Source organism: Tachypleus tridentatus, chromosome 6 (genome assembly GCF_004210375.1).
Source record: "Tachypleus tridentatus isolate NWPU-2018 chromosome 6, ASM421037v1, whole genome shotgun sequence".
NCBI lineage: Eukaryota > Metazoa > Arthropoda > Merostomata > Xiphosura > Limulidae > Tachypleus > Tachypleus tridentatus.
In genome coordinates this window covers 117,506,616-118,083,331 of record NC_134830.1, presented here as the reverse complement: position 1 = coordinate 118,083,331, position 576,716 = coordinate 117,506,616, and the positions used below count along the sequence as shown (strand labels likewise).

Here is a 576,716-nt window from a genome sequence, read left to right as displayed (position 1 = left end):
TTTTCTCAACCCAAACCAGCCATTTTTACATATATACATTTTGTCTCATCATCAAGTTCAACTAATGAGTTTTGGTATTTCCCGAAATGCCTCTTTGGCAGCAACTTGTGAGAGACAAAAGATAGATCTCACATGTTACATTTTAGAATCCGAAATGGTCAAATGAAAAGGAAACTGGGAAAAAAATTATAATTTGTGTGATTTTTTATCACAGATATTTTTTAAATATAATCACGTTTTGGTACCTCTCAAAAACGGCGTTCACACCGTAACAATTATTATTAATAAGTAAGTGTAACAACACAGTGACGAAATATTAGTTAACAATGTAGTTACTGCTTATTGTAGTAACATAGAAGCAGGAATTGATTTATTGCTTCGTGTTGGATTCACACTGATAGAATCTGGGTTTCGATACCCATGTTGGGCAGAGCACAGATAGCCCATTGTGTAGCTTTCTGCTGAATTACAAACAAAAGAAATTGCTTTGTAATCAGGTTCGGTTCTGTACCGATCAGTAACGTATACAATATTATTTAATAGCGAACCTTGAGGTAAGTGTTCATAGAAAATATATTTACTTGTGAATTTTTCTTTCTTGCTAAAACGTGTGACTTTAGTGAAATAAAAAAAAATTGTTGTCAATGTTAAAGCTACATAATGTGCTGTTCCCACCATGAAACGAGGTTCTTAGCGTTATAAGCCTTCGGGTTTACCATTGAAATACTAGAGGCAGAAAAGAAAGAATCCACAAACGACACAGTTGCCTAATCTATTCCTTGTTTCGTTGACCCCGCATGGCCATTTGGTTAGGGTCGGTTATAGCAGATAGTCCTCGTGTAGCTTTGCGCAAAGTTCCCAAAACAAATAAACTTTCTTTCGTCAATCCTTCCCCAGTGACCCCTAGTGGCACAGCGGTATATCTGCAGACTCACACCGTTAAAAACCGGATTTCAAAACCCATAGTGAGCAGAGCACAGATAGCCTGTTGTGTAGTTTGGTACATAATTCCAAATAATCAAACAATCAATCAATCAACCTTCCGCAATGAACTAGTTTCGCCGAATTCACGGCTCGTCAGTACTGCTTGGGAAGGCAAATTATAATAAGTATAGCAGGCTTGTTATATGCAAACAAAAATTCTTCAGGATCGGATATAAAGTCCTTCGCTCGTCACTAATATCTGTATAATATATGAATATTCATCACAATTAATTATCCCTAATTATTCAACGAACTAACTGTGGATTTTTTCTCCCATTCTAGAATGTATAGTTTTAGTGAAGAAAAGTTATAATCCATAAATAATGTGTATTCCTAATATCTATAATGCTTTGAAAACCCTCCTTTATAGAATTATGGATTCTAAGCTTTTAGACGGAAGCAACAGTAATTATGGGAATTATTGATAATTAGTAATACGAACTTTCTATTGAAGATAACGGTATTAATCTAATCGGAATACTTTTTGCCAAGTTTATGTGATTTACAGATGGAAGATTGAGTTAAGATAACATTTGTAATAAATGAATTAATAATCATATGCTTAAGTTAACTACTCTTTTATTTGTTTTTTAAGGGAAGATTTGGATTTTCCAAATGAATTAGATTTTTTTGAACACAGCTCTTTTTCATTCGCGAGGGACATTTTTTTCTAATCTACTAAACGTCTTAGGTTTTTATTCAAAGTTAATGAGGTTCGCCCAACCGTGAGTGCATCTAATTTATCAACGAAAGACTGGATTGGATGTGATATGACTGGATGAAAGAGATGGGTAACTAGAAGTGAAACTGGTGTAAAGGGAAAGATACTTTACATTCAATATGCTGCACTTATTCTGTTATAATTTTTCGTTTCTCTTTCTTCTTTAAACTCAAACCAATTCAATATTCTGGTGTCTTAGTTTAATCTTTGTTACTTACGTGTTTTAAAAACGAGACTTGTGATCTGGAATTCGTATGTTCACGATATCTTCTAAAGACAGTTTATTTTTCTGGACGATTTCATCGTTTGTTGCATATAACATGTCTGGTTTTAGTTGTTATTGGAAAATACAGTTCCCAGCGGACTCACGGTAAGTACATCTGTATTAACCACGACTAATAAATGCCTGTCTTGTGTTGGCTCGATGTTTCGTATTCAATTTTTTTTTAGATTTTTCTTTACAATACTAGTCACAAGTTGCTAGAATTGATAACATGTGATCTATAGGGAGAATAAAATTATTTGTACAAGTAATTTTTGCATTTCTGATGTAAGATTCGACTGACAGTATCAAATGGATTATTTGTGAGGAGGTTGATGATTTATTAATGATTGATTAGGCCCACCATACCCGAGTGGTTAGGGCTCTCGACTCGTAATTTTAGGGTCGAAGGTTCGAATCCCCATTGCATCAAATATTTTCGTCCTCTCAGCCATGCGGCCGTTATTATGTCACGATCAATCTTACTATTCGTTGGCAGCGGGTGGTGATGAATAGTTGCCTTCCCTCTTACACTGCTAAATTAGGGATAGCTAACGCAGATAGCCTTTTGTAGTTTTGCGCTAAATTGAAAAAACAACAACAACAAATATTCTACATCTTCGGCAATTCATTTCTAGAAACCTAAGTAACCAAACCATTTAAAAGAAAGAAACCTAGCAGGCATATATTTCGATTATAGAAAATCGAATTGCAAACCATGATGCTTGAATAGGCCAAGTTACGTAACGACACAATATAACGAACTGTCATATTAAATATGTTATGTTTTTTAAACATAGAAACTTTATGAACATATGAAAGATATAAATTCATTTTGTTACAGTTTTGTGTTGAAAAAAAATACTAAATCAAATCAGATAAACGTTTTACATGTTCTGAATGAAATATGATATTAAGAATATTTTCTTCATCTTTAACGGGAAATTAAAATCAATGTATTTTGTTCATTTTTGAATTTCGCGCAAAGATACTAGAGAGCAAACTGCGTCTGCCGTCCATGATTTTTAAGTAATAGATTAGAGATAGTGACCACTTCCCAGCGCCAAATCGCGGACTCCTCTCTTACCAAAGAATAGTGTGACTGGCTGTAAATTATAACGTCCCACAGTTGAAACAGCGAACTTGTTTGGAGAGGGATTCGAACCTCCGACCCATATATTGACAACCGAGCGCCCTAAGTACCTGGCCATGTCTAAATTCTGAATCTTTTATGTTTTAAAGTAGTAAAAATGTAAATGTGTCAGTTAAAATGTCGGTTATGTAATTAAAATATAATAACTACTTATTTAAATGTGTCGGTTTAAAAAATCAGTTGTATAATGAAAATGTACGAATTATTTTGTAACACTAAGGAAACTCATTAGTGAGAAACTGATCTTATTTCAATCAATATCCCCAGTGGCTATGTCTACGGATTTTCTAAGCTAGAAACAGGGTTTCGATACTCGTGTTTGGCAGAGCACAGATAACCCATTGCGTAACTTTATGCTTAGCTTCAAACAAACAAATTTGAATTTCTTTATCTTATAACCGATTGAACTTTGATATTTGCCACCTGGTAAGTTCATGGACTCACAACGATAAGATTCGCAGTTCGATTCCAGGCAGTAAACACAGCAGACAGTCGAATGTGACTTTTTTCTGAAACAATTTTTACCCCTTAGTGGTAAGTCGGCTAGCTTACAATGTTGGAAATTGGGTTTCGATACTCGTGGCGGAAAAAAACAACATCAATAGGTCATTGTGTAGCTTGTCGTCCGTTGGAACATCGGTAGGTTTACTGACTTACACCTCTAACATTCGGTGTTCAATACTCCCGCGATGGTCATACCTGTGACCAATTGTGGCCCATACAGTGCAGCTCAAGAAACTCTAGTTCCAGCTTGAAATAATTAATTAGAATATTGAACAGGTGACGAGAAAGTTTATCGTTGAACTAGTGTGTTTTTGGTTGTGTTTGTTTGTTTGAAGCTGAGCACACAATTAGAAAATGGGCAATATGTGCTCTACTATCCACGAATATCTAAACCCATTTTCTATCGTTGGAAGTCTGCAGACATATCGCTGTAACACTAGAGGGTTTTTTTGGACGTGAGTTACCTTCATTGTACAAAACAACAACAACAAGTAAACGTACTGACTAGAGACTTCATTGTACAACAACAACAAGTAAACGTACTGACTAGAGACTTCATTATACAACAACAACAAGTAAACGTACTGACTAGAGACTTCATTATACAACAACAACAAGTAAACGTACTGACTAGAGACTTCATTATACAACAACAACAAGTAAACGTACTGACTAGAGACTTCATTATACAACAACAACAAGTAAACGTACTGACTAGAGACTTCATTATACAACAACAAGTAAACGTACTGACTAGAGACTTCATTATACAACAACAAGTAAACGTACTGACTAGAGACTTCATTATACAACAACAACAAGTAAACGTACTGACTAGAGACTTCATTATACAACAACAACAAGTAAACGTACTGACTAGAGACTTCATTATACAACAACAACAAGTAAACGTACTGACTAGAGACTTCATTATACAACAACAAGTAAACGTACTGACTAGAGACTTCATTATACAACAACAACAAGTAAACGTACTGACTAGAGACTTCATTATACAACAACAACAAGTAAACGTACTGACTAGAGACTTTATTATACAACAACAACAAGTAAACGTACTGACTAGAGATGTGAACATTCGCTTTCCATTTGATGTCCTACTCTTTTAAAGTTTTTTTGTAGAATGTTCCAGAAAAAAAAACATTTTTTTTATCTACACGTGTGATGCGTTCGAGAAGCAGAGCTAACATGCCTTGGGAATATTTAAGGAAACAAGTTTGTTTTCTATGCTTATATATAAAAATTACTATTATAATTTTATTCTTTCGAGAGAAAGAAAATAAATAATAAACAATCTATCTCTTAATACCAAGTAAAGTAATATTGTTCTAATAGTTTCCTACGAAAACACAAGAGGTTTACAGAACATTATTTCAGAAGATGACTTATTCGTAACAAAGTAATCATTATATATATTTCGTTTTTTATCAACAGTGGCGAGGAATTGACAAGAAAACATAGTGCACGTGCTGTGAACTATTAATAATTCTCTAGTTGAAACAAGAAACTTAATCAGTTTTTATTTCCCAGCCGAACTTATGAGATAAAGTTTTAAGCGATGAAAAGATGCAATTTTGTTGCATATATTTCCAAGAAAGAACAAAACAGCATGGTTCTGTGGGAGAGGTTCATAGTAGCCTGCTTTCTTAAAATATTTGTCTCTATAAAAAAAACATAATTTATTTGTTACTGTTTAAAGCGTATAAATAAAAAAAAAGCTCATACATAGCAAAAATAAAGGGACATCAAAAGCACTAGGTTAAAGAGTAATCAGCTTAAAAATCATTTCGAAAAAAATAATTAATCCAAAGGTGTAAGAACGGCGTACTAATGGGTTAGTCAGATATTACAGGCTATTATTTGTGGTTAAACACAAAGTTGTACCGTTTGCTAATCTGCACGAAGATCGAGCCTCGAACGTTAAGAGTTAAATACCCTCGACTTACTGCCAAACCACTAGAGAGAATGGTGATATAATCTCAAGCCAAACAATGGACTATCTATGCTCTTTATACCACTGGTATCGAAGCTCGATTTTTAGTGTTAAAAACATGCAGACTTACAGGACTAAAACATTGAGGACTAAACAGTTGAGAACCAGCATTCGAAAACAGTTTATCAAGCTAGGTTCTGTAAAACTTATACATACAGATATTTAAATAATACGTTATCAAAAACTAACTTTTGATAGAAGTAATTTAAACTGTAATTCTGAGAGAAACTAGATTTCTACAAATATTTCTAAACTAGTGTTTTTAATTGGCATTCTCGCCGACGTTAATATAAATAGATGATGATCAATTCGAGAATTTATTGAAAAATTAAATGGAACATGGCCCACATTATCCACACTTATTCTGAGAATTTATGAAAGGGGCGTTTGTTAGGTCACACACAAAGCCGCACAGTGGGCTACTTGCGCACAACCCCTTTTGGGTATCGAAAAACGATTTTTAGCACTGTTTTGAGCGAAAGCAGAAGAAGAACATATACTAACATAACAACCACATTATACCTGCCATATCAATGCTGACGAGACCTTTCGATAGTATGTTAAAACTTCGAGAAATTCAATTTTAAACAATTTGAAAAAACGCTCACTTAAGCTCGATATTTCTCTTTGTTTATGTGATCCCACGTCCCCAAGACTAAAAACACTACTAAGCTGTAATTCATTTCTGTCGCTCGTTTATCGATGTATTTTTACATGTACAGTTTAATATATTTGTTACTTTAGAAATAGTTTCTTTGTAGACAGCATTCCCATGCTAAATTTTGTTGTTTAACTAGTTCAAAAAATGGGAATTTCTGAACACCGTTGTTACAGAACGTCTATCATTAAAATCTGAAACAATAACACACTCTGAGAGTGGCACGTGTTAATGATGTGCCATGATATGGCGGCATCATACAATAATTGAACTCTTGCTTATATGATACTAGAAACACTTCTTTATTATTCTCCATCTTGGCGAAATGTTTATTCTGTGTGCATACAGATTTACAATTGAAATCACTATTTTCTCGTTTCGCCTCCGTTTCATGTCACGGAGAACTTTATTTTTCTACATTCTCGGGAGGCATATGTGACGTCATGAATACATCACACGCAGATATAATACACTTGCGCCATTTATATAAATATAATAGCATTGTCTTGTATGTCCATGCAAATATTTTGCAGGTTATGGATGGATCTTAACCAAAATTAGTAGGGAGGTTCAGTAGGTCCATTGGGAAACACATACAAATTTTCAATTTTGCATTTTGTGGTTTTTACTAGAGTTTTTACCTTTTTTTTTTTTTTTAAACCACTACATCGTCCTTGTTGATGGATCTTCACCATATTTGACATAAAGGTTTGTTGGGTCCATGAGGAGATATATTCAAGTTTACGGTTTCACATTTTGTACTTTGTTGTTTTTATGGATGTTCAGGGTTTTTAGAAAAAACATGTAAAGGAAACAACTTTCCATGTCGTAAGATAACCTTTCATTAATCATGAATTTACATAACTTCCGTACAGGGTATGGGTAACGCAGCTAGTCAAGTTTAACTCCAAATAAAAACTCCAAAATGATCTATGAGTCGTCGGTGTCGTTTGTTTTATGATGAGAGTACAAGGTGTTTTTTCTCAAAGGTTTGTTTGTTTGTTTTGTTTTCTCAATTTCGCGCAAAGCTACACAAGGCCTATCTGCTCTAGCCGTCTCTAATTTAGCAGTGTAAGACTAGAGGGAAAGGAGCTAGTCATCACCTACTACCGCCAACTCTTGGGCTACTCTTTTATCAATGAATAGTTGCATTGACCGTAACCTTATAACGCCTCCACGGCTGAAAAGGCGAGCATGTTTGGTGTGACGGGAATTCGAACATGAGACCCTCAGATTACTAGTCGAGTGCCTTAACCACCTAGCCATGCCTGGTCCTCTGAAAGGTAAACCCAATATCAAAACACATGTGTCTTCTACACAGACAAATACTTTTAAATATAGAAATGAGTGATGTGAATTTGAAGTTACATACATCGAACAAATTTTTCCGTCTCTGGCGTTAAATTCAAGCACAGGAAGGTGTCATATCCTTCAACGTATAGTTGCTGATGGCAGTGTTTCTTTGTCTATTAAAAAGGAGAGCGTTGATATACACTTATGTTGACTGCTGCGTAAACAGTCGTTAGAACTTGAAGTCAATCAACATAAGAAGTGGAAACAAGACGAGAGAAACCGAAAAGAAAAAACTTCATGGGAAGCTAATGTCGTTTCAGCAGGTGATGGATGGGGACAATTCCATGGGCCACCTAAAACTAACACACAGAAGCTTGTCACCATCACCACCACCACTGGGCAATGCCACTAGACCTTGAAATATGGTTTTCTCGAAATACCTCACTCACGCAAAGCTTTCTCATTATGGTATGAAGTCCCTAGTAGAGCAAAACATAATAAATGTGTCGAGTTTCAGTGCTCTTATTCTTGTATGTTATCCTTGTTTTATTGAAAACTATATCTGTAATAGTGGAAGAAATGAAGTTTATACGATATGCAAAAAACAACAACAAAAAAATTCTCGTTCAATGTCTCAACCATGTCTTAACAATGGCGCAAAAATCGGAGGAACCTTCGCGCCCTCTTTATTTTTGTAGAGATAGGAAAAAATTTTAAAGGAAATTAATTCCTACGGAACCAAAATAACAACGAAATATTTATTTACAATGCCACAAACTTGTGTCCGGTTGTTCAGTTATAATAAATACCCTTCGTATGTGTAAGTTATGCCTGAGATTTTCAGTTTTGTTGCACAAAAAGAAGTACGTGCGCCATTGTTTCCTGCTTTATTTTTCTAAGATTGGTAGTATTATTACAAGACAACAATCAAATCTTAATAATTGACTCTGATACTTGATGTATTATTGAAAAAAACAACAAAATAATACTTGTTATAAGACATTAGTATTAGACCTATTATACTTTTAAGCACCCTAAATTTTAATCTAGTCCCTTAGGTATAGAATAAATTTTCAGCTTAACATTATTTGTTATTTATTTTACGAATACATATTTAAATACATTTAAATGGCCTGAAATGTCTACCTGCTAATTATAGGCTTTATTTGCTTGCTTTGTTGTAGACAAAGCTACACAGTAGGTTATCTGCGTCTTTTCTACTACAAGGAGTCGAATTCCAGATTTTAACGTTGTAATTTCATAAACTTACCATTAACCTACTGGAGAGACGATTATTGATAAACACAGTGAAAGTTAGTGTTATTTAAAGAAATAGTTATGTTAAACATGTTTACTTGTTTATTCGTAAATAAAAAAATATAACTTTGTGCAGCGTGAACGTAAAACAGGGCTAGATCAAATGAAAACATTGTTTGATATAAAGTAATATTCAGCATGATCTATTAACCGTTCTATTCTGTGCGAAAGCATACCAAAGATACTATGTAGAAGACTGGTTTATTCAAGGTACATATTGCTCAAATAACTTGGTTACGCTCACCTTCAAGACAGCCAGCATGGCCAGGTGGTTAGGGTGCTTGACTTGTAATCTGAGGTTCGAGGGTTCGAATTCCCGTTACACCAAACATGCTCGCCCTTTCAGCCGTAGGGGCGTTATAATGTGAAGGCAAAAGGGTAATCCAAAAGTCGGCGGTGGGGGTGATGTTAACTTCCTTCCCTCTAGTCTTACACTGCTAAATTAAGGACAGTTAGCGCAAATAGCTCTTGTGTATATCTATATATCTATACTTAATCGTATAGATATTCTAATCAGGTACAAAAGACTATGACACATTAGATCGTGAATACAGATCAATTCATGAACAGGTGAACACTGACACCGGTTACTACCAGCTCACCAGTGTGTAAAGACTAAAGACTCACCTCCTCTACCCCTACAACAAACTAAAGAATGACTTGTAGGTATACGACAGATTAATGACTCGTCTACACACTTATGGTTCCCCACTGGAATAGCGATAACTCTTCGGATTTACAACGCTAAAATGAGGGGTTCGATTCCTCTCAGTGAACACAGCAGATAGCCTGATGTGGATTTGCTATGAGAAAACATCCAACACCCTGCATACATACGATAGATTAAAGACTGGCCTATACACATATAACAAACTAAGGGCTTGTCTCTATAGATACGTTGAACTACGGACTGGACTCGTCTCTATATATACAACAAACTAAGGACTCACCACGCTATAGAAACTCACAGGAGTTACTTTCATCCCAGTTCGTCTTGTAGACGTTGAGCCCAAAATAGCATAACTGAACAATGTATACAAAGAGAGTTTCTTTATTCATGTCTCCATAGTTTCAGTATTGATGAACGATGATTTATTATTGTCATATTATATCTATATTTCTTAAGCACCACATGTGTGACTTACAAGTAGTTCGATCTTACATGAACTGTAGTTATAACAACAATTGCCATGTAAAAATTCTGTCAGAAAATGTAACTACGAGAACGAATGTATTTTCAACAAACTTCTACTTAGCTTACTGCGTTAAGCCTTTCTTATTAATACTAAACAGTATTTGAGAAGGCGGCTATTAAGTCTATTCTTCCTGAAGACCAAGTTCATTGACAACTTATATTTATCTAAATAGTAGTATGCGTTACCTTGGTAACAAATGTATCATTTTCAAGTGTATCTATGGATTTGATAGATTTGTAGGCGTAATCTTGGTAACAGTGTATAATTTCTAAATAAATTTACGAATTTGATAGAGTTGTAGGTGTAACCTTTGTAACAATGTATCGTTTCTAAGTAAATTTATGGATTTGATAGAGTTGAAGGCGTAACCTTGGTAACAATGTATCATTTCTAAATAAATTTATGGATTTGATAGAGTTGTAGACATAACCTCGGTAACAATGTATCATTTCTAAGTAAATTTAAAAAAAAAAAAAAAGTATTTTCAAGTAAATATATTAATACGATATTAAGTGACAGAGAGTTTATCACAGCAGTAGTTAAGTAAAATATAATATAATTTTAATCTGGTGTATGGAGTTGGATTCAGGGATAAATTTGAAAGGATACGACGTACTCCTAGTTCGAGAAGACCGAAATGAAGCTTATGTTTTTAATGTTTATGTTAATCTAGTATTAGAGGCTGTATCTGTCTTAATTAATACCTGCAGAGGTATGTTAATATATATACATATGATGACAACAATCTAGGGTGGGGACATCGATACCAGTCCTTACTTCTTTTGTGTCATTTATAAATGTCATTTCTGTCTTTAATAAAATCTCCATAAGTATGCAGTCATGTGTTATTTGTACTGTAATTACATGATAGATAGCCGATAAGTTATAATATCTAATCTAATAATTCCTTCATCATGAACAATATATACACAGAAAATGCACCCGTATTGAAACAAACCTTGAAAACGTACTAATTAATCTGTGTTCTAAACGTTGCTGAGAATCAGGTCTAAAGAATTAGGGCTAAGTGGTTTATCTCTTCACAGAAAATACATGCCTTTTCATCTTCCCTACTTAGAGTAATTAGTATCTTGGATATGGAGAGAAACAGATGATCGAACGACTTATTAAGTACTGTTTACCGGAGTAAACATTCTTATACTTGTATTTTTACTGCATAAATCAATATTTCCTGCTAGTTTTAGCTTCAAAAGAACACTGGTTTACATTCATGTTTCACAACTGAACGAGACGTAAGCGTTTCAAGGTTCTATTGGAACTGAGAAACTTTAATAAAGCGACCTCTTATAGATTAATTAGAAACTTATCCAGAGCAAATATTTGTTCGTTATACTTTTTACCGCAGGAACACGTAACAATGTTTAATGAACTAAAATAGGTTAATTAATTGTGTACTCTGTAAAGTTTCAAGTAGGTTTAAAATGTCATGTACAGTTTAATACTGTGTAAGTAAAAGTGTTGAATATATTAAAGACAACCGTATTGTTGTCGCATAATATATGAGTTACCACAACGAAGAGATATACTGTTACATATTCAGCGCAGACTTAATTTCGGAGTAACCATGGCAACGTATGTAACGATGGTTGATACATTGAAAAATAACACCATAATTAAAACTATTTTTTCGCATTCATTCAATATTAAATAAAACATTTTTTTTTTCCTTTCAAGCAATCCTCCGGCCACCTGTAAGTTTGCTAATTTACAACGTTAAATTCCGGGGTTCGAGTCCAAGCAATGTACAAAGCGAAGAATGCGCTAAAACAGAGTGCAAAGAGGCTTCTGGAGTCAAGTAAAAAGTTTATCCAATATAATTAAAATAGAAAAGGTGAGTTTCGTACAGTCACTATGATACCAAATTAACTTCCAAACTTAATAATAATATATTATTGAAATACAATTAGAATGACAAACAAATGAACACTTATCCCTACATTTCATTTAGCGTTATACAGTTTATTATATTACATCCTGCTGTATATATGTAAATCAGTTCTTAATGTAAATCAGATTTCTCTGCGAAGCCATGAATTATGGATTTTTCGAGACATATAGAGATTTAAAGGGAAAAGAAACGAGCAGGGTAGAACTCTCAACACGAGAGCGAACGACACTACTACATAGCGGTTTTAACACAGACATTTCCGTTCGCTATATATGATTGTTGGAGACCTGCCTATTTTACATATATTATATAGTTTCACGGGCATCCGTTACGAGTATGGCAAATTAGATGGCATTGTCATGAAAACAGGTGTACATGTGTGAGTGTGTGAAGAGCATTTTATTAAGCTATAATTTATAATTTATTACAAATTCCGATATATTATGTTATACAGTTTGTCTCGTATAATTTTAAATGGAAATTGATTTCAAATCACGTGTTCTAGAAAAACGATCCTTCTGCGACCAACTAAAACTTTTCAACTCCGAAAATACGTAGATTTATCAGGATGTCGATTTAGTAATAAAAGATAAAAAATAAATAAATCATTCTTGATGACGAGAAACCCACTTGAAATACAAATATATCTCAGAACGGCTGGTATAGGTATTAACACTTTTACTGATAAGCAGAGAACAACGTTTCGACCTTCCTAGATCATCTTCAGGTTAAGAAAGAGAGAGTTTCAATACAACCATTGACGGACACATGTCTTAGGGACGAGAGTATAAACGGGTACCGGACTGTTGGGGGCGCTTCAAAATAAAAGCCCTACTTATACAGCAACTAAAACCAAAATTAAACCGATATAAAGGAACACCTTTATACCTATACTAATTAACCTAACATCCATATGCAACGCCCCCTACAATCAGGTACCCTTTTATACTCTCGTCCCTAAGACATGTGTCCGTCAACGGTCACACTCAAACACTCTTTCTCTTTCTTAACCTGAAGATGACCTAGGAATGTCGAAACGTTGTTCTCTCCTCATTAATAAAAGTGTTAATACCCATACCAGCCGTTCTGAGATATAGAAATAAATCATTTGTAAGTACATTAAAATATCAACAACACATGGATTTATAACTTGACGAAATTTATTTATATATTTTTGCCAGTCAAAATGTTCGGATAAAAACTTACATCGTTAACGTAAAGGATCCAGGGTTCGAGACCTAATGTTATTCAACACCAGGCTTCACACTTTCAGCCTTACAAAAGTGATAGTCAATATCGTTTTTCATTTCATAGAATTGGACAAATCCCTAGTGGAGGTGGGTGCTGCTGGCTGCCCTACATCTGATCAGATGTATAATTCTTCTGTTAGGGTGGATAACCGTAAATTATTTTTAATCATATTGTGAAAGATAATGATGTATTGTTTATTATCATATCACAGCGGCTCGAGATGATAAGGGGGCTAGGGGGCGTTCGACTCGTAATGTGAGGGTCGGGGGCTCGAATCCCCGTCACACTAAACTTTGTAAAAACGCGAATCTTTAAAAAAAATAAAGCCATTGTTTCATAGCAACAAAAATTTGATTTTTTTATTGTTGTTGTTTTTTACCTAAGCTTACGGAAGGCAGTTGTTAGCTATTGTAATTTTTGTTGAATACATATCTGATAAAATAATTAACATTTAATCTTAGCTTTATTACATTCCATGTTGTACTGTTAGCTTTGACAGCGAAAAGAAAAAGATAATTTTCTCTTAAAATTTTCTTTAATTCTAAAACTTTAATTTAAGCTTTGATTGTAGAGAAAAGGGAAATAATAGGCTCATGTTCCCTTTCTGTCAAGTTGTTATTATTGATAGTTCTTTATTAAACCCTACGAGGGAAGTGAACAAACGACAAAGCCACATGTTATTATTACTGCAGATGTTCCCTAGAGGGCTTGTCGTATATTCTATCGCGCACGCTAATAAAGTGGTATGAGTCGTTGAATTTATATGAAACTAAAAGCACACTCTAGTCGTGTTTTATTTTATGAAACAGAAACGTGCTCGTGCTTTGATAAAATTTCTGAATTACTTTTCTTGTCTAAGTTTAAAACCTTGATAAACCGTGCGGTAGAGTTACTTTTGTTCTAGGTAAATTTTTTTTTGGTTTTGAATTTCGCAGAAAGCTACTCGAGGGCTATCTGTGCTAGCCGTCCCTAATTTAGCAGTGTAAGACTAGAAGGAAGGCAGCTAGTCATCACCACCCACCGCCAACTCTTGGGCTACTCTTTTACTAATGAATAGTTGGGATTGAACGTCACATTATAACGCCCCCACTGCTGAAAGAGCGAGCATGCTTGGCGCGACGGGGCTGCGAAACAAACAAACAAAACAAACACTTGTTAAACATAGTTTCAAGTCTCTGTTTTCATTTATGGTAACATCTATCGGAAAATTACACAAATGTACCTTGCATTAAATGCTCTTTGATACTTCTGACTGTTAATAAGCCTTTGTTTCTCAGATACACGTAAATAATGACGTATGCACTTCTACCCTCATAATCTGTGTATTCTCTTTGTATTTTTTTTCATGCTTTCTATGTTTACTTGTACAGCTTGTTAGGTAGACTATGGTGTTTAGGTGCTTTTGATAGAAAAGAACATAAAAACATTAATATGTAACATAAATATAAAAACATGCAACACGAATCTTCCATTTGAGAACAGAAAATGGACATTTTATAAATTTCACAATTCAAAAATAAGTTAAATAAGAAATTTATTTTGAACTTTATACCCCATCACTGGCTCAGTGGTAAGTCTGAATGCCTGTAACACTAAAAACTGGGATTTGATACCCGTGGTTGGCAGAGAAGAAATAACTCACTGTGTAGCAAACAAACCACATCAGTATTTGCTAACATAAATTTTTATTATACAAGGATTTTGTTAGCTGAACTGATCGATACAAAAACCTCGAATTAATTATTTTTCTATGGTAAAATATTATACTTGATTTATACTCTCAACAAATTCACCACGAGAATAAATCCAGTTGTAAACAGAAAGTTAATTTGTTATCACACGATGTCTTATACGTGATTTTTTTCTAATGTTAGGTAATCCTTACTTAGATTCCAGGAAATAATTCCTAAGCTTTTCAGTTCTGGAAATTGTGATCTTTTAGGAGCGGAGTTAAAAAAAAGCTAGAAACAAAAATCGTCAACAGCAGCTCTAATTCCTGGAAGCCTGAACTGTCCTTGAAATGTTCCTCCTTTTAAACTCAGTTTTTTGTCTGACAACATTACTTCTATGTCCAAAAATATATATATCTCCTTCTGTTAATTAATCATAAGTAGCACTAATGTTTGATGAAACCGCTTGACCTCGCCCCCTCATGGCACGTGAAGATGTCTTATATTACCTAAACCTCTTTTTAGACAAAATATTTAAGTTTTCTTTCATAGGTCACTTTAACAGTTTTCTTTTAATGATGTGTGACAATGATATTCTACTAAGCGCTTGTTAAGTATTGATGTTTTCGCTATACCTTTCAAAGTGTTATGAATTACAATTAACAAGAAAACTCTTAGTCCATTCTATAATTCAATTTATATTACCCCATTTTACCACACAGTTTTTACAGATTTGTTTGAACACCTTTCATTAGGAGGTGAGAACGATTTGTTTGTTTCTTTGTTGTCGCTACCCACACTCTGAACACCACGAGGAAGTCTGTAAACTTACTTACAGATCCAGTGAAAGACGATATAAACGACACATATACGTATTTTATTATAATTAATCAGTGACTCTCATTTCGCAACACTTTATATGCAGAAGTCCAGTTATACAGCCTGGAAAATTTATAGATTAATAACGTTTAATTAAGTACAGACACAAAATTTCAGAAACATACATCTAGGGTAAAATTAAAGTAAGAAAAAAATCAGTACAGTATTAAGAGTTGGTTTGTTTTGTTTTGAATTTCGCGCAAAGCTACACGAGGGCTATCTGCGCTAGCCGTCCCTAATTTAGCAGTGTAAGACTACAGGGAAGGCAGCTAGTCATCACCACCCACTGCCAACTCCTGGGCTACTCTTTTACCAACGAATAGTGGAATTGACCGTCTCAAATTGGCCACGGCTGAAAGAGCAAGCATGTTTGGTGTGACGGGGATTCAAACCCGTGACCTTGGGATCACAAGTCGAGTGCCTTAACCAACCGGCCATGCCGGGCCCACTACTTAGGGAAAAAAAGTATTTTGGGTAGTTTAGTTTGTGTTGGTGTTTGTTAAGAACGAAGTTACACAGTCAACTATCTTTGCTGTCCTGATCACGGATATCTAAACCCAAATTTTAAAGTAACAAGCCTGGAAAGTTAGCGCTGAGCCACTAGGTGCGATTGGGTGTGGGACAAATTAGGTGGACACCATATCTTAATTACATAATTAGTCTAATTTGTTTGTCGCAAACTGAAATTACAAAAAGAAAGTTATTTCATACTGTTTGGATTCAGCCTCATCCTCACTACTCCTTAATGTTTCCAAAAACGACCAGATGAAGTCAGAAGTTTATAAGAACTTCTAATAAACAGTTATTGGCTAAAGATTTTTTTGTATCTGAAAGAAGAACAAGAAAAAAAAAACACTTATTTTGCTTACGATTCTCTGCTGTTGCTTTTTAAAAATATTTATTCTTTTTTACAAGGAAGGCTAATATGATTGGTTCCAAAGTTGTTATGTTTATCTCATTATAAGATAGTACGTTTCCATAGCACTCCACTCAGGAGAGACACAAGCGTTGTGGATGTTCTGGCGGTTCCACTAAATGGATGAAACAAACAATGATCGCTCCACAGAAACATAGCTCCATGGAGATCGATAAGATTCTCAACTCAGATTAACGACAAGCCACTAAGGCCACGAGAGGACGCAAACAGTGGAAAAGAAAGTACATCATCAGCAAATCACGTGAAGTGAGCTTAATGGATGATATATAACTGCTAATAGACATCAAATAACGTTCAGTCTTGATTACAAGGAAAGGACCTAATACGAGGAATTTCAAAACAAAGAATGAATTCTCTCTGTCCTCCACGTTAGTAGATCAAGATCAAATTACAGGTGTTTCTTTGTTGTTATTTTTCTACAGAAAGATTTTGAAAGAAAACAAATTACCGAGAAATTAATAGGTATTAGTTTTATTATTTCTGATAACTTACTTCATTATTTAATTTTGAATTTTTATAAAGTTCTGATCATTAATATTATAACAAACGAGAGGGAATTTGCAACAGCAGTGGCTGAAATTAGATCTCAAATCGATCGAGGAATGGAGCCATGAGTTAAAAGTACTTGAAGAGAAATCTCAAAATCATTCTATGAGCCGCTATGCCGCGGCTAATAAAACTCAGAGCTATTCTGTGAGCTGCAATACCGCGGCTAATGAAACTCAGAGCTATTCTGTGAGCTGCAATACCGCGGCTAATGAAACTCAGAGCTATTCTGTGAGCTGCAATACCGCGACTAATGAAACTCAGAGCTATTCTGTGAGCTGCAATACCGCGCCTAGAAAAAGATATTTTTAGCTTTGATGCATTAATTGATTCACAAATTTTCGTTTATTGCTAGCAGTGTGAGCAGCGAACAATAAAATAGTAAAGCGTTACAGAATTTAGTGAATAAAGGCCCAACTGATTGTAATCTTAAAAAAACAACAACACGTCTTTAGAAATATACTAAACCAGTGACATTTCTTTTAGATTCGCGTTTGAAGTCCAGTATTAACAGTGCCCTCTATTGTTACATGCTGATTTAAAGTGAGGTTTTCCTGATTTAAAGAAAATAAATCAAACCCAATGGTCTCGCGTCCTGATAAACTTTGTGAGTCTTTGTTATCGTTGTCATCACAGTTTTTGGTATTCCAAAAGAAAAACTACTCTGGTCAAAAGCGAAGTCCTTTAGTAGACAAAATACAAAGTTTCACTTTTTTGTTCTTTGCTGCAGAATTTAGTAGAATAATTAGAATAACTTTAAAAGGAAAGTAAAATGAAAAGTAACTTTGTTGAATTGTGCGCAAAGTTGCATTGGGACTCTTTGCATTGGCCGTCCTTAACTTAGAAGTAATAAATTCAAGGGAAGATAGCTCGTCAATAGCATCTACTGCCAACTCATTCGCTATTCTAATCAAACTGGGGGATTGACCGTCTCATTATGAAAGGGAAAACTTATTAATTGATACGATTCGAACCCGGGATCCGCAGATTGTGAGTCGAGCACACTAACCACCATATCATACCAAGCCCTCTTACGGAACGTTTCTCATTTTATTTCTACGAATGATAAGATTTCCAACATTCTGCTAGGTTAACTCACAGACCCGATATATAATAAAAATATTTAAATAATCAGATAGAGAACTATGACATTCTGAATGAACTAAACTAACCGGCAGATCAATCAGGTACCTCAAACGTTGTAGGGAAAAGTAAGATAAGACGGTCCCCTTAAAAAAAAGTCAATCCAGTATATCGTCAGTACCTCAAGATGTTTTAAGTAAAAGTGAGATAAAATGGTCCCCTTTAAAAACAGTCACTCCTGTATATCATCAGTACCTCAAAACGTTGTAGGTAAAAGTGAGATGAAACGGTCCCCTTAAAAAATCACTCTTGTATATATGAGTAGCTCAAATGTACTTTGAACTATATTTTATTTGAAGTAGAAAAGTGTTATTGTCATAAAAATTATTCAAAATTACGTTTAAATATTTAAGGGGCTTATAAGGATACAAAAAGATATACAGAGAATACACGGCCCGGCATGGCCAGGTGGGTTAAGGCGTTTGACTCGTAATCTGAGGGTCGCGGGTTCGAATCACCGTCGCACCAAACATGCTCGCCCTTTCAGCCGTGGGGGCGTTATTATGTGACGGTCAATCCCACTACTCGTTGGTAAAAGAGTAGCCCAAGAGTTGGCGGTGAGTGGTGATGAGTAGCTGGCTTCCCTCTAGTCTTACACTGCTAAATTAGGGACGGCTAGCGCAGGTATTCCACGTGTAGCTTTGCGCGATATTTAAAAACAAACAAACAAACAGAGAATACAATTTACTAAAAATACATTTTAAAGGGTTTTTAGGCAGAAGTGAGAAAAAAAAACAGTAGATTTACTGCATGTATGTATAAAAGACTGACATAAATGTATGTACAAACGTAGTAAAAACATGAAATCGAGGGTTGATACATGTGTATAGAATTCTACATATGTAAAATATCATATATGGCACTGAAAGCTGACTTTTAAACTCAGCAAATTACATTACGTGACCAGCACGTGTCAGTCTTTTCTACAAGATATGACATGACAGACAGCAACAAGAAGCATATCTTCTATTTGTTTGTCCAGTTTTGGGCAAACCTACTCGAGGATTATTTGTGCTAACCGTCAATAATTTTGAAGTGAAGGAAGTAACTGAACACCGACCATCGTCGTCTCTTGGGCTACTCTTTTACTAGCAAAAATAAGATTAACCCAAACGAAAGGGCAAATACGTTGGGTGACGGGATTCGAACCAAGGATTAGCAGAATTGCAAGACGAGAGCTCCAACCGCCAGATCTTCATATCTTCTGTGCCGTGTGTCGTTGAACAGGATTTTGTGTTCGACTGCTAATATTGAGTAATAAGTGTAGCAGTTATAATGAACTGTGAGTAAGTGAACTTTGACATCATGATCGCACTTTTAACTACAGATGTTGAAGACGTTACGTGACAAGTAAATATATGTGTATGTATATATACGTAATGAATCTATATATTAACTTACAATCAATATCTTTAAATAGTATATTATTTGAGAAAACAATGCATTTAATAAGCCTTTTCTTCATTCCAGTAAACTCCGATTTTAGACTTTGATCAAGTATTATTGTAGGATGTTTTGTTTGTTTTTGATTAAGTATTATTGTAGTATGTTTTGTTTGTTTTTTAATTTCACGCCGTCCCTAATTTAGGGGTGTAAGACTAGAGAGAAAGCAGCAAATTATCACCACCCACCACCAACCCTTGGGCTACTCTTACCAACGAATAGTGGGATTGACCGTAACTTTATAACGCCCTCACGGCTAGAAGGGCGAGCATGTTGGATTCGAACCTACGACTCTCAGATTACGAATCGAGCGCCCTCTAACCACTTTTTGATGCCGAGCCGTATTATATTAGAGACGGTATGTAAACACTAAGATGGAAACAAGAACGGTTTCTGGACTATTAAAGGTGAGTTTCCTTAAGAACGCCCAGTTTCGAACCGTGATATCATATCCAGTATACAACAGGAAATAAGTTAGTTTTATGCTCACTAATTCATGGTATCATTAGCTTTGTTTCCATTAAAGTCGAAAAATGAGGTTTAAAAACAACCTACAGAGTTTCATATTTTTAACAGTCACTCAGCTTATTAAGTTATGGAACTTTATACCTCACGCTTCGGGCGAGATAACTAACGTTCGTGAAATAACGCAATAGTTGCACTTTACAAGTGCGCGTGGGTATGAGGGATGGGAAGGTAAGCAATATGATCTACATCTAATAATTTTACAAAAACATTGTTTTTTTTTTAAATAATAAAATGAGTCCAAATCTATCATACACACTGATGTAATTAGTATATGTAACGTTTTTAACTATACATACATATTACAGTACTCATCTAGTTAGTATATGTGTTGTTTTAAGTATATATACATGTTAAAGTACTAATCTAGTTTATATATTTGATGTTTTAACTATATATACCTGTTTAAGTACTCATGTAGTTGTAATATTTCTTGTTCTAACTACACATACATGTTAAAGTATTCATTTCTTTGTATCTTTATTGTTTTAAATGTATAAACATGTTAAAGTATTCATTTCTTTGTATGTTTATTGTTTTAACTATGTATACATATTAAGGTACTCATCTAGTTAGAATATGTTTTGTTTTTAAAAATATGCATGATAAAGTTCTCATCTAGTTAATATGTATATTGTTTTAACTATATATACATGTTAAAGCACTCACCTGGTTTGTATGTGTTTTTAACTATACACTGCTGGCCAAAATCTTAAGGCCAATGAACTGTTTTGGATTCCGTGTGTTTCACGCCAGGCAGGTTGAGACTGAAAAAACCATCGGCAGTAGACAGGATTGTCCCCACAGTCTTTCCTCGTGTAGACCCGAGGACTGATCTCAGCCTGCAGCGTACAGGTTCCACCCCTCTGAAGCCATCCCTTGCCATCACGAAAAGAACAAACTTAAAGGTATGTGTGCAGTATAAAGCGATAAACAATAACTAGTATAATATAATAATTTAAAAAGTACAAGTTTTTGACGAATGTAACTAGACATACACATTTCACATTCATGAACATGTTTTGCATTTGTGGCACCTGAAAGTCAGTGAGACCTTGATTTCCTAGTCTAGACAGTAGACAAATCTATCCCAAATAGAGTATATTCCAAGTTTAAAAGCTGATAGATCATTCTGTAGACGTTTTTGTATCATTTTTAAATATAGAAAACTTTGAAGAATTCCATTTTTCAAATTTAACATTTCAAGATAAGTTAACTATTCAGACTGCTACACCTAGTTTGATTTTATTGACAGAATTATGAGGTATAATTGAAATTCATTTTGTTACCAGTCATAAATACCCGACTCTGCCTCTGTTTCTCCGTATGCACTGGCCATGTTTATTTACATTCAACGCGCTAGCGTTGGCGGTTTGTTTGGCAACTATTACGTCACAGTACTTTTCCTAGCGGCAAACGTAAAATTTAAAACGTTTGGATTGCTGCTCGGAAAGGGCTCTTTCTGCACCAAGTTCTATGTTTCATTTATTAGCACATATGTTTTATAACAAATGTGAACCTGCAAAATTAATCAGTATGAGTGGTTCTTTTGACTGCAAAGTTTTTTTTTCTGTAAAATTCACCTTTAAAGTACTCATATAGTTAGTATATATGTGTTTTTAACTATATATACATATTAAAATATTCATCTAGTTAGTATCTGTTGTTTTAAGTATATATATGCAGGTACTCATGTAGTTGCATCTGTGTTTTTTTAAGTATATATATACGTTAAAGTGCTCATATAGTTAGTATATGTGTTGTTTTATGTATATATACATGTTAAAGTACTCATATGGTTATTATATATGTTGTTTTAAATATATATACACATCAATGTACTCACCTAGTTAGTATATACGTTGTTTTAACTATATATACGTATAAAAGTACTCATCTACTAAGTATATGTGTTGTTTTAACTATATGTGCATAAGAAGGTACTCATCTAGTTAATATATTTGTTGTTTTAACTATATATACGTATTAACGTACTCATCTAGTTAATATATATATTGTTTATATATATATTTAAAGCTCATATAGATATTAAGGTACTCATCCATTTTTTATTTGTATTGTTTTTACTGTATATACACATTAAAGTACTGATCTAGTTAGTATATTTGTGTTTTTTAACTATATATATATTTAAAAGCATAGTGAATCTAACAATGCAGAATTATGTTGTTGTTGTTTTACGATTTAAAGTAGAGAACCTTGATAAAATAAAACTAGCGGACGTTAAGAAAGAGGAGCAGTCGTTGAAACATAGAAAAAAAATGGTTATACTCCAGAAAAAAGGAAAACGTACAGACACGTGCATCAAAGCATTTTGTGAATCATGTAGCATGGTATAATGAAGGTCTGTTAATTGTTCATTTGGTGTAGTTTTATAAAACTGTGAAGGAACACATGACTTTTATTTCACAGTAAGAACGCGATGGTTAGAAGAAAACATGTGAATATCTTCTGAAGCATTGTTAACTCTGTGAGTGGTTTTTGTTGAAAGACGGAGTGAAAACAGCCCCGATGAAATATGGTATTAGAGGATGAGAGAAATAAACAGGAAAACGTTGGATTCAGTCTCGAGAAATGTTATCTAACATCAAGAAAGTGTGAGAATGAAATACATTAAAGTATGGAAATCAATCACGAGACCAACCTTTGCATATTATGATGAACATTGCATAAAAGATAGCTTGAGATAGAATAGGCAAGTCGAGAGTCATAAGTTCCCGGATAAGAGAAACATTCTGAGATCAGGGGAATGTTTCTGTGCGGAAATAAATTATTAAACAAGTTAAAAAAGAGAGGTAAGAAGGTAAGGTAATGTGGTTGAAGATACAAATTAGAAGCGCTAGCATTTAACTGTCATAGTTTAAGGCTAAAGAATAAACACTCACGAGGCTTAACATGAAAGTAGTAGGCACACTATCAAGCAGGGTAAACGCAAGAGAAATGTGGTGTGTGGCATGAGTAAATAGAGAAACAGCCGCGAGAGTGGGTAGTGTCTTCAAACTAACTTATAAGTATAGTGCCATCTGTGAATCGAATTAATTGGGTTTCTAAAAATACAAAGAAGTGGAATGGAATAGCTCGACAAAAAAAAAATATGCCCAACGTTTACGTCAAATAATATTTGAAAGAGGAAAGAACTTCGTGATGTTGTTCAGACAAGAAACTCGATGGAGATATATTACAGCCTCCCGTCTCATACATATCGATTAAGGTCGTTCGGCCGTAAAATGGAATATACACACTCATTTGAAACGTTTTTTTTAGTTATTAATTTGTTTTAGGTCCATTAATTATACACTACATTCTGAGTTTGTAAGTGGATAAACAAACTAGCCTGAAATAGAAAGGCGAGACATTATTATACCTCAGTAAAGTAGTTTTTAAACTTAAGTTTCTTATACTTCTGTATGTTTGTTTGTTATCAATCACGAAGCTACGCAAAGGACTATCTATGCTGTGTTCACCAAGGGTATCGAAATCCGGTTTTAAGCAGTATAAGCCTGCAGACATACCACTGGGGGCGTTTTGATATTTAAAAATTACACAATTCAGATAGAAAGAATAAGTGACGAATATCTACTGAAATCGTTAAAATGCACTGACCCTTTTAAGGGTTCCTGAAATCAGAGTATTGTGTGAGCACTCCTGATATCATATTTTTGTGTGAGCACTCCTGATATCAGATTACTGTGTGAGCACTCCTGATATCAGATTACTGTCTGAGCACTCCTGATATCAGATTACTGTGAGCACTCCTGATATCAGATTTCTGTACAAACGGTGACGTAGTTTCATAATTTATTTCAGGAATGCGATATCATGAAAGAACTAGAATTATAGTTTAATGTTTAGAGTTGCCCCAAAATACGAAGTACAAAACTGCTTCTGGATAGTTTGAGAAAATATTGACTCGACTACAAAAGTATTTCCGGTTACATAGAACATTTCCAAAAATAAGGAAACTTTTGTATTCTTTATTTTAGCCTTGAACGTTTTGATCTTTTGAAAAACAGCGCTACTAGATAATGACATATATTAATAAACAGTGTCGTGTTTGGGACTTTTTACTGGAGGGTGGTAATAATGAGGTAAATATTTAGTTTTAGAAGGCTACAAATAAATGAGTTTTAGTGGGAGTCACAGTTTAGAGAATTTTTAAAATATCAAAAGACTTTATCTCCTCCGAGTGGCTGTTGGAGGCAGAGGTTTGCAATGAGGGCACGCACCCTGTTAGTCAGAAAGTTTGTTTCTCTGTATCTTAATTTCGCACAAAAGTACACGAGGGCTATATGCACTAGCCATCCCTAATTTAGCAGTGTAAGGCTAGAGGGAAGACAGCTAGTCATCGCTAACTCTTGTGCTGATATTTTACCACCGAATAGGAGGGTTAACCATCACATTGTACCGCCCCCACAGCTGAAATAGTTAGTGCGAGAGGGAATCGAACCCGCGACCCTCAGATTACGATCGAGTGTCTTAACCACCTGGCCGTGCAAGGTCCACAAATTTAGTTAATTCTTTTGTTACTCTTGTTTTCTCCACCAAATTAAAACCTGCAAAAATAAAAAAATAACAAAATCCACTAACAACAAATACACAATGAAGAAAGATTCCAAGCTATTAAAAAAAGCTAATGTTCACTACGAATAACCTTTTGGCATTCTGAACATGAAGCCTATTCAATGGCCACTGTTAAAGATGGCTTCGAGCGATCAGAATGAAGATGGTTTGGAATGAGGGATGGATAATTAACAGACTTCTAATCTCTTGACTGATTCAGTTAAAAATGTATCAGGTTTCGATCCAGGATGCTGTCGCGTGGAACTGACAGCCTGTTTGCCGGTAGACATTCTCTGATAATAAACTATTAATTACTCATTGGCGATATTGCATACAAGAGTTTGCAGTAGTCTGGCCAAATTATTATTTTTTGTGTATTTTCATATCCACAGATCTTTTGTGAAAACGTTTATTATACGTTCGATAATCTCAGATTTTTGGAAAAAATATTTATCTTCTCTCGGGGGTCAGGTAGATTAAATCATATTGCTGGAGAGAGTACAGTAAAGTAAAAGAAAAATCAGTAGAATTTAATTTACTGCGAGAAAAGGGCAGTGAGGTTTGTTTGTTTGTTACATGAGGGCTATCTGCGCTAACCGTCCCTAATTTAGCAGCATAAGATTAGAGGGAAGGCAGCTAGTCATCTCCACCTACCGCCAACTCTTGGGCTACTCTTTTACCAAGGAATAGTGGGATTGACAGTAACATTATAACGCCCCTACGGCTGAAAGGGCGAGCATGTTTGGTGTTACGGGGATTCGAACCCGCGATCCTCAGATTACGAGTCGGGTGCCTTAACCACCTGGTCATGCCGGGATAGGACTGGACGAGACCTGTCCTTTAAAATAAGATATCTTGTCCGATCCATAACCCACGTTTTGCCTTATGACCTTCTATGAATAATTTCATGTGAAATAGACATGTCTAAAATTAAAAGCTTTGCAACAGTGAACTCATTTGACTAACGTTACAAACCAGATAACATTGAACAAACTAAAGTGGTTACGATTAAACCTTTTAAACCGGTTCTTCTTCGAATATTGCAAAAGTGTGGAAGAAAAACAAACAGAATTTTTTTTGAAAGGTCTGTTTTGTAAACACACTTTATTTTTAAACTAGTTCAAATATTCAACTAGCCTTTAAATTTTTATTTTTTGATATTACATCCAGTAGTTCAATGGTTAGTCTGAAGGCTTATAAATTATATGCTAAAAACCGGATTTTGGTACAGGTGATGAGCGCAGCACAAATAGCCCGTTGTGTAGCTTTGTGTTTAACTACAAATAAAAAAAATATCTTTGATGCTATTGTTGGTACTGTAGAGTTCTGCTCCAGAATCAAAACGGAAACTAAAACTTAAACGTGTTTGTCACCCTTAAAAAATTGTCTGCTTGTTTTTTACAATTCAAAAGCAGACTTTTTATTTTAGTAAGAGTGGTCCTTCTCACATATTTTTTATTTTCAAATAATAAATGAATTTTCGAAAAAACTCAGTAAGAATAAGCCAAGAAATCTGAAAAATTTTTTAGAACATCTCGTTTTATTTTAAACTCAATCGATTTCCGAAGTGAATGTATGCACGTGCACCTCTGCTTGGGAGATTTACAGATAACTTTTATCGAAGTACTGTAAACTGTAAAAGAAGTGGGGTTTCTACTAAGAGAGGTAATTTGTTACCAAGAGATTTTTAATACGTCAGATAAATTAAAATCGTTTCTTCATTTAAACAAAAAAAACAAAAACAAAACTGATGCTTCCACGCGGGATAAAGCAGTTTAGGAAACAAACATACATCTTGAGAAAGGAAAAATAAAATAAAAATTCGACGTGGATTATTTATTGTAAGATAAAACGATATTCATTAATATACAGCGTACCAGATTTACTGTTGTACATTTATTTTAGTGCCTGCATTTGTTCCTGTATAATTTTCTTTTTCGTATGTGACGTATATTCTTGACTGTGTATTGCCTAAGTCCCACCTGTTCTCGAAACTTGCAGAGAACTATTGAAAGAGAGAAGCAACAATATTTGTTTACGAAAATGCATGAGACTATTGTTGCAAGCGACCTTTAGTGAAGGTTCTAGAGACTCACGTGATTTATATATAAACCAAGAGAAGGAATTGTTACTAGAAAGCTACATTCAGTACGCTGTAGGCCTGGGAAGCTGTAATTGTGATTCACGTCTATTAATCGGAAAACTACAGAATCTGACCAGGAACGTTTATGGATGAGATATTCAATTCTAGACCATATAGAAGACTCAGTGTAGTTTGTAAAACTATATAAATATAAACCATTATATGTGATGACTATTAGTAATAACCGTTATTATAAGTTGCATTGTTTTTACGTTTGTACATTAAAATACATTTGTGTTAAAAAATATTGTGTATTAATCTTGTTGGCAAGTAACATAAATTTAATAAATATAACATTTAATTAACTGCTAAGCACACATTCAATTTTCCGGTTATTTGAAATAGTAATACGTAGCGCGTGTGACATAATATGTGGGGGACTCATCCAAAAGAAATTATAATACGTAAAAGTAGTCGGGTGTGGCCTAGTTGTTAGTGTGTTGAACTGTCAATCAGAGAGTCCATAGGTCACATCCGTTACCATAAAATCGTGCTCCGTTACTGCCTGGGCAATTCACACAGCCTGTTAGTTTAAAATTAAAGACATAGCTGAAATATTGTCAAATTTTGTATAAATACTCCGAGATAAAAACAGTTTAAAATAAATGACTGCTTCAGTGAGACATAAATTATCAAAATTTTAAAACTCAAACACAGAAAACAATAACAATAACTTTATTGAGATATATTGATTTCAGGAGTGATTAAGAAGATTAATCATAAGCTAATAGTGACATGTAATATTTATATAGAGCTCAGCAGATTCTAACACTTAAAGTTTCCACTCTAAACATTAAGTTATACTTTTGTTTGTTAATGTGTCGTTAAGCACACATCTGCATGATGGATTATTTCTGTTATGCCCATCACGAGTATCGAAACCCAGTTATTAGCTTTATAAGCCTTCGTACTTACGTCTGAGACACTAGGGGACGTATATACCTAACCTTCTTGTATAAAATCTATAAAGAGCCCTGGAGTGATAAAATCATTAATAACTTTTATAGTTCAAACGTGATCTACATGGACAGTCAAAATGTTTCCCACTCATAAAATGGTCAAAATCCATCAGAATTATTATCATTTACAAACTCAAAAGCAATAAAAGTGACAGGTATTAAGTGACTGCTTAGATGTTTTGAATATTTTAATAAACTTTCCCCTACCTCCAAGATCTGTTCTTTTGTAGGTAATGAGTGTTAATTTCCTCAGAACACAACTACACACACAAAAAACTGATTGCTTCATCATGCTGTTAAGCCTTATATTTCCTGTCTAATTTCAACAGAATTTATAATAATTTATCGACGTTATTACAAAATGGGCCATACTCAATAAAAAGCTAAGTTAACCCCGAATAAAGGCTTTTAGTATTCAGTCGATCTATCGACTCAATGACTTTACCTCTAAACCTCAAGACTAGCTTGCTTGTTAAAACGACTAAATAGAAAGTTATGATTAGATATTTTCCAATTTATTTTTCGTCACGCACAATCAACTTACTACAATTGATTTGATGTCGTTGAAGAGCCGTTAGTGGAACGTTAGAAGAATAAGGTTAGGAGGTCTTGTTTTATTGTGTCCTGAAGTTTGTCACAAAAAAAGAAATAAAAGAAGTTATTATTATCTTTTAATAAAACACGAAGTGACTTTTGTTTTTTTACCCTAACCTAAAACAGTCTTAAGAATGTCGTAATTTTGTCCAAATTTGATTATTTCCAGTTTATACTTCTGTACAAACTATAGTACTTACGTATTAACCCTAAAATTGTCGTACGGTTTTCATGTCTCTCGCTACCGGTTAAGTCCACATTTTCCACCGTGATCAAGAACTAAGCATTAAAAAAAGGCTGAAGACATTTATTTTCTATGTATAATACATATGGTACTCCATCAGTAACTATTGGAATTATTTTTGTATGGTCCATAACTAGTTTATAAAAACATCATTAAAAAAAAGTTAGTAATTATAAGGTTAAAAATCCTACCGCTTTGTATTGATATATTGTTAGTGCTGCCATCTGTTGGGCATATAGTATTTCGTGATTCGTTACAGCTTTAATTTATATGTATAGATATAAATAATAATATGCAAATTATTTCATTCTGAGTAATCAACAGTTATTTATGGCTTTAATAGAAAAATATTTCTGTGAGCAATACAACATTTGTACTGTGAAAGGCATCTCTTTATTAAGGACTCATTTTTTTTCCATATTTTATTACGAGGTTTTGTTTGCTTTTAAGGACAAAGCTGCAGATTGAGTGTTAGTCGAAGGGGACGAAGTTGATTTGAAGAGAATAAACTTACAGAAACTCTACCATGACTTTGATTATTACGGTAAAAGGCGCTATAAATTTATACGTTAGGTGCGGGATTTGGGTGGTTTTCTCGGGTGTTTTTAAGACCCAGTTTCAGTCAATGAACAGCAACGAAAACTTTATTCAAACTCCTGTGTTGTGTTTTGTATATTATTTAAAAATAACCATAAAAACAGTCAACTTCTCAAAATTATTGTTCAACTAATGCATAAAAGTTATACTCAGTCCTGTCTCAATATTTAATATGTACTTAAAGGGAGTTTTATTTGGTGATTAAAGAATATTGGAAGTAAAGTTATTTGTATCTTAAAAATCAATTACGTCATTCTGTATATCCGTATAAGAGCTAAACAAAATATAGTCTTAAAACAGTGAAATAAGTTTCTTTCATGCAATAAGGTTTATTGTCGTAACTTGCTTACAACGACATCTGTTGATCGTATTAACAAATGTGTGCGTGACAGCATGGAAAGTTCTGTCATTATGAATCTTGTTAATATTATTCACACAAACACATTTTTATATTGCTTATCTGAAAACTTTACGTCTATTTATTTACACAAATAGATCCTAGCTGATACTCGACTGTCTTCCACTGATTAAATAAAGTCAAACATTTAATTTCGTTTGTTTGTCGTTAAAGCTAAAACTACACAAGTGCCATCTGTACTCTACATAGCAAGGCTATCGAACACCTTTAACTTATCACTGAGCTACGGAGAGGAAACAAAACTTTTTTTTTAAAACAAGTAATACTCCAAGGTGAACAAAATCAAAAGTACATTGGTGTTAGAACCATTAATTCGGCACACCAACACTAAATGTGAAATTTACTGATGATACTGAAAGGTAAGTGAAATGAAATCTAACATCCTAAGCAGCTTTTTTAATTAACAAAGAATGACTAGCGTCTATAGGAAGGCCTACCATCAGTTTTCTTTCCAGACGGATATGAGGCCTAACACTCAGTTTTGCTTAATGAACAACTACAACTAGGCCTAACATTACATTTTGCTTACTAAACGACTATGAGAAGGCTTAACATTAATTTTACTTGCTATGTCCGATTTACGGAATTTAATATCTTGTAATTACTTTCACTACACACTTCAACACACAAACACACGCATTTAGAGAGTGTGTGTGTTTGTGTGCTTTCCTATAGCAAAGTCACGTTGGGCTATCTGCTGAGCCCACCGAAAAGAATCGAACCCCTGATTTTAGCGTTGTAAATTCGTAGACATACCGCTGTACTAGCGGGGGGCACGCATTTAATAAATTATTCATTAAAATTAGACATTCGTGGTATTTTAAAACACAATCAGTGCTTAAAGTGAGAAAAATAAGTATATATGCAGGATTCAGTGGGTAGATTAAAAAATTTGAAAATGCACTTTATATGACGAAAAAGTCGTGGTATGGATAACTTTAACCTTAAAGGTAAATTTTTTACAAATTTAATAATTGCCTTAGAAACTGTACTTGGTCGTTCGGCTGTTTTCGTGACGTTTTACAACTATGATGTAATAGTTGCCAAACACGTTTCGTTGGGCGCCGACCATTTTGTTCCTTTCAGTGCTGGTGTTTTGTATAAACCTATCGGTGCTTTTTTCGGATTACATAGTTTGTCTTGATATTGCTACTTTATGTTTGTTTTATGATATCATGGTTTACTGCGTTGCTTATGGTTGTAAAAACGGTTCAGCATCGGGCAAAAGCTTCTTTTCGTTTCCGTGCAAGGAGAAGGAACCGGCAAGATGGCGACAGTGGGTGCGGATGGTCAATAGGAAGATCACTTTGAACGCTCAAGTTTTGTGTCGAATCCCACTGTTTTGGATTCCGTGGGTTTCAAGCCAGGCAGGCTGAAAAAACCATCGGCAGTAGACAGGATTGTCCCCACTGTCTTTCCTCGTGTAGAGCCGAGGACTGATCTCAGCCTGCAGCGTACAGGTTCCACCCCTCTGAAGCCATCCCTTGCCATCACGAAAAGAACAAACTTAAAAGTATGTGTGTAGTATAAAGCTATAAACAATAACTAGTATAATATAATAATTTAAGAAGTACAAGTTTTTGAAGAATGTAACTAGACATACACATTTCACATTTATGAACATCTTTTGCATTTGTGGCACCTGAAAGTCAGTGAAACCTTGATTTCCTAGTCTAGACAGTAGAGAAATCTATCCCAAATAGAGTATATTCCAAGTTTAAAAGCTGGTAGATCATTCCATAGATGTTTTTGTATCATTTTTAAATATGGAAAAGTTTGAAGAATTCCATTTTTCAAACTTAACATTTCAAGATAAGTTAACTATTCAGACTGCTACACCTAGTTTGATTTTATAGACAGAATTATGAGGTATAATTGAAATTCGTTTTGTTACGAGTCATAAATACCCGGCACAATGATTGTGGAAGGACCGAGTATAAGTTACCACAGTCGGCAAAGTATAAACAAATAAAACCCAGTCTGTGATACCAATAATTTATAAACACCAGACAGGTTTCGAGTTACTTAAAATTGCACGTGAAATAATACAGACTATATTTGTTGTCATGACTTAGGCTTACCATTCTTCCACTGGAGGTATGACCGACTCGCAACCGGCCTGGGCGCTATCAGTATCACTCACAATACCGCTACTCTCGCTCGTGGAACTGTCCTCATCACTAGAACTTGTCAGATCTGTGTCAAAAGTAACTGTTGTAGGTTCGTTCAGAGTAGGTTCGAATTGATATGGCGCTACTCGACACTGTTCAGAACACAAAGTCAAAACAGACTCCGCCTCTGTTTCTCCGTATGCACTGGCCATGTTTATTTATATTCAACGCGCTGGCGTTGGCGGTTTGTTTGGCAACTATTACGTCACAGTACTTTTCCTAGCGGCAAACGTAAAAATTAAAAGGTTTGGATTGCTGCTCGGAAAGGGCTCTTTCTGCACCAAGTTCTATGTTTCATTTATGAAAAATGTGAACCTGCAAAATTAATCAGTATGAGTAGTTTTTTTGTCTGCAAAGTTTTCTTTTTTCTGTAAAATTCACCTTTAAGAAACGGTGGTATGTTGTACGTGTAAGTTTGAACCTGTATATTACAGTTTTTAACTTTTAGTGATAATGGTATATTGGATTTTTTTAAATACGTACAAGTGTGGTCTATTATGAATGGATGCTTCAAGTACCACAGAGAGGAGAAAAACGGTACTGTTTTAAATAATTTGAGAAACGTTGTTATAGTTAGCTCAAATTAATTTTAAATCTAGAAAGCGTGAATGATAAACACACGTGCTTTGATACTGGATCTCATATATATATATATATATACTTGACTTGGATGACATATTTAAATAAGTTCCGTAATAAAAAAGGGTTTGTTATGTATTATATCAGTTAAAACAGTATAAACAAAACATTTTCATTTTTCGATTAATATATTTATTTTTATATTATTAGGATTTAAAGTTAGTGTTTTCACAAAAGCTGGAAGCAACTTTTATCCATTTTTTACTGTTTGTTGCTGATATGGTTTAAGAAAAGTAACTTTTTAATTTGAAATATTTGTCACAAATTAGTTAAGATTGTCTTCATTTTTTTAATTTTTAAATGTTACTACGTCTAATCAGAACGCTAGAATCCGGGTTTCGATACCCGTAGAAGGCAAAGAACAGATATCCTTGTGTAGTAGCTTTGTGCTCAACTTCAAAACAGCTACTATTACAAAGGCTAATTTCATGAAACCTTCTTAGCAATCAAGGTTTTATCATAATTAAAATCAATGTACCGTAAAACAGACGTAATTTCGAAGGTATTTTGGCCTGCTTAACAAAAGAAATAAAATGCGAAAACAAAATGCTTTAATGGTACGACGTCTAGCGGCAATTTCCTGCTCAAGAGCCAAACTTCGCAAGACACTTGGTGTGTCAGTATCGTCAACTTGTTACATCTTGATATTTGGAATTTTCAGATTTGGTTCCATCTCATGCGACACATAGATTAAACATCTAAATTGGCAGGTTCAGAGTTCAGACACAGACCAATCTAATTTAGAACTGGTTGCTAGATGAAGCGGGCATATGGTCAACAGTCTCTGTCGCTTTTTTAATCGAATATCAATATATCTTAGTTATATTGCCTCCACATAGTGGAAAAAGTATCTATCGGCATGTTGCAGGCTCGAACCTTGAATCTAACATTTAAATTATTATGCATGTAATAATGATTTAAACTGTTATTTAGGTTTAAATCATACGTTTAATTGTTAAGTCCATACGTTTATTATTTTGTTGTATTTAATCATTCATATTGATTAGAGAAGAATTATCGTGCAAATTGTTATATTTCAGATTCAAATTATATCTCACACTCTTCTAGTAGCGTAACTACAACAAAAAGTAATTGGGACACTATATTTATTTCCCTATCATTTTAGCTATGATTCTGGCTGGTTGGTATTATTAACTTAACAGAATGAAGCAACCATACTTTATTTCAAACAAATTAAGTTGTCTCTTCCTTTATATTTGTAAAGACGGCTGGTTTGGGTTGAGAAATTTTTTTATCCAGAGGAGCGAACAACGTTTCCACCTTCTTAGGTCATCGCCAGATTCATCACCGATTATTGTCTCTTCCTTTGTCAGCAATTCTTAAATTTGTCAGACCCTTCAGGTCCCCTTTTGTTCATACAGGCAGGTTCAATTGCTTTAGAACACTTTGATGAGACAAATTATTCGTGTAAAATGTCAGAAAACTGTTAATCTTACTTTAACATATCAGCCGTTAGACTATTCACTCCCACGACGGTTAACTTTACGTTTTCTGACCTTTTTCTGACCGAAACTCTCTTTCCTTCGGCTTTACTTTTGGCTTTCTAGTCTCACGTCTGGTCGCCGCTTTTTCATATCCGTCACTGAGGTGTTCGAAAAATATACTTAGCCTCTACATCAATAACTTTTAAACACAACTTCCAATAATCGTCTGCTTTTAACTCTCTTATTATGAAAAAAACACTAAAAATCATGAAATATTAACTCACAAAATTAATTAATTAATACTACCCACAATAAACAGTCTTTCATATCTAACAACAACTATAAAATGTACAACCACGCTTGGAGAAATTGTGATCGCTTCAACAAGAGTATGGCTCGCATTAAAAGAGTGGCTATCTGTTTTTTTTTCCCTCCATCCATAAATTGACATAAGAGATATTTTGTAAATTAGTTATTTCTACATTGTTATTTGTTTGTTTGTTTTTGGAATTTCGCACAAAGCTACTCGAGGGTTATCTGTGCTAGCCGTCCCTAATTTAGCAGTGTAAGACTAGAGGAAAGGCAGCTAGTCATCACCACCCTCCGCCAACTCTTGGACTACTCTTTTACGAACGAATAATGGGATTGAGCGTCACATTATACCGACCCCACGGCTGAAAGGGCGAGCATGTTTGGCGCGACGGGGATGCGAACCCGCGACTCTCAGATTACGAGTCGCACGCCTTAATACGCTTGGCCATGCCGGGCCGTTATATTGTTGTATACCCATTAATTTTGCTAAGTAAAATTTCTACAAAGAATCTATATTATTATTACATTTTATAGCAATTGTTTTAATGTAACGTCACGGCGAAGGAGATATTTCTATAATAGCAAAGGTTCATGCCACGAACAGTTTAGGGAAAAGTTTGTGAATAAAGAGAGGAAACTTGTCATTTTCCATTTCAAAATCATATGGAAATAAAAAGCACCCAATCATAGTCTTATTATTGTGAGACTCAACTTTGTTAAATCAGCCAATCATAGTCTTATTATTGTGAGACACAACTTTGTTAAATCAGCCAATCATAGCCTTATTATTGTGAGACACAACTTTGTTAAATCAGCCAATCATAGCCTTATTATTGTGAGACACAACTTTGTTAAATCAGCCAATCATAGTCTTATTATTGTGAGACACAACTTTGTTAAATCAGCCAATCATAGTCTTATTATTGTGAGACACAACTTTGTTAAATCAGCCAATCATAGTCTTATTATTGTGAGACACAACTTTGTTAAATCAGCCAATCATAGTCTTATTATTGTGAGACTCAACTTTGTTAAATCAGCTCTCTTTTTGATAAAATATATTACACAGAAATATTCAGCAATACGCTCAGTAGTATACATAACGACTATAATCAAAGCTTAGTCTGTTTTATGACATGCTACAGATCTACGTTACAGAACTGACATATTAGATGATAGAGACATATCTTGACACTCGTGATGGCTGTCGCTGTGTGACCTTTTTACGAAACAATAGATTTGTGAGTGACTGTCTAATGATGTGAGACGACGTTTACTTATACCATTAAAAATTGGACTCTAAAATGGTTTAAACAATAGATACTAACACACAATGTTACAATCGATATTCAATGAAAAGCATTTCTAAAATGTGAATTTTTACATATTTCACGATTACTACGTCATATTCAGGAAACATACAGGTTCATTATTTTAGAAATGTGCTTAACTGGGTATCGATTTTAATGTTGTGAATTATTTACTGAGTACTATACATAAGTGCCAATAAAATACCTAAATGCTTTGTGTTATAGAAGCAAGATTCTGGCAACCCATTGCTAAGCCTTTCGTTTGGTACCAGTGGATCTCATGTTATTTAGATTGGCGACAAAATTCGTTTGTACCTCAAACAGAAAATATAGGGTGGGAATAAATTGAACTATACTTCCTCAACATCTCAACCCAATAAAATGTATATATATTGAACTATACTTCCTCAACATCTCAACCCAATAAAATGTATATATATTGAACTACATAGAAAAGCCTGTATAACTTACTCCTGAACAATACACTAGGTTATGCGTGAAATGAGTTAGCCATAGAACGTGACAAAGATTTCCTAGAGACGTTTTAGAGTCGAACTAGCAACAGAAGATGAACAGAATCATTCAGAAAACTGTTTTTATATATATATATTTCCCAAGCCATGTTATTTTTGCAGACACTCGAAAACTATGAATTTTATGTTCTCGAAGATCCGTACATTAGATTTCACCTTAACTTTACTTTCTTTGACAGAGAAGTATAATTTATCATTCTTCAAAAAATATGCTTATAATTTGTACATCTCTAAATTATTTTCTCAAGTTTATAAGCTTGCATATTCGGTAATCTCTTGGGCAGGCAAATTTTTAAAACTATCATTTGTAATCCCCTATTTATTATAACTTATAACTAGAATAAAATAAAATGTAAAAAGTTAAAATTAATAATTGTAATAAGAGATCTTCGTAGTTTATTGTAAAATACAAAAGTTATTAATTTTTATCATGTAGTGAGGACAACGACCAACGGATAAAATTAAAACTTGTTTTTAACAGTCCAGACTATAATATCGTTCATATTTAATTTGGGTGAAGACCAATCTATAGCTCCTTTCTATGAGTCCTTCCAGTGGCTCAGCGGCTAGTCTGAAGGTTTATAATGCTAAAAATTGGGTTTCGATACCCGTGGTGGGTACAGTACAGATAGCTCATTGTGTAACTTTGTGTTTAATTATAAATAAACGGAAAACTGTTCTATGAATTGTTTACAGAAACGCTAATTGCCAGTTAAATTAATTAAGGTTATATAGGTGCTCTGTACGTTAGTACGAAAACGGTTTTAGATACCCATTACACCTTTATAGTCCAGAGGTGCAGCAGTAAGTCTGAGGGCTTGTAATGTAAAGAAGTTGGGTTTCGATACCCACGGTGGGAAGAGCACATGTCTGGTCATGCTACACAAGACGACCGTGCATCTTGTAAATAGCTGCAGTGTAGTTACCATTGCAAAAAGCTTCATCGTAAGATTTTAATATCCAAAGCATCATACTTCTTCCTGTATGCTTTCTATAAGCCATCTAGTGTACACGAGTACGACAGTTTTGCAGTGCGAGTGTCAATCCAATGGCAAAGAAATCAATAGGTTCTATACCCAGCTACATCACAATATCAACGAATGCCAAACAGTATGAAAATGTAGTTCTGATATATATTCCGTTCCACCACGAGCGTATATTAAATGTGATTGTCATATGACGTTTTGGTTTACATAGTTAAAATAAGTTTAATACAACGTACTCAACACTGAAGTACTGACTAACAGAGAAATATATTTTTTCTTCATCCAGTTATCTTGGGTTCAGTGACAAATACCACAATATTCATACATAAAAACTGATTTTATTATAAATTTACACAAAACATGGCTTATTTCACCTACAAAAATCAAGTAACTTTACACTAACGAGGTTGAAACTTGAACAATCAAGGTAAAAGAAAGAAAAAAATGGCCACGAGAAAAATAAACGAAAAGTTTTTTTATACGTTAAATACGCACCATATTGTTAACTTAATGCAAAGCTATGTCGATTTGTTAAGGTTAAAGTGTACCATAATTTAGTTATTCTGTAGCTCATTTCCTATTTAATTTCTGATAGCGGCAAGCAATATTCTAATCCAACTATAAAATGTACTATCATGAACTCGTCTATTACAAACAACAACCGATAGAGTGCTCATTGAATTTGGAGATACTTGTTCAATGAAAACAGCAAAGTTACCATTTCAAACTTCCGTCGTGTAAAAAATATTATTTTCTACAAAGTTGCGACGCCAGCGCCGTAACCAAGACAAATTTGATACATCACATTTCTCACAATATCTTGTGACACGAGTCAAGTGACGAAAAACAATACAGTTAACGGCAGTTAAAAACAAATAAACGTGGAACACGCTCAACTACGGTTTAAATATTAACTGCCTTATTAGGAAAAGTTTACAGAGCCAAGAGTGATTCTACGATTAAGTACAATTTAGCGAAGTTGAAACACCGTTATAGTTTGTGGCTTATTCCAAAACTGGTGATTCATATCTGGTGTACTATTTATTTTAGACTGACATATAGCAAGCAAAACAGCTAATTATGGCCTTCTGTAGCAATGTTCAACAAACCAGTTTTACACCTTTTATGTAATACAAGTTTTATGGTAAATCCATACTGTCCCTTTATAAGGCTTCTGAAATCCGGTTTCAAGTGAAGGTGTGGATGAGGATTATGACACATTCTTCCTGGACGGAATGCAAATCCATCAGAGGTTAACCTCAGCTAATAAGTGGTGTCCATCATGCAGCTGGGTGGACTGAAACAAATAGGTTTAAAGTATCTTCCTAAAGTTCACATCAGCATGACGTGGGTAAGTTTCGAACTCACAACCATCCAAGTGCGAGATGAAAGACACTGAGCCACGATGCGTCATTGATTGATATTTAATTATATTACTGATCGATAAAAGGATCATAGATAAAACATGGAAACGAAACCAATCGGAATTCAATATCTTTGTCTACAAATAACCTGTCGTCTGCATCGCAGTAAAATGTTGTTATATTCTATTAATAAGTGGGTTAAACTTAAGCCTTTTCATTAAAATATGTAATTAATTGAAACTCGTAATCTTTGAAGCTAGCAAATCAGTTATTATTATTTTATCATAATTTAATTTCACTGTAACAATAAAGTGCCTGTTGAAAGGTCCGTCTGCTTAGTTTTTACGTAATTCGGAATTAAGAGCGCTAAATATATTTACGAATGAAAACGACTGCGATTTACTAATGTTTAGAACAACCTAAGCTTCTAAATGACAGGAGGTTTCACGTGATACGTAGAAAATATTTAAAAGAGACAAAACCTAAATAAAAAAAACAAACAAAACACCAGGTTGCGATTGTTACACAATGTGTTACATGATAAAGACAGTGATGAGCGCGTGTCTGAACCGTTACTACCGCACGTTGTCTTACAAGTTCGTGGAAATATAAAAACCTAAACTCGACCTTGCTTATTCATAGCTCAGGTACTAGGCCTTAATAGAGAGACGAAGACCATGAGTCTACGCTATCGTGTTCCCAGGGTCTTTCTTGTTAACATCACAAAAGACGTGTCCTTAAAATTAGAAGTTAAAGTTCCACCGAACAAGAACTTCCCTTAGCACTATCGTAACTCGAGCTTCTCTGGAACACCTGACGTCCACTAAGTGTACTGGGGGTTCCAGGTGTTCCAGGTCCCCCCATTCCGATGTGTCGTCCAAGGGGACCATCCGGCCGCACGTTCAGCTCCCCGCGCATGAACCTCTCGAGCTTGTCGACGCAGGCGTCTTGGTAGTCGTGAATCCACCTTGAAAATTAAAATTGAACTTTAGTAGCATATCAGCTTATTCGGTAACTGCCTAAACAAAGTTATAGATGTTCTGTTTTTACATTAAGTTTTTCCTTTTCTATATACAAAGATGCCAGAATATGTTACCACAGTAACTTTACAAAAGACATTTCTTTCTTTTTTTTTTTAATTTCGCGCAAAGCTACACGAGGGCTATCTGCGCTAGCTGTTCCTAATTTAGCAGTGTAAGACTAGAGGGAAAGCATCTAGTCATCACCACCCATCGCCAATTCTTGGGCTACTCTTTTTACTAACGAATAGTGAAATTGAGTGACACTTTATAACTGCTCCACGGCTGCAAGAGTGAGTATGTTTAGTGAGGCGAGGATTCGAGCCCGCGACCCTCAAATTACGAGTCAAGCGCTCTAACCACCTGACCATGGGGGGCCTACAAGATAAATCTGCTGAGCATTAATTGGTTCGAATCATTTACACAGTGAGTAGACGAAGCGCTCGTCGAACCTCCAATGGGTCAGTGATAAGTCTAAGAAATCACGACGCTGAAATCCTTGGTTCGATTCCCCCTTCCCTAGTGGAAAGAGCACAGATAACCCAAAGTGTAGCTTTCGCTAAAACAAACATGTCTGCTTTACTGAAAGTGGCTTTCTCTGTATCATTTTCTGTTGTACACTTTTGACAAATATTGTGGCTGTTTCATTAAAGTATCTATAAAAATCCCTTAGTTTTAAATTGTATATTTCAGTAACCATTAGTTATAAGCAAGTTCCAGGAAATCGTACTTAATAAACTGTAAAGATATATAATGTTTTTATATAATTATCATCAGCATACATTTATGATTCTTTTAAGTTCACATGGAGTTTACAGCCTGGCATAGCCCGATTCACAGTCTGCAGTTTCGAATCCCGTCACAGAACATGTTCACCCTTTCAGTGTTGTGGGGCGTTGTAAATAATCTGACTTTTATTTCGCTATCTGTTTATAAAAAGTAATCTAAGAATTGGTGGTGTTGACTTCCCTCTACCCTGTCACTACTAATGCAAAGAAAGCTATCGAGCAGACTTGCGTTAAGTTTCACAACGTAAAAGAACATTTCGGTTTTTCTCCTTAGAAATTAAAATATCGAAGCTTTTTTTTAGTTCTGTGGTCAGATCCAGTTGTATCAGAGCAAAGTCACATTGGGTTAACTGCTATGTCCACCGCAGAAACTCGAACCCCGAATTTGGGGGTAGTAAGTCCGTAAACTTGCCGCTGCCCCACTGGCAACCGTATAATTCGAAGCTTATATCATAAATGATTTGTTTCATAGTACACAACATTTATATCTCTTTTTAGATATCTTCAAAACTACGAGGGCAGGTTAAAGGGGGAAGAATTAATATCTGTGTTTACACAAACTGCTTAATCCAAGGAATGTTCTTTAGGGAGAGCTTAAGGCGATCTTGTCTCGTAGCACTGAGTTAACACCCTATTAACTACTACGTTGTATTAAAGGATAAACATAGTAGTGTACAGACACCTTATCATATAAGGTTACAATGGTTGTTCACCTTAAACATGTTGCTCACGTTACTTTAGTTACACCAACGTTACGACATACCTCACACCATTAAAGTAACACACTGCCCTCATATCTTCTGGTAAACTTTCAGGTTCAGGCCATTGAAAATTGTCAAGAATTGGAATGATGTTACACTGGCTTTGGAGTGCTTCCACTATTTCCTAATAAACAAAAACTGCTTTAGGTATCGAGTAAGGAATAGATACTTAATGAACAAAATAAAGGTACAAAAGTTTATTGAATGCCGTAAGGAATAGTACAATATACATAATAAGTGTCATTAAAAATAGATAATAAATGTCATACTGAGTATTACAAAATAGATACTAAATATCATATTGAATAGTATAATATATATATTAAATGTCATACTGAATAGTACAAAATAGATACTAAATGCCATACCAAACAGTACAAAGTACATTCTAAATGTCATACTGAATAGCACAAAATAGCTAATAAATATCATATTGAATAGTACAAAATAGATACTAAATGCCATACCAAACAGTACAAAGTACATTCTAAATGTCATACTGAATAACACAAAATAGCTAATAAATATCATACTGAATAGTACAAAATAGATACTAAATGCCATACCAAACAGTACAAAGTACATTCTAAATGCCATACTGAATAGTACAAAGTAGCTAGTAAATATACTTAATAGTACAATGTAGATGATCAATGTCATACTGAATATATTACAAAATATATACTAAGTGTCATACTATTGTGGATAACTACACAAATGGATATTACATATCATACTGAATAGTACAAAATAGACACTTAGTGTCATACTATTGTGGATAACAACACAAATGGATATTTGACAGAGTTAAATGATTAAAGTTTATTATTTACTTCTTTATGTTTTAAGGTATCTTATACTGATAAAATCTCATAAGATTCGATCTACAGCTACTAAACAACACCATTCATTTCCAAATTCAGTCCATTTCCTGTCTGAGGACTGTAGCAAGATTTGTAAACGATGTGTACTTCATCAATGAGTAATTTTATGTAAATAGTGAATACGTTAAAAAGAACGTCTCAAGACTACATTAGGTTTAGTAGTAGAAACATTATGGTTAATAAATAGTACTGTACAGCACGCTCTGATTAGTCATTAGTTTGGATGATGCAGTATAAACGCACCGATTAATAAATTAAATATTATTATAATAGTTAGTACGAAGATTAATAAAAAAAAGTCTGAAGACAACAGTAGGCTTAGCAGTAGAAACATATTTAAGTAACAGTGTGAAAATACGCGAAGAAGACCAGATAGACATCCACTATCCATAATTATACCTACAATTTCTAATAACATTACCTACCTTGTGCACCCAATCTTTGCATTCAGTGTCCCGTATGCAACGAGCGAGAGCGTCTGACGTTAGAACTAAAATAAAATGTTTTGCTTGGTGTATGCTGTTGACGAGATTATTGTCAAATTTTCCAGCTTCGAGTCTCTCTACGTCTATAAAAACTGAAAAGCCTCGAAGTTGGAGGTGAACCTTCAGAAGGCTGAAAATAAAAGTAAAAATATGATTAGTTTGAACGTGCAGCAGACAACACAAATTTTCAACAACTACAAAAAACACAAAACTGCACAAAACGTTTAAATATAAATAACGACAGACCAACACAAACGAATGTAATATTCTCAACCATAATACTTTTACGAGGTCGGTTAAAAAAATACGCGGACTGTTTGAATTGCGCGGCTCCAGTTGGTTCTAGGGGAATCTGCTTGGTGTCGCTAGGTTTGCACAGATCAGCTGATTACGATGCCATTTTCCGATTGCAGATATCTTCATTTGTGTATTAGCTACGCGGTTTTAAGTGAAGTGCGATTTTTTGTTTGGCGGATTTCAGAATGAATGACCTGAAGGAGTAACGACTTGCTGTGAAATTTTGTGTTAAACTTGGAAAATCTGCAACTGAAACTTTTGCTATGCTTAACACGGCTTACGGTGATGTTGCTATGAAGCATACGGCATGTTTCAAGTGGCATGAACGTTTTAAGGATGGTCGACAGTCCATTGAAGATGATGAGCGTCCTGGACGTCCTTCCACGCAACTGACGACCCACACGTCGACAAAATCAACACCCTGGTGCGGGCAAATCGACGTCTGACTGTCAGGGAGCTGGATATCAGTTGGATCTTGTTACGAGATTTTGACCGAAAAATTGAAGATGCACCGCGTTGCTGCGAAATTTGTGCCTCAGAACTCGTGAGTTTTTGGCGAAACACTTGATCACTGTTCTTCCCCACCTCCCCTACTCACCTGACCTTGTTCCTTGCGATTTTTTCTTGTTCCCCAAACTCAAAAGACCCTTGAAAGGAAGAAGATTTGAGACGATTGCCGAGATTAAGGCAAATGCGACGAAGCGTACCAGGACTGTTTCAACAAGTGGAAACACCGTTGGGATAAGTGTTTACGTTTGGGAAGAGAGTACTTTGAAGGGGTCTTAGACCTGTAACTTCTAAATAAAGTACATTTTGTTTTATGACGTCAGTCCGCGTATTTTTTGAACAGCCCTCGTAAGATGACTTTGAACTGTTATCGAGTGTTGAGAAGTCGCATGAAGATTAGAAACTGGTAATTGTGAAAAAGTTTGGTTAGGAATAAAGGGGCCCGGCATGGCCAGGTGGTTAAGGCACTCAATTCGTAATCCGAGGATCGCGGGTTCGAATCCTCGTCACACCAAACATGCTCGTCCTTTCAGTCGTGGGAACGTTATAATGTGACAGTCATTCCCATTATTCGTTGATAAAAGAGTAGCCAAAGAGTTGACAGTGGGTGGTGATGACTAGCTGCCTTCAAAATTAGGGACGGCTAGCGCAGATAGCCCTTGTGAAGCTTTGCGCGAAATTCAAAACAAACTAAACCAATCATGGCGCTTCAATATACTGAGAATATATTCATTTTTGATAATGGAAGCGAAATATCACAGTAAACCATGGGAGAAATAAAGAAAAAAATTATAAGTAGATTACCGAAGAAAAATCAAACAAGCTTTATTAATAAGACCCAACAATCCCACAGTTAAGAAATATCCAAGTACATCTATTTATATTCTTTACTCGTTCATTCCCAACACATGTCTAAACTTACGTTACTATTTTACATAAAATATTTCATTTTTCTTTTAAATTGATTCATCTTCGTATTGTTTTTTAGGCTTACATAAATAATGTGTAACATTAACTGATATTTAGATAAGTTACATAAATGTGTAACATTAAATGATATTTAGATAACTTACATAAATAATGTGTAACATTAACTGATATTTAGATAACTTACATAAATAATGTGTAACATTAACTGATATTTAGATAAATTAATAATTAGAATCAATTCTAGAATTTAAATACATTGTTGGACTTTGAACGTTGATTTAAATACTAAAACATTCTTTACTGTAAAAACTTGTGTATGCTGTATTGATCGAACTTGTTCTAAAAATTAATCTTACTTACTGTAACCACAGAAATAACGTTTTGTGAAACTTCAGAAAGATGTGAAAAGTTATTTTTGTTTCATTTATAAGAACACTACGGTGCTTTTGTTAAATTGTAGAATTGTGATAAAAGTTAGTAAACCTATTTACACAATCTATTTAATGTAGCACCTACTGTGTTTGCTGGTGTATAAGATGAAAATTCTTACTTTTAAAAGAATGCTTAATTTTTATACACAGGCTCAAAGATAAGAGTTCCAGGAAGAGTAGCATATTTAACCCAAACTACATTACCTCTGTTACTTTTGTTTGCTTTCTTTAAGTAAGTGTGTTAACATTGTATCACCGACTACATTACAATAACATATATCTAATTGTATCATTTGTCTCGATTCTTCATAACTACAAGTTATTTGTTTCACATGCTGGTTATAATTAATCAAAACATTTTTTTTTATTTGAAATATATTGATCTAATGTCATACTAAGATATTGGTAATGTTATATTGAAAAAGTCCACTTATTTTGTAAACATGTTTTTATAGTAGATCACTATTTCTTAAGGTTTAGTATTTTTGTTATAGAAAAGGAGTTCAACTGTGATGGAAACTTTGTAAACTTCTTTATTACATGTTATGGCATATTGAGATGTCTGTAACATTTGAAGAACATAAAAACCACACTTGCGGGTGTATTGATTATTTCAGATCGCAGGTTAGCACAGTTTAGAAATAACTTCTAAGAATTTATTTACAAAAGTAACATTCTAGAGTTGCTAATAAACCTCAAAGAAATATACTTAATTTGCTAAAGAATTCCAGGATATTTTTATACATGAAATTGTCTTATACACCGGCAAATACGGTAGCATGTTTGGAATTACGTAGATCAGGTATGGAATACTGAGGCGCATGCGCAAAATGGCGAAAGAAACCAAACGAAGTTCATGAGCGCGTAATGTATGAAAACAAAAAACAACAACGCATCGAAACTGAACATGACTTTCTAATGCTCTATTACAATACATTTCCCGCCAGGACAACAGTACTATTTTCAACAGACAAACCAGATTATACTGTATATGGTAAAATTCTTAGCAGCCTGTAGATGAAAGAGTACATTAAAGGAATTAACCAAAATACAAGCAGAACCATCTACAGACCAAACCAAGCAATTAACTCTGAATACGAAACATTAAGAAAGTTATTTTAAATATACTCTGAAACATGCATTTTATTTATATTTATCACTTTAAGACTTACCTAGCAAGCTGAGAGCCAGTTGACCTACGATAACTAATGAAGACATCTAAAGTTTTGTTGCAACTAATATCACCATCACAACTGGTGTATGAATGGGTAGAACCTGTTTACAGAAAATAAGAAATTCAGTTTCTACTCGATAGTTAACATGGCCATTATAGTTTGTGTTGGTTCGTTTTTGCAGTTTTTCGGTGCTTACTGGACAGCGGAGTAATCCTTTTAAAATGCAATTAGAAGAACACTGGAATAAACCGTATTATCAGTGATAAGATATGAAAGTTGAAGTTCTCCCCACATCCAAGAAAAAGACATAACCAACGTAATAGGCTTAGTTTTTAACGGAGAAGAATAAATATTATTGAGACAAATCGCCCCAGAAAGTTTCAACAGATTTAAGACTTACAATATCAGGTTTAACGCATTATTGCTAATACCAAAATTATTTCCCTCTTGACGAGAACGACTTACATTTTCAGTCTTTATAGCGGTAAAACATGCTAATTCATGTTGAGGTTTGTGCGAAGCTCTTCATTATATGAATATTCTTTGATCCAAATTTGTTTGGAATTAAGGACAGAATTAGTCCTATAAAATCACCGCACATATAATTAATTGTCTTCAGTTTGTATGAGGCTGTATAATTTCGAGAGTTAGAACTTTTAAAATACGTAACAACATCAAAGTCCAACTATATTCTCGGACATGAGTAACATTAGTGGACAATAAACACTTTGAGATAATAGGAATATATTCGTATAATCTTTATATATTAAAGTACTTTAACCAAAATTACTGTTTTATGACGAATCTTCTTATTACAGGTTTTTATGGTTTTGTATTTTGTTTTTCACAAACATACTTTACATAAAACATTACCAAAGGAACTTTTAAAAAGACTTTGAACTCACATCAGGAACTTGGACATTGCCAAAGTTTATATATTTGAGGGTTGTCACCACCGTGAAATGACGTTAGAAAACAACCTTTAAAAGTAGTAACGTTTAATGTACTTAACAGACACGTGAGTGGAAACATTACAATATCACTCTTTCAGTGATGTCGAGAAACCCACTTGTTGAGAAATTTATATGCAAAAACGGCTCGTTTGGGTTGAGGAAGAAGGTCGAAACGTTGTTCGCTCTTCTATGTAAAATATTTTCTCAACCCAAACGAGCCGTTTTTGCATATAAATATCACTCTTTATCTCTTAGACATTGTTCTTTCCAACACGGTCCAGTAAAACAGACAGTGTAACTGTCCATCATTATTGGAAGCTGTAGCGCTGTTTTGCTTGCTAAAGGAATTCTGGCAATTTTGGATCGAATACGCTAGATAGATACGTCTGGCCTCCATCTTCAGTACGAATAACAGATAGGTTATGAACTCCTACCTGGTTGTACTTGGAGGATTTACTCTTATACATTAGTATTTCAATAATGGGCTCGTTTTGGAAATGAGACTAAAAGAGAGGGTGAAAGTCAGCAAAAGGAATTTGAAAAATGTTTGGTTATTCATGAAACTGTGAATAAACTCGAAGGTTAATTTTAGTAGTGGTGAAAGACGTCGATGTAAAACTCCAAGACATGAAGGCCACATTATCGTTGGACGCATCAAACGTTTGCTCTATGAAATCAAAAGTACATTTTGCTTCCCTATTTTTGTATTTAGTTTTTTTCTTTTTATCGGGTTTAACTTAAAAACGAGCTTTTAGCTCTCAGCAACAACAACAACAACATAAATCTTATATGATATTCAGAATGACTAGTAAAGCGAATAAGAGGGACTTATGGAACTGGAAATTTCTTCAGCCATGCACAGTTTAGTGCTATGAGACCCATGCGGTTAACATTGAAACTAGGGAATCATAGCTTTGTAAATTCTCTAACCATACACAGCTTACAAATTTTGCCCCGTTTGTTTAAATGCTATGCAAACCTTGCGGTAAACATTGAAATTACATAATTATAGATTCGAAAATTTTCATAATCATTCAAGGTTAACAAATTCCCACCAGTTTGTTTAGTACTGTGAGACCCTTGCGGTAAACATTGAAACTACTCACCTAGTAGTGCTTGCCAAATTCTTCGTCTGTGAATACTGTTACTGATACCACAGACCTCTTCCAGTTGGTCTTCCGTCAGAAAGGGAAAGACGTCTCTGGACAGTCCAGCCTGGAGCATAATGTAGGTGTACTGGCTATATTCTGAACCCAGTTCTTGTAGTATCACGTTAAGAGAGATTGTGTCGCAAGACGAGTAATCAGCGAGACGTTTCAGTTGGACCAGTTCCCGAAGAAACCTGTGCATACAAATAAAATGCCGCATTAAAGAAATTAATAATCATTATTCGAAATATGTTAGTATTAGGACCATAAATAGTTATTTAATGCTGTACATAGTAACGCGATAGTGATTAGTAGACAAACAATTAAAATAAAAGAGAATGCATGAATTAACAACCACTAAATTAATTACAAAGTAGTAAAACTTCTATATTTAGTATAAAGTTTCATGAATCACTGATAACTTCTATATTTAGTACAAAGTTTCATGAATCACTGATAACTTCTATATTTAGTGCAAAGTTTCATAAGTTACTGAGAACTTCTGTATTTAGTTCAAAGTTTCATAAATCACTGAGAACTTCTATATTTAGAACAAAGTTTCATGAATGAATGAGAATTTCTATATTTAGTACAAAGTTTCATGAAACGAGAAAATACGAACACGTTAACAGTCTTGAAAAACCATTTAATACGTTAACACACAAACTTAAAAAGGAGTAAAAGCGACATCTATTTTAATAATTATATTAATGATGCATAAATGAATATATATCTATATATATATCGTAAACTGTTATATTTAGAAATTTACTCTAACGCCAGTAAGTTGTAATGAATTTTAAAACTTAACTGAGCTTTTCGTCTACAGCATTACGAATGATTGAAGATTTACAAATAGAGCATTGAAATTATAATTTGACCGATAAAAATAACAACAAAATTGTCTAAAAGTGTGCTACTTTCGTTAAACAAAGTTAAATGAAGCGTTTTGAGGGCAAATGGCTTTGTATGAGAACCAGATGGCGTACATGTGAAAACTACTATTCAATTTAAACCAGATGTCGTGCACAAATGGTCACACAACTTATTCAGTCCGTAGAACAATGATCCCAAAACTTGGGATGATAAATAAAAAACGGGCTGAGGGTGGCCTAGTGGCTTAATGAGCCGGGCTGTGTCGTTAATCACCATGGTTCGCGTCCTGTTGCTGCCAAAAAATAATAATAATCGTGCTCCGAAGTTGGGGAATATGAGTGATTTATAAGAGTGAAGGTCAAATCCCACTATCCAATCTGACAAGAGAAATTCACTAGATTGTGGTGAAAGGGTTCTGTGTAGTTTTATCTACCACTTCAAAGTTTGGGGACGGCTAGCATAGGTAGCCCTCTATTACTTTAGGTGAAAATTCCAGAAAACAAACAATAAACAAAAATGGGTTTAAAATTCTAACTGTTTCCATATTGTTTGTAAGCAATATATTATTTAACCGGGAAATAACGTTTTGTTAGAAAAAAGTAGAACGATTTGTGAAAATAACCCTTTGACACACGTCTTCTCAATATAACCTGTCTTGACTTATGAACATAATTTTTTTGACACACATCAGGCCCGGCATGGCCAGGTGGTTAAGGCACTGGATGTATAATTTGAGGGTCGTAGGTTTTAATCCCCGTCACATCAAACATCCTCGCCCTTTGAGCCGTGGGGGCGTTATAATGTTTCGGTCAATCCCACTATTCGTTGGTAAAAGAGTAGCCCAAGAGTTGGCGGTGGGTGGTGATTACTAGCTGCCTTCTCTCTAGTCTTACACTTCTGAATTAGGGGCGGCTAGCACAGATAGTTCTCATGTAGCTTTGTGCGAAATTCAAAGCAAACAAACAATTGACACACGTCTTCTGAAAATAACCTATCTTGACATAAAGCTTTAGAAGACAAAGGAACATAAACTAGGTTGAAGTCAATTTTCACATCTAAATTCTGAGAAACACACATTTTCCAATAGGATTCTTTATAAATTGGACAGAGGATGTTATAAGAAGGGAAGTCACGTTAAAGATAAAACATAATGAAACATATAATAGTTTCCTGTGAGGTTAAACAAAGATTAAACATCTTGTTAGACAATTATCCGTCTCGACTTTATCTTTTTAATATTTGAAAACAGTCAACTACCAAGTTATTTTTATTTAACAAACTGTTTTCTAGGTATGGAACACTGTATACAGTAGTATAAAGTTAATCGCTAGTTTATAAATACTGCAGAATATCTAACTATAAATATAATAATAATTTTAAAAATCCTAAATCAATATTTGTGTTTTGATTATTATTATACTTTTCATGTCATTAATATTCTATATTTTGATCATATTACCATACTTTCATATCATTAATATTCTATATTTTAATCATATTACCATACTTTCATGTCATTAATATTCTATATTTTGATCATATTACCATACTTTCATGTCATTAATATTCTATATTTTAATCATATTACCATACTTTCATGTCATTAATATTCTATATTTTAATAATATTACTATACTTTTCACGTAATTAATATTCTATGTTTTGATCATATTACTATACTTTTCACGTCATTAATATTCTATGTTTTGATCATATTACTATACTTTTCTTGCGATTAATATTCTATGTTTGATTATTATTATACTTTAATGTCATTAATATTCTATGTTTTGATCATATTACTAACCTTTTCATGTCATTAATATTATATGTTTGATTATTATTATACTTTCATGTCATTAGTATTCTATGTTTTAATTATATTATTATACATTTCATGTTTATAATATTCTATCTTTTAATTATATGATTATACTTTCCTGTCATTAATATTCTGTTTTGATTATTATTATACTTTCATGTCATTAATATTCTATGTTTAATTATTATTATTATACTTTCATGCCATTAATATTCTATGTTTAATTATATTATTATACTTTCTTGTCATTAATATTCTGTTTTGATTATATTATTATAATGAAAATCTAGAATGGACGGCAACTGTTTGTTGTGGAGACGAAAGGCGGAAGACTTTCGAAACGTCGTCCTCTACACTTGTGTCTCCACAACAGGCAGTTGCCGTCCATTCTACAAAGTTTCATCACGAATACGCTTCCTAAACGATCTATTAAAGTATATTATTATACTTTCATGTCATTAATATTCTATGTTGTGTAAAAGTAAAATCGACACCAAGTTTCGACTACTGTACCTTTTCCTCAGAATACCATTACTGATACCTATATCATTTTTTAAGGTATCTTCATTGAGCTGTAGTAGTAAGTCTCCGTCCACCCGGCTATTCATAAATTCTTGACAGTAAGTCGAAAACCCTATCTGTAAAAACAAGAACATTCACACGTAGCACCAGAACTTCATGACAAAAATACACACACAAAACTACATTGATGTAGCGAGGGATAAAATATTTTAAATCGTAAAAACAATTCAGCAATTTACTGACATCAGTACTTTGTTTTATTCCGTAACTATTGGGTTGAGGAATAATTCGTGAGCGTTTTTAAAGTTAAAAAAATATATTCATAAATGAAACGCTTTCGCAAAATATTTCATGTCATTTGGTAGATAATTTTTTGCTCTAATAGATGGTGTGTTTGATTTTCATATGTCTTTAATTTTTGCTTTCATTTTCAGCTCATTAAATGGAATGTCAAGTGGACAAAATCGAGCATTTTCAACACCATCTGCTTTTCGCATTTAATTTCTTGCAATTTCGTTTAAAACAATGCATACTATATACCTAGGTATTACATGAAATAAAGTATCATAATAAATGTTTTGGGTGTAATGTGTTCATGCATTGAAGTATTGTATAGTCTTGCATGTAATGCTTGAATGAAATTATTTAAAAACGCTCACGAATTATTCCTCAACCTAATATTTTTATACTCGCCGTATCTTAAACAATGCAATATAATATAGTATCCGTATGTGAAACAATGCAATATAATATAGTATCCGTATCTTAAACAATGCAATATAATGTATTCGTCGTATCTTAAACATCTAAATGACAATGTTAAAACACAATGTCTTGTATACTGTGTTGAATAAAACGAATAGTCTTTCTAAATGAGATGTGAAATGAAACTAATGACAGTATTGGAACAGGAAATATACAATAAGGAATCTGACCACTAAGTTGCACGTGACATTAATTAGGTCCTAGAGTTTTCTGCAAGTCTCATATCAAACGTTTTTATGCCAAATGACCTGAAGTTCAAACGTCGATATCGCAAAACTTCAACCTTCATACATGATGTGCTATTTTTATTCATAAACATGTCTGCGTGAATTATTTCAAAAATTAAATTAAAAATACCTAAAAGATATTTTTGAACCACAGAGACTTTTCAATTTGATCTAACGGGTTTCAGTGGTAAACCTGTGGGCTTAAAACGCTAAACATTGGGTTTCGATAAGCTAAGGTGATTAAAACGCCAAAATGAGTCTAAAGGAAGACTGGGAAAGTTCAGAAAATTAATTTGCTTGTTTCATCCCGCCTGTTGGTCAGCGGTGAACGTTTCGTATTTTAAACAAAACGGAACCCGCCATTAAAGAAACGCTAAAATTCCTTCGTTATTTACAACAATGGCAAATCCACAAGTTTGACTGGTTTGAACAAAGAAATATCTACACGCAGTACTTCATAATATATCAAAATATCTAACCAATGCAAGTTAAAATATGGGAATCAGAGAGCATGAAACATAAGAAGATAATAAGGCAAAATGATGTAGTGTTATGAATACAAGAGATGAATGTGGAATATGCAGGCCTAAGTTCTATTTTTCTTTCATATTTTATAATGCATTTCGTTTGCAGATCCTTTTCACGTCATGAAGGTCACTCTGGAAAACAAATGTTATTGTGTTTGTTTTAGTCCTGTTTTTTTATTTAATTATTTTATCATTTTTTAAAACTTTCTATGTTAACAAGTTTTGCTTTGAGGTATTATAATAATAGTAATAAATTATTTTTTTTTCGTCTTGTTTGTTTTTTAAATTTCGCGCAAAACTACACGAAAGCTATCTGCGCTAGCCGTCCCTAATTTAGAAGTGTAAGACTTGAGGGTTTGTTTGTTTACAATTAAGCACAAAGCCACACGTTGGGATTCCTGTGCTCTGCCTATCACGGGTAACGAAACCAGGTTTTTAGCGGTGTGAGTCCGTAGACATACCGCTGTGCCACTGGGGGGTAAGACTAGAAGGAAAACAGCTAGTCATCACCACCCACCGCCAACTCTTGAGCTATTCTTTTACCAACGACTAGTGGATTCACCGTCACATTATAACGCCCTCACGGCTGAAAGGGCGAGCATGTTTGGTGTGATAGGGATTCGAACTCGCAACCCTTAGATTACAAGTCGAGTGCCTTAACTACCTGGCCATGCCGGGCCGAGTAATAGAAAGAAAGCAACTATTTCTGCATGGATATTTCAGTAGGAAAAGAATCAAAGTATTCTTGGATGCAGTGTCGTTAAACAAGTTTTTAAACGGCTTTCTAAACAAATAAAGTCTTACGTTGTTTAAAGCCATCACTCACGTTTCAGGAAGCGCTCACTGTATAACACTGATGTAGCTTAGTGACTTGTATAATTAGACCGACACTTTGTGCTTCTGATTACATAAACAGGAGCGGTTTGCTCCAATGAGTAGTTTTGAATCACTATTAGCATACAGCCAACGTTTCAGTCGCTCACAAAGACTCATTAGAAGTGATATGAAACCTTATAAAGCAACGCATCGAAACCTACTCCCACGAAACAGAAAAGCTTGAAGTATGCCGCCCCAATACCCGCTGGGGCTTAGCGTACAAGATGTTAATGTTTTGATCAATTTCTTTCTGTCCATACAACCCAAACATTCACTGGATTATATAACCTTCAGTTGGACGATTAGACTAGCTTGTTTTTGTACCGTTGGCCGTGGGATGGTTAATGTCTCTAGTATATTAACCTAAATACAAAAGGTCGATCGTAAAACTGACGAGAGTCAAATAAATTCAAAGATAAACGTTTACCATAATAAGGAAAGGCTTAGCGTTTACCATAATAAGGAAATAATAATAATAATAAGGAAAGGCTTAGCGTATGATCGAATTTAAACATGTGACTAACGAGAAGAGAATGGTCCACACAAAGCTTTATATGAACAGTATTTTCAAATTAACTGTTGAACGAACGTTTTACCGAAAGTAGACAGTGCTTGATTAACTGATTCGGCCCGGCATGGCCAAGCGTGTTAAGACGTGCGACTTGTAATCTGAGGGTCGCATGTTCGCATCCCCGTCGCGCCAAACATGCTCGCCCTTTCAGACGTGGGGGCGTTATAAAGTGACGGTCAATCCCATTATTCGTTGGTAAAAGAGTAGCCCAAGAGTTGGCGGTGGGTGGTGATGACTAGCTGCCTTTCCTCTAGTCTTACACTGCTAAATTAGGGACGGTTAGCACAGATAGCCCTCGAGTAGCTTTGTGCGAAATTCAAAAACAAACAAACAAAAACAATTAATTGATTCAAGCAGACGCCATCTGTTGGTGGATGTTAATTTAATCTGACACTATATACGTAATGCTGAATACATGCGTTGCTCGTGTAACTTACAATTCAACGTCTTCTCGTTAAGATGGTTTTAAAACAAACCCAAAGACCAGTTATTTGTGATTATTCAATACAATGGAAATACTGTAAAATATAACAAAACCAATAAAATTAGTTGATTCACTTCAAAAGTGTCACGTGATTCAAAGCCATAATAATGTATTAAAAACAACAAAGTTACTGCACTAAGACTTCTAACAGATAATTTCACTTTTTGCTATTTACATCTTATACATGTCTTTTCGAGCGTTCGCCTCTCTTCCGTTTGAAAAGCTGTGCACGCAGACAAAGCTCTACATTCACTTTTGAAATGACGTGACAACAGACATGAATAATGTTGATACCACATTTTATTTTTTAAACAGGATATTCTACACTAAAATATTAGAAATTAATCACACTATCATTCAAATTTTAAACAGTGACGTCACTTGAATAATAAAAATGTAAATATACCGTACGTTATTGTTGAGTGACCCTTAGCGTGACTGATATACTCACCAATAACCTTTTCTGGTGGGTGGTGTCAGTAGCTCAGAGTTTTGACTCTGAGTGAAACCAAGAGTGCAACACAATTAACCTTTCTAAAGCCCTTGATATAATTTAACTTCACTGTGGACGGGTACTTTTGCTTGTTTATTATCAAAGAAATGTTAGGTCACACTAATCTCTGAGCTCTGGTAGTTCTAATTATGATTATATAATATTCAATTTATAACATTTTGTTGGATATATTCTAGTTATTGTTGAAAAACAAAATTTGTGCGATATTTGTCTTTAATATTTAATGCAAAAATGCATATTCTAACTGAGGAAAAAGTTAGGACACCCCCACATTTATTCCCACTTAAAATGGCTCAACTCACACACAAGTGTATCACACCAGGTGCACATGATTAGAAGATCGTTACTCAGCATTTTAAATGAGGCTTGCCCTATTTAAACCTCAGACATTTAGTTTGGTGTGCTCCTGACTGTTGAAGTGAGAGTGAGCACCATGGTGATGCAAAAGAGCTGTCTGAAGCCTTCAGAAAGAAAATCATAGCAGCTTATGAGACTGGTAAGAGATTTAAAAAGATTCCAAAAGATTTTGAAATCAGCCATTCCACTGCCTGGAAAATAGTCAACAGGTGGAGAGCTTTCAAAACAACTGCCAACATGCCCAAGTCTGGTCGTCCAAGCAAGTTCACCCCGAGAGCAGACCGCAAGATGCTAAAAGAGGTCTCCAAATGCCCTAACATGTCATCACGGGACTTACATCAGGCTTTGGCTACTGTTGATGTGAAAGTGAATGCATCTACAATCAGAAAGAGACTGCACAAGTTTAACTTGCATGGGAGGTGTGCAAGGAGGAAACCTTTGCCCTCTAAGAGAAACATCAAGGCCAGACTGAGGTTTGCCAGAGAGAATGTAGACAAAGACCAGGACTTCTGGAATAATGTTCTTTGGACAGATGAATCCAAAATTGAATTATTTGGACACCAGAACAGAGGAAATGTTTGGCGTAAACCAAATATAGCATTCCAGGAAAAGAACCTCATACCAACTGTGAAGCATGGAAGTGGAAGTGTCATGGTTTGGGGCTGATTTTCTGCAGCAGGATCTGGACAGCTCACAATCATAGAATCCACCATGAATCCTACTGTGTATCAGAGGGTGCTTGAGGATCATGTGAGACCATCTGTACGAAAATTAAAGCTGAAGCGGAACTGGACCTTGCAACACGACAATGACCCACAACATACCAGTAAATCCACCAAGGACTGGCCGAAAACTGAGAAATGGAGAGTCCTGGAATGACCGAGTCAAAGCCCAGATCTTAATCCCATTGAGATGCTGTGGGGTGACTTGAAACGGGCTGTACATGCAAGAAACCCCTCAAACATCTCACAGCTGAAAAAATTCTGCTTTGAGAAGTGAGGCAAACTTTCTTCAGACCGATGTCAGAGATTGGTAGATGGTTACAAGAAGCGTCTCGCTGCAGTTATTTCAGCCAAAGGGGGTAACACTATCTATTAGGGGGTAGGGTGTCCTGACTTTTTCCTCAGTTAGAATATGCATTTTTCTAGAATTACATTTACAGAAGATCTTGAAAAGTCTTTTCTTCAGTTTTAATTGTTTAGTTATATTCCTATAATCTTTTGGTATTGTTAAAATTGAGATTAAATATCTGTATATCCAAAAATGTTACAAAAATACACAGGCTCTCATAGGGTGTCCTAACTTTTTCACATGACTGTAACTCTCGTATCAGTTTGTGTCAAAATTCTAACTAAAAAAACAAACAAAACTAGCTAACTAACCAATTTTATAGCTCTGAATACCACAAAAATGATATATTTGGTCGGTGCTTTTTGTATATGAGTCTGTTAACAACTGTCTGTACCTGTTTAACCCACTGTGTGACGTCTTCCGCACTCCACAGCGGAACTTGTTGAGAGAGTTTGTGTGGTATCTCTTCACCAATCAGCTGAAGAGCTTGAGCGGCGTACTTTGATGCAATGGCATTTGGAGAACTGGCAACTCTCTTTAAGACTTCTATTGCACCGATGTCGTGAAATATCTGGAAGAAACTAAGTCAGATGAATTGTTTGAAAACATCTAGAGGTAATCAAGTACAATTAATTGTTTGCATCAAATCATCTAGAAGTAATTAAATACAATTAATTGTTTGTATCAAAACATCTAGAGGTAATCAAGTACAATTAATTGTTTATATCAAATCACCTAGAAGTAATTATGTACAATTAATTGTCTCTATCAAAGCATTTAGAAGAAACTAAGTCAGATTAAGTGTTGTATGAAGCCCCCCGCTAGTACAGCGGTATGTCTCCGAATTTACAACGCTAAAATCAGGGGTTCGATTCCCCTCGGTGGGCTGAGCAGATAGCCTTTGTGGCTTTGCTAAAAGAAAAACACACACTGTTGTATGAAAACATCTAGAAGTAATTATGTATAATAACTTATTTGTTTCACAACATTTAGATGTAATTAAGTATAATTAATTGTTTATCTCAAAACATTTAGAAATAATTAAATCAAATTGTTTGTATCAAAATACCTAAAATTAATTAAGCCAAATTAATTGTTTGTATCAAAACATCTAGAAGTAATTATGTATAATAAATTATTTGTTTCATAACATTTAGAAGTTTGTTAGTTGTCACCATTAGATTCCATCTAGGAACGTAGGGCCGCAATCGCTTGCGGATTCTTTAATAAGTATTTAAGTGAGTTGGTTGTTAGCCCACCGCACCGAGCCGTCACTAATTTTGCAGTGTAAGACTAGAGGGAAGGCAGCTAGTTATCACCACCCACCACCAACTCTTGGGCTACTCTTGTACCAACGAATAGTGGGATTGACCGTAACATTATAACGCCCACACGGCTGGGAGGGCGAGCATGTTTGGCGCGACGCGGACGCGAACCCGCGACCCTCGGATTACGAGTCGCACGCCCTAAGTGCTTGGCCATGCCAGGCCACGTTTAAAAGTAATTAAGTATAATTAATGGTTTGTATCAAAACATTTAGAACTATATAAACCAAATTGATTGTTTGTATCACAACACCTAAAATTAATTAAGCCAAATTAGTTGTTTATATCAAAATATCTAGAAGTAATTAGTTAAATTAACTGTTTGTATCAAAACATCTAAAACAAGAGTAATTACGGAGATAACATTCACTCGCATCTTTGCTCCTTTCCGAGATTGTGTACGTTTACATTGAATAATGCCAAACTTCACCTTCAAAACCTTAGAAACTCCTTTTTAGATTCAAAATTATCAACGAACCGGATCTTTTTTTATAGCGTGATGATGAGTCTCAACCTTAATATGTCCATGAAATTGAGTACAAATCCGAACACACTTTACAGTTATTAACCCTAAACCGCGAAAATGTCCTATCTCCTAATTATAACTTTGTTTCAAAGTTATCCAGGAATCGGCTAGACCAAATTTGGAGAGGACTGTCCCAAACTGACTTCCCATCTTAACTAAAACTTTCGTGTAAAGCGATATATTATTTGTTTTAGATATGCGCGCGGAAACAACAGACACACAAACACAGATACGAACCCGACTGCAATACCATCGCCCCATCCCCTACTGGAGGCAAGGATAAATATTCTACTTTTTTCTGTTCAAGGACGTATGGGATAAATAGATATAGTTTTAAAGTTGTTTGGTATTGTTTCAATTTAGTAAACTCCGTTTTTAGACTACGGTTCTACTAAGCTAGTCATGTACACGTACGAGTACATATATATGATATCACACGCTTCTTTGTATCATAGGTAAAAGTAGAAAACGTGTCGTGTAGGCCTAATACATTCTTCGATTCGCCGTACACTTAAAAAAATTCTTCATTTATATATATATATATATATATTATTTAGAGAGAATATTAATACTGATAAGTTCCCCACTGGTGCAGCGGTAAGTCTACGGATTTACAACGCTAAAATCAGGGGTTCGATAACCCATGTAGCTTTGCTATCAGAAAAAAAAAAACACGCGCGTTAAAAACAGCAAATCCAAAACTTTGACTAATTGTATTAGTTTGTTATAACTTTATCGGTATTAATATTCTCTAAAAATATATTCACTGTATGTGATTTGTCGCTAACAATGTCGCACATTTCCATTACATTGTTCAATCTTTATGGAGTTAAATGCATTTCATTATCCGTCGCACCAAACATGCTCGTCCTTTCAGCCGTGAGGGCGTTATAATGTAACAGTCAATCACACTATTCGTTGGTAAAAGAGTAGCCCAAGAGTTGGCGGTGGGTGGTGATGAGTAGCTGCTCTCTCTCTAGTCATACACTACTAAATTAGGGACGGCTAGTGCAGATAGTCCTTGTATAGCTTTGCGCAAAATTAAAAACAAACAAACAGAATTTCGTTACAATTGCTTGTTTGTTTTGGAATTTCGCACAAAGCTACTCGAGGGCTATCTGTGCTAGCCGTCCCTAATTTAGCAGTGTATGACTAGAGGGAAGGCAGCTAGTCATCACCACCCACCGCCAACTCTTGGGCTACTCTTTTACCAACGAATAGTGGGATTGACCGTAAATTATAATGTCCCCACGGCTGAAAGGGCGAGCATGCCTACGAGTTGCACGCCTTAACACGCTTGGCCATGCCGGGCCTTCGTTATAACAAACTGACACACACACATTTATATACGTATATAATATTGGACTGCCCGGAGAGAAAGAGACACTATGTTACAGAATACAATGTCTTTCTACATACCTCTGTGTTTCCAAGTTTTTTCTTGATACTGGCCTCTACGGCGAAGTGAAAAGCTGCTAAGCTTCTAGCTTCTTCCCTGTTACTGTCTAGGACAGGAACCAGTCTCAAGAGCCATTCTTTGGATTGTCTGTGGATATGAGCTGGAGCTCTGCTGGCAAACTCTTCTGGATCATGACTAGCAATAAATGGTTCCACAAGGTCCAAGGTTCCCGAGCGCAAGACTGCAGATTCTATTTCTTTGTTAGCTACTAAAGTAGTGATAGCCAAGCAGGCGAAGTACTTAATGATGTCATCCTGGCTAAAAGCTAGCGGAAACAGCCAGACCGGAACTTTCTCCTTGATCATAGCTTGCTGGTTCTCAGGACCACCATAAAGAGAGAGATTCGCCAAAGCTATGGCACAGTGACGAAGAGTTCGCACGTCTATGTGTCTGCAGTCATAGAGAATTGATTTTAGTCCTCCAAGCCTTACAACGTCACTGCATGTCTTCTCTGAGTGTCTGAAGAGGTTTTCCAGTATTGCTGTTCCAGTCCTGGAATGAAACACAGAATTCGCTTTGCTGAAGGAACACGCTATCGACACGATATTCATCAGACCTCTTTCCACAACGTAAGCTCTATTGTTATCGTTGAGGCAATGTTCTAGAAGTTTAGCGCTGGCGAACTGTAGGTCATTGTCTGTCGTTGCACAGTTACTTATGAGAATGTCGAGTCCGCCTTTATTGCGGATGGTGTCACATAATTTTTGACCAAGTTCATGTCCATGAGATGATAAAGACCAAGCTTTTATTATCATATCTGCCATAAGAGACAACAGTTCTACAGCTTGCGGAGTTGAAGCTGTCTTCAAACGGTTTATACAGTTTTCCATTCTAGAACAATACCTGGTAATCGTTTTATCCACTTCAGAAGATGAGGTATGCGACTGCAGAAGTTGTATGTCATCTTGAATGCCTTCGGTGATAGCTAAATCTGGATTTTGACTTCTTTGGAGAAACACTTCTTCCTCGGGAAAAGTAATGATTGGACTTCCACCTGATGGCGACATCAGTCCTCCAATGCCTAGTTCATGGAAGTCATGACCACTGAGAATGGAAGTCATCTTATTATTGGAAATCTTTAGCTTGGAGGATACGTTTGTTTCTTGTTGGAGCGATGATTGGGAAAAAGTATGACGTTGTTCTTGAGCTGTCGTGGATATTTTTTCTGTTGTAAATTTTTCTGTTGCTACTCGTTGAGAAGTGGTCGTAGCAACCCTTTGCTGTTGATGGATAGTTTCCTCACACTTCAACTGTACCTGATCTTTATTAATAACGTTTGTCTTCTCAGCAGAGAAGTCATCAGCTTTCAGTCGAGCATTGACTATTGAAGAAGAATGTTTTTCAGCATAACTCAGCTCTTCTGTTTGGAGCTCCTTCAATTCTTTGTTATCAATCTTGGCTTTTTCGCAGGAAAAACCATCTGTGGTAGTTTTAGTTTGGGAAGAAGACATTACTTGTTTCTGTTCAAAAGTGAAATCTCCCTGGTGGGGAGTTTCTGTGGTGTCCAGAACAGTATCGAGGGAGTTTCCTCTTCTGGCTGACTTCAGTTTCGTTTTGGTATTACTGCTTGCGCTCGAAGATACGCTAAAACTTCTGGAAAAGTTTTGATTTTCTTGGAAACTTTCATTTTGTTCCTGCTTGAGCTTCTGACAAACTTTGACCTCTGACTTCTTGCATATAGCCGACGTTGATGACGTGGCGGTGGCGGAATTATCGGCCGACTTCGCAGCATGATACCTAGCAGATATATTTGTTCCTTTGGTCTTTGAAGATGCGTTGTTCTTCATTTTACCATTTAAAGAAGGATTGTTATCGAAACTCTGGATCAAAATGTTAGAATCGGAGTTTGTCTTCTGGCTATAATCTTCTGAAAAATCAGGAACCTAAATGAATTGAAACAATAATTATAGTTTGTATAAATTTATGCGTTAAGATTTTGCTACAGCTATAATACCATTACTATTATTGAGAACCTGTTATACATTAAGAATATGATACATTTAAAAGTACCTCTGCTCTATATTGAGAAAGTGCATTTTCGATGGCTCCTCAACTTCGTATGAAGAACGTGTTATATTGAGAACGTGTCTTCTAAGTACGAAAAACTTGATGCATTAAGAGTACCTCTCTTATGCATCGAACAACTGTTAACTCGAAGGTACCTCTAATCTACACTGAAACATGGCATCTAGAGAGTACATCTACCGTGTAATAGACGTGTTACCTGGAGGGTACATGTGCTATGCGCTAAACAGTGCTGCCTCGAGAGTACCTTTCCTGTGTAAAATAATGTATAGTTTAAAGAGCACATCTACCATATAATAGAATATATAATTTGGAGAATACATCTACCGTATAATAAAATATATAATTTAGAGACTGAATGTTCCGTATAATAAAATATATAATTTAGAGACTAAATGTTCCGTATAATAAAATGTATAATTTAGAGACTAAATGTTCCGTATAATAGAATGTATAATTAAAAGAGTACATCTTTCATATAATAGAATGTATAATTTAGAGAGTACATCTTCCATATAATACAATGCATAATTTAGAATGTACAATTTCCGTATAATAGAATATATAATTTAGAGAGTATATCAACTGTATAATAGAATGTATAATTTAGAGAGTGAACCTTCCATATAATAGAACGTATAATTTAGAGAGTACATCTTCAATGTGATAGAATGTATTATTTAGAGAGTACACCTACCGTATAATAGAATATATAATTTAGAGAGTACATCTTCCCTATAATAGAACGTGTTACCTAAAGAATGCATCAACTGTGTAAGTGAACATGTTACCAAAAGAAGGCATCTACTATGTAAGTCAGGGGTTCCCAACCGGTGGGTACGCGACCCCCCAAGGGGTCGCAAAGCCTTGGCAGGGGAGTCGCGTAGCCTTGTTAGAAGTAGCTTGGGATAACATTAATTTTATTTCATCAATTACATTTTCATGCTCTTACATTTTTTTTGTTTCGGTGCAAAGAAAAACGTGTGCTACGTTAGTTCAATGTCATTAGGTGATATTATGGATGTATGCGTGCCTGTGAGTGAATGTGCCTGTGTGAATGTGTATGTGTCTGCAACTGTATGTATGTGCGTACTAGTGAATAGCGAGTATGTGAGTGCACGCGCATGTACGTATGCTTGTGTGTCTGTTTAGCTGTGATTAAGTGTGTGTGTGCTCGCTGTCGACACGTGAGTCACATGTCCGTTGCTGATTGGTGGATGACGAATCGCGCGACTGGCCACGCTCCCTTCCCTCCCAATACTTACCCCATCATTACTCTACCTGCACCCCCCACAAGTAGTCAGTGTAAGATCTACAGTTGCCAAAGCGTTCATTATTCAACATTTTTATTTTATTTTAACAAGGAGATAAGTAAGCAGTAGAGGTGAGTTATGTCCATGGCTAAACGGCGCAGATACTCAGAATGCTACCTCAACATTGGCTTCACCACTGTGCTCGCCAACGACGGTATCGAGAAACCACAGTGTGTTTTGTGCCATGCTGTCCTGAGTGCAGAGTCAATGAAACCATCAAAACTCAAGCGTCATCTCGAGACGAAACATCCAGAACACGCAAAGAAGGGTTTGGATTTCTTCAAACGGCATGAACGGTGTCTTAAAAGCCAAAGAATCGATAGAAGTGGGTCGTTTCAGCAGCAGAGTGCAGTCGTAGTGGAAGCTTCGTATGAGATTGCATTCGAAATTGCTAAACAAAAAAAGCCTCAAACGATTGGAGAAACACTTCTTAAACCCTGCATGATGAAAGCAGTAAATCTTATTCTTGGAGAAGCCAGTGCAAAGAAGATGCAGCAAGTATCCCTGTCAAATAATACTATACAGAGGCGCATTTCTAAAATTTCTATGGATGTGAAGGAACAGGTTTTGACTGAAATCAAGGGTTCCCCTTTGTTCTCCTTTCAGCTCGACGAGTCAGCAGATGTAAGTTTATGTTCTCAGTTGCTTGTCTTCGTGAGATACATTAATTCAGGTGACATCAAAGACGAATTCTTATTCTGCAGTGCACTTAAAACCACAACAAAAGCTGATGATGTCATGGAAAAAGTTTCAACTTTTTCAAGACGAAGATCTTCAATGGGAAGGTTTGTACGGATGGGGCACCGGCTATGCTGGGATCGAAATCAGGATTCCAGTCGAGAGTGAAGAGCTAGCACCTCAAGCAAAGGGCATCCACTGCATGATTCACCGATATGCTCTCGCCAGTAAGACTCTCCCTGCCTCTCTGCAGGAAGTGCTTGAATCTGTAATCAAAATTGTAAATTATGTGAAGACTCAAGCACTAAACACTCACCTATTCAAAGAACTATGCAAAGACATGAATGCTGACCACGAAGTCCTTCTCTTCTACACAGCAGTACGTTGATTGTCGAAAGGAAACGTTATTAATCGTGTCTTTGAAATGAAAGATGAAATCAAGCTATTCCTGGAGACTCAAGAAAGGAAAGATCTTGTAGCTCACTTCGAAGATGAAGCATGGAATAAAGGGTTGCGTACCTAGCCGACATTTTGACCAGCTGAACAAGCTCAATTTGAAGCTTCAAGGAAGGAAACGCATGTTCTCCTTTTCAAGATAGTCTTCGGCCTTTGTTTCCAAACTGCAGAACTGGCGTCGGAAAACCAATCTTGGAAACATCGCTATGTTTGAAAAACTTTGTGGAGTGACGGATGAGTCTCAGATCCAACTGGATCAGTTCCTCAAGGATGAGATTACCGAACATCTTCAGTCTCTAGAAAAGGAAGTCGAGCGTTACTTCCCTGAGCTATCACAGGAACAGGAGGCCCTGGTAAGGAACCCATTTTGTACTGAACTTGATGTATCCAGCATCCCAGATGATATCCAAGATGAATTTCTGGATCTAAGGAACGACTCTTCAGCTCGTGATCTCTTCAAGGTGAAATCCGTGACTCAGTTCTGGTGCGCTATGTATCAGTCATACTCCAAAGTCAGCATGATAGCTTTACGTGTCCTTGTTCCATTTGCTTCAACCTACTTGTATGAGGCAGGATTTTCCACTCTTGTCAATATAAAAACAAAGAATAAAAACAGATTGGATGTTGGAGATGACATGAGACTGACTCTAACAAACGCTCGGCCACGAATTTCAAAGCTTGCTGCTGAAATGCAACATCAGGCATCTCACTAGCTGGGTTGGATAGCTGTTCAAACCTATGTTAATATTATTTTAAGAAATATATGTTCTTTTTGTGAATTCAGGTTGGACCAATGTGATTTAATTTGCTAATAAATAATTACAGAATTTTAAAATATTTTTTTAGATGTTTCTTTCCCTCTCCTTCACAGAAAATAAAAGAAAAATTAAGCTGCTGATAGTAAGCCCTAAGTAGGGGGTCACATGGGTTTCAAACTTTTAGGTAAGGGGTCGCGAGTGCTAAAAGGTTGGGAACCCCTGATGTAAGTGAACGTGTTACATAAATATTATATTCATTGTGTAGGTAAACGTATTACTCAGAGATAAATCGTAATTTAAACCTGTAAATCTAGAGTGGATATGGCTGACCGGATAAATTTCGTACAAAGCTACTTAACGGATACCTGCGCTAGCTGCTCCAAATTTAGAAGTAATGGACTAAAGGGAAGGCCGCTAGTCGACATCATCTACCGCCAACGTTTGGGCTATTCTTTACCAATCAGTAGGAGGATTGACCATCACATCACAACGCTCTCACATGTGAAAAAAAAACTCGCATGTTCGGTAACGGAATTTGAATCTGAGACTCGTAGATGGTAAGTCGAGCGCCCTAACCACTAGACCATGCCAGAGCCAGGGTAGTACTCTTTTGCAGTAAAAGTTGCTCCTATAAAGGCAGATCGCTGTCAGAAGAAATCCTATATCGTTTCTCTGTATGTAAACCGCCATCTCTATCAGCTGGAAACTATTCGTTATTTAGAAGAAATACTTTAAATTCAGATTATTTTAGGCCCGGCATGGCCAAGCGTGTCAAGGAGTGCGACTCGTAATCTGAGGGTCGCGGGTTGCATCCCCGTCGCGCCAAACATGCTTGCCCTTTCAGCCGTGGGGGCGTTATTATGTGACGGTCAATCCCACCATTCGTTGGTAAAAGAGTAGCTCAAGAGTTGGCGGTGGGTGGTGATGACTAGCTGCCTTCCCTCTAGTCTTACACTGCTAAATTAGGGACGGCTATCACAGATAGCCCTCGAGTAGCTTTGTGCAAAATTAAAAAAAAAACAAACAAACAAACAAACAATCTTTTAGTCTGATAGCATTTTCGAGTAAGATAAATATTATACAATCAGTCGAAGAACGCAGCTGTACTGTCATTTATAACAATATTCCAAATAGTTAGAACCGAAACAATGAAAATAACAAAACACCATTGAATAAGAGAAATTAATAACTAGAATTCAAACACCTCAAAATTCTTGATGAGGTTAAAATCCCCTTAATTATATATGAAAGCTGAATGGGGATTTAAACACGTTTTAACATGGGGCTTTTCAGATAGCGACTCGGATTCATTGAATACTCCAGAAGCTCCCCAGTGGCACAGTCTGCGGACTCTCACTGCTAAAAACCCCGAATTTTGATACCCGTGGTGGGCAAAGCATAGATAACATAAAAGAGTAACCCAAGAGTTGGCGGTGGGTGGTGATGACTAGCTGCCTTCCCTCTAGTCTTACACTGCTAAATTAGGGACGGCTAGCATAGATAGCCCTCGAGTAGCTTTGTGCGAAATTTAAAAACAAACAGATTATTTTAATGGAAGCAGTAGAAGGAATTTAAATCATGCTTGATAATTAAAAATTGCTCCACTGAACTGATCCACGATTTACATATCAAATATCAGAACACTTTTTTTACTGAAATGTAATTTACATAAATCTTCTAGGCTGGTCGAATTTCGTGAGATATTATTGGGTTTACGACCGAAAAAATCGTTAACACAGAGTAACTAAGAACGTAACCCCACCCCTGTCTTGTCGCTCAGCGGTAAGCCTGGATGCTCATAACATTATCAGTCGGCTTTCGATATCTTGAGGATAAAGCATGGATAATCCACTGTGTAGCTTTGCGCTTAACAACAAACAAATAAAACCTTAATTATAACACACTCATATTTTATTAAAAGGATAAACTGGTATACAACACACTCTTACGGAGTGTACTGACTAAGCCTCGTTTGTTTTCAGTTAAAGCGCAAACCCACATAATGAACTATGTGCACTGTGCCTACCACAGGAACAGAAGCCTGAATTTTAGTGTAATTAAGTCCTCATGGTTACTGCTGAGCCAGTGGGGGAGCTCAGTGAATAACTTAATAGATACATTATAACTGACTTTAATTACATTAGACCTTCCAACCACCCTCTCGGGATTGAAAATGCAAATTTTTTTAACAGTACAGCAACCGGTTATAAGGCGTAAAACGATTACAATATGATATATTTAAATCATTAAATGCCTATATCTATATATTAGAATATTTTTAAGGGGCTGTTATAAGAGAGATAGTTCGATTAGAAAAAAGTAGCCTAATGTGTTATAGACTAGTCTATTAACTCATATTTAAGTACAGTTAGTAGTGTAGGTAACACTTGAGTAACTTTGCACGAATATCCGGAAATAAACAAATAGAAAAGGGACCGATACAAAGACAAGAAAGTGAATAACAAACGTAGCTTACTGTATCCGAGAGGAAATTTGCCGATCTCGATTCTACAGCCGACCACATCATGTGACACCACTAAAGCCAGCGCGTGCTCAAGTACAGTCGATAACAAATACCTGAGAAGTTCGTGACATCAGATTATATACCGCAGTTAAGTAGCAATAACTGAAAGCGCCTACCAATCAAAGAGCTCTGTGTTTGTAACTAGCCTATCAACAAACGGCAGTAAAAGGCACGTATTGTGTACTTTTGTTTTTCGTTATTTCCAGGAAACGAAAAAATAAAAAATACACTCTTACTCTGTATTATAACTATCTTTCAATATATAATTCAATGCAAGTTCCTTTTTTCACGCTCGCTTAAATGAGTCGAACTTATCTGGAGTAGTATAAGCCCGCAGACTTTACCACTTTACCACGCTGGTCTCCGTAATATGTATTGAAGTATTGTGTACATGTTGGTCTCTGTAATATGTATTAAAGTATTGTGTTCATGTTCTTCTCTGTAATATAGATTAAAGTATTGTGTTCACGTTGGTCTCTGTAAGAAGGATTAAAGTATGTGTTCATGTTGGTCTCTGTAATATGGATTAAAGTATTGTGTTCATGTTGGTCTCTGTAATTAGTTTAATCCAGATCTTTAACTAATGGAGAAAAATACCTAGCAAATGGTACGGTGAATATTTCATATTCACTAAAAATCAGTGTCAAAGGCTCAAGGAGCTACAGCAATAATATTATAACATAAAACAAAAAATAATGTTGAACATAAAACACATTAAGAGTATACGTGTATAATATTTAAAAGTACACAGATATGTTCTATTGAGTTAAAACAAAATAAGAAACTAAACAATAACAGATGTTTATAACTTTGTTAGAAGATAATTCACTTGGTCTGCATGTCGTATGTAAATATATATATGCTATTCTCTCTACTGTGGCCCCCCGATAGTACAGTGGTATGTCTACGGATTTACAACGTTAAAATCAGGGGTTCGATTCCCCTCTGTGGGCTCAGCAGATAGCTCAATGTGGCTTTGCTATAAGAAAAAACACACACTCTCTAGTGTGGTTAGCTTGAACTATATATACTTGTGTTTATTTATTATTAAGCCCTCAGACTTACCCTCAGCCACCGAAGAAGAGGGGGGCTCCAACTATATTATATTATTGCATATATATGTGTGTGCGTGTGTGTGTCTAGTTGTTACCTATTACCCCCTTAGTGTGATTAACTTGACATACATTATGGTGTGCGTCATGTGTTATATCACAATGTTTTCCCTTTACAATGAACATGATTCACGTAAAATATTGATAATGACATACCATACATTTCAAAGGTACAACGTTTTCTCTGATTCTGTCTGATAGACGAGTGAAACGTTAAACATTGTTAACAGTTCCATCCTGGGACCGTTAACGTGTTATCATATCACACGCCACCTACTCATAACACGTGTACAAATTATAAGTTTTACGAATATCTAACGTTTCACAATACTTTTTTTTCACTGGATATTTCTGCGAAGAAACAAAACGTGTCCCCCAAACCATTGTTTGAAACCCACTGTTCCACAACCAGCTTAGTCCAAAAGGCAGACGTCGTCTAGCCTCATGTTTATCCGACCTGCGCACTCTTATGAATCATAAGTTAAAGATGAAAATACAGTTAGATATACAACTGAATGCCTTTCAACACTTTTAAAATATAACTTTGTATAAAGCAGCATACCATCACATACTTTAAAATACAGCATTATATAAGGCAAAATACCATCAATCACTTTTAAAATATAATTTCGTATAGGGCAGAATCTGTCACTTACTTTAAAATACAACTTTGTAAAGAGCAAAATATCGTTAAAATATAGATTAAAGAGAAGGCAGGTAGACAATAGTGCCCATGATAGACTAGAGGGAAGACAGATAGACAATAGTATCAATCTTCAACTCTTGTGGTAGAGTAATCGAATATCAAGATTTGACCGTTGCTCTAATAACACACCTATGATCCTAAAATACAGACACGAATGAACAGCAGCAGGAAACGACTCGTGGATCCTTAGGTTTACTGTTTAGCAGGTTAACGACTAAGACACACCCAGTCCACAAACTATTAAGTACGGGGTACAGAGTTTCTTAAGCAAACCCTTTAGATTTTTTTTTTCTGAGATGAGGGCATAGCTGTTTGATCTTGACATATGATCAAGCTTACAAATGTCAATATTTAAGATTCAAGTGGTTAATGTTTCGATTAACTCGGATTGAAGTCTCTAACCTTCAAGCTTAATTTGAGTAATGGAGAACCGGTGAGGTCATAAATGAAGAATCATTATCAAAGATAGTGTTCAAGCAGTGTCTCATCGAAACATATTGAAAAAAAACAACTGAAATGTTTGACAAATATCAAGTTATTAGGATCAACAGAAACAAAATGGCGGAGGTTTACATTTTGTCCGGAGTTATTGGGTATTAAAAAGTAATTTTACGTATGATAATAACACAGTTATAAAGGGCAATTTTGGATATTTATACGCAGTTTGTCCATAGCAGAGTTTCGTTGAGATTATGATTGTGTTTGAACGTTTCGTATTTTAAACAAAACGGAACCCGCCATTAAAGAAACGCTAAAATTCCTTCGTTATTTACAACAATGGCAAATCCACAAGTTTGACTGGTTTGAACAAAGAAATATCTACACGCAGTACTTCATAATATATCAAAATATCTAACCAATGCAAGTTAAAATATGGGAATCAGAGAGCATGAAACTTAAGAAGATAATAAGGCAAAATGATGTAGTGTTATGAATACAAGAGATGAATGTGGAATATGCAGGCCTAAGTTCTATTTTTCTTTCATATTTTATAATGCATTTCGTTTGCAGATCCTTTCCACGTCATGAAGGTCACTCTGGAAGACAAATGTTATTGTGTTTGTTTTAGTCCTGTTTTTTCATTTAATTATTTTATCATTTTTTAAAACTTTCTATGTTAACAAGTTTTGCTTTGAGGTATTATAATAATACTAATAAATTATTTTTTTTTCGTCTTGTTTGTTTTTTAAATTTCGCGCAAAACTACACGAAAGCTATCTAATTTAGATAGTCCTAATTTAAAAGTGTAAGACTTGAGGGTTTGTTTGTTTACAATTAAGCACAAAGCCACACATTGGGCTTCCTGTGCTCTGCCTATCACGGGTAACGAAACCAGGTTTTTAGCGGTGTGAGTCCGTAGACATACCGCTGTGCCACTGGGGGGAAGACTAGAAGGAAAACAGCTAGTCATCACCACCCACCGCCAACTCTTGAGCTATTCTTTTACCAACGACTAGTGGATTCACCGTCACATTATAACGCCCTCACGGCTGAAAGGGCGAACATGTTTGGTGTGATAGGGATTCGAACTCGCAACCCTTAGATTACAAGTCGAGTGCCTTAACTACCTGGCCATGCTGGGCCGAGTAATAGAAAGAAAGCAACTATTTCTGCATGGGTATTTCAGTAGGAAAAGAATCAAAGTATTCTTGGATGCAGTGTCGTTAAACAAGTTTTTCAAACGGCTTTCTAAACAAATAAAGTCTTACGTTGTTCACAGCCATCACTGACGTTTCAAGAAGCGCTCACTGTATAACACTGATGTAGCTTAGTGACTTGTATAATTAGACCGACACTTTGTGCTTCTGATTACATAAACAGAAGCGGTTTGCTCCAATGAGTAGTTTTGAATCACTATTAGCATACAGCCAACGTTTCAGTCGCTCACAAAGACTCATTAGAAGTGATATGAAACCTTATAAAGCAACGCATCGAAACCTACTACCACGAAACAGAAAAGCTTGAAGTATGCTACCCCAACGAATGATGGGATTAACCGTAACATTGTAAGGCCCTCACGGCTGAAATGGCAAGCATGTTTGTTGTGACGGGGATTCAAACCCGCGACTCTCAGATTATGAATCGAGTGCCTTAACCACCTGACTATGACGGGTGTCTTTTTTTATTATTATTTAGCATAAACAGTATCAATTGGTTTAAAGATTTTGTGTTATTTACAACCCTACAAAACATAGAGAAGCAAAGAACAATTATAATAAATGAAACAAAAATAGATAAACAAATAATAAAATAGTTATTCGATGCGGACATTAAAACGTCAAAGAAATAATACTGCGAAAACACAAAATATTCAAATATAATCATAATCCATAGGAAATTGTTACATTTAGGAGATCATATATATGTTACTCACAACCAGAATTCGTTTTAAAATGAAACAACTGTTTATTACACTCAATAATAATTTTAAAAATTATTTTGATGTTGAGCATATACGGAAGTGTCATTTAAATATCAATAATAATGCTATATATATGTTGTTTTTCACATGATCCTCTCCCTCTGTCTGGGCAAACTCTAAAAATTTGTAATTTCGTTTCTTCTGAGTCAGTTGACCTGAAATTGGTATATTGAAAATTTTCTACATGTATCAATTAGATTCGACTTGAAAGCTAATCCTAATACTGACGTCAGTGTTGTGGTCCTGATTTTGCCAGGCCTCAATTTGTATTAAGTATTTCTTTTATAATTTTTATTTACTCAATTTGTGCTATTGTAACTTTTATATCTACAAAATAAAAGATCATTGTAACTCGTCATTAAAGCATTGTTCTTACTAGTAAAAGATGGGATTAGGCACTTCTGCCAACTTTGATTATTCCAAACTTACAAAAACATTACCTCCCCGAAGAGCCTTATGTTTTTCAGTAACTCTGGCAACCTTGACTTCAAACTTTGTAATCAAAGCTAACATCAATTAATCTGAACATGTGAGGTAACATTCAGTAGTGCTTACATAAGGAATTCCGCACTGCTAGCGGTGACTCACAAACACAGGTTGGCCTTTGTCCCAATAGAAGAGGTGCCAGTTAGGCCTAAATTTTTTCATCAGTGTACATTTGTTGACTAATAAACCGTTTATCAGTCACCTTATAAGTCTCTAAAGGTTTTGACTAAATTCTATGCCTTATCTAGTCTTCACAGCAACCGCCTTTTCAATCAGAATATTTAATCCATTTGTAGACCATTAACGTCGCTCTACGCCATTAACCTTTTCTTCCGAACGACAGGTAACAAGTGAAAGCGCATGCGTGGTTGATCCACTTGGCTGGAGCCAGTAGTTTGTATGTGTTGCGATTTACCTTTTCACTTTTAAGGATTAGTTAATTTCCAGCATTATTATTTTTAAACGGATAAAACATCTTGATATTTTACTGCAGAAGAAAAGACAAAAAAATTAAAAGCGTGCATTTTTTAACGCTGTACACAATATTGTTTGCAAAATTTCACAGACAGTTTGATTATCATTGTATCATTAGACTGAATCGTTTCATCTTATTTGGATACGAGTTATTTTTGTTAAACACAGACACTGTAATTGTCTATGTTTGTTTTTTACTGAGCGCTAAGTTACATCTGTCCTGTTTCCACTGTGTCATCATCGTTAAGCCACTGGGAGGGGCATAATTTAAAATATGAAATCTGTTTCTTTTAACAAGTTAACTGGTTTACTTCAAAACAAAACTGCGTTCATAGTAAGTACTGGACCCCGAATTTTAACGTCATATACCCACGTGCTTACCACTGAGCCACTAAGGAGAGAGAAAATGATCTAGAAAAGAGTAATAATTACAACTCAGTCATAAAATACAAACGAGTCACTGAAACCTATCGTTTTACGCGTTTTGTTTAATTTCGCGCAAAGCCACACGAGGGCTATCTGCGCTAGACGTCTATAATTTAACAGTGTAAGACTAGAGGGAAGACAGCTAGTCATCACCACCCACCGCCAACACTTGGGTTACTCTTCTACCAACGAATAGTGGGATTGACCGAGACATTATAACGCCCCCACGGCTGAAAGGGCGACCATGTGTGGTGCGACGGAGATTCGAACCCGCGACTCTCGGATTACGAGACGCGTGCCTTAACCATCTGGCCATGCCAGGCCGTTTTACTCGACAAAGCTTATAAACAATCTGACAGAAAATAATTATTATTGTGCCTATATTGTAGTCAGAGAAATCTGAAGTGTTAAATACTATTGATGTTAATAGCTCATTGTTTTGTGAGTCAGGAAAGACTACAAATCTGAGAGAAAATCGAAGGACCTAAATTTAGAATTAAAAATTATAATAATGAGCTAAAAGCAGTGAAATGAACACACTATTAAAACAGAACACACTGATTTTTAACAATCTACACATTCTCTATACCCTTTTCCCTTGCCATACATTTCTTCAATATATGACCTACAATGTAAAAGTGACTAAAATAATTTTACCTCACAGGGCGCGAGGCCTGGGAACCTCTTGTTGTATTTGTTGTACCGAAAGGAACCAGACCCGGCATCAGCCATGGGGGCGTTATAATGTGAAGGTCATTTCCACTATTCGTTGATAAAAGAGTAGCCCAAGAGTTGGCGGTGGGTGGTGATGACTAGCTGCCATCCATCTAGTTTTACACTACTAAATTAGGGACGGCTAGCGCAGATAACCCTCGACTAGGTTTGTGCAAAATTCAAAACAAACCATACCATCCAAAGAACATGTTCTAAGTTAGCACGATTTACAGTTGTCCATGAACTGCAATACAAATACGCTTCTTTTCATGTTTTACTACTTTAGTAACGGATACAATTTGCATTTTTGAATGTCTGTAAAATCGTTGAATATCGTGGAAAGTTTACCTAACACAAACAAGCAATGATAAGAAATATTTATTTAACTGTTAAAGAAGAATAAAAATAAAAAGTACATAATATTTTGTGTGCATAACGCTCCACTAACATAGTAACACCAACTTTTTGGGTAATCTATACACACATAAAAACCGTGTTTGAATTGTGTTACTTTTGTGTATAAACACATTTTTATACACTTTCCAGCTAAATATAGCATTTAGGTTTCCTTAACAACTCTATTAATGAATTAAGGTTATTTAAATCTCTTAAGCTGTCTGAATTCTATGAGATGTTAATGGATTTACGGTCGAAAATACCGATAACACCCAAAGTATTCTTTAATCAGAGTCTACTGATATTGATAGACATTAGCGCTATACTTGGTCTTACAAGTGTCCTAAGGCTTAATATAGTTTTCAAGATATAACGACCGAGTTTGTTTTTTGCTTTGTTTTTGTTAAGGTGTAAGGCCTTCGTGATACAGAAAATTTAAAATTATTCAATATATGGTTTAAGCCTCAATTTCAAACCTAAAAATATCGCTTGAAGTCGATGTTGTTGCTCTTTTACCTTGTTACCTGATGAGACAACAGTAAGTCTCCAGACAAACAAAGCTAACATTTGGGGTTTGATTTCCCGGCTGAAGACACAACAGATAGCAAAATGTGGCTTTACATTAAAACAAACAAACAATAATATCTACCTTCACTTAAAGCTTAGACCAGTTCCTTTACGAGTCTATTTTTAATACTGTTTTATAAAATAACAACAGTATACCTCATACCTGGGGGCATATATACATACATATGTATTAGTGAAAATAATCACATTTTAATGAAATTAAATAAGTAAAACCATAAGGAAGGACTGCGTTAAAAACAGCAAATCCAAACCTCTGACTAATTATATAATTCATTTTAACTCAAAACCAAGCTGAAACTAAACAGAAAACGCTGCATTAACTGAAAATATCCCAGGGTACAAACTATAGATTTATTTTATATATTCCCAGGTAAAAAAACAACAAGCATTACAAACCATAGTTGTATCTTTTATATAATAAACATTATATTCACGTTGTTTCACCATAACGTAAATTTGGAATAGCTGTTTTATCGAAGACGAAGAAATTACTTTGGCCGCTAGTTTCTAATCGTACAACACCTTTTTCTAGATGGACTAGATAAATGTTCAGTCCTGATGAGATAAACCAGAATACGTGTTAATTCTTATGTACTTATTAGATAAATTATTTATTAAACATAAACTAGCTCTTAATGTATTTCATTTTATTATCGCTTGAAAATTCTACTCTTTTGTAACTAGAAACATTAAATTTGTAGATTTACATAAACATTTTAGTACATTTTAGCCTATAGATGTTTAAAGTTATTGTAATTAAGGTACCTGAATTCTAGTAACATAATCATTAATTATTGTTGATCATATACACACATAAAGTTTCTGATGAATTTGGACAAATAACGCATTCATATAAATATCACTTGTGAATTTCATATTATATTAATACATTATTTTCATTTACATTGTACTGGGATATTTCTTTAATTAATTTATGAACTTGATGTTTAATAATCAAGTAACATTGTTACCCTTGTAAACAACTAGTGTCAGAAATCAAATGTCATAAACGTGCTGTTTAATAATCAGTTAACACTGTTATCCTTGTAAACAACGGATGTCAGAAATCATTATGACAGAAACTTGGTGTTTAATAATCAGTTAACATTGCTACCCTTGTAAACAACTAGTGTCAGAAATCATTATGACAGAACCTTGGTGTTTACTCTCAGTTAGCACTGTTACCCTTGTAAACAACTGCTGTCAGAAATTTAGTGTCTAAGAATCGGTTAGTACTGTTAACCTTGCAAAGAACTGGTGCCAGTAGCTAACCAACGTTGCTTCCCTCGTATATAACCGATATAAATAATTATTTATTACTATTACAATAGAGGCCATGCATTAAGTCATATTAGAGTACTCTATACATTCTTAGGATTTTTTTACCTAGAAAAAAGTCCGTGGAATTATTAGATATGGTTACTAAGATGATACACGGGATGGAAAGACTGTTACACAAGGATGGGTTAGGAATTCTGAAATAGTTTTATCTTGCAACAAAAAAAAAAAAAAAGAAGGTTAGAGGATATCTGGTTGATGTGTTTGAAATCGTCAGTAGAACTGATAGTTCTAATTCATTATTTTATGATAAGACCTATAGAACAAAAATATAAATATTGGCAAGGCAATAGTCATATCCAGCTAAGACAGTTTTACTTTTCTAACAGGGTAGTTAGCTCTTAGAAGGGGTTGCGTAAGGATGTGGTTGATGCAGTTAATTTAAGGGAGTTTATACGAAGACTCGATGAGTATTTGAATGACAATGTCTGGTTTTGAGTGTTTTATTTTTCTTTTAATGGATGGAACGGCCTAAATGGATTAACATGTCCATTGTTTTATGAAATTACATATGCGTACAAGTATATAAAGTCGATATTTGGTAATTATATAGCGGTGCTGATATTATACATTTCTGGTGTCAAAAATGTTACATAAAGCTTAAAATTAGTTTTTATTAAATGATTATCAACATTGCTTTTATAAACAATTGGTCCCTGAAAATTACACCTGACGCAAACCTTATTAGTGTGTAAGAATTAATTGAACTATGGGTTTGTTTCTTAGTTTTCTTTAGCTACAATGGGCTCTCTGTTGTGTCCACTGCAAGGAATCGAACCTTAGATTTCAGAGATGTAATTCTGTAAACTTACGACTGTCCCACCGCTGGACTCATGTCTGGGTGCTTGTATGTTTTTAACTACAATATCATTTGTGGTAAATACTCGAGTTATTTTTTAGTAATGGAAACTTAGTGTTTAAAAGAGGCCTAGCTAGCATGTCCTGGTTGTTAACCCAAGAATTCACGGTTCGTGTCCAATTTTTCAAAAATGCTCCGAGCTTTCAGGGGTCATGAGCGTGCTAGAAGCATGACTATCAAATCCCATCATTCTCTCTAGGAGTTTGTGATGTGTAACCTTCTCTTTAATGTATTAGCTCAAAATTAGGAGCGGTTCTGCGCGGATAAACCTTGCGCAGTCGCCATACTTCCAACTATAGGTCTTGACTGCACCTTCCGGCGAACAGCTTTCAGTTATTTTTTTTGTTTGTTTTTTGAATTTCGCGCAAAGCTACACGAGAACTATCTACGCTAGTCGTCCCCAATTTAGCTGTGTAAAACTTAGAGGGAAGGCAGCTAGTCAGCACCACCCACAGCCAATTCTTGGGCTACTCTTTTACCAACAAATAATGAGATTGATCGACACTAATAATGCCCCCACGGCTGAAGGGTTGTGCATGTTTGGTGTAAAGGGGATTCGAACCCGCGACCCTCAGGCTACGAGTCGAGCGCTCTAACCACCTGGCCATGCCGGACCTGTTTTCGCTAAGAGACGGCAATGTTTTAAAACTGGTGACTCAGCTGTGACAGTTTATCTCATGTGTCACATACATGGCTTTGGGTTGAAAATACCAATTTCATCAGTCCTCTGGCCCCGCTATCAACCAGCAGCGTTTAATTAACAATTAGTTCTTTTCAGAGCACTACAGAAATCACTCTAATTAACAGTATAACCATTCTCCACAACAATACTATTAATAACAATTGAAATTCGGTATGAAGCTATTAAACCATAATTTACATTGTTGTGAGCATTTATCATTTAATAATAGAACTATTATTAATATACTCCTTATCAAGTTTTCTTTCGTAACATTGGCATGATGGCGGTAGCTTTGTAGAAACCAATACCAAAGTGGTAACGATTATCTTAGTTAGACGATATGAAATGTTTTCTTTTGACTATTAGTTTCTAGTTTGCCCATCGCTAATGTTTATTTATCAATATAGCCATCACGACAACTAATATCATCCCAATATATTTATCTCTATGTGAAAAGAGGTCGCTGTCAGCTTTCGTGTGAAATACAAACATGAAACTGCGTTCAGCTAGCAAAACTATGTACATTCTGAAGCAGATAAATATGATATAATTGCTTAGAAGTTTTGCCTGTTCTTTTCAGTACATACAATTACACATGAGGACATTAATAAAAATAATCTTAATGATAAAAGGCTTATCAACTATTCTACATTTTTATGTGAAAAGTCAGTCATACCTACTACAATCCATAACTGTATATTTTTATAACCATAGACTGTCCGTCGTCTGTCCATGTAACTACTTCGCAGGGTGTGGATGGATCTTCACCGAAACTGGTATGGAGGTCCAGTCCATGGGGAAATACATACAAATGTTTGGTTTTCATTTTTGCGTTTTGCAGTTTTTATGGGCATTTTTTGCAGTTACGTATAAAGCAAGCAACTTTTTATGTCCTAAGATAACCTTTCACTAATCATGAATTTAGATAACTTCTATACATGGTGCTAGTCACTGCTAGTCAAGTGTCCCTGCTAGTCACTTATATTTTATGTTCCTATAGAAACCGCAATTATTAATTGTATGTAAATAATATATCAGTTTCTGTGAACTTTTTGATTTGTGGTTGTATATAAACTCTGCTTTAGTCTCTGCCCTACAACTTCTGTTTGTAAATAAACAGCCATTGAATTTTAAGCTCCTAAGGAAACATCATAATTTCTGGTTGTATATAAAACATGTACACACTTTAAGCCTAACTTATTATACTGTATTACACAGTGGATTAGTTGTTTAATGATGATTGTATTACGTTTCTTTTATCCTCTCCCCTCCACAGTTAAAGTTGCATATATAACCTACCAATAAAAGCCTGATGTTTTCTTTGATTCGATGCGCCCTCTATTGGGAACAGTAGTTTCACTAATTCAAGAATCACCAGTAGAGCTTGGGTCATTAAACCAATGAGATACAGTAAGCTCTCATATAATGGTAGTGTGTATATAATATTTAAATAGTTTTTAAATTCTTTTAATGCAGCTTCCCTTTTGCTGGTACTTTATGTCCATGTACTTTATGTTCTTGTTGTTCATCATTGGTAACATAAATTATCTTTCCAACTTCTCTTTTACTGGTATTTGGTGTCCATTCGTCATTTGCACCATCTTGGGAGGTAGTTCCCACCTTTTCAGCCAAAGAACCAGTGTCGATCAATCTACTAGAAGGCCTTCCATCAATTAGCATGAACGATTTTTGTTAGATAAAGTATTCACTGGTGAACTTCACCCAATAGCGCCACCTAGTTCTTGTCTTTTTTATGTTTGGTTAGCCCTTTATAGTTATTCTGATATGGTTGGGCTTGTAGAATCATTCTTAGCGTATTTGGCATGGTCTGGTGGTTATGGTATTCGATTCGCAATCTGCGGATTTTGAGTTCGAATCTCTTCACCAAATATGTTTCCCCTTTGATTGTAACAACGTAATGATCTTACCCATTTTTGTTGCTAAAAGAGTACTCAAGAGTTGGCCGTGAGTGATCTTCTCTCTAATCTATCACTTCTAAATGAAAGATGACTATCACAGGCAACCTTCGAGTGTCTTTGTGCGAAATTTCATAGACAAACAAGGAATAATCTCTCTATACACCTCTACTAGCTTCATCGAGCTTATCCTCAATCACATTTATTTTTATATTCAACCCTTGTTAAAATAATACTTATATTTCCTTTCACTCCTCTCTTCAATTCCTGTTTTCTACCAACTGATCATCTTTCAATTTTTTATAATTTTTTTAACCCTCTTTTAATAATTTCATCATCTTCATTAGCACTTCGATCTCACTTCTGGATCTAATTGCCATGCCAATTTGCTGATATTGATCCATCATATATTTGTCTTCACCAAAATAATCCCACTTCTGATACAAATGTTGTAACATTGTTCATTAGTTAGGCTGGTTCTCTTAAGTTATTAAGTGAAAATAAGAGCAAGTATGATCCATTTATCGATAACAAATTCGTTGATGTCTTCCTTAATACTCATACAGACTACTTTCACTTGTATAATATTGTAACTTGTAAGCCTAACTTTACAGATGATGCTTTAAGAAACATACCTCGCTTATGGTACTAGTACTGATTGGCCAAATAACTCAATACTTGTACTATCTAACAATGATACTAAATGCTTTTCTGAAACTGAATACTTCACTTTGACATTTTTCTACTACTTCAACTTGCTAACTCGTATTTATAACTGGTGACTGCTTTCTAGATATTCGTCAAAAGTACTAGATTGTCTTGATGCTATCTATAACATTTTAGGTATTCTTGGCCTACTTCCACAAATTTACTCGATATCGCGAATACCCGAAGAAAAGTATAGAAAAATAGTGCACAAGAGTACTATCACATAACTAAACTGATTTAAGTTACTAAATGATGAATAAACAAAATTTAAAAATCTCATATATTTGTATTGAATCCCTATACACACTATAATGTTGACTGTATACAAACTATATATTGAATCCCTATACATATTATAATTGTTGGCTGTATATAAACTGTGTATTGAATCCCTATACACACTATGATTGTTGGCTGTATACAAATTGTATTGAATTCCTATACACACTATAATTGTTGGCTGTATACAAATTGTATTGAATCCCTATACACACTATAATTGTTGATTGTATATAAACTGTGTTCTGAGTCAATATACACACTATAATTGTTGGCTGTATATAAACTGTGTTCTGAGTCAATATACACACTAATTGTTGGCTGAATATAAACTATGTATTGAATATCTATACACATTATAATTATTGGCTGTATATAAATTATGTATTGAATCCCTATACACACTATAATTTTGGCTGTATATAAGCTATGTATTGAGTCACTATACACACTATAATTTTTAGTTCTATATAATAAAGTTGATGCCCTTATATATAATTTTATGTTTGGCCGTATATAAAATGTGTTATAGATCCTTATGTAATATTGAATTACTAGCTGTACGTAAACCGTGTTTTAGTTCCTAGAAACATAAAACTTGCTAAACTGTGTTTAATAATCCTCGGGAAACTCGGTTTTAGGTCCTTATACACAATATAATATCTGGCTGTATAGAACGTATGTCTTAGGTTTCTATAACACACAGACAGAATTTTTCACTTTATGTCCTTCACATGACCTGAATTAAAGTTAAACCTAGTTCATATCTCTATTCACATGATAGATAAGCCTAAACATTAACCTTGAGCTTGCAGATACATCCCAGACTAAACGAAAGTGGGAATTTGTCTTATAAAGCTACATAAATGTCACTTGGAATAAGAGCGCTTGATAAACTGCTTAGTAAATTGGAGTTTTAATGATATTATGTATTTAGGTTACGAAGTTATGTGTAACCTTTATTCACAAAAACAAATAGGTTAATATTAACATATGGTCAGAGCAAGCTATCTTTTTAGAGCAAAATTAAAAATCAATCCCGTAATGAGTATAACTAATTAAATATACGTCTCTTACGTTCTTATGAAAATTAGAGAACATTTCATCAGTTGGGCACCCTCGCTGTATTTTCGGCCATAAACCCAACAATATCTCACGAGTTTCAGCGAACTTAGGAGCTTTAGGATAATCCTAAGTACATATATCAAGCTAACAATTCGATTCAATGAAAGTATAATAATAAAAGATACAAAAATGTAAGCTTCTGTCTTACCTAGGTGTTGGAAGTGTAGAGTCTATAATTGGTAGCTGCTTTATATAAAAATCACAAAAAATCTCTGTCCGACATGCCCATGTAGTTAGGGCACTCGTCTCATAATCTGAGAGTCACGGGTTCGAATTTCAGTCACACCAAACACGCTCGCCCTTTCAACTCTGGGGTCGTTATAGTTACAACTAATCCCACTATTTGTTGGTGAAAGAGAAACCCAAGAGTTGACGGTGGGTGGTGATTACTATCTGCCTTTCCTTTAGTCTTATAACTCCTAAATTAGAAACGGCTAGCACAGATAACCCTCGTGTAGCTTCGCGCGAAATTAAAACCAAAACAAAGTAAACACAAATTCTCTAAATGAATGGCAACACTGAAGATTTTCCTAAACACCTTTAGTTCTGAACCACAAAAATTTCATAATTTATAATAGTATTATAAACGTTTACATTTGTCATAACAACGCCCTCCAGTTCACATACACTCAGCTACTCGTAAGGCACAGAGTAGAGCTAAAACTTAGGTGCACGTTAAACCCTAACGACTCGGCTCAATAAGCCTAGTCTTACCTGGTGCTTTAAGTCAGTATAGTTCCTCCTCTGCGTTTGCCGTATCCGCAGTTGTTTATTATGTTTTGATTGCTCAGATACACGAGCACAAGGCCTCTTCACGCTACTCAAAAAAGTGTTACCTATTATACGTTGCATTTTTATGTGGGTATTTCGGAACTCCATCTTTCTGGAATGTTCTATACACTTCGTTTAACTAAGTAACGACTCATTTCAGTGAATCACGAACGTGTTTGTCTGTGTTTTAATGAATCACGGTTTCTTCTGGCTGTGGGAAGGTATAATGCTTTATTTGGTACACGTTTAAATAATGTAGTTTTACTACCTGTCTGTTACCGACTAGTAAAAAAAAATATTTCTTTTCGTGTAATATGTCTAGTCTTATGCAACCAACCAGAAATGTCGCCTTACAAATTGCGACAGTTGACTGCGTGTAACCACCACGTGCGAATCGTAAGCATGACGTTAACTAGGTACCCAACTAACTGGTTATTAAAGGCATGCGCAGAATCTAAGTTTAGAACGCGGCGACTACGCGCTAGTGATGCGTCATTTGTAGTCATTTTCCTCGAATATATTACGTCACAGCACACGCCTATACACAATCTCTGTAAAAGATTGGCGTTTTAAACACTGAGCGAGTTTTAAAATATTTAATGGTGTTGATTAAGATTAGTGAGACGAAAGATGATCTATGTTTATCAAAATAATTGCTTTGTGTATCAATATGTAAAAGCGAATGATAAAATTAATATAACATACACGAGGACTTCCACAGAAATATTTTATTGGGGTGTGTGCAAAATATGTGTATACGGCATCACCTTTTACAGTGTAAGTTTGGATTGTTTTGCATTTCGAGCAAAGCTGTTTGCGCTAGCCGTCCCTAATTTATCAGTGAAAGACCAGAGGGAAGGCAGCTTGTCATGACCACCCACCGCCAACTCTTGGGCTGCTTTTTTAGCAACGAATAGTTGGATTGATCGTAACATTATAACGCCCCCACTGCTGTAAGGGCGAGCATGTCTGGTGTAACAGGGATTCGAACCCGCGACCCACGGATGACGAGTCGAGTGCCTTAACCACCTGGATATGCCGGGCCATTACAGTGTAAATCAACAGCCTATAAAAATGTGTGTTACTTTACGCTGTTTGTTCAAATCTACACAAGGATATAAGCTGGTAATAGGTTGTGATACACACAGCACAGACTATGATAGTAAGCACCCAAGGCGAGTTGCCTTAAGTTGTGATATACACACCGTGAGACATAACTAGAATGTAAATTTGTCGTTTGTTTTAGAGCAAAGCCACGTTAGACTATCTGCTGTGTTTACCAGTGGGAATCGAACCTTGGATTTGATTGTTGTTAGCCCCTGAAGTTACAGCTGTTCCACCAGGGGATAGAATGTATTAAAAGAAATTTTGAGACATACCACATTAAGAAACTATGGTCTAAACTGCTTCTGTTAAATTTCTAGCAGCTTGTTAAAAAAAAAACACGTGACAACTTTTCACTGCAAGAGTTTTGTTAAAGTACCTCGACTACACTCTGGTGGTTGTACATAATAAAATGAATGTTTCACGTGTTTTTAAAGGACTGTGTCTTTCCAATTCCATCTTCAAGTTCAAGAGAATCTTGTTTGAATATTTGTTTTTATTGTTCTAATCTTTACAATACCAAGTGTATTGTTCGACTGTATTTGTCGTAAGGATACTCGCATTCTGCAGAAAACTCCCTGAAAGAGTTCAAGAAGGAAACTACTCACAATGAGGAGAGGGAAAAAAGATAACTGGTGGACAGAAAAGGGAGGTGCTTCAAAGTTAAATAGATTACTCACGATTTTTATATGCAAAAACGGCTCGTTTGGGTTGAGAAAATATTTTACATAGAAGAGCGAACAACGTTTCGACCTTCTTCGGTCATCGTCAGGTTCACAAAGAAAGAAATAGGTAACTGACCGGAAGCTGACCGCATGTTTGAAAGTGATTGTGTAACTGAGTGTCGGAATGTATAGGGCGTGCTTAGATATTTGAATATCTTTCTCTGTGAACCTGACGATGACCGAAGAAGGTCGAAACGTTGTTCGCTCTTCTATGTAAAATATTTTCTCAACCCAAACGAGCCGTTTTTGCATATAAATTTCTCAACAAGTGGGTTTCTCGACATCACTGAATACTCACGATTTTGTTTTACCTTCCATATTTACGTCACAGCTAACCCCGGATTAAGACATGGGCTTACCGAGGCTTCATATTAATTAGGGGGACTCAAGCTGATGCTATAAATGTATTGCATGTAGTTGTTCTGTCTCGAGGGGACTATATAAGTTAAAAAGTCTAGGGCCAATAAAACCCTTAATTCAGCCTTAGTCATAGTATCCTAGTAAAGTTGTTGGAAACTCTGAGAGCACAATGGCGCATTTCTCCTGTGTTATCTAAATCTTGAATGCTCTGCTATGAAATATAAATCTAGACTTATGAAATAAGTCAATTTTTATACAAAAATATGCATCATTCTCTTTGTTTCAAATGATCTTTCGTACTCTGCTTCTTACCAAACTTTAAAAGGACATAAATGTACCAAACTCTTGGTGAGCCCTTTAAAGATAGCCATGGTCCTTTACAATATTAGACATACAGTATTTATACAATTATATATGTGTATGTATCTGATTTGAGTTCTTATCAATATAACTTATTTTCTTATGTTTAGCTTTCTTCTGCTTTACTTTTTGCGCCCCCTAGTGGCAAAGCGGTATGGTGGGTAAAGTCCACATTGTGTAGCTTTGTGCTTAATTACAAACAAACACTGACTTGCTAAAATCACCTTCAATACTTATGTTCTTTGGCATTAAGCCATTAAGCCTAAAGTAATATTATTATGCTGTTTAAACTCACGTTATTTAAATTTAAGTTTCAAAGTTAAACAAAGTTTGAGCTAACCATATCTTAAACTGAGATGTGATAAGAAAACCTTGGCGGTTTCTCTTTAGTGGTACTCACAAAAAAAACCTCCAAGGTTTGCTTATTACATCTCGCTTTAATATTTGGAGACGAAAATAGGTTTCTCTTTACAGGTTCTCGAATAAGGCTTCAATTAAGCATATTTACATTTCTAAATATTAAAGTGAAATCTGATAAGAAAGCCTTATCAGTTTCTTTTTAGTGGTACTTGCACAATACTTCATATAACCCTATTTTCATCTATGGCTAGAAGAGTGAGATGTGATAAGAAAGCCGTAATATTTTCTCTTTAGGGGTATCTATACGAAGTTTCAGCTAACCCTATTGCATTTGTAAATATTAACGTAACCGATAAGATATCCGAATATTATCTCCTCAGGGGTACTCACCTCGAATCACATTATTCTGAGATGTACGTTTACTCAGGGACTGATAAACAAAAATGTTTAGTCCTCTCAACCACACGTGCCAGTTTCATTTCCTTTCTTCTTATCGGATAGCACGGGAAGAAACACTCGCGAGTAACTTGTATACACATGTATTACGTAAATATTCTTAAAACTGACGACGACAAAAATAACGTAATGAATATATAATCATGTCATAACTTCTTTTTTTTCTTTTTTGCTAAATACAACAGTAAATTATTCTTATAAATGTATATCTATTTATGGTTCTAGGAAATGAAAACGTTCCGTTTACAAGCCATTTTTTTTGGCCCCCGCTGGTACAGCGGTATGTCTCCGGATTTACAACGCTAAAATCAGGGGTTCGATTCCCCTCCGTGGGCTGAGCAGATAGCCCTTTGTGGCTTTGCTATAAGGAAAACACAAACCATTTTTTTTTTTTAATATCCGGAATTTCGTATTCGTCATCTCTCACACGTTTTACGTAAGGCTCGCGCATTTTACTCATTAATTACACTTTTATGTTTAAGGAATGAAAATATGATGCATTCGAACATCCTTTCCAAAATACTTCCTTTTCGTGATTTCTTCGAAAATTACGAATTTAAACGCTTGAATCGTTCATGTACTTTTTTGTTTGTTGCTGTTTTTGTTTTGTTTTTATCGTAAAGCGACATTTTGGTCTTTCAGCACTTTGTACACCGAGAGAAATATTATTACAGATTTTTAGCTGTAACATACCGTTGACCAACCGAGGAACGAACTGTTAAAGAAATCAAAGACTGTTTACAAAGGGTTGAATACGATATATTAAAATGATTTCGAATATGCAAATCAGTAAGTCACGTCGTAAAAATCACAGTTACTAAAAAAGTCACGGTGGAACGAAATGTATCAGAACTACATTTTGATCCTGTGTATGCAGTTTGATGTCACTTAAAGCTGATTATTACATTAGATGTAATAACCCTTTCCAACGCAAATTATCCATACACTCAGATCATAAAGATGTGATCAGACTATGCATTTAGAATTAAAAAAAAAAAAACGATATCACTTGTACTCAATGGCACTGGAAAACAAAGTATTATGGGTAAACTAGGGGTATCAGTATCGTCTAAAAAGAGATCTGTAACAAGTAGTATCCCAGCTCATGATAAGGAAAATGTGGCATCTTGTAGCAGTTGAGAATCCACGAACATAAAAATGAGGTGAAAAGCCGTCCACGTATCACAGGAAACAGTGAGCAATATAAGCAAGAATAATCTTATTCTGAAAAACAACAACACAAGTCATGTGTAAACAATGTGCTTCTAGGATATATCTGTTCAATTATTGCACACTTTAAGTAGCTGGAGAATGAAATAGGTATTCATGCTATCCCATACGAAGACATATTGGTCAAGCTTATAGATTTCTGTGTGATCAGACTGATGAAATGAGCATTGGGAAACAGTACACTAGATGTAATATGAAAACCAAGCTGGGAGGAATAGTGTGCTTTGGACGTGCAGCCTTACGATAAAGTTTCCTGCAATGGAAACTACGCTGTAGTTATTGTCAAGATGCATGATTGTGAGATAGAATGTAATCGGACGTGGAGGCATGAACTGTAATGACGTGGTGAGGCTCAAAAACCGTTTTCGATATAACGTACTTACTTAACTGTAAGAACGAATTATATATAATCAAAGCATCATTACCTAACTTATATCATCAGGATTGATTCTTTTATTACATTTCAATGAAACATGTGTTATATATTCTTTTACTTTCGTAATTTTCCTACTACAGTTGGGAATTTCGGTTTTCACATAATCTAAAAGATTTGTTGGTATCTGTACATTTAAATACACATAATAATTGTCGTTAACTAAAAAATAACAGTGTTTAATTAGAAATTAATTTTTGACGTTTACCTGAATACGTTTCACGATAGGATAAGTTTACGGACTTACAACGCTAAAATCTGAGGTTCGACTCCCCGTACAGCAAATAGCCAAATTAGGCTCTGCTCTTAAAACAACTGAGCAGTATTAAGTCCCTTGAAAAGAGAGAACGCATTAATTGTGAAACATGATTAAGAATACACCATAATTTCCTATTTATTTTCCCCAGCTATTTTGACGCCTTCTGTTGAAAGTGTGAATTTATTATCTCTTGTAATTTTAACGAGTCCAACGAAGGTTACTTGTGCAAAAATACGACATTCCGATCCAAATTCACAGAGCCTTATGCGTCGATAAAACTTCTTGGTATGTTAAAGACTTAACTTTGGACTTGTACCAGAGAAACAGTTATAGCCTAGCTTTAAATATTGGATAAGAGCCACAGATTTTTTTTTTGTTGTTGTTTTTCGAAAATGACGTAATTAAACAAAATATCATCTGAAGAAGCGGGCTCGCACAACATCAGACATAGTACGTACGAACGCGAACCTTGTGCATTGTTTTGCTACCATTGTTCGTTATCGTTAAATGCAAAGCTACACAGGTGGTTATCTCTATTGTGCAGGGCCCGGCATAGCCAGATGGTTAAGATACTCGACTCGTAATTCGAGGGTCTCGGGTTAGAATCCCCGTCACACAAAACATGCTCGCCCTTTGAGCCGGGGGGGGGGGGGGGGTTATAATGTGACGGTTATTCCTGCTATTCATTGGTAAAAGAGTAGCCCAAGAGTTGGCGGTGGGTGGTGATGACTAGCTGCCTTCCCTTACACTGTCTTACACTGCTAAATTAGGGACGGCTAGCGCAGATAGCACTTGAGTAGCTTTGCGCGAAATTCAAAACAAACTCTATTGTGTACACCGCAGGTATCGAAACTCGGTTTTTAGCGTTACAAGCTTTCAGACTCACCGCTGAGCCACTGGGGAGGGGAAGGGGTAATACATAAAAAGGAAATCTTATCTTAGTGATGACAAAGCAATACATACACTGCTGGCCAAAATCTTAAGGCCAATGAACATAAAGAAAAAATATGTATTTTACGTTGTTAGACTCAACCACTTATTTGAGTAGAGCTTCGAAAGATGAAAATAAGAAAAGGGAAAATAAATAAAAAACATTTTTAGCATTTAATATGAAAAATGTGAACACTATGAAATTAGCCTAAATAGTAGCTGGTCAGAAGATTAATACCATACCAAAAATAAGTCCTGAACAAGGTAGGAAATGCCCAACAAGAGGTCTCAGTAGTGAGTTGCACGGCCGCCATTGCGAATAACTTCAAACATTCGCTTTGGGATAGTCGATATAAGCGTTTGCAGAAGGCTGGATGGAATGTTATTCCAAGAGGTGAAGATAGCTTCACGAAGATCATGCACTGTTTGGAAATGACGTCCATTTCTATAGACTTTCCTTGCCATCCACCCCCAAACATTTTCAATGGGATTCACTTCGGGCGAATACGCTGGATAGTCCAAAAGAATCACGTTATTCGCCATGAAAAAGTCCTTTGTCTTGCGGGCATTGTGGATTGCAGCGCAGTCCTGCTGAAAGATCCAGTCATTTCCACAGAAGCGAGGGCCTTCAGTCAATAAGGATGCTCTCTCCAACATGCCTATGTAGCCAGCTGCTGTTTGACGCCCCTGTATAACCTGAAGTTCCATTATTCCATGGAAGGAGAAAGCACCCCAGATCATGATGAAACCTCCTCCACTGTGTCGTGTAGAAAATGTCTCCGGTGGAATATTCGTATCGTGCCAGTAACGTTGGAAGCCATCCGGACCATCCAGGTTAAATTTTTTCTCATCAGAGAACAAAACCTTCTTGCACTTTTCTACGTCTCATGTTTGGTGCTTCTCAGCAAAGTGTAACCGAGCTGTTTTGTGGTGTGGAAGGAGGCGTGGTTTTTGAAGGCGTTTGCGGTTTTTAAAACCTTTCTTTTGTAGATGCCGTATTATTATTCTTGAGCTGCATTCTGCGATGGTAAGAGTCTTAATCTGGTACGACGATCGGCTTGTGTCTTGCCGGACAACCCGTCGAATCCTCCTGCTCAACGCTGGCGAAAGTTTCTCGTTCCGTATTAATCAGGGTCTTTTAAGACGTTTGCAACAGCAGTTTTACTACGCCCAATCTCACCAGCGAAGGCACGTTGAGAGAGACCTTGCTTTTGCAGCTCCACAATTCTGCCATGTTCAAACTCTGTCAACTTTTTTAGCCTTTGCCATGTTTTTACTCATGTAACACAGGAGAAGTCAGTAGGGATATTGACAACGCTAATGCTTGAACACAAATGACTAAATTTTGTTACGTGTTTACCGATTAACGCTTCGTTTCAGGCTAATTTCATAGTGTTAACATTTTCTCTATTAAATGCTAAAAAGTTTTTTATTTATATTTTCCCGTTTCTTATTTTCATCTTTCGAAGCTCTACTTAAATAAGTGGTTGAGTCTAACAACGCAAAATGCATATTTTTTCGTTATGTTCATTGGCCTTAAGATTTTGGCCAGCAGTGTATTTTCTTAGAAGGGGCGTATGTCTAAACCAGAAACATAAACCAAGTAATTTTACCTTAAGAAGCGCTTAAAACAACAGTTTCTTTCATAAGAACTAGGGGTTTATTCGTATTTATCACAAATAATTACTGCTCATAAAAGTTGTTCAACTTCTATTGTGATGTGATAAACATTGAAATCTCATCACTAAGTGACGCGAGGATCAGACGAAAATGAAAACAATCAGACAAAATATTAAAATTGTTCAGTTAATAAACACGTTTGATTGGTTTCTTTTATTTTGTCTTTCAACATATTTTGAATTACAATTCCTTCGAATTATAGCAGTGAAACGTTATAATTGTTCGTTGTTTGTTTCATTGCTACAAAAGAAACACATAAGTTGGACTAAAAGGTGGACAATCCATGAACTTCTTGTGTACACGTCACAGGAGTTAACATTTTAAACAAGTTAACGTTTATATTTTAAATTAATCATCGTCAATTTTTTAAACCAATTAACATTAATGCTTTAAACCAGTTAACATTCTGCCAGTGAGTAAGGATTTTCAGCTTGTTCTACTCATTGGAAAAATGATGACGTAGGACGAACATCTTGTAAGTTTATTCTTATACAGTAATACAAAAATTACATTGGATAGATACCCTACCGAACATCCTGAAAACGTATTATTATATAATAATGTAAAGATTACATTGGATGCGTGGCCTACCGAATATCCTGTAACTTTATTCCTATGTATTTGTTTCTTTATTTGTTTGCTTTGAATTTCGCGCAAAGCTACACGAGGACTATCTGTGCTAGCCGTCCCTAATTTAGCATTGTAAGACTAGAGGGAAGGCAGCTAGTCATCACCACCCACCGCCAACTCTTGGGCTACTCTTTTACCAACGAATAGTGGGATTGACCGTCACATTATAACGCCCCCACGGCTGGGAGGGCGAGCATGTTTGGCGCGATCGAGATGCGAACCCGCGACCCTCAGATTACGAGTCGCACGCCTTAACACGCTTGGCCATGCCGAGCCCAATATTCCTATGTAATATTGCAAAAGTCACATTGGATGCGTACTCTACCGAACATCCTATAAGTTTATTCTTATATAGTATTACAAATATCGTAATGAAGAAATACTTGTTCGAGTCGGTTCCCTTGTGTTTAAACATACAATTAACTTAACATCTCTTCTATGCTGGCCATCATAATTTTCAATCATTCATACAAAAACAAATCTCAACACTTTGATAGTAATAAACTCGGAAATTTACATCACTTCCTATTTCCTACCTTGTAAGAAGAAGGTGGCAAAATAATGGTAGTTTCCCAGTGGGTCATGACATAAATTTTCTTTGTCTTTTAACTCCAACTGAAAAGGGTACTTAACTCGTAAATACTTATCCAACTTAAGCAAGCAATGGGAAAGGCGATGGGTCTATAGAAGCTTATAGAATACAAGCAAGTTAACCCAAGTCCGAATTATGAGTTGCGATATTTCTCCTCCCTGTATTGTAACTGACTGTCGCTCGATGAGGTTTAACTTGTACTTGTTAGCAGTTATAATGCCTTTTACAGGTTTGTAACTCCGAGCACACACACACATATATATAAAGATAGATATACACCGCACTGATGGAAGTTTGACGTCATACGAGCTGGTCTGCTATCTATTTTAGACTAAGTGACTCAGATTATTTTGGGGAAGACATCGCTCCTTTCCTTCGAAGTCCTTAGCTGTTCGTCATTCCACTTGAGCCAATAATAAAGCACAGCAAACTATCCTGCCAGGAACTGGATTCTTCACGATAAACCCGCTAGTTTTCACAGTTCATAAGTAAAATAATAATGGTGTCAGGAGTGGCAATTTACCTGCTAGCAAATAAACTATGGTAACAATAATTTATATTCTTCACCACACACTGTCTTCATCATTGTTGAAAATGCAACAATTTAACATAATGAAATCACAGCTTGAAAAGAAACAACAAATAACAGTTGATACCTGTCGTGGCCTGTAGTAAGGACGCTCGATTCTAACGGAATCTGCGGGTCGTGGTTTCGAATCCCGTCATCGAACATGCTCATTCTTTCAGCTATATGAGTGTTGTAATGTCACGTTCAATCCCACTTTTTGTTGGTAAATAGTAGGCAAAGGGTTCACGGAGGGTGGTGTTGAGTAATTGCCTTCCTTCTATTATGTCGCTTCTAAATTAGGGACAGCTAGTGTGGCTGTCCCTACCGCAGATTTGCGTAAAATTTAACAAACAAACAAAACTAAACCATTCCGGATTTCAAATTGTATTTTTCTATCTGCGTTTGTCTCAGTTTACGTATTTCTGCAGCATGGTTTATTTACGTCGCAAATGTTATAGCGATTAGTTTATAATGCTTCGCCACCCTTTGTATTTAAACTGTAACATACAGTTACGTTCAAATAATGCCACAAATGCGTGTGTATGTTAAATCTCGAATTACTTTTTAACAGTTCTATGTTCTATAGTTTAACAATGTGTGAGTTCTATTGTTGAAATGATAAAATGTTCGTGCTCGAATTCTCTTAATTATATAATAAATACTTAATAATTTGATTTTATATCAAGAGCAGAAACAATATAATAATTAATATTACGTTTATTAAGAACTTTCAAAATGGCCGGTCCATAGCGGCTCCTGAAAAGTTTTAGTGGAGTGGTTAGACAGACATACCAAGTTTCAACAAATATTGGACATTTAACAAAAGAAAAATGGGACGACGTTTTGGCTACTGTAATATGTGGACAGTGTAAGTCTATATTTGCCGGCATGGTCAGGTGATTAGGGCACTCCACTCATAATATGAGGGTCGCGGGTTTGAATCCCCGTCACATCAGACATGCTCGCCCTCCCAGCCGTGGGGGCGTATAATGTGACGGTCAATCCCACTAGTCGTTGGTAAAAGAGTAGCCCAAGAGTTGGCGGTGGGTGGTGATGACTAGCTGCCTTCCCTCTAGTCTTACACTGCTAAATTAGGGACGGCTAGCACAGATAGCCCTCGAGTAGCTTTGTGCAAAATTCCAAAACAAACAAACAATAAACCTATTTGTTGGCGTGTCGGTCTGCAGATAGAAGAGCCCACAGTTTAAATAGCAATGTCTCTCAACATGATTCGCATTTTGAGCTGTGTTTGTGTCAGAAAAATGAGGCTAGTGGCTGCCTACCTTCGCTCTAGTTAATAATTCAAAAGTAGTGACAGATATGTCTGTGGATTATAGGATTCTCTGATCCGACTGTTTTGCCCACGTGCACTTAACATAACTTTCATGTTGTAAATTCCAGTTTTAATGTTTCGAATAACGAAAAGTAAAAAGGTGAAACTGAAAATAAATGCATAATTATTTACGAATTTATTTTACCAAATATAATCATTGAATATTATTTAAATACATTACTTACAAACCCTCATAAGTTTATCGTTTTAGTTTTTTTTATATTTCGTATCTAACGAGAAAGTGTCAAGCTTGTTAGAGAAGTTACGTTCATCGTGAACAGACAGTTATTAGAAAACAACATGTCGTTGTTATTCAGTTTCAGAAAAACCGCGGCGCCACGCGGCAAAACCAGAAAACAAACCATTGATTCACATTATCATGAAATACTAAACTTTTACCTAGAATCACACTCGTGTGTGTACTCATCAGGGCCAGCGTGGGAAAAGGATGGGGAGGGGGGACGAATCCACTTTCCATGAATCCTGTAGCAAAACACCACTACGCCTTGAGGTGTAGATCATCGTTCGCCAACAGTCATCCTAAGAAGTGGTTGTACTAAAGGAGAAGACCGATCGCGAACAGGAAACTCTGGAGTTATCCATCACGACTAGCTGTCCCCACTTCCGGTCTTTTTTTTTCTCCTAGTTTGGCTGTAAGAAGTTGCACGTGGATGATAGCTACAAGGAGAAAAGTGAAACATATTTTTAATCGATCCACGTTATACCTTATATAGACACGATGAAAATTTATGGCTCAAGAATTACTAATACGTGTATTATTTTTTAACTGGACAACTGGTCCAAGCAAACCCTTGAACTGCTCCTAGATTTCTGTTCTTAAGAATTTTAGCATACTTGGTTCACTCGTATTAAACACCATTGCTTTAAATATTTTCAAATAATATGGGCTACTTGCGGTCAGTCCACGATGGCACTGTAAGCTTGTAAATTTACAGCTGCCTCACCAGCATGAAGAACATGGATATGAAGAAAGAAAATAATTATCCCATTATTTTTAATATCGAATAAAGTTTTTAGAAGAAACTTTCCCACTTCACCACTGGACGAATCAAAAGTGAAGTTATTTTATCTATAGTTATTACGAATCAGATTTATTTAAATGTAATAATTATTTTACCTATATTTATTACTCAGTGATGTCGAGAAAAATATGTATGTAAAAACGAGCCGTTTTTACATATATATAGTTATTACTAACCAGCTTTATTAAAAGTATAACTATTTTACCTATCGTTAAGACTAACCAGATTCATTAAAAGTGTAATTATTTTACCTATAGTTAAGAGTAACCAAATTTAATAAAATTGCAATTATTTTACCTATATTTATTACTAGCCTGATTTATTAAAAGTGTAATTGTTTTACCTATCGTTAAGACTAACCAGATTTATTTAAGTGTATTAATTATTTTACCTCCTGGCCCGGCATGACTAGGTGGCTAAGGTACTCTACTCGTAATTCGAGGGTCGCAGGTTCGAATACCCATCACATCGAACATGCTCGCCCTTTCAACCGTGGGGGCACTATAATGTGACGGCCAATCTCACTATTCGTTGGTAAAAGAGTAGCCCAAGGGTTGGTGGTGGGTGGTGATGACTAGCTGCCTTCCCTCCGCTAAATTAGGAACGGCTAGCGCAGATAGCCTTGGTGTAGCTTCGCGCGAAATTCAAAAACAAACAAAACATATTTTACCTCCAATTGTCACTAGTCAGATTTTCAAAGCATAATTACTTTAATACATAAACCGAAATATAATGGTTTTGTTACTTGAAAAAAATGTTCATCGCCGAAGTTTAATGTTGTTTTTACGAAATTCCACAGTTTATCTTCCAACACTAACACTATATCGCTCTACAGTTAGACAATGCCGTCTTATTCCATCATTAAACACTGTTTCACTTCAACAATAGATCCCCTTTTCACCCCACCATTAAACACCGTTTCACTTCAACAATAAAGACCCTTATTACTCCATCATTAAAACAATGCTCACGTTCCACTATTTGACATTCTCCCCGCTCAACCATCAGACACTTTTTCATTTCAGAATTATACCATATCCCCACTCCACTGTGAGGCTCCATCGTTTAACCCTGTGACCCGTCGGGGCAGCAACAAAATTAAACAATCATAATTTTTGTAAATATAAATAAACGTTCACGTGATCCATAAGAAGTTGTAAACTTGCAAAAACAATCACTGAATGTCGTGTGCATTAGTTCTGACAAATAAATAAAAATATATTTCATTTGATCGCAGCTGAAAATGTTAACCTTTTAATTAAAACGTTTAAAAAATACAGTTTAAGCACACATCCATTGACTTATCTCGTAAAACAGAATCATTACTGAATCTTATTTATAGTAATTATTACAGCTAGCCTAGATTGAAACAAACTTTTCTAAATACACAATACGATTTTAAACCTGACTCTCAAGTCTCTAGGCCTACGTTATAATCAACTAAACGACTGGCCTACCGAGTTAGGACAATTTCAGTTCTAGTTACGTACTACGTATAATTTTTAACTAAGTAAATGGTCTACTGACAGTTCCAATAACGTGTTAGGCATAACTTTTAACAAACTAAAAGCTTAACCTACCAAGTTATAACAATTTAAGTTCTCACTTGATTGGTTAGTAAGGACAAACTTCTGCAGGACACTTCAACTGCGTCAGTTGGCTTATAACGTTCAAAGCATGTTAATCGTCATTTTCTAATTTTCAGTGATTTATTCAAAACTATCTTGAAGGTAGCAAACAGTCATGTGAAACTGGAAATATTTTGAATAAGTAAAAGTTGATTCTTTTGGAATACTTAAATCTATAGTTGAGTCTGTCATTCTTTAGACTTAGTCAATTTATTTCTTAGCATTAGCACATCAGCATCTACGTTTATGAAAGATTTTAAAATATTTCACTGGATACCCACATATAATGGCTTTAAAGTATAAATTGTAACCCTGAATACGTTTACACAAAGTCAAACGTACAGAAAAGTGATCGCCCTGTATAAAAATAAAAAATGTATATGTCAAAGAAATGATGTGTAACTGCAGATACAAGCAGCAGCCAAACGTTTAACAGACGTTTATATATATATATACGATTCACTTTGATTTTCCCACCATTAATCAGTGTAATGCTGTCATTGATAGACATATTGCTTGAAGGAAATGCCACAGCAATCTCAAGTATTAATGAACTCGCCATATCGAACAGGGCTTTCAATGTTCTCATTCTGAATGCAAACACTCACACCTGGAAAAGTTTAGAGCTCCAATACCACGCACTGAGCCAATATGAAACATCGCCTTCATCCACAATATTAAGGTTATGGCTACGATAGAGAACCTTTCAACCCAAAAAGGTATTATGATAAAGTTAGGCAAATCGCTTGGAACTATAGTAAATATTATAGGATATAAAGCCGAATGTGGCTCACAAAATGAGATATTTACCTGGGAATCAGTGTTTGTTACCATAAGAAAGATAACTAGAAAAGAACTGTAATTACGGCAATTCCACTTAACCATATTTTTTGTCAAATCTGTGGAACGTTTCCAACGGACTTTTTTATCTTGAATCTGCTTAAACATGGTGAAAGGGAAACGTATTATGATGGTATTCTGAGATACATTGAAAACCTCAGTGTCAGGTAACAGTGCTTAATCATGGTTACCGGACTAAGCACGATCAGCGACGTAGGAAGTAGTTCCAAGGACAGAACTAAACATATAATCCAGTTCTTATGAAGCATGATTAACACCCTAAAATGTCAATACTGTTAGAGAAGTGAGTCTAATTTTCTCTTACCATTCTAAGAGTATGCTTGCTTGTAACATTTCAAAACAATGATCAGGAATATAGCGATTTGAAGAACTGAGAGACTTATAATCGACAGTCACCTGCGTTGTCACGTTTAATAATTTCCTGGAGAAGGTTCAGAAAATATATTCTAGATAGAACCTACCTTCTGTATAGAATGCCTTATTTGGTTCCTTCTTACAGCAGGAATGTTGAGAACACGAGTTACGCATGACTGGGGATGTCACTGATGAAGAAATATGGTTTATGAATACATAATGCATCATTAAATATACACGGCATTAACTAAGTGCATTTTTATTATCCTCTCTTGAAATATTCTTTATGCACATATAATATTCATAAAGGAAAAACAACATGTGAAAAAACACCTTGCATAACAATATCCTCTTAAGCCGTCTCTTCAATACGTAAGGATAAACATAGGCTATATTCAATATTTTTCAATGTGAATATAAGTTAGAAATATTTCACTTTAAGTTCTAGTTACTTTTATTCAGTGAAAAATGAAGAAAAACGAGACTTATAGTACACTATATTATTAATGTTTTGTCTCGATCACAGAGTGCAGCACCAAAGCTTTTCTTAAGGAACCTGAACACGTGGAGGCAGCGTGGCTCACTGTTTTTGCGTTTTGGATTTGTAGTTGGATGGCTGTGAGTTCAAGGCTTGCTTGTGACATACTGCTGTGTTCTTCATCCCGAGTGTTTTAATCTTCCCAGCTGTTTAATGAGCACCAGCTGTTAACTGGAAGATAGACTGTCATTCCGTCCATAGAGCCTATGAAACCCGGTGTTCAGCGCCGGATCCCAAGTGAGGTCTTACTCCTGGCAAAGGAAAGATTTGACCTGAAAAAGTCTGTTGGCCATAAAAATAAGATCTAGTCAAAACATTTCACACTCTTTCTATTTCAAATGTTGGGAAGCTTTGCAAAGTGAAAAGTTTAGATAGAATGAACAAATTATCTAAAATACAAACAATCTGTCTTAATAAAAAATAAAAAAAACTTTGGTTGTGTATTGCGTTTGATTCAATTCTTTGGTTATTGTCTTGGGTTTACTTGGAGAGTGGCCCGGCATGGCCAAGCGCGTTAAGGCGTGCGACTCGTAATCCGAGGGTCGCGGGTTTGCATCCCCGTCGTGTCAAACATGCTCGCCCTTTCAGCCGTGGGGGTGTTATAATGTGACGGTCAATCCCACTATTCGTTGGTAAAAGAGTAGCCCAAGAGTTGGCGGTGGGTGGTGATGACTATCTGCCTTCCCTCTAGTCTTACACTGCAAAATGAAGGACGGCTAGCACAGATAGCCCTCGAGTAGCTTTGTGCGAAATTCAAAAACAAAAAACAAAATACTTGGAGAGTTGGACATAATTCACAAACTACTATAAAAAGTTGCATCTATAGCTGTTTGCGTGCTTGTTTGTTTGACAAAACCACATTCGGTTATCTGCCGTGCCTCCTCCCCACAGAGAATCGAACCCCAGATTTTAGCATTGTAAGTAATTCGACATATTTTGAAAGCTATGTTCGAGTTTGTTTCTTTGTTGTTAAGCGCAAGGCTACACAATAGGCTATTAGTACTGTGCCTTCAACAGGTATCGATAGTTGAATTTTAGCATAGTAATCCCAGAAACTTACCAATGGAATAGTGGTAGAAGGGAGCTGTGTTGTTATTTGTGTTATTTTATTTGTATCTATACTTCCATATACCAGAACTCCAGCTACACATTGTTAAGCCTCGAAATTACAGTAAGGATCTAATTTCCTGTTTTAAACATGACAAGTTAAAGCATCAACACCGGGAATAAACTTTAATATTTTCTCTTTCTTGTATAACGTAACTAAAGATGGTGGTTTAGATCAAGGAATCATTATCATTATGCTATAATGATGATGTGTTATATGCGACATATATGTTTTTCTATGTGTACATAAGCATTCATCACTCAGAGTTGGTTGGGTCCGTTACCGTATTTTTTGTTTGATAACTAGAAACTATCCAACGTTGGACATCAGCTATTTTGTTTTAGGGTTTTTATTTGAAGAAAGGGAGTATAAAGAACCCCTGAAATAATGCAAAGTTTCCCTTCTATCTTAAATAAGCTTTTGACTTTCAACCTGAAGACAAAAGTGCTTAATAAGTTAGTTAATTTTTATCTTCCAAAAAGAACAATTTGCAATTAGCATCATAAATGGATTAATAATAACAGAAAGAAGGAATGGGAAATTTTATTAACATTGTCCTTTACATGCAGTTTGCGCTTAATGAATAGGTACCATCAACGAATACGAACAAAACATTGTTTTAAAAACATACCTCGAATTATCTGATTTGTACCAATCTAAAAGCGAGACTTAGTGGCTGAAAACTTCACCTGAAGTCTCACGATTTACTCAGTCTAGAACTAAAAAGAATCAGACTTCGGTTGGATTGTGTTCACCTGTAAATTAAAATTTGAAACATTCTCAGAAACTCGAGAACGATTTAAACGCAGAAAGTGAATTTCTGGTTATCGTTTTTAAGTTACAAAAATAGATGATTTATTAAAGCTTGTTTGTCCCTGTCACCACCAGAAGGATATATTTGAACCCAGTAAGGGGTCGTTATCCTATTTCGTAAGTTTTATTTGTATGTATATATATATATATATATTTAAAATTAACATTTCCAGTAAACAAGACTGGTTTTAACAATAACTCATTTTAACATTTTAACACTAAAGGAAATATCCAAAAATAGCTATAGATAAGAAAAAGGGGGGAGGGGAGAGTTTAACAGCTCGCGTGCTGAGCTGTATGTCAAAAGATCTGAGGTACAAAACCGGTGAAGAACCTGGGTTCATTATAAAAGTGAAAGTATATTACTTTATTCCACACAAAGCCAAGCAAGGCTTTTTTGATGGCATGTTCTGCTGGCTAGTTGCTTTCCTTCTTTCTAGTCCTTAGTTCAAAATATGGGACTGCTAGACCCTAGGAATCTTTGACTTGGCCGTTAAATCCATGTGTGTATAAAATGCAGTTCTGGTTTAAAAAAACAACAGATAAGGAAAATGAAGCGCACTTTGTCACTGAGTTTGTTTTGTCCAATTTTATAGCCACATTAAACAAATCCACGGAGGCGGTGTATATTTTTACTTGATAACACACTTATGCAATTTTTCCAGCATGTCTTCCAACAAATATAACGAATTCCAATAGGAGGCTATTAGAGCCCACAAGTTAGAGATTCAAATGGTTTAGAACTGGAATTTTTTATACATAACAAATCTCAGAAAGAAAAATCGTAACAAATGTTTGCACATAGTCGCCCTTGTAGGTATGATGATGCATTATTCCGATTATGAAGATCTTATTGACACATCTATCCAACAAAATTCACTCTGGAAACAAATAAAAATATCTGGAATTAAATATCACCTTAATCAACATATCTGGAGTTAAGTATCGCCTGAATCAATATATCTGGAGTTAAGTATCACCTGAATCAATATATCTGGAGTTAAGTATCACCTTAATCAATATATCTGGAGTTAAGTATCACCTGAATCAACATATCTGGAGTTAAGTATCACCTGAATCAATATATCTGGAGTTAAGTATCACCTTAATCAATATATCTGGAGTTAAGTATCACCTGAATCAATATATCTGGAGATAAGTATCACCTTAATCAATATATCTGGAGTTAAGTATCACCTGAATCAATATATCTGGAGTTAAGTATCACCTTAATCAATATATCTGGAGTTAAGTATCACCTAGACTCGGCATGGCCAGGTGGGTTAAGGCGTTCGACTCGTAATGTGAGAGTCGCGGGTTCGCATCCCCGTCACACCAAACATGCTCGCCCTTTCGGCCGCAGGGGCGTTATAATGTGCGGTCAATCCTACTATTCGTTGGTAAAAGAGTAGCCCAAGAGTTGGCGGTGGATAGTGGTGACTAGTTGCCTTTCTTCTTGTCTTACACTGCTAAATTAGGGATGGTTAGCGCAGATAGCCCTCGTATAGCTTTGCGCGAAATAAAAAAAACAAAACAAACAATACGTATCACCTTAATCAACGTACCTGGAGTTAAGTATCACCTTAATCAGAATAAATAGAATTAAATATCACCTAAATCAACGTATCTCTGTTAACTTCAGTGTTTTTATGTGGCAGAGGTTAAGGTTGAAGTACCTATGTTAAAGACATCTCTTAGACGTTAGACACTTTGTGTTTTTGTATTAAGTTTTAAACTGTTGAATTCTTGTTACAGATATTTGTTGTACGATTCAATTTGTCATTTAATTTCTTATTATTGTTTTTTATTTACATAAACAGTAGTTTTTGACTATATTCTATGGAGTGTTCTGATAATTGCTTCCACACCTAAGCAGTAGCATGTGTCATAGATTTATCCTGTGTGAGCTGTTTAATGAATCGCAAGATATTTTGAGGGTCAGTTATAATAAGTTATTTTTGAACACTTTTATAATAATGTTAAATTGTTCAAGGAACACTAAATCTGCAACAGTAGGTGAAGCTAATAATTCGTGTTTGTGTGTTTTGTAACTAATGTATAATTTATTACACTACTTTAATATTTCTTTCGATAACAGTATTGGTTTAAATAATGCATTTAATGTTACTATTTTAAATTTTATTTCTTATACTTTTATTATAGAAATTGTTTTGCGTTGTTACCTTAATATATTTATTTTAAAATAACCTAACTTTCCTAAACTGATCAAACCTTGTGAGGTATTATTTGGTTTACGGACGAAAACCATATTAAGAGCGAGGCTACCCTGCTGATGAAACAATGCATTCTGATCTCTATCAGTAAATCAAGAGAAGTGTATTGAATTAGTTAATAGCTTTACCAGGTTATTTTGTTATAGTTTCTTTCTCAGTAGGCGGCTTTTCTGACAGGAAATTAATATCAAGGTTCTGTGGAAGTAAAGCTCTTTAAAAGGATAAACCAAAGTTTTATAAGAAACAATTAATTGTATTACGTAACTTTATGGAACCAAGTCTAAGAAAAACAAATCAAAGTGCAAAAGTACAAATGAATTATGTGTTGTGAAGCTATGTAATAAAGTAGCACCTACAAGTCAACTTCTGGTATTGTAACACAATAAGGTAAGGGTATATACACGTTTGTTTTTATTAACCAAAACGAAGTTTTTTTTACTATCGTTCCAATGATAGTTGTCTTTGTCGTAGTGAGACAATTCTCTATAAGCATCAACCAATGGGAAACGAAACTTTCTGTTGCACAGAAAACGAGCTTCTGAGAACATGTATGTGGTGAAAACGATATGAACAACAAATTACGTTGTGATATTTACTAGAACGTCCTTACTTATGCGGAAAATTAAAGCGCATGCTTCATGTGAGGTGTTGCTGATTAAACTGCAGTCTTTGTCAAACAGTTCCTCTATATTTATTCACTGTGAGTAACTTACAGCCATCTTTTGTAGCTGGAAAAGTCTCGCGGGAGAGTAAGTGGAACACGGGATTTAGATGTCAGAATCCCAGTCTTTCTGAGAAATCGGGCTTTTTGCAGATCGATCTCGAGATATTACAGTTCGGCGCATCACGTCATAGTTAGTGAAACTGCACAGAATAAAATATGCTTTAATTCACAATTTTAATTAAACGCCCTTTTTCTTTAGTATTTGATATTATCATGTTCGTAAACTATGACAGAACCCATTTTGAAATACTGCGTTCATTGTGTACATACATATAGCTTAGAATAAACGGAAAATTTCCATTTCCATAAACTACACATCTAAGTAAATAATAATATAGATGAAATTATATCTACTATTACCCATAAATAATATCAACGACTGAGCATGCGCAGTATAAACGAATAGTTTGTTGGGTTTTCTTTTTTCCATTTCAGTCATGCAAGATGTTTACTAGTTTTTTTGGATATTCCTTTCTATTTATAATACTCTCCTATTACAACGTAGAGAGATAAAACTTACTAGTAAAGATTATCTCCTTTAGTTATAAATGAATGTATGAAAATGTTTAATTAACTCGAACCGTCTCCGTAGAAAGTAAAAGAATGATATAAGTTTAATATCCTTCCTGAACTTACGGACTCGCTAAGCTAAATTTTGAGATTTCATTTCTCGCGTTGAGCACAACTAATGTAGCTTTGCTCTAAAGACCAACCAACCAACAAAACCCTAACCAGTAAACGTGAATATTTTGATATAATAACAATGAATATATCATAAAACGGTAACTGAGAAGTTTATTAAAAGTGGAGTGTTACCCCCAAAAAACTCGTCCTTCATAAAATGTCGAGTAACTATCATTTATCGTCTTAGCTACAAAAATAAATAACAATAATAACTAAAATTACGACTTTACAATAAAAACGAATATAGGAATGAACTTTTCTAGAAAGAACCAAGTTAGAACCTGGGGTAACATATGAGCTTTTCTAAAAAGAACCAAGTTAAAACCCAAAAACCTTTATTCGAGTTTTCCCTTCATGGATATTTAGGTGAGAGTATAAAACTAGTGGTTCCAAATTTTCTTGCCCTGAACCCTCCCCCCCTTCGCCTGCACGCTATACACATTCTCTCCGCCCTTTTCCCTTGCCATACATTTCTTCAGTGTATGAACTACAGTGTAAAAATGACTAAAATAGTCTTACCTCACAGGGTGCGAGGCCTGTTGGACCCCTTGGTATATTTGTTGTACCGAAAAGAACCAGGTCTGGCATGGCCAGGTGGTTATGGCATGCAACTCGTAAATTCGAGGGTTGCAGGTTCGAATCCCTATCGAACCAAACATTCTCGCTCTTTCAGCCGTGGGGGCGTTATAATGTTATGGGCAATCTCACTGTTCGTTGGTGATAGGGTAGCCCAAGTGTTGGCGGTGGGTGGTGATGAGTAGCTGCCTTTCCTCTTGTCTTACACTCCTAAATTAGGAACGGCTATTGCAGATTGCCCTAGTGTAGCTTTGCACGAAATTCAAAAACAAGCAAAGAAACCGAAGGAAACCACTGTGACAAGTGAGAGACTCAACAACGACAACTCATGCAGAAAAATATCAAGCCGACACTTTCGAGTTATTTGCATTATTACATGAGAATAATAAGTGACACATAAAGTTATGAAATTCAACTTGAAAATAATTTATTTAATTAACTATCTAAATAATCCAAAACCAGTAACAGTAATAAATGTAATAAAATTGACATTAAAAGATTTGTATGAGCTCTGTGATTTTACTTGATTTTATGGTCTGGTAACGTATGGATCTACTGGGATTTGACTAATTTTTTAAATATTTTCATACACTGTTTCATTATCTCAGGTTTTGTTAGGATTGGTATTGCCCGTTGTAAATTTGAATTGCATTGACTGGATATACAACTGTATGGTTGTTATTATGTGAGAAAAATGGAATTTCTAATCTGAACAGTACCTTATGTGCACGCAGGCTAAACTGTCAGGTAAGAGTCCATGAGGGCTTTGTAATAGTCATTTCTAATTTTGAACTACTGACCAGAGAGAAGGCGGTCAGGACGCAATACCAATCGTCACACAGGCTTTGTCCGGCTCCTTGAACTAAACAACGGAACTGATTGTCACTTCCCTAAAATGCCCACAGCTGAAAGTGCCGAACATGTATGTTAGTATCATGTCTTGAACCACAGACATCTCGATCCGCAATCCGAGATGTTTGTTCTCGCGGCCAATATTTATATCGTTTTTTTTTTTTTTTTTTTCCAACTATCGTAAGCATAAATTAGGCTTAATAGCCGTAGAGATATATTATAGAAATAATTCATTTAAAAATTACAAATTAGATTATGATGTTTTTATATTCAATTTTTTATTTCATTTAATTTGAGATGTGGGCCTGACATGGACAGGTGGTGAGGGTACTCGACTCGTAATCTGAGGGTTGGGAATTCGAATCCCTATCCCACCAAACATGCTCGCCTTTTCAGCTGTGGAGGAGTTATAATAAGGGGTGAATTCCAGTACTTGTTGGTAAGAGTAGCTCAAGAGATGGTGGTGGGTGCTGATGATTAGTTGCCTTCCTTCTTACTTTATCACTTCACAATTAGGAACGGCTAACGCTGATAGCCCTCTTGTAGCTTTGCGCGAAATTCAAATCAAAGTAACTTTAAAATGTGAATGTTCGAGACAGAATGCTCTCCCATAAGCGCTCTAGTTGGAGAACAGATATTATAACAATATTTCAAACGAAACTCTAATAAGAAAACCTAATTTATTTACATGGTATTATTTACCCTACACTAATAAAATATACATTTTGTATTCAGTGTCCACATGACGATGAAGAAACAATGTATAAAACACAGCGAGATTTGTTATTATTCCATAGTTAATGCGACATGGCCTGATGATTAGGTCGCTCGACTCGCACTCTGTGGGTCGAAGGTTTGAATCTCGCCACCGAACATGCTCACCCTTTAAATCATGGGCGGGTTATAATGTGATGGTCAATATCGTTTTACGTTTGTAATGTGTGTATGTTTTTTATAGCAAAGCCATATCGGGTTATCTGCTGAGCCCACCGAGAGAAATCGAGAACCCCTGATTTTAGCGTTGTAAATTCGTGGACATACCACTGTACTAGTGGGGGGCTTTTCGTTGGTAAAGAGCAGCCCCAGAGTTGACTGTGAGTGGTGTTGACTAGGTGCCTTCCTTCTTGTCTTATAACATCAAAATTAGGGACTACTAGCGTAGATAACCCTCGAGTAGCTTTGTGCGAAATTTAACAAGCAAACAAGCTGTAATTAGGGTGAACTTGTTTACGAAAACCATCGTTCTCCGAAGATGACATGGGAATAAAACACATTTTACTGTACTTTAAAAAGTTTTAGATAGATGTTCGTTGTCTATAGGCGATTTCAAGAAAACATAAATATTTATGAAATATCATATTCCATTACTTTATTATTTTTATATTACTTCGTCAAATTGCAACACAGCCGTCATACATTTAAAAGTGCAAAATCAGGTCTCTCAATTAAAGTTGTTCTAGTGAATTAGGTGCAAAAAAAAAACTGCCATTTCTACAGAGGATAAGTTAATAAGAAAGTTATCACTACGCGATGACTTTCAAATTACCCAACGTCTTCATTTCAAGCCGAAACAAAAACAGAAAAAAAACAAAAAACGTTTGTGGTTGAAAAGCAGTTGGAGTGGGTCTGATGGCTTCCTCATGTTAGGACAGTGGTGCCCTCAAAAGTTTGTTCACACAGTGACTCACACTGTTGTTGTTCTAGATTAAGAGTTAGTAATGATTGCTAACAGTTGAATATTATTGGTCAGTATTCCAGTAGGTTTCAATAAAAGAACGGACTCGCTCACACTCTTCAAGGTTTTCGTCGTGAATTTGAAGCTACATTTCCGAGACTATTATTTTATTAGCTAGTACGCTTGATAAACTGATTAAATTTACTGCATCAAGACAAAGACTGGTAAAGATGAGCAGAGAAAACCCTTTTTACACAGTGGCTGTAGTGCTTCTTCTTTTGGTATGTATTACTATACTTCTAAACTTTGTTCAAAGGTTAAAAGCATCACTTTCAAAGTAAACCGTTAATATTTAAAAAACAACAACTGGTGAGCTGTTTATAATGGTTACAATACTTTTAGTTAAATGCGATCTCTAACAGAATAGCCTCATTGTTTATGGTATACGTTGTTCCCTCTAAATCTATCAGTTCAAAAACTAGAACTCCTATGTGCGACAGTTCTTGTGTATAGCTTTGTGAAATATTCCGAAACAAAGAAACAGTCTAATCGTTACATTTAATTAGAACTTAATGTAACACATTAGATATGTCCGATACTACATAAAGAAACATTAATTCAGAATGAATTTTGAATGGCAAACTGCTTTACATGTACTTAATTATAAATTTCGTTGTATAATTATAGATACCTAAAAATACAACAATTGCACATTGAATAAATTAACTTTAAGTTCCTGATCTTTGTTAAAGAATAACATGTTGAAGAAATTAGAAATAGAATAAAAATGACGAGAATTTTTTTCTAGTCTAAAAAAGACAATGTTGACACATCATTGGTTTCTTCTCTTTAACCTATGAGTTTTTATCACAGTTTTATGTCATCTGGTAATAACACTAAACTCCGAAACAAGTTATTTAATTTTTATTTCCCATAAATATATATTAGGATTAGATAGTAACAGGATTTGAGAAAGTGATAGATTACGATTACTTGTTATTGTTTTCTTACCTTTCTTGATTAAAGTTTACACAAACAGGTTAGTTTATTATTCATAAAACTTTCCCTCTTCACAGTTTATAATCTTATGCGTCATTAACATAGGGTTTTCTTCATCCATGGACGTATGTTTATGGGAAGGACAATGGACAAGTTTCGAGTCAGCTTCGAAACGAAGTAGCTCAGAAAACCAAACTCTCTGAGCTTTACACTAGTGAAATTCGGCGAAGTTGCCAGAGTGAGCCAGGGTGCAGATGGCTGTGCATCAGATTCAACCGTTGCCTTTGTGTTTGTGGTGCGAAATTGAGATTGAATAACACCATCAAGAGTGGACAACCTCACCAGCTGTGAAGAACCTGGCCACATCCTCTTCAGTTGTCCATTTAATGTTCAATTAGCACCATTCAAAACTAACAACATTTAATGAAAAACAGCTATTCCATTGGATAGATAAGATTTCGATATGTATATAAATAACGTTTTCACTTCCATACGAATCTTAAGTCATTATAACACTTTGCTGTTTATCTTTTAAGAATTATATTCATTTTAGCACGTTGTCATTTATGGCTTTAGCTCAATGTTTATCTATATTTGTTTGTATTGATTTTGAACCATTAAATAGATGTTACATTTATACCCAATCCACATTGGCTTACTTATATTTTAGTGTATTTCAGCTCTGTTTAAAATCTATATACGATGACTCATATTACGTCTACTACTGAAACACCCAACACAGCATGTGACGTAGGAGTTCGTGGGAGATCTATTGTTGTTGTTTTTTTTAGTCAAATTTTTGTTTTTATTTTAAACCAGTACTTACAATATCTGACTGAAGATCGACTTAAGAGCTAATTATATTCGTTAGAGCAATGTAAAAATCACTCAATTAATTTTAGAAATAATTAACACCACCATTTAGTTAACACTGTCTTGTGTAAGTACAACCAAAGCTACTTTAACTCCATCTAAACAATAGATCTCGTTAGCTCTTCAATATAACACAATGTAATTACTCAGGTATAATTAACACTGATATATAACGGCACTTAATCCTTCAGGTACGATAAACTATACTACGAAAAAAACAGTACTTTGCCAATCAGATTACTAACGTCACGATGATATACATCATTACGAAACACGGCATAACTGTGATTAACGTATCGGAAAGCTATGCCTCTAAACACGTTCTGTACTTTTAGCTGTGGACGTGTTATAAAATAAGAGTAAATTCAGTTATTCAGCTAAGAGACCTAGATTCCTAATTCAACTAATTAGATATGATTAACATTATTATGGAACTCAGTTTTTCAAATCTTATATAACCAACACCACTGTTGTAGCATCAGTAATTAAATAGGTACAACCAACACCGAGTTCTGGTAGCACTTAATTAACAAAATATAATCAATATCGTTAGTTAAATAATTTAATTAACATACTGCAATCAATATGTCTTTGTAGGTCAAGTTTCTAAATATGACATAATCAACATCAGCGGGTAACAATATATTTGGCCCGGCATGGCCAAGCGCGTAAGGCGTGCGACTCGTAATCCGAGGGTCGCGGGTTCGCGCCTGCGTCGCGCTAATGATGCTCGCCCTCCCAGCCGTGGGGGCGTATAATGTGACGGTCAATCCCACTATTCGTTGATAATCGTTGGCGGTGGGTGGTGATGACTAGCTGCCTTCCCTCTAGTCTTACACTGCTAAATTAGGGACGGCTAGCACAGATAGCCCTCGAGTAGCTTTGTGCGAAATTCCAAAACAAACAAACAAACAATATATTTTAATCAAATACAAACAACAGTACAGCCAATGATGGCGTATAACATAACTTTAAAAAACAAATATATATAAATAACATGGCACAGAAGGTAATAACTTTCCATCAGTCACAGTTCTCCACATTTATTTATGCAACATCATGTAATTTTATTAAATAAAATTAGTTCGGAATTAAAATACGAGTAGAAATAATAGAAACTTATACGCAACATTCTCAGTACAGTCAAAAACACCACGTAACATAACGCATTAATTCTGACGATGACCGAAGAAGGTCTAAACGTTGTTCGCTCTTCTATGTAAAATATTTTCTCAACCCAAACGAGCCGTTTTTGCATATATATTTCTCTACAAGTGGGTTTTCTCGACATCACTGAGTTTAGACTTTTTTTAAAAATTATTTTTAATATATCTGACGAGCATGAAAATGTGGTTACAAAGTATTGTGAGATCTCCAGATAACTGGCAGACTTAATATTTGATGAACAAATCCATTGTTTGAGTTATAATATCGAGTCCCTGTAAATCAATATTCCCTGGAGCAGCGGGTTTGAGTTTTTCAAAACGATACACTTCTAGAATTGTTGCCAAGTTCTACTTTTATTGAGTTGTTAAACTTTGCTACTTAGAAATATAATTTCAATTTTAACAACAGTATTTATGACCAAACTGATGGTGTTGCTATGGTCCCAAGATTAGCCCTTATTTCATGTTCTAGTGAAAACAATGGTTGAATAAGTGTTCAGAGAATTTAATCTGTTGGTTTTAGATATGCTGATGATAACTGTGTTATTTTTAAGAGCACAGAGAACATGAAATTGTTATCGGAGTATATGAATAAGCAGTGTCATTATATCAGGTTTCTAGAGAAAAAGACCAAAATGTGTATTTGTTTTTCAGATATTAGTATCAAACACCTTTGGTAATAATTTAGAAATAGGAACATATAAGTTATTGTACACAGAATTATACAGTCATGTTGACAGCTCTGTACTTAGTGTAATATAAATAAAATAAATATCTATTTTGTAGAACTTGATATATCACCAGCGACTATCAGTATTTATACAAAACAATAGATGGTGCTAAAATGGATTTTATCTGTCAATACTCTAAAGAAAGGTGTATCCAAGGGGCCTGCTGTCCTGAAAATCAAGGCATATTGATAACATTATTTTTCAGCTTTTATATAGAATACTCATTTTGTATAGTTTAATTTAAATATTAAACTTCTATAAATGCTATTACATTTCATTTGCTTTAATGGCTATTTATTTAAAAACTTAGATCAATTTCATATTTTTAATTTAAAAATTCTTTGACCCCTGAGTGGAAAACTTGGTTGTGCCTTTGATTGTAAAATGGAGTGTATACCCCTCATAAAGTGATTTATTATGTTCCAAAACTACTGTTTTACATCTCTCATTTATAGTTAGGTTTTGAGAAATAAAAAACAAAAAAATGTTGAAATTATGGTATCTACAAATTTCAGTGTCTGTAGCTTTAAAATCAGTGTTGACAATGAAAAACCTTTTAAAGATATACAACAAAAGTAATAAATTTTAATGCTGTTACATGTTTACTGATATGTATTAGATTATGGGGGATCAACCACACATCGTTTACAACTTTTTAAAAATAATGTCTGTAGCCAGTGCTGGTAGTTCATCAAACTTACACAGATGTCTAGAACTGGAATACCATACAGTTGTGGATGAAAATATTCCAGTATAATGTGTAGTTATCACAAGCAAGATTTAACAATTAGCATAACATATAACAATGTTTAGGGAAAACAAGGGTCCATCTGTTGGTCCATCTTAGCTGTTCCATCCACTAAGCCAAACTGAAACTATTAAAATAAAAAAAATTAAAGCTAGCATTTATCATTCATATACATCTATCAATTTTTTTTCTTTTAAACTGCTTCTACAACATGCAAATGCAATCCATTCCATATGTCAACCACCCTCTTTGAAAGATACAATTATCTTAGCTGAAGACAGGTTCTACCTTGCCTAAATCTATATTTGTTTTCTAGTTCTATAATTCTTACTGTTAAGTATGAAAAATGTTGACCCATCACCATTATCAATTCCGTTTACAATCTTAAACACTTCAATCAGGTCTCTTCTTTTTTCAATAGAAAACAATTTTAGGGGTCTTAATATCTCCTCATATGGCAATCCCTCTATCCCAAGTACCATTTTGGTAACCCTTTTCTGAATCATTTCTAACAATTCATTGTCTTCCCTAAGGTAAGGAGCCCAGAACTGGACATTTCAAATGTGGTCTAATCAGTGACCTACACAATGAAATTATAACCTCTTTAGAATTGTATTCAACTTTAGCCATCACAAAACACACACCAAAGTTGCATTGTTTAACAGGTAATGCTAAGCATTAGCATGCGACTTATGTACAAATATTTAACATGTGATTAATTATACAACATTAAATTTTTTAAGGGTTAGTGTGCTTGTACAAGATTAACAGTACTGTTTTCATTAAAAAAAATTCCTTCTTTCCTTACCATTTAAGAGTTTCACTATATTTTGGTTTCAGTACTGTCTTACACAGTGGAATTCATTAAGGTATTCTTCTTATGGAGTCATAACTGTTTGTCTGTTTGTGAATTTCGAACAAAGCTACACAAGGGCTATCTGCATTAGCCATCCCTAATTTAGTAGTATAAGACTAGAGGGAAGACAGCTAATCACCACCAACACTTGGGCTACTCTTTTACAAATGAATAGCAGGACTGACTGTCACATTATAATGTCCCTATGGCTGAAAGGGAAAAAATGTTTGGGAGTGACAGGGATTCAAACATGTAACCCTCAGATTACGAGTTGAGTGTCTTAATCACCTGGCTATGCTGAACCCAAGTTACAACTGAATGTTAGTTAAACATTGAGAATATTATCCAAATATTTTTTTTTCTTAATTCCTTTCTAGAAATCTCAGTTTGAAATAAAATTTAGAACTAAATTGGAATCACTTTCACTTGTTTCTCCACCATTTGCATCCTTCAAGTATGTCTTCAGTTACTGTTTCTTCATGGTCACTTTTTGTTTTTTTTAAAAGAGGCACCCATTAGTTACAATTCTACAGCTATGGTACATGAATTAGGACTAGTTGTAATGTATGTATACAGAGTACTGTGAAATAGGACCAGCTATAATGCATGTACCCAAAATAATGTGAATAAGGACTCTAGTTATAATGTACATATACAAAACATTGTGAATTAGAACTTACAATTTGTGAATGGACTAGCTATAATGTATCTACTATTTATACACAATACTTTATAGTAAATATTATTTTGGTTGAACCAATACTTCTGCAGTTGTCTTCTGCAATACTCATTTATTAGGACAGGTGTTTTCATTTATACTTAGAATACTGTTGTTCTAAAACCAACAGATTTTATCATATTTCCTATAACTATTCTTTGCTTGAAGAAATATATGAGTATCATGTGTTAGAAAGCATTAAAAACACTGACAGACTGTAAGTAACAGAAAACTATTTCTATGGAAAAGTTATGAATTATCTATTTCCTCCAGTGTGTCAAGATTTTACCATGAATGAAACCAGAACGTATTCTTCAAATTAACTTTTCAACATCAGCTGTACAAATACTGTATCAATATTTTATAACGTAGTTAAATACAATTGGCCAAGTTTTAACACAATCTTGTCAAAAAAAAAAAAGTTGTTTTTTACCATATTAAATGAGTATGCATTTATAGAAGGGTGAACAGTTAATGACTGTGAAATCATTTCTTCATCAAAAGTAATTATTATCACATCGTATATTCTGATGTGATAATAATAAATAATACGATTAAGTAAGGAAATTTTAACTTTGTCTCAACAATCATGTATTTTGCTTATTATCAATCTTTTGGTGGTCCAGTCTATTTACAAGAAAGGTTTTCAGTGGTGTTTCAAGAATGAGTCTACTTTTAAAGGTTTTTTTTTTCCCAAATGATTAGAGATTACTCAAAGGCTTAATAGAGATATCCTAGTACCACAGGTGGTACTGTTTTAGAGTGAGGCTGCATTCTTAAATTAAGATGACTTTTATAACTTCATGGTCATTGATTTTTGGTTCTATGTTTAAAGAAAAATTGTTTTTAAAAGATGCACTTTGTAAACTTGGGAGGATTTTTTATTATTTTCAGTGAATCTAGTTTCCAATTTTTTGCAGTATAGTATACAAGACAGTTATTTCTCATAATTATGTCTCCACGGAGAGGTGTACTGTATTTCAAGATGGCTGGTATGGGTATTAAAACTTTTATTAAAATAAATTAGAAAACAATGTTTCACCTTCTTAGGTGTCTCAGGCCTTCAGGTTAAGAAAAACAGTTTTAATACCCATACTAGCCATCTTGAGATACATTTTTACTTCACGTGGGTTCCTCACAATCATGAGAGAGATATAGTTTTTCTGTTGTTTCACCTTCTTCCAAACCCTTTTCAGTCGATTGCTATACCTACATATCTTGACAGATTATCTTGAAACTTGGTAGGGTCATACTTTGGTCCAGTATGTCCAGTAAGTATTTTCATTTTTTTTATTTAGGCTTTTTTAAGGGGTCAGATGCCAAACAACCCAAAAGTATATATTTTGGGCTTTTGTGTGGTTATATTTACAGCAGTCTAGAAGACAACTGGCACAAATGTAAATATTCATGAGCTCAATACAATGACAAACAAAAATAGCTAGATTTGCCCATTTTGAATCGTTTTTTTTTTTTTTTTTTTTTTTGGGGGGGGGGCGGGAAGAGATCTGAAAAAAGCATAATTTAGAGGTATTTGTTGATCATTTACTCAGCCATATTTTGACCAATTTACATGGTATCTGGTAGAAAGATATTTTTGTACAGGTCCCAAACATTGACAAACAAAAAATTGTGAAATTGCCCATTTTTAGTAATTATAAAATGAGTTAAGATGCCACAAAAAAGCATAACTTTAGAGTTGTTTGATCAGTTGCAGGTTTCATGGTTTTTGTTTTATCATATCCCACAAAACAATTTGCTGCCTAGAAAATCTGGGTAAAGACTTAGTGAACCACTCCGTAAAAGGACAAACAACCTCCAACTGTGTGAAGAAATCTGGACTTTAACTGCCAGCCTCCTGTCATAGTTTGCTACAGCAAAGTGTTTTTTTTTTAAGTTCTCTAAAACTATTTTAAATTTACATATATATTCTGTGTTACAGTAGGTCTTGATGCAGTGATTCTTTATAGACTTAACAAATTATGTTTTGTTCTTTAGGTAACAATATCTATTGCTGCTGTGGTTGGTGTGATTTTTTACAGAATATCCATTCAAACTGTTCTGTACTTCACATTGAGTGACAATCAGACACTTACCAGCATGGTATCTCTCACTACCTCAGTGACAGCTGCACTGTTGAACCTGGTGTGCATCATGACCTTTAACCTGGTAGGTCACGTACATAAGAAAAGTTAGGGATATGAAATTCACCTATTTCTAGTTGTGTAAAATGTACTTTTTATGGCTTCATTCAAGATGATATGGATCAAATACCTGCTTATAGTGATATGTGTATATAAGTGTATGTGCATGTATACATATATGTCAAATACGTGTTTATGGTGTATATAAGTGTATGTGTGTGTGTATATATATATATATTTATAGTGGTATGTAAGCATATTAGTTTTGTTGTTTATTTATTTTTTACTTTTATTTCTTAATGACTAAAAGGAAATGTTATATGTAATTACTTGTAATTTTTTAAGGTTGTTTCTTGTTTTCTGTTCAGCTGTAAATAATGTAATGGTTTTTTTCATGTTTGTATTTTCAAGAATGAAATTAATATAGCTTGGAATTTTTTCATGAATGCACCAAAATAACCATAAGAAAATCTTTATATTTTGCATGCCAGAGAAATTATTAAAATAATGACAAAACCTCAGTATTTAAGTTCAGATGCAAGTAATACTACTATATATTTGTTTTGTAAGATCTTCAGTAGTACTTTTCAGTTTTGGCCACTTTAGCCATGGGGGCATTATAATATGACAGACAATCCCCACTATTCATTGGTAAAAGAGTAGCCTCAAGTGTGGCTGTGAATGGTGATGACTAACTGCCTTCCCTCTCGTCTTACGCTGCCAAATTAAGGACTTCAAGTGCAGATAGCCTTTGTGTAACTTTGTGCAAACTTCAAAACAAACCAAACGAAATAACTTTTCAATTTTTTTATAAACACACCCATCATCTTTGAGTGGTCAAATACGAGGCACAGGAATTAGTGTATGTTGATTATGTATTTGTTCTTTTACCTTTGGGCTGGGCATGTATAAATTTGGATTAGAAAAACTTGATTTAAACACCAAAAATTACAAGCCAGAGTAAAAAAAATCAAAAGAGAATGAACACTGAACCAGGGATAAAATTACCATATTTGTATCACACTGATATCTGAAACATTTTGGCATTGTTTCATTATTTGTATGCTAGGCCTAGTGGTCAGTGTGCTGAACTCTGAACCTGGGAGTTTATGGTTCTAATCCTGTTGCAGCAAAAATGCCCTTCACCCTTGGGATTATGTGAATGTTGTAAAAGTGATTGTCAAATCCTGTTATTTGATTAGAGTAACCAAAGAATTGCCAATAGGTGCCATTTCATAGTCTTATCAGTTTAAAGGTAGGGATGGCTAGTGTAGATGTTCTTTCTGAAATAACTGACTAACTATTAACCTTTTCTAGATTTATAGAAGAATAGCCACCTTCCTTACTGAATTGGGTAAGTTTTACTTGTTTCTAATTTTGGCAATTCCAAATGAACATAGGTTATTTTGTATGTTTTGTTCATCATTTTGAATAACAAAATTTAACCAGAATCTGACTGCAAAAGTCCTTATCCATATTTATTTTAGTGCCAGGTAAATACTGTTACAGTCATACAAAGTTTATCAGAATAATTTATACATCTTGAAAAAACATATACATTTTATTGATGAATAAATCCAAATTATGCACACTTTTCAAAATAGAACTTATTTCTTTAAAAAATTAATTTATGCCACATTATGCATGTTATATAAATTTTTAATTAACTCTTCTGTTTGTACAGAATGTAATAAAATAGCATTAGAAAGTAATTATGTATAAGTATATTGAACATCACTAACAGCACACTTTATCACTTTACCAGTCTTAGTTTTATTATTGATCAAGTCTGAGTGTTTTGTTAAATAAACTAGTGGATCAGTGTGAAACACAGTAAAGTATATTTAGTTGTAATACCATATAGTCTTGTGATCAAAGTAGTGAAAACTGTTGACATTGCTAACATATATATGCAGAAATACATGAAAAATTGTATGGTATTTATATAAATATATTTATGATAATTTTAAGGTTAGATGATTATTTGTAACTTTTAATTTGGTATTATGTATTTGATTTAATGACAGTTCATGGTGAAGAACAGTAAATATCATATACAGTGTACAGGGATACTGAAAAGGAAAACTTGTAAATATACATTTTTAGAGGCTCTAAAGGCAATGCAAGCACAATATGCAAACAGTGCCATGGATATAGTATTTTTAGTCTTTACATAAACATCAACATGTTAATATGTAACTCAGATTGTCATCCTTTCTTGATTAGAAATACTTTTCCAGTGTGTTTTATATTTAGCATACAACAGACTTGTACATTCTACTAACAACTTGTAACATCTTGTGTAGATATCCATAATAAATTCAGAAATATAGTGAACATTCCATCTGTAACATGGCATTTGTCCAATAAATCAACCCCATGCATTTTATGTTGAGGATATATGTGTGTTTTAACATAATTTTTTATAACTTCAAGACTTGTGTATGAAGGCTACTAATAAAATAAATTTTAAAATATGGAATTTTATTTTGAAATAAAAATATGAGATAAAATCATGTTACAATAAATAATAAAACATCTCTTGTTAATGCAGTCAATTGATGTAGATATTACATAAATTGTCTTCAGTACTGCATGTTATATATTTTAAAATTGTCAAAGATTACTAAAATGTGTACAAAAACTACCGTAAAAAGATATTTCCACTGTAAAACTAGAATGTAAAGCTCTTTTTTTCTTTTACAGTATGGAATGAAGTCAATCATTTTGATTTAAAATTAACTTGTGTTTCCTAATGATTTGGCTTGAGAAGTAGTTAGTGTTTGCTAATTCATGGAAACTAGTGTATCTAGACCACAACTGTCTTGAACAACAGTCTGACAACAACAACAAAAAAATGGTGGAGGCTGAGATAAGGCTTAACATTTATTTAGATCATGGACAAATTAAGAACAATACGGAAAATTCGTCTTCAATTCCTATGATTTGTATTTTATTATGACTTCCTCTCCCTCAATACAAAAATATTTGACTGTAGTGTTTCTAATTACTCAAAACTACGTTGCAGAAATATCTTTGCTCGTGTGACAGCAGCAGAGTCACCTAAAAGCTGGACCTGAACCAGACATAGAATGATATTTATAACTATGGAAAATAATGAATTTTGTAAATAAGAAATAATTCACTTTCAGACAGAAAGATATTTATACTCTAAAGATTTGATTTGAAGAATAGAACTTAATGTTTCACCTAAGAGCTCTAAAAACCTCTGACATGATGGATGTTAAATGACTAGTTTAATAGTATTATCAATTGGTTGTCATTAGTGTTAAGGTAGTTTATCAAACATTTTTATTTATGTCAACCTTTTCTGTATGTTAATATTCTTTTTGTAAAATAGTTAATACTGTTCTGAAATATTGTATATAGAAATACATCGCACTCAAAGTGATTATGAAAATAGTTTGACTTTGAAGATGTACATGTTGAAGTTTGTCAACTACTATTCATCAGTTTTTTACATTTTTTAAAGGAAGGTGAGTAATTTGTGTTAAAATATGAAATGAAAAAAAGAAACAAAATAAATGGTAGACAGCTGATAATACATAGTTATAAAAACTAATCTTTCAAGTTGTTTTGTAGACTAACTAATAAATGGTACTAAAAGACAGCTGATAATACATAGTTATAAAACTAATCTTTCAAGTTGTTTTGTAGACTAACTAATAAATGGTACTAAAGACAGCTGATAATACATAGTTATAAAAACTAATCTTTCAAGTTGTTTTGTAGACTAACTAATAAATGGTACTAAAAGACAGCTGATAATACATAGTTATAAAAACTAATCTTTCAAGTTGTTTTGTAGACTAACTAATAAATGGTACTAAAGACAGCTGATAATACATAGTTATAAAACTAATCTTTCAAGTTGTTTTGTAGACTAACTAATAAATGGTACTAAAAGACAGCTGATAATACATAGTTATAAAAACTGATCTTTCAAGTTGTTTTGTAGACTAACTAATAAATGGTACTAAAAGACAGCTGATAATACATAGTTATAAAAACTAATCTTTCAAGTTGTTTTGTAGACTAACTAATAAATGGTACTAAAAGACAGCTGATAATACATAGTTATAAAAACTAATCTTTCAAGTTGTTTTGTAGACTAACTAATAAATGGTACTAAAAGACAGCTGATAATACATAGTTATAAAACTAATCTTTCAAGTTGTTTTGTAGACTAACTAATAAATGGTACTAAAAGACAGCTGATAATACATAGTTATAAAAACTAATCTTTCAAGTTGTTTTGTAGACTAACTAATAAATGGTACTAAAAGACAGCTGATAATACATAGTTATAAAACTGATCTTTCAAGTTGTTTTGTAGACTAACTAATAAATGGTACTAAAGACAGCTGATAATACATAGTTATAAAACTGATCTTTCAAGTTGTTTTGTAGACTAACTAATAAATGGTACTAAAAGACAGCTGATAATACATAGTTATAAAAACTAATCTTTCAAGTTGTTTTGTAGACTAACTAATAAATGGTACTAAAAGACAGCTGATAATACATAGTTATAAAAACTAATCTTTCAAGTTGTTTTGTAGACTAACTAATAAATGGTACTAAAAGACAGCTGATAATACATAGTTATAAAAACTAATCTTTCAAGTTGTTTTGTAGACTAACTAATAAATGGTACTAAAAGACAGCTGATAATACATAGTTATAAAAACTAATCTTTCAAGTTGTTTTGTAGACTAACTAATAAATGGTACTAAAAGACAGCTGATAATACATAGTTATAAAAACTAATCTTTCAAGTTGTTTTGTAGACTAACTAATAAATGGTACTAAAAGACAGCTGATAATACATAGTTATAAAAACTAATCTTTCAAGTTGTTTTGTAGACTAACTTATTACTGTTCATAGAAGTGTTTAAAAATCACATGTAACATGATTTTTGAAACATTTTAATATCTGCATGTGTAGGTTGAAGTAGATTAAGTTATTGAAGCAATGTGCTAAACTGTTGTATTTACCTTTATGTGTTCATTTTTTTCTACTTTTGTTGGTTTTTAGTTTTTAATACAAAGATATTATTACAATTCATATGTAAGAAAAATGTTTTAAGCAATAAAAAAAAACTTGTAACACCATAATAAAGGGTATTCACTTTCAAATTCAGATTATAGGTAACTAATCAAATATTGAAGCACATTATTTTTTGTTCATTTATAAATAAACTTAGCATTATGAGGGCCCTTTATTTATAAATATTGCAGATAAAATTAATGTTTTAACTGAATAATATAATTTATTGATGTACAAGTCTAAATATAACAAGCTAAAATGTTTTTTTCCATTGATTGTGTTTACAGTGAATTAAATGGTCATGGAAATTTTAATAACTTGTTGAAATGGCATAGAATTCTTTATTTTTTAAAATGTCCTAAACTTATACTTCTTACCCCAATGACACAGCAGTATGTCTGCAAACTTACATTGGTAGAAACTAGGTTTTGATACTGGTGGTGGGCAGAGTACAGATAACCCATTGTGCAGCTTTGTGCTTAATTACCCACATACTTGTGATTTTACCTTTGAGATATCAGGAGACTTAAAAATGAAAAAGGACAATCGAGAAAGTGTCAATAGTTCATCAATACAGAATTGACTTTTTTAGATTTTATTTTTATCTTTATGTTACATATGAAGAAAGTTGTTTATGTTAAAATTTATCTTTTGATGCAACAGGTTTGTTGGGTATCCAGGACATTACAATTCATTGTTTGGATATCGACAAGAGGAAGTATGTATAACATTGTCAGTTTTTTTGTTATATAAAAGTTCAGCTGTTAAACTGTTATTTAAATTTTTTTTTGTACACAGTTTATTCATAGTACTGTATAATAATTCCAAAACATACTTAACATCTGTTGACACTGTAGCTATTTCTCAATATCCAGTGTCATTAGCTGCTCGGTCCAGTGGTTCTTTGAAGACATTGTGTTGGCTGGTATGTGGAATACTTTTATTACTCTCCTATCTTGTTGTTTACATGATCTGGCCGATTCCTCTTCTGATGGTGTCCCACTACTTCCTGTATATTTTTTTACCACATCTGCTAGGCTTTTACCAGAAATGAGTATTTTCCTCAATCATATACTCTTTTTTATTTTCAGGGTCCCTTTATTTTCATGGTATCCCATTCTGGGGTGAGTGCTTCTGAGACAAGTATGCTTTCTCTTTTCGACTTCATACTAGCAACTACTTTTACTATAATTACTATCGCCATTATGCAACAGGTTCTGTCAAAATGAAGTGCCCTGTAAGATCATTTAGGCACCTACCAGATGATATTATCTTATTATGGATTGCAACTCATGAACATTCATAAATACAGCTAAAAAGGATCTTGCTAATCTTCATGTTGAATAAATTGTGATTGGTTTGCTTTGAAAAAAATGTAGGTAACTTGATTCATCTATTGCACAGTTTCCAGAGCTCTGTTTTTCAGGACTCCCCAGTGCATTTTAGCACACCAGGCTGTATTAGTGGAGCTTGAGAATCTGTGGCAGACAAGAGGCTTTTCCAACAAAGTTTATGAGTGTGTTTAACCACTCTTGGAGAAGAGGGCAAAGTCAGGGGTCCTCCTTTTAGGGTTTCTAGATATTTTTTTCATTTTTCAGAAAGAGTGGCTCCAGCCTTCCTGGGAACCTACTCATAAATTTGGTTCATATTTTGCATACAGTTATCTAGTTGGGAAGTGCAAAACCCTTCTCTCTGATCAGTGCCAGTTTTGGTTATCATTCATGGAGGTTGGTTCACTATATCATAATTCTGAAACCAAAGCAATTCCATTGTAAGTCCTTGGTTGAGTGCAGGTTCCACATAATTCCAGGGTTAAGTAGAATACACCTTATCCACTTGGTTAGAGACTGAGAACAAATGTTCATAATTCCATACCAGATGAGTTCTGTTCATTTGTTGAGTATGACATATGGGATCCCATTATTCTTAGCCTCGGGTGTTACCTTTTGGACTCAAGTGTTGCTTAATTTCTTGTCGTTATTCTGATGGTGCCAAATGCAACATTCTGTGGTTACATGTTGGTATCTAAAGTATATATATATATACATATAACATTGTGGTCTGATAATCATAGCCAGCAACATGGGATATAGGTACTACAACCCCTTAATTTCAACCCTGAGTCGTAGAATCTTGGCTGTCTGGTCAGGGGTGGCCTACCTGATGATTATTCATATTCTGTTCTGCCTTTGATATAGGAACAAAGCTCCAAGTGAAGAGCATATCTGTTATAGAGGTAGGGTGTAATTTCCACACTCTTGTACCATTTTTTCTCTTGGTACATTCCTGTTATATACAAATGCTTGGTGTGTGGATCATGCCTGCACTGCCCCCTACACTTTTATCAATGTTAGGATTCTAGCTATAGTGTTGGTGGATGATAAGTATTATTGGAAACAATTTTCAGTTTAAGTAAAATGTTAACTTTTATTTTTAGATAACTTTAGAAAATAAGCCTTCTAGGCTTTTAATTTCCCAGTAATCTTGTAATTTTTAAGAAACTAAATCTGGAATGTAATTGCCACTTTCCTGTTCTTTAAGTCATAATAAATAACATTATGTTGTTGTTTGCAGTTTATTATTTATAAAATCCTACCTTTTTATTTACTTTTGCACTACCATAATAATTAAGACAACTTGTCATTTTCAGACTTTCATTTATATCTCCTGGTAATATCGAAACATGAATGTTGTAAAGTGTCTTTAAAGTTGATATAGTTATGTGAAGATTGTATACAAAATGGTGGTCAGTTGGCCAAAATGGCCATTAACTTAATTAACTTCTAAATATGTAAGGATATTATGATTTAAGAATTTAAATAAGTTAAAAAGTAACTGAAACATTGAAGGGAATATTTTACTAATAATTGTGTTGTTTGTTCTTAGTTTAAGTTGAAATTTGCAAATAGGATTTGATTTTATACTGTATCTATAAAACTAAATATGTTCTATAATTAAGGACTTTTGTGATTTTCTTTTCCAATGTTCTTTTTTTAAGTTGTCTCTTAGACATATTCAAAAGAATTTTTGGTTTTTGAAATTTTATCCCAAGAAATTATAAGTATTCAGCATTGTCACTATGTTGTAGAAATGACACTAAATATAATGCATTGTAAAACTATCTCCAATTTGCACATCTCATTCAGTGTTGCTAAGACCTGTGTTTAGGCCTGAGTATCATTAGGACACCTGCATTGTTTTATTGCTACTAACAGTAGTATAGATCTAGGCTTAGATAAGATCCACAGTCAGTAATAATTATTCATTTATTCACAGACAAATGTAATTTAGATTAGAAAGTAACATACCTAAATTACTTCTTTCTTGTTCTAACAAACTACATTTTAATATATGTACATAAGCTCCCACATGACCTTACTAACCAGCACTGTTTGAGGTAATCTACTTAACGCAGACAACATTGATCTGTAACCTACTTTATCAATCTGTATGTGCTCAATCTGAAACCTGGTTGGACAATGTTTTGCTCAATAACATAATAGCAATCAACCAAATAACTATAAGAAGTCCTGTATTTGCACTGGTATTTGGGACCTGAAGTCATAAATTCATGGTAGAAAAACATGAAATCTTGATTTTTATTCAAAGTATACTTCCTGTTGGGTGGGAAAAAATAGCATTATTAACCCTTTCTCTGTAGACATCTTTTTCTGTGCATGCCTCAAGGTTTTAGTGAGTTACATTCAAAAGTTGATTAAACTATTTTCTTTTATGATATACTAATAAATAAACCTTGAAAACATAGCTCATAATCCATATTTTAATAGTATACAAGTTTAAAGATTTTACTTTCAGAAGGCAATATTTAAAATAGAAAAACTAGAATTTTCTAGTGTAAGAATTGTAACATTTTCTCTCTAGGCCTTTTCTTCTCTAATTTATTTACCACCCCTCCAAGAAGTAGAAAATGAAATTTAATGTAAATCACTTATTATTATATAATTTTGCTCAGGCATACTATAATTTTCATAGCCTTTGATATTACTTGGTTCCAGAGACATGAAATTAAATCCATCTTGCCACACCCACCTGTGACGTCTTCTTTATTAGAAATTACCAATAAGTGTTTGAGCCACTCAGTACAGTGTTACTTAAAAAACCAATAGAAAGCCATGGTTTTCATCTGTCAAGTGATTTATCATATTGCAATGTTTCATGTAAATATAATTCCATATTTTGCTTTCAATTTAACCTTGATTGCCATGGGAAATGCATTGTTTAAAAATAGGAATCTCTTTAGATCAGTTAGGTTATATTAAGTAAAATAAGTACTACTGTTACTATTAATAATAATAGGCCTGGCATGGCCAGGTGGTTAAGGCACTCAACTCGTAAATTGAGGGTGGCGAGTTTGAATCCCTGTCACACCAAACATGCTCGCCCTTTCAGCCGTGGGGTCGTTATAATGGTACAGTCAATCCCACTATTTGTTTGTGAAAGAGTAGCCCAAGAGTTGGCAGTGGATGGTGATAACGAGCTGTCTTCCCCCTAGTCTTGCTATGGACAGAAATTAGGGACAGCTAGTGCAGATAGCCCTTGTGCAGCTTTGCACAAAATTAAAAAAACACCAAAAACACACAAACAAAAAACTACTACTAAGAATAATATTTTTAAAATGTTCAGGAGTAGCTCGTGCATAATGGAATTCAAAAGTATAAGAAGAGCTGCATATTTGTCACATGATTTACAACTTATTAAGGCATGAATAGTAATTAGTCAGGGGTTATAAAGGCAATAAAACAATAAAATTTAACAATGTATATACATACGCACACTATTATGAGCATAAAACTATTTAGTATAAACATAAGTAGTTTAATATCACAATTTGAAGTCATTCCAGACAGTCATTCTTCACTGCTTCAGGGGTTACACCAGTAACAAGGCTTTAGGTTTAGATATTACACAAAAAAGTTTGAAATTGTTGAGACTAAGAAAAGTATTTTTAATCTAAACATGGAAATCAACATTCAGACTAGTATTCAGAAATTCTCTATTTATTTATCTATACATATGTAAGTATTCACAGATACATGTTCAGTAAATATACTCCATTAAAAATATAATCTTTGGTGTGCAAAAAACATTTTATGTTTACTTAAAGCCTGCCAAATGATGTGAATACATTTTAATACTATAACAAGCATAGAATAATTGTTAGGTCAGTTCCTCGGATTGAGCCTGTCGTGAGAAACTTAAACTATGAAGAACCAATCTCTGCAAAGTTTTTCATATTAGTCACACACATTCTTTAAATTTTGAGGTTTGAAACATTATTTTTTTGGACCATTTGGTCCTGGGCAAGTTATTAGTGCTCTCGCTCACTAACTTATATCTTATTGTACTTATCAGTCTTGTGTCCTTTCTGAGATATTTTTTAAAGTGGTATTGCCACAGTAATTTTGAAACTGTTTTTCTACATTTCTTTCTAGTGTGGAACAGGAGGGTGTTTGTTTGAACTCTCTTTGCAGTTAGCTATAATTGTGGCAGGGAAGCAGTTCATAAACGCTGTGGTGGAAATGGGTGTTCCGTAAGTTTTTTAGTTAAAATAGACATTTATTGTGATAATTTCATGAAAGAACATTTTCTATGACAGTTGACTCATTTTGAGACATAAGAACTGTTGTACTTTTTTTTTCAAAAAGTGATTTTGATATATCAAGATTCATAGTTTATTTATGTTCAGTCAAACATGTAGTAAGTCAGATTGTATGTAAAATTAAGCTATTTATGCATTCATGTCAACAACAAAAACTGTTTTTATTTTAAAACTAGGTAAAAATATTTTTGTATTTATCTAGATGGCTGTTACGGGTTTACAAGAAGTGGTCAGTGCATAAAAAGGGCGAGTGTGCTCATGAAAACCATGCACCCACTCAGTGGGAGAGTGACTACAACTTGATAAACCAAGAAGAATTGGGTCTTTTTAGTGAATATCTTGAAATGGGTAAGGCTTAAATTTAAAATAATAATGTGAAAATAATTACATTAATAGATACATGTGTTCTACATAAAAACTTGAACAGGTTAAAATGGTACTTTTTCCATGTCTGTGAAAAATGTTAGATCTTTAACAATGACCTTGTAGTTTGTACATTATTCAAAAGCCTTAAAATCAAGTTATTCTGATTCTAGTTAACTGAGTAACTGATTACTATGGAAATGAATGATATATTATTTTAAGTTCCTCCAACGTAGTTTAAAATACTTTTAGATATTTAATGCATAATTAACAGTAAAGATGAAATGTGTGATGTGATGATAATGTATGTGAAAAACATAGTTGGAGCAGTATTTAGAATGTTTTTGATGATGTAGAAATGGATATGAATTGTGTTTATTGCGTAGCCTGAAGGGTTATAATGCTAAGATTAAACATTTGATTCCCGCTGTGGTTATGGGTCAAATTCCACATCATACAACTTTGCATTTAACAACAAACAAAGAAATTTTTTTTTAATGTTATGGGTTTCAGCTTGTTTTTCAGAACAGTTTAATGTATAGAGGAAACATTTATTAAATACCTGTAAAACAGCTACACCACCTCAATGATTAGTATTTTTTGGAACAGCAATTTTAAAGGTCCTTGTCTGTGTTTTAGTTTGTTTGTTTTTTAAATGAAACATTATTAATATGCTACTTGATTTTGATGTTAATGTTTCTGTCTTGACTTTCATGTTAAACTAGAAATTAAATCTCTTATTCAACCACCTCCAGACCTGAATCAACACCATAAGGTTAGATTTTCTCTGTAATAACGTTTGATACTTCCAAGGAGTCACCACATGTATTATTGTTATTGTAGTCCATTAATTAGAGTAACTTTACACTATATTTAACTGTCTAAATCATAAAAACTTCTTCAAACATTAAATGTACAGTTTAGTTAATAAACATTTCTGTAATTTGTTCTCCTTCTCCAGTGTTGCAGTTTGGATTTGTCACAATTTTTGTGGTTGCATTTCCTCTGGCACCATTATTTGCTTTACTAAACAACATCACAGAAATCAGGCTCGACGCTAGGAAGTTTATCACTTTCTTACGACGACCTGTTGCAGAAAGAGTTAAGAACATTGGTGAGTGCACAGTGTGGTGAATACAGCAAGCTGTTTAGTTTTAGTCTGTTAATAAGAAATTAAATTGACAATGTTACACATTTTTTATTTCAGACAAGTCTCTGATTTATTATGTTACATACATTATGTATTATTGCTCTAAATAATCACTAATTTGAATTTAGTTGTTATTTAAATGTTAGTATGTATTAAAATATGATACTTGCAAACAAGACTGACATGTACTATTCTCTATTATGACACAAATATATTAAAATATGCAAAAAGAAAAACGACACAACTTAGGGTTTAGATACAAGAGTTTTAGAAACAATACTGAGTTTTATATATGGTCTAGAACTTGATATTTTATCGACAGTTCAGGCCCATGACAAGCAAATTCAATCCGAGTTGAGACTGTCACACATCACTTAAGCTGGCTATCTTGTATGGCTTTGCACTAATTACAAACTGACTTTTTCCAGGGATGCTATTTAATGTCCTTGTAGAAAAAATAATATCCCAAATTAATGTGTTGAAATTGAATGGTTTGTAATGTTCAAAATCTACTGCATACCTAGTCTCAAATTTTGTAGTTTTATGATTAATTGGTGTTAATCACAATTATAGCTTCTGAGGCCTATATCACACTGACTTTAACTGACTAATAATATTCTTCCTGCTCTTGGCATGTTGGTTTATATAGTTTATTGTGAGTTTCTGGAATATTTACCAAAGTTGGAAGATGCTAGTGTTTTCGTAAAATAAATAAATATTAAATCTTACTCTTGAGATTCTTCTACAAATTTCAAGAACAGATGGGACTTGTGCAATACATAGCCAACAATATACATCACATGCAAAAAAGAAAACTATATTGAAACAAATGTAGGTACTAAAACAAATGTATCATGGTAAATCTGTTAGAAATCACAGTCTGAAGCTCTTAAAATGTAGACAATAATGTTGTGATACACAACTTCTTTGTGACGTACAAACACTCTTCCATTAACTGAGTGAGGACTGTTATTAGTAAATAATAACAATCATTTGACAGTCATGTGTGAACCAATCAGTTGTAAGAAATATTTGGATTTTAGCCTTTTAGGTATTTTCATTATGACATTTCTAGTTACCCAGATAGTGAAGTAATCTAATATTCATACTTTGAAGTTTGTTTTATTTCAAACCTTGATTTTTTTACACTAAATATACAGAGAAGAATTATTAGAGTTAATTAATAACTCCTGATTAGTCTTTAGTGATAAGTATTAATTCATAACTTAGCTGAGATATATATAATCCATTCTATACATGAATGTAATGTTAATGAAAGAGAATTGTTTTGTAAGCAAAAAAATAATAAAAAGATTAGACAGTAAAGTTATTGAAATATATTCCAGTTATCCTAATAGGTTGATTCTATTTTGATAGGAATATGGTACAGAATTCTTAATTCTGTTGGAAAGATTTCTGTCATCACAAATGTAAGTACAGAGAATTATGAGCAATGTTTGTACTTGTTCTTAACACTAACTGTTAGTAATATCACATACATTGATTACAGTGATAAAGGAATACTTTATATGCATGTATGATATTAGAGTGAGACACCTTAAGAATCATTATAAGTGAAATAAACTTTGCATTTCCTTTCAAATTTTATCTAAATTATGAAATTATTTTGAGAAACGTTTGATGTTTAAGGTGACTATTAAATTAATGTTATAAGTATAGGTCAATTCCAAAACTGTAACTTAATATGATTTCTTTTAGAATTTCTGTGTGCTTGTATTTTTTCTGCAATGATTTTCTAAAGCACCTTTAGTGGGTTTATAAAATACATTGATGTGATTTCTTTTTGTGAGTCAGTTTACAAGTTTACACCTACTGACCATTGGTTGTTATTAATTAAAGACCAAATTTTGTGCATAGAAGAATTGTCATGGTGTTGATCTATCACAATTTTGATGTGATATAAAGACTTAATTGTTACTATTATGAAGAGAGAGGAGTTTATAATGTATTATATATTGATGTCAATAGAAACAATAAATTGTTTTTAACCTTTCTGATCCCTTGGAGTACAGTGTCACCATATTATTACTTTATTTTGGAATTATATAGTATAATAATTCTATATAGTAAATTGATGTTCATTTAATATAAAAAGTAATGATGTAATAAGAAATTTAAGATGAAAATGCTATTATTTTCTGTTCTATCAAGCATGGTTAGTGATGCAATAGACACTTAACACAGTGAATTTTATTATTATCCACAATGTCAAACCTAGTTAACTGTGTACTATGACGTTTACATATGTGAATATTTTTTTTCTACATTGTCAAATATACTTTATGGTGTGAAACACTTAATAAGGTTTGCTCTTACACTATCAAACTAAATAATATTACAGTATATTATTTAAGGTGAAAATATGTTATTTTCTGAGCTGTTAATTCTATATTCTTACTTTTCAGGCATTGATCATCGCATTCACATTGAGTTTTATCGATGAAACATTTTATAAATATTTCATTTCACCAGATGGGTCACTAAATGGATTTCTGAACTTTACTCTATCAGATTTCAATATCAGTGACTTTTCTGGTGATATGAATATAATTTCTGAAACCACTGGTATGGAATACTGCAAGTAAGTGTTAATTTTTGCTCTATTGTGTTAAAGTAACAGATCATAAAAAAACAATGTATGTGTGATTAAGAATCAATGTGATATCTCTTTAACCCAACTGGCATGGGATACCAGTGTGGTGTCTCTTTAACCCTACTGACGTGAGACATCAAAGTGCACAAGTTACTACCATATTATGTAGATTCAAGCTTTAACCTTATTGACATGGAATATCAAATTGTGCAAGATACAACCATTTTATTGAGTTAGTTTCAAAGTTATCATCCATGAAAGTATTTTCCATCACTGCAACAACATTTTGACCACAATGAACCAGATGCAAGGCAATTGAATGCAACATGATAGATTTGGCATGTATAAGTTGGTGGAAATGATGCCTAGTATGCATAGATAGATGGGTACAGATGATGTCTGTCATGTTAAATGTATGGGTGGAAATGATGTCTAGCATGATCAGACATATTGGAAAAGATATCTGGTATGCGTAGATATTTCGATGAAGGTTATGTCTCGTATGCATAGACATATGGATTGAAATGATGTTTGGCATGTGCAAATATAATGCTGTAGGTGATATCTAGCATGTGTAGATATATGGGTAGAGACATTAAAGGGTTAATTAAACTACTTAAGATAATACATATTATTAAACTTGGTACAAAAAGATACTTTATAACTTAAATATTAGTATTACATAAGATTTAATTCTTAAGTTAAAAAATGAATATACTTCTCCACACAATCTGGTGATGCTCTGACTTTTCATTTACAAGTTTTTTTTTCTTTCCTCTTGTGAGGGTTTCAGATTGTTCAACCAATTAGAAACATATATATAGTAGATACTAACAACTCAGAATATAAAATTTCAAACCAAATGACAAACCCTTCTATTATCTTTTGTTTAACTCTCATTTATTTTGCTGTTGGATAATTGGTTGTATTTATATAACTAATAAAAAGAGTGTATTTTATGCATAAATCAGGCAAGTTTCTTTTTGTTTCAGCAGTCAAAGCCAATACTTCACGAAGCTAGTCTGATGGGTTTAGACAAAAAATGTTGCTTTAAGTAGTAATGAATTTGTTTTTTGTTTTTTTTATAAACCTAATTGTGGGTTAGTTAGAAATAACAGTTGTTTTACAATTCTATTCAAGTGCATTATGCAATATTTTTTAATGTAACATAATTATTCATAGTACTAAACAGAAATTTTATTATCCTTTTATAAACATTAAAAATAATCACAAGAGATTTCATAACATTCACCATCAGTTTTATTTTTTATTCTGAAAGAAGTAACATTTGTACAAAACTTTAATGCATTTTTCTCCGAGGAAGATGAAAGGATTGTTTCTAGATTCTGTTTTATGTGCAGTAAAAAAGTTACACATCTTCAAGAGAGAGAACTTTACTGATTTTATCTTCAGCAACATTTGAATCAACTACAACGACTCTCTCAGTGACTGTATTTCAGGATTGATACACAAATATTGTTCAATTAAAACACAAATAGAACTTGAAGACAAAACACTTGGATGATACACTAAATACATTTCAAGTATTTGTTTTCAGTAACAATTTATTTTTTATGCTATTTGAGGTTTGTACATGATTACTAATATTTAGAAATAAGTTATAAAACTTATTTTTCTTAAAATATAGAACAATAAATAAAGAAGTAAAACAAATAGTTATCTCCTCTAGCCATAAGCTTTAAAGTTGGTTGCTGCCGGACATAGGTTGCTAAGCCTTTTCAAATTTTACACATGGAGGATATTGAACAAAATTTTTTAAAAGTTTTATATATACGAATTTATGTAAAAATGGCTGGTATGGATAGAGAAAGCACTGTGTAGAGGAGCAAACAACATTTCGATCTTCTTTGGTCATCATCAGGTTCACTAAAGAAGGTCAAAATGTCTTTCGCTCCTCTACATAATGCTTTCTCTATCCATACCAGCCGTTTTTACATGTATAATTTTCTCTACAAGTGGGTTTTCTCGTCATCACAGGTTTATATATAGTTGAATAACCAAAAAATCATAAATAACAAAACTGATACCACAGAATTCCACCCTGATTTATTAAGCTTAATAATTAAGATGTATTTAGATTTTAAAAAATATGAAACTTTGAGTAGGCTAAAGACAACCTATCTTTTTGAAAACTTAGATCGAAAGAACATGGTAGCCTTTTCATGGATTAAAATAGCTGAGAAAACAACTAGGGGGAAAATTTGAGCTGTCCTTCGGTTATTCATGTCATATACTGTAGTAAGAGTATATAAGGGACTGATTAAAAAAAAAATGTAAAAAATTGAACGAGGCCACTGTGTTTGATTTAGTACATAAGCTACATCTCAGCAAAATAGAGATATGAGACTTATTCCATATTCTAGCTTGTCAATGTAAGTAATTTGAGTTCCTAATTTGTACTAAACTACAGACTTAGTATTTTGACATCATAAACATCTGATTTTAAACACTGTTGCATTCAGCATAACGACTCTCACTAAAATCTATATTTAAATCTGTTCCTGTGATACTTACTTTTAAATCAAGAAATTAACTCATATATATTAGATTTTGTATTATAATCTACAATTTATTCCAAACTTAGACATAAATTCATACAATAGTAGTTTAATACAATTTTTAAAACAAGTCAACAAATGTGATAACACGACACATGACCAGTAATGAAACAATTAAACTCAAAACCAATTTCTCACTTGCAGCAAATTAATTAGCATTAACTAACTTGAGAATTGTCATAACCATGCTTTTTTAAGTAATTCATTTGATTTCCACTAAAATCAGATGTAATTAACTTACTTTTGCAGCCTGTCGAAATATATCAACAATTATCTGAAATTAAAAATAGGTTCATCAGGTCACAATAAAAAACAACTTTCAAACCATTTTTGTCATAAACCAAAAATAAATACATTTCTAGTATTTTTAAAAACAGACTTTTTATAATCTTATTAAACAAACACAAGATATCTTTATATCCTAATTAAATGCAACTAAAGACCTTTTACACTCTTGTTAAACATCAAAAAGATGTTTTCATATCTTAATTAAACACAGACTCGGACATTTTATGTTGCATGTTCTTGTCAGATAAGACAAGATATTTTTATATATTAATTAAACATAGACATGGACACTTTATGTTGCACGTTCTTGTCAGATACGAACAGGATATTTTTATATGTTAATTAAATACAGACATGGACACTATGTTCTACATTCTTGTTAAATACCAACAAGATATTTTTATACCTTAAAACACAGACAAGGAATTTTTATATTCCAGTTAACCACAGGTATCTTCCATATTAAAAATGAATGTTTCTAACAACCAAACTCAAATCTTTATTATATTACTTTTCAATGATTCATGTTTATTGGATAATACAAAGTAACAAATAAAATTAATAAGTTTTATTTACATATGTGAATTGTTAATAATGTTTATCACACGGTTGGCTAAAACGTCCAAGTCCTGATAACATGGAGTTAACACTTCAACTCTAGTTAATATCATATAGTATGAACATTTTGCATAAAACATTTTGAATAGCCTCTCACAAAAATTTGTGAATCTATGTGCATTGGGTGGTTGGCAGTTCTGTACAAACCACAAAAAATGGGATAATTAAACTCAAAACTTACTTATAAAACTTCAATAAAAAGTCATATCTTAATTAAATGATTACATGAAATATTCCATAAACTACTACAGCATTTTGAATACAGAAATAAAAAATGATAGGAACCGATAATTGAAGATATTTTGTTTAAAGTCATTACGTAATTACAAGAAAAATTCCGGATATGAATAAAATAAGTATATAGAAATATCCTTTATCTATATGATGCAAGGAAATGCTGTTTACCTACAATAAAGAAAGCAAGTAACATACTTCCCTAAATGTTTATAATTAAAATAACAATAAATATATAAAAAACATACCTTTGGAGATAAACCTGAATGCAGTTCTTCTATAGCCTGAAGACTCCACTTGTAAGCCTGTAAAGTTAAATGTTACTGTTATTAAGCAAATCATTTGTTATAGCTTTGTACTTTTTTTTCATTACACCTGGTGTGTGTGTATATATATGAAGAGGAAATGATAATAAATAATGCTTATGTTCAAGTATTTAAAAAATCTAAGCTACTAAAGTACACTAGTTTTTCCTACAGTCTTTTAAAAGAATAATTTCCTCCTCTGTTACTTTATGATTATCCTTCATACAATGTTGAAAGTGCTGGTTTTCATCTGACCCTGAAGCTAAGCAATGTTTGACCTGGTTAGTACTTAGGAGGGTAACCATCTGGAAATACCAAATACAACATCACTAACTGGATGAAGATAAACCACTGTTTCTGAATGGGAACAGTTCTTATTCATGTTCCTTTGGAACCTGAGAGATTTAAAATCCAAGCTACTGCCACAATTACGTTCAGGATCCATTATTTTCACAACCTCCACATAAAGAAAGTTATAACAATTCAACATTCAGTCTCATATAATGGTTTATTTATTGAAATGTTCAATGACAATCTGGGTACATAGGTGTTGGTGGATAACTTCGATACATCATGTATATGCTAGTGACCAGTTCAGTTCCATGCTTCCTCTCTGTACAGACTTTTTGTGAATGTTACTGCACTAAGCAGTATTTTTTCTCACTGCTCTTATTTATACAAAAGTACTCTTTCAAACTAAGTAGTACATCAACCTGAATGAGAGCTCACACTGAAGAAAACTTTGGAGCTGTGATACTTAATTTGTGTCAGACACTGGTGTAGGGTAAACAATTGAGACAGGTGGAAAAAGATTAGTAGAAAATGGGGTACAAGATGGTCGTACGTGTTACTTTGACAGTATGTACGTACAATTACTTAATATTTCATACTTTAGAAGTTACAGTAATAATTCTGCATATTTTCTTATTTCAGGCTAGCTTAAAACTGAAGATGAGGGATATATATATTTATAAGAAAATAACATGCATATAGTCTCCATGGAAGCTTAGTATATAATTATTCACTTCCTAAATAACACTTTTCTTTCAGGAACTAAAATTCAATTTATAAATAATAATATTCAGATAATTTTTATGTGACAGAGCTGCAACAACATATTAGAATGTTATTGTATAAAGAGCCAGATGAAATGCAAAGCACAACACTTTTATATAAGGAGATACAATTATACCTGTCAAAGAAGCTAACAACATTTTCAAACATGTCTGACATCAAATAAATTCTTTTAAGTTTTACCATCAAAATATATTTCCTAATTGTATTTAAACTTATGTTTTCAGCTTTAGTTTGAAAGTATTTGAAATAAAAACCCATCTTCAATGATTATTGAATAAAAAAAAGTTTGGTAATCTAATATTAAATTATTAGAACAATTAGGAATTACTTAATTTTTCTTTTTAATACCTGTTTTAGTAGCATCTTTATAAATTATATGAATAGAAAATTTTCTTTTCTTTAAACTAACAACTAAATGTTTATAGATTTATAAAACTGTTTTCATTGTTAAACTTCGTGCCAATCCAGAATACTGTAAATTTTGCTCTTTCATCATATGAGTAAAATGAAAGAAGAAAAAGATATATCTACCACAACTGTCAAAATCTTGCTGTGTCTTCTTTTGATTTTTCATGTAACACTTAAAAATAGTTTTAAATCTTAAATATTGTGCAAAACTTATCAAAAACTAGAGAAAACCTTTGATAGATTGTTGAGGCAGAGTATTCATGATAGAACTAAGTCAACTGGATGGCAGCTGACTTTCAAAACATTGTCCTCTACACGTGTTCCTACAATGGTCAGTTGTGGTCCATTCAGCTTAGTTTCATAAGAGAAAACCAGTTCCTCTAAAATACTACAAAAAAAAACACATACACTTTTTTTTTAAGTTAAGATTTCCATACCATACATTTGTGTTTTTACTTACTTCGCTATAATCACTGCGACAAAAGAAAAGATCAGAAAACTCTGCATATATCCCTGCAAGGTTAACTGGATGATCACTAGCTTTTAGTATAGAAATATATTTCTGGGCCTCGACACAGGTCTCTTGAGCCTCTTTAAATTTGCAGTATGCATTACGAACATGAAGTAGTCTACAAACATGAAAAACTAAAATAAACTTTGGTTAGATCACTCCCCATCCTTCTCAGATTACACATTTTAAATAATTAAAATTTAAACAAACAATTTCATTATGCACTTCGTTCTTTTAAAAAAAAACAAAAAAAACAACTTTAATTTATTGCAATAATTAAAGTATTTAATTATCAGATTTTTTTACATTTATATCTGTATATCCAATAACATACATGCATTGAAAAACCATTCTTTCTGAACAACATTACTGAGCTGTAAAAACTCAGAATATAAGTCAATCATTCAATACAGACAACATGCAGATGACATGACAATATTCTTTGCTAAGTGTATAGATGTACATAACTGAGGTTTGGATCCTTCAACAACCAGATTAATATAAAACTTAAAACCTTTATGCTGGAGATATATAAACTAGACTCTATTGATAGTATTTTATTTTTCTAACTATAGCTAACAGCAGAACTAAAAGGACTAAATACTCACTATAGTTTCTAAATAATATAACAATAGCAACAAGTTTAAATCTTTAAGAACAAATAAAATCAGTTTAAATCCATTTTGTCAGTCATAAAGCATCAAAATAACCTGCCTTTAACCAATTTACTGAAACATTAAAATATTGAGAAACACCAACAGTTAGCATTGGTCAAAACTGTCAAATCCTTAAAACACTGGGCTCACACTAATTTGATGGTTAGACCTGACCAGTTCAGAGAGAACTTCAAAGCACTAGGAGATACTACCAGTTTGATACAGTCAACACATTCAACCCCTAAAACACTGAAAACTCACTGGTTTGATGGTCAGACTTGACCAATAAAATTAAAGTCTTAAAAAGTAACAAAAGAAATGAATGGTCAGCTTCAACTAATGCTGTTAAATATTTTAATGTTGACAGAGCAAATGCACTGAAACAATCAAGCTTTGACAGCCAAACGTAACTACCGTTAATAGTTTTACATACTTGAGACAGCTTCACTTAACTCTATTCATATAATGTTAATATATCTCTTCTTGACCAACCAAAAGTTTTAAATGTAAAAGAACACAAAAATGTTACATATTTCAGTCATTCTAAATAAAAGAAAACTAAAACAAAAACCTTAATAAGTGACCAATTGTAAACATCAGACTTGGTAATCAAGTTGTTGTTTGTTTTGAATTTTGTGCAAAATTACATGAGGGCTGTCTGTGCTAACCGTCCCTAATTTAGCAGTGTAAGACTAGAGGGAAGGCAGCTAGTCATCACCACCCACTGCCAACTCTTAAGCTACTCTTTCACCAATGAATAGTGGGATTGACCATCACATTATAACACCCCTCAGCTGAAAGGGTGAGCATGTATGGTGTGACATGGATTTAGTCATTTAGTAATTTGTGTTTGTTGATTGGTTTAGCGTTTTATGGCACAAAGCAGCTAGGCTATCTGCGCCAAACATCCGGTAAAAAAGTTAAAAGTAAATTCAGTAAAATTCATAAAAGGAAATTAAGGTAAAACAAAACAAAGTTAAAAAAAATAGCATAAAACCAATGTTAAAATCTAGTCTACAATGTCAAGAGAAAAACTACAGTGATTCAAGTTGTAAAGGACTTTCTGTAGCGTGACTGTAATAATCATAACTCGCCAGGAAGACTAACATGTAAGTAAAAGCCACCATCAGTCACCTGAAGTTGGCCTTTCCAGTCCTTGTTTCGAGTTACTTAATGTTACAGTCCAGTTCTAATTTCAAACTGAACTAGATGAACTGTGATTTTTAAAAGGGAGCCACATTAAAAAAAGTGTAAAGTATAAATTAAAAACTTAAATGGCATTAAAACGTTTAAGGGCCTTTAAAAAACTAAAAACGTTACCAAGGTGGACAGTGTCACCATCACCAATAACAGTCTAACATTATGGACAAACCTTGGGACAGTTCCAGATATACGATGAGAATAAGAATACGATGAGTTAAAAAAACTGTGACCAATGCATAGTCTAGTTAGAACAACTTCCTCTTTCTGTTCCTTACAGAAGCAAGACGGCCAAAGTCCAATATACGGTTTTACTTAGAAAAGCTTGTTTTCATGTTGCTCACTCCACGTCGACCACCAGCTGGCATGGAGCTGAGCCTTGAATACAGGACCACAGTTCATGTATGCCAGGCTTCCACTAGCCATTAGCCACATCACCATTGGCGAAAAGAAACAGCCTGTGGCTAAAAAATCTAGTGTCGGTTTCACCACAGTGGCGAAAGATAATTTTTTAGTCTTGGATGGTTTTCCTTTATTTATTCTGCTCAAGTTTTGGTCTTAACAGCTTTCATGGTTTTTATCGCCATCCATGCCATTAATGATAACAAATGACCAGAGGCACCCCCCAGCGAGTTAAAGAAACAAGAAACCTCTTTAAAAACTACCACTGACTGTAATCTATATTTTCTTTATATATGTATTTTTATGATTTCAGGGATATGACAACTAACAAATTAAATTTAAAAAAAAATTATTATTCAGCTGTTCTAACGATTTCTTTTATTTTCATTTCTTATGCTACATGTTTGATTCTGCCCATGGTACACAAACAGTAATCAGAGAAAACCTGACTTTTGTCAAACCAACATATGGTCTGTATCAAAGTGGAAATCCCAAGTTTTGTTTGACATGTGTTTGAATTGAGATCATGACAACTCTTAGATCAGATAAAAAAAGATGTCTAAACAGTTAGATATATAAAGTTTTTTCAAAAGAAGGTCGAAGCAACAACATCAACTGATGGTGGGAAATCACTTCCAAAAGAAAAGACAGCTCTGAAGAAACTGAAGCTTGCAGCAGTGATCAGACTGTCGGTGTGAAGAAAAATATACTCACGATTTCAAAGAGTTGTTAAAGAAACTTGGTTTTCACAGTTTCCTTGGCTGGAACATGTTTCCCAACAAAATACATTCATTGCAAATTATTTAGGGACAACAAGAAGACAAATATTTAAATATTTATGCTCCACTGGGAATATTGCTACTAAGCCTTAAAAAGACGACTTGGTGAAGCATGCATGGTCAGAAGATCATCGTAGTGCAGTAGAATCACAAGTTTTGAAGAAGGACATGTCAACTGCTGCTGTGAATGTGTATGTGGGGTGTAAAGGTGGCATTCAGGCACAGATGGCCACATTACTTGTACAAACAAAGGAAGCCATCCCAACTGTGACGTTTCATTCCCTCCTTTCACTACAAGTATTCAATATAAGAATATTCTTCATTCTAGTATTAATAAGATACTTTCTGTTTTCTATAGTATTTTCTCAAAACAAAAGGCAATTTGACAATTTTCTAAAAGTGAAACATTTTGAAAATATCTATCAAAAAGTAAGTAGCTAGCCAACTCTTCCAAATATCTTTATTACTTTAATTGGTGGTCTTATTTCAAAACACAAGTTCTTATATATTTTTAACAGGGAGTGACCTCTCTAAAGAAGCTACAGACTCAGTCAGAAAATGGAAAAAAAAGCTTCATATACACCCACAGCCAGTCTCTGGATGATATGTACAGTGCCCTAAATCATGTAGTTCAGAATGAAATGCAGAAAGACTTTTGGGCATCACCTTTCCAATTTTTTGCTCTTGAAGCAGACGAAGCAGCTGATGCAGGAAACACCTCTATACTGATAATGTATATCAGGTATCTTTCATCATTAGGTGAGGTTACAAGTCGATTCCTTGCTGTGTGTAAGCTGACCAACACTGGGGCTGATTCTATCTACAACACAATGCGCTCAGTCATGGCAGATCGAGGATTGTTTGATGTTGACTTGGTTGGACTTGCAACTGATGGTGCAAATTGTGGGAATAAAAACAAGTGTTGTTACAAAATTTAAGGAGGAATGGCCCTGAATAATAACAAGTCACTGTTTGGTACACAGTTTACAGTTGGCAGCTGAAAAGGCAGCAAACCAAGTGCCATACTTTGTGAAGTACATTTGTGAAGTTTTGAACCAGTTTGCAAAAAGCCTGAAATATTCTCCCAAGTTGTATTGTGTTGGGTTCTGGAAGAGAGCAAAGCATTGCATGGAGAGAAAAGCAACAAAATCAAGCAAGTGTTCTTCACATGATGGCACTATTTTAATGATTCCATCCAAGCACTAGTCAACTGCATTGCATCTGTGACAAGCTGTCTGCAGGTCGTTGCAATGGAACGTGGTACTTCAGGCCAAGCCTTGCTACATGGTCTAGTCCAGCAAATGTCATGTTACAGCTTTGTCATGATGACACATTTATTGGCTGACGCTGTTGGCATTCTTGGACTTTTGTCAAGATCTCTACAGAGAGCTGATTTATCTTATGATCAGGCTAAAGCAATTATTGATGGGTCAATTCTGTCAATTCAGTTGCTGGTACACATCCCTGGTCCTTACACACAGACTACACTGAAAAAACTCCCACAAACTTCTGATGTCAGTGGTTACACTTATTACAGAGGCCATGACATCAAAAATATTGATAAACAACATGAAAAGTACAGATTAGCTGCTGAGTCATTTGTGGTCACAAGACTAGAAGTAGCATTCCCAGTCACCAACATCATGTCATTTTTTTCAATATTTAGCCCATGTCACAGCAGAGTAGTATCTGATGAGGATGATCTGAAGAAACTCATCCACCACTTCTCTCCTTTCATCAATGAGGATGAATGAGGCACTGACTGAATGGCTGCTACTAAGGAACATAATGCTCACAAAAACAGAAACATAAAGAGCTTCTACAAGGAATGCATCCACCAAACCCATCAAACTTTTCCAAACCTGTCTCAACTTGCAGCAATTGGATTAATAATTCCAGTTACGTTTGTTGAATGTGAGCGGGAACTTAGCAGGTACAACAGCATCAAAACAGATGCCAGGAGCATTCTGTCTGTGGCCAAGACAGAAATATTACTGAACTTATCCATGGAGTCCAAACCTTTAGATCATTTTAACTTCAACTCTGCATTCAGATACTGAGTCACTCACAAAGATTGATGTGGATACCATTCCCTGTTGAAGAAATGTGCTTCAAAACCTCAGGTGTCAACTTCTACCACATCTCCTGTTGAGAATGATTTGGCTGAAGAGCTACCACTGGGTTTATCTACTTACCAGTCATGCTACCGTATTGTACTTTTAAGTCATTTTTTTGTTTCTGTGTTATTTTGAGAAATGTATCTCTTTATTTTCCTCTTTATCATGTTTATTTTGTTTGGGAAGATTGCTGGGGAATAAAAAATAGTACGAAACTTAATGTCTTGTAGATTTTCACATAATTACAACTATTTTTTACTGGATGGAATCAATGCATATTAAAGGTCACGCACCAAACAGTTTTGGCAACCTAAAATTGTGGCTAAACAACTGTCACTGTCATTAAAAGAAAATTACTTTGTTTAGCCACAGTGGTTAAGAGTTATTTTTCCAGTGGAAGTCCAGGTATGGGACAGGCACAGTGGTGATAGTGCCAGAGCAGATACAATTAGCTGCAGTGTTGGCGAACTTGTTCCCGCAAATACCAACATGGCCTGGGATCCAGAAAAACTGGATAGAAAAAGATGATAAAGAGAAATGGGCCAGTTGGTTTTGAATATCGGTGAGAACAGGGTGTGAACCGACTTGAAGCGATTCCAGGGCCAGTAGAGAACTAAGCGAGTCAGTATAAATTGTGCAGTTTGAGTACTGCTTAGCTTCTATGTGATCCAGGGCAAAAGAAATGGCACACAGTTCAGCAGTGAACACAGAAGCTGTAGAGAGGATTCTGTGCACAACCACCAAACCACAACAAACCATGGCAGAGCCCACACAGTCACCTGATTTCGAACCATCTGTATAAATATGAGTGGAAGGATGGTTCGAAAGATGTTCAGCAAATAGCAGCCAGTATTTCCAATCAGGAGTGTCTACTTTTCTCAGATGACTTAAAGGTAGGTCACAATTGGGGACTGTAAGAAACCCATGGTGGGATGGGTTGACAAGTGGATACAGCAATCTGATCTGAGGACAGACTCAATATATCCAACTGCACCTGGATAAGAAGGCCAAAAGGAGCAATGGCAGACTGTCTGGTCTGAAAAAGCATGACCCATTGAGGAAGGAAAACAACCCCAGGTGGGATGCTTTGGTGAGGAATGAAGTTTCAAAACATATAGTAAAGACAGTTGCAAACAGCAGAGGTGCAATGAAGGTTCAATACTCTATGTATAAGCCCTGATGATGAACAAGATCTAGCATCTCTAAGGCCGAAGGTCTGGCAAAACCGCAGACCAGTGATCCATAGTCTACTTTCGATTGAATAAGAGCACAATATATCTTTAGCATAGAATGTCACTCTGCTCCCCAAGTGGTGGAAGAAACGACACGGAGGATGTTCAGTGCTCTTGTACATTTGACCCATAGCTGATTAATGTGTGGTATGAAGGTCAGCTTACGGTCAAAGATAAACCCCAAGAACTTAGTCTTAGAAACCACAGGTAGCACAACTTCACCGATGTGAAGTTCAGGAACAGGGTGAATACCCCGTTGGCAGCAAAAGTGCATGTAAATGGTTTTAGAGAGAGAAAAGGTAAAGCCGTTTGCTGTTGTCTACTTCAGTAAACAATTGAGGGTAGTCTGTAGCTGCCGCTCAATATACCTCATGTTCGACGACTGACATGAGATGTGAAAGTCATCAATATAGACCCCATTTGCAACAGTGAGAGGGAGTTGTTCAGTGATGGCATTACTTTTTATAATGAAAAGTGTGACACTCAGAACATGGCCCTGAAAGACCCCAAGTTCCTGTAGAAAAGAATAGGAAAGTATCAAAACCACACGAACTCAGAATCTCCTGTCCATTAAAAATGGGCAAATGGCCACGAAACCCATACATGTTGAGGTCTCACAAAATGCTATACCTCCATGTCATATCATAAGCCTTCTCAATGTCAAAGAATATTTATACAAGATGTTATCATTTGAGAAAGGCTTATCTGATTGACATTCCAAGTCAAATCAGGTGGTCCACAATGGAGCTCTGTTATCGGAACTCAAACTGGGTGGGTGAGAGGAGGTTGTTTGATTCAAGAAACCAAACAAGACGAGCATTAATCTTCTTCTCTTAGGTCTTACAGATACAGCTTGTCAAAGCAATTGGACAGTAGTTTGAAGGAATTTTGGGATCCTTCCAAGGTTTAGAGAAAGGTAGGACAATAGCCTTGTGCCAGGCATCAGGAAAAATATTCTCCTGCCAGATCTGGTTAAAAACAATCAGAAGGATAGGCAGGGAAGCAGGAGATAGATAGTGCAGCATCTCATAGTGTATATCATCAGGTCCAACTGATGTACTGCTACACCAATGAAGGGCCAGTTTGAGTTCCACCAGTGTAAAGGAAGGATTATAGTCATAAAGAAAATCAGCTTGAAAGAGGGAGGCACAGAATGGTAACAGGTTCAGAACAGAGGGTAGAATAAATATGAAATTGTTTAAGGGTAAAAGCACATAGTTGAAATTTGTAACATATAAAACCAAAATACATATTTTAATTATATTAAAAACTCATTTTACTAGATAATTACCTATATGGTCAAACCACTTCTAGCAGAAAGGCACAATATGGGCATTTTATGATTTTGTCTCATATCTGGACCTCAGGTAAAGTGCAATAATAAACATGAATTAAATTTATTCTGTCCAATCACCAATTGATATAGTTTTGAAATAAAATTCTATTTAGTGTCTCTGATAAATAGCAAGGTGGTAGTGTCACCTGGACATTAGGTATCTACATATTTAATCAAGTTACCACCACTTGAAAACCCTCTATTGTAAGTTGGTAAAGACATGAGTGAAAAACAGTGCTGTGCCATAAACTTCAGTTGACCATAACTTTGTAAGTATTTAGAATGTCTTAATGAAATTATGAATGCAATCATCATTTACATACATGTATATCTGGAAATTAAGAGTCACAGACATCAGAGATGATCACCCAGAGATTTTTGGATAACTTAGTATTGAGTGACTCTAAAGCTTTGCAGCGTACAAGAGAAATAAACATTTATATAAGTGTATTACACTAACAACACATTTAATAGCATTAAATAATTACTACAAAAACAAGTTCTCAAGTAAGTAAAAGATATTTGCATAAATAAAATATTCACATATAAGGAACTTAAACTATCTGTTTCAAAGACCACAATTAAGACTATTTACTATTAATTTTAATTATTACTGTAGGGTTTTAGCAGCTCTTAAACATTCTACAGCTAATATGGCATACACACATGCATGTATTAAACATAACAATAGAAGCAGAGTAAAATACACAATTTTTCAAAACTTTAACGCTGCTGAAATTTTGTTTTACTGAAACTCACAGTATATTTGTTCCACATATAGTCTGGTCACATCTATTTTCTTGAGAAGTCTCAATGTGTATCAATCTCCAATATATAAATAATAACCTATTTGTAAAATCTCCATTTTAATTGGTAAATGTTCCTAAATGATTTGTATGAACACTACAAACACAGTCATAAAAAATACCACTATGAAATGTTGATATAAAACTAATATACACATGCTTACTGCTTGCCTTTCATTGTGAGAAGTCCTTCAAATATTTCAAGATGATAGAATTCAAATCCCAGCTGGCAAAGTAGACCTTGAGAATATAACCGCTCAAAACGGAAAAAAAATTTTGATAATAAAACTACTTTCTTAATTCCTAAGATCTTTAAAAACATTCATCCCAAAATGATAACAGAAATTTATCTAAAAATCAATCTTCAATTCAATGGAGGCTTAAAAGTGAATTTTACAGACAAAAGAAAACTTTGCACTCAAAAGAACTACTCATTCTGCTTAATTTTGCAGATTCACATTTTTTATAAAAAATATATACTAATAAATAAAACATAGAACTTGGTGCAGAAAGAGCCCTTTCCGAGCGGCAATACGAACGTTTTAGTTTTTACGTTTGCCGCTAGGAAAAGTACTGTGACATAATAGTTGCCAAACAAACCGCCAACGCCATGTAAATGTAAATGTAAATAAATAAATTTACATGTGAATGTAAATAAACATGGCCAGTGCATACGGAGAAACAGAGGCGGAGTCTGTTTTGACTTTGCGTTCTGAACAGTGTCGAGTAGCGCCATATCAATTCGAACCTACTCTGAACGAACCTACAACAGTTACTTTTGACACAGATCTGACAAGTTCTAGTGATTAGGACAGTTCCACGAGCGGAACTTAGTTGCTGGGAGGGTGTCTTGACTGTGTCCCTTTGTGGCTGAGAAAATAACCTGACTGTTAAAGTCTTGCTGCCTGACTGAGCTGCACGTTTAGATCCTTTTGAATCTAGTTTTCCTTTTCACAGTGAAAATACTTCTTCAATGGCTTCCACATGTCCAATATTCTGTTGAGGCAAACCTCAAGCGATAGCCAGCTTGTGTTAACAAGTTGTAGAATTCTTCTCGTTTCTTTGTCATACAATCCTTGAAACTCTTTGAAATGCTGTTTTCTGCTAGCACTTTTGTCCAGAAAATAGTAGATATCTATCAATATATCAGAAACTGAGCAGGGCAATTCTCAGGAAGCTTTCTGGGCAGAAATATTCATGAGGTGACAGACACAACCCATGAAGTAAATGCTAGGCTGTCGTCTTGAGATGTGCCCCACCACATCTTTACCTATACCAGACATAACTGAGCATTGTCTGAAGAAAAACTAAGACAGTTTTCCCATGGAATTTTCCTCTTTGTCAGTTCGTGGTTCAAAAGCTTGAAAATATTCTCTCCCGTTGAAACTTCCTTCTATTCCACCATTGCAAAAGAGAACAAACAATTTTTCCAAGCAAAGGGTCAAGATATCGTACAACCACTGAATACAGTTTTGAGTCATCCATGTCTGTGGATCCATCTGTGGCTAAACTGTAAACACTGCTAGTAAGTATGCTTGAAATCATTTTGTCATCTTCACAACCCAACACTTGTACAATGGCTGAAGTTTTGGTTCTAGCACAGCCATATGATTTTGCTACATCAGAGTCTGGGAACATTTTTCTGAATAGATGTCCTGCATAATCGGCTACAGCTAGAGGTAAATTATGAGCAATGACGAATTGTGTGAACATCACTTCTGCATTTATGGTTTCATATTCTGAATTCTTAATAATAAATTTCATTACCTGCATCACTTTTGTCTTCTCCTCAGCCTTTTGTTGGTGAGATGCCGATTTTGTGTGTCTAAAACAATCGTTTATCCCGCCATGCACCACAGAAAAATCGATGTGATAAACTGTACAAAACGCATGACTGTCACTGACTTTTGATGCAATGACCGGATATTTTGCACTATACTCTTTCCTAAATTTTTGATTTACAGTTTTAGTCCTTTTAGATTTGCCAGAAACAAGACATTCTGATGAACGAGGCCTCTTTTTTCCATCTTGTGGACCATCGCATTGGTGTTTCTATGCCGCTTAGAAAACGAGAAATACCCATCTATGCAAGCGCTGATTGGCTGACAAGCACTGATGACGTAACTATGGATTCCCCCACGTACCCAGTATGGAGAAGCACCGCACTCAAAGTATTGGTAGACGTCGGAGATACAAATATTTTTTTATTATATCAAGCACAAACATGATTATCGCAAGTAGCCATTTGGACTATGTCTTTTATTTATTATGAAAATTTATTTGTATCTCACTAGAAATTTTCTTTTCACCCATTTCAAGCCCTGGGGGAACAATTTATCACTTTATTGTATAGACCTATATAATATATAATAATTTGGGAGTTGCAACAAGTCGTAATATTTGTCTGTATGAGCGTATAGTCATAATGTATACACCAAAATCGTAATGATTACGCTCAAATCGTAATGGTTGGCATCTCTGCTGCACACATACCTTTACGTTTGTTCTTTTCATGATGGCAAGGGATGGCTTCAGAGGGGTGGAACCTGTACGCTGCAGGCTGAGATCATTCCTCAACTCTAGACGAGGAAAGATGGTGGGAACGATCCTGTCTACTGCCGATGGTTTTTTCAGTCTAAACCTGCCTGGCTTGAAACCCACGGAAGCCAAAACAGTAGGATCCGACACAAAAAATGAGCGTTCAAAGTGATCTTGACAAAGCTTTGCATGGTGTAAAGGAGTCCAGTTCTTCCTATTGACCATCCCCATCCACTGCCGCCACCTTGCCGGTTCCTTCTCCTTGCACGGAAACGAAAAGAAGCTTTTGCCCGATGTCGAACAGTTTTAACAACCATAAGCAACGCAATAAACCATGTTATCATAAAACAAACATAAAGTAGCAATATCAAGACAAAGTATGTAATCAGAAAAAAGCACCGATAGATTTACATAAAACACCAGCGCTGAAAGAAACAAAATGGTCGGCGCCCAAAGAAATGTGTTTGGCAACTATTACGTCATAGTTTTAAAACGTCATGGAAACAGCTGAACGACTGAGAGGAACTCGAGTTCGAGGATCCGCATATTTTGTTTCATTTTTTACTCAAAAACTAAAGTGTTTAAAAATAAGGCAACCACACAGGAATTATACCTAACCAAAGTACAGTTTCTAAAGCAATTATTAAATTTGTTGAAAATTGACCTTTAAGGTATTCGGCTCCTAATCTGAGGGTCGCGGGTTCAAATTCACGTCACACCAAACAGTCTCGCCCTTTTAGCCGTGGGGACGTTATAATGTGAGGATCAATCTTACTATTCGTTGGTAAACGAGTAATCCAAGAGTTAGCGGTAGGTTTGTGATGACTAGCTGCTTTTTCTCTTGTCTTACACTGCTAAATTAGGGATGGCTAGCGTAGATAGCCCTCGAGTAGCTTTGAACGAAATTCAAACCAACAAACAAAACAATCCAATTCTTTGAATCAGCAGTTATTTCTTTTAAGCATTCTTGAGTACTTGCTATTAGTAGCGGATCACAATACTAAAACTAGGATTTCGATACCTACACTTTTTGTTTAGTTTTGTGTTTAATAACAAAAAACAAAAGCCTTCTATTTCTACATATATTTTTCGTAAGACTTGTGTACTGGCTCGAGTTCCAGTGGAGGACATTTTTGTTGAAAAAAAAACCTGCCAATTCTGGTTTTTCTTAATTTGAATTTAATTTGTTTAGACCTGTTTATTGGCTAAAAAGAAGGCATTTTCCACGCTGTTTTAACGTTGGGGCTGCAAAAGATGACTTGAAGTGGTAAGGTGATTGAGATTCATCAGCATATCATGGTCTTAACAGCCAAACACAAGAATCATGGAAATCTTCTAATGACACACAGAAATATTTCAAGAACCATTTACAACCACCTAGATAGACGCTGAGCAGCAAGTTGAGTATAATATTATGCTTGCAACTACTTTCAAACTAATCCTACTGTTGACGACAGTGATGCTTTGATTATCTTTACTAAATCGCAGGTGAAATTGTTCGTATCTCAGTTGAAACCTGAAAGTTGGCAAATGCTTAATTAGTGACGCTGAGAATGTGGCTTTATTGATATATGCTGAATTTACTTCCAAAGGGTAGACCTTAGTACTAGCTAGTATGGAAACTTGATGATGTTGTATTTCATTTAAAGATTTATCAATTAAAAAATGAAACTTGTTACAAAGTTATCTCGAAAGGATAGATTCAAAACTATTATCTCTGGGAGTTTCCGGATTGAACTTACTTTTAATATTGAACAAATTGTAGTATAAAGACACCCCTTGGCTCCTGAGGGGCGTGTTAACAACATTTTAGGGTACTAATATGGTAACGCTAAAAAACATTATGGCATACGGGTGATTTTATTTCGTGGTTTTTGAATGATTCATACATTGAGGTCTAATTTTCTAGTAATATGTTGCAGATTGATGGTAAAAACAAAATAAATATTTCACCATATATAGCATTTTATACCCAAAATTGAGGTTCTCTTTTTAGCTTTAAGAATTATTCATCCTTAATCTGGCCTTTAAGTCTGAATGTAATATTTTGTTTCTTTATCTACCTTAAATCTTATAACTAAGTTTCATTACTAAAAGTCAATAATTTGTACTTTATTCGTAATTTAGCCATTGTCTACTACAGAAAAAAATAAATGGAATTTCTCAATATTTGTGATACTTTAGTCAATATTTGTGACACTTTAGTCAATATTTGTGGAAATTGTTCTTTATCTTTTTTAATTAACTATAATTTTGTGCACCAGCAACACCAAACGTGGAGATCTCGTATACTTACTTCAATTTTATTACTCATCAGAATCTCTACCAACCTTACTTCAAATTGAAATTCTTTTAGGCAATAGTAGAGTAAACGAATCTATGAGTTCTTGGGCCTAGTCAAAATCATCAATCGAAAAGGTTTGACCTTCTGAATCCAAAACTGTAATTAGATTTCAAACTGGTCAAGAGATGGCGGAGTCATGAACTAAAAATTTTCTAAGACTTGCTATGACACAGATAACATTACTGCTTTCACAGCCGTTTATACATCAGAAATGTTTGTAAATAAACTGCTTTGTAGGCTCGTAGTAAATCGTGTAATTCTAGAAACTTGTAAGTAGAAACAAAGGAAAATATGCTATATCCAGTGCCGACGAGGCCTTTAGGTCAGCTGAGAAACGACAGATTCTCAGTAATAATAGTGGCGTAGGCGCTATATATACATATATATATCATTAGTTTTTTTTTAGCCACTTCTGTCATTAGTATTAGTATCAATTTTGATTTTTGTAATGTTGATGTTTGTAAGTCATTTACAAACAACATTTGAAGACACTAGTTGATAAGGTGACAATTTATTTTAAAATCAGTTATTTATTTATATTTATTACACTATGTAGCACAAATTTTGTTTCTGGATAGTATATGTTATTTCTTAATTGCTTATGTTGTAAAAACACAGAAAATGGCTATTATTCCCTTCAAATTTTGCTTTTGTGACTTGGATAATAAAATTTAGAAATTAACCTATTTTCTATATAAAAACGGGCAAATTTGTACATTTTATTTACATAAGATTGAATAAAACAACATAAGAATCAAGATTTACATGTATTTGTACTAAAGTTATACAAAAATGTTTAGAAGTGTGTAGTTTTCGAGATTTGTGACTGTAATGTAAATCACTTTCACGTATCAGCCCCCAAATATAGTCTCCCATCATGTTATCGTTATACGCTCCCAGGTCACAAAAGCAAAGTTTGAAGAGAAAAATAGGTCTGTCCCATTTATGTTAGGCATAAGCAATCAGGAAATAACACTTTCTGCTTAGAAACAAGAAAAAGTAAAAATTTTGTTACTAGTGTTATCATTATTTTAGTCTTGTTTCCGGAGCAGGTCACCATTTGCCATATCCAATGTCGGCAAGGTCTTTCATTGAATACCATGGGTCATTAACCTCTTTGGTATAGTTGTATCGCGGCGTTATTTATGTCATCACTTTTCATGAACAACGACTGGTATGACGTCAACCAGATTAAGCAAATTAATAGCAATTATCATAAGTTTCAGTTAAGTCATTTACCGATAAAACGTCTAAGATAAGTTAGAATTAATAAACTGATGCACTGTGAACTAAGCTTTCTATCGGACAGCAGAAGTTAAATGGAAAGATAGCTTACTTTTGTCACTTTCTTTCTATCATATATGTTTTCATCAGGTTATTTAATGCCGTTCATTCATGCCATTTATAGATTAAAAACGTTATAATGAATAAATATCTTTTTTGTTTTAGGTAAAATATAACTCACTAAAAATCCGACGGATGGCAACAGTGTATTTTGTGCCAGTATTTATGGAAGACAACTATATGCACTTAGTAAAGCACATTTGGAATTTTAGATGAAAAGAATATAACTAACAATTGGCATGATACACATAGTGTTACATTTTCTGTATGTAGCGAACGCAGGATGACATATTTTGGTAAAGTCTTGTTTTTGTCTTTTTCCTTTACTTGGTGTAATTTGTTATTTATTTATTTTACCTAATACTGAATGTTTTATACTTATTTCCATGACGATGGGCAATATTGAGAACAATAAAAAATTAATATATTTTGTAGAAATAAAAAAACAAGACTGCACACACATGTAAAAAATCGTTCTTTAAACTATAAAAATCAAGTAAGAGTTTTAACGCGATCTATGTTTTCCACTTACCTTTTCTAATAGGTTAAGAATTTCAATGTCACTTATGAGTTATAAATTTGTCTATCCATGCGCCATTTTACGAATAGTAATAACTATAGCAGCATTTTCATCTTTAAAACATTGTTGCTATATTTTTATTAGTTTTTTTAAAAAAGTAATATCAAGTAATGTAATAACTGAAACGTTTCGTAACGTTAAACGTTGGTACAGTGGTAGGTATATAGACTCCCCCCACTACCAATCGGGGGTCAATACCCGTAATGGACAAAGCTCAGCTTTTATAACTTTGTGCTTAATTCTGAACACACAAAATCTAGCAGTAAAGAAAAATAGTAGTTTTATTTAAAGCGCGCTAATTTTTACATAATCCTTTTAGGCCTAAGTTTTATACCGATACCAAATAAGCCATGTTACCGTGGGAATGATAAACATGTCTTCTTTGGATGATACTCGTACGAAGTTCTCGACAAATGAAAACAAATAAATTTCTCTGGAGAGTTTATAACATGATAACGATTTATAACTAAACTATAGTGCTTAGAGTTCTGTGACTAGTCGTGTATATACATATGTATTAGTTTTAGCTTGAATTGTGTTTGTAAGCGCATGCAAAACATAAATTTCAGTTACTGTTTCTGTAAAATAAAATAAATAAGGAACACTTCATCGCAACGTGATTTACAAGTTTAGTTAAATTACAATTAACTTACAGAAATTTACGTTCTTTAAATACATATATGTATATATATATATGTTTCTTTATTTCGAAATTGTTGTTATAATTGCTATACATTCACCTTCTTGTTAAGTACTCAGTTTCTAAGCCTGATTGCAAGATTTCTAGTATTTTAAATCGAAATTCTTCCAGAGAATTAAGCAGAAAAAAAATACATAAAAGTTGTATCATATCAACAAATTGGTAAAAAGTATTTCAAGATTCATAAGAGACAATAACAAGAAATTTATATTTATGCTTTGAAGCGTTTTTAAATTTCTATAGTACTTGCTAAGTATGTATTAATTAATAGTGTTCGTTTAGTAAGACAAATATATATTTCAATGCCAGTCATTGAAAAGTACATATGTTTAGTAAGTAATTGTGGTTATTTTACGATAAATTTAATCCCTGTAACATCAAACATGTTCGTCCTTTCAGCCATGGGAGCGTTATAATGTGCGATCAATCCCACTGTTCTTTCGTAAAAGAGTAGCCCTAGAGTTGGCGGTGGGTGGTGATGACTAACTGCCTTCCCTCTAGTCTTACACTGCTATATTAAGGACGGCTAGAGCAGATAGCTCTCGGGCAGCTTTGCGCGGAATTCAAACAAACAAAAAACCAGTTTGATAAATTCTCAAGAAATTAGTAAAATTTTTATTTGCCTCACATTTGAAGCAATCTCCCTACAATTGTTTAAGGCCCAGCATGACCAGGTGAGTTAAGGCGTTCGACTTCCAGTCGCGCCAAACATGCTCGCCCTTTCAGCAGTGAGGGCGTTGTAAAGTGACAGTCATTCCCATTATTCGTTGGTAAAAGAGCAGCCCAAGAGGTGGCGGTGGGTGGTGATGACTAGCAACTTTCCCTCTCGTCTTACACTGCTAAATTAGGGACGGCTAGCGTAGATAGCCCTCGTGTAGTTTTGAGCGAAATTCAGAACAACAAACAAAACAATCCAATTCTTTGAATCAGCAGTTATTTCTTTAAGCATTCTTGAGTACTTGCTATTAGTATAAGAAAAAAGTTACATTATTTCATTCTTGACTATTCGGTAATAAATCAGTTAAACATTAGTGAATAAATACTATAAATAAATATATATGCAAAAACGGCTCGTTTGGGTTGAGAAAATATTTTACATAGAAGAGCGAACAACGTTTCGACCTTCTTCGGTCATCGTCAAGTTCACAAGAAGAAGGTCGAAACGTTGTTCGCTCTTCTATGTAAAATATTTTCTCAACCAAAACGAGCCGTTTTTGCATATATATTTCTCTACAAGTGGGTTTTCTCGACATCACTGACTATAAATAAAACTTTACCATTTTATTCTAATAGGGTCTCTTGCATGAGGGTCCCTCAAATTTCTTACGCAAAGAGAATTAAATGGAATGTTAATAGAATCTACAGACATTTTTTAAAACAGGTCTGGTCTTGAGTCAGATTAAATTCAAGCTTGACTCGGGTTGAAACATCAGAACTAATCGATGATATTTAGAAAACATTCGTTCTTTATATACCAAACGTTGTCTCGGTGGTCGTGATACGTATAATAAGCTTAGGAATTTTATACACATGTATTTGGTTAGAGAAATATATATATCCTATATTTTACTAGATCCACTTCTTTGCGAAATGTGACATCTTTTTCTTAATCATTCCTATCTCATTTACATAACTTCAAGGCGATAAACAAAGGCATTTTTGCCCTATTTGTATGCTTTTTATCTTCAACCAAGTCACTTCACACTCGTGTCCCACCCACACGTTTTTGTCCTCGTATGGTCGTCAATACATTTATGGTGACTTCACGGGAGATACTTACAAAGTAAATGCTTTGATATATCCAGAAGAGTTATATATAGAAATTGATAATTTTAAGACACATTTTTGCATGACGTCAATCTTTGGATATTTAAAATTAATCTCGTATTTGACAGTTTCACGAAATTCTTTTTTCAAGGTTTAATGAGATTTCGTATCGACATTATTCAGTGAGAGGTTATTATCCAGTAAAGCCATTCCTTGACGTAACTTCATTACTTTCTTACCTTCACTCTCACATTCATATCAACCCAATCATAAAATATTAATGACGTTTCGGCTGACCACTCCCCAGATATCATCTACAGCGAACCAATAATGAAGACGAAGTGGCTTGTTGGTCATGTGATATCGATTAAACGATTTGCTAACCATACTAGATAATTATTACTATAAAAAGTTAGGAAAAGCACTGCCTAGATCGTGTATGTAAAAATGCTGGTGTGTCTTACAGCAAAGCCACTTCTTGCTATTTGCTGTTACCTCCAAGAGGAATCGAACCTTTGATTTTGATATTGTAAATCTGTAGAGTTACTGTTGTCCTACGGGGTAACACTAGAATGTTGCTGTTTTTTTAAGATTTACTATTGCAAATCAGATAGATGTTTCTAGTTATTATGTTTGTTTCACTTAGCACAAAAGCGATATCTATCCACCACGAGGAATCCAACTCCGTATTTTAGCGTTGCACGTCCATCAACCTGGTTATTATCAAGATGATTCAATAATTATTATCTGTATACAATGAAAATATTATGTATTGTTTGTTTGTTTTGAATTTTGCCCAAAGCTATACGAAGGCTATATGCGCTAGCCGTTCCTAATTTGGCAGTGTAAGACTAGAGAGAAGGCAGCTAGTCATCACTACCCACCGCCAACTCTTTGGCTACTTTTTTACCAACGAATAGTGGGATTGATCGTCACATTATAACGCCCCCACAACTGAAAGAGCAAGCACGTTTGGTGCAAAGGGGATTCGAACCCGCGATCCTCGGATTACCAGTCGAAGCCTTAACCCATCTGACCATGTGGGGCCAAATTATGTATTAGAAGCATGCAGGTAGTTACGTAACCCGTTACAAATCTAATAATAATTCGTGTAAACACGAATTTAAATGTTTATTTGTGACGCAGTTTGATATATATCGTTATTATATATCGTTAGAAATAAATGGTGTCCCAGACCTCTAGCTGTGAAAAAAAAATTGTAGTCGTTTATGTCCACTAAATTAGTTTAAAGTATTATTAAAATTATTTAATAATGTTTGTTTCAAGTGCTACCTCTGGCCCAGCGAAAGTTTTACAGAGGTAGTAAATTAACAGTGTATTTGTGTATGGGCTAGGGGTGAAGTTGAGACAGAATACACGCCACACAAGGACACGTTCGGTGACGGTAATTCAAACCCGCGATCTCAGATTGCGAGTCAAATAGCTACAGTTTTATCATAAGTAATTCTTACTCCACAATACATAAAAATACACCTCTTCGTAAACGTTATTTAGTATAACACAATAATTACGGTCTTCTGTTAAAGAGAAATCTTTCCGTATATTATTTTAAAATTGCTATGTGTTTAATATGAATAATTTATACAAATTTGGTTGTTTACTTCTGGTCTTTTAATTTATTTATACACCTCTTCGTAAACGTTATTTAGTATAACACAATAATTACGGTCTTCTGTTAAAGAGAAATCTTTCCGTATATTATTTTAAAATTGCTATGTGTTTAATATGAATAATTTATACAAATTTGGTTATTCACTTCTGGTCTTTTAATTTATTTATACACCTCTTCGTAAACGTTATTTAGTATAACACAATAATTACGGTCTTCTGTTAAAGAGAAATCTTTCCGTATATTATTTTAAAATTGCTATGTGTTTAATATGAATAATTTATACAAATTTGGTTGTTTACTTCTGGTCTTTTAATTTATTTTCAGCAAACTGATCTATTTTAAAGTATTGGGTTATTTGTTTTTTGGTTGTTGTTTTTTTCAAAATACACATTTCCACAAACCATACTTTAAAAAAACTTGATTGTTTGTTTGTTTTTGAATTTCGCGCAAAACTACACGAGGGCTATCTGCGCTAGCCGTCCCTAATTTAACAGTTCAAGACTAGAGGAAAGGCAGCTAGTCATTACCACCCACCGTCAACTCTTGGGCTACTCTTTTACCAACGAATAGTGAGAGTGAGCGTCACATTGTAACGCTTCCACGGCTGAAAGGGTAAGCATGTTTGGTGCGACGGGGATTCAAACCCGGGACCCTCAGATTAAGAGTCGAGCGCCTTAACCACCTGGTCGTGCCGGGGCTATTTAAAACCTGAAGAGCGGATAGTGACCAAAGGAAGTTTGTTTGTGTATATTAAAACAAAGTTGCACAGTGCTATCTAGTGTGTAAACCGTGGGGAATCAAACTCTGGATTTTGGCATTGTAAGACTTCGAACTAACCAGAGATCGACATGAGGAATAAATAACACGATTGTTGACACTATTTATTATTATTATTCGGTCACTTTATGAAGTCCCCGCGCGGTAGCGATAAGTTTAAGAAGCTCAAATGTTAAAATCCAGGGTTTTATTTCTACCGACGAACAGAGCACAGTCCATTGTGTGGATTTCCGGAACGGGAGGTAATAAAAATCGATTTGAGCATTTTCGATAATGTAAAATTATCGATAAATAACAGCATTAGTAATGATGATTAGTTAAATACTTTTTAAATTATTTAAAGATAAGTTTCGTAACTTCGAACGGCCTGGCATGACTAGATGGTTAGAGCGCTCGACTCGTAATCTGAGAGTCGCGGGTTCGAATCCACGTTACACCAAACATGATCAATCTTTCAGCCGTGGGAGCGTTATAATGTTACGGTCAGTCCCACTATTCGTTGGTAAAAGAGTAGCCCAAGAGTTGGCGGTAGGTGGTGACAACTAGTTGCCTTCTATATTGTCTTACACTGTTAAAATAGGGACAGTTTGCGCAAAATTCAAAAACAAACATAACTTCGAGTCAGATACTAAAAATATAAACTATTCTCTCGGTAGAAGTATGGATATTTAGTTTTACAGATTTAAGATGGTTATTAAAAATAGATTAAATACTTATGTGAATCATTCAAATAATATAAAACATCATATTATAGTTTATTGATTTTCTTTTATATCGTTGTTGTTTTGAATTAAGCACAATGCTACACATTGGGCTATCTGTGCTTTGCCCATCACGGATATCGAAACCCGGTTTTTATCGTTGTAAGTCCGCAGACATACCGCTGAGCCATTGGGGAGCCTTTCATATCGTAAGCACTTTATAAAATGGTAAGGAACTTTATTTAAATCAGAAGTAAAGTTAATCATTTTATTTGTTCCATTTGATACATTTCAATACATTAAGAAAAATGCTGTTTTTAAAAATGATTGCAAATAAATGTATACATACACATAAGTTATTATGCACCCACATATATATAGTAAATATTTCATTTACGTTATGTAGAGGATACATAAATCATTATATAAGAAAGCACGATCGTTTTAAATATGTCTATGAGAACAAAACTTTTCCTTTTAAGTTTAAAACTTAATTTCTTTCTCTTAAAATATAGAACTGCATTAGTAAAATGAGAAAATGTAAGGTGAAACGAGACACACCACACCTTTCCGGCATTTTGTGCTAGACAAATCCTATATTATACATAATTTAGGCATTTTATTTCCGGCACTCGAGGTTTAGTACACAGTTATTTTTTATGTATGGTTGGATTTTCAACTTTTAATTTCCGGTCTTGCTTGCGTTAGTACTCAAAGAAAAGAAAACCCAATAACAAAGTACTTTGTCAAAGTAAGTCTGACATAATGAAAACCTACGTGTACAGAACTCGAGATGTACTGGCGTACATATATAACATGAACGGCAAAGAAAGACAGAAAATGAAGTTAACTGCATCTTGAAAAAATCGATTGCGGCACACAAGCAAGTATTCTTTAGTTTGAACGCATGTTTATCAGACAACCCGCGGATACAACGTGAATGTTCTCTGCAGTATCAAGTTTATCTGTTTCGCACGCGTACATCATAATTAGTTTGTAGGCGTATTTGTAACAAAACTTTAATATACATACTACAAAAATTATTCGATAACTGCTATTCGATTACTATAAAATTTTTATTAACGAGCGCTATTTTCTTTTACTAATCGTTAGATAAGTGAACGGTGCCATGAAAAATGACAATTTAAATTAGGGTAATAATTTTTAAAAGTTTTTTCCATTAACCCTAATTGTTATATTCAGAAACTTTTCAAAAGGTGATATCACTGAGGGTGTGCTAATATATTAAAATAAAATTATTGATAGTTGTGACTGAAATATTATCATAGCTATTGGTTTCACTACGAAGAGTAAATAATTATTAAAATTTATAAAATCTTGAAGCAGACGTTTAAAAACAAAGTGATTGTTTTATTTATTAATAGAAAATCGCATTTTTTTATTTCAAAGCAAGGCCTCATTATGCTGCTCTTGTATCTGCTGCAGTAATCGTTTGCTTGTTTTGTAAATCTTGAGTGCCTTTCATCAATTATTATTTTAAACTTTTACTTTTTTAAAGTTGTTATACTTTCTTAGTTGCAAAACTTTCCGTAAAACTGACATAACATTTAAAATCCATATGAAATAACGAAGTTGAAAAAACGAGACTTGTTTTATTCATGTGTATTGTAAAAATGGTTTGTTTTTACGAAGCTGTTGAAGTAATGATTTGCAAATACTGTATTGTCTCCGTTGGATATGGTTCCTCATGTTTCAATAGCTCACGTGGGCCACATTTTTATAACGAAGTTACTATATAGCAGAATTGTTAATATGGTACAACATTTTACTTGTAAAGGTTTCCGTTCTTTTTTTAAAATATTATTATAGGGCGCGTCCCTTGTCTGCTACTCTAAGGTTAAGTGTGGTAGTTTATGCTGTTCGTGACCAGCAGACGTATATATGTGTAAGCCTAATTTGACGGCTAAGATCATGATAAGGATAATAACCATTAAATATGAAAATAATAAAGACACTGAAGTAATTACGATTAAGTAGACGCTTTTTATTATAATGTTTCATATAAAAATTCCCCATTAAAAAGGAGGATAATAGAGTTTAATTATGTTGTCATACTTGAAAGGGCGAAGATGGCAACTACATCTTTACCAAGTTTTTATATACACCGAGAATTAACAACACATCTAATAAGAACGATTGACTATGTTAATTCAATGTCGTTTAGCCGCAGATGGCAGCACTGAAGAGCTTCACATATTTAACATCCTGTATTTGACACTAACTACCATTCTTGTTCCTCACTTTAATAAAAGAGTTTCTTCGAAACGTCGCCAGGAAAATTAATTACATTACCGTTTTTTAAGGTGGTTTATTCCATCTAATTTCTTTTTTGTATCACTTTCGCTTTTTTCCACTTATATGTATATCGTTAACAGCGAAATCTCGAACAATGATGTTAATGAAAATCACAAACTCAATTCTCATGTGTAATGGTTTAAATAAAATGTTTAATTATTACAGTTTACCAGTTTAATATCCTTCACGCCAAAAAAGTCGTTGTTTAAACAACTGGTGAAATATCGCTTAGATCGCCTCTATCCTTAGTTTTGTCCCAGTCAGCCTGATGAGATTTGGTATTGTACGAAAGGTTTCGTCAGTGTTGGATATGACAGATATAATGTGGTTGACAATTTATTGTATCCTTTTTTTTAACTTTTAGTCATTACTCATAAAATAACTCATAAAGATCTTGTCTTTTTAAAGAAATATCAATTGTGACTGTACAAGCTACTCTTAGACACACTATGGAGAAAGAAAAAGAACTCTGCAGAAAAAATTGTACAAAAAATATTTCGCATGTACGGTTTGTTTGTTTGTTTTTTTAATTTCGCGTAAAGCTACTCGAGGGCTATCTGCGCTAGTTGTCCCTAATTTAGCAGTGTAAGACTAGAGGGAAAGCAGCTAGTCATTAACACCCACCGTCAACTCTTGGGCTACTCTTTTATCAACGAATAGTGGGATTGATCGTCACATTATAATGCCCTCAAGGTTTAAATGGCGAGCATGTTTGGTGTGATGGGAATTCGAACCCTCAACCCTCAGAATACGAGTCAAGTGCCTTAACCCACTTGACCATGCCGGGCCTCACATATACGAGATATGTTTATTATAACATTGATGAAATCTGGATATTTTTGAACGATTGCAACTAGAAACGGGAGATTTTATAATGTCAACAGGGATGATAAGCATTTTCCAGTATGACATAAGTAATGTCAAAAAGCTTCTTCGTTTAGGAAATATGAACTATGAAAAGCACAGAGTAAAGCATGTTAAACACTAGTTACTATTAGGAGAGCTTATAGTCACCAATTATGTAAGATGAAATTCCTTCTTTATTGGAACCATAAGAAAAAAACATTGTTCACGGCTATCCACTTCTCCGACATACCCATGAAGTCAGCAACTGATTTCTATGAGTTTGATTTATTTAAAGGTGATCTTTAAAGCTGAAGTCTAGGTGAAATAGAGAGTCTATGAAAAATTTGTTCAGATGTGTGATCTGAAATCTACCTCATAGTCTTTTGAAGAAGCTCGGTAATGTGTCCAGAAGCAGTGTTTAATCATGGCTTTAGGCTCAATATTCGATGGAGGAACTAGTTGTGAGGATATTGTGGGATTTGAGTCGTGGTTTTTATGTGCATATGTACAATTTGCTGTTAATTCCACCTAAGCGTGGAAGTGAGATAATAACATGAAGATATACAAGTTTATAACCAAAAATTTGTTTCACTAATGGTTGCATGTATGCAACACTTTTATCTTTTATATTATTTTATCTGTATATTGCTAAGTTATTTCTAAATAACGCTTTGTTTAATTTAGTAGGTTCATTGTCGGCTGAAGATTAACTTTAATCATCAACATTGAAATAAACTCTTCACATTGAGCTCGTCCATCTTTCTACAAGAAGTGCTGTCTGTATGTTCGTCTTTCACGCCTATGGTTTTGATTGATCTAAACGCAGTTTGGCATGTAGCCGTGTGGTTTATCATGGAGTCAGAATTTAGATCAGAACCATAATGTCCAGGGTGAGGGAACGTCTCTTTGTTTGTGTATCCACATTTCACACCTGCAGTTATGTGTACTAATAACAATCAATCCTCATATGCATCCTTAGGGATTGAAATGAGGTGTTAAAAAGGGGTGGTGGTGTTCGGATCTTACCTCTATATGTTACTGTATGTGTTTTTGCATACAAGACTGTATATTTAAATGCGCGACTGCTTTTTATTTTTTCTGCTCATGCAAATACTGCAAGGATTGAGCACGTTATATTAAAAAGATCTTGTAGCCTCACCACGTAAATACAGTCTAGGTCACCATGTTTGGTCATATTCTATCTGATGACCGTGTTTGTTGACAATAGTTCTGTACCATATTTTCCATTGTAAAAAGCTTTGGTATCCAAAGCACATCCATCCTATTTCCTGGTTTTCCATAATTCATCTACGTGTACGAAGATGACGATTTCTCAGCATAGTTATCGCACAGAAGTCTTTTGGTGACTTGGCTAGTATTTCGTAGTATAAAATACTATGAATATTCGTCCAATTTTCTATTTGCTTGAGGTATGCAACTATTGAATGAAAGCCTTATCTTGGTGAAGACATATTTCCCTTGGCGTAATAACATTACGTAATGATGTTACCTGGGTCACTGATGTTTGTATTCATGGATCCTTACCAGTTACAAGAAGCTAAACTCCAACTTAAGTACAAGTTGTTGGGGTGTTCTTTCTTAATGGTTCTGATTTTCCCAAATTTATACATATTCCTTTGTTTCCATTAAGTGTCATACAAGGGATGGATATCTCCAACTTGGAAGATGTAAATTTCTATATTTGTATACATTTCCATATTTTTAGCCTGGCATCGGGTCTTTCAGGTATTCAATGTTTGTTTAGGTCACAAACAGGTCAATGTCTCTAAACTTGAGCTATGTGTGTCATGGATTTGACACATATTTACTTTTCAGTGGTATTATATAAATGTTGATCTTTTTTTACAGAATGTAAGTGACCAATGTTGTTGTTTTTTGTTTGTTTTTTTGCACAACGAACCTGGCGTGACGTAGCGGTTAAATAGCTTAGACTGCGAATCCAAAAATTTAAAGGTCACGACTACCTACCGTAAGAACGCGCCCCGCACTTCTGGGTTGTGGGTACGCTGTAAGAGTGACTGTCAAATTAAATTCAACTTCTTTATCAGATGAAAGTGACCCAACAGTTGATCACCTGCCCTCCATCTAGTTCATCAATACATTTTGTTACAGGCAGCCTCTGTGTAGATTGCACGCCCCCCTCCCCTGTGGCACAGCAGCAAGTCTGAAGGTTTATAACGCTAAAAACCGGGTTTAAATACTCGTGGGTACGGTATAGATAGCCCGTCGTTTAACTTTACGCTTAACAACAAACAAACAGATCGATTTATTCTGAAATTGATATGTAAGTATAATAGAAAACTGGTTTGACTCATTACAGTAATTATTAAAATATAACCCAGTAAAAAAACATATTTAATTAAATATTATGTCATTACCTACAATCCTCTGGTTATTATAACTAGCTGAGCCAATCGCAATCACTTAAACTTGTGATGTGCATGTATGGTTCGCAACCTTAAACCACAAAGAAGAAGGGGTCAAAACAGATAAATTAAAAACATTTTGATGACGTAAGTTATAGAGGTGTAAGTTTTGTGGTACAATATACGAAATTAGGATAACAATGACAAGAGTTTCAAATCACGCCGATCGTATTTTAAAGCTAGAAAAATTATTTTAGGATATGCCAAAGTAAAAACATTGCAGAAGATGGGGAGAGATAATGCCTGTAATATTTATTTCTTAAGAGCACTCGTCACGTGAAAGCAAGAGTTATTTTACTCTGCAAGAAAAACTTCCACCCTCTAGTCAGTTTCATGACAAACCTAATGCAGAATTATCAGGAAGGTCATATAAAACAACAACAACAGATAGTTTTACTCAAGTCTTAATTTAGGAGAATAATGAATAAAACTTTGACATGGATAAGATTAATTTTCTCAGATTCTGCCCTTAAATAATAGAAAAGTTGTATGAAACTTACAGATATCGCCTGTTTATAAAACAATTCGCACGCTTTCGTTGTTTAAAAATACTCTTAATTCGACCACTTTCAAAAAACAAGGTCTTAAAAAGGTCATCATAAACTGTTTAACTTTGAGTGACCTTTCTCAGTAACTTTGATCTATATATGTATGTATATAAAAATATATATGTGTGTGTGTGTGTATTTTTCTTTCTGTTTGCTTCATCTTAAACGAAATGCTACAGAATGGGCTATCTGTGTGCTCTGTCCAATACGCGGATCAAAATATGATTTTTAGCGTTATAAGTGTTCAGACTTACTAATGGAATAAAAATCACCTTAAAACTGTACAAGACCTTTTGATACTTTGAAATATTAATATTTATTCCTTCCTCCTTTCTTTGTTTGGAGCACTTAGAAGCTCTAACCAAACAAATATATTATTTAGCACAAACCCATGGAAAACCACCTACGATAACCAATGAAATTTCTATTAGCGGTGTCACGTGGCCATTACGTGCTTATAACAAGATCTAAGCTGAATTTGTTCACCGTAATTTTGCGACAATTTTCATACCTGTAATACCCACGTATACACATCCGCAACTGAGGAAATCATAGTGCGTTCCCACCTTACATAACACACGAGAAGCTTTGGCTGGATATAATGTGATCAAGACGGGGCCGCCGCCGCTTACGTTTCTGTTTGTATACGAGGTTATAGCTAGTACTGCTGGAAGAACGAGCTTCCTCTCCTGGGAGACTTGCTCCGAGGACATGTAGTTCTATCACGTGACTTATGCATTGGACAAACAATTGAAAAAAGAAGCAAAGTTACCATAAAGGTGTGAAAAAAAAAGAATGTTAAAGGCGAAGTAGATGATATGACTCTTTACATCGCGAGTGTAACATTCTCAAAAATATGCAATCAAGATCGTTTGTATAAGTTTGTCACATATTTTTCTGGCCATCTTGTGATTCAATCGTTTGATCTGCATGAGTTTATCTGCGCTGAATGTAACGACCAGTGTAAAACCTGATACAAATGGTGTATTCATGAAAGGTTACCCTGGCGTTACGTGTGACTTAGTGTTGCTAGACTTAAAATGTAACAGTTAAAGGCTCGTACGCATAAGTTTTGTGTCTAATAAACTGATATAACATTTTTTATCTTATTAGGAGTTGACGCTGTATCGTATACTACGTTCACACACACACACACACACACACACACATATATTATTTTAAGCGGACTTATTATAAAGTGTATACGCCGCCTATAGTGATTGAATGTGTGAGAGAGAAACAATTCTGAGGAGGTAATCCATGAGATTGAATGTAAAATTAGGCTATTTTAAGTTAAGCCTATTCTCAGTGGAACATAAGGTGTATCGTGTTGGTGGCTCTTTTCTACGGGAGTTTCCGTTGGAAAACAACAGTCGTATAAATATTCTAAGTTATTTATTGTGCTAATTGCGATAAGCACATTTTTGCGTTGCACCAGCTAGTATTTCTTAATGGAACAAATAATATTAAACGATTTTCAACATTCTCGATGCTCATATCTATAGCATTCGTTTTCCCAAGCACACCCTAAAGTTTTTAAAAAAGGCTTAGCATATTTTCAGACAACCATGAAGAATATACACTTTTCATTGCAGATTGCGTGTACTAAGGCAGTAGTGAAGATAAAGAGAAACATATTCCTTGAAATATGATAGAGAGATAGGGAGATCTCATAATGTATAGTATAGTTCATTGAGGTTAACAAGTTTATGAATGTTTTGCACACCTCTGATTTTATTAATTTTTATATCATTTGAAGTATAATATTTATTATTCTTATTGGTATAAAAGGTTTAAATGAAATCTTACAATCGTAAACAGAAAACAACTAAGTAACTATTATTCAACATCGTGTTTGTAAAAGTAATAAGCTTTCTTCGAAATTACTTCGAGCTATAATGTTTCGTTTTAACTCAGACTTTCTGTTTGATATTCAAGTTTTATATTTACTTTGAGTGAGACAGCTCAACTCTATACTTACATACAACCACAGTTCACACCTGTAACCATGCAGACCCAACACTTTCTGTTTGCTTTATTGTAACGTCGCAATGTACTGCTGGAAAGTTCACACCTGTAACAATGTAATCACAACAGTTTTTGTTTCCTTTATTATAATTTCGGAATGTACTGCTGGAAAGTTCACACCTGTAACCATGTAGACACAACAGTTTCTGTTTCCTTTATTATAATTTCGGAATGTACTGCTGGGAAGTTCACACCTGTAACCATGTAGACACAACAGTTTTTGTTTCCTTTATTATAATTTCTTAATGTACTGCTGGGAAGCTCACACCTGTAACCATGTAGACACAACAGTTTTTGTTTCCTTTATTATAATTTCGGAATGTACTGCTGGAAAGTTCACACCTGTAACCATGTAGACACAACAGTTTCTGTTTCCTTTATTATAATTTCGGAATGTACTGCTGGGAAGTTAACACCTGTAACCATGTAGACACAACAGTTTTTGTTTCCTTTATTATAATTTCTTAATGTACTGCTGGGAAGTTCACACCTGTAACCATGTAGACACAACAGTTTTTGTTTCCTTTATTATAATTTCGAAATTACTGCTGGGAAGTTCACACCTGTAACCATGTAGACACAACAGTTTTTATTACACGAGTTCTTTGTCTTTTGATATTTTGATTTTGAGGACGTCAGCGTACAGATGTGCAAGCTTAAATTTCTGTGTCTCATAATAGTGTACACGGTTTCTTCACGAATAATAGCTTATCTTGTTTATTAACAATTGTTTTACTTGTTTTTATCAAATATCTTTATCACAAATGACCGACTAACTACACAGTACCTGATTTAACCTCTATAACGTTAAAATGAGGGGTCCGATCCTAATGGTAGACATATCGTAAATAAATGTGTAGCAAGCCAAAAAATAACCATTTAAATCTTGAAATATAATTATATTAAATAACTTGTACGCATTGTGCGCTAGTAATAAACAACTGGTATAAGCAGACAGCAACGCGTTTTATGGTGGTACAGAACGGGTATAAACTGATAAATACGTTTATTCATGGTGATACACAACTGGTACAAGTAGATACGAACACGTTTCATGTTGTTACACAACTGATACAAGTAGATAGGAACACATTTCGTGGTGGTACAAGTAGATAGGAAGGCGTTTCATAGTGGTACATAACTGGTACAAGTTGATAGGAACACGTTTTTTGGTAGTACACAACTGGTACAAATTGATAAAAACATTATTATGGAGATTTTATTATTTTTACTATGACAGTTTCTCAATCACTATACTATACTTACAAAATGAGGGCAGAGGAGTGGGCTCAAACATTATTATTCACATGAAGGGAAGCCTCACTCAGACTGAAAGAGCTTGGGAACCACTGAATGAAACGATGTATCAGGATTATACTCTTATCAATTTCCCATCTTGTTAACACTCCATTGCTATGATATTCCACAAGAGTACCTGCTACCTAAACGATATAGTGACACAGTGCTTTACGTTATTTTTATTCAATATAACACTAATGCACTACAACTCTGAGGAAGAACTACTTTTTTTTTCAACAGCTAGATAATGGAGTTCTATCATTATGGGTCACATGGATTTATTTGTGATCCGGAATTGTAAGGCACGTTTACAACAGGATGCCTCTAAGAGATCACCTATAACATGGCAGGATGTCATGTGACAGGAAATTATAAGCGTAACGAGTTTAATGTATTAAGCCTACTTTATTTGACTAGCACCATAAGAGGTCGTGCATCAGAAGGATTCTACACGAATCCACATATATGAAACTCTGCATTTGTTCTCGTAAATTATGGATATTTTATGCGACCGAAGTTTACTTTAGAAAATCAATTACACAGATACTCTCTCTTAACGTCTCTGAAGTTGTAATGTTACAAAATCTACGCATAAAATATTATCAAATATTAATTTCTTCCTATAATATATTGGGCAGACGGTCATTATGCTGATTTTATGGCCATGGCTCCTCATCGTTATTCATTATAAAATGTTTTTATAACTTCCATGACTATTTATTGTTTCGTCTGAAAGCTCACATACAACTTATTAGGCTTAACAGTAAAGTCAATAAATGTGATATATGTCTACAAATTTAGGGTTAATTATAGAACAAAAAACAATAATCGTTCCAAAAGCGAACATATATTAAATGTTTAAAGTTGTGTTTCTGGTAGATGCCCTTGAATAGAGTTAACTATAGAACAAAGATCTTTGCATGTTTAAACAATATTTTCGTAATATTGTACTTTATATAATATAGATAGAATCAAGATATATTTATCCGCTTGTTAGCGGTATCCATAGCTTTCAATTAGATTATTTGACTCTACAAGCTTGGCAGCACTTAGAATATTTTTCTTTAAATACGTTTAACCTTTTTTCCTTTTTTAATAGCAACATGAAAACAGCACAACAGCAGTCTACAGTGGAAACAGCCAACACACAATGTAAGTTGGCCCGGCATGGCCAACGCATAAGGCGCGCGACTCGTAATCCGAGGGTCGCGGGTTCGCGCCCGCGTCGCGCTAAACATGCTCGCCCTCCCAGCCATGGGGGCGTTATAATGTGACGGTCAATCCCACTTTTCGTTGGTAAAAGAGTAGCCCAAGAGTTGGTGGTGGGTGGTGATGACTAGCTGCCTTCCCTCTAGTCTTACACTGCTAAATTAGGGACGGCTAGCACAGATAGCCCTCGAGTAGCTTTGTGCGAAATTCAAAACAAACAAACAAACAAACACAATGTAAGTTAGTATTTGAAAAAAGTGCGTTCAGTCATACGCTGTAAGAAAATAATCCATCTACAACAGAGACAAGTCGATTGACGAGAATTCAACCTTGGGCCTAACTTGTGTGTCAACAAAGTTTTTTTGTTAGTTTTTTTTTTAGTCACTCAATGCACTCCCAAGAATACAGGACGTCATGAACAGCAAGTGGAATATCAAGCTGTTTAGAGGAAGCTTATAAGTTACACAACTGTCTTCGAAATTTAAATTACTCCAGTCAGTCTGTTTCGCCTTTACTACCGAAATTATAAGCGGAATATTCTTTGATAAGAATGTTACTAGTTCCCCGAAAACTAGCTAAATTATATACTAACCAGCAGTTATAAAAATTGTACAGTTGTTGTTATATTTCATTCCATTATGTTCGAGATACAAAAACAACTCCAGACATTGGTGGAGGAGGTGTAATTTTCAATTCACTTTTATGTATGTATATATATATATACACTGATGGCCAAAATCTTAAGGCTATTGGACATAAAGACAAAATATGCATTTTGCGTTGTTAGACTTAACCACTTATTTGAGTAGAGCTTTCAAAGATGAAAATAAGAAAAGGGAAAATGTAAATAAAAACCTTTTAGCATTTAATAGGGAAAATGTGAACACTATGAAATTAACCTAAATACTAGCTGGTCAAAAGTTTAAGACCATACCAAAAATAACTCCTAAACAGGGTAGGAAATGTCCAACAAGAGGTCTCAGTAGTGAGTTGCACAGCCGTCATTGCGAATGACTTCAAACATTCGCTTTGGGATGGTCGATATAAGCGCTTACAGAAGGCTGGCTGGAATGTTATTCCAAGTGGTGAAGATGGCTTCATGAAGATCATGCACTGTTTGGAATTGACGTCCATTTCTTTAGACTTCCCTTGCCATCCACCCCCAAACATTTTCAATGAGGTTCACTTCGGACGAACACGCTGAATGGTCCAAAAGAATCACGTTATTCCCCACGAAAAAGTTCTTTGTTCTGCGGGCATTGTGGATTGCAGCGCAGTCCTGCTGAAAGATCCAGTCATTTTCACACAAGCGAGGACCTTCAGTCAATAAAGATGCTCTCTCCAATATGCCAATGTAGTCAGCTGCTGTTTGACGCCCCTGTATAACCTGAAGCTCCATTGTTCCATGAAAGGAGAAAGCACCCCAGATCATGATGGAACCTTCTCCACTGTGTCGTGTAAAAAATGTCAACAGTGGGATATCCTTATCGTGCCAGTAACGTTGGAAGCCATCTGGACCATCCAAGTTAATTTTTTTCTCATCAGAGAACAAAATCTTCCATTTTTCTACGTCCCATGTTTGGTGCTTCTCAGCAAAGTTTAACCGAGCTGTTTCGTGGCGTGGAAGGAGGCTTGGTCTTTGAAGACGTTTATGGTTTTTAAAGCCTTTCTCTCGTACATGCCGTATTATTGTTCCTGAGCTGCATTCTGCGTCCGTAAGGGCTGGTGTCTTGCCGAACAACCTGTCGAATCCTCCTGCTCAACGCATGCGAAATTTTTTTGGTCCGACCACTTGAAATTCTCGTTCCGTAACCCTCAGGGTCTTTTAAGAAATTTGCAACAGCAGTTTTACTACGCCCAATCTCACCAGCGATGGCATGCTGAGAGAGACCTTGCTTTTGCAGCTTTACAATTCTGCCACGTTCAAACTCTGTCAACGTTTTAGCCTTTGCCACATTTTTACCAAAAGTGACACAGGAGAAGTCAGTGGAAGAAGTTGACAACGCTAATGCTTGAACACAAATGACTAAATTTCGTTATGTGTTTACCGATTAACGCAACGTTTCAGTACGGTCTTAAACTTAGGACCAGCTAGTATTTAGGCTAATTTCATAGTGTTCACATTTTCCCTATTAAATGCTAAAAAAGTATTTTATTTTTATTTTCTCTTTTCTTATTTTCATTTTTCGAAGCTCCACTCAAATAAGTGGTTGAGTCTCACAACGTAAAATGCATATTTTTTCTTTATGTTTATTGGCCTTACGATTTTGGCCAGCAGTGTATATATATTAATCTCTCTAATCCGAGGGTCGCGGGTTCGAATCACCGTCACACCAAATATGCTTGCCCTTTCAGCCGTGGGGGCGTTATAGCGTGACGGTCAATCCCACTATTCGTTGGTAAAAGAGTAGCCCAAGAGTTGGCGGTGGGTGGTGATGACTAGCTGCCTTCCCTCTAGTTTTACATTTCTAAATTAGGGACGGCTAGCGCAGATAGCCCTCGAGTAGCTTTGCGCGAAAGTCAAAACGACCCACACCGATTAATCTCTGAACGCATAATTTCATACAAAGCAATCAGGATTACGAAAAATCAAACCTGTATCGTCAGTCCGTTCCACGTAGTAGTGTCTGGTTTGTCTTGTTGTTTTGGTGAAAATGTTATAATTTTTATGCACTTTTAGACTTCTTTGATTCTCTCGTGTTTTACAAAATTAATAATTATTATTATTAAGAATTATTTTGCTGAAATTTATTTTGTTTATTTATACACTTTGTCACATTTCTGAGCTGATCACATCTTTGAACCATTCTTAGGGTCAGATCAGTGCGAAAGTATAATAATGTAAAAATACCCCAGGCGCGCGAATTCATTTGAAGTATATGTATTCGTTGGGTGGCTGTTACCAGCTCCTTTCTTTGTGGACTGCAGCACGGGCCTAAGAGGTTGCGTGTAAGTTATATCGCATCAGATTTCCCTTGGTACCCGCAAGGAGAACTGGCGTAGCACTCAGCTTCGCCGTGTAATATGTGCCGTATACATTACTGGAAGCAAGCAGCAAGTAAAAGGCTAGCTTCCTGGTTTATTACCCAGTTCTTTCTCACAAACACACATATACACGCTCAAGGAAAGGACTCTGGCCGTTCGCTCCTAGCAGGTAATATTCTGTGTAAATCCATATTATTTATTATACTATATATTATTTAAACGTATTATTAAAGGAAAGAAAAGGTTGGTAGTTGTACATAATTCATTCAAGAATAAACGTGTGTCTACGAAAAATATTGGAAACTCCAAACTTCTGACATTTACAAAAGAATACAGATATGTCGTCTGTAGAATATCATGGATGGTCACTTTTAAACTGTCTCTTTATCGCACCTAACTGCTTCCCTAATGAAAAAAAGAAAATGAAGGTAACTCAAGCACATGAGACTTAATTTCTGATGCTACATTATAGTATGTTTATATTTGACTCTTTCCAGGAAAACTGTTTTTCCAGATATTTATGTTTCTTGTTGTTTTTCTTGGCTGGATTTGATTGGTGTATTTAGTACAAAAGCACCTCTTTATTACCAACTGCATATTACAAACGGCACATTTCTTTACGTTCTGTTCCTTCACTACTGCGAATCACCCAATAGCGATCCGTTTTACTTCTCGTGGACCGTGTAAAATTAAACATGTGAATAGAAACAACTGAATTTATTACACGTGAAAACCACAGAAACTGACTATCTACGATAACAACAGAAGCGGTAACCGTCAATAACATCTTGTATGTAAAACCAGTAGCTTACGTATAAAAACATCAAGAATGGCTAAACGTTAATCGTGTTATATATATGTATATAAACAGACCTGACTATTCGAACAACAGGGAGTATAAATGCTGCCGCATTATTGTTGAGAGCTTTGTACTTTCTTCTATCACAACTGCCCCCTAGTGGCACAGCGGTATATCTGCGGATTTGTACCGATAGAAAATGTATTTCGATAGCCGTGGTGGGCAGATTACAGGTAACCCTTTGCGTAGCTTTGTGCTTCACTACGAACAATCACAGCTACGCGTTTTCATGCAAAATAACACGTGACTGTTCATAGTACAGACTCTATGTTTTTGTAATTTTTACCAATAACAGCCATTTGTTCCAGTTTAGACTGGTATTTCAACAGAACTTTCGAGCTGTATTCCACTCTGAACAGAAAGCCGTGGTCAATAATTCAGTATTCCCAAAGCGACAAACTAGCATCAATCTCTCTGTATTTGACATTTTTTGTCGAGTTTGATGTAATATATCAGTGTAACTATTGTTGCTGTTTTTGAAGTTAAGCACAAAGATACACAATTTGCGCTCTGCCCACCACGGGTACCGAAATCTGGTTTCTAGCGTTGTATGTTCGCAGAGATGCTGCTGTGCCACTAGAAATTCGTCACAGAATAACATTTTACATGTCATGGATTTCTTGATATTTCTTTGTTGATATTCAGGTCTTTTATTTCTGCTGAAATCATTTATTACCATCTCACTTTTTGCACACTCACTTTCTACAAAACAATGAGATTTTGGTAGCAACGAATCGCGTACCACAACTCCTCAGTTTTTAGAGTCAGTACACCTGAAGACTTGACGTTTCATCGACTCGTCATATTGATTCTCCCTGTTTTAACTCATTTTTATTTTACATTTTTAAAACTTTTTTGTTGTTGTTATATAAATTTCACGTTTTTATTCATTCCCCAAATTTTCGACATTCAGTTCTGTTTGGGTCCAAGTTTTTAAAATGTTCATAAAACATTTGCTTCCAATCAAATCAGATCAATTCTATGGATATAGTTATTGATTTTCTTCTACTCTTTAGGCCTAAATTTATCTTTGTTTGTTTGTTTTGAATTTCGCACAAAGCTATGCGAGGGCTATCTGTGCTAGCCGTCCCTAATTTAGTACGTTTGGTGTGACGGCGATTCGAACCCGCGATCGTCAGATTATGAGTCGAACGTCTTAACCTATTTCTTTACAGCATCTAAAGAAAATTAAATAATGCTGGGCCATATATATATATATATTGTTTTGACTTGCTTCAAACATAAACGTAAGGGTTAATTAACTTCAAGTGAAGTTTTATTACTGCTTATTACATAGGTGTTTGGAAATACTTAAGGCAAAGTTCCTGAAAGTAGTGCAGTTTTCCTGAATATAATTAATAGAGCCACGTCTGATCAAATGAGAAAGTTCTTGCTCTAGTGATGAAGTTACTCAAAGTTGTACAATATTTCTGGATGTAATTTAATCACTATTCTGGAACATATCTAAATAAATTAAAACTAACAACAGTATAAACACATAATTATTTGAATCAATTAATTCCATTACCAAGTTTTTTTCATTTAACCCACCATGAAAATAGAGATTACATGTACATAAATGATATAGCAAGTCTGATAATCTCAGACCCCATTCCAGAGAAACAGTGGTAAACATCTAGACTTATAAATACTAACAACTGGGTTTTGATACTCGTGATGGGCAGAGCCTAGATAGCTTATTGTGTAACTTTGTGCTTAACAGCAAACAAACAAATTATAACCTGGTAATATCAAGAATTTCAAGAGTGAGGTTACTCGAAAAAATGAAGTGACCCTATTGGTCGGTTTCGCTACTATTGTTATTCTTTAACTTAAAAAGATAGTATCAGTGTATAACTCTGGGTTAAGTTTCTCATTTGAAAATGCTGATTAAATGTGTTTTAACCTCGTACTATATGCATATAATTTAATTTGTCTTTACGTTGATTTAGGCTACATTCAATATAACGTTTAACACTGAAACACGACGTATTAAGTTTCAACTTTCACTGAGTTTCAAATATAGTTTTCGTATTCCTATATAAGTCTGCTATTTTTTCAATAAGCAGGAATTAAAGTGGAAATCTGAAGCCCTGGTGGTGATAGGAGTGGGCACCAACCAGGTGATTCTTTATAGAAAATTTCATAAATGAATTATTCCAGATACATCTAATTGTGGATAGTTAGATGTAATTCCAAGCTTATCCAGTAAAGACAGTAATCGTGTGATAATCGTTGAGGTTCCTCCACAAATTTTCAGTTCTTATAGAATATTATTTTAACTCTCCATTTTTCCTTGTTCTATATAGTTTAAGGTGTTCTCTTGAGATATTTGTTTTAGTTACAGATATGGGGTTGGGTTGTCTATAAGAAGAAGAAAGTTGTTGTATGTCACGTACGTTTATACTTTATATTTTGTAACTTTGGCAGTTTTAATATTTATCTTTAAGATAAAATGTAAGTAAAATAAGTGAAAGAGAATAGCCGTGGGAAAAACTTGCTAACAATGTAGAACAATCCCATTATCCTGAGATAAGGCTCGAGGGTGGGCTTTGCTTATGAGAGGGTAGGAATGTGGTAGCTGAAGTTGTTAAAAAGTATCTTAGTAGCAGTTGCTAGAAGGTTATTATTTAGGCTCAATTGGCAGAACACTCGTTTTGTATATAATGAGAATGATCCCAGGTTTAAATCCTGATGGAAAGAGATAACTAAATTACTCTAGAAGGAATACTAGTCCTATGAAAGTTAAGATCTAACTGGTAAGTGGTACCCATCATACAGTTGGTAACTGTAAAAATTCTCTACTTTACTTTGATAAAATTTTTAATACCCATACCAGCCGTCTCGAGATACATTTTTACTTCAAGCGAGTTTCTCGTCATCACGAAACACGGGATTCTTATGGGGTATTTTAATGATTTTTTATACATAAATAAAGTGTTTAAAAATTTGTTTAAAATTAATGTTTTAAAGTGATTAAAATTTTTTGGGGGTTATAAATATATATTTGAAATATCCCCATCTTAATGGAAAAGTAAAACCAATTTAATCATAAAACGAATTTTGTGTTTGATCTTATGCTCCACACCTTTACCTAAGTTATTTTGACGTAGTTGTTGTACGCGTGCGCCATTCAAATAAATTGGCTTAATGAACAACTTTCAATAATTTACAGAAAATTATACTTCCTAATCCACTGTTTTCTTTGGTAAAGATAAAGCTTCTTTGGCCAAATGTTCTCATTGCATTTTTTTCTTCAAAGAGTTTCAACAGCTTTTAAAAATATTTTACCTTGCTCTATGTTTCTTTGTTTATTACGTGTGTAATTTTAAGCATGTCTCATATATCTAATCTTCTAATATTGAAGGTTTAGTCTGGTTTGTTTTGAATTTAGTGCAAAGCTACATAAAGGCTATCTGCGCTAGCAGTCCCTAATTTAGCAGTGTAAGACTAGAGGCAAGTCAGCAAGTCATCACCACTCACTGACAATTCTTGGGCTACCCTTTTACAAACGAATAGTGAGATTGACCGAAGATTATAACGCCCCAACGGCTGAAAGGGCGCGCATGTTTGGTATAATGGGGATTCGAATCCGCGACTTTCGGATTACGAGTCGAATGCCTTAACCACCTGGTCATGCCGGATCCATTTATTTATCGGGCACAATGAGAACTTCTTTCATAATCTGTATCTCTGTAGTCATTACGAAATCATTCTTTAAATATTCGTTTCTTACCCAAAAGTAGTTGACGAAACAAATATTTGTCCAATTGAAACTGTTGCTATATATATATATATTCATACTCATATGTAAATGTTGCTTTGAACTAGCGGAAATTATTAAACACTTTTTATAACGTCAAAAAATAAAATCCCTTCAGGACCCTATCCTGAATGTTAATTAATTAATACACATCTTTTGCATTAGAAGATTTATGAAGAAAACAAATAGGTTAAGAATTTTCTTTATATTATATTTTCTGAGCAGAGAACGTCGATGACTATGGATTCCATAGTTTTCGCTACACCAAAGAAAGTTTATTTCTAGATACCTAATAACATTCAACAATTTTATGTAAACTACGAAAATCGATTTATTTTAAAGATTCGACAGTATCCAACATTGTTTTCTAAACCAATAAATTCGGTTTCTAAGGTTTTAATAGCATCCAACAATATTCTGTAAACCATGAACGTCGGTTTTTAAAATTTAACAGTATTCGAAAATGTTTAAACCAAGAAAGTCGATTTTTAGATATAACAGCATCCAACTTTTTTTTTTTCTAAACCAATAAAGCATATAATGAGTATAGTTTTTATAAAGTTATCGTGGATTTACCAATCTACATATGTCTGTACGTCCGTGTCAAATCAAAAGCATACTTTGTTCTTTGCGTAGTTACGATGGGTTAACCTTGTTATTCAAATTCTACTAACATGGAACGCCCTTGCAAAGGAATCAATAATTTCCATTTGTTCTATGCTTTCTAGAAAATACCCGTCGGATTGTCAGAATGACAGATACAATTTAGAATCTAGAGATAAACAACACGACGTTAAATCTTATTTCTGTGACAGCTGTGTACAAACGTTGTGTTGTGTTGACCATAAATAATAGATTTTATCCTGTTTGTAATTTGACTATAGTTCTGACAAACAGTTCAATTAAACATGTTATATTTGTACTCGCCATCAACTCTTCCGTATCAGTCGAAAGAGAGATACGTGAAGATCAATATCATCCGTACACTGTCCGGGTAATCCGAGGGTGACGGATTCGAATCCCTGTAACACCAAACATGCTCGCCCTTTCAGCCGTGGGGGCGTTATAATGTGACGGTCAATCCCACTATTCGTTGGTAAAAGAGTAGCCCAAGAGTTGGCGGTGGATGGTGATGACTAGCTACCTTCCCTCTAGTCTTACACTACAAAATTAGGCACGGCTAGCACAGATAGCCCTCGTGTAGCTTTGCGCGAAATTCAAAACAGAAAATATGAATTTTACACAATATTCAATAGAGTGAAATAATAAAATTAACCAAACGAAAGATCAACATTTTTATTTATTAATTTATTTGTAAAGTAAAAAAATAAAAAATAAAACTATATGTTCCGGCGGAAATAATTCCACCATCTTCAGGAGAATAAACCATGAAGTACACATGTAGTTTCTTATACTCCTATGTACACGTATTATTAATATGTTTTTACTGTGGTGCTATTTACAACAACGATTTCAAAAAGATTAAAAAATCTATGGCTCTCGGCCCTAAATATCTATTTATTTACATTTTGTAAAGAGTTCTCTTATGTTTAGTCCATCTTCTTCTCGTTACCTGTTTACTGTTTAAGTGTTTTTAGAGTATCCTAGTCAATAACATGTGTGGAATTGCCACATTATTGTGCAAGTGAAAACTTTTATTTGAATCTCTTGCACAAGGAGTTGTCTGTTTTATGTGTTAAGTGACAGTTGTTTCAATAACGTATTTTGAATGCTAATACGCACTTATGCAACACCTTGATTTTAGAGGTTCATTTACATTTATCTCTGATTCAATATTTTATCTCTTTGCGTGTACGTGGATTAATTTTCTATTTTCGTGTCAAGGAGAAGTGTTATATTTCACAATTTTCAGGTGGAGGCTTCGAGCAGGGCGAATGTTCGAACTAAATTGAGAATTACCACATGCTCACATATTTTTAAACAGAAAAAAATTGCGTTGGTACATTCCAGTCGTTTAAAATTGATTATAAATCATACAAAAAAGCATAACGTTATTTGTTATGTTACCATGCCAACCTAATATAGCTGAAAACACAACAATGGTATAAAACTACGAATCCACGAAAACAGTTTTTCACTTCACTCCATGGAAGTGGTTTTCACTTCACATGACTATAAAACTACTAATCCACAGAAGTGGTTTATACTTCACATAACTATAAAACTACTAATCCACAAAAGTTAATTTTTACTTCACATGACTATAAAACTACTAATCCACATAAATTGTTTTTCACTTCACATTACTATAAAACTACTAATCCACAGAAATGGTTTTTCACTTCGCATGACCATAAAACTAGTAATCGACAAAAGTGGATTTTCACTTTACATGACTCCTTTTGAGTCATAAAATAACAGCATCACAATTACATAGTTATTCAGTTTTCTCTAATCTTGAAGTTTTGGAACAACGAAACTACGAGAGGAGACGTTTTCTTTTATTTTCATGAGTTTTTTTCAAGGTTTGTTATTAAAATAATTAGCGCAACCTATAACCACAAAGCTGAACTGACTTACAGCAAACGTAGTCACATACATCGACAACTTACGTGATGTTAAGTAGTCTTTTCGTTTAAAGTACAACGAATGTGTATATGTTGTTCTTATAGCATAGTGATTTTTTTAATGAAATGGTAATGTATTATTTATCTTCCAGGACAGCTTTCAGACAAATTATGTTGAGAGCATTTCTGCTTCTTCGAAATTCACAAAATTTAGTTTTCTTAGAACGAGGGCATTGTTTTCTAACTTTTTGACTTCGTATACTGTAACTTCGAATTACTACAGTAACATATAGGTAAGTTTGAAATATTACAGAGATAAGAGAATATATTAACTTTAAAAATTTTGGAATAAAATTTTTGTCTAAATATATACGTTTAGGACACCATAAAGTAGGTTTAGCCCACATTAAGCCTTTTTTTCTTGTGCCTGTTAATGCTATATATTTTCTTTCATCTTTTTTGTTGCTGTAGTCGGGCATTGGTACCCTAGTCGGGCATTGGTTTTTGTTTGATTTCTAACAGTTTTCATATTTTTGTGTGGTCGCTAATGTAACTTTACGTTTAAAATATATTGATATATATGTTTTCAGATCAATCATCAGGCTGGACCATATTCTTGCCATATTCTTTAGTCATCGCACAAAGACCTAAAACCGAATATTTCACAATTAATAATAAGCCTAAAATTGTGTGTATGTGGTATAATCGACACGTAATCATTTTTTTCTTCACTCTTACTTTCTTTTGAATTGGTCAAGTTCCATGCTGAGATCGTGAAAGAAAGAAATAAGCCAGTCGTTTGTGGGATTTGAAAAGACTGAAAGATTGCCCGTGGGTCGTGTAAGAAATCAGAGAATTGAAAGTGAGCTTAAGAGAGGCCAACATATGAGAACTCTTCGATCGGCAACTGAAAAGTAGAAATTTTTAAAGAAAAACAACCCAGTGAGGTAAGGAAATATACCTTAAAAAGTCACAGTTCTGATGAAGGCAGGCTTCTAGGACAATAAACAATGGTAGAAAAATATAAAAATAAAACTCAGGTGAAAAAAAACCAAAAACGTTTACGTAGAGAAATGAAGTTGTTCTACAGGTCAAGGGGCAGACAAAAAATGTCTGTCTGACATATCTGATGAAATGCTGAGGTAGATAGGACAACTGAGTACACGCCTGAGAAAAGTTTAGTGGTTTCTTTGGTTTTCCGGCATGGTCACGTGGTTAGAGAGATTGACTCGCAATATGAAGGTCATGATTTAGAAATCTATCTCGCCATTTCAGCCGTGGGGACATTATAAAGTTTAGGTCAATCCCATTTTTCGTTGGCGGTGGGTGCCGATGATTAACTGGTAACCTTGTCTTTTGCTACTAAATTAAGAAGACTAGATAGCCCTCGTGTAACCTTGTGCGAAGTTCAAACTAAACCTAACCGAAAGTGGGTTGTAGCCTCTAAACAGAAGAGACCAGGCTCAGCACTCATCTTCTTATTTCCAGCTCTAGATATGTTGTTTTTCTGTAAGAGACCAGCGATTAAGCCATGGTTTTACACCTCTAACCCGAGTTCTCTTCATAATTAAACTTATATCACAAACCTTTAAGTCAGTAGAATTGAACCGACGCATTTATTGATGGTAATTTTGTCTTCTGTTATTTTATCAAACATTCAAATTGCCAGGATATAAGCATTTACCTCACCGTGTATATCAGTTACCATTTCTGTATGATCATGCAGTATTAACAGAAGCTTAAGTCGATAGAGATAGACCATCAGTTATCATTTCTGGCGATCATAGTCCATTTATTAAAGTCTATAATAAGACCACCTAAGATCCTCTATAGAACTGACCATTCACTGTCAGTCAAACATGTGATCAACAGTAAGCGGAAATCTTCAATAGCCGCGGCACTTGAAATGATTTTAGACAGGATTAAAGTAAATTAATCTATGAGACTTTTCTTTTTTTCCCTATTTATTAGCTCTAATTTTGTGTACCAGCAATGCCAAGTGTGGGGCACACGTACACCCAATTCGATTTTATTACTAATCAGAACTTTACCAGTCTACCCTCAAATTGAAATTATTTTAGGCGGGATTAGAGTAAATTAATCTATAATACCGTGGGCGTGGTCAAATACATTATTCGGAAAGGTTTGACCTCCTGAGTTGGAAACTGCAATTAGATCTCAAATCGGCCAAGAGATGACGAAGTTATAAGATTAAAGCTCAGGGCTGTTCTACGAGCCGTTATGCCGCGGCTAAAAACATGCCAAAGTGGTGAAAATCAAATTTTTCATGATCAAAAGAACGAAAGAGAATTTCATATTATCAACAGGTCTCCACAAATTATCTCAAATAACTAAGTACAAACACTTCCCTGTAACCACCCGAAAAATATACTGACAAGCTTCACAGCCAAACAGTGTCATTCTTCAAAGGTGGCAACTGACAAATATTTTACCAATTTTAATGTTTACTCTTTTTGGGCACGAGCTATACTGCACGATTCGTAACACGTTCTTATAAATCTCTAACTTAATTTTACACACGAAAAGTAAAGACATATTATTATATCTAACTTAAAACATTATCACTGAAGCTACGGTGTTTAACTAAATACAGTCTCACTTTAATTTGTCTAAATCAAAACATTACCGTTAAAGTACGGTATTTAATGAGATGTAGTCTCGTTTGAGGATATATAAAAAAAAAAAAATATCAGTCCAAAGTACGGTGTTTAGTTCAACAGAGTCTCACTTAATGACGTCTAAATCAAAACATTATCCCTTAAAGTACAGTGTTTAATTAAACACAGTCTCGGTTAAAGCACGTTGTATGATTCAAAACATTGTCAGTGCAGGTACGGTGTTTAATTCAAAACGTCATTGTTTATAATACAGTGTTTAAAAGTATGTCTCACGATGTAGTGTTTAATTAAAAACGATATCACTGATGTGTGGTATCTAATCCAGATTTAACGATAATTGTAGATTAAATCAGTATACCCAGAGTTTATGCACGCAACATTGTCGTCGAATGATTAAATATTTATTTCCACGATATCATTATTTGAAATCAGTTCAAAGCTCAAAGTAACCGGAAGCCTTAATCGAAAAAAGCAAGCTTCTGGAAATTACAGGCATGTTTTAACCCTAGTTAATCAAAGCTTCGTCACTCGGTCTCCTTTAACTGAGTTATCTAGAATTAATATTCAAAGAAATTAGAAAGTTAATGAATCTTGTTACTGAGGTGCAGTCATTGTCAGGTTCTCACTCGTTACACCCTATGCTTCTTTCCCTTTCAGGTTCAGTTAGCAATTCATGTGTTATCTATCTTATTCGTTGTTTATCGTGCACAAGTATTTCGCTCATTTTATATTCATTAGTTGCTGATTAACCGTCCTAAGAAACACAGAACACACACGGCGTCCTTTATTATTCACCCGTCTGTACAGAGAGAGAGGGGAAACAGAAGTCCTTGGTAAACAGCGATGCTTTAACGATTTATCAACAGTGGATGAGCCTAGGTGGTTAAGCCTCGTTCGGTTCAACCAATGACAGAGAAACATCGATGACACACACGTACAGCTTCTTGTGCTTCTCCCTGCCAGAGAAAGATCTGGGATAAACTGTCCGCTTAGTTCTTGTGGGGTTAGCACTGCATAACAAGGCGTAGCCCAGTCGCCCTTGTATGCTTCTCTTTTAATGGAGACAAATAGAAGAAACAATTCCAGCGAGATGAAGGGACAGAGAACCGGCAAAATCGTGTAGTAGTCTGTGCCTATATGACGTCACACATCATCTGCTGTATCACATATACAAAAAAGGTCTTGGCTACATCGTTATAGTGACAATCCGCTGCGGAGGGAAGAAGTGTTCCAGCATTATTCCTCTCTCTAGTATATCGACAGCTCCACCTACAATCCAAGTAAGTGTATCTAAATAAGTTGTTGTTGCTTTAAAACGAGTAGTATTGCGAGGAGTTTGGTTTATGGAATTCAATAAGCCTTTTAATTGTACACATACGGCCATAACCTCAAACGGCTTTGCTTATATTCCCATGTTTCAAGTCGTCTAGGTTGTGTGAACTGTGTCCACTATGAACCTAATGAAATATCCTACCTAACCATCTTCGTATGGTCGATAAAGCTAACACGTTCCTGTTTGTTTCTTTCGAAATGAATCAGTATATTTCCTTTGTTTCCGTTTAATCACTAGTTTGCACAGTTTGTTTTAAAACAGACAATGTGTAACCACTGTTTATTTCAAAATGGAAACAGTATGTTTCCATTCTTTCTCTCAAAATTAAGACAGCATGTTTCTATTCTTTGTTTCCAAATATAATCAATATGTTACATCATTTCTTTCGAAATAAAATTAATTCGTGTTGTGTTTTGTGTTTTGTTTTATTGTGTTTCAAATTAGAATGAATATGTTTGTTCCTCTTAATGTTCGATCAATATTTTTCGGTCGTTTCTTTCAAATTAAAGTTACTATGTTTCCGTTTTTCATTAAAATAAAAATCTACGTGTTTTACCGTATATTTTCGTTTACATTTACGCTATTCGTTAGAGATAGGATCAACATGTTTGTATTACTTCTTTAAAATACAATTAATATACTTCAGTTGTTTCTTTTTAAAGTGTAGTCACTATGTTCCGTTGTCTCGTTTAAATTAGAATTATGTAAAATTCTGATGTTTCCAGTTCTTCAAATAAGAGTTCTTGTATTTCCACTGTTTCTTTAAATTTAGTCAATATAATCCCATAGGTAATGAAAAAAAGTTATTGTATTTCCAGTGTTTTACATCCCAGTAGCACAGCAGTATATCTGCGAACTTACAACGCTATAATTCGGATTTCAAATAACCCATTGTATAGTTTTTGCTCAATTATAAATAAACAAACAAATTATAATGTGTCTACAGCTTAGAATTAACATTACCTACAGTTTTTTTCTAGTTCAGTAGGGTCAGTAAGATTATATTTGTTTGAAGCAATGTGTTTCTATTGTTTATTTAAAAATCAAATCAACAGAATCAAATTACTACTACAACAATGAAAATACATTTTTGGAAACTATCAACGACTTCCTATTAAGAATTAAGTATTTCAACATGTCTAAACGCCATCTTCTCGCTCGAGTTCTGTAATACCACAGTAGAAGTATTCTAAGTTTGAGCTTTGTCCAGAATATTAACGTACAAACATGAATATATAAAAAGACCGAAATGCATATTAATTGTCTATTTTCAGTTTTTGAAATGTTAAATATTATTCTCTCTTTATCATTATTGAATTTAATTATCCATAAGGATTTAGTTTCACCTATTAAATCATTGAATGTTATACTTTCGTATCCCTTACACATTTGTTTTCCTCACTACCTAGTTATCTGTAACTTCGTGGAGACACTTATATTAGGTGAGAAATATTTTCTGAATTTTTTCTAACTTACCAGATGAATACATTATTTATTGAGCTATTCAGAACATTTAAGAGATCACTGAGTGACCTAAAATATGTCTCAAAGCACTTTAACACCATGCAATAAAGGATTCATATAGTAGATTTGTGAGGAAACACTTCATAATTAATGAAAGAAAAAAAAATCTCCCGGTGCAGCCACCTTCATCTGAAACAGGAAAGAAAAAAAAAAATAGCAGAGAGAAAAGGCCTCCTCTACAATTATATTAAACAGTGCCAAACAAATTCACTACACAAGTGGGGTCTGTTAGACCATAGACCACTGCTTTTCCCCCTCTTTTTTCTACAGTCTGCATTGCAAAGGAATACAATATGAATCGCACCTCCTACTTTATCTATCCACGCAGCTGAGTACAAACTTTGACGAATATATCGTTTGTAAAATCAACTGATCACATATTTATTATCGACTAAAAATGACTGTGGCATACTTAAACAAACGTATACTTTTCTTAAGCAAAACAACTTCCTTGTAGCTTCAAAAGAAATGCATAAAAAATTAGGTACTTTTATTCGTTGCAGTGGGTTTTCGCCAACAGATGCAATCAATATTTTTCGATATCTGTTGTGCTTCTGTTAATCGTAAGCCAGTTGCAACGAATACGTTACTTTCGCGGACGAGTACCTCAGTATTTTTATAACATTCAAACTCGTCAACTGAAGAAGTGAGTGGTAATTAATAGCATTTGTGAGATTTATTGCTTAAGTGTTTAAAGCCATTTTCGAGTCATCTTACTTCAAGAATTTCAGCAAGATATTTTTGTAACTGTTTACCGATGAAAATCTGGATGGTTGTTCTGTTGGTGAACATTCCAACAATGAAGTCATGCTTTTTCCTATATCTGTGCGAGTGTCCTAATGAACACTCCAACAAAGAAATCATGCATGTCTCTGTCACGTTTATAAAAGGGGTAAAAAATCAAGATAACGTAAACTACTCTGGCATTAGTCCGTAATAGTGGAAAAGATCAAGATGAGGTAAACAACTGTGGTATGAGTCTGTAATAGTGATAAACATCAAAATAAGGTAAACTGCTCTGTCGTTAGTCAGTAATAGTGGTAAAGCCCAAGATAAAGTAATAAACGCTGGCGTTAGTCTGTAATGGTGGTAAAGAACAATATACGTTAAACTACTCTGTCGTTATTCTGTAATAGTGGTAAAGATCAAGATAAAGTAAACTACTATGGAATTAGTCTGTAATAGTAGTAAAGATCAAAATAAGGTAAACTACTCTGGTATTAATATGTAATAATGGTAAAGATCAATATATTATTTTCAGTAATTTTAAGGGATGTGTATTATTGGGTTATATATTATGCATTTTAATTAATATAGCTCTACCCCAAAGTGAATTTTCAACAAAAATATATTTCCTGCCTTTGAATGAAAGTAAAAGTTCAGAAACGTAAGACGTGTTAAAATGGCTGACCTCTCATTTATAAGTTCAATTATATCCAGTAAAATCCTACATGCTTCTGGAAATGTTCAGTCAACTGAGCAGATTCGCGATAGTTCACATGAAGTAACTGAGGAAAAAATTGGAAATAAAAGTGATATTTATGAAAAACTACCCTAAAAGATATTTAATAATTAGACGGAAAAATATGGAAACTTAATTCACATGAAATTCATGTCGTGATTTTTAATTTCATTTGAATAGATGTAAAACCTTATATTGAGATAAATTGAATCTTTAGAATAACAAATAATATTTTTTGTTTTTTAATTTCGCGTAAATAACTACTCGAGGGTTATCTGCGCTAGCCGTCCGTAATTTAGCAGTGTAAGACTATAGTAACGGCAGCTAGTCATCACCACCCACCGCCAACTCTTGGGCTACTCTTTTACCAACGAATAGTGAGATTGACCATCACGTTATAACGTCCCCACGGCTGAAAGGGCGATCATGTTTGGTGCGACGGGGATTCGAACCTGCGACCCTCGGATAACGAGTCGAACGCCTTAACCCCCTGTCCATACCGGTCCATCAAATGATAAAGGTAATTACCAAACAGCAGCATGTGCTCACCAGGGGTAACCCGTACGATCTAACAGTTTCTGTGTTAGGTTATTTTGTGTTTTTTATTTTGTTTTTTTAATAAGCTCTAAAGAAGAAAATATTTTATTTCTCTTTACTGATAGCTAACCGTAATATATGGTGGCATGACAAATTCGGGCACATAATTAAAAATACGACGGGAAATGGTTTGCTCGAATTAACTCGGGCAAATGTATTTGAAACATTGAGTTATCTCGGGGCAAATCTCAGATGTTATGATTGCACTTGCAAACACGAGCTTCAAGCAAGTTTTAAGCGTAATTAATCAGAATATGTAATGCCTCTTTTCTACACTCTTATCTTTCGGATTGATTTGCGACAGTCTATAAAACTGTAAGCTAAGTCAATGTACACTCAGATGTTAGACAAAGTCTATTTCAAACTGCTACAATAAACGTGCAATTTTGTTACTGTAACTTAACTGTGGCATTAACAAAATGGTGTAAAACTATTCATAAAACTACCTGAATTGTGGTATTAGTTTTCATAAAATTTCAGCGTATGAACTTTTATTTAATTTTCATTTGGTTTGATTATATAATTTTGGCGCTATGGCGTCATTGTAATCAATATCAAAACGACACTTTCAGATTCGTTAGATACCAAAGTATGAAAAATACGTTGGATCAAAAAATCCTCTAAAGACAAAATTATGAAAGCGATTAGGTTTCTTATTTTTCAGGTACGTTTTGTTTTGTTTTGAATTTCGCGCAAAGCTACTCGAGGGCAATCTGCGCTAACCGTCCCTACTTTAGCAATGTAAGACTAGATAGAAGGCAGCTAGTCTCACCACAAACCGCCAATTCTTGAGATACTCTTTTACCAACGAATAGTGGGATTGACCGTAACATTATAACGCTCTCACGGCTGGGAGGGCGAGCATGTTTGGTGTGACGGGGTATTCAATCCCGTGACCCTCAGATAACAAGTCGAACGCCCTAACCAACTGGCCATGCCGGGCCTTCAAACTTTTTGAAGAATATACCATTGTTCTTAGCTAAAGCACTTACCAGTGGGAGACGGCGCTGTTCATTAGAATCACATAAATCAGGATTATTTGCATAGTTTTTCACGTAGAATGATCGTAAATAAACTTTCAGGGCTGGGGAAAAAACCTTTCTTAGTTAATGGTTCATCAACTGTTTCAATTTTTAATCAGTTTAAATCAAATTGGAGCTGTGGGAAAAATATAAATCTAAGCCTAGAAAAAAGCGAAATCTATGGGTTACCAACTGTTTTAAATTTTTTATCACTTTATGTCAAACTAGAGCTGTGTGAAAATGTAAGCATAAACCTAGAAAGAAGCAAAATATGTGAAGAAGTGGTTAAACCATAAATTATTATGGTTATAGCTTTCCGGATTGGTTTGTTCGTTGAATTTTGTGCAAAGTTACTCGAGGGTTACCTCCACTTGCTGTCCCTAATTTACAAGTGATAGACTGGAGAAAATGCAGCACCACCCACCACAAGTTCTTGACTATCTTTTTACCAACTAAAGGTGGGTTTCATTGTAATATTATACGACCCAAATTTCTGAAAGGGCGAGCATGTTCAGTAATGGGATTCGAACTTATAACCTGAAGATTGCTAGTCAAGCTCCCGAATCACCATACCAGCTGCTAATTTCAATTTGGAATGCCTTCCGATGCCCTCATGTCCTGTAGTTTGTTTTTGTGTTATATTTAATAAAATTAGGTGTGAAATTATAGCGCTAGGCCTAAAGAAATGGGAATATATTATCGTGTATAACTTGTATCACTAAAACTTAAACACCTATACTGCTAGCTGCTCTTTAATGCAAAATCGATGCTCAATTTTAGATGGATCTAAGATCCCGAACCTCTTTTTGGTCTGATATTTTAATCTAAATACGGAAGAACCAGAATTTCAAGACAGCCACAGTTTCATTGCGAATTCATGTCTATTGGACAAGCATTGCAATCGTAACTCAGATAGCAGTCTCAATAACGTTTAAATTATCACCCATAAAATAAATCCCTCCCTTTAATCACCAAGAATCCGATAGTTTCTTCTTCACGAAAATATGCACTGTGCAAAGTCAAAATTGACCTATCAGTGGAAAACATCGGAAATAGATGTCTTCTATCTGGTTTGCAATTGAATATTTTATCGACTGTTCACGATGAGTGAATTAGTTTTAATTTAATATCTGTACAGTTCAATTAACGGGTAGCTAGCTAGCTCACTATTTTCGGCTGGTCTCACGCTGTTTACAAGCTGACTTTTCTCCACTGAAGTTATCTAATGTTTTCGTAAAAATATTGAATTCCGATGTGAATTCAGTGAAATTGAATGTTTTGTAATGTTCGAAATGTATAAACGTTTCTGGTCAAATATCCGTAGTTTTCCTATTGACAGGCATTTATCGCAGTTATAGCTTTTGTTTGTTTAGAATTAAGCATAAAGCTACTTAATGGGCTATGTGTGCTCTGCCCACCACGGGTATTGAAACCCGGGATTTAGCGGTGTGAGTCTGCAAACATGCCGCTGTGCCACTGAGGGACTAGTTTTAGCTTCAGAGTTTTATAGTATACCAAACGTAGCAAACCAACAATATATACTGTCTTTTCGTATTGCATTGGTTACCTTTTATAAAAGCTTGAGAGGAGATTTTCAAGAAATTTCAGCTAAGTCAACAATACTAGCAATCACTAGTATTTATAGTATACTAACTGTAGAAAACCAACAATATAAAACTGTCTCTTCGTGTATTGTGATGGCAACCTTTTACAATCGTTAGAGGATGTTCTCGAAATTTCAGTTGGCAATAATACGTTAGTGCTTTCGTAAAACGTATATTGTTGATTCTTACGCTTGATAGTCTTCTACAAATTTAGGGAGTAGGCGGTAGTTTCGCAATTACATATTTAACAGTATAAGTTACATACATTTTTAAATATATATTTAACTAAAACAAACATTGATATTAAAATAAATATATAATAGCAAATCCGTTACAAGTGCTTGGTATCGTTGCAAGAAGAACCTGAAACCTTCTGAATGAAAAACTTTGCCATTCATAATGCCTAATATTTACAGGTTAACATACAAATAAAACTGTGAGGAGAGAAGGAGGAAGGGGGGTTTGCCACACACACTGTAAAAATATTCTTCAGTTTGTTATAGCCACTTTTACAGAATTTTGAATGTCTTACTTTTAATGGCTTTTTATAAAAAATTAAACTGAATTTAACCATTGGTAAACAGGTTCCTACTGTTTTAACATTGTTTATTTAAGAACTGATGCTAATGGTTTCAATAATATTATTATTTTCTTTCTCATATATCTATTTTTTTCTTGTTTTTTTCAGATTTGCCTTTCTTACTACTGTTTTGTAGATAACACAACAGAGACAAGATGAATAAAACACATATGCTGTGTAGGAGTCTGAGACTGTTAAGTGTTCACATTGCGTTTATGTTCACTGTAACATGGGCTAACGAAGGACCCTACAAATGTCCAGATGTTCGGCTGATTGAACGATGCATCTGTGTCGAGAAGTCTCATGGATTGGACGTTTCGTGTGAAGGGGCCCACACCTCCCAGCTTCACAAGTCTTTACAAAACATCCAACGCACAAACCAGCCGATTTACTACCTAAAACTAAAGAATAACACTCTAGTCGACATCCCTTCGTTCCTCCTTGAAGGAATCAATGTGAAACATTTCTACTCCCATTACGGAGACACCACAAGAATCAGCGACGACGCCTTTTCTACGCTTGTCGAGAGTATGGAGACGTTGGATCTATCTCAAAACACTTTACAGCGAGTGCCTTCAAGTGCTCTTGAGAATCTCGCTTCGCTGGTGTTTCTAAACCTAAATTACAACAAGATCAGCACCCTTCATGCAAAAGCGTTTCAAGGATTGGAGTCCTTGGAAAGGCTGTCCCTGTTTGGAAACAGAATTGCGCACATCGACAGGCTGGCATTTTCTGGTATTGGACACAACATCATATATTTAAACCTTGGAGGAAACATGCTGAACTCCATACCTACCGAGTCGCTGAAAAAAGTCCCTGCTCTGAAGGAACTGATACTGACAGAAAATATGATAGAAACTATCACACCCAATGAGTTCAGAGGTATGGGTGAGAACATAGACACTGTTAATCTTGCTGGGAATCACATAAACGAACTTCCCCCAGGAGCATTCGCCCATCTTTCAGCGTTGAGTTCGATGGATCTTGAAAGGAATCGGATTGAATATATCCATCCAGAAGCATTCCAAGGAATAGAAGGTAGCGTAAGACCAATTATAGATTACGAAAAATAAAAAGTGCTTCTAACATGGCCTCATATTAGATGTAACTATAAAACCTACATGCCATTTTCGTGTTATGTGAAACTATTCTGGTGTAATCATTGTCTTGTATTCTAGTTCAGGGTCTCTATTCTAGTGGTTACGAAACATGTATTTTGAGAAGAAAAGCATTCTCGCATAATGTTTTGAAACATTTTCTGTGTTTGTTAAAAAATTAAGAAAATAATTGGAATTTAAATTATTAATTTTATTTCTTAAGTATTCCACTTAAATATGAGTAAGTATTTTAATATCATTTTAATTATTAAATATTCTCAATCACAGTTGGTGGATTCAAGGACTAAATAAGAAACATACACTCGGGTTGTATCATTCCCACCATAGTAACAAAAATATTGTTAAAACTATTGTTTCTTTCATGAGAAATAAAAATGACGAGGAATAGAGAACGTGGGGTATTTTATTCCGTTTAAACCACATTTGTACTTCTTTACATTAGGCTGATATGATTAAAAAGTGTTTGAAAGTACTAAGTTGGTTTACAATTTTGGTAGGCCCGTCATGGCCAGGTGGTTAAGGTACTCGACTTGTAATCTGAGGGTCGCGGTTTCTAATCTCCGTCACACTAAACATGTTCGCCCTTTCAGCCGTGGGGGCGTTATAAAGTGACGATTAATCTCACTATTCGTTGATAAAAGGGTAGCCCAAGATCTGCCTTTCCTCTAGTCTTACATTGCTAAATTAGGGACGGCTAGCGCAGATAGCCCTCGAGTAGCTTTGCGCGAAATTCAAAATAAAACCAAACAATTTTAGTTATGAGAAGAATAGCCAAATTTAGCACGCTAGCATTTCGTGTGGTGAAAACAGATATAGTAATATCATGGTGTTACAGCTGCTACGGTACATTACTTCTTAAGAAATATGTCGTAAAGTTCATGCGTTTCTAAGGATATTAGATTCACAGCTGTAGTGGTCTTATTATGTTTCAGCTTAAACCCTTTAACTAATAAACCCTTACTTAATATCGTAAAATAACGTAAATGGCTAAAACATCACACACTAGTTCTGAAAAAATTGCAAAATACTGGACATCACTGTTGCTTTTATATTGTTACATGCTCCCTCACACGGATTTAAAGCCATCTAACTGCAGACCAGATGTGCATTTTGATCTTCGACTCATAAAACCGAGACACACTCATATTTTCAAATCATAAAACGGTGTTTCGCTTTTTTTTTTTTTTTTAGCAACTGTCGTTCATGTTTATCCCTGAATTATTTCAAATAATTGCTTTACGGTTTCTAAATCAGACACCAGCTGTGAAGAACATCTGCCATTTGCATTCAACTGTCTTTGTTCTGATGCGTATAAAATCAGGTTATCAATATTGACATCATGTCGTCTACTGTGACTCGTCAACCTTAAAGGAAGCATCAAACGATGTGCTGAGTTAATCCAAGTCGTGTGCTAATTTTCCAAATTCGTTTTAAAAAATCGTATCTGTTGATTTACGGTCGTTAGTCACAATGTATTTGTCCGGCATAGCCAGGTGATTAAGGTATTCGACTCGTAATCCGTAGGTCGTGCTCGTCTTTTCAGCCGTGGGGGCGTTATAATGTTACGATCAATCCCATTTTTCCTTGGTAAAAGAGTAGCCGGAGTGTTGGTGGTGGGTGGTGAAGACTAGCTGTCTTCCCTGTAGTCTTACACAGCTAAATTGGGAACGGCTAGCGCAGATAGCCATCATGTAGCTTTGCGCGAAAATTCCAAAACCAAACGACAAAGTGTCGAATTCAAGTGATGAAAAAGACAAATTAGAGACGGCAGTAAAACCCAGGAATTTATCGTCCCAAAATGATCCAGTAGGAGAACCTTTCAAAAGCCAGGATGTTTTGTCACGTCACCCTTTCAATAGATAACGCATTTTTGAATATATTAGCAGAGGTATCGGAACCCCATTTTTACGTATTTCACTTATATAGCGACTTTAAATTACTGTATTATATTAATTTTATGGAAGCATGCCCCAGACCCCCAAGATTGAGTTGCTTTTAGCAGCTCCTTATGCTTTCAGTTTCTCATTGAATATCTGTGTCTCATCAAACACCCACACTCAGAAACTACTTTCTACACCACTGTATTAGTACATATTAGAGTTATTATACACACGCTGAAAACAATAATGTTCTAGTAAGTTGAATATCATAAATAACCTTGACTTATTTTTCGAAAATTATAATAAACATGTAGAAAACATCTAATTCCTTCCTTATGCAGATACCTTGGCATGGCTCAAGTTAGGCCATAATCGACTAAGAACAACACCTGTTGAGGCTCTAGAACGTCTCGAGACCCTGAACGAACTCGACCTGAGAAACAACAACATAACAAGAATAGAGAAAAACGCTTTCCATCCTTATGGAGCTAATCTAAAATACGTAAATTTTCAAAATAACAAGTAAGTTTTATCATTGTGCATTATTTAAATAATCTAAGTCATCTGTCTCTAATTTACTTATATCGATATTTTGTCCAAGACATTTTGTTGCCATATTATCACAAAGATGTACAGCGTTATCTAGTTTTTATTTTATTTTTTCAAAATTTGAAAATTATTTTAATTTAGCTCTAAAAGTAATATTACTAAATATTTAATTTAAAAAATTTAATATTGATTTAAATAAATACTACTAAAAAGCCACTACCGATTTCCTAAAAATAAAACAAACTATAATTTATGAAAGTAGAGAAAAGTTTTCGCTTAAAAATAGTTATTAACTATATATAGATATTTGTAACTATTATTTCCGTTCTATATTAAAAATGCAAAGTTTCAAATTACAATCATCCAATTGTTGTTGTATCCTTTATATCAACAGAGCTTTAAAATAATACACACACCACTTTAATATTTTAAAGTCATATTTTTGAACAGTTGAATATAAATTTGCGTTTAATCCAATACAGTTATTTAAAAGCAGTGAAATAAGGTTAGTGAGATGGAGTTAGCGACGACTGGCTATAAACTACGCGTTATCCGGTGAGACAGCGATAGGCCAACAAATTTACAAATCTAAAATAAGAGGTTCGATTCCTCTCGCTGAACACAGCAAATAGCCCAATGTGGCTTTGCCTTAAAAAACACATATACACTACTGTAAACTACACAACTCGAAAAGTGTTTAATCAAGAATTAGTAAAACGTTTATGTATTGTACTTATCATGGAACATTATGCTAGGCCTATTTATTTATTTTTAACACTATACTATTAATATAGAACCTTAGGATCGGCAATGGATATGAAGAATGTATTGTGGTTGAAATATTATTACACATTCTTTCAATTCTTGGTCATCCATGAGGGATTAGGTACGTAGTGTTAAAATGTAATAGGTCTAACATAATGTCTTAAGACAAACATAATTAATTAAAACCATGCTTGGCTCGCTTCTAAATGTAAACATCACAACAAACATTTACGAATTATTCACGTTTTGGATGAAAATAAAATATATTTTCAAACTTTTCATGTTATAAGACATCATGTATTGTCAAACGTATATAACATCGAAGTCGCGTTTTACTAAACCTATCAATATTTACGTATTCTACTTCAAGTTTTTGTTTATTTGTTGTTGTTGTTGTTTTCGGATATTCGTGTAAAGCTACTCATGGGTATCTGCTTTAACCATTCTTAACTCACAAGTGATAGACTAGAGACGAAAAGAAACTAGTCAACATTGGCTAATACTATAGGTTAGTCTATTGGTTCTGTTTCCAATTTATTTATTTCTACTAAGGACTTAGTTATTATTAAACCTTTTGTTATAACTAACGAGGAAGATATATACTTACTTTCTCTTTTAATAAGTACAGGTTAAATACCCAAATTTCAAGTTTAATTTTACTTAAAATTAGTAATAACATATAAAGGACATTAAAAGGACAGGGGCTCGTTGCCAAAAAAGGGTACTTTTCAAGCAAGATCAGGTACCTTTTTTTTTGTTTTTTCTTTTGGGGTAGGTGTTAGGCAAGAGTATGGGGACCGCGGGTTCCTTCTAGTACACATGGAATAAAAACTAAAAAAAAGCAAATGGGTTTTCTTTTATTCCTGTCCATTTTATCTTATAACCACTTGAATATCTAAAAACTAAACAGTAAATGATCACTTAATCTTTTTATTCTTTGCCGTCCTTCACACGTACTGCCCTGGTCTAATCATCTTTATTCATTTATTGCCAGATGATTCTGCAGTTCCTTTCACATCCATGCCTTTTTTAAAACCCCATCTTTTCAACACTTTGATAGCCTTCCCTGTCTTCTTTTGCCGGCTACTGGTAGCTCTAATGCTCTCCTTATTGCTTGTTCCTCTCTTCTCGTCACGTGACGAAACCACTTCATCCTCGCTTCTCTTGCCTTTTACTCTATTCTACAGATTCCCGCCATTTCCTTGTTCCTTCAGTTTTCTTTTGGCAACACTCCCAATGGTCATCTCAGTATTTTCACTTCTGTTCTTATTACCACTCATACTAACATTTAATAGCATATAACAGTTTTTTTACTCTAAAATATTATAAGTCCCTTTGCTTCATTCAGTGTAAAAACTGAAGTTTGTCTAATAACTTGCAGCAGGCATATTTTTTCGTAGTTGTTACATGCGCGTGACTGCATAAAACAAGAAAAAATAAGAAAGATCAGAAGTGACTTGGTATTGAAAGCTGGTTTTACACTTGACAGATATTCTTACACTGATACATGGGATGATTTAAATTTATCTTTAGAAATTAATATTTACGAGTGTTTTGGTCGTTTTGTTTTTCTAAAATATATATTTGGAAGGTAAACTAAATTCTCATTGTACAAGGTTTGGTTTAGTTTTTAATTTCGCGCAAAGCTACACGAGGCTATCTGCGCTAGCCATCCTTAATTTAGCAGTGTAAGACTAGAAGGAAGACAGCTAGTCATCACCACCCACCGCCAACTCTTGGGCTACTCTTTTATCGACGAATAGTAGGATTGATTGTAACATTATAACGTCCCCGCGGCTGAAAGGGCGAACATGTTTGGTGTTACGGGAATTTGAACCCTCGACCCTCGGATTACGAGTCGAGTGCCTTAACCACCTGGCCATGCCAGGCCTCATAGTACAAGGAGCGGAAACATTGGTCCAGAGAGTATCAAAATCATCCAGTAGTGTATATGATATATGTATATATTTCTTCTCGTTTCATAAAAGTGTCAAAGTTTACAAATTAAACTTGCGCGACCTATAATCACGATAACTAACTGCGTAATATTTTTATTTCAATGCTTAGTATTTTAATTTAAAGCACGATTTTAAATATTATTGTTTGATTGGACGTTCATCAAAGGAAACAAAGGTATGAAATTGACGCTAAAATTAGGGGTTCGATTCCCCTCTGTGGATTCAGCAGATAGCCCGATATGGCTTTGCTGAAAGGAAACACACACAACACACATGAAATTAACGGAAATTTCGAACGAATTCTAATTGTTTTAATGTGTGTTTTGTCGTTATTTTCATTCTCTTCTCGTCTATGAAAATCCTTTCACCTTATTCGGTTTGTTAGAGGACTATATCCAGCATTATACTAGTATATTGTAATTTTAATACTCCTAACCTAGACCGAAATGGAATTTTATTAATATTCGTGAACGAAGCATACCACCAACTGCTAGACTATTCTTTACCAACGAAAGATGGGATTGACCGTCACATCATAACGTCGAGCACCCTAAACACTAGACGATACCACGTCTCAATTAAATATGCTCAAAGGCTTGTTATGTTAACATATAACAAACCCACTACGATCTAATTCGTAATAACAATAAATCATTTTGAAAAACACACGAAAACATCTGGTAATAGGTTTGAAGTGTCATTTAAAATTTATAACTATGAAGCATTTTTATTCTAAATCAATTAAGCTTTATAACGATAATTCTTCACTTTATATAAAATATTGTAAAAGTTACATAACGCATAATATATAAATGAAACAATAATCGTTTTCTATTCAATATTAACAGATAACCCTTGAGTAGCCTTGCGCGAAATTTGACAAACATCTATTTCAACTATTCAAATTATTATAACTTGTTTTATTTTATGTGGTCTGATCTTAATTTAATTATTTTGTGTTAAAACTGTGACTGATCTTCATAATTGAAAATGTTTCATTCATATGAAGGTATTAACCCTTTTACTACTATTTGTATTTATCCCCGTGGGTCAGCGGGAATATTACGGACTTACAACATTAACCTCCAAAGTTCAATTCCCCGTGGTAAACAGATCGGCAGTTAGGCTGGTGTGCACTAGTTTCCTTTTGTAGTGAAGTAACCTTTTGTTAAACTAGCATAATTTACCTTCTTAATTATCGAATTTAGTTAAGCTGATGAATTACTAAGATTTTTGTTATCCAACATGATGAGGGTTAAAAAAATTAAATTTTAGTTTATAGTATAGCACTATCTGTTTTTAGTTTTAATTTTAAAAATCGCAGTGGAAAAAAAAGTAGAGCTCTGAGTAAAATCCGTCATTTCATAAACTGTACATTTTCGTTTAGAAGTGTAATTCCACTCTGTAAAGTAAGTGTTCAAATTTTAATTATTTGTGTCATGTAATAAAATATTCTGAAAAGGCTACTAAACACATTTTTTATTTGACGGATATTTCAGAATTATTTTGAATTTCTTGTCAAGAATTATTTGTGTCTTTATGTGGCTTAAAGATCTCTCTACATTTCAAATTTCCATAATATTAATTCTTTATTCTATTATTTGAAATGTAGCTATAATAAATCTGTTAAATTAATTTTAAGCAAGTTTCTGCTGAAATGTTGATAAAATCTAATACGATTCTTCCACAGGATCGTTGAAATCGAAACGGGAGCTTTGGATATTCTAAACAACACACTCCGGTGGCTCTACCTATCATCAAATTTATTTACAACAGTTGACGAGCCTACTTTTGAAAACGTCATAGACACTGTCGAAATTCTGGACATTCACAGTAAGTTTTTATATTTTGACAATTTGCAATTGATTGTTTCGTTTTCTTTTACCAAAATAATTTTTATCTCATCAGTTTTTTTTTTCATACTATTAACAAAACTATTGGTTAGGTGGAGAAACACCAACAGGAAATGTTTCATCGGCCATGTTTTCGGTTTTCCCAAGGGAGAAACTAACTTGTGTGACAACTACTGACCCTATAAGTATGCATAAAATACAATAGAGTGTTTTGAAATTTCTCACAAATAAGAAACTTTTACTCCAAGTAATATTCCTTGTAACTTTAGTGAGGACTGGTCAAAAGGCCAAATGTTAATAATAATGTGTTTGTTACTTCAAAAGGACTAGAATAAGAAGGGATTATGGGGCTAAAACCTTCGTCTGCAACTTGTAGCTGTTGAATTTAATGACAATTACCTATTTATCATTCCTAGCATATTTTCATAACATACAGTTTTCTACTCGTCTTTTCCAATTTAAAATTTAATAAAAAAAACACCTTAGGTTTGAAGAAAGGAGGGCTTAGAGGAGTGAAATCAAAACTGGCGCCCAAACTGGTAGCTACACTTACAGCGTTGATAATAATTTTGCAGCAGATATTCATTCCTTAGTTCGCTTGACCACATGGTCAGATGGTTAGCGCGCTAAACTAGTAATCTGAGGGTCGCGAGCTCGAATCACCGTAACACCAAACATGCTCGCCCTTTCAGCCAGGGGGCGTTATAGTGTGACAGTCAATCCAACTATTCGTTGCTAAAAGAGTAGCACAAGAGGTGACGGTGGTTAATATTGACTATCTGTCTTTCTTCTAGTCTTACACAGCTAAATTAGGGACAGCTAGCGCAGATACCCGTCGTGTAGCTTTGCGCGAAATTCAAAACAAACCAAACCAATAACTTTGCTCATGTGGCTCATAATAAGACCAAATTTGACACCAAATTTTAAGCTGTAAAGATCTATCAATGTACCAGATTTGGAAAAAAATCACGAAATTTAGATATGTCTTTCTACCAAATAACGTTTCTATACTTATGGAGCAAAAAAAAAAAAAAAAAAAGAGAGAGATAGAGAGAGAGAAAGAAATCAAATCAAAATTGGAAATTTTGTATCTCGTGTGTTTCTTAACGAATTGCCATGAAATTTCGTATGTGGAGTAAAGGTCCAGTGAAAGTATGAGATAATTTGTATTATCGAGTTATAGGAGTCGAACAATTACAAAACTACCACTCCTGTTAATAACACAAAGTATGTCCTGCAGGTTGTTTTGGCCGCACGACACTGCTGTGTATCTTGGTCAAAGATTAAACTTATCTTCGAAATAACTTCATAACTTGTCTCCTCTTTCTGGTTACACCTCTCTTGGGAAGTTTTATTTTTTGGTTTGCCAATTCAGAAGTAACTTTTGTTATTTAACAGTTTGATCACTGTGAGAAGTAATACTCTTCTTCGTGATTCAAGATTTAGTTTGCAAGCCATGAAACTGTTATATTGTCCAAATATACTTGCTTTTTATTTATTTATAAATTCAACTTAATTATTTTACATGATGGGTTCTTTTATGTTAATAATTTTTAATAAAACATTTTTTGCGTAAATTGGAACTTAGTGTCAAGTGCGTGTTTAGTAGTAAATGTACCAGAATGTTTTTGTTTTTTTTCAGAAGTTAAATGGTATAAGTTCCCAACGTTTTCGATTTAAAACGCTAAGAAGTAAAAGGTAGTAAAGTTACAGATATTGTTGAGTATCTTAAGTTGTACATGAGTTTATTATTTAGAATTAGACACTGTTCAGTAATTGTTATGTTGTGTCTTTGTGATCCCTTCAAACACCGAACAAAAATACAGATTAAAACACTAGTCTCCTCTAACGGATAAAACATGTTATATCTAACGAATAATGAGTTTTAATAATTTGTTCTTTGTGTCACTCTGCTGACACCCAACCATTCTTTACATGGATGTTTTTAATAAAAATATTTTTCATATTTCAATATTTCAATTTTTTATGGTGTGAATTATTTACAGTAGTATTCATCTATCAAATAATATTAGATGTATCTCGCGTTTTATGGGTAATCTGACAAGTTAAAAATAAATAAGTGCTCTCGATTTATAATCTATCTGTATTGAACTACGAAAGATGAAAATAATTAAAAACAACTGCAGTGAAACGTAAATTTCACTATCTATTTTTTGGAGCTGATAATCCTACTAAAGATGTTTCGTGTTGGGCCGTAATATTGAGAAATAACTTGGTTTAAAATATTAAATAATTACCTCATAACTTCGACTAACCAAAACATGTTTTTTTATATATATATATATACATAATTAACACTTGTCCTTTACATATAGACCCACTGGAATAATAATTTCAAACTATTCATTCATAGATTAAAGTAAACTCCTAATATTTCACTTAATTTTACTGTAACAAGCGTAAAGTGGCAGAAATGTTACATGTTATATATGGTAGTTTGAGACTTGGTATTGTTAGTAATTTATAATGAATAAGTTTGTCCAATGGATAGGCGCGTATACTGTATAAAATCTTTGCATATACTAAGGATTTGTTGGTTTTTTTTTTTTTGGTTTTTTTTTGCCCCAGTGGTCGTACCACTTCAACTCTAAAGTTTTACAAATATTTTTGTTTTAAAATTAACCATGTGGAATTCATATGTATCCCCCTCTGGGACAGCGGTAAGCCTACGGATTTATAGCGCTAAAATCAAGAGTTCAGGATGCCTGATATGGCTTTGCTATAAAAACACACACACGAATTCATATATCTTACAACGGTTAAATTGGAAGTATCAAAAAGTTTTGTGGCAGTGAATATCTGAAATTTATATAATAAACGGTTAGTGGCTAACTTTATTTATTTTAGCAGACCTTTCCCTAATTAATTCACTAGTTCATTGCGGACTGCGAGCTCTTACATAGAATGTCTAAAATGGGGATTCTAATTTGTGAGAATGAAAGCTAACACATTATACGAACCACAATCACCATGCTAATACTATGGAAGCCTTGTAAAAAATAGGTGCAATGAGATTAAATCTGGACTATCTAGAAAACATTAAATAACATAACCAGCTACACCATAACTATAGTCATATAATTATATTGTTTGTTTACATCACAAAAATATGGTGTTTTGGCGAACGATCTTCCATACGTCTGCACGTGGACTACTTTAGCCAATAGGCCTAAGTGAATGATATTTAGCATTTCCTTGACCATGAAGGCCTGGCATGAGCAGGTGGGTTAAGGCGTTCGACTCGTTATCTGAGGGTCGCAGGTTCTAATCCCCATTGCACAAAACATGCTTACCCTTTCAGTTGTAGGAGCATTATAAGGTTATGGTCAATCCAACTATTCGTTGGTAAAATAGTAACCCAAGAGTTGGCGATGGGTGGAGATGACTAGCTGCCTTCCCTTTATTCTTACACTGCCAACTTAGGGACGGCTAACGCAGATAGCCCTCGTGTAGCTTTGCGCGAAATTCAAAAAACAAACAAGCCTTGACCATGAAATACGACTTGTTAATATGTAGGTTACATAAAATTTACCCTTGAAAAAAAACTCACTAAAAATTAGCTAATCATAGCTTAGTACAAAAACTAGGCAAGGAAGTGTGGTATATGGTAACAAGAGGTGGTGGCAGTGGTATATACTGCAGTTATTGTTGCACACTTTCAAAAAAATAATGTGCTCGAGCGCAATTTGGTATTGTTGATTGAAAAATCCAGGTATTTTGTGTATTTTTCAACTTAAACATTCTTGCATAAAAAAATGTAGAATGTGGGCTTCATCACTAGATTCTTACTACTATTCAGTTTGTCACACTTGCCATTTCGTATTAGGTAGTATTTTATTCTAATTACCGGTTCGTCAATTGTTTATATACAATAAAAATTAGTTTACTGTTATTTTCGTGTTCCTTTTTATTTAAGATAACCCTTTTCACTGTGACTGTGGCATTGCTTGGTTTCAAGATTGGATACAAGGAGTCCAAAAGGATGTGGTAAGTAGGCCTAAAAACACGCAATGCCATACTCCAGAGGAACTGCAAGGTGTACCACTACATGATATTTCCAGTTCCATGCTTCAATGTTACACATCATCAGCTGTCTTGATGTTTTACCGTATCAACTATGTAATACTTTTAATCTGTATGATGAAATGGATCAACTGAAAAGAGGCTTAGGTTGAATATAACATAACATTTGCTTTTGTCTATATGAGTAAAAACCACCATGAAATTAGTAAATTATCCTTTTTTAAACGCTAAGTACATTTCAAGTTAAACGTAAAAGAAAATAAAAAATGTGGATGGCAGTTGAGTGTATGGACAGGACCAAAAACTGGTTAACTTGTAATACTGGAAAATAATAATACTGCTTAAACAATGTGTATTATAAATTAGGCCAAATAAAAAATAAACAAAATTCCACAAAAATAAATAATTTAAAAAATAATTCCCTTTTCTCTTGCACGTAATTTTGTAAGGTGTTTAAACAATAAATTTTATTGAGAATTAAATTGTATTAACTTTGTATATGTCCTTAAACACCTCGAGCAGGTATGCGAATCTACTACTTTAAAATTAGCTTTTACTTTCAGTGAATATGAGATTTATCTTCGTAATTCCTGCAAAAACTTAAAGAAGCAAAATAAAAGCTCACAATTTAAAAAAAATGAGTCGTCTTTAATAAAAAGATACTACGTCAAATAACTTATTAGATTTCAAAACCTTTTTTTTTTACCATGAGAGAGAGAGAAAAAAATGCATGCCTTTTTAATGTCATTACGGTACACAGTACGGTTATGATATTTTATTTATATGATTGTTTCGAGCCATATCTTGATGTTATGAATAATATTTGTATTATTAGCATAAAACACCACCCCATAAGTTTAAAGTTCTAGATATTTATTTTACGTTTTGATCAATATGCCACTTCATTTCTATGATTTGATAGACTTTCATCACAAAATCATTTTACAAATTTTAGTACATTCTTAGGGTTACCGATTTTCAAAACTAATGTAAATATTTATTTTCACAAATTAGATTCGTTTCCTCCTCGATTGTTGCCTTTTTACGATTAAAATCTGGTGTCAAGCACCACCTGATATCACCCACATAGTAGTTCGTTCATCAGCTAGAGTGCAAATCACGTGTTTATTAGTATACAATTATATAAGCGGCATGTTAAAATCTAAGGTTCGATTACACTCAGTTTATAGGGTGAAGATAATCCATTATGTAGCTTTGTATGGCAAAGCTCCGCTACACATTACAAACTTTTCTGAAATCAAAATTTAGGCTTTATTTTTCTTATAACTGGATAGCATAATAGAAATAAACATATTTCAACTTACTGTATGTTTAAAACATCGTGAAGTTGCCAAAAATCATGATATGTGAGCATTTTATGAATGTACGTGCGTGTATGCATATACATACAGCCAATATGTTTGCATAAGAAATACCAAGAAGTTTCAAATGATGTCAGTATTAAACAAATATGTAATTGCACGTATTATTGTAGTATAGTTGAGAATTGATAAAATAAATATATAATGCCCAATTTGAACCGATTTATCAGACCTTGAAAGTACGTGACCAGATATTGGTGGTACTGGCGTTTGCGAAATGATCAAACGTTCCCTTTTTAGTTTTACTTACTAGGAGGTGCTTTTAGTCCAAATTATATGTCCGAACATATACACGACAAACATAAAATAATGGTGACTATGTTCTCAATACGTCATCGTCAAAACTAACAAGAAAGAATACATTTACAGTAGGTAAATAAATATGTAATCCAAACAGAAAAAGAAAAATAGAGAGAGTAGTCAGATGAAAAATCAAAGTTCGTGTGTCATATAATAATTATGTTATGTCAATATATTTAATTTCTTTTTCATATAGCAACTACACTTTTAATAGATATCAAAACGATTAGAAATGCTCCCTCCTTTTCCTTAAGTAGTCAAAATATCATTGTATGTATTACTATACTCAATAAAATATGAAACTGACTCATTTCGGGCCTGGCATGGCCAATCGCGTAAGGCGTGCGACTCGTAATCCGAGGGTTCGCGCCCGCGTCGCGCTAAACATGCTCGCCCTCCCAGCCGTGGGGGCGTACAATGTGACGGTCAATCCCACTATTCGTTGGTAAAAGAGTAGCCCAAGAGTTGGCGATGGGTGGTGATGACTAGCTGCCTTCCCTCTAGTCTTACACTGCTAAATTAGGGACGGCTAGCACAGATAGCCCTCGAGTAGCTTTGTGCGAAATTCCAAAAACAAACAAACCAAAACGACTCATTTCAAGATTTGAGTATAATCCTTATTGCTTAATTTGTACCTAGAGCTTTTTAAGTAGTCAGGTGGCGTTTTTTAACTCTCAGGAAATTCAAAATCTCACTAATAATAATAAGCAAGTGTTGTTCCTTTCATTTCACGGCGTAACTATCAATTGTCTTAGCAAAAAAATCTTTGCATTTACAAGAGGATAAGAAATAATGGATGACCATAATTTGTTATTTGCGATTCAGATTTACTTAACGCATAAACTTGAAATGTAACTAAAAGAGTGAGCAAGCTAAGTTCAATTAGTAACGGTGTGAATTTTGTCCATAAACCACCAGTTGGCCAATAATGTATTTAATTTCAATGAAACAATTCACTTTAGGCTCAATGGCACATAAAAAAATTCAGAACTTTACAGTAACCCAACTTGCCAAATTTATTATTCCAAAAAGAAACAATGTACAGTAGACTGGTATTGTGAACTCTTATAATTACATTAAAACAATATAATACAGATTTCTACAAGAAAATTAAAAAATAAGTTTGCTGCTAACGTTGCAAGAAAACTTTATAGTGTAAAAATACAACATGTTCCTGAGTCCTTTATTGTAAAATAATTTGTTGAAAAGGGTTTCCAGTATACACAACATTCTCTGGATACAGTTAAACTACCAGTATGTGTTTACTGTAATACCAAGTAATCTGTTTTGCAAGCTGACGAAGCAGGAAGACCTTTATGGTTTAATTAACAGAAAGTTGTTAGTAATGTATATACTACTGGTTATTCATACTAGCTGTTGAATTCTGGTATTAAACAAAAGGCTTAATAAAAAACTAAACCGATCTCAAATTTGTGTATATTGCTTTTCTTTTTTCATGTTAATCTTACTTTGTTCATTTTGGTCTCTCAGGAGTCATTGCTTAAGAGACTTTTCATTTGATAACAGAACTCAATTTGGATGATGAGAGACAAAATATTTTTCAAAACGCTGCAAGTATAATTCTTTAAAGAAACAGTTTAAATGCCAAAAGCTGACAAAGCATCAGGTCTGTTGGTTACTAAAGCTTTAAAAATTTTAGACATTTAAACTATAACTTTAATAGATGGACCTGAAGAGCAACTTTTAAATATACTTGTCTGTAACTTGTGATGAACTAAGGATATGAAATTGAAAGCATTTTCAGTTAAATGTGAGGTTTCACTTGTAACAAGACTAAATATTGAAGAAAATAAAAAATGGTGTCCTTTTGTTACCTAGAGTATTTTTTAAGAAGCTTGCTAATCTTGTCTGTATTTGATAACATGGCAAGTTTCAAGCTTTTCATACTATTCTGAATTTAGTCAACTCACTTCCCCTACTGTATGTGGCACTAAGTTTCAACGTTCATTGTATTACGCACGGTAAAACTAATATATTCAACTAATCAGCAGTACTTGCATATATGTGAAAAATGGGTAATACAAATTTACAGCCCTTTATGCTAACAGAAGTAATAAGATTGTTTCTGTGTCTCTTTTAATGATGTAATTTCAGTGTCTCAGATATGTTGCATTCTGTCATGTACATATATATCTGAAGGTTTAATTGGACCCCTCTTTTTCTACTGGTTTTTATGTTTTTACCACCACTTCCATATGAAATATTGTGTAAAAGTTTAAATTTAATCATCCATGTTCATTGTAATGTATTTAACTTACAATTCAGAATAATTTTAAGTATCTACTCAATGCTGATCACTTGCAAAGTTCTTTGGAATTCCTCTACTGTACAAGTTTTGTAGCCTTAATTGTGATGTTCCATTCTTTTTGTATTTCAAACCACTCAATGGACTTCCATTTGTGTTATGTGACTACACACAAAACTTCCTCCGTGTGGCACACCTCCTGTAAGCAAGATATGTTTAGCTTTCCAGTTTATAAAATTTTCTACGTTTCTTAAAGTACGTATCGCAAGGAATGTATAAACTGTTAATTTCAGTAAAAAACAAGTAACTTGTATACATTTTTATCAAATGTAAAATTTTCATTTTTTTTGTCTAATTTCCTAAATTATCTTAAATCTTGCATGTTTTAAAGAAAATTGAAATGGTGAAAGTCATTTATTGGTGTAAAGAAACATTAATTTGTCCTGTGATATAAAAAGATTAATTTCTGTGTTTTGAAAATGCTTTTTTAAAGGTGATGTATTTAAGCTCTGACACTCCATTAAAAACTCTTAATTATAAGCTTCTTTCCATTGTTTGTCTTCAATTTGCCTCTAATGTTATTTTTTGTTATTGTCAAAACAACAAAATGAGAGAGAATTATGCATATAGTTCACTTGAATCTGCCTAAAGCAAGTACCATTCAGTATACATCTTGTCTAGATTCATTACCATTATTATAAATTCCACGTTTCAGTCATAACTAATAAAATGTCTTGGTATAGTTTATAAGTGTTAATTTTCAAGGGAAGAGTTGTACTTCCCACATCCAAAAGATGGTATTATGCTAGTAGAAATATTATTTAATGAAAACTTGAAATACTTTGAGATAATTTTCATATGTGCCATAAAAACAAGTTTATTGTTTTCAGTCTTTAATAAGATGCACTATATAGAAACTTTATTATACGTTATTTAATTTAACTCTTCACAGTGTAAGAAAACAAAATTCTTTCCAACAAAGATAATGCTTGTTTGGCAAAACACTATTTTCCTATTAAATCTTTCATCAAGAGTTCTCCAGCATCTATGAGCTCAAGTTATTTTAGAAAATAGTCATTCAATTTCTCAGGGTGATTAATAGAGAAGTTGTCTCTTGCAACTTTTTCTTATGATTATGGATGTCACTGTCATATTTTTGAGTAAATTCATTTGAGGGCTAACCATCCCTAATTTTGAATTGATTGACTAGATGAAAGACAACTAGTCAATACCACCCACTGCCAACGTGTGAACTATTCTATACTAAAGAATAGTGGAATTGATCATAACATTAGAACACCTCCAAAGCTGAAATTACAAGCACATATGACAACAGGTTTTGACACTAATGACCTGCAGGTTGTGAGTTGAATTTCCTAACCACCAGGCCATGACCAGTGAAAGCCATAACTCTGACATAATGCACACTTAAGTATACATATTTAACACTCCTACGAAAAGTGGGGCCTAATAGGCCCCAGAGCAACTTGAAAGGTTATTAATATTAGGCTAATAATTTTGTATTTAAATGAAATTGCCATTTAAATCCATTAATGAATGGATTAACGAGATTCCTACTTTCCTTATCTACTATCTAGCGAAACCACAGCCAGGGGAACGGGCTTGGAGAAATCAGGACTAGAAACGTCTTTTCGTAGGAGTGTTAAAATAAGAATAAAATGAGCAAAGAAGATAATTATTTCAGAGGTTTCCTTTATTCAATAATTCCAAAATATCACCCATAGAAATTATAACAAAGGCACTAACATTACAGATTTCTCTCTTATTACAGTAATCAAGTGACTAGAAAACTATTAAGTACAAAGAGAAAGAGCATGATAAAATGATACATGCATACATATATATATAAACAATCAATGAATGTAATAATACTGTACTATTTTGTTAATTTAGCTTCCAAAAATCTAACAAACAAACAAACTTAAAACAAAATATACTGGAATACTGTATTCAAATATGAAAAAATTCTTTTCCCTTAAAACAATATAATTACAACATGACAAACACAGTAGAACTGCTTAAAAGAAAATAACATCAGCACTGAATTTCTGTGTAACAACTCTCATTTAAAATAATCTTGGAACTACCAAATATCATTGAAAGTTTTTTAAATATTACACTAATTATAATCAATCATTTCATGGTAATATTCAAGACTTAAACCTGTTCATAAACATCATTTTTCAGCTAAAGTACAAGTTACAAACACTATTACTAGGTAAGTGTGATGTTTCTTTTTTCCCGTGACTAATCTCCAATAGATAAATTTTCAATGCATTTTTGGAGGGTAGCACCATGTATTTCTTCAACCACTATTCAATTTTCTATTACATTTCAAAACTAGTTTTGCTTTCTAGTAAAGTTGAGTACTTTACAACTGGCCTAATTAAGAGGCTCTAGTATTCTGAATATTTCAAAGAAACAGAGTAATTCTAAAAGCACTTAGCAGCATAGTATCAAACTTACAGAAGCTGTAAAGAAATGTACTTATGAAGTTAACAGAAACCCTGCATAGTTTCAATCAAACAAAATTCATGATCACATATATTAGCTAAATTTAAACAAAACCTCAACACAAATATATATAAATCTGAAGAAAAGTAAAACTAACAAACAGCAATATGTCACAGAAAAATATAAACAATTTTCTGCTTAAACGGGGGAAAAAAAAACAACTAACTGTAACAGAATGAACCAAGAATGTTATATGAACACAATTTGAAACTAAAATATTTTTAATTATAAAAACATAAGTTATCTATTACACATGTGGCTGTTCACATAAATAATAGTTAACTCAGAAGCAATACGTTCAAAGAAATGTGGTATAAAACTCCATTATAATGTAGCTTTCTTAACAGAGTTTATGTAATAGTTCAAAATTAGTACAAAATATTAAGTACCAAACACCAACAATCTTAAAGATATTGAATTTTTATTTTTAAATAAGAATATTTGTGATGAACTAAGAGTAATTTGTTAGCTTTCCTTTCTCATCCTTAATTTTTCATAAGTGCCAAATCAAATAGCTTTTCAGCTCTATAACGCTGTAAGAAACAATCACTAATGATGAATTTCCTTATATTTGTGAATTTTATACATTATTTTAAATCAGTTAATTTTTGTTTGGAATTAAGCACAAAGCTACACAACTGGCTATCTGTGCTCTGCCCACCATGGGTATCGAAACCCAGTTTCTAGCATAGTAAGCCTGCAGACGTACTGCTGCGCCACTAATGGCTATTAAATCAGTAAACTAATCAACTAAATGAAAAAGGTGGTTAACTTGGAGTTTTGTACTTACTTAAACAGTTGACTTGTATTTAAACTTGTAAAGCAAGTTGTAAACATCACAATTAAGATGTTAGGTGACTAATAATGCAAGAGAATTATTATTTTTCTCACAAGTCATTAGAATGTTTATAATATTAACAGTTATTATATTAAACTTATTTTTGTTAAAGCTTTCATTCTTTTCAATTCCTTTTCTCATATTTGAACTTTAATAATGTTAATTTTCAGAATGCAGCAATTTTTTTAAAATACACTAAAACAAACATGACTCTTACTTATGTTATTCTGCCTCAAATGTTTTGAATAAATATGATGCACTCAAAAGTAATTAACACCTGCCACACATGCCAGCCAGGCATCTTCATGTGGATTAAAAAAAAAAAGTCATTCTGGAATGGTTTGGGCTGTTTTGGTTGGACAAAAAGGAATCACATGGCACTGTTTTTGAGCTCTACATCAACAGAAGAGGCCCAAGGTCATGAGAACCAACATGGAGAAGTTAACTTGTAAATGTATAGTAAAATAATGTAGCAATGAAATGTTCTAGATGTGTTTTTAAATATGAAGGAGTAAGTGGAGCAATTGATGTAAACCATGGGTCCAGGTCCCAAGAGGAGAGAACTTATCTGAAGATCAAGTTGATATATCAGAAATTAATCATTACCCTGGCAGCAAAAGATAAAACAACTTGCACAATAGCATTGTTATATTCAAGAAATGAGACTGGAATCACTGGAATCACATGTAATAAATCATTAGTTTTAATAATTTATTACATGTGATTCCAGTCCCTAATATAAATCATTAGTTTTAATAATTTTGAAACTAATAACATTGTAAAGCCTAAAGATTCAGTGTTGAAGTTAACACACATGCACAATACAATATGATTTCTATACTGATTCTCAAACTAACAATGACATTTTTGCAAAAAAGAATAAATGTAAAAATAATAGTGTATTGCACAGCATAGTACTGATACAGAATAATCCATTATAGATTTCATCATGTCATATTTTCATTACTACTTTGCCTTAGAAGCTGTGCCTAGCTTTATTCATGGAAATCTATCAAAATAACCCTAAGTTACCAGTTTCCAGAATGCTGGCCCTGTTGACCATCCTAGGTTTCACACTAAAAGATGTTGGACTGGTTTGTCTGACAAGTGTTAAATATTCAACCAAAATAATTTTATATGAGAGATAAATATCCTGTACAATTAAATCATTTCAAATGTCATTGATACTTTTTAAAGAAACAAATACAGAAAAAGTAAACAATAACCTAAACCTGAACACTTTGATTCTTATTAAACACAAGCCATTGATAAAATAATAATGAAATCACTGAAAATTAAGCTTTAATTAACTATCACCTGTTCACAACCATGTTTACATTAATAAGATACATAAACACATAAAAATAATTTATAAATTTAAATACAAAATAACTAAATGAAATCAAAATGTTTTTACTTTGTTGCTTTCAGAAATGAATTTTACTTCTATTATAACAAACAATTGAAAGGGAAATTCTTAAAACTTTATTTTTTTTGTAAAAGTGCAAGCTCCTAATTGTTCTCTCTGGAGAAAAGAACTTAAATAAAAACATCAGAAATAAGGCTTTCCACCAAATATACTTAATTATGATGCAAACACAATTTAAGTTCATTATACCATACAATAAATCTTATAGCTCCAGTTATCAAAGGATCCATTTAGGGAATTTGCTATTGAACCCAGTTCACCTCAAGGAAAAACCAAAACCAAAATAATATATGAAGTAAAAAAAAACATTTGAAAAAGAATACTGTTTAAATAAACTAATAATAAAAAATTGTTCTGTTTGTTTGTTTTGAATTTCGCACAAAGCTACTCGAGGGCTATCTGTGCTAGCCATCCCTAATTTAGTAGTGTAAGACTAAAGGGAAGGCAGCTAGTCATCACCACCCACCGCCAACTCTTGGGCTACTCTTTTACCAATGAACAGTGGGATTGACCGTCACATTATAACACCTCCATGGCTGAAAGGGTAAGCATGTTTGGTGCGACGGGGATGCGAACCCACAACCCTCAGATCATGAGTCGCACGCCTTAACATGCTTGGCCACGCCAGGCCAAATTGTTCTGATTTACTGCCACATTGCATATTTCCCTGAAATAACTTTTAGCACAATTAGATGAGAAAATATCTTTATACTGTTTAATGTAGTTGTACTTTTTCTCTCAACTAAAATTTTCTGTGATATAAAGACGAAGTTCCCCACAACTAGTTTTGAAAGCATACAGTAGTCAAGTTGATCCTAAGTTTGTTTTTTCATCCACACACACTCTTTTCACAGATATTAAAATCATTTATTTATATCTACCATAAGACCACCTAAAGAGCTAGTCAAGAAAAGACAAGTAAATATATTTTGTTTCAACTGTTCAGTGAGGTTGTATTAGTATATAGTATTGTTGTGTAAACAGATATGTATTTGTTCTATTGCATAACAGGGATTTAAAGCACCCAATAAAGATATCAGTCGACTCTCATGAATAATCTTACTGCAACGTAAAATACAAAGATGTTTGTCAAAAACTACAAGAAAATACACCAACAAAATAGTTGTTCTAGAAATGAAACATAGTCCAAAATTCAGCTCAATGGTATTTTTGCACTTAAGGTATTGCATAGTAGTAATATAATATAAATGAGAAATGTATGCTCAACATTTTTATACCAGAGACCTTGCTTTACTCTTCCCTACACTGCTCCAGACCACCAAAATGCAAACACAATGAAAATATATTATGATTTACATAAGAGTATTTTGTCTGTTACATCTCATTTTCATGAACACAGATTAGCAGAATGGTTGTGATGGACCAGCAATGGTCTATAGACCTATGTTTAAGAAACATTGTACTCAACATGCATATGATGTTCTGACAGAAATATTGTGGTTTTTAAAAAGTGAAAAAAAGCATGTACACTTTGATGAATGGCAGCAATTTAAATTTGGTCCCATAAAATGTTTATATATATATATATATATATGATGCTAATACTTTCATATTTAGATAATAACATTCAATGCTTGATACGAGGTATGGCCATCAAACTCACTGAAAACTGCTTGTATCTTTGTTTATAACATTTGCACAGAGATACACAAAGACTATTGGTGATTTTGAACTGATAAGACTAGAGGAAAGTTAACATCCACTCTCAACGTTTGGACTATGCTAATAAACAGTGAGATTTGGCCATCACTCTTAAAGTGCACCCATGTCCTCAAATTATAGGAGTGATCTGTGGTAATGGGTTCTAACTCCCTTCTGCCAAGGTTCACAGTTCAACACACTAACCACTATCACAGTTGAAATCATTGAAATTTCCTCCCAGTAAAATGGATCTATGCTTAACTGTTAAAATATTATTTTATTTTATGTGTCTTGTGTAAGCACACAAGTATTGCATTCCATTCCATTTCACTTGAATCAGATATTATGCACATGTATGCATAGTGACTGGTTATCTATTTTGTGACCTCTATGCAAGTATAGATGTAATACTCATCTACATCATATTTAATCCAAATTTCATCATATGAAGTAGTTTATTCATGTGTGTATTGACCACTTTAACAGGTATAAAAATACTAAACAATATGTCAAAATGCTTTTAAAAAAACATTAAATATCCATAACAAAATTACCATTTGTATTTAGGATATAATTGTCATATTACGATCATTAACATGGTTTGTATGAAATTAATAAAATATTCAATTTTTTAGCATTGTAATTTAAAAACACTTGTGTAAATGTTAAAAAAAATTATTTGGTAAATAATCCTAATATATCAGCACTTATGTAAGGAATTAACTAAATTATTTTTGTAATTTACAGGTGCTGGTGTAACACGTTTAAAAAGGATTTCCTGAAGAATCATAATTTATAAGAACTTGTGTAAAGCTTATAAAAATATTATCCTGTAACAAACTGTAAAAAAATACATTGGGGTACACACATATGACATGTTGAGTTTAAAATATCCAAGACTTCTCATTTTTAGATGTTCGTGCAAAATACAGCGTGAATTGGGAAGTTGACATCACTGTATGAAGCATTCATCTGAATTAAATCATTAACTATAAATGAGTAAATACATATAAACAGTAATGTTACACAAATAAAATTCTTGACTGACTACTGATGAATGAAAAAAAAAAGATCAAACAGAATAAAATTACTCTGAATTGGAACATAAGATACTGTCTCTAATAATGAGTTGTAGCATATTGTGCCACATTTCAAAATCATAATATGCAAGAAAAGTGAATCATAACAAAGATACCATAAAAAAATATTAATCAATTTTTAGATTCCAATGGAGGAAAATATTCATAATAAAAGATATTCCACAAGATGGCAAAAACCATAAAAAATAAATAGATTATAAAAAGTACCCATCCAAGTTTTTTTTCCCAACTGTGAACTTTCAAATTCTTTAAGATTATTACTCCCAACAGAAGACCTCCTAAAGCACCAGCAAAATGTGAAGCATAACTTGTACGACTATCTTCCTTGCCAAAGTAACGGTAGTAGAGGGCAACCCCAACATCAGTGCCTCCAAAAATGAATAAAGCAGCCAATCGAAACCAAGCAAACTCCATTTCTTTAAAATTCTGAAAGAAAAGAAAAAGAGGCATCAAAATTGGTAAGAAAAATAACTAAAATAATTAAATATTTAAGAATTTTTCAAAATACAGTTTATCGTTCTTGTTTTACTTTATGTTTCATTCAGCATTTTGTTGAATATAGTTCAACATAAATCCAATATGATCTTTAACCCTATTGTAACAGGTTACAGGTCAAAGGCCATGTCATCCCATTTGTTGACTCACATTCAAAATGTTATTAAACCACTTTTTACTAAATTTTTGTACAAAAACAAATTACTCCCGATATAAACGTTATTGCTCAGACAAACTAAGACATACATAGGCTTAAAGATCAATCAGTCTTTGCTTACCAGCATACCACACAATCAAGACCTCTAGTCTAATGTTTATTCTTAACAATTTCAAAAGAGCAATATTTCAATGGTTAATGTCATATTTGTCACCATTATTAAGGTTTTAAAAATATTTAAAGATTCACAAGAATTTAAGTAACAAATAAAAGACTCACTTTTTTATATTGTTTCATATTGTATTTATATACAACATTCAGAAATATATTAATGTTTATTCAACATACTATATGAAATTGTTGCTGTCAGCAACAGTTGATAATATTAACAAATTAAATCTTACAACTACACATAAAACCTAAAGTTCTGATTACATATAACTATTTGTAATTTTTTACATTCAAGATTGTATGGACAGAAACCATATGTGGAAGATCTTTGATAATGATTCTGTCTCCTTCATTGGGATATGGATTTGTTTTAGTTAGCTCGTACAGCACAACTCCAACATTATATTACTAGTCAAAGGATATATCTAACATAAAAATACTTCATCTATTTAAATTCTGTCTACATTTATGTTATGTACAGTTCAACTCTTTCAGCATGGACACAGTCCCTGTGACCAACTTTGTAACCAGTTTTTGCTTGCTACAGTTTTCATGTGGTAACCTTTAAATTATTAAGTGTGTGTTCATGAAATACAGTAGATTATCAATAAATAATGCAATGCTTTAATCTGTAAAATAACAGATTTTTTGTGAAGTCTTAACATTTGTTAAGCAATGTTTTTTCATGTTTTTTTTTATTTTCACATGTAGTCCATTTAACATGCAAAGAAATTTTCATTTTAAGATTAAAAATACTTTTATTCATCTGAAAATTTTCAGATTTCACATAAGAAATCATTAGAATGTCCAAACAGTTGTCAAATATTTCTTAACAAAAAACTTTATATTTTATGTAATTTTCACTAACAAATTTCTGTACAGGTTCTGTCAATTTGGTCAAACTCATAACTACCATAAAAAATTAGAAAATAAATATAAATTGTCTTTTTTACTCTGGAATGACTAAATATTAAAAAACAAAAATGCATATGTTTAGACTAAATAGCTTAAATCTTATAATATTATATATGTTTATTATTTTTATCATATGTACTGTTCATCTCTGCCTGGCTAACATTATTGAAATTGCAATAACATGGCAAAAGTGAACTCATGTTACTGTATCACACAGTATAAAATTAGCTCTTACAAAGTGAACTGTCTTAAGTGCATTTTAGTGGACTAGTATTTTGTAATATACAGTCCATTTCAATTATTATACATTGTATATGCATACAGATTATTACAATTTAGAAATAAATTATTAAACTTATTTTTCTCAAAATATAGAACAGTAAATAAAGAAGCAAAGCAAACAGTTACAGTTATATCTTCAGGTTACAATGACCTTTGTACTCATTTACTGCTTGTCATAGTTGCTAAGCCTTAAAAAATTCTGCATGTGGAGGATGTGATTTTTTTTTATAGGTATTATATATATATTTCAAATAACTAAAATATCTTAAATTATTATACAGATAGCATAGACTCCCACTGTAGTTTATCAAACCGAGTAACTAAACTGGGTTTGTCCCTAAAAAGGATATGAAATTTTAAACAGAGTAAAGACTGAACTTACCAGGTTGAAGTTTTGTATTGAAAGAATGAGATGATACTGTAATTCTTGAAAATGGCTGAGAAAGACATTCAGAGCTTTTGATTGGTTATTCACATTATAAACAGAAATAACTCTATATTTAAGGGGGTGTTTCAAGAAATGGAAAGAGCTGGACAGGCCCACCGTATTTGATTCAACATATAAGCAAAACATTAGGTTCATATTTTATATTCTTTGCTCATTAATACAGGTAATTTGAGTTCCCAATTCATAATGTTATGTATTATAATTTATCCTGGACGAGTCTCCAATTCATTAGGCTACACGTGTCATGTATTACAATTTCAAATAACCGTAAATTTTAATTTTGGTTTAGAAGTTATTTGAATGTCAATGTGTATCAACTTTATCATATTTTACAACATGAATGATATACACTTACAAACAATATTAAGTCCTCTATCTGGTCTGGAACTGAATATTTTATCGATAGTCCAGGTTCACAGTGAGCAAATTAATTTAACGTTGATACACTAACACATTTCAATTAATGAGAATGCTAGGTAAGCTCTATTCTTGTTTGGCCTAACTCAGTTTACAAGCTTACTTTTTTTCACAGAGGAACAGAGATATTTAATGTTCCTGTAGAAATACTAACATCTAAAGTTATTTCTATGAAGTTGAATGGTTCATAACGTTCAAAATCTAAATAATTCCTGGTCAACTATCTGTAGTTTTTCTATTAATAACTGTTTATCACAGTTATGGCTTCTCAGGTTTATAGTATACCTCAAGCTGACCAACAATATTCTATTACTGTCTCTTGATGTAACAATTTATAAACTTCAGGCAACATTCACGAAAATTCATTTGGCAACAATATTAGAAGTTATGCTAGTGTTTTAGTAAAACATATTGTTGATTCTTACTCTCAAGAATCTTCTACAAGTTTAGAGAACAGGAAGTACTTACACAGTAAACATTTAACAATACACATCACATGCATTAAATTGAAACAAATGTAGACATTAAAATAAATGTATGACAGTAAATCTGTTGCAAAAAAAAATTATACTTATAATTTTGACATCATAAAGATCTCTTCTGAACCAGTGCTGCATTCCACATACCATATAAAAATTGATGATTGGGTGTGTTTTTTTAGTATTTGCTCTTCAATTAAAAAACATATATTATTAAAAATTCAACTATAACATACAATTTAATACCAAAATGTATTCACAAAGTCATAAAATAGCAGTTCAATATAATTTTGAATGAGAGTCAACAAATGCAAAGACATAGCCTTTGACCCATATGGATGGGGTTAAGGACTGTACTATGATGGCTTGCACTGCAAATTACAATACCTCAAAAATAATAGAACTAATATAATTTTTAAAATAACTTGTGTGCTAAAAAATTAAGTCTAATCAATTTAAATTATGGTAGTAACAATTATAGATAAGGAAGCTACGAGAACAAGCCTATAAAAAAACAATTATACTTTGACAAAGTAATAAATAAGTACATCCAACTAAAAAATCAGAAATTATTTTGATTTGATAATAAAACTTGCATAAACAAGTCCAGTTGATTACAACATGGTACGAATTCTTGGGTTTTAATTTTTCATAAAAATTGCCTTAAAACATTAATTATTTGAGCTAACTTACTACTATAACATTGGCTAAGTGGGCAGCTATCAATGCATATACCCCACCAGAGGCACCAGCCAGGAATGTAGAAGGATCAGATATTGATGAACCCAAAGATCCTACGAAGAACAGTCATTAATTTATATTCCCATTTAAGTACATTACAACATTTTATTAATTTATTACATCCATTGTTTGTTTAAAAAAGGCCTTATAAAGATGTAATGAGTTCAAAAACTATTTAAATAATCTATTCTAAGCCTTTTCTTTCTTGGGGAAAAACCAAAAGTTATTTATAAATTATAAAAGCAGAGTAAAGTCATAAATTTATATTAATATTTAGATGCTATCTTAAAAATAAACTCAAATAAGGTTGTTATTGATATCCAGTCGTGATTTAATACCAATTTATAGGGTCAAATGTCATCACAATGATTTCTCCATGAAATTGTAAAACTTAAACCACTTTAGAAATTGGTAAAAATAATTTAACTAAATATGTTTTCTGATCTTTAAGGGAATATTTTAAAATTCTTGCACAAGTTTACACAGCACCATTTACAACATGATTAACAAGCAAGACCACGTATGGTTTCAGTTAAAAGATGAATTAACCAGTGAAAAATGAGATAGAAAACTTTCTGGATGCACTTCGTAACAGATGGATGTGTCAAGTTTCAAAAGATTGCTAATGCAGAACATTAGAATAATAAAACAAAGAACAACGTTTTGACCTTCCCAAGTCATCTTCAGGTTAACAAAGAGAGAATTTGCAACTGACCATTGCCAGGCATGTCTTAGAGCCGACACGTGCCTACCAATGGTCAGTTGCAAACTCTCTCTCTTTGTTAAAGTGAAGATAACTTAGGAAGGTCGAAATGTTCTCTGCTTTATTAGTAAAAGTGTTAATACCCATACCAGTCATTCTGAGATACACTTTTACTTTAAGTGGGTTTCTCATCATCACAAAGATCATTAATTCAGTTGTTCAGTTGAAGTTTATTTTAAATATATTTTTTTTCTTTTTAAAGTATAAATTTAATACCGATTAAATCTCTGTTTCTATGAGTATAGCATTAATATATAATGTTTCATGTTTATTAAAATAATTTGAAAAAGGAATTAAAAAAAAAAATTAAGAAGTTGTTCTCTGGATATTTTAAACCATTTCATAATTTTCTCATCACTCTGAAGAAGAAACCAACCAGATTAGAAATTTTTAGTCCTGCAGTTTTTTATAATCCTAAGAACTCGTGCATGAAAGTAAAGAATAACAAATAAGTAACAAATCAACTATATCCAGTGCCAATAAGGCTTCTGACTCAATATCAGATCTTATCAGGCTGATTGAGATATGGTATATGCAGCAATGGTCTAGACACACAATTTTGGCAGTTGTTTTGGAATAAGGTTAATATTTGAACAGTCCTCCTTCAACCTGATCTTGGTAAGAATATTAGTTGAGTGGCTATTGTTTATTATTGGACAAAATGGGCTGATAGATTTAACAAAATCTGGTAGATGCAGGTCCTGTAGGCTATGCAGGCAGCAAAGCAAAGACAAAGGCAGAAGATGGTAGAAAAAGCAAGTTGATGGCAGACCAAACCAAACACCAACTCAAATAACATGATTCAGGGCCAGGCAAGGATGTTGCCTTGGCTGGGATCTAGAGATCCAATGCCTTTTACTTAGGTGTGGGGGAAATGGGAGTGCACCGAGAAAACCCACTTTCATGGCCTGAGCACTGAATAATCTACCCAAACCATGCCCGAAAGTAGATGGAAGGAAAGAAGATCAAGATTAATAATGCATATAGAATTAAAACACATAAGGCTTAAGGCAGAACTGTAGAAGTAGCTAGTTGGTTGGTGGTTTGGAAGAAAAGCTTGTTCTGTGCTTGTATAGCTGTGAGGAAATTCAGGTTGAACTTGGGTTCAGAGATGTACAGAAGTGGTGAAGATGAATGCAGGTTTTCCGGTTGCCCTTCAATGGTCTGGGCTGATTTGTGTCTTCTTGCATTCTTAGTTTGTGACTTCTGATGAGTGTTTGTAATCTTGAAGTCTGTCTGTACTGATGCACCTGTAGTCTTAGTTTGCATGGTTTGTGTCTGGCTTGAGGTTGTAGTACCTGAAATTAAAGCTGTAGTTTGGCAGGATTTGTTGCATGTCTTCTTCGGATAAGCAAGTCCTGATATGTAGCTGACAGTGGAGGTTGGGGCATCAATGTAGAACTGCATGAATATGTTTGGGTGTTTTTCCTGGCTGGTTCTGGATTAAACAGTAAATCAGTGCTTCACTGTTGGAAGTTGTCCATTGATTGTCTATGTTGTCTGGAAGTTTTATATGACCACAAATTGGTGCAGCGGTGATGTGGGTGTTCAGCACTGAAGTGAAATATGTGATAGTAACACCCATTGCGTAAAATGCAGTCAGCGCTATACTTCAAAGTTGTCACTATCTTGAAGAAATAGTTGGGTAGATTGGTGTAAATGTGATATATGCCATGCAACTTAGTTTTGATTTGCATTCAATGGCCTGTTTAATTTCTTCGGGTTGAATGGTTGGGTTGACACCCCTAAGGAACACAGAGAAAAGGCCAACAAGACTTTTAGTGGGGGAACTACTGACATTAAATTCAGTGTTCCATGGTTGGCATAAATACACTTGATTAGAGGGCTGGATAAAAATTCTGCCCTGATTAAGGATTCAGGTCCTAGAAGGGTCGATGGTTGCAGCCAGCTTGACTTGGACGCTATCTATATCACCAGTTATATGAAGGACAACTGTCATAGTGTGAAATAGGGTTAAGCACGTGAGGTATAACTATTGTTATATATCATTTAATTTCTCTACAAAGCAGGAGTAGGTTAATTTTAATAACATTATTTATTTATTTATATTTAACACAACTTATATATTTACTTCATTATTATGCAAGTTATAGTAACCACCTGCTAATCCACCAGCAAGATAAAGAAGCCCAACCCTCCACCACTTATGTACCATCTCCAAGGGTATTCCCAATAACAACTGGATTATAATGTTGAAAAATATATGAACAGCTCTGAAGGGATAAAAAATGTTATAATTACTATAAAAACATTTATGATGTTTAATATTTCTAATAACAACTACTAACACTCAGGCAAACAATTTTTTTTATAACAATTTGTATGATGTGTATAAGCAAAATATTGGATTTCTTAAAAACTGATATTTTTAAAAACTACAAAGATCAATCAAATGGTAATTTTTTTAATAATCACTTTAAGAATGTTCCACAAAACACAAGTCTATAAGTCTGATTTATTCTATAGAACTGTTATACATTTTTAGTTAAAAAAAACAATGAAGTATTACCTTGCAAATATATGCATTACATCTTGAATATTAAAGTTGTAATAAATTTACAAGGATGCTTCTCATGGTTAATTATTTCTTTGAAACAATACTATTACTTTAATGATAATAAGGGTAAATAAAAACAGAATAGAATACTTATTTTAAACATGGTTACTTCAAGTTACAATTAGTCTTAATATTACTAGCACAACAAAAGTTAAAAAACGAACATATTTATTCTGTTTTAGGACCAAGAGCGCATTTTTAAAATCTAAAGTATCTCATTTCATTCAGCACATAATATCTAAATACCATCAAATAAAAACAGTATAGAATACTTATTTTAAAACATGGTTACTTCAAGTTACCATTACAGTCTTAATATTACTAGCACAACAAAAGTTAAAAAATTAACATATTTATTCTGTTTGAGGACCAAGAGCACATTTTTAAAATCTGAAGTATCTCATTTCATTCAGCACATAATATCTAAATAACATCAAGTACATGTGATAAGATCAAATCATACCCAGCATGAATAAGCATGTAAGTGATAAACCTCCAGGCCTCGTTACGACGGCGAGGATTGTAGATGAGGGAGCTGTCAAGGGGAATAGGGCCTGCAGCACTCAATTCTTTCAGCTTCACACAGTAATAAATAAAAACTCCCAACTAAAAAGATAAAAACTGAGAATATTAACAATGTAAAATAACATAAATGCACTACTTTCCATAACATTACCACCAACAATGATAGGATTCATATCTAATGCAGCACAAATTTCTTACTTTAATAACTGTAAAAAATAGTTTTAGAAAAATCATAAGAAAAATGTGATTAAATTATACCAATAATTATTTACCATTTACTGAGTCTACTTATAATGTTTAAGTTAGTAAAGGTTACCCTAAACATAGGGTCTAGGTTGTTTATATACTTTCAGCCCTCTTATGTATACACTCCTCTTCTCACTTGTCATGAAACAGATATAATCATAAACAATGAAAGAGACATAAAACAGAACACAGATTATGTGTATTTCATGGTACTATGGGGGGAGAATTTTCCATTTCCTCACCTCTCCCAAACTAGCTATAATCATAAACAGTGGAGGAGGCATACAACTGTATTGCTCTAGATATCTTCGCACTGTGGTAGCTCTTTCTGTTCTCGGTACAACTGCCATTGCTGCAAACCTCACGAGCCTCTGAAACTTCGGTCTAGCAGAGCCTAACTCCATGGCATGAACCTTACATGCAAAGTATTATACACAGGAATTAACAAACACAACTTTCACTTAAAGACAAAAACATTAAGCAATCATTTACCCTATCTTACAAAAACTATGTAATTTCTTTAACTAGGACTGCACTTGCTCAAACTTAGAGATGTATTAATGATTCTGTTCGATAAAATATTTAGCAAAACAAAAAACAACTAGTCTTTCCTTCAAAGTGTTGAAGCATATAAAAAGCCACTTTAGAATATGAATCATTTATCAATCAATGTACAATTCAATGCCTTGTATCCAAACAATTAAAAATAAATTTTTTTTGCAGACTACAAAGAGTACAACCAATGAAATAGCTACTGGGAAGCTTTACAAATTAAGTCAATATAAATAAACCCAACAAATTATTTGGTACTGACTTAATGTCAATATAATGTGCTTTCTAATTCATTTGCAAATAAGCCACATTTCTTTTATAAATGTTCACCTGCTGTTATTCTACACATATATTTCTTTTTTAAAATGCAGCTCTTGTAATTAAGCTAGTTTGAAACAGTTCAAGAATCACATAAAACATACTTTACTTATCAACACCCAAAAACTAAAAAATCTTGCACTGTTCTGAAAGTTAATTTACATAAATTTTCACCTCTACTTACCCCTTCTATACATTTCTTTTTCAACAAAGTTTATAATACCTAACACTCGCAGGTGTATTATAAAATCTCACCAACCCAAAAAACAAATAAAGAAAAAACACCCAACAAGGAAAACAATCAATACCACTCAAATATTTTAATTGTTACATTGAATTAATAATAATAAAAAACAAGGAATTAAAATTCTTCAAATTAATTACTAAGTCAATTATTTGGTCTTGTAAGATGTAATAATACTTCTTGGTACAATACCACAGAAAAGACAAATGAAGCTATACATGGAACCACTTGTTTGTTTGACTCGACAACAATTAAACATTGCGACAGTTGTTAGTTTTTCTAACTATTAATAAAGGACTACCACCAACAAAAAATTTAATCTATCATTAGAATTGTCATTCATTAAGATTAATCTTAACCCTTTTATTACAGGTCACAGGCCATGTCACTGCATTTGTTGACTTGCATTCAAAGTGTTATTGAAATACTACTTTATGAATTTATGTCAATAAGTTTAGAATCAAATTGTAGATCATATTGTTTTAAACTTAAATAGATCTTAGTTGCTAAGCTTAGTACATTATAATAGAATTCGATGGTATCAGTGTAGTTATTTACGACTTTTTGGTTATTCAACTATATATATAAGAAAAATCTAAAAAAAAAATTTGTTTGATATCCTCCATGCACAAAATTTTAAAAGGCTTAGCAACCTATGTCCAGTAGCAAAAGAGTTTAAAGATCATAGTAAGAAGAGATAATTGTTTGCTTTACTTCTAGATTTATTGTTCTATATTTTAAGAAAAATAAGTTTAATAATTTATCTCTAAATAGTAATAATCTTTACACACACATAATGTACAATAATTGAAATGTGACTACATATTACAAAATACTAGTTTACTAAAATACAGCCAAGACAGGGAAGACTAAAGGTCAGATTTATACTATTGGATACATGACCTGAGTGCATGTGAGTTATGTAATGTTAGGTAGGCATAAATGGAAGGTCAATATATGAAAAAATAGTAAATATATGTCTATATATATAGTGTTATGAGACTTAAGCTACTTAGACTAAACACTTGTATTTTTGTGTTATAATATGTAGTCACTATAGAACGAAATAAGCATAATTTATATTTCTTTCCTAATTTTGTATGATGGTTATAAAATTGGTCAAATAACAGACCACACACAGTTAGAGTATAGAAAATAACAAAATATATAGTCTTGCTGAAAACAAATGTTTGAAATCTATTTTGGAGGTTTTAGAGATTAGACAAATAATATTTGAGGGTTTTGGGACAAAGAATAGTTTTTTAATCATAACATGAAATCACTTTCCACTCAGACTTGTAATGAAACACACTCTATTTTCACAAACAAATCTTTAGTAAAAAATATTTCATTAAAAAGAATTCGATTTTTTTGTATACAAAAAAACTTGCAGTTTTTACTAAAAAGTCTACCAAGTTTTGTGAAGCTACACATACGTATCAAAAATTATGGTGGGAATACTTAACGTCTGCAAATGTGTAGACAAACTCATGTATATTGTACTGGGTTTGTACCAAAATGGTTAATTGGTCATAATGTTCTTTTTTTAAATAGAGATCAATTTTTTTTAAGAAATAAATATTCATAACACATGAATTCTAACATTCTTTAAGTTTCTTGGTCATTAACTTTTAATTTTTTAATATCTTGTAAATATTTTTTATTTCTTTTATACTTTGAGATTCCTACCATCCGAAGAAACTCCTCATAACTCAACATTCTATTATGATCCCAATCAGCTCGCTCCAAAATTTCATCCAAAATGTCTTCAGGAAAATCAGAGCTGATCTCAGATGGATCTGATTGGAGAATCCTTTTCAGTTCATCAAGTGGGATCCATCCATCATTGTCAGAATCATACTGTAAAAAACATTCTCAAAAAATTAATAAACTACATTAAAAGAAAGTTGTGTTTTCAGGGGGAAGAAAAAAGTAAACTGTATCTCACATATATCAATCACCATAATGAAATTTTTGAAAGAAACATAACATTATGAAATTTCAAAAATCACACAAAATAAAACATACTAAAATAACTTTAATATGTTATAGTGTTAACATGTAATGAGTTAAATATAAAACTAACGAGGAAATAAAAAACTGTTCGTAAAATGTGGACGGACACTAGATCATGCTGTATTCATTTTGTCCTTTAAGTTTAAGCAGAAATGCAAGGGTCATTAAAAGAAATACAGTTTGTAAAGTATGTAATTAACTGGAATCACAAGTGTTATGTAAATCTTGTATGACTATATAAATCTTAATATAAAGATGAAACAGAAAATAACTAATGCACAAAGGGAAGATGAAAGAACCCATTTTATATCTCAAAAAAAGGAAGCTCATTTGAAATGGATTCTCTACTTGTGTTCTGCTTTCTTTTTTCATGTATACAGGAGAACATGATGCAACTAAAAATAAAAAGCCAAACAAACTGTAATGACTATGCTAACATTGCAAAGATAGGCCTTAAAATTGTGTGTATGTATCAATATTTTACATACAGGCCAAATTCTTTACAGGTGTCTGTAACTTGTTGGCAATAAATTTCAACAATAAACAAACAGCACACAGTTCACTTGTTTTAAAAAAATATATTTAACACAAGTTAAACATATATAAAAATATTTATTATACACTTAATTACCACAGTTGTACCCAGAGCATTAAATAATTGTTTCTTTTGTTCAAACTCTACACAGGCCATTTCAGTTACTTTAGAACACAACTGACTAGACAAACTATTCCATTCAATACTCTGTTATAACAATAAAACCTGTGATAATTTCGACTTAAAAACTGCCACTATACAGCTTTTATGGGTATGCTCACAATTACTCAGTCCAGACCCATTTATATATATAACTATATCATCTTTCTCAAATTACATTTTGGATGCATATTTATAGCCTGGAGTTATTTTTAATATGGTGATCAACATAAAATAGGTCTGTGCAACATTCTCTTAAGATGCAATGAAATTTGTCCCGTCTCTGAAAAATTATTTTAGGTCTTGAACAGATATGCAGGTAAAATGGAAAAACATCAAACAGAAAAATATGAGAAAATATTTTATAAATGAAAGGAAAAACCTTTTTGGACTATGAAAGGAATTATTTGAGAATTTGTAATATAAACACTTAATAAAATTCATGACGTATTCAAAATTTATCACTGTAAGTAGATCTTTACACTATACCATAACTGCATCAATTTCTTTGCTTTTCCATGCCATTTACTTTGGGTTTTGGCTCACAGATACATTTTAAATATTTATATCTGTTTTTTATTCAAATATGTATTATATTCTACAGGTATTACTCCTTTAAATCTAATCTTATATACCACAGATATATTTCTTTTCTTTCTTTTTTTTTGTGTTCCACAAGTAAACCATTTTTTAATCTGGACTTGTATTCCACTTTGTATTCCATTAAACATTTTGAAAATAACTTATGTACAAAGAGACCTAACTTAGACAGTTTAAAACTATTTACTTATAGCAACCACACTTTCAAAGAATAAACAGACCAATTGATATTTTTAACTGCTGCTAATAGCCAATAATTTCCTAGGTTATAGTTTGTTTTCAGTACAAAGCTATACAATGAGCTGTCTGCACTGTGTACACCATGAAAATCAAACTTAAATTTTAAAAGTATACAACTCTTCAAATTAAATGCCAGGGAACTCATAAGATTACAGATATTAACATAAAACTTCATGAGGAGTTTTGAACTGGAAGTACTTTTAGACTTTTGTTAGGAAAAGTACTTGTGTAATTACATACAAAATCAATAAATTCACAAAGTAGCAAAGTTAAACAAACTTAACTATACATGTTAAATTAAAAATATAAATTCTCAAATTTAGACAATATTTTTCTATAACAAAGTAATTAGGCCATTTATGCCATTAACTAATTTAAAAAACATTATATTTTTCAGCAGTACAAGATAAAATACAAATAATTCATGAACACTGGACATGTGACATTCACATGATAAATGTAACAGGCACATTCTTAGACAAACAAATTCATTTTACATGTTAAACTTGGCACTGGTAAATTGAAATCTATATGGTAATGCTTACAAAGGTGGTACTAACAAAAAAAAAAACTACAAAACTATAACCTCTCCCCTAACTCAGAACAAATTGATGTCACATATTTAAAATAATGAATGTAACTCTACATCAGTAGCTAATTAAAAATAAACACTTTGTACATACAATGTCATGTAACTGTTGTTACATCACATACTATAATTTAAGTTTCGACAAGATGACTACACTGAATATAAGTAGAAAACTTGCGAGTTATCATTAATAGTAGTTACATGTTTATTATTATATACAAACATAGGGAAAAACAGTGTTAAATTCATGCTTTACAATATAAAAGAAAAGTGAATTAAAATATGAATTTTTTTAGTTTTAAAAAGTTTCATATTTTTTAATGTTATTGAATAAATCCTTAAGTCAGAATGTACACATATTTCAACCAATAATTTTGAAAACTGGATATATATACTTCATGATTAAATACTTGTAAAGGATCACGGTCTTGTGTTACAAGCTAATATGTCTGATCAACAGTTTGTATCTAACACACAAGAATAATTGAGTCTTGTGCATTGGCATGTTGCATACCAGTTAATATTTTGGGCTGTGGTTTGAAGGGTCTGACTTTCAGCTGTAGACATATTATCAAAGTGAAAGTCAATCCCCTTATCTGTTACACAAGAACTGGATAAAGCACTTCTGGTGGCATGTGCTATTGACTGGTAACCTTCATTCTGGTCAACCATTTGAAATTTTTTGTGGCTACACCTAAATCCTAATAGTCCACCATTAAGTCTATGCATACATAATGTGTATTTCAGGTTGAAAGCTTATACTTCCAAAGTTCTTACATTAGGATGTTACAACTGTTCTCTGCGTAACTACTGAAAATGTTAACTTATGCAAGTAACTACTTACCAAACTCTTCTCTTGTTTAACCGTAAGGCAACTTACCTTTTCAAAAACAGGTCGCCATAGCTGAAAACCAAAAGCAGCAAATCAGATCACATCCTTTTAAAAAACAGTTTATTTTCTCAATAATTAGGTCAACATTATCTTTACAGTTCACCAAAGACTAAAAATATTAACAAAGATATTAATTTCAATGATAATATGAAAAAACTAAACAAGTATTCCATAAAGCTTTTTAAAAAATATTAAATGTTTTACTTTTACTAAAAACACCACTGAAACAAAAATACTGTCAATATAACATACATTACCTTTTTTAGTTAAAACTACTGCAAAACAAAATAACTTTTTATCATCTATGTGAATATGAAAATTTGCATACAAACAATTATAAGAACCCAATATTGAAAGCATATGCTAGATCCATTGCTGACAAGAATTTTTGTGAAGTAGCAAGGCTCACTGGTATGATAAAACAACACAAAAGTCATAGAATTGGTTGAGATGCTATTTTATCAATTTTTATTAAAGAAATTGGAGAATCAGCTTTTTAGGGTAAAAATTAATAAGTTATTTTCACTTTAATTTAACATTAATTTTTTATTACTCTATTTATTTGAATTAATTTTATTATCAATTATTATTAGAAATTAACTAATTTATAAATCAGACTTTTACAGTAAGAATTAATAACACATATAATAGTATTTCAATTTTTAGCACTGATTATTGTTAAACTTTGTAACTTGTATTGAAAATGGTTCACCTCCAAGTAATTGTTAGTAGTTAAGTTTGTTTTTTTATATAGAAAATGTTCACATTAGTTTTGCTCAAATTTTTTCCACAATCTTCAAGATCAAATTTTTAGAACTTTTCATTAAAGTAATTAATATAAATTGTTAACTATGTTGCTGGGCAATTACCCTATCCATTTCGATACTATCATATTCCTTGCTAGTACTTCTAGATGGTGGAGTGTGTTGACTTCTCTCAGTCTTGATGCGCATGGCAGCTTACAGACTACCCACAATCTATAAAGATAAAAATTGAATAAAGTAATATAGTACTTTAAATTTAGGAATAACAATAAATAGTAAAGGTCCTATACTGAAAACAAGGATGTATGAATTAGACACAAATTTCACATTATATATGAGAAGGCAACACCTAACATTTACAACTGCAAATTTGGTATGGGAATTTTTTGGTTTAACAAAATAGTTGTGATAAAAAAATAACATTTCCTCAAAATTTGTGTTTAATGTCTTTATACTGTCCTGCCACTGTGAAGATAACATTTTAACAGGGAGCAAGCACTATCCCTTACAAAAATCCAGAAATGTATATTATATATCTACATATAAACTGTTCTGGCACTCACGTAAAGTGCAGTGACAATTCTTGGTTTTCATTACCTAAATAATTTATTTAATTTCCACTAATAATTTTCTTTATACACTCTGATTTTGGTTTACAGATATATTTGTTTTATAACCGACAAACACCCTACAGTTTGTTGAAGAAACTTCTAGAGTAAACTATAGAGAACTATAGTACCAAAATGTTCCAAAGACATTCCCAGGATAGAAAGAAAAAATAAAACAACTAAAAGCAGTACATTTCCATAATACCCTCACAACTGTCACTGCTATACCCAACTTTTATGAAACAATTATATGATTTTTTTGCACTAGTTTCTCTCTGTACTATAGTAATAAATGTTATCTTTATCTACATAGAACTTAGAAACAGAACTTCATTAGAAGTAACAAAAACTAGTCTTTGATCTATATATGTAATGTTAATAGAGTAATATATATAGCCTGATTTATATTACAACTATAACCTAGGCTGAATTTAAAGTAATGAATCTAAGTTCAAGTAAATCAGTTAATTCTTAAAACATAGAGAGATAGTAAGCTAGTTTTTTATGTCAAATTATTGAATAAAACAATGTATTTCATGTTTTAGAATTTAGTATGAAGGCAAACTAATGATAAAAAATACAAATATTAGTTCTTAAACATTAGGCTTAACAATAACAGTTAAAGTGCTACACTACCAGTTTTCTATGATGCTGCTTGTTATTTGGGTGGTATAAGGTATGGATTTGACACATTTAACTTTTCAAAATATCTTTTAAGCTGCCACACAAAAAAAATTGTACTTGTAAGGTGTTTGATATAAAAAGTAAAGGGTTGTTATCAATTGTATCCAGCCAAATTGTACCCTCATCAGAAGTGAAATTACTCAAAAGGTTAGTACTTAGGCCTTTGTGCTTCTTGTTTGAATTAATGTTATTGTTAGAGACATAATTAATAAATCACTAAAGCTGGCTAATGACAAACTCTGGGTATTTATACTTGCACTGATGATGTTGAGGTATTACAGAATAACTTGATTAGTATTTGGCAAATTAACTTCTGTTGCAGTAAGTTCCACATATTGCATTAATCTTAATTTGGATTATGTTTAATACAGATAGAAAATAACACAATAGAGTAACTGAAGAAAAATACATTGTTACACTGTTGGAAAAGTCACTCAAACCATTGAAACAATGCTCTGTTGCTAAAAGTATAGCTAATAGAATTATTGTATAGTGTATTTGATGAAATTTTAATTACATGTTATGAGGTAATTTTCTCTATGTAGAAATCACTAGTGAGACCTAAATTAGAATAATGTTTACACTTTTGGTCTGCTTTCCTAAAAAATAACAATGATCTTCTGAGTAAATATTCAACTACAAAGAGTTAAAATGTTTTAATTTGACTTTTAGAATTAAGGACAATATGGTTAGAAATGTCAAAATGCATGACCACCTGAATATTAGTAAATACAATTAAAACACTATAATCTTCAATATATTTTTATTGGTTTGAACAAAAGAAATATATTCTCTACAAAAAAGTATTGGTTAAGCCTAATCAGGAATTATTTTTTTTTTTTTGGGTACACTTTCTACAGGAAGCTAGAATATCAACATCTTGAAAAAAATTACATAAACAAGTTACTAGACTTATACTCTGTATGATTTAAGCTATTAAGAAAGGATTATTTTTAGACTTGTGTTCTACAGAGTATAGAAAAGCTGTGTGTATGCCTTTACTAATAGTTTTGATTGTATTGTTATAATCAGTGATGTCGAGAAAACCCACTTGTAGAGAAATATATATGCAAAAACTGCTTGTTTGGGTTGAGAAAATATTTTACGTAGAAGAGCGAAAGTCGAAACATTGTTCGCTCTTCCACGTAAAAAAAAAAGTATTGTTATAGCCTCATTCTATAGTTGTCTGTGTGTGTCCACGATACCCTGTATTACTAAAAAGTATGTTAACATTTAATAATTTTATAAAAAATATATTTTAAAAAAGCCATTTTAATTACAGTCTGATACTGCATATTATCAACAGGTATTAACCTGGGCAGAAAACACATTTACAGTATGCTATAGCTCCTACAGAATATAAATCTTGTGAAACAAAGTGAGGAATAACCATAAAACATATAGTGAATTCCTTTGCATAGAATTGTGAAGTCATGTCAATACACTGTTTATCAATCTTAGTAGTATTCATACGCAGTTGAAAATGAAAAGAGAAGTTACCAGTAAATCCACTACCACGACCTGTCTGCTTAAGCAGTTAGTAACACAAATGTATTGGTAATAAGTTGAAGTTATGGGAATCAAGATGAAGACTTAATTGCTCTTTGATTCTGTTTTTCGGTTATACGGTTGCGAATGATTATATTTAATTTTAATATTCTGGGCACTTAGTTATGTGGTCCAAATGACCTTCAATAGCCTTACTTAAGTATGTTCTTAAAATTTCAAGTTGAAATTCAGAGTAAAAATAAAGAAGCAACAAAACTGGTGGTTAAAAGTAATAGGGGGAAGGCATTCCATACATGTATCACGCACTTGTTACTGTAATTGGAACGCTTACCTTTGTATAAGTTTGTAACCTTATGGCTATGACATGGTTTAACTTTAAGCTAGACAACATTTCCTTTCTTTAACAATTAAACTAAATAGTGTTATTATAAACAACTAAGTAACTTACTTTTGAAGAACGATATAATTAAAAGAACAAAACTGCAAACGAATTCACTCTATTCGTGTAAGTTTCTTAACATTTTAACATTACAAGCCCAAACAGGTACCACTGCTTCGAAGATTACCTACATTCAATTATTGTTATAATAACAATAAAAAGTAGTATATTATAATATCAAACAGAACGAGACTTTACGAGACTGAATGATGAAGTAAATTTCGCGGGAAATATTTTCAGTGGGTAATGAGTAAAACTGGAGTCTACCGGGTGAGTGCTGAAATATTTGCAGCTGATTCAAGTTTATTTATTATATAATGTGCAATTACGAATTGTATTTAACAATGTCTCTTGCATGCATTTTTACTTTAAACATTAGAAGGATTTGTCACAAAAGAGAGGCTATCGATACCGAATCAAGTTTTGTAGTACTCGTACTACTACTGGTGGTAGTAGCTTAACATACCACTAAGCCTAAATAGACTGTATGGAAACTGATCTTGTATTACTAATACTATTATTAGTTATATTAAGAGATAGTGCAAATTTCACTTCAGGCTCTTTTAGTGTAAAATTAAAAACGTGAAAAAGTGAATGACTAATGGTATAGGTCATTAGTTAAGCCATATTTGGAATATTTTGTTCAGTTTTGGGATCCTAAACTCAAACTAAATAGTTTAGCAAAATGACATTGAATTATTGGAAATAGTTCAGAGGAGGGCTACTACATAGAACAACCTTGTTGTCCTTTGATGTTATGAAACCTAGGAAAGTACAAAACGAAAACTATGTTAAGTTGGACTGTAGTTCAATTATCTTAATTTTATGATAAATTTTAAAAAAAAGTGCTGATAGTATAGTTCTTTGTGTGCAAAAACATAATTATAATTTGACTTTCAAATGTATATCACCAGAATGTAGCATTATTAAATTGAAAATACACTCCAGCTGTAACATTGTACATTTAATTTCAAATGAGTATAAAGGTGCACTTAATCCTATATACAAATGACAGTTCATTGTATTGCATATATATGGTATTATTGATAATTAATGATAGAATATTTTATTTTTCCAAAATTTATTAGTTTAAAATGTAGACCACTGTGTTCTGTAATAATTGCAAACTTTTCTAATAAGCTAGTTATGTTTTTGTACTCCATAAAGTGTTTTGCATGTTAAAAATTCACCTTGAAACTATATTTAATTATGAAACTGACTTACCCATATTAATCATTACTTTTGATAATTTTAAATATTTTTTCAAAAGAAAAACGCATTTTTATGTAAAATGTGTAACAGAACATTATAATAAGATATTTGGTTTTCAAACAAAACCCAGAACTCTGGAGCTTTCAAATAGTTTACTATTGTTTTTCAGTGAAGTATATGAAAGCACTAAGTTTTGGGTCTCAGTTGAAAACCATTACAAATTTTGTATATGATACTGTGTGTTAACATAACCAGAATTTATATTTATTAAGTTAAATATAGCCACATTAATTTTTTGCTCTATTTATGCTGTGGAAAATAGTAGAAAAAATGAGTTTAAATATTTGTCAGTAATAGAATTCAGAAATATTTGTGAAAGGTTAAAAAAAAAGAGATATTAAAGTAAATATCTATAATTTATATATCAGTAGCAGTGTACAAAAAATATTATAATGACAAAAAAATGGGAAAAAGTATATACCATTTTGAACATCATAAAACCATAAAAAAAGTGAAATTGCTGTGGTATATAATAAGTGTTCTAACATTTTTGGCTAAGTGACCTTGAGTAGACTTGTTAAAGGTGATTTAATCAAAATATTGATCACATATTTCTCCTGGCCCTGTATAAGTATCTTGTCTGATAAATCATTGTAAAAGATAAATGAAGAAATAATAAAAGTTTAGAACAGAAGCTCCATGAATAAATAGAACCTTAACTTAACTTGTAAGTGGTTATTTTTTATATTATTTGATGTGTTTTATTTTTATGCAGCCAAAACTAAATGTGAAGATTACATAATATACACTGAAATATCAAGTTAAAAAACTCAGTTGACAGAATTAAAAATAGAAATCCCTTTCAACCCATCATGAATTCCCTTTAACCTTAAAAACTAACGAAAATGTAAAATTAAGCATAACCTTCAAGATCCACAAGAAGTTCTATTAACAGCACATACAGTTTTATCTTGTAAGCTATTTAACAAGTTTATATCTAAAACAAAATGTCCATGTCTAGACTTCCAAATCTTAAGACATCTTACAGTGAGTCCTCATACTTGTTTTTAACACTATTATTTCATCTCTGCCAAAACTGCCAAGTTTTGCACATGTTTACCACATTGCTTTAATTTTGTTTAATATGTTCACAATAGGTAAAAAGTATATTTAAATATATGGCATCTCTGTTTATATTTATTCTAATGTTTTTATTTTTCAATTAATAAGTTTTTCAGATGGCAATGTTTTAGAGTTTGTAAAAACAGTTTTAAAATTAGAATTTACATGCCAAAAGGCAAATTGTGAATAATATTTCTTAAGCAATCATAATTTTTTAATGTAAAAGTGAACATAAGGGAAGAGAAGGAAAACTTTAGCATCGAGAAAATCTTTACTATCACAGTTTTAGTCTCCCAGTGGCAAGTCTGAAGGTTTGTAATACTGAAAACTGTGCTTTGATACCTGTTGTAGATAGAGCACAGCACACTAAGCCCATTGTGTAGCTTTGTATTTAACTACAAACAAACAGAGTTTCACAGTTTTTTTCTGCAAAAGCAACCAACTTTGGATTTGTAACAAATAGGATACTATGTAAAATTGATGTGTATCTTCACAAAATTTGGTGGACTTTTAGTAAAGGTTACAAGCATTTTGTATACAAAAAATCAGAGTTTTTTTAATTAAATAATTTTGGTAAAGATTTGTTTGTGAAAATTGAGTCTTGTTTCATTACTAGTCTGAATGGAAAGTGATTTCATGCTATGATTAAAAAAAAAGCTATTCTTCATCCCAAAAATCTCAAATATTATTTGTCTGATTTCTAAAACCTCCTAAGTATATTTCAGACGCTTGTTTTCAGTAATAATTTATTTTTATACTCTATTCAACTGTGTGGGGTCTGTTACTTGACCAATCTTGTAGCCATCATAAGTAAAATAGGAAACCAATGTAAAACATGCTTTTTTTATATTGTAACATGAAAATACAGATATTTAGTCTAAGTAACTTAAGTCTCATAATGCTATATATTTATTATTTTTATTATATTAACCTTCCAGTCATGTCTACCTAACATTGCATAACTTGCATTGACACTGTGCACATGTACTCAGGTCACGTATCCAGTAATATAAAACTGATCTTTGTTTCTTTCTTGTCCTGGTTGTGTTTTAGTGGACTAGTATTTTGTAATAGACAGTCATATTTAAATTATTATATTTATATTATATATTAAATTATGTATTTATATAATATATAATGTGTGTGTATATATATATATATATATATATATATATATATATATATATATATAGATGATTACTATTTAGAAATAAATTATTACACTTTTTTTTTAATATAGAACAATAAATTAAGAAGTAAAGCAAATAATTCTTTCTTCTTGCTTCAACCTTTGAATTTGGTTGTTACTGGACGTAGGTTGCTAAGCCTTTTAAAATTTTGTACATGGAGGATATCAAATTTTTTTTTTTTTTTTTTTTTATATATACGTTTTAAAAACCAAAAACTCATAAATAACTACATTGATACCATAGAATTCCACTATAATATATTAAGCTTAGTAACTAAGATTTAGACTTTGAAACTTCAAACAGACTAAAGACACAATCTACTTCCTTGAAAACTTGGTTCAAAAGAATGTGATAGCTTTTCTAAAGATTAAAATGTCTGAGAAAACGACTTTTGGAATATTCTAAGCAGTTGATTGTTATTCACATGTCATATACTGTAGTAAAAATATATAAGGGACCATTTCAAAAATTGTAAAGAATTGAGTGAGCTCACCATGTTTGGTTCAGTACATAAGCCATATTTCAGCAAAATAAAGATGTCAGGTTCTTATTTTATATCCTAGCTTATCAGTATTAATAATTTGAGTTCCTAATTTGTACAAAAGTATAGACTTGGCATTTTGACATCATAAATATCTAATTTTAAACAGTGCTGTATTTAATATACCATGTGACTAACTAAAATTATATTTAAGTGTGTTCTTTTAATACTTACTTTTAAATTAAGAAATTAACTTGTATATAATATTAAAATCTGAATTGTAATATACAAGTTGATTCCAAGCTTATTGACATAAATTCATAAAATAGCAGTTTAATAAAGTTTTGAATGTAAGTCATCAAATACGATGGCACAACTTTTGAATCCTAACCCATTGCAAAAGGGTTAATTATGTGAAAAAGGAACTTAATATATTGATTACACTAAGTCTTAATTAAGCCTTTGAGATAAAATTCAATCACTAATAGTAAAGGTAATATAAATGATCATTTCTATACAAAGGAATATTGACTAATGCTAAAGAGCCCATGATTTTGTTGTACAAGTCATTAGTTAGGCCTCTATAGAGTATTATGTGCTATTTTAGTCCTTTGTATTTATCAGGAAGAACAAATTGTTTGGAAGTTAAAAAGAGAAATATGAATTAGATGGAATGTTTTGACTTGTGCTTGTGAAATGAGAGTTGGGATTAAAAATTATGGATTTGATAAAATTGAAAAATCAAATAATGAATTATGAGGACAGTAGGACACAAAATAAATTTAGGTTAGACACAATTTTAATTTAGTTTTGTTTCTAAAAGATGAGAGTGGATAAGTGGAATGAATTGCCATCTAAAGTAAAGAATGCAACTTCTCGGGAGCTTCCAAAAGAGGTTGATGATAACTTTGGAAAACGAGGGTTTAGTGATTAGTTTTCAATTTGTTCTGGGAGGTTGGGTGTTAAGGTATTCTTGGTGGATCAAATGGTCCCTTGATCACTGGTGTTCCATCACTTGTAGATTTTTATTACACAGAATGCTGTGACAAACCTTACTGTTAGGCATAATCTAGCTTTATGTAAGAGTGGATATCAGTTGAGACTGTTGTTATTAAATTCAGTTTTTGAAACTTAACTTCCCTTCGATCACAAGATTAGTTATTTTCATTCATTGCTGCTACAAGCATTTTGCCTCCTATCACAATCAGATGAGTCCACCATGTTTCACGTAAATCATCACACATCACTTCTCCACCAATAAGAGTATGGTACATTTGTGACATGTGACTCCCTTTAGGCACCTCTATCAAACTATCACTTCTTGTTTAGTCAGTGCATGTACTTGGATGATGTTAGTTTTTTTCATTCTTTACTGTTTCATATTCATATGTAGTATACTTATGAAAAGGTCTTCGTTTATTATATAACTTTTTGGTTTTTCTGTAGTCTGAAATTTGTCTTCATTTATCCCAGCTTATTCCAGTTGTATTTTGAAGCTAATGATACCACACTGGGAGTCATGTTTACAGGTCACAGGCAATCTGGCATGGGTTTATATCTGTGTTTATACTCTAGGATATTGAACATTTAAAAAATTGGCCTCTTTCTTCATTTCTTGCCTACAGTTCCTCCTGTAGATGCTGACCTTATTTGGAAGGATGTAGATCTTGATGGTCTTTTCCCACCACTGGATTGCTTTTGAATGTCCAGCTCATCCATGGTTTCCACAATTTCTTCAGCTCTAATGTTTACCTCCACTGGCTCCTCCTTTATCTCCTACCCTTCTTCATCCACATCTTTTATCTACACACTTGAATCTCATTCAGTCTTTGACAGGAAGATTGGGTTTATACCTGCAGGTAGCTTTCTTTTAGCTTATTCTGTTTGCTCTTATTTAGTTGGCATTTACTGGTGTAAATTTAAAGTGTTTTGTAGTTAATGTGTATTTTGGAGAGTTTTCTTTATCCATCCTTACTGTTTACATGCATTCCTTCATGATTAGTCATTGTCCCTGACCAGATAACCTGGGGTATTCGTGTACATCCATATACAGATCCAACAAAAGTTTAAAATGGTGTAACTAGCATAAAACGTACTGTCTGTCAAATTATTCTAAAGGTTTTTAACTTCAAAATAATTTTGAGCTTGTTACTCCTACTATTTCATTTCTGTTTCCAAATTTCTCATCAAAGAGGTTGCCTACTAAATTTTTAACAAGTTCTTGCACCTGAATCAAGCCACCTATAACTCTTCTGTGTCTCAGGGAAAGCTTAGTCTCTCATGGCTTAAACTACTATAAGTACTTCTAGAGGCCCTTTTCTTTGCACTCTTTCCCTTCATGTAACTATCTTTCTTGTATTGAGAACATCAATCTTGTACGAATTTACAGTATCCTTCTTATTCTTAAAATTGAAGTTCATATAAGAAAATCTGAGAACTTTGTCTTTTCAGTACAGTTAAATAATCATTATATGTTATGATGAACATAACAGTGATGGTCAACCCTTATTTTCAAACAGCAGTAATACTTCTTAGATGAGAGAAGTAATAAGTACACAGAGTAGGTCACAAAGTAAGATTCTAAATTCATAAACACATTTTAAGTACACTAAAGAAATTATTGGATACTACACTGCAATTTGGGAATATTCATATCCCTATTCAGATTAGATGAGAAAGAAAAAATATTCAAAATTGTTTATGTTGGAAGGAGTAGACAATGTATATAAGGATCAACTTTACATCTGATTAACTTATTCCTTTTGACACAATACATATAAGGATCAACTTTAGATCTGATTAACTTATTCCTTTTGACAATACATATAAGGATGAACTTTATATCTGATTAATTTATTCCTCTTGACACAATACATATAAAGATCAACTTTACATCTGATTAATTTATTCCTTTTGACATAATACATATAAGGATCAACTTTACATCTGATTAACTTATTCCTTTTGACAATACATATAAGGATGAACTTTATATCTGATTAATTTATTCCTCTTGAGACAATACATATAAGGATCAACTTTACATCTGATTAACTTATTCCTTTTGACAATACTTATAAGGATGAACTTTATATCTGATTAATTTATTCCTCTTGACACAATACATATAAAGATCAACTTTACATCTGATTAATTTATTCCTTTTGACACAATACATATAAGGATCAGCTTTACATCTGATTAATTTATTCCTTTTGACACAATACATATAAGGATCAACTTTACATCTGATTAACTTATTCCTTTTGACACAATACATATAAGGATCAACTTTGCATCTGATTAACTTATTCCTTTTGACACAATACATATACATATCTGGAACTGATGCACCAGCATGTAGTCTGTGTAACACTCAGATCACAGTAAGCCATATTTTACTTTCTTGTCATCGTTATGATTCACATTGATGGCACCATTTTAAACATGTTCTCTCCCAAGGTTTGTCCATAATGTTAGTGTTATTGGTGATGGTGATACTGTCCACTTTGGTAATGTTTTTAGTTTTTTAAAGGCCATTAATCTCTTTAATGCTATTTAAGTTTTTTAAGATATACATTACACCTTTTTAATGTGGCTCCTTTTTAAAAATCACAGTTCATCTAGTTCAATTTGAAATTAGAAACTAGCCATAACATTAAATAACTCAAAACCAGGTCTGGAAAGGCCAACTTCAGGTGGCTAATGCTGCTGTTTGAAGTATCCATTTGAACTACCTGTTAGTCATCCTGGCGAGTTATTATTAAAATTTGCTACAAGTCTTTTAAAATTTTATTACTTTACTTTTTGAAAATGGTCATAATGATACATAATTCGAAACCAGGACATCGAAAGGCCAACTTCAGGTGACTGACGGTGGTTCTTGTACTTACCTGTTAGTCTTCCTGGCGGGTTATGATAATTACCGTTATGCTAAAGAAAGTCCTTCAAGACTTCACTTACTGTAATTTCTCTCTTAACGTTGCAGACTAAATGTCAACATTGGTTTTATGCTTTTTATGTTTTTAAATTTTGTTTTGTTTTACCTTCATTTCCTTTTATGAATTTTACTAAATTTACTAATTTTACCTTTTTACTAGATGTTTGGCACAGATAGTCGAGCTGCTTTGTGCCATAAAACAATAAATCAACTAACCAACCATTTCACAAAAATTAAGTTGTCTTCAGTGCTATGAAAATTGCTATCTTGCTTTATTCTCCTTAAGAAAAATAGCCAGCTCTTCAAAAGCACTTTAGTTTTGGGTCTTATTTGAAAATGTGAAAATTACTCATTATGAAAAAAATTAACAGTAGGCATAATAGAGTGATATGACCCCCAAACCTTTTCACGGATGTAGTGTGTTTTTCTTCTTTTTTTGATAAATACCTTCATGCTTACCCTAGATAAGAGGTTGTCCCCACCTACCTTTTACACCAGAGTTACACCTCTGAGTGCAACAGTCAAATTAACATGTCACACAGTAGATACCATAATCAGTACAATATTTTTGTATTTTTAATAGATAAACAGCATATTAGAGGCGCGTCTTTTCAGCAGCTCCTAGAAATATATTCATCAGGAAATAATTGGCATAAAAAAAAAATCAATTTATTGCTATGGGATTATTTGACCCATCTTATACCTCCACTCTGTCAAAGTAACACAAACTTTTTTGCCATCCAACCTGATATCTAAAATACTCACCCCACCTCTCTGAAAATAAGCCATGCTTTTAGCAAATCATTTGATGTGATTTTGTAACTGCTAAAATTTACTCTAGAAAAGTAGTAATCTAGAATAACAATACATAATAATAATTCTGTGATTTTTAAAAATGAAGATTTGGAATTTTACAACTGTTACAATCCAAACTGAATCAAGAACTTTTGTGTGTTTCTTTCTCTTGAATACTTCTGTGTATCTGAACACCTCCTTCTGCCAAATTAACCCTCTTGTCACAGGTATCTTTTATTGCACATAACACAATATCCCACATTTAGATTTTTTTTATTAAGCTGCTATTTTTTATTACACCAATTAGTGTAGCATAAAATCTTAGCTAATATCCTTATTTTAATAATATACAAGTTTTAAGGTCTTTATCGTAAGACAATATTTTTACAAATACTGAATTTAGCCTATTGTGACTCATATGAAATTTTCTGTAGGTATCTTTTCACTTTTGTGTTATCCACATTCCCTCCCCAAGGAAACTGTGATAGTAAATATAAATTATTCACTATAAAATTATCATTGCTTAGACAACTCATAATTTTTATATCCTTCAATTTTGGTTGGTAGAGCTATCAAATAGAAAATCAGACACTTCCTGACATACCGACGTGTTTGAGAATTTGTTAATAGTTTTCTCTTATGTTTAATTATACATTACATATAACCAATAGTAAGTCAAGATTTTAATCTATCAAAGACACATTTTGTAATGTTGAGTTCTAAACACAGAATAGTTAGTTTCACATCTAATTCAACTTTGGTTCCCACAGGAATCACAATGGCTAGTTTGTAAGCACTTGTAATGGCTCTTTTTTGTGTATTCAGAAAGGCAAAGAAACTGTGATTGTTATAGGAAATTGTCCTCTTTTTAATATTGTTAGTCTGCATTGTATGGCACATTATTTAATTATGTACTACCATTAGCATAGAAAGTAAGCTTAACTCTCTCAACAAGAGGTTGGTCTATATAAATGATCACATGACCTCTTTGTACTTGTTTAAAGGCTTAGATTTAATACTTCTAATTTTCAACAATGTGTATATTTTCACAATGTGCACATCTTGGCAGTATTTCTTTTAATATTATAAGTCTTTAATGTACAGAAAAATGTTTTTTTAGTGTAATATTTTTAATAAAATGAAATAAAGATTTGTCCATGAATATATTGAGTATTTGGCTTGAATAGTCTGTATGTAGACAGTCAATAGCAAGAAAAAAGGAAATTGGTTCTGTATTTTAGTTCTTGCTTTTCATGTTTATTCTTTATTTGTTATCATAAAAGTAATGAAAATATAAAAATATGTAACTGTTTAGTTCGATTAAGTAAAGTAGTAATAATATAATAAAAATATTTCATAAAACATGTACTCTAGCAGCTAAGAGTAGCTCGTAGTTAATGCAATTTGATAGTACAACATGAGCTGCCTATTCCCAAAGTGATTTAGAACTTATACTGGTACAAAAAGTAGCTGGACAAGATGTAAAGGACAATAAATTTTAAATATAATTAAATGTACACTGTTACAAGTTTAAAGCTATGTGGGATTTACAAATGAAGTTTCATGTAAAAATTTGAAGTCATTCTAGAATGGAAATAATAGTAATTTAGACTTATTTGATATTTTTATTATTCTTTTGGTTGATAAGAGGTTGGTCAGATTGATGATTCTGTTTTGAGTGAGGACAAAGAAAATGACAGATAATATAAAAAAATTTTACTGAAAAAAGTTTGAAATTCATTTAGGAGGTTTCATGGATTACACAAAAGAAATTTGAGATTTTTGAGATAAGTATTTTTAATCTTAATGTGAATATCATTTTGCACTCAATGGGATTATTCAAAAACAAATAATATATTCTTGGACAAATCTTTATTTTAGTTTATTAAAAATACTTCACTAAAAACAATTTTTGTTGTTGTATGTGAAAGGCTTATAAAGTTAACTGAAAGACTGACAAATTTTTTAAAGATTATATTTTATTGGAAGTAAGAAATACTAATAATTTAAGGAGGCATGCCAGGAGTGTATTCTCTTCCTATTTATTATCAGAAGAAAACAGGCAAGTGTGTTTAACAAGCTATCGTGTGACTGGACACATTTCAGGATCCATATTATAGCAGTATATTTGTCACAATGGAAGAATCTAATGAAAGAATGATTTAAACCTTAATACCAAAAACTAAGAACTTCATAGCACTAAAATGTTTCACTTTACACTTTCTTCAGGAGCATTCACTAAAACACAAAACTGACAGTACAAAACTTGAAATGGTTTAAATAATGAATTCTAATCAAATACAAGGTCATTTATTTCAAGTCTTAATATGTTAACTATACACCAAAATACAGAAATTAAATTATTTAAATATTTTACTATCTTTTGAATAAAATGTCATCTTTAAGTTTTAATACTGAATTGTACTGTATTGCATTAAAATGGTGAATTTTAATTTTCACTTTATTTGCACTTGGTGGCATGCAAGATTTTGAAGTCCACGTTAACAGCTTTGTTGGTTGATGTCTTTAAGAAGACAGATTAAGTTTCTAACTTGTAAGGTCTTACTTATAGACAATTCAGAGCTTGGAATATATAAACAAATACGAGAGTTATCTAAATAAACATATAAAAACATACTGAAACCTGTTAAGTTGGAAAGTTGGTTGTTTGTGAAAGAAATGAGGCATAACCTGTTAGATATTTTCTAGCCAGTAAATGTATAAAATTAATATTATATTATAGTAACATTTTTTAGCCAATTTTTTTCAAGGCAGTCAACTGGAAAACTTGATAAAAGGAACTGGAACATATTTGCATGTAGAATCACCACTAATTACATACACATATGGAAATTATTACTTGATGAAGTAATATATTCATTAGGTTTTTATGTTTTTTTGTGTGCAGAGATTGAAGGTGAAGCTCAAGGATTATTATGTATAATATTGAAATGAAGCCAGATCTGTTTAAGGATGTTAAGTTTTATATTGTTGATGACATAGAAGACCATGATAAAGTAAGTAGTTTGTGAGCTAATAGCCATTTATGTTATATATTTTTAGTTTTGTCCTTAATTGTAACAGAATTAGCATTATCTAAAGCATTGGATATGGAATACTTTTAATTTTTTCCAGGAAAATAATTGTTATAAATATTTTCCCCAAAGGATTCCCCTCAGTGTGGATTTCTGTACATCATGAGGGGACCTCCCAGGGAAGGCTCTGTTCTTTCAGTTTACTTCCTCTGGGATCCAAACATCCACCCACGTGTTTGCCGTGCATGGCAATCTGTGGAGGGGAGGAGAGGATCCTCGTGGTTGAAGGGTCCAACCCTAACGCACCTCTTTGGCCTTGAATTCCTGAAGACGGGAGGCCTTGGAATGGTTTCCCTTGAGTCAATCAGCTGGTCTGCTTGGGTTAGGATCAAGCAAGTACCAGTGTTGGATGTTCTCAACAGGTGTTGTGGACATTTGTGTGTGATGCTGGTGTTTGTGTATAGTGCTCATGAAACCCTAACGTTGCTGTAGTGTCCTTGTTTGACATTGTAGTGCATCCCCTCATAGGGCTCCATGGTGGGTGGAGTCAGTGGGCACAGAAATTTCCTTTTCTTTACTATGGATACTCCAATTAAAAATCTTAATAAAATAGTGAAAAAACAGTCCATAGGTAAATTACCATGTCTTGAAAATTCTGAGCAGCAATCCTCACCATCTGTACCACCTGTTGTACCTCATTCTCTTTCAGACAAACCTTTTGGGCAGATGTCTCCCTTTTTCATTCAGAAGGGACTAGAGGGATTTACTGGCTCTCCAAAGTCAGTAAAGAAGCTTCGATCTGGTGACATATTGGTGGAAACACCCACACGTAAATAAAAGTGGTTACCCTAATATAATGGAACTGTCGAGGTTTACGTTCCAATCTGGATGATATCAAAACACTGATTGCTTCCTACCATCCTGTTTGTCTTTCCTTACAAGAAACATTTCTGAAACCTGCTGATACAGTCACCCTTCAACAGTTTTCTTTGTACAGAAATGAGAGGCTGTGTGATGGATGAGTGCATGGAGGGGTGGCACTGTTGGTTGATCAGCATGTGCCCACCCTGTCTTTGCCACTCGACACCATTGGAGGCTGTAGCCATTCGTGTTTCCTTGAGTTATACCATCACTGTTTTTTCTCTCTACCTGTTGCCTGGAGAGACATATGATCAATCAAACCTTGATGCTCGTATTGAACAGTTGCTGTCTCCCTTTTTCATCCTGGGGGACTTTAGTAGACATCACCCTCTGGGGAAGTGCTGATATTGATAGGAGGGGTTGCTCTGTAGAGCATATGTTCTCTGATCACAACTTTTCTCTTTTCAATACTGGTTCTTCTACTTATTTCCATGCATCTAGTCAGTCCTTTACTGCTATTAATCTCTCAATTTGCTCCCCTTCATTATTCTTCCATTTTTTATGGAGTGTTGACAGTAATCCACAAGGCAGTAATAATTTTTCCATAATCTTGAGAGAGACAGGCCGTGGTTAATGCCATCTGATCCACTTGCCCTGGTGGAAGCTGGATCAGGTAACCTGGCTCTCTTTCTCTGCTCTTGCAGAAATTGATCCTGCCATTGTCTGTAAGCCATCAATAGACAACTGTGTGGCAGCAGTAACTGACTGTATTATACAAGCAGCTGCTTGATGTATTTCTAAAACCTTGACACGTTTTCTACTGTATCATCGTCCATGGTGGAATCCTGCCTGCCACATGGGCCTGGGATACTTTCCGTAGATATCCCACGCTCTCAAACGTTGTTGCTTCCCAGCAGGACCATGCACATGTTTGGTGAGTAAGATGTGAAAGCCAGAAGGAATCTTGGATTAAGTTTACAACTGGCGTATTTTCCACCACCAGTTCCAAAGTTATATGGGACAAGATTTGAAAGGTCAGTGGGCAATATAATTTTGTCCCCCTTTCGATCTTGTTCTCTGATGGCCAGGAAGTAGCTGATACCTGGATCATCACCAATACTCTAGTTGAAAGCTTTTGCTGGGTATCTAGCACTTCTGCTTCTTCCATCACCTTCTTAGCCATCAAGACTCGGGCAGAGCAATCACCTCTTTCCTTTTGAGCTAATTCTCTCCATGACTATAATCGTCCCTTTACACTGGTGGAACTCAAACTGGCCCTTCATTGGTCTGGCAGTACATCAGTTGGACTTGATGATATACACTTTGACATGCTGTGCCATCTATCTCCTGCTTCTCTTGCTATTCTTTAGATTGTTTGTAACTGTATCTGGCAGGAGAATGTTTTTCCTGATGCCTGTCAACAGGCTGTTGTCCTACCTTTCTCTAAGCCTGCAAAGGATCCCAAGATTCCTTCAAACTACCATCCAATTGCTTTGACGAGCTGTCTCTGTAAAACCTGAGAGAGGATGGTTAATGCTTGTCTTGTTTACTTCCTCGAATCAAATAACCTCCTCTCACCCACCCAGTGTGGGTTTCGACAACAGCACTCCACCATGGACCACCTGATTCGACTTGAAACATCAATCAGAGAAGCCTTTTTCAAACAACGACATCTTGTATCAGTATTCTTTGACATTGAGAAGGCTTATGATACAACATGGCATTCTGTGAGACCTCCATACATACATTGCTGGTTAAAATCTTAAGGCCGATGAACATAAAGAAAAAATATGCATTTCGCATTGTTAGACTCAACCACTTATTTGAGAAGAGCTTCAAATGATGGAAATAAGAAAAGGGAAAATAAAAATAAAAACCTTTTTTAGCATGTAATAGGGAAAATGTGAACACTATGAAATTAGCCTAAATACGAGCTGGTCAAAAGTTTAAGACCATACTGAAACAAGGCATTAATCGGTAAACACGTAACAAAATTTAGTCATTTGTGTTCAAGCATTAGCGTTGTCAACATCTTTCACTGACTTCTCCTGTGTTATATTGGGTAAAAACATGGCAAAGGCTAAAAAGTTGACAGTGTTTGAACGTGGCAGAATTGTCGAGATGCAAAAGCAAGGTCTCTCTCAGTATGCCATCGCTGATGAGATTGGGCGTTGTAAAACTGCTGTTGCAAATTTCTTAAAAGACCCTGAGGGTTACGAAAGGAGAATTTCAAGTGGTTGGCCCAAGAAAATTTTGCCAGCGTTGAGCAGGAGGATTCAACGGGTTGTCCGGCAAGACACCAGCCGATTGTTGAACCAGATTAAGGCCCTTACAGACACAGAATGCAGCTCACGAACAATAATACTGCATCCATGAGAGAATGGCTTTAAAAACCATAAACGTCGTCAAATACCAAGCCTCCTTCCACACCACGAAACAGCTCGGTTAAACTTTGCTGAGAAGCACCAAACATGGGACGTAGAAAAGTGGATGAAGGTTTTCTTCTCTGTTGAGAAAAAAATTAACTTGGATGGTACAGATGGCTTCCAATGTTACTGGCCCAATAAGGATATCCCACTGGAGACATTTTTTACATGAAACAGTGGAGGAGATTCCATCATGATCTGGGGTGCTTTTTCCTTCCATGGAACAATGGAGCTTCAGGTTATACAAAGGCATTAAACAGCAGCTGGCTACATTAGCATGTTGGACAGAGCATTCTTATTGACTGAAGGCCCTTGCTTGTGTGGAAATGACTGGATCTTTCAGCAGGACAATGCTGCAATTCACAATGTCTGCAGGACAAAGGACTTTTTCATGGCAAATAAAATGATTCTTTGCACCATCCAGCGTGTTCGCCCGAACTGAACCCCTTTGAAAATGTTAGGGGGTGGATGGCAAGGGAAGTCTATAAAAATGGATATCAATTCCAAATAGTTCATGATCTTTGTGAAGCCATCTTTACCACTTGGAATAGCAATCCAGCCAGCCTTCTGCAAACAATTATATCAACCATGCCAAAGCGAATTTTTGAAGTTATTCGCAATGATGGCCGTGCAACTCACTACTGAGACCTCTTGTTGGGCATTTCCTACCCTGTTTAGGATTTCTTTTTGGTATGGTCTTAAACTTTTGACCAACTAGTATTTAGGCTAATTTCATAGTGTTCACATTTTCCCTATTAAATGCTAAACAAGTTTTTTACTTTTGTTTTCCCATTTCTTATTCTCATCTTTCGAAGCTCTACTTGAATAAGTGGTTGAGTCTGGCAATGCAAAACTCATATTTTTTCTTTATGTTCATTGGCCTTAAGATTTTGGCCAGCAGTATTTATGGGTTATGTGGCCATTTGCCCATTTTTATTAAAACTTTAATGGACAGGAGATTCCAGTTTCGTGTGGATTCGACACTTTCCCATTCTTTTCTACAGGAACTTGGAGTCCTTGGAACTTATACATTACACCTTTTTAATGTGACTTCCTTTTAAAAATCACAGTTCATCTAGTTTGATTTTAAATTAGAAACTGGTCGTGACATTGAATAACTTGAAACCAGGACTGGAAAGGCCAACATCAGGTGACTAACGCTGCTGTTTGAACTATCCGTTAGTCATTCTGGTGAGTTATAATAATTTTGCCACAAGTCTTTTAGAAGTTTTATTACTTTTCTTTTTGAAAATGGCCATATTGTCAACTAATTCAGAACCAGGACTGGAAAGGCAAACTTCTGATGACTGATGGTGGTTTTTGTACTTACCTGTTGGTCTTTCTGGTGAGTTATGATAATTATAGTTATGCTACAGAAAGTCCTTTAAACTTGAATTATTGTAGTTTTTTCTTAACATTGTAGACGAGATGTAAACATTGGTTTTATGCTATTTATGTGTATTTTTTTAAACTTTGTTTTGTTTTACCTTAACTTCCTTTTATGAATTTTACTAAATTTACTTTTAACTTTTTATCAGATGACTGGAGCTGCTTTGTGCCACAAAACACTAAATCAACCAACCAACCAACCCAAAGGATTATGAAAGTTTACAGTTTTTAATGGAATTTAAAAAAAATATATAATTTAACTGTGGTTTTAACTTGAATAGCAAGAATTTTTTCATGTTTAATAGTGTCAGAATTTTTAATTAAATAAGTTTGTAGATCAAGTAATTAAAATTTTATTACTTTAGTTCAAATGTATTTTTGTCCTTTAGATAAACTTGCTAAAGGTAGAATAATAGTATTCTTAAACAGGAAACAAATTTATCAGTACTTCTTTTAAGTTAATGATTTTTGTAATGTGCATGTTAAAAACCTGAACAAAAGTGCAAACCTGAACATAAGTTGAATGAAATTAGGCATTCTAAACTAAAATAGATTAAGAGAAAGTTTTTGCATCTTGTAACCACCTTGGTTATGCAATTTTTTGTTATCGTTTTCCCTGACTCAAAGTGTTTGTGATACAAAATGTAGCTGTAGTGTTATGTGAAGATTTTCAATGGAAGAATGACCTTCAGTTGTCATAGTTTAGTTACATTATACATGACAAAGTACCTTGCCATTTATTCATGTGATGAAATTTAGGATTAATGTTTTAGTTAACTTTCTTTGTTAGTCTTCTTTGGACAAGACATTTTGTTAGCTAATGATATGGTGAAATTTGTGATGAACTTCTCAAAAATGTCTTTTATATTATTTTTATATTTTGAATGGAAGGGAGTACTTGGCTGATAATGTGTTTGTCCATTAATAGAATTAGATCACTGTTAGTTTTATCTCTTATGGTTTTGTTATTATGGTTATAATAATAGCCTGTCTTGATGGATTATGTTATCACATTAATATCTAGCTTACTTGCACTCAGTATTCTGTTTTTTTATTTTTAAGTTGTTTTTGTTTACCAGTCTGTAGATTTATGATTTAAATACTACTATGTCCAAGCAATTTTTATTGGCATTAAGGAAAGTTGTGCCACATTGTGTTTTTTTCAAATTATGTTTGCTGTGTATACAACACATTATGTAAATTTGTCTGAAATTACTTTATATGCCATAATATCTTAGCTCATATAAAGATGTACAAATGTATTAATGCAGTACATTTTTCTCTTATTTTAGGTAAAAAAACTGCTTCTTGATGGGGGTGCAAAGCTAATCAATTATTTGTCTGACATGGTCACCCATGTCATTGCAGACAATGCTGACAACCCTGATGTTAGCGAGGCACAAGAACTGTTTGAGAAGCCTGTTGTAACTGTAAGTTGTTTAGTATTTTTTAAATAAAACCCATCAAATTTCTCATTTTAGAGCCATGCTAATTATTGGTAATAATATGAATAAAATGCTCTTGCAGAATATATTTAAATTTGGATTCCAGTAATATTTTCTTAGTACAATAAACATGCAATTCTAAAATGGTTAAGAAAGTGCCTATGTTCTTAGATGTAGATTTTCTGCAGTATTATTTAGTGGTAAGGTTCAGTTTTTTTTTTATTTAATATTTTAACTTGTTTTGAGATTGCCTGAATAAGCTAGCTCTCTTCTTATCAATTCATTTAGTTTCTCTACATGTTTCTTATTTTTTCTGCTTCTGATATGATTAGTTTATTTTGAAGTTCCATCCTGTTTTCCATACATTTTTCAAGTTAATGACCAATGAGATTATATTATTATGGATCTGTTGCCACAATGGTATATTAATGCTTACGTAATGCTGACACATTAAACAAATTCCATGTTGTTCATATGTCTGTAAAATAGAAAATATATAATATTTTACCTATTTGTTGCAGAACCAGTGGGTAAAGATGTCAGCAAAGTGTGGCACTTTGCTACCGTATCCTTTTTGTATGTGGATTTGATATAATTAGTCAATTTTAGTTTTTATCCAAGAAAAAAATAAGAAGGTAGGTTGATTATTAAAAGCATTAGAACTTGGAACTTGTTTCAAGATTATATGTAGAGAATAAATCATCTTTTTATGATGGATATATGTCAAAAATGTGTGTGTGTGTATTTGTAGGCAGATGAGCATGTGTATACATGTATACTTCTGAAACTGGACTCCTTCCTTATTGTCACTTTTAATTTAATGATGGATTAAATGTTCTTGAATTCATTTTATTACATACTGATCAGATGTGGAGTATTTATTCTCTTCCATTAAATGTAACTTGTACTCTAGTAATGCTTGGGATTTAGGGTTTTTCCTATGGTCAAAGAGCAAGTCATCATATTTGTAATGAACCCGTAGTGAGAGACTTAGATATTCCTTTTAAATCACAAGCATGACTAGAGTACAAGTTACATTTAATTGAAGAGAATAAATATGGAGTATTTAAAGTAAAACCCTTAGTGATAGGGTTAATGTTGGCTTACCTTCATTCGTGAGTGTGTATGTTTTTGTTAGTTTCATTTCTTATTGGTTAAATACGTTCTTGACATTTGTAGTATCAGTGGATTTTCACCTACAAGGACACAAATGTTCTCTTCAATTGTTGCTTGTCCAAGCCAGGTTTGTATGTGATAAACTTTTGTTTAAAGATTAAGTTGACTTATATTACAAAAAATATAAATCATGTCTATTCTTTGTTTCACTACTGCACTAGTTTCAGTTTATCAGAAATACTTACTAGTGATGAACATAGCTGAGTCAACTAATAAGTTACTTAAGAGTAGTTACTATATTGAGTAATGTCTCATAAACTGGTTGATAATTGTAATTATGGTTAATCAATTAATATCATGTAAGTAATCAACTAATTGAAATTATTTGTTTCAATTATTATTATTTAAATTATTCCAACAGTCAGTTAATTAAAATTATGACTCAATCAATTGCAACAAAAATTATAAAATAATTAAAATAGAGTTTTCAGTAAATTACTGTTTTCAATTATTTTAACCATAGTAATCAAAATATTGTGTTGGTTTCTGTTTAGTACAAAACTTCAGATTTTTGGGGAGGTTTCAGATATGATTGCTAAACTAAACTTTCTTACCCTATCTTTGTTTTTGCAAAGCTACTAAGACTGACAATCCCACTAATTTTGAACAGCTGACTAGAGAGAAAGCAGCTGATTGATAGCACCCTCCACCATTCCTCACTATGTAAGGGTTAGATAGTGTGTAAATTTATTATTTTTCTACGTTGTATTATAATTCTAACTTATAACTGAGTAAACGTATTCTTTAATATTGCATAGGCAGGTGTGGATCTTGGGGAAAAAGAGAACAGACATCCAAGGACCCCATTCCCAACCTGTTTTTTTTTTATTATTATTATTACTAGAACTTAATTGCTGTGTTTTTAATATTGTACAAGTAGGCATGGATCTAGAATTTCTGGAGCTTCTTCATTTTCTTTGTAATAACTTTATTGTTTCATATAGTATTATAAACCTTTCTTTTTTCTAATACCACTAACCATCCATCTGTAGTGAAGTGTAAGGGTTTTGTATTAAACACTACAGATTACTAACAAATTGACTCTTTGCTTGGATTATGAGAAAGACTACAAACACACAATCTATGCATATAATAATATATGTAGTTTTCTGATTTTACTTGCTCAAGATGTTTCTGTAATAATAAAGATTACAGTTTTTGTTTACTTCAGTTATGAAATAAAAAGCTTGTATAGAAGTTCCTATTTAGTTAAAAATAATAGTAACACTGACACTAAAATAATATTTACTTTTTAAACATTTTATTTTCTTTGTATACTTTTCTTGTGGTGGGTAAGGAAGGCAACTTTTTAGCTACTGTGGAAATATCTAGATGTCGTTTGCTGACTTCAGAGCAAGTTTATATCAAAGCACAAAATCGTGACTATAACAAGAAAACTACATATTTGAAGCCAAAAAAAAAATTAATTGTAAGGTTTGTTAAAAATCTTGAAAGAAGTGTGCAGCAACTCAGATATTAAAAATTAACATGTTATATATTGCTGTAGCTACTCTACAAAACATGTTGGAACAAACATGGTCTACCAATTCGTGTACCAAACTGTGACACTTAGGTTCTGCTGTTCATTCCCCTGTAACTGCTAGGAATTATCCATGAAAGTTGCAGTCATTGATGCATTTTAAGAGTGGTGATCAAATATTCCTAGTTGGTCTAACAAAAGTATCCGAAGAAATGAGAAAGTTGTTGACTAGCTGTTTTCCATCTAAGCTATCTTTTCAAAAGTTATGTTGACCAGAGTAGGTTATCCTTGTACATCTTTGAGTAAAAATCAAAAAAGCTGAGCACGCCTCATGTTTACTGCTATGGTTGAAATTGTATCAGTGTACAGTCATGTGAAGAAGTTAGGACACCCTATGAAAGCCTGTGTATTTGTGTAACATTTTTGGATATATAGATATTTAATCTCACTTTCAACAATACTGAGAGATTATAGGAATATAACTAAACAATTAAAACAGAAGAAAAGACTTTTCAAGATCTTCTATAAATGTAATTCTAAAAAATGCATGTTCTAACTGAGAAAAAAGTTAGGACACCCTACCCACAAATAGTTAGTGTTACCCCCTTTGGCTGAAATAACTGCAGTGAGACACTTCTTGTAGCCATCTACCAGTCTCTGACATCGGTCTGAAGAAAGTTTGCCCCACTCCTCAATGCAGAATTCTTTCAGCTGTGTGATGTTTGAGGGGTTTCTTACATGTACAGCCCATTTCAAGTCACTCTACAGCATCTCAATGGGATTAAGATCTGGGCTTTGACTCGGCTATTCCCGGACTCTCCATTTCTTAGTTTTCAGCCAGTTCTTGGTGGATTTACTGGTATGTTTTGGGTCATTGTTATGTTGCAGGGTCCAGTTCTGCTTCAGCTTTAATTTTCATACAGATGGTCTCACATGATCCTCAAGCACCCTCTGATACTCATGGTGGATTCTATGATTGTGAGTTGTCCAGTTCCTGCTGCAGCAAATCAGCCCCAAACCATGACACTTCCACCTCCATGCTTCACAGTTGGTATGAGGTTTTTTTCCTGGAATGTTGTATTTGGTTTACGCCAAACATGTCTTTTGTTCTGGTGTCCAAATAATTCACTTTTGAACTCATCTGTTCAAAGAACGTTATTCCAGGAGTCCTGGTCTTTGTCTACATTCTCTCTGTTAAACTTCAGTCTGGCCTTGATGTTTTTCTTAGAGAGCAAAGATTTTCTCCTTGCACACCTCCCATACAAGTTAAACTTGTGCAGTCTCTTTCTAATTGTAGAGGTATGCACTTTCACATCAACAGTAGCCAGAGCCTGCTGTAGGTCCTGTGATAACATGTTAGGGTTTTGGAGACCTCTTTTAGCTTCTTGCGGTCTGCTCTCGGGGTGAACTTGCTTGGACGACCAGACCTGAGCACGTTGGCAGTTGCTTTGAAAGCCCTCCACTTGTTGACTATTTTCCGGACAGTGGAATGGCTGATTTCAAAATATTTTGGGATCTTTTTAAATCCCTTACTCAGACTCATAAGCTGCTACAATTTTCTTTCTGAAGTCCTCAAACAGCTCTTTTGCTCTCACCATGGTGCTTACTCTCACTTCAACAGTCAGGAGCACACCAAACTAAATGTCTGAGGTTTAAATAGGACAAGCCTTATTCACAATTCTGAGTAACGATCTTCTAATCATGTGCACCTGGTGTGATACACATGTGTGTGAGTTGAGCCATTTTAAGTGGGAATAAATGTGGGGGTGTCCTAACTTTTTCCTCAGTTAAAATATGCATTTTTGTATAATTACATTTACAGAAGATCTTGAAAAGTCTTTTCTTCAGGTTTAATTGTTTAGTTATATTCCTATAGTCTCTCAGTATTGTTAAAATTGAGATTAAATATCTATATGTCCAAAAATGTTACAAAACTACACAGGCTTTCATAGGGTGTCTTAACTTTTTCACATGACTGTATGTGTTTAATGGTAGCGTGAACTTTGGCATCTCTTGACTTTGCCCTTTAACCCATATTTGGCATGAGGTACTTTTCATGTTGATATCCTTAATATGCCATTGATGCAAATATCTGAGGTATGATGGACAGAGGATTTAATGGTAATTTGGTGAGAATAAAACAAGCTTGTTATTTAAATATTTTTTTTCCTTTTACTTGGTTCTAAAGTTTGAAAAATTATTTTATTTTGCTTTGTAACTAAATATTGCTGTGCTTCTCTCCTTTTGTTAAAAGTGATTTTTAATCTACTAAGATTGTTAGTCGTAAACATTTTCACCTGCTTACTTGTAAATGCATCAAATTGTGAAATCTTTGGTACATTTAATAAACAACTACATTTGAATGAAGATATTAATTCAGTTATTACTTTCTTTTCTCTTTAGTGAGACTGCTTCATTTTATCTTAACCTATGGCATGTATTTCTCATAACGATTACAAAAACCACGATCATTTTAGTATGTGATTGCATTGTTTTGTATTTTTATCTGTTTGGTGGGTTGTTTTTAATTGCCTGGTGAAAGTAATTCAAAGGCCAGTTCACTTAAACAACAACAAATCAGATTATTTTCTCTTAATTTTTCTGCAGTTTGAATCTTGAACACATAAATTTTCATACACTGTTGTATAACTATGTTACAACTGGTATGCAAACCTAACAATCTAGGACTAACTATTTTTGAAAACTTTCTTCCTGTCACTTTGAATATCTTTCAATTTAGTCTACTCTATAAGCACTCTTGAAACAACTCTGTGTTTCGTGTATTTCTCTATCATTTAGTTTCAAATGGGCTAAAACATTATCTTTCACCTTCTCTGAATTTTCTAAGTGTTCTAGATATATCGTATTAAACTTGGTAATATTAACATCATCATCAAGACCTACAGTTTGTGGTACAAGGTGCTGATGGGTGTTTTTTCTGATTGATTAGATGTCAGAGAGTGACACCAAAGCAGTATGGGCCATGATCACTTTCTATGGAGGTAATTTTCAGCTGGACCTGACAAAGAATTGCACTCATCTTATTGCTGCTAAACCTGAGGGAGTGAGTATGTGTTAATGTGGAATGACAGTGGTTTAAAAAATAAATAGTTGTGTGAAAACTGATTGGTTTAATCAGTCAACACATTAACAATAATAATCGTACTTATTTCCTTGTGATGTAATTGACACTTTGAAAAATGTACTACTTTTTCCGAATGTACAAAATAATAATAATGCATATAAGGTAACTATTTCATCACAGGCTATGTCAATTTAACAGACCATGTGACCTCTTTGTACTTATTTAAAGTCTTTATAGATTTAATACTACTAACTCAATATGTTGTGTATATCTTTATAAACTTTGGTAGTCTTTCAGTTAACATTCTAAGTCTTTCACATACGAAAAATATTTTTTCTTAGTGAAATATTTTTAATGTACTGAAATAAAGATTTGACCACTTATATATGGAACATTTGTTTCAAATAGCTTGTATGCAACGTAATTTTCTTTTTAATATTAAAATACTGTTCCTCATCTCTAAAATCTCAAATTTCCTTTATGTGATCTCTTAAACTTCCTAAGTGCATTTCAAACTTAGTAAAACTTTTTAATTTATCTATTATTTTCTCTACCATGACTAAAGATGAGACTGGTCAATTTGACCAACATTGTAAGCACTATATTAAAAAAAATTAAATTACTTTTTTTTATTCCAGAATGACCTCATATTTTAACATAAAACTACATTAATTTATCTAAGTAGCCTTAAACTTGTAACAAAATATATCCATTTATAATTAAAATTTATTGTTTTATTGCTCTTTAAACCTTATCCAACTTACATTCATGCCATTATAAGTTGTAACTCATCTGGGCAATGTACAATTCATGTTATTCTATTGAATTACGTTACCCACAGTCTAATCAAAACTCCAAGTGTGCATGCTTGGTGAAATATTTTTATTATTATTTTACTGAGTTTAACCTGAGAAGATATCTGTTTTTACATTTTAGGTTCTTTTGTAATAATAAATGAAGAATAAACATGAAGAACAAAATATAAAGTTTTCACCCAATTTTCTTTTTTTCTTACTGTTGTTTCTTGAGGACATGTGACTATCCACTGAGGTATTTTTTTACTGCACGTGAAACAAAGTTGTAATGTCTTGCATTCAAAATGTTATTAAACTACTTTTTGTATGTTATACTAATTATAATAGCATAAAAAATTAGCTACTAATCCATATTTTAGTGGTATATAAGTTCTTAATTCTACAAGGCAGTATTGTAAAAAACTCCTAAATTTTCCTTGATGTGACACGTGACACATTTTCTCTTAGCATGTCATCATCCCTATTTTATCCACCGCCCTTCTAAAAGGTACAGAGTTAAATTATTCTGTATAAAATTGTCACTGGTCAGATAAAGCACATTTGTTATAATCTTCAACTTTGTTTGGTTACAGGTCTATCAAATAGAAAATCAGACCTCCTGCCACATGTGTTTTCATAATTTGTTAATAGTTCACTCTTAATTATACATTACATATAACTAATAGAAAGTCATGGGTTTCATCTATCAAATGACTTATTGTATAACGTTCTGATTGGTTAAATGTCAGTTTTGCTCAGAGTAAGAACCTTATTCTCATGTGAAAGTTAATGACCAGCTTGGATGAATTTGTAACAGCTATTGTTGTATAGTTAGGAAACCAGAAGATTTTTTAGAGGTAATGGGATGTGTTATTAGTCTATCCTGTTTGGAGCATTACTTAATAAAATAAAAATGAATAATTGCAGTACTGTGATTAGTACACATAGGGTCAACTCTCTTTGACAACCGAGAATAAGAAAACAAAAGATTTAATAATTTTCTTGTTTTTTGTGTTTATTCTTTATATATATTTATAAAAGCACTTAAGATATAAAAATTAGGATATTTTTAGGTTAGTTAAGATTAAGTAAAATAAATAATATAAAAATGTTTCATAAGGCAACTGTGCAACCTGCTCATACCAACTTATACCTGCTTAATGTGAGCTGCACTTCCTCGACTGATTTACAACTTATAAGTTGACAGCAGTTAATCATGTTTAAAAGAGCAATACAATTTAATTATAAATATATGTATACTTTTATGAATTTAGAGCTAAGTATGGTGAACAAATGTTTCATATTACAATATGAAGTCATTGTAAAAAGAATAAAGGGTTATTTTAATTTATTTCTATTTTTTTTAATGGTGTTTACAAGGTTGGTCACATTGACTGCACATGTTTTGAGATAAGTTAGAGAAAATAAAACATAAACCATTAAGTTCTACTGAAAAGTTTCAAATGGATTTAGGGGTCTTAGGAATTACACTAAGAAAGTTTGAGATAAGAAAAAATATTTTTAATTTTAACATGAAAATTACTTTGTGCACGGACTATTCAAAACAAATACTCAATATATTATTGGACAAATCTTTATGTTATTCTATTAAAAATACTGCACACAAAAACTTATTTCAACTTTTTGTATGTTAAAGACTTATTAAGTAAAATAAGCCAAATTTTGTGAAGATGTAAGCACTATATTGAAAGGTAGAAATATTAAATCTAAAAAGACTTTAAATGATTACAAAGAGGTTGCACTGTTAGTTATACAGATCAATTCCTTGTTGTTGAGAGTTAAGCCTACTTTTTTTTATACTAATGACAGTAATGCACTAAATAACTTAATTAATTAAATAATGCACTAAAGAACACAGATTAATAACATGCAAAAAGCAGAGAATTTCCTCTAATTCTCACAATTTTTCTGGCTTTCTAACTGTACAACAAGAGCTGTTACAACTTAATCCAAGCTAATCGTTAAGTTTCTTACTGGAACGATGCTTGTACTCTGATTCAAATTGATTGTTATCTGTTCAGAACATGATGTTACACAATATGCCATTTGATAAGTGAAAACCATGACTTTCTATCAGTCATATATGATATATAATTAAACATAAGGAAAAAAAAACATCTTGAAAGAGAGAATGTGTTAGGACATCTGATTTTCTGCTTGATAGCTCTGTACTCGAACAAAATTGAAGATTATAAAAATAGTTTATCAAATGCTATTTGCCAGTTTTCAATCCAATTCCTCTTTTAGTTGGGTAAAATGTAAGTTACAGGTTTACATAAAGTTCAATCTCAGTTCTATAAAATATTTTAGGCTTAAATTATTTCTTATGTCTCCAGCATTCTGTAACATAGTTATTTTAAATGAATATGTGCATCTATAGGATGGAAATGTAAATTAATTTGAAGTATTAAATAAGAATGCATATATTTGTGTATGGATTTTTCTACTTTCAGAGTTTCATTTAATTATACATTGTTTTGGCTGCATTTGAACCAAACTTTTAAGTGAAAATTGTTTTATTTTTTATTTTATTCAATAAATAATGAGCTACAGTTAGATCTTCCCTTGAACAAAGTTATCAATGGGCATTCTAGGTTTTAAATATTCAGTGATAGAGCATACTTTGGTTTACTGGTAACGTTCTGACCCATTAATAGATTCGGGAGTATAATATTTTAACTTTTAGAAAACATTAATGTATTAACGTTAGAGATTTATCATGCAACTTATTTTTCAGTGCTCTAAGGAAAAATTTATTGTTTTTGTGGTTTTAGAAACAGTGACTTAATGCATTGTTATTAATACTTCACAGTGTACGTGCACGTTGTGACGTGGTTTTGAGTAACTATTAATTTTAATGAATTTGTAATACTAATCTTGTAAAATTGCTTTTGAATGTATTAATTTCACCTTATGCTTTGTCTTTTAAGATCTTTATTGGAAATAAAGTGAACATTTTGTATATGGGGAGCTACTGATATGCATATTTATATATGTGTTTAAAGCCTGATTTATTTTCAAACAGGCAAAGTATGAAAGAGCCTTACAAACGCACGAGCAAATAAAAATAGTGACACCAGACTGGGTAGTTGATTCTGTCAAGAACAAGATGGTTTGTGATGAAGACCTATATCATCCACGTCTTTTAATTCTACCAGAACCAGAGCAGCCAAAACTTCCTGTCATATCTTCATCAGAGCACATCTCTGAAGTAACGACAACACGAACCAACCTAGTTAGTGAGGCAGAGATGACTCTTACACTTCAGAACCAGAATCCTCCCAATTCACATTTTGCACCAAGAATTGTGAGCATTCCTAGCATAAGAGAAACTAAAGCAGCTATAGATATCGGAGAGTCTCAAGATCAGGTGAAACTAGTGACACTTCCATACCAATATGAAGTTACACAGTCTCAACTGTCAGCAACTAATGCTGATACTCCATCGCCTCAGCAGCAACAGATGCAGCAGTTTCTCCAGCAGCAACAGCCTCATATTCAACAACAACTGCAAGCACTGGATCAGCAACAGAGTCAACTGTCCTCTCAGCAGATACAGCAAAAAATAAAGCTTTTACGACAACAGCAACAGATTCCTAGACATCTGTTGCAACAACAGCAGTTGCAAAAGCAGATCCAACAAAAGCAACAGCAATTTGTTCAACAGAGGTTACAGTGGCACCAACAACAAAGCCAACAGCAGCAGCAACAGTTAGGAATGCAATTTGTACAAAAGCCTCAACAGCCACAGCAGTCCCAACACTTGACACAACAGTTACTTAGATTACGGCAGCTTCAAGACCAGATGCAACAACAGCAGCTTCCTGGTCAACAGCAACAGTATCAACTACAAAACCTTCCTAGACAAAAGACTCTACAGTTCCAACAACAAACCACGCCCGGACAATCGCCAGCACAGCTTCTGCAGCAGCGACCTCCAATGGTACAACAGCAGCACCAAACGGCAAACCAGCCCCCGGTGCATCACCTGCCTCAACGACATCAGTTAATTCAACAACAACAGCAACATCATCAGCCAGCCACTCATGGTCAGCCACCCGTGCAACATTTATCTCAGCAACCCCAACTCATACAACAGTCACCACAGTTGAGGCAACAGCTGTATCAACAACAACAACAAACATTTTTTCAACAGCAGCAGCAGCAAGTTGTTCAGACTAGTCAGGCCACCCATGCACCTGGACCAAACACGTTGCTGCAACAGCGACAACAGAGCATGAATACTTCCACAACACAGCCTCCTGTATTGACTGGCCAGCCTCAAGTTGCACTAAAGCCCCCTCCTCAGTATCCTTTCGGTGAACACAACCAATTGACTGGCCAGCCTAGACTACAGTTTCCTCCACAGTCACCCCAGCAACTGAATCCTGAGCAGAGAATGCCCTTTCAACAACAGCAACAACAGATCCAGCCAAGAGAGCTTCTGCAACAACAGACCCAACATGTTGTGCGCTGGGCTCCTTCCACACCAAAGGAGGACTCCCAGGAACATGCATTACAGCGAAAAATTTTGTGGCAACAACGACAGGCCCAACTTGATTCAGACCTAACTCAGAGTCAGCAAACTCCTGTATGGCCCCAGCAACAACAGACATCATCACAAGAACAAAACACACAGCTGCAACAGCAAATACTACAGTGGCAACAGCGTGAACTCCAACGGCGACAAAAGCTTCTACAGCAGCAGAAACAGCAACAAGTGCAAAAACCGTTGGGACAAGTGCAACTAATTTCTCGGCCCCCTCCAGAGTACCCAGGTGGTGCCACTAGTCAAGTGTCCCTGAGTCCTGGCTCCCAGCCTAACATTACCACAGTTCCCTGTCAACAGTCTTTAGTACATACATCAGGAGGTATTCAACAGGGTATACAAACGCCACCACAAATGACAACTGGTCAATCTGTTGCTCAAGTTAAGCCAAAGACTAAAACAGCATTGGCTAACCTACTGAACAACAGACTTCTAGGGAGTGTAAAGGGAGCAGATGGAACTGAAGATGGACAGATTTCAAGCAAGATTTCACAGATCCAAACTCCTGCTGTCCAACAGCCTTCTGTAAGTTGTTTTTGCTAATAAATTAATATCTTTTTTATCTGATATTTCCATTCAGAACTGACATTCAGTAAACATGGATATATGTATATGGTCATGTAAAAATTAATGTATGAGACTGTGTGTTTACATATGTATATATTGAATTTTCAAAAATTGTTGTGCCCTTAACATTTTTATTAAGCGTGTTAATTGGACATCATGTGACCATGTTGAACATCTAAGTATTAACACATTTCAGTATTTCTATCTTTATGTGGAAAGAAAATACTTTTTGCTTGTAAGTTTGTGATTTTAGGCTAAGTTTTGTTTTTAAAGAAAGTTTGTTTCTCTCCCTTTTTAAAGTCATTATGACAACCTTACCAATTTTTAAACCTTGTTCTTTAGTTTGTAGTTCTAAAAATATTACATTCACATGCCTAAAAAAGCACATTAATATATAAGTATAATCTCTGAAAGTGTTTTGTATATGATATTTACCATAATTTAAAATTGATAAGAAGAATTTCATGCAAAACTAGATTGTCCTTATGATTGGTACTAATGGAAATGTACATAATGTGCTGTTTTTTGATAATGTATGTCATGTTATACATTTTTAAGTATATATTCATTCTTTAAACTGTTTAACATTTAGGGTCACATGAAACATACATCTAAGTTATGTCTTGTTATACATTTTTAAGTATATATTCATTCTTTAAACTGTTTGACATTTAGGGTCACATGAAACATACATTTAAGTTTGTACTTTAGTCTTAGCTTTTTTAAAGCCTATTTAGCTTGGAAGAGGATTAAACTCCTGGAAGTGAATGGTTTCATCCTTTACACAAGTTAGAAGAGGTATATAAAACCTTATTATTATGTGTAAAAATATATATAGAATTAGTATAAACATTTGGAATATCTTATGTATTGCATTTTAGGCATCAACAGATGGAAAAAATGGTCAACGGATTATATCTCCACAAGCTACAGTAGGAGGGGTTTCATTCCCAGGTGCTGGTTCAGCAGCAGTAGCTTCAAGAGAAGTAACATTTTATGGACATGACCCACTAGTCCAAGGTCAGTTCACATTTTAAATATTTGTTTTGGCCATTTTGTCCACATCTCTACAATAATTCTCCAAGATACTTGTGGCAGAAGCAGAATAAAAAAAAAAAAAATTAACAGGACACATTAAGGGGATATATGATAGTTTGTTGCACCCTTTTTGGTCAGCATTTCAAAATTATGAACAGCATCAAATAGACTTAATAGCTTTACTGTGGCTTAAAAAATATAATGTTCCTTCAGCTGGGAGTAGTAGGGATGTGTTTGATGATAACAGGAGCTGAACCAAAGACACAGGTTCTTGAGGAAAACCCTATAATCATTGGGCCATACCAACTGAACAACTTATAATTCTAAAAATGATAATAATGACAAATCATAATGGCAATATTTCCATTATTAAGAATTATCAAAAACAGTAATAATCAGGAACTCTTATTTTAGTTTCTCTGTTATATTCAGTTAAGCTAAATCAACTTGAATTGATAAAAAAAAAAAAGAAGGATGTCATGATGGTAATATTTGGATTATTTAGATGGTTGAAATGATAAAAAAATGTCTTATCAAAATTGCTAATTGTGATGTATTTTAATAATTCATCATTTTTGTGAAATTGATTTAAATGCCTATCTATATATGAAGTTCAATAAGAAATAATGGTGTTTATTTCTTTTATGGGGTGATATTAGTAGCATAAGCTGGTATTTAAACTAATTCTTTGACAGGTGGCATTGTTTGTCTAGAGTATAAAGAAAGTTTTATGAAAACTGGCATCATCTACAATTTTTATAGCAGAGCTCACATTGTTGAGCAAAATGTGTGTGTGAGTGTGTATTTACATGTTTTTAGTAACAGTTTTGATACTACTTTTGGAACTGCTAACTTAATATTAGCATTACTATGGTATTTGTCTAAGCACCATTGTAAATTTCATTTCAGCTCATTGGTTTTCACTAGATTGTCAGATTATTAAGTTAAAAAAATAATAATAAACTTCATAGCTTGCACAGAGATAGCAAGTTAACATTTCTGACCTATTCCTATTATTGTCTGATCAATCACTCTAGATATAGCAATATGTTGTTATTTTTTGTATAGCAAGATTAGAGTATTAGTGATTGAGCTCAGATTTAATTATGTTACATTTTAGTATATATTGGACTTGTTTTTCTTACAGTTCATTCATTTTGAGATGAAAATTTACATATGATTCCTTTATATCGTAGTTCCAGGAGACCTTTCTCTCTTAGGTTGTGTCTTCTGCATTGAAGATTATGATCGTTCCATAGAGGAAGACAAACTGTTCACCTGGAGCAAGGTGAGAGTTTAGATTATAAATAGTGACAAAAATTTCAGTGATAACAAATGGTAGATTTGTGTCTTAATATGCCTAAAAGTTGAAAGTATTTCACTCATCAACATGTTGATATAAACTGTCACTGTAAGGAATCTAGGTTACATATAAAAACTTTTCATATAGAGCTGAATTTCAAACAGTACCTCGCACATCTGTTTATGAGACTTGCATTTCAATAGCCTTGAGCTAACTCTCATCTGAAATGTGCATTTAATGCAACACAACCTGAATGTTGCCTTGAACAGATGTATTGAATTTTCAGTCTCCTTTCAGTTTTTTGTATTTTGCATTTGTTTAAAAAACTTACATTTCATTTTACCCTAGTCTTTGTGTCAAAAACATTGAATATTTTAGTGAGTTGTCAAATGGAAGTGACGTCTAGTTTGTACTGTGAAAGTAGTGAAGTTATAAACCCCAGGACCTATTTCTAATATAATTTCTGGAGGCCCATTAACTGTTCAGAATGTTACGTCTACCATACACTATGTTGGGATCCTCTTGTGTATTCTTTATTCTCCCATCCTTTCAGCTGATGTCCCTTCTCTGTTTGTCCTCTGGGTTCACTGTGTCTCTTGATTCTTTCTGTTCTTTACTTAATGAAACTAATTCTTGAAATTACATTGTATTTCATCCTTGACTGGTGTTAGGATTTGCACTTATTCCTTCCTAACAACTTTACACCCTTACCCACATACAACTTTCTCTTTGCCTTCTTGACTCTTTTACAGCCATTTTTCTTATCCATTTCTAGTCTTTGGAATTTATTTTGTCCGTTTGGGGAATGAGCCCGTTTGCCTCCTGTTTTCCTCTCTAGTACCCAGTTTTATCACTACCCTCTTGTGTTACCTTTCCTCCACCTTGTGTCTGAGGCACTTCATTATGGACCACATTAGTCTTCTCGACAAGTTTGTTCCCTTCTCTTTTCTACCCTAGACTGTACTATTTCTTCTGCTCTGACTCTCTCTACTTGGTTCCTCTCCTGCTAGGACTGGTTGGGTTGGGATGTAGTCTTCCTTAACATCCACCATTCTCCTCTTTACTCACATGTTCTTTGTCAATCTCCCTTTCTTCAACCAGAAGTCTTTGATGGTACTCATGATTCACTGGAGACCAAGGAATGCTTTTCTTTGTCTTCTGCAGTTTGTTTGGTTTTTGAGTCTTGTCCTTTGATTCCAATTCTTTAACTAGATTAGTCTACCTCTACCTTTTCCTTTCTAGGTCATCCTTTTCTTCCCACTTCCTGATGTCAGGTTGGGTCCAGTGAGTGCCTATTAGTCTCACTTCACCAACCTTTGATCTCAGTTTTTTGCCAACCGATGGACTTTTTAATTCTTTAGATTTTTTACCCACAATCTCTTCTTCCCCTATCTCCTCTTCCTGCTTCCTTTTCTTGTTCCTTGGACCACATTTATTATCAATGTTTCAAAGATGTGGTGTTGAATCTTTTAGCAAAAAATGCAGTTGAAAAGGTTTATACTTCTCTGGGTTACTTTTGCCTCTTTTTTGTGTTCCTAAAAAAGACTGGGGATTAATTTTCAGTTATAGACTTGTCTCTCCTTTCTGGATAGATAATTTGTTTTCTTTCTGGTGGATTTGTTTTTGCCTGTTTTATGAATAATAAATATTCATACTTATTCCAACTACCAAGATGTTTTCTACACGTTTTCCTTTATAGCTGAGTTTGTCAGTTCTGTGCTTTTCCCTATGGTTCAGCCTCAGCAACTTATGACTTCAGTCAAACCATGAAGGCCTTAGATTTTAACTTTGATGGACTGGGTCTGAGACTTCATTTCTACATGGATAATTGGCTTCTACTTGCCCATTCTCTAAAGCTTTCCAAATCCTTTCTCATGTCTGCACAGTATAACATACACCTTTGGCATATGGTCTGATAGAGCCCTAACTATGCTATGTTTATTGGCTTGCTTAATACTTGTGTGCAAGTATGTAGATGGTTGTGGTCTTATTCTGCCCATTTAAAGGGGAGTCTTTAAAACTTTGGCTGAAGATTATAATCTGGTTGAAATGAGATGCAGTCTCCCAAATATGTGCTCCTATGGAGTCCTTGTTTTCAGAAGTCACACTTCATGTGCTTCCCCTTTGTACACTTTCTGAAGTGTGATTATTTAAGTTAAAATTTGCCCAAGCCCTCTACAAGTTCAACATGTAATTGTACATGTAGAGGTGAGTTGTTGTCTTAGACATTAACATATTCCGAACCCAAAAGTGTCTTTGTGATAGATACTTTGTTATTGTCCTTTTGATGGAGAGCTGTTCTCACATGTTAATATTACCAAGCATCAGCACAGCTTATATTAAATGCGTGAATCTTAGGTAGAGTTAATAAGGGCTAGTGGCATGCAGATCTTATAGGCAGAAAATGGGAATATAGTTATTCTGTGTACAAGAGGTATCAATTTGAAATACTTATTAACTTCCAAAACACTTCATAGTTTTCTGTGTACCTGAATTATACTTTGAATTTTGTGCATTATTAAAATGTTGACAGATTAACTGACAGTCTTATAAGAAATATAAACTGGAAGAAGTGTAAAAGCTACTTGGTCAGTACTTAATTAAACAAATCACAGATTTAGTTATTATCATACACTTTATCTGCTGAATTTTCTGAAGACAACAGTTAAGTAACAGAATTATGTTAAAGATAATGTATTAGTTTGCATATTATGTGGAATGTCTAGTAAAATAATATATATTACTTGAAAGAAGATCAGAATGAAATCCAATTGTTAAAGGAGTTTTCTCTTTAGGTTATTGAACAGCATGGAGGTGAAGTGGAAAATTCATATTCAAGTCGTTGCTCACATGTTCTCTGTGAGAAACAACGGAATTCAGTTGTGCAGCAAGTAAGTTTTTCTCTATTTGTCTGTGAGCTTTATGTGCAAAGTATCATCTCTGTGGTGTGTGTAAGTCTCAGTAAACCGTAATAGTGCCTCCAATTCATCAATATCTGTAAAGTATTCAAACTGTAAAACATTTACAACATACAAACACATAGGGGTAATTGGTTGTTAATATTAATGATTGGTTTTGTAAGTTCTATATAGAAGTGGAATGGTTTTAAAAAAGTAGGTTTTTAATGTAAACAGTGTCCTTATAAAACCAGTGTAGCTTAACTTTCAACTGGTAGGGTCAGAATGACTCAAAAACAGTAAAAAATAGAACAACAACAGCACATACACTCTGCTCAATGCTATAGAACTGACAAAAAATTTAGTACAGAAAAAAATCAGAGAGAAATACGGGCTGAGTTGAAAGATCAACATGGATCATTGTGACTCGACCTTTCCTGTCAAGAGTTAAAAAAAAGTAAAATGGAGAATTCACAACTTTTTGTTTAACAGAAGAACGTATAACTGTTCATGGGTAAATTGTGAAAGGGTGTTGAGGCTAATAATAAAGATTGTAGAATAACTTTTTAATGTGCACTTCCCATTTGTAACTATTGGAATTTGTTAGAACTCATGGTTGACTCGTAGAATTTCTTCTTGTTCTACAGACATAATTCGTAATCACGAAAATTGAATTGTAAAAATATATACAGCTTATTTTGATTGTTGAAATAAATCAATCTTGTCTTTAGTTGTGTATAGACGAAATTATTTCAAATAAACTTGAATAATTTAAGTAGCTCACACTAGCTAAAAACACAGATATTAGTATTTTATATTCATTTTGAAATTATTGAAACAAAAAATGTTGGGTATTGCAATTTTGTGTAGAAATATCATTTAATAACTATCCAATGGTTGATAGCATAATTATACTGTTTGAGACACATAATTTCATACTATAGTGGACCATTATAAGTTCCTTTTCTCTTAGTGGGCCATTATAACTTCTTTTCTTACTAATTTGTTTGTATTTGGTACATTTACTCCTGAATAGAACAACCAACAGTTGAATTTTTCCATTGCTCATCATAGAAAATGTAGTTTTTGTAAATAGTTCATCAAACTTGCATACACAGGTCCAAGGTCATGTAATTTTGATGAGCTATAAACTCAAACAAGTAACTATGGACTAGATGTTATAACAGACATAACATGAAACTGATGGACTGAAGACTCAGAGAGAATAGACATGGACCAACTGAGTAACAAGATGGACCACAAACAAATTAACTTTAGATTTAGGGAATAGTCATTAACTAGTTGAGTAACAGTCAGACAGTAAGTGTGGTAGACAGAAAACTTAATATTTAAAGAAAAGGAGACTCGTAAGAGAAAAAAATAGAAGGACTGACTGATGGCTTTTGTATTCTAGTATATCATTTTACTCTTAACAAATGGATCATATATTCATTGGTGCAAGAATTTCAAAAGTCTGGATGAATATTAACATGTAAAAATTTCAGTGTTAATGTTTACAGGATTAATTTTCAATGAGTATGATATGAATAATTTTATAGTTTAAAATCACTTTTCTCTCTCTCTCTCTTATTTCTTTCTTCTTTCCTTTTCACTGTTTTCCAGAACTAATAAATCTTTCCTTATAAGACTAAAAGGTTGCATTATAGATGCTAGCTAAGCTGTACGTTAGATTTACCATCCTGTTCTAAAGTCAAGCTTCCATTTTTTGCAGGCAATGAGAGAAGGGAAGCGCTGTGTTACTGCTTATTGGCTGAATGATGTTCTACTTCAGAAGAAGATGAGAGCTCCTTGGCAGGCTTTACATTTTCCTTCTCCTTTCTCAGATGAAAAGCCATGTAAAAACTGGGTATGTTTTTGAATATTAAAATTAGAATTATAAAGAGAAAAATATAAATAGATCTTTCAAAAATACTTTTAAAAAATGTTTTGTCTATATTTTTTTAGGACAGTTTTTTCTTGCATTGATTTGTACAATAAAATCTGAGCAGAGTCACATTCTGTTTATCAGTTCAAGTTATTCATCAATAAAAATAACTGTAATGATTTGTAATATATTTTAAATATTTGAAACTGCTATGGTTCAAAAGAGTGGCTTTTTAGTGTAAAAATTTAACTTCTTAAATGTTAGGTCTCGGTTTGATATTTTCTTTGTTAATTTTCTGAATGAGCATTATTAAAAATGTATAAAAACTACTTTCTTATCATGGTGCATAAATAAACTTGACATGAAAATGTAGCTGAGAAGCCAGATTTTAATGTTTTAAATTCTCAAAAGAAAATCCTTAATTTTGCCAGAATTGTGACATTTGCTCTCTATCTATTCCTTATTCTCTAACTTGTTTATCACCCCTCTTAGAATTATTAAATTTAATGTAAATTACTCATAATAGTATTGTTGTGGCTCAGGCAAAGCATAATTTTTATTACCTTCAATGTTATTTGCCAATAGTTCTCTTTGATGTTTAATACTGCATTACTAATAACCAATAGAAAAGATGATTTTAACTGTCAAATGACAAATTATACAATATTGTTTTCCATGTGGAGAATTTTCTATTTCACTTGCAGTACAAATTGTATTTCCATGGAAAACACATCAGTGAGCTTATCTGTATTTTTAATGATTGTTTTAAATAGTTGTAATAGTTATATTTTCTGCCTCTTGCATGTCATTATTCCATTTTTTTTGGTGCATTATTTAGTACAATAATATCATTAGTACAAAACAAAAGTGGGATTAAGTGTGATCAACAGCCCATTGCAAAAAAAATGCCCCAGGTAAGAACTTTGTTTCTTGCTTTTCATATGTATTATTTATTTATTATTAAAGAAACTAATATGTAGAAATTATGAACATTTTTAAGTTAGGTAAGGTTAGATTAGGTGAAATAAATATTTTTTCACAAGGTATGCTCCCAAGTAATCTATATATTATTTAATTTGATACAGTAACATAAGCCAATTGATTTAAAAATTCTTGTGGTGGGAATAATAATTTAGACATGGTTCCTAGGGCAACAGTAAAGTTTTGATTATGAACAGATGTATCCTGTTACAAGTTTAAAACTATTTAGGATAAGCAAATGTAGTTTCATGTTACTATTTTAAGTTACTGTAGAAAGAAGAAAAAAATTTATTTCAGATGGTGGTTATGAAGTTGGTCAACTTTGTCTAGTAAACAAAGCTACTTGATATATTCACAAGCAAATCTTTATTAAAATATTTATTTAAAAATTTTTTCTCTATGAATTTCCACTATTCTTGTACCACCAAAAACTAGAAATACTATTCATGTCATTTTATAAATCACTTGAGAAACATGGGGATCGCATTATGTTATTAAAATCCATTACCCACAAACTACTCCGAGCTATCCACGTGTATGCCTCATGAAAGCTTATTATATCATTATCTATTTTACCTGATCTAATGTTTACTAACCTGAATAATTTTCTGTTTTTATAATATAATTACTTTTATAATAATAAATAATACACATGAAAAACAAGAAATAATGTACTTACCTGGACTTTTTTTCCCCTCCTGGTGAGTGGCAATGACACTTGACTGTTCCTTTATATATACTAATGTTACTAATGCATTAAATAATTCACCAAGGGACAGAAAAAATTAATAATATCCCATAACTACCACAGTTGTTCTGGCTTTCTGACTGTGCAGTAAGAGCTATTACCAATTTGTCAAATCTAGTTGATATGTTTCCCATGGGAATGAATTTTCTACCAAAAAAAAAAAGAAGAAATTGACAGTTCTCTGTACAGAAATGGCATAATACATCATTTGATAGATGAAAACCTTGGTTTTCTATTGGTTATAAATAATATAGTGTTAAACACAAGAGAACTATTAACAAATCATGAAAGAGAGAATGTGATAGATGGATGTAGCTAGAGGGGTCTGATTTTCTATTTGTTGGCTCTGTCTGAGTGTTGATGGTACTGTAGTAATTTACATTAATTTTTGGAGTTATTAGAGGGGTCGTGATTAAATTGGAAAAGAGAGGATATCTAAAATCAAATCAAATGTTACATTTTTCACACCAGGGGTAGTTCAGGATTCTTTAAAATATTTATTCTTAAAGGTAAGATCTTAAGACTATTAAAATGTTAACATTTTAAGCTATACTATACCAATTGGTATAGGTTAAACAAGAAACAGTTTAATTAAATTTGGAACATTGCTTAATAAACATTTTGTGACGTGCATAGTAAAGGATGCTCATGGTCAGAAGGTTAAAGGAATGAAGTATTTTATTCAGTTTGAAATTAATAAGTTTAATTTCACTACTACAGTATCAGTTTGTTTTTTCCTAATGGGTAATAATCGTTTTCAATATACTTTTTCATATTTCGTTTTTTGGATGTTGGTTTTTTCTTGTTCTACAGTAATTGTTTGTTTTTTAGAACTATCTGGCAAGATGAGTCCTATAAACTTGATTATCCAATCCAAATTTGTAGTTTGTGTGACTGAAAATGATTCATGCATTTTTTTGTTTGAGGAAAGTGAAGACAAGATAGTGTGGACTTTATTATTGAAGGACTTGCTCACATGGATATTTGGTGCCAAATTTGTGGACAGATTATTGAAATACTAAATCAGAATATTTATTGAAGTGTGTGTGTAGTATGCTCATGGGTTGAATGGATATGAAATTAATGCTTAGTTGAAAAATAAAATAATATAAAATCTATTAAAGTTTAAAAAGTATTCATACATTTCTTTCTTAAGCTTTCTATCTTTGCAAAAAATTTATTTCAGTTAGCTCTTTTGTTATAAAATTATCAAGAATATTACAGAATATGGTTAAAAAGTTAATTTTCTGATTTTGTTAAGATTATTGCTGTGACAAACTTTGAAGGTGAAGAGAGAAGCATCTTGAAGCAGATGATTATTACTACTGGTGCTAAATATACTGGGTACATGACTCGTTTAAACTCTTTACTTGTTACTAAAAGGTAAGTTACACCTGCTTTAAAACTAAGTGATTTTTCATTGAAAACTGCTGACAGAAACACTTTTTTTTTGGAGGGAAGAACATTTAGAAACATTTGGTGTATGCCAGTCTTGGATATAATCTTTTTGTAAAATAATTATTCCAGTGTTTTTTTTATTCTTCCTTCAACTTTACAAATGTTGAAAAATGCTGAGGTGTGTATAACCTTTTCCCCCCCAAGTTTTAGAAGTGATAAGGATAAATTTACAATAACTTATTTAATAATGTCATCTCTCTTGTGTGTAGGTTTAGTTGTGGAGGTCATTCAAGAGTATATTAACAAAATTATTGCACTAAATGTTTCAACTTATTTCTTATAATAATATATTTTGGGTATATACCTGAGGTCATAAATTTTCTTTCATGTATTATTGCTCTCTGCTTTGTTATTACTCAGTAGAGATGATTCCTAGAGTGTGTATAAATATTTTATGAGAATATTTAATGCATAATAATTGTTATTTTTTAATTGAATAAAATATCTTTATCGTCCTTTGTTTTTAACTTTACAGACAGGAAGGAAAGAAGTGTGAGAAAGCAAGAGAGTGGGGGATACCTGTTGTAAATGTTCAATGGCTAAATGATGTCTTGTTTGGACACCTAGAAGCTCTGAGGTTGCCAATGGCCCAGAAGTATCAGCAGTATAGTGGTGTAAACCAGTTTAAAGTAGATTATGCTTTAGTTCCACACTTAATGAGTAAGTAGTATTACAATTTTTTTTTCCTGGTTGTTTTTTATAAAGTTATTTTGGTGTAAAAGATATTTTTAAACACAAATATTTATTTAACCTCCTTGTATAAAAAAAATATCTCTTTCTTTATCAATATAATATTACATGAATAGCATCATTTCCCCATCTCTCACATCAGGAATCTAACATACATGTTGAAAATAGTTTAGAATTAAAACTAGCTTTCAAGCTTTTTGTAGAAAATGAAACCAGGTTATAAAAAATATGTTTTTCAAGAATTATTGAAAATCTTGTAACATAAAGTTTATTTATTGTGTTTAGGTATTAGATGTACTGTTTTTAAATCCTGGGAGATCTAGTTGTATTTGAAAAGTGTTTCCAAGTAATGATGGCTCTAGTTTTATTTGGCATATGTAAAGTAGCTGCAAATTGTAAGGGAACGTTTTAACTCAGAAGTATGCTATAATTAACATTCTGTCACTTGTGACGTGCATTTAGTGTAACTTAGCACAAAATGTGTTTTTAAGTTAACTTTCTTTACAACTCCGAGGAATCTTGCCTTTAAAGGTTCACTTGCATATTTAAAAAAAACAAAAAACATCCCAAAGCATAGGTTCTTATTTGTTTAAAGGGTATCAAATGATAGAAATGTAATAAACTAAAAGTTAAATAGTGTTTACGTAGTTTGTTTCAAGTTTTGTGGAATTTTATTAAGCATATCCACTGCAAGAAAAATAAAACCAAAGATATACCTAGTAGGGAAGAGGTTAATAATGATGGGAACTAGACATATCTCTTAGTTCTTTTACAGTACTTCTGTATTAACCAAGTCATTTGCTGTTCAAGGAAGAGCTGTGTACTGTTTCATGCAGATTAGTATGTTATTTCCTCATTTCATTAAAACTTTAAACTTTTAGTGATTTTTTGTAAAATTGTTTGTAGTCATTTGTTAGTAATGCTGTATGTGTTTAATGTGAAAGACAGTAAGTTATTTTAGTACTTTTCTGAATCACCACTAATATTTGATAGTATGTACTTAGATAAATTTTTTATTTTTAGTTAGATAGGTGCCTGCTGATTATTTTGTATAATGTATTTTTTACATTTTTAAAACTGAGAAACTGGGCTCAAGTGTGTTTGAAAGAGTGGTGTGCCTTTCAGAATGCTCATATTAACATTTGATATATAAATTTCAAATTATGTTTATTCATACTAGCTCAGTTCTTGTGTGTGTTGTTTTTTTAGCTTCAAGATTTTTGTGACCAATATTATTTTCAGTTATAGTTAAACATAAAAAAGTGTATTAAAAATTTTGTAAAATTAGCTAGGTATTAAGTCATGTTTAATCAAATAAGTGTATCTTACTTTTAGAAAGTTTTCTCCTTTCTGGTGACTAAGTGTTAAGTTTATAACACTAAAAATCTTATTTTGATAATCTTGGTGAGCAGAGCACAGATAACTCAATGCTTAACAAAAAACAACTCTGAGACAGATTGAGTGAGAATTATTAGCTGAAAAATTAAATTCCAAACCAGTAGCTCAGAATTAGTATCGGTTTTTTTTAATGTAGAAAAGGTTTGATTTGAAAATTTAAAGTATTCTATATGAGTTGTTTTTTGAAATACGCTACAAAAACGGTAGTTTTTTATATAACATTTTTGATAGCCTATTGATAGCATATGATAACGTGCAAGTACACTTGGGCAAATACATAAAAATATGGTGATAATTAGGTTGTACAACTCACCTCGGGAAATATTTTATGAAACATTGAGGATGCACAAGTTATCTCAGATAGTCGGAGCAGAAAATGGATGTGATATGGAAGTCTTATACTGACATCAAAAAAGTTATATGGTGTGTATCTTATTCCACCGTGTTGGACATACATTTATCTTTTGATCAAACATTACAAAGTTGCCTTCTAATTGTGTGTTGTGAATTATATGTGAGTGTCTGGATGCTGTACTTTGTAATATACACTTGATGACTGTTTATTTACCAGCCTAATTACTTCTAATCTGTCTCTGTTAAGCTGCATGGAGAGTTCCTATAAAGATTACAGAAGAAATGTGGAAAGTAAGTTAACTTGTGTGTTTTTTCTGTTGTATAGATTTCATGAAACCAATATTAATAATTGTATTATTTGTATCAGTATAATGTATGGTTACTCATTTTGAAAGATATGAAAAAATATTGTGATAAGTCAGTATGCTTGAGAATTGCATCTTAGTTTTATTTTTCTTAGTTTCTTATTTTTCATAGTTTTAGTATTTAGTAATTGATCATTGGTTTTAACCCTGATATACATAACAGAATTTTACTAATTTTTGTTAAACCCATTTACTGTTAAAATGTTAACCTTTTATATGGGTTGAGAGTCATAGAGTACTAAATTTACCCTCCAAAATAAATCGGCTAGGCGTAGCCAGGTGGTTAAGGCACTTGACTCATAATCTAAGGGTCGCGGGTTCGAATCTCTGTCGCACCAAAAATGCTTGCCCTTTCAGCCTTGGGGGTGTTATAATGTGATGGTCAATCCCACTATTTGTTGGTAAAAAGAGTAACTCAAGAGTTGGCGATGGGTGGTGATGACTAGCTGCCATCCCTCTAGTCTTACACTGCTAAGTTAGGGACAGCTAGTGCAGATAGCCCTTCTGTAGTTTTATGCAAAATTCAAAAAACAAACAAACCAAAATAAATTTTAACCTACATCCAACAAACTAAAACGTATTATAAAGTTTTATAAAACCAGTCTCCCTAGTGCCAGAAATACTGGCTATGTTTTAAATATAGTTTTTAAAGTGGAGAAAAAGTGAATTTACGTCATTTTTATGAATGTTTTTGATTTATATAGAAATTTCTTCCTGGGGCTCGAACAAAGTTGAATGCTGATGCCGAGGTAAGTTGATATTTAACCTTCCAATTTATCTTAACTGTCCCAAGTTTGAATAGGCATAACATTCAAAACCAATAAAGAATGTATTACATAAAAATACAGTGGGGCTTAACACCACAGTATTAACGTTTGACTACTGTAATCGTTAAATATGATGTGATAAAAACAATCCACTGAAGTATGAGGGTGAGATAGATAAATACAACTTTAGTGGATAGAAACTTAGTACTAAAAGAAATGTTATAACAAGTATTTGCATCATTTCAACGATGAAAAGTAACATTTTCTAAAACCTTTTCATCTTCGTTCATAAAACTTGTTAAAATTCCTAAGAATTAGTAGATTGCTTATGTACTTATATTTAGATTGTATCTTTTAGTGTTTATTCATAAAAATGTATGTGTTAAAAAGACAGATGTTCAACATATTGTATGCAGTCCATATAGTTCCATGTGCAGTCACATTGTACAAAATCATCTTTATAGTTTTGGTGAAACCTTCCAGTGACATAGCAACATGTCTGCAGACTTACAATACTAGAAACTGGGTTTCAATATGTGTGGTGGGCAGTGGAGATAGCCCACTGTGTTGCTTTGTGCTTAACTTCAAATAAATGATAACTCTTAATGTTTGTAAGAATATTCTACATAAAAAAGTGCATTATTAACACAACATATTTTATCCATATTCTTAAACAGTTCTTGTTTTTGAAAGCAAATAATTTGAACAAAAACTGCTATATAAAATTATAATCTTCGTAGTTTCTCATTTGTATCTTCCAATACAGTTGTATGTGTGTGTGCATGCACACTGTGTCTTTCATGTCTTTTTTTCTCACTGGATCTGTCAAGCAACATGATTACATTTCTAAATTAACTAAGTGATGACAGAAGCAGTCACAGGTATACACATACTGATCTGTGACTTAAGAGTACTATAAGAGTGTGCTGAAGAAATTGTCCTTGTTTAACATAAGCCTAAATTACCAAGTTTAGTTGACCATTACATTTTACAGGACATAAAAGGAGATTTATAAAGCTGTTGAGCAGAGTGAATGCCTGCTTTAGAAAAGTAACATGCAAAAACTAGACTAAAAAGCTGTCTTAAAGGTTGATGCATTTCTAAGTATTATTCTAATTTAAAGAATTAGTGAAATATGTTGAAATAGCATTTGTATTGAATCCCCTTTTTTGTTTTTAAGTCTTTTGTGCTATATGGATGAAAAATAAAAATCATAAAGTATTCTCTGAACATTTGAGATACTTTTAAAGTTGGAACTGTTTCTTAAAATTTTCAGCATATTTTTTAATCTTTCCCCCTTAAAATAACAGATTATGTATTTCATTCAGTTGGAGAATATGAAAAGAAGAAATGAAGGTGACGATACCCTTGACATCAAGAAACAGAGGTTATTTTTTTGTTTGCCATTTTCCAAATTTATTTTAAACATAAGTACATTTTAAAATGTGTTAGTTCATTATGAAGTGATAACATATAAAAGATTTTATTAAAATGATAATTTAAACATTTATTGAGTGGTTCTATTTCTATAGGGTTTCTCGAAAATTAGTTACCACAGGCTGTGAACATGTGTACAGGTTTACAGAATATACTCAAAATGTCAGCTCTCAAAACTGACTTAGTATTTAAGACATTTAGTCCAAACTTGTCCCAAGTTTGGGGACACCTATATTTCATCAGATCTTTTAACTACAACTGGAAAATTTATATATTTTGATATATAGTTCAATACCAAACTAAATAATAAATTTTGTTAATAATTTACCAAATGGGGTTATGAAAATAATAATTTTAAAGTTGTCTGTTTTTATTAAGAAGGACTTAATGTTTCAAAATCCAGCTTTTGACTAGCACTTTTAATTAGCAATCCATTCATGTGCTGGAATATATATATCTGAGTGGATCCACTTGCTTTTCAGAAATAAGTCGTGCCCTGGGAGATAAAATTTGCTAAATGTAATTTTATTTCTCAGATATAAATTACCTTATGTATTTAAATTTTACAAATATATTTCAGGCTCTCACCTGAGTTAGAAGAAAACATTCCTTTGACCACAAATAATCCTCCACCAGAGGGAGAAAAACCTTATGTGATGTTTACTGCTCTTAAAAATACTGGACACCTTTCAAGGGTAAAGTTTATGTATATAGTTTTGAGTTTTGACTTGACTTTGATGATTTCATGAATAACTGTTGGTATTAGCTGTAGTTAATGTATATTATACTCACTGTGATGTATTCTTACATACTGTCCTTGTACACTGGTGAGTAGGTACAAACTTTAAAACAGTAGCACATTCATATAGGTATGATAACTGTAAATGTCCATTTGAGTCTGAAAGTGGCTATAACTGTCTGTTCTGTTTTATTTTAAACATTTTTAAAAGGAAGTTGTAAGATGAAATATTTTAATAATGAATGTTTCAGCTTCAGAAGGGAAAAAATAAACATTCCATTTTATTAAATGCCAAATAAATCATTACAGTTACTGTTCTGTAAAGGTAAGAATAGGTAAAGCTCAGTTTTTGTAATGGTTATATTTTTCAGTAATTGTACCTTTTGTTCCATGCTTATTGTGATACTTAACACAGGATTCTATTGAAATATTTTACAGTATTTGGTATTACAGAATTGGCTTATCCTCAAAATAGTACCCCCCTTTTGATGATCTTCAAGTGGGGGAAGATGTGAGCTTTTAATTTTTTGAAGACTTTGAGAATGATGTAATTTCTACATAAAAGAATGAATAAAAACATCATTCTTTACTTTGTTGTTTTAATCTTAAAAAATGAAATATCACAGATATATGTCCTCAATATAATGCTTCAATTAATAAGTTTTTTTCTCCACTTAGTTTTAATTTGAATGTACTGTTAAATAAGTTTCACTTGGGTTTTTCTAGGGGTGATAGATTTCTCAGTCTTTTTGGAAAAGAAGTGAGATTATTAATGGTTAAAACAGTTTTAAAAAATGCAGCCATAAGTTATAATTTGTAACAACACCATCAAAACAACCCTAATTTGTACAAATGCTTGTAGTCTGCCCTTTATGTAACTTACTGTGACTAAATGTAGAACTTAAAAATATATAAATAAGTATTTTATGCATAACCCTGTGACCTATTGTCATAAAGTTGTGAACAGAACTCCTGTAATAAGTTGAAGCTCACTTTTTGTAGTCTACAGTAGCTCTTTTCAGAAACTTTCACTTTAAAAGTCATTCAAAGTCTTCTTATTGTTAATTCTTAGTCAGAGTAGTCATCAAGGGTTAAGGTTTGTCTCATTTGCAAGATTGTGATACATATTGGCTAAAGCTAGCCCATAAACAGTTACAAAGGGAAAAAAAATTACAGCAGTGTTTTTACTATATATTACCATAGGTGTATTGGTTGCATTTGTGTAACTCAATTTGTATAAACTGTTGAGATTTTTGTTTGTTCTTGTAGATTGTCATTCAGTTGGGTGGACGACTTGCACCATCAGCCAAAGAATGCTCCCACTTGGTTATTAACAAATTTGCTCGAACAGTCAAGTTTCTGTGTGCTATTAATGTGGTAAAGTATGTTGTGACTTCAGACTGGCTGCTGGAGAGCGAGAGGCAGAATAGATTTGTTGGTGAGCAAACATGACAGTTTGTTACTGAGAAAGAAATAAGTAGTACTAATAAACAATTATAATATGATCACCAGATGTTTAATGAATAGTTATTTATAAGTTGTATATGTTTGTCATATTTTAACTTAATCCGAAACCAGACACTCAAAATTCAAAAAAAGAAATTTCCTAGTGTAAGGACTAGGGCTAGTTAGTAAACTTTTATTAAGTTAGAATTAGAATATGACATACACAACACTTTCTTTGAATAGATTTTGAATTTCTTGTCTTTGCTATAATCTGTTTTTCTCAAAAAAATTCAGATGAGAAGCCCTACATTTTAGAAGATCAAGAAACTGAAAAACAGTTTGGTGTTAAAATCAAACAGACTTTAAAAAGAAGGTGCAGGGGCCCCCTGTTCAAGGTTGGAACAGACAATAATTTTATACTATTTTTTTTTTAAACCTTGAATTGTTTCTTGATCAAGTTATTTTCATATTTCATCATTTTGTGGGTTATTGAAAAATTAATGCTAGGTGTTTATTATCTTATATTGTCAAGCTTTATGAATATTACAACAGTTTCAACTAGTTTTGTTTTTGCATAAACACATATCCATACAATACTACATTATATATCAAAATATCTAAGTAATAAAAGAAGGGGGGAGTTTGAAAATACAGGAATTTTTTTTCTTGTAAGTATTGGTACTATAAAAAGTAAAAATATTTAAATGTAATCATAATCTACATGAAACACTTTTATAGTCAAACATGCTAAAATGAATTTTTTGTTATCATATCATATACATATGCAACAATATTGTTTGTACACAAGAACACCCTTTTCAAAGAAAATGTATGCCATTTTGTTTTTGTTGGCCTGAAATACCAGAACATTTCATTTTTTTCTTTTGTATTTCAATGAGATACCACTTGAATATTAACCCTAATGTTGGCTTGTCATAATGATGTTTTTTAGGCCTCCTTTAAATAGTGTGTGAATCAAAACTTTATGTGTTTCACAAATGGGTAATTTTTTTTCAGGATGGAATGATCATTATTATTTCCTTGATCTATTTTGAAGTAATTACTGCAATATATTGTTAGATGAAACCAGGTCCATAATCGTTTTTTTTAAATATAGATAAACTTTAAGAGCTAGAAGCTCTATTGCAGGAATGAGTCTACCTAATCTACCTTTATGTTTGTATAGAATATGGTGTTCTTCATCACACCAGGAGTCTACCCACCTCCACTGGTCCTCAAAGACATTGTAGAGTGTGGCGGTGGAACAGTAGTGCTGAAAAGAAGGCCGACGTACCGACAGATCAAAGCTATGGCTCAGGTGCTTTAAATATTGGTTTTGTGCACCCCTTTTTCTGTCTATTATTATTATGTACAAGAAGAATTTCAATTGTTAATTAACCTAGGATCATCTGCATTATTTTTAATCTATTTTTGCAGAGCTGCAACTCTGAAGTTGCATTGCTGGCTAACTTGTACATGTAGGTTGGTTGAAGTGTTGCTTTTTACCTGGCGGCCCGGCATGGCTAAGCATGTTAAGGTGTTCGACTCGTAATCCGAGGCTCGCGGGTTCGGAATTCCAATCACACAAAATATGCTTGTCCTTTCAGCTGTGGTGGCATTATAATATGACGATCAATCCCACTATTCGTTGGTAAAAGAGTAGCCCAAGAGTTGGTGGTGGGTGATGATGACTAGCTGCCTTCCCTCTAGTCTTACACTGCTAAATTAGGGACAGCTAGCACAGATAGCCCTCAAGTAGCTTTGCGCAAAATTCAAAACAAAATTTTTATCTGGCTCTTTGATGATTAATCAGAAACTACAAAAAAAAAACTTGAGATGATATAATTAATAGTACACCCATGATTTTAGTTTTAGGATATATATACATATACATGTTTTAGTAGTAGTAGAGAATGTAAAAGAAATCTCTACTATTATTCTGTACAGTTCGCAGGGAGAAAAATTTTACGTTTTTGTTGGTTATTTTTTATAAAATGCAGATTTAATCTTGAGATTTCTGTTTCCATTTCTGGACAAAATATTCCCTGTATTGGTATGTTGTAGTAAGCTAGCTGTGTGTATACATATATACACACACTACGTGTGCTTCCACAGGGTTTTGGAGTGTTCTTATAGTAAATAAAGTCAAAATCAAGTGTAACAAATATTTTTATTTCTTACTTGTGTAGTTCATATTGCCAAGCTAGGTTGTAGCGTAACAGAGTGCATAATTATTCTCTTGATTCGTGGCATGTTTTACTGGTGTGGTAGCAGTACAAATTGCAACATTAATTGAATCCCTTATGTGACATTATATTCGTGCTTATTTATTGACTAACACACTAAACACTACTGTATGGTGGTGTGAGTGCTTAAAACAGATGACTCCTTGAAACAGACTTTGGTTCTATTTCAAGGAAATTATGTTGCAGACATGATTCTCTTAAGGAGTACCTTTGTAATTAGACAGGTAATGAGTTTTGATATATCTTTAAATTTCAGACTGGTACCACTTTCCATGTGATAACGTGTGACAATGACCTTCACCTATGTAAGGATTTTGTACAAAAGAAAATAGGTAAGTTACCTTTCTCCCCATGCCTTTGTTAAATGTATCACGTAACGTTCCCCGATTGATGCTGATACCTACGACCTACTTGCTGTTTAAGGATTAACCATTTATTTTTATATTTTCATTCTTACTGTGGGTGAGACAACAATAAACATAAGCTCTGTTGAGAATAAAACACAAGTGTTGACTAAAATCAGTAATATCTGAATGCTGTTACTGAACTTTAGTATGAAACATGTTTTTAGTTCACTGATTAGGAATATGGCTATCAACATGCTTAAGTGTATCATTCTTACTGAAGATTTCAAATTTCATGTGGAATTGATGAAGAAACATCAATGTTCATTAGATACAAGTTGTTTAATATAATTACAACCTTACATAGTATCTTTCATATAGCTGCTAACACTGTTTAGTACCCTTAAACATTTGATAATTACTGAGGAATGGAACACCAACTGTTTTGTATGATAGACTTAAGTTAGGACTAAGGTAGTATTGTAGCTTTATTTTACAAAAGTTCAGTGTTTTCTATTAATGTTGTTCATCTGCAGGTGTCCACAATGCTGAATTCATTCTCACAGGTGTATTGAGACAACACTTGGACTTCAGTGCCTTCCTCTACACGTGACCCTACTTCAAAAGCCAAAGAGCATTTTGTACACATGTTTAATAAATATTTTGTTATTAAATAACTATTACAATTATGTTTTTGTAAGATGCTCTTGTACACAGTAGTATTTATGAAAATTAATTGCAGAGTTTTTATTACATGTAGGAACTTTTTGTAAGTTGATTGCATTCATCAGTTATATTTAGGAATAAATAACTTCAAAATAGTCCTTCAGGTATTAATGTTTCATTAATTAGCTAACAGATAGTTATATATTCCATTTTACTCTAAAAAAAACGTTTTTCTTTGTCAATTTTATTGAAATTACTCTTCGAAATATACACAATATGCCTATAAATAAGAGTTTATTGGGAAGAAGACAAATACATAGCACTGCACCAGTTATTCTGAAAATTTTCCCATTGTTTTGCATAACTTATTTAGATCACATAACAATGATGTTGAATATAGTGCTGTTAATCTTGTGAACAATAAGACTGAGACCCAAGTCTGCTCGCATAGTTCTATTAAGACAAACTTCACCCAACCTTAGATCTAACACTGATTCTCTCAATGAAAATACCATTCTTAACTCACAAGCAGTTACTGAATGTAAACTGATTGTTACCAATGTAAAGCATACAAAAGAATCAGCGTGCATGCATACTCTGAATTTGATAGGTTTTGTTTTTTAATATATTGCTTATTTTTAACATTGAAGAAGGAGAAATGCTGAGCAATCCCATTAAAATATACAATAAGTTTATTTACAAATATCAGACTGTACTGGTGAAATTAAATTAGATGTAATAAACCTCTAATATGTACTGTGGGGGCATCTACCCCCATCCAGTGACAATGTAAAGACTGGATTGGATATTGAGAGGTTCCTAGTTAGACATAAAATTGCAGTATACAGTTTTACCCATAGATTACTGATTTGGTATTTAAAAATGTCCAAACACTTGAGCAGAGAGAATGGGCTAATTAGTTTATCTCCAAAACCATAATATCTGTTACACCTACAACTTTTATTAGCTCAGTATTTATTCATTAAAGACATAGTAGAATATGCCATTATTATTTGTAATCATTAAATTTCTCACCCAAAGCAATAACGAGAAAAATTACTGAGGTGGCATTTTTTTTTCAAAGTTTAGTACTGATAGAGTACAATTTTTTTTATAATAATTGGTACATTTTTCAATTAACATTTCAGCCTTTAAAGCCTTTACAAAAAAGCAATCTCTATATTGTTTTGCTTATGGTAATTCAATGGAAACTGCCTAAACCAGTTAAGAGACCATTATTTAACATACACGTTCACAAATTATGAAGGATACTAATTTACTAGATGATAGCAACATCAGAGACACTCTTGTAAGAATAATATTTTATGTAAGACATGGAAGGAATACAACAGTGCATCTCTTTTGCAGAAGACTATACTATACAACTTGTACCACTTGATGTACAATTATCCAGCTCAGCCATGTGGAGGGTTAGGAGTGCCTGAACATACCTCTGGACTGTGTTTCTGTCAAGAAACAAACTTGTATTACACTAAAATACTTTTATCTACATAACCTCTAGCCTATTAATTAGGAAATCTACAAATGCAACATCTATATAAATTTAAATGGACCAAAGTCAGGGATGCATTCACCAGTATTCAATTTATTTGACTTGAGTTTGTTTTTTAATCAAATGTTATCAAATATAGCTCTAAGTACTTCTTAAGATTCACCAAATGTCACTTGGTGTTGTAAATAATATACGCAAATAAGAAAGTCACGTGACAAGCACAACCACTATAAAGGAGTTGTGGAACTGTATGTATAAGAACTATATTTTAGCATTGTTTACCATTTTGTAGTTAGTGTGAAATTACCAAACCCTGATCACTTTTGGATGAAGTATAACAGACCTTTCTGACATAATATATTTGTACTTGGACCATAGAATGTATGCAGGTCAGGGACATCCCTTGTATTTAATAGCATTGGTAAATAAAAGGACATGCATCAACATGGGACACCAAAAATTGAACTACAACAAGATGTGAAAGGGTACTAGTATACAAGGTGCTAGTTGTGGATATAACATTTATTGTTTATGCAAAAGAACTTTGTCTCCCGAAAATGGTGGAATATTTTTCACCAAAACATGTATTTAAGTATATATTTTTCTACTTTCAACTTTATATAAATAAATTATTACGTGCCAAATAAATTTCTAATTTTAATAAATATAACTACTGAATTAATTTGATTTCATAGAAACATTAAAAAAAGTTTTGATTTTTGATATATTTCAACATGCTTTGAAAGAATTCATTAGCATTTGTGAAGTTCCCAGTAAAGCTCTTGTTGTTCTCAACCATATAAGCAGGTACGGTTTCCATTTGAATGAAACTTTAGGTAGAGGGGAACTAACTAAGTTATAAAAGCTTGACTTAACAATGTTCCCTCTAGGCTGCACAACAACCAATCAAATACCACAAACATTCTCAGTAACAGTGAGGAATCAGTAGGCCTAAAACCAAAATAATCAACTAGTAGCATTGCAAGGAGACCTAATGATTCAATAGAGTTGATGGTATAAAAATTACCTTCCCCTTCAAAACATATGGTAGAGCTGGTATGGATATTAACACTTTTATTGATAAGGAGAGAACAATGTTTCGACCTTCTTAGGTTTAACCTGAAGATGACACTGGCACATGTGAAAAAACTGCATCCCCATCTGGCTTGATACACATTAGAGGCAATATTATTAGATATGTTGCTAGAAAAAAAATAAATAAATTGTGAACAACTTCTACCACAACTGTAGTTTTGAATATTTTTTTCTTTAAAGCTTCCTTCATGATTTTATATTACATCTGAAATTTATTGTTACAGTATGACAGGAAATGTTTTACATCAAAGATTATGTAGGCTTAGTTAGATAAGTTTCCACTTGGACATTTTATTTTGCTGACAAGTCCACTGTATTTCACCTTTTTAAGTTAGGCCTTGGTGGTGTAGCTACGTGCTTAAAAAAATAAAAATAAAATAGATTTAAAACGTATTACACATATTTAAAAAAAGCAGCTTGTTTGTAATTATGGTCTGGTAAAATGTTAATGTACACTAATAACACAAACAATGAAAGTGCAAAGAAATTTTCAAATAAAAAAAAAACAGTTTTATAAAGTCAAAAATTATATAAGAAAGTTGTTTTTTGTAATACATTACAACGAATCATACCACAGAAGCATCAAACCAACACACATTAGCCCAGTAAAAGCTAATAGACAGGATAAATGAATATTTACTTTTCGGTAAATGATGCAGTTATAAATATAATTCATGAAAGTTGTATAACCTACCTTTTTTTTCCTTTTCTCTTTTTTCTTTTTTTTCCTCTCTTTGTCTTCATCGTGTCTTTTCTGTTTCTTGTGTTTCTTTTCGTGGGTGTTTTCGGTGCTCACATCTAAAAAAAATTCAAAATAATGTTAAACTTTCTGATGCAAAAATGTGCCACCGTGAGTTATATTTTAATACCTACACTAGTATTTTGAATGCTACAAAACACCACCAAGGTTTGGTTGTTCTTTGACTAATAACGTTCCCACAGTCACTTTGTGAAAGCAAGTTTTTCTTGCAATTTTTTGGTTCAGGAAACAAAACTTGGTAAATAAAGGATTAACTAAGATGTCTAACTACTGACAGATTTTCATCTTCAGGTTTTATCTGGTGTAACATGTGAACAAAAAAAAACTGTGATAAGCCACATATTTATACTAGCACATTACAAGTCCTCTTTTATCTAAGGTTTCAATCACATACAGGTTAACTAACAGCTATCACTCATTGGTGAGCCAAAAAATATTTTCTGGTAGGACACTAGTTGCCTGTCTTTAGTATAGACATTATGAAAATTCTGTCATAAGGAAAAAAAATACATGGACCCACATTTCACACATGCAACATTTCTATGACTGTCACATTTCCTAATGACCACAAATAGCATAACACATCAATAACTGTGTTACTACACTAACAAGATACAGATATAAAGAAATATACTTTTAAAAAAAAATGTTTTTTCCTCAGGCTTGAATGAGTATTTGTTATACAAGTTTACGAAGTCTTTTAAAACAACACAGAAAAAATATATTCACAATAAAACTGTACACCAATGTTTCCCAATCTTTTGTCATCCATGTCCCCTTTAGTAATACATGTTTTCTTGCTTGCTCCCTTCTGTTGTTAAATGAGTGAAATAGTGAGTTAAGTGACAACATGTAACACAAATGAAAATGCTATAGATGTAGTAAATACTTATTTTCATTTACAAAAATACATTAAAGTGTTGAACTTTATATTATTGCAGCACTGACTATCCTAATTTCTTGTGCTCCATGAAGGAGCACACCCCATACTTTGGAAAACACTGCTGTAAACTTATAGGTGTGCCCATTTCCAGTAAATAAACAAATCAACATAATATGTTTCAATGAGAATTGAAAGCTGTCCTCTTGTTTGGTTCAACTATGAAATCAGTGGCTATATAATAAAGTGGTTCATAACAAACTACTGCCAATGCATGATCCAGATCAAACAGTGAAAGAGAAAGGTGTTAAAAATGAGGAACATAACCAATTCAGTATAGTAAATATAAACATATTAGTCTTTTAGTACATTTCCTGATCTTTTTGAAAACCTACATCAACAAATAACATTATAAAATGTATGATTCGGTGAATACGTAACTTCTGTTAATATTCCGACTGATACACAAGATACATTTTATGTTGGCAAAGGAAAAAATTTTTAAACTAAGGACACAATAAAAATGATCCAATCCAGTGCTTGAAAAAAAAAAAACCAACAGAAATTGAGGTCGACAATGCTAACAATTCTAAAAGTAACCAACAATAATAATCATATATAACCATAATTGCTACATACCTTGCTGGGACTCGTGTGATGGGGTGTCTCCAGTTTTGTGCTTGTGTTTTTTGTTCTTGTGTTTCTTCTTCTGAGGCTGATGACTCATTAGCCGGTATTGTTCAGGTAGCTAAGACAGATAAAACACTTTAATCAAACAAAAGTCCTCATCCCCAGAAACCTACCTCAAGTGTTGATCATGCTGTTTAAAACTGTTTCTGAAAATCTGTTTATGCTTCTCTTTGCTTACTTTTTTTTCTTGTAAGTGATACTAAGCACTGAATTTACAGTGTATATTACAAACAGCATGGCAGTCAAAATAACCTAAAATCTTGTTAGCAAGCAGTCAAATTAATAACTAGACAGTAACCCTCTATTACTCATATTAAGATAACACTCATAAGACTTGGTGATGAAAAGCCATTTAACACTGACGTGTCCCAAGAAAGAAACCAAAACCTGCTGAATGAAATCTCCTATATCTACAAAAGTATCATAAGAACCTTTACACAAATCGATCAGACAAATCATTCCATTAGTCACACACTTCATCTTTACTCAATCTTAGTTTTTTATGTTACGCAACGAACTATCCATGTTGTGCTCTGACAGGAATTTGTTTTAAGTAGTACAGATATGAAAGATACTGTCGGTCTTTATAGATGTAAATACTATGAAAGTTAACATACTAAAATTGACACAAAATGTCTCATGTCAACATTAAATATAATTTGAGTTGTCTAGTACCATTCCAACGTTTTTTTGGACGGGGGGGAGGTGGTAAATAAACTGTTTGTATAAAATTTATTTTTTTGTTTTTTTCTGGCCAATAAACATGTAGTAAATACAGGTTAAGATGTTCTTTAGACATGAACATTTAAAAACAAAAATGTCATGAGTTTCTCTTAATAAAAACTTCACACTTAGATTAACTTTAAAATGTTCTAGTATTTGTATGTTTTGTGTTCTAATGCATAAACTATTATGAGACACATTCAACTCTCAACAGAAATCTAAGTTGGTTGTTGAAATAAGGATGGGACAATATGATTAGTTTTATGACTTTTTTCCCTATTACTTGATTTTTTATATCCATGGTTATAAAAAATGTCAAGTACTAAACAGTTGCTTCCACGTGTCACCTCACTGGAACATTATTTCTTCTGTTAAAGCCCAAGATGTGTCTTTATAAGCTGTTATAACTGTTAAATAACTCCAATATCTGTCAAGAATATTTCAATTCCGAATATAATTATTTTAAAAAATTTTTGATGCAAAAACCCTTCACATATGTATGGATTTTATATGTTTTGTTTTGAATTTTGGAGTATGTTTTTGAAATATAAAAAATATACTAATGCTTTAGTAACATGATAAAAGCAAAATTATGAATGGTATAACAGAGATCCATGTCTCCATTTTATTACTGGTGTTAACAGGGCTCTCATAAATTCTGATCAGCCTCACACCAAACGAAATTCAAGCTTAATAACAAATTAATAAAACGTCTTTGGAGAAATTTACAAGAAATACATTTCTTTAAAAAAATACTTATGAGTGCCATTGTTAATATAACTCATATTAAGTTACTATAACAAAAGTTGTTAAAAAACTCAAACAGATATATAACTTCAACATACTGGTCCAGGGTGAAGTCTGAAGCCAGTCAACTGTACTCCAGATAATGGCACCAACTCTTTTCCACATATTGGAGGTTTTTCAATCAGTGATCGCAGTGAACTACAAAGGATTACATTCTTGTAAAAGTGAAAGACAAAATATTAATAGAATTAAGTCTGAAAATCCCTAGCACCTCAAATAATAACATAAGCTATTTTTTCATTAACTGACATATACTTTCAAGTTCAGTAACATTTTTTTGTCTACATTTTCTATTACCATAAACTGCAACTGACACCAGTCACACCATAAATTGCCAACAAATCATTTCAAATTCAACATTTCTGTAAAAAAATATACTAATTACACAACAGAAGGGTCTACTAACAAAAGTAACAAGTAATCTATGAACTGGATACAGAAAAATGATTGAATGAATCTGCATAATTAATGACTTAATGTGGAATATACTGAAAAAAAAATGCTTCAGTATTAGACAAACCTTGAATCTTTCCAATTAAAATATAGAGCTAAAAACATTTCTTCCAAAATGGATTATAGGAGACCACACCTGTTATCCTGATGTCCTGGTGTGTCAATGTTACCAGGTAGACTAGGAAGGAAAGTGCTAAGCTGGTCCTTCATTTTACGGCCACAGAACTTGTTATAAGAATGTTCCAAGTTATGATAGGACATCAGATTTGTGGCTCCTGTCCGTTCACTCTGTGCTATAAGAAATAGTAAGCAACATTAATAATTTGGAGTTCAGAAGTCATTGGTGACCTATCAGCAATGTTTTATAAAACAGACACATGCAGTTACAAACAGCTGTGATTTTATTACTTTGAAACAACCATTCACAAACACAGGTAATCAAAGAAAAAATATTCAAACATGTAGAATAAGTAATTGGAAAATGTGGAGAAAAAAATTATTAATTTTGATTTATCCAGTAACCATCAGTGATATAACATTCCATTACAACCACAGATAGTAATATTTAATTAATTTTTAGCTGTAGACAATATTACATAACTTAGTTTTTATTTACATTACATATTCCAGGGTTCCTAGCAATCATGAAAAACAATCAAGAATGAAAAATATACTTCCAGGTTAGGAAAGGTTCCAAGATGGTTGTTTCATAAATTAATATTCTGGTTATATTAGTCTTTCAATATCAAAAACACAAAACTTATGAAACAAAAACTTTGTACAAAGACATTTTTAAAATACTAAAATTATCACTATAGTATATCTGAAGTTTGTAGAATATGGCAACAGAACATACGAGAAGAAAAAATTGGCAATAAGATGTGATGGTGCAACCAAAAACAATTATTTGGTCATACTTAGGTTTGGGAACTGCATTTTCCCTTTAAGCATCCCACGTTGAAACTGACTACCTATTAAAAGTAGAAGTACTTCTACAGAATCTCCAAAAGTGTTCTTTGAGAGTGAATAAAACCAAAAATTAAGAGTAACAAATGTTGTTTCTTGCTTTTAAAGTCCGTACAGCATGTTGTGTTGTACAATTCTTCTCACAATACAAGGTTTTACTAATGTCACAACCTTGATGCAAATAGAAACAGGTTCATTATTATTGAAAAGTCTCTAAAGACTTGACTAATTTTTTCTTTTTTTTTTTCATATTAGATTGTGAAATTTGATTCCTTCAAGAACTGTGTCAAGAAACCCACATATACTTCAGCAGTGTTTCTTAACAAGGGCCCATCACAACCATCATAGCACTCCATGTAAGTTCATGAAAAGAACATTCACGTGCAAGTCATAATAGTTTTCTCAGTTGTATCCTGATGATTTAGGGAGACAGTAAACCTGTCCCTGGGATCAAAAAGGTTGAGAAACACAATATTAGAGAATAAGACAGTTCAAGTGTTATAATTCATAATAAGGAGGATATTGTTAGAAATGAGTTAATGCAGGAGCATTGGAGTTAATACCAAATATAACACCATTATTTTTAATGAAACAAGAGTTAATAAATTTGAGCTCTCAGTTTTGGAAAACCAAGTATAATTTTAAAACATTAACAAATAATGAAAAATTGGAAAGTTGGTCTAAATAAACAAAAAATAAATTCAGTCCAAACTTCTGTGTTCCAATAATTACCAATATAATTACCTGTACAACTATGTTATTGTACATTACAAACACTTCAACAGAAACTCCACCCCACCACCTGTTATATTAATATCATTATACAACTAGACATGTATCAAAATCCATACTTGCACTAGAACAACACATAAGGGATACACTTACACAAGAACAACACATAAGGGATACACTTACACAAGAACAACCGCACGTAGAGAATACACTTACACAAAAACAACCGCACATAGAGAATACCCTTACACGAGAACACATGCACGTAGAGAATACACATATACACGAGAACACGCACGTAGAGAATACACATACACGAGAACAACTGCACGTAGAGAATACACTTACACGAGAACAACCTCACATAGGTGTACACATACATGAGAACAACCTCACGTGGGTGTACACATACGAGAACAACCTCACGTGGGTGTACACATACACGAGAACAACCTCATGTGGGTGTACACATACACGAGAACAACCTCACGTAGGTGTACACATACACGAGAACAACCTCATGTAGGGTATACACATACACGAGAACAACCTCATGTAGGGTATACACATACACGAGAACAACCTCATGTAGGGTATACACATATACAAAAAAAAACACACATAGGGAATACACATACACAAGAACAACCACATGTAGGGAATACACATACACAGGAACAGCCACATGTAGGGAATACACTTACACAAGAACAACCACACATAGGGGAGACACTTACATAAGAACAACCACATATAAGGGACATATATCACAAGAACAACCATATATAAAACATACATATGTGAAGCAGTTTATAGTTATTAGTGGACTGAGATAAAAAAGAAAAGGACATAACTTTCAATCATTTTATTTTACAATAAAACTTAATTTAGCATTATTTAGTATGCTAGAATATCATATTCACTCATGATTTCCTCTACTATGTAATTATCTTTTAAGTTGCAATACACCTAAATATCTCACAGGAGATGACTTTTTAAAAATTTTGAATTCTTAATAAATATACACAAAATATAAGAATCAAACCAAAATGTTCATCTACCTTAACTATCTCATGATCTACCACACAACTTAAAATTATTTCTACAACAGTTCTGTTGTTTCCAAGAAAAAGAAAACAACACATCTTCTCCCCATCTTGGCAGGGTATTTCTTCTTCCACAATTATGTACAAACTTTCTAATGTATTCTATTCAACCATTCTATGTGTAATTAATGTAATATTAGTATAAACAGGTAACATGTTGACACTAAGAAAGGTACTATGTATTTTGGCACATAGCTGATTATACTATAAATTAATAAAGTTCCAGAGATTTATTTCACCATGACACAGATACATAACTTGCATGTCTCTCAGACTACCATAGAAAGGTGTACTTTGTGTTTTACTTATAGAACTATCTGCAAAAGTTCCCATCCAATGACATTCAAGCATATAATGAAAACTGAGAGATGAAAAAGTGTCTGAATGATGACAAAAAAACAATTAACATATGCAATTATAGTTATTTCTTGTTTATGTATTAAGTAACAGCTGTTTAAATCATGTTTTCAGAACAAATTTTATAAAAATTTGACCTAAATTTACCTTCATAAAAAATGTACCATTACAATTGAGTTGTATAAAGCAAACTGAAAAAAAAACACACTATATTTTCTTTACTGCTAGCCCCAAGTCAAGTATTAGATTTGCTTTTAATTCCAGCAATTTCTCTTAAAGCACATGTGATAAAAGGCAACTTTAAGGCCCCATTATAATAGAAATTCATATGTGAATTTTGAGTTCATGGGAACTGTTCAACAAATTTAAACTTGGGTTTTATTTTTTAACACTTATAAATGTAACTATACCTCAAAGTGTAACAAATTTCTCAACAATGTCTAAAGGATAGTTTTATCAACTTTCTGATACAATATACTCTCACTGAAGGCAACTTGTGTGTATAATATACACACTAAATATTGGAACATTTATTACACACTGAATTTGGAAATTTTTATTTAACTATTCCTAATTATGCTGAAGAATTACACTTAATTATCAATTTCTCATACCATACTATTCTCACAGACTTCATATTGTGTTCCATTCAAATATCTCATGCATAATAATTCTATTATTAATAGTATTATTATTATATAATTAAGTTTTCATCAAATAAAAATGTCATTCCTTCTTTAAAATATAAAATTCTAGTATGGGTAGTTTGGATACATAACTAAATCGTAAGAGCAGGACCTTACAAGTTACAGTGTACTTTTTAATTTACTGTAAAATGAGGTTATCTAGAAGAACAGTGATTCCAAAGTCCATGGTTAAAAGTTTACTACTTCGTTAAAATTAACAATATAATTTTTTTAAAGTTGCAAAATGTTTTACTTAAATTTCAAGTGTTTTTTGTGTAACTTATCAAATACAAAAAAATACATTTCATTCTGTTCTATGTTTGAATTTATGTCTTCAAGTATAACCTTGCAATAAAAGTCATAGAACAAAAACTAAGTTAAGAAACGGCAGAAAAGGTGATAGGATCCAATTAAAAACCAAGTAACAATAAATACTAAAAGTCAATTTGTATGAATGTTCGGCCAGAAAGATTAGGAGCTATTGTTCTAGATCATAGTTTATATTTACATGACAATGTCACGTGTTCTCTAATTTGGATTTTTTTTTTTCCAACTAAATTAAAGCCTAAACAAATGGGCCAACACACAGCAGTATCGCCACTCGCTTAGAAAACTGACAACTCACTATTACTAGGCGGCTCCTTCATGAGGTAGAACGGACCGCTATGAACAATTGCTGGAGTTTTTCCAAGTGATATCGTTGTTTTTAAAGTTCCTGTTGAATCCTGGCGAGGAACAACTGGCGAACGAGACCCCCTAGGGCTCGATTTTGGAGAATATTGCTCTGATCTTCGAACAATATCAGCCATTATCATTACATTTGTATATGATGTCTCGCCTTAGCATCTATTCCACGGTTCACATTCTCCACCGTCTTTCTGTACGTCTGGATTATGGTAAGGTTGGTAGGTATAACTTCTGAAACACCCTTACAGGAAAAATATGCCAAGAGGTGGCGAATTCATATACTTCATTTAAGGACCATTTGTAAGATATTATAATAAGGGATACATGATTAATTCGTTTACATTTCATTATTATTGTTGTTATAAATAGCATAAAAAATTTAAAGAAAAATATTCGGTTATTTTTACTTTACTTATATGATGTTGCTTTTATAATGAAATAATGTTTGTATGTACGCTTTATTTATACTAAACGAAGGCAATCTGCGCTAGTAATAATGGTACGGTCAATCCCATTATTTGTTGGTAAAAGAGTAACCCAAGAGTTGGCGGTGGGTGGTGATGACGAGTTGCCTTCCCTCTAGTTTTACACTGCTAAATTAGGGACGGCTAGCGCAGATACCCCTCAAGTAGCTTTGCGTGAAATTCAGAAACAAACCATATGCTTTTGAATCAATGGTGCAGAAAGAAATTACAAAGTGTGAGTCCCAGCAGATTTTACAAAAAAGATTGTAAGTATAAGGAGACGCAAAAGGCAGCTCAATTTAAGGTAATCTGAGACGTGAACCCAGATAATTAATTTAATAATATAATCTACAGTTGTTATACAAGTGAAATATATAAACGTGGGGTGCTGTAGCACCCCTGGTTTCCGACGCCTCTGTGAATTATTTGTTTTTTAGCAAAAATAAAAATTTCCGTATATAACTGTAGTATTTTTATTTCAGTAAAAATATTTAATATTTAACATCAATAACAAACAAATGCGCGATAAGTCTCTGTGCTTTGCCCATAGCAGGTATATATACTCGGCTTTAATTGTTATAAACTCTCAAACTCATCACTCAGCCACGAAAGAAGCAGAATGGCCACATTTATCGTAAAATTTACTTCATATTCCTAAGCCTTTGTTGTCATATAATCTTTACAGAAAAAGGAAATGCGTTTTTCCATAGTTCGTCAAAAATGAACAACAAATCTGTTATAAGTAGTAAGAATAACGAACATTAATAAAACTGAATTGATGAGCAGGTCCACGCTATCGACGTTAAATGTATTTTTAAATATAGTGAAAATAATTTACATTATAAAATAATTATAAAATTTCTTTATTTCTGTTTGAAAACTAAATCACATGATATTTCACTAACAAAGCTAAAACCGGATAACCAGTTCATTTTTCAAATTTGTATCATTCACCTGTAGGAACGAAAAAAAATAATCAGGTTTTGATGTTGCTATGGCTACTCACAGGCAAAACAACACATAAATACAGTGGTACTTCGGTTCTTGAACTTAATCCGTTCCAGAGGGCTGTTCGAAAACCTAATCAATTTTACCTCATAAGAAATACTGTAAATTAAATTAATCCGTTACAGACCTCCAAAAATTACGCATTATGAAGCATTTTAAGTAAAAATATTGCTTATTTATACCTGTATAATAATACTTACATGCATAAAGTCAACCACAAAAACTATAAACACAATAAAAAACAATAAATGAAAATTTAACTGCACTTTACCTGTGCTGAGGAGAGCTGATGGCGTAAGTGAAAGTTGGTGAGGAACGTGGAGAGTAGGAGGGTTATTATTGTTTGGAAGGTGAGTCACCTTCCATAAAAACGTCAGGTAACTCTCTTTCTGAGGTTCTTTCTCCTCTCTTTCTCTTTGCAACAGTACAACCTGCTTGAGACTCACTGGACCTGTTTCTCACTAAAAACTTGTCTAATGAGGTTTGTTTCTGCCTGCATTTTAAAATGTTTCTGAAGTAAGACATGACATTGCCATTGAAAAGGTTTATGCTGCGGTTTGCTACAGCTTTGTCAGGGTGAATTTTTTCCACAAAACTCTGTAACTCTCCCCATTTTCCACAAATTTCCTTGATTAGTGAACTAGAAACATCTTCCCTTCCCTCCTCCTCATCTGAAGACACTTCCTCAGCTGCCTTCTGTTGCTGCTCCTTTTGAAGGTCTTGGATTTCTTCCGTGGTGAGCTCAGTGTTGTGGTCTTCCACCAACTCCTCCACATCATCACCACTCACATTCAAACCCATACATTTGCCTAGTGAGACAATATCCTCGACAACAGGCTCAGTCTCAAAGCCTTTAAAGTCTCTATCTTCTACTGAGTCTGGTCACAATTTCTTCCAGGCTGAGTTCAAGGTCCTCAAAGACACTTCCTTCCAGGCTTTGTCTATGATTCTCAAACAATGGAGGATATTAAAGTGATTTTTCCAGAACTCTCTGAGGGTTAACTCTGTGTCAGAGGTCACTTCAAAGCACCTTTGAAACAGTGCTTTGGTGTAGAGTTTCTTAAAGTTCGATATGACCTACTGGTCCATGGGCTGAATGAGAGGAGTAGTGTTAGGGGGCAAGAGCTTCACCGTAATGAAACTGTACTCCTCCACCAACCCGTCCTCCAAACATGGTGGGTGAGCAGAAGCATTGTTTATCACAAGAAGGGCCTTGAGTGGCAACTGTTTTTCCGTGAGGTAATTTTTTACACTTGGGGCAAACACTTCATGGACCCACTCCATACACAAATGCCTGGTTACCCATGCTTTACTATTAGCCCTCCACATGACATTTAGTTTACTTTTCAGGACATTATTTTTTTAAAAACCCTCGGGTTCTCAGAATGGTACACAAGCAAAGGCTTAAGTTTTCAGTCCCCACTTGCATTACTACATAACAATAGAGTTAGCCTGTCCTTCATGGGCTTATGTCCTAGCAGTGACTTCTTCTTGGTGATGTAGGTTCTCTTTGGCATTTTCTTCCAAAAGAGGCCTGTCTCATCACAGTTGAACAATTGTTGGGGAATAAAACCCTCAGCTTCTACATAGTCCTTAAATTCCCTAACAAATTTGTCAGCAACATCTTTGTTAGAACTGACACCCTCCCCATGTCTCACCACACTATGTATACCACTTCTCTGCCTAAATTTTTCAAACTATCTCTACTAGCCTTAAAGGCATCACTCGTTCCAGGGGTGTTTTTCAGGAGATTAGCATGCAACTGCTTTGCTTTTTTACAAATGATGATCTCAGAAATTCTATCACTAGCTAGTTGTTTTGCGTTTAACCAAACCACAACAGTTTTTCTACCTCTTCCATTGTTTGTGATCTTTGTTTCGTAAGCACTGTTACTTCTTTTGCAACATCAGATCACTTTTATGACCTATTTATTTTTCAGTATGGTGCAGACTGTAAACTTCGACAAACCAAACTGTGTAGGAAGGTCAGACACGCGAACACCACTCTCATACTTCGCTATGAGATTTTTTTTCACCTCTATTGTGACTCTATCAACTTTTTTTTTTTGGTTTGCTGCTTTCGTTATCCTTCTTTGACCCCATGGTGGCTTATTTAATCAGAATATTTAGAAAAACAACAAAAACAAAAAGAAAAACGAGAACTTTCACAGCACATTTTAGCGGGGATGTGGACTGAGCGACATGTGAGGGTAAATTGTTTTGGGCAAGCTTGGCGTGGGCCGAAAATGGTCGAAGGGTCGTTTGGGTTCGGGTCACGACAGCTTGGTTCGGGAACCGAGTGTATGCTCGACAACCGAGACATTTTTTTCTCAAACAATATGTTCGAAAACCGAATTGTTCGAGAAGGGAGTCGTTCGAGAACTGAGGTACCACTGTATTTCTGTACTGCTAGGTACGCAACTATGACAACAACATGACGTCATGAGCGATCACAGTTTTATTTGGTATTTTCGTATTGTCCTCCTCCAAGAGTACTACGGTTATTGGACTTAAACTGTGTTTTAAATATTCTGATGTTCATACACGCTTAACAAGAATCGTTTAAATAATATTTAAGTATGCTGAACAATAACTGTAAACAATTAGTTGAACGTAAATAAATGAATAAAGTTTTGGGTGAATATATATGGGATCAGAACCTGTGGAAAATAATGTTCATTAAATCATCTTGAATTATATTTGATCTAAGTATAACATAAAAATATGGTAAAATTATTTACTTTCAAGATAATAAAAGTAAAAAAAAAAGTTTTATCTAGAGCAAAGTTCATTAAATGGTTTAATATTTAATAAATATTAAAATTTATCAAATACTTTTAAAGTTAAAAGCACTGTTATAAAAAATCTCAATCCCTCAAAATGGCTAATGTGAAAAAATAATGCATTAAAATTGTCAGAAACTTACTTTTTAGTAATATAGATAATAAAGTAAACTTATGGGTGTGTTTGGTTAAGGATTATTCTACAGTAGGTGTCTGCAACTTATTGGCAATCAATTCAGCACACACTCCACTTATTTTTAAAATAATATGTATATTTGAAAAAAGTTAAACGTACAAAATTATTTACACTATGGAGATCATAGCTGTATCTCAAAATCTATACAGTTCTCTTCTTCTTGTGAAAAGGTCAATTAGGTCAATTCCATTGCTTTAGAATTCACTGGACAAACTAAACTGTTTTTATTTATGTCTATCAGAATAGTACCAATGTCACGTGAGTTACCACAGTTGTATCTTGAACCTCCAATATTTGTCTGTTCTTCATACTTCCAATAATCGTCTGCCTTTTCGTCAAAGTTCACACATGAAGCTTCAGTTATCTTGGAAAATTCTTCAACAAGACTAATTATTCTCCTTTAAAACTGTTAATCTAACTCTAACATGTCAATCATTAGGCCATTCATTCTTATGAGGTTAACTTTATGTCTTCTAGCTTTCCTCTGACCGATCTTCTCTTTTTCATGTGATTTTACTTTCGATCTGTGCCTGCTCGTCTGGTTGCTACTATTTACATATCTATCACTTAGACATTACAGAAATATCCATGGTTTTGGCATCAATGCATTACACCTACTACATGGTTTCAAGGTCTCCTACATAATATGGAGCATCAACCTTTATTTTTGCTATGGGAAACTTTGTCATGTCTCACCAATTAGGACACACAGAAATAACTTGCCTGTCATTTGATCATCATATATTAGACTGGTTCTCAGTAATACACTTCTGCATCCATTGTCTCCTAGAATCTTTACTTTTTTATCCCAAACATATCTTTTATTAACTGGTATGTTGTGATTTGCTATCACCTCTTGATGTTTGTCACATGCTTTAATCACAACTGGCATTATTGACTCATTCACTGATCAGTCGTGCTTTTCTGTATTGAAGCTGACAAGTAGTCTTAATTCTCTCTCTTCTGGCAGCAGCGTCCATATTGCCAGTTACTCTTTTCTTGTTTCTTACCAGCGCTATCTTTGTAAAATGTTACTGTTTGCTGTTAATGGACTTGCATTCCTTTGCATTTACTAGTTATTATCAGATGCGAAGATTAAGGAGATTTCTAGAAGACCTAAGTGAAAAACGTATAAATAGCTTCAACCAGACAAGTGGACAGAGAATAAAGTTAAAATCAACCGAAAGAGAAGTTCGGTCAAAGAAAGGCTAGAAGACGTAAATTTAACCATCGTTAGAGTGAATGGCCTAACGGTTGATATGTTAGAGTGATATTAACAGTTTTAAAGAGATAAGGAGAATAAATTGTCTTGTTGAAGGGTGTTCTAAGTTAACTAAAGCTGCCTGTATGGACTTTAACGAAAGCAGACAATTTATTGGTAGTTTAAGATACAAATGTGGTAACTCACGCGATAGTTTAAGTGAAATATACACAAATACTCTTGTAACTGACATAACGAAAAATAGTTCGGCCTGTCAACTGAATTGGTCTAAGTGGATTTTTGACGTAAAGAAGGGAACTGTGTAGTGTTTGAGATACAACTATGATTTCCATAGTGTAAAGAAATTTGTACGTTCAACTTTTTCAAATATACATATTATTTTAAAAATAAGTGGAGTGTGTGCTGTTCTTTTATTGTTGAATTGATCGCCAATAAGTTACAGACAGCTAATACAAAAGAATCCCTAACCAAACACACCTATAAATTTACTTTATTATTACTACTACTACTACTACTAAAAGTAAGTTCCTAACATTTAAACAGTCTTCATGACGAGGAAATAAAGTTGAACTAGATATCAACTTTTATATTCTGTACCTTATGTTACGAGGATTTTTTGTTGTTGTTGAATTACGGTCTTGTCAATGTAGTTGTTCTTTCTAGGTCAACATTGGTCACTGTTTCTTAGAAAATAATTTTGGGCTCTTAAGCAAGCTGCTCTTTCACTGACAAATTTTTACCTGGAGCTAACTAGTCGGCCATTTTCTCGCCACTGTATTTTCAAAGACAGTTATAGTGGATGGCCTTTGAATTTAAATATCTGTTTGTTTGGGTTCTGAACACTACAACATACGACTCTTCCTAGCATCTACGCAACTTTGGAATCTGTCCTCTCTTGCGATAGGAATTTTGCAGCAATACCATCTCACCACATTAATATCCAGTTTTGTAAAAAAAAAAATCTCAGCAGTTTTTTTCATCTTATCGCTAATTGACTCAAGTTTTTTAGGTAAAGTCATGTATAGAATGAATGATATTCTTTAATCTCTTTACAAGTTTTACGCAAGACCGTCGAGGTATTACTCTCACGATACGAGTATAGAAGATCCAATGGTACTTTGATTTCTTTCTTAAACATCAGTAATGATAGAGTATTGCCTGTAGCTTGATGTATTACTACTCTACAACCCAGGAGCAGCGGTGAAAGATCTGGATTCCACATTTTTAAATATTCGTCCACAAAAATAGGCCAGATGATTTAAATATGCATGATTGTTTCTACCAACTTACCTAAAGGCAGATGAAGGGCTGCTGTCATAGTAATTTACATTCCAGGTTTTTGACACGTCTCTGTATAAGTGTTGCTGGGCAACAAATCATAAAACCCTCATCCCATATGTATTTGATAGTAGTCCAAATTATAACATTATAATTGTTTTAATCACTTTGAGTAGTGATTGTTTCTTGTATATCAGGCCCTAAGTTGTTTGGTAGCCAGTGATATTCTTCCTATAAACAAGGCTGATTCAAAGTTCCATCCCCAATGTGAATGAAGCATTAAGAACAAATTCCTTCAGAAGTTTCTTTGCTAGACTCTTTGATTCCTGGTTAAGAATAGTGTATGCTTTTGGCCATTTAGAAAAATTGTGATTACAATGACGATCCAGTTATTCCCTTTGTTACTTTTTGGCAGAAGACCAAGTACAATGACAATCTTTCTCACGTGGCACTCTACTGTAGTTGTCCATGCTATTAATCTTTTGAACAGTTTTGCTCAGAGCATAGTTCACATGATTTTATAGATTCTCCATGGAGATTACCAATCAGACCAATAGAAATATTTTATTATTCTCTCCATCTTTTTAACACTAAAGTGCTCAGCCATCAAAATATTGTGCAGATGACAGTGTGTTTTTGATTTGCAACGTCAATCATCCCTTATGTGACCTCATTTTAATGTCTGCGTACTAACAGACAATATACTACTGTACAACAGTGAGTGATTAAAACAGGCGAACCTTTCAGATGGATTTTGGCCACCCTTAGGTTTTGTTAAATGAGAATATGAATATTGGGTGGTTAAGAATTACATGACAGTTGCACAGTAGTTAGAAAGATAAGTAACTGTTGTTTTTGTCATAAATAATGATTATAAAAAATCCATAAGTTGTGTTATTAACAGGTTTCATTAATTATGAATCAACATTAATCTAATGCTGAAACAACTAAATTACTATTTCTTAAAAACAACTGTTGAAATCTATAACTTACCAATTAAAATGTTTGTAATATCAGGAAAATATGAACTCATCAAGGGTATTAGCCCTAATTTACAAAGCACAATATGTGATGCATTTGTGTTGTTGTTGAAATTGAAGTATTCAAATTCAATTGTGGTATAAGCATTTGTGCCACAACCATCTAATTATGAAACATGGACTTTGAAATAATTCCTTTCACATATTTGACTCCTACCAACACGTTGCCACACTAGTCTCCTTAGCTTTAACCTGCTGGTTTGCAGTATGAGCAAGTTAATTCAGTAAAATACAAATTAATAATTACAGAAGAATGATGGTAATGCATTTAAAATTAATAGGCCTCAGATTTGTTTTACACATCACAAACTGCCCTTTTGTTTTTTTCACCTCTTCCTAATTGTTCATTTTGGATTCAAAATCACAAGTGTATATATAAAAAAAAGCATTTAAGGTTTATTTTTTATCTCCCACAAGTCACTGCCCAAAGGATTCATTAGTTGGGATGGACAATGAGATATTTAACAGTTGAAATACTGGCAAAAAATTAGTAATAAATAGTTCTAAAATTTGTGGAAAAATTATATAAGCTGTAGATATTGTTTTTTCAATGTATCTTTTCAGCATCTCAACCACTACTATATCTGTCATATCTCATCTAGAGCAACAATCTATGGTATGATACAAAAGCCTCATTGTCACTCAAAGCAGATATAGAGTGGTTGAAATTGCTGTTATACACCATTCTTTATATTCATTCAGAAGTTTTTGTTAATAAATATGGACTTAAACAATTAGAAAAGAAGTTATTTATTTTCCAAATCACAAAAAACTAGGAAACAGTCCAACAATTTAAGAGTTATTCCAAAAGGTACAAGTTAAATTCAAACATTTATTATTAATCCTGTTACAAGTAACTGCAGAATTAAATGGCAAAGATTTCAATACAAAAGAAATAAAAACTCAGATATAAAACCTATTTCAATAACCCTATCTAAGGGATCAGATGGTTCAAATTATTAAATATAAACACTAGTGCACATCCCTGAGAGATCTTCTGTATACTGGAATTGATTTTACAAAAATATCCTCCAAAATTCTCTTTAAAAGTTTGTTTACAGTTTTAAAACCCTGAGCAAGGTAACAATATTAATAAGCAAATAAAAAAGTAAAGTAAAGATATAAATGTATATATTTATTTAGGAAATAAAATCTCCACAAGACAAACATTTATATTTACAACAGAATAAAGACAAATGCTGCTATTTTTAAAAGTTGTATGTATTTTTGGATGGTTGTACCCTGAGTACACATGGCACATATATTAAAACCTTACATATATTCTGTTCAAAGTGTCAACTGAAACTCAAGTAACACAAACCTAACCACTCTGATTATTAAAATGCAGGTTTTGCTGTGCAAATGTCCTTTTGTTTCTTCTTCTTCTCTATCTTTCTGCTCTGACAGTGTTTCATGTACTGGCCTAGACTTTCTAGCTCCCTCTGGTGGCCAGTTGCAGCTAACCAAACCTGTTAAAAGGAACAATTTTAACAGACAGGTTTACAAAAATCAAAAAATCATCTCGTACATTTGGTGTAATGTGTAATGTATTGATAGGACACTTATAAAGACATTAGTATTTTCAAATCACATTCAGAAAATTTTCAGTTTAACATCAACAAAAACCTAAAAGTAAAAGCAATAGTTATTTGTGGTGAAAAATGCGACAACAGTTATAACATACAAGGAATTAAGCTTATGATACATTATTACATAAAACATTTGTGCCACCTGAAACTTCTCTTGGACGAGGGCTTGCAGCTGGTGTTGTTGTTCTGGAGTGAGCGAGGCATTCTGAACTTTAGCTTGCCAGTCTCTTAGTTTCTCTTCTCGGCTTTTTAGTACCTCCTCGTAGTGGGAAGGAATGCCACCAGGAATACTCTGAAGTCAAAATTAATTAATTAAACATTAACACATGTGCATAGTAGCAAAGAAAACATCACTCGTGCTTTACGATAAAAAAAAAAGATAGTACATGCAATTTTTCAATGCTAAGTTTCAAATAAACCTTCCAATGTAATTATTTTTTGTTGAATACAATCTGCTCTATTAATTCCATTTTCTATTGTAAAAAAAATGTGGGGACTGACCATTAAATAACTTCAAGAATATTAATGTTACAGTTTCATATAAAAACCACTCTCAAAGAGGTTTGAGTAATCACTAGAAAACAGCTCAAAATAGTAGAAACACATGCATAATAAACATGAATGTTCAACATAAGATAATCAATGTCTCTTAAAACACAAGTTTGTGTGACTTTGTATTCACTTTAGGAACACATGCACAAGTTTATTCAATTTTCTCTTGTTTTGCAACAATCATCACTGATTAGTTTTTACACCATCAGCTTATCACCTGAAGAATACCAAGATTTATCTTTAATTTTTGAATAAGTCAACATGCAACAATTATTCTGAACATTCACAGTTACAGAACAGTTGTACATTATATAGTATAACTATTCTATTTAAAATTTCCTTTTACCAGCTGGCTTAAATTTATGTAATTGTTCTATTTCCTGAAAAAAAAAAAAATTATGTGCATTAGGAATTTGTTACAAAGGAATTTCTAAAGTGTAAAGAGCCCTAGCATGATTAGGTGGTTAAGGCACTCGACTTGTAAACTCAGGGTTGCGGGTTCGAATTTCAGTCTCACAAAACAAACTTGCCCTTTTAGCTGTGGGGGCATTATTACATAATGGTCAGTCCCACTATTCATTGGTAAAAAAGGCGCTCCTGAGTTGGCAGTGATGACTGGCTGCCTTCCCTCTAGTCTTGAACTGCTAAATTAGGGACAGATAGCACAGATAGCCCTCATGCAGCTTTGTGCAAAATTAAAAAACAAACAACAAACTATGCTGTCAAATAATCCTTCCAGCATAACTAAATATCTTAAATAATAAGCTTCACATACTCACCTTGGTTGGTCCATCCATTTCAAAAGGAATGGTGAAAAGATAAAATTCTGATGGAGGAAGCAGTAATTTTGTTACCGAGTTTTCTTCCTTCATGTCATTTACTATAAGAAGAGAAAGTTCCAGAACTGTTCACTTGAAATTTTGGCTTTCATCTTTAATAAGTATTTCCAGACTACATGAACATTTGATGCTGCATATACCTTGTTAAGCACATACTGACGATACATTTTTGTCCATCTTCCCAATCACTTACATACTTCACCAAAAAAATTATGAATAAATAAATTACATGGTATACTTTTTGATATGTAAATGTATGAACCATAGAAATCATACGTATGAAATACATCTCATAACAAGAAAAAGTAACTATTATAGTTGTCTGATATAGAAATTACAACCAATTTATCCTTTTCTACTCAGAGTATGCTACTTGAAACCTACCAAGAAACAGGGGCTCAGACCATCTATTACAGTGGAGTCCTATACCAGCTTCTAACATCTGTTGTTCTAATAGAGGGTAGTGGGTATTGTAAGGTGCTAGCCACACCCCTTGATTTTTAACCCCCAGGATCAAAGGGCGAGTTGGAGTCAGGATGAACAATTTAATGTTATTAGAATTGCTGTAATAGAATGAAAAAAGAAACTAATATATATATATGTATTTATATAATTGTTTCTTTAAATAACATTATACTATGTTTAGAATTAGAATATTGAAGAAATAGAGTATTGATTATTTAAAAAAAAATGTACTAAAAAGTTTCTTCCACATCTACAAAAACTCAAGGACACCTTGACAATGCTCCTTACACCTAGTTAGTAGTTCTAAAGAGTAGATTTGAAAATAACCAGGACAATTAGTGGAACTTTATAATCGATAAATTGTTGGACTCGTTAATTATATTATACTAATCAATTATTGTCAATGATACATGAACAGTTGGAATAATCACAAGTAGTAATAATTGGAAACACTAGTTTCAGTTAGTTTATTGTTTTCATGAATTGTGGCACTAAACAATGAAGATGAATAACCTTGTATTAATAAAAGTAATAAGAAAACATCATATTGACAATAGTAAAATTACTTGAATAGTTAGAAACAATCAAACTTAATTGTAATTTCTATACCACTAATGCCACTTAATCATTTCTCTTAAGTAATCAAACAGCCACTTCTAATAACTAATACTTTTCAGAGGTATCAGCAGAAATTATGCTAATATATATTTAAAAACTAAATTTCTTTAAATCTATTTTCACTGTTCATTAAATCCTGAATTATAGTAGAAATGTGTTGATTTATTGGCAAGCATTTTTAAAAATCTTTTGAAAGCTAGAGTTCATGAATAAAGGTATCTTATTTATAACAAATGCACTGATTCTAAAACATTTTTGAAGATTTGTGTCATATTTACCAGCAGAGGTCACTAGTAACTGAAATTAGAAAACATTTTGAGTAGTTAACAGCAGATTATAGCAATAACTCTGAGCTTCCTACAGTTTGAGGATTATGGTATTATGGTCTCTGCAATAATGACGATTCTGAAAAGTTTTCATAGCATATGATATACTGATGCAATCCAAAGAATATTCTAATCAATTATACACCAGTAAACCAAAACTCTAAGAGTTCACAAGTTAACTCACCCAAAAGGTAATGTATTAAATACCATTAATTACATTCCAATACCATAGAATGGGTGGGTGGGTGGGTGAATAAAACAAATTGCACAAATTATCTATATATTTTTCTACTACTTCATCATCAATACATGAAGAAATTGTAAAAATATTTTGTTTACCATCAACCAATAAAAGATTAAGCTACATTTGGATACGTTTTTCTTGAACAAGACAAAGTCCTACCTCACACATATTCTCCTGCTAACAGCTATGACAGTCAAGTTTTTTTGAGTTGGTAATATGAAGAGTTGTGGCAACTGGTCCAAGTACCAGAGTTGTACCTTTACAGTTATTAACAGTGACAGCTCTATGGAAAAACATAAAAACACATGTACGTCTTGAAAATACAAATTATTATTAAGATATAATGTATTTTTCGTACCATATTTAGCGATTACATGAAAAATACTTAAATGGGCAAAATCTTATGTTGTTTTTCCCTTAATGTACTTAAGTTCATATTTTAGAAAACTTTCTTCTACTTTGTGTGCATGTTTCCCTTTCTGTTTACTTCCTCCTCAATAATATACATGTTTATGTCAATCATTTTCATTACTGGATTCCTACTTTTCTTTATTATAAAAACAACACGTATGCATGTTTTAGTGATAATTTATTCATTTTGATAAAGTTAAGTAAACAAAAGTACAAGGAAAGACTGCATTAAAAACAGCACATTCAAACCTGTAACTCATTATATCAGTTTGTCATAACTTAAAAACCAAGCCGAGACAAACACTATGTTAAACACACATACTGTACTAATCGAAACAATCCAACATTATAGTTTGTACCCTGGGGTATTTTCAATTGGTTCAGCATTTTATGTTTCTTTTGGCTTAGTTTTTACATTAGAGAGAGAGAGAGAGTGAAATTATTTGTTTAATGAAAGATTGAACATTAACCATGACACTTTAAATTCCTTTAGGCAGGATAGGGTAAATCAATCTAATACTTTTTTTTTCCATTCTATCAGCTATACTTTTGTGCAACAGCATGGGGCACTTGTGTACCCAATTACATTTTAGTACTCATCAGGATGTCCACCATCTTACCCTTAACCTGAAGTTCTTTTAGGCAGGAATAGAGTAAATTAATCTATGAGACCTGGAGCAAAGTTGAATACATCATGAGACTTTGACTCTGAGTCCAAAATTGTAATTAGGTCTCAAATTGGTCAAAATATGAAGGTATGGGCTAAATGTTTGTACTTGAAGAAAAAAAAAAAAACAGATTGAGTCATTCTATGAGCAGTTATGCTGTGGCGAAAAGTCAACTTTTTTTTGTTTCTGACGTTTTTCAGCTGTGAAAACAAAAAATGTTGCATAATAAGTTACATTTAAAATTCTTTCACTTATATAATGGTCACCACAGATAAAATAATTAAATGTAAAGAAACTTCAATTTTCCAATCTCTTGTAATGTTTACACTACCTAACAATTTGAATGTATTTTGAAATTACACAGTGGTCACTGCAACTACAATTGAGGTGATCATTTGAGTGGATATTGCCCTATCACTGATCAATCAAGCACCAGAAATATTCAATAACAATAGCTTCCATCACTATTGTAGTGTGAATTCTATTACTGGAATTACTATGTCTGCACTACTGGAAGGTTTAAACTTACAAGAATTTCTAGAGTTGCAGAAGTTTTCATTGTTTTTAATTAGATGTATCATTTACTTATATGTTCAAGCATCTTACCTGAAAGGAGGAAACAAATAAAGGTAACAGTAGTGACATCGGTATAGTTTTAGTGTTGATCCATGCAAAGTTTTGGAGTTCTGAAAACATAAGTTTGGAGTTTAGAGAACATAAAACTTGTATTCTCGGTAAAACACTATAAACACGTGAATCTTTATTTTAGGAATTAAACCAACAGATTCAAAGTTTAAACTTCTAAGAAAAGTTTATTTCACAAAATTAAAGTACCATTATAGTTTATAATTTTTACTTTAAAGCTCAATACGTCTAAGTATTTATTAACGAAGACAGTTTTACAGTATGTAATAATTAATTGGGTGTGTGTGATTAATTATTAAATAACTATAATTATTAATGGACCCTCTCTGAATTTATACACATGTTCATTTTAACAATCTATACACCAATTCCTTGTGTATTTGTGTTTTCTTGGGTAAATGACCCTTAACAGCCTAAGAGTCATGTACAAAAGTACTATTAATGTTACAATATGAACTTGAGTAAACAGTTACTAGGATAAAGATGAGACATTAGATGATCAAAACAACACAACAAACCAGTAAAATAACTCATGTTTTAGAGTGCACTAAATTAATATTTAAATATTCTCAGCATTATTAATATTCTTTTTATCCTAACCCTAATTCCAGCAATATATATATATATATATACATAAAATGACAATAAGTAATAAGATTTAGGCTTAATTTATTCACTTAGTCAACAATGTGAAGTGATATTTATAAAAATAATAAAAACAAGAACCAAAACTTTTATATGAAATATTAGCTTAAATATTTGAAATGGCAAAAGTTAAAAGAAATTAGGCATCAAAACAAGGTAAATTAAGATTTATAGTTAATTTTATAGATAAAATGTACACTTTTTAAGATTGTTTCAGAAACCATAATATGAAATAACTTCAACTGGAGGTTATCTCCCAAACAAACAAAAGCATATCCAATAAAATATATAACAATATCATAAGAGTAGTAAAGAAAAATAAAAGAGCATGAAAATCTTTACATAATTCACCAGAAAAAAGGCAACAAACCAATTAAACCTTACTATAAAAACTGTACTTGGCTAGATGTTAAAATATCTCCACGTGGTCTCCTTATGTACAGTTAGAATTAGAAAGTAAGATGGAATGACCCTTAAAGAATAACTAATTATTAATGGACCCTCTGAGTTTATATGTACATTCCTTTAAACAACATATGCATCAATTGCTTGTATGTCCATGCCTTTCTTAGTTACATGAACAGCCAAGGAGTCATGCACAGAAATACCATTAATGTTAATTACTTTTACCAATTTAATGTTGTAATAATTTGAAAAAGATAAACTTATTTTGAACAAAAAGAGACACCTTCTATAAAAAGCTAAAATAATTAATACCATTGATTTATGCTAATTTAACAAAGGTAAAAAAACTTATCTTGTGAGCAAAAACACTGACAAAAGAAGGAAAGTCAAATTTTTAGAAATTATAAACAATTATATTTAACTAAACATATAGTTGCAGTAAACATTTTGTGGTCTATTAATAATCCAAAACAGAACTACCACATCTGTAGACTCATCAATACTACTAATATTCAACCACAAACAACTGTATTCTAGGGACTTAAAAGAGATAAAGTCCATTTGAAAATCCATATCAGCACTTCTACTTTTTTTACTGAATCAATATTACTAAAGCATTGTTGTAACTAAAGTAGGACTACTAATGTTTTATGCATTGGTTGGTTGATTTGGTGTTTTATGGCACAAAGCAGCCAGACTATCTGCAAACATCTGGTAAAAAGTTAAAATTAAAGTAAATTTAGTAAAATTCATAAAAGGAAATTAAGGTGAAACAAAACAGTTTTAAAAAATACACAAATAGCAAAAAACCAATGTTTACATCTAGTCTACAATGTTAAGAGAAAAACTACAGTAATACAAGTTGTAACAGGTAGTTCAAACAGCAGCATTAGTCACCTGAAGTTGGCCTTTCCAGACCTGGTTTCAAGTTATTTAATGTTATGGCTAGTTTCTAATTTCAAATTCAACTAGATGAACTGTGATTTTTAAAAAGGAGCCACATTAAAAAGGTGTAATGTATATCTTAAAAAACTTAAATAGCATTAAAGAGATTAATGGCCTTTAAAAAACTAAAAACATTACCAAAGTGGACAGTATCACCATCACCAATAACACTAACATTATGGACAAACCTTGGGACAGAACATGTTTAAAATGGTGCCATCAATGTGAATCATAACGATGACAAGAAAGTAAAATATGGCTTACTGTGATCTGAGTGTTACACAGACTACACGCTGGTGCATCAGTTCCAGATAAAAGACAACGATGAGTTAAAAAACTGTGACCAATGCGTAGTCTAGTTAGAACTTCCTCTTTCCAATTCTTATGGAAGCAAGACGGCCAAAGTACAATATACGGTTTTATTTAGAAAAGCTTCTTTTCGTGTTGCTCACTCCAAGTCGACTGCCAGCTGGCATGGAGCCAAGCCTTGAATATGGGACCATAATATATATATATATGGAACAGGCACAGTGATGATAGTGCCAGAGCAGATAGAATTAGCTGCAGTGTCGGTAAGCTCGTTCCCGCAAATACCAACATGGCCTGGTATCCAGAAAAACTGGATAGAAAAAGATGATAAAGAGAAATGGGCCAGTTGGTTTTGAATATTGGTGAGAACAGGGTGTGAACCGACTTGAAGCAATTCCAGGGCCAGTAGAGAACTAAGCGAGTCAGTATAAATCGTGCAGTTTGAGTACTGCTTAGCTTCTATGTGATCCAGGGCAAGAGAAATGGCACACAGTTCAGCAGTGAACACAGAAGCTGTAGAGAGGATTTGGTGCACAACCACCAAACCACAACAAACCATGGCAGAGCCTACACAGTCACCTGATTTCGAACCATCTGTATAAACAGGAATGGAAGGATGGTTAAAAAGATATTCAGCAAATAGCAGCCAGTATTTCCAATCAGGAGTGTCTACCTTTCTCAGATGACTTAAAGATAGGTCACAATTGGAGACTGTAAGAAACCCATGGTGGGATGGGCTGACTAGTGGATACAGCAATGTTATCCAAGGACAGACCCAATTCATCCAACTGTGCCTGGATACGAAGGCCAAAAGGAGCAATGGCAGACTGTCTGGTCTGAAAAAGCATGACCCATTGAGGAAGGAAAACACAACCCCAGGTGGGATGCTTTGGTAAGGAATGAAGTTTCCAAGCATATAATAAACACAGATGCAAATGGTGGAGGTGCAAAGAAGGTTCATGAGACTATGTATAAGCCCTGAACTGGGGAAGTGCAGTAAGCCCCAGTGCAGAGCTGAAGTCCTTGATGATGAATAGGATCTAGCATCTCTGAGGTTGATGGTCTGGCAGAGCCACAGACCAGTGATCCATAGTTGAGTTTCGATGGAATAAGAGCACGATATATCTTTAACATAGAACGTCGATCTGTTCCCCAAGTGGTGGAAGAGAGGACATGGAGGATGTTCAGTGCTCTTGTGCATTTGATCCATAGCTGTTTGATGTGTGGTATACAGGTCAGCTTACAGTCAAAGATAAGCCCCAAGAACTTAGTCTCAGAGACCACAGGTAGCACAACTTCACTGATAAAAGTTCAGGATCAGGGTGAATACCCTGTTGGCAGAAAAAGTGCATGCAAACGGATTTAGAGAGAGAGAAGGTAAAGCTGTTGCTGTTGTCCACTTCAGTAAACAATCGAGGACAGTCTGTAGCTACCACTCGATGTACCTCATGTTCGACGACTGATATGAGATGTGAAGGTTGTCAACATAAAACCCGTTTGCAACAGTGAGAGGGAGTTGTTCAGTGATGGCATTACTTTTTATTCTGAAAAGTGTGACACTCAGAACACAGCCCTGAGGGACTCCAAGTTCCTGTAGAAAAGAACAGGAAAGTATTGAACCCACATGAACTCAGAATCTACTGTCCATTAAAAATGTTTAATAAAAAATAGGCAAATGGCCACATAACCCATACACATGGAGGTCTTGCAAAATACTATACCTCCATGTCGTATCATAAGCCTTCTCAATGTCAAAAATATTTATACAAGATGTTATCGTTTGAGAAAGGCTTCTCTGATTGATGTTTCAAGTTGAATCAGGTGGTCCATGGTGGAGCGCTGTCATCGGAACCCACACTGGGTGGGTGAGAGGAGGTTGTTTGATTCAAAGAACCAAACAAGATGAGCATTAACCGTCCTCTTTTAGGTCTTACAAAGACAGCTCGTCAAAGCAATTGGACGGTAGTTTGAAGGAATCTTGGGATACTTCCCAGGCTTGGAGAAATGTAGGACAATAGCCTGGTGCCAGGCATGAGGAAAAACATTCTCCTGCCAGATCCAGTTAAAAACAATCAGAAGAATAGCTAGAAAAGCAGGAGATAGATGGTGCAGCATCTCCTAGTATATATCATCAGGTCCAACTGATGTACTGCCAGACCAATGAAGGGCTAGTCTGAGTTCCACCAGTGTAAAAGGGATGATTATAGTCATAGAGACAATCAGCTCAAAAAGAGGGAGGCACAGAGATCTGTCTGCACTCCCACTGTAGTTAATGGAATGAAGTGCAGCAGTATATGTCCGAGATGAAGTGGTGGACAGCAACTTTCAAGCCTCAGGATAAGTAGGGTTACGAATCCTTTTGAAATGCTGCACCTCTTTTTCTACCAACCATTTAGAGCAAGAATGAAAGTAGGATGGGTGAGAGCCATTGCAACTGATGCAGCAAGGGCCAGTTTCACACTCATAGGCAACATGTTTCTTGCCACCACAACAAGCAAACGTCAAGGAACCCGACATGACATCTTTGAGTGACCAAATCATTGACACTGGAAACATGAATTCAAAGTAGCATGAGGTGTAACCCCAATAGGTATATTCTCAATTGCCTTTGAATGCAAGAGGAGTTCACTGTGTTGAGATGTGGATGTTTCTGCCAATATGTCACCACATTGAAGCTTCTTTACTGACTTGAGAGCCAGCAAGTCCCTCTAGTTCCTTCTGAATGAAAAAGGGACACATTTGCCCTAAAGGTTTTTCTGAAAAAGAATGTAGGATAAGAAAATGAGGTACAACAGGTGTTACAGATGTTGAAGATTGCTACTCAGAATCTTCAAGACATGGTCGTTTACCTATGGACTGTTTTAACTATTTAAGTTTTTATTTGGAGGATCCATGATAAAAAAACAGGAAATTTCAGTGCCCAGTGACCCCACCCATCATGGAGCCCTATGAGGGAACACACTACAATGTCAAACAAGGACACTGCAACAATGCCAGGGTTGCACTATACCCAAACACCAGCATTAGATAGTGTCCACAATACCTGTTCAGAATAAACATTGGTACCTGGTTGACTCTAGCCTAAGTGGACCAGCCGATTGATTCGAGGGGGGCCACACCAAGGCTGCCCATCTACAGGAATTTGAGGCCAAGGTGGTGTGTTAGGGTTGGACCCCTCAATCATCAGGATTCTTTCCTCCCCTTCATGGGTCGCCATGCACGTCAAACACATGGGTGGATGTTTAGATCCCAGAGGAGGAAAACTGAAAGAACAGAACCTTACCTAGGAGGTCTCCTCACCACATACAGGAATCCACACTGACAGGATGTTTTAAGGAATCAACAATGTTGATATTGTGTTGCAAGACAGGGACATAACTTTTTTTTTAATAGAACACAGAAATATGATTACTAATTTGTACAGATGTGCCCACACTGATGTCTGTTTTTATTATCAAACTCTGCCAGAATATAGAACAGTATTAATACATTTTACAGACGTAACTGTGCTAATGCCTTTTTGTTGAGGACTAATATCTGCTAGAATATAGAACAGTATTACATTTCACTGACATACACACGCTAATGTCTTTTTGTTATGGATTAATATCTGCTACAATATAGAACACTATTACTAAATTTCACAGATTTACCAGTGCTAATGTCTTTTTGTTATGGACTAATATCTACTACAATATAAAACAGTATTACTACATTTCACAGACTTACCTGTGCTAAGGTTCGTTTACAAATTTCTGATAGTATTACCAGTTTTTTAGATCCTACATTTAGGTGAACATTGGTGGCCATAAAACTGCTTTTGGGAGAAATAATCTTATCTTCCCGAGTTCTTTTGTCTGGAAGGATGGTATGTCACAGTGTAGAGTGAAATGTAAACCTCAAGTTATCAACAAATGTTAGAAATTTAAATTAGACAATAATGTGGTCCACAATAATGGGATATAGTAATGTTGTAACTTAGTTTCAGTATTTACATTTTTATTTCCAAGAAATGTACTAGCTTCAACTAGCTAAGAATCACAAGATACAGTGTGTGAAATATACATACATGTTGATGGCAACAACAACAATAATAATAATAATAATAATAAAAAAAATAAAATTCTTCCTACCTTATTGACTCCATATCCCCATTTCATAATACTGAAGGAGTAACTTTCAGTGAAGTCTTATATTTCATATGTTTTACACATTTTTGTTCAACACATTTGGAATCTTACTTACCCGTCAATTGTTAATGCAAGTTTTAAATGTCCAATTAATACTTAAGGTGAGACTAAGATGTTCTAGCTTAAAATAAAATGTAGGTTAATGAAAGCATTTCCTATTTGTTCTAGGAAATTGAAGACAAGTTTTGGATGTCTGAGCTTAAAGTAACGCATGGGTTAATGCAAGTTTTTCCTATTTGATCTAAAAGATTTAAATCTTAAAATGTCCTACTATGCTATTTCAAACACCACTGACATGTGTACAAATGTGATAAAAAATTCGAAAAAGTAAACAATATAATAATTTGCATTTGTGGTGTAATATGTTAACAAGTTACCTGTAAGTATGCAAGATTTTACACTTTTACAACTTATCGAACAAATGTTTTTCAGCATTCAAAAAAAAAAAACACTTAACTTTCAGTATTATTATATGTAAGAATGTTTGTTTATAACATTTTAATCTTATCTATTTGGTGTACGTCACTGCAGAAGATAAGAGATTTCTCAACATTACTGTATTACTTCATGAAATGCATTCGATACTTTTCACTGTGATATAGCTCAGCTTATCTCTGTTTATTAATAAGTAGTGGTATTCTCTTAAACTAGTATAACACAATAATGCATGTTGATCAAAGTGTAGGTTAAACTGAACCTTCCTCTAACTCAGACTTTGAAATTACACAATTTAACATATTTAGTTCATTTATTATTGAATTATTATCTCACATTTAAGCCTAAATACACATGGAAGAATAGTTTCATTTTTTTTTGTATTTTTTGAAAAAGTGATAAAATTTAATTATGAATTTGCTGTCTACAGAAGTAGGTACCACATTATGTAAATTGAACCTGGAATTGTCAGTGTTTGTTTTTAAATTTCGTGCAAAGCTACATGAGGATTATCTCTCTTCACCATCCCTAATTTAGTGGTGAAAGACCAGAGGGAAGGCAGCTAGTTATCACCACCCACCATCAACTCTTGGGCTATTCTTTTATCAACAAATAGTGGGATTGATCATTACATAATAACTCCCCCACAGTTAAAAGGGCGAGCATGTTTGGTGTGGCAGAGATTCGAACCCGTGAACCAAAGGTTACAAACTGAGTGCCTTAACCACCTGGCCATTCCAGGCCATAACTGTCAGTGAAAAACAAAAATTATCTTACTGAACAACATCAATTTCTTGTTATTTCCATCCCCACCCACACCTTCAAGTAGTGAAAAATTTCCTCACTAATAATTAATTAGATTTGATCAATCAATAAATCACTTTTAATAAGTTACATAATTTAGATTTCTTGTATTTTCTTTACTGTTCAGTAAACCTACATAATATTTACAGTTCTTACGATTTTGTAATACTTGCAGAAAACAACTGTTCATGAAAATAAAACCTAACCTTGACCCAACAATGACAATCTGCGTCCTTGTGTTAGACAATACTGTACTCCAAAGGGATTGGATACAAGATGGACTTTTATCCAATTGGTCAGTTTCTTGAAGCAGTACGATTGGGTGGCCTAAAAATGTAAAGAGAGTAGAAATGTTCTTTAACAAGTAGCAGACAATTACAAGTGTTTTCAATGGACATTTTAATGACTTGCATCTGTAAATAAGTATAAAAAAATACCAAGAAGGTATTTAGAAAAAAACAAAAACAAACCCAAACAGGTAAATGAACCAAAGTTGCTAAATCATCAAGCCTTCCACTGTTCATCTGGAATTTTTAATAATTTAAACTGAACAATTTAAAAACCCAAATGTTTTCTAACTCTATAATGCTTGTATATTAAAATAGATGTCTGAATTGAGAAAAATTCTCAGAGAATCCTGTAAGCATTATGTAAATGGCTGAAAATCTTTGTTTTACAATCATTGTAACACTTAAAATTGCAACAATGAAAATCAGCAAATCTTTTGCTGAACTTTTAATTAAATAGGAAGGAAATTTGTTGGAAAAAAGACCTCTTAAGTAAGATTAACTCAGGAAATAATTATGTTAGAAAGTTCTGAAATTCATCAAAATCCTTACATTTTTCAGATATCATAATCCATTTATCACAACACTTCTGAATAACCACGACTATTACATGCTATGAGGATATGTACATTACAAAAACTATAGTTTGAAGCAGAATTTAACACAATAAGTGTTTGTGAAGTATTGGAAGGAAATTACTTTTATAATTCATATTATATAAAGCAATTTAAAAATACACAATATAATTATGTAGTTATAAAATATGATTTTGTAATAAAAAAACAAAAAACATGCCAATTACTTACTGGTCCATACAGGATGTTCCATCTTCTACTCTAATATTAATATACATGTATTTATTTTTAAAAACATTAGAGACCCCTCATCATCATATAGTTAAACTTTCTCTTGAAATCACTTAAATTTATTGCTTCCACAACATCTGAAGGCAAAAAATTCTCAAGGCCAAACACTCTGTTAGAAAAATAAAACTGTATTAACTGAAGATGACTCTCTACCTGTCTAAATTTATATTTGTGTCTCCTAGCCCAAGATGGACAGAATTTTAGAAAAACTAAGTTTTGTTAAAGCTCAAAGCTACACAATGGGCTATCTATCTATGCTATGGCTACTACAGGGAATAAACCCTGAATTTTACCATTAAGCCATTCAACAAAAAATAAAAACTACTATTGAAGCTTGTTTCTGCCTTGTTCAAATTGAACAAACATGCACAACATGTACAACACAAACAACAGCAAAACAATTCCATGCCTAGTTATACTCTTTTTCTGCCTTGTTCAAATTGAACAAACATGCACAACATGTACAACACAAACAACAGCAAAACAATTCCATGCCTAGTTATACTCTTTCAAATGCTAAAATTTAAAAATTTTGGGGTGGCAGCTGGAAAACAATAAATAAATTCCGTATTCATCACAAAAAAAATCATTTGACACGAGAAAGTTATCAGAATACAAGTTATACTTGTACAAAGTCAAAGAGTAGAAACTACAGTTTCAGCAAGTTGACAGCATCAAAACTCCACAGTTCTGAATTTAGAATCTGTCCTCTGATTTAGCTGCATGAATATTACTTACATCCTTTTAAAAAGTCTTTGGAATGATCTGTTCAAAAATCTCCAGATAGTAATAATAAAGTATATTACTTTTGTCCATGTGTCATCTTTATTAGGGTTAGTAGAACAAGATGTGAGGTCAAAACATTGGCTAAGAAATGTTTTTTATTATCTTGACAGTGAACATTATTTTGTTGTCTCTAATTTGTTTTTGTCAAGATGTTTCAAGTCCCTTCAATATGCAGTAAAATTCTGAAAAACAACAGCATATTGATGTGTAACAATTGAAAACTTAATTCACAGCTAATTTATGCTGAAGTGGTTCACCTCATATCCACTAGTTACCAGTTATGGCTCATATAGAACACAAAGTCAAGGCCAACCAACACAGTTAAAACTCTGCAACCTCAGTTATATATTCAAAGTATGGTGCTCACCTTTAAATATCCTGCAGCTGCATGGTTTTCATTCTGAGAAGTCAAACCTTTTAGTGGCACTACGGAACTAGTGAAGAAATGAAAAAATAAAAGGATAATACTAATAAATTATTTATTAATTCTGTACAACCAAACATGTAGTTATTTATCTCTTTAATATAACAGTATACAGAAAATAAATAGTCCATACTTTTAACTGTTTTCACCACAACATTCAGGGGATTGTGGAATGTAAACATTACACTTTCTGTTAATTAGCCCCTTTTATGTATTTTTGAAACCTCATTAGTACTTTTCTGCAAACTAAACCTTTTTCACAATCATCTTTAACAAATTACAGCTGAGTCTCTTCCAGGAAGTTAACTGGGCATACAAGCTTCCAAATAAAAGTTGAGCACCTCTAAACATTATTCATTTCTCTGTTGAATTAGATAAACCATACTTTGTGACTGAGAGTCAAAGGAACAGTGAACATAGCTTACAGGACTCAAATTTTGAACAGATGACACAATGGTCAGTCAGCCTAAAAGTTTAGAGCAGTGGCTAAATTTTATTTATTTTTACTGCATGAAGTTTTTGTTATGAAGTGATTTGTCCTTATAAACCATCTGCAGCTTGAGAAAAATGACCACATCTGATGAAAGTAAATATTTTGGGGGGTTGAATATCCTTATAACACTGACTTTAAAACATAAAAATTACAAGAAGTTGCATTAAGTAGCTTTTTTAGATAAGAAACTTCATAGAAGCTAAAAAACATCATAAAAATTACATCCCAGTACAAGAACAAAAAATAAGCAAATATAGTTTGTTTTGAAACCAGAAGATAAACTGGTCATAGGAACATATAGAATTTGTATTTATTATCTATGGTAAAACTACTAAAGCTATCTACTGCTATCTCTAACTTCGAGCTACTGACAAGATGGAAGGAAGCTAGTTGGCAACGCCATACTTTCTACCATCCAGCTCTTAAATTGAGTTCTACCAAAGGGCCAACTTGCACTCTAGCACTTAACAATCATGGGCCAAAAAAAAAAAAAAGTAAGTACTGACAGGTGTGTGTTAGTACAAATGATATTCTCAACTATCTCAATGATGCTGTTAATAACTTTGTGTTTGTTCTTTTCCCAATGTCTTGTTAACTTAGGCTATGAACCAGTCAGTGTCACTATCAAAAAATTTCATTACCAGCATATGTTAAATGTTTGGCATGAAAGTGCAGTTTATAATTTAAATTCTGATATTATCCAAGTTTTCACTTTTTAATTTAAAAATAATATTCAAAATATGTCATCACTTTCGTTTTTCTGAGTCAGATGTTACCTACGAGCTTTGATTTAGCCAGCTGAGAAAATTTATGTTTAAAATAAATAGGCTATTGCAGTTTACCCAGTTACAAACAATCCTCATTATGTTTGACATGTCGTAAATTATTCATAAAGAAAAAGCAAAATATTTTCTGTCTTCCCAAATGGTAATTACAGTGTTTCACTGCACAAATCCAACTGCTGATGCAGGGTCAAGTCTCACACAGTAGTTTCAAGCATGGCCGTACTATTACGGTGTGATAAGCTCTAGTTAAGATGGCAGTAGAAAGTTGTACTGACAATAAAACAGGAACTTGAGCTAACCAAACAGAATCTGAGGGAATGTTTTGAAAGTGAAAGACTTGAAACAGGTTCCAAACATGAATGATTAGCATATGATAATTACATTTCAGTAAAGGGGAACAAAAAAAGACTACAGCCACAACAGCAATAGGAAAGTAGATGAGTCATAAGGTGAGCACATAAGCAACAATGTGGGATTGTGTCGATGGTATCTTAGGTTACAATGGGGATTTGATTACCCCCAATATTACTGCAGCCAGAAGGATCTGAACAATAATAAAAACAACAAAAAACCTGCTAAACAAGTAAAACTTTCAGAATATTTTATAAAGAAGTTTCTACTACAGTGTTAAAACACTAATTTTGAACTTTCTAATCTTTACCAGAGTGAATGCAGAGGAAAAAATAGTATTAATTTTACTTCATATTTTCAACTTTTCATCTCACTGTACATTGAGAAAATGTTAGAGAAAATGCAAGTTTTATCAAGAAAAACAAAACAACAACCGATATTCATTCTGGAGGTTCTTTGAATCATGCAAATGGATTATGAAAACAGGTAAGATGAATAGAAGAATTTTTATTCTTAGCAGAAAAATCACTTTTGAACCAGTATAAACTCAGTGAAAACTTTGGAGACTTACAGGTAAATCTTTAGTTTAATGAAAACTTTTATTCTTTTGATGCAAAGACTTATTTTCTTAAATCTTGCCAATTTACGTGAAGATACATATTAAGTAAATTCAAAGTTATAGTATATATAGTTTCAGAGATCCAAAGTTACTCAAATCAACCAACTTCATTCTTATAGGATTAATTAACTAAACAAAATAATATTTTAACCTTTAACTAAATTAAGCTTAGTAAAGTTTCTTTGGGGTATGGAATTAACAACAGTAAAATATAAATACTTGTTAAATAGAACTAAGATCTTACATGCAACTGCCCAGTTAACAATTGCAGATATTCTATGATTATTTACCTGATGAAGAAAAATGCTATTTTTAAGACAAACTCGCATAAGACCTATTCTTACTTATCAAAACCAGAAGAGCCTTCGATCACCAATCCTAGAGCATCAACAACTTCTCCTTCCACTCCAATGTCATCACAGTTGTCTATATAAATTCAAAACTTTTTGTAAAACAAAGGTTCTATGGTTAACTCTTTCTCTTTACTTAGATAATAATAATTTGAATAGTTTGTAATAGTCTGAAAATTGCAAATAAAGAATATTTGACATTTCAGTAAACATTAAAACAATTTCAATTTAATGGTATAAGGGAGAACTTTTCATGACAGAAAAGGAAACTACTTTGATATTCACAAATTACTCTAATTACACCATGTAACACAAATTTTGTTCCTGGATAGTATATGTTATTTCTTAATTGCTTATGTTGTAAAAGTACAGAAAATGGCCATTATTCCCTTCAAACTTGTACAATCTTGTATATATTTTAGTGACTATGAATTAACATAAAACATATTAACCTTTGTTTTCCTGTGTGATATATAATATTAATATCATTGTACAAAGAACTGAAAACTCTACAGCATACTATCAACTTTAACATCTGTATCAAATATACTAGCAAGATAAATATGCACACCTTTTCATATAAAAACAATCATCTGACCAAAAACAAAGTGTTTAGCAATTTTCTAAAAGACAGCAACAGAGCAATTAGATGAAATTGTTTACTTGGCTAAATTAATGTGCCTTACATGTTCTTATATACTTTTGTGTAATAAACACAACACTACTACTTGTAAAATGACAGAGCATATAGCAATGAATTTGTTAGTATTAAGAACATTTTTTCATAACTGCAATATCTTTACAGAATAATTTACATTACTGTATAGAATATAAATAACAATTATCCTAAAATATTTCTCAGCACTGTTTAAAACTTAGGTATACACTTTCATCAACTTTAAAATACAAAAATGCATCTTGTAAATTTTTTTATTGTGATTTAGCAAATTCTTTGATATAATTTATCACAGGTATTTCTATTTTAGTTCTCTAGAACTAAATGAAATTATAATTTTCAAAAGTTACATTAACTCTTTTGCAATGGGTCAGGGGTCAAAGGCCATGTCATCACATTAGTTGACTTGCATTCAAAAAATTTTTGAACTAATATTTTATAAATTTTTGGAATCAGATTGTAGATTATAATTCAAACTTTACTGTTATATTAATTACTTTCTTATTTTAATGTAAATATTAAAAGAACACACCTGAATATATATTTTAGTGAGTCATGTGATATGTTGAATGCAGCACTGTTTAAAATTAGATGTTTGTGATGTCAAAATACTAAGTCTGTAGTTTGTACCAATTAGGAACTCAAATTACTAATATTATCAAACTAGAATCTAAAACTAGAACTATTTTGCTAGGATATGGCTAAGGAACTCAATCAAACACAGTGGTCCTATTCAACTGTTTCCATTTTTTGAAATGGTCCCTTATATACTCTCACTACAGTATATGATGTGAATAACCAATTGACAGCTTAGAATGTTGCCATAATGGTTTTCTCAGTCATTTTAATATGTGTAAAGGCTAGCACATTTTTTTGAACAAAGATTTCATGAAAGTAGGTTGTATCTTCAGTCTGCTCAAAGTTTAATATTTTTTTAAAATCTAAATATATTAGTAACTAAGCTTAACAACTTAGTGGAATTCTATGGTATTAGTGTAATTTTTTTACGATTTTTTTTGATTATTCAACTATATATATATAAAACCTTAAAATAAAAACTTTAATATCCTCCACGTGCAAAATTTTAAAAGGTCTAGCAACCAATGTCTAGCAGCAAAAGGAGTTAAAAGGTCATAGTGAGAAGAGAATTGTTTGCTTTACTTCTAGACTTATTGTTCTAAGAAAAATAAGTTTAATAATTTATTTCTAATTAGTAATAATATGTATAAACATATATAATGTATAATAACTGAAATGCGACTGTGTATTACAAAATATTAGTCCACTAAAATACAGCCAAGACAGGGAAGACTAAAGGTCAGTTTTATACTATTGGGTACATAATATGAGTGCACATGCACCACAGCAATACAAGTTATGTAGTGTTATCTGGGCATGACTGAAAGGCCAGTATAATAAAAAAATAAATATATTGCATAATGTGACTTAAGGTACTTAAAGTATACATTTGTATTTGTACTTATTTTACTATTCTCCTAAAGTGTGTATGTAAGTAGAAAGCATATTTTGAAACATTAAGCACTTGTTTAATCAGTGAAAATAACTGACTTAACCTATTGTATACATTTATCAACAGAGAAGGGATTAAAAATAGTATATTGAACTATATTTCACTAGTTGGTGTCTTTCCCACAACTATAGCCACTTTTACTGATTTTATAACCAACCTTGTAATATTTCAATCATTTCCTCCAATCTGGACCAAACAAAGTTCAGCTGTTTTTGTTCTTCACTCTATAAACAGAATAAAGGATGAAAGAATTTTGGGCTTCCAAGTTAAGAAATCAGTCCTACCATTTACTATTTACATTTCTTGTTACATAAATTCTAAATATTAAGGAAATGAGAGATACAAAAACTAAGAAGAAAATATGTACATTATGTCAAGTTTTGAAACACTATCCAAGACAGAAGTAGTGCAATGAAACTAGTTTCTTCAATTAACAGACCAAAAAACAAAAGTCCCTGGAAAAAGTTAAGTGAAACACATTCTCGTAGACATTAAATATTTAACAATGAAATAAATACAAAAGAGTAAAATATTTTTGGAAGGCAAATTACAAACCAGCTCTATCCTTATTTTCAATTAAAACATAATATGGCTTTTTAAATATTTTAATAGTTGCAGTTATATTAGTTGTCTAGAAAATCACCCTCATTTAATATATTAAAATAATTTAATGTTTACATAAATAAAAAAAAATATGCATTTATAAACTTCAGCTTATATGCATTATATCCATTTTCACAAAAGAATTTCAATACATTAATTTTTAATATTTTTTGAAATCTAGTTTACAAAAATACTACTAAAACATGAATATTTCCATATGCTTACCAATAATGCTATCAAAGCTAGGACTGGAGCAAACAAAGTTAAACTTAGTACATGTTGTATCAGTTATTTAACCTAGATATACTACATTATTCCTAGAACGCATGATTTTAATCAGTAATCCAACATGACTTGTATAAACAAAATTCAGACTGCCAAAACAAAACTGTAATATACAAACTAAGTACAAACTGTTTTGTAATCAACATGCTTCAAGAGAATATTTATTTCTTAACCACCTCATTGTTCTTGATACAACTGCTTTAGGAAAACCTGCAGGAAAACAAAGGTTTATTTATATTTGATTAAAACCCCATAGATGTTAAGAGAATTTTGCAAGCTTCTAATCACCCATCTATATATATATATGTGGTGATCCTATGAAAGCAAATTTAACCACATTTAGGGTTAAGATAACTTACCATTATTGGTGATAAATCCCTCTTTGTTTCCACAGGCCACCTGCTTTTAAAGTTATGGAAAAATCACCACATTGAACATTTAACCAACTAATAATCCACATCAATGTGTCTATAACAGACTTGTTGCTATTGCATAGTATGTGTTTTAAAATAAAAACATCCAATTTCATAAAACAAACTTTTTTTTGTATATCAGTTTTTTGTTCAAAAACACTACAATTGACATATTACATTACCAATTTACTCTGTATTCTCTTGTTAAAGAAGTAACTTTAGCATGTTAACAAAATTTCCATTATTTCTTATACTTAAACTCTGATACATCACAAACTACACTGATAAAATTAACCATTAAATAAACACTTCAGTGATTCAAACATTAGTACCATTTACAAAGCATTTATTACTGGAGTGTTTTAGGCCTCTCACATACTCCAGTTTCTTTTAAGGATACTCTTCCCACAAACTGGAGGTAGATGAGGTGCAGAGGTTAACTTTGTGAATGTGTTGTACAAATAACAACAGAACAAATCGAAGTAAGTCAACAGACTGTGTTTTCCTAGTTAAATCTGAAGAGGAATAAGGAATCTGTTACAACGAGCAACAGTATTTTAATAAAATGTTGGTAAATATTGAGACATATAAATGACTTTGCTGTCAAAAACATAGGAGGAGGAATGTTAGATACAACAAAAATCTGAATTTTGATTCTTTCAAACTTCTTAGTATATATATTTTTAAATATAAGCACAGTAATTATCTCAGAAAATAAACTCCAAATTATAATTTTTTTGACATTTTTAGTCAATCTCTACCTTTTCACATTTTTATCTTCACAACAAATTATAAACCATGAAATCTTAGTAAGAAATTGTTCATTGCCTTAGCACTGCATACACTGTGTTCACATTTATTCAGTGTTTAATAGTAGGATAAAATTAAGCACTTTATCTACATGCAATAAACACCAGTTTTAATATTTATTGCTATACTCCTTGTCCTAACAATCTTGTTATACCATTTTTATAATTAATGCTACTTGTACTTTAAAGATTGAACATTAAATCAAATGTGCTAGCAGCATCGTTTACTGACTCGTCCTCCAATCACAATGAAAATGGTAAAAATTAGAGCATTTGATCATGCTTGTGAAAATTCACAGAAGAGGGCATTGTTCACATAGAGCCATGAGTGACAAACACTTTTCACAAGAGGTATTCACACATACTACAAACAATACAAAAATCATTATTTTGGACAATGGAAGAAAAATAAATGTAACATTTATTACACCTGCAAAAAAAAACAATAGAACAACACAGTTGTGATTCCTTGTACTTAAAATTTAACAAGTTTCCTGTAGGGACATAACATTAGATAAAGAAAAACAAACAGGTTTGTACAAGTCCAATCATCATTCATTCAGGAGTTAAGATGTTTGCACAAACAATCACATAGAAAAGTAGTAATAGTTTTCAAACAAGATTCAAAACTCAAGACCTTTCAAATAGTTCACTACTCAGAAGAAAAGCTGAAATATAAGAAAATGCTTGAGTTTTGGGGGTCATTTGATAATCATTCAGTCAGAAAGATATTTATCTATCTATATCTTAAGTTTTAAAAATAAAAGTAATGGTAATTTTTTCTACATTTAGAACTATAATATCAGCAAGTTTTATCTATTGTTATTAAAAACATTTGCTGAAATCTAAAAAGAACCAACAAGATCCAATACATTTTTTTAATCTTTAAAAGGTTTGGTTTTCATTGTGTTCATTGAGAATAACTGATGTTTTACACAAATATTTCAGTTTGATTAAATCTCTTAGGTATCATACAGACCATGCACTGATTTTGTAACAATATTCAACCAACTTCCTTATCGTTACAGAACATGCATTAATTTTGTAACAATATTCAACAGACTTCTTTATTGTTACAAAACATCTTGTATGAATGATGAATTCAGGCTGTGCTTTAAGTTTGTCCAAGAAATTTCTAAATGTGTTGGTTTGTCCTCAACTCATAACAGTGAAGAGAGGTGATGGGTATTCTACCAAGTCTTACAAGCTTCATTTTGTACACTGTTTATACCAATGATTGAATAAAATCTTCAGTTTCAGTTTTCAACTTTTTTAAATTTCAAATTATTTGGGGAAAGAATTGCTACATCTGTAAATCCCCTAATTAGTTACAAACACAGTATTACATCCAGCATATTCTTCCTTATGTTAGAAATTTTTGGACAGCCAAAACTCCATTTCTTTTAATTAATGCATATTTCAAGTGGGTGGACAGATGATGCATTACTAATAGGCCTATGTTGGTGTGGCAGAAGTCTTCACTGCAATTTTTTTGTAGGCAAATGTTTATTGAATAATTAAAGAGAGTGAAAATTCTTGTCCTTTCCTTAAGTCATTCACTTGTCATAATCCAGTCTTCCAAGTAACAACACACACAAGTTAGTATAAACAAACTTTAGAAAACATTAATCTAATCTTTGAAGGTAGTTCAAAATTTAAATATTCTTTTCACTTACATATAATAAAATTTTGGCTTCAGAAAATTATAAATAAAAGCACTTCATCAGCTATTACTACACAAAAATAAATTAAAGTGTACTACACACATTTTTTTTTGGAATCAAACTTATTCTCATATTTAGCTATTTTTATATTAAATTAAAAAGTTCTGTATTTTTATTAGGTTTAAAGATTAAGTAGCAAAGAAAAAAATTAAACAGAAATAAATTTCATGGGGATATAACAATTAAAATGAATCTCATAGTTAGAGAATAAACACACATAACATCACAAAACACATTATACTTCAGAACTTGTCACCCTAATTTACAGCAGAATTACATTTTTTTATTCTTGCTTTCTTTTTGCAATTGATTTAATTTAATGTTTATTTACTTTTTACATTTAATATAGTAGTAATAGTAATATATATTTTGTCATTTTGTATATGTATTTGGTGTAAACCAACAGTGACAGCCCATTTTGACAATTTTGTGCATTAGAGATAGAGATTTCTGCTTTAGTATTACAAATTTTTTTCTTGTTTTAAAACATCTTAATGTACAATATCATACCAAGAACTACCTGCTAATTCTCCACTATATCCCAACTTCATCTTGTCCAGCTCTATACGCTCTGGAGCTTTCTTCAAATGTACCAAGTTATACTGTTCAAAGTAGCTGGAAAAGTATGACCAAATTACACAAAGAAGCTTAATACCATTACGAACTAGTAACAGGAAAAGTTATATTTCTTCAAAACTAAATTTCATAAAATAAGTAGTTCAGAATCTTTACAAAACATGCTCTTACTTCTCAAATAAAGCTACTAATAATACCTCAAGTTTTAACTTTTTACATTGTACTTAAAAATTTAGAAAAGTAAGACAAATTATGGTTTCTCACTCAAGAGAATTAGCCCTATCATCCTGTTAATAGCAGTAATAACTATAAAAATCTAAAGGGTATTCAAAATGCAGAAATTATATTTGTTTCTAAATGTGTTCAAGGGATTCTACTACCCACATATAATACACTTAAGAATAAACTTAATTACAGTATTCTAACAAGGCAATTTATTTATTCACTTGTTAAGTGTAACCAAATTACATTTATAAAAAAACTGTCATTTTTCTACCCTGGAGATAAAATATCAGAAATTCATCACATGTATTGACAGTTAAAACAAGTCCGCTTGCCACGTACAGATACTGATATTAAAGGAAAAAAGGTAAAAATAAATAAAATACAAAGCTAGTGTAATTTTGTGTGAATCTATCAACATCATTTACTGACACATTCTCTAATCACAAAAAAAAAATAGTAAACACTGGAACATTTAATCATGCTTGTGAATAGTCACATAATGGGGCATCATTCATACAATGCCATGTTTTTGTTTTCTTATAGAGGTTTTGCGTGTGATGTCACTCTTGACCTAGTTACTGCTGACCGCCATGATGGGAGGCACGATCAGCGTGTTTATATTCCAACACAAGGGTGATTCATAGTCAAAAGTGCGCGATGGTACACTCGTGTTGTGCATTTAACTGTTCAAATCGACATGGACAGGTGGAAAATGTGTCATACTACAGATTTCCTAAAGATCCCGACCGAAGAAGACGATGGATTGCAGCTGTCAATAGGAAAAACTGGACACCAACAGAGCACACCAGACTTTGTAGTAAACATTTTGTGTCAGGTATGTATAATTCATCTATAGCCAGGCTGAATAAATTGAAACTTACATGCATGATATATGTATAGCAGAACACACTGCAGCACCAGTCAAAGAAATTTTTTTGCACACTTTTACTTTTAAATAACTGAATAGTAAATTTATTGAAGGAACAATATCATTCATGATGAATAGGTTATATAGCCATTTGTACATTAAGGCAAAATGTTAATATCTCTTAAAGGACCAATTTAAGTGATTCATCAGAAAACCACAACTGGCACAAGATTAAAAAGTGTGCAAATAATTACTTTGTTGGCTGTACATTCAGTTGTTAAACAATGTTCAGGATATTCAGTTATATATATATATACAGTGTATCTGTTATATATATATAAATATTATCTGATGATGCCTGTAGATCTATATCTTAACTAAATTATTGTACTCTGTTTCAGGGACGAAGAGTGATGATCCCCTATCACCTGACTATGTACCTTCCGTATTTCATTTTACACGTTCTCCCCTGAAGAGAAGGAAAGCTGCTGAATTGTGTAAATATGAAAACAGGAAAGAAGTGACCAAAAGGAGAAAAGATCAACAAAAGAGACATGAAGCTGCTGCTGGGCTGCTTGACCCTTGCTTTCATAGAATCTGCTGGCACTAATAGCAGCTGTACTGATTCTGCTGATGAACTTGAAACAGCCTAGACAATTAGGTGTCTTAATATCATTATACAAACATGTATAGAAGTGCTCCTAGGCTAGAGCTTTGAAAACAGTCAGTACACATGTAGTACAATAATATTGAACCATCTATTAAAATGGGGGCCCTACTTTACTTCAGTATCTAGTCTTTGTCTAAAATGTAGTTAAATCTATCATACAGAGTACATGATACATGTATGTAATATAACATGATGTACAAACCTTTGCTGTAATGATAACTTTATCCGACGTTGCCCTGGTTATCTCGACATTCTGTACAAATCCTGCCACAAAGTACTTCTACGCATCAAGGCTTTTGTAACCTTTTAGACTTTCATTTGTGTAGGTGGAAGTCCTATTTATCAAATATATATAAATGTCACCATATGTAATATTTAACAGATCTACTCCGGCAACACTCTGACTCTGAGCAACGTTGTCTTGGCTGGATATTACTGGCATAAATACATGTGGCGGGAGCATATATGGGTCTCCTACACCCAGTTCCTTCACTTTTTCCTCATACCTGGCCTTTTCAGCACCTGTCAGGTGTGCTACAAGTGATGAAAAGCCAGCAGCAGCCATTTACATGTGAATAGTACTGAATACAGCAGTTAACTCATTCAGTCATGCGGGACACTTGCCACCCAATATGGTGGTATGTTTACAAACCTCGTTGTGGTCACGTGCCACTAATAGGTTCACGCAAAACCTCTATAGTGAAGCAACATCAGGCTATCTGCTCAGTCTACCGGGGGGAATTGAACCCCTGATTTTAGCATTGTAAGTCCATAGACTTACCGCTGTACGAGCAGGGGACACATGATGCCATAACAAACATATTTCACACAAGGTGAGAGAGATTTCATAAATATATGATATTTTTATGTTAAAAATAAGATCAAAATTTGTTCACAAACGAAATGTTTTAAGAACACTATATTTAATTTGTTATGCCAATCTGTAATTGGTTAAACAAATGAAGTGACGACACCATTATCTCCATGCAAATGTTACTGGCTACATTACAGAACCTTTCTAATGTTTCTTAAACACATCTGAAAACACTTTGTTGGATCCAGTAAGATGCACATTTTCAGTGCTATTCTTGTAGTTTCAAAAATTTCATCACATTACACTTAAAACAATAAAAGAAACAGTTTATAATCAATTCATTTTACTCAAATGTTTCTGTATATAAAATTATATATAATATATATTTATTGAAGCCCTACAATTATGCACATTTGTTTATGTAAAATTACATTCCTTATTTCTTAAAAATAAAGTGATTTTTTTAAAGAATTAAAATAAACAAAAAGTGAACAGTTGCAGAATTTATAATAAAAATAATCAACCAAAGACATAGTATTACAACAATCAAAACTGAATTATATTATAGACACACACGGTTAATATTTTGACAAATGACTGATTTTTTTCACTAAATAGAAGTGTATACTTACAGCCATGCTAAATCTTCTGTGAGCTGAAGCTTATTACATGCTATATGTCTCCACACTGAATAACTACAGATGCAAACAATGTTGAATCAAATTATACACACACACACACCTGTGTAAATGCATTACATACACACTTCATAACATGAAGCAATTCACATTCACCAGAAATAAATTATGTATATAGATTTATATCACTAAATTCTTATTTTAAGGTTTAATATATTTTCCTACATAAGAATTACACATTTTACTTGACATCACAATTGTCATTATAAGAGATGTGCAACACTTAAATGTATGCTTTTATATAATGCTCATCATTTACATTACCATAAAAACCATTAGATCTTTCAAATCTTACTAAAATATAGGCAGGTATGATGGAGAGTTGCCCTGTATTTATTTTTGTGAATATATGAAGAGTTTTAAAATATTTTTTTTTTAAATAAAAAATTTGTTCAGCTGTTTATTTCTTCTTAAGTTAAATATTCACAGCCAGCATTATTTGGTCCTAAGTGTTTTTTTTTAGTTTCAATGTAAGTACTTCACAACATGAAAAAACAAAAAATAAATTCACCTCAGTTCTGGAAAACCTGATTCTCCCTGACCTTTTGCATAAGGAACTATTCTCTTAAGATACTGAAAAACATACATGCATATAAAAATAAATTATTTAAAAAAGGCATATAGAAAATCATGTTTCTACTGAAAGTAAACAAAAACAACTAATTTGATGCATTTTTCAAAGTCATTGCATGACCTAGTTAAACACCACATCAGTGAATGAGTCAGTTCACTTGTAATGTATTTAGTCTTACATTTACCTACCATAATGCTTACACATCTGCACAAATGTATATAGAAATATTGTAACACCTTTAAAAGACAACATGGCCATTAAAGTGAGAATGTTTCCCTACCTTAGGTATCAGTTTTGAATGGGGAGAAAGAGGAAGAGTTCCCAGTTCAAAGGGTTCAGATCTCACCCACAATCTAATAGATTCTGTTTTTTGTGGTTCCATCCCTTCAATTAAGGAAGATCATCACCAACATTTATGAAAAGTTGCAAACACAGTTGTATGTGGCAAAGCTTAAAAAGTAACAAAACAAATAACTCAGTTAACCTTCAGTAATCCATAAAGAAACAGCTTCCCTCACTTATATCTTAACAATTAAAGCTGCTATAACATTTTAGAGCATACAACTGCTTTAGACTTGTCACAATATAGGCTTTAAGATCACATTATAAACACCCAACACTTAGTGGAGTATCTTGAAAACATTGCATAACAAGTTATTTTTTAGTACCTCAATGTGCTGAAGACAACAAGAAATGTTGAATTTCATCACCAACTTTTCTACATTTTTCTAATTATGTCCATATTAATACATTAATGCTACCTTTATCAACACTATTGTTTTTAATGTTTGATATACCTATTTGTCATTTTTTATTATAATTATTTTACATCATTAACTTAGTTTTTAGAACTAATTTAAATCTTTTAAGATAGCTAAAACTTGAGATATCACTATGTTTATGGCTGAAAATATTGTTAATACAAAGTACTTAAATGATGAAGCAATGTACTCTAGACTTTGGAAGTAAGGCAATAAGAAATTATACACATCACCAGGTTGACTTTTGTTTTGATTAGATAGATGGCTTGCTTAAATCAGAGGTAAATTAATATTAATTTACATAAATAGGATAAAGTAAAGATCCAAGCACAGACTCCTGAGACACCCCACCAGTAAGAAATATCCCAATTGAATAAACTCTATTAATAACAACTTATTTTTTCATACCCTTCAATCCAATAACAATTCCTTCCTCCATTCTCAACAATGTGGTTTGTTTTTTTATTTAATCTTCCATTTGTCACAAGTTTGTAAAACTATAAGTGAACCAAGCTCACCCTCTTTCTATCATCCAGATAATATGTAGTCTTAAAAAAAGGTTAACTGATAAAGAAACAAGTATTTCTCTTCAGTAAATACATTCTGGATTTCTTTTTACATTTCCAGAGCAATTCTTATTTTTCCCTTTAAAATTAGAAGTAATGACAGTAACAATTCAATCTCTGGGTGTCTACATGCTTTCTACTGACCTATAGAATTGAAAGAAAGGCTTGTACATCTCATACTGAACCCTCTTTAAAACCCTGAAGAAAACACTAAGGTTCTATATTTTCTCTGTAACATTTAACTCTAATTTTATTTTTCTCTGTCATAAATAAACCAATTAGGTTTAATTACTCCTACTGTTCTTTTTAAAAGTATGTTGATTTTAAATTAAAAGAAATTTATTATTTCTTCAAATTTCCATAAAACCTTTTAATACATTATTCTAATTCCCTGAGCATATATTTTTGCCTTATGGCCTCAAAATGAACTTTTTGATAATCAGAAGTAAAAAATCCAATTTTTCTTGATCTCAAGATGTAGTGAAACATTGAACCTAAGTATACAACAATTATTCTTTCCAAAGTGTTCCATTAATTTGGCTTTAATAACCAAATCCTGATCAATGATTAGCAATAAATCTCAAATGTCATTCTTCCCAATTGTGTGTGCACATATAAATAAACTTCACATATAAATAAATTTTCCCCAATTATTTTAACATTAGTAACAGCCTGCATTATACAATTTCCATTGACCAGTAGTATCTTTCTGATCAATTAAAACTTTTGCCCTTGAAAACTTAGATTGTCTTTCATATGGATTCAACATCTTAACTATCTTTTCAGTTTGAATATGTTGCAACTTCTCTCTTGTATAAAACAGCCACACCTTTCCCTTATAAAAGGTATATAATAATTAACAAAATAATAACTGAAATTTAAGAATAATTTCTATTTATATTATCAACGTTCAACTTGAGGTATTACCTCAAACGTAATAGAACTAATCTGATGAACCTTCGTATAAGATGAAAGGCTAGATCTGCACTAGATATGGCAGATATAATTAACATATTGTAGATTTTTCTTTGCTTTCAGATTTAAGTTATTAGAATTTACTTGTTTACCTAGACTAATCCTTTTTCATAACTTATTAACAAATGGTACATAAGAGTATCGTATTATGACCAATTGCTCACTGACTCGTTCAAATTACCCTGTCATACACATGACATAAACACTCACTTGGTTAACGTAACTGTTCATAGTCATTTTAAACCAAAGTTCAAAAATCGTCTGTATAAACATATGCCTCACTTCCACTTTTCAGCCAGTTTCTTCTTTACTATTTTTAATTTCATCAAACGTGAAATTAATAAACAAACTGTAACCGTCTTTCTTATAATCACCACCCCTTCCCCCAAAAATTGACTAACATCAAAATGATGTATTTCGTTATAATAAAACTGAACACAGGTTATAAACATTTCACAGCGCACAAAAGATATCATTATACTTACTACTTTACCGGCTAAAGTTCTTTCTTATGCATATAACAACCAATAACATGACACATAAAATTTGCCGATACTCAATTTTATCAACTTTCTACGACAGTGTATGCTTCGTCCTCTAGTAGCATCCTTAAATTAAGTGCATAATAATATATATTAAATTAATTATATGCGATACGTGCCAGTAGTAATGTCGCTCTAATATATGAGTTCAAACTCACTAATATGAGTTGTCCAACTTATTCGAAGAAGCAAACATATTTTCTCTTGTCTGTGAAAATACACAGATAATATGAAACTTTTAAAATTATGGAAAGTGAAACAAATAATTTATGACTGAAACTTATTGAGTATGGTAATTCATTATGCTTAGAAAATTAAATAAATTTATTTCTAATTACATTGTTTATAGTTATGCCTCGTAGGATAAATTTTCGTAATAATCGTGGCCGAGTATAAAAATTAAGACACTAGATTTGGCACGCTTGTCGTATGAAGTATGGAGAGCATTATTAGTAGGGATGTCATGCGCTTTGACAAAAAGAGGTTCTATATTGCTCATTTGAAGTCTTCGTTATTTTTTCTTTTTTAAACGTTTAAATCAACCTTTCCTGTAATTCATTACAGAAACTCACCTGTAATAGGGTGACTAAATTAAAAAACAACAGCATTCTTCTCTACGAAAATGCTATTTTAAAGTGTTTCACTTCTTCGAATCTGTTGTTTCAATTTGACTGGAGAAAAACGTCCTGTATTCTTGCTTAAAAACAAGAAATATTTACAATTTTACCTTATCCCTCTCGAAGAACTTTGCCTCTCTTGGAAAAAATTTTGCGGATGTCCATGGAAATTCACCGCTAACTAAAACTTCTAACTAACAGCTAATACAAGTGGCATTACGTATTAACGGTGAGATTTTAGTGGTTGGATCCAAATTCTTGTCTTGGTTGTTGTTTTGAATTAAGCACAAAGCTACACAATAGGCTATCTGTGCTCTGTCCACTACGGGTATCAAAACCCGGATTTTAGTGTTGAAAGTCCGCAGACATACCGCTGAGCCACTGGGGGGCTCTTGTCTTCGTTCGTGGAATGACTGATTTATTATTATATATTTATTTTAATATCGATGTGTTTGTTTAAGTTAAATTTATATTTAGAAATGCACATAACTTATACTGTTACATCTGTAGTGCGAAATTCTTGTCTGTTCACTACAATTGTAGAAGATTATCGATAGTAACAATCAACAATACGTATATATTTATATATAAACACTTGTGTATCGTCTCTATTGTTGTGCATGCTGAAATTTCTGGAAACTCTCCTCACGCCTATAAATATAATCAAAGCGAAGCGTCAAAAGAATGTATATGTTATTGGTTTGTTGTACTTGGTATGCTATAAACCACGGAAGCTATAACTTTGACTAACGTTTATTAATCGGGAAATTCAGATGTTGACCAGGGACATTTATAGATTTCAAACATTAAAACCCATTTAACTTCAGCGGATTCACATCGGAAATTAGTATTTTTACGAAAACATTACATAATTTCAGCGATAAGAAAACTCACGTGTGATCACTGAAGAACACAGAACCCTGTTAAGCGAATTGTATCAATATCAACTCGCTCATCGTGAACCCTCGATAAGACATGAAGGAAGTTCCAAACCAGAAAGAAGACTTGATATTGTTTGTAAGTTTGTAAAAAATCTGTACGTAGATCATTATTTGTAATAACCATTGTATATTAAACTATAGTTGTATTAAAAGAGAAACACAGTGTGAATCAGTCTTGAATCAGTGTGAATTTATGAAAATATCATAAATTGGATGCAAAAAAAACGTAAACATAAATTTTCAGTACCCTGATTGCTCCGAAAAAGTAACAACATACATTTGCTTTTAAGAATTAAAAACCGTAAACATAAAGTTTTCATTGCAACTAGTGTTTTTACTTTTCTAATGCATATAACATAAGACCAAATGAAAATCAAATAAGCAATAAGTTTTCACGTTTCTTCTGATGAGTAAAAGCATTGATCACCTCTTCCATTTTGTTCTCCATCACAAAATGTGTTGTTTTTAGTTCAAAATTCAAAATAGCAACATGAGATAGTCTTTCATGTCCAATGGTAGAACATAATTAAGTTTGACTCGACGTAAAGCAGAGAATGATTTTTCATCAGAATAGAATGTGGCTGGAACAGTGCTGAATATTTGCACCAACTGAGATTTTGTTGGAAGGAGTTGAGAGATGCCATTCTCATAAGGCCCGGCATGGCCAAGCGTGTTAAGGCGTGCGACTCGTAATCTGAGGGTCGCGGGTTCGCATCCCCGTCGCGTCAAACATGCTCGCCCTTTCAGCCGTGGGGGCGTTATAATGTGACGGTAAATCCCACTATTCGTTGGTAAAAGAGTAGCCCAAGAGTTGGCGGTGAGTGGTGATGACTAGCTACCTTCTCTCTAGTATTACACTACTAAATTAGGGACGGCTAGCACAGATAGCCCTCGAGTAGCTTTGTGCGAAATTAAAAAAAACAACAACAAACATTCTCATAAATTCATTTTGACAAATTATATCCTGAAGACAAATGGAGATTTTGTTTTTCTTGATTGAGAAGACCAACCACAATCTTTCTTCCTGAAGATAATTGATTCTGATTCAGTCCATAAAAGTCACAAAGTAATGAGACATCATCTGTACCTTCTTTTTTCTAGTTGCATTATGATTATGACAGAAAAGAGCCTGCAAAGAATATTTGGATCATTTTCATCAAAACAAAACTAAATTTGCTCTTTGAAACCTAGAACAGTGGGAGAGAAGATGGCGTCTCTTGCATAAAAGGTTGGACTATCAAAATCTGCAGTAGCAGATGCAAATCCAGCTTCTAAGGCACGTTCTGTCGGTATTCGGTGGCGAGGACGAGAAATGGTCAATTCTTTGAAACTGATATTTTGTTTAATTACTTCTTTTTTGTCTTTCGTCATATTTGTGGCTTCGTCCTGTAGCTTCGAAAATTTTTCGTTTGTCTCTAGTGATTTAAAGTTGTTGATTGTCGCAGCAGCATATTTTCTCTCCAAACAGACTTCTAATTTTTTTGATTAAAGGTAAGTTGACAAAAATGAAGTTTCATTTAAAGTTTTTCCAAGACGAGGAGAATGAAGATTAATTCTAAGCCACAGATTGAAACTAAAAGGCCTTTACCCGTGACCGAAGTACTGGGATCGTTTGAAACAACTTAAGATTTGTTTGTTTGTTTGTTTTGGAATTTCGCACAAAGCTACTCGAGGGCTATCTGTGCTAGCCGTCCCTAATTTAGCAGTGTAAGACTAGAGGGAAGGCAGCTAGTCATCACCACCCACCGCCAACTCTTGGGCTACTCTTTTGCCAACGAAAAGTGGGATTGACCGTCACATTATAACGCCCCCACGGCTGGGAGGGCGAGCATGTTTTGGCGCGACTCGGGCGCGAACCCGCGACCCTCAGATTACGAAGTGCACGCCTTAACGCGCTAGGCCATGCCAGGCCCTAACAACTTAAGAAGGGTGAGAATTGTAACTTCAATGCGTTTTTTTACGCCGCTACAGCGGCATGTCTTAAGGCCCAACGGGTCTCACTCTGAGACTGAAGTACAATTACTTTTTATCCGCGAGTTTTTGAATTTCTTGAAAAATTTAGTAACGCTTGGAACTTCCCTCGAGAAAAGTTTAAATTAATTGTATTGTCTCTAGAGTGTTTCTTAGATACTGAGTTTTCTTTAGAGTTTTTTGGAATGGCAAGATTAAGCAAGTGACCAAAACAATGGACATAAACTGATTCTGGGGTTGCAGTTTTGATTAGACTTTGAAGCCCAGCATGTTCACCTTTCATATTACTGGCGCCGTCGTATCTTTGATCAACTATCAAAGAAAGATTGAGACCCTGTTGCACTAAAGTTTCTGTAATCAATTCAAAAACAACTTGGGCTTTTGTTGATTTCGCTAAGAAGAAGCCTAAAAGCTTTTCTTTAATGACACCTCCTGAAAAATAGCGAAGGCAGAGAGGAAGTTACACGTCGCGACTGACGTCCATGGTTTTATTTGTGATGACGGAATAAAAACTACTGGAGTTCACTTCATCAGTTATTAATTTTCTCACGTTCATCACAACCAGATTCAAATTTTCATTTTGAATATTTCAACTTAGCCATTGTTTATGTTGGCCAACAAGCTCTGTGAATTTTTCTTAAACCATTGCAGGTCTTTACTCCGCAGGTGCAAAAGTTCAAGAAATTTCCCTCAATTTACATAAGAAGAATCACATACATTAAGACTACCTCCATGGTCATCCTTAATGGCAATGTTTCTTTGAAAGAAAAACGAGTGTTTATATCACTTTTGAAATATAAAGCCTGTTCAGTTGTACTTTATTTTCCTTTGTTTTTGTATTTTGACTTGAACTAATACAGAGCTCTAATGAATTTATGTTGCTTTTGAACAGATCCATGCTATCATTGAATTTTGATAGCTCAGATTTTAAGCGTGTTTTTGCAATCTTTCTGGTTTTAACCATTTAACAAATGTAAATGTCTTACAATATTTTGAAGCAAACTTCTCACAAGAGTAACAAGTTACAAAATCAGGATCTTGATGATAAGATATCCAAGGGAATTCTTTTTATACCACTTAGCTTAAAATGATCGACTGTAGGTCATCCGAGATGGAAATTCGGAAAGTTGTGGTTGTTGTGGACCAGCAAATTCGAAACCACAAACTTTTTCTGCCGACTTCTCTTTCCGAATAGTTTCATCGTTACTGGAGAATCAGAATTACTGTGAGAGATTTCATCTCTAACGAAAGAGTTTCTTCTTGAGAAGCGAGTGCCTCTTTTGAAACAGTGCTTTCGACTTTTATGAAAACTGGGTCAGTCAAACTGTTTTCTTGATAGATTAGTTTTGATTTCTATCGCGAGTGATGATGTAGATGGAGTGGAACAAAAATCTTTGATATCTTCTTTTGCGCTTCTGATACGATTTCTGAGAATTTTGGACTTCTAATGGTCTTCAACATATCACTATTGCAGCTTTGAATATGTTTGTTTCTATTATAACTGTCCATGACTCTTTTTGCATTCTAAGCATTTGACTTTGTGACGATCACTTGTATATCTTTTTCCCAGCATCTTTGTACTTATTATGAAACAGACCTAGAACAGACAAAGTAAACACTGATTAGTCCAGAAATAGGGGAAAAAACAAAAAAAAATGAAAATGACTAGTGTTATCTTAAAAAAAATCTATATATTCATTATTTAAATGACCCCCTGGTCAGGCTAAAATACGCAAAAATGGCAACAAATTAATGTTTTAAATTTTATTAAATTATTTACAAAATATAAATACATTTTAGATCAAAATAAACATTTAATAATACAATTAAAAATACTTTTATTATCTAATTAAAATACAAAAATTAAAGAAAAATATTTTCTTCCTAAAAAACTTTATCACAAGATAAATATTAATTATAAAAACAGAAAATTGTATTCTGTTTATATATTTGTTATATATTTATCTTATAAATATTAATTAGAAAAACAGGAAAAAATTCTATACATTCATTATTCAATCATAACAAGGCCCGGCATGGCCAGGTGGTTGAGGCACTCGACTCGTAATCTGGGGGTTGCAAATTAGAATCGCCGTCGCACCAAACATGCTCGCCCTTTCAGCCATGGGGACGTTATAATGTGACGGTTAATCCTACTATTCGTTGGTAAAAGAGTAGCCCCAGAGTTGGCGGTCCCTAATTTAGAAGTGTAAGGCTAGAGGAAAGGCAGCTAATCATCACGGCTAGTGCAGATAGCCCTGTGTAGCTTTGCGCAAAATTCAAAACAAATCAAAACCAAAACAACCATAACGAGACGTAAAAGAAAAAAGAAATACAGAATTACATTGGTCATTGCATTATTTCGCTTGATTCATTGTTCAATTGTTTATTGACATGGAAGCGCTCGCGCTCCGATGGTGAGGAAATGATTGAAGAAAAAAACAAACCTTAATCTTGATATTCTTACGGTGATTCTCTCTCTCCCACCCTTTTCTTTTTTCTCTTCCTTTATTTTTATTCAGTTTCTCTTCAAGAGCGTATGGGTTTCTCCAAACACCCCCCATGCACTGCTGGCATGTGCATAACAGTCCCACGCTGGTACTGCGGTTAGTCTACGGATTTACAAGGCTAAAATAAGGGGTTCGATTCCCCTTGGTGGATGCAGCAGATAGCCCGATGTGGCTTTGTTATATACAAAAAGCAAACAAACAAACATGTGCATGTCGACATTTATTTAACTTCTAAAGTTGCCCCCCGCTAGTACAGCAGGAAGTCTTCGGATTTACAACGCTACAATCAGGGGTTCGATTTCCCTCATTAAGCTCAGCATATAGCTCGATGTGGTTTTGCTATAAGGAAACACGCACACACATACACTTCTAAGTTTAAAATCCGGAAATTCTTGCGCTTATGGGTCTGAGTTCCGAATGTTTTAGGTACGTAGTGATACCTCTGAAAGTTACTAATTAGTATGTAATTATATATAGATAAATTCCGATTAATAATTAGACTTATCTGACTTCATAGACTATTACCCATAAAAATAATCTAGCATTCTAAACCACAAAAGTTTCCAGCAGCCACAATTTGAAAACACAATCCCACTCGCATATACAATTTACGGTCAACGACTGAGCCAAGCCTATACGTGACTGATCTGATTTACAACCTAATCAATTCAGATGAATCGAATAAATATTGAGTGTGGGTAATATATTAAGTTGTTAAAAATTATACCGTTGTCATTGCGATGTAAGATTGATGTACTTGAAAATGAGCTGTTTGAACGCTGCACGAAAATTGACACGTCTAAACGTAGCTGCAGAGTTATGTATCTTATGTTGAAATTGGAAGTTTTTGAAATTTGTGGAGTGGTGAGAAATCAAGTCTTGGCTTAAAATGTTTCACTTCTGTGTAAATAATCTGTACAAATAATTCTGTGTAAATAATCTGTACAAATAACCACAAGTGAGAAGAGTTATCAATATTTTAATAATGAAGAATTTTGGCAACCAAAATATAAAAAACAGTAGATGGACTGGAACGTGAGTTTAGCATGGTAAAAGGTGTATAATTTAATCTTTTCTTGTTTTTAGAAATAACTGACCTTATAACTATAAATGTAAAAACGGCTCGTTTGGGTTGAGAAAATATTTTACGTAGAGGAGCGAACAACGTTTCGATCTTCTTCGGTCAACGTCAGGTTCACAGAGAAAGATATAAAAACATCTAAGCACGCCCTATACATTCCGACACTCAGTTACACAACCCCTTTCAAACATGCGGTCAGCTTCCGGTCAGTTACCTATTTCTTTCTTTGTGAACCTGACGATGACCGAAGAAGGTCGAAACGTTGTTCGCTCCTCTACGTAAAATATTTTCTCAACACAAACGAGCCGTTTTTATATATATAGTTTTCTCTACAAGTGGGTTTTCTCGACATCACTGATGACCTTATAACTGTATTTCTTTAAAAAGGTCAAGTTACAGGAACTAAATTAGGCTCTGAAACATGATACAATCATACTTAGATAGCAAGAAAACAACAACACGGGGTCAGAAAATATATGAGTAGAATCTTGGCTTTAACATACAGAGACTACCTTTAGTGTCATATAAGAGTGAGGTCAGTAAGTAGTCTTTAAATATTCAATCATTCATTCACATGAGTATCGTATTCCTTTGGAAATTAGAACTCGAGAAAGTTCAAAAGTAGTACTCGCTGTGGCAAAGTTTAATTTATTTATTGAAAGTAAGTACACCCTCTAAATAATTTCTGTTATTGTACATCTCATTAAACAGAACCTGAATCTGATCTAGTTACATATGTGGTATACCAGTCATCAGGAGTAATCATATATTTCCACAACAAGCCGTATACCTTGTGACAAATTTATTATAAACATTTAAATCATTTAAATATTTCCCTCACCTGTAGCTTATTACATTAGCAACATATGACTTAAGTAACCCGTAGTTTATTACATTAGCAACATATGACTTAAGTAACCCGTAGTTTATTACATTAGCAACATATGACTTAAGTAACCCGTAGTTTATTACGTTAGCAACATATGACTTATGTAAGTTCAAATGTTTGGAGAAGCATGCATGATGATCTGTTTCGTTGAATATTGTTTGATACTAAAATTAGTTTCTTTCGGCTTGACGTTTGAAATATAAATAATCTTTGTATATTAAGTATAACTATTTGGTTTACATGGTGAGAGAGCTAAATTAATATCATAACCATGGTGACCTGTGTTGTTAGAAGTTTATTTCAATTTAAATTGTAAGTTTAAGTGTTTTCTAATTCTTGTACGCATGGAAGCTCAGATGTGGTATCAGGTTTTATGCAGTACGATAAAATTCAAATTAATGTAAACTTACTAGAATTTAGGAGGACATAATTCAAAAATCTTTCTTTTGGCTGAAATAGTTGATAATATGAAAGCCAAATCTATGTACTTCGACCACAACCCTTACATGGCTACAAAAACACCTTACTGTCATTCACCTGTGTCAATATCAAAATAAATACTTATATGTTGTTCGTGAAGCAGGTAATTTTTATTATTTTTTTATATAAGTCTAAATATTCAAAACTCAGTTAAGTCCCGGATCAGTTAACATGGAATCATCATTGTGACGTTTCTGGACATGGTTGTAGAAATACGTCATAAAACTTTCTAGTTGTCATAACCGCGATATGGTTAGAGTGTTGTAGAAAACAGTTCCAGAATACATCAAGTTACATAGCCACTCTAACTGACTTAATTCAGTTTATCTACTATAATATTTTGTGTTTGTGCTAAGGTAATGCAGGAAAAGCGACTGAAACAGGTAGTCCTTTTATGTAAAAGGTTCGTGAACTGGAATAACAGACAAGATGATGTTGGTGGAAATTACCACCCAGAACCATCGCCACTACACGAAGCAGACCTACAAGCCTTTAATAAAGACAGATACTTATTAAATGAAATGAAGTGGACGTATACTAAAAAACCGGTAGAATGTACAAAATGAACTTATACTAGAGGTGTACAGTGTAGGTAAACTGAGAAACGAGACGCGTTTGTAAAGTAACAAATACACTTGCAATAATTTGGAGATAAAATGTCAAATGTGTGATACAAAAGAAACCTTGCCTGAAAAGGTAAGTATTAGACATGTAAAAAGAGGCTTTTATGAAAAATACATACGAAGGGAAGTAGTATTAGATGCAAAATGTGAAGCCATAGAAAAGCCTATTGTGTTATACACTTTAAATATTAAATACTTTTACTGTCATTCATATGTGATCCCTAAATATATCTGCTATTTGAAGTTTCGAAATCTGCTGTCTTTTGTCCAAGGTACAAGACAAGCTTTTGATAAAGTTTGGAGACGGCTTAAACTGATAGTGAAATAAACTTTAAGACAAACGCACATAGCCTCAAGAAGCTCATGTCATGAGACAAAACATTTATATGAAACATTTTAAAAACTTACTTTGAACAAAATTGTGAACAAATTTGTTAGTCTTAGTAATTTAAGAATTAGAACTATTATGTTTCATACACCTGCAACTGCCCTAACTTGATTTTCTGCGAAATAAGTATTAAGGTTTTAAACTGAATTAGTCGACTACTCGTGGTGCCAGTGCATTAGATCCATATCTGTACCATGAGAATGGAGAAAATAAAGTTCTCTGTGATGGAAAAACGGAGACAAAACGGGAAAATTATGGTTTCTACTGCAAATCTACATGCACACAGAATAAAAATTTCGCGAACTAGGGGATTGAACCTCACGTAATTAAAAAAAGTTTTTTAGTATCATATAAGCAAGAGTTCCATTATAGTATGACTTCTAATGTGGCTGAATTACATTGTATATTGAAGCAGATGGTATAACTGTAAATAAAATCTTTAGTAACAAATTTTGTAATTTTGTATATTGCAAAACCTGGCCCAAATAATGTTAGGTACTATAGACAACTAAAAAGTGTACAATATAAAATACACAGCTATGTTTGTTTGTAATTAAGCACAAAGCTACATAATGGGCTATCTGTGATCTGCCCACCACGGTTATTCAAACCCGTATTCTAGTGTTATAAGTACACAGATATACCGCTATACCACAGATGATCACACAGCTGTGAATTTTTCAAATTTAGACTTCAGCTAACCATACATTTGGTAAATAACGCATATGGAAGCTCAGAAATGTCATGCTGACGTCAGACCTAATATGTACGTGTCATTATTCAGTAATAGAAAAAAAGTAAAATTTACATATATAAGTTTATGTAAACTCTCGGTTTCTCGAAATGCTCTTTATTTAGCAGACGTAGCCACCTGTATGTACGTATAAAGACAACTGAAATACATGTATAATTAAATTAATACCAATGTTACCCTATACTTGTTTCCAAGTAGCTCAGAGGAAAATATGAAACTGGGTTTCAATATCCATGGTGAGCACACTCCAGAATAGCTTAGTTACGAGCAAACAAGAAAATAATTTCAGTTTTTTCCAGGACTTTTTTCCACACAAATATTAACATGTGTCTGTTTTCAATTTCGCCACCTGTCACCTGACAGATGGGAAATCCAAGAATATACGTGGCTTAGCGTTAATTTTTTTGCCAAATACGTAATTACCATGACGTTTGGCCAGAAATTCTGACATTATAAAATTGCTGCCAGTTTCCTTGGTATCTGTTTTTGGCAACGCAGATCTGGAGAAAGAAAGCGCAATCTATATTCACTTGATGCTTACTGGTTGTGTTCTTCAGCTTATAGACGTGTTTTGTTTTGTAATTCGACCAGAACCAAGGTGTTGAAAACTTGAAATAAAGGTTTGTATCAAAGTGCGCGATCTGTAAATAACTTTGAAATCGCAGAAAAATTATTTTAGTTTGTAACTATATAGTACTAATAATAACTGGTTGTTATTTCTCTAAATTGTGCCGAATATTAAAAAAAGCAAAGTTATGTTTTTTATATATTCATAATCAATTGTGCATCGTGTAGGAAGAGACTGTGGTGTATATTTTATTTTTCCATAACGTTTTGGTTTTTTGTTGTTTTTCTCGCGCTTGGCTATTCGAGAGCTAGCCGTCCCTAATTTTGAAGTGGTAAAGGGAAATGAATTCACCAATATCACCGTTCGCTAACCATTGGGACACTTTTTATCAACGATAATAGGTTTTGTGTGCTTTGGTTTGTTTTTTAATGTCGTCCAAAGCTGCACGAGGGCCATCTGCGCTAGCCGTCCCTAATTTAGCAGTTTAAGACTAGAAGAAAGGCAGCTAGTAATCACCACCCACCGCCAACTCTTGGGCTGCTCTTTTACCAACGAATAGTGGAATTGACCGTAACATTATAACGCCACCAAGGCAAGTTCGGTGTAATGGGGATTCGAACCTGCAACCCTCAGATTACGATTCTAGCGCTTTGACCACCTGGCCATGCAAGGCCGTCTTTTGTTTTTAGATTTTGCGCAAAGCTACATGGGGCTATTTGCACTAGCCATTCTTATTTTAGCAGTGTAAGACTATATGGAAGGTAATCAGTCATCACCACCCACCGCCAACTCTTAGGCTACTCTTTTACCAAAGAATAGTGAGATTGAGCGCATAAAATAACGGCCCCACGGCTAAAATGGCGAGCATGTTTTGTGCGATAAGGATTCGAACCCGTAACCATTACGAGTCGAGTGCCCTAACCACCTAGCCATGCCGGGCCTGCGATAATGGGACTGATCATCACGTCATAACGCGCTCCAGTGCTCAAAGAACAAACTTGTTCAGTGACAGGCTTCGAAACCGCGATCTGTTAATTGCGACTCCAAATTTCTACCACCCGACCCTCGCAACCCCATAAAGAACTCAATCAATAATTATTACAGTTTGTAAGCGTTAACAGTAGCCTCTTTATATTCTTTGTACTATGCCTAGGTAACATTACATAACTTGCACAGATGTGGTGCAGATGCACCCATGTTACCCATCCTATAATATAAAAGTGACTTCTAGTCTTCACTCCCTTGGCTGTGTTTTAGTGAACTAGTACTTTTTAATATACAGTCACATTTCAGAAGTTATACATAACATATGTAAATAAATTATTACAATTTAGAAATAAATTAATAAGCCTATTTTTCTTAAAATGTAGAAAAACGAATTTAGCAGTAAAGCCTACAATTATCTCTTCTTGTAACAACCTATGAACTTGGTTGCTGCTAGGCATATAAGCTGCCAATAAAGATAAAATAAAAATTAATCATGGTTCGCCCGTAGAAAGGGGCGTGAAGTGGCTTTTGTCCCCTCTTACATTTCAAACAAACGTAACCTCGTATTTAAACTAAATATTTCTTGAGATGTTTTTTTTAAGTGTAAATTTGTGTTTGTATATAAGCACACGTAACACATATTTTTTCGTCTGTTGACTGAGACAATCTGTTAAAAGCCAATCCCCCAGATACACATTTTGTCTCTCTCCCCAAAAAATATTTCAGTGGGCGTCCATGAAATCTACGTGGTATGTGTGTATGCAATATAAAATACACCTCGCTAGTACACCGGTGAGTCCCCTCGGCGGGCTCAGCTGATAGCCCGATGTGGCTTTGTTATAAGAAAACACACACACACAATATAAAATACATATATTTATTCACGAGACACAAAAATAATACTCAGGTCAACGTCACATGGCATGTTCACGTGGTTAAGTCACTCTATAAGATATCCGAGGGTCGTGGGTTCGAATCCCCGTCACATCAAACATGTTCACCCATTCAGCTGTGTGACGTTGTAATGTAACGGTCAATCTCACTATTCGTTGGTAAAAGAGTAGCACAAGAATTGGCGGTGGGTGGTGATGACAAGCTTACACTGCTAAATTAGGGACAGATAGCTCTCGTGTAGCTTTACGAGAAATAAAATAAAAAGCATGTATAAATACATATAGGGCCTGGCATGGCCTAGCGAGTTAAGGCGTGCGCTTCGTAATCTGAGGGTCGCGGGTTCGCGCCCGAGTCGCGCCAAACATGCTCGCCCTTCCAGCCGTGGGGGCGTTATAATGTGACGGTCAATCCCACTTTTCGTTGGTAAAAGAGTAGCCCAAGAGTTGGCGGTGGGTGGTGATGACTAGCTGCCTTCCCTCTAGTCTTACACTGCTAAATTAGGGACGGCTAGCACAGATAGCCCTCGAGTAGCTTTGTGCGAAATTCCAAAAACAAACAAACAAACAATAAATACATATATTTATTTGTAAAGTTCGAATAGACAAATAAAATACAAATACACATTTCGTGCTTTCTGGTATATCAGTATTCTGTGCTTTATTACAATCGTGACGTCAAAACACGTCTTATCAGAAGATTAAATAAATGAATATGATAAAATTTGGATTCCTTATGGGCATAAACTTCTACAGAGAAATATATGTTTTAGTTATATAAACACCTATATTAACTTAGGTTATCAACTATGAGTAAAGTAATACAAAAACAAAACGATAACAACAAAAAATATACTGCTTATATTCCAACACAGTATGAGGCGGAGGCCCGGCATGGCCTAGCGCGTTAAGGCGTGCGCTTCGTAATCTGAGGGTCGCGGGTTCGCGCCCGAGTCGCGCCAAACATTCTCGCCCTCCCAGCCGTGGGGGCGTTATAATGTGACGGTCAATCCCACTTTTCGTTGGTAAAAGAGTAGCCCAAGAGTTGGCGGTGGGTGGTGATGACTAGCTGCCTTCCCTCTAGTCTTACACTGCTAAATTAGGGACGGCTAGCACAGATAGCCCTCGAGTAGCTTTGTGCGAAATTCCAAAAGAACAGTATGAGGCCTCCTACTCTTATTTGTTTCGTTCTTCCAAGCAACATTAATGATCGTTAAATTCGCTGAATCTCGTCTGTTGCAGCGGTGGTAGCAAATAAACAATAAATTAGGCCTATACTTCATATTTTCGTCACGTAAATCATGTTTTCTTCAAGAAAAAATTAACAAATGAAGAAATCATTTTTGTTTATGATATAAGCTGATGAAGCTAACACAAGAGTGCCAAAATTTTGAACGGCAGCTTGTCTTATCTAAGAAGACGTGTTTTGGTGACGAAAAGTCCCAACAAAGTCGGAGCGATATGATGCTAAAAATCTTGAACATGTTTGAAGTTATTTATTTGTTTAATGCTGCTTTCGAATGATCCGTCTTTGTAAGGCTTAGCTAGAAAGTGCACAATGTGTTTTTCCTGTGGGCAAAAATGATAAGAAGGAATTAAAAGAAATATATATTTTTTTAATGTATGAAAGTAGCAACTTACATAAGACTTACAATTTAATAATCATATCATAACCCTTTAATTATTGTATTCGTATATCACTTATTTCAGCATCACTGTTCCAGGCTGATCTCTCTAGCAGATATTTAGAAATACTTTCATTCTTTCTCTATAAAGAAATATGGTTTGGACAGTCATCAACGGAAACAAATTAAAGAAATTATTAAAACACCTCCTGAAGACTGTTTCGTGCATCCTTATAATCACTAGTCTGTATAATCTTCTGAAACGGAACGAATCTTTTGCAACAAAAAATCAGAAGTCAGAATTCCTGGAAACAAAAAATATCGTCATGAATAATTTGGATAATGACTTACAACACGTAAGTTCAAAAGTTGGTACTGTGTCTGCAATAGAAAGTATTAATTTTAGGTTTGATAATAGTAGTTCACTTGAAGTGAGTTATTATGCGCCACGCTCAAAGTATTCCTTGAGTAACAATTCGAAGTGGTTTATTGAAACGAAGAAAGCAAATTCTATTAAAACTGGCAATGTTTCGAATGTAAATGAGAAAAGGAGCTGTATTGGAAAACCTCGAAGTGGGTATTGTGTACTGGAAACTGTTTATAAAGCCGAGAAAACGACGGGTTTCAACAACAGCGTGACTTTAACTACCCAAGCTACCACAGGGTTCGAATACCACGTAGAGGAACTTTGTCGTCGATGGCAAGGTCCCGTGTCAGTTGCAATTTATGCTCCCGGTGATGATTTGAAATCTGCGCTAGAAAATATCGAGTATCTCCGACGTTGTGGTCACGAATGTGTCCGGCAGTGGGTCACGTGGCATTTTCTTTATGATCAGATGCATCCGCCGGAAAGTTCGTTATTAAAATTATCTCTGAATTTGATGAAGAAAAAGGTTTCGTCACATTCAAAGAATCAACTATTTTCCATTAATTGTAAATCTAAACCTTTGTCGAAAGGAGAGACTTACGTTCGACTTAATAATCTACCTTACCCTATTAACGTAGCCAGAAACGTCGCAAGATTAAACGCTAAAACACATTACGTGTTCGCTTCAGATGTTGAGTTGTATCCTAGCGAGAACATAATTCCTCGATTTCTTCGTCTTGTGGAGAACATGAAAAACGAAAGTTCAAACTTCACGACAAAACGCCAGGTTTTCGTGTTACCTGTTTTTGAGGTCAGGTCAGAAATACAACCACCAACAAGAAAAGAAGATTTACGTGCTCTTATAAAGCGGAAAGATGCCATATCTTTTCATCAATACGTCTGTGACGTGTGTCATCGAATCCCAGATCTACATAGATGGTTAAAAACTTATGGTTCACGAGAGAGTTTGAAGATTTTCATCAGCACCAAACGAAAATATCGAGGGAGCTATGTCGGGTGGGAACCCTTTTTCATTGGAACCAATCAGGATCCGTTGTTTGACGAGAGACTGACGTGGAACGGAAGGAAAAATAAAATGCAAGTCGTAAGTAAACAGTCTCGTTTTCAAACTGCTTTATTTTTAAGGAAATGTCTGTTTATTTGAAATAAATCTAATCTGCTAATACTCACTACCGCTTTTTAACTCTGCATGCTAGTTTTTAATAGTGTTATAATTCGGTTTACTTCTGTACCAGTGAGTTTTGAGCGTTGCTATTTGTGTGGAGATTCAAACAGATAACACTTAAAAAACTAATGTACTTCTGCGTGGACCTCAAAAATATTCTGTAACAAGGGTAAAAATTAAAATTAAACAATAATTTATTCATTGTTTTTGCAGTTCATATGTCATATTTGTTGTATCCTACAGAGATCATATTTTTTTCTTGCGATTCATAGTATAAACTGCATTGTTAAGTGTTCCTGCTCTTTATTTTACCTAATTTTAGTGTCTACTGACTGACTGACCGACAGACAACATACTATCTTATACAACATCTTATCTTATAAGAAGAGTTCAAGAAAGTTAAGAAACATTAAACTTAAACTTAGGCCTATTGTACGACTGTGGATTTATTTTTGTTTGTTTCTAAGCGTTGTGCTCACCGCAAGGAACTGAACCATAAATTTTAAGGTGAAAAGACCGGAAGCTCTCTACTGAGGCACAGGAGAACAATGACTATATCATAATACTTGAATCAAATGTTCCCAAAAAAAGTGAGAACCATGCAGTTTCATACGCCTTACATTTCGTATTTAACAATTTCTGATAACTTGGAACAGCACCGTAACCACTGTTTACTAAATGTAATTTACAACAAAGCTTACTGATATGTTCTGACATGCGAAAGGCATGTTTCATTTCACGCTATTATGTTATAATTAACAAGTTCGTTATTTCCCAAGGTACACAATTACAGGATATTTTTCGAGTGTTGAGTAAACGCAATTTTATGATGTTTTTAATTTGATTTCATTTAATACATGGATTTGTGTTAATTTCGTATTTTACGCTCATGATTTGATCTGTTTCAAACTTCACATAAAAATGTTGAGGTTTTAGGTGAGGACCAAATATATCGGTAAAAAAATGGTTTGTGATGATATATACGTGATAACAAGAACCTCATAACAATAAATATCTTAATAATTTTTGTCTCTCCAAAGTCTAACGATAATAAATCTATTCGCCTCTTCTTTCAATTGAATTATTTTTCTATGAAATATTGATTTTCATTTTTTTTACTTTTCAGGCACACGAACTTTGTTTTTTAAACTATGACCTTCACATTCTCGATGATGCCTTCCTTGTCCACGCCTCTGGAATCAAATACTTCAACAGTAGTTTTGTGAGAATGAATCGACCATTTGTAGCTACAAATCGTAGGGTCTTAATACAGGATCTTAGATTGCTTCGAGAAAAGTACAAAACTGAGGGCTGCTAAAGTAGCTGAGAAAGTAGCCACAAATAGTTGAGTTACAACCCAAGTTGAGAAAGTAGCAACGAATATTTGAGTTACAATCCCAAGTTCAGAAAGCAGCCACAAAAATTTGAGTTGCTAAACCAAAGCCGAAAATGTAACCACAAGTATTTGAGTTGCTAAATTACTAATTTATGAAATTAATCAATTATGGTGTTACACCACGGAAAACTAGAATTTTTTAAGCAGTGTCACTTATGGAAGATTGATAATGAGCAATAGGGAAACAGACCCATGTGGATACAAGTCCTCAAAATAAACTCTCTGGTAAATAATGTTAAATTAGAATAAAACCTGTTAAAATTCTCATTGTTGTGGTATGTACAAGTGTATATTATCATTCATTGCGTTCGATAAAAAAAAAACACTTCAGTTATATATTGTAAGTTTAATTTGTAAATGTTTTATCAGTTAATTGCAAACAAACCAAAGTTCACCAGAGTAAGTTATAATACAAAAATTGCTTGTTCCAGTATGTGGTAGCCCCCGAGCGGCAGCCCCCGAGTGGCTCAGCGGTAATACTGCGGCCTTCAACGCTAAAAACCGGATTTCGAAACCCGTAGTGGGCAGAGCATGGATAGCTCTGCCTATAACTAGTGGGACAACTCTGTTACCTCCCTTGTCGATAAGAATGACATTCGCAAACTTGCATTCTGCTAATATTATTGGGGAATAGCTAAGACAATTGGAAGTCGTTTAGGCAGTATTCATGCTCCGAATGGATGACAACGGATTCTCAAAACAATTCCTGTATGGTCAACTGAAAGATGGGAAATAAATGAGAGAAGGACAGAAGAAACTGTTCAAGGATGGCTTGAAGACAACTCTCAAGAGCTGTAGCATTGATGTTCACAACTGGGAAACTTTCGCTCACGACCGAACAACCTGGAGGTCCCTTATCCATCGAGGAGCCGAATTCTTTGAGTCATGAAAAAAGACAACACTTTGAAGACAAGCGAAAGAGGAGGAAACAACACCAGCTACTACTGAAACCTCTCTTTCTCTCTGAACTGGCGTGTTTTTACTGCCAGAACAACTGTGCAGCAAGGTTTGGCTTCATTAGCCATCTCCGAACCCATGTATGAAGTTGGAGGACCATAATCCTCGACTTCGAGGGAGCGCCACGACGATTAGTGTAAATTAATCTATGATCCTTTCTTTACATTGTTATTAATTATGTTTGTGTTCCCTAGCAATACCAAGCGTTTAATGTGTGTATAACCGATTCGATTTTATTTTTCATCAAAGCCTCTACCAGTCTATCCCGAAATTGAAATTTTTTAGAAGTAGAATAAATTAATCTATGAAAAACACTTTGGACATGGTCAAATAGATCAATTAAAATGGTGTGCCCTCCTGAGCCCAAACCTGTAAGTAGATCTCAAAGCGGTCACGAGCTAGAAGTGTTTACTTGAAACTCGTAGACGTTTCATGAGCCACATCTGACAAAATGCGTGTAAGATTAATAGAAATGGAAGTTATATCTGTGGAATTAGTTAGAAAAAAGGAAAATAAAAAAGGATACGCATGTAACAGAATCTAGAATGTATCACTGCAAATAACAGTGAGAAATATGTTCAGTATTTACAACCTGAATGTGACTTCATACAACACATGGGCTAAATGAGCAGACCAGAGGCTCGAAAGTTGAAAGATAGTCGTCTTTGACCTTGGACTGATGACCAGAGAGAGGGTAATAACGCAGTAACATATGTCGCGTACACTGCAATTAATAACCGAATAGGCGGTCACTTTTGTAATGCACACACATGTTCAACGACATATCTCTGGTTCGAACCTAGGACATTACTAGGTGAAATTCGACACGTTAACCACTAGTTCATATCAAGTCCTTATGGATCTATAGTACTTCGTAATAACAGTTCATAAACTAACACAGTTAACCATTGATTTTGGTACTAGCATGTCTACTGCTTCATAATTGGTTTTCAAAGTAACTTTGCTAGTTTATATTAGTGTACATTTTTGAAACTACTAAAAAATCTCACACAAAGGTTTATCCTCGCACTTGAAATCAACTGTTCAAAGAAGCAAAAGAGGTGCAGTGTACACTAAGGAAACTTAAATAGTGGATAAAAAAGTAGATTGGTTGTCATGTAAAATGTTTCGTTGTGAGGATTTCTGTTCTACGAATGTTCATGAGACTTATACAATCCATTTGATGGCATTAGTTTTAATAGGATTTATGATTACTGACTTTCGCTTTAAAATAAATCTACTTTTGATGTTCCATTCCTATTCATAATTACAGATTTTTTGCAAAAATGTAGCGTTACTTTGATAAAGCATAAGATACATAATTTGTGAAATATTATTACAATAAAACTTGAACGTGGTAACGATATGAAGTTGACAATTTCTCTATTTTTTATAACTATTCAAGAATTTTTAAACAATGTTTCATTACTCAAAGTATTTCTTTACAAGAAGTTACTCATCATATTTTTATGTTTTGTGTTCAGATGAAATTGTTTTCTTTTTTTAGTTATGTCATGTATTTTCCAATCAATTTTTGAAAATTTTTAGTCTCTTGTATTCGACTGAAAAACGTGTTTGAGAATTTTTTATTGAAATAGAACCATTTGGTTTACTTATCAGACAGCAATTTATTACAACAAAAATACAGCCTATAATTACCAAATTAACTATGTAATTAGATTCTCACTTTGAAACAAACAAATTTTTATAATGTCTTTATAGGGTAGATCCAGATAAGAGTAATAAATTTCAGGTTCACAATCACACAATTAATTGTAAAAATATAAGCGATTCGGTTGGGTTTTATCACAGGAAATTTTGCAAACAAAAATAAAAAATAGAGAAATACATTCAGGCCATGTAATTTGGATAGTCACCTTGTCGACACTACTGGTACAATCTATAAGTAGAATCTCAAAAACATAACAAAATGTATGTCATGCACTTCCATAATTTTACAAGTTATATGTAATAAATTAATCATTTACGTTGGAACAATGCTTATAGTAGGAGGAACATTGAACAAACGTTTAACCGTTTGTATGATTTGTTTGTTTTGAATTTCGCGTAAAGCCACACGAGTGCTATCTAAGCTATCCTTCCGTGTACCCCGCTAGTACAGCGGTATGTCTCCGGATTTACAACGCTACAATCAGGGATTCGATTCCCCTCAATGGGCTGAGCACATAGCCCGATGTGGCTTTGCTATAAGAAAAACACACACACGCTATCCGTCCGTAATTTAGTAGTGTAAGACTAGAGGGAAGGCAGCTAGTCATCACAACCCATTGCCAACTCTTGGGCTACTCTTTAACTAACGAATAGTGGAATTGGCCGTCACTTATATCGCCCATACGGCTAAAAGGGGCGAACATATTTAGTATGACGAAGATCACTCTAACCACCTGGCCATGCCGGGCTCATCAAGATCTTTTTCAAAAATTCATTTAAATTTACTGTCTCTATTTCCTCTTTATAATCCACTAATAGAAACACAAATGGATTCAGTCTTTTAGCTATTACCTTTAATATCCTTAAATTCAACAGAATGTAACTCACATTTTACATGTAAAGTTGCTTCTCTCTCCATCTTTAGTATTCTATCAACATTAAATAACCTATAAAAAGGCCCGGAATGGCCAGGTGGGTTAAGGCGTTCGAATCCCTGTCGCACTAAACATGCTCACCCTTTCAGCAGTGGTGGCGTTATAATGTGACGGTCAATCCCACTATTCATTGGTAAAAGAGGAGCCCAAGGGTTGGCGGTAGGTGATAATGACTAGCTGTCTTCCCTCTAGTCTAACACTGCTAAATTAGGGACGGCTAGCGCTGACAGCCCTCGTGTAGCTTTGCGCGAAATTCCAAAACAAACAAACAATAACCTATAACCGTGTATTTCAAAGAGATTTCTGTAATCAAAATCATCTTCGTTTACCTATGTTTTGGGTATTCCCATTATATTCAAATTTTTCATTCCTACATGTGCTCTTAAGTCATCAATTTTATTTCTTATACTTCTAGCATTACAATAGTAGCAATTAAGCCTACTTTATAAATTCTTCTTTACTCATTTTCTAAGCTTAACTTTTCTTTGCCTTTGATTCTTTCTCTAGTTTAGTTTTCCTGGGCCTCATCACTGTCTAGTCCTAGATTGAAATTTCTCTTACAGCTGAGTATTCTACATTTTACAGTAGTGCGTTGTTTGTACGTCCGTCAGTTGATACTAGAATGATATAACGTAAAAGATGCTTATTGTAGTAATTTGTACCTTCGTAACGAATCTAGAGAATAATTATTCACTCTGTAGGCTATAATACAACATGACATACGAACTTCGAAAGCAAGAAAGAATAATATTTCTTACTCTAAATTCTGGTTTTAGTTATTTTTTAAATTGAAAGCTGCTAAAGTAAAAAGTACATCTGCTATACGTATGCATTGCTCTATGTTGGCATCAACGCGGTTCATTTTAGCTCACAAAATATTTCTATCGCGTATTGATATCAGTAAACGTTTTATTAATTTTATGCAAACCAATTTCACTTTAGCTTAACACTACTTTTCAATTCTTGAAAAGTAACTGCGTACAAAAATTATTTTGTTTTAAAAAGGTCGATTGTAAAAGAATAAAGTTAAAACTTTGGCAGTTTGATGTCACATCCGGGTGCGACATCTAGTGATTGGTATGCTTTACTTGATCAAACATAATCACAACGCTTCTTGAAAAGAAGGTGGACGAAGAGGGAGTTAGGTTAACTGAAAAATGAAAGAAATAATAAATTGGTTGGAATAAGCAGTGTGGGATTAAAGGTATTGGCGTGGGATAATCTACAAAGTAAGTGGTTTATATTTTGGAAAGAAAAAAGGCGTTGTAATACATGAGGGCCCACTATGTTAATAAACGTTTATATAAAAAAACATTCTGAAGAGTTTTACTGAGTTACGAATGTTAGGCTTACCAAAACTAAATATAGGACTTTGTTAGCATATTGTTTTGTGCACTCTATATAATAAACTGTTAAATGATTTTACTATCGATAAAATAGTGTGAGCCGTGATACAAATTTGGTAACGCTACCTCGCCTCAAATGCGTAATAACGAATCGTGCATTGTAACTTTAAAGATGGTAAATCGTGTCTGGCTTTGTATTTTAAAGCATTCGTGTATTTCTACTTGAAGAACTAGACTTTAAAAAGTGCGTGAATTGATGTAATTAGTTTTATCAGTATACAGAATAGTTACTGATCTCGCCTGTAATGTGATACTAATATTAATACATTTTACAACGTGTGAAAATTGTAAATAGAAGTTAATAGTTCTTGATGGGGAAATTATTTGTTTTGCTGCTTGTTGGAAACTTATAATTTAGTTTCTATCAGAATATAAAGAAAAAGAAGAGAGAAACCAACAAATTGTGTGACTTCCTCGATAATAACAATTAGTATTTAATTAGTAATTCTTTCCGGAAAATTTTGGTGAGATGAAATGTGGTCTGTATGAATTGGTTTCTCTTAAATATTTAGTATAAGCTTTCCAATCGTATTGCTTGTTTTGTTAATATTAGACGATGCTGCGTAGAAATCACGAATGTTGTGTGGTACGATATTCAAATCTTATTAGTCTAATGCTTTCTTATTAATATTTTATTGTTGTTGTGAAAAGAAAAAAACATAAATTAATCTAAATATGTGGTATACATTTAATATTGTATTAATATGTTTTAAATTTCTCATACATTGAAGTGATTTTAATGGCCTCCCGGTAACATACAAGCGCTTACCAACTTATACGGTCTTTTATGAAAATGTACAAGAATGAAATTTATCAACATTTGTAATCATTTAACACAGTTGTAAATTTAGTGATAATAGTTTGCGCGTAGGATGAATATTTTGTGTTTAGGAGTTGTTTTATAGAGGTATAAAAACGGTTAAGTTCAAAAGTCGATACCGTTAGGTTTTACCCACTCCAAAGTTATAAGAGTTATGCCATTTCTTGCTTTTAATGGATATTATCTAACATTGATAGCTGGTTCGTAAGTCAATTAGTGTTTAGGTTATGTAATGTTTAAGAATTGTGTTGAAATCCATGTTAATTAACTGTATTAATTAAACTTTAGCTAATAATTTATAAATATACTAAGTTAATCTCTATGCCTTTTCTGAGTTTCTTATGTTGTGTTGCTTCGATAATCACGTAGTTTAATGACATATTGTAACAAGTTTGTGTTGCTTACGTGCATAACTGTTTAACTATATAGATTTATGTGTTTATTACGACGACGAATATTTGTGTGTGTGTGTGTGTGTATAATATAAATGTACGTAACAACTAAATATTAAATTCTAGAATGTTTAAAATGTTTGCTTATCTGATACGTTTTGTGGAGATGTTCTAACGTGCTTCTTAACCTAACATGTTAGGTGAATTATTTGAGTGGGGAAATATACACAATAACCCGCTTTTTTGGTAAAGTCTGTTTGCTTTTTCGCCAGCCCCCCTTTTTCCCCGATGAACACAACGGTAAGTCGTCGCAAAAGTTCAGGGTTCGATTCCTTTCGGTGAACAAAGCAGATAGCTAGCCCAGTATGGCTTTGCTTTAAAAATATGTTTTTACTAATTGAAATTTTCATCCGTGTTTGAAAGAGTTCTATCCACTTGTTTATTACATTACTAAGTTGGTTATATTTTGTAGAACGTATCAGCTGAAAGTTCTTTGTCGCCAACTGTATCGTTCACTGTTTTGATGCTTTTCACTTTCCTTTTACAGCTTTGTTTTAATAACCTAAGCAACCGTGCCTATTTCTTGGTTTCGAGACACGTGCGTCAAAATCACGTCTTCTGTGTTTAAGTACAAAGATGCAGAAGTGGCTGTGTTCGTTTTGTAGAAAACATCTACAAGTATATAGTTTAATTTTTGTGGTTGGGTTAAAGATTTTTTGAAATACAGTTTTGTTTAACACATCAATTCATTATAAAACAGCACGTATAAATGTTGCTTTAAGAAATTAAACCATCAATATGTTCGTGCATAAGGAGTCATTTTTTCGAAATGGTACGATACATTGCGTTGTTTTTAAGGTTGTATAAAGTCAGTCAATAATGTTAAAAAATATGAATGTTCCAAACAAACAATAAATTTATTATAATATTAGATGTAAGGTATCAGTTACATAGACTTTTTTCACACATCTACCCAAAACTTGAGTATTTTTTTGCATTGGGATGACCTGACGTTACCTGGTCATTTCACTCGTATTAGATACAGATGTCGCTGTTTTCATAGTGGGAGAAGGATTATCGCACGTGTTCGTTTGTTTGTTTAGAATTAAATACAAAGCTACTCAATGGGCTATCTGTGCTCTGCTCACCACGGGTATCGAAACCCGGTTTTTAGTGTGTAAGTCCGCAGACATACCACTGTGCCACTGGGGGGCGATCACACGTGTAACGTGCCAAGAGTTGGCAGTGGGTGGTGATGACTAGCTGCCTTCCCTCTAGTCCTACACTGGTAAATTAGAGACGGTTAGCGCAGATAACCCTCGTGTGGCGTTGCGCGAAATTCGTAACAAAGCAAACAAAATATTTTTTAAAAAATCTTACTGAAACACAATGAATTCTGTAGAAAAGAAGTTTTGTGTAACTCGGAAACAATTAGTTAGTGAGGTTAGACCTTTGATTCATTTTCATCAGCACTTGTGTGACCAACAGTCCGGACAGGTCATGCAGCATTGATGTGGTTGATAAATTTCCACAATATGGCTCCAGAAACTTTAGGATAATAACATGGAAATGTTGAAGCGTTATCTTGAATTCATTTTATTCCCGAGAAGATGGGTGTAAATCTTGTGAACACTGTTGAGATCACGTAGGACACTGTATGTTGAAAAGTTCTGTTGATTTGCTTGTTACTATATTACAGGGGAAGTAAATACATCTTCGGCGTGATGGACTACTGATGGTTGTGTATGTTCTATTACAACTAATTTGGAGCTTCACCACGTCGTTACAGTCAGTGCCATTGTGACGGTAATTCTTCACAAGAGCCCCTGTAGGGTTTGTGTGTGTGTGTGTGTGTGTGTGTATAGCTTCACACTTCCCCTCAGGTAAGTATGCTTCTAAGGTTTCACTAGAGCGAAAATCATGCTGATGAGTCCGTAGTTCCTATCAAGACCATTTCCATGGAATGTAACCATCAATAGTTTCTATCGTACATATAGCAAAAGAGAACTAACCTACTATAATGATGTTTCAAATTAATATAGATATATTTCATTTATTTTGATTGTATTATGATAGTTGTTTATTTAACATAATGAATAATTCAATTATTCCAATTTCTTTTTTTAACTTTAATGTTGTTACCTGTGAATAATTACTTTCCTATTACTTATGGAAGCTTCAGATTTGTGTACGAAGGTTTATTCGCGTATTAAGATTGTTCAATGGCCTCCACAATTAAAGGAAGGGGTTAGTGTTGTAGGCTACGTTTTTTTAATTTAAATTATGTGTTTGCAGTAATTTTGGCTAGGGGAAATTGTTAACATCATGTGATTAGCGCGTGGCTTATAACTAGAACTTGACAGTCCGTGAAACGATGTAAATAATATCTCGTTTTATAAAAAAAAAAAAAATCATTAATTGATTTTTAGTAACCCAGTTAGCTTAGCACTAACTTTTATATTTTGTGTTTAGCATTTTGTACTTACCAGGAACCTTAGCAAATATGTGTAATTGTTATTGAGAAATTATTTGTGATGTTACACATATCGTTAATTAGGTGGAAGTTATAGAAGTTCTAAAACTTGAAGAAATAAATCGCTTACCATAAATGGACTGAATTCTTAAGTTTTTAAATAAATATTCTTAAAAGGTCGTTGCAACAACGTTACTTATGTCACAAACAAAACATGTTCATGTTTTTTTCAGAGCTGATTCTTCGGAGACATTACTGAATGTTTTATTAATATCTCGCCGTTTCGATGCTCATCAGCAGTAAAAACATTAGAAGACTAGTGAAACGTGTATTGAAGACAGCGATATGTGTTTGTCTTCTCGCTATCTTGTATTTTGTGGTCGGCCACACTGTAGGGTTCACAATGGAATCCATGGACATTCGAGACATCGGACTGAGAATTAGTAACTTGAAAACTGGTCTGGTGACGAGGATAAATAATATTAAGGATAAGAATATTTCCGAATTGGTTGGAGTTTCTTCAGATGTATCATATAAAAGTGGTAATTCGATGTCATTCAGAGTTAAGAATCAAAGGAAGAAATTAAAGAGGAAAAAAAAAATTAATGGTTGGAAGGAAAACAGGAAAAAAAAATGTTTCGGAAAACCTCGAAGTGGGTATTGTATACTGGAAGTGGATTATAAAGCCGAGAATACGACTGGTTTCAACAACAGCGTGACTTTAACTACCCAAGCTACCACAGGGTTCGAATACCACGTAGAGGAACTTTGTCGTCGATGGCAAGGTCCCGTGTCAGTTGCAATTTATGCTCCCGGTGATGATTTGAAATCTGCGCTAGAAAATATCGAGTATCTCCGACGTTGTGGTCACGAATGTGTCCGGCAGTGGGTCACGTGGCATTTTCTGTATGATCAGATGCATCCGCCGGAAAGTTCGTTATTAAAATTATCTCTGAATTTGATGAAGAAAAAGGTTTCGTCACATTCAAAGAATCAACTATTTTCCATTAATTGTAAATCTAAACCTTTGTCAAAAGGAGAGACTTACGTTCGACTTAATAATCTACCTTACCCTATTAACGTAGCCAGAAACGTCGCAAGATTAAACGCTAAAACACATTACGTGTTCGCTTCAGATGTTGAGTTGTATCCTAGCGAGAACATAATTCCTCGATTTCTTCGTCTTGTGGAGAGCATGAAAAACGGAAGTTCAAACTTCACGACAAAACGCCAGGTTTTCGTGTTACCTGTTTTTGAGGTCAGGTCAGGAATACAACCACCAACAAGAAAAGAAGATTTACGTGCTCTTATAAAGCGGAAAGATGCCATATCTTTTCATCAATACGTCTGTGACGTGTGTCATCGAATCCCAGATCTACATAGATGGTTAAAAACTTATGGTTCTAGAGAGAGTTTGAAGATTTTCATCAGCACCAAACGAAAATATCGAGGGAGCTATGTCGGGTGGGAACCCTTTTTCATTGGAACCAATCAGGATCCGTTGTTTGACGAGAGACTGACGTGGAACGGAAGGAAAAATAAAATGCAAGTCGTAAGTAAACAGTCTCGTTTTCAAACTGCTTTATTTTCAAGGAAATGTCTGTTTATTTGAAATAAATCTAATCTGCTAATACTCACTACCGCTTTTTAACTCTGCATGCTAGTTTTTAATAGTGTTATAATTCGGTTTACTTCTGTACCAGTGAGTTTTGAGCGTTGCTATTTGTGTGGAGATTCAAACAGATAACACTTAAAAAACTAATGTACTTCTGCGTGGACCTCAAAAATATTCTGTAACAAGGGTAAAAAATTAAAATTAAACAATAATTTATTCATTGTTTTTGCAGTTCATATGTCATACTTTGTTGTATCCTACAGAGATAATATTTTTTTCTTGCGATTCATAGTATAAACTGCATTGTTAAGTGTTCCTGCTCTTTATTTTACCTAATTTTAGTGTCTACTGACTGACTGACCGACAGACAACATACTATCTTATACAACATCTTATCTTATAAGAAGAGTTCAAGAAAGTTAAGAAACATTAAACTTAAACTTAGGCCTATTGTACGACTGTGGATTTATTTTTGTTTGTTTCTAAGCGTTGTGCTCACCGCAAGGAACTGAACCATAACTTTTAAGGTGAAAAGACCGGAAGCTCTCTACTGAGGCACAGGAGAACAATGACTATATCATAATACTTGAATCAAATGTTCCCAAAAAAGTGAGAACCATGCAGTTTCATACGCCTTACATTTCGTATTTAACAATTTCTGATAACTTGGAACAGCACCGTAACCACTGTTTACTAAATGTAATTTACAACAAAGCTTACTGATATGTTCTGACATGCGAAAGGCATGTTTCATTTCACGCTATTATGTTATAATTAACAAGTTCGTTATTTCCCAAGGTACACAATTACAGGATATTTTTCGAGTGTTGAGTAAACGCAATTTTATGATGTTTTTAATTTGATTTCATTTAATACATGGATTTGTGTTAATTTCGTATTTTACGCTCATGATTTGATCTGTTTGAAACTTCACATAAAAATGTTAAGGTTTTAGGTGAGGACCAAATATATCGGTAAAAAAATGGTTTGTGATGATATATACGTGATAACAAGAACCTCATAACAATAAATATCTTAATAATTTTTGTCTCTCCAAAGTCTAACGATAATAAATCTATTCGCCTCTTCTTTCAATTGAATTATTTTTCTATGAAATATTGATTTTCATTTTTTTTACTTTTCAGGCACACGAACTTTGTTTTTTAAACTATGACCTTCACATTCTCGATGATGCCTTCCTTGTCCACGCCTCTGGAATCAAATACTTCAACAGTAGTTTTGTGAGAATGAATCGACCATTTGTAGCTACAAATCGTAGGGTCTTAATACAGGATCTTAGATTGCTTCGAGAAAAGTACAAAACGGATAGCTGCTAAACTAGCTGAGAAAGTAGCCACAAATATTTGAGTTAAAAACCCCAATTAAGAAAGTAGCCACAAATATCTGAGTTACAAACCCAAGTTGAGAAAGTAGCAACGAATATTTGAGTTACAAACCCAAGTTGAGAAAGCAGCCACAAAAATTACTAATTTATGAAATTAATCAATTATGGTGTTACACCACGGAAAACTAGAATTTTTTAAGCAGTGTCACTTATGGAAGATTGATAATGAGCAATAGGGAAACAGACCCATGTGGATACAAGTCCTCAAAATAAACTCTCTGGTAAATAATGTTAAATTAGAATAAAACCTGTTAAAATTTTCATTGTTGTGGTATGTACAAGTGTATATTATCATTCATTGTGTTCGATAAAAAAAAAAACTTCAGTTATGTATTGTAAGTTTAATTTGTAAATGTTTTATCAGTTAATTTCAAACCCAAGTTCACCAGAGTAACTTATAATACAAAAATTGCTTGTTTCAGTATGTGGTAGCCCCCGAGTGGCTCAGCGGTATGTCTGCGGCCTTCAACACCAAAAACCGGATTTCGAAACCCCTAGTGGGCAGAGCGTGGATAGCTCATTGTAGCTTTGTGCTTAACACCATGTGGTTGTGTTCGTACTGCTGCTCGTAGGGTTGTTCTATTTACTATGTGTTTATTTTTTATCTCTGAAGGGCTAGTAAGGGTATTAAACTTTTACAGATAATGAGAGAACATCTTTTTATCCTTTCTTTTGGAGTTACTAGCGTAAAACCATCACAATCCATGTTTGTTAACAGACAATTAAAACAAATAGTAGATAAAAAAATTGAAAGATGTATTAAAAATAATAAAATTATTTTATCAAGAAGACAACCTAAAAAATTGTATAAATTATTGAATAAACCTTTAAAAATGTATTCAGTTGTTAGAGAACGAACTGTGATTTATATAATTTAAGTTGCATAAAAACTACCAAAATAATAAAAAAAATGTTTTTTATTAGTAACTCATTTGCAATTCTAAGAAGCTAATGTTTCATGTAGAATGTGTAAATTGTGGTGAATTTTATGTTGATGAAACGGATAACTCGAGATTAAGGATAAATCTACATATATTCCATGTTAAGTGTTCTGAAAAAAACGAAAATTACTATCTGCCAGTAAACATTTTAACGAATGTATTTTCAGAACATTTAAAATTATATAAAAAAAATGTATCTTCATGTTTACCGATTTTGGGAATGTAAAGTAAAACACAGAAGGTTATTTTTATAAAATATTTTACAAAGAGTTATGACGCCATTTTAAATAGATATTAGAGAGACAGAGGAATCCAGTTGTGTAAAGTCAGTCAGAATTACGAAATAAAAGTCTGATATTCCAATGTTTTTTTTATATATATAACAAATGTGTGTATATCAAATAAATTTAGATGTCGGTGCGTCTCGGTAGAATATTTTTACAGTGCCTTGCAAAAGTATTCACCACTGTCAAAAATGTCACATTCGATAAAATACAAATAATGTAAACAATATTTTTAATAACTTATCTATATTCAAAACTCTGTTGATTGAACTAAACACTGTTACTTGAAGGAGGTTGGTATCAGCAAAACCTGTAAAGACAATATATAAGTATTAATAACATAATGCTTAGGAACAACATGGGACCTGTTGGTTCATCTCAGCTGTCCCATCCTCTAAGCTAAAATAAAAAGTGTTAAACGAATAATTATAAAAATTAAAGCCAGCCCTTATCATTCATGTCTCTTTCAAGCTCTCTTGTAAACTCACTCAGATCTACTGCCTCGACAACAACCCATTCTATAGGCCAACCACCCCATCCGAAAAATAAAATTCTCTTAGCTAGAGACGGCTTTTACCTTGCCTAAATTTATATTTGTGTTTTCTAATCGTTGTTAAGTGTGAAAAATGTTGATGCATCGGCGTTATCAATTCCTTTTACAATTTTAATTCTATTAGATTCCCTCTAACTCTTCTGTTTTCAAGGTAAAACAATTTCAAGAATATTAATCTGTCCTCATATCACAATCCCTTCAACCCAGATACTATTTCAGTAACCGTTCTCTGAACCCTTTCCAACAATTCAATATCGTTTTCAAGATAAGGAACCTGAGACTGGACAAAATATTCCAATTGTGGTCTAATATGTAACCTATACAATGAAATTATAACCTTTGTGGATTTGTATATCGTATTTCTGAAGACATAACCTAAAATTCTATTTACCCTACCATTAGCAAGAACACACTGCTTGGATGGCTTAAGAGACTGAACAACCATTACGCTAATATCCTTTTCTATCAAGACACTGTTAAGATTATTCCCGCCCAAATTATACTTATAATTCAAATAATGATAACCCATGTATAGTATCTTGATTTATCACAATTAGAACCCATCTTCCATTTATTTACTTAACTCACTAAATGACCTAAATCCTTTTGTAAATCAGCAGCATCCTCTTCACAACTAGCAACACCACAGACCTTGGCAACTGGAACGAGTGTAAGTTATTTATTGACCATTCCTATGTCATTAACGTAAACCAAAAAAGAGCGATGTTCCAAAAACTGAGCCGTGAGCTACCCCACTTGTGATTTAATCCAGTCTGACAGAAATCCATTTATAACAGCCCTCTACGTCCTTCCACGTAACCACTCTTCTATTCAGTTAGTATATCTACAGCGATAAGTTTATTTACAATCCCTTTTTTATGTCACCTTGTCAAATACTTTCTTAACATCCAGATACACCAGATTTACACTCTAACCCTCATCCACATAAGTTTTAACATTTTCAAAGCATGTTGAAAGATTTGTAAGGCAAGATTTTCCTTTATTAAAACCATGTTGACTATTTGAAAAAATTCTAAATTTTGTTAAATGATTTTGCAAAGTATAAATATTTTCAAAACTTTTCTCACAAATGATGCAACACTAATAGGCCTATAACTAGTGGGACAACTCTATTATCTCCCTTGTCGATAAGAATGACATTAGCAAATTTGCATTCTGCTAATATTATTGGGGAATAGCTAAGACAATCGGAAGTCGTTTAGGCAGTATTCATGCTCCAAATGGATGACAACGGACTCTCAAAATAATTCCTGTATGGTCAACTGAAAGATGGGAAATAAATGAGAGAAGGACAGAAGAAACTGTTCAAGGATTTGACATGGTCAAATACATCAATTAAAATGTGCCCTCCTGAGCCCAAACCTGTAAGTAGATCTCAAAGCGGTCACGAGCTAGAAGTGTTTACTTGAAACTCGTAGACGTTTCATGAGCCACATCTGACAAAATGCGTGTAAGATTAATAGAAATGGAAGTTATATCTGTGGAATTAGTTAGAAAAAAGGAAAATAAAAAAGGATACGCATGTAACAGAATCTAGAATGTATCACTGCAAATAACAGTGAGAAATATGTTCAGTATTTACAACCTGAATGTGACTTCATACAACACATGGGCTAAATGAGCAGACCAGAGGCTCGAAAGTTGAAAGATAGTCGTCTTTGACCTTGGACTGATGACCAGAGAGAGGGTAATAACGCAGTAACATATGTCGCGTACACTGCAATTAATAACCGAATAGGCGGTCACTTTTGTAATGCACACACATGTTCAACGACATATCTCTGGTTCGAACCTAGGACATTACTAGGTGAAATTCGACACGTTAACCACTAGTTCATATCAAGTCTTTATGGATCTATAGTACTTCGTAATAACAGTTCATATACTAACACAGTTAACCATTGATTTTGGTACTAGCATGTCTACTGCTTCATAATTGGTTTTCAAAGTAACTTTGCTAGTTTATATTAGTGTACATTTTTGAAACTACTAAAAAATCTCACACAAAGGTTTATCCTCGCACTTGAAATCAACTGTTCAAAGAAGCAAAAGAGGTGCAGTGTACACTAAGGAAACTTAAATAGTGGATAAAAAAGTAGAAATTGTTGTCATGTAAAATGTTTCGTTGTGAGGATTTCTGTTCTACGAATGTTCATGAGACTTATACAATCCATTTGATGGCATTAGTTTTAATAGGATTTATGATTACTGACTTTCGCTTTAAAATAAATCTACTTTTGATGTTCCATTCCTATTCATAATTACAGATTTTTTGCAAAAATGTAGCGTTACTTTGATAAAGCATAAGATACATAATTTGTGAAATATTATTACAATAAAACTTGAACGTGGTAACGATATGAAGTTGACAATTTCTCTATTTTTTATAACTATTCAAGAATTTTTAAACAATGTTTCATTACTCAAAGTATTTCTTTACAAGAAGTTACTCATCATATTTTTGTTTTGTGTTCAGATGAAATTGTTTTCTTTTTTTAGTTATGTCATGTATTTTCCAATCAATTTTTGAAAATTTTTAGTCTCTTGTATTCGACTGAAAAACGTGTTTGAGAATTTTTTATTGAAATAGAACCATTTGGTTTACTTATCAGACAGCAATTTATTACAACAAAAATACAGCCTATAATTACCAAATTAACTATGTAATTAGATTCTCACTTTGAAACAAACAAATTTTTATAATGTCTTTATAGGGTAGATCCAGATAAGAGTAATAAATTTCAGGTTCACAATCACACAATTAATTGTAAAAATATAAGCGATTCGGTTGGGTTTTATCACAGGAAATTTTGCAAACAAAAGATAAAAAATAGAGAAATACATTCAGGCCATGTAATTTGGATAGTCACCTTGTCGACACTACTGGTATAATCTATAAGTAGAATCTCAAAAACATAACAAAATGTATGTCATGCACTTCCATAATTTTACAAGTTATATGTAATAAATTAATCATTTACGTTGGAACAATGCTTATAGTAGGAGGAACATTGAACAAACGTTTAACCGTTTGTATGATTTGTTTGTTTTGAATTTCGCGTAAAGCCACACGAGTGCTATCTAAGCTATCCTTCCGTCTACCCCGCTAGTACAGCGGTATGTCTCCGGATTTACAACGCTACAATCAGGGATTCGATTCCCCTCAATGGGCTGAGCACATAGCCCGATGTGGCTTTGCTATAAGAAAAACACACACACGCTATCCGTCCGTAATTTAGTAGTGTAAGACTAGAGGGAAGGCAGCTAGTCATCACAACCCATTGCTAACTCTTGGGCTACTCTTTAACTAACGAATAGTGGAATTGGCCGTCACTTATATCGCCCATACGGCTAAAAGGGCGAACATATTTAGTATGACGAAGATCACTCTAACCACCTGGCCATGCCGGGCTCATCAAGATCTTTTTCAAAAATTCATTTAAATTTACTGCCTCTATTTCCTCTTTATAATCCACTAATAGAAACACAAATGGATTCAGTCTTTTAGCTATTACCTTTAATATCCTTAAATTCAACAGAATGTAACTCACATTTTACATGTAAAGTTGCTTCTCTCTCCATCTTTAGTATTCTACCAACATTAAATAACCTATAAAAAAGGCCCGGAATGGCCAGGTGGGTTAAGGCGTTCGAATCCCTGTCGCACTAAACATGCTCACCCTTTCAGCAGTGGTGGCGTTATAATGTTACGGTCAATCCCACTATTCATTGGTAAAAGAGGAGCCCAAGGGTTGGCGGTAGGTGATAATGACTAGCTGTCTTCCCTCTGGTCTAACACTGCTAAATTAGGGACGGCTAGCGCTGACAGCCCTCGTGTAGCTTTGCGCGAAATTCCAAAACAAACAAACAATAACCTATAACCGTGTATTTCAAAGAGATTTCTGTAATCAAAATCATCTTCGTTTACCTATGTTTTGGGTATTCCCATTATATTCAAATTTTTCATTCCTACATGTGCTCTTAAGTCATCAATTTTATTTCTTATACTTCTAGCATTACAATAGTAGCAATTAAGCCTACTTTATAAATACTTCTTTACTCATTTTCTAAGCTTAACTTTTCTTTGCCTTTGATTCTTTCTCTAGTTTAGTTTTCCTGGGCCTCATCACTGTCTAGTCCTAGATTGAAATTTCTCTTACAGCTGAGTATTCTACATTTTACAGTAGTGCGTTGTTTGTACGTCAGTCAGTTGATACTAGAATGATGTAACGTAAAAGATGCTTAAAGTTGTTATTTGTACTTTTGTCACGAATCTGCAGAATAATCATTCACTCTGAAGGCTATGATACAACATGACATACGAACTTCGAAAGCAAGAAAGAATAATATTTCTTACTCTAAATTCTGGTTTTAGTTACTTTTGGAATCGAAAGCTGCTAAAGTAAAAAAGTACATCTGGTATACGTATGCATTGCTCTATGTTGGCATCAACGCGGTTCATTTTAGCTCACAAAATATTTCTATCGCGTATTGATATCAGTAAAAGTTTTATCAATTTTTTGCAAACCAACTTCACTTTAGCTTAACACTACTTTTCAATTCTTGAAAAATAACTGCGTACAAAAATTATTTTGTTTTAAAAAGGTCAATTGTAAAAGAATAAAGTTAAAACTTTGGCAGTTTGATGTCACATCCGGGTGCGACATCTAGTGATTGGTATGCTTTACTTGATCAAACATAATCACAACGCTTCTTGAAAAGAAGGTTGGTGAAGGAGGGAGTTAGGTTAACTGAAAAACGAGAGAAATAATAAATTGGTTGGAATAATCAGTGTAGGATTACAGTTATTGGCGTGGGATAATCTACAAAGTAAGTGGTTTGTATTTTGGAAAGAAAAAAGGCGTTGTAATACATGAGGGCCCACTATGTTAATAAACGTTGATATAAAATACATTCTCAAGAGTTTTACTGAGTTAAGAATGTTAGGCTTACCAAAACTAAGTTTTGGACTTTGTTAGCATATTGTTTTGTGCATTCTTTATGTAATAAACTGTTAAATGATTTTACTATCGACAAAAAAGTGTGAGCCGTGATACGAATTTGGTAACGCTACCCCGCCTCAAATGTATAATAAATAATAATAGCGAATCTATATGCAAAAACGGCTCGTTTGGGTTGAGAAAATATTTTACATAGAAGAGCGAACACATTTTCTCAACCCAAACGAGCCGTTTTTGCATATAAATTTCTTAACAAGTGGGTTTCTCTACATCACTGATTAATAATAGCGAATCGTGCATTGTAGCTTAAAAGATGGTAAATCGTGTCTTGCTTTGGATTTTAAAGCATTCACGTATTCCTACTTGAAGAACGAGACTTTAAAAAGTGCGTGAATTGATGTAATTAGTTTTATAAGTATACAGAATAGTTACTGATCTCGCCTGTAATGTGATACTAATATTAATACAGTTTACAACGTGTGAAAATTGTAAATAGAAGATAATAGTTCTTGATAGGGAAATTATTTGTCTTGCTGCTTGTTGGAAACTTATAATTTAGTTTCTATCAGAGTATAAAAAAAAAAGAAGAGAGAAACCAACAAATTGTGTGACTTCCTCGATAATAACAATTAGTATTTAATTAGTAATTATTTCCGGAAAATTTTGGTGAGATGAAATGTGGTCTGTATGAATTGGGTTCTCTTAAATATTTAGTATAAGCTTTCCAATCGTATTGCTTGTTTTGTTAATATTAGACGATGCTGCGTAGAAATCACGAATGTTGTGTGGTACGATATTCAAATCTTATTAGTCTAATGCTTTCTTATTAATATTTTATTGTTGTTGTGAAAAGAAAAAAAAAACATAAATTAATCTAAATAAGTGGTATACATTTAATATTGTATTAATATGTTTTAAATTTCTCATACATTGAAGTGATTTTAATGGCCTCCCGGTAATATACAAGCACTTACCAACTTATACGGTCTTTTATGAAAATGTACAAGAATGAAATTTATCCACATTTGTAATCATTTAACACAGTTGTAATTTTAGTGATAATAGTTTGCGCGTAGGATGAATATTGTGTGTTTAGGAGTTGTTTTATAGAGGTATAAAAACGGTTAAGTTCAAAAGTCGATACCGTTAGGCCTTACCCACTCCAAAGTTATAAAAGGTTCTTACGCCATATTTTGCTTTTAATGTATATTATCTAACATTGATAGCTGGTTCGTAAGTCAATTAGCGTTAAGGTTATGTAATGTTACAGAATTGTGTTGAAATCCATGTTGATTAATAGTATTAATAAAACTTTAGCTAATAATTTATAAATAGACCAAGTTAATCTTTATTCCTTTTCTGAGTTTTTATGTTGTGTTGCTTCGATAATCACGTAGTTTAATGACATATTGTTACAAGTTTTTGTTGCTAACGTGCATAACTGTTTAACTATATAGATTTATGTGTTTATTGCAACGACGAATAACTTTCATAAAATCTTAAGTGTAAGGAATAAACAAAAGAATTACATTTATTTATATTCGTGTTTACTTACATTCCGTCAAGTGTAGACTTGCATTGATTTGTACATGTACATAATCGTGTAAACATTAGTTCTTTTTAGTGATTATTCGTATTAAGTCATAGGCAGTTTTGCATATTGTAATTATGTATAAATTTTCTTGTATTCGTTTACTAACACATATTGTGAAGTATGAACATGGCTATCTTAATTTTTAACGTTATGAACCAGAACGTTTTGTAAGGATTTTCTTCAATCATCGTAATATTTAATTTCATTTTTTAATACACGACGCTTTGTTGCACCTCCTACAAACAGGTATTTTGAATATTTTACTAAATACAATTATTTATCTATTCTAGGAAGAGATTTCATTACCTTAAATGTTTTTTTTCTCTGTAATTATTCACCTGAACGTATAGACGAATTTTCAATAGGTGTACAATTTTTAATTAACTTCACATTAAGAAAACCCCGGTAACAATTGCTACCACGATTTTCCGAACCCCTGATAGTATTTGCTTTTACTCAACCTATACAAAATGGGATAAACTAATTATAACAAATAATCTATGTTATGAACTAAAGCTTTAAATACAGATTTAACACACTCACACACACACACTATATATATATATATCAGTGAAAATAATTACATTTTGATGAAGTTAAAATAAGTAAAATCATAAAGAATGATTGTGTTAAAAAAAGCAAATCAAGAACGGGTTGTTTTTTAGTTTAAATAAGTTATAAGTGTACATGTGTGTTTGTGTTAAAACAAATTTAAACTAAAAGTTGTCTCCCTAGAAAATGTTAATTTGTTATCTCTTATTTGATAACATTTGAGTAATATATATGTACATGTGTGTGTGTGTGTGTGTGTGTGTGTGTATAATATAAATGTACGTAACATCTAAATATTAAATTCTAGAATGTTTAAAATGTTTGCTTATCTGATACGTTTTGTGGAGATGTTCTAACGTGCTTCTTAACCTAACATGGTAGGTGAATTATTTGAGTGGGGAAATATACACAATAACCCGCTTTTTTGGTACAAGTCTGTTTGCTTTTTCGCCAGCCCCCCTTTTTCCCCGATGAACACAACGGTAAGTCGTCGCAAAAGTTCAGGGTTCGATTCCTCTCGGTGAACAAAGCAGATAGTTAGCCCAGTATGGCTTTGCTTTAAAAATATGTTTTTACTAATTGAAATTTTCATCCGTGTTTGAAAGAGTTCTATCCACTTGTTTCTTACATTACTAAGTTGGTTATATTTTGTAGAACGTATCAGCTGAAAGTTCTTTGTCGCCAACTGTATCGTTCACTGTTTTGATGCTTTTCACTTTCCTTTTACAGCTTTGTTTTAATAACCTAAGCAACCGTGCCTATTTCTTGGTTTCGAGACACGTGCGTCAAAATCACGTCTTCTGTGTTTAAGTACAAAGATGCAGAAGTGGCTGTGTTCGTTTTGTAGAAAACATCTACAAGTATATAGTTTAATTTTTGTGGTTGGGTTAAAGATTTTTTGAAATACAGTTTTGTTTAACACATCAATTCATTATAAAACAGCACGTATAAATGTTGCTTTAAGAAATTAAACCATCAATATGTTCGTGCATTAGGAGTCATTTTTTCGAAATGGTACGATACATTGCGTTGTTTTTAAGGTTGTATAAAGTCAGTCAATAATGTTAAAAAATATGAATGTTCCAAACAAACAATAAATTTATTATAATATTAGATGTAAGGTATCAGTTACATAGACTTTTTTCACACATCTACCCAAAACTTGAGTATTTTTTGCATTGGGATAACCTGACGTTTCCTGGTGGTTTGGACACTCCGCTCGAAGTCTGCGGGCCGTGGGTTTGAATCCTCTCACAGAAAACGTCCTCTCAGCCATGGGGACGTTATAACGTGATGAATAGTTCCACTTTTCGCAGCCCAATAATTTTTGGTGGTGGTATTACTTGCTGCCTTCCTTTTTGTCGATTGCTTCTTAACTGGGGACAGGTAGCGAAGTTATCCCTTCGTGTTAGTGTATTCAACTGTGAAATATCTATTTCACTCGTATTAGATACAGATGTCACTGTTTTCATTGTGGGAGAAGGATTATCATACGTGTTTGTTTGTTAGTTTGTTTGGAATTAAGCATAAAGCTACTCAATGGGGTATTGTGCTCTGCCCACCACGGATATCGAAACCCGGTTTTTAGTGTGTAAGTCCGCAGACATACCACTGTGCCACTATCACATGTGAAACGATAAAATATTATGCTCGAATGGCCAAGCTGTTAAGGCACTCGACTCGTAATTTCAGGGTCACGAGTTCGAATCCCCGTCACACCAAACATGCTCGCCCTCTCAGCCGTGTTGGCGTTATAATGTGACGATCAATCTCACTATCCGTTGGTAAAAGAGTAGCCCAAGAGTTGGCAGTGGGTGGTGATGACAAGCTGCCTTCCCTCTAGTCCTACACCGGTAAATTAGAGACGGTTAGCGCAGATAACCCTCGTGTAGCGTTACGCGAAATTCGTAACAAAGCAAACAAAATATTTTTTTAAAAAATCTTACTGAAACACAATGAATTCTGTGGAAAAGAAGTTTTGTGTAACTCGGAAACAATTAGTAAGTGAGGTTAGACCTTTGATTCATTTTCATCAGCACTTGTGTGACCAACAGTCCGGACACGTCATGCAGCATTGATGTGGTTGCTAAATTTCCACAATGTGGTTCCAGAAATTTCTTTTTTTAACTTTAATGTTGTTACCTGTGAATAACTTATAACTAGAACTTGACAGTCCGTGAAACGATGTTTTGGAATTTCGCACAAAGCTACTCGAGGGCTATCTGTGCTAGCCGTCCCTAATTTAGCAGTGTAATACCAGAGGGAAGGCAGCTAGTCATTACCACCCACCGCCAACTCTTGGGCTACTCTTTTACCAACTAATAGTGGGATTGACGGTCACATTATAACGCCCCCACAGCTGGGAGGGCGAGCATGTTTGGCGCGACTCGGGCGCGAACCCGCGAGCCTCAGATTACGAAGTGCACGCCTTAACGCGCTAGGCTATGCCAAGCCTATGTAAATAATATCTCGTTTTATAAAAAAAAAATCATTAATTGATTTTTAGTAACCCAGTTAGCTTAGCACTAACTTTTATATTTTGTGTTTAGCATTTTGTACTTACCAGGAACCTTATCAAATATGTGTAATTGTTATTGAGAAATTATTTGTGATGTTACACATATCGTTAATTAGGTGGAAGTTATAGAAGTTCTAAAACTTGAAGAAATAAATCGCTTACCATAATTGGACTGAATTCTTAAGTTTTTAAATAAATATTCTTAAAAAGGTCGTTGCAACAATGTTACTTATGTCACAAACAAAACATGTTCATGTTTTTTTCAGAGCTGATTCTTCGGAGACATTACTGAATGTTTTATTAATACCTCGCCGTTTCGATGCTCATCAGCAGTAAAAACATTAGAAGACTAGTGAAACGTGTATTGAAGACAGCGATATGTGTTTGTCTTCTCGCTATCTTGTATTTTGTGGTCGGCCACACTGTAGGGTTCACAATGGAATCCATGGACATTCGAGACATCGGACTGAGAATTAGTAACTTGAAAACTGGTCTGGTGACGAGGATAAATAATATTAAGGATAAGAATATTTCCGAATTGGTTGGAGTTTCTTCAGATGTATCATATAAAAGTGGTAATTCGATGTCATTCAGAGTTAAGAATCAAAGGAAGAAATTAAAGAGAAAAAAAAAAGTTAATGGTTGGAAGGAAAACAGGAAAAAAAAATGTTTCGGAAAACCTCGAAGTGGGTATTGTATACTGGAAGTGGTTTATAAAGCCGAGAATACGACTGGTTTCAACAACAGCGTGACTTTAACTACCCAAGCTACCACAGGGTTCGAATACCACGTAGAGGAACTTTGTCGTCGATGGCAAGGTCCCGTGTCAGTTGCAATTTATGCTCCCGGTGATGATTTGAAATTTGCGCTAGAAAATATCGAGTATCTCCGACGTTGTGGTCACGAATGTGTCCGGCAGTGGGTCACGTGGCATTTTCTTTATGATCAGATGCATCCGCCGGAAAGTTCGTTATTAAAATTATCTCTGAATTTGATGAAGAAAAAGGTTTCGTCACATTCAAAGAATCAACTATTTTCCATTAATTGTAAATCTAAACCTTTGTCGAAAGGAGAGACTTACGTTCGACTTAATAATCTACCTTACCCTATTAACGTAGCCAGAAACGTCGCAAGATTAAACGCTAAAACACATTACGTGTTCGCTTCAGATGTTGAGTTGTATCCTAGCGAGAACATAATTCCTCGATTTCTTCGTCTTGTGGAGAACGTGAAAAACGGAAGTTCAAACTTCACGACAAAACGCCAGGTTTTCGTGTTACCTGTTTTTGAGGTCAGGTCAGGAATACAACCACCAACAAGAAAAGAAGATTTACGTGCTCTTATGAAGCGGAAAGATGCCATATCTTTTCATCAATACGTCTGTGACGTATGTCATCGAATCCCAGATTTGAATCGTTGGTTAGTAACTAAAGGCTCACCAATCACTTTGAAGATTTTTATGACAACTGTAAAAGCGGTAAGATACGGCTGGGAACCGTTTTTCATCGGAACCAATAACGAACCATTATTTGATGAGAGACTGACGTGGAACGGAAAGCAAAATAAAATGCAAGTTGTAAGTAGAAACAATATTTTCTTAAAATTTATTTTAAATAGAGAGAAACGAGAGAGTTGTTGTCCAAAAACTAGTACATTTTTGTTGTGTAATTTTTCTTTCATCTTAAAATGTTTCTCTCTCTCTTTTTTTTTTTTTTTTTACTTGTCTGTAATGGCTACGCGCTTTTTCTTACAATTTCTATAAACGTTCAAATAAAAACAATTCGAAGTGACCATTAGGACTCCAAAAGACCATAAAACTTGCTCTTAAAACTAACATAATATTCCAGTTCCGATAGAAACTGTATTCTTGTCCATTTCAATAAACACTATGACAAAGTACTAACGAAATACATAATATTTAAATATAACTGTTTTACACATTTTATATTGTATTTACATAACTACTTGCGCCTCTGTATTAATATTGTAGCTATACAGCTACTTGCACATTTGGCCATTATCAACTAAAGGCTGGTGGACTGGTATCCGTATGAGTAACATAACTTTTATAAATCGCTACGTGTATGTCATATAAATTGAATAACCAGATCAGGCATTAAGATTCAGGCAGAAGATCTTATTTATACAGCTATTCTCAAAGCACCTCTTATGTAAATTCATTTCATGTTCAATGGCATATTGTAGGTTCAACCTTATGAGTTTCAGTCGAGCATTTTAACCACCACGTCGAGAGTACAACTACGATAGAAGTTTGTTGCACAACAATAGACAAAAAGTTTTATTCTGTTCCTTTGGCATACGAGTAACCGGAACGGTTTCCTTATTTTTGTATACAAAGAAACCATTTAAGTTTTACTTATTTCTGTGAGTGACTATTTTGTTAAGTTTTATTAATTTACTTATTCGGAAATGTATAATATTCGAGTTTAAATAACTGTATTTTTATCTCGTATGGTGTCTCCTAAAGTACCGGTTCTTGTAGGTTGTGTAGGTTCTGTTGAAAATATATTTGTTCAAGTAAAATTAGCAGCATAAAAAAATACCACTAAGATTTGACGAAAAAGTCTGCACTTACAACTGCGGCTAGAAGCCAATGTTTCTGGAATTTCCGATCCTACATCTGAATCCATCTACTGCATATATTTCGGCGCTGTGGGGTAGTAGTACGCACGTATTTCTCCATCCCACCCCTTTTTCCACGAAACTCCAAGCACATTGTTAACCAGTACAGCAAAACCCCTAAGCAATCTATGACATACTGTTTGTCCGTGGATGTTGCTTGCCGTACGCTGTAAACGTATAAAAGTAATAATTTACTATGAAAAAAAAATGATTATGCTATAATTATAGTCTCGGTAGTCGTCAAACGTTAAACACAGTTCGAGTAGTGGGCCATGAAATTGTAGCAGAGACAAATGTATCATCAAAGTTCGGAAACGTTGAGTTGCTTTAAATTTAAGGTAAACTTAGTGTGATTAAAAGTTGTATTTGGTTTTGTTTAATGAGTGAATGACGCATCACTTTCTTTTTGTCTTCTATTTTTAGTGATTCCTCTGTGAGATAAATATAATGTTACAACTTAACTCCACAGCGCACACTGACTGTATGACATGACAAAAGCTATTGACTGTCATCATGGTTCCCTCGAAGTTAAATAACTACTACCTTCTTTACATGGTAGAAATTAAACATGGAAATGTAGGCTGTTAACTTTATTCGTTGTTCGCTCCGTGATAAGTTAGTTACCAGGTCACGTAATGGCACATCTCTTTCGATGTACATGTATTACTGAGTTTGTTATAGATAAGGAAAGTTCTTGAAGTGACGCATCGCATACATACGGTTCAGATATCGGTATTTGCTAATACAACTAAACTAATTAGTATAACACAAGACTGGTTTTCTGCAAGATATCTTGAAACACAAATGTAGGTGTAACTTTCTCTGACCCCCCTCCACCAAATTTATTCGATTGGAGTGAGAAAGTATACAGTAACATTAAGGAGGATTTCACACCTGTTAACATTGCCATGTGTGGTTTAATTATATAGTAACATTAAGGAGAATTTCACACCTCTTAACATGGCCATCTGTTGTTTAATTTGCAAAGTAATAATTTAGCCACTAATGATTCACCAGTTAACATTGTCCAACATTTAACTGGAATTCTGTCCCTTTACATGCTTTCTTTCAGTACTGAAGACTAGAATTTTAATATTTATAATATCACATGGTGATCTCTCTTGAAACATACGGCTATACAGTTAGACTTCGATTAAAGAAGGCTGGCCCGGCATGGCCAGGTGGGTTAAGGCGTTCGACTCGTAATCTGAGGGTCGCTGGTTCGATTCTCCGTCGCACCAAACTTGAAAATTTCTTTCCGACTTAGAAGAATATTTAGTCGATCGACTTCTCTGTATCGTTATTTAGATCAGACGAGGGTGACCAGAGAGGGTCAGGTTAAACTCTGACCTCTTTTTAAGAGGTTATTCGTAACTCGGAACCGCTGTAAAATTATTGCTATGCTGTTGGTGGTAAAAACGACAGGCTGTGGATATATTCCAACATGAGCTATATTAAGTATTATATTTTTGTAAAAATATTTGATATTGTTTATTCTCTACTACAAATATAAATCCCCCCCCCCAATGATAAATGGGCATGCTAAAAGTAAGTTTCCATACCTGTGGTGGACACAGTTCACATACCCTATTAGTAGCTTTGCGCTTAACAACAACCAAAACAGTGAAATTGTAACAAATATTATAAAATAACAGCTACCATAAATGCAACAAGATGAAATGCCACCTTACTACAGAGGAAAAATGGAAATATTAATTTTGACTTCGAGACGATCTGTACTTAAATAAAACCCGCGATCACATCGCTCAGACGCTGCCTTACGATATTATATCAGGCCACCGCTTGGGTTTGCTATTATCATTAGCGATAAAGTAATCTTACCAGTCAGCTGTAAATTATACCAAGACAATACTATTATTATCTTCGAGTTAAGATACCAACACTTTTTATTTTTTAGCTATGAAGTCCTTGTATTTGGCTTTTTCTTTTTGCCTTGTTTTTCTCGGATTGTTATCCCCGTTAAACGGAACAGATAAGGTGACACTATAATGGGCAGTGCCTGAAGTGTTTAAGTTGCTTTTACAGTAATATTCCTCTATCTTCTAGATTGGTGGTGGGGTCTTAAAGAAGAGTATTTGAAGGTAAAAGACATGAAATATGTTTTAAATAAACTATTAAAGATGTATAATAGGATGACAACTTGATAAAGGAGGCGCTTCTAATGGGCTGGTAAAGGAAATCATAGAAACGAGGAATGAATGAACAGTTCAACATGAGAAGATTGGATAACTGAAAATACAAGGGAAAAGAATAGAATAAGGTGTAGCAAATTACTTCAACCCAGTAAATAAAAATATTCAATAAATCCCCCCCACCAAAGGAAGGTCAGTGGAATGCAGAAGAAACGCATGGATAAGTAAAGAAATGTGTTAAACTTCAGGTCTGCGTTACTAAATAAAGCTACAAAATCGGTTTAAAGATTTCGGGGTAACTGGAAAGCTGGATTCTGGGGCAACCCAAGTTTGCTGGGATATTGTAATATGTAAGAATGTCGGTATTTAAATACAAATTTGGTTAGAAGTTTTAAGATATAACAGTTTCTAGACAAAATTCTAAAATTAACCTTGGGACTTGCTGCGCTAGTTTGTTTGTTTGTTTGTTTTTAATTTCGCGCAAAGCTAAACGAGGACTATCTGCGCTAGCCGCACCTACTTTAGCAGTGTAAGACTAGAGGAAAGGCAACTAGTCATCACCACCCACCGCCAACTCTTGGGCTACTCTTTTGCCAATGAATAGTGGGATTTACCGTAACATTATAATGCCCTCAAGGCTGAAAGAGTGAGCATGTTTGGTGCGACGGGGATTCGAACCTGCGACTCTCAGATTATGAGTCGAACGCCTTAACCCACCAGGCCGTGCCGGGGCAACTTGCTGTGCTATATTGGTGTTGTTAAGCTTAGGGCAGAAGAGGCGGATTATAGATACGAAAAAAGTTTGAAGGTACACGATTCTGTGTTACCTGTGCTTGCAACAAAACCATACAGTATATGTGGTCATGCGCTGTAGCAATAAGCTCTGCACCTTGATTTACGTGTGACACGTGTACTACATTCTACTCTCTTGACTATTCGTAGGATATTTTCCTTTGTTTAATGGGAGCGTCAAAAGACTCCGTTTCGCATCATATGATAACAGGATTTTGGCTTGCTGATTTTATGACTTATTACTCTATTATGTATATTTCTTTTGTAGTAATGCTTCGTAACATTGCATACCTTTTTATTCAACAAGACTTTTTCAATACTCCAAAGTAGATTTCGGGTTAAGAATTGTTTCTTAATGTGCGAACAAGGAAATCAGGAGAGAGAGAGAGAAGATAGCCGGTGAACCTTGGAGCAAACTAGGAGAACCAAACATGCAAGCAGTTAAAGCTTTAAATACTCGATGGAGAAATCCTATTGACATATTAAAAACCCGGTCTGTATTTCCAAATTCATAAAACAAACGTAATATATATATATATATATATATATAATTGCCCTTGGGAGCGTCAGCAAGCGTCGTCCATATGTTCACTGTTGATGGAAAGATTCCTTTTGGATCATTATTTCGATTAGGGACTATTTAAGAATGCCTGCCACTCGAGCCTTACTCTCTTCTAATATACCTTTTTGTTCTGTTTTATTGAGATATTTTACTTGAATAGATTTAAAATATTTTTTCCCCTCACTAGTGATATGACTTAATGTTGACAAGTATATCTAGTAACGCTATTCAATCATAATTTGAACACACTCTTTAACTTGGCCTTAGAACCAACTATATGGTATTCTATGACCATCTTAACGGTCAGAATGATAGTGGGAGGTATACTGGTCCCAAAAGCCACCAAGATTGGGTGAGTACATCGATGATATGGTGTCAAGTTTTACATAATGTTTCTACGGTATGTTAACAATAACAGTCTCGTGTACAATTTACTTATGAAACTGAAAGCGAAAACAAGTTGATCTCTCGTGATGTTCGTGTCATGTTAACGGTTTTGTCAAGTCTATCCATTAGAAGATGACATTCAATTTGATAGCTTTACCAGGGCCTGTTTCTTGTTCTCTTGAACAGACATCTACTATGACAGCTTTACCAGGGCCTGTTTCTTGTTCTCTTGAACAGACATCTACTATGACAGCATCCTGTTAGAGGTTTCAACCAAACAATTCCGTACAGATGAGATAACAGCTTAACATTCAGAATTTGATGCAAATATGTTGTTTTACAAGAAAGTTTGTTTTTGTTTTGCTTTTCACACTACTTTGCATATAACCCGGTAATGTACACCGCATTACAATGGAATTTATCATCACGTGCTTCAGAAAAGAAACATGCTGTCAATGTAGAGATGAGGTGAATCATGTGTTAAAATAATCTAACAAACTGAAAATCATTTATTGATCAACAAATATATTGCAATTCTTTAACAGAGTTTAGAGGAACATGATAGGTCTTTTAAGTATCATCTGATAGGAGTTTGTTGTTTATCCTTTTAGTCTGTTACAAATTTCTAATAAAAAAGTGCGAAATTAATACTTTAGATTTATCTTTTGTCCACCAACAAAAAAATGCCGAACTCGAACAAACGCTTTCCGACTACTCCAGGTTTACGTTTTTGTCTCCAGTTTCCTTTGGAGCACGAAAATGTTCAAACTTAAATACCTGCGAAGTTTTGTTTGTTTTGATTATTAGTTGGGTTGTGACTATAGCAGCTAAACGTCTGTCTGTTCGAACTGGAGAAAAATCGCGAGAAAACACAACCACGAGTGTAATTGTGAATAAAATCAAAGTCGTAAAAATAAAACTTAAGTTTCTTTCATCGTTTGCGTTAGCCATAAATACCATGAAATAAATAGGCCTATTCGTTGAACCAACTGAGGCAATGTTAAAAGTGGTGTTTCTATACATACGGTAGGCATGGCCTAGATAGCCCATTGGATAGCGTTATGCTAAATAAACTGAAATAGAATAAACCATGTTAACATTTTTCAAATGATAAATTTTTATCTAAGTTGTAGAAAATTTGAGTAAAGTGAATGTGTCGATATATTTTTATCTTTAGACCCACGAGCTCTGTTACTTGGGATATGATATTCATATCTTGGACGACGCCTTCCTTGTCCACGCCCCTGGAATCAAAATGTTCGATAGAAACAAATTTAGACAACCATTCATAGCGAAGAACAGAAGAATTTTCAATCAAATTCTGAAGCAGCTTCGAGAAAAATACAAAAGGGAAGAATGTGGTTTAAGTTAAAGAAGTAAAGTTTTAGAAATTAAATATCTTAATTTTTGGAAGGAACGCTAATGTGTGTTTCAACTAAACCGTGAATTAAAAATTTTTATTGTTTGAAACATTACAGTATATTTAATGTAATAATCAAGCGGAGTGCATCTCGTGATGTGGCTGTCCAGCCAATAGGAATGGGTGTTTTATTAAAATGTCCAAATATGTAACAATAGCACAGTGTATATTATTTTATCAATACTCAGACTCAAATATTCCTGCAAATGGAAAATTATTTGAAGAAGGAAGAGTTAGGAAACGTATGGAAAGTAGGCTAGCTGAAATAATAGTTATCGTTGCTGTTTCTAACTGTAAGAAAATAGTTTTATCTTAATATTGTACTTCATAAGTAAAAACAGTCAGCAACACGTTAGAAATCAGGTCCAATAATAGTTATCTCGTAATGTCTTTACTAAGAAAACTGAAAAGAAATAGCGATTATTATAAAATTCTGTAACATACATCCTCAAATCGAAAATGTCTGACTGGTTTAATAAAGAAAACGCAGTAACCTTCAAATGTGTAGGTTCGAGCACAGTTTCACTTTGTTTCTGTTTTTAAATTACGTAAACAACAGTAGAAGTGTTTTCTGAACTACAATTAGTGTTTGTGTGTGTGTGTGTGAAGATAATTACACCCGCACTAATAGGTGACAGTGGAAGTTATGCAAATATATGTAGTTTCTCATTTGGAACGAGAATTTGAGTTTACGATTCTTGTGTAATTTTTACGATTTTATTTATTGCTGCTGTTTTTGAAGTGTTTTCTTTCAAATAAACATGTTTGCAGTTTGTTTGTTTTTTCATTGACTGACAGCGAGACCCTGTTAATCATAGGACTGACTTAAAAATTAAATAATTTGTCAATAATATACTTTTTCTCCAAGGTATCGAGTAAAACTTTAGTTAAACAGGCTGAATTTTGCAATATTATAGTATTACAACCGTAATATCTAAAGTTTCCTGACAACAGCGTCGGTTTTGTTTCTGGTGGTTTATGTTTGAAACGGTACAACTTGAAAGTATGATTTAGTAAATATACACAAATACAAGTTTTAGGGTTAGAGAAATTAAAAAACGCGGAAATTACTGTTTGATTATGAACCTACTACACCTCCAAAATAAAACACTGGCTCCTAGCGGGTTAGATTTTTATCTTATGAATTTCAGTTAGGGTGTATTTCATTCATTTCAATTTTCTAATAATATTTCATACCATTCATTATATAAACTTTAAATATCCATAGTACTTTCCCAAACACTTCATAACTTCTATATTAAACAATATATTGACCGTCTAATATTCTGGCTACTTTTCTACTCACATCTCTAGATTATTATTTTATATAAACTAGATTATTAATTTGGTTTTAGCTCGATATTTCCAGATCTCCAGTTATATTTCTTTAAAAAGTGTATAATTACCTATTTCCAATAATAAACCTTCTAAGGAATAATTTTTTTCTAACTTTCCTAGATTTTTGTAAAAATTCTCTCTCTCTCATATATATATATATATATGAGACTCAACTCGTAATCCGAGGGTCGCGGGTTCGAATCTCCATTACACCAAACATGCTCGCCCTTTCAGCCGTGGAGGCGTTATAAATTTACGGTCAATCACACTATTCGTTGATAAAAGAAGAGCCCAAGAATTGGCGGTGGGTGGTGATGACTAGCTACCTTCCCTCTAGTCTTATACTGCTAAATTAGGGATGGCTGGCGCAGGTAGCCCTCGTGTAGCTTCACGCGATTTTCCAAAACAAAGGAAATCTCTATAAATATCCAATAAAATACACCCCTCCCACCCGTTGATGCTTTTCTTTATTAAAAAAAAACAACTATTTAGATGTTCTTCAGAAAAATAGTTGGTTGAAGTAATACCCACCCCTAAATATGTAATGAATCTCTTAATAGAGTGTTTTCGGTCGAGGATAACCAATTTATTAAAACTTCTTCCAATAACAAAAATTAACTTAACAAAATACAATTATAATATTAAGATAAATACTACGTGTGGTTGCAAAAGCGTTTGCATTTAAACTAGGCAAGTGTTCTAATATCGAGCTAAAGTTTAAAAAAAAAAGTAAACAATCAGAGGTTTCTCCCACAACGATAACACGTTCAGGAAATTAAAACAAACAAAATATTAAGATTTGGGACCAATGTTAACTTGTCTTTTCTTAAATCTTTTTGTATAAATGCATAAAGTATTGGAGCACAGGTGTGACACATGAAATCCTTAGCAACGTAAATTTGATCATTATTTTAACAGCCTATTTATAAATAAAAGGTTGCCTTAAACATCCTAATTTTAAATTTTAGTTAAAACAGTAACTGTTGGCAGTGAAAGTGTTAATGTTTCATGGTTTCTATAAAATCCTTTTCGGTTTACTTCAATAACTGTTAGGTGAAAGCTATGTATTTGTAGTAGTCTTACATGTTCACAACTAGATACTGCATAAAAATAGTTTCTCTATTTAAGATTAGTTATCTGTTTAGAGAGCTAGTATAGGAAAGAAATTTAATTTTTTTTTGTTTTAATAACGTTGTTCAAAATACGTTTTTGTATAATAAATTACTAACCTGAAAATACTTGAGAAATTTATGTAAATATTTTTAAATAGAGGACGTTAACATCCCATTTCAGTAATGGTAATGACAGTATATTCGCGATATAAAAGTTTAAAAATTTATTATAAATACAAGAAAATTGCATGTTAAACACCTTCAATTTAACTATTAAATTAGAACACTACGTTACAGTAGTCTAATTTTGGAAAGTAAATTTAAGAATTAGTTTTTTACTTGATTTAACGAACTTGTATACAAACCATATGACAGCATATTACACAGTGCATCTCGCAGTCAGTTACTTGTGGTTGTTTAATTAAGGCTAGGTAATGACTATTAGTTTGTAGGAAAAGATAACACTTGAGGTTTTTGATTAACGTAGTTTTAAATACTTTAAAAGCAATCGAAACAAACAAAATATATGAAATAATATAATGCTAGCAGAAGAGCTGCCAAGATTCTTAAATAACTACAATAAATAATCTAAGATCACCAAATATAACTTATGTTCACCTTCCAATAAAATAATGGTCCTGAATGTTAAAAGATCAAACACAAAATAACCCGGCCTTTACCAACACAGTGCAGAGAAGAGAAACTATTTAATATCGCCGGATAATCATTTATTGTTAATATGATAGTCGAAATCTGTGTGGGGCAAAGATGGTATAGGGTCGGAATCTTCGAGTCTTGTTATAGAAAACGTGATGCCCCCCAAAAAAAAGACTATGAAAAGGGGTTAAGATAATTTAGAATGTGATGAAAAAAAAAACGTAAATTCGCGCCCCCAACTTTATTAAAGAAATAAGTAAACTAAACTGGAAAGCACGATAGACATGATGGAAGTAGCTTCGACATTCATGTTTATGAGAAACAATGTAGGGGATCCAAGCGTAAAGGAATATTTACTATAGAATGAGGCGAGAAAACTTATGACAAGAACATTCAAATTACCCCTGAAAAAGAAAGCCCTCCCCTCCCACTTCGAAAACTCTCGGGTGATAGGTTATCGTATACAAGTTTATGATACAATTCATGGCGATTCTTAGGTACACAACTTCCCTCACTTATAAATACTATAACCGGCTAATAATTATTAAGAGATCTGTTTGATACCCGAGCTGCTAATACACTTTATAATGCTAACATACAAGACAATGATAAATAATTCCTTTAAAATAAATAACTTTTGTTCCTATTTAGATATCCACTACCTTGGAATAAAATGACATTTAACGAAACAAAGAATGCCTCTAACTTGTACAAACATTTATGCTCTGGATTACCCAAATTAAACTGACTTTCATACATCTTAGTCACAGTTCGATCTTTGAATTAAGTTCGTAGAACAGTTGCTACAATCGCAGAGAAGAGTGGTTCGATTCCCACTAATTAACGTGAAGAATATTTGAATAGTCTATAGCTGAACGATTACAAAAGATCTCTCTCTGTTGATGGATGCAAATAACGTTATTTTATAGCACCCGATTTTCTGGCGACGGAAACCACAGCTGCCCTGACGATTTTTGTAAACACCCTGTGCACAAGAATGTGGAAGCATTTCAGTATCTTTCACTTGTAAGCCTTGTCTGTTTTTCCGAATCACGTCAATTAGTGCAATATTTTTAATCGGATAGACTAAAAGATGTGCCTCTAGAATCCATCAGTGGTCCCTCCTACTCGTCCACAGTCAGCGCTAGCATCCAGTTTACCATCTTTATCTCCAACAATTCCCATAATAGCAGAACTAAAACTGTCCCTTTCTTCTAAGTTATGTCCTCTCTGCTGAAGTCCCTCTAGCGTCTCCTACCAAATTAACCACAAAACACAATGACATAAGTTCTATTGAATAATTGAATACCTAACTGTTAGTACAGGAAATAGCTTGATTACCATTATATTACATCATTCTGAACCGTTTATGTTGCATTAAATTACCTATAAATCTACAATTAGTGATTACAGATTCAATAACAACAATACGTGGCATAAAAAACACTAAAATTCTATCACGATTAAAAGAACAAAACGAAGTTTTTAGTAAGGAAAAAGATTGTTATGAGATATTCCAGTAGACCTGGTTTTAGAACGTAAATTATATTTCATTGTTCCAAAAGACGCAGTTTTTCACTCTTAATACAGATGCACAATGTGCCTGAAAAAACAACAGTCATACCTGCATTAACTCCGCTAATCATTCTATCATACATAGAAAAATCGCTCATTTTATAAGTCTTAGCCTGCAGTTCTTTACACTAGTTTTATTATATTATTACTATTATAAACAATTTATATTCGTTGGATTAAAATTATTATAAAACTTTCATAATATTTTATTAAGCACATCTTCAAATAATCTTGAACTTGATGGGCTTCGCTAAGCGCCACATATATTACGGAAATTAAATTAAAAACTTATTTTTTCACGAATATCATCCTTCAACCTTGTGGATGAATGTGTGCTTCCCTCCTTTCCTTGCTGTCAAGCACAGCGGTACCTATTATGTATAAACGTTATAAATGATACAAGTGGTTTCAGGCTTACGGATGGGTTAGCGTGTACGTACCACACATATCCATCCAGCTTTCATTTTATTTTTCTGAAATCACGGAAGATCTCAAATGCATCTGTAGATATTTCTGCAGATGTGAGGTATTTGACATAGCGCTACGAATTATCTAAGGTAGGTGAATAGTAAAGTAAAATATCACTAGCACAAAAAGCAATGTGCAGCCAATAAACATTGACTAACAGCTGTACGAATTTCTGCAACCTCATGAATGATATGTTTTGTAACAGTTTATACTTAGAGGCAATGTTCTCAGTCGGTATTCAACTCTCTCTCCAACGTAACGTTTGTACTAAACACAATGAAGTATGGGGAATGTTCTCAAAATTCATTTTAACCCTATTTTATAAAACCCGTTGGTCAATTACTCCCTATCATATTGAGTAAATCTCGTAAAATCCTTATTTATTTGTTTCTGAATTTCGCGCAAAGCTACACGAGGGCTATCCGCGCTAGCCATCCCTAATTTAGCAGTGTAAAGCTAGAGGGAAGGCAGCTAGTCATCACTATCCACCACCAACTCTTGGGTTACTCTTTTACAAACGAAGAGTGGGATTGACCATCACATTATAACTCTCTCACAACTAAAATGGCAAGCATGATTGGTGGGATGAGGACTTACGGAACGCAGGTTGAGAGTCAACCATCCCTAAATGCCGGACCAGTTTAAATTATATCCGTCTGACAACAGACTAGTTATATTGACTTTACATGTGATGGATTTTCTATTATATATGATGTATTTTAATATCTATGCTTGTTTCAGTAAAATCTATATACAGAAATACATGCAGCTTGTATTGCTAAATGTGGACTACGTAATTCCCGCCTAGTCACTAAATCTGAAGAAGATTCTGAGTGTAAGAATCAACAATGCACTATTTGGGTATATAAATACCACTGTTGTTGCCTTAACGGAAATTTCTAGAAACTAACATTACAAACCGTTTAACTTTAGCGGATTCACATCGGACATTAGTATTTTTACAAAGACATTATTTAACTTCAGTAGTAAAAATCAAAACAAAACAAAAACAACAAAACTCACGTGTGGTCGATGAAGAACAAGCTAGTTAACCCGATAAGTGAACTGTACCGATATCAACTTGAAATTAATTCGCTCATCGTGAACCGTCGATAAAATATTCACTTCCAGACCAGATAAACACTGAATATTGTTTATAATTTTGTAAAATCTTTGAATGTAAATTTGTAATAACCATTATTATTCAGTGTATTGTTTGTATATTAAAATATTTATATTAAGAAAGAAAATTATTTCAATTTTGTTGTCAAATATAATAAAATTGATACATTTCGACATTTAATTAACTTCTAAATTCAAATTACAATTTTATTCAGTTATTGGCTATTTGAAATCATAATAGTTAACGTAATAAACTGTAGGCTCTTCTGGAGTAAATTATAATACGTAGCATATATTACATGACAAAAGGTTTGATGTATCCAATTAATTTATTAAATTTAAAAATCCATTCACGTGGAAGATAATGGCATACGTATACAGATTATAGCTTGATAAACAAGTAATAACCAGGCAAATAAGATTGCTACGTTTTTTTGGTTTTTAACAAACAAACTGTATTGTAATTAAAATAAATTATTCGAATTTAGAATTTTAGTTGGTGTAAAAATCAGATTCATGGTTGGGAATTTAATACACTTTTGTACTTGTTTTCACAATATGTTTTAGATAACTCACTTCTTTGAAATCACTATATTTCTATTATGTTTATGTTGTGATTGGGGCTCAAGTGCAGAATAAAGTAATAACCTGTTCATAACGTAGAGTTGTAATCGCTCTCCAACAGCATCGAACACCTACCTTAAATATCCATTATTTAAGTCTATTTATAAGTGTGTAGATATCTATAGGTGGAGACAGTAACGCAGCTGATTAAGTAATGCTTTCTACATCATATCTTGTAAAGGATTGTGTGGTAGAATTCTAAACAATTATGTAGGATTTTCTACCCGACTACAAGCACCCACACCACTACTACTATATTTGTCGTATCCAAGGTGGCATGAAGAGGTCTAGTATTCAACCTCATTGGCACTGGTATGATTTGTTTAGAATTTCGCTCAAAACAACGATATTATTTCAGTAAAATTGTTTGTTTTTGTTTTTGAATTTCACGCAAAGCTACACGAGAGCTATCTGCACTAGCCGTCTCTAATTTAGCAGTGTAAGACTAGAGGGAAAGCAGCTAGTCATCACCACCCACCACAAACTCTTGGGGTACTCTTTACCAACGAATAGTGGGATTAATCGTAACATTATAACGCCCCCACGGCTGAAAGGGCGAGCATGTTTAGTGTGTTAGGGATTCGAACCTGCAACCCTCAGATTACGAGTCGAGTGCCTTAACCTCTCACCGGCACTGGGTACAGCAGATATAACATAACTGACATTATACAGAATTCACTAATTTCGCTCATTTTTCGTTTTTGTTTTCCTAATTTCTTCTGGGCCTACGTTTATCTATGATGCCTTTTTTGTGTATGGTGGTTGCTATAAATAAAGACAGTCAACTTATTATAAGTTTCTGTCTCGGTGTCGGGCTTTAGGTCTTGTAGGCCTGGGAGGGTTGGGGGGTTTAGTGACCTCCTCCTTGACCATTATTTTAATTGAGCCTTTTAATATTTTTTTATTTTACTTTCTATTTATCATTTCCTTCTCAGATTTACATCCATGAATGTTATCCTATGGCCGGTATAGATAGAGCTGCGGAATGGTTTTAGGTTTTCCTAATCAATCGTGTAGTATTCGGGTTCAAGAATCCATGTATTCTGTGTGGAATAACACGTATAAAGCGTTATTATTTAACTATTTTTATTAAAATGTGTGAAAACGTTTTGAAGATTTCTGTTCCGTCCTATGAAATCTAAGAATGTATTTTTAATTGCTTCAAAAGATGGGACTTGTTTCTGTTTCAAAAATACATCTTGGCTGACTTTGTGATTACGTTTTTTGTTGTTGTATGTTTTAATCGTTCGTGTCTTTATTTAATAGTTGTAGTCGTACTGCCTTTACGTAAGTATATCGTGTGCTATTGGTATGGGTACTAGTGGCGGTTTTCTCGTAGTGTTTATTTCAGTATCCTTTAAGTTATTGTGTACATCGTAGATCCCAGTTTTGATATCCTTGTATTTAGGACATCCTCTTATCGTAACCTCCGAGAACTGTTTCGCGATTTGTTTTTGGCGGGAGATATTTCTTGGGTTGTGAAACAAACATTGTGGTTACACTTTGCGAGGCACGTTTCACGAACATTGTTTGTTTTTATCCAGTTTTGTCACGTCACCTCTGTGTTAGGCGGGTAGTCATACACGTTGCGTGGTGGTGGGAGTTGGGGTCCTGAACAGTGGACAATAGGTCCTTGGTGGGAAGGTTACCACAAACAGTAATCGGACAGCTGCATACTACTCGCTAGGTGATGTGTGCGTGTTATAGCAAAGCCACATCGGGGTATCTGCTTAGTCCACCGAGGGGAAACGCACCCCTGATTGTAGCGGGAGGACGATCGTTAAAGGAATATTGATAAAGTTATTCCTCAGTTTCACGTAACTCAGGAGGAGGTCTAAACATGTTAATGTTGAAGGAAAGCATAATGTTAAAATGTTTACTTTGTTTTTTATCCCACATTACTTATTTCCTTACCTGGGGGAAACCAGATTCGTATTCAGCTATATTGGGAAGTAGCTGGTGGTGGAGACGTCGGGAACAGATGGCTTCTTTGATGGATTTTCCTGCCCATAAGTTTAGTGCACTAACCTGAAAAAATACACAATCACAAAAACCACTGTTATGTTTAATAAATCACCAAAAATTCTTTACTTACAAAATCACAACATGTTCCTATAAGAAGTGACCAACTTTTGAAACCCAATTTGTTGGGGGGAGGGGGTACATAAACGTCTGTTATACAAAAATTTTGAAGTAAAAAATGGATAACACTATACAACAAAAATTTTGTTCTTGAATAGTATGCGTTATTTCATAAGTGCTTTTGTTGTAAAAGTATAGAAAATGGTCATTATTCCCTTCAAACTTTGCTTTTGTGATGTGCATAATGAAATTTAGAAATTAACCTATTTTCTATGTAAAAAGGGCAAATTTGTACAATTTTATTTACATGAAGTCTGAATAAAACATGAATCAAGATTTACATGTATTTATACTAAAGTTATACAAAAATGAACAAAGATGTTTAGAAGTGAGTAATTTTTCGAGATTTGTGACTAATGTAAATCACTCTCATGTATCAGCCCCCAAATATAGTCTCCCATCATGTTTTCGTTATACGCTCGAGAAGAAGTAAAAAATTTTGTTACATAGTGTAGCTAAAGTTAATACTGGAAAACGTGTTTGCACATATGAATTAGGAACAAACTATCGCAGACGTAATTCTGAAAAAAAAATTGTTTTAAATCTTCCATTTAAATCTGGTTTTTTTAGAGTGTCAAACGAAACAAAAACACAAAAACTTACGAGTGCAGCTCCCGAAATAATTTTGGCGCCACCTGTCCCCCCTATTACAAGTCTTACGTTCCCGTCACCATCTATTACAATTGTTGGCGACATAGAAGAAAGTGGTCGTTTTCCAGGAGATATAGTGTTGTATTTTGAAGGTGGGAGGCCATGACGACTTGTGTTGTTAGGCGAGCTGAACATGCTCATTGCATTGTTGAAAATAATTCCTGTTGACAACGAAGCTCTTTTACTACCGAAGCTGAAACAAATACATATACAGTTTTAATATAGTGCGAATACATATGTATTAATTCATCATTGAAGTATTAACATGTTTGGTTGTGAACAAACAGATTTCATTTTATAACGCTGTAGCACTTAAGTAGGCTTAAACAAAAAGTTATACATGACAGTAACACTCCGTGATGCATATTTGGATGTCAATCTAGTTGTTCAATATGCTTCCGGTCTGCAGAAATTATTCCACTATTACCTGGTCACCAACCACTACCACGATGTTTGGTAGCAAGGGCAGTAACTGTTACACTGTTAACTACATTTTTGCCATATAGAAAAAATAAGCTCAATGTGCTCTGAAAGTATTCGTTTTTATCTTCACTTGTGACCTTCTGCTAGTACAGTGGAATTATTATCAGCCCACCCCCTTCTTTACAACTGAACAGTTTACCATAGACAGTATTCACAAAGGGATGTTTTAAACGGGGTCGGTTGCATGTTTTTATCGAGTTTTTGCAACATTGTTGCGTGTATTACCGTAATGACCTGAATGTTTTAATCCAGATGTGGATTATTGCGGAATTACTCTTGACCTTTGTCAAATAGAGTAAGAAATAGTAATGGATACGTAATTTGTGCTATAAATAACATTCGCAGTAACATGTTATTCTTGTATTAATTCAGATTTGTTAAACTTGGTTGGTTGTTTAGCGTTTATTGGCGCAAAGCAACTGGATTATCTGCGTCAAATAACCGGTAAAAAAGTAAACTTATTAAAACATGTAAAAAGGAATCATGCTAAACCAAAATAGTCCAATTTACAAATAAAGATATTAAATAGAGTTAAAGAAAAAAGATCAATGGTCTTTAAAAAATTTAAAAACACAATTGAGGTGGACAGTGTCACCATCGCCAACGTAAAGGGTGAACCTCTGGTAAAAGTATGTTTAAAATGGTGTCGTCGTTCTCGATCGCAACAACGGCATGACAGTAAAATGTGGCTTATTGTGACCCGAGCGTCACACAGACCACACATTAGTGCATCAGTACCAGATAAAAGAAAGCGACGAGTTAAAAAAAACTGTGACCAATGTGCAGCCTAGCCAGAACAACTTCCTCCTTCCAATCCTTACGAAAGCAAGACGACCAAAGAGAACTAAGCGAGTCAGTATGAATAGTACATTTTATATAGTGCAAAGCTTCTATGTGATCCAGGGGAATAAAAATGGTGTATAATTCGGGAGTGAACACAGAAACTGTAGAGGGAATTTTGCGTGCAACAACCAAATCACAACAAACCATGGCAGAGCCCACAGAGTTACCCGATTTCGAACCATTTGTATAAATAGAAACGGAAGGACGATTCGAAAGATTTTGGCAAGTAGAAGGCGATAGCTCCAGTCGGGAGTATCCGCCTTTTTCAGATGACTCAAAGAAAGGTTACATTTGGGAATGGTAATAAGCCATGGTGGGATGGACTGATCAATGGATACAACTATATTATCCAAGGACAGACTCAATTCATCCAACTGTACCTGGATACGAAGACCAAAAGGAACAGTGGCAAACAGTCTATTCTAAAAAAGCATGGTTCACTGAGAAAGGAAAACAAAACCTCAGGTGGGATGCTGTAGCAAGGATTGACGTTTTGAAGCGTACATTAAAGAAATTGCAAACGACGAAACTGTAGAGGAGGTTCATGAGAATCAGTGTTCAAACTCTGGACTAGGGAAATGCAGATGGCCCCTGTGAAGAGCCAAAGCTCTTGATGGTGAAAAGGGTCCAACATCTTCAAGGCCGAGATCCAAGGAGAGTTATGGACCAGAGACCCGTAGTTCAGTTTTGATAGAATGAAAGCACAATAGATTTTCAGCATAGAACATTGATTCACTCCCCAAGAGGTGGAAGAAAGAACATGGATGATGTTCATTGCACTTGTACATTTAACACATAGCTGCTTGATGTGTGCAATAAAGGTCAGCTTACAAGAAAAAAATAAGCTCCAAGAACTTTGCCTCAGGGACCACGGGAAGCACAACTTCTTCGAGACGGAGCTCTGGCTCTGGGTGAATACCCTGTTGGTGGCAGAAGTGCATGCAAACAGTTTTGGGGCGAGAAAAGGTAAAACAGTTTGTTGTGGTCTACTTCAGTAAGCTATTGAGGGTAGTTTGTACTTGCCGTTCAATAAATTTCATGCTTGACGACTGACATGAAATATGGAAATCGTCGACATAGAGATTGTTTATAGGTGGGAGTTGTCCAGTGATGGCATTCATTTTTATGACGAAAAGTGTAACACTCAAGACGGCCTTGAGTTACTCCAAGTTCCTGTGGGAAACAACAGGAAAGGGTTGAATGCACACTTAGAAGCACAGGTGCATTAAAAATGTTTGATGAAAATGGGTTATTGTCATGCGACCCGTACTAGTAGAGGCCTCACAATATGCTATACCTCACCTTGTATCATAAGCTTTCTCTTTGTAAAAAAATACAGAAACAAGATGTTGTTGCTTGAGAAAGGCTTCCCTGATTGACGTTAAGTCGAATCAGATGGTCCATGGTGGAGCACTCTCCTCAAAACCCACACTAAAGTTGGTGAGAGGAGGTTGTTTGATTCGAGGAATCAAACAAGACGCGCACTAACCATCTTCTCCGAGATCTTACAGAGTCAGCTCGTCAAATCAATTGGACGGTACTTCGAATGAATTTTGAAATTCTTCCTAAGTTTAAAAAAAGGGAGGAGTACAATAGCATGGCACCAAGCATCAGGAAAGACATTCTCCTACCAGATTTAGTTAAATACAACCAGAATAATAGCAAGAGAGAGATAGTGCAGCATCTCATAATGAATATCATTGGGTATGACTTCAAGACTGTTGAAGAGCAAGCTTGAGTTCCACCAGTGTAAATGGGCGATTATAGTAAGAGACAATCAGTCCAAAAGGAAAGGTAATTGCTCTGCCTGTGTCTTGATGGTTAAGAAGGTGGAGGATGAAGTAGAAGTGCTAGATGCACGAGGATTCGCTGAGAGTACTGGTGATGCTTTGGGCATAAGCAACTTCTTGGTCATCAAAAAGCAATATCGAAAGAGGGGCAGAAGTATATTTTCCACCAACTTCTCGAAACTTGTCCCACATGTCTTTGGAACTGGTGGTAGAAGAAATGCTAGATATGTATTTAATCCAAGATTCCTTCTAGCTTTGACGTCTGACTTGCTGGGCATATGCACGGGCCTGCTAGATTACAATGCGGTTTAAAAGTGTGAGATACCTACAAAAGTATCTCAAGCCCATTTTTGAGTTTTCCTTACCATGTGGCAGGCAGAATTCCACCAAGAACGAGGATACTGTGGGAAACGTGTCAAGATTTTAGGAATACACTGAGTAGCTGCCTGGACAATACAATCAGTCACTGTTGTGACACAGTCGTCTATTAATGGTTTACAGATGATGGCAGTATAAAGTTCTGAGAGAGCAGTGAAAGAGAGCCATTTGGCCTGGTCTACATCCATCAAGACACAAGGTTAGGTGGCATCAACCATGGTCTGTTTCTCTTAAAATGATAGGAAAATGATTATTGCCTCGTAGGTTACTGTCAACCCTTCAAGAAAAGTAAGAGAAAAGTAAAGGGAAGCAGATAGAAAGATTAATAGCAGTAAAAGACTGACTAGGTACATGAAAATAAGACTAAGAACCAGTACTGAAAAGAGATAGATTGTGATTCAAGAGCATATGCTCTATGAAACGACCTCTCCCATCAATATTAGCACCACCCCAGAGAAGATTATGTCCAGTAAAGTCATTCAGTGTTAAGAAGGAAGATGGCATCAAGGTCTAACTGACCATAGGTCTCTTCAGGAGATAGGTAGAGAGAGAAAATAGTGGTGGTACGACTCAGGGAAATACGAATGGCTACAATCTCCAAGAATGCATCAAGTGGCAAAAAGAGGGCGAGCACATGCTGATCAACCAGCAGTGCCACCCCACCATGTACTCGTCCATCACACAACCTGGTATTTCTGTACAAAGATAACTGCTGAAGAGTGACTGTATCGGCAGGTTTCAGAAACGTTTCCTGTAAGGAGAGACACACGGGATGGTAAGAATCAATCAAATCTTTAATGTCATCTATATTTGAACGAAAACCCCAACAGTTTCACTTGATCAGAGTGGCCATTTTATTTGTATTTACATGGCGGTTTTCGATCACATTTATTTCTTTATTGGATAAAGGTCTGTCGACCTCCTTGGATCCTGCTCTGGGTTGAGTAGGCAGATCTCTGTCTGTGGACAAAGATTCCAGCGACTGATGGAATGAAAGAATGGTTTTTTATTTCTCAAGGCTACAGAATAGGGAGGACCTGAGGAAACACCCAAACCCGAAGCAAAGGAAGTGGAACTAGGCACTTACTGGAAGGAGTGGCAGGAACAGAGATGGAAATAGACGTAGATTCGTCAACTCTAATCATGGAGGACAAAATATTCTTCAGATGTTTTGCAAATGATTCTGATGGAGGCACGGCGAAATCTGTCTGCACTCCCAATGTGGCAGTGGAATGGAGTGCAGCAGCATATGTCCGGGATGGAATTGGAGACAATATTTTCCGAGCCTCTGGGTAGGAGATATTTATAGTCTTCAAGCATTGCACCTGTTTCTCGTCCCTAAGGTAAGAGTTAGAGTAAGAGTAGTGTGGACCACTACAGTTAACACAACGTGGTTCTAGTTTGCACTCGTATGCAGCGTGGTCTCTTCCACCACAACGAGCATACGTTAAAGAACCAACACGATGTTTTTGAGTGACCAAACCAATAACACTGGAAACATCAAAGATTGTTGGAAATGTATGGCTATACCTTACAGTTCAGATAACCCTCTTTGACTGTGGTAGGAGAATGTGGTGATGTAAACGTCAATATCAGAAAATTAGTCGGCATCAATTCCGTCTTTACGACTGGAGATTCGGCGCACCGCAGAAACGCCTTGGCTAGAGAAACCAGCGATAATCTCCGACTCAGGAATGTTCTTTAAATCGCTCTCAATTATAACTCTTGTGGAAGAATTCGAAATTGTATGGGGAGCAACCTTGATAAGTATAGCCCTCATAGCCTTCGATTTCAATAGGAGTGTGGTATGTTGTTGTGAAGATGTTTCCACCAAAATACAACTACTTTACTAACTTAGGGGAGCTAGCTAGCAAGCCCCTCTAATCCATTTTGAATAAAAACGGGGGATATCTGCCCTAAGTATTTTAGGATAAGGAATGGATAATTAGAAATCGAGGTACAGAATCTGACTGAAGTTGACTGTATAGTAGAGTCATCCATGCGTGGTCATTTTCGGATAATGTTTTTTTTTAAATTTATCATAACATGGGGTATCCATAATAAAGATGCTACATTTCAGTGCCTAGGTGATCCTACCCACAATGGAGCCCTGCGATGGGACACACTACAATGCCATACAAGGCCACTGCAGCAATACCAGGGTTTCGTAAGCACTATATTCGAACATCAGTATAAGACACAATATCCACAACGCCCGTTAAGAACGTCCAACACTGGTACTCGGTTGACCCTAGCCCAAGTGTACCAGACGATTGATCCTAGGGGGAGCCACCGCAAGGCCGCACAACTACAGGAATTCAATGCCAAAGTGTTGTGTCGGAGTTGGACCTTTCAACCACCAGGATCCTCTCCTCCTCTTCATAGGTCGCCACGCACAGCAAAGACGTGGGTGGACGTTTAGATCTTAGAGGGGATAGATTTGTAAAAGACTTAAGGGAGTTAATTATAATCAGACATCACTACAACAATAACATTACTGTTCATAAAACTGGTAATAAGTGCCTAGATTACTACCATGTATGTTATATCACTACATAACAAAAACATGAAATCATGTCCCCTATTGTCGCTAAACCTCGTGGTCCATCCTTCAAGCCAAACTAAAACTGAAAAAAGAAAATTAAAGCCAGTTCTTATCATCCATATATCTATCTAGCTCCTCTTTTTATTAAATTTACTGCCTATACAATATCCGAATGCAGCATCTTCCATAGGTCAACCACCCTGTTTGAAAAATAAAATTATCTTAACTGAAGACAGGTTTTACCTTGCCTAAATCTCTACGCGTTTTCTAGTTCTATAATTATTACTGTTAAGTATGAAAAATCTTGACGCATGAATATTACCAATTCCTTTTACAATCTTAAACACTTCCATTAGATCTCTTCTATCTCATCTTTTTTTATTCTTTCCTCATATGACAACCCCTCTATCTCAGGTACTTTTAGTAACCCTCCCCTAAACCCTTTCCAACAACTCAATGCCTTTCTCAAAGTAAGGACCCAAAAATTGGACACAATATTGCAATTGTGGCCTAACCAATGACCTGTTTAATAAAATTATAATTTATTTAGACTCGTTTCAGTATTTCTGTAGATACAACCTAAAATTATATTTGCCCTACCACTACAAACAGTACACTGCTTGGATGGCTCAAGAGATTGATCAACCATTACATCGGCTGGCCTGGTGATTCTCGGTATTGACGAAAGGCCTCTTTGGAAACACTGTTATTACAATTGTATCGTCTATGATAATATTATATGAAAATGTCTTACTGGGAGCTGATGGAAGTAGACACCGATACTGCATCACCATTTGGTGCAACTAATGAAAGATGAGAAGCGCCATCATCCGTTGAAAGGAATGTTTCTATTCCGTAATGATTAGGCTTAAATGTCTGGCGATCATTGATCCTCTGTTGTATTTCTCGAGCATATTTTTTCGATGAGAGTCTCTTGATTAACTGAAAAAAAAAAAAGATATATACACAATAATTTACAATATCACATAAATTAGTCAGATGTATGATTCATATATACCTCTAACAATATAAAAATCAAGAGAGAGAGAGAGAGAGAGAGAGAGAGTGTGTGTGTGTGTGTGTGTGTGTGTGTGTGTGTGTGTGTGTGTTAAAGGGACGAAAACAAAGAATCTTCGAATTCACAGTATAGCGCTAAGCCACAACCTTTAACTGGGAAATTCTTGAAGTACAGCTAACACAACTTTCGAGTAGTTTTGCCGAAATTCAAACCAGTAGCCGATATCATGGTAACAAGAGTATGTTCTGTAGCCGAACATATAGTCTACAAATAATAATAATAATACACAACTTATTTTTGTATATATTTCATGGGAAAGAAAGTAGTTTATGATATGATTTGTTGTAAAATACTAAATTTAGTTTTTGCAGCACAACACGTCATGGTATTTATGCTACCGTTTCACGTGATAATTGTGATTTCTCCCTCAGTTTGCAACTGCTTTACGCGACTGTCAACATTGATCAGAGATACTTTAAGGTCCTTGTGATCCATATTTCTGAGTGATTAGTTTACAGGAAAAAAAAAAAGTGTGTTGTGAATCTTCAAAGACGGTATGTTTGTTTCCGTTTGGATTGGGGTTGAAACCTGCTGTTGACGTTTCATTCGTGCCTTAATTTTTTGTTTATTTTGCATTTCACGTAAAACTACACAAGTATTTATGCACTAGCCGTCTCTAATTTAGTACTGTAAGACTAGAGGGAAGGCAGCTAGTGATCACTACCCACCGTCAACTCTTGGGCTGCTCTTTTACCAACGAACAGTGGGATTCACCGTACCGTAACATTATAACGCCTTCACGACTAAGTATGATTTGTGTGACGGGGATTTGAAACCGCGATCCTCAGATTGAGTCGAGCAACTTAACCACCCCTTAACCTTTTATCCATTACTTTTGCCGATAAGCTTAGTTTTACTGAACCGTTTAAAAATGGTTTATTTCACTTTAATTAAACTACATAATAACTCATCGTATTCTTACAATCGATCATTCTTCGGAGACCTTCGAAAAATAAAACAAATAATTTTATTTACATCAAATCGAATCTTGTTTCATTCTTTCCACCACTGTCTGTTTTCTTTTAATACCATGTCTTCGAATTTCACAGTTGTTGCGGAATAAAGGCAACTGTGCTAGACGTAACGCGGAGAAGTTAATTAACCCTATCATCTTGGCACAGATTGAGTTCTTGACATGTTTGATCACTATAATTACAGTGTTCAACAAGATAGTTCGAAGTGACAAGAGTTAAAGGATACACCAGACAACACTGCAATTTACAAAACTTTGTTGAATATACGATCATTTATACTTTTAAACCTGACATACCTTTCCGTTTTGCTCGTGCGTAGAAATATCAATATTTTGTTCCTGGTCGTCCAGTTTCGTTCGTTCAGCAAAGGCATATTTACAGGCCTCTACAAATCGATGATAGTTTAATGTTTTCTGTTCTATACTGGAGAAACTTGTCTCGTCAAACCCGTATTCATCCAGAATATTCAAAATGAAGCCGAGTATAGCCCCGCTCCCTGGTGGAGGTACACCGTACAAAGACAGATTGTGATGGAGACGGAACTGAAGTACTTCCTTCCAAAGAGGGGTGTACATAAGGAAATCCCGCCCAGTGATAATGCCACCTGTAAATAAACACACCTATCTCTCAAGGTATTATTAACGTAAAAAGGAGACGTCACATCCATATTATTGTACCATATCATTCTGGAAACATGTAGAAGCATTTTTAGGTTACTGATAAAGATTAATGTAAATGTTTGAACAGCGCAACAATACGGTCAACAACAGATCAGACATATTGTTACCGTTATTATTATTTGAAAAAAAAGCACGACATCTAATTCACCACCTCTCAATAACACTCAATAGTAATTAACCACTTTGTCCATCATCCCCGTCCCACTGAATGTGCTCACTCTTCAGTCTGCGAGTCGCTATAAAGTTACGACTAATACAATTATTTGTTGGTAAAAGAGTAGCCGAAGAGTTAGAGGAAGGTGGTGATGACTAGCTGCCTTCCCTTTAGTTTATCACTGTCAAAGCTTTGAGGTAGCTTTACGAGAAATTCAAAACCAAGTCATTTGACAATCAGCGCTACGGCTAGAGCACTTTCTCAATAAAGCAAAGGACTACGGGGTCCATAGACCATTGGTCAAACCTAATGTCCTGGTACGTATCAAATAGGGTATTGATTTAGCAAAGACACCGAGCAACTGATTGCGACGTCATAAAAGACATCTGGGGTTAAATTTATTATATCATCATCCAAAATATGGGTGTATGATAATTTAATAACTTTTGGCAACAGTGCAGTTAATTGTTAAAAAAAGAGTGTTAAAAGAACAGATGAATTGAGGTAGGCTTACAGTTTCCATAATCTAATTGCGACAAAAATATTGCGCTTATTTGGTCTCTTTTTGAAGGACCAATTATATTGCCAATTAGGTACTTCTACTCTTTCTGATGTGCATCTTTATATTAAGTGACGTACTAAAAGATACGTATAGCAGCATTTTTTTCTCAGGAGATGAATAATGAACACTAAAAATGAAACAAAAACGGTGGTGATGGCAAAAAAGAACCATAATTATAAGTTCGAACATTTCAGAATATGTCTGTTCCACCACCACCAGCCTGAAGCAAAGTGTGCGATGATGACACAAAATCCAATTGATATGTCAGGGATCTCTAGCTGTACCTGTAAGCAGTTAAATATGTCATCCCCAGTTTTCATCCATTCAAAGTTTATTAATACTTGAATTTATTTTACCCTACACTGTTTTAATGTTACATCAACTGAACCGAGTATACCAGTTTCAAAACAAACTTTAGAAGTAAAAACGAATAAAAGAAATAAATAATGATTCTACCCAAACTTTCTATCTCTTCTGCAAGTGTTTCTTCTAGATCTCCAAAGAACGTTGTGATGGTAATGTTCTTTGATAGGGTGCGCAAAGTTCGGGCAAGGACAGGTCTGCGCAGTGTCTCACCTTCTTTGTAAACATCGTTGGTGTTAGTGTTCCAGAAGAAAACACTGTAATAAAAGATGTTAGTAAATAAAAATAGCAAAACAAATATATTTAAGAGCGAAAATAAATTTTCAAAAACCTTAAGTTTTAGGGCTACAATGTCTCTTTTTCTCTTCTAGTTCATAAAGTGATTTAGCTTTTGAGCCAAACGTTTAGTTTGTTTCAATTACTCAAAGTGAGTTTTCAACATTAGGAATAATGTTGACGAGTTCAATAGTACGTCCTAAAACGATTCTCATTTCTAACTATCAACCTAGAAAGTTCAAATAGAAAATTGGATAAAAGCTGCTACACAAAAAGTACTGTACGGTTTATGCGAGTTGATATTAAACAGTTGGTACTAAAAATATCTAAAGAGAACTGAAGCAGATTTCATTGTTTTAGTGTAACACGTTAAACTGCAGCTATATTCTAAATGTAACAACCGTACGGTCACTCCCCCCCCCCACGAATATTACAACATCATTAAGTTTATTTAAACGCGAAATGTTTGCGACTAAGAAACAAAATAGGAATGATAACATTTGAATGAAACTTTGTTTTGTTATTCATAAAACAATAAAGAAATACTCGAATCTTATGGAGTTCAAGTCACTGTATATAAACTAGCAATGTAACAATAGATATAAATGTCTAATCGGTATTCCTATTGGTTATTTGCAGACACCTCTAAGTTACTTACATTTTTACTTACAATACGTCTTTTGATTTCAAACTTTGGCGTTAATTAAATTCAGTTTGTTTGTTTAAGTCTTACCGAAGACTGCTTTCATTTTGTATTAACTCCATGTTCGAAGCAAGGGCCATCCCAAGTTCTTTCCCCACTGAAAACCCATTCTCACACATTTCAATGGCGGGTTGAAATAATTCTGACCACGGAAGTTTTCCATATTGTTTCCAAGCAACTATGTAACCAGCCAGCTCTCCAGGTACCGCTACTGACAATCCGCCTACGAGGAAAAAACATAGTACATCAGCTATGATTGTTTTGTTTGTTTGTTTTTGAATTTCGCACAAAGCTGCTCGAGGGCTATCTATACTAGCCGTCCCTAATTTAGCAATGTAAGACTAGAAGGAAGGCAACTAGTCACCATCCACCGCCAACACTTGGGCTACTCTTTTACCAACGAATAGTGGGATTGACCGTAACAGTATAACGCCCCCACGGCTGAAAGGGCGAGCATGTTTGGCGCGAGGGGATGCGAACCCGCGACCCTCAGATTACGAGTCGCACGCCTTAACACGCTTGGCCATGCCGGGCCAATAAACATGTTACACTAGTGTTTTCCAAACTTTTTGTCGTCTCTTTAATAAATATGGTTTTTGGTATTCCCCCTTTTTTTCTTATATCAGCAACAGAACAAGTTAAATAATTATGTATGATACATGGGAATACATTAAAGTGTGTTGTAGTAATCACTTAGGTACTCGATTTATTTTCATTCTACACTTATTGTTTTTTCGCCAATAAACTTACCCTCTCGTGCCAGTTCGCGATTTCCTTCGAACATGTCCTCAGTGGCTTTTTGTGGCGCCATCTCGCGGGATTCCAAGACTTTTACCAACTTCTCATCTCTGCAAATAGTCCGCGAGATTTCACAGTTAATTAAATAGAAACATTTCAGATTACTACATCACAAGTCACGATTTCAGAAAGAATATTTCATTTGTTTCGTTACAGTTTTGATTTTAAAATTATTATTAATACAAAGCAACATAATTCGCTGGCTATTGGCATTCTATTCCCAGTGGGGAATCGAACCCTGGGATTTTTAGCACTAAGCCCAGAAACATACCGCTCACTCCCCAAGGGCTTTTTTTTTTTTTAAATGATATATTAAAATCAACGTAACTAAACCTTGTAAGGGTTTTGTCATTCAGATTAATTGTTGTCGCTTCTTAAGTTCTGTATGAATATTTCTTTTTCCAATATGATAACAATAATGTACACATAAGGGAACTTCACAGTCATTAATTAAACAAAGCTTACAACCATAGCTTCGAAGGTAGTGGATTTACTAGCATCGAATGAGTTGCCAATAAAGATTGATTTGTCTTAAAATTCGCGCAAAGCCACACGAGGGCAATTTGCGCTAGCCGTCCCTAATTTAGCAGTGTAAGACAAAATGGAAAGCAGCTAGGTCATCACCACCCAGTTCCAACTTTTACCAACGAACAGTTGGATTGACAGTAACATTATAACGCTCCCACGGCTGAAAGGGCGAGCTTGTTTGGTGTAAGGGAGTTTCGAACCCGCGACCCTCAGAATACGAGTCAAGCGCCTCAACCTTCTAGACAATGCCAATAAAAATACCGTTTCACGGTTTCGTTATTTGATACGTTTTTTTAAAGTTACGTTACGTATTGTCAGAACCATCTTCTAAAAATCTAAATGAACCCAAATGTTAGAGTTTGTTTTTCACTAAAAATTTGTTTCCGTAAATAACAAAAAAAACACAGTTTTTAAAGCAATTTTTTGAAAATATACCGCGAAGAAAACCGTAATTTGAAAGATAAATTGACATGTGTAAGGAGAGATTTTTAATTTAGAACAAATTTATTTAATGAAGACGGTTACAATTTGAAAGATATATACATGTTTCGTGTTCAGGAAAATATAATGAAAATGATGATATTAACTCTTCCTTTGGGTGGGGTAAAAGTTACACATCACGCGACAACCGTATCAGATGGGGTTAATTTTGACAACAGCTGGATAAATCACGCTACACAAGAAATGTACATTATCATCTGTTTTTCTATCTAGTAACCACATGTTTTGTCTTATAAGCTCACATGTAGTTTTGTTTAATAGCAAAGCTACCCGACGCCATCTTCATTCTTAAATCGTCGAACCGAGAGAAGGCTACCGACCAGTCGCACATCCCGCCAACTATTACCAACGAACAATGCGATTAACCATCACATTATAACGCACCAACAGAGTTGAGAAACGCCACGACGGACCATAACATACAGAAACTGACAAACAATTATTTCTTTATTTCAACAAGGTGATGCATTTTCATTTCCTGAAAGGCTCGGCATTGCCAGATGATTAAGGCATTTGATTTGTAATCTGAGGGTCGCGGGTTTGAATCTTGGTCACACCAAACATGCTTGCCCTTTCAGCCGTGGGGACGTTACAATGTTAGGATCAATCCCACTATTCTTTGGTAAAAGAGTAGCCCAAAAGTTGGCGGTGGGTGGTGAAAACTAGCTGTCTTCCCTCTAGTCTTACACTTGAAAATTAGAGACGACTAGCACAGATAGCCCTCGTGTAGCTTTGCGCGAAATTCAAAACAAACCAAAACCTGAAATTATTATGGTGTTTTAATGTGCTTATTTAGTTAAAATCATATTTCTTTCATTGTTATTTTTGACATGATGAATTGATCAAATTGAAATTTAATCAGCACTTGTCCAACAGATGTTACCTTTTGTAAATCGTCATTATAAATCCTCCTCCGAGGCCCGAGCTATGAGGATTCATCACCCCCATACAGAGAAGTGTCGCGATCGCCGCATCTACTGCCGATCCGTTTTTTTCCAGCATGCATCTGGAAAGAAAAATGGAACAACTTATGGAACTAATCTCATTGTGATAATATTGAAATAATGGTTTAACGATTTCCGTGTATAATTGAAGGATATTTCGACTTTAGGATGAATTATTTGGTAAATACATTCAGATAATTTTCCAACATTTTGAAACGATTGCAAAGTTGGTATGTCGCCAAACTGATTGGACCAGAATGCCAGTTGATTTTCCCTTGCCAACGTTTAAGAATGAATTAAACAACACTATTAATGAACCAATGACAAGTTAATCGATGCACTAGCATCCAGTAACTTCAATATTTTATCCATCTTTCTCTGCTGCTATGGGAGGATTTGTTTTTAAATGTCGGTTAATACAGGTTTTAGTAAAACCTACTCTTATGTATGTTTCATCCTTCTTTGGCATTATAGTGTTAACTTGATGTTTGAAAAGACGATTACAGTAACTAGGTAACTGTACGTAAGACCAGGTTTTAAACGACTTTGACACACACACACACACACCAATAGAAGACGCTTGTACACGGACCCATTAGAAACAAGTGTCGAACCCGGGTTTAGCGTTTATGACAATGCGAGATACATTAAAAAAAAAATGAAGCTCCAAGGAGCCACCATGGAAATACAAGATCCAAGGTGTACATGACCGTCCACTTACTTTCCCACTGATGCGCACTGGCCAGCGTCCGTCGATATGGCAGCTTTGGTGTAGTACGCTTTGGACATTACGACGTTTTCAGACTGCGGCGTGATTAAAAGTCCAATGACCAAACCTATCCCAAGTGACATCAAAAGCAAGGTTGCGATAACTCCAATTACGACTTTTAACGAACCACTTTTTCTGCAAAAAGAGAAAAGTCAACTTTTGAACACAATAATAGAATGACTGTTATAAATTAGCATAAAAACTAATTACTGCTGTTATTACTACAAACATATTATTCAAAGTACACGTAAAATCATGTTTGACACACACTCCTGAAGAATATTACTCATTCGAATCCTTTTTCCTATTCTAACTATCTGGTTATGAGACAGCACGATCTCTCTTTCAAATCAAATATGGAGATTAGGTTTTCCAAAAGTCGCTACCTCTCCCTTTTTCTTTTTTGAAGAGGGTAGAGTTCAATGTTTAGGTATTCAAATCAAAAGGTGATAGCTATATGAATAGTGTCCACTCAAAAAAAAATCAAATAATTAAATTACGATGTTTCATATTTAAAGAATTAACAGTTTTTTTTTTAATGCCGTTATTGGCTTCAATTTACAAAGATGTTACAATATCTTTTACGTCGTTTTTGACATTACTTACGTGAGTCATTGGTCAATATTTAATGTCACGCCACAAGTTTCAGGTCTTCATACCCTTGATTTAATACTTATTTGTCGTTTGTTTGTTTTAATTTTAATACTTCTGGAATATTTGGTCTCATAATTTTGTTGTTTGTAAGGTTTCTGTTATAGCGGAATTTTTCATTTTTATTTACACGAAATAAAAGATAAAACATTTAACAAACTTAGTAATAGTTGGATATTAGCTAAAAATAAGGTGTTAAAATATGTATATAAAATATAAATGGTACGTCAGAATGATAAGACAGAAAATAAAATGTATGTATATCGTTTTATCCCGATCAGTAACTAATCAGTTGTTGTTTCAGTTTTTTTGTTAATTGGTGCGAGCCATATTCTTAATGTTTAAATTCGGATGTTAGCTGCAGGATGCACGACGTTAAAATCAAGTAAATTTATGGAAGTAGGCTTAGCACGTTATAAACAACGTCAAAAAAACCTAGCAAGTTTGCGAAGTATCAAAAACAAGACTACATTATAAATACGAAAACAGTATTAAAAGTAGGTATGGTATCAGTTTTAGCACAGTAAAGTATTTACTTTTAATGCATTATTTAAATCACTGTTAATTACCAAATAGCAGCGAAATTTGCGTTGTTTGAGTTAGTCGTGGTATTTCCGCTTAATGTCACTTGTTAAAAAGTTATTTATTTATACGTACAACTCACACTGCACATGTGAAGGAAGCTTGGAGAAACGTAAAAGGAAGAAATGGGTTAATATATTATCGCTACGTCGACGGAACTTCCAATTATTTGAAAATAATTGGAAAGAATCTGCCCAACGAATGAACAGCATTATTATTTAATAAATAATCGGAATAAATAAAACGTTTTCCGTTTATATACGAGCTTGCAGAATAAACATTAAATGTCAATATTTTCCTAAACCGGACAAAAATTAAAACAATGTTTGTTTGTTTGTTTTGGAAAAACAATTTGTAGGAAATTTATAATCATTTGAATTATTTCATTTACTAGTAGAAGAAATTATAATCATTTGAATTATTTCTTACTAGTAGAAGCACTCGAAGTAGTTCAACGATAATTTTATTTAAAATAATATTGAATAAATATAAAATGTACAGTCAATCCAATACCTAGAATCATTGTGTGTATGTAAATATGTTTGTCTAGCGAGTCGTTCAGAACAGGTTTTTCTGTTGTTATTTCATTAACTAAAACTACATTGAGTTTATTTTTAAGCAAAGAAGACAATACAATGTACTGAAATTAAGATCTTTGTTTTCTACACAATGGGTGCATCCAGCACATTAGAGCAAGAAATTTCATTAAGTTGTCGTGGCGATGTTTTTTCCCTTAGATTACGTTGTTCCTGTCATTTTACTGAGAGCAAGGAAAGATTGCTGCAGAAGTGAAAGCTTTCCGATGGTTGTAATTTCCATAAGAAGTATCAGAGTGAAGATATTCAGTCCAAGTCAATTTATTAGACATGGTGCAGTAAAATCGTGCATATAATACCGACATGAAATACACACGCACACACATTACATATAGTTTAGTCCAGAGGTATCGCCAGGGTTTTTCCCTCCAGATCAGCGCATATGATTTTTTCTGAACAAATTTTACTTCATTGAAACAACAAAGAAATTGTCATCAGAGGGCTTCATCGATCCAACGAATGAAAGGGTTCTAAGAAAATATTAAGGGCCTATATTATACGTGGCATTTTTCCTTTGATACGCATGATATCACTTCTAAACAGACCAATTAAAAGGGCCTTTTACATATGAAAAACATTTTTTGACAAATATATATAGGGTCCCTTCTAGGAGAAAAAAAATAGAGGGCCATAAACATGGAAAGCTAAGTTCTTCGACGACTGAAAGCGTCGCTGTTTGTCAATGGACATTAGTAGTTTTCAATCCTTACTCTCCTTAATGTCCAGTTGAAATATCTATTAAATTTTACCCTTTCCAACCGAAGGAGCCAATCTTCTGAACAATTACTTTTAACATGCATTAATATATTGATCTACTGTTATTGTGTACTGTAAATTCGTAAAATATTTGTACAATAATATTTTTGACAGTTTCCTAGAGTTAAATTACGGTTTTTAAAAACGACGTAAAATACTATATAATGAACATTTACTACTTTGTTATTGAACAACCATAACTTAACTTACTTACTGTTTTATGAAGAAATAATGCAATTTAAGAGAAGACGGAAAGAACGTCTAACAAAAGTCACGACGAAAAGCCTTACAGCAAAGAAAGAAATTTCGATTTATTTTCGAACGGGTCAGAAAACACTGGGTAAAATAAACAGAAAACAGGCCCATTGTTATAAACACTTCTCTTTTCATCTATATGTATCCCCTGGCAAATCATTTATACGGTAAGCTTTAGGGGGTTTACAAAACTAGAAGTCGAGGTTAGATTCCTGTTTGCAGACAACGTATAGACCACCGTGCAGTTTTGTTATAGAAGGTAGAGGGGCAATCACTAAACTGCCACGACATTTTGTTGTATTATTTAAAATCTTATATTAGGACACAAATGTTGAAGCATTAAAAGTAAAAACAGAAACGTCAAAATTATACATTTCTGTTGTTGTTTGTTATGAACCACAAAGCTACAGGAAAAGTCATCTGTGCGCAGCCCACCACGAGTATTGAAACCCGGTTTCTAGCAGTACGAGTCCTCAGATACACCGCTGTGCCATTGGGGATGTGGGTATACATTTTAAGGATTGGTTTAGTTTGTTTTGAATTTCGCGCAAAGCTACACGAGGGCTATCTGCGTTAGCCGTCCCTAATTAAGCAGTGTAAAACTAGAGGGAAGGCAGCTAGTCATCACCACCCACCGCCAACTCTTGGGCTACTCTTTTACCAACGAATAGTGGGATTGACCGTAACATAACACCCACACAGCTGAAAGGGCAATCATGCTTGGTGCGACGGGGATTCGAACCCGCGACCCTCAGATTACAAATCGAGTTGCTTAACTACCTGGCCATGCCGGGCACATTTTAAGGAAAAGTTAAAGTTTGTTTGCTTAAGAACAAATTTAAGCTGTAGAAGTGTAATACCGCTATGTCCACGGTCATAGCCCTCATACTGGGAATTATTTTTCTATAAAATGTATACAGTTAATTATTTATCCCATATATTTAGTTCGCATGTTTTATTTCTCCATTGTCAACTATTTGTCTAAATGACGTCCACACTTACTTGAACTTTCGTATATGTAACAGATGAAACATTTAAAGTCGGGATTGATATCAGATCACAGAGTTCTTAAAAGTATTCACTGTCTGAGCGGGAAATATGATAGTTTATAACACTAAAAATGGGGTTTCCATATCAGCGATGGGCACAGCACAAATAACTGATTTGAGAAGAGTTTTGCTTAAGAACAAACAGACAAAATGACCGAGGAAGATTAAGCCTGATGCTAAAGAGTAGAGATGCGATTGGCTGAGTGAGCTTGCGTTCGTTTCCTTGTTGCCGGGCAACATCTGCCAATCTCCATTTCCACTTATTTACATTAAAAGCACAAACAAGCCTCTCCTACTTACATTGTTAAGTGGGTGTAAATAAAATATAAATAATAATTAGATGGAGTAAAGACAGATAGGCATATTGATAACTAAAAAGTATTAGAGAAGTATCATAAATAGCAAAGAGGTGGTTATGGATGACCAATTACTTTCGTGTGGGCAATGATTCGAATTAAAAACAGTCACGTTTTCTTCAATGTGTACTGACAAATGTGTCACGATGGGACTCCATAAGAGAAGGAAAAAACCCGATTTTTTTGACGGTATCAGAAATTCTTCTAGCGTGTAACCAATAGTAACCAAGTTCATTTCAGATGTATCAAAAACAGGATAGGGCGGGGAGCGAGCGAATGATTTTGAATTAACTTCAACGTAGGAACAAGACAGATCTGTAGTTTGTCAATTATTACCCAAAATATATAAAACAGATAGGTTCACATAATTCTATTGATATTTCTTTTCTCATGTCAACTGCTTTCAGTGAAACATGACGATATATTACGATATTTTAATTGTTTTTCTACTCTGGGTTACTGAAGTTAGATAATAGCCCGTTGAATAATTTAACTTTTATTCAATGAATTTTTAGAAGAAAAGTAGACGATGGTCTATCTGTATTGTGCCATCTGCAGATATTAATCCCCGAATTCTAGCTTTATAACCCCCCCTTTGTAATACTCGTTACTTACTTCACCCCCCCCTCAAGTAAATATTTCCACTCCTATATCCGGTGTTTTGACTACTATGCCAATTCGATTTCCCATCCTGCACTGGTAATCTGAGGGTCGCGGGTTCGCATTCTCGTCGTACCAAACATGCTCGCCTTTTTAACCGTGGGGACGTTATAACGTTACGATCAATCCCACTATTCGTTGGTAAAAGAGTAACACAAGTGTTAGCGGTAGGTGATGATGACTAGCTGCCTTCCCTCTAGTCTTACACTGCTAAATTAGGAACGGCTAGCGCAGATAGCCCTCGTTAGCTTTGTGCGAAATTCAAAACAAACCAAACGTTCTAACGTTCAATTAAGCCTTTCCTCTCTCTTAAGCCTAACCTATTGATATTTTATCTTCCGCCTACAATTTATGAAGATGGTGTAAATACTGAGGCGATTTTAACTTCCTGGTTATTCTTATTTTAGTGCTTAAGAAAAATAAAATCAACCTTACAAAGTTATTTTTTTCTTAACTTGTTAATTTTTCGACATTTCTTGGTATGGTGAAGAGTAAGAACTTATATAGCATGGCGTAAAAGTAACTCTTGACAGTAAATAACATAACGTAGAGAAAGCCATTTAAAAATCACGTAACTTTTTACGTTAGTCGTGAGAGGAAAAATAGAAAATTATTAGGAAAATATACTGAAAACATGTTAACGTTTTGCCAAATACAGCATTTAGGAAAGAAAAACATTTTCCTTCAATGTTTTTTTTTTTTTTATCCATCATTTTAACATTAAGTTTTCAATATTTCAAAATATATACAGTTGCACCGATTTGGTGAATGAATTTTATGGCAAGTTTTGTTTTATAACAAATGTATATTATGATGTATTTGTATCTTATGTTTTTGTTTTTCAACGGGAACTGTGAAGCTCCGTATGATTTTCGAATTTAAAAATCTTCACTTTTAAATCAAACTCTTGTGTGACCGAATGATAGGATTTTACCATTTTTACACTAGGTTTTGACCATCATTTTTTACTTACACACACGGCCTAAAGTGCGAAACCAAACCCATTTTTGCCGCGAACTACGAACCTCTGGAACGCAGCCAGTTTCGCGCGGACCGTTTCACGATGTCAAAGCACTAACGTATTGCCTTACATGGTAGTGGCGGCATGAGGAACACAGTTTCTTTAATTGTTCTTATGACAATATTATCTTGAAATAACCGAAAGCAGGTTTTTTGCAGTGGACTTTACTCTGACCAGCGATGTTCCCACTGAGTCATTATGTAGCGGTTACTAATACTGGCTCAAGAACACGTTAATTATATACGCATGCGCTGCTTCTTTCGTGTAGCGAGTGAAAAAACTATAAACAAAATTTAAGACCATTTGAAATTACTGCCCATAGAAACTTAAATTAAGTTTCGAATTTATTAAAACTTAATAACACTGTTTTCAATGCCGATATATTCGTATATTGTGGGGGGAGGATTTATTATTTTTGCTGGATTTAGCAAACTTGTTGTCACTTCGCCAATGAATGGGGAAAAGCCAAGATTTTATTGATATACATACACATAAAAATACAGTAAAACCTGTCTAACGCGGAATCGCACAGGACAGTAAAATTTCCGACTTAAGCAGGTTTTCAGGCTCAAACAGAGTAAACATGCATTTCCTTAATTATATATAATTTTTAAGCGGGACGTTATACTTGGTTGACTCAAGAGAAGTAAGACGTTTGTGAATAGTTATTATACTGTTTATGTTATATTTATTAGAATAAGAACAAAAATAGACATTCAAAATACACACAAGTACACAAAATCTTAATCAAATTTATTTGAAGAAAGTCTCCAGTTTCAACCGTTTCATTTTTTTTAATGGACTTTCTCATGTGGTTAAAAGAGAATACTAATTCTACAGCCTTTTTATCAAGTTCATTTCCCCCCTTCATTTTTGCATACAATGTGATAGCGTTATATAACTTAACGTTTGCGATGAAGTACGAATTTCTATTTCCTCACTGTCTTTTCCATTTTGTTCTTCTGAATCTCTCACAGTTACCACCTTGCAATTACATTATAGATTTTAAATCAATTTCATCAGTTTCTGTTAAAACATTCTTGTCAACGTTCACAAAAGAATCATCCTCATCAATCTTCTTAATCAGAGTTTGAATTTCACTAGAATAGTCATAAAAACTTCTCCACCATTATCAAAAATAAATCCACAGTTTCAAAAGCACTTTATTACGCATTCACCTTTTACGCATTTGATTGAGTGACTTAAAAATGCAACTGCATCTAGCATGTCACTTTTCATGATCATTTTAAATACTCTCTTACAGTTGTCCATGTTTGTAATAATATGCTGAAGCATCAGTTTTCTGTATTTCAATTTTATGCACTGTATAATTCCATTATCTAGTAGCTGTAGAACTGATATGGTACATGGAGGTAGAAATACTAAAACAAACATTTGGATGACAAGTTGCATTATCTAGGAAAAGTAGATTATTCCTATTTTCTTGTTCCATTCTTTTGTATAATTTGTTCAAAAATTCCTCAAATATAGCACTTGTCATCCACGTGTTAATATTAGACTTTCCATTCCACAGGAAGTTGATTCTTCCTTAAATTTTTGAAACATTTCGCATTTTCACTTTTACCCATTACCCATGGTAAATTTCTCTAAATTTTGAAATTGGGGAAGATAGGAATTTATTTTTTCGTGTGAATTATTTAAAGAGTAGAATTTTGCACTTTAAAGACAAATATGTTTCTACAGATCATGAATCTAATTTAACTGCAAGAATAATGAAGGCAGACAAAAGAACAGTATATATTTAACCAATACTTACTGTAACAAAATGTCCGAGAATTTATTAATATTTAAACAAATTATTAATTGAATAAGAAATTAATATTTAATCAAAAACATGTTTTCCGCCTTACTCAGGTTCTAATCCTACTTAATAGATGAGGTAGGTGAAAGGTAGTTTTCCGGCCCCGTTATGCAGGTTTCGCCATATATAGAGGGCCTTTTATGAGAGAAATCTTAAGATAATGCTGCAAAATTTTAATATTTCTAGCTTGTACAAGGTTTCCACCAAATACAGTTTCCAGTTTAGACAGGATTTACTGTATTTACATCCGCTATTGCAGCAAATGTATGGTACGCGAAATACAGTTAATAATTATTGAATTTTTTCAAAGGTAATTTAATACCTTTAATACCCAAATCCCATTGTAAAAGAAAACAAAAGAAGCTGTTTTGTTTCACAATTTTTGCACGAAGCTAAAGAAGAGAACCGTCTACACATATTCGTTCCTCATTTCGAACTCATAATACTAGATGGTAAACTTGCCTCAGCACTCACCACAAACTCTTGCAGTGACCCCCTCGTTTACTCGGATGGTGGGATTTGATTATCACCCTTAGAAGGCCGTGGGGCTCTCAAAATACAATGCAACAGATCACGAACCGTGAACCCACAGATACACAGACCAGCCATGGTAACCGCTAGTCCACGCCCGGGATAAACTGAATGAAACACGGTGTTCAACTTTTCGACCTACATGTTACACTCCATTAATGGTAATTGCATCTAAAACTACTACCTTTCTCTGTAGTAACGTAAACAAGTTTTTAATAAAAGTACGAGGAAAAAAACCTTACCTTACACAGTCGCACCGAATCCTTTGAAGTTTTTGTGCTAGTAAATAATATATCACGACAGCCATTTTGATGTCTTAGAAAGATCCCGGTGTTTAATTAACAGAACCACTGTTTTAAATCAAGGATTAGACAGAACAGGGACGTCAAACCACTTTACTTTTCAAATAGCATTTCACGTAGCTCTCCGTCTCGTGACATTCTTCTCGTGACAAATTACAAACCTAACAAGCCATCTGACTAAATAAAGCTACAATGACGTGATTTTACATCAGACGTTTAATAACGATCTATGACAAACTGCACTATACACTCTGAATTATTTGAACTAGTAGGTATGTATACTTAAATGAGTGCGTGGGTGTTGTCGACTGTGAGAAGCACAAAACGTAGCCAATCTAGTCATTGTCTGCGCATGCGAAGTTCAAGGTAGCTACGCAATATAGAATTTGTCAAACTGGTTACGTGCAACTAATTTTGTCTTATTTCTTTAGACCCATGTATACCTTGATTCCAGAACTGTTCTGTTAACAACAAAACACTACCAGTGTATCAACTGTAGTTCTGAGAACAGGTGTGTAATGACGTAATGACGTCACGTAACGTCTTGTGTCTGAACACTCACTCTGAAGAAAGAAGTTTAAGGTTGTACAGAATTCGAAATGGTGTAAGTGTAATAGGTCCAAGACAAAATGGGGCCCAACTCGTAATTGTGAGAAAATAAAAGCAGGATGGTGGAAAGAGCCATCTTTTGCAATTACCCCACGTAATGTGAATAGAGATATTTGTGTGAATGCGCGTTTCCTAAGGTTCTTTCCAGGAAAATTGTCAGTGGACTTTTATAAAAAACTACAACACGTAAATGTTTGTTAATTTAAAGACTTTTGGCAGTTAGTATCTTGCGGGCCAAAAAAAAAAAAAATTCAGAAAATTGTTTGAGAGAATAACATATACATGTAAACAAGTAATGTGTATATGGGAGGTAAACTATCAAACCAGGGGTTCCCACAGAGTTAGATTAAGACCATGGTGCGTTCATACCTAACGTTAATTCTGTGCCAAAGGCCCGGCATGGCCTAGCGCGTAAGGCGTGCGACTCGTAATCCGAGGGTCGCGGGTTCGCGCCCCCGTCGCGCTAAACATGCTCGCCCTCCAGCCGTGGGGGTGTATAATGTGACGGTCAATCCCACTATTCGTTGGTAAAGAGTAGCCCAAGAGTTGGCGGTGGGTGGTGATGACTAGCTGCCTTCCCAGTCTTACACTGCTAAATTAGGGACGGCTAGCACAGATAGCCCTCGAGTAGCTTTGTGCGAAATTCCAAAACAAACAAACAAACAATTCTGTGCCTCTCGACCAGAATTCTCCGCAAACCCTCATTTATTTGCACTAAAGTTTTACCAATGATAATACTTTTAAAATGTTACATCCTCCAATTTAAAAAAAGAGGTACCTGGATGGCAATTTAAAAATAACAAACACGTAATCACTGGATACAGTAGGCTGATGATCAATCACATAATTCACCTTTTCATTAATCCATGCCTGGATTCTCAAACTGACAGCCAAGGATCCCAGAAGAACTGGAACACAACATAGAACACTACTCACCTTTCCAAATGATACAAACACTTGAAATCTGAAAATTGTTATGCTAATAGTGTGCGCCGTTATAACAACAATGAACAAAAGGGGGGACTGTTAGGAGAACAAAAGAGACATCAATAACCTCAATAAAAGTTTATCCATTTTTGTGTGTGTGTGTGTGAAAGTAATGAGCTAAGAGTTCAAGAACTCCTGTATTAAGCCACGTAACAATTTTTAGACATTGGAAGGGTAATAAAAATTAACTAATATTAAAAAGAGTGCTTGTTTGTTTTGAATCTCGCGCAAAGCTACACGAGGGCTATCTACGCTAGCCGTCCCTAATTTAGTAGTGTAAGACTAGAGAAAAGGCAGCTAGTCATCACCATCTACCGCCAACTCATGGGCTACTTTTTAACCAACAAATAGTTGGATTAACCGTGATATTGTAACCCCTCTACAGCCAAAAGGGCGAGTATATATGGTGTGATGGGGATTCGAACCCGCGACCCTCGAATGAGAAGTAGAGTGCCTTAACCATTTGACCATGGCGGGCTAAGAGTAGTGGTTATCTTACAAATAATTAGACAGCACCATTACTTTACCGTGAATATTTATTTAACACATTTGTCTTAAACGCTCGTTTTCAATTATAGAAATCATTATATTACAGTCAAACTATATTTTATCTTCACAATACTTCGTGACTCCGCATGACCATGTGGGTTAAGGCGTTCGACTCGTAATCTGAGGGTCGCGGATTCGAATCCCCGTCGCACCAAACATGCTCGCCCTTTCAGCCGTGGGGGCGTTATAATGGTACGATCAATCCCACTATTCGTTGATAAAAGAGTAGCCCAAGAGCTGGTGATTGGTGGTGATGACTAGCTGCCTTTCCTCTAGTCTTACACGACTAAATTAGGGACGGCTAGCACAGATAGCCCTCGCGTAGCTTTGCGAAAAATTAAAATACAATACTTTTTTGCTTACAGACAAAATTATGAAAATGAAAACGAATAAAGTTTACCACAACAGCCAAAAAACAAGGAAACGCCAGTAAGTCAACAATTGTTAATTCTATAAGTTGTCGTCATTACCGAAAGAAATAGCTACAAAATCAATTAAGAAAGATTTTACCCACAGAGGCGTTGCCAGGATTTTCTTAGGTGGGTAGGGATGTGTAGTTTCTTTCCTGCTCGTGGTGGCACGTTATACATTTTACATATAACACTGCGCGTGTTAAACGAACTTAGTGATGAACGAGTCATGCAAGTTTCAATCCTAAACTTTAGTAGACCTGGGACGATTTTTTGTTGCGCAGTAATTTTCTTCTAGATGCGTTTGTTGCCATGACGATCCTTCTATTCATATTCAACTCGGTGAAAAATATTTGTGTAAAAGTCGTTTTTTTTTTCTTTTTTTTAGTAAATACGTGATACTGCTTGCTAGGGTCTTTTAGCCCCGACTATGGAACAGTATAAGGTATCTTATGGTTGCATTCTACGGTTAAAAACGAACTGGGTACTATCTGTTTGTTAGTTGAAGTTTGTGTACGTTACAACTGTACTTATGTAATTTTTTTTAAAATGACTTTTCCCAACCATATTATACAACGTAAGATAGAGATACTGTCGGTTGAATCCTTTTGTTCAAGAATCGTGTATAACTCATTATGAGCATGTAGGTGTGAATAAACAACCGCATCCTTTTGAAGCAAATAACTTCAGTGTAAATGAAAATTCGAAGGATTTATTCTGATCAGAAATGAATGTTACGGTACGACATTTGTCTGTTTTCAGTATACTGGTTTACAGTATAAGATTTGTCTGTGGTCAGCATACTTGTTTACAGTATAAGATTTGTCTATGGCCAGCATACTGGTTTACAGTACGAGATTTTCCTGGTCAGTATATGATTTTATCATATCATTAAACATTTGGGTGGGGGGAGTGTAATAACTGACAATCGCGTTATCCGGTTATGATTAGCCGTGCAGGCGGCAGGTACTTCTGACTACCTGCTTTCTCTCTGTTCTTAGCTCGAATTATGAAAGTCTGACATCACCGTTTAGGCCACATTTGAAGCTGTCGTTCGAGATTGAAAAATAAAAATAAATAAATATATTTTCGCGGAATAATACGAAATTAATTTCTGTCAAATGATGAATGCTTGTTAAGATGCACACGTAATAAATAACAGACCGGTTGCGCCACTGTGATAGGTTTTCAACCAGCGTGGATCGAAAAAAAACAACAGCTATGTACTAAGCGTGACAGGTGTTTCATTAAACACCATTGTTACACACATCGCATTCCAAATGCAAAATAACAAGAGATTCGGTTACCATGATATATACTAGGAATGGTTCACGCTTTTCAGCAGTGACTGAATTGCCACGTGTAACTAGAGAATTTCTATTTGCACATGAGCTTTGTGACCTTTGATTAATCACGCAGGAAGTCGCACCAGATGATACTGTGAAGTTCCAAGAATGAACATTCCTGATTTTGGTTCCGCTTAAAATACCTGGACTTTATACGTATGTGGCCGCTTATTGTTCAAGCTTTAGTTACACTTTCCACATTGTCATTTGTTAAAGTGATTAATGTGTTTGTAAATAACCTTTATGACGAGAAGTTTAGCATAAGATCAGGGTTAAATTTCGAAACATGTTGGATTTCAAAAAACATGTCTCCCATGATCTTACTTCGGGCTGAGAATTTAACGGTGTACTATTATACAGTATCTCTTGACCTTCTAAGTTTCAATTCCAACGTCAAATCCATATCACGACTTTACAGTAGATTATTCACAACAGCGAAAATACGCGTTAGATCAAAAGAGTCTTATAAGTATGAAGACGGTCAAGTTTTACAGCGGAATCTAATGTTGCAAAGAGTTTCTGAATCAATCGTTAAATGAAACATCATTTGTCAACGTATGATTAAATACTACCATTGTTTAGAGCAGTACTTTTCAAACTAGACGTAGTGAGGGTTTCGATGTGAAAATATAGAAATTTCTGTAACGGATATTTTGTTTCTTTGGAATTTAGTACAAAGCTATACAACTGGCTGTCCACCGCGGGCATCGACTCCAGGTTTCTTACGGTGTGAGTCCGCAAACATGCCGCTGTGCAACTGTGAGGGAGGGTACAGATATTTTAGAACACGTGAAGTAGTTTGTTTATCGCTATGTGCGTGTGTGGACACAATAACTAAAACAGTGTGCCTATAAAACTTGACAACTAAGATAGTGTAGCTATAAACCTGAACAACTAAGATAGTGTAGCTATAAACCTGAACAACTAAGATAGTGTAGCTATAAACCTGAACAACTAAGATAGTGTAGCTATAAACCTGAACAACTAAGATAGTGTAGCTATAAACTTGAACAACTAAGATAGTGTACCAATAAAATTTAACAACTATAATGGTGTACCTATAAAATTTAACAACTGTAATAGTGTACCTATACAATTTAACAACTATAATGGTGTACCTATAAAATTTAACAACTATAATGGTATACCTATAAAATTTAACAACTGTAATAGTGTACTTATAAAATTTAACAACTGTAATAGCCTCGTCAGACACCTGAAACAAAAATACTGCGCTTCCAAAACGTTTACATTTGCAGCTGCAAATTACCTACGGAGGGTCTTTCGTTGAAAATATCATTATACGTAAGATGGCACCACAAACATATTATTTATATGTTAAAAAAAACCTTACGCTTTGGTAATATTTAGTTATAATAAGTGATTCCTTACTGATGTTAACAAAAACAGGGGTAGAATAGAGTGTTTTTTTGTTTTGAATTTCGCGCAAAGCTAAACGAAGACTATCTCTGTTAGCTGTCCCTAATTTAGCAATGTAAGACTAGAGAGAAGGCAGCTAGTCATCACCACCCACCGCCAACTCTTGTCTTGGGCTACTCTTTTACCAACGAATAGTGGGATTAACCATCACATTATAACGCCCCCACGGCTGAAAGGGCATGTGTGGTGCGAGCGGGATTCGGACCCGCAATCCTTAGATTACAAGTCGAACGCCCTAACACACTTGGCCCTGCTGGGCCAGGTGTAGAATTGAAGTTATACCACTCAAGAATGATATATATAAATAATGACTATTAAAATAAAAGTATTTTGTTCAGAATGATTTGGATTAATATGGAGAAAAAGTCCTTTTCAGGAATATTTAAAATTAACTACTTCATAAGTATGTAAACGATTAATTCAAATTATATTACCGTTATTTAATTTCTTGCACACTATAGATATATATAGTTTAAATAATTTACGCTAATAGCATGATGAAATATTTTCAGGAAGTGTAGAATGCAAGATGAACAATTATATGTCATGTCCAAAATTTTGTTAGGCGAAAAAGGTCAATAAACTCGTTTTGCTAAACCTAAAGGTCAAAGTTCAATGGCATAAAATTCATTTGTCATGCAGACTTCAAGTGAGATATAAACATGTTTGAATAATTTCTGTCGACGAAAAACAAAACCCATTTTTGTTGGTACGTAGATTGTAAGTTAATCTAGAGTATGTATGTAAACCAACTAATACGTTCATACAATTAATCACTGTTGTACATAAAATTTTGATTATTAAACACCTTATTGATGGATAAATGGATATTGAGATTAAAAAGTATGTCTCAATGATGTTGCAGAATCAATATCGTGTCAGAATATTTTGCGCTTGAGATCAGTTACGACTTACTTACAGACTGCGACACGTACGTCGCTTCAAACATGAAGTAATACAGGCACTATGCGCCACCTGGTGGTATTTTATGGAATCTTCTAGAAATTATTACTTCACAATACTACATATTTAACACTTCCAGCTTCAAAGCGTACCCCCTTCATGTTCTTTCGAATATGATAGAGCTACTATTCTGTTAGTAGCTCCATAAACATCACGAATTTTGTTCAATAACACATATCTTCATGTTTCTCTAAATTACCATATTTAAAATCACAATGCTGTTATTTTGACTTGAATTCTTTAAAGGTAATTTTCCTGAACTTAACGTTTATATTGGCAGCTGTAATTATTAAAACAGGTTAAAGCTGTGCCACTAGTCCAGGTTCGAATGGTGTGTGTGTGTTTTCTTATAGTAAAGCCACATTGGGCTATCAGCTGGGTCCACCGAGAGGAATTGAACCCCTGATTTTAGTGTTAAAAATCCATAGACTTATCGCTATACCAGCGGGGGACGTTTGAATAGTACTAAACAATTTATCACTGTAAAATCAAACTAGTTGGAGATACTTACAAAAACTGTTCTTGTTTCACAAAATAATCCACAAACTTAAGTCTAATAAGGATGCTGGATCCTAAACAATAAGTTAACACTTTAACTTCTCTCGAAATATATTTTAAATAATTGAAAATATTAGGTTTTGCTAATAAATTTTTACGTATCTGACGCTTGAAGTTATTTAACTTTACTTTTTTATATAAAATGTACAAATATTCTATTATTCTGCTACTCAATACGTTTAAACTACGTGGTTCTCTAACGCTTTAAATGGTGAATTATCATGTGAAATTATAAAGTTTATGACCTCCTTTTGTGTATTTTCGAAATTAAATAGTTTATTTTGGGTTTTATCGCGCTCTCTTTTATGGTTATTTGAGTTTTTGTATTTGTATACCCGGGAGGGTCAGGTTTTGTCAATCTCTCTCTCTCGGGATTTGGGTGATAGTATGTACCCTGGAGGGTCAGGTACGCTTTGACATCTTCCTTCACTTTCATAATCATGCAGTGTGAGTACCGTGTTTCTCCGAAAATAAGACAGGGCTTATATTAATTTTCACTCCAAAATATGACACTAGGGCTTATTTTCGGGGGATGTCTTATTTTGATATATTAAAAAAATGAAGTTATAAATTAAAACTATTAAACTAACCATTTAAAATAAACTATTATTAAACTATTAAACTAACTGATTAATACTTAAACAAACTAATTAACTAACTATTAAACTAATTAATAAATTAATTTTTTTTCTTTCTTTCCTCTTCCTGCCACTCTTAACTTGGGCTTATTTTAAGGGTAGGGCTTATATTAAAACTATCCCCAAAAATCACACTAGGTCTTATTTTATGGGTAGGTCTTATTATCGGAGAAACACGGTAGGTATAGCTACAACTTTAGGGTCAGAGTAGTCTGAGTTTACTCTGACCCTTTTCAGGGCAATGTCCATATATTATTTTCGTACATTTATCGAAACATAAATTTGCCCTATCAGTAGGAAGTCTTATTTGATGATGGCCTTTTTTTTTTCTCCATTTTTAATATTATTTTATTCAGTTATTATTTTTTAAATTTATTTTGTGCTTAAATATATGTTCAAAGGTTTCGTCGATCTCTTTCTGTTTGTTTTTGAATTTCGCGCAAAGCTACCCGAGGGTATTCTGCGTTAGCCGTCCCTAATTTAGCAGTGTAAGACTAGAGGGAAGGCAGCTAATCATCACTACCCACCGCCAACTCTTGGGCTACTCTTTTACCAACGAATAGTGGGATTTACCGTCACATTATAACGCCACCACGGCTGAAAGGGCGAGCATGTTTTGTGTAACGGGGATTCAATCCCGCGCCCCTCAGATTGCAAGTCGATCGAGTGCCATAACCATCTGGCCATGCCGGTCCCCTGGAGTGGATTAGCAAAATTTAAAAACAGAAACTTTATTATTTTTTTTTTAAGATTTAAGGGCCGAGTTTCTATTTTAATATAACTCAGTGTTCTTTATACACTTATGTTCCTGCTGTCAGCAAGGCTACACCGAGTCCACTCAAACTAGTAAAAGAAAACTGTTAAAACTATTTACATAACCCGCCTAAAATTTGCTATCAAGTCAAGTAAAATCGAAAATGTCTTAATTAGTCATAAATAAAACGAATGTGGCATTTTCATCTATTCTAATTCACTCTTAACGGCGGACAATGATGAATAGAATCTCTTATTAAAAGAGCTTCATCATTTACCAGCCGAGACTTGAGGTTATATAGGGATAATATCAGCCACAAGAGTAGGCTTAATCTGGTTTATTGACAACTGTAACTGGAGGACGACGAATAAATCTTACCTTACCCAGTTAATCATCTTTAGTTTTTAATTAATTAACAGTATATCACATCAACCATTTTAATCTTTTAAAATATCTAAGCTTTAAACAAAAACATTTGCTATTTTAATGGTTATCAAAATGCATAGAAGGGTTTTGAAGTATTGCAATACATTTCTGCTTATAAAATTACTTCGTATGATATGTCAGATTGTACTTCTATTAATTTAAGTGTGCAGAATTGATTTTATTAGAAGCCTATAAAATTGAAAACTAAATGATAAAAACAGTGTTTAACACTATATACCAAGTTTTGTTGTTAGTCCCATGGCCTTAAAAGTGTAGAAAATTGTCAGAAGAGCAGATTGTCTGCATAAAGACTTTATTTGATGCTGGTTGGACAATCTAACTATTATAAAAGGCTTGACTGATGCTGATTGGACAATCTAACTATTATTACAGGCTTGACTGATGCTGGTTAGGCAATCTAAATATTGCTACAGATTTGAAACGTTCCCCAAACATTGTCAACTACACCCTGGATCGTGAGACTGAGACAGATAAATTTTAAATTAGGAAAGGAAGAGGCAGAACACCTGTACTCAGTGATACTAATGTTAAGTATCTTTATTTATGCAGCCTTTAGAACAGAACGAAGATTGCAACTGATCTCAAGCATAAGATAACCGACTATGCACCAAATGACAGAAAAACGTCCAGATCTACAGTATCAAGAAGACTTAAATACAATAGAATATTTAGTAGTGTAGCAGTTAAAAAAACCTTTACTTCGATCTCGAAATATTGTTAAGAGACTGAAATTTATTAAAAAGTACAAAAACTGAACTGCTGATGATTAGAAAAAGGTGTTATGAACAGATGGATCCAAGTTTAATTCAAATCGTATGCTGTATGTCTGGAGAAAGAAAGGTGAAAGATACTTACCTCAATGTATAGTTCCCACCATAAAGCATGGTTAGTCAGTATGGTGGTTTGGAGGTGTTTTTGCGCTGAGACGACAGTTGATATTTGCAAAATAGATGGAATAATGTACCAGTGAAAGTACCATCATATGCTGATCCATCATGGTGTACTCAGTGATTTGCGTATTATTGGTAAAGGATTCCACTACCAAGAAAATAATAACACCAAATACATATCTAACTTATGCAGAAATTTATTAGCTAAGAAAGGAGGTGCTGAAGTCAGTTAAATGACACAATGACCACTATGGAGACCCCGATTTTCATCTAATTGAAAAGATCTGGGATTTGACTGATCAAAAACTTAACAAATCGAAAGTTACTTCCAAAGAAACTTTATGGGAGTGTATTAGAGATGTTCGGAGTAAAATCCCAAATGATACTTTGATAAATATGTTGTAACAAAGCTTGAAAGACTGTCTGTAGTTATTAGAACAGAAGGGGGACACACAGAATATTAACTGTTTGCTAAACTCAAGCACTTCCACCGAGTTTTTTTTTGTACTAAATATGTGTGTGTTTTCTTACAGCAAAGCCACATCGGGTTATGTGTTGAGTCTACCAAGGGGAACCGAAACACTGATTGGAGCATTGTAAATCTGTAGACTTACCGCTGTACCAATGGGAAACTACTAAATATGAAGATTAATAACATTTTGATGTTTCACTTGTGATTTATCTTCCACTTTTCTTTGAAAGTAGTCTGAAATATAATTTTTGACTTTGTCTTAACACTTTTGTACAATAATGTGTACATATTGATATCACATAATAAGTTAAAATGGAAAATAAAATTATTCTTGAAATATACTGATACCGAACATGAAGTAAAAATGGCATAATAAAATTAATCTGAACGAGGAATTCTTACAGTATTTTATTCTATAATCATTTATTGTCAATTAAGAAACTTTTAAGGAAATCAAAGTTCTGTTATACTCATTTAAAAATAGCTGTGATTGTAATTCGAATGGGTGATCTGATTGGTTTATGTAATACTCATTTTTTCGAGTTTAAAAAAAATGGTTAGTTTATCACCTAGAGATAGTAGGTATAATCTATCTTGTTTGAAAGATGAATATAAACTATTTTTATTCCACCAATGAATTTTTGTCCAAATAAAAGTCTTAGGAGGTTTTAATACTACTACTGATAACTTGGATGGGAACTGATACTTTATTTTTTAATGATAAAAAAGGGCTTAAAGCGTTTCTGAACTGCATTTGTTTGTTTGAATTTCGCTACTCGAGGGCTATCTGTGCTAGCCGTTCCTAATTTAGCAGAGTAAGACAAGAGGGAAGGCAGCTAGTCATCATCACCCACCGCCAACTCTTGGGCTACTCTTTTACCATCGAATAGTGGGATTGACCGTCACATTATAACGCCCCCAAGGCTGAAAGGGCGAGCATGTTTGGGGCGACGGGGATGCGAACCCGCGACCCTCAGATTACGAGTCGCACGCCTTAATACGCTTGGCCATGCCGGGCCTTCTGAACTGCAATAAGCTTACAGCTCGTCCCACTTTCTTTAAATCCATATTGAAGAAGTTTACAAATACATTCCAAGTACTTATGTTCCCTGATTCGATCATGAACCATATTTTTATTAGAGTTTGTTACAGAATAAATTTCACATTCCTTTGTTGTGTTTTCAATAACAATAAATTCTTTTCTCTGACTAATGTAAATATTTGTCATTAGCATAAGAAGACAAGGCTAAACTTTAATATTAGTCTTAAAGTACTTATAAAAAAGACCCTAATGTAAGAAAAGAGACAACAAGCAAACGTTACTTGTATTTTCTTGTCTCATACTTCTCTTAAAAGAAATGGTTGAAGTTGAAACAGACACACGGACTACATAAGTATATTTTTATACGTTGCACCAAATGCCCTAAAAATATTAATTCCAAAGCCACGCATTTTGAGTATTTCCTCACATAGTAATGATTTTGGTGGGTAAATGCTTTTTCAAGAGCTAAATTTCCAGTAGCGAAACATCATTATTTTGGTTTGCAAGATTTAGCATATCATGCATAACAAACATATCATTATAAATTTGCAGAGCAAGCCTGGCTTTTGTGGATCAATTGACTCATAAAAGGTTCATTCTGTATATAACCAGTATGTAGAAGTAAGTGATAGTGATCGTCAATTTTGTAAATCCGTCAAATTTCTCTCTCTCTCTTTTTTTTTAGTTAGTAATTGTATTAGAACTTTTTAAAGATGTACTCAACACATACCGGGCTTGGTGATAAGGCATTCGTTTCGTAACCTGAGAGTCACGAGATCGAATTCCCCTTCACCGAACATCCTTAAACATTTTATATGGTTATTTAAAAACTCTGTAAAAATTGTTGGGTTGCAAAAATTACCTGCCGATCCCAAATCCGATGGGACTAAGATCGAAATGGATAAACAAACAAAAACAACAATATTTTCTTGTCTCCAATGATTCATCACACTATTCAAAATTAGAACTGTCTACCTTAGACCAGAATTTTAGTAATAACTCAACTGTCGGACCATTAGTTTCAAAAACTAATCTGATTACCTAAACTTACCTAATTAGATAAGTTATTTGTTGATTCCGTTAAGCTGACAAGATCTTCTTTTGGGGTTTTTAAGAGATTATATCAGGAAGAAACGGTAAACGAAATTAACGGTTGTTTCTTTGAAGACTTACCAATTCTTCCAAATATAATATCTTACATAATTCCAAAAAAGATATTGTCAACGTAACAGAATTAACAAATAACTTATCTAATTTGGTTTCATTGTAATGCCTCTTCTTTGGCCATTTCAAGTATAGTCCTTCTTATTTGGATGAAAAGATCGAAAATATCAAATAAACCGAACTGACGTATCAAATCTGTAATAAGGTTAACTACAAGACATCTCTGTTTACCTGAAAATATACGATCTACTTCTGTATTCCATGTTACATTGAAATCTCCAGCTAAACACATCAAATCATTCGTTTGTAATTCATTCAAATCCTTCTTAGCATAATCTAAATAACAATATGCTTTTTCATTACCTTGTGGTAATAAATATTAAATACATGTAAATTTGTATCTTTCGGTTTTATCAGTACATGCAAAAGAATTAGCTTTATACTAAAAAATAAATATTATTTCTTTCTTGAATTACTTATGTAAACCTACGAATACATTGTATCCATACTACTGTATAGCATGGGAATGAATTCTATTGTAATTCTACTTATTTCATATTAAAAATTGTATTTCGATATGAACGTTAGTTTCTTGCAATTCAGTAATTTCTTCATCGTGGAGCATAATTCAATTTTTAAACACACAGTTATTAATTTCTGTAGAACAGTTTCTAATATTTTGTATAGCAAAGACTGATATAATATGTAGAAGGAAACTTAAGATATGAATTTGACATTATTAATAAATGTAACTTCAACTAAATTTGTCAATTTTTCATTTTAATCTTTTAGATAAGTAATATAATCTCTCTCTTCTATTTACACTTTTTTCATATTTTTAGTAACAAGATATTCTCTCGCTTTTATTATTTGGAGTATTAAATCTGTTATATTTCCTGTATATTTAATTAAGAGCTAGTTATAACTTTTTATACGATTCTTTACCTTTCTTTTCAAAATAGAAATTTTTATTTTAATACTGGTTCTTCTAAATTTAACTGCCACTCTCTATATCAAAATATTTTAAACCATTATGATTATGGCCCGGCATGGCCAAGCGTGTTAAGGCGTGCGACTCGTAATGCTCGTCCTCCCAGCCGTGGGGGCGTTATATTGTGACGGTAAATCCCACTATTCGTTGGTAAAAGAGTTGCCCAAGAGTTGGCGGTGGGTGGTGATGACTAGCTGCCTTCCCTCTAGTCTTACACTGCTAAATTAGGGACGGCTAGCATAGATAGCCCTCGAGTAGCTTTGTGCGAAATTCAAAAACAAACAAACAAACCATTATCATTTTCCTTTAAATCACTACACAGATGTACTTTGATATCTTGATTGTGTTCTATAATTAATTCGGTTGACAATCTTGAGGATTCGTGTGTTTCACACTCACTATACATTCTTGTTTAATATTATCTTTTTTGTATGAACTACATTTTACTTATCAGTCCTCACTTTTCCTTCTGAATCGGTTGTTTCATTTAACTCTTTGCTATTATCATTATGTGGGTTATTTCTTTCCCTTTTTCGAACGCTTTCTTATTCGGTCACATCAGGAAGATGTATTCGATTTTCTTGTTCGGAATTATAATTTTCTAATTAAGATGGCTTTATTTTCTTAATAACACATTTTTTTCTCGGTTGTTTCTGTTTTTTTTTCTGGTCCAGTATTAACAAGATCTTGTCCACTTTCCACTAGATGTTTATTTAAAACATTTACATTTTCTTTTTTCTGGCTAAATGTGTGTTTTCTTATAGAAATGCTGAGCCCACCGAGGACAACAGGGGGACTTCTGGCTAACTGACTGTCTTTGTTTAAATAATCAAACAGTAATTAACCAGGTAATTGAATAACAAAATAAGTACAACAACTTTCACCAAATATTAATTCACTATTTATTCAAATGAATACTTTGCTTTTACTGACGCATCACAACTAGCTAATTGCTTACTCGAATCTATATTTGTGCCATTTTTCTCGATATTTCGAAGATCTTATCATTAAATCATCATTACCAGTGGCTACATTTAACTAAGAGCTATATTAAAACATTTGAATTATGAATTACAACAGTTGTATTAATCTGAACATTCAAAAGAACAACGTAGCAGACGGTATATCAAGGTCTCTAATCCCCTACAACAGACAACTAAACAATCAGAATTAGATATATTTCCATACTTGTTAATACGATATACAATAAATGCTTAAATAATTAAGTTATCAGCACATACCATGTTATCAGACAAAGTGTTCCTACACATTTATAACTCTAAAAAAAAATAAAAACGAAGCTTGTTTGTTTGTTTTTAATTTTGCACAAAGCTACTTGAGGGCAATCTTATGCTAGCCGTCCCTAATTTAGCAGTGTAAGACTAGAGGAATGGCAGCTAGTCATCACCACCCACCGCCAACTCTTGGGCTACTCTTTTGCCAATAAATAGTGGGATTGACCGTGACATTATAACGCCCCACGACTGAAAGGGCGAGCATGTTTGGTACAACCGGGTTTCGAACCCGCGACCCTCAGATTACGAGTCGAACGCCTTAACCCACCTGGCCATGCCGGGCCAAAAACCGAAGAACTTGACAAGTCTGCATCTGAGCTTCACTTGCTTAAAATTTTTACACCTGATAGACAAATTTCTATTTTCTATCTAACCACACCAACAACCAAAGAAATTTGAACACTTTCTTCAGTCAAAAGAAACTAAGCCCAAAACTGAAAACTTTTTATTGGAAAACTTTGTAGTTTATTTTTGTACGTATAGATGTTAGGGTGACACCTATCGATTCAAAGATGTGAAATTCATTGTACATTGATAACCTGTGCCATAGTTTAATTAAAAGGGTGAACCCTAAGAATGATATGCGCAAAGTTAGTTAGTGTTTTCAAAATAATCTTAACAAAACCTAAAAGTTTAAAATATATAAATTATTATTTGAGAAAAGTATACTAAACAAAGTTGTATAGTTAGATTAGGGGGAAAACGAATATTGTATTCGTAGGCTTAGTGTAATAATTTGTGTTGAGCAAAAAAGGGGTGTGTGTGTATCGTATCGTACTGCTGTGCTGGTTAGTTTTGCAAAATGTCATTCCGATTAATGAAATGGAAGAAGTTATGACTAGCTTTATTAGTTTGGATTTACGTAACTACGTTTTACATCATGTAACGAGGGAAAAATTCCAGGGAGTCGTTTCTGAGTGCACATAAAACGTCGTTACTATTATAAGTTCTAATACTAAATGTAGTGTTATTGTTAGAAGTATTAGTTATGCCTAGTTCATGTTTATGAAAACTGTAAACTGAAGGTAGTTTTGTTGGAGGAACAAAAAGAAAAGGAACATATAATATTTAGGGAAAAATTACTTGTAATGTTGATGTTTGTAGATTGACCAAGTAATTCCAGTTTTTGTTTGAAATGTTGCTATATTTTCTTTTATTGTAGAGTATTGACATCACGAAAAGTAATAAAGCTATACCATGCGTAAACTGTAATAAGCTGTAAACATAAAGAAGCCCAAAAGCTAATTATAAATATCTTTTGGCAGTAGTTAATTTAATTATAATTGTTTGTATAGTATTAAATTCTGGAAACTGAAACCACAGGATGCCACTTTTCAACTTAAAACGGAAATTTACTGAACTTTTGGAAGGTAGGTGAATTTGAAACTACTTAATTACAATATTATTCACATTTACTATGACTCGGGGCTATGTAGATCTGAATGTTTTGACCTGTTATGTTTTGCTAGTGTCTCTCTCCATTTCTTAACTTTCATTAGACAATAGTCTGTCCACCTGTAATTCTGTTGTATTTTCATAGTATAAAATGTAATTTTTACTTGTATTCTTGTGTGTGCATTTTAATGCCAAGTACATATATATTTTAAAGAAAAAATGTAATCATGGATTATAGGAAAATATAGGGTTTACTCTAGGGCAATGCTGTTGTCTACCTATTTTAGTTTTTTGATGGATTTGGAAGAAAGTAATTCATAATTGCAACATATTATATAGCCTACTTGAGTAGTTTAATAATATTTAAGAAATGAACAGTTAGTTTATCAGCTAATAGGTAACTGGTTATATTAGTAATTTTATCACTATTAAATTTCTTTCTTTCATAAAAATAAACAACTATTTGAAACTAAAATTTCTGTTTATTCTAACTGCCCAAGTTATCAAAATATTGCTGTTATCATGCTTGAATAATCCAAGGTTGTTGAAGGTAATTGATTAGTGTCATGACTCGCATAAATAATTAATTAGAATTATTGTTTCTGGTTATTACTGTTTTTTAATTAGTTCAGCTATCCAAACCTTGCAAATAATTGGTTACTTGAATTGATTGAGTCCAATGATTAATCAGTTAGTAACTTCTGCTAATAAGCAAACTCTAGCTATTTGTATCTACATATCATTAAAAACAACCATAAGTATGGTAATGAGTAAAATGTACATCTACCACATTCCTCTAAGATGTATAATTTACTTTTGTTCTTTAATTAATAATGTATTCCAGCTATACATGTAAAGTTTTATAAAAAATCTTGCTAGTGAATCTGTGAAGAAATGTAATAATGCATCAACCATATTATAACTGTTATATCTAGTATCCATCCACAAAGCTAATTTCTCAATACCAGAGCTCATCAAAGTGACTTGTATGATAATAGATCTTGTAGGGGTTGAAACACTGTTTATATTATCAGTTACTATAACAACAAAACTACATTAGCCAACTCTGGTTGATGAACACTAACTTTAATGTACAGTTTTCAGCTTGTTAAGAAATGGTTTTATTCCTTGTTGCAAGTCTGTAGTATTTTGTATAATAACCTAATAATTGAAATTGGTGCTTGTGATGAAGGAATAAGGTATTCGTTGTCCAATGATAAACATTTCTGGAGATTTAATTAATTGCCTGTGAGGAGAGATTATGCCAGTTATTTTCAGTTTATATAATTTGTCATGCAAATAATCAGTTAATCACAATTAGTGTTACTCACTGTTTTTGATTATTCTAACCATTTATTAAGCAAAATTATGATAAAAGCAGTTGTTACAAAGATGATTAATTAATCATATTAGTGGTTTCTATTATTATTGGTTTTGATCGTTCCAACAATGAATTAAGCAAAATTATGATTAAATCTATTGTTACAAAGTAATCAACTGATTGGCTCTAGGATTACTGATTATAGCTATTTTTGATTATTTCAACCATCCAAATAATTGAATTACTGTCATAAAATTTGTTTGCTTTGTCTTTTTTTTTATGGCAAATTGTTGAAGCTGTCTGCATTGTCACTAATGTTTGACTGCTGTCAACCAGTTTTTTTGTTTTTTTTCAGTTGTTGGCAAACTGCAGATTAGAAGGTTGGTAGTGGATACTGCAAATCTGTTTTTGTGTTGTTTTTGGACTACTGACGAGAGGGAAGGCAACTGACTGACAGTGCCTTCTGCTTATGATTATAGCTATTTTTGATTATTTCAACCATCCAAATAATTGAAATACTGTCATAAAATTTGTTTGCTTTGTCTTTTTTTTTATGGCAAATTGTTGAAGCTGTCTGCATTGTCACTAATGTTTGACTGCTGTCAACCAGTTTTTTGTTTTTTTTTCAGTTGTTGGCAAACTGCAGATTAGAAGGTTGGTAGTGGATACTGCAAATCTATTTTTGTGTTGTTTTTAAACTACTGACGAGAGGGAAGGCAACTGACTGACAGTGCCTTCTACTAATCTTTTTTTTTTCTTGAATGCATTGTGGTTGTAGGAGTGGTATATGCTGCTGGCCAAAATTTTAAGACCAATGAACATAAAGAAAAAATATTCATTTTGCATTGTTAGACTCAACCACTTATTTGAGTATAGCTTTGAAAGATGAAAATAAGAAAAGATAAAGTAAAAATAAAAACATTTTTAGTACTTAATAGGGAAAATGTGAACACAATGAAAATTAGCCTAAATACTAGCTGGTAAAAAGTTTAAGACCTACCAAAAAGAAGTCCTAAACAGGGTAAGAAATGTCCAACAAGATGCCTCAGTAGTAGGTTGCATGGCTGTCATTACGAATTACTGCAAACATGCACTTTGGCATGGGCAATAGAAGCACTTGCAGAAGGCTGGTTGGAATGTTATTCCAAGTAGTGAAGATGTCTTCATGAAGATCATGCACTGTTTGGAATTGACGTCCATTTCTGTAGATCATCCACCCCCAAACATTTTCAGTGGGGTTCAGTTCGGGCAAACATGCTGAATGGTCCAAAAGAATCATGTTATTTGCTATGAAAAAGTCCTTTGTCCTGCAGGCATTTTGGATTGCAACATTATTTTTCTGAAAGATCTAGTCATTTTCACACAAGTGAGGACCTTCAGTCTATAAGGATGCTCTCTCCAACATACCAATGTATCCAGCTGCTGTTTGATGCTCATGTATAACGTGTAGCTCCATTGTTCTATTGAAGGAGAAAGCACCCGAGATCATGATGGAACCTCCTCTACTGTGTCATCTAGAAAATGTCTCAGGTGGGATACCCTTATCGTGCTAGTAAAGTTGGAAGCCATCTGGACCATTCAGGTCATATTTTTCTCATCAGAGAACAAAACCTTCATCCACTTTCAATATCCCATGTTTGGTGCTTCTCAGCAAAGTTTAACCGAACTGTTTTGTGGTGTGGAAAGGTGGTGTGGTCTTTGAAGATGTCTACGGTTTTTAAAGTATTTTTCTCGTAGATGTCGTCTTATTGTTCTTGAGTTGCATTCTGCGTCCGTAAGGGTCTTAATGTGGTTCGATGATCAGCTGGCATCTTGCTGGACAACCTGTCAACTCCTCTTGCTCAATGTTGACAAAATTTTCTGGGGCCGACCCCAGAAATTATTGTTCCATGTCCCTCAGGGTCCTTTAAGAAATTTGCAACAGCAGTCTTACTACACCCAATCTCGCCAGCGATGGCATGTTGAAAGAGCCCTTGCTTTTGCAGATCAACAGTTCTACAACGTTCAATCTCTGTCAACTTTTTAGCCTTTGCCATGTTTTTTACCCAATGTAACACAGGAGATGTCAGTGGGAGATGTTTACAACCCTAATGCTTGAACACAAATGACTAACTTTTGTTATGTGTTTACTGATTAATGCTTTGTTTTAGTATGGTCTTAAATGTTTGACCAGCTAGTATTTAGGCTAATTTCATAGTGTTCATATTTTCCCAATTAAATGCTAAACAAGTTTGTTTATTTTCCCTCTTCTAATTGTCATCTTTCAAAGCTTTACTCAAATAAGTGGTTGAGTCTAACAAGGCAAAATGTGTATTTTTTCTTTATGTTCATTGACCCAGCAGTGTATGATTTGATTAATTAAATGTAATCAATTGATAGGGCTTATCATCAATTAGCAAATACCAATAATTGTCCAGCTCTAATACGTACCCATATACAACAATTTTTAGAAATATGCATTTCTTTTAGTTAGCAGTAACCAAGTTTTGTATAGTACATAATTAAAATATTTACATTAAACTATACTCTCAAAAATAGATGTGTAAGATATGAACTATCCTTACTACATATAAAAAGCAGTGCAAAGATTAAAAGATTTGATTTTCAAAAATGTAGACCACATGAACACTTTTATGAAGAAAATTGGTGATTTTGTTAGACATTGCAACCTGGTCATTAAGACATTTTAACTGGTTTTGTGTTTATATTCTGTCTTTATTGAAGCATTTTTTCCCCCGAGTAAAACTTTTAATTGTACCTTATAGTGTACCAGTGTTCTTGAGGATATTTACAGTTTTAAAAATTTTTCTTCCTTCCAGAGAAACCATCACAAAAAGAGCTTTCAGTTGGATCAGCAGAAAGCTCGGCACGAGTGGTTCCCAATGGAGAACTCTTGGCAGATGATGATTTCTGTGGGTTAGAAGGTCTTCCTGTGAATCCTGAATCAGCACTGCTTGCTGCAGGTATGTTATCTTTTGCATTATGTAATTTGCATTACTGTTTTATGTATATCTGATTTGACAAAATGACAGCTTTATAAATTCAGTTTGACTTGTACATGATGTAGAGAATTGTTTGGAAGTGAATGTCTGCTGAGAGAATAAAATATGACTAAATAAACACAGAAGATATATATATTTACACAGTCAAACATATAACATCATGTAATTAGTATAATTACAATGTATGTGACAGAATATGTAGTTAAGGAAAACGTGTATGAAATTTCCCTTACTCTTGTATATAATTTATTTTGTTCCTACATGTTTTGAATGATTGAAAATGATTAGTTTTACCATGTGGAACAAACGTTACTAATACAATCTGTTAAAATGTTAGGTGAAATTCGTACAACACTAACCAAATTTTGCTTTGTCACAAGTTTCAGTTTTCTTTATTGTATATAATATAGTTTACTGGGTTTTTTTGAGCTAGTTATCTTTGTTTTCTGTTCACTGCTGCTTGTTAATTTCTGTGGGATAAATATTGATTATTAGTAAATAGTAAGTTATTTTCCAAGTACCTCTGTTACTTCACCCAATTATTACAAAATAATAAATCTGTGAATGTGTTTTTTCTTTACTGATTGGTATCTTTTTTTTTCTAGAAGTAACAGATATAGGTATTTTTGTGGGACAGAGGTAAGTCTTTGTATTTACAAGGATATAATTAGGGGTTCGATTTCCCTTTGGTGACACAGCAGATCCTCTTTTGTGGCTTTGCTATAACAAAACACACATTCTTCCTTGTTTGTTCCTGTAACTTTTCCATTAAAAAGGTAGTCATTATTTAACAGCATTTCTTATCATTTAGACTTGTGTTGGATAAATGTTTTCAAGTTCCTCCCTATAAACATATATTTTGGTATACTCCCCATACTCTGTGTAACCAATTTATGTATATTTTACTGTTCTATGTTAATTGTTGTCACGATATTGCTTATTATCAGTAATATTTGTGTGGTACTTTCAATACTTTTTAATTGTTGAATTTCTATTTTTCTACTTCTATAGCCATAGTTGTGTGGCTTCCTTATCCACTATCTGCAGCCTCCTTGAGGGTGTGCCCCACAGTTCGAACTACTTGAAATTTACTAGTGTTATTTTCCTTAAACCTTGTTTTGTAGAAGACATGCAGTATTTATTCTTTGATACAGGTTCAGTTTTTCATTAAAAATCATGAGAAGAAATGTAGTTTTAAATATTAGGAAATTGTTTCTCTTCAACCAGAAAGTAAATTATTTAGGTTATAAAATATGTTATTGTGTAGTAGAAGCATTCTGCTTACTTATCAACTTGTGGTAATTCATAACTGTTAAAGATTAAAACTCCATGAATAGTGTTTTGGTTTCCTCAGACCAGTGTCTGTATTGTAGGAATTCATGTTTAACTTCTGATCAAAACAATTTGTCTTGCAGATCAGAACTAAACATTAACCCAGTTATTAATGTAGTTAATGTACTATTCTGACTAGGTTTATGCTTTGCCATAACATAAAAACTCAACAGTCAGAATATGTTGATGTATCAGTTGGATGACCTTGTTGTTTACTATACATTATACTGCACTGTTACAAAATGCATGTTGGAAAACAAAAGTGGAGAGTCTTACAAGAATGAAATACAAAGGTGAACTTTTTTTTTTGACTGGTGTAGTAACCAACTATTTACATAAATGTATTGCAAGAATGATGTAGGACATCAGCCTAAACTGCAATCATTATATCTGTATACATCTCATATGTAGAGTTGGACAATTAATGGAAGTTTACTGATTTGATTAATAGATAAAATTGAACTATTTAGTTATTATATCAAAAAAGCTAAAAGAAACATACAGCATGCACAATTATATTTTGATATCCTTTTATGTGACTTTGTGCTTAGTAATAAACAACAGCAGTTTGGTAGTTGGATAATTGGAATAATCAAACACTGCAAACTGATTTTGATTAATTGGTTGTTTCTGTGAGTTCTATTCTAAACAGTTAGCCTTTTTGCAACAGACTCGGTATACTGTACGTGAGTTCATCTACACATTTGCACATATGAGATATTGTACCATAACTTTTGATGTGTATCTTCACAAAAGTTGGTACACATCATTAAAGTTTACATGTGGTATGTATAACAAAAATAAGATTTGTTTAATGAAAGATTTGTTTGTGAGTCTTCTGTTACTGGTCACAGTGCAAGGTGTTTTCATGTTGTGATTTGAAAATCTATTCTTCCTTCCCAAAACCTCTATTATTTGCAAAATCTGTGAAGTTTCCTAAATACATTTTAAATGTTTGTTTTCTATAATCTATGTGGGGTCTGTCACTTTGCCAATCTCATGAACATCACAAAGAAATTATGAATTAAATATAAATTATGCTTTTTTCATTCTATAATGACTGCAGATTATAACACAAATACAAGTGTTTACTCTAAATAGCTTAAGTCATATAACATTATACATTTAAATGTGTTTATTTATTTTTTCTTGTATATCACTTGCAATGATGTGGTGCACATCCAATCAGGTCACATACCCAAAAATATAAAACTAACCTTTATATTGGAGAAACAAGAAGAAAAATGGAAACCAGATTTAAAGAACATAAAAAGTCACCTTCACACATTTTCAATAACTGCAAGTCTAATAAACACAACATAACCATAGAAAACACTCAAATATTAAATAAAGAAACATAAACAAATGCAAAATTAAAGAAGCCTTACTTATACAACAACTTAAACCCAAAATAAACCAATACAAAGGAACACCTGTATACCTATATTAAAAATAAAATAAATAATATAAAGTTATATATTCAAACATCTAACACCACCCTCTACATTCTGACACTCAGTTACACAACCCCTTTGAAACATGTGGTCAGCTTCCAGTCAGTTACCTCTCTCTTTCTTTGTGAACCTTACGATGACGTTGTTTGTCAAAATGTTGTTCGCTCCTCTATGTAAAATATTTTCTCAACCCGAACAAACCGTTTTTACATATAAAACTGACCTTTAGTCTTCCCTGTCTTGACTGTATTTTAGTGGACTGGTATTTTGTAATATAGTCACATTTCAATTATTATACATTATATATGTGTATATAGATTATTGCTGTTTAGAAATAAATTTTTAATATTGTATTTTTAAAATATAAAACAATCAATCAAGAAATAAAGCAAACGATTATCTCTTCTTGCTATGACATTTGTACTTGGATACTGCTGGATATGGATTGCTAAGCCTTTTGGAACTTCACACATGGAGGATATCGAACAAAATATTTTTTAGATTTTATATATACAGTTGAATAATCAAGAATCATAAATAACTACAATGATACCCTAGAATTCCTCTAATATATTAACCTTAGTAACTAAGATGTTTTTAGGCTTAAAAAATGTTATTTCAAGCGAACTAAAAACACACCCTATGTTATATCATTTTTAAAGATTAAAATGAAGGGGAAAACCTTTGAGCACATTCTAAGCTGTTAGTTGGTTCTTTGCATGTCAAACTGTAGTGAGAGTATATAAGGGACTATTTAAAAAAAATGGAAAGAGTTGAACAGGGCCACCATGTATGATTCAGTACATAGGGCATATCTCAACAAAATAAATAGATGAGGTTCTTAATTTATATTGTAGCTTGATAATATTAGTAATTTGTGTTTTTAATTTGTACAAAAGTATATAGACTTAGTATTTTGATATTACAAACATTTAATTTAGAACACTACTGCATTCAGCTTCCCACATGACATAAAAAAAATCTGTATTTAGGTATGTTCTTTTAATATTCACTTTTAAATTAAGAAATTCTCTCTAATATTAAAATTTTGAATTACAATCTACAATTTGTTTCCAAACTTACTGACATAAGTTCATGAAATATTAGTTCAAACAGTTTTTGAATGCAAGTCAACAAACACGAGGACATGACCTTTGACCTGTGATCCAACACAAAATGGTTAAGCTGAACAAACTTGAATTGTTCAGAAACAGTAATGTAAAAACAAAAATTTTGACTAGTTGATTATATTTATGATATTAGTTAATTTGATTATACTTTTGATTAATCTATTGTTAATGTAATTGAAAATGGTGATAAGAAAAACTAATTTCAATTGATTGTTGGAATAATCAAAAACACTAATAATCAGAAAAATAATTTTTGTGGTATTTATCAATTAAATTGTAATTTTGGCCTAATGATGATTATTTTACATCACACTAACTTATATAAATACTGCTGTAAGTAATTGATCATATGCTAGCATTTTTACCTACTCCTCTGCTTCAACTGTGTGGTCATCTAAAGAAACTAGAGTATTCAAAGGAAATTAAGTCTTTAGATCTTAACTTGATTTGGCATATCTCCAGCTGTGTTACATGTATTTACACTTACCAAATGAGGCCCGTATCATGCTTAATCTAATAATATAAAGAAAACAAAATTAAAGTAATAATTTTCTCTTGCAGCAGAAGCTAGCTTTAAGCCTAACACTACCATGAGAACAAAGTCAAGACTCTCTCAGACCTTACAAGAGGTGCTTCATGACAACAGTGCACTTGCATATTTTATTCAATACATGGAAGCCAGAGGGGCCAAGCAGTTAATTAAGTTCTGGTTAGAAGCTGAAACTTTTCATTCCTGTGCTCTCATGAGGGTAAGCTCTGCAAGTTCTCTATAGCAATCATGCCTGTATTTTCTACATTATCACTGACAACACAATTCTCTCTTCATCACGGAATGTTAAAAGAGTCTTTGGTTGTTTGATCAAAAAAACAAGTGTGAAAAAGAGTTTAACTGTTACAGTGCATGTTATTATGGATAGCTCTAAAAACATTGTAAGGTAAACATTAAATTAAATTATGTTGTGTTAATATATGTATAACATTAATTTTTGTGACATTTTATTTTATGATAGCCTTAATGATTATTGTAGAACAAACATGAAATCAAGTTATAAAGTATATGTTAATATATGCACTTGCAGACAACCACAGTGTAAGTTTTGCTGCACAAACCTTTACCAAATTAATAAAATGAAAGTGGTGAACATATGGTTTTCAAACTTCTAGCTCTGAAAGAGACTTTAGAAACTATAGAAATCATCAAAGGAAATGATCTTCCACTAAACCATGATAATGGCTCCAGCAAAATTAGCCATATTTGGCAAGATCTATTTACCATTCTTCATTGTTATCACATTTAATTCTTGTCTTTAACTATATCCTAACTTCTTTATTGTTAACATACCTGAAGAAATGTCAGTACTTTGTCAAAGCGTGTGTGTGTGTGTGTGTGTGTGTACAGTGTAGGTAATGCAACATACAGTTTGACATATATGTTTAAAATGTAGTAACTAGTGCAATTTATACTAATAGTGTAGTTAACAGCTTAATGTAGAAGATGACAGTGTATTCACTACATCAAATAAGTTATTTTGTCATGGACCCATTAAAATTTTTTTTTTTTTTTTCATTTACACAGCCTACCAATAAGTAAACACACATTGAGAATACAGATTAACCACCTTTCTGAGTTCTTATATAAATCATCCATTTCACAAATAAATTTATAGCTTGGTAATGGAAAAATAAAAACAGCCAATTCATGAACTGACAGATTCTTGGTGATGTATCATATTTTCATGAAGTTGCTAAGTTTGATGACAGGAAGATGGTCAGTAGTGAGAACTTGACAGGTCACTTGCAGTATCTGCTATCCATAGTGAATTAGGTGACAATGCAGTTCTGTTCATATTAGGAAAAACTGTTTCTTCTCAGTCCAGGAGCCAAAAGCCAAGACAATAAACTTTTTATACTGCAGAGAGATGTATGGGAAAACTGACCATATCAGAGGGCTGTCACTGTTGCAGGAGAATTTTTTTACAAGTGTAACTTAATACCAATAGAAATTAATTTCATGGCATGGACTACAGCAATCGAGTACCAATGGATGTTATCTTCATAGTATGAATTACAGTAGTAGAGTAGCTATTAATGGATGTTACCTTCATAGCATGGACTATATAGTAGTAGAGTAGCTACCAATGGATGTTATCTTCATAGTATGAATTACAGTAGTAGAGTAGCTACCAATGGAGGTTTTCTTCATAGCATGGACTACAGCAGCTACTAATGAATATTATTTTCATAGCATGGACTACAGCAGTAGAGTAGTAAGGTGAAAGCTGCTTTCCACTCCCAGCAATATTGCATATTGATAATGGTGGGTATCAAAGATGTTTTTACATTATCCTGCCTTTATTGGACATTTGTCTTCTTACAAGATGATGACAACTTAAAAGATGGTCACTGCATTCTTTGAGCGAGATCTTTAACTGTCTTTGCCAGTGACTAACTTATCATACTAAATGGTGTTTTTGTGCATCATGAGACTCATCTGGCACATTGATGAAATTGTAATTTGAAGTTCAAGGAATTACCATTCTTTCCTGACAAGGCCAATCATCAGATGTGAACCTCATCAAGCATTTGTGGATCACTTTCAGTCACTCTCTGTAAAAGTATCTCCAACATCAAATTTCTGGAGCATCCTCATGCCAATTCTTCATCATGAGTGGAATGTAATCCAATAGATGTAGATTTTACATCTTGTAAATAGAATGCATAACCATACTTTTGCTTTAAATATTGCACATGGCATATCCATTAACTGCTAATGATAGTCAAACTTTTTGGTTTGTTTGTTTATTTATAAAATGGTATTCTGTCTGAAATGGGCATCTGTTTACTTAGTGATAGGCCTCACATTTCATTTTAACATAATTAATTGTATCATATTCTTTGTTTTTACTGCCAAGGAACACTGATAAACTGTATATTTCCTTGGAGAAGGTTTAAAAAACAAACTTACTTTTGTGAAAATCTAATTCTACTAAAAACACAATTGTAAATATTTGTACAATATAAAATCTGACCTTACCTGTAACATCAAAGGTTTTACATTGAATAGAAAAGTTCTGTATTCAGTCAGCTTTAAAATGCTTGTTATTGGTCTAAATATTAGCTAAAAGATGCTCTTAAACTGGCACTAGAAAGCAGTATCAAGTGACTCAACTTTTTTTTATGTGGCTATTTTGTAAACTTATGTAATAATGAGAGTATACAGATATATTTTTGTTTAATACTGTGTAGGTTTAAGGCATACCTGTATATTATTTTTCAGAGACAAGATGAAAACACAGTGTATTCTCCATGTGAGAAAGTAAAAAGTGCATCTACGAACATCTCGGGGTGCAATTCTGTCACAGTTCAGCCTTGTGTCTTCCATTCTAATAGTGATAAAGGATTACCAGTTAGTTCCTGTCAAGTTGCCAGCTGTGATTTGGACTCTAGAAGTCCACGACAACTTCAGATTTCAGAAGATGGTGCATCTGAATTAGAAAGAACTAGTAAAACCATTGAAATTACAAATTCACATTCAGTTACTTATGATGTAAATACTAGTGTAAGTGTTGAATGTAGTAATATTGAAGGTAAGCAAACTGTTTTAAGTTGTGAGGATCAAGACCCTAGCCCTAGCAGGTGTTGCCACAATACACCACATCCTAGGCCAGATGCAGTGAAGAGGGAACGAAGGAAAAATAGTGAGTATGCTATAGAAAATGTACCAGCTTCTCTTGCAATAACAGTACAATAATATAGTATTGGAGACTTTGGCTACTGTATGTAAATTGATCTTTAATCTTTGATAAAGACTATTAAATAGAGAATGTTTTGGGCAAGAAAAGATATATATTAACCAAAATATGAAGTTATTTTGAAAATATTAAAATCTGTGGAAAAACAATTACTTTTATAATCTGGTCTGTTTTGTTAACCACTTGAAAAATGAAGAGTTAGGGAGATCTAATTGAGGTGTTTAAGATTGTAAAGGAAACTGATTGTGTTGATGCATTTATATTTTCGCACTTAACAGTGAGAACAGTACTGGGGAATATCATCAGTTAAGCCAGTTTTATTTTTCTAACAGGGTGGTTTGTTTTTGGAATGGGTAGCCTTTAGATATTGAAGTTTAAGAAAAAGCTTTTATAAATATATGAATGATAAGGGCTGACTTTAAGACCATTTGTTTATTTAATTTAGATTATGGAATATGTGGTCCCAAAACATTTTTGAATGTTATTTTTCTTGAGGCTATAATTAAAAGGCTTGACTCTTGTGTTTACTTTATAAGCATATGGCCAAACCATGTGAATTAATTTTGATTTGCAGTTTTGTGTTATGCGACTGATAGGTTTTAAATTTGAGTCATTTGTATGACATGGGAAGCATGCATGTTATGTGCAATAGGTGTATGTACAGCTTTCGATACAAAACCATAACATAAAAAAGGCATAGTGATAAGGCTGTGAATGAAAAGAAAAACAGTAAATAAATTACAAAGCAATGCACTTGCAAATAAAATTTTTGTATATAACTGAAATCCTTATATTATGTGCACCATAATCAATTTTTCAATGAAATAGGGCCTTACTCTAATACTTTTGTGGGAAAAATGAGTTAATTATTTACTTGTTAGTAGTACAGTAAAACCTGTCTAAGCTGGAAACTGCATATGGTGGAAACTTGTACAAGCTAGAAATGTCAAAATTTTGCAGCATTATCTTAAGATTTCTCTTACAAAAGGCCCTCTATATGGTGGAACCTGCGTAACATGTCCAGAAAACTATCTTTCACCTACCTCATCTGTCAACAAGTAGGATTAGAACCTGAGTAAGGTGGAAAAATGTTTTTGATTAAATATTAATTTCTGATTTAATTAACAATTTCTTTAAATATTAATAAATTCTTGTTCAGTTAATAATTTGTTTAAATATTAATAAATTATTGGACATTTTGTTACAGTAAGTATTGGTTAAATATATTCATTTTTCTGCCGTCATTATTCTGGAGGTTGCTATTTGAAAGAATGATTGATTGCACTTTTGGTTGCATTTGCTGATTGAAAACTAGAGAAACCATGAGTAATAGGTAAAAGTGAAAATCTGCACTGTTTTAAAAATTTAAGGAAGAATCAACTTCCTGTGGAATGGAAAGCAAATATTAACACGTGGATGACAAGTGCTATATTTGAGGAATTTTTGAACAAATTATACAAAAGAATGGAACAAGAAAATAGGAATAATCTACTTTTCCTAGATAATGCAACTTGTCATCCAAATGTTTGTTTTAGTATTTCTACCTCCATGTACCACATCAGTTCTACAGCTACTAGATAATGGAATTATACAGTGAATAAAATTGAAATACAGAAAACTGATGCTTCAGCATATTATTACAAACATGGACAACTGTAAGAGAGTATTTAAAATGATCATGAAAAGTGACATGCTAGATGCAGTTGCATTTTTAAGTCACTCAATCAAATGCGTAAAAGGTGAATGCGTAATAAAGTGCTTTTGAAACTGTGGATTTATTTTTGATAATGGTGGAGATTGTGGAGAAGTTTTTTATGACTATTCTAGTGAAATTCAAACTCTGAGAAAATTGAGGATGACTCTGTGAACGCGGAAAGTTTTGTGAACGTTAACAAGAATGTTTTAACAGAAACTGATGAAATTGATTTAAAATCTATAATGTAATTGCAAGGTGGTAACTGTGTGAGAGATTCAGAAGAACAAAATGGAAAAGACAGTGAGGAAATAGAAATTTGTACTTCACCGCAAGTGTTGTTATATTAACGCTATTAAATTGTATGCAAAAATGAAGGGGGAAAATGAACTTGAAGAAAAGGCAATAGAAATAGTATTTTCTTTTAACCACATGAGAAAGTCCATTAAAAAAAATGAAACTGTTGAAACTGGACACTTTCTTCAAATAAATGATTGAGATTTTGTGTACTTGTGTGTATTTTGAATGTCTATTTTTGTTCTTATTCTAATAAATATAACAAACAGTATAATAACTATTCACAAACGTCTTACTTCTCTTGAGTCAACCAAGTATAAAGTTCCACTCAAAAATTATAGACATAGTGAACATGCATTTCCTTAATCATATAAGCCAGAAAACCTGCTTAAGCTGGAAACTTTACTCAGTCCTCCGTGTGATTCCGCCTCAGATAGGTTTTACTGTATATAATATGGTAGTAATAATAATTTTTTTACTTTGTTTCTTATGGATAGCAGTAAAATTTGTAGCAATGACCTTGTGTATTAGTTTTAGGTTTTACTGTATATAATATGGTAGTAATAATAATTTTTTTACTTTGTTTCTTATGGATAGCAGTAAAATTTGTAGTAATGACCTTGTGTATTAGCAGTGGTTTGTGTACAAAAAATATGTATATTAAAAAAAGGAAAAAAAACTTTAAACACCATTTTAATTATATTTGAGACTCCCACATTATCACATAATAGGCTACATTTACCTGAAATCACTTTTATATATATGTGTGCAAAATGCATGTGTACTTTTGTTACACAAAACTATACACACTCGCAAAGTATTGCAAATTAATTAATAGTTGCATTGCTTGAAATGTATTTAATCAAATTAACAAATGCTTTACTTTCATATATATTAAGGCTTTCCCCAGCATTGACATTCCTTTCTCCAAGCTATGCTTTCAAACTTTTCTTTAGACATGTTAATTTGGCACAATTGTAATGAAATTTACCTGAGATTTTTACAGGCATTATTTAAGGAACAGAAATTGGCCAGATAAAGTAAAGAGAAAGCTGGTTGATTTCATAATTTTCTGTCTGCATGTTGTTATGCATGTATTTGGAAGTGCATTTTACCTATTAAAAGAGAGATACAACAGTTGTATGCAACTAAGGATGTATTATAAGAGAGAGAGAGAAAAACATCAATAAGAGTCTAGATATTTGTTGAGACTTCATTTATTATGTTTATTTAATATGTACTTAGAACATGGTATAAGTAGTTATAGTGTGAGCCTTCCAGGTGTCTCATTGGAGTGGCACTAAATTAAACTTGTGAAATGTTACCACAAATTGTAAAGCTTTATTGGCAAGAACTTCCTGCTATTTGTTGAAACCTTCTTGTTAGTAAAAGAAAAAGTGTGCCTTATCGTGTGCTGTATTTAAGGTATTGTTAAAATGTGTTGTGTGATGGTACGGAAAGATATCTGATGGTGGTTGGCTTTGGAACTGGTCGTCTTTGGATGTGAGTTTAAAGGACAGCTTGTTACAAACCATTTGAATGATAAGGGTTAATATTTAGTGATTTTAGTATTTGGTTTATATTAATTGATAGGATGACTGAGATGAAACAGATGGTTACTTGTTGTCCTTTAATGTGATCTTATAAATGACTGTATGCTAGTATGAAAAGATGTTATGGTGAATGTATGAATGGCTGTATGACAGCATAGCAAAAGTGTCTGTTACAAATCTGTATATCACTTGGAATAACATTGTACATTATAGAAATGAGTTCCTGACAACCATTATTATGTCTTGCTGGTCTAGTTAGGCTTGCCCCTCGGTGTGGATTCCTGTACGTGGTGAGGGGACCTCCCAGGGAAGGTTCTGTTCTTTCAGTTTACCTCCTCTGGGATCTAAACATCCACCCACATGTTTGCTGTGCGTGGCACCCCGTGAAGGGGAGGAGAGGATCCTGGTGGTTGAGGGGTTCAACCCTAAAACACCACTTTGGCCTTGAATTCTTAAAGACGGGTGGCCTTTAGGTGGTCCCCCTTGGGTCATTCGGCTGGTCCACTTGCGCTAGAGTCAACCAAGTACCAGTGTTGGAAGTTCTCAACGGGTATTGTGGACATTGTGCCTGATGCTGGTGTTAGGGTATAGTGCTCACGAAGCCCTGGCTTTGCTGCAATGTCCTTGTATGACATTGTAGTGCATTCCCTCATAAGGCTCCATGGTGGGTGGGGTGAGTGGATATCGAAATTTTCCTTTTTTCCTATGGATCCTCCTACAAAAAATTTAAATAAAATAGTGAAAACACAGTCAATAGGTAGGCGACCACGTCTTGAAGACTCTGAGCAGCAATCTTCAACACCTGTAACACACGTACCTGATTTTCTTGTATTACATTCTCTTTCAGAAAAACCTTTAGGGCAATTGCTCCCCTTTTTCATTCAGAAGGGACTAGAGGGTTTTCCTGGTTCTCCAAAGTCAGTAAAGAAGCTTTGATCTGGAGACATATTGGTTGAAACATCTACATCCCAACACAGTGAACTTCTCTTGAATTCAAAGGCATTTGGGGATGTGCCTAATGAGGTTACTTCTCATGCTACTTTGAATTCATCATGAGGATTTATTGTTGAGAGGGATTTGAAGAACGTCCCTGAGTCGTAGATTCTTGCTGGTCTCTCCACTCAAAGAGTTTCTGCAGTGAGGCACATCTCCACTCGCAAAGATGGAGTTACGTTACTGACAAATATCCTCGTTTTGACATTTACATCACTATGTGCACCTGCCACCATCAAGGCAGGTTATCTAATTTGCAGGGTATGGCCGTACATTCCAAACCCTCTCCGATGTTTCCAATGTTAGAGGTTTGGCCACTCAAAGATGTCATGTCATGGTTCCCTGACATGTGCTTGTTGTGGTGGCAAGGACCACGATACCTATGAGTGTCACACGGACCCACATTGTGTCAACTGCAATGGTTCTCACCCTTCCTACTTTTGTCATTGCCCAAAATGGTTGGAGGAAAAAGAAGTGCAGCATTTGAAAACGACTCATAACATTAGTTATCCTGAGGCTCAGAAATTTCTGTCTGTCACTCCATCTCAGACGTATGCTGCTGCACTTCATTCCACAACTACAGTGGGAGTGCATACAGATCTCTCTCTGCCTTCAAGAGAATTGTTTTCAAGCAAATGAAAAGCCTTTTGACCTCCATGGTTAAAAAGTTTGAATTGACTTCTGCTCCTGTCTCTCTTCCTCCCATACATTCCAACAAACTTCAAGATCCACATCCTTTGGTTTCAAATACAGGCATTTCTTGTGATACATATTTTTCTCTCACCCTAAGATGCAAAACAATCATTTGTTCACGTCCTCAGTCACTGTAATCCCCTTCCAACAACAAAGACCTGCCCAATCGACCCAGGGCAGGATCCATGGTGGTCGATAGACCTCCTCCGAATAAGGACAGTTAGGAAGAAAGACGTAGTCGTAAACAGAAAGGTTCTCCAGCCACCTCACCTACCCTTCATTAAAAATGGCCACCTTGATACAATGGAACTGTCGAGGTTTACATTTTAATCTGGATGATATCAGAACACGAATTGCTTCCTACTATCCTGTATGTCTTTCCTTACAAGAAACATGTCTAAAACCTGCCTATACAGTCACCATTTGGCAGTTTTCTCTGTACAGAAATGAAAGGCTGTGTGATGGACGAGTACATGGAGGGGTGGCACTGTTGGTTGATCAGCATGTGCCCACCCTGTCTTTGCCACTCAACACACCCTTGGAAGCCATAGCCATCTGTGTTTCCTTGGGTCATACTAACACTGTTTGTTCTCTCTACCTGTCTCCTGGAGAGACATATGATCAATCAGACCTTGATGTTCTCATTGAACAGTTGCTGTCTCCCTTTCTAATCCTGGGGGACTTTAATGGACATCGTTTCCTCTGGGGAAGTGCTGTTATTGATAGGAGGAGTTGCTCTATAGAGCATATGCTCTCTGATCACAATATTTCTCTTTTCAATACTGGTTCTTCCACTTATTTTCACGCACCTAGTCAGTCCTTTACCACTATTGATCTCTCAGTTTGCTCTCATTCTTTCTTCTCCCATTTTTCATGGAGGGTTGACAGTAATCAACTAGGCAGTGATCATTTTCCTATCCTTTTGAGAGAGACTGGCCGTGGTCGATGCCACCCTATCCGCGTGCCCTGGTGGAAGCTGGATCAGGCAAACTGGTCCACTTTCACTGCTCTCACAGAACTTGATCCTGCCATCGTGAATCAGCCATCAATAGACGACTGTGTGGAAGCGGTAACTGATTGTATTATACAAGCAGCTGCTCAGTGTATTCCTAAAACCTCGACACATTTTCCATGATATCCTCCTCTGTGGTTGAATCCTGCTTGCCACTTGGCACGGAAGGCTCAAAAACGGGCCTGGTATACTTTCTATAGATATCTCACACTTTTGAACCACATCGTGTTCCTTTAATCGCCCCTTTACACTGGTAGAACTGAAGCTTGCTCTTCAACAGTCTGGCAGTACATCAGTCATATCAAATGATATTCATTATGAAATGCTGCACTATCTCTCTTTTGCTATTATTCTGGTTGTATTTAACCAAATCTGGTAGGAGAATGTCTTTCCTGATGCTTGGTGCCATGCTATTGTACTCCTCCCTTTTTTTAAGCTTAGGAAGAATCTCAAAATTCATTCGAACTACCGTCCAATTGCTTTGGCGAGCTGTCTCTGTAAGACCTTAGAGAGTATGGTTAATGCTCATCTTGTTTGGTCTCTTGAATCAAACAACCTCCTCTCGCTCACCCAGTTGGGGGTTCCGACGACAGCACTCCACCATGGACCACCTAATTCGACTTTGAACATCGATCAGAGAAGCCTTTCTCAAACACCAACATCTTGTATCAATATTCTTCGACATTGAGAAGGCTTATGACACAACATGGAGGTATGGCATTTTGTGAGACCTCCACATATATGGGTTACGTGGCCATTTACCCATGTTTATTAAAATTTTTATAATGGACAGGAGACTACAAGTTTGTGTGGGTTTGACACTTTCCTGTTCTTTTGTACAGGAACTTGGGGTCCCTGAGGGCTGTGTTTTGAGTGTCACACTTTTCAGTATAAAGATAAATGCCATCACTGAACAACTCCCTCTCACTGTTGCGAATGGGCTCTATGTCGATGACTTTCACATCTTGTGTCAGTCGTCGAACATGAGATATATTGAGTGGCAACTACAAACTGCCTCAATCGTGTACTGAAGTTGACTACGGGGGAACGGCATTAATTTTTCTCTCTCTAAAACTGTTTGCATGCACTTTTGCCACCAACAGGGTATTCACGCTGATCCTGAACTCTGTATCATTGTAGTTTCGCCGCCAGTGGTCCCTGAGACCAAGTCCTTGGGGCTTATCTTTGACTGTAAGCTGACCTTTATACCACACGTAAAGCAGCTATGGGTCAAATACACAAGAGCACTGAACATCCTCCGTGTCCTCTCTACTGCCAGTTGGGGAGCGGATCGATGTTCTATGTTAAAGATATATTTGCTCTTATTCAATCAATGGTCTATGGCTCTGCTAGACCCTTGGCCTTAAAGATGCTGGACCCCATTCATCATCAAGGACTTTGACTCTGCACTGGGGCTTTCTGCACCTCCCCAGTTCAAAGCTTATATGTAGAATTTTATGAACCTTCTCTGCGCCTTTGCAATTTGCAACTGTCTTTACTATATTCTTCAAAACTTCTTTCTTTACCAAAGCATCCTACCTGGGGATGTGTTTTCTTTCCTCAGTGAGCCATACTTTGTCAGAACAGACGATCTGCCATTGCTCCTTTTGGCCTATGCATCCAGGCACAATTGGATGAATTGGGTCTGTCCTTGGATAACATTGCAGAATCCACTGGTTAGCTCATTACAGCCCTCAAATGTGACCTTTCTTTAAGCCATCTGAAAAAGGCAGATACTCCCGATTGGAAGTACCGTCTTTTATTTACTGAACATTTTTCCGAACAATCATTCCATTCCAATTTATACGAATGGTTCCAAATCAGGTAATTCTGTTGGCTCTGCCGTGGTTTGTTGCTGTTCGGTGGTTGCGCGCAGAATCCTCTCTACAGCTTCTGTGTTCACTGCTGAACTGTACGCCATATCTCTTGCGCTGGATCATATTGAAGCTAAGCAGTACTCCAACTGCACTATTTATGCTGACTCGCTTAGTTCTCTACTGGCCCTGGAATCGCTTCAAGTCAGTTCACACCCTGTTCTCGCTGATATTCAAAATCGACTGGCCCATTTCTCATTAACATCTACTTCTATCCAGTTTTTCTGGATACCAGGCCATGTTGGTATTTGCGGGAACGAGCTTGCAGACATGACAGCTAAGTCTATCTGCTCTGGCACCATCACCACTGTGTCTATTCCGTACATGGACTATGGTCCAGTATTCAGGGCTCAGCACTGTGCCAGCTGGCAGTCCACTTGGAGTGAGCAACAGGACAACAAGCTTTTTCAAATAAAACCCTATATTGGGCTTTGGCTGTCTATCTTCCATAAGATTTGGAAGGAGGAAGTTGTTCTGACTAGACTATGCATTGGTCACAGTTTTTTAATTCGTTGTTTTCTTTTATCTGGAACTGTTGCACTACTGTGTAGTTTGTGTAACACTCAAATCACTGTAAGCCACATTTTACTTCCTATCGTTACGACTCTCACCGACGACACTATTTTAAACATGTTCTGTCTCAGGGTTTGTCAGTAACATTGGACAGTGTTATTGGTGATGGTGACACTGTCCACCTTGATAAAGGTTTTAGTTTTTTAATGGCCATCAATTGTTTTAATCTCATTTAAGTGTTGGATATTTATTCATTACATCTTTTTACTTGTGGTTCTCTTTTCAGAATCTCAATCTCTCTTGTTCAGTTTGAAATTGAAAAATGGCTAGAACATTAAATAATTCAACACCAGGACTGGAAAGGCCAACTTCAAGTGACTAACACTATTGTTTGAACTATCTGTTTGAATTACCCATTAGTTGTCCTGGGGAGTTGTTATTACAATTTTGCTGTATGTCTTTTAATACTTTTATTACTTTCCCTTTAGGTACTGGCCATAATGACACATACCAGGACTGGAAAGACCAACTTCAGGTGACTGACGGTGGTTCTTATACTTACCTGTTAGTCTTCCTGGCAGGTTATAATCATTACCATTCTGCTACAGGAAGTCCTTTACAACTTTGTAGACTGGATGTCAACATTGGTTTTATGCCATTTTCTGTTTTTAATTGCTATTTTGTTTTTGCCTTTGTTTCTTTTACGAATTTTACTACATTTACTCTACTTTTACCTTTTTACCGGCATTTGGCTAATTATTATTACGATTTTGCTATGTGTCTTTTAAAACTTTTATTATTTTATCTTTTGTTAATGGCTGTTATGACACATAACCCGGAACCAGGACTGGAAAGACCAACTTCAGGTGACTGATGGTGGTTCTTGTACTTACCTGTTAGTCTTCCTGGTGGGTTATGATCATTACCATTTTGCTAGAGAAAGTCCTTTACAACTTCTCTTACTTTGCTTTCTCTCTTAACATTGTAAACTAGGTGTCAACATTGGTTTTATGCTTTTTCTGTTTTTCAATGATGTTTTGTTTTACCTTCATTTCCTTTTATATATTTTACTACATTTCATTTATTTTTACCTTTTTTACTGGACGTTTGGTGCAGATAGCCTAGCAGCTTTGTGCCATAAAATACTAAATCAATCAATCAATCAAACTAGTTAGGCTTGATTTCACTCCGACATACAATAATTCTCATTCAAGTTATGCATGCAATGTTCCAGCTTACCTTGGAGTTTTCATCCTGTGGAACTGCCTTCACATTCACTTCATCCCACACATACAAACTCAATTACCTGAGAAACATTCTGGAGAGATTCATCTGGAGACTTGTTTCTGTGATTTATAAGCTGTGATGCTACTTTTGACACTTATAGTCTAGGAGATAGACTTCTATACCTCAATTGTAATATTGTTGTAGACAAGCTTGTATTAGGAGATAAGCCACATACTCTGAGCAAGGGTATTTCAGTATGCAACCCTCATTCTAGCAGATTGACTTGTGTTCCGAGGTATGGTATTTCTGTAGACACCCCCACTAGGGGTAAACTTGTTTTGAGCTATGGTATTTCTCTTGACATCCCCCACAAGGGAGTAGGCTCATGTTTTGAGCTATGGTATTTCTGTAGACACCCTCGTGCTAGTAGGTAGACACATGTTCAGAGCTATAGTATTTCTGTAGACACCCCCATGCTAGTAGGTAGACACATGTTCAGAGCTATAGTATTTCTGTATACTCGTATCCCTGATGGCAGAGCAGCTTAGTAAAACTGCTATTTAAGAATCAAGACTGTGATTAACCAACATTTAGTTAAATCACCCTGTACTTTTGGCAACACTAAAAATCTCATTTTTATTGCAAGTTTTCAGTTCTTTAATTTGATGCTTCAACATGTAATTGTTAATTGTGTTTTGCAAGCAAAAAAAGAAAAAATCATAAAAAGCAGGTCTTTAACAGGGTAAAAAAGCCATGAGCAGTTGAATTACAAGATTAGTATGTTATGATTTTGATAAAGAGAGATCATAAATGTCATTGTCATTAGTATTTTCACATTAGTACTTAACTGTTGGCAAATTATATTCCAAAAATTGTTTTGATCCCTAATTTTCTGTGTCCAGTATTGTTAACAGCCATATTTATTTGTTGGATTTGTAGGTCTAGAAGAAGATGCAATCCATATATATAACAAGTACATAGCTCAAGATGCTCCTCATCCAATAGGCATAACTCATGAGCTGCATAATCAGATTATTGGTGAGTAGAGCATTATAAAACATAGAAATTGAAAATAAAGTATTGTTGACAAAATGTTGAACTTATTTCCAAGAAACCATGAGTGACTTGGTTGTTAATAATTATTTTACATCCTAAAGTCCGTGGGACTGGTAAAGGTATGTGTGTATCAACAGGTGAAACATGACTTCCACATGCTTAGTTTTATTAATGAACATTACCTACAATGCCTCGTGAATAAATCTAGATATGTTTTAATAACAAAATATTGTATTTTTACATGTGATCTACTGTATATACAGGCACACTGTGAGAAGAATACAAATAAATCGCAAAATTTCCTTGTACATGCATATAATTAGTGTACTTTACCATCTTTGACTAGAAGCAAGCTCTTCTGTTGATATAAACTAACCTGAAATCTGTTACTTAATTGACTCTTCTGTTACAACTGTGTATAAAATAAGCTTAAACCTGTAATAGAATAAGTAGAAACTAAATGGAGTTTTGAACTTCTCTTGTAATGATATATTTTTCACTAAGCTGGATGTTATAAATAGGAATAAATGGCCTTATTCATTTGGAGCGTCTGTTATTTCTAAGCTTAAACTGGAAGACACTTACACAGTTTGTCTTAGATAAGTGACTTCATAACTAACTATTCAGGCTGTAATATGATCAGCTTCTTTCAAGATATTGAACAGTGACCAGAAAAAAGTACTGAACATGCTTTTGCTGATGAATTTTGATCAGGTCCTTTCAAAATACTCAACAGTGATCAAAAACAAATGCTGAATGTGTTGGAGTTTTGATTTAACTCTTTTGTTACAACTGTTGTAATTGTTCAGGCTTTACTAACTATTTATGCTGCTCTCATTAAAATGCCTATTTCCATGGGCATAGGAGCTGATATGGCTAATACAATAATGACTGTTTTTTTTTTTACTTAACAGTAACACATATCTGGGAAAAGTGTTTATAAATTTGCATTGTAATGGAGGTGTGATCAAACAATTACTTCACTGGCAGAACTCAACTAGGAACTATGCTTGGGTCCAGACTAAATGTTATGTTTGTTTTATAAAAGTGTGACACTACTTTTTGTGTTGCCTGTATATAAATTTTTTTCATATTTCTAATTATCAATTCACATTTAAAACTACTATTATTATAATAAAAGACAGTATTTGGCCACAAAATTTAGTTAAATTTCATTTTTGTTTTTAAAAATTATCAATCAAACAAAATTATATATGTGACCAAAAATTTAACATACAATGGATTTAATGTTTTCTAAGAGATCATTAACTAAAGAGTTAGGTTTTAATGTGCAGGTATAATAAACATTCTGGTTGTATAAATTACCTTTTGTTTGCTGTTCTTTACTCAAGGTAAGATATGTCAGGAAGGTGGTAATATTGCCTCAGATACTTTTATTGATGCTCAAAACTTTGTGGTAGAAACAATGGAAACGGAGTAAGTATGTCTTTTGAAATTATTTTAATTAAATTCCTTATCATACTTGGTTTCTGATTTTTAGAGCTGCTGTATTAATACGAGTCTCGTGTCTTGATTTTCATATAAATAGTGATGTCTGATCTGGATTTGTGTAAGAATTTTGTTATTTTCACTGTTATTAAAAGTAAAACTATTTTATTTTATATTGGTTTACAGGTACACTTATTTGTCCAGATCTTTAAATTAAATGACACTTTTTTAATTATTCATATTTGTGTGGTTTTTTGTTAACAAAGAATTCTATTTTTTGGAAGACGTTATACGTACTAGAACGACTTGATTGTCATAGTTTTCTTTTTATCTGTAATTGCCGAAGTTGAGGGACCATTAAAATATTTTTATTTTTCATAGTAATACGTTAATATGTGTAATTGTTTAGGCATGAGTAATATATTTATAATAGTTGCATCAATTTTGTCATTAGTGCAAAGCAGCTTGTATATTTGTTCGTAGGTGTGTGTATTTGTGTGTTTCTTTACATGTGGGTATTTAACAAATATTTTTTAACAAAAAAAATACAGTAGTATTATAAAATAAGATATTTGTAACAATGCAGTTTCAATGGATGATACACATATATTACCATGATCAATGAATAAGTGTAGAATCTATTGTTCTGGAGAAAACAACTTGAAATATTTTCTTCTACATTATTCTGCAATAGATTAAGCCAGCATCATCAATAAATAACTTTTTTCTTATTGCAGTTATGTAAATATTTTCCCAATGGTAACTACAGCAGGGAATGAGCAGGATTATTAAGTTATCAAAACATATTGATACTGGCTAAGGATATTTTACAGAAGGTTGCTGTATATCTGATAAACAGTTCCCAAGGTTTATTTTGAAACACAAAAATATATCTTTATAGAAGTCTAAAAAATTGTGTAAATGATTTAAAATATTTTTATGCACTTACACAGATACACACCCAGAAACAGTGTTATTATTATGGCTTCCCAAAGACTCATTGCATGGTATAAGGATGTATAATTCTTAAAAATTGGGATTTGATACCTATAATGGGTACAGCAAAGTTAGATCCATTTCTGTAGCATTTTGATTAGTGACAGACAGACTTGTTATAATTTTCTCAAAAAAGAAAAAATGAATTTTTAGTGAGAACAGTGTTAAAAATTTATATTGTATGATTCTGTATACGTTACTAGGAAAACCCATAGTGTTTTCTAAAATACTGATTTTTCTTATGTCTAAAAATACCAATACAGAATCTTTAAAATTTGAAAGATTCCGAGAGGAATTTTGTAGCATTTACTTGTACAGTTGTATTGAATATCACATGACTTCTTGTACTGCCCAGATACTTTCCTGACTTCCTTCGGAGTAATTTTCACTGTAAATACCAAGTTGACGTTCTAACCAGTGGTAGTGTCTACTTAGCTGATATTCTTTATAATGATGCTGCCCTGTTCTACTTCATGGAAGTGAGTAACGAGTAAATAGTAGATTTGTATGTAGATTTAGATATTACATGAAATTAAAATCAACATGTGGTTGTGAATAATATTTGATGCAGTATATTATTTGACAGAAAGGAGAAGTATGAAGCTTACACTAATCAATTTCAAATGCTCATTCATTATTTTCAAGCTGTTTTGGAATGTGAGAGGTTTCAGTGGTACCTGTAACTAAGCACATTCTAATTACCTTTCAATTGTACCTTTAAGATCAAAACTTTATTTTAATAATGTCTGGTATTATCTTAACTCGCCACATTGTTTTCAACGTTCGGTAATACCTTGACTCAGCAAATAGTTAGTAATGTTTTCAGTGTTACCCCTAACTTTGCACATTATTATTAAGATTTATTATTATTTTAACTAACTCAGAACAATGGTGAATAACATTCATTATTGCCTCTAACTTAATACCATAATGGTAAGACTTAGTAGAATTACTAAATCAGTATATTAGCAAGTTTACTAGTACCATTTAAATTAATTCCTTATTAAAGTTTATTAGTATCTGTAACTTATTTCATTGTTTATAATGATCTTTGGCTCTTCTGTATTAGGTAACTTCAATAGTATCTACATTAGTACTTCTTAGTAAGGTTTAATAGCACCTCTGCATTAATGTTTTAATAGGAATGTTCATTAGTACCCATACAGTAATTCTCTGTTAGACAGGTTTAATAGTACCTAAACATTAATTCTTTATTAAGTAGGTTCTCTGCATTAGTCCTTTATTAAACATACACATATACAGTTCTTTGTTAGGAAGGTTCATTAGCTACTTTTGTATTAATATTTTATTATTAAGGTTTGGTCATACTTAATTACCACATTAACCTTAAATTTGTTCTATTTCATACTCTACAAATTTGTTCTACTGTATATTTGTGTGTAGAAATTTTTTGTGAACCTGTGATTTTATATATGAAGGTTGTCTGAAAGTTTATTGTGTAATGTACTTAAGCTAAATATTAGCCATAAAAAGAAGATATGAACGTGAAATTAATTTTAATTTTCATAAAATGTTTATCAGATTTATGTTCTGTTTAATAAAGTTTATTCAACAGCTGAAATCTGAGGTGCTATTCTTGTTGTTTAGCTGTACCAAAATATTATTTGTCTGTTGTTAATGCTATGTAATATGTCTTAATGTGTGAAATAGTTGGAGTAACGTGTACAAGTTTTTTCATTATTTTCAGTTTATGGAACAAGAATCGGCTCGTCATCTGGTGGACTTTCTACTCATGACTAGGAATTTCCACAACCAGTTGTTGCGTCAGGGAGCAAAGTATGATGGGCCACAGGCCCAAGATGATGCAATGATAATTTATGAGAAGTAAGTTTCTTGTGAAATTTTCCATTTTAAAAGTTTTAAAGCTCAGTTACAATTGGAAATGAAGTAACCATTTAACAGTTTTAAAGCTCGGAACATATATGTATAATACACATATACTTTGTATGTATGGTGATTTATTATTCTATTTAAAAATTTTTGTAATTAAATATATGGAATTCAAATTCAAGAACATGACAGTAAAGTAGCATTTATCTAATGTACTGTGGAAACTATGAAACAAATGTCATTATGAGAACCATGTGAGTGTTGGTGATACAATATTATCTAAAACTGGTTACTCAGTTCTTTATGGATTTCAAAACTAATCTCCTGTAAAACAGTTAATAAAATAAAAATGGCAGTAAGTTGGACATGATAGAAACCACCCCAAAACACAGTTTACCAAAGTAATGTACCATCTTCATTAATACTAAAAATGAAACTACATTGAATAACATTGATGTTTATTATGGATTCCTTGTGATGATATACAAGTTTAAAAATCAAAATAGTCTAAACCCTGTTAGCTCAGAGTAAGCTTTTATTTAACTTCAAGAACTCTGAGTTTGTTATTCTTTGTGAGGTCTGCCAACAGTCTCAAAATATCCAATGCTGATACCAGTTTTACAGACGTTATCACATGACTTGCAAAACTGCTTTCGTGTTTTTTAAATTTTGACAATGAGTGTGGAGAGATACTTTGTGGTAAGAGATTTTTTTTTTCCTTCACAGGTATTTCTCTCTCCAGGCCACCACCCCACTTGGTTTTAGTGATGAGATCAGGTTCCAGGTAGAACAGAATATCTGTCAGGAGGAAGGTCCACTTCCTGACTGTTTCTTGAAGCCTGTAATGATATTAATGCAATATATAGAGAAGGTATATTGTAGTAGCATCCAAAATAGCAGGTTTATGAAACATAGTTTTAAAATTCAAAGAATTTATCAGTCTTTTCCTTTAGGTAACATTAGTTCATTCGTTCTTTAAGTATTGTAAATTGTGTCTTCAGTAGTAAATATTTTGTTTTGATATCAGATGTTAAACCTAGTTAAGCTGAACACAGAGATATCAACCATTACAATTTGAGTGTAATTATTACGATTTTGGTGTATACATTACGACTATACGCTCATACAGACAAATATTATGACTTGCAACTCCCAAATTATTATATATTATATAGGCCTATACAATAAAGTGATAAATTGTTCCCCCAAGGCTTGAAAGGGGGTGAAAAGACATTTTCTAGTGAGATACAAATAAATTTTGCTAATAAATAAAAGACAGTCCAAATGACTACTTGCAATAGTCATGTTTGTGCTTGAAATAATAAATAAAATATTTGTATCTCCGACATCTACCAATAGTTTGAGTGCGGTGCTTTTCCATACTGGTTACGTGGGGGAATCCATAGTTATGTCATCAGTGCTTGTCAGCTAATCAGCACTCGCATAGATGGGTATTTCTCATTTTCTAAGCGGTATAGAAACACGAATGCGATCGTTCACAAGATGGGAAAAAAAAGAGGCCTCGTTCACCAGATTGTCTTGTTTCTGGTAAATCTAAAAGGACTAAAACTGTGAATCAAAAATTTAGGAAAGAGTATAGTGCAAAATATCTGATAACTGCATCAAAAGTCAGTGACAGTCATGCATTTTGTACAGATTGTTGCATCGATTTTTCTGTGGTGCATGGTGGGATAAACGATTGTTCCAGACATACAAAATCGGCATCTCGCCAACAAAAGGCTGAGACGAAGACAAAAACAATGCAGATAATGACACTTATGAGTAAGAATTCAGAATATGAAACCATAAATGCAGAAGTGATGTTCACGCAATTCGTCAATGCTCATAATTTACCCCTAGCTGTAGCCGATTATGCAGGACATCTATTCAGAAAAATGTTCCCAGACTCTGATGTAGCAAAATCATATGGCTGTGCTAGAACCAAAACTTCAGCCATTGTACAAATGTTGAGTTGTGAAGATGACAAAATGATTTCAAGCATACTTACTAGCAGTGTTTACAGTTTAGCTACAGATGGATCCACAGACATGGATGACTCAAAACTGTATCCAGTGGTTGTGCGATATCTGTACGGGCTCTGTCTACAATCATTACGCTCAGTCATTTGAAATAGTTGGCATCTCTGTGAACATGATCTTTCAGTGCTTAAGCTAATAAAAAAATTATTGTGAATAGTGTAATCACCATTAAACCTGAGTGTGTTTTTACACACTGTAGTTTTAACCTAATTTATATTTGGCAGGTAAGGTGAGCCTGAAAAGTTAGTGTTTGACCTGTAGCAAAGTTAGCCATATTCTGTATGATTTTCTTTATAAGTAACTTCCTTAAGACTAATAAGAATACACATTCATAATTTATCATGGGCAATATTTAGAAGCGCGTTATATAAGAAATGTATTTCCTAACATTAACTACTTATTATTCATTAAAAGGTTTATTTTTTTGTGATTGCTTACAAATTAAATTCCATTGTCAATGGGGCTTTGTGTAACAGCATCAAATAGATAGCCAGTGACATTTGTAACACTTCTTCCTATTAGTTGTACCTCCCTCATTTCCTTGGAAGTCAGCAGTATGTCAAGTTCTTGACAGAATGTATCAGCACAATTCAGACAGGAAATGACTGGCCAGGAAGGCGAAAACGATCTGGTGAGTTGTTAATTCATAAAAACATTGACTGCTGATAGGTATATTATGTTGTAGACTATGGTTAAAAGTTAATACTAGGCTACATTTATTTAAAAAAAACAAAAAAAACATTTGCAGCTTTTCCATAGTTTTCCTAAGCAGGAACCTGATGATTTCAGAGACCTATAGTTAGTGAGTTGGGAGTGTCTTGTTTTTCTGAAATCTTTGCAAAACATAAAAGATGATTATTTTCACTTATCATGTAGAAGAAGTTTAACACCTTCGTGATTAAGGTTGTTATAAAAAGTATATGCAAATTTTTAGCTTCACTGACCAGGTTTTATATACATCTCAAAAAAAAAATCTAAAAAAGTATCTTAACAATCAACAATTATTTAAGAACTTCTGACTAGAAGTAAATCAAATTTAAAAGAGCTGAATGATATAAAAATACCTCCGTTTTAGTTGTCAACATAAAGACAACAGTAGACAGTATAGTCCTTCAAGGCTTACTGAGATCCACCCTGAAGAAAAGAGATGTAAAAATAAAATCTTTTAATCCATCTTTTATTTTTCATGAAAGCAATCATTGATCCCCCTCTGAAGGCCCCATAAGATGCTCACTGCTACTAGTGCCAGTAGTTACTCATTTCATAAGCTAATCACCTTGTTGTTTTCAGGATATTGCATAAAAATAATCAGAGGCCTTTATCTAATCAATTCTTTTGATCAATGTTTTCCCAAACACTGATCAGCAGACTGGTACCAGTTCTTGACTTAATTTCTACCTGTCCACGATGCATCTTGGTTGTTTGAAGGTACTGGCACTTGCGCTTTTTTAAGTATTTGATTACAAAAGGTTGCCTATGGTCCACCTTTTCTTTGTTGTTTCTAAAATAAATTGATTTCTTTTGTAAATATTATATTTAACTAATGTAATTACCATGTATTTTAGTTGGAATTTGGTCCATGAAAATGGTTTTGGAATTTTACTGGTCTGTGATTACTGAAAGTCTGGGAACCACTGCCCTAGGTCATCTATTAAACTTCAGTAAGATCATTTGAGGGTTGTAGGTTCAAATCCACCTCACACAAAATATGCTCACCCTTTCAGCCTTGGGGCAGTTATAATGTGATAGTCAATCCAACTATTCGTTGGTAAAAGAGTAGCCCAAAAGTTGGTGGTGGGTGGTGATGACTAGCTGCTAAATTAGAGATGGCTAGCACAAATAGTCCTCATGTAGCTTTGCACAAACATTCAAAACAAACCAATAAGATCATCTCTTAAACTTCTTTTTCACAAGGTTAAGTTGTTTAAGCACAAAGCTACATAATGGGCTGTCTGTGCTCTGCTCATCAAGAGTATTGAATCCTGATTTTTAGGACCTACGTATTTACTGCTGATCCATGAGACAAAAATCAATGACAAGAAGTCATCCTATCCCCTAAGATCATCTTGTTAGCTCTCCTCTGAATGGTTCCTGCCTCTGTCCTCTTGAGGTAACCCTTTCATCACTGAAATCATCCTTTTAACTTTCCTCTGAATGGATCCAAATAAGTCAGTTTATTTATTTTTCTTAAGTGAGGAGGCCAAAAATATGCACAATAAACAAAGCAGTGTCTTATTAGTGATATTTCTGTTTGTATGAGGACACTTCTTATAGGTTATGGCTTTGAATGAAAGTTTCATTTATTAACATTATTTCATATTATTACTTTCAGGGAGTGACAGCAGCAGTAGTGAACACAGTATTAACATCCATACAACCAACACTCTCTTGGCCATGGGTAGTAAGCACGTGAACCCTAAATCTAAGGGTGTCCTTGGGAAAATTGGAGATCAAGATATGAGGATAGATACAGGACTTTTTAACCCTGACTTCCTTTGGCAACGACAACTAGCTGGGTAAAAGGTTTTTTTTTACATAAAAATATCAAATTTTGTGACAGTCTGTACTTGTGTGATCAGAATGTGCAGATTAGATATGGGACCCTTTTATACCAACTTTCTTTGTATACAATTTACAGTTGAAAAGCCACTTTAGACATGTGGTTATGCTGCTTATGTATGTGCTAAATGGAAAATTTTAAAAATTCAAAGGGGTATTTGTGATCCAGACTGTACATACCTGTTAAAGGTGCTTTTTAATTAACAGTTTGAAGCAGTTATTTTGCATTGAAATGTGTGCATGTGGGGAAGTCATTAAAATATGTGTATCAAGAATAAGGGAGAGAAAAGATATGAAAAGAAAATATTTAGGAATGTTTATCCACTTGTGTAGCAAGATAGGGAAAGAAAATATTTGGGTAAGTGTAACTATTTGTTAGAGAGAAATTACCATATTCTAAAAATATCTGGAAAAAAAACAACAAACTAATGAACTCTCCTTATTCTACCATGTATATTGAATTCTGATAATTTTGGACATGAGATAAAAACCTAGGATTTTACAGCTGATAATCTGGATTCCAGTTTGTGAAAAACTGCAAAATGTTACACTTTAAACTGTGGGATGCATTATAAAAGTGACAGTTAATATCTTAGCATTAAAGGTGGGTGTTGGAGTGTTCTTGACTGGCTGCCTTCCCTCTGGTCAGTTATGTAAATTTAGGGATTGTGGCTAATAACCTTAGTAGTCTTGCTGTAATTGCAGAGTACATAATAATAAAAATAATGTCAACTAGTTTTATATATTTATTTATTCAGAAAACTTCAATTGGCCCATGTGGACAGGTATGGGAAAGTTCAAACTGAGTTTGAACCAGAGCCTGACAGAAAAACAGGTAAGTTTTTAAATAACTAAGCCTTAACAAATAATTCCAACATGAATTTTAGGTAATCAAAAAGTATTCAATGTTTAACAATTTTTTCAGTAATGTTTTTAGCAATAAAATGTTGGGACTATTTAAGTAATTAGATGTCCTCTAAGTGTCAGTTTAGGCTATTACTAAAATAAATTTTGTCACTTATTAGTCTTTCTTGGAAGACTAGAACCCTTGCATTGAGATCAAGAAGTAACCTAGTCTTATAGTTTACTCTGCTCAACAGTTTCAGAAGGTGTGTTGATACAAAGAGTTTCTTCCAGTGGCAATCAGACGTCTGCAGATTTACAGTGCTAGAAACTGGGTTTTGATACTTGTGGTAGACAGCACAAGTAGCCTGCTGTGTTGCTTTGTGCTTGACTTCAAACAAACAAGTGTTTTAGTGAGATTGCTGATTGGATAATTCTTTGTTGTACACAGTAACATGTATAAGATATTTGGAACACATTAAGGTTTTTTGATCAATTAACAAAGTGTTGCTGAAGTAGTTTTGTCATTTCAACCATAGTAAATCTCCCTCAATATGTTTATTAATATAAAGAAGTGTCTCTTAATGTAGATTCTTTTAAAATTGTTCAATATAATTGAAGAACAGTTGTTTAATTGGAATGTACTAGCACCACCTGGTTGTAGTTTAGTTGGAAAGATAGTAGCAAGTACAACCATCTGGTTGTGGTTGTATCAATTTAGTTGGAATGTACCAATATCATGTGGTTGTAACTATTTAGTTGGGATGTACCAGCATCATGTGGTTGTAACTATTTAGTTGGGATGTACCAGCATCACGTGGTTGTAACTATTTAGTTGGGATGTACCAGTGTCACGTGGTTGTAACTATTTAGTTGGGATGTACCAGTGTCACGTGGTTGTAACTATTTAGTTGGGATGTACCAGCGTCACGTGGTTGTAACTATTTAGTTGGGATGTACCAGTGTCACGTGGTTGTAACTATTTAGTTGGGATGTACCAGTGTCACGTGGTTGTAACTATTTAGTTGGGATGTACCAGTGTCACGTGGTTGTAACTATTTAGTTGGGATGTACCAGTGTCACGTGGTTGTAACTATTTAGTTGGGATGTACCAGTGTCACGTGGTTGTAACTATTTAGTTGGGATGTACCAGCATCATGTGGTTGTAACTATTTAGTTGGGATGTACCAATATCATGTGGTTGTAACTATTTAGTTGGGATGTACCAGCATCATGTGGTTGTAACTATTTAGTTGGGATGTACCAGCATCACGTGGTTGTAACTATTTAGTTGGGATGTACCAGCATCACGTGGTTGTAACTATTTAGTTGGGATGTACCAGTGTCACGTGGTTGTAACTATTTAGTTGGGATGTACCAGTGTCACGTGGTTTTAACTATTTAGTTGGGATGTACCAGTGTCACGTGGTTTTAACTATTTAGTTGGGATGTACCAGTGTCACGTGGTTTTAACTATTTAGTTGGGATGTACCAGCGTCACGTGGTTTTAACTATTTAGTTGGGATGTACCAGCGTCACGTGGTTTTAACTATTTAGTTGATGTACCAGCGTCATGTGGTTTTAACTATTTAGTTGGGATGTACCAGCGGCACGTGGTTGTAACTATTTAGAGATGCCAACTATTTTAAATGACTGAATGTAATGATTGTAGACAAAGCCCTTTATCATTTGCAGCTACTAGGCCTGACCAATGTCTCTAAGCTGTTTATTATTGTATTACTATTATCATTTATTACTGCCATAAATTGTTCATTTATGACTGTGTTTTGTGTATTTAATAAATAAATTTTTAAAAAATCTTTTGAAATTATGTCTTTTATTTAGTTCAGAGTATTTTTTTGCTACACCAGAGTCTGGAAACGTTTTTCTGAATAGATGTCCTCCATGATCAGCTACAGCTAGGGGTAAATTATGAGCAATGACGAATTGCATGAACATCACTTCTGCATTTATGGTTTCATATTCTGAATTCTTACTCATAAATGTTATCTGCAACGTTTTTGTCTTTGCCTCAGCCTTTTGTTGGTGAGATGCCGATTTTGTATGTCTGAAACAATCATTTATACCGCCATGCGCCATAGAAAAATCGATGTGACAATCTGTACAAAACGCATGACTGTCAGTGACTTTTGATGCAGTTATCAGATATTTTGCACTATACTCTTTCCTAAATTTTTGATTCACAGTTTTAGTCCTTTTAGATTTGCCAGAAACAAGACAATCTGGTGAACGAGGCCTCTTGTTTTTTCCATCTTTTGGACAATCGCACTGGTGTTTCTATGCCACTTAGAAAACGAGAAATACCCATCTACGTGAGCACTGATTGGCTGACAAGCACTTATAACGTAACTATGGATTCCCCCATGTAGTCAGTATGGAGAAGCACCACACTCAAACTATTGGTAGACATCGGAAATACAAATACATTTTATTATTTCAAGCACAAACATGATTATTGCAAGTAGCCATTTGGACTGTCTTTTACTTATTATCAAAATTTATTTGTATCTCGCTAGAAATTTTCTTTTCACCCCTTTCAAGCCCTGGGGGAACAATTTATCACTTTATTGTATAGTCCTATGTAACATAATAATTTGGGAGTTGCAATAAATCATAATATTTCTGTATGAGCATATAGTCATAATGTATACACCAAAATTGTAATGATTATGCTCAAATCGTAATGGTTGGCATCTCTCTATTTAGTTGGAATGTACCAGCATCAAGTGGTTGAAAGTATTTGTCCTCAATGTCTACATGTTGGACAATCTTCTACTGACATAAAAAATTATTGAGATCCTAAATATTTATATAGTGTTATCTGATGCAGTTAGTGTATTCAGCTATGTGTGTTAAGAAATTATTGAGATCCTAAATAGTCGCAGGGTTGTCAATCATATCTTGAGCCAGTGGTAGTGTTTGTACTAGCATATAGCCTTTAAAATATGATAGGGCAAGTACTACCTCATTTCATAATTAACTGAAATAAATCTTGCAAAATCAAGCTTGACGAACAACAAGGCAGAAATGTGAAATTAAGTCAGTTAACTGTTTATAAATTCCTTTTGAGAACCAATCAAAATTTAGATCAATTATGGCTTTTATGTCATGTACAGACAACAAAACTGGAAAAATTTGTAGATTTCTTAATTTAGTCTCTGTTGATTAAAGAGTTTTATATTTTATTGAAAATGTTGGTGATATAACAGAAAATAGCTTAATTCAGAAATGATTTAAGTTTAAAATTGGATTGATATTTTTACTTTGATAATAAATATTTTGCACTTGGATTTAGGCCAAGTTATTCCAATGCTCACTACATTTATAGTGTACACACCCTCCTCATTACCTTCAACACTAAAATCATGATGAACAGACAGTAACCATACTGTTGTATCTGGATAGCTGGATTTTGGCTTTTATGACTTTCTATTTCGAGAGACCAAGTGTGATGTGATGTGATACCTGCTGTCTTTTATGTAGGTAAGACAGATAACATGTAGAGGTTTACCAAATCCTATGTAGATTTGGATTGCTAGGGAGAATGTCTAGCATCTAATATAGTGATGTTGAATGAAACAAATTATGTAACATCATGTGCAAGGTCTCTGTGGTACCATTCACTTGAGAAGTGGCAATTTTAAACTGCATTAGTGATTAGAATCTTTAAGAAGTGCCAACAGATCATATTTATGTATAGAATCTGTCACTTCTGTAATAACACTGAACATTTTTAAACTGCATTAGTGATTAGAATCTTTAAGAAGTGCCAACAGATCATATTTATGTATAGAATCTGTCACTTCTGTAATAACACTGAATATTTTCTGAGGCTCCACAGTAATTCCTTACAAATGCAACCATGATCACCACATAATGTTGTTTTTTCTGTAAAATTACATAAGAAAAAATGTGTTTCACTCAGAACAGGATATTTTATTAAATGTTCTTATGTAAATTTGTAATTATTGTTATAATGAATTTATTATGCCTTTAGTACTAACATGACTTATTGCATCTCTGTGTAACTATTTGTTTTTCTGGAAAGTTATAAAAGTTTCTGCTATGAACAGATGAAATCATAAATGTGCCAGTTGTCTATGAGTAGGTAGTTTTGTAGTTTGTTTCAAGTACCATACATTTTGGAGACTGTAAGTTGTTTATTATTCCCTCAGCTAAATCAATGTTTTGAGAGAAGTAAACAGTAGTTTTTTTAAGGTAGTCTAAGTTGGCTGTCATCCAGGTGCTGTAAGTGAAGTCTGTAGAAGAAAAACTAGAGCTCCATCACATGTAATATTGTCATTAATCCTTGCTTTCAGGTTCATTGCTCTCTAAGGCTGTCCGTAAGTTTGTGAACAAGGAGGAAAAGGTAAGAATTATCAGTAATTAGTTTTGTAACTTCTGATTATAATTATGGAACTTTTTTTTTTTTGCATATACATGTTAATTATTTCAAATTTTGGTAAAATATTGCAGTTATCATGGCCTTGTTAGAACATTGAAATTCTGGTGCATCATGTTAATTTTGTATTTGATTTTCAATATTAGAGAATTGTTTTTGTGTATATTTATTCATGTATTATACATGTATAATTTGTACAAGATTTATGTTTTAGTTTTATGCCATTATGACAAAGTTTTTAACATAAACATCCTCATTGTAAAACAAGTTTGTCATGTTTCATATATTGGGATCACATTATAAACTCTTTAATACTTTTGGTGAAACAGATAAGTTGTTTTGAAGAGTCTATGATATATATGAAAGCAAGGAATTTTGATGTAAACTTTCTGAAAGACAAAACTGTTTTGTAATAAGTTAAACTAATTGTGTAAGGAAAGATAGTAAGCTGAAATAGTTTTTGTGCATTACGGTGTATAGATTAACAAATTGTTCTAACATGAAGCACAGTTATTAAGGTTGATATTTATATATCATAGATTGAATAGTCTTGAAATATTTTTCTGTACAAAAAAAAACATGGTATTTCAATTGAAGTGAGGTGGTGGTTCTGTCATAGTTAGATAGACAATGATCATTTTATCTGCCTGATATCTACGTGTTGATGCTGTGGGTGTTAATTTCCATATGAACATTCTGAGAAGTATGACATAATGGATATGGCCACAAAATTTTCAGTTACAGAACATGGGAACTCTGCTGGTATACTTTTCCACTAATTAGATCAGGGGTTCCCAATCGGTGGGTCGGGACACCCAGGGGGGTCGCGAAGCCTTGGCAGGGGGGTCGCAAAGCCTTGTTAGAAGTAGCTTGGGGTAACATTAATTTTATTTCATCAATTACATTTTCATGTCGCGAGTGCAAAAAGGTTGGGAACCCCTGAATTAGATGGAATCATGTACATGTTGTCACCTTGCTTTCGGTCCAAAAATCTTTTGGAGAAAATGCAGAATGCCGTGTACCTGTGTGTTAGAATAAGTTGCATTGGATTTAATTTCTGTATTTCATCCAGTTGTAATGTCAGCACACAGTACTAATTTGTTGTTGTTTAAAGAGTCACTCTCTTTCCAGGCTCAAGAAGAAATGGCATGGCAAATAGCAGAGATGATAGTCAAGGATGTCTGTCAGCTGACCTTAAAGACAGATGACTCCAAGAACAATAGGGGTTCTAGTAAACATGAAGTTTCTTAGTTGAAACTAAAACAGAGTAGAAAAGCTAGACAAAGTAAGTTGTTAGTACAGGTGATGTTAAGCTAGAAATACTGTTAGTGTTTTGTCACTGTTGTAAGTTTCCTTGAAGCCAGCAGTAAACTGGCATCAAGCTTTTTCATTCATGCCAGTTCAAGACAATAAAGGTGAACTGAAGAATGTTGTATATATGTACAGCCTTTTTAGTTTTTATTAGGTTATTTTACTGAAAATTCTTTGACTTTGCCTCAATTTCGTACATACCCATACATTGCCTTGTTTGCCCTATAGTAATTACTTTATCATAGCCTTCTGTTTACCTTGATGCTACCTAACATCAACTGTAATTCTAATGTCATGTTTTTACAGCAGAAGCAAAAACGTTTTATTTTATGGAATGGCAACCAACAAAAAAATGGTAATTTTCATTAAAAACATGAACAATAGACAAAAGTAGGGTTACGAAACTGTTTGAAAACATATCAAACTGAAAATACTCTATTATATATCCTGTACAAGAGAAACCAGTTAGATATTGACATGTTTGTATGCAGTGACACATGCTAATTTTTAACCCATTCCAGATTAGTCACGGGACATATTACAGTTGTTAGCTAGCTTTCAACATTGTATTGAACTACTATTTCGTGAATTTGTCAGTAAGTTTTATATAAACAGATTATAATTCAAATGTTAGTATTATACACTATTCAAATTTTTAATTTAAAAGTAAATATTGAAAGAACACAGTTAAATGTCAATTTTGGCAGCATCAAAATTCTAAGTCTAGTTTTGTACAAATTAACAACTCAAATTATTAATATTAACAAGCTAGCATATAAGATGATAACCACATATCTTTTCCTTTTGCAAAGATATTGGTTATGTACTGGATCAAATGCAGCGGTCTTGTTCACCTCTTTCTATTTTTGGAAACAGTTGCCTTTATTCACACTTCAATATATGACATGTGAATAACCAACCTAAAGTTCAGAATGTCCTAGTGATTTTCTCACCCATTTTAATGTGTTAGGAGGCCATCACATTTATTCGAATTGAGATTTCAAACAGTTAGGCTGTGTATTTAGTCTCCTTGAAGTTGCATATTTTTTAGACCTAAATACAGCTCGGTTACTAAGCTTGATAAATTATAGTGGAATTCTGTGATATTGATTTAATAATTTGATTTTTTTTTTGGTGATCCAAGTGTAGGTATAAAACCTGAAAAAAATCACTTTATATCCAACAAGTACGAAATTTTGAAGGGCTTAACTTTTTACAACAAGTACAAACATTGCAGCTAGAGAAGACAACTGTTTGTTACTTCTTTATTTATTCTTGTATTTTAAGGAAAATCAGTTAAAGAACTTCTGAGCTGCATCATTGTGACTTCTGTATTAGTAGCCAGATACAGTTAAAAAAACACACAATTTTGTTATAATATATAATTGTTCTAGAACAAAAAAAGGCATAATTTATATTTATACCTAATTTTTCATGGTGATTACAAGGTCAGTCAAACCTACCCAACCTTTACAGAGATTCATTAGTGAAAATAACAGATAAAATATAAATATTAAACATTTGATAACTATTTGATCTTTATAAAGAGACCTGAGAAAAAGATTGCTTAATAAACCTCAAGACTTGATAAAAAAATTTGACATATTGCATATGAAAACTTTGTAATGTTTACTGATAATCTTCCAAATTTCATGAATATCTTAATTTAAAAGTTATAGCATGAAAACTATAACGAGCACAATATGCTTATGAGCTCGGTCTCGGGGACCAAGCTCATGCTGAAAGAGTTAAAGGTTGGCATTATATTTGATCTTACGTTATCATGACATATTGTGCAAAATAAATACATCAAGAGAAGAGGTTACAGTTTACTTTACTTTATAAGAATATGAAAGATTCCTTAATTAGAAAGTTTACTGTGGTATTGGGTCTTTTACTTCCTAATATGTATTATAAATTTCTTTGTGATATTTTTAAGTATTGTTAAAAAGTAAAAGGCAAATTAGTTATGAGAAACAATTTATTTTAGTTTCTTGACTTCAGTTGTCTTCATGTTCCACAGGTACACAAAAAGACTTCAGTCTTCCTAACATGAAGAATGTGACAGTGAAAGATAATGCAAAGTGCAGTGCTCTCCTCATTCTCAAGAGATCCGTTGTGCATGTTGACTGATGAAAGATTTTTTTTAAGTTATTGCCTGTAGTCTTCTGCGTTCTTTGTTGTTTAAGTTTGTTTGAATAGTTTAGTATTTTTTAAGAAATGTAAATTTTGAAACGTGAATTTCTGTGTATAAATTAGTAAAGTGATTGAAGCCTTTAGACAGGGATGAACATGGACAATTAATTGTTTTGTAATATCATTTATCAGCTGCCCTGATGGTAATGTAAGTATAACTTTAACTTTTGTACTGTAGATTTTATTTTAAACAGGTTTGTAAGTTTTAACACTTAAAGTACAAGCATTATTTGAGATAAACTCAACTTGATTGTTAAATATAGGTTATACGAGATAGTATCTAGTACATTGTTATGTGTATTAAAAATTATTTTGTTAAACAGTGTAAAAGCAATTGATTTACATTGTATTCTAGTTGCCAACAATTCTCATACATCAGTTAATCAGCACTAAAACATTTTTCATGAATCAGTGCTGAGTTATAAATACAAGCATCTTATGAACTCCTGAAAGATTGAAAAATATTCTCACCACCTGCCAAATGGCAACTTGAAGTCCACTTCAATATGATAAGTTTTGTTGGTAATTAATTATGCTTTGTAGCTCCAGGGAGGTTGGTGAGCTAACCTTTACTCAGAGTTGTTCTGGTTATTCTTATGTAAAACATTGAGCAACTCTAAACATTCCATGTAAATATAGACCTTACCAAACTCCTAATAAAGAGAGATCCTTTCTTTACACTGTGGCTTATATTGATCAGGTGGTGCAAAAAAAAAAAAGGCAAATAATTCATGAAACTCGGACTGAAGAGGAAATTGCCAAGAAATTCTGGTTAGTAAGAACTTGTTTATAAGATGTAAAATTTTTGTGTGTCCATAACTTACTCCTTTAACTCAAAGATTAATAGGTTTCTTGAACCCTTTGTTTATGCATATATTCATTTTTCATCTGGTTAATTTTTGTTTTTCTTTCATTACTCCTGAGATAACAGAATAGGGAGCCAGTGAAAGAAGCTTATTTTGCTGTTATTAACAATTTAACAGTTTACAATATATTGCAGATTTTAAAATAATACTTTAAACACAAATTCATTTTAAAACATTGTTCTAAAGCAACTATCACTGTCCTGTTGCTTCCTATTTGATATGGAAATGACTGAAATAGGACAGTGCAAGTTATGAGACTGTATACATGGTTGTTTCATTATTATCTACCAAAACTTCTTGAATATCGGTGGGCAACAATAAATTTAATAGTTCCTTCCCAAAATTCAACATGTTGAGGCAGCAGTGAAAGGTAACTAGTTACACAGAGTCCAGGCTAAACTCAGCATTGGTAACATATCAAAATCTAATTTTTTATCATAACTAGTGCTTTTCACTTTCCCATGATTGCTCAAAATTGAACGGTAACTTGCTTAAATCAAATGTAGTGTGTGTGGATGTGTTGAATAGCTGTGTCTATTCATGCTTTGATTCTTATTGGTGAAGATGTAGGATTAAAACTAGCACCAGATTCGTAATGGGTAAGTGTAGTCCTGAATTGTACAGGTTGAGGTAGAAGGAACTTGAGGTATAAAAACTGAGCAGAACTGAGTTGTCATTCAGACTGTAGAAGGTGAGCATATCGTCAATGTGTCTTATGATCTACAGAGATTGAAGTCATATTAAAATGTCTTCCGCACGTAACAATAGATGTATAGGGATTTATTAATTAAACATACTTGAATGTGCAGTAAGCCTGCCAGTGTAAATTGTTAATTGTCAAAACCACCTCTTACTCAAGTGTTCTGTTACTTGTAGCTGTCTCTGGCTTTGTAAACATTGCAATAAACTCACAATACCAGTATCAAACTGCAAGAAAAGTAGCTTGCAGACAGTTTTTTGTTATTAACAGAAATGTGATCCAGTGAAATGTGATTGGAAACTAGAAATAAATATTTCTATAATGCAAAACACACAGGTTGTGGCAAAATGTAATTTAATAGTTATTTTATTAAGGAGATAGGTTACTTTCAAATGTCCTATTCCAAAACACAAAGTAATTAAATGGCTTCAGTTGTCTCCATAACATTCTCTAAGAGTACCAAGTTTATAGTAACTTCTCTGCCTAGTTGTGTTTAATATTAGTTGGTTTTTGCTATTATACATGTGGACAAGGTAGCGATTCATTCATATCATGATCGACTTACTAATAACTTGTATTAAGTTTGCTGGAACAATTTTGCACCAGTGAATAACTAACTGATGTTGTTATTTCAGTTGTTTGTTATTTATAGTTCAGAAAAGAAGCCTTTTGTGGAACCTCATTTTACTTGCATATTTTAAGATTTGTCATAATTATTCCAAGCCTTTAGACTTGGAATATGGTGATAATTAGTGCTAGGAATTATATTCAAGAAAAACAGTAATTGGGAAGAACTTTCAGTTAGAAATTTTTGTTTGAAAACACTCAGTACCAAACTAATGAATACAATAACTGAGATCTGATGAACTTTTACAAAGATTTTAAATTGTGAATATTACTGACTTGAAATAATGAATAAGGTATCTTCACACAAAATATAATAGATATTTTTGATTTACACAGTTAGGTTACAAAGAGATTGGACTTTGAAACCAAACATATGAGACATTACAAATTTGGTTTATTTTAAGAAGACTATAAGGGTTGTGAGAGTAACTAGTAATTGTCATATAAACACACATGCACATTTTTGCAAAGGAAGCTTCCCTGTTTGTTTTTATTGACTGTTTCAGAAAACTTTGCAATTCCTTTTGTATATGTTCAACAAGTAATCTTATCAGACCTAATCCGATTGCTGTTACTAGAGACATAGTTACCCAAAGTATAAAAATCTTCCAAAGTTTCTGGTGACTAATGACTAGATAGATCACAAAATATCTATTCTTGTTTTTTGAAATAATTTAAATATGACTAAATGCAATGACAGGATGTTTAAAACAACAAAACTAGTCCATGTTGATTATTGGTAATTGCTGTAGGAACTGCTAAAACTTTCTGTGAAATCTAAATATTTTGACCTCGGTGCCTCTGGAATATTTAAGGTTATGAAACTGCCTCATACTTATTAACTCTGTTTTCTTCTGTATGTTATTGTTTAAATCTCATGTGAGTTGGTTCGTGTGTGTGAAGGCATTACTAAAATTTCTGTTATTTGTTGAAATTTATGCCTTTATTAGAAAGTGAAAACTTTGCAATAAACTTGGGTAAAAAAAAGAGTAATTTCCTTTTCATGTTGTTAGAGTACTATATTTGTGGGATTAGTAAAGAATGTTTTAAATGTTCTATTGTGCCAGCTAAAGAAATGGTAAGGGGTGTAGCAAATGATTTATCAAGTGAGTGCAAGTTTTCAAAATATCCATAAATTTACAGCCAACTAATGAATAAAAAAGCAACAAAAAACTTTCTATAAATACAGAAATGTCAAAAATTGTTTTCTTTCAATGACATTGGTAAAAAACTAACATTAACAACTTCTGAGGAGTGATAGAAGGTACAATAGTTGTGTTGTGGAAAAAGATGTCATAAGAAGGTGTGATGGTGGTTAGTGTTTCAGCTGAGTTACTACTCATGATGTTGTGATAATTGATGTCATAAGAAGGTGTGATGGTGGTTAGTGTTTCAGCTGAGTTACTACTCATGATGTTGTGATAATTGATGTCATAAGAAGGTGTGATGGTGGTTAGTGTTTCAGCTGAGTTACTACTCATGATGTTGTGATAATTGGTGAAGTATATTTGACTCTGATGAATAAAATGAATGGTGTGGAATTTAATTAAGGACCTGAAAGGAGAGGATAGTAGGTTAAAAGAGAAATTAGAGGTGTTTTAGTCGAAGAGGTCAGACTTATGAATCAGATTAACTTACTATGCGAGTTCATTACATTAATAGAGTAAAAAGCACAGTAGCTGACATTGTGATATGAACATCTCAGCTGAAAAACGTGATGGGGTTGGTCAGCTGGTAGGTAATAGATGTTAGTTTAGGAATTGAATAGTTGTGGTAGTTGGTAAACGTATGATATTTAAATTCATTGAAACCTTTATAATTGCACTATGTATATGGTTTAGGAAAAAACACATTCTTCATTACTGTACATTGTAGTAAGAAATATTGTTCTATTGTTATGTAAAACTGTTTTATATACTGGCGAGATATATTATTCGTAGGCCTTGGAATTCACCATTATCTCGCACAAAGACTTGCAGGTTACGAAAGTTAAGTGAACATACAGGATTTTGTTATTCTAGGAAGTTTCAGAGACAGTTTATTCTTCAAGCTTAAATAATGTGGACTTGTAGTGATGGCCATCTGTTAAAGTTTATATGGAAGTAGTTTATAATGGTAATTGTACAAATTGTAGAAATTTCTTGAGCTGAGGCCAATGGATGCACATATTTCATAATTAAGAAGTCAGTACTTTGTAAATATGTGGAAATAAATAAAATTTTGTTGAGTTTATTTATTTATTATTGTTGAGGTTTATTAAAGTCAGTAATGCCAGTATTTTTGTAACCAAGTACGTGCTGTCCTTCTAAAAGGACAATATGAAACAAATGAAACATACCTGTGATTTTGAATATACCTGTCAAATGGTAGAATGAAATTCGAAACAAAATACTAAAAAAACCTAGTTAAAAATCTTTATGATAACCCAGATACTATCCTGTATGAAAACTGTCGCACTACGTACTTCATGACACCCTCAAAACGAAGATTATTACGTAATTTTGTTATAAATTAAAGTATTGAAAAATGGACTCCCGAACAGCAAAGATAAGGTTTTCGCATACGACCAGTTTGGTGACAGTGTAGTTATTTAATCAGAATAGGAGTAACATTTTTCAATCCCACTCTCATAAGATATTGAAACAACTTCATTTAATAACAGCTTTAAATGAGGATGTATATAAGTAGTAGGGCTTTTGTACTCGTGTTGTGGCAGTGTGGTTTGGTTTGTTTTGAATTTGGTAAAAAGCTACTCGAGGTCTCCATGTGCGACGAGGACTCGAACTCGCGACCCTCACATTACGAGTCGAACGCCTTAACTCACCTTGTCATGCCGGGTCGGCGGTGTGGACAAACTTATGTTGCTTGCTTAAATGATTACGTCAAGAACATCTAGACTTTGCATGTCCTAGATTCAAAATGCTAGGAAAAAATATAGTTAAGTTTCCTCTGTGGTTGCAAAAGAAGTCTTCGAACATACACGATATAACTGAGTGTTTGTTTACATTTGGGACGTGACTTTTTTCTCTACAATTCTCAGTTCTTTTCCTGTAGAACGCAAACGTTATTTCTATTTTTACATATATAGTTATTCTAAGAACCATGAGTGAAAAGCGAAGAATATATAACATGTTAACCACGCTACATTCGCTATACCCAGTACCGACGAGGCCTTTCGCTAATGCTAGGATTCATCGGGATGGCTGGGGTATTGCAGATATAGAATGATATTTATCTTTATGTTTAACAATAATTATGGTGTGAAGAATCAGATTAAGAAAATGGATTGAAATTATTATTAACTTTTATTCTTCATTTACAGATCTGATTACTAGATAATACAGTAAAACCTGTCTAAGGCGGAATCGCATGGGACCGAGTAAAATTTCTGGCTTTAGCAGGTTTTGCGGCTTAGACAGAGTGAACATGCATTTCCTTAATTATATATAATTTTTGAGCGGAACATTATACTTGCTTGACTTAATGGAAGTAAGACGAATAAAGTTATTATACTGTTTATTCTATATTTATTAGAATAAGAACAAAAATAGACATTCAAAATACACACAAGTACACAAAATATTAATCAAATTTATTTGAAGAAAGTGTCCAGTTTCAACCGTTTCATTTTTTTAATGGACTTTCTCATGTGGTTAAAAGAGAATGCTAATTCTACAGCCTTTTTATCAAGTTCATTTTCCCCCTTCAGTTTTGCATACAATGTGATAGCGTTATATAACTTAACATTTGCGATGAAGTACGAATTTCTATTTTCTCACTGTCTTTTCCATTTTGTCCATCTTCTGAATCTCTCACACTGTTGTCATCTTGCGATTCTATTACAGGTTTTAAATCAATTTCATCAGTTTCTGTTAAAACATTCCTGTCAACGTTCACAGAATCATCCTCATCAATCTTCTTAATCAGAGTTTGAATTTCACAAGAATCGTCGTAACAAACAACTTCACAATCTTCGCCATTATCAAAAATAAATCCACAGTTTCGAAAATTTCATCTTTTACGCATTTGATTGAATGACTTGAAAATGCAATTGCATCTTACACGTCAATGTTCATGGTAACTTCAGATGCTCTCTTACAGTCCATGTTCGTAACAGTATGCTGAAGCATCAATTTTTTGTATTTTAATTGTATACACTATATAATTCCATTACCTAGTAGCTGCAAAACGGACGTTGTACATGGAGATAGACAAAAACAAACATTTGGATGACAAGTTGCATTATATAGGAAAAGTAGAATATTCCTATTTTCTTATTCCATTCTTTTATATAATTTGTTCAAACATTTCTTCAATATAACACTTGTCATCCACGCTTTATTATTCACTTTCCATTCTAAGGGAAGTTGATTCTTCCTTAAATTTTTGAAACAGCGCGGATTTTCACTTTTACTTTTTTTTTTCCCATGGTTTCTCTAGTTTTCTATCGGGAAATGCGACCAAAAGTACAGTCAGTCATTCTTTCGAATAGCGACTTTCGGAAAAATGACGGCAGACAAAAGAACATAACATATTTAACCGAAACTTACTGTAACAAAACGTCTGCGAATTTATTAATATTTAAAGAAATTATTAATTAAATAAATTAATATTTGATGAAAAACATTTTTTCCGCCTTATTCAGGTTCTAATCCTACTTGTTAGTAGACGAGGTAGGTGAAAGATAGTTTTCCAGACGCGTTACGCAGGTTTCGCCATATATAGAGGGCCTTTTATAACAGAAATATTAAGATAATGCTGCAAAATTTTAATATTTCTGGCTTGTACAGGGTTTCCGCCCTATGCACTTTCCGGCTTAGGCAGGTTTCACTGTATTACCACGTTGGCTCGATTGTAAGGCGATCTACCTTTTAAGAAACTGTGCTAAGGAAAACAATTTAGCGTCATGACGTCCTTTTTCGTCCGAAAAAATTAGTATAATAAGTGAAAGACCTGCGGCGCGATTAGTTGTGAGAATTAGCGATGATCTTGAGCAAACATGTGGTGCACATGCGTAAATGGATTCTATCTAGACATTCAAGTATGTTATAAGCTAGAGTATGGGGAGGGAACTGTGGTCGCCTGCAATTATAAGACGACGATGAATTCTACACTCTAATTATCAATAAAAATGTCTTATAATCTGGCTAATATTGTAATAGCGCACCATTAATAAAGATTATTTATCTACGCATATGCTTTGGTATTTTAGCTCAATTAATTTCTTTATTGTTCGCAAGAATTGCCAAAGCTGCATCCTAGTCTTGTTTTTTTTTTTTTGGAATTTCGCGCAAAGATACACGAGGGCTATCTGCGTTAGCCGTCCCTAATTAAGCAGTGTAAAACTAGAGGGAACGCAGCTAGTCATCACCACCCACCGCCAACTCTTGGACTACTCTTTTACCAACAAATAGTGGGATTGACCGTAAAATTACAACGTCCCCACGGCTAAAAGGGCGAGCATGTTTGGTGCGACCGCGATTCGAACCCGCGACCCTCAGAATACAAGTCGAACGCCTTAACTCATCTGACCATGCGGGCCGCAACCAAGTCTTCTTGTTTCTGCAGTGGGTCAAATAACCACTGTATCAACGAGAAAAACCTGCAGTTAATTATTATAATAACCCATGAGTGAAAACAAAGAAAAACATCTTTTAATACGTCAATGAACCAAGTTATAATATCCAGTTCCACCACGGCTTTTCATACAATACCAAGACTCCTTTCTTGGTGTTTTAAAGCTTGTGATGTTAACCTTTGGAAATACTAAAGTCATTTCTTTATCCCCATGGTCGGAAGGATTCACATATTGCATCATTTCGGTTAAAGACATAGTCAAATAAATTACTTGAAATGTCTCATTATCAATGTAAAATTCATATAAACCTGATTAGTGAAGTTATTTGTATTATGAAAGTTCTTTTATTTACAATGTTTATTTCTAAGGGTCCCGTAACCAATCGTGTGAACCAAAAAGTAATTTGGTACACATGTTAAAAAATGCGTTTAAAAGTCGATTGGAAATGGACTCCACCAATAATTTTAGGATAATTCAAGCCTTATACGAACATATATTAGCTTAAATTAAAAACAAGAAAATAGTCGCACAAACTTGAGAATTTGTAATTTTTCTGTACTTTATTTTGTAATGACCAAATTTCAGTGATGTAGTAAAGCGAAGGTATATTCACTGATGTAGTAAAGTCAACCAAAAACTAAGAAACGATGTTGTCGGTGAATACAGCTTTCACTGAGCTGAAATTAAGTCGCCACATGCTGTTTTGCTAACAGTAAAGGAAAGGGCTTAAATGATTAATTATTAAAACTGACATTATCCTACAAACTGGTGATGAATGTATTTCAGTGAGATTACACAATCAAAAGATCTTAATATTTTCCGTAAATATGGAATTTTGTTGATTTATTTCAAGTTTTTACACTTATTTATTTAAAAAAAATTGTTCGTAGCCTGTGTTGGTATGAGTGATCATTATTATTTAACGTGTTACTTTAAGTTTTCGGTACTGTTTTTTTTTTCAATAAAAATAATATACTGTTCTCTTTTCTTCATACTTTTCTTTAAATACAGGTAAAATAGCGACAGTAAAATATAGAAAACTATTAAATGAGTCGGGCCTAGCTTGGCCAGGTGGGTTGCGGATTCAATTCCCCGTCGCACCAGATATGCTCGCCCTTTCAGCCGAGGGGTGTTATAATTTTACGGTCAATCCCACTATTCGTTGGTAAAAGAGTAGCCCAAGAGTTGGCGGTGGGTGGTGATGACTGGCTGCGTTTCCTCTAGTCTTACACTGCTAAATTAGGGATAGCTAGTGCGGATAGCCCTCGTGTAGCTTTGCGCGAAATTCAAAAAAGCAAACAAAAACAAACAATAAATGATTCGATTAAGGTCTCGAAGAACAGAATGAGACCTAAGCTTCGGAAACATCTTTAAGAGTTAAGATGTTAATTTTAAGATGTCAGTCAACAAGAACATCGTAAACTCTTCCCATCCTTGAACTTATATAATAACTAAATTCAAAAGAACGTGAAAAATCTTCAACTGCATGTATAAGTCTAAATGGGCTTTGCCTATCCAAATTTTAAACAAGAGGTAAGAATATGATGCTATAAACAGCTCCATCCATTAGTTAGAAAGTTCGTTCATAACTTGTACATATTATACATATACTTTGTGTGTGTGTGTGAATTATCCTTGTTGAATATCTGGTGTTACGATATTTGAAATTTTATGAGATTCACGGTTACAGTGCATTGTTAATTATGCTTGTCACATCGTGAGCAGCTACTACAAATAAAGCTTTTGTCTTTTGTTTGTTTTTGATTTTCGCGCAAAGCTACACGAGGGCTATCTGCGCTAGCCATCCCTAATTTTGCAGTGTAAGGCTAGAGGGAAGGCAGCTAGTCGTCACCATCCACCGCCAACTCTTAGGCTACTCTTTTCCAACGAATAGTGGGATTGACTGTAACATTATAACGCCCCCACAGCTGAAAGGGCGAGCAGGTTTGGTGCGACGGGGATTCGAACCTGCAACCCTCAGATTACGAGTCCAATGCCTTAACCCACCTGGCCATACCGGGCCCCAAATAAAGCTATTACAATTACAATTAATCCATGTTACTACTTTTTCCTTATATACCTGTTTTTTGCTACAGTGCTATCTGTATATTTGAATTACACGACTTTAGAGACATTAAAAAACAAAGTTGTTATAAAATAAATGTGTGACATTTAGTTTAAATGAATGTTTCTAAAAATAATGAACATAAATTAAGAACACCAGGTGCCGTTTCATCTGAGAGTTAACCATATAATGGTTGTTAGAAGAACATTTTTTCTCACGTAGTCGGAATAATTTATTTTCATTTTGTTTTTCTTACACATGCGATTTCCTGAGATTATGTGTACATTTTACAACCTCCTGTTTATGTAGCACGTGGCACTGAAGCTTTTCAAACGTAACGATGTCCACTGAATTTATGCAAGTCTCATGTTTACATTCGTCCAAAGTTTCAGTTAGGACGAACGCAAACTTTGTAAAGAGTATCGTTATATTAACTTGGTTCAGAAATTATGAAGAGTAAAAATGCTTTGCGAGTATTAATATATTGGGTTGAGGAATAATTCGTGAGCGTTTTTTCAAGTTAAAAAATATATTCATAAATGAAACGCATTCGCAAAATATTTCATGTAATTTGGTAGATAATTTTTTGCTCTAATAGATGGTGTGTTTGATTTTCTTATGTCTTTAATTTTTGCTTTCATTTTCAGCTCATTAAATGGAATTTCAAGTGGACAAAATCGAGCATTTTCGACACCATCTGCTTTTCGCATTTAATTTCTTGCAATTTCGTTTAAAACAATGCATACTATATACCTAGGTATTACATGAAATAAAGTATCATAATAAATGTTTTGGGTGTAATGTGTTCATGCATTGAAGTATTGTATAGTCTTGCATGTAATGCTTGAATGAAATTATTTAAAAACGCTCACGAATTATTCCTCAACCTAATAATATATTATAAAAAATGTGTACAAAGTAACTAACGTGCACAAGATAAAATAACAGATTTTTCATAAAATAAAATGGCTGTTGTGCATAAAGTAAAATAACTGGTACGTAAAACAATTTAACTGCTCTTGTGTAGCTATCACTGACGCATTTCTTCTCAAATGGAATTAGACCCTTATCTTTATTCTACTCCCTTGGTCGTGGGGTCAAAAACGTGTATTTAGTAACGTTCCATGGGTTATTGCTGCATAAGGGCATTGGATTACCTTTGTATCCAGGCTTATGCCTGGATAATCTATATGTTTGTCAACCACCATTAAGATTGTTGGTACTCCAAACATACTGTGTTGAAAATCAACCACAGAGAGTGGAAAACAGTTCACACGTTCACAATCAGTGTTTAGTTCGACACTTATTTAATTAAATATTTGTATTTAATTACTTTTTTAAAAATTTTATGTTAGTGCTAACTACCATTAATGGATCTGTCGTACGTGTCGATACACCAGAAGGAACAACCTCGACTTTTGGAATTTTTTTGCCTTCCCTGTTAGTTGGGTACATCATTTTCGATGGCAGAAAAAAAGGTAGAGTAGAAATATTCTCGGTTTAAAATTGTTATTAGTGTATTTGCACACTTACTTAAAGGTCTATAATTCTAATCATTTCGGCGCTACAGTTATAACACAGCAGTATCACGTGTTTTAATGTTTAGTACTGCTAGCAGGGAGGCCCGGCATGGCCAAGTGGTTAAGGCATTCGACTCGTAATAAGAGGGTCGAGGGTTCGAATCCCCGTCACACTAAACATGCTCATCCTTTCAGCCTTGAGGGCGTTATAATGTGACGGTCAATCCCACTATTCGTTGGTAAAAGAGTAGCCCAAGCGTTGGCGGTGGGTGATAATGACTAGCTGCCTTCCCTCTAGTCTTACACTGCCAAATTAGAGACGACTAGCAGAGATAGCCCTTGAGTAGCTTTGCGCGAAATTCAAAACAAATTAAACTATCAGCAAAATCGTAGGCCCGGCATGGCCAAGCGCGTTAAGGCGTGCGACTCGTAATCCGAGGGTCGCGGGTTCGCCTCCCCGTCGCGCCAAACATGCTCGCCCTTTCAGCCGTGGGGGCGTTACAATGTGACGGTCAATCCCACTATTCGTTGATAAAAGAGTAGCCCAAGAGTTGGCGGTGGGTGGTGATGACTAGCTGCCTTCCCTCTTGTCTTACACTGCAAAATTAGGGACGGCTAGCACAGATAGCCGTTGAGTAGCTTTGTGCGAAATTCAAAAACAAACAAACAAACAAGCAAAATCGTCACGACCAGTTACGCTCTTCTAGTGAACACCAAATTTACTCAAAAACCAGGTACAACAAAACTCCATACTATGTAAAAACTACACTGACAACACAACACTAACATTATTTATAAAATATAATGCAAAAACTTCTATATTGGAGAAACAAGCATAAAAATTGAAACCAAATTCAAATAACACAAAAGAACACCTTCACACGTTTTTGAACACTGCAAATCAAATAAACACAACATAACCATATAAAACACCCAGATATTAAGTAGGGAAACAAATATAAACAAACGCAAAATCAAAAAAGCCCTACTTATACAACAACCTCAACCAAAATTAAACCAGTATAAAGAAATATCTTTATACCTGTACTAATTGGTAACCTAAAATATAACTGCAGCGCCCCTACAGTCTCGATTCTGTTTACACTCTCGTCCCGGCAACAGTAATTTGCAAAATACCCTCTCTTTGTTAACTTGAAGATGACCTAAGAAAGTCGAGACATCGTTCTCTGCTTTATTTTAGTAAAAGTGTAAATACCCATACCAGCCGCCCTGAGATACAACGTACAAAACAACGTTTGGACCCTCTTAGGTCATCTTCATTTTAATAAAAATAGTTAACCTGAAGATGATCTAAGAAGGTCGAAACGTTATTCTGTATTTTAATTGAAGTGCTAATACCTATACCACCTGTTTTTTAGAATATACTTTTAGTTCACGTGGGTTTTTCGTCATCACGATTTGTCTATTTCATTCATTTAATTTAATGTCGGAATTGTCGCGAGGTCTGTGATAGGACTTGATACTTATATCACGTTCTTAATTTGAAGTATTGCAAGGAAAAAAATCCACGCGATTCGATTATTTAGAAACACCCAGAAAAAACAAAACCAAAACTGTTAGTTTAAAAAACCGAATCGACTTACATTATTGATTTGTCCCAAGAAGTCATGATGGCTAGATTTTTTTTTTTAATTCCATTCAAAGTTAGTCCCTGATTTAACCTATAAGTTAGAGGAAACGCAATTAGTCAACACCAACCACCACCGCCAAATCTTGGTCTACTCACTTATTAAAAATAATGAGATTGACTGCACGTTTTAATGCCACCTCCCGCCTGAAATGGCGAACATGGTCGGTGATGAGGATTTAAATCCGCGACTCAAGCGTCTTAGCCACCAATGTGAAAATCCTGATGACCATAGATGTTAAGGATAAAGTAATGGGGATGGTTTGGTTTGTTTTGAATTTCGCGCAAAGCTAACTTAGTAGTGTAAGACTAGAAGGAAAACAGCTAATCATCACCACTCACCGCCAACTTTAGGGCTGCTTATTTACCAACGAATAGTGGGATTGACATTGACCGTCACTCTATAACGCCCCAACGGCTGAAAGGGCATATTTGGTGTGACAGGGATTCGAACCCGCGACCCTCAGACTACGAGACGAGCGCCCTAACCACGTGGTCGTCATGCCGGGGCATTTCTCGGTTGAAGCAAAAAATGATTTTCTGGAATAAAGTAATCTAACATATCAGATTTTCTCAGTTTTACCCAAATTATCAACTTATATATGTTTGTTCCCACGTCTGTTTATAAACATGTTTTGTCCATATTATTCTAGCTTGGATACGTGTATTTTACGAGTTTTTCTTCATCTCCGAGTGGCACAGAGGTATATCTGCGGACTAACACCGTTAGAGAGCGGGTTTCGATACCCGTAGTGGGCAGAGCACAGATAGCCTATCGTGTAGTTTTGTGCTTAATTTCAAACAATTTAACCGCAACTCTTTTTTTTTTTTCTTTTGCCTTTGAACGACTTAGCAATAATCCTGAAACTTATAAACGCTAAAACAGAGACTTAATCGTCCACAGTGGACAAAGCATAATAGCCATTGTAGTGATGAGTAAGCATGCCCTCGAAGTATATACCGTGGCAATACGGTGGTCATTGCGAGGTTTATTGTAATATTCGGGTTAAGTTACTTGAAGACTTTAAAATAAAAATGAATAACATATTCATGCAATTACAGAACGCGATATTTTATTCTAATTTTATAGGCAAGCTTAAAAGAATTAGGTAAAAACAATTTATATCCCTCTGCAAAGTTTGCTGTTGTACTACAATTTTTAACTACAGTTTACTTTTCACTTTCATTGCGAGTCTGATTTTACATAGTTAAATAAAAGTATGGAGACGCCAGACTGGATGATGTAAAAACGTTTAAAAATATTACGTCATCGTCACTACTCAGTCGAATCGCCTCCTAGTCACCACATTTACACGGAGTAAGTGTGATGTTTCTACTGCTAACATATGGAGAGTGTTTTATATTACTAAGACAGATCTCGTTTCCACTAATTTATACAGAGCGGATCTGGTGTTATCCTCCACTGAAACAAAGCGGGGTCTTTTTAATTTTATTTCTGATATGTTAGTATTAAGCGCTTATGATTTCATCATTTATTAACATACTTTCATCAATGCATTTAACTGTCATTAGTCTTATCATTCAAACTAGATACATCAAATACCAGTATGTACACACACACACACATCTTACAAAAACCAGCACATATTAAAGGCCTATTAAAAAGTGAAGCCAGTCAGCCTTCTTAAAATAAGGCTGCAGGGCATCTTTTGTGGTGTTTTGTTTAAAATAAGAGCAATATGAAGCAAACAAAAGAAGAGAAAATTATTAAAAGTAGCCTAAAACATGACTAATCAGATGGATAAAATTTGAAAATAAATCTGAGCCTTCTAATAACATTATATCTAGGCCTAACCCAACTAATTTTGGTTCTGTTTCTGATGTCAGAAAAACACGTAGATACAATAAGTCTTGATGAAAAAATTAAAAGATACCTATAACCCGAGAGCTTTCGAAAAGTGGACCTTTTTTCTTCAGGGGCAAACTGGTCCTAACACTTCCATTGCTATGAAGACCGTATTAATTATACTAAAGATGGCGCCAGTAACGATACGTTTCTTGTCTGTGGTATGATACCTGGATGTTTATATTTTTCCTGTTCTTTGTTATCGTGCTTTCTATTTGTTTCACCAATATAATAGTTCGAAAACGCCCGAAACGGCTTTTTGTGTGCCTGGATACTCTAATAGAAGTGGTTATTCATGCCCTTCTAAACTGGATTGCCTATAAAGTGGCTGCGTTCAGACGTAACTAGTAGAAACTGAAGACAGGAGTTTTTGTCATAACCACTTCATGTTTCACATCTAGGTATGAGAAAATAGCTGTGGTAGACCTATGTTTAATAAAGTTTTCAATAATTCTGCTTTCCATTTAGCAATTTGTCAAATTATTTCCCTTTTATAACTTTTTACGTTAAATGACGTTTTGAAATTTCATTTTCAAAATACACTCCTACTACCACGTACCGTTTAGTTAAGGTTAGTCTACAAAATTACATTTATAGGCCTATAACTAGACTTATGTAATGCATGATGCCTGATAGCGATTACTATTTCAATAATACTTATCCTGTATGTTAAAATCTATAGTAGGCCTAGGAGGTAATTATAAGTAAATATTTATAAAGTAAAGCTATATGTACATTATTTTGTTGTTTGGACCCTCACCCCGAAGAAGACTAGTAAAACCAGTTGTTGTTCCAAATGTGTCCAGCTGGTCCCAGACAATCCCGCCACAGTCCATGAGAAAAACCGAGTGAGCTTCTTTTTTTTTTTTATTTCGCACAAAGCTACTCGAGGGCTGTCTGCGCTAGCCGTCCATAATTTAGCAGTGTAAGACTAGAGGGAAGGCAGCTAGTCATCACCACCCACCGCCAACTCTTGGGCTACTCTTTTATCAATGAAGAGTGGGATTGACCGTCACATTATAACGCCCCCACGGCTGAAAGGGCGAGCATGTTTGGCGCGACGGGGATTCGAACCCGCGACCCTCGGATTACGAGTCGCACGCCTTAACACGCTTGAACATGCCGGGCCACCGAGTGAGCACTGAAAAGGATAAAACACTTCAACCGACCAGTAGTTGACACTCTCGCGAAAACTATCCTAGGCCTAGGAAGCGTCAATAACAGTGGAAAACACAAATATTTAAATGTCAACGAGAGTTAACCGTTATCATTATTTCCATTCAATAACCACATTTAATCGTTTTAGTAATTTAAAACAAGGTTTTCACCAGCATATTGAAACTGTATTTCCTTTCATGTAACAAAACAATAGCCTACAACTCTATTATCACTCATATTTTATTTACCCGTTGATCAACTCGGCTTTTCTGCCAGTAGTTTTAGCTGCACTGCATTTAAATTTCTTCTTAATCATGCTAAGATTCCGGTTTTCACATTTCTAGCTAATTTTAGTGAAACTGGTAAAATAAATACAAGGAAAATAGGCTAAGTTCACGTAACACTCAAACAGACTTAGTGACTGTCCAAGTAAGTAGTGAATTGTTAAACATGATGGCCCAATACTGGAACAATATCAATAGTGACGCCACCTTGCGTTAGCAGTTGACATACATATAAGATCAACAACCACATAATGAAATATGATGGTATCGAGTAACGACTGTTGAGAGTGAGCACCATTAGCTACGAACAGAGCACTGGCATATGTTATTTTATATTTCTTAGATTATATAATGTTGATTGGTTCCTTCTGGTTTTTACTTTAAGATAAAGAGCTCATAACAAAGAGCTGAGTTTCGGATAAAGGCGTAATGTCAAAATATTAAACTTTTCCGATGCGATTAACTTACCACTAATTAGCAGAATTGAATTATTTTGTTGAAAAAAGCCTTTAACAAGTTAAAAAGTGTTTCCAGGATTTGATTTTGGAATACCTTGTTCAGAAAATTATTGTTCAAGTACTTTAACAAGTTGTGTTAAAGACGCATATCAGCAGCTCTAAGCTATCGAAACCCTACGTCATCATCTTGACATTGTTTGTTAGGAGCATGTGATAACGTCTTTGAACTAAATTATACTTTATTGGTGGATCACTTTCGATGTCAGATTCACTGCTACAACACTCTTGAAGAGACACTGTGGATATAAAGATTTACTGCTACAACACTCTTCAAGAGACACTGTGGACATGACATCTTCATCTAACCAGATTCACAGCCATGACACTCATGAGGGGGACAATGGAAACGGAATCTTCATCCGACAACTCTTGACCTGCTGATTCATTGATGAGCCACTGATCTGCTGACAGCGCCATCTGTAACGATTATATTTTAAATAGTACTTGTTATTTCATCTTCCATTTTTGTCTCCTTTATTCCAAACCATTCATTGAAACATTCCTACCATCGTCAATATGTTTGTATATTTTGAACAACTTACACTTGTTTATTCAACTGAATCTTCAAGAACATTTATCCACTCTTTGTTTGTCAGATTTGGTTGAAGTGCCCCTGCAAACATTCCTTTCCACACAGGATTGCCTACATATGGTGTACTTAACCGTTAGTTCTTCTGTATTGATATTGGGTTATTGGTCAGCCGATATAGCATCATTACTACTCGAGATTAGCTAACGAATTTCAGAAGCAATCTCAGGCACGACTTCTGACATTTTAACAATTTCATTCTGTTCAGGCTGCAGCAAAGTCTTGACATGCCTGAAGAATTTTCTATAGTTTCTATAGTAACAGCATGTCAAGTGACATTTCCTCTCTGTAAAGCTTCGCCAACCTTTCCTCATGGTATCAGTTAGATTTGTTTTAGTAATACTAACAATTCTTCGTTATGGAACACTGTAACTTGACACGACAGTAGCACAAGTCACTCTAAACACTAACAATTCTTCGTTATGGAACACTGTAACTTGACACGACAGTAGCACAAGTCACTCTAAACACTAACAATTCTTCGTTATGGAACACTGTAACTTGACACGACAGTAGCACAAGTCACTCTAAACACTAACAATTCTTCGTTATGGAACACTGTAACTTGACACGACAGTAGCACAAGTCACTCTAAACACTAACAATTCTTCGTTATGGAACACTGTAACTTGACACGACAGTAGCACAAGTCACTCTAAACACTAACAATTCTTCGTTATGGAACACTGTAACTTGACACGACAGTAGCACAAGTCACTCTAAACACTAACAATTCTTCGTTATGGAACACTGTAACTTGACACGACAGTAGCACAAGTCACTCTAAACACTAACAATTCTTCGTTATGGAACACTGTAACTTGACACGACAGTAGCACAAGTCACTCTAAACACTAACAATTCTTCGTTATGGAACACTGTAACTTGACACGACAGTAGCACAAGTCACTCTAAACACTAACAATTCTTCGTTATGGAACACTGTAACTTGACACGACAGTAGCACAAGTCACTCTAAACACTAACAATTCTTCGTTATGGAACACTGTAACTTGACACGACAGTAGCACAAGTCACTCTAAACACTAACAATTCTTCGTTATGGAACACTGTAACTTGACACGACAGTAGCACAAGTCACTCTAAACACTAACAATTCTTCGTTATGGAACACTGTAACTTGACACGACAGTAGCACAAGTCACTCTAAACTAACAATTCTTCTCTAAACACTAACAATGGAACACTGTAACACGACAGTAGCACAAGTCACTCTAAACACTAACAATTCTTCGTTATGGAACACTGTAACTTGAACGACTGTAACTTGAACACTGTAACAGTAGCACAAGTCACTCTAAACACTAACAATTCTTCGTTATGGAACACTGTAACTTGACACGACAGTAGCACAAGTCACTCTAAACACTAACAATTCTTCGTTATGGAACACTGTAACTTGACACGACAGTAGCACAAGTCACTCTAAACACCTCTCGATATATGTTATAGCTTATCTTTCTATAATGGTTGTAGGTATATATAGATATGTATCTATGTATATAGCTAAAATAATAAATCAGTTTAGCGCCATCTATTGAATGACGCCACAAACAAATATCCATAAAGAAGTTTCACACTGTGGGTATTTAAGATTTAGACAATTAAAAATATAACTAAGGTATGTACAACAGCAATTTCTTTCATACAAAACAAAAATTTGAATAAAAGTATTCTCGTCATAACAAGAGAACACGAGTTTTACTAGGACTGTACGGTTTGATTATACCTTCAGTGATGCAACTTTTAAATGCAGTACTGAGAAACCGGAGTTCTTAAAATTATTTTTTTTTCTATAAAGGATACGACTTTTAATATATAAAAACGTTACAGTTTACATCAGCATAATCCAAACACTTTTTCGTACAATACTTCCCAAAAAATTCATTTTTACAAAATATTCCTTAAAAAGCTTAAATACAGGATGAAACAGAAATTATTAGCGCATAATAGATGAACATTAGATGAGTGTAACATGACGCTTTGTACCCAATACAATTGGTGTCATTAGGGATACAACTACTATGTCATGAGTGAAGGAGTAAAAGTCAATATACGTCAGAAACTAGATATGAAGAGTTACTTGGCACAGTCGCTGTATTTCATGTATATATGCTGCTTTTCAGCTATCTAGAGCGTCCCAAAGTCGAATACCGGTGAATAGCCAAACCGAAATTTCTTATTTTCGTCCATTATTATCATCCTTTAATAGGCCTAGCGCTTTCTTAGTTTTAGTTGTAACTGTTATTTTATCATCATTTGATAAAAGAAAACGTTCTTTACGATCTACGAGCACAAATATTATTATTCTTATATGCAAAATTTACATATCTTTAAAATTGTAATCCAGTGGGCCTTCTTACAAAAAAAGGAAAAAACAAATATTACGAAAAAGAAATTTTATCGCTAAATAAGAAAGCTTTGTAGGACTGGCAACTAAACTTGAAAAAAAGGTCCAAACAAGTTAAAGATGGTAGTTGACATATCACTTGATTAGGCTAATGATCACATATGAAACTAAGCTGTCTCAACTTTACACGAAGAATAAAATTTCTACATTACTGGGTTTCTCACTGGCAAAGCAAATATAACCAGAAGTCAGCCTTAAAATAAAGAAAGGAAAAGTATAATAATAAAGTTCGAGGTTCTATTCATTCAAACACCAAGCTTTCGATATACACGCACGCACATTTAGCGATACGCGTACTTCCAAGAAGCAGGAAAAATAAAATTATCCGTCGGGCCCGTTGCTCGTTCCCGAACTAAAACATTGGTTACTTAATTAATTCTTATTAGACATTTTTAAAGCTCACAGTTTTTGGCATAATTCCATGGCTGGGTCATTCGAGATATTTGGTAGTTGTCACGAATGTTTGTTTAGATATACAGTCGCGCGTGCCTGTCTGTATGTAAACTACTTTGGAAGGCGGAGACACGTAAAATAGCCAGAAAATAATATATATATATTCAGCGTAAAGTAAATAAAACTTTGGAAACTGCAGCACTAACCAAAAATTAAGTTTGTTCGTAACGAACTGGAAACAAAAAAGAGTAATACACGAGTTAATTAATTAAGAAAGTAAACTATTTGTTATACAATGTGTTAATATCACAATTTCCCGAACAATTCCATGTCTAGAAAGATAAGCATTAGAAAAGTAGGTGTCACCCTAAACAAAATGTCTCCGTAAGTAGATCAGGCTAGTTGTGCAAATTTTTTTTTCCACGTTTCGAACCTTTATATTTCGCTCTCATTCATAACCAAAACTGGTTTATTGCGATCAAATAAACTAGTGTGGTTTTTTTTTTTTTTAATTTCGCGCAAAGCTACTCGAGGGCTATCTGCGCTAGCCGTCCCTAATTTAGCAGTGTAAGACTAGAGGGAAGACAGCTACTCATCACCATCCACCACCAACTCTTGGGCTACTCTTTTACCAACGAATAGTGGGATTGACCGTCACATTATAACGCCTCCACGGCTGAAAGGGCGAGCATGTTTGGTGCGACCGGGATTCGAACCCGCGACCCTCGGATTATTGTGGGTCGAACGCCTCAACACGCTTGGCCATGCCGGGCCGTAACTACTCGGGTCTTTTATGTTCTGACCAGTGATAATCTAGAATTTCGTTTCAATATATATTGGGTCATCTCACTTGTCCATGTTTTATTTCGAAAGTAACAACCAACCATTCCCTTTGTTCATTCACCTTCAATTGCGTATATCCTTTTTTCCTTTTTGTATTTCGCGCAAAGCTACACGAGGACTATCGGTGATAGTCGTCTTTCATTTGGCCCCCGCATGGTCAAGCGTGTTAAGGCTTTCGACTCGTAATCCGCGGGTCGCGGGCTCGAATCCCGGTCGCACCAAACATGCTCGCCCTTTCAGCCGTGAGGGAGTTATAATGTGACGGTCAATCTCACTATTCGTTGGTAAAAGAGTAGCCCAAGAGTTGGCGTTGGATGATGATGACTAGCTGTCTTCTATCTAGTCTCACACTGCTAAATAAGGGATGGCTAGCGCAGATAGCCCTCGAGTAGCTTGAGCGAAATTCAAAACAAACAAACAAAACGTTTTTAATTTAGCAGTGTAAAACTAGAAGGCAGCTGTTCACTTTTACCAACGAATAGTAACATTGAGCGTAACATTATAACGCCCCCATAGCTGAAAGGGCAAGCATGTTTGGTGTGACGGGGAGTCGGATCCCACATCCCTCACATTACGAATCGAGAGCCCTAATTATCTGGCTAGGCCGGGCCTATTCCGTACACCCACCAATCCCTATAAATTAGTTAAAACACTATGTTTGAATTCTAACAAATACGTTTAGGCTATTCTTAATGGCATCCACATACAATCTTGTTAACAAAAGAGTTGTTTTAGCTGACTGAATTTAGTTTCTTTAATTAGTATAAAACTCTTCCATAATTTTAATAAACAGCCTAGTTATTCTCACACAAGACGAGCATTAGTTTTGTTTCCTACAATAATCAAATAAACTAGGTGTGTAGATTACCACGAAACTAATTAAGTCATAGTAATGGCTATTACTGTCAAATTATAATGAAAAACGTACAGATATTACGTGTCTTATAACGTTCGGTGTTATACATATCTAAGTGTATCAGGTACGCCAATTGTCTCTCTAGTTTTCAGGTGTAAGCACTGTTTTTCACTTAAGGGAAGTGTTTTGTACCTTAGTTTTTGAAATTATTAGGGAAATTTAATAAGTTTGTTTGTTTCTAATTTAGCACAAAGCTGCACAATAAGCCATCTTGCTGTGCCCAATTCCTAGCGTTGGAAGTCCGTAGGCATATTGCTATAACACCGGGGGACATTTAATAAGTATACACGGCGACACTAGACAAAACTCAAAAATTTAAAGAAATACCAAAAAACAAAACACACGAAAAAAAAAGGATACGCCTCTCTTTAAAGACGATTGTCTGAGCCCTAGGCCTACGACAGGCGTAAGAAATGTCATAACAGTTTGGGTTACATGTAAGATAAAATGCTCCAATTATTCTTGTAGCAAATACGTAAAAATTGTACAGAACATCCCGATAGCCGCAGAGAAAGATAATGCGTTTTGTTAATCCAGAAGACCTCACTGGTTGTCCAAACTGTGAGGTAAATATGGTAAGAATAATTTATTTAGAAACAGATTTATGAATGTACATAATGTCTCACGTTTGTGTACCTTTCAGTTTCAGATGTTGAATGAAGTAACGTTCCTATTCACAAGAGTATGGCCTGAAATTAGAGTAGGAGTATTGATGGTGAGCAAGCTTGTGTGTCACAAAACAAACACTTTCTGGTTTATCTGCTCATTAAATCACTTTATATAACAGTTACCCCTTGAAATATCGAAATAAAACGCATGTGCATTTTTTATTTTAGTGTTTCAGTTAACTTATAACTTCCTGTTCAGTAGGAGATTGAAACTTGATATCTTTTATGCGACTAACATTATACTGTAAAAAGAATTATGTTGGAATACTAAACAGTTTGCTTAAATATAAATGTAAATAAAACCAGGGCCTACGTCTTCAGAGCGTACCTTTATTACTTCAACATTTCGCAATTACATTTTCATCAGTCAATATCGATATTCTATAAGTTCACTAATCCAGTTAAATCCGGTATTCTTAAAGAATGATCTCTCTTGGAGTAGTAAACAGTATTGTTAACCATGATGTTTTATAATGTAACTAACAATAAAGTTTAACAGTTTCTGTAGAAACGTGCAATATACTTAAAGAATGATTACTAAGAAACCAACACTTCGTAGAACGTAATATGTTTCGCAATCACGTCTTTTACATCGTTTAAATGTTCCAAACTCAAAATGTTTTTTGTCGTGATAAAGTTTATCCTTGTTTACGGAACCTAGCTCATTTGAAGAACATTCACCTTCAAAAACACAGTAAAAATGTTGAAAGTCAAATGTTCATTAATGAATTTATATTAGTTCCACATAATTCTGATAACAGAATTTTTAACACGATAATTTATTCAGAAGCAGGCCTACTTACTCGTATACGGCTGTGCGTTGATCCAACAGAAGTTAGTACAAAATGATATGGCTGCGCTTAGATGCATACAATAACTTATCTACGACTGTGCTTTGATATGCGTCAATAAGACTAGTCTAAAGGTGAGTTTCTACCACTTTGTCCACAGGTTCAATCAACAGATGAATTACAGAGCGAGTAGTTCGTTGTTGTTGGGTTCGTTCTGCAGATGGAGTATTGCCAGTGCCTAGTGGCTTCGGCCGAGTTGGTTGCATGACCTTTAACCTGTTTGTAGCTATTGCCGGAACCGAACAGTGAGAATACCGCCTTGTTAGGGTCCGTTTATCCACACTACCCATCTCACTCTTCCATGTTGTCGAAATTATTGGCGCTGAATAGCGTCGCTTGATGGTCGATCTAGCAGCATGGCTGGTCCTGTCTACTTCCTGTTTGTATAGGTGACGCTGCAAGAGAAACTTGAAGGTATGTCGCAGGACTCGACTTTTTACACCGTAAACATAGGCGTTCACGGTAGGAACACAGCCCAGCATGATCGTTGTCACGGTAACTAGGATGTTGCTTCCTTCTCTTCCGGTTACAGCTTCCCAAATCATAAGACTAAAATAAGGAACAATTAGCACCACGACCGATCCGACCAGCTGTGCTATCGTAAAAAACGCGTTTTTACCTTTGAACTTGGACAGGTAGCAAGGGTTACGCTGGTGAGTTACAGTGGCTTGCGCGCGGAGGGTCACTTCGTAAATGGCAGTAACGATTCGGTGACGGTGGTAGCGAGCAATGCTGAAGATGTGCAAGTTACACAACAAAATGATCATGACGGGAACAACAACAGCCAGCGATACGTAGATAACAGCATAACTCAGCTCAGCGCGTGTTCCCGTAGCGCACGCGGCAACACACGCACCTCGAGGGTCTCGGTAAACGTAACGACAAGTGTCGAACAGTGGAGGCAAGGCTAGGACTGTTCCTAACATCCACCCGCCTGCCAAGAAGACCACTGTTCGTCGCGTATTCACGAGACGCGAGTAGTGTAAAGGCGTAGAAATGGCGGCATAGCGGTCACAACTAAGTCCACATACTGTCCACACCACAACTACAGGGAGCAGTGTCCACAAGAAACCGTGGAAAGTGCATCCCACGGGAGTAGAATCGATTGGCACCACGACCGCAAAGACGCAGGAAGAGACGAGGGACACTAGACAGAACACTGTGTCCACCAGAGATAGGTGAAGAAGTAGAATGTTGTTAGGCCTCTGGACGTGACCCTGGTTATGCCATAATAATACAATCATAATGTACCCGTTAAATACGAGGCCCAGAGACGCGGTTACACACGCACATATAATGTGTATCACGTGAGGCATAGTGAATACACTATGTCTTCGTTATATTTGTATCATCAATGAAAATGAACACAGTATGGTTGTGTGCACGTGTTGATCATTACTATTATATCCTTAACTTCATGTATCTTTCCATAATTACACGTACATGCTCTTAAAGCATCTATTTCACTGTCTTCACAGAAGCAGGTAACTAGAAGTTTAACATTACAATCAAGTTATACTCGCATATTTCATTACGAGGTCTCAAAAATTCCACGTTTCTTCCGTAGCGAAACTGGCTTTGCCTAAATTTTAACACAGCACTTCTGATAACGTGAGCACACACCACTGTTTATAAGACGTCAAACATGACTGATCACCACTCATAGGTAAGTTACAAAAGATCACGTGGTTTCATAGTGGTTTTAATGTATTGTTTACCTTATATCCATTTCAGTAGAAGGTTAGAAAATCTTTGAAGTTCGAGTAAAACCACGAAACAAATATTTTCGACTTTAATAAAAAAAAGGAATGACCGAAGGTAAACCTACAATTACCGGTTTGTTTTCTTTCTTTTTGGTAAACTGGTGTAGGAAACGATGTCTTCGGTTTATACCAGGAACAAATAAAAGACAGATGTTTTGGGTAGGTGATAATGTCTTCAAATCTATGCTAGGATCTACACCATCTCCAAGTTTAATGTTTCGAAATTCAGGCTAGAATCTATAGGATTATGATGCTGGTGCGATATCTTTTATTTCTCTGTTAAGTTTGGTTTCAGACGTAGGCTGTTGACATTCCTTCACATCATTTCCGTGGCTTGGTGAATGTTAACGTATCATGTTATTCCTCTGAATAAAAAAGTGCCAAAACATGCCGGTAAAAAACACGTGTTACTGCAATACTAAGCAAACTGAATCTTGAAAAGAGAAGGTTTCTTGTTCTTACTAGTTCACTCGCGCTGATAATCTAGTTAGAATAATTAACATCGGTTCAGTAATAAAAATTAACAGAAACTGAAGCTCAGTTTTAACAGTTTACTGCGGAAGGATACAACGGGAAGTGAACACCTGTAGAGAGAAACACCGAACATTCGTCCGCTACAAAGAAGCTCGCGGGCGCTGTGGACGAATCTACGTCCGTTTCTCCTCGTTACAATAACAGCACGGCTACGTAAGAACCGTAGAAAGCGTCGCTGTTAGACACGTATACGCGGAGCTAGACGCACTATTTATCCGTCAAAATATCAGTTTACACTCATACCTCTCGCTTCTAATAGCTATTGTTCCTTTTGCTCAGCAAATACCTAGTAAGCTGAAGGCGTATCAATCACACGACCCGCTGAAAACTAAAACTGTCCAGTACCTTTAAACTGAAATGGCGAGAGATGAAGTTGACAAACGCTTTGGAACTGTGGGTAAACTGCCTGGTTGTAAAGTCTGGCAGTACAACTTTTATCATAGTTGGCTTAATATAACAGAAAAGAAAGTAACTGACGCCCAAGGACAGATACCGGATAAATATACTGAGACCTAAGCATAAGAGAATGGTCGTTGGTAGTAGTACTATGCACCGTTCCTAACTTACAGTACTTCGTGTGTATAGCATAAAGTCTCACCGCGTCTTGTCCTTCAAGCAGAACGGTCTCTTAAATGATAACTTGATGATGTTTCTCAGTGAGTTATAGCTGAACGAAGTTGACAGAATGAGGCTATGTTCTGGCAAAGAAGAATAAACATACTTCTAAAAAACATAGTTTTAAAAAACACGTTCACTGAGATACGATATAAAAATCAGACTGACGTAGAAAGTTTTGTTTGCTGTCTTATATGATAAGAAATATGAAGCGTAAAAAAATAACAACAACGTGTATACAAATTTTGTTATGAAAAGACAAATGGCGGCTGATTTCTTATTTGCTAATTCAGATTCATGTGACAATCATTTTGTCCGTTGCTCATTGATTCCATTCAATTTCTTTCTCCCATCTCTTAAGATAAATTTTTATTTTCTCCAAAATATACCAGAGTCTCGTGATCTTTTATCTATCAATCATTCTCTCATTTGTTCCATCTTCTAATGAATTTTCCTTCGAATCTTTCACTCATTTTGTTTCTGCCGTCCTTGAATATTTCAAATTAAACTGTTTCTACTGTGTCGAAGGTCACCTAATATGTTACTTGAATCACTCTAATTTATTGATTTTTTAAAATGATTTTTCCGTTTCAGCTTCTACGTGGTACGTGTCTTCACGTATCTTCAGTAGCATTAGATCGTATTTGACCTTCATTTCTTAGATTTATTATTAGAGAATCTGTTTATCTAGAGCATTCTGAACACGAAATTGCCATTTTTGTCCGTCCAAATAATTTACTTTCTTCACCAATTTTTCTTCAGATTTAAACTCCTACTCCAGTTATCTTTATTTTTGCTTTTTATCTTAAGCACAAAGATACACAGTGGTTTCTGTGCTATACTCACCACGAGTATTGAAACTTTTTATAGCTTTATAAATTAATAGACTTACAACTGCACCACGGGGAAGGCTGTTTTTATTATTTTAAGATAAATTTATTTTCATTCTAATTTCTTAATCATTTGCTAGTTTACAAAATAATATTTATTTTCCATTGATTTAGTGCAACTCTTTCGCTGGAGTCTTTGTTTCTTAGATACAAAACTACATATTGGGCTATCTGTGTTGTGCTCACCACGAGTACCAAAACAGGGTTTTGTTTTTACGTTATAAACTTTCAAAGTTAACGCCAAGTCAATGGGTGGCAGGTGTCTATACATCATAAAAACTGTGTCAACATAAAATGTCGTATCTTTCCTCAGCCAACCTAGATTTATTCACACAAGAAGGAAAGAGGGTCCAGTTAGTGTCTGTAGCCTGATCACTACTATCGGACAAGGTCAATCTTCTGATATATAATGGTCAAATTAAAGGAAAAGAAGTGAATGAACAAATGCTGAGTGATATATTTTATTGTGAGAAACACGAATTCGGAAAGTTGTCAATATAATTATATAAGGAAAAAATAATGTATGAATAAAACATTTTATTAATCATGTTGGTTATTAATGCATGCTAAGGACAGAGAAATGTTAACATTAGTTGCAGAAACGTGACAGTTTACTGTCTTTATTAGCTCAGTATTACACGAGATGAACAGTTAACTATGTGACGATTTATTAATAGCTGAACAAATATGTGACCCTATTGGTACTGAAAATGAATAACTATCTACTTATTTACAGTCTTGACATCTTAAAAAGTTTCATACAGGTAGCGAGAGGAAACACGAGTGTAAACAGCGGGAGAAGTGACGTCTATTTCAATGACGCAACGAACACGAGTATAACTTTCATTAAAGGTAAACTTCCCGTATTACACACGGCTCATGCAGGAAACATCTTCCATGGTACATTGTAACTATCAGGCAAAGAATATGTTAAAATCGTATCTTTGACTGTGACATAGTATAATAACAATGATTAATACCAGATTGGAAAAGTGGGCGAAAAATGACACGACTTCGACCTAAGAAGCTGTATGGTTGAATTAGAATTAGTGTCCGAGTTACTATGTTTATTTGTTTCAGATATGAGCGTAAATATACGCTAAGCAGTGTCTGAGCATAGCTATCTCTCTGAACGAGATACCAGAGATGTCAGCTAGTCTGATTCGATCAGAGTCGTAAAATGGTCACTCAACACGCCTCAAGTTTAGTACGTACTTTGTACTTTGAAGTCGGTAGTATTTTAATACCATCGCCTTTGGAATTGATGAGAACAACATCAGGAGTACACACATATGAAGCAGAACAACATCAGGAGTACACACATATGAAGCAGAACAACATCAGGAGTACACACATATGAAGCAGAACAACATCAGGAGTACACATATATGAAGCAGAACAACATCAGGAGTACACATACATGAAGCAGAACAACATCAGGAGTACACATATATGAAGCAGAACAACATCAGGAGTACACATATATGAAGCAGAACAACATCAGGAGTACACATACATGAAGCAGAACAACATCAGGAGTACACATATATGAAACAGAACATCTGGAGTACAGTGGAGCGCCATTATGCAGCGGACCAGCAAACCGCGAAATCGCTTAAGCCGCTGTAGCAAGTCTTGTGAGCGATGTGAGCGAGGATTATCGCGGCTCACCGCTAATTTAAGAACGTGTAAAAACGCGGCTTACGAATTTAATCCTGGCTTTATAACTTCAAGGGGATATTTAAAAAGGATTTGCTTTAATTAGGGAAATAAATAAAATATATTACAATAGAAATCGACCGTTAATCTACTTTATCCGCTATCTAAATCAGCTTTATGGAGGCCGCCATTGTTACCGAATCACACCTCTCCATACATTAAAGTTAATCCGCGATAAATTTGTGAAAAAAGTGATCAATAATTAAAGTATTATTTTTAATTCGATAATCCGATATAATGATCACGCAATGGCCCGGATGAGGCTCCTCGGCGGAGCTGTTGGCGACTTCGGTTTTCAGTCACAATAGTTTAAGCCGCGGTTAAGCAGGTTGACCCCCCAAATACCGCGACTTACCGGCGCTCCACTGTACACATATATGAAGCAGAACATTGTGTCCACCACAGGGAATGGAAACCCAACTTTTAGCATTCTAGGTCTATAAACATACTTCCATCCCAACAGAAAATGCTAAGTGTTTTAAGGCATATTTCTTTACTGCATACTTGAAAAAAATTGTAGTTTTTTTAGACTTTTACAGTGACAGAAATATACACGTTTCTAACACTAGAATGACAGTCGTCTCACGTTGTCTTTGTTAGGTTCGCAACAACTATATCTTTAGACAAACAGTATCGATTTTCTTGTTTTTATATATTATCTTGTTTGTTTTACTTCATGTTACGAGTTAAGATAGAAAAACAACAGACAAAACATTTGTCCTAATGCCGAACGTTCTGTTTCACAAATCCTTTTGAACAATCATGTAATCAACCTTCTAAGAAGATATATGGGCGGATAAGTTATGTAACCATCTTTTTTATGAGTTGTTAGAATTAGTGCTCGAGTTATTATGTTTGTTTTAGATCTTAACGTAAATTTACGTCAAGCAATATCCGAGGATCGCTGTCTCTTTAAAGAGAGACGAAAGAGATGCGAGTAACTCAACACCCCCACCTCCAAGGCGGAGTGCGCTTTTGACGTAAGGGGTCACGAACAACTACGAGCCTACGGCTTTTCAGACTTGGCACGCCAAACAATAAGATACGCCCAGCTCTACGTACTTATGAAAATCTACTAAAATTTACGAATGATTTTAGTTGGTCGAACGTGCGAGAAGCAATAATTCTCAAACATATGAAAGGTTTCAGTTAGCTAAACAACCCAGCCACAGTTGGTCAACACTTAAAGCGATTTGCCCTAAGAATATTTAGTAATAGACTACAAGCAAGTAGCAAAATAAGCAGAGGTTTTGAGTCATCTTAAGATGTAGAAGTCTCGCGAGTGTTTCATAGTTACTATATTAACTGCGTCAGTATAAAACGTGTTGGGTACAACACATGCGTGAGGAAAGTGATAATGTTATTGTATTTATGTGCAATACATGGAAGATTACACTTAAAAGTTTGGTATTGGCTTGATGCGAAACATATGAAGTACTTGCATTAATGTACACGGTGGATCGTAAGTCCCTACCCATCCATATATCTCATGTATCCAGTGTATCTGTGTGCTGTCCCTCATTCTCGCTGCATAATATTATGCGACGATTATGCCACAATACGCTCTTCAAGTGTAAATGGGCTTACATCGGCCATATTTCTCTGATAAAAAAGAAACACGTTTATAATACATGCGTAATTGAATATAACATAATAACATATGGATGGGTACGGACTTATGGGCCACCATGTACAGAACGTTAAGCCTAGAGTGTCGGTTACACTTGTAATTTATCTCACAGACTATCTACAACAGTATATTTTAACGATATTTTTAAAATAGTTATCAGAAACTGCACGTTGTTATTATTACAAGCTCTGTAACATAGGTTTGTTTCTATTACTTTTATAATACTGTTCTATTATTAGTACTAACCGTTATTTATGGCTGCACACCTGGTGCTGCTGTTTTGTCATACTACTGTACAATACAGATATTCCGATTTTTTTACTTCCACTCTGTTACAACTATATAACCCATTATTTTGTAGTTTTACGCCTTCTATCTTAAGTAGCTGTTACTTCGCGTGTTCTTATGTTTACAGATATTAACTTGGTTAAATTATAATGATTTTGGAACCTAATCAAGTCATTACAGTCCAAGTCGCTACGTACGGCCAGGTTGTAACTGTCGACCGTGCATCATGGCACTAGCCATGCTCTGTAGTTTCTTTTACAGAAAGCTGTTATGTCCAAAGCACACTACTGCTCCCTTCATGGTTTCCACATTCCATCTAGTGGACGAGAACTCAGTCCGATAATTAAACATTAGGGGTTGCGTCCGACAACTTGACCTGTACGTCTTCATGTGCCATAACACGAATATGGTTTCAGTGTCCAGCTACTTGACACAAGTCATGGTATCAACTTGTATTAATGTAACTTTTATCCCTTTTCCAGATGAAGATCTTCAAAGAATTTTCCCCGTGTCTTGTTTCCTCACTTGTTAAAGAGACCACTATTTGTATACTTGTTGCAGGTTTATTTCTGCTTGATCCGTATTCATCTGTTTTCTAATGTTAATATCTTTTGAATTAAGCACAAAGCTACACAATGGACTATCTGTGCTCTGCCTACCACAGGTATCAAAACCCGGTTTTTAGAGGTACGAGTCCAAAGGCATACCGTTGTGTCACTGGGGGGCATTTTCTAATGCTATTTAGCACAAGAAATATCCCCGTTTTGAAAATTCTAAGTTCCTGATTTGAACGCATCTTTATAATCTGAGTGTATGGACGTTTCCAACTGGAAAGAGCTTTTACATAACACACCATTTCCAAAAGCAAGTTATCTTTCTTATGTAAAGCCAAACAATATAAATACGTAGTTCTGATACATTCTGTTACACAGCAATTTTATACGTTTTTTTTGTTGTTGTTATTAAAGTATTTTCTTGACGAGAAACCCACTTGAAATAAAAATGTATCTCAGAACGGCTGGTATGGGTATTAAAACGTTTATTAAAATAAAATACAAAATAACGTTTCGACCTTCCTTGGTCATCTTCAGTTTAACAAAAAGTTTACGAATATTTTTTGTATACACGTAATCAATATTTAAGTTGATTTCGTGAAAAAAACAACAAAAAACGAGGTATTTAAGAATAAGCAATCATGCTTTCGTTTGTTTTCCATTATAGGAAGAGTTATACCATTTCATTATTTTCATATTCAAAATAATTGTAAAATAACGTACGATTGATTTATGTGATAAACCGTGAGTTTTGTATTATATGCTGAATGCCACATTGTGTGTTTTAAAAAGTCAAGTGTTTTATTTGTTTGGATCATAACACAACAACATTGGGCTATCTGCTGTGTCCACCACAGGGAATGGAAACCCAAATTTTAGCATTCTAGGTCTATAAACTTACTTCCAACAGAATATGCTAAGTGTTTTAAGGCATATTTCTTTACTGCATACTTGAAAACAATTGCAGTTCCCATACTTTACATAACATTTTCTTTTCACCAAGTGATCGGTGTTTTCTTAATATGAGAATTCTACCTTGGCGTTATTTTACCAAAAGAGGGCTATCCGTTTTAACTACTTGCTTTATTGTACAGTAGTGTGTTATCTGTCAGTCAGTCAGTAGACGCTAAACTAACGTCACATAAAGAACGATTAATGTGACACTTTTTACCGTCGTGAGGTAAGAATATGCGCACACCATGAATCGCGAGAATAATTGAGCAATCTGTAGGCTTCAACAAACCGTAACATATGAACTTTAAAAGTAAGAAATAAAAATATTTGTTACTCGTAATTTTGGTTTTTTTGCCCTTGAAACAGAACATTTGCAGAAACACTGCGCATGTACAATTACTATTGAAATAGCTTTGGTACTGTAACATTTTATTGCACAACCCTTTCATCTCGAACTTCTGTTGATTTTTTTGTTTGTTCGTTTGTTTTTTGGAATTTCGTGCAAAGCTACTCGAGGGCTATCTGTGCTAGCCGTCCCTAATTTAGCAGTGTAAGACTAGAGGGAAGGCAACTAGTCATCACCGCCCACCGCCAACTCTTGGGCTACTCTTTTACCAACGAATAGTGGGATTGACCGTCACATTATAACGCCTCCACGGCTGAAAGGGCGAGCATGTTTGGTGCGACGGGATTCGAACCCGCGACCCTCAGATTACGAGTCGAACACCTTGACCCACTTGGCCATGCCGGGCCTGATTTTTTGTTGTTGTTAGATATTGTTGTAACCCCTTTCTATCTTTTCTTTATATCCTCAGTTAGCAGCAACTCACACGTTCTGTCCTGTGGTTACTAATAAATTTTCCTCCTTCGTAATAACAAACGTTTTGTAAAGTAACCTCAAGAAGCTCTGTATATATAATACTGCATCATGGGCGTATGTACGACGAATTTTTATATACTCTTTCCGTAATGGGAAACCAACAAAGAAAGTTTAATTGTATATTTTTAAAACAAAAAACCAATATTAACCGGCGTTGCCCGGGTTTCGAAAAAAAAACTACTGTCTTTCCCCGTTTCATATTTCGATAGGTAAAAATATTTTGTGAATTTATAATAAAAAACACACAAAGAATCTCAAGTTTTGTTTTGGAAAATAAACTACGAACCCGTTTTAAATCAGGGCTTCCTTATGAATAATGTTTTTGGTTTGTTTTTCTTCACTGGCAAGAATAAATAAGCCTTTATGGAGATTATTTAGATTGTTTCAGACACGTATAAATACCCGTTCTAGCTTTACCCCCATCTCCCGTCATCCTTCTGCAAATATTAACATTTCAAACGCAAGTATTTATTTAATAATATATTGAATTTGCTTTATTGTAAATTTAATACATTTTTTATTAATATGACACCTTATTTATATTACGAATTTGATATATAAAATATACTACAAATAAAATGATATATTGTACTTTATAATGTATCAAAAGAAAGGAAAATATCCACTTACAGGTATCGAACCACAAAAAGTAGAATAAAATGCATTGAATGACTTGACTTCAATCCGAATGCATAACTTTATTTTATAGGGCATGCTTACTGTGTTCTTTTTCATACACAACATGCTAATTTTGCATACATTTCTTTTGTGCTTGAGGTCAAATATATGATACATTAGTAGATGTATAATTAATAAACTATAACTAAAAAGGCCTATCTATTCCACCTGGTACAAGTGTTCTACCAATTACGCTGATTTTAATCTTGTTGTATATAATTCTGCATAGATTCTTTTGTGTGTGTGGTTAAAAAAATAATGTATAAGTAGATGTTATTTAATTAATGATCTAACTAAATAAGCCTATAATGCTATATTTTAAATTAAAGGTTAAGTAAAACTTATCAAAAATGTCAAGTCTGGGCATAATTTATTCGTGTAATGTATTTGAAAATATAATTACCGGTTCGATTAGCAGACGACAGACGCGTATATCAACGACAGATCGACGTTTCGAGCACCTTCACGTGAAGAAAGTGTGACCTGCACAGTGAATGCGGCGGACGAATAAGTAAGCAAACAGAGAAATTGTGAGTTGTTATATATATATATAAATTTAAATGTGCCAACAAAACCAAGTGCTATATGTTCAACTTTCACATTTTTTTAGATTTAAAGGTAAATTTAGGTTATTCTAGGGAATGTTGCGTGGTTACTAAAAGCAGGAAGTAGCCAAAAATGAGAATCACATCTAGTTTAACCTAGTGTTTTAAACATTTTTTAAACTATTCGTACACCGAATTACTTGTTTGTCAATGACTTTGTCAATTACATAGTACCTACTCAGAAAACATAAAAATAAACGTATAACCAATCTCCTAATTAATCCCACTAATTATCGCAAGTATCATACATGGAATTTTGTTTGGTCATTTCTCCTTACTGATAGTTATGAAAGGAAAACAAAAGTACGAAAACACGTGTACTACAATATGGTGCTTAATGTTTAGGTTGTAGTTTCCTTTGACGGTTTGTGGAGGAAAAGGGTTGAAAGGTAACATTTTTTTTTCTAATTAATTCTCGCGGTTGACAACATGAATAATAAACATACTAATTCGGAAATGCTCAACCGTATATATATATATTATCTATTCTGATGAACGGTATAAAAGGTCTTAATCTGAAGGTTTAAATGACGGAGTGATACATAGACTGGGAAAGTAGTTTATATAGATACGGTTCTGTTTTTCTATGACAACCACTTCAAGCAAATATACATAAAAAATTCATTCATATCACCTTAAATTTGAGGGACCCACAACTAATCCAGAAATACCATCTTTTCGTTGTGCCAGAGTAGTGTGTGTTTTTCTTATCGCAAAGTCACAACGGGCTATCTACCGGCCAGAGTAGTAGATACGAAACTAGAAATGGCATTCACTGATATTTTGAATATGAACGTCATCTTATTCACACGTAGACTAAACGGCCGGGTCATAGATCCTTGGGGTTTAGGGATTGTCGTTCTCAATGCTAAAGTTCTGGCACGATAAAAGGCAGTCAGTTAGCAACACCAACAAAGGTTCTATTCAACTTTGAACAGAGTAACAGGATTAAGTGTCATCCACTTCTTCGGTGACATCGTTGTCTGGCACGTTAACCACTAGACCAAGCCCAGCACTTCATCACTACTTTTAATAATAGAAATAAAAAATAATAGTCGAGGAAATTCGAAATAAATCGTTTTAAAACAGATGTAGTTTGCAGGAAGTAAATAACCGACAAAAGCGATTTTTGAAGTTATTTAAATCGCAGCACTAAAGAACTTTACTTCGATACATTCACGATCAAAAACAGTTTTTGAGGAATTGAAACAGACTGTAGACTAACTTCACACAGTCAGGGTTAGTAACAGATGCAGTTTATAACTTTAACTTAAAAAATAACATTTTCGACTAAAATAAGTCTCCAGTATACATTTTAAACTCTACCAACTCAAGTTAGGAAACAACTCGTGTTCGTTATCAAACTGAATGCTATGATTGATCACAACTCACGAGAGATGTTTATTTCTCGTCTGCCTGTGCGAGATAAAAAAACAAACTTAGAGTGTGTACAATATTTGGTGAAAAGGTCAGTGACGTTAAGTTCATTAGGTTTTGGCGATTTGAGTGCAAAGGTCAGGAAAACGCATAACCTTTTAACTTAAAGCTGAATTATTTAGTTTTATTATCTATATTATCTGCCCCACTGGTTAAATAGTTTTTTAACATTAGAATAGCGAAAGAAGAGTACATATTTGCGACATAAGCCACTAGGGGCATTTTAGCTCTAGCTTCTAGGGTCAAAATTTTCTGAAGTTTTCAATAATTCATTACAGATGGAGTTTAACCACGTGTAAGCACCTTTTTTTAATTCTTGTGCACTCACACGTGTGCCAGTAGAACAATTTATTTTAATGATAATAAAACCATTACCTTGAACATTAATGATTGTTGAAAATTGTGTTTCAAAAGTACCACGCCATTTTGTTTGTAGTTGTGGACAAAAGGTGCTCTGTTCACTACGGGTTTCGTTGTAAGCCCACAATTATACCGCTGTGGAACAAATAAAATGTCCAGAGAAATTTGACAGTAACATTATCTTAATGTTATCTTCCGTTTCAAAATTAGCATATCCCAGATAGTGTGGTCTTATTCCGTTTCACAATTAGCATATCCAAGGTAGTGTGGTCTTAATTTTACAAAATAATATATGTATATTTGTTGAGTCGTTGTTTCTAGCCAAGCACAAAAACACAAAGGGCTATTTGTTCTCTGCTCACCGATTTCTAGCGATACAAGTCCACAGACATAACGCTGTTTCACTGGGAGATTTTTTGTTTCCCGAAACGTTATGCATAGTCAATATATTTTGTTCCCACTTTTCATACACTCATAACCCCATGCTATCCTGTCATGTTCCGAGTAGTCATTTTATAAAACTACACATTATATGAGAGCTAATATGCCGGAACAATGGAATTTGACCGTCACTCTTATAACGTACCCACGGCCCGAAAGTGCGAAGCGCGATTTTTTAAAAAATTGTGATAGTGACGAGAAATTTTATTAGAAGATTAGATATTTGTCTCATGTAATATTGTGTTTATCTCAAGGCTTCCAACACTTATTGTTATTCTTATTAATATCTGCTGTGATACATGTTGACCCTAATCGTACAACTGAAACCACAAATTAGAATAGTGCAAAAAATAAATTTAGTTCAGCAACTTGTGACCCACGGTAACCTGGTATACCCCTTTTGAAGGAAATGTTCTTGGTAACTAGTTAGATATTATTTATCAATACACTGGAGTCGATTTTCACGATCTATTCGAATATTAGAAACCGATACTGGAATTGATTCCTAAATATTTGAAGTCACACACCACTAAACAAAAGAAAAGCAGAGACCCGGGTCTCATTTTTACCGTCACTATGTTGCTTTTTATTGGTTCCACATTAGACTGGCATATTCATCCAATATTTACGAAAATACCCGGATATTTGAAAATAAATATTTTAAATCATTATACTTAAAGAGCTCTAATGTGTTTTTGCAACAAAAAGTACGTTTACAAGTACAATTTAGGCCTAGAATAAGTCGTGGTTATGAGTAACATTTTTTTTTCTAATTAATTCTCGCGGTTGACAACATGAATAATAAACATACTAATTCGGAAATGCTCAACCGTATATATATATATATATATATATATCTATTCTGATGAACGGTATAAAAGGTCTTAATCTGAAGGTTTAAATGACGGAGTGATACATAGACCGGGAAAGTAGTTTATATAGATACGGTTCTGTTTTTCTATGACAACCACTTCAAGCAAATATACATAAAAAATTCATTCATATCACCTTAAATTTGAGGGACCCACAACTAATCCAGAAATACCATCTTTTCGTTGTGCCAGAGTAGTGTGTGTTTTTCTTATCGCAAAGTCACAACGGGCTATCTACCGGCCAGAGTAGTAGATACGAAACTAGAAATGGCATTCACTGATATTTTGAATATGAACGTCATCTTATTCACACGTAGACTAAACGGCCGGGTCATAGATCCTTGGGGTTTAGGAATTGTCGTTCTCAATGCTAAAGTTCTGGCACGATAAAAGGCAGTCAGTTAGCAACACCAACAAAGGTTCTATTCAACTTTGAACAGAGTAACAGGATTAAGTGTCATCCACTTAATCCCACGACTGAAAGGTGTTTGGTGCGACAGGAATTCAAACTTGCGACCCTCAGATTACGATTCGAGCACCTTAACCATCTGGCCATGCCGAGCCCTCGAAAATTATATTAAAAAACTAATAAATTCCTAAGAAGGTCCTTATAACTCCTTCCCTATTTAACAGCTAAAGATTACAGGGTTGGGTGACAATTAATTTATTATTCTGTTAATTCTAATTACCCATGGGTCATAATAAACGATTATTGATAGAGTAAAATGTAAACTAAGAACTCTGCAATAAGTAAACTTTATCAATATAAATAATACGCACGCGTTTATTTTTTTTTTAAATATTTCTCTGTATGTGTAGCCTAAGGGCGTACCAGTTCACGATTTTCCAGTATACGATCTAAAAATAATTTTTATCTGCCAGTTTGAACCGATTTAAACAGGAAACCTGCTAAATAAATCAATATGTTTTATAGAGTCAGTATTAACATTACAAAATATGAAACTGAAACATAAAACTAAAGTAAGCAATATTTACTTCTTTCGAACAAAATATTTTCCGTTTTCACATGCTCTTAAGTAGGAAGTTTTAAATCCGTTTATTTCAGCAATGAATTTTATCGTATCTGAACATTCTGCAATTGTTCAAAAGATGGCACTAGTTTACCATCACTATTACGTACAAACTTTTAATGTCATGCGTTTCTTGTAAATGACTCAGAAAAAAAAAAGTTCTATATAAAAGGAAAGACCGAAAATATACTTACATTTCCTGTTCCTACATGTTTTTATAAATGTTTAGACAATTTACTACGTATTTAAAAGGGGATTATTTCCAAACGTATAATGGTTTTATTTTGCCCTCACATGATTAAAGATTCCTGTTCCATTTAATATAAAACAATTTAAAGGAAAAGCAAAAAACATTTCAATAGCTACATTATTTTAATTAGAATAATTCTAAACAATAAAACCACTAGTTACTTCATCACTTTAAAACATGGCTTTATTTATTCTCTATCTTTGTTTGGAATCACAGTTGAAAAAAACAACAACAACTAATAATAACAATCTTCAAATTGTACTTTTCCATTATTTTATTTTATTTGTTTATTTAGTAGAGGAATAGTTTTGTTTTAGTACAAAAGCTCTGGGATTTTATTATGTTATTTCCTGAGAAATGGTGTTTTTTTTCTTTTCTTAAATACACATCTAATGTGAATTACATCTTAAGATACATTAAACTTCATTTGGTGTTTTTTTCATAATTCTTAGCTGGCATTACTCAATTCTTAGGTAGATATACTAGGATATTACATTACCTGACATAACTTAAGTATCTTTATTTCATTAACTATAGATCATTCAAAATACATCGTTGTTGTCTTCAAGCTTCAAGTGTGATAACTGTATTGAACTCTAATTGTAACTTTCACAAAAAAAGTATTTTGTGATCTTATATTTATGCACCTATAGGATTTGCAAGTTATAAATTTTATTTGAAAAATCTTCTGTTCGTTACGTTTTGATTCAACAGACGTTAAATGAATTTTTCGTATTTAACAGTTGTCAAATAGTCTAACAAAAGCATTTTGTGCATATATCTGTATACAAAACCAAGGTGAATATGACCATAATTTTGTATCATACTGACTTACAATAAAGCACTCAGAGCTTTAATTTCACTTCCATTTCACTCCTATGTTATAAATTAACTCTATTTGTTGATTAGTTGTTTGTATGGCAAGGTTTCTTTTAGCTTCTGCTGGATAACTAGAGAAGTGGTGAGGGCATTTCCAAGAAACAAAACTAGATAGCTGAATGCCGTCACTGGGACCTATATAATGAATCACAATCTGTTACATTACTTTCATTTAACTTTTAAGCACTGTGGAAGCCTTTACCAAATTCATGGAAAATAGACAATCAATAATTCTTTTTCTTCTACAATTTATAACTATTTGTTCTTATTATACTCAAGTGAATATTTTGCTGTCAATTTAATTTTGTTTTAGTTCTTAGATGTAATACAGTTCTTTTAAACTTGTTATATATGTATTTCCTAAATAGAAGCTTGTGGAAAACTGTGACTTACTGACCTGCCATATTTCAGCACATTCTGGACTTTTACTCAGTTGGTATAATGTATAAGCATTGTATAGTTGGAATGCCTAAGAAAACAATTATTCAACTCTGTTTAGTAATAGATTTGTTTACACCTACAATACAAAAACCTATTTTGATAATTTTACTATTTGGGGTATTAAAATGTACTTATGAAACGCTCACTTTTCACAAAAACTTCTCAATTTTAGGAGTAGTTGAAATAATAGCTAAACTGACACTTATTTTAAATAACTTACTGTACATTAATAACTTTTAAATATAAGATTTACTTCACAGTTATTACTTCAGTTATTAATCAGTACACTTGACAAACTCTATCCAAGTTCAAACTTTTAAATAAATATTCTACTTACATAGCCAAAATAGAGGAATGGTAGCAGAAAGCTAAGACCTCTCCACATCCAGGAATGAAATCCCTCTGTAAAAACATAGTACTTGTGTAGTCTTACTGCCTGAACAATAGAATAAATAAAACTATAGGAATATAAGGAAGAAAAATTCAGTAAACACATCCAGTGACTGATCACACCACTGATGACCTTAGTGTTCACTGTCAGAGTAAAATCATCTCTGAATTGAGGACATAAACTCTACAACTGTCCAAAGAAAGAACTACTTCTGTTATGTGTGCAAGTTGAGGTATGAATCCCCTTTTTCCAACCCTCTACTGGCACTTTATCTAACTTACTTATTAGCATGTTCACTCTCTCCTTTTAATTGTTTAACACTTATAGCATGTGCAACTGCAGGATAATATAAATATTCCAGAATATAGTTCCATGAGTGAAAAATGTTTTCAGTGCTACACAATACAAGGTAAACTACTTACACCAGAATGCATGTTGCATGATTATAATACTAAATATAGTTCCATGTGTACAGAGTTTGGTGTCACAGTTAATAAAGAGTTATTAAACTCACATGAAGTCACCCATGATTACCTGGTGATGAAAAATGAAAGTTGGATTTATTCATATTTTTTCATGCTGCAAGTTTTCTTTGAATAAGCACAAGCACCTTGAGATTAGTAAGTAAAATTATTTTAAAATATCTAGTACTGGTAAAAGTTAATCAAAATTGACTGACAGGATTGTAATACTTCTTTACCTATAGTTATATCGACAGGATTGTAATACTTCTTTACCTATAGTTATATCGACAGGATTGTAATACTTCTTTACCTATAGTTATATCGACAGGATTGTAATACTTCTTTACCTATAGTTATATCGACAGGATTGTAATACTTCTTTACCTATAGTTATATCGACAGGATTGTAATACTTCTTTACCTATAGTTATATCGACAGGATTGTAATACTTCTTTACCTATAGTTATATCGACAGGATTGTAATACTTCTTTACCTATAGTTATATCGACAGGATTGTAATACTTCTTTACCTATAGTTATATCCATGTTGTAACGTTTTCCTAAAGCACGCAGCCTGTAGAGACAACCTCTTTGATAGAAAAACTGTAATATCTGAAGGAAACCTGAAATAAATCAATGTGTGTTCACTTCAGATTAACAGAAACATTTTCAAATAAATGAAATTAACAAGAAAATATTCAAAGTAAAAGTCACAGATTTATTATTCATTCATAAAATTATTTGAATTCAATTAAAACTGAAACAGGTATGAGATGTCTCCTTCTACACTTCATGTTTTATTTAGTCTAAGTAAGTGTATTATTTTTATTTTTATCTTGAAACACAACTTACTTGAGTAAAGAGTGAAAAGTATGAATTGTTTCCGAAATGTCTGGTATACTGCTCCAGAAGGCCTAGAAAAGAAAAAAATCAAAACATGATTTTTGGATCAATTAGAACTATTATTTGTCAGATTATTTTCAAAAGGAGTTATAGTGTATTCTGAATAGGGTTGAAGAAATGGGAAGGTTTGAATGTTCATAGACTTCAGGTCTTTTAAGCATATTAAACAAATGGGATGGCTGAACACCTGCAGAATTCAGGTCCTTAAAGTAGGTATGGGTTGTTGTTGATATACTAAAGATACTCTGAAAAAGGACCTTATCAACAACCATACTCAATACTGAAGTGGAATTTCATAAACAGTTAAGGTATATAGCCATCCCAACCAAAATATCAATTAAAGTGTGTAGGATGAATACTATGTGTTTCAAAACACATTAGAAATCTTTATCATTTTGACCTGCTGAACAATAAACAGTATTGTGTGCTACCATAGTAAAAACGTCATAACTATCTTCTGTTAATCACTTTGTGAAGTGAAACTGCCAAAGCAATAACACCCAAACTCAAACTAGATGTATCTAATATTTACAGAGACAGAGAGAAGAAAAAATTTAAAGCTTATGACTCTAGTTCAGTGCACGCTTGTTTCTTTGGTAGTTTAATATTAAAAATGTCAGATAAAAATTGTTAACTATATGAAACAGGAGTAAATTAATTTTAACCTAATAAATAACTGAAAACAACCTTTTAAACATCAGTCTGACAAAAAACGCTCAGTAGACCACAAAACTAACTTACAATAACTAAAATGCTCTGAATTAGTTGAGTGCCCACTGCCTTCATTGATAACTGTCCATTTAGCTGTAATCCCAGTAATATTTCATAACTTTCCACCAGTTTAGTATATTTAAATTATTTCAAAATTCATCTACTCAAGAAACAAAGTTGGCATTTTTTTTATAAAGTGAAATTTCTATACTAAACAATATTGAACTCATTGCTCTATACACAATCTAACAATTTATTTTGGATGGCATATCTTACATTTAAACACATCCATATAAAAAGTTATATTCATATTTATCTGGTTTTTTAAAAAAATAAATGTTAAGGATGTAACTTTTGAAATTGTTCTAACAGCATACGATTTTATAATATATTGCAAAATGTAATACTGTGGATATGTTGTAAAAATATTTACATACTGATATCTAATAAGCTTCAACTATTCGACTGTTTTTCATTTAACTAACCTGGATTTATTGACGTAGACTAGTTCTTTTATTTTATCAACCAAACGTGTTTATGAACAGAAAGAAACAAGTGATAAAAATAATGAAATGATAAGGTTATGGAAATAAACACGAAAGGAAATGTAAGCTAATGTTTCTTTCGTAGTTTAGATTATAACAATTAGCTTCTTCCAAGACAAATAAAATAAAAGCTAATCTTAATTAATTTTAATTAAAAATATCCCATATTCACAACATACAGAGTTTACAAGAGCTCACCAAACAATAATGACACCTGCTTGAAGAGTCGTGAGAAAATGGTTGGTTCTCCACCATCCTTTCATCCTGAAATAAATCAGAAAGATTGCATGTTATTTATACCAATTATATTTGAAGTCAGAGATTTTCGACCCATAGCTTGAGGGTAATATGCTTCAGAGAGCTCAGAGTTGTAGTTCACTTATATAGAAAACAGTGAATTATTACATGAATAAAACCATACTTTGCACCAGACTATCAGTTACAATGTTAAGAGTTTAAGTTACTGTCACATGCAGACTATGATGACTTTGATAATATGCCACAAAAAACAAACTAAAAACTGTCATGGACCCCTGCCATAAGTATCAAGGGTAAATAAATAAAACTGTATTTTAGATTTAAATAAACTAATTTTTCAACTGCTATCTTGTACTGAAAAATTCTGTAGTCCAGATAACTTACCTTGATCCATTAATAACAAGAATGCTTTCTCTTATCGTCAAAGTACAGTAGTACCAAACTAGGAGAAAGTGAAGGATGGAATCAAAAACTCTGAAATGAAAACTTTTACTGTCAAAATACAGCAGTACCAGGCCATAATGTATGTACTTTCAGAATAATTTGTGAGTGAACAGGAAAAAGTAAATCAAACAATAATTAAAAAAAAAATCAGTGCTATTTATTAACTCTCTTTGACTACTTGACATATAAACAAAGTTAAACTTGAGACTGTGACCTTGTTCAAACAACAGCATCAAGTTCATAATCAACATTACGATCAGTAGACTTCAAAAGTTACAAATATTTTTTAACGATCATGCCGAAACATAGAAGTTATTGTTACGAGTTAACAATGCAAGTGTGTGAAAATTATTAAACAAAACTTACCTATAATAAACAGCAATAGATATAAAAGATAATACAAGAATAACTGTTGTCACAACCAACTTAAACTGTTCATATTCATCCTTGTACTTGAACCTGAAAAAAATTTTCATTACTAAAATAATTATAAACATTTGTTGTATTTTTAAGATACCATCATTTAACCAGAGCAGAACTACAAAACATCCCATAAACATACACATATTAAGAGTTCTATTTTTATTGCTGCAGGAAGAGTACTAGTGGTATATTAAGTTTTATATGATATATACATTATCATATAATGTATATATGATACAAAGTTCATATGAACTTTGAAGTTCTCAAAATAAAGAGAGGTGCTCAGTTGGGTGAAGTGACAGCCTGTTTTTGATAAACAAAAATGTATAAATATAAAAAAAATGAAATTTGAGTAACAACAAATAAATGCTTTTCGACGGAACAGCGAAACACGTGCACCTGGAACAAGCAGTACAAATAAGTCCCAGTAGTAGTACCACCTTAAAAAATAAGTTCCAGTAGATTTTCACCCCTGTATAAACAGTTTGCACATCATACATCAATAAGGGGCTAGCATGCTTGATGTCCCGGGGCTATTTTTATAGAATCAGCCCATTTTTGTTTGCATACGAAACTTAGGCATGAACTTATTTCACAAACTTTTAATAAAAATATACAAAACAGAATATATGTATGCATATATATTGATATTTTACAAATCTTAGTGCCCACATATCATGATTATAGTTTTCATAAAACTTACCCACCCATACCATTGTGACCTTAATCCCAATTAATTTGGGGTTTGCTGGTATTTTTCTTTCTTTCTTTTTTAATAAGTGAAGAATTTTTACATCTGGATGGCTGGCACAGTTGGAATTTCAATAACAAAAACCTCTAATCATAATAATTTACAAATACTTATCACTTATAACCCACTCTTAATAATAATAATAAAACAAACAAAACAAAACACACACACTAAATTCTGGTTAAGATGACACACAACAAGAATGGTGAATCTTTAGAATGCACTTAAATTTTGGGTCTTGTTACAAAACCCAAAAGAAAGTAAAAACATTATACAACTATACTGATTTGATACCAACTTGAGTAAAAATACTCTTACAACATAAGAATTTTTCCTTTAAAAATGTACATTGCACTTTATTTATAGAATTTGAAATACGTTGAAGCTCACATGCTATTCAATTAATTCTGTCACATTTCTAAAAGAGACCTTAATCTAGAAGTTTCATGTTACCTGTCATCTTTATTGAGAAGAGACACATTAACACTTCCTAGGATGACCTGAAGATAAGGCCTGGAAAAAAAGAGAAATAATTTCGTATTGTAGTTGCCATTCTTCATGTATTTCAAAGAAAGTGAAATTATGTCCTTTAACTAAATATACATGGACTTGGAATGTTGGACCACCCCTTACTGGGAAAGAAATAGAAATACAAATGCACAAAATGTAGAAAGTTTTAAGTAAAATGCACATATCCATTGTACACAAAACATCAGATGAAACTAACAAACTCTGACCAGTCAAAGTGCAAGGTAACGTTCGTGTGAAGAATGAAGATATTTTTATCCACAACCTCTGGAAGCTGCTAAGTGCACTATTTTTTTTAGTAACCCTGTCTGTCATATCTGGTATTTATTCTCCTCTCCCATAAAATGTAGATAAATTAGCGATGTAAAGTAAAATTAACAGTTGCTAACTTTGACCTTAAATATATACCACTAAAAACTCTGTAAAAGGTTGTGGTTTGTTCACTTTGATCTCTACCTGTGCATGCTATGTTAACCTTGAAGCAGGAACAACCAGTAGGTACTCGACAAAGGAGTAGTTCACTATTATACACGTATAGGTCAACTCCAGATGAAACATTAACTGGTATTTTTAACCCTTAATTATTCATGAGAGGTCTATATGAATAACAGCCAAATAATAATGGTTCACAGTGTATTAAGTATGAAAGTACTTTAAACCTTAAACCTTTAAATTAAGTGTAGAACATTACAAATTCATTCTTACATGACAGAACCACATACTGCCAAATATTTCTTCAATGTTTGACTGTATACAAGTACATGTTAATTTAACAAAAAAAGAAATTCATGTAATCAAACTATGCAGTATTTTGTGCTATCTACAAACATTAATTTATAACATTTGAAGTTCATTTAGTTTATACTATTATGCACAAAGATGTTGTGGAGAACATAATGGATTTGGAATTTTTAAGCAGGTTTTGGAAAATTTAATTGATATTAAAAAAGTTTTGAATTATACAAGAAATGGACCATTTACATACTGTTCTCAATCACAGTCCTCTGTTAATAACAGAAGTGTGAGCTTACATTAAATCTCATTTACTTATATTTTTCACTGACTTAAGAAACCCAAGTGTTAAAATGCTATTTTCAAATCAAACCAATTTTACTGCCAAATTGAATACTCTTATGGAATCTGAGGAAATCTAAAAATGAAGATTTTCAGTACATGTCCTGATTATGGTTGATCAACAGTGTAATTCATTACAGAGAAACACACATCTTTTGTCCAGTAGACTGGAACATCTACAGATACAAAACTTACCCATTTTTACTAGGTAATTGTTCTTCTAAGTCATGTAATTGTTCCTTCCTGTATTCTAACTTTCTGTTCAATTCCTGCAGTTCCACTCTGTCATCTGCACTTGCTTGCTTGATTCTAACAGAAGCAATTTTGTTGATTATAAAAACAGGATGTGAAATTATCTGGTAGCTTACTGGTCACCATATGTAGAGAGCTTACATGAACAATCTTCTATTCAAATTAACACTTACTCAGATGCAATGCTACTTCAAAAACTAGAACAAATTGCTTAAAATGACACATGTACTTGTCTCAGTTAGTCCACTATTATAGTATTTCACAGTCATCAACTAGAGGGACAGACAGTAATCATGATGTAAATCTTATATCATTGTTATGCTTCATTTGTTTGAGTTGACCCAACACATTATACTAGAAATTGTCACAGTGAGACTACAGGGTGTTTAAAAAGCATGGAACCATAGGTGGTTTGTAGCTTATCTTAATTTCAGATACTTGACTGGTTAAGAATGTTAAAGCATGCAATATTTTAATGTATCCTATTGTTAATCCATCCTAACTTTGAATTAGAAGGACATCATGTAAAACACATTCTGTAAACTTTGTTCCAGACTTTTCAGACACCCTGCATTTTCTTGAAAAAATAAATAAGTGTATAATGTTTTTGTTTACATAATAACATAGCTTGAGAGTCAAATGATGCCATAAAACATTCTCCACTTTAATAACATAAATGACTTTTCTTAAATAGTAAACTGCTTCTAAAGCCATATATGTGGTGACAAAAATCAGAGAAATAATGCTATTTAATAAAGAGTAAGTGATAATTGGTAAAAAGGCTGTAGTTAACCACTATGACAATGATACACAGAGAGGCTTATGAAGTCATCCTTTTAAACTTTAAGATAAGCCACAACAGAAAACAGAAGTCTGAATTGAGATGGTAGTCTCATTTTACATTAGATATGTAATATTAAATAAACTCTTGTCTCTTACATTACAACTACATTTCACACAGAACTAGAGCAGTGATTTAACAGCAAACTGGTGCAACCAACTAAAACTGGCAAAAATACAATAACGGTTATGAAAATGGCAGGAAACAAATGTTGTAGAAGATAGATAGACCAGTCTGGGAAACAGATGTAAAGAAATACAATGGATTTAACTGACAGTCTTATAGTCTATGGTTGTCATAGTCTTATATGAGATATAAGATATCCCAAGTTGTAAAATTACAGAAGTTTTTTCTCTTTTAGATCTTACGTTAGAAAATAATGAAATAAAGAAAGATCAACTTTACATCATCCCTACTTTCACTATACCTAAGTGAATGAATCAAAATAACTGATTACCCATGAGCAAGGATAACACGTTAGTGTTTTGAAAAGTAACTGATTAATGCGACAAAAATAATCAGAATACTACACTTGTCTACACACTTGTTTGTTATTGAGCATAAGGCAATATAGTTTTGAACAGCTAAATAGAAGGAAAGTAGCTGGCTGGAAGCACCCACTGACAACTGCTAGATACTCAAGTGTTAGTGTCAATTGATGGATTTTTGCAGTGTCTTATGTTTCTAATTTATAATTGAATAACTACACTCATCAATATAGTAGGAGCACATGCAGATCTAAGGGAAGAATTCAAGGACCAAACTCCCTCTACCCATTTTTTCAGGAATTAATAACTTATGGAATATTTGATAAGTTACTAATCATGAGTTATGAGGTCCAAACCCATGTGTTTTAAGAATTAATAACTATTCTTTAATGTTGTATAAGCAGACATGAATCTAAAAGAGAGGTCAGTGTTGTATTAGTAACTGCAGACCTAGGGTACATCCACACCTTCCCCAACTTTTCTTTTTTCAAAATAAAATAAAAAACAGACAGACATCCTCAGGCTATGTCTCAGACAATTCATTATTGTCTTTTTGACAGTATCAAAAAGAAACATCATGTGTCAGTGTTTATATCTGATTTTGTATTAATTACCATCAAAGATTTTAAAGTTGTTTTTCAGATTAAAACAGCTGATGTCTACAACAATTAACAGCATGTTTAAACAATACAATTCATTCAGCAAAACTTTTCTAATTTGATACGTCAGATGCACGCTGTAGAAATACACGCTATTGATTCAATTATAATTTATTATTTAAAACCAGTTAAAGCTTTGTGCTGTCAGTTATTTTTTGTGTTTTATTGGAATTTGGTTTTCATATCAATCACTTTAGTAGAAATAAAAATACAAGCTTTGAAATATCTGGATAACCTGATTGAGCTAACCATTTATAAGAATATATTAACATTATTTTAACCTTCTTTGACTTATTTAAGTTACTTTAAGACCACATGGTCAACATGTTTTTAATCTATAATGCTATAGCATTATAGTGGAAGTATACTGTTTTGTACAAACAAATACTGAAAATTTGGTTACAGTATTACACAACTTTTAAAATGCTATCTGGTATTTCACCATCACTGTAAACACGAAACATTACTGCAGCTAATATTATAACACACACCCTTGAGCAAATTAACTGAAACAAGATGGAAAATTATGATTTTTTTCAATTTTTTGTGTTTTATTTCTGAGAATCCAAAAACTACTCACAAATTAATACATGATATGACTGCCTTTATTTTTCAGAAGATAATTAATCTGCTTTGGCATTGAGTCCACGAGTTGACTGCAATCTTTACTAATTTCTGGATCACGGTACCACACCTCAATTATGGCCTAAAGTAGCTTATCTTTCATAGTACAGTCTTTTCCCCGAAGTCTTTTTTCACAAATTGCCCAAAGATTTTCAATAGGATTTAAGTCTACAGAGTTTCCAGGCCAGTCCAGCACCTTTATTCATGTTGTAGTCATAAAATTCTTCACAAGTTTCGATGTGTGGCACGAAGCCAGATCTTGCTGAAAAATGCCAGATCCATTGGAAATCTCTTTTTCAATTCTGGAATGACTCTTCTCTGCAAAACTTCGATGTACTGTGGTCCCTGCATCATACCTTCTACGATATGTAAGCCTCCAACGCCATAGTAGATGAAAAAGCCCCAAAACATCTTCTTCAAGGGATGTTTTACAAAGTGATTGATGTGAGATTCTCAAAGTTTCTCACCTGGAGATCTGCAAACATGCAGACTTCTTTGACCCTGTATGAAGAAATGACTCTCATCACTGAATAACACCTTCCTCCATTGTTCTTGCATCCAGTTCTTGTATTTCAGACTCCATTGATACTGTTTTTTCTTCATTGAGTTGGTAAGAAGTTTTTTGACTGGTCTCCTTGCCCTTCTAATACAATTTTAAATGACGTAATATTCTTCAAAATTTCGTCATATATCCCAAAAATAGATTGACCTTACTGCAATACACAGCTAATGACGCTGTCTCTGTGAAAAAATGACTATTAAAGGAAATCAGCGGGTCCAGCGAGCCTACACCAGCCGCTGTGCTGAAAATATTGTAAAATGACCATTTCTTTCAATTAATTTGCACAAGGGTGTAATAGTAGAATAAATATATAGCTAAGGTTTAAGATTTTCTTGTTCTTGTAAACACTCTTTTCAGTTCCATTCATCCATGAATTATGAAATTATTTCCAGGTTAAATCACATCTCTATGAAAGTTATAGAAAACGTTCAATAACTTGAGATAAAGCACCTGATACAGTTTACAGATGAATTTAACGGCTAACAAAGAAAACTATTAACATGATGGTGGTATAAATCAATACTGTTGATTCATTCATCAAGTAAAAACTGAGCCTGTCAATCACCTGGTGTGTAAATACCATTATTAGCCCCGCTCTAATGGACAATTTCAACCTATGTCATTCAGGAACTGCTTACAAAAAAAGCAATAAAATGGTTAAACAGGACAGTCTCATGGTTAAAAGAACACTAAAATTTCAGTAACCTTAAATTAATCTAAAACAGTAGATAGAAGACACATTGAGCAGAAGGGTGTTGTTAAATTGACTTGAATGAACAAAAGAAATGCAATGGCAGTTAGACCTGTAATAGGTTGACATCCAGTATAAAATGCTTCTCCAAGGATGCTAAGAAGAATAAGGTCAGAAGCATAATGAATCAAGTGCACTGACTGCACATTCATTTATAACAATAGGGAAGAATCTCAAAAATATTTCTACCTTCCTTAGAATCCAAATAATAGTGTAATGGCATAAAATTTGATTTGTGACATCTTTGACTGAAGTACTACTAAACAGAAGTGTATGTCCAAGAATGTAAAAGTTGTGATTTGTTGTAAACAGAAAAAAAACTGAGTATAAGTATCAGGGTTGATTAAACTTTCCAAAAAGGAACCACAATGAATAATAAAACTCAAAGTTAGTAACTAGTGCAACCCAAGTATATCTAAAGGTATACTTTCCAGTGATGATAAACTTGAATGATTAAACTTAATTTCCAGAGGCTTGCAAATTTCTCTATAGAAATTTGAAGGATTTTTAGATCTTGCTTTGTTGGTTTATTATCCAGTTAGCTTTGCTATTACTTTAGTGAGCAATTATTTCCATTTTTGTAATATTTTTTATTTTATTCAAACCAAATTACATCTATTGGTGATAAACATGTCATCTAAAGTACTATTTTAAACTAAAAACTGTTGTCTGATTTCCATACATAAAACCACAAATGTTTGCGTGTCAGATCACTGAAATAATGCTTTTATTGTTTGCCTCCTCAGTAAATCTCATATCCACAGGTCCTCACAACCTAGCTTATTGTACAATTATGGTGATGTATCACTAACAAACAGAAACCATAATAAACTAATTTAAGTAAAAATTTGACATGTAACTCAACAACTATTTTTTCTGTATCTATCAGCCTTCTTTCTAATACATACACAATATGTGGAATTAACCATAAAAATAGCAAAACAAAACATACAACTGAAGAAACTCACTGTTTAAGGCTTTGAGAAATCTGTTCCAAACGATATCTCTGGTGTTTTATTCCTTTGGCACATTTGACTTGAAATTTGACAAGTTCATCTAAAGCTTTACCATAAGTCTTTTGTGTGGTCTAAAAAAGAAAATAACAAAAGTAATTGTAGACATATATAATTCCAAATTAATTCATGTACAGAACAAATTAGAATATATGTTCATTTTATTTATTGTCTAATGAATATGAAATACTTAAAAAATCAATATTTTCACTCTTAAAAGTTTCCAAAGAAAATATACACAATTTACAAATAATGCTTCTTAAGTACTATGATTTTATCAGCTTTAAATTACTGATGACAAAGTTTTTTTCTATATGAGCAGTAATGGCTGCATTTTAAAAATAAAAGCCTTAGTTTTATAAAAATAATAGTGGTTGAAAATGTCCATTCTTTTTTTAAACCAAATTTCTCAACTTCATTGGGGGAGGATGGTTGCATTAAACCTTTCACAACAGGTTAAAGACCATGTCATTATGTTTGTTGACTTGCATTCAAAATTTTATTAAACTATTCTTTCATGATGTCAATAACTTTGGAATCAAAGAATAGTTCAAACTTTAATCTTGGATATGAGTTATTTTCTTAATTTAAAAGTGAACATTAAAATAACACATCTAAATACAGATTTTAGTGAGTCCTGTGGTATGTTGAATGCAGCATTGCTTAAAATTAGATGGTTTGGTTTGTTCTGAATTTCATGCAAAGTTACTTGATGGCTTTCTGCACTAGTCATCCCTAATTTAGCAATATAAGACTAGAGGGAAGGCAGCTAATCATCACCACCCATTGCCAACTCTTGAGATACTCTTTTATCAATGAATAGTGGGACTAACTGTAACATTATAATGACCCCGAGACTGAAAGGGCGAGTATGTTTGGTTGATGGACACTGAACCCATGACCCCCAGATAACGAGTTGAGTGCCTTAACTATCTGGCCATGCCAAGACTTAAATTACTAATATTATTAAGCTAGAATCGAAAATTAGAACTTCATATCTTTTTATTTTACTAAGATATGGCTTATGCACCCAATCAAACACAGTGGTCCCATTCAACTCTTTCCATTTTTTGAAACTGTCCCTTATATACTCTCACTACAGTATATGACGTAAATAACCAATTGACAGCTTTGAACGTCACAATCATGGTTTTCTCAGCCATTTTAATATGTGTAAAGGCTAGCATATTCTTTTGAACCAAAGCTTCGTGGAGGTAGATTATATCTTCAGTCTGCTCAAAGTTTAATATTTTTTAAAATATAAATATATTAGTTACTAAGCTTAATAATTTATACTGGAATTCTGTGGTCTCAGTGTAGGTATTTATGATTTTTTGGTTATTCAACTGTATATATAAAACCTTAAAATAAAAAAAAAGTTTCGTATCCTCCACATGCAAAATTTTAAAAGGCTTTAACAACCAATGTTCAGCAGTAAAAGAGTTAAAGGGTCATAGTGAGAAGAGATAATGGTTTGCTTTACTTCTAGATTTATTGTTCTATATTTTAAAAAAATAAGTTTAATAATTTATTTCTAATTAGTAATAATATGTATACATATATATAATGTATAATAATTGAAATGTGACTATATTACAAAATACTAGTCCTCTAAAATACAGCCAAGATAGTGAATACTAAATGTCAGTTTCATACTATTAGATATGTAATATGAGTGCACATGCACCACATCAATACAAGTTATGTAATGTTATCTATGCATGACTGGAAAGTCAATATAATAATAAAACATGTATATAGTGTTATGAGATTTAAGCTACTTAGACTATATGTTTTTATTTCCTTGTTATAATATATAGCATGAAAAGAACAATTTATATTTACTTCATAGTTTTTATGACGGTTATGAGATTGATGAAGTGACAGATTCCACATAGAGTATAGAAAATAACATAAAGTCTTATTCAAAATAATGGTTGAAATATATTTATAAAGTTTTAGAGATTATGCAAATAATGAAATCACTTTCCACTCAGACTAGTTTTGAACTGGACTATTTTCACAAACAAATCTTTAGTAAAAATATTTTGCTAAAAAACTGATTTTTTTTTGTAAAGAAAATACTTGTAACCTTTACTAAGTCTACCAAATTTTATGAATACTTAAATAATTAACATGTGGGTATGTGTAGACAAACTCGTGTGCTATACCAAGTCTGTAGAGAAAGGGTTAATACAATACTTAAGTTGTCTTTTCAGTGATTGTTTATCATTAGAGAATCACTGTTCTTTGTTGTTTTAATTTTAACCATAAACATTCTCTGAGATGAAAGATGTACTATAAAAGTAAAATTCATAAACTATAGCCATTATTTCTTTGTCAAATACAAAGAAATTCAGTTTGTTCAAATCAACAAATTATCACAAGATGTGAAGTTGAATTATTATACCCTAATGCATTATTCAAAGTCAGTTAGGGCTCAGGTATTCACAATAACAGGGTAAGTACGTTTTCTCTAAGTTACAACTATTTTATTTTTAATCTGTTAAAACCAACTCCATTCATGCAAAACATTTTAATTACTAGCTGTAGAGCGGGTTCAGAGTTACTTTAAACATATTCACTTCGGTTGTATTTTACACAAGTTCATTAATTAATACAATTAGTACTACGTGTAACTGTCACTGTTAAGTATAATAAAATGTCCATAGTCTTGGATACTATTATGTCAGGCTTAATACTAATCATATTGTAACTTTGTAAGCTAGGTGCGACACTTAACACACATTTTATTTAAATTCTCACGAAATAATCAGTTGCGAGAGTAGACATTATAAAAATACTCATTATCCTAATTATTAACAAACCTCAAGTTCCTTAAAATCTTCGTTAAGTTGATTCCACTCTTCTTTCAAACCGATTACATCAATGTTCTCAGACGCCATCACCACCTTTTTGTTATTGTGGCGGCCTCTAATATATATGAGTTGTTCATTTCAGATCATTTTTATGAGAAATCATTTTTGAATTAAAAACATTTTAATTATAAACAAATATAATATTAGTCAATATATAATATTATATTATATGTTATCTTAATTTCCAAGAATACAATAAATGTTTTTGTCTTCTTTCTAGTTTAAAATTGTGTGAAATGGTCAAAAGTTAAATGTATACGATATAACAAAATACCAATTTCAAAATAAAAAATTAGTCGAAGTCGTCAATGGGAACTATTAAATTTTTCTTAACTTCGCGCAAAGCTACTTAAGGGCTATATGTGCTACCCGTCCCTAATTTAGCAGTGTAAGACTAGAGAGAAGACAGCTAGTCATCACCACCCACCGCCAATTCTTGAGCTACTCTTTTACCAACGAAAAGTGGGATTGACCGTCACATTATAACGCCCCCACGGCTGGGAGGGCGAGCGTGTTTGGCGCGACGCGGGCGCGAACCCCGGATTACGAGTCGCGCGCCTTACGCGCTTGGCCATGCCGGGCCGGCTAACAAGGGGTTTACACTTGACTATAAAAATAAAAACCGATTGTGCTTTATCTGTACCGAGTAAACAAATTTTATATTATCATTATTGTTTATCTATAAATAACCTTATCACAAAAATCATGTCTAAAATTTAACTTTAATCTGGAAACCTTAACTGATAGATTGATAACTCTACGTTGTAATATTTATGTCTATATATTGAAATGTGTCTCATATAAAACTGACAGTTCTTACTATACTATCACTGAGATCTGATCCCTTGATTTAATGTTTAACTAGAAGCTATTATCGATAAATCAAACAAAATCTGATGACTAGCACACTGGCTACAGACTTATTAGAAACTTTATAAATCTTAGTTTCCATTGTAAATATGTAAATTGGTTGATTAATTGTTTGGAATTAACCTTAGAGATACACATTGGACTATCTATGCTTTGCCCACCACGCCTATCGAAAACTAGTTTCTAGTAGTGTAGGTCTGCAGACTAGTTGCATAAATATATAAAAGAAATCAAGATATTATAAACTCAGACAAAATAAAAAGAACTAAATATGAAAGAAAATGAATGTAACAATCGATAAAATACTAAAAGGGCGGTACTGTGTTGGGTGAATGTAATTGTTTTGTTTCTTGAGTGTAGCTACACAACGAGTTTTCTGTGTTCTGCCTACCTCTTGTATGGAAACTCGATTTGTAGTGTTATAAATCCTCAGACTTACTGCTTGATCACTGGAGGGCAAATGTAACTGAAATGTTTTATATATGTATAATTTGTTTGTTGTTATAAGCGAATAGCTATACAATGGTATCAAAACCCAGTTTTTAAGGTTATAGTCCCTCAGCCTTACTCTTTAGTCGTTCGGGAGGTGCTTCTTAAGTAAGCGTTCCACGTTAGCTCAGCGGTGAGGACCGGCATGGCCAGGTGGTTAGGGCGCTCGATTCGTAATCTGAAGGTCGTGGGTCCGAATTCCAGTTACACCAAACTTGCTCACCCTTTCAACGGTGATGGTGTTATGATGTTACGGTCAATTCTGCTATTCGTTGGTAAAAGAGAAGCCCAAGAGTTGGAGGTGTGGGTGGTGATGATTAGCTGCCTTTCCTCTAGTGAGTGTTATAATGCTAATTAGGAACGGCTAACGTTGATAACCCTCGTGTAGCTTTGCGCGAAATTCAAAATCAAAGAAACATACAAGCTCAGCGATAAGTTAGAGTACTTAAAATAATAAAATCGAGGGAGAGGGGGCTCTATTTCGTGTCATTTACAAAACGCAAATAACCCATCGTGCAGCTTTTGTGTTAAAACAACAACAACTTTAAATATAATATTTAATATTTTTATTTAAAGAAAACAATAAGGTGCACTTGTCATTTTATCAGAAGTTTCCTGCGATAAAGAAGACAAAGGATGCTATGTTGAAAACAAAACTGTAAATTAGTGTTGTCATAGTCGAAAAAAACTAATTTTCCTCTAAGTGTTTAGAATATGGTTTTCTTTAAATTATCTCGTGAAAATAATTCAAAGTTCAGTTTGTTTGAACTTAGGTCCAAATCTGCACAATGGGCTATTTGTGTTCCACCCACCATAAGTATCGAAACCCGGATATACCGCTGTTCCACGGGGAGGAGGGGCCATCTTTCTTAATGTTTTTTATCAGTTTAAACACTATGGTAAGTTGTGAGCCACCTTTCTAAATGACACGAACTACACTGCCTTAACGTAAGAAAACACTTAATATGCACGATAGCTAACATTGATTCAAATCTACTACACAAAGGCGAAGAGCCATCCGTCTGTCACACTGATATCTCAATCGTTTCTGTACCGATCGACTCGCAACTTGCAAGAAACGACGGCTCTTTCTGCCACGAGAAGCAACTTTATATTTTTAAAATTCTATGTATATGTACAAAACAGATTACGTGTGACCCTAGATATATAATAGTTTTTATTATTAACAGAGTAGGCTGTTAGAGGTCGTGATAAATAATAAAATCGAATTTGGTATGCGTGTATCCCACGCTTGATATTGAAGGTACACAAAAATCATAATCTTTAGCTTGATTGTCAAGGCGACTCAACGTCATTAACTTTTGTCCAATCGGAAGCCTCAGCTATAATTCTATAGTAGTCCGCATGTTTACCCGCAGCACAACAAAGCCAAACCCATTAAGACAGTACAAAGAAGAAATCCTGAAATTCATAATAAAATTCACTGTTTTTACCATCACAATTAATAATTTGCATGGTCATACAATTAACCAAGTAAGAATATGTCTTTGAAAATTATTTTGCATCTTTTAATCTATACGGGGCTTTTGTTTGTTTGTTTGTTTATGAATTTCGCGCAAAGCTACAGGAGGGCTATCTGCGCTAGCCGTCCATAATTTTGCGGTGTAAGACTAGAGGGAAGGCAGCTAGTCATCACCACCTACCGCCAATTCTTGGGCTACTCTTTTACCAACGAACAGTGGGATTAACCGTCACATTATAACCCCCTCACGGCTGAAAGGGCAAGCATGTTTGGTACGATGGGGATTTGAACCCGTGACCTTCAGATTACGAGTCGAACGCCTTAACCCACCTGGCTATGCCGGGTCACGGGGTTTTTGGGAAGACAAGTTGAAAATAATTGAAAAATATACAAAAATGAAAATGTAGTCAAAAAATACTTAAAGGTTTGTTTGTTTTGTTTTTTGAATTTCGCACAATGCTGCTCGAGAGCTATATGTGCTAGCCGTTCCTAATTTAGTAGTGTAAGACTAGAAGGAAGGCAACTAGTCATTACCACCCACCGCCAACTCTTGGGGTACTCTTTTACCAACGAATAGTGGGATTGAACGTCACATTATAACGCCCCCACGGCTGAAAGGGCGAGCATGTTTGGCACGACGGGGATGCAAACCCGCGACCTTCAGATTACGAGTCGCACGCCTTAACATGCTTGGCCATGCCGGGCCAATACTTAAAGGAGATGATCAAATATAAATATAAATTTGGTTTTTGTGAAATAAAAGTAAGATAATTACTCTCCACACACATATTGTTACAATATTATAATTAATTTTTACAGATCATGTTAATAAAACACTTATTTAGATATAATTTGTAGAAGAAAAAAATAATCCTCATTTCCCATCATATGAAGTCATTTAGTTTGTACTTCACTACAAAATGCAAGTTAAAAAATCTTTATTTTTTAATCTATCTTTTTGGTTATTATTTTTGATGTTTCACTGAACCTTGCATATGTAATATACCCTCGAATTTACTGGAAAGCTTTGATGTCAACCCTTTTAGAATTTTCTAAGTATTCTAAGTCTATCTTAATGTCATCATTACTAAAAACAACACACATATAATAGACATTCCATCGCTACAGTAAGTCCAGTCTCCAGGTTTTATTTTATCTTGTCCGGTATTGCTCATGAGAGGTAGATTTCTCTGAAACTGGTATAATTCAGTGAGATGTCAAACTGAATGTTAGATTAAGCTCCGTATTCATTCTTGGTATAAAGTTAGCATTAATTGGGTTTATTGTGTTTATTCAGTGTGATAGTTGATATAGGTAATCTAACGATTGTATTATGACACATTAGGACTCTACCCTGATTTCAAAATTAATTTTCCTCTTGATCTTGACCTCTAAAGACATTTTACAAATGTTATTTGCCACTTAGTAGCCAGGACAGTCGTATTGTATAGTTGAAGCCAGCCAAACTACATAACAAATGGTTGTGGATAAAGGCCTTTCGTATTCATAACTGTTTTACTCGCCTCTTTTGAATATTACTTTGCGTAACATTTCCAGAACTTGTAGGTACAAGAGAGTAAGTAAGACCTAGAAATGAGATGGTAATTTGTGCGCACGACATAAATATTTTTTGTGTGCTCACGTTCTTTCCTAGACTTCGTACAAATGAAACGCCTTTCGCTACTCAGTATTAACTTCAGTGTAACGTGTTTTATACTTACTGATAAAGAATAATATCTTCCTGAAACGTTGTAAAAGCTGACTGAACAAGAGTAAGCCTTGTAGCTACTATGTAAGGCTTGTCATGAGAACCTTACAATTTCACACAAAGCTCTTCATAGAAAAGGACCCGTCATAGCCAGATGTTTAGGGCGCTTGACTCGTAACCTGAGGGTCGCGGGTTCGAATCTCCATCACACCAAACATGCTCTCCCTCTCAGCCGTGGGGGCGTAATAATGTGACGGTCAATCGCACTATTCGCTGGAAAAAGAGTAGCCCAAGAGCCGACAGTAGGTGGTGATGACTAGCTGCTTTCCCTCTAGTCTTACATCGCTAAATTAGGGACGGTTAACGCAGATAGCTCACGTGTAGCTTGTAACAATAAATAGTGGAATTGACCGCCACTTATGACGCCCCCAGAGCTGAATGAGCGAGCATGTTTTGATGTGACGGGGCGTCAAACCAGTGATCCTTAGATTACAAGCCGAGCGCTCTAACCACGTGCTCACAGATGACAACATACTTTAAAAACCTATTTTTTATTGAGTTTTGTTTGTTGTTAAACGAAAAACCTACAGAATCTGTGCTACAGAATGTGTGCTGGGCCTATCGCTTTAAGCCTCCATTCTTATCACTGAGCCATTGAAGATTTTTTGTCTTTTAAACTGAAATTGATGTGGCGACACGAAGTATATAGTGTCTCGAAAGAATATGATTTGATTATAAGTAACCAAGCTAAGCCATTTCACAATTATGGGCATGTCGTCAATATAGTGTTAACAGTTACCGTATCAACCGTCAAATGTTAGTTACATCATGGAACGTTTTACTGAACATTCATCGTGAGAATGGTCATCTTGAAATACAACCTCACCTTAATATATGCGTATGACGAAACACTTATAGTATGTTAACGCTATGTGTGTCTTTATTTATTTTTACGTTCATCGCTTTTCATATGTTTTATACGTACGTATATATTCCGCATATTTCTAATACAACCATTTTAATTGATTGTGCAGGTCTTACACCATTTATACGTTTATACTCAAGGGTTAAAGTGGAAGTTTGGAAAATGGGGAAGTGCTTAACTCACTAGTTATTTTCTTTTAGGAAACGTAAAAAATCAACTGAACAGATATGTAGGTTTTCAGGTTTATAACGTGTTAGAGAAGAAAAGTTGTTGTCAGTTTTTACTACATTGGATGACTTTGGGTGATATGGTATAAGGATTGTTACACCCATCGCCACATATCCACCTGACTGTGGTTACTTAGCAGCGATTTCAACCAATTTTAGTGCTTTTCATTATGGTTCCTCCACAAACTTTACATTAACCCTATAACACAGTTCCAGCTCCCCTTGGGATCTTGTTACATATAGCTAGGAGAGGAGGTTTTCTTCAGCGAGTTTTCTAGCCGGGGTGCCCTAAGGTCCACCGTCACTTGCTTTTGTTTGTTTAAAGTTAAGCACGAAGCTACACAAAGTGATAACTGTGCTCGGCCCCCCTCGGTTATCTAAATTCGGATCCTACCGTTGTAAGTCCGCAGATATACCGCTATGACACTGGAGGGCTTAATCACTGCTTATAGGTAAACTTACTTTATCCTTGCACGCGCTCCATTCATAATCTATAGGTTACTGGTTCGAATTCCGTCGTAAAAGATGATATATACTCATTCATCAGTGTGGTCGTTGAAATAAGGTTGTAGAAGCTTAAGAGGCGGGTGCAGCTGACCAAATGTTTTTCCTTCAGTCTGTTACTTATATAAAGATGGCTAACGTAGATAGACCTCTAGTAACTTTGCACGAAACTAAAGAAACAAACAATTCTTCCAGTGTCTTACGTAAGCCTAGTTCATTGTTACTCTCAGCGTGCAATTTTCGAATTTTCTTGCATCAAGCTGTGAACTAACCTTTCGTTGTTTTCAGTGCAGCTTGTACCGTCATGAAATGGTCCTCTGGTGTTTATTAGTGGAAGTTATTATTTAATTTTGCGAGTATTGTACTTTAATTTTCCGATTTACTTAATTTATTAATGATGCAACTGGTATTAAAGTAGAGGACCATTCGCAGCGAACCTAAGTTTAGTCATAACTCTTTCAAACCGGTAAAGTTTTTATGGCTTCTATTTTTAAATGTTTGCTAAATCTTATTCTCCTGACGTTAATTAATCACAACATTTTCTTCCTTTGTGACACACTTGTGTAGACTGGAAGTTTTTCTATATTTCTTATATTACATTTTTACATTCTCCTATATATGACAGCCAGCATGTATTTCAAGAAAAGGAATGTTACATACCTGGAGAATTGTTGCATACCTTTGAAATTCTTTCCTTTCTTCCATTTCCAGATGATCTGGACTGGTATTGTCGTCGTCCATAATTATTTTATTTCAGTTAAAATGTCCTTGTCTACATCGATCTGGAAGATTTTGATAACTGTTCTGACTGATAGAACTGTAGTCATCTTTGAAAAGTTATTTCAAAATAACTATTTGTTCTTATCTCTTTTATCTTCTTTATCTTTCCGTTAATTGTCCTGAATTTATCTCCAGTAGTACTGTGGAATTTCTGGATTCATCGAGTGGCACATCGGTAAGTTTATTGACTTATAATGCTAACTTACGAGTTCCGATACTCGTAGTGTGCATAAATAACTCTTTGAGTAGCTTCGCGCTTAACCACGAAAAAATAATCTAAAAGTTTTTGGGAATATAAGGAAGAAGTTGACCAGTTTTACTTAGGTGACCTGTGGACATATGATTTAGATGGCTTTTTCCTGCCCTAATATGCAGTAAAGACTATTTTTCGAGTGTCGTTTTCAGTAAGCCTCGCCATACCACATCTCGATTACATCGCGTTGAAGCAGGATATATGATGTAGTGCTTGCACTGCCATCTGTTGGTAATTATAAGTAATTCGACAATCAAGATAAAGTGCTCTTGAAAGGTTTTTTTTTTTTTTTCCAGTTTTATCGGCAGTAATTTTCACAGCGAGTTTGTCTTCACGGATATTAGAACGGAAAAGAAGATATTTAAATTTAGATAACAATAAGATCAACAGATAACAAAATTGGACTTGATGACGAGAAACCTTTGCCGGACAGTTGCAAACTCTCTCTTTATTAACCTGAAAATGACCTAAGAAGGTAGAAACGTTGTTCTCTGCTTATCAATAAAAGTTTTAATACCCATACCAGCCGTTCTGAAATACAAAATTGGACTTCTCGCAAATTTCAAGAACAAAAATCCCAGTATCGCGAATTCTTTACACATTTAAATTCCTCATATTTGATTTCTAAATAAGAACAATATCAATTAATAAAAACACTCTGATTTCTGTTAGTAGTTTTTATACAAATGGTTTTACATAATACACTTGTGTATATACAGCGATGTTACAAATGTGTAATGTTTGATAAGAAACATTAGAAAAGACCCAAACAGTTTCGTAAGACGTGTTGAAACAAAAAGACTTTCAGTGAGATTGCTGATTGAATAATTCTTCGCTCTTCTCAATAACGCGTAAAAGATGCTAAGAACAAACAAATAATTTTTTTACCAGTTAATAAACTATTGCTGAAGTAGTTTTGTTGCTTAAACCGTAATAAATATTTCTCAATATGTTGATATTGTTATTGAGAAGTGTCTCTTAACTCTTAAATGACGGCCATTATCAATTGATGGTGCTACCTACAACATTCCCACTGTTTAAGGGTTAACGTAAACCTTTGAAAACTTCCAGTATAATGGGAAACGTCTGCTTTGTTGCACAGTAAATATAAGTCAGTGCATTGTCGTAGGAAGCAATTGTGGAGTTAAACACTGTAATACATGATTTCTATGGATTTATGGAGAAATCCCCTCAGAAAATTTTGGAAAATGTAATGTTATGAGATTGAATCTTATGTCATTTTAACTACGAATACTACATACTCATAAATTAACGTATTGAATTAAAATATGTAAGTTTTATTACATAAATGTAATTATCTCTTACCGCTTCTTATGGCCTGATACACAAATCGTGTTTTTATTGTAAGGTGCTAAGTTTAAGAAATCTTGTTGTGTAACGTGTGGCATATCATTTTGTTTTTTCTCTGATTGACAGCTTTTTAATTCCTTTTTTTTTCTGATGCTAGTAATTTATTTAAATAGTCTTATTATAGAGTCAGTGTTACTTAAAACATATTATTCGAAGGCGTAAGAAACAACCGCAAAATTAAGAAATTTCAGAATTTCCAGCTTCGTCCTGTTTTATACATTTATGTTTTCAGAGCATTATCTGATAGCAATTAATTAAACGAACATATGGTAATTCTATCTAGTGTAGTTTTTGTTCTACCATATGCATTTGAATAGGTATCTTTTAGCATCATCTAACAGCAGATAGTAAGTTGAACATACACTTGCACCATCTAGTGATAGCAATTTAATTTATATATGTATTAGCACCATCTGGTGGTGGCTTTTTAGTGAGATGTACAAGTTTTACCATCTTGTGGTATTCATTTAGTTGAATATGTTTGTTCAACATCTCGAAGTTATAAATATACAGGAGTACAAACCAAATTGAGGCTGTTACTTTTTAACCTTGATTTAAACCAACAACACGTAGTTTAAGACAAATATCAAATTTCAACATGCTGTGTGACTCGTTGCTGTAAAAGTTTCCAAGCGCAATAACTTATTCACATTCCATACTTCTATTGCTACTTAAACACGTGTGTTTGGAGTTATAAGCAGTTAGTCAGATATTATAAGTGTAGTCAAACCATATTTTCTGTTATGATCGAAGCACGTTGCCTGATTTGAAAAAGTTAACATAATATTTTTTATTATTAAGTTTTGTTTTCAACGTTATAAGCCCTCAAATTTACAACTGAAGCACGGAAGTTTTTTGTTTTTTTTTGATTCGCGTAAAGATACACGAATCCCGTTCCGAACGTACTCGCCCTTTCAGCCGTGGGGGCGGTTGTAAAATTACATTTAATCCCACTATTCGTCAGTATAGAATATCCCAAGAGTTGACGGTGGGTAATGTTGACTAGATACTTTCTCTCTAGTTTATCATTTCTAAATTAGGGTTGGCTACTGCAAATAGTCTTGGAGTAGCTTTGTGCGAAATGGCAAAAAAGAACAAATAAATAAAAAATATTTCTTTATTATTAAAATGGACTGTTTTCTCGGTGCCTATTGCTGGTATCGAAATAAGATTTTTTAGCGTTCTAAGCCCTCAGACCTGTTACTGAGACCAACAGGGGACATATTTTATATTATTGAATAAGTTATAATTTATTTTTTAAAAACAGTAAGCTCTTCAATATATATTTTTTATCGACCAAGGAACACATTGACGATTAATAATTAAAGGCAAAACATTTCTGTAAGTGGTAACTATTGTTTATTTTAGAGCAAATTCGTACTGGGTTATTTATATTGAATCGAACCATTCAGATTTACTACTACTCCATGATAAGTAGCAGTACTGGTTTATAACAGGGTTCAATGAATGATGACGAACTTTCTTAACTTGCAAACTGCGATGTCAGAGATTCCAGGAATCCTTTCTCTGATTTGGAACTGTTGACTAGAAGATAGGAAACTCGTCATCAGTACCTACCGCCTACTCTACTATTTTAATCCAATAGCAGGATTGTATTTCTCACTTAATACCAATTCTAAAGTGAAAAGTGCGGAGTGTGTTGAGTGGCAACGCTACTCGAACTTTGGGTTTACATCTCAACTAGCTGGACTAAGTCTGGTCTGGAGGCTAATAAAAGACACAGAGAAGCTAGAATATAGTTTTGTGTCGTGTTTTAACACTATGACACGTATCAAAAGTAGAAACAGCTACGAACGGGCACCAACAATGGCACAGCGGCATGTCTGCAGACTTATAACGCTAGAATCCGGATTTCGATACTCTTCGTGGGCAAAGCACAAATAGGCCATTGTGTAGCTTTATGCCTAATTACAGACAAGCTATGAACGATACAAAACTATTCTTTAATATATTTTAAATAGCTTCAGTCGTTACACCAAACATGCTCTCTCTTTCAGCCGTGGGGGCATCATAATGAGACGGTCTATTACACTATTCGTTGGTAAAAGAGTAGCCCAAGAGTTGGCGGTGGATGGTGATGACTAGCTGCTTTCCATCTAGTCTTACACTGCTAAATTAGAGACGGCCAGCGCAGATAGCCCTCGTGTAGCTTTGCGCGAAATTCAAAAACAAACAATAGTGTCAGCACAGATCTGATTATTAATATGTGTTTAACTTTCTTCAAATTTGCCTTAAACATTTTAGATGATAACATCGTAAAGATAACGCCATTATTTCAGTTTATTGCTGACTAGATAATTAATATTTATCAACTTGCACATGCTGTTCGTCTTCTGTTTACTGTATTTTAAAATATCACAACGCATTTGTTTTATTATTGTGATAACGGCAATTTCGAGGTAGCATTTTATTACCTTATATTCAAAGGTCCTTTAATCTATAACTGTAATACCTACCAGTATATTATCTTGAGCCATTTTGACTCGATATATATATATATTAGCTCTCGGTAATTTCGAAATTATGAAATGTGACGTTGAATATGCGTGGTTGTAAGAGGTCTAAGTTTTCTGTTGTAGCACGTGTATATATATATATATATTGCTGACTTGTTAAACGTAGAAAAACCTCTCCTTCTACCGATTCAAAACTTTTAGCAATTTGAGTAGATTGGACAGAAAATGAAATGTCTTCGACTTAAAAAACAACAACTGAAAACAGGTAACGGGGTTAGTTTCTCCTGGTGCTAAACGTACAAGTACTAGTTGAAATTAGGCACTTATACACAAGTAAGTGAGCGATTTAACCTTACTTTGTATAACGTGTGACAATGAGTGAGTGAGTTTAGCTTACTGTTCTATAAAGCATAACAATGAATGACTGGTTTCAGCACAACGTGTAACCAGTTCTTGTCAGATTTTTTAACAACTGAAGTGTTATCAGTAAGTTTTAATTCAATTACTCAGGTTTCATGAATGCAGTATTTTCAGTTGTAGATACGAAACCAAATTTCTTTACCGAAAAATCGATAAGTTGATTTACGCAATTCTGATATTGTTCTGTTGAGTTTTCTTTTTCTGGCTTCTAAATAAAGAACTTGCTACGAATCCACAATCAAGTTCTTTCAGTCTATAAAATGTTAATACATGTAAAGTTGAAATAATCAGAATAAAAGTAATAAATATACACTTTATGACTATATTAGTGTTTAGTCAAAAATGTTAAAAAAGATACACATTAGTATACGTTAACACTTTGACAGAGAAATATTGAGAGATCACTAGATATACTGGAATCGTCTTCGACAAACATCAACATTATAGAGGTTAGATACTGACAGCTTTTTATTAGCATTTTCTCCGCCGCTATTTCAAAGATTTTCTCAACGTTGATGTGATGGCTACAGCTACTTACCTATGGGTTTCTTTAGCTTATGGAAATATAATGCTTTCTGAACTATAAATACTCCTTCAGCGTTTTCTTAGCGTTTTCCGGATTATTAACTTGATGCAAAAACAGGTGGAATTTTACGGAGAGAAGTTCGTTCATATTTTATTTGGCTTGCTTCAAAAATCGGGTGTATGTTGAAATTGATTTCTGAAAACAATCCACCTATTTTGTAGCTTAGACTGACACACGGATTTATTTGATAACTATATCTGAAGATTAACAATTCCATTTGATCAGAAAAACAAAAGTGGCTGAAGAGGGATTACTTTAAATACAAGTCTTATGTGTTACTGAATTTATTTGCGGTATGAAACAGATTATATTGCTGTTACATTGTAAATATATTTTTATGTATATGGGTCTTAACAACAGAGTTTTAGATAAAAGAAAGATGATTCCTTTCCTTTTGGAATTTCGCACAAAGCTACTCGAGGGCTATCTGTGCAAGCCGTCCCTAATTTAGCAGTGTAAGACTAGAGGGAAGGCAGCTAGTCATCACCACCCACCGCCAACTCTTGGGCTACTCTTTTACCAACGAAAAGGGGGATTGACCGTCACATTATAACGCCCCCACGGCTGGGAGGGCGAACATGTTTAGCGCGACGCGGGCGCGAACCCGCGAATTATGAGTCGCGCGCCTTACGCGCTTGGCCATGTCGGGCCTAAAGAAAGATGACAATACAGAAGTTTTAAGGTATTGTTTGTTTGTTTGTTTTTATTTCGCACAAAGCTACACGAGGGCTATCTGCGCTGACCATCCCTAGTTTAGCAGTGTAAGACTAGAGGGAAGGCAGCTAGTCATCACCACCAACCGTCATCTCTTGGGCTACTCTTTTTACCAACTAACAGTGGGATTGACTATCACATTATAACGTTCACAAGGCTGAAAGGGCGAGTATGTTTAGTATAGCGGGGATAATTTGAAACCTTTTTTTCATAGTGACAATTTAGTTATTAAAAACTGATAAAACTAGCTCAGTAGTAGCGTTACAATCCGCTAGTCTGTGTTTTCTTTTACCCTGGAGACAAGAAAAAGGGCCCGCCATGGCCAGGTGGGTTAAGGCGTTCGACTCGTAATTCGAGGGTCGCAGAATCGAATCCCCGTCGCACCAAACATGCTCACCTTTTCAGCCGTGGGAGCGTTATAATGTGACGGTCAATCCCACTATTCGTTGTTAAAAGAGCAGCCCAAGAGTTGGCGGTGGGTGGTGATGACTAGCTGCCTTCCCTCTAGCCTTACACTGCTAAATTAGGGACGGTTAGCGCAGATAGCCTTTGAATAGCTTTGCGCGAAATTCAAAACAAAACAAAAAAGAAACAAGAAAGAGAGTGAGAGATTTTGCTGACTAGAGGAAACCCCAAGTTTTGTTTTATGACTACTGCAGAGAGGAATAATAAAAGCTTAAGACACAAATATTAAGTCATCTTGTACTTATCACTGGGGGCCCGGCACGGCCAAGTGGTTGGGGCGCTCGACTCGTACTCTGAGGATCGCAGGTTCAAATCCCCATCGCACCAAAACATGTTCACCCTTTCAGCCATGGGGGCGTTATAATATTACAGTCAATCTCAATATTCGTTTGTAAAAGCATAGCCCAAGAGTTGGCGTTGGGTGATGATGACTAACTGCCTTCTCTCTAGTTTTACACCCCTAAATTAGGGACGACTGGCGCAGATAACCCTCGTGTAACTTTGCGCGGAATTCAAAACAAACAAAACCTATCACGAGAATAATAATTTCCACGATAAGTACAAGTTCGATTCATTATTGTGAGATCAGAATGTTCACGTAAGTCTTTGACAATTGTAGTATTCTATATTTGAAAATAATATTTAAACAATACATAATTAACTTCCCTCAAGACTTACGTTGACGGATCCAAGACTGTGAATTCTGGTAGTTGCATAGTTTACAGAATTAAATATATGTACTGGAACTGTAATAACGGTAAGCTCATTCTTTGGTTTATCACAAATAAATATAACCTAAGCCTACTTCCTAGGTTATACTGTATGCTGGAATTATAATTGCGATAGGTTCATTCTTTGGTATATCACAAGTAAATGAAACTTAAGTCTACTTTATAGAATATATTGTGTGTTTGAATTGTAATATCAGTAGGTCCATTCTTTGGTTTATCACAAGTAAATAAAACCTAAGCCTACTTTGTACGATATATTTTGGTTGTTTCAGTATTCAGACTGTGTTGAACCGTGAAGAAAGCCAAACTCTACTACTCAAGGAACGTAAACCCTGCTACAGCTTTTATTTAAACGATTCCATTTCACTGAGCAGAGGGCTGAGACTATACAGTAATGCATATTTCAGTGTACACAGGACAACAAGATACTGATAAGTTCAAATCAGGAGTGACTTCTCCTGTTATACAAGAAATTGTAATGTCTCCAGCTCCCAGTAAGTAAACTTCAGGAAAGAGATTTATTTTATTTTTCCTGTAAACGACCATCCAAGATAAAGATTAAAGAAACTGCTAGGCTAAAGTTCACCAATGTAAACAACTTCTACTCGAACTAGCACCGATAATATGGTTGAATCGTTGTCATTTAAAGAGATAAATAGCCTTAACCTGTTTACAATGTTTATGTTAAAAATAGACGTGTCTTTACAGTTATTTTGTTTCTAGCTAATGAATTCTTCACCTTTGAGGAAACAAAAATGTTACTAAACTAACACCGAAGCTGTTTACATACACATAACCAGTACTGGTTCACCAAGAAGTAAGGTTACAAAATTTACTAACGAACAAAGAGAATTACGAAGATTGTATTTATGACAATTGTATACCATTCTTTATTTCATTTGTTACATAACAGTTTTGTTAAGAATCAGTTTATTACAAGAATTATTGAATCTGACGACAACTCATCATAGATCAGAATAGAAAAAAAATCGTATGTTGGCCAATGCAGATAAAAAAAAATGTATAATCAAGAAACACATCGATATGTGTTTGAGTACACTTACACTCTGGAAATATGTTGTTGTTTTTCGCTTCATTTACTGTTTTAAAACATTTAATATCTGTGTCAAATAATATTGCTTTACATTTTCAAAGTTTCCCTAACTAACACCTCCTGGTGACCATTCAAAAGAACTTCGAAATGAAAAAGATAAAGAAGTTCGAAAAACGTATTAGGTTGTTTCAAAAATAATGGCTGAGTTTTACATCAAAGTTTTAGTTCAATTATAGGGATAAGAAACCTATGACTTCATATACACCATTGAAAAACCAATGTGCTTTAATTCCTTTCTAAAACTTTACAATTAATAATGGGAAAAAGTTGCGCATCATCTTTTTTGTATGAATTCAAACTTGGTCATAATGCATCGCAAACAGCCCACAATATCAACCAAGCATGTGGGGAAGGAACCACCTACGAAAGTACAGTACAGCGTTGGTTCAAAACGTTTTGTAATGGAGATGCGAGTCTTGACGATAAGGAGGGCAGAGGACGTCCTTCTGCCGTTGAAAACGACCAATAAACAGTATTAGTAGAAATAAACTCGCCCCAAACTGTTCGAGAAATTGCAAAAGAATTGGGTGTTGGAATTTTCACAATTTCGGATCACCTCAAGCAAACTGAAAGAGTGAGAAAGCTCTATAAGTGGGTTCCACATATACCCAGTGATAATCAGAAAAATCACCGTTTTTGCTGATTTTGCGCAACAGAAATGACCCATTTCTTGATCTAATTGTCACCTGCAACAAAACGTGGACCCTTTGCAACAACAGAAAGTGATCTGTGCAATAGCTCAACTGTGACGAGGCTTCAAAACTCTTCCCAAAGTTTCACCAACAGAAGATTATGGTCACTGTATGGTGGTCTGCGGCCGGTATTATCTATTACAACTTGCTCAACCAGGTCCAAATATCACTGTGGAGATTTAGTGTTAAGAATTGGAAGTAATGCATAGAAAACTGTGTAAAAAAAATGTCAGAATTAGTCAGTCGAAGAGGACCAACCTTGCTTCATGACGATGCTTGACCACCCTACTCAAATGACGCTCCAGAAACTCAAAGAAATGGAATATAAAACATTGCCTCTCACCCTCCTTACTCTCCAGACCTGTCGCCCACCGACTACTACCTTTTCAAGCACTTGAACAACTTTTACAGGACAAGAGATTCATAAACAGAGCAGTAGCAGAGAAAGGCTTTAAATTATTTTTGAGTTCTAGGACTTCAGAGTTTTATCGTCATGGCATCAATAATATTGTTCCTCATTGGCAAAAGTGTGTAGATTCACTAGGGTTCTATTTTAATTAATAAAATTGTTTTGAATTTTGTTATTACTTATTAAAGTTAAAATTTTTAAATCCGCCATTATTTTTCGAACAACCTAATAATATATTTTACAGATACGCATGAGATTCAGTGGATCATAATCTTTAGCTTATTTTATAGTTAACACAGATGTGTTTCATCAATGAATCATTGTAAAACAGCTATTAGTAATTTTGTTTTTAATAAAACAGCTGACTTTATCTAAACTCCAGATATACTAAATGAATGAAATAAAAATAAATTATTATGTGAGTTCATTAAACATAAATTCACGAAATGTTTCATTTTAATTAGGTTTGTAAAGTAAAACAACCTTTGTTTATGGAACCAATACTTAATGATTATGTTTCAACAATTAGTTGATATGATTTAAGTTTTTATTTAAATGTTCCTTGTGTTCTAAGTTTCATCCAAAACTGAAACCAACCTATAAAGTTAGTGTAATGACTACAGTATAATTTCGAAAAAAAATTGTATGTTCAAGCAAATATACATATATATATACATATCGATATATTTTAAACAATAAAATGATCTAACGTTTAGGCCATTTGCTGCTCAAATTATTTCATTCTAGTAATTTATTTGATGTTTTGTGAACTTTAAATAACTAAATTTCGCATGCATGCATGTAGAAAACAGGAAACTTGTATGTCGAATATCGTGCATAACTTTGCAATTTGTCTACTGCAAAGAAAATAAGTTATTTTTCAGCCTTGATTTTCATTAGTTTGTTACAGACGTATGTTCTTTAAAAACACGATTAACAAATAACTTTCTTCGTTGGATGTTTCAATTATGCAAAGAAGAATGGTAAGGATTATCAGGCTGTGCACTTACTTTTATTGCTGTTTGTCCAAATAATGTATGTAAAATAAACGTGCAAAAACTATCAATTTGAGACTAGTAATTTAACACTTCTACTTCTGTCGTTGTAAAAGTTACTTTTAAAAACCTTGAGTATTGTTCAATATTTAATGTGTTCAATTCTCACCGACAGTCCTTCATATTTCATTAGAAAATGGGGGTAACTTGAAGCAGCATAAATTTATGATTTACGCCGTAATTTTACATTTTCATAACTCCATGTTCATGTTGGGGGGGGGTGATATTTTAGTGAAAATGGTATTAAATCGTGTTGCTACACAATTTAATCTTTACGAACTTAACGTGTTTCGAATAAAACCCTAAATAAAGAACAATTAATTAATAACTGATGGTTTTGTATTCACTCACAACTATATCACTATTAATCAATAACTGATGATTTTATATTCCTTCACAGCTATATCACTATTAATTCATAACTGATGGTTTTGTATTCACTCACAGCTATATCACTATTAATTAATAACTGATGGTTTTGTATTCATTCACAGCTATATCACTATTAATTAATAACTGATAGTTTTGTATTCACTCACAGCTATATCACTATTAATTAATAACTGATGGGTTTGTATTCACTCACAGCTATATCACTATTAATTAATAACTGATGGTTTTGTATTTACTCACAGCTATATTACTATTAATTAATAACTGATGGTTTTGTATTTACTCACAGCTATATTACTATTAATTAATAACTGATGGTTTTGCATTCACTCACAGCTATATCACTATTGAGCCAGTGGAGTCTCTTTGTGGTCTGCGTTTCAAACAACAATTTTTTTACTGTTCTTTTTTTTCATTAGTAAATTAATTCAAATTTCGGTTGATTTTTTTTCTCGAACTATTCTGAGTCGTCGTCAGTACTCAAATCTTTCTAAACAAGTTTTTTTTTTTAAATCTGAAATTACTTTACGTCAAGTCATATACACAGTCTTTCAAAAACGAAACAAATGATTGCTGTATTTATAGAATACTCGTATAAAAAAGCAGTACAAACCAGAATATTAACCTTTTAATAAACAGTAAGCTGAATAAAAATCCGAGAAAATAAATTAAATGACATATACCGATTTTTATCGCTAAAATCAAGCAAAAATGTTCTTAACAGAAAACACTGTGTAAGCTGGCTGAGATCCTACGGTAACCACGAGGAGCGCCCTCGATCTACGTAATAAAGGGCACCTTTCAAACTCTCAAGGTATGCACTACACTGTTCATACAGTACATCATATATAGAGGTTCTATATATTATTTCCACTTTTTAGTAAGACAAGAATCGCATTGTAAACGAGACAGAAAACATATTATAGTTGACTAATAATATCTACCACACAAGTAATGATATACAGATGCACACCTTGAGTTGTGTGAAATTTGTCCTCGAGACTTTAAATCTAAAAAAAAAAAAGAAAAGGAATACACATAAAAAACATGCTGAAGAACAGGAAATATTATATTCGACAATGGTATTAACCCAAGTTGTTTTAAGCCTTTTTTTGAACGTATTAAGATACATAAAGTGCACGTTATCGTTACCACATAATGCAGTGACAGTGACGCTAACGTTATTAAAAAAGTGACCGTCAGAGGTCAGTCAGTCATAAAACTGCATAACTTTCCAACTCTAGGTGTCGCTACAAGTGTAGAACAGACACCACGAGGAAGATGCCTTCGCACATTAAAACGGAGACAGCGTCAAGCCTGACGGAACATTAATATGCATAATTGTTAATATATATATATATATATATATACATATATAAGATAGAATATGAAACAGGTATATCGTAGCAGAATGTACAAGCATTCACATGCTGCAGACATGTACATTGTGTGGATATATACGTGTACACAAATAATATACCAATACAACGGATGACGTAGAGAAATACCTAAACTCAGGTATCCAAACAATATAGTTAAACATTATGTACAAGGCCTCAGACGGAGGTTGTTTACTATAGTAGAAATCCGGAATCCTGAAGACAGCTATTGCTTTGGAACAGGGAATTTTCTATATTTTCTGAAGGGAGGGTAAGGCATCATTATTTTTAGAGTGATACTTCATTACTCAGAAATGTATCTATATTTACAAGTACCGCCAATCACAGCTCATAACATTCATGACGTGTGATCAGATTACTATATCAAATCACCAAAGATTCGTTATTTGTTTAAAATACAAACACTGAAAAAGTTATATCCTTAGCATGAAACACAATAGGTTTGAACCTATAAGAAACCAGAGAGACTTTGACGAGTGTAGTAATGATAGATATATAACACCATTTACACAAAACAATACGTTGATTGAACAAGTGCTACTTTCTTCATGAATTGAAGGTTGTTGTGTTTACTTCCTATACTCTCGACTGACCTGATCATGATAGATGTCGCAACAGGTCACACATCCTTTAATGAATATGCAACATCAACGTCGAAAATATGTGAATTACACGTGTGGGACGAAAAGTAAATTAAAAAATAAAGGAATATGTTATCCGTAGTGATTTTTATAAAAAATGATTGAACTGTAATCAAATATCAAATTTTGAGAAATAAGCGTTATAACTATGCTATCAAAATCAACTTTTTGAACGACTTTTTTGTATTCACATAATTTCATACACATGAATAGGTATATATATCACTGAAAAGCTGTATTTTCACACACACAAATAGGTATATATATATAACACTCAAAAGCTGATTTGAAACTAATAATAAACTGAAACTCATATATCAAAAAGTAATCTCACATAAACAAATCCATCCACGTGTCTCATTTCTTTGTTTACTAAATATTGCTTTATCTCAGCGAAACGCCTACCAAATATGTTGTTTATATTATTGCCAACAGAAATATAGTGATCATTTGAAGAAACCAATTATTTTAATGTATCGTTATTGCTTTGCTAATGAATGAAAAACCACCTGTATCAGGTGGTGATGTGGTATTTTTGTGTTCCTCCACTAACACAAAAACTGGGATCCTTTTTTGTATACTATATTGATAACTGGTTTCACTAGTTTCAGATACGAAGTAGATACCGAAACGACAGAAGCACAGTCGAAATTAAGTGTCGAAAGCGCGGCACGTTATTGCTAGTTATGTATTTTATTAGTAGTTACACTAACATAATTTATAAGGTGTGAATAATAGCGCATATATTACACATATATAATACATAAGTGTTCTGGATACAGTCTATAATATATAATACATAAGTGTTCTGGATACAGTCTCTTTTCACAAGACGTTATAGTGTTTATTTTTAATAGGAACTTGGAATTTCATTATGCACGTTAATTACATAAATATATGTATGTGTGTGTGTTTTACGTTTTATTACATATCACTAAATTTACTGGAAGAGAAAAGTATTAATTCCAACTCTATAATTAAAATTATTCAATTTCTGCATTATTTATTAATTTTTGAAATCCAAAAAATTTGATGTAGATAACGTTCCAACAATATTGGATGTGATAACGTTATTACTGTTATTATTAGTCAGTGAGAGATTAATTTTAATCCGTTATAAATCACATCTACTACTAATCCACTCGTTACGTTACATCTAGTATGAATAAATGCACTCGTCATATTCTGTCAGTAGGAATTTCATGATTTAATAAAGCTTCCAGAATATGCATCAGAATAGAAGGTAAGGAGATAGGACAAAAAAAGAAGTTTAGTCGTTTGGAAACGAATATCAGCAGTGATGGTAAGTGAGGGAAAAAATGTAAAGCGAAGTATATCAAATACCAACATTCGTTGAAAAAAAATGTTTGGTAAAGATGACTTTAACTACATGCACTCGAAACAGGGGCACAACTAAAACGTAACATATGGTCACTTCTACCACATAAGGTGGAAATACGGACGCTGTTTGTGAAATAAACTGACAGTTGGAAGGAAGCACGTGAAGATGGAAGGGGAGGGACACTTGGCATGACGCCATTTGGAACGAGGAACTTCAATCAGGAAAGTTAATGTAAGTGGTAAGGAATGGAGAACCACAGAAACCTCAGAACCCAGAATGAAGTTACATAATGGCTGCTGCTTTGATGTGGGGAGAATTTTCTTAGATGGCTTTAGATTCTCTGTGTCGGACCTTTCATTCTGGTTTTTGTGATTAATGCACCCGAGGAAGGGCGTTCTGTCCGAAACGTCGTGAAAATAAACTTTGTTTCCAAGCTGTATTAATATTACGTTGCGCCATGTATTCTCTGTGATTTATTGTCATCGCAATCTAAAATCGTACCGATCGTGTTCTCTGACAACATGTTGAGTCGTCTGGTGTTAACAGTTGATGTAAATATGAATTTGGTTAATTTAAAATAACATTTCAGTTGCAACCTAGCGCCAAGTGTACTATTATTAACTGTCAGCCATTTGAAGTAATTGGTTATATGCGATACCAGAATGAAATATGAAACGTTTATGAACACCTTGTGCTTTTAAATATGTTAGTAACAATACAACTATAGGTTCTCTGGAGGGCTTATGGAGACTGAGTTCTCAGTAGCGGATAGGAGAATTGATATCAATGAGCTAACTTATGTGAAATTAGGGCAGATATCCCCACAAATTTTAAAATTATTTTCGTCAGATGCTTTATTCCATTCAGAATTTTAGTTCTCGAAGCTGACTCGTAAACCAGTTTTACTCACAAAAGTAATTATAATTTTTTATTTGACTCGATTGTTCCTCAGAGAATCAGCGGTATGTTTCTAGATTCATAATGCTAAAATCCGAGGTTCGATTACCCGCAGTGAACAGAGCTCAGATATCCCATTAAGAAAATTTGCAGTAAATAACAAACAGCAAGAACAAAAGTCACAATCGATTAAACTAACTCTACGGATATTACTCGTTGGATATTTTTATCTCACCGAGAAACAGCCCAACACGCAGCAGAATGATCAATGTCACATGCAAATAACTGTAATTTTCTACCCAAAGAATATGGAGTCCACTTAATATTTCGCAAAACTACAGCCAATCGTGTTTCTCATCCCCTGTCTACCACTAGTGCGTATGCGCAATGATAACGTCACATTTTGACGTTGTTTGTAAATACGCAAACTATCTAATGTTTAATAAAATCAACAGAATTACATATATGTATAATTTGGAGATGTACTCATGAAATTTCGTTATTTTTCAGTCTCTACAGAAATTAACAACTGCTTTGGATAATGCAGAATACAGAATAAGTTTGAAGAAAAAATCAAAAGATACGACACAAACAATGTTGAAGATCAGTTCGTTTCTTTTTAACAGTTAATCTTAGGCCTATTTAATATAACTACATGCCATATGATTAAAAATAAGTATTTCGATCAATTCTAGCTTTTTATGTAAGCTCTATGATTAAAAAATCTACTTTTGCGTGTTGGGAAGCTTAATATTTATATTTTCGGCTCTCAAGTTAAAAATGTAAACAAAACATATGCTGACTGATTTTAAGGCCTAGTTTACCGCTTGTTGAGTGTGAAACTTTGTTTTAAAAGGGCTAACGAAATCGTGCACTATATGTACTGTAGATAACTTAATTATTTTCTATGGTCTCATCTTCATACACCATACTCGTATTTAATTATTAATTTAGCCATATCTTTTTTAAATATTGCTTGCGAATAAATTGCTCTATATAATGGCAGGCATTGGAAGGTTTTACCCGTTTCAAAAATATCAACTCCTTTTTAAAAACTGATTAGAATTAAATAACGAATGTGATATAGGTTTGATACAAGTTTTGCGAATTTGTTTATACAACTATAATATTATTTACTTATGTTAAAGAAATATTAAAATTTAAAACATTCATTATAAAACATACGTAGGTATCGACTGAAACGTTTAAAACATGTACGTGCTGTTGTAAGAAATCTTGGTGAAAAACAACGTGGCACCGATATTTAGAATCTATATACAGAAAGGGAAAGAATAATTAGTACTTTTTGTGACTTGTTTGAAAAGTTTTCATTTAACATCAAGACAGTAAATCACGACATTCCATGTAGTCGATTTTTTATATAATTCACAGTATTATTTTTGATGGAAAAAAAAAACTCCATATAATTTAACCAAAATGTCTCAACATGTTTCAGCACGTATACAATTTACCCAGTACAAATATTTTCCACATCTGAACTTTCTTGGTCAATATTAACTTAAAAATTTCCACCATGAAACACTGGTAAACCATGAAATTAAAATAGACTTACAGACACACACACACACACACACATATACATCGTAAGTAAACTTGAATATAAACCACAATTCCATATAACTGTATTGATGTAACAATATAAAACTTATTTCACATAACATCAGCATCAATAACACAAAACAAGAGAATTTTGTTCCAACTCACAGCACTTGACGACATTAGTAACAATAAATATTATCACTTCATAATCATGTGACAAGTTGAACAATACAATCTAAATTACAGCTTCAAAACACTTAAAAGGTGTGTATCCACATTTCAGCCACGGGATTGCAACTTCAAACCATAAAAAGACAAGAGCGTCGTCATCTTTGTGTCCATAACTGGCAGGTCCAATCAGAAAGCCGTATAGGGAAGGAAACAAAACCGAAAACAACATTTGTTCCCTACCTGTCCAAACTTCCAAACCGTAAAATACGACATCGTCTGATCCCATGGGGCCTATGATTGGAAGAGGTCTTTTACCGAAACAACCCTCACCGTTCACTGTTCCTTCAATAATAATAATAAAAAATAATAAAAAATCCAACAAACAGATGCAATCCAACGGTTTTACATATATATCCATAAGAAACAGGAAAGCAAAGATTACCCAAGTCATCCTAAGCGTTCCAGAGGAGCTCTCACTCAGCTGTCAATCTATAATGAAAAAAATTAAATAGGTTTGAAAAAAAGTAAAAAAAATACAATGTTGTTAAGTATGAAATATAGTTTTAGGGTAGGTATTCTGTGTTAGTAATATTTTTTTTTAAATTGCTATATATATATATATATATGTATGTATAACAGAAGGAATCTTACAAGCTGGTCAGGTATTTCTAAATTTTAAAAATACTTAAATAATGTGTATTTTTTGAGTGAAAACGTATTCTGCCAAGGTAAAACGGTGTGATGTTTTCTGCCAAGGTAAAACGGTGTGATGTTTTCTGCCAAGGTAAAACGGTGTGATGTTTTCTGCCAAGGTAAAACGGTGTGATGTTTTCCAAGGTAAAACGGTGTGATGTTTTTGGATAATATTGTTTCATTTATGAATTCTAGACATAACGCTTTTCAAATACTACATTGTTCATCAAGCTGCTTATTGATCGATGACTTTGTTTGTTCAGGGGCTCCTAATAACGCGTGGCCCGGTATGGCTTGGTGGTTAGGGTGTTTGTCTGGCAATCTGAGTGCAACAGGTTCAAATCACCGCCCCACCAAACATGCTCGCCCTTTCAGTCATGGGGATGTTATAACGTGACAGTCAATTCCAATGTTCGTTGATAAAAGAGGAGTCCAAGAGTTGGCTGTGGGTGGTGATGACTAGCTGCTTTCTCTCCAGTTTTTCACTGGTAAATTAGTGTGGATATTCGCAGATGGCCTTAATGTGGTTTTGCGACATTCCAAAACAAACCTAATAACTCGAATCTCTCTCAGACACACATACAAAAATGTAAACAAAAATACTACTAAGAATAATTTATTTTACAAAATTTTTGGTTGTCAATTCATTTATAGTTGCAAAAACGTATCGTCACGTATTGGTCGTCATTAATTCTAAGGGAGAGGGTGTTATTACAAATTGGTAAAATGCAAATTTATTTCCATATACCTTTGCGTGTACACAATAAGGGGAATTCTTGTCACACCAAACATGCTTGCCGTTTCAGCCGTTGAGGCGGTATAAAGTTACGGTCAATCCTACTATTCGTTGGTAAAAAGAGTAGCCCAAGAGCTGGCGGTGAATGGTGATAACTAGTTAATTTCCCTCTAGTCTTACAATGTAGCCCTAGTGTAGCTTTGTGCGAAACTCGAAAAAAACAAACAAATCAACTTGATAGTCACATGACTATACATATCTCGCCGAATCGTTCCGTATGAAGACGAAACAAGAATGTAAATGAATCAGTTCGAAATGTTGTTGTGTCATTTATTTGTATTATTTTCTTATTAGAATATGGAGGGGAAACAGTGATGCACATCATTGATCCAAATATAACTAAACTGGTATGGCCGGGTGGTTAAGGCACTCGACTCACAATCTGAGTGCCATGGGTTCGAATCCTCGTCACCCCAAACATGCTCGCCCTTTCAACCGTGGGGCGTCATAAAGTTACAGTTAACCTCACTATTCGTTGGCGGTGGGTGGTGATGGCTAGCTGCCTTCTCTCTAGTCTTACACTGCAAAATTAGGGATAGCTAGCGCGGATAACCCTCGTGTAGCTTTGTGCGAAATTCAAAATCGTTAAAGAATTTAAATAGTTCATTCATAGGAAAACTAAGTTCTTCCGCCTTGGTTGATTAGTTATAACGTTTTAAAATGAAAAAGGGATTCCCTCATCTCACTGTACAAAAAAACCTGTACATTTACAGAAGCATTTTCAGTAGCACTGGGACTATTTCCACACCATAAGAGAAATGTATTCAATACATTACTATGCAGAACTAGTTTCTATCCTTGTATCTATGGTAACATTTCCTTTTCCTTGCGAGGTAGCGATTTGTTTTATTGTTTATATGGAATTTAATATCTTTTGTTCTTTTTAAATCACACAATACATATGTTATGGGACCTGATTAATGGCTTATGTTTTGAATGAAGATTTAGTTAGTTAAATAAAACTCATATCAGTTATTTTTATTAGCCTATTAATTAAATAATTATAACTCTTTATGATTTATTAACATGTATTATTCTTTGTTATACATGACAATTTGCAGCAGTCTTTAAGTAGATCCAAAGAAGTTGGTAATAGCTGGGATTCGAACAACAGTCTCTTTCTGCTTTGTATTTTACATGTTATATCTTTCATCAGTTAACTTATCTGGACGTTTTCAACAGGGAAATCCAAGTTTAGCTGGTTCAATAGGGTTATCTAGGTTTAGCTGACTCTTACAAGTTGTTTGAGTGTCCACGTTTAGCTGATTCCTAAGATAAGCTGTTTCTAGTATCTAAGAGGGGTGTTTAGTTTTAGCTAGCTTCTACGGTAAGTTGTTTGAGTGTCCAAGAGGAATTTTGAGGTTTAACTGACTCCTATGCTAGGTTGTTTGAATGTATTATGAGTTAGGTAGATCCAGAGGGCTTTTTGTTTTTCTTTTCTCGCCTGTACTTCTAATTCCGTTATTTCAGTTTCCTATTTATTGTACCATCTTCTTCTCTGATATGATGGACTATTGCAGAGAAACCGGTCTTGAAGAGCCTTGGGTGTGTGTTATTCTATCTAATATTAACTTATTTTGGTTTCTTTCTTTCTCCAATACATTGGAGTTTACATTCACAAAATTATGACTATACTATGCTTTCACCCACGAAACCATCGAAAGAAACAAATTAAAAATTGCATTGTATACCATCGATAATTCCGTGTATTCATAAGACTGTGAGCATACAATTTATATGTATATATAACACAGAAATATAATAAGTATAATTACAATAGTATTCATTAGCTGATTATTATGAGGTCTGTTCAAAAAATACGCGGACTGACGTCATAAAACAAAATGTACTTTATTCAGAAGTTACAGGTCTGGGACCCCTTCAAAGTACTCTCCTGCCCAACGCACACACGTATCCCAACGGTGTTTCCACTTGTTGAAACAGTCCTGGTACGCTTCTTTTGTAATGTCCTCCAGCTCCTTCATCGCATTTGCCTTAATCTCGGGAATCGTCTCAAATCTTGTTCCTTTCAAGGGTATTTTGAGTTTGGGGAACAAGAAAAAATCGCAAGGAGCAAGGTCAGGTGAGTAGGGGTGGGGTGGGGAAGAACAGTGATCGAGTGTTTGGCCAAAAACTCACGAGTTCTGAGGGCCGAATTTCGCAGCAACGCGGTGCATCTTCAATTTTTCGGTCAAAATCTCGTAACAAGATCCAACTGATATCCCACACTCTTCAGCAAGCTCCCTGACAGTCAAACGTCGATTTGCCCACACCAGGGTGTTGATTTTGTCGACGTGTGGGTCGTCAGTTGACGTGGAAGGACGTCCAGGACGCTCATCATCTTCAATGGACTGTCGACCATCCTTAAAACGTTCATGCCACTTGAAACATGCCGTACGCTTCATAGCAACATCACTGTAAGCCGTGTTAAGCATAGCAAAAGTTTCAGTCGCAGATTTTCCAAGTTTAACACAAACTTTCACAGCAAGTCGTTGCTCCTTCAGGTCATTCATTCTGAAATCCGCCAAACGAAAAAATCGCACTTCACTTAAAACCACGTAGCTAATACACAAATGAAGATATCTGCAATCAGGAAATGGCGTCGTAATCAGCTGATCTGTGCAAACCTAGCGACACCAAGCGGATTCTCCTGGAACCAACTGGAGCCGCGCAATTCAAACAGTCCGCATATTTTTTGAACAGCCCTCGTATACTCATTTTAACGCAATGTTTTTTTCATACTTTGATATAAATTCACGAATTAACGTTTCTTCCAGTGTTTCAGCTTTTTGACTTGTTATGTCATATACCCAACTTCTTAACACCTGAATTAATATTTTATTATATACTATTTTAATAGTATCGTTTAACTGTTGCAAAATTAGGTTGTGTTCCCACAGTTTATTCCTTTACACCGGAAGTTGTACTGTGAATCCAAGATACGTTGTTCGCGATACGTTGTTGCAAAAACGCGCCCTGCTCTTGAGGTGCGGAAGGAAAGGGTGATATAAGAGTAACGGTCAAATCCGACAATTCAGTTAAACAGAATGACCGCAAACTTTGTGGCAGGTGCTATTGAATGTTCAACTTTTCTGCTCTATTAGTTCGACTTTGGGATGGATAGCCACATCCCTTGTGTAGTAGTTCTCAAACAAATCACACGTTGTAATTAATGCCCCAATCTTCCAATGAGTGCCAACATTCAACTCAGTAAAATTCAGTGGTGCTCTGTTTAGTTTTTGAAATGCTATGGAGATGACAAAGATCTGGGAATAATCACATGAGTTCCTCTGATATCAGTATATCTCATCATGCGGCTTTCTTTTTTCTTTAGGTTAATTTCACTTAGAAGCCTATCGCCAAAAAAGCACTTTTTTGTCTACGTCCATTAACCACACATAATATCAAACTGAGTTTCAGCTTTACTTTAATCAAAATCCCTTGCTGTGTATAACAACCCAATCTCTAGGTTTGTTTGTGATGACATATTTCACCGTTAGAGATTCTGTCTGAAGAAACATTGGAGGCCGTAGATTCAATATACTACTCAGCATGTGACACGTTTTTATTTATGTTGCTCTTTTTACTCTTGGGAAGATTTTTTTAAAATAATAAGGTCTATATATATATTTCAGGTTAACTTGGTTAAACCACACTATTACCATTGTCTCTCCCTTTCATCTCTGTGTACTTACAAGCTTCTGAAGAAGGATCTTTCTTCTGTGACCTTAGGCCACGCATGTTATGCGCTTGTTGATTAGAACAACAAATAGTTCGGTTGTTATATTTGTTGTGACTAACTTCTACTACAATGCCACTTATGTCACATCCAAAATTAAATTCCGGGTAATTCTCCTTGTTGGAAAGTTGTACACTTTTTTTTATTGGCCCTTATACATTATTTAAGTAAGCTTCGAAGTCGGAAGACATCGAACATCAGATGTCCTGATGCCTTTGATACTGTAAGCAACTCTCCTGAGACACACTGAACACTTATTCCACAGCAGTTATAATACTTTCCTTCTAGGTTGCAGTTCTACTTTGCTTTAATTGTCTTATACATACAACTTCATTCGAACATGACATCAAAGACCCAATCATGATGCATCAAATACACGAGTTTTTCACGGTGTGGCGATTAAAAATCTTTAGAAAGCTTTATGATAACTTCTTTCCTCAGTATCATAGACACGAACATCGAATCGTTCCAAAACGATTGTATAAGGAACCCACTAATGACGCTTCAGATTCTTTTGTGGTAAGTAGTATCGGATAACAAGATGGATACTTTGTTCAATCCTTTAGCCTTGAATATGATCACGAACTGAGTTTGTCTTTCTTCTTACGGTACTTTGCCTTCATCGTAGGTCACTTTCATATGAACCAGTAAATTGGAAGAGCTCTCAAAAAGTATAACATTTTATAAAAAAAATTGTTTTTGTGATTTTTATTGGTTGCCTTTTTTAGACTGTAGTAACACAGCAACCTGGGTTGATGGTTTCAGACTTATCAGTCATGGTTTTTTCAACATTGATCTTAATAGCTAAGGTCACCTGTATACCCTTAAACATACAGAGGTTGAGTATGCTGTATTAAAACCATCTTGGGTCCTCACCTTGTCCAGTCATTCTTTATTTGATGATAGCTCCACAGCACAGTTTCTATTGCAAAAAACCCCGTTGTAAAGCTGTCATGTACAAAGCATACCCTTTCTCCATGCTTTCTTTCTATGACCCATCTATTGCATGAAATGAAGGTTTTTTCATAGCCCGTTTCAAAATTCCTATCCTACAGAAATCCTTGGGCGCTGCGTTTTGTCCAGCATGTCTTTGTTTGGAATGGAAATGTTGTGGAAACAAATTTCCAGTGAAAGATTCTTCTTGACTATGTTGCATAATGTTGTTTGGGGCACGTGGACGGCTTTTGCTCCTAACCTATGTGTTAGAAGATTTTTACCTGTTGTTGACTTATGTGCTAGTGGATTTTCACCTATTGAAATAAACCGCACTTTGATTATCACAACTAGTGAACAATTATTTCAGGTCTTTTTTCTGGTTATTTCTGGGCCCTCAAACTAACTCATATTCCATTGTTTTTCAGTGGCATTAGGTACAAAGGATATCCCTGTCTTAACATAATAAAACATATCTTAATGATTCGAGTGCTCAAATATTTAGTGTTGGAAAAGGCATTTGTATGGTTTTCCCAAATAGCAAAGAATTTGCTATTGATATTCAAAAACTAATTTCCTACAGCCAACAACCTACGTTTCGTTTTACCAAATTTCGTCACGTTTATTCATTGTAATTTATATACATATTTTATCTCTCACTAAACGAAGGAAATAAAAACACCCCGTGTCTTAATTATTGACCGTACTTTATATTTCCACGACAAACTCGATCAAGTAACCCCCCCCCCCACATCGATGGAAGTGGTAAGAGCTATCTTGTCGTGTCTAGAGAATGTAAAAACGACAGTCAGAACCTGGCCAAGTCAACACTAACCATGTCACTCATCATGTCTTACAGTGTCTTCAGTTCTTCCTAAGCCTGTCTACTATTTCACTAGGGAGAAAGAAAAACTTTTTATAAGTAACTATATTATTAGAGTAAGAAAAATATTTTCATTGCCAGTAACGTTTGTATATTCTATGCAAAAAAATATTTAATGTTTGTGTTATAACATTAAAGATATTCTGATATTTACAGTTTATTTAGTTTAAGAGGAACGGCGAGGGAATGGGGTCAAAGTTTCCGTATTTCAGGGGGTTACGGTTATCACAACATTATGAAAAATCATCGAATGATATTCATCATAACTCTAGATAGAAAGGTTATTTAACACAAGTTGATTTTTCAACTTCCCGTCACTGTTTGTTTCTTTATATTTATGGGCCTTTTTTCATATCAAAGTGATAAGTTTGTTCGTTGTTCCTGCTATGTCCGTCTTTCACGTGCTTCTTCTAATTATATCAATCCGTGTACCTAGGGTTACAGATGTGCACAAATATAATATTACATGAGTTGGTTATTATTGTCCTTTAGTTGATTTTTAAAACTTTTTTGTTGTTGTAAATGTTTAGTTCGCCGTCTAATTCTTCACGTTTGTATAGGTTGTCATTTGTGGTTATAAAAAGTTTTTTTGATTATATATATTTATATATTTAAATACACGGGAAAATATGGAGCCGCTAAGAGGATCGAATAATTTATAACTTATGATAGTTGTGGATATATTTATTAAAACGTCACCTTACCACACCAGTTCGTTGCGCCCCCTTGTTGTTCTAATTCAGTGGTAGCCATTTGTAAAAGCTGCTGCTATCAGTGGACCCTGCAATAATAAACACAAAAGTATACACATATATTAGAAATCGAGTGAAAGGACTAGTAATATTTTAACATTTGTTTACGTTATACACATTAAATCTGGTCACTGTTAAGCTCACAGCTACACAATAAGTTATCTGTGATGCGCCCACCACATTGAAAACCAACTAAGGCTAGAGACTTGTAAAACAAAAAAAACAATGAAAACTGTTTTACCATTTACTATCACTAGAATATTGTTAGCTATAAAATAGGTTTTCTTGTCCATGGAAAAGGGTAGAGACCAACGGGAGCTAACATGTCAATTAATCACATAATATGATACGTTATTTAGTGTAGGTTAATATATTTAGTATTATAACCTACAAGCAAAAGTACCCGTCCCCAGTGACAAGAAAAGTTTAATCTATGAATTTATATTATATCAAGGACTTCAGAAAGGTTAATTGTGTTGTATTGTTGGTTTCACTCAGAGTCAAAACTCTGAGCTACTTACACCGCCCACCAGAAAAGGTTATTGGTGAGTATATCAGTCACGCTAAGGGTCACTCAACAATAACGTACGGTATATCTACATTTTTATTATTCAAGTGACGTCACAGTTTAAAATTTGAATGATAGTGTGATTAATTTCTAACATTTTAGTGTAGAATATCCTGCTTGAAAAATAAAATGTGGTATCAACATTATTCATGCCTGTTATCACGTCATTTCAAAAGTGAATGTAGAGCTTTGTCTGCGTGCACAGCTTTTCAAACGGAAGACAGGCGAACACTTGAACAGACGCTACAGGTCGCAAATATGTACATCAAATGTAATGATGTATTTGTTTGTTTGTTTTGGAATTTCACACAAAGCTACTCGAGGGCTATCTGTGCTAGCCGTCCCTAATTTAGCAGTGTAAGACTAGTGGGAAGGCAGCTAGTCATCACCACTCACCGCCAACTCTTGAGCTACTCTTTTACCAACGAATAGTGGGATTGATCGTCACATTATAACGCCCCCACGGCTGGGAGGGCGAGCATGTTTGGCGCGACTCGGGCGCGAACCCGCGACCCTCAGATTACGAAGCGCACGCCTTAACGCGCTGGGCCATGCCAGGCCTCTGTAATGATGTAACAACGAAGTAAAGAAAGCCCGAGTGCTAAGCCTAACTGGAAGTGCAGGTGTTCTTGTACGTTCTTTGTGTTTCAAAGAGAGTGTAATAACGCAATTCTTTATTCATTTTTACGTTGACAAATCGCAATAAATCCAAAAAAATTTTAATCAAAATACATCTATACTGGCGTGGTTTTAAGTTCCGTGTAATCTGATTCTGCCATAAAGAAGAGTGAAACAGATGAAGTAATAAAATCAATTTGTAAACTAATCACCAGGTGTTGAAAATGAGGCAACACATAACCCTTACTGCCTAGCTTCAGTGAGGAGTTACTTAACAGATTGTGGAAGACGGCCCGGCATGGCCAAGCGCGTAAGGCGTGCGACTCGTAATCCGAGGGTCGCGGGTTCGCGCCCGCGTCGCGCTAAACATGCTCGCCCTCCCAGCCGTGGGGGTGTATAATGTGACGGTCAATCCCACTATTCGTTGGTAAAAGAGTAGCCCAAGATTTGGCGGTGGGTGGTGATGACTAGCTGCTTTCTCTAGTGATAGCCCTAGTGCAGATTTGCACGAAATTCAAAAAACAAACATCAATATTACAATGCGAAATTCAGTTTCAACTGCTAATTATTGGAATAGTTTGAATGAAATAACACTATAACGTCAAACTGTTCGTCGATTTTTCGCTAAGTCATGTCATGATTTAGAATACTCCAAGAATACAGAAAAAATAAACAAAATTATCACAGCATCCGTTGCTAACGGAAGTTGATAACAATGAACGTGTCAAACAACTGTTACTGAGGGCAATACCTACCCTACTTACAGCAATATGTGGAAAGCCCGAGGGCTGCGGGCTAGTAGCCTGAACATAACCCACTGTGTCCTGACTGGAACTGTAGAGGTCAATAGGGCCTGGACTGTTGGTAGCAGGCCATCCACGGTTATTGGCTGGTGAAGTGGGCGGGGCGAATCCTTGAGAGCCATAGTTGTTGATTACTGTGGAAGAAAACACTTATTAAATTTTCATTGAGTTCCCCATTTGTTAATGTTATATACTACACTTTACTTGTTAATAATTCAAGCTTCTACATCCATAACTTTTACAATATCTTCGCTACGTAAGATAAGTAATCTTAAATTCGATATTAATGATGTTTTAGGTTTCCTTAAGAACTACCTCTTATTACACTATGTAACACAAATTTTGTTTCTGGATAGTATGTGTTATTTCTAAATTACTTATGTTGTAAAAGCACAGAAAATGGCCATTATTCCCTTCAAACTTTGCTTTTGTGACCTGGATAATGAAATTTAGAAATTAGCCTATTTGCAATTTAAAAACGGGCAAATTTCCACATTTTCATTTAAATAAGATTTGAATAAGACAACATATGAATCAAGAGTTACATGTATGCATTCTAACTATATACAAAAATGTTTAGAAGTGAGTAGTTTTTCGAGATTTGCGACTGTAATGTAAATAACTTTCACGTATCAGCTTCCAAATATAGTCTCCCATCATGTTTTCGTTATACGTTCCCAGGTCACAAAAGCAAAGTTTGAAGAGAAAAATAAGTCTTTTCCATTTACTTTAGACATAAGCAATTGGGAAATAACACTTTCTGCTCAGGAACAAGAAAAAGTAAAGATTTCGTTACATGAAGACATTTCCGAATAAAATATTTTCCCGCCAATCGCAAATAGAATTGCGCTGGGAAAATTCTTGATCTAATAACTTTTTATTTTTGAATTAAATGAATATATATATTTTTAGTACCTGAGAGAGCTTGGGTTAGTAGAGGAGGCGAGGTTTGCTGCCCGTTTAAATCCACTGCAAACAAAAACAGAAAGCCGTTTAAATCATGCGTTATAAGTTCCTGTACATTCTGAAAAAAACAAAACAAAACATCGGCACAAGTCACAGCTGGCATTTCGAACAAATATGATTACTGAATGGTTAGTAATAACTGGTTGAACACTAAAATAGGAACTGGGTGCTATTCTGGACTTGGACACTAATATAAGGTTATCGTTATGGCTGACAGACACTTCTTTGTAGTAAAAAAAATCGCATAAATATTGAGATGTATGCAGAATGGTTAGATTGTGAAGAGCGGCATGTCTTCGGACTTACAACGCTAAAAACCAGATTTCGATACCCGTGATGGGCATAACACAAATAGCCCATTGTATAGCTTTGTGCTTAATTACAAACAAAGAAAATATACAGTAGTAATTATCTGCTACTTATTGTATTACAGCTATCAAACTATTTCTACATTGACGACCTGGATTCAACTCCTTGCCCGTGGTGAAATATTTTTCTTCAATCACACCAATGTACGAAATATTAGACTTAATGACACATTCAGTATCAGACTTTTAGAAAAAACAAACAAAGTGATTAAGCTTGAGTACGAACACAAACCGAATTGTTTGTCGTGAAATGAAGAAGATAATGTGAAGATAACATTGCATAATTGGTTGTGAAGTAGACTGAAAATGGTGGCAAACTAAAGCATTTAGCTAATTAACGCAATATAACAAAATAGGTATATTATACACTTAAAATACCTGTATCATTTTTTTGTTGAGTAGAAAGACGAGAATATTATTACTGATACGCCTCCCCGCTACCGCCCCCACCCCAACTTAGAAAACGTCACTAGATCTGGTTTGTTTTTTTTGTTTGTTTTTAAATTTCACGCAAAGCTACACGAGGGCTGTCTATGCTAGCCCTCCTTAATTTAGCAGAGTAAAACTAGAGGGAAGGCAGTTAGTCACATTATAACACCTCCATGGCTAAAAGGGCGAACATGTTTGGTGTAACGGGGATTCGAATATTGCTATTGATCAAACATTTAAACACTTCAACTGACGTCACATGATTTCAGTTAGAGAGTACTTATTTTTTTCAAGCAAAAACCCTTAGAATAAACAGTATCTGAATCTATATGAGCACACCTAGTGAACAAGAACAGATATTCAAAGGTTTTTGTTACCATTAGAGGGAGATAAAACCAGATTACTCAAACTCGGTTCCCGGACAGCTTGATTCATACTAACAAGGGGTAATGTGTTAAATTTTAAGCTCAGACTCAAGGCACTTACATTAAGTTTAGTGCAATATCGTATTAAAGTAGTACCCATTACCAATTATTTATTGGTAAGGACGTTGCTATACCACTAAAGTAATTAATAAAGCAGCTTTTATGACGTAAATTATAATACAGTTCTTTTTAAAAACTACAAAGACTCAATACAGTAGCACTGCTAAAGTCAAATCACATCGTAAATTAAGACAAACAAAAAACAAAGAGTTCAGTGTCTGGAATACACAACTAGACAAACACACTGGCTTTTATAGGGCTGATCCAAGAAACTCACGCGGTTAGCGTTGCTTTATTTATCAAATCTAAGAAAGGCGTTGTAGGTAGTCTACGAAAAAAAATCTAACTTTCCTAAGTTATGGTAATTGCATGGTCTTACCTTTATAACTGCTTCGAAATATGGTTTAAAACGGTATAGTTTGTTCATAACGCTACTAAAAGGAGTTTAATATCAGTAGAGTAAGAAAAGTTAGATAGCAAAAACAAAACAAAAATGTATATGTTACTTATGATTTAGGTTAGCCGTTTTTCTAGTACATCTCCAGCTATTGTAAATGTACTTCATGACGTATCATTTTTCACTCGGTAATCTCTATTGATTTTATCGCATTCACCCACTGGTTATAGAATAATAAACTTTAATTAAAGTGTAAGCACATCAAAGTCACGACCAATCAGTTAAAGGTTTCTATGCGGTACAATTACGTTGTCTTTGATGAGTGCCACCTGAATGTTTGTGAATAAATGCTACAAAGTCAGTTTTACAGAAAATGTTAATAACCTTCTCAGTCTAAACGAATCTAAAAAAATGTTATGCCTTAAAATTATACCTTCGATTCTCATATTTCTGGTCAAATTTAGAAATTAATTAACTATATAAGATTTGACAATATTTTTCGGATATATTTAATGCATCTGATATCAAAGACGCCAGAGAGACCACATGGATTGTGGTATTCTTAATTTTCTCAGATGTTGAGCGAATGAAGGTAAGATGAAATGACCCCTCCCAGTATATAGTACTATTTACTTCACTGTTTATAAAGAAGTTTAATAAAATTCATCGATAAATTTCATAAGAATTTAATTAAATTTTGTCGCTTAAAAACCAGTTTTCAAAATAATAACACAACTACCTGTCTTAAAGAAAACTGATTTTTGACCTTCGGTATATTATATCTGTTTTAAATGCTTAGTTATACTAGAATAACTGGTATCAGGGACGTGTTCAAGTTTATGCGTCTTCTCGGCCAATTTGGAGACGCCGTCCCCGATTCTCTTTGGACCAGACATACCCTTAATGATGTCACAGGGATTCTACTGACTTAGTCAGCGTGTGCGAAATGCTCCACTGATTTATTGTGTTAGGTGTTGTTGAAACAACTGACAAGAATAGTGGTATATCACTATATTCATCATAAAAACTCACTTCAAAAGTAACTTTTCTTCAAAAACAGCGAATGGTAATCTTGCTTCATTAGTTTCTGCTATTTTACTTTCATGTTATCAGTATATGAGAGATTAGTGCTATCGTATCTTAGTGTAAGATCCACTGCAGTGTTCGATTGATTCTTTAATTGGAGTAATATCACCTAACTGCTTACCTATTAATCGATGTTTCACGAGGTGTATCACCTAACTACTTACCTGTGGGTCGATGTTTCACGAGGTGTATCTCCTAACTACTTACATGTAAGTCGACGCTTCACGAAGTGTATCTCCTAACTACTTACCTGTTGGTCGATGCTTTACGAGGTGTATCACCTAAGTACTTACCTGTAGGTCGATGTTTCACAAGGTGTATCACCTAAGTACCTACCTGTAGGTCGATGTTTCACGAGGTGTATCACCTAACTACTTACCTGTGGGTCGATGTTTCACGAGATGTATCTCCTAATTACTTGCCTGTAAGTCGATGCCTCAGGAGGTGTGTTACCTAACTACTTACCTGTAGGTCGATGCTTCACGAATTATTGTACCTAACAACTTACCTGTTGGTCGATGTTTCACAAGGTGTACCACCTAACTACTTACTTGTGGGTCGATGTTGCACGAGGTGTATCTCCTAACTATTTACCTGTAAGTCTAGGTCTAAAAAGGTGTATCACCTAAGTACTTACTTGTAAGTCGATGCTTCACGAGGTGTATCTCCCAACTACTCATTTATTGGTCGATGCCTCACAAGGTGTACCACCTAACTACTTACCTGTGGGTCGATGTTTCACAAGGTGTACCACCTAACTACTTACTTGTGGGTCGATGTTGCACGAGATGTATCTCCTAACTATTTACCTGTAAGTCTAGGTCTAAAAAGATGTATCTCCTAACAACTTACCTGTTGGTCGATGCTTCGCGAAGTGCATCACCTTATGTACTTGTCTGTAGATCGATGCCTCAGGAGGTGTATCTCCTAACTACTTACCTGTGGGTCGATGTTTCACGAGATGTATCTCCTACCTACTTACCAATAAGTCGATGCCTCAGGAGGTGTATCTCCTAACTACTTACCTGTGAGTCGATGTTTCACGAGATGTATCTCCTACCTACTTACCAATAAGTCGATGCCTCAGGAGGTGTATCTCCTAACTACTTACCTGTGGGTCGATGTTTCACGAGATGTATCTCCTACCTACTTACCTATAAGTCGATGCCTCAGGAGGTGTGTTACCTAACTACTTACCTGTAGGTCGATGCTTCACGAATTATTTTACCTAAATACTTACCTGTAAGTCGATGTTTTACGAGGTGTATCACCTAAGTACTTACCTGTAAGTCGATGCTTCACGAGGTGTATCTCCCAACTATTCATTTGTTGGTCGATGCCTCACAAGGTGTACCACCTAACTACTTACCTGTGGGTCGATGTTTCACGAGGTGTATCTCCTAACTATTTACCTGTAAGTCTAGGTCTAAAAAGGTGTATCTCCTAACAACTTACCTGTTGGTCGATGCTTCGCGAGGTGCATCACCTTATGTACTTATCTGTAGATCGATGCCTCAGGAGGTGTATCTCCTAAATATTTACCTGTAGGTAGACGCTTCACGAGGTGTATCTCCTAATTACTTACCTGATGGTCGATGCTTCACGAGATGTGTTACCTAAATACTTACCTGTAGGGCGATGTTTCACGAGGTGTATCACCTAACAACTTACCTGTGGGTTGATGTTTCACGAGGTGTGTTACCTAACTACTTACCTGTAAGTCGATGCTTCACAGGGTATGTTACCTAAATACCTACCTGTAGGTCGACGCTTCACGAGGTGTATCTCCTAATTACTTACCTGTTGGTCGATGCTTCACGAGGTGTATCACTTAAGTACTTACCTGTAGGTCGATGTTTCACAAGGTGTATCACCTAAGTACTTACCTGTAGGTCGATGTTTCACGAGGTGCTTCTCCTTACTTCCTACCTATAGGTCGATGTTTCACGAGGTGCTTCTCCCTACTTCTTACCTGTAGATCGATGTTTCACGAGGTGCATCTCTTAACTACATACCTGTGGGTCGATGTTTCACGAGGTGTATCTCCTAACTACTTACCTGTAGGTCGATGCTGTACGTAATGCTCCCTGTGAACTGAGGTGTTGGTAATAGTTATGGAAGAGTGTTCAGGTCGCGTGACGTTAGTAACCGGAGCTGTAGAAAATGGCTCACCATAGTAAGTTGTTGGGGGTCGCTCTGCCGTAGCCGGAGTGGGAAGATAACTGAAGCCAGGAAAGCCTGAAGAAAATGTGGGGAGGAGAGGGTCTTATTTAGAAGAAGAGGTAACACATTTTATTGTATATGACTTTAGAAGGTTGAAACAACAAATTCTCTGATATTTTTTTCTACTTTGGCTAAACAATCATAGACTATGAAGGTTCCACGTAGTAACTCTAACGATGCAAAATGAACAATGGAACCAGTGTGAAAAGTAAAGCCAAACTAAATCTAAAACCAGACAGCTGGAGGCGACTCTCCCCACATTTTCCAAAACCTCGTGGCAACAGGCAAGGACCAAGCAAGTCATGCAATACTTAGTATACTATGAAATGTTGAACGACACACAGGCTAACAGGAGGAAAAGGTGTAGAAGAAAACAGCAAACAAACAAACAACCGAACGAAACAAAACAGAATTGACTGTCACATACATAAGCTAGGTACTTACTTGAACTGGATCCACGTCAATCTTTGGGAAGTCGAAGTACACCTGCACCACACGTAGACTCGAACGTTTCAACAATCCTAGTCCATTGCAACCCTGATCTTAACAATACCGTGGCTCATTAAGAAAGGCGAACCTTTAATTGTTGCAATTAAAATGGTATTACAGAAAACTGTTCAGCCCCCTCTTGTGGTTTGCTTCGAGCAGCCAATGACAGCTGTTGGAAACAGGTATGTCACAGGGCACAGGACCAGGAATGTTATTTGGATAGGGAAAAAGAAATAACTAAAAGTATAGCTCTATGGAGCAAATGTAGTTTTCTCTCTCTTTTCACAGAGAAAGAACAAAGAAAGAAAGACGACAAAGAGTATTTACTACATGCAAAGCACCTTTGATTCTTATTGGTGAAATACATAAACAAACCTTTGGTGTACAAGAGACTTAAGTAGCTGGATCATGCACATGACAACAGAAAAGAAACCAACATTGTTTGGATGCAAAACTAACCAGGATTTAGATATAATAAATATGTATGGGATCTAACAAGTCTATTGATACAATGAAAGAAAAGATTGACAATAAGGTAAATACAACTAATTTAGGACATTAAAAGGTAAATATTAGGAAAATTCTAAATATAACTGAAAGCTGAAAATGAGTTCTAAGAGTCCTAAAGGTTAATGATCTATATGGTTATAAAATGGTAACAGTTGAAAAAAAGGTTTTTATTATGGCAAGAGCTCTACGAGGATATATAGTTTTCTAAGAAGCTTTTAAAGACATAATTGATCTAATTTAGAACTAATCTAGTGATAATAGCGGTCAAAGAGGATCTAAATATACGATTAAGCCAGCAAGTTTTGTCGGTTTTTTAATATCTGTAACGTTGCAGATATTAAATTATAAACTGGGTGAAGAATAACAACAAACAGGTAAGTTGAATGTTGCTATTCCGCCAGGTGGGGTAAAAGATCTAAAATAATGAAGAAAATTCACACGTAGAAATAAAGATACTGGGCGGATGCATCAGAGAACATTATTAGTATTGAAGGAGGATCACCACGATAGTCGGATAAAGAAAACTAAAAAAATAATCAAAACGACCCATAGTTATTGAAACAAACAGGTAAAATTAGGTTAGCCAATCAAACATAACTAAAGAAAGTAATAATAGTGTCAAGAGTGAGACACAGTGTTAGGAAAAAAACGAGAGGATATAAGAATAAGATTGAAAAGGTTTGGAGTTAGGTGTAGGTCAGTAAAACAACCGAACTAGATCTATATAAGTAGATAGCTACAATAAGATTGGTTAAATAGTAAGTGGAATAAGAACAGGAAAAAATTGTATTAAAATAACTCAAATAAATTTAATAAACAATAGGGTGGATAGAGAATAAGCTTAGCAGAGTAGAGGTAGTTTACGAACATACGAAGACGCCTAGTGAGACAATAAACGCGGGCCACAGAGTTGAAAGATATGTCCTACAAAGAACCGAGAAGTCAAGCAGTGGAAAAGCAACTTACCAACTGATATAATAAATGAAACAGACAACAATCCCCACAAACTAAAGATAAAGAATTTATAACAGAATGAGATTCACAACAAAAGAATGAAAGAGAGAGAGAGATAAAGGAAAAGTCAGAATCAAATTAATCAGTTCAAAGAAGAAACCAAAGATTTAGGAAAAGTAAAAAAGGATTTGCCGACTAAAGTTATGAAAATTTTCGCGCAAAGAAAATAGGGACTATTTTGTTGATTACAGATATGAGTAAAATCAACGTTTCAGATTATTTATAGTTCCCACGACACTGATGTATCAGTTATTATTAGTACCAGGGACAATTGACGGAGGAATGACACACTCACTTGCTGTTGTGCTACGTAAGAAAAAACAGTAACGAATGACAACCCATTATTTCAAAGAAAAATGTTTCCTTGGAGAATTTTATCAAAGGAATGGGTATAGCGTTGAATTATCTTTGTAAATAATATTGAATATTAAATTATCATGAATACCGCAACAAATATTTAGGGTAATTTTGAAAACGCCATCTTCAGTTACTCAGTAAGAATAGAATTGGCTGCAGAACGTTTCTAGTCATACATGACTCAACTGTTAGAAAACTTGAATATTTTCTTCAAAAACTGTTTTAAAGAAATTTATCTTAATGAATTTTGAAGTGGGGTGATACTTCTGAGTAGAGCAGCTTTTTGGGGTGTAATAACCAAATCTTGAAGGGACGGAAGATATCCATTAGGCTATTTTTAAAGGGGTATGTAATAAATGAATCTTGAAGCGAGGAAAGATATCTAATTGGGTTATTTTTAAAAAAGCTCCCTTCCTGAATTTCCACCGATGACTCCACCACAGCAAGTTATTAAAAGAGAAACTTAACAACAATGAATCTAATTTTTGAGGACAGAGCTTATTTTGACCAACTATTTTAATGAGGAACGATCTACATAAATTTCTTTAAAATACATCAATCTAGCGTATCAACAGTTGTAACTCTGTTGAAACGGTACTATCAGAAGACTTTCGGAAGCTAAGCACCAGTGGGAAACTGTGGCGTTGCTACGTTCTATGGGCGGTAGAGTACGTTCTATGCTAGACATATATCAGCTTGAAAGGTTTAGGTTCTGCACATTCTTGGTAAAGGAAGAACACTAAGCAGAGCAAGGACAGGTCAGATCACGGGCCACCACTCCTAAAATAGATACGTAGGCTGCATGGATTCTAAGTGTCAAGTTGTCATGGTTAAGCATAAGTAACTAATGTACACTATACTCTTATACCACTAACTGCATGCCTCAAAATATCTAAAAAAGCGTTAGTAGGTAGGCCTAACATGGGAGTAAGTGCTAGATGGTAGGTCAAAGGTTGAGATCTTATAGCTACGAATTTAACTATAGCTGCTGAAGGCATAGCGGTAAGTACCAGTTGGATCGCTAAAGCTCAAAACGAATCTACAGCTACATTTTAATAATAGTAATCTAACTACACGTGCTAGAATAACGAGGTGTTATGGATAAAATAATGACATTTTATTTTTCATTAACTGAAGTTTTGACTGCAGGAAATAACTCCTGTTAAGTCTGAAATTTGGTGTAATCTTCACAATAGCTTTTGTAGAGAAAATTATGTATAAGCTACTGTGAGAAACGTCGTGTAAACATAATTAATATTTAAGTGTTGTATAACATCGAAAAATGATGAATGACGAAAATGTTATATCAAAATGTTAGGCCTATTCGTTTCTAATGTTTTGTCACCTTTCGAAGTTTAAACTGTCACTTTTATCAACTTTTACTTCTTGTATTGTAATGTGTCACATTATTTTTGTTGTGTGGCGATACTTCGACATAGATTGCCTATAACAATAACAAAATGTTGTTACTGTGTTATATTATTTGTAGTTGTGGCGATACTTCGACATAGATTGCTTGTAACAATGACAAAATGTTGTTGCTGTGTCATATTATTTGTAGTTGTGGCGACACTTCGACATAGATTGCCTGTAACAATGACAAAATGTCGTTACTGTATCATATTATTTGTAGTTGTGGCGACACTTCGACATAGATTGCCTGTAACAATGGCAAAATGTTATTACCCGTGTCATATTATTTATAGTTGTGGCGACACTTCGACATAGATTGCCTGTAACAATCACAAAATGTTGTTACCCGTGTCATATTATTTGTAGTTGTGGCGACACTTCGACATAGATTGCCTGTAACAATGACAAAATGTTCTTACTGCTTCACATTATGTGTAGCGTTCATTACTATGTCGTACATTTTTGTGATTGTAACTAAAGATTGGTGTTGTGTCACTTATTTTCCATAGTTAAAAATGATCCCTAAAATGTGAGACATATACTCATTTTGACGAAATAGTTGTCATTCATTTTCGTAAGTGATCTTGATGGTAAATCAGTAATGCTATATACATATGTGTTCTTAATTCTGGCGACAAATCTTTATGTATGACACTTTAGATGCTGTTATAACACAACATCATCTCCGATTGTGGTTATGATGAACGGTAGCTTATGTGTCACTCACTCTTTATAATTGTGATGATAGATTACGGCTACTTCGTCTATTCTTCTTAGATAAGATGAAAGGTCGTTCTTGTGTCGTACATTCAATGTTATTAAAACAAAAGGCGTTTCTGATTTCTGATTGTGGCGAAACGACGTTTATATTTCATTCGTTTCTTGTAGCTGTGACAATAGACTCTTACTATTTCACCCGTTCTACACGTCTGTGATGACAGGTCATTTATACATGTTTTTTTTTTTTTTTTAAAGGACAATGAACTACAAGTACTGAGTTACTTTGTAACAATGATAGGCTGACATCATCTCATTTGTAACTGTTTGCGAATTCTACTAAACTCGTGTTACAAAAGAAGGAAAAAAAAAAGCTTTTTACCGTAAACAAGTTTCGTAATATAAATTCTGTTAAGTTATGCACTTTGGTGAGGGCACTCGAAACTCTGAACTTCGGGCAGACTTAGTTATGAAATCAACACGTGTTCAAATTCTAGGATTCATTTCGAGAACTGAGAAACTCTACTTCGAACCTTATTATTTATTTACGATCAAAAAGCAACTTCTTTTATTATAAACAAAGAAACGCTTTGTAGATCACAAACAGTGCACATCGTTTCCGAGTAGTCCACTTCAGTCACGAGTGGACAAGGGTGCAAGTCGTATCCGAATTGTTTTTTAAGGATTCAATTGCTGAACAATAAAAGCTGTTTAAGAGCGTATTAAAAAAGAAAAAATTCCAGAGGATTCAGTAAATCAACTTATAGCTTAGAAAAGATCTTGGTTGGGATCCTATAGCGGTTTTAGATCTCTAGATACTCAAGTTTGAAAGTAATCAGTATTCCAAACAGCGTGAAATTAAACATTCGTTAATACATAATTAAATTGTTGGTAACTATTGTTTTTGTAAAGGCATTGTTCTGATCGCGTGTCATGTGCGGATTTGCTCTTTTTAGTGGTTTGAAATTGTTTTAACAAACACTGGAACTTTAAATATAACGTGTTCTCTTTCTCTCTGTTTGAACCTGAGTAATATATAACATTTTACTTGGATGCCTCTTGTTTAAATAGTTAATGTATATTTTGTTTACGTGTGTAGAAGAAAATCTGGACAGAACTGGTCTTAAAATAATAATATATGACTTTAAAGTTTAAATTAGTACTTGGAGCCACAGTTTGTATGTTGGTAGGCACAAAGCTACACAATGGACTTTCTGTGCTGTGCTCACGCCGAGTATCGAAGCCCTGTCTTCAGCGTTACAAGCCTTTACAATTTACCGGCGAGTCACTGAGGGGCTGAAATCACAGATACTTTGCATTAGGTCTGAAAAAAAATCTAACAATTATCCGTTTATAGTGAGTAAATAAATTTATATGATAACTGTAATAATCGTCATAACGAGGTAAAGCTAATAGAAGATTAAAACATAATGTCCAGGAAAATAACAGAGTAGGCGATAATGTTACATTACGTTACATTACACTTTCCCTAATCTTAAATACATTACATTTATGTGTTAGTTGGTGATATAATATCACGCTTTCCCAATTCTTATTATTGGTCTTAAAATTAATTTATTTTTCATAATAATACGAAAGATTAAAAATCACGGATTCAGTCAAAGTTCATGTCGTTGGATGTTAATGTCATTTACCATACGGTGTTTTCGATAATTATACCACAAACAGGATAATAAAGTTGGGTTAAAGTCAGTGGTCTATGCATGCCTAATAACTGCGGATGGATGAAGCCCAAAAAGTGTCCGAATTAACCAGAATCGTAATTACTGTGATAGGGAAATAAATATAGAGGGTCCAATTACCTTCTATGCAAGGAGTGGGGATTTTGTAGTTATAACCACAGGTTAAAATCGACTAATTTTCAAAAACGTTACATCCGATATCTCTGTGTTCATTAGTTTATAAAATGTACCGAAAGTAACCTAGGATAACGATCAACAATAACAAAATAAAACAACAAAAACTTAGACATAAAAGTATGTTATGATAAAAGCGACTTAGGTAGGTTAGAAAACAGGATAGCTGTATTTACTGCACTTAGTGAATTACGACTTTAGCAACCTCTAATAACAGGAGATTCCACGCCCGTAAAGAAAACATGTCAGTCAGTGAACTACCACGTTAGAAATTACAGGAAAAATAAGTTAGAAGGATCAGTTAGAAGGAAAAGCTAACAAACCGTTCTTTGAAGGTAAAAAGAAACAGGCTTGGCATGGCCAGGTGGTTAGGGCGCTTCACTCGAAATTTGAAGGTCGCGTGTTCGAATCCCCGTCACACCAAACAATTTCGTCCTTTCAGCCGTGGATTTTATAAAGTTACAGTTAATCCAACTGTTTATTGGTAAAATAGCAGTCCAATAAATAGCAATAAATTGGTAAAATAGCAGGGTGGTGACGACTAGCTAGCTGCCTTCCCTCTAGTCTTGCACCGCTAAATTAGAGACGGCTAGCGCAGATAGCCCATGTGCAGCTTTGCGCTTAAAAAACAAAACAAAACACAAACAACAAAAGTTAGACAGATGACACTTCTTGATATTGAATAGTTAACCTTCTTTAGGGTTAGAGGTATCTAGGTTAGACGAGTGAGATCGGTAGAAAGGTTACATACTCTACTCATATTTAATAAAAAAATAGTTAGCCTTCCTTGAGGTTATAGGTGCTACTAGTTAGACTTAAATACTAATGTTTCACACCTGCTCAAACTTAGTATAAAATTAGAGATACTATTGGTTAGGCTGACGACTCCGATAATACTGTCTCACACCTACTCAAACTTAGTATAAGATTATTAACTTATCAGGGTTAGAGATACTATTGGTTAGGCTGACGACTCCGATAATACTGTCTCACACCTACTCAAACTTAGTATAAGATTATTAACTTATCAGGGTTAGAGATACTAATGGTTAGGCTGACGACTCCGATAATACTGTCTCACACCTACTCAAACTTAGTATAAGATTGTTAACACTTGTTATGGCTTGATATAACCATTAGAAACCCTACTGATATTATAATATATATATAATTTTCGTTTTATATAGAGAACACAATGTTAGCTACACTCTGCAGGCTCAAAAACCTTATTCTAACTTAGCAAAATACACACAGAGATAACACCAGAATATATAATTTGCCTAGGAAACACGTGCTACTTCTAGAGTTAGCGTTTTATAGTTAGCAAAAGGAAAATTACAAATAACGTTAATTTTATAGACACCACCAGAGAAGTTAAAAACACTTAAAGATACGAAAGGTTTTAGATTAGGCTACGAATAGTTTCAATCAAACTGTTAACTAATATTTAAAAGTGCTTTTTAAGACGCTCACAAAGTGTTGTTCGGACAGCTGTGTAGTGATTAGTTTGTTGTTCAGTGTTCTGGCATAATATATTGAGTGAAATTTTTATCAACTTATCGTAATGTAGAATGGATGAGAAAAACTTTGAGTGTAACATTTGAAATAATTTATTTATACAATTAAAACAATTCCATCAAAATTCAGGTCATTAAAATCCAAATTCACAATATAAAAAAAATTCAAAATTTCACATTTCCTTCTGCGATAAAAGCCATCCTTATAGATTAACTGGTTTATTCACCAGACTCGAGGCTCTCCCTTGTTGAGAGATCTGGAAATACCTAAGCTAACCATCTTTCTATGCTTAGTTTTCCTTCACTAGATAAGTTTTTAGTGTTATTAAGAGTGGAAGAGTACAAAGTTAACTAGTCTAATTAAAAAAAAAAAAGATAGACCATAAACTAAAGTAGAGTCTCGTAACCACTCAGTATTCTATCTAACCTATAGACCTAGATCTCCAATGCAATAACTGTAAAACCCTTTTCAAGACAGGTAGGCCTAAGCCGCAAAAATGTCCCTAAACTATATATGAAACACTGGATTACACACCTAAACAGTTTCGTTCTTATTCCAAGGACATAAGACAGAGACAGGTAATTCTAACAGTCTAATAAAAAACGTTTTTTCTTCTTCTAAGAATCTAGTTTACAATATGCCGCAATGACCTCTCCGAGCCCTAAGCTGAATACAATTGGCTTATTAGATCTATTTATGTCATTACTCTCCGAGTGCAAACTTTAATTTCAACCATTCCCTCTGCTAGATAAGCCTATCTTAAAGATTTCTGGATCTACCGACCACATCTTGAGCTTGTTTTTGTAAAATATAACTTGTTCATTTATGGAATTCTTGTACAGCGTGAACATTTGACAAAACAACAACCGTTAGGGTGTAAACATAGATTCTTTGTGTTTCTTTCACCTGAGAGATAAAGATAAAGGAGCCTCCGAGGTTGGGTTTAGCGGAAACTTTGGCACAAAATGTCATGGGAATAACACAAACAAATAAAAATACATTATTGCAATTGTAAAAAAAACATGGGCTTTTTTCCCCGATTTTCTTTTACAACAAAATATATCACTGTGGTGGACTTAATGCACTCCCCATTTTGGCGATCGTCTGATTATAAAATAAAACCGAACTGATGCTGACCAGAACCGAATGTTACCCGAAGACGCTTACGTCACTAGTCTGAACACTGCCGAGACAGCGCAAGCTAGGGTACAGTCAGAGCAACCTGGGGAGCAAGTACGACGGAGAGGACGAGGCTGGGCTGTTGACCGTCATAGCTGCATCGCGTGCAAATTGTAGACACTCACGTGATCCAAAGGGCACGGAATACAGATCTGTTGCATATTTAAGTTCATACCTGCGAACGGATAGCCGAAACTTGGATAGCCGGCGTAACCTCCACGTCCATAGCCGTAAGCCGGAAATCCTACTGGAAAAGAAAATAACAAAAGGTGAAGAAAGTATTGACAAAAGTTAACACTTCTGTCACACCAAGTGTGAAAACAATCTTTGTCAGTAAACACGTTCCATAATGGCAGCTACTTGTTTGACCGAAACATTGTTACAATTTGAATTGCAAAGATAAAACAAAACACACACATTTATACACAAAACTATTAAAAACAGACGTTTGTTGTGTTGTTTTTTGTACACGCCTGACGTGAAAGAACAAACAACCACAAAACGTGGCTTACAACTCGATCACACCTTCTTTTCATGGTAATACCCACTACTACGCTTCACTGTACAAAAAATTATTAACATAGTTTGCAATTTTAGAACGCGTAAAATTACTGTGCGTGTGATACTGCACACATACAAATCGTTTTATAAATTCTAAATTCGCCGAGGGTTTGACGAATAAAGCATAGTCGATTATCATTCTATCTATTTCTGCGAGCCGAACACGTTGGTAAACCTAGACATAGTTATTACAGAGCACGAGACGGGCGCGTGATGTATCTGTTAACGAAGACAAGCCACTTCGCGACGCGATTCCAGCCTGCGTACAAAAATACAAAAGGTACGTTTTCTCATCACTAGTTTCCATATCCACTTTTTATTTAGCCACAAACTGAATGATATTGTTAACTTTGTGTTGATCAGTGTTTTGAAAACTTCAATACTTAATTTGCGTACCTTGTAAATAAACCTCAAGTACAATTAAGATATAATACGCATGTTATATGCAAGTAGGAATATCTGGGTGGATAGAAATTAACATAGCAAGTTATTTCGTCATTTTACATGCTGTGGAATAGAAACGTGTGTTACATGCTTTTCAACTAAATAATGTTTTTATGAGATCAAACAATGTCTTTCAAAGTTTCGTAACAATTGAGTAGTTCGTTGAGTAAAGGACGTTAAAAAACTAAAAGAAATACATACCTTCCGTTAATGCACCGAGAGGCCAAACGAGATCTGAAATACATGAGCATGTTTTACAATCATTCTGAAGAAAAAGGTAGCAGAATCATAAATTAACATTTTAAACAATTGTACATTCCAAAATATAGGTGGCGGAATCGTATTAACATTTTAAACAATTGTACATATATTCGAAAAAAGAAAGTTGGCGAAATTACATAAGCACTTTAAACAATAATACATTCGGAAAGAAATGGCGAAGTCATACATTTTAGTTAATAACACATTCAAAAAATGAAGGTGGCGCAGTTCGATGAATTTCATTAGAATTAATATATACCAAAAAAAACGACTTTGTTGAATAAATATTTTAAACAATTGTATAAATATTCGTAAAAGAAAACTGGCGAAGTTACATGAACAGTTTAAAGAACAATGCATACATTCGAAAATGAAAGGTGAGAGAATTATACGAACGTCTTAAAACACTGATTACGTACGTATGTATAAAAGAAAGATGGCGAAAATGTTATATACGTTCAGTAAAACAATACCGTGAGAAAGATTTTATATTTTTATATAGATATAGTATACGATATTTGTCCGTAGGATGTTGATTCATCTAATAGTGAACATTCCAGACTCTGTAAACACGTGTTTAGTTTTGTCAAGATGTTATCGTAACGCCAAGTGGGCGTCGAGTCAGTTTATACGCAGTGGTAATGTAACGAAAGAACCTTTAGTAGAAATAGTTAATACACTGTTCTCTTAAACAAATCCATGTCATTAAAACAACATTTTATAAAGCTGATAGATTAGGGACCATGTTTAGGTAAACGTTGAAACAATAAAGTATAAACACGGCTTATCTGTTTGCATAATCACCACTAGTTCGACGAAACAAGTGGATGAGCTAATCAGAAACGAGTACCTTGTCATCCTATAAGGACTACGTAATGTATACTCGGAATTTACTGAGACTCGCGTAATTGGTTTACGTCATTATACGTCATTACTCTCCAGAATAGATAATTTAGTTTAAGTTACCACTAATGATTCCCAGCTCAGAATATTTCCAGAATAGGATAATAACAATTAAGTATTATATCTTTAATATGCGCAATTCTCCAATATAACAGCGATACACGTGATATCAAGTTATATATGTATATATAAAGATGTTAAAGAAACAATGGCTGTGGCTTGTCCATCAATTGCAAATTGAATTCAACACTTATTGAAGCTAAGCACTAAAAGCTGAACAATTTCTTTACAATAATTACAAACTTGATGATGAGGTGCATTATTGGTTTTATTCCTTCGTCTTGAATATTAGTGACATTTTCAAACAACTGACCAAAAGTTTTGGAATAAGGTATGAAATAAACAAAGAGTTTTATGTTGGAATAGTATATGGAATATACACAAAGTTTTGTATTGGAAAGGATATGGCAAAGTGGCAAAGAAGCAAAGTTTTGTTTTGGAACAGAGTTTGAAATAGACATAAAGGTTTATTTCAGAAGAGGATATGAAACAGACATGTGTAGAGAGTATGTTAAAGCTGGCATTGAAATTACTCTAAAGAATATTTACCATAAAAAAGCTAAAAATAACCGTAAGAAATACTGTTTCCAAACCAAGTTCTCAAGCCACAACTGTATTTACAATAATTTTATCTGAAATAGCTATAAAAATATATTAATTTTAAATTCACAGCTTAAAAAAATCCTACTTTTGCTAAACGTATTCGCTATTGTTTGTAGCAACTTTGTATAACAGTGTATTAACTAGAAATAAATAATGCCGTATAATCTCGTACCAAACTCACCGTAAGCCCCTCGACCAGCGCCTCTACTGCGCACTACGTTGTTGGGTATCATTACTTCCTTCGGTTGGGCTTTCTTACACTCAACCTGTTCATAGTAGAAAAGTATTTCATAGTTGTTAATAATTATCTGTGATTTATTTATGAAGATGAGAAAATATTGCGAGTAGTTTGAAATCATTTTTATTTGTCTTTTTTGTCTTCT

General features: G+C 33.8%; 16 protein-coding genes and 2 long non-coding RNA genes across 75 annotated transcripts in view; 9 read left to right on the top strand and 9 right to left on the bottom strand.

Annotated features, from left to right (window-relative positions):
* Window positions 1–37,657: 37,657 nt before the first annotated feature.
* LOC143253418 (NAD(+) hydrolase sarm1-like) lies at window positions 37,658–97,724 on the bottom strand. Of its 9 annotated transcripts, XM_076507276.1 has the most exons (11): window positions 97,614–97,695; window positions 96,427–96,571; window positions 94,177–94,455; window positions 59,962–61,884; window positions 57,086–57,262; window positions 51,291–51,415; window positions 48,038–48,273; window positions 45,976–46,078; window positions 42,579–42,768; window positions 41,272–41,393; window positions 37,658–39,668 (listed from the first exon to the last, which is right to left on the bottom strand). In XM_076507276.1, the coding sequence occupies exons 4-11, from the start codon at window positions 61,786–61,788 to the stop codon at window positions 39,452–39,454; spliced, it is 2,997 nt and encodes a 998-aa protein (XP_076363391.1). In that variant the 5' UTR covers window positions 61,789–61,884; window positions 94,177–94,455; window positions 96,427–96,571; window positions 97,614–97,695; the 3' UTR covers window positions 37,658–39,451. The 9 variants fall into 9 exon arrangements, with proteins under 9 accessions (XP_076363391.1, XP_076363393.1, XP_076363392.1 ...); XM_076507278.1 differs by lacking the exon at window positions 96,427–96,571 and having other exon boundaries at window positions 97,614–97,724; XM_076507277.1 differs by lacking the exons at window positions 96,427–96,571; window positions 97,614–97,695 and adding an exon at window positions 97,259–97,522.
* Window positions 97,725–106,850: 9,126 nt separating this feature from the next.
* Window positions 106,851–108,510, top strand: LOC143253417 (uncharacterized). The gene is made up of 2 exons (XR_013029567.1): window positions 106,851–107,148; window positions 107,972–108,510. It is a non-coding gene; the product is annotated as an uncharacterized LOC143253417 (long non-coding RNA).
* Window positions 108,511–110,799: 2,289 nt separating this feature from the next.
* On the bottom strand, window positions 110,800–145,042 carry LOC143253415 (amyloid protein-binding protein 2-like). 2 transcript variants are annotated; one of them, XM_076507270.1, is made up of 5 exons: window positions 144,630–144,993; window positions 135,887–136,055; window positions 133,885–133,941; window positions 132,738–132,770; window positions 110,800–111,511 (listed from the first exon to the last, which is right to left on the bottom strand). In XM_076507270.1, exons 1-5 carry the CDS (start codon window positions 144,785–144,787, stop codon window positions 111,446–111,448), a joined length of 483 nt encoding a protein of 160 aa, XP_076363385.1. In that variant the 5' UTR covers window positions 144,788–144,993; the 3' UTR covers window positions 110,800–111,445. The 2 variants fall into 2 exon arrangements, with proteins under 2 accessions (XP_076363385.1, XP_076363386.1); XM_076507271.1 differs by lacking the exon at window positions 110,800–111,511 and adding an exon at window positions 125,173–127,240 and having other exon boundaries at window positions 144,630–145,042.
* On the top strand, window positions 114,965–128,850 carry LOC143253416 (anoctamin-4-like). The gene is made up of 8 exons (XM_076507272.1): window positions 114,965–115,124; window positions 116,417–116,453; window positions 118,490–118,596; window positions 120,834–120,888; window positions 125,624–125,721; window positions 125,993–126,138; window positions 127,115–127,267; window positions 128,681–128,850. Exons 5-8 carry the CDS (start codon window positions 125,711–125,713, stop codon window positions 128,842–128,844), a joined length of 474 nt encoding a protein of 157 aa, XP_076363387.1. The 5' UTR covers window positions 114,965–115,124; window positions 116,417–116,453; window positions 118,490–118,596; window positions 120,834–120,888; window positions 125,624–125,710; the 3' UTR covers window positions 128,845–128,850.
* A 25,510-nt stretch (window positions 145,043–170,552) lies between the features above and the next one.
* Window positions 170,553–211,900, top strand: LOC143253409 (uncharacterized). Of its 4 annotated transcripts, XM_076507254.1 has the most exons (8): window positions 170,553–170,696; window positions 178,436–178,624; window positions 181,055–181,596; window positions 183,059–183,091; window positions 188,547–189,476; window positions 191,778–191,958; window positions 196,399–196,541; window positions 200,499–205,095. In XM_076507254.1, exons 5-8 carry the CDS (start codon window positions 188,594–188,596, stop codon window positions 200,738–200,740), a joined length of 1,449 nt encoding a protein of 482 aa, XP_076363369.1. In that variant the 5' UTR covers window positions 170,553–170,696; window positions 178,436–178,624; window positions 181,055–181,596; window positions 183,059–183,091; window positions 188,547–188,593; the 3' UTR covers window positions 200,741–205,095. The 4 variants fall into 4 exon arrangements, with proteins under 4 accessions (XP_076363369.1, XP_076363370.1, XP_076363367.1 ...); XM_076507255.1 differs by lacking the exons at window positions 183,059–183,091; window positions 200,499–205,095 and adding an exon at window positions 211,765–211,900; XM_076507252.1 differs by lacking the exon at window positions 183,059–183,091 and having other exon boundaries at window positions 170,554–170,696.
* A 328-nt stretch (window positions 211,901–212,228) lies between these two features.
* On the bottom strand, window positions 212,229–230,642 carry LOC143253411 (rhomboid-related protein 2-like). Its single transcript, XM_076507266.1, has 9 exons — window positions 230,493–230,642; window positions 227,349–227,456; window positions 226,468–226,491; window positions 223,138–223,308; window positions 220,577–220,747; window positions 220,027–220,169; window positions 219,107–219,219; window positions 216,175–216,275; window positions 212,229–212,543 (listed from the first exon to the last, which is right to left on the bottom strand). The coding sequence occupies exons 2-9, from the start codon at window positions 227,430–227,432 to the stop codon at window positions 212,229–212,231; spliced, it is 1,122 nt and encodes a 373-aa protein (XP_076363381.1). The 5' UTR covers window positions 227,433–227,456; window positions 230,493–230,642.
* A 10-nt stretch (window positions 230,643–230,652) lies between these two features.
* Window positions 230,653–280,971, top strand: LOC143253408 (PAX-interacting protein 1-like). Of its 5 annotated transcripts, none has more exons than XM_076507247.1 (22): window positions 230,653–230,753; window positions 242,132–242,240; window positions 248,227–248,364; window positions 248,901–248,944; window positions 249,565–249,622; window positions 253,986–254,099; window positions 257,961–260,009; window positions 260,933–261,071; window positions 262,286–262,377; window positions 265,188–265,283; window positions 267,022–267,156; window positions 270,165–270,286; window positions 270,837–271,021; window positions 273,051–273,094; window positions 273,873–273,917; window positions 275,264–275,322; window positions 275,953–276,067; window positions 277,381–277,549; window positions 277,852–277,952; window positions 278,744–278,875; window positions 280,060–280,135; window positions 280,684–280,971. In XM_076507247.1, exons 2-22 carry the CDS (start codon window positions 242,160–242,162, stop codon window positions 280,758–280,760), a joined length of 4,071 nt encoding a protein of 1,356 aa, XP_076363362.1. In that variant the 5' UTR covers window positions 230,653–230,753; window positions 242,132–242,159; the 3' UTR covers window positions 280,761–280,971. The 5 variants fall into 5 exon arrangements, with proteins under 5 accessions (XP_076363362.1, XP_076363361.1, XP_076363365.1 ...); XM_076507246.1 differs by having other exon boundaries at window positions 249,559–249,622; XM_076507249.1 differs by lacking the exon at window positions 242,132–242,240 and having other exon boundaries at window positions 230,698–230,753; window positions 249,559–249,622.
* A 119-nt stretch (window positions 280,972–281,090) lies between these two features.
* On the bottom strand, window positions 281,091–292,534 carry LOC143253412 (mediator of RNA polymerase II transcription subunit 19-like). Of its 2 annotated transcripts, XM_076507267.1 has the most exons (7): window positions 292,207–292,512; window positions 287,871–288,027; window positions 287,320–287,419; window positions 285,701–285,809; window positions 284,116–284,219; window positions 283,744–283,778; window positions 281,091–282,279 (listed from the first exon to the last, which is right to left on the bottom strand). In XM_076507267.1, exons 1-7 carry the CDS (start codon window positions 292,394–292,396, stop codon window positions 282,186–282,188), a joined length of 789 nt encoding a protein of 262 aa, XP_076363382.1. In that variant the 5' UTR covers window positions 292,397–292,512; the 3' UTR covers window positions 281,091–282,185. The 2 variants fall into 2 exon arrangements, with proteins under 2 accessions (XP_076363382.1, XP_076363384.1); XM_076507269.1 differs by lacking the exon at window positions 283,744–283,778 and having other exon boundaries at window positions 292,207–292,534.
* Window positions 292,535–300,992: 8,458 nt separating this feature from the next.
* Window positions 300,993–332,801, bottom strand: LOC143253410 (TBCC domain-containing protein 1-like). Of its 9 annotated transcripts, none has more exons than XM_076507262.1 (18): window positions 332,563–332,796; window positions 330,056–330,225; window positions 329,713–329,774; window positions 329,136–329,198; window positions 325,871–325,965; window positions 323,218–323,332; window positions 322,764–322,803; window positions 321,674–321,740; window positions 319,304–319,385; window positions 316,655–316,721; window positions 314,555–314,675; window positions 312,649–312,776; window positions 306,577–306,656; window positions 305,051–305,174; window positions 303,623–303,801; window positions 303,179–303,279; window positions 301,990–302,139; window positions 300,993–301,727 (listed from the first exon to the last, which is right to left on the bottom strand). In XM_076507262.1, the coding sequence occupies exons 2-14, from the start codon at window positions 330,155–330,157 to the stop codon at window positions 305,069–305,071; spliced, it is 1,128 nt and encodes a 375-aa protein (XP_076363377.1). In that variant the 5' UTR covers window positions 330,158–330,225; window positions 332,563–332,796; the 3' UTR covers window positions 300,993–301,727; window positions 301,990–302,139; window positions 303,179–303,279; window positions 303,623–303,801; window positions 305,051–305,068. The 9 variants fall into 9 exon arrangements, with proteins under 9 accessions (XP_076363377.1, XP_076363375.1, XP_076363376.1 ...); XM_076507260.1 differs by having other exon boundaries at window positions 322,764–322,806; window positions 332,563–332,795; XM_076507261.1 differs by having other exon boundaries at window positions 316,655–316,724; window positions 332,563–332,795.
* LOC143253414 (uncharacterized) lies at window positions 326,771–327,565 on the top strand. The gene is made up of 2 exons (XR_013029566.1): window positions 326,771–326,986; window positions 327,421–327,565. It is a non-coding gene; the product is annotated as an uncharacterized LOC143253414 (long non-coding RNA).
* A 10,539-nt stretch (window positions 332,802–343,340) lies between the features above and the next one.
* LOC143253407 (beta-1,4-glucuronyltransferase 1-like) lies at window positions 343,341–352,215 on the top strand. 2 transcript variants are annotated; one of them, XR_013029565.1, is made up of 4 exons: window positions 343,341–343,493; window positions 347,029–348,415; window positions 349,623–350,117; window positions 350,324–352,215. XR_013029565.1 is itself a non-coding variant. In XM_076507245.1 (3 exons), exons 2-3 carry the CDS (start codon window positions 347,099–347,101, stop codon window positions 349,812–349,814), a joined length of 1,509 nt encoding a protein of 502 aa, XP_076363360.1. In that variant the 5' UTR covers window positions 343,341–343,493; window positions 347,029–347,098; the 3' UTR covers window positions 349,815–352,215. The 2 variants fall into 2 exon arrangements, 1 of the variants encoding a protein (XP_076363360.1); XM_076507245.1 differs by having other exon boundaries at window positions 349,623–352,215.
* Window positions 352,216–354,529: 2,314 nt separating this feature from the next.
* On the top strand, window positions 354,530–362,887 carry LOC143253404 (beta-1,4-glucuronyltransferase 1-like). 5 transcript variants are annotated; one of them, XR_013029564.1, is made up of 4 exons: window positions 354,530–354,684; window positions 358,780–360,098; window positions 361,307–361,787; window positions 361,989–362,887. XR_013029564.1 is itself a non-coding variant. In XM_076507239.1 (4 exons), the coding sequence occupies exons 3-4, from the start codon at window positions 358,833–358,835 to the stop codon at window positions 361,496–361,498; spliced, it is 1,458 nt and encodes a 485-aa protein (XP_076363354.1). In that variant the 5' UTR covers window positions 354,555–354,684; window positions 357,773–357,879; window positions 358,780–358,832; the 3' UTR covers window positions 361,499–362,887. The 5 variants fall into 5 exon arrangements, 4 of the variants coding, with proteins under 4 accessions (XP_076363353.1, XP_076363354.1, XP_076363355.1 ...); XM_076507239.1 differs by adding an exon at window positions 357,773–357,879 and having other exon boundaries at window positions 354,555–354,684; window positions 361,307–362,887; XM_076507240.1 differs by adding an exon at window positions 357,773–357,956 and having other exon boundaries at window positions 354,555–354,684; window positions 361,307–362,887.
* A 5,157-nt stretch (window positions 362,888–368,044) lies between these two features.
* On the top strand, window positions 368,045–381,720 carry LOC143253405 (beta-1,4-glucuronyltransferase 1-like). Of its 3 annotated transcripts, none has more exons than XM_076507242.1 (3): window positions 368,045–368,195; window positions 373,257–374,566; window positions 380,705–381,720. In XM_076507242.1, exons 2-3 carry the CDS (start codon window positions 373,310–373,312, stop codon window positions 380,897–380,899), a joined length of 1,452 nt encoding a protein of 483 aa, XP_076363357.1. In that variant the 5' UTR covers window positions 368,045–368,195; window positions 373,257–373,309; the 3' UTR covers window positions 380,900–381,720. The 3 variants fall into 3 exon arrangements, with proteins under 3 accessions (XP_076363357.1, XP_076363358.1, XP_076363359.1); XM_076507243.1 differs by lacking the exon at window positions 368,045–368,195 and adding an exon at window positions 368,603–368,711; XM_076507244.1 differs by lacking the exon at window positions 368,045–368,195 and adding an exon at window positions 368,821–369,007.
* A 1,877-nt stretch (window positions 381,721–383,597) lies between these two features.
* Window positions 383,598–416,391, bottom strand: LOC143253403 (scoloptoxin SSD14-like). Of its 5 annotated transcripts, none has more exons than XM_076507232.1 (11): window positions 416,242–416,388; window positions 404,958–405,140; window positions 404,176–404,298; window positions 402,216–402,313; window positions 401,496–401,688; window positions 400,580–400,743; window positions 399,024–399,331; window positions 397,430–397,617; window positions 390,589–390,829; window positions 389,758–389,871; window positions 383,598–385,308 (listed from the first exon to the last, which is right to left on the bottom strand). In XM_076507232.1, the coding sequence occupies exons 1-11, from the start codon at window positions 416,370–416,372 to the stop codon at window positions 385,156–385,158; spliced, it is 1,896 nt and encodes a 631-aa protein (XP_076363347.1). In that variant the 5' UTR covers window positions 416,373–416,388; the 3' UTR covers window positions 383,598–385,155. The 5 variants fall into 5 exon arrangements, with proteins under 5 accessions (XP_076363347.1, XP_076363349.1, XP_076363348.1 ...); XM_076507234.1 differs by having other exon boundaries at window positions 416,246–416,267; XM_076507233.1 differs by lacking the exon at window positions 416,242–416,388 and adding an exon at window positions 413,527–414,021.
* A 12,250-nt stretch (window positions 416,392–428,641) lies between these two features.
* Window positions 428,642–474,530, top strand: pkaap (A-kinase anchoring protein pkaap). 4 transcript variants are annotated; one of them, XR_013029563.1, is made up of 16 exons: window positions 428,642–429,511; window positions 433,677–433,820; window positions 438,337–438,524; window positions 441,053–441,473; window positions 452,322–452,420; window positions 453,791–453,875; window positions 455,239–455,362; window positions 456,592–456,728; window positions 457,461–457,605; window positions 459,296–459,404; window positions 461,106–461,289; window positions 462,091–462,167; window positions 466,516–466,565; window positions 467,730–467,883; window positions 469,933–473,601; window positions 473,740–474,530. XR_013029563.1 is itself a non-coding variant. In XM_076507230.1 (16 exons), the coding sequence occupies exons 2-15, from the start codon at window positions 429,466–429,468 to the stop codon at window positions 467,847–467,849; spliced, it is 1,929 nt and encodes a 642-aa protein (XP_076363345.1). In that variant the 5' UTR covers window positions 428,653–428,731; window positions 429,437–429,465; the 3' UTR covers window positions 467,850–467,883; window positions 469,933–470,783. The 4 variants fall into 4 exon arrangements, 3 of the variants coding, with proteins under 3 accessions (XP_076363346.1, XP_076363345.1, XP_076363344.1); XM_076507230.1 differs by lacking the exon at window positions 473,740–474,530 and having other exon boundaries at window positions 428,653–428,731; window positions 429,437–429,511; window positions 469,933–470,783; XM_076507229.1 differs by lacking the exon at window positions 473,740–474,530 and having other exon boundaries at window positions 428,791–428,929; window positions 429,437–429,511; window positions 469,933–470,783.
* An 18,562-nt stretch (window positions 474,531–493,092) lies between these two features.
* On the bottom strand, window positions 493,093–496,544 carry LOC143253400 (olfactory receptor 6C75-like). The gene has a single exon (XM_076507228.1). The coding sequence runs from the start codon at window positions 494,941–494,943 to the stop codon at window positions 493,696–493,698; it is 1,248 nt and encodes a 415-aa protein (XP_076363343.1). The 5' UTR covers window positions 494,944–496,544; the 3' UTR covers window positions 493,093–493,695.
* A 12,745-nt stretch (window positions 496,545–509,289) lies between these two features.
* LOC143253399 (transmembrane protein 120 homolog) lies at window positions 509,290–525,087 on the bottom strand. The gene is made up of 12 exons (XM_076507227.1): window positions 524,961–525,087; window positions 522,088–522,206; window positions 517,138–517,251; window positions 515,794–515,853; window positions 514,533–514,625; window positions 514,107–514,196; window positions 513,663–513,728; window positions 512,158–512,219; window positions 511,836–511,928; window positions 510,786–510,850; window positions 510,405–510,476; window positions 509,290–510,142 (listed from the first exon to the last, which is right to left on the bottom strand). The coding sequence occupies exons 1-12, from the start codon at window positions 525,036–525,038 to the stop codon at window positions 510,023–510,025; spliced, it is 1,032 nt and encodes a 343-aa protein (XP_076363342.1). The 5' UTR covers window positions 525,039–525,087; the 3' UTR covers window positions 509,290–510,022.
* Window positions 525,088–539,878: 14,791 nt separating this feature from the next.
* LOC143253396 (RNA-binding protein Musashi homolog Rbp6-like) overlaps window positions 539,879–576,716 on the bottom strand; it is a 283,959-nt gene continuing 247,121 nt past the window's right edge. The window contains exons 9-17 of one of the 19 annotated variants that reach the window (XR_013029559.1): window positions 576,506–576,599; window positions 574,708–574,740; window positions 573,677–573,748; window positions 564,263–564,442; window positions 559,389–559,442; window positions 558,435–558,607; window positions 556,437–556,513; window positions 549,131–549,177; window positions 539,879–543,687 (exon numbers count right to left, since the gene is read on the bottom strand). Coding sequence is in view for 16 of the 19 variants with exons in the window: in XM_076507209.1 (XP_076363324.1) it covers window positions 556,472–556,513; window positions 558,426–558,607; window positions 559,389–559,442; window positions 564,263–564,442; window positions 573,677–573,748; window positions 574,708–574,740; window positions 576,506–576,599 (657 nt within the window). In the remaining 3 variants the exon portion in view is untranslated. Of the gene's footprint in view, window positions 549,178–555,520; window positions 555,745–556,436; window positions 556,514–558,425; window positions 558,608–559,388; window positions 559,443–564,262; window positions 564,443–573,676; window positions 573,749–574,707; window positions 574,741–576,505; window positions 576,600–576,716 lie in introns of those variants that run through there. The other 18 variants (XR_013029557.1, XR_013029558.1, XM_076507214.1 and 15 more) reach the window with 18 other exon arrangements.

Bases quoted from the DNA above. Each gene is read 5' to 3' on its own strand.
- LOC143253404 (XM_076507238.1), top strand. From the start codon at position 358,833: ATGCTCATCAGCAGTAAAAACATTAGAAGACTAGTGAAACGTGTATTG. The intron at 360,099-361,306 runs GTAAGTAAACAG...TTTACTTTTCAG, and splicing joins GGAAAAATAAAATGCAAGTC to GCACACGAACTTTGTTTTTT.
- LOC143253410 (XM_076507259.1), bottom strand. From the start codon at position 330,157: ATGGAACCACAAAAAACAGAATCTATTAGATTGTGGGTGAGATCTGAA. The intron at 329,775-330,055 runs GTAGGGAAACAT...TATGTTTTTCAG, and splicing joins ATTCAAAACTGATACCTAAG to TATCTTAAGAGAATAGTTCC. The intron at 323,333-325,870 runs GTAGTTCTTGGT...ATTCCTCTTCAG, and splicing joins ATATAGTGGAGAATTAGCAG to ATTTAACTAGGAAAACACAG.
- LOC143253408 (XM_076507246.1), top strand. From the start codon at position 242,160: ATGTATAATATTGAAATGAAGCCAGATCTGTTTAAGGATGTTAAGTTT. The intron at 271,022-273,050 runs GTAAGTAGTATT...GTCTCTGTTAAG, and splicing joins TTTAGTTCCACACTTAATGA to CTGCATGGAGAGTTCCTATA. The intron at 277,550-277,851 runs GTGAGCAAACAT...AAAAAAATTCAG, and splicing joins GAGGCAGAATAGATTTGTTG to ATGAGAAGCCCTACATTTTA.
- LOC143253416 (XM_076507272.1), top strand. The intron at 126,139-127,114 runs GTAAGGCTTAAA...CTCCTTCTCCAG, and splicing joins TAGTGAATATCTTGAAATGG to TGTTGCAGTTTGGATTTGTC. The intron at 127,268-128,680 runs GTGAGTGCACAG...CTATTTTGATAG, and splicing joins AGAAAGAGTTAAGAACATTG to GAATATGGTACAGAATTCTT.
- pkaap (XM_076507230.1), top strand. From the start codon at position 429,466: ATGCCACTTTTCAACTTAAAACGGAAATTTACTGAACTTTTGGAAG. The intron at 453,876-455,238 runs GTAAGTATGTCT...TGTACTGCCCAG, and splicing joins GTAGAAACAATGGAAACGGA to ATACTTTCCTGACTTCCTTC. The intron at 462,168-466,515 runs GTAAGTTTTTAA...CCTTGCTTTCAG, and splicing joins AGAGCCTGACAGAAAAACAG to GTTCATTGCTCTCTAAGGCT.
- LOC143253403 (XM_076507232.1), bottom strand. From the start codon at position 416,372: ATGACTCGTTCATCACTAAGTTCGTTTAACACGCGCAGTGTTATATGT. The intron at 404,299-404,957 runs GTAAGTGGACGG...TTTTCTTTCCAG, and splicing joins CAGTGCGCATCAGTGGGAAA to ATGCATGCTGGAAAAAAACG. The intron at 389,872-390,588 runs GTAAGTTTTTGT...GTATTTTTTCAG, and splicing joins TTATTTCGGGAGCTGCACTC to GTTAGTGCACTAAACTTATG.
- LOC143253399 (XM_076507227.1), bottom strand. From the start codon at position 525,038: ATGGCGTCTGAGAACATTGATGTAATCGGTTTGAAAGAAGAGTGGAAT. The intron at 511,929-512,157 runs GTAAGTTGTGTT...GATTTATTTCAG, and splicing joins ACTTTTCACTCTTTACTCAA to GTTTCCTTCAGATATTACAG. The intron at 510,851-511,835 runs GTAAAGAAGTAT...ATGTTTTTACAG, and splicing joins CAACATGGATATAACTATAG to AGGGATTTCATTCCTGGATG.
- LOC143253411 (XM_076507266.1), bottom strand. From the start codon at position 227,432: ATGCGCATCAAGACTGAGAGAAGTCAACACACTCCACCATCTAGAAGT. The intron at 220,170-220,576 runs GTGAGGAAATGG...TTATCTTTTTAG, and splicing joins TTATAGCTAGTTTGGGAGAG to TTGGGAGTTTTTATTTATTA. The intron at 212,544-216,174 runs GTAAGTTAGCTC...CTTTTCTTTCAG, and splicing joins ACTTAGCCAATGTTATAGTA to AATTTTAAAGAAATGGAGTT.
- LOC143253412 (XM_076507267.1), bottom strand. From the start codon at position 292,396: ATGATAATGGCTGATATTGTTCGAAGATCAGAGCAATATTCTCCAAAA. The intron at 283,779-284,115 runs GTAGGTTATACA...TATTTTTTTAAG, and splicing joins AAGAGAAAAGGAAAAAAAAG to CACGTAGCTACACCACCAAG. The intron at 282,280-283,743 runs GTGAAATACAGT...GTTTCTTGACAG, and splicing joins CCAAGGCCTAACTTAAAAAG to AAACACAGTCCAGAGGTATG.
- LOC143253409 (XM_076507254.1), top strand. From the start codon at position 188,594: ATGAATAAAACACATATGCTGTGTAGGAGTCTGAGACTGTTAAGTGTT. The intron at 189,477-191,777 runs GTAGCGTAAGAC...TTCCTTATGCAG, and splicing joins AGCATTCCAAGGAATAGAAG to ATACCTTGGCATGGCTCAAG. The intron at 191,959-196,398 runs GTAAGTTTTATC...ATTCTTCCACAG, and splicing joins GTAAATTTTCAAAATAACAA to GATCGTTGAAATCGAAACGG.
- LOC143253407 (XM_076507245.1), top strand. From the start codon at position 347,099: ATGGTTTGGACAGTCATCAACGGAAACAAATTAAAGAAATTATTAAAA. The intron at 348,416-349,622 runs GTAAGTAAACAG...TTTACTTTTCAG, and splicing joins GGAAAAATAAAATGCAAGTC to GCACACGAACTTTGTTTTTT.
- LOC143253400 (XM_076507228.1), bottom strand. From the start codon at position 494,943: ATGCCTCACGTGATACACATTATATGTGCGTGTGTAACCGCGTCTCTG.
- LOC143253418 (XM_076507273.1), bottom strand. From the start codon at position 82,865: ATGGAGTTCCGAAATACCCACATAAAAATGCAACGTATAATAGGTAAC. The intron at 61,885-82,700 runs GTAAGACTAGGC...CAATTCATTTAG, and splicing joins ATACTGACTTAAAGCACCAG to GTTCCTGATTTTTCAGAAGA. The intron at 57,263-59,961 runs GTATGTAGAAAG...AGTTTCTTCCAG, and splicing joins AAAAACTTGGAAACACAGAG to ATATTTCACGACATCGGTGC.
- LOC143253415 (XM_076507270.1), bottom strand. From the start codon at position 144,787: ATGTTTTTAAAGATCTTAGGAATTAAGAAAGTAGTTTTATTATCAAAA. The intron at 132,771-133,884 runs GTATGTTTTTTA...TTTTAATTTCAG, and splicing joins ATTCAGGTTTATCTCCAAAG to ATAATTGTTGATATATTTCG. The intron at 111,512-132,737 runs GTAAGTTAATTA...TTATTTTAATAG, and splicing joins TATTTCGACAGGCTGCAAAA to TTTCAGTTTGGCTTAGTGGA.
- LOC143253405 (XM_076507242.1), top strand. From the start codon at position 373,310: ATGCTCATCAGCAGTAAAAACATTAGAAGACTAGTGAAACGTGTATTG. The intron at 374,567-380,704 runs GTAAGTAGAAAC...TTTTATCTTTAG, and splicing joins AGCAAAATAAAATGCAAGTT to ACCCACGAGCTCTGTTACTT.